The 568,391-nt window shown below is 42.4% G+C and overlaps 4 protein-coding genes across 7 annotated transcripts; 2 read left to right on the top strand and 2 right to left on the bottom strand.

The window, feature by feature from the left end:
* Positions 1-9,441: 9,441 nt before the first annotated feature.
* Positions 9,442-11,167, bottom strand: APOBEC4 (apolipoprotein B mRNA editing enzyme catalytic polypeptide like 4). Its single transcript, XM_045982968.1, has one exon. It carries the CDS (start codon positions 11,147-11,149, stop codon positions 10,049-10,051), a length of 1,101 nt encoding a protein of 366 aa, XP_045838924.1. The 5' UTR covers positions 11,150-11,167; the 3' UTR covers positions 9,442-10,048.
* Positions 11,168-91,067: 79,900 nt separating this feature from the next.
* RGL1 (ral guanine nucleotide dissociation stimulator like 1) lies at positions 91,068-252,685 on the top strand. Of its 4 annotated transcripts, none has more exons than XM_045982964.1 (18): positions 91,068-91,231; positions 130,388-130,498; positions 167,103-167,311; positions 192,317-192,394; positions 208,461-208,645; positions 212,045-212,169; positions 213,555-213,770; positions 217,529-217,632; positions 220,723-220,807; positions 225,624-225,713; positions 228,261-228,347; positions 229,666-229,698; positions 231,439-231,560; positions 234,251-234,340; positions 238,766-238,952; positions 243,161-243,415; positions 247,417-247,531; positions 250,279-252,685. In XM_045982964.1, the coding sequence occupies exons 1-18, from the start codon at positions 91,100-91,102 to the stop codon at positions 250,464-250,466; spliced, it is 2,412 nt and encodes an 803-aa protein (XP_045838920.1). In that variant the 5' UTR covers positions 91,068-91,099; the 3' UTR covers positions 250,467-252,685. The 4 variants fall into 4 exon arrangements, with proteins under 4 accessions (XP_045838920.1, XP_045838922.1, XP_045838923.1 ...); XM_045982965.1 differs by lacking the exon at positions 91,068-91,231 and adding an exon at positions 129,086-129,325; XM_045982966.1 differs by lacking the exon at positions 130,388-130,498.
* A 5,481-nt stretch (positions 252,686-258,166) lies between these two features.
* Positions 258,167-363,590, bottom strand: COLGALT2 (collagen beta(1-O)galactosyltransferase 2). The gene is made up of 12 exons (XM_045983513.1): positions 363,021-363,590; positions 301,811-301,921; positions 299,212-299,329; positions 296,366-296,500; positions 292,219-292,423; positions 286,605-286,724; positions 275,892-275,968; positions 271,934-272,040; positions 268,185-268,317; positions 266,783-266,910; positions 262,532-262,738; positions 258,167-260,965 (listed from the first exon to the last, which is right to left on the bottom strand). Exons 1-12 carry the CDS (start codon positions 363,281-363,283, stop codon positions 260,689-260,691), a joined length of 1,881 nt encoding a protein of 626 aa, XP_045839469.1. The 5' UTR covers positions 363,284-363,590; the 3' UTR covers positions 258,167-260,688.
* Positions 363,591-372,226: 8,636 nt separating this feature from the next.
* TSEN15 (tRNA splicing endonuclease subunit 15) lies at positions 372,227-406,995 on the top strand. Its single transcript, XM_045982927.1, has 5 exons — positions 372,227-372,402; positions 374,603-374,684; positions 374,958-375,093; positions 405,653-405,794; positions 406,294-406,995. The coding sequence occupies exons 1-5, from the start codon at positions 372,268-372,270 to the stop codon at positions 406,312-406,314; spliced, it is 516 nt and encodes a 171-aa protein (XP_045838883.1). The 5' UTR covers positions 372,227-372,267; the 3' UTR covers positions 406,315-406,995.
* Positions 406,996-568,391: the final 161,396 nt, after the last annotated feature.

Raw genomic sequence — 568,391 nt, 5'->3', positions numbered from 1 at the left:
TAGGAAATGTCTCTGTTCTCTTATTTTAGAACTGGGAAAGAATTCTGGGGTAGAAATCAACTTAAGGGAATAGTGAGAGTCGAGTTACTCAAGGGTATAATTGATTTGATTACTCAGAATTTTGCTCTATATGTTGAATGTGTTAAATATAACTAATTCTCAGTTGCATAATGCATAATACATTTGAGATGTAATAATGTCAAAAGGTCCTTTTCTAATGTGGTATTTTTTATTGTCTCGCAATGATAAGTACCTCTTATATAGTAGGTATGAAACGTATTTGTATCCAATGAATAATCTAACAATTTTGCAATCATATTTAGAGAGTGAGTATTTCTTAATGGATACATTAATTTCCTCCCTACCCTAATCAGCTAACAGTCAAATCTATAAAGCTTTAGGGAAATGTGTGTGTGTGTGTGTGTGTGTGTGTGTAGAAACCTGTTCTTAATTATGATTTAATTAGATAATACACATTATTCACTTTCTTGCACATTATGACTTTTTATGTTAACCATAGTACTTAATTCATTTTAGGTAATATTATTCCCCCATTTTAATTTTCCAAATGAATGTGTATCCCTGAAATAACAGATCCATAAGGTTTTAAGACATTTTATTTACTGTGCAAATAACCTGGTTTAGTTGAATACTAAAGTACTCAGACTAGATCTGAATTTTCTCAAGGTTAATGCTGCGTGATAGTATGTAGCTCCTTTTTATTATCTGTGATAATGCAAAGAGTGAAGAATCTTTTTAATTAGGAAGGATTTTGATAAAGCTATTTTATAATAGGTCTTTCTTTTCAGATATTTTAAACTGAGTGCTCTACGTACCATGTGCTTGTTTTCCCCAGCCTTGACACTAAATACTTAACAAACGAAGACATTGACTCCCACAGCAATGAAATGGAAGGGAGGCCAGTGTTAATCAAATACATCAAATATGGGTTATAAATATAAAATAAATAAGTAGAGTTCAGTTCTGGTAATGGTGATGTGATACCACTGTTCTCTAGCAACGTAATTAGTACAATATAGAAAATGTTTTTAAAAAAGATTTTATTTATTTGTTTGACAGAGAGAGAGGCCCAAGTAGGCAGAGAGGCAGGCAGAGAGAGAGGGGGAAGCAGGCTCCCCACTGAGCAGAGAGCCCAATGTGGGGCTCAATCCCAGGACCCTGAGACCATGACCCGAGCCAAAGGCAGAGGCTTAACCCACTGAGCCACCCAGGCGCCCCTATAAAAAGATTTTTTAGCATGTTACCTAGACTATAGTGTGGTCTAATTCTTGTACATAATGTCCAAATGAACTAGTTCTGTGTTGAACCACTAGCCTTCCAAATTTTCAAGTGATTTATTTTAGCTTTATATAACTTTATGATTACACACTAAGATAGGATAGATTGGGTGAACTATTTTACAATGGGACGTTTCTTTATTTATATGTTAGTACTTATAAGATGAAAAATTTTTAATCTGTACTCTTGTTTCAGGAAATACGTTTAGTGCTAAATGGAACAAAAATAAATCTTGTTTGTTAAACATTGTTTTGAATTGGACTCTCTGTTTAATTTTTTTACCTGCTTATAATAATATTAAGAGAAGCTATGGATTTAAAAATTTATTTATTCTGTATTCTTTCCCATTGCTGGGATCTCTTATTAATACTTACAGTTGTTTTAGGATTGCGTTTCTTGTCATACTATATAATCATAATATTTGATATAAGGATAACTTACATTTTCTTTTCTAATATTTATATCATTTTCATTTATTTTTTTAAAATCTTATTGCATTAGTCATACTTGCAAAAGCAGTGGTGAAAAACTGAGTGATACTAGGGATCTCTTCTTTGATTCTATTTTAATGGAAATGATGTTGGTATTTTGCCAGTTTATATTTCCTTTTGTTTTACGGCATTTAGGAATGACTGCTGAAATTATCAAATGCTTTTTTGAGGGACCTAGTAACAAAAACAGTATTGCTTTTTATCTTTTATTTTTATTTTTAAGATTTTTTTTTTTTTTAATTTATTTGACAGAGAGAGATCACAAGTAGATAGAGAGGCAGGCAGAGAAAGAGAGAGAGGGAAGCAGGCTCCCTGCTGAGCAGAGAGCCCGATGCCGGACTCGATCCCAGGACCCTGGGATCATGACCTGAGCCGAAGCCAGAGGCTTAACCCACTGAGCCACCCAGGCGCCCCGCTTTTTATCTTTTAATTAAACGTAATGAATATATGCATATATTCATATATGTATACATATATATATATTTTTTAAAAGACTTTATTTGAGAGAGAGCAAGCATGGGGGGAGTTGGGGAGGGGCAGAGGGAGAGGGAGAAGTAGACTCCCTGCAAGGAGCCTAACGCGGGAGCTCCATACAGGCTTGATCCCAGGACCCTGAGATCATGACCTGAGCAGAAGGCAGACGCTTAACTGACTGATCACCCAGGTGCCCCTATCTGTATATATTTTTTGCAGTGAACCATTCCCACATTTCTAGAATAGATTGTGGTTACTATTTTAATTACTTGATATTTTCGATTAGTTTATATTTTGTTTACGTGATTTCAAAATCAATACATGTAAGTGAGATTGCCCCATAGTATTCTTTGCCATCTCTATTCAATTTTGATATTAGAATTAGTATACCTTTGTAAGATGAGTTGAGAAAATTTCTGCCTTCTTTTCTATGCTCTGGAAAAATATGATTAGAAAATTACTGTGCTCTTTTTTCTTTGAGAGTTATAAAATATGCTTGCAAAATTATCTGGACTTGCTCATATTTTTAGGGTTAGATCTTTGATCATCTCCCTCTTCTGTGATTATTGACTTGTTTGGTTTTCCTCTCTTTTTGAGCCAATTTTAGAATTTATATTTTCATAATAAATCATGCATTCTATCTAGGTTGCCAGTTTTTTGCAAAAAGTTGCACAAAATATTTTCTTACAATTATTTTAATATCTTGCATGACCATGGACTTAATTGCTTCTCTTGTTGCTTTAAGCAAAATATTAAAATCAAACTTTTTTCCTTCCCCTAACATGATTGTTACAAATCCTAGTAATATATCGTTACTTCTTATAGAAAATAAAATTCATGGTTTTGATAGAATTTGAAAGATCCTGCAATTCCTACTTTTTCTACTATCCTTATTCTATTAATATTTTATTAATAATAGTGACTGCTTGATGTTTGTTTTGTGTTAGACGTGGTAAACAATCTCTTTATTTACTTTATTTAATCATCAGAGTAGCTCTAGGGCTTAGAAGTTAGCGTGTCCAGGGGCGCCTGGGTGGCTCAGTGGGTTAAAGCCTCTGTCTTTGGCTCAGGTCATGATCTCAGGGTCCTGGGATTGAGCCCCACATGGGGCTCTCTGCTCAGCAGGGAGCCTGCTTCCCTCTCTCTCTCTCTGCCTGCCTCTCTCCTTACTTGTGATCTCTGTCTGTCAAATAAATAAATTAAAAAAAAAAAAAGAAGTTAGTGTGTCCATTTTATGGGTCAAGAAACCAAGACTGAGAGAGGTTATGTAACTCAGCCACTGATGCTCAGTTAGCAAGTAGCAGACTGGTATGGTAATTAGGTATGTTAGATTCCAAATCTTGTGCTTTTAATCACCACTCTCTGCTTTCAGTAAGTCTCACTATTCCCAACTGTGCTGCTTACCTTTGTGCTAAAAATAAGGATATAACTAGGTATCAAGGTCCCAATAAATCTACACCAAGGTTTTCAATAGCTTGAAATGAACTCTAAACTGTGAACTTAAAAAATCTTAAAAAATCTTATTATTGTAATGATTTTTTTAAAAGACATTTTGCTTTTCAGTCTTGTCCCACCTTATCTCAATATTTTGAGACTAGACATAGAGCCGGTTACCTAATATTTAGCCTGTCACAAAAGATGTCACCTTTTTTTGGTATATGAAGAGATCAGTAGGTGTTGATGAATAATTCCACTTAATTTTTTTAAAGTTGCAGCAAAATACACATAACAATTTACTGTCTTACCATTTTTAAGTGTACCTCTAAGTAATATTAATTACATTCACGTTATTGTACAACCGTTACTACTATCCATATCCAGGCCTTTTTTATCTTACAGATCTGGACCCCGTACCCATTAAACAATAATTCCCCATTCCCCACTCCTCTCCCCAGCTCTGAACGATAGCCATCTGACTGTCTCTATAAATTTGATGGCTCTAGGGACCACATATTAGTGGTTTTGTGCAGTACTTTGTTCGTTTTTGTGGCTGGCTTATTTCTTACTTAATTTGATTTCCTCAAGATTCATTCACAACTGTAGCATGTGTCAGGACAGCGTTCCTTTTCAAGGCTGAGTAGTATTCCATTGTATGTATATTCGACATTCTCTCTGTCCATTCATCTATTGACGGACACTTGGATCACCTATGGCTGTTATGAATAATGCTGCTATGAATATGCGTATACAAATACCTGAGACCCCATTTTTAATTCTTTTGGTTATATACTCAGAAGCAGAATTGCTGGATCACATAATTCTCTTTTTAATTTTTTGAGGCACCGATTCTATTTAATTAACTAAATAGAGTAATAAAGCAATGTTCCATTGCCTTAGGTCTTTGATTTGCTACACCCCTGAGAGTCAGAGACATCAAGTCAAGGTAATCTTAGGATGTATATTTGGTATGAGGCTCCAGCTAAAACAAGAGTTGGGGTTGGGGAGGGTGGCCAAATTCTGGGATCTAGAGCTCCTTATGTTCTCCAGGTCAGCCCACCCAGCCTCCCTAGCTCCCATAGTCTATAGGATGCCTATTGATACAATAGTCTGAGCAGAACTACAGAAAGGCCTCAGTGTGGGTAAAAATGGATTGATCCCAGGCTTTGTACTGAGTCCATATTGTTGCTATTTTGAGAGCCATTAAAGCATAGTGATTAAGAACAGGGATTCTGGAGCTAGAGCTCCTGGGTTTGCCCTTAGCTTAGCCTTTACTACATGAGCTTTCTGTGGTGCAATTTCCTTATTTGAAAGTAGATATTTTAGGGACACCTGGGTGGCTCAGTGGGTTAAAGCCTCTGTCTTCGGCTCAGGTCATGATCCTGGGGTCCTGGGATTGAGCCCCACGTTGGGCTCTCTGCTCGGCGGGGAGCCTGCTTCCCACCCCCCCCTGCCTTCCTCTCTGCCTACTTGTGATCTTTGTCTATCAAATAAATAAATACAATCTAAAAAGAAAAAAAAATCTTTAAAAAAAGAAAATAGATATTTTTAGTAATACCTACCTCATGGGATTATTGGGAGTGTTAAATGAATTAATACATGTAACTGTTTAGAAAAGCACCTGACACACAGTTCTCACTAAATGTTAGGCAGTAGTAGTAGTATTCTTAATTAGTGTAAGTTACCATGCAGCTTTCCTTAAAACCTTTGGAAATAAGATGCATAACATGATATTGTTTGAGCTAAACTTTTTGGATTTCATGTGCTTTGAATCAAAAAACTACTGTTACTATAAAACAGTAGTTTAAAGAGATAGGATTTGCTCCCAAGCCAACAGGATTAGATGGTAGCTTGATAAAACATTAGCATCTATAGAGAATCTGTACGAGTCATGATAGGAGTTGGTTCTAAAGGTTTCTGTGGTCTCTTACAGTCTCGGCCCCCTTAAACACTGTCTGGGAGTTGCGGTCCTTGGGCAGAGCCCACCATTTCAGGCACAGTGTCCCTGGTAAGCAGCTGGTAAGCAGTGATGGCACTAAACATTTGGTTCAAATAATGAACTCCCCTAATCCACAAAGCAACCTTAAAAAAACAAAAAAAACCTTGGCTTCTCAGGTAGCGTCTCTGCACGGAAAGGCTGTATAGTCGAGACCGCTTGAATTATCTGGTTGCATATCCCGTTGTAAGTCTCACTAGAAATCAGTACGTTAGCCTTCTGTTTTTACCTGTCTATCTTGGGAGCTTAACTAATCCAGGTCTGCCCTGATTCATTACAGATAGATACAGATAGATAGATTCACTTTCTGTACTGACTAAGCAGGCAGCTGAGCCTACGGACTGAGAGCCAAACCTGCAGCATGGTAGATCCATTAAGGTAACGTTCCCCTTTCTCATCAGTTTCTTGGGATATAGCCCCCTTCCTCCTTTAAATCACCCACCACTAGCTGCTTAATTTATTGGCTTGTGTTTTCTTTCCTGGAATTTCCCTAAGTGTGGGAGCAGTGATAATTCTTCACTATCAGTAACGCCAGTGTGCTGAAGAGAGTTGGAACATTCCAACTTTGACGCTTCCCAAGTCCCCGGGCCAGCCCGCCATGACCAGGAATCCCTTGTGTGGTGATTAAGAAGTGTAACCACTGCACTGTAAACACTTGCCCTTGGATCTCTTCTTCTGATCCAAGCCATCTTAGTATGGATAGAGCTGAAAGGACTTTATGTATGAGCTCGTCCATATCTCTTGTTTTACTAAAGGGGAAAGAGAGACTACATGCTTAGGGCCCTATATCTTTGTGCTCTCTTAACAGTCTCTTGAAGGCTTGCCTATACTGGCCAGGACTCATGACCTGTCAGTGACATTCTTCCTAGTACCAGACATGTCAAACTAGTACAAAAATTTAACTGCCAAAAAATACTTTCTTGTCCTATAGTTCAGGCAACATTTCTCCCTTTGTTATATACTATTGAAATACAAATTCATCTTAGATTTCAAACTATTTTTTTTTTTTAAATGTTTCTTCTAAAGATTTATTTATGTTTTTAGAGAGAGCGGGAAAGTGTGTGAGTGGGAGGAAGGCCAGAGGGGGAGAGAGAGAGAGAATCCCAAGCAGACTCTGTGCTGAGTATGGAGCCCAACTTGGGGCTCAGTCTCAGAACCCTGAAATCATGGCCTGAGCTGAGATCACAAGTTGGATCTTAGTTGACTGAGCCACCCAGGCTCCCCTTCAGACTTTGGTTTTTTTTTTTAAGATTTTTATTATTTATTTGACAGAGAGAGATCACAAGTAGGCAGAGAGGCAGGCAGAGAGAGAGAGAGAGAGAGGAGGAAGCAGGCTCCCTGCCGAGCAGAGAGCCCGATGTGGGACTCGATCCCAGGACCCTGAGATCATGACCTGAGCCGAAGCCAGAGGCTTAACCCACTGAGCCACCCAGGCACCCCAGACTTTGTTTTTAACTGAATTCTTTGTAGCCCAGTTGCTATGTCTTCTGACTGCTTTGTAGATAGAGTTCATGGCAACTATTTGAATCTGCTTGTCCCCTTTTTTCTGAGAGGCCTGTAAGGTGGGTAGGTCCTTCCCAACTGCTGCAGGACATCACCAGCCAGCCTGGCAAGAGGCTTCAGAGCTGGTTCCCCAAACCCTTCAGATTTGCCAATGCTCTTAGCTCAGTCGCCCACCTGGATAGAGATGCTGAATTTGTCACATTGGGTCTTTTTTTTTTTTTTTTGACTCTACATCCCAAATTATAGACAGATGATTTCATACTCTTATAATAAACTTCAGTACTTTATAAAATAATAATTACTATATACTACAACATAATTATATTCCAATAATTCTATAAAAATTTTCACATTAGCAATAGAATATCCTTTAAAAAATTTTAATGATGTTTATTTTAATCACAATAGAAATTTCTATTCTAAACATTTTTATTTTCTTTTCCTTCTCCTCCTCCTCTTTCTCCTTTGACATGGAGTACTATGTGCTTTAAGCTTTTATTTTTATTTTTTTAAAAGATTTTATTTATTTATTTGACAGAGAGAGAGATCACAAGTAGGCAGAGAGGCAGGCAGAGAGAGAGGGGAAGCAGGCTCCCTGCCAAGCAGAGAGCCCAATGTGGGGCTCAATCCCAAGACCCTGAGATCATGATCCGAGCTGAAGGCACAGGCTTAACCCACCCAGACGCCCCTATTTTTATTTTTAAAAATTAAAAAAAATAAAAATAAAGCTTTTCCTTTTTAAAATTTAAATTCAATTAATTAACATACAATGTATTATTGGCTTCAGGGGTACAGGTCTGTGATTCATCAGTCTTATACAATGCCCAGTTCTCTTTATAACATATCGCCTCCCCAATGCCCATCACCCAGTTACCCCATCTGCTTTAAGCTTTTTTTAATGGCAAAACTATCTTATTAGCTTAGCATTACTTTTACATACTTAAGAAAAAATTTGGAGTGCCTGGGTGGCTCTGTCGGTTGAGTGTCTGACTCTTGATTTTAGCTCAGGTCATGATCTCCGGGTCGAGAGGTGGAGCACATTGGGTGGGGGGCGAGGGGGGGGGGTCCATGCTCAGTGGGGAGTCTGTTTGAGATTCTCTCTCCCTCTGACCCTCCCCACCACGCATGCTCTCTCTCTCTAAAAATAAGCAAATATTTTTTTTTAAAGATTTATTTACTTATTTATTTGACAGAGAGAGAGAGATCACAAGTAGGCAGAGAGGAAGACAGAGACAGAGGGGGAAGCAGGCTCCCTGCTGAGCAGAGAGCCCGATGTAGGGCTCGACCCCAGGACCCTCAGATCACAACCTGAGCTGAAGGCAGAGGCCTAATCCACTGAGCCACCCAGGTGCCCCAGCAAATCTTTTTTTTTTTTTTTTTTTTTAATTTTATTTATTTGACAAAGAGAAATCACAACTAGGTCAGAGAGGCAGGCAGAGAGAGAGGAGGAAGCAGGCTCCCCGTGAAGCAGAGAGCCCGATGTGGGGCTAGATCCCAGGACCCTGAGATCATGACCTGAGCCGAAGGCAGAGGCTTTAACCCACTGAGCCACCCAGGCGCCCCGCAAATCTTTTTTTTAAAAAAAGAAAAAATGTGGTAGCCAGTTACAAATGGATATACATTTTTCTCGTAATATGTTTTTACATACTTCTAAGAGGAAAGTGAGGCCACATTAATGAATGAATTGAACAGAAAGTGTTTTAATGTACATGCTCAGATGGTTATTCAAGGAGCACTTCCTAGAAGTGTGTTTCGAGCAAGATTTTAAGAGACAGTATAGATATACACTGCTGAAAAGAGAAGAGGTTAGAGAAAAGGGAAGTAAAACAATTATGCATTGTGGCGCTCTATCAGAAGAAGGGGGAATGGATGCTAACACAAAAATGATGTCCATTGCAGGATGGTTAAGCGAGCTCTTTGTTGGAATGAGTATGGAGTGCTGGAAAGCAGTGATTGGTAACGTTATTGAGATGTAGATTCACAACCTTGCAACCTGCATTTTGCCTGGATACTTGGCTAAATTCTAAGGGAAAACCATAGAGGGAGAGGGACGGTGTCTGACCAGTAAGAACTTACAATCTTGCGATGAGATTGGGCAGCTGGAAGGTAGAGAAGGAGCCTTCACAGCCAGTAAGAGCAGCTTGGATTTTACATGGTGTGTGATGGAAGGAGCCTTTGCAGGGTCTCATGTATCATTTTGCCTCTGTTGTCTGATCAGGAGGGAGAGAGCTGAGCTGGGAAAAATCAACATTGAGCAGGTGACTAGGTTTCAAAAATCAATTTTTGCAGCTATATATGATCAATTAGCAAAAGAGTTGGTTTTTTTTTTTCCATACCAAACTATTTTGAACCCCTTTAAGAAAAAAATGGGCTACCTAAAGTCTTCTGTTCATGATTAACAATTAATGGAAAATCACTGGTTTGCTTTTGCAGACAGCACTTAATGTCAGTAACTTCAGGCTGTTTTCCAATCTTACAGTAAATTTTTATACTAAAATAAATTTAGGAAGCTGTTTAGTCCATGGCCTTTTTCGGTGGAAAGATGGTGTGGGTAGACGTTTTCTTTTCCACACCAAAGAATTAATAAGGTACTAATGGCTCCATTTGAGACTGTTGCTTTCAAAATAAAGGAGAGAGGTCAAGTTGCTTATGAAAACATTTTGGATTATGGTAAAAGTTGGGTAGCTTTATAGCTGTCGAGATAGCAGATATTTCAGGTCTTGCTTTTAGTATATCAGTTCATCTCCCATCTTGGATCAGACCAAAGAGAGAAAGTCTCTAGATTTTTGTTTGCTATTGAATTTGTCCTCTCGTAGTTGTTTGGTCTTACGTTGTAGAAATATAGATTTTATTTTTTCCCTTTCTTCTTCTTTTCATCTGCTTCTTTGGTACTTGCAACCTGCTCCGTGATTTCCATTCTCCCCACTGGCATTCCCATGGGAGGCCTTCTGAGGCCCTTGGTGTCCGGGAATGACATTTGAGGCATATTTAAGTGCCTCACAATAATCCTGGGTTTGTGTGTGTTTTGACGCACATGGATTGGTGGTAGGTCTCTGAAAGGCACCAACACAAAAATGACGGGAACTCTGAGGTCTGGGGTCAGATTGGCTTGCGGTTGTCCACGTGTCACTTGAAAATACTGTCCAGGAAAGACCTTATTGAAGGGATTGCTCTCTAAAGCCGCCTGAGCTTTTATGTTCTGATTCTCTTTTGTCTGGGGAAGAACATCAGTGAAATAAGGTTTCACTCCCGTTATCCTGTTGATTTCATATGCATTGTGCCTATCAGCCAGTGCTCTCCCGGTTAAAATAGGCTGGAAAACAGTGGGTCCTGAGACACCGCTCACAAAGCTGTTGAGGAGAGAATGCCAAATTCCACCACTTATTGGGCTCAAGGTGACCTGTGGCCATAAACTGGCCAAGCTCCGGAGAGCTTCCCGGTTCCACGCCGAGGCAGGAAATTCGGCCTCAGTATGATAGAGCTGGGAAAAGTAAATGCTGAGAGTAACGTCTGGATACATTATTAAGAAATTGTACATTTTGCTGATGCAGCAGTGGTTGGCTTCATTACAAGGAGAGTTGTTGGAATACAGAATGATATGCCTGATAGCATTGTTTTTGTGTCGGGCTGCATCAAAATAACCATTCATCTCGAATAACATCGATTCTGGATGGATATTGTTCTCAGTGCAACTGCTAGCGTGGCCCTTTTGCACCAGGCTTCCAGAAGAAGTTTTTAGCTCATAAAACGTGAGGTGCTTTGTTTGAGCATACACTGGCCCATAAGGGAATCCAAAAATCTGATGAAATTCTGTGTAGGGAACTCTTGCTTCTTCACCTGTCCGAATATGGTAAGGACAGTTCGAACAATCTAGAGAGAAGCTTAGCCAGTAATAAGGTTTTACTATTGTTCCACGATTTGCTAGGTATTCTTCATATAAGGGTTCCATTGCTAGATTTATGGTCTTCTAGCTGCAACCCTAAACAAGGAAAAGAAATTATACGTAAAACCAGTGCAGGAAAAACTAAAGAAAATGCATTGATTTATTGAGCCATACTTTTCTTAAAGAAGGTAGCACAATAGCTGTAGCATCTTTGATTTTTTTAAAAAGATTTTATTTATTTATTTGACAGAGATCACACGTAGGCAGAGGCAGGCAGAGAGAGAGAGAGAGAGAGAGAGAGAGAGAGAGAGAGAGAGAGAGGCAGGCTCCCTGCTGAGCAGAGAGCCGGATGCGGGACTCCATCCCAGGACCCTGGGATCACAACCCAAGCCAAAGGCAGAGGCTTCAACCCACTGAGCCACCCAGGCGCCCCAGCATCTTTGATTTTAAAAGATAGTTATATATAGCCATAGATGAGGAAGCTCAGGACATCATTGTTCATTGAGATTCTTGGGGTGTGGGGGGAGATGAAAAAGAAAGGCATAACGCAGCTTTACCTGTTTCACAGATTGTGAGACAACACAGCAAATGGGTTAACAGTGCAAGTTCTGAAAACAGACTGCCTTGTTTCAAATCTGGGCTCTGCCCCTTACCAGCTCAGTGACTTTCTGCAAGTTGTTTAAAGTCTGGGAGTCACAGCTTCGTTGTCTGTAAAGTGAGGATAAGAATAGTACCTACCTCTCAGTAAAAGGTTATCTCGAGGGGTGAATAGTGGAATACATATAAAATGCTTTATTATGTGCCTGATTCATGTTAAGGATTCAATAAAGATTAGCTCTTAGTAGTGATAGTACAAATCCCAGGATTATCTAAACGATTCTTGTTTTTGAAAGCCTAAACAAACAAGCGGGGGTTTCGCAATTTTGTTGGTATATTCTTCCTTTGTCCCTTTCTTGAATGATATTATCTAATTATCTGCATAGGTTTTGAATATGCTTGCATTTAAAATCAGCTGTTTCTTCAGATCAGTGGCAATAGATTGAAGCTAATTATCCTTTTGGGGAAAGGATCATGGTTACTGGTGGAGACTTCTCGTGGGAATGCCATTTGAGTATTCTTTGGGTAGTGAACACTTTGCTATTTGAGTGTTTTATTTCCAGTGGGTGGGTCTTGTTAGAACATTTTGGAAACTTTACCATTCTGGAAAGCACATATGGTTCTTTAGGATATTTCAAGTGAATAGCTTCTGGGATGTTAAACCACAGAAGTTGAGGTCTGTAAGTAATGATTTTTTTCCTTTAAACAAAAATTACTCAGTTATCGTTGTTCCCACGCAGCAACCTAGGGCATTCTAATACAGTTTCAAGAACATTTTTAAATAACTTTGTATTATTCAAGTATTATGTATTTCTTGTAGGATATTTTTAAAAATGCTAATTCGTAAAGGGAAAAATAAAAACTCATACTGATTTATCTCAGTTTATGTTCCCTAACTGTTAACATGTCTCTTCCCTCCAGTCTTTTTGCTACGTGTTTGTTATGCACAACAGAAATAAAATCATGTTTTATACTTCGCTTAGGTCATGAGTACTTTCCCATGTTATTAAAAATTTTTCAAAAAGCAATATTCATGGCTAATTAGTATTTTATTATGCAACAAATATGTAATCAAATATTCAGGTTCTTGCCTCTTTTTATGATTATAAATAATACTTCGATGAGCATTTCTGGAAATAAAGTTGTGTTTCTTTTCTTTTAATGTAGATTACTAAAAGTTGGATTATTAGCCCAGACTTCGTCAGATTGCTTCTTAGGATGGTGTCCCAGTTCTATTTCACCCTCCTTTGCCCATTTGAGAAGTGAGCATCCATATCCCTTTTTGGCTATAATTTGGACCTTTTTAGTTCCTCGTGAGGTTGAACACATTTTCACATGCTTATTGGTCTGTAGTATTTATTCTTCTGTGAAATATATCTGATCCCTTCTCCCCCTACCCCCTCAACGCTTTGTCAAGGTTTTCCTTACTGATTTGCAAGAACTCTCTTTGGTTTGTTTTTGTTTTTTAAAGCTTTTATTTATTTATTTGACAGAGAGAGAGAGAGATCACAAGTAAGCAGAGAGGCAGGCAGAGAGAGAGGGAGAAGCAGGCTTCCCACTGAGCAGAGAGCCCAGTGGGGCTCGATCCCAGGACCCTGAGATCATGACCGGAGCTGAAGGCAGAGGCTTTAACCCACTGAGCCACCCAAGCGCCCCGCAAGAACTCTTTTTGTATTAAGAATATTAGCTGTCATAATTTTTGCAATTATTTTACCTGGTTTATGGAGCCATTTGATTATGCTGATGGAATTTTTAATTATACCAATTTTTACATTTTTCTATGGTCTTATCTTCGCCCTTAAGATTTTTTATTGTTGGGGCGCCTGGGTGGCTCAGTGGGTTAGGCCTCTGCCTTCGGCTCAGGTCATGATCGCAGGGTCCTGGGATGGAGCCCTGCATGGGGCTCTCTGCTCAGCAGGGAGCCTACTTCCTCCTGTCTCTCTACCTGCTTCTCTGCCTACTTGTGATCTCTCTCTCTCTGTCAAATAAATAAATAAAATCTTTTAAAAAAAAAGATTTTTTATTGTTGTATTTGGAAAAGACTTCCCCATCAAAGAGGAGTTAAGTATTCCCCATATTTTTTTCTAGTATGTATGGTTTTATCATTTACATTTAACTCTGTCCAGGCAACAACACAGATAAAACAGAAAATTAAAGAGACATAAACTGACCATTACATACAAAACAAAAGAAAATATATTTCTCACTTTCCAAAATCGAATTTGTCATTTCAGGAGTATTTATTACAATTTTCTTTTCTTTCTTTTTTTTTTAATAAATTATTCTTTTTTTAAAAAATTTTATTTATTTGACAGACAGAGAGAGATCACAAGTAGGCAGAGAGGCAGGCGGGGCGGGGGGGGGGGGGGAGAAGCAGGCTTCCCACTGAGCAGAGAGCCCGACTTGGGACTCGATCCCAGGACCCTGAGATCATGACCTGAGCCAAAGGCAGAGGCTTAAGCCACTGAACCACCCAGGCACCCTATTTATTACAATTTTCTTATGGAAGCACTTGGATCAACTTCTTTCTTCCTCAACCCCAGTCAGCTCCGTCCCTGCTGTATATGGTACCACTGAAACCTGCAATGCTCCTTTGCCAACCTGTCCTGGGCAGAAAATACTTTAGGAGCCTCAGTCCTGCTGTAGAGGGAGTGTGATTTACTCATGCCACCATTTTCCTAATGGCTGATATCTCTGCAGTAATTCTGGATGCCACAAATCCATCAAATTCCAGGTTTCTCCTAATCTCTGTCATGTCAATTTAGTCCATAGGGTCAAGGATTTACCTCAGTGTCCTCCTTAGTTCTGCACTTTCCTGGTGTGACTGAATTCGTGCCCCGAGGCCTCCCAGCCTTTGCCTATCTTTTCCTCTGGGTCCTGGACTTTCTTTTCTTCTCCTTTTGGCAACGAATCCCTTACCTGGAGCCTCACACCTTCTCGGGTTGATCCTGGGCATTGTTTTCTCCCTGGATTTCCTCCTCTTTCAGCCTTACCCATCAGAGTAGCTAGATCTCTCTGAATATCAAAACTTGCTGAAACCAAGCCCAGAGTCCCACTTGCTTTTGAATCTGGGGCCTTGGATGTGGTCTGCTGTTGGGTGGCACAGCCTATATCCAAGGGACCACTCAGACTGCAGTTTCAAGTCCCCCATGATTCGACTGAAATGTTCCGGAAACCGTACCATGAGGCCTTTGTCTCCTGTTTTGGGGTGGATGGAATGGGTGGAGTTAACTACACTTATTCGTCCCACACTTACCCTTATGGGAAGCAGAAGTCTTTGTACCTTTCAAAATAAAGGCAGTCTGGGAAGTCCCGGCTGTTTTTCTAAGTACTCTTCTCTTTGTACTCTGTCTGCTGTTTTAGCTGGGAAGGATGCATCCTTCCTGTCTTTAAGGAGATCTTGAGGACTGGTGGCCTCCATAGGGCACGGGGTGGGGCGGGGGGAGCTCTGGAGGTTCATTCTTGCTACTGGCTTTTCAGTGTCAGTCAGCTGTGGTTCCCCATGGGTGAAGCCTCCGCTTTTTCAGAGGGTCTTTCGAAGACTTTTCTTTGATCACCTTCATCTGAGGGGGAAGCAGGAAAGACCTCCGTCAGCTTTGAATTCTTAGAGAATTGGTGATTTGTATCATCAGTTGGCCAATGATCACAGATTCTTTTGTATCATTCACTTCTGCTTATCTGCCCATTCACTCTGTCCCTACCCAGGCAGGGGCATACCCTGTTCAGCCCAGGACCTGACTCTTAGTTGGGTCACAGGCCAGGTTGGCTGAGACTTGTCTCCCCAGCATCCTGTGTCCCTACTACCTCGTCCTTTCCTCCCACCTTTGGACTCAATTAAGTCCAAAAGTGCGTGGGAAAGGTGTGATGCCTTCAGTAGAGCAGGTCTACTAGCAGTAAGAAGCAGAGATCTGTAGAACCCAGCGCCTTGCTTCTGGTTGTGAGTGGCCCCCGGACTGCGGCCTTGGGACGACAGCCTTCCTTCCTTTAACATAAATGAGGCATACATGAGGACAACCTGCTCTCTCTTCACCCCCAGCCAGGATTTAGTGAGTACTGGGAAAGCACAGTGTGCACTGGAGTGGGGGGAGAATGGAGTTTGCCCTTCCCAATCTGTGCGCAATCTGGTAGCAGCGAAAAACAAATGTTAGCAGTTATAATTACCATCATTTTGTCTCCAGGCTTGGATAACATTCCAGGTGTTCTAGAAGATGGTCCGTTCCCTTTTTTCCTCCTCTAAGTACCATGCCCTGTTTCGAGGGGCTCCCGAGGCCAGTCGTGCTGGCGAGCTTCACCTCCCGAATTGGTTCGGGACTCTTTCGCAGTTTGTGTCTGTTAGTTCCTTTGAACTTGGCTGTCCCAAGTTAGAAAAACCTTGCTGAGGTGTGGCTGCCTCTAAGAACAGTGTTGAATCGGTGCCATGGTAACGTTTGCAAAGTAGCTACTGCTAGGATCCGGCTCTGACACTTCTTTCTTTATTTGCATTTCAAACCACCTGTTCCGAAGATGAAAATATACATGAATGCATATCCCAGTCCGCATGAAAGCACACTAGCTGACGATTGCAGGGACATGTTGGGGTTTTTCTCCCTCTGGCTGTAAGAATCCAGCTCTGAGGTCCTGCTCCTCAGCGTCTTTGTCCTGATCTAGAACAGGTGCCAGGCCTGGTGTGTGGACACGATTCACTGGTTCTGTTGCTTGTGGAGACACCAGGGCCCTTTCGTAGGAAGTTTGCGCTTTGGTGAGAGGGAGCAGAGACTTAATCTCCCCAAAGGGAGGCACTTTCTGCTAATAGGTCCACAGCCCCTGAAGGGAGAGCTCTTCAGTGTGTCCAGATCTGGGCCAGCAGTCTCTCTCTTCTTACGGATTCCCTGGGAGACTCTTGCTGTTGGTATGTATCTGTTTCCCTCCAGTTTAAGGCAAACCCGCCCCCTGGATCGTGGTGGCCCCTTGTTCATAGCCAACGGAAGAGCCACTCGGCCTGCTGTGTTCTGTTCCCCTGCCCCGCTTCCACTCCACGTCTTCTCCTAGGACACTGGACGTGTCGATGGTCATGACTCACTGTTTGTGCTCACTCCCAATTATTCCCTCTTTCCTCTTCCTCAGGCCACTTGAAGGAGGAAGTGATGATCACGACTGTGTATTTCCATTAGTTACCACCTCAAAGTTCTTTTAAAAATTATTTTTGTTAACATATAATGTATTATTTGCCCCAGGGGTACAGGTCTGTGAATCATCAGGCTTACACACTTCACAGCGCTCGCCACAGCCCAGACCCTCCCCAATGTCACCCCAAAGTTCTTAAGCACATTTCCTATGCTGAAAACAGCCCAGCAGGGACAATGGAAGCACCTAGAAGGCTTCTGAAAGCAGCCTTACCACTCTTAGCTAGTTTCTCAGTCAAACTCCCAGTCTCCACGACGGCATCTGTCCTTTCTCTTTGAGGGGACTCCTTCTGGTTTAGATGTTTCATGTCGATCTTTGCCTTTTAAGGGTCTCGGTGTATTCACCAACTCCTCAGCTAATTATTTTTCGGTTACATAGTCTTTCATGCTTGCTTCTGGGACGGCTTGCTATTGGTCCCTTCCCCACCATTGGCCACTGAGCATGCCTGCGTTGTTCTCCCTTCCTGCCTCCGTCTTCCTAGCATCTCCTAACTCGATGAACTTGTAAATATAAGACCAAGATTCCATGTTTATTTAACATTAATAAATGATATCCCATTTAAAAATGTTCCCTGAAGGGGCGCCTGAGTGGCTCAGTTGGTTAAGCGTCCGACTCTGGACATACGTTCAGGTCGTGAACTCTGGGCTGAGCCTTGTGTCAGGCTCTGTGCTGAGTATGGGGTCTGCTCAAGATTCTCTCTCTCAAATAAATAAATAAATCTGAAAAAAAATTCCCTTAAAAATGAGTTTCTATCCACTGACATATTTACCAATTGGATTTTAGGGTAATTTCAGGTTTAGGCAATCCCGCGTAGCCACCAGTTTTAAAAACAGCTCTATTGAGATTTAATTGACAAATAAAAATTGTGTATATTTAAGGTGTACAGCTTGATCTTTTTTTTAAAAAGATTTTATTTATTTATTTGACAGAGAGATCACAAGTAGGCAGAGAGGCAGGCAGAGAGAGAGGAGGAAGCAGGCTCCCTGCTGAGCAGAGAGCCCGATGTGGGGCTATATCCCAGGAATCTGGAATCATGACCTGAGCGGAAGGCAGAGGCTTTAACCCACTGAGCCACCCAGGCGCCCCTAGCTTGATCTTCTGATATACTTATACATTGTGAAATGGTTACAGCAATCAAGATGATTAACATATCTATAACCACATAGAGTTATCTTTGTGGGGGGTTTGCGTGAGAACATGTAAGACCTGCCCTCTTAGCAAACTTCAAGTAAACAATATTGTATTGCTTACTGTAGTCGCCATGCTGTGCATTAGATCTCCAGAAGTTAGTCATCTTGCATAACTGAAACTTTGTACCTATTGACCAACATTACTCCAGTTCCCCCTTGCTCCAACCCCTGACAATCAACATTTTACTCTATGCTTCTAGGAGTGGAGTGTATTTTAGATTCCACATATAAAAATGACATTATGCAATATGTGTCTTTCTGTTTCTGGCTTATTTCACATAACATAATGTCCTTCAGGTTCATCCATGTTGTGGCAAGTGCTAGGATTTCTTTTTAAAGGCTGAATAATATATCATTTTATGTATGTACCACATCTTCTTTATTCATTCTTCTGTCTATGGACTTTTAGGTTGTTTCTGTACCTTGACTATGGTGACTATTACTGCAGTGAACATGGGAGTGCAGATATCATATCTTTGAGATACTGATTCCATTTCTTTTGCATACATACCCCGAAATGGGATTGCCAGATCTCATGGTAGTTTTATTTTTAATTTCTTGAGGAATTGCCATATTGTTTTCCATAATGGCGCTATCATTTTATATTCCGACTAACAGCTCCCTTTTCTGTGTCACAACCCTGTGTTCTTTTGTCTTTTTGATAATAGCCATCCAAACAGGTGTGAGGTGGTTTGGGTGTGAACCACCCAGGCTCCCTCCTTTGCCGTTTTAAAAATCAGATTGTTTGGGGCACCTGGGTGGCTCAGTTTGTTAAGCGACTGCCTTCAGCTCAGGTCATGATCCTGGAGTCCCGGGATCGAGTCCTGCATTGGGCTCCCAGCTCCACAGGGAGTCTGCTTCTCCCTCTGACCCCCTCTCATTCTCTCTCTCTCAAATAAATAAAGTCTTTTAAAAAGTCAAATTATTTGGTTTCTTTTTGCTATTACACACATTCCTTATATATTTTGGATATTAGCCCCTCATCGGGGTTAGCAAATGTTAGCAAATTTGTTAGCAAATGTCTCCCACCATCTGTAGGTTGCCTTTATACTTTGTTGATTAAGTTTCTTCAGATCTGCAGAAGCTTTTTAGCATCATGTAGTTCTACTTGTCTATTTTTGATTAAAAAAAAAGATTTTATTTATTTTTCTGAGAGAGAGAGAGAGAAATGAGCGCAAGTGAGGTGTGGGGAGGGGCAGAGGGAGTGGGAAGAAGCAGGCTCCCCATGGAGCAAGGAGCCCTCTGTGGGGCCTGATTCCAGGACCCTGGGATCATGACCTGAGCCGAAGGCAGATGCTTAACCAAGTGAGCCACAAGCACCCCTATTTTCGCTTTTTTCAAGAAAATGATTTGCTTATTTAGAGGGAGAAAGAGAGAGCGAGCAAGAGAGCAGGGAGAAGGGCTGATGGAGAGGGAGAGGCAGAGAATCTTGAGCAGACTGGTGCTGAGTGCAGAGCCCAACATGGGGCTCAGTCCCATGACAGATCAGGACCTGAGCCGAAAGCAAGTCAGATGCCTAACTGGCTGAGCCACCCAGGCACCCTTATTTTTGCTTTTGATGCCTGTACTTTTGATGTCATATTCAAAAATTCATCACCAAGACTGATGTCAAGAACGTTTTTCCTATGTTTCTTTTAGTAGTTTTATAGTTTCACCATTTACATTTAATTTTGTGTTGGTTTTTGTATATGGTGTGAGATAACGGTCCAATTTTATTGTTTTGCATGTGCCGCTGTTTTTTGCATCTCTAGGTGTAGGAAAATTCCAAAGGAAGATCGGCTTCACAAAGCTTCATTTAGGTTGCACAAATGATTTTTTTAAATTTTATTTATTTTATTTGTGTGTGGGGGTAGTGAACCCATGAGCAGGAGGGGTGGCAGAGGGAGAGAGAGAGCAGACTCCCCACTGAGCAGAGCAGGGCTCATCCCAGGACCCTTAGATCATGACCTGAGCCAAGGCAGATGCTCAACTGACTGAGCCACCCAGGTGCCCACACAAAAACGATTTTTAAAATTGAGTCTAGCCACAAGGAAATGAAGGACTTTGATCATGGGGGTTCCTGCTCACAATTCTAACTGCTAAATTGATATGTACAGGAAGGGAGAAGTTGAAGAAACATCTATTTCCCCAAACAGACTCATTTCTTCTGTCTTCCTTTGTTACCTTACCATCCTTCATCTTCAGTCAGATGAGTTACAGTGAATATTATCTCTATCACAGTAACATGACATTATAATGAAAAAGCTTTGCAAAGGCCAAACTCTCTCATACTGATATATGTATTTTTAAAAGACCTTTATTCAGCTTAACACTCTAAAAATTGTTTCTAATCTGTGTTCTGGCTTCCCAATAAGGGGTGGATCTAAGATGGCTTGTGTGTTGCTAGTTGCTACCTCTAAGGTGACTTGGATAACTTATATTTTATTGCCTTTTTTTTTTTTTACTTTTATTTGAAGGCACATGGCCAGTTAATTATATAATTCACTGCTTTCATAGTGGTTTGGTAGACACTGAATAATAATGCCCACATTTATGTAGCAGTAAGAAGCTACCTACACTGAAGAAAAGAAGGAGAGGAGAGAATTCAGTAGATTTCATGGGGGCTAACTGAGAATTCGGTAGGACAGATGGGACAAGGTAAGCATTAGGGTTGAGAGGAACAGAAGACCAAAAAAAAAAAAAAAAGCAAAGGGTGGATTTCCTCGCTTGGGGTCATAAATGGAAAGGCCACAGGGTGGCAGCACAGTCTTACCAGCAGGAAACTTCCCGTTGGCCCACAGTTCATTTGCTAAATCCATGGTTTCGCGGAATTCCTCCATGTCGGTTTCCTCCGATGTCCCAGGAGGTAACTCCTAAAATCTAGGAAACTTGAGATAACTCCTAAAACTGAAGCAAAGTGCGGGGTGAAGGCACCATCTTTACTCCCAGAATCTGTACAGATGCTCTAAAAAAGGTCTCAGATCGTCTGTGGGGAAGGACCAATTTCAGTTCACCAACCGTCATACACTGATCATTTTGTAAAATTCAATGAAAGTGATTTTATAGAAAAATGAACAAAAAAGACATAGACATCATAAGCTCATTTTACAAATAATTAAAAGACATAAACAGATCAAAAGATAGGAAAGTTTTAAATCACATTTCAATAAATGTAAATGGAACACCGTCTATTTTTGCTTTTTTGCTCATGCTTTTGATGTCAATATTCAAGAAAGCATTGATCAGACCAGTGTTACGAAGCTTTTCCCATGTTTTCTTCTAGGAGTTTTATGGTTTCAGGTCTTATGTTTAACTCTTTAATCCATTTTGGGTTTTTTTTTTGGTGTGTGCATGGTGTAAGGGTCCAATTTCATTTTTTTTTTAAAGATTTTATTTGTTTATTTGACAGAGAAATCACAAGTAGGCAGAGAGCAGGCAGAGAGAGAGGGGAAGCTGGCTCCCCGCTGAGCGGAGAGCCTGCTGTGGGGCTCTATCTTAGGACCCTGGGATCATGACCTGAGCTGAAGGCAAAGGCTTAACCCACTGAGCCACCCAGGTGCCCCCCAATTTCATTCTTTTGCATATGGATATCCAGTTTTCCTAACACCATTTGTTGAAGAGCTATCCTTTCCCCATTGCGTATTCTTGGCACCTTGGCACTTACCAAAGATCATTTGACCGTATGTGTGTGGGTTTGTGTTATTTTTGTCCCATTTGTCTATATGTCTGTCTTTATGTAAATATAAACAGAACAAACATAACACAGAAAAAAAGAATTACCAAAACCATACGTGTTGTTTATTGAAAGTGTTACGTATAGATGACTAGGATAGAGAGTCACTGTTGTTATTATTATATTCAGCAATTAGATTAAACAAAGAGCTTTTGAAGGATATAGCAATGCTCAATGTCCTAAATATGCAGTTTGTGAACATCAATATATTGACTTATAAAATTTTTATTGTGACCAACCAACTTGCTTCTTGCTTGTTACTCCATCGAATCTAGGTCCAACTGATGATAACACTATTTGCAGGATATAATCATATCTAGACTGATTCTGTATTTATTTTGGTAGCATTAGAATAGGGAAAGCCAGTTGTAAGAGGTATGCTAATAGGAATAGGAGAAGAGGTTTTAAAGCAATTTCACAAGCTCAAGGTATTCATTTTTAACAATTTTAAAAAATAAAGCAAGTGATACTGTATTTTCAAAATTCATCAGTAGCCCCTTCCAATATTTTATCCTGTAGTTGTATTAAAGTTATCTTTCAATGAGAGGACTAGTTTATGGTTCCATGAATTTCCTATGCATAGATTCTCTATCAAAATTATTATCTATGGCATTGATAATAGTTGTTAAAATTATGAAACATGACATAACCATCTCTGGAAACTCTGTTTTCCACACTTCTCATATTTATTTTGACTTTTCAGTCATCTGCTATTGAAAAACATGTTGAATTTCTTCCATGTTTGGAAATACTAAGGTTATTAACATAGCAAAGATTTCAGACAAATAGGCAAATCTGAATGTCTAATATACTTTTTCTTTAAAAACTTGGGCCCAAACTGGTTTCTTCTCCGGCAGTATTCTGAGCATTTATTCAGCAGTTCCAACATTCTCTACAGAACTTTTCCCCTAGGTAACCATCATAACCCAGTGTGTAAAGCTGTTGTTTATGATCAACTTCCATATTATCACATAAACAGAATAACTTCAAATGTAATGCGTTAGCCTTTATGTAATTCGTAGTTTTTTTAAAAATGATTCATTTCATCTTTTCATTTTTTTTTAAGATTTTATTTATTTATTTATTTGTCAGAGATAGCGAGCACAAGCAGGGGAGCAGCAGGCAAGAGGGGAAGGAGGAAGCAGGCTCTCCACTGAGCAGGGAGCCTGGTGCAGGGCTCGATCCCAGCACCCTGGAATCATGACCCGAGCTGTAGGCAGCCGCTCAACCGACTGAGCCACCCAGGCGCCCTGTGTAATTCGTAGTTTTTACTGTGTCACCAAGCACAGTGACTAGCTTGGCTGACTTTTTTCCCTAGTAAGGTTTTCTCGATGAAGGAAATAGTGTGTGGTTTTGCATTCTGGCTCGAGTTCCTTAATCTGAGCAATTATCCTAGAACTTTCTCCCATGCAAGATTTAAACTCGAAATCACTTTTCCTGATATAAATCATACAGGGTCATATCAAATTTCTATAAAAGTTTCTAAGTACTTACTTTCAGTTTCTGTACTTACCTTGTTGACATTGGTGAGAGTCTATGGATGGGCCCTGGTTCATAGGCAGCTTTGAGTGACATTGCTTTTGTGTACTTCTTCCATTTCACTTAAGTCACTATTAGGTGGTGATTCTGCTTAACTAAGTTCACTAAATTTTACTTAAGTTAATTCCTCTGGCTATCTTAGAATAAATGATAAAGAATTTAAATGAAAATACCATTTGTTGAACACAGAGGAACGCTTACTGAATGCCTCCTTTGTGCCAAAAAGTTTACATGCCTGACGTCCCTAAGAGGTGCGTATTATTACAATTTCCATTTTACAAATAACAAAACCAAGGTTCAAAGTGGCTAATGCTGAGATAAGATAGCTAGTAATGGTAGAGCTGGGATTTGAACACAGAGCCCTCTGAAACTCTTTTCTTGATGCCATTATCACTCCATCACATCCTACATTTTGAGCACAAGGAAAATAATTTCAAATTTATGACCTAGTCTTAAGATAAATGGGAAAAATTAAATTTCAAAAGTGAGAAAATGATGAAGTCAAGAAAGTCAAGCAGGCTAGGAAAAGGGTCATGGTGAGATGGTAATTGTGGGAAAACAGCTGAAAATGTTTCTGTCAGAGGAAAGAAAGTTTTAAAAATTTTTTATTTTTTTATATTTTTAGATCTTTATTTTAGAGAGAGAGCAAAAGCAGGGGGAGCAGCAGGCTGAGGGAGAGGCAAAGCAGGCCCGCACTGAGCAGAGAGCCCGACGTGGGGATCGATCCCGGGACCCCAGGACCACAACCCGAGCTGAACCAACTTCACTGAGGTATAATTTATATAATAAAATGTACCCATTGTGTGTTCAGTTATATGAGTTTTGACATAAGGATATACTCATGTTACCACCATCACAATAAAAATATAGAACATTCGCATCAAACCTAAATTTTCCCTGGGTGCCTTCCTTCCCCATCAGTCACCCTCCTTCATGGCTCCAGGGAAGTGTTATCTTTTTGCTGTTATTATAGATTGGATATTATTTTTCCCCAAGTTTCACATACATGGAATCATAAAGTATGAATTCTGACATCTTTCACTTGTTGCTCAGTGTAATGTTTTCCAGATTAATCCATGTGATTGTATATCAGTAGCTTGTTACTTTTTATTTTTATTTTTTTAAAGATTTTATTTATTCATTTGACAGAGCAAGATCACAAGTAGGCAGAGAGGCAGGCAGAGAGAGAGGAGGAAGCAGGCTCCATGCCAAGCAGAGAGCCCGATGTGGGACTCGATCCCAGGACCCTGAGATCGTGACCTGAGCCGAAGGCAGAGGCTTAACCCACTGAGCCACCCAGGCGCCCCTGCTTGCTACTTTTTAAATACTGAGTAATACTCTGTTGTATAGATACACTATAATTTTTCTATTTATCAATTCATCTGTTGTGGATATTTGTGTTATTTCTAGTTTGGCGCTCTTCTGAAAAAGGTACTCTCAACATTCCTGTCCAAGTCTTTGTGTGGATGTAGGTTTCTGTTCCTCTTGGACAAATACTTAAGAGTGAAATTGCTGGGTTGTAAATGTGTCTCAACTTTCTAAAAACTGTCTAACTTTTTTTACCAAAGTAGGTAATTATTTCATATTCCCACCGGCAACATACAAACATTTCAGTTACTCTACATCCTTGACAATGTTGGCTATTGTCAATGAAAACAAGTACCTGACATAGCAATTCAGAAAGACTAGTTTCTCTTAAGCTTGTCCTTTGACAGGATGGGAGTAAACAGTGGATGGGATTCTGTAGTTCTTCTGTTTCTTCATTTGCATAACCAACCCCCAATAATGATAATTAGCTTCTTAATTGCTTCCAACTCCTCTTATGCCAGTCTCTTCCAAACGAAATCACTGACAGTGCTGAGCTGAGCTCAGTCCAGTCTCATCCTTCAGTTAGGACAAGAGTATGTGGAAGCCGAGAGAAAATATTATGGCCAGGGACTCAGTACGGAGAGGCTGTGGTGAGCTCTGACAATCCTCTAAGTGCTCGCTGTCGAGAAGGCTGTTGTCAGTCTCTCGTTTCACTGTACGTATTACCTTTTCTTTTAACACAATTTCTTGCCTTTCATGTTTTATAGTTTTAACATGATATGTTTAGGTGTGGATTCAGTTTTCTTTATCCTGCCAGGAATCCAAATTTGGTGATTCTTATTTTTCATTAATTCCAGAAAATACTCAGAAGTATTTGAATACTTGAAATATTTGAAATATTTGTCTCCTCTGTTCTCTTTTCTCTTCTTCTGGAACATTGATTAGGTATACATTGGACCTTCTTACATGACTCTTAGTTTTCAGCTGTCATTCCTGCTGTTCATCTGTCACTGCAGCATTCCAGACGCTTCTTCCAAATCAGTCCTCTAGCTCTCCACTTTTCTCTACACGTCTGTCAATTTGCTGTTTAATCCACTTATTGAGTTGTTTTTTTAAGTCACTGAATATATATATTTAGTGTCTGTATTTTTCTCCATTTTCATATTTTTGATCTTTTTAATCTTTAATTATTTTAAATGTTCTTGCTATGTAGTCTGTAACAAGTAATTCTATTATCTAGTGTTCTTGGGAATTTAACTGTGCTTTTTGTTATTTCTGCCTACCCTTGCTTATGGTGAATTGTTCCGTTGGGTGTTGTAAACTTTGTTTTTTAAGTCATGCTTGGTGGGAGTCCTGTGTGGTCTGTACTAAAGATACGTGCCACAGCAGTGGTTCTCAATCTTTGCTGTATGCCTGTTAGAATCACCTGGTGAGCTTTTAAAAGTCAGAATGGCAGCTGGAACCCCAGACCAGGTAACTCAGATACTCTGAGTATGAGACTTACACATTAGTGTTTTTCAAGCTCCATGGTCATGGGAAAAAAAAAAAGAAACAAACAGACAAAAAAAACCTTCTCTCCAGATATGGTTGAGAACCAGTGCTCCAGAAGAATTTGCTTTTAATTTTTATAGGCATTAGAAATGCGTTTCCAGCACATTTCTAATATCAATTAGAATTTAATATCAATTTCTTATCTCTGGGCTTTAACATCAATATCAATTTCTCATCTCTGGGCTCCTGAACTATATAGGTAGTATAAAAATTTTCTAACGGTAGAAAAACATTTTATTTTTATTTATTTATTTATTTATTTTTTAAAAGGTTTTATTCATTCATTTGACAGAGATCACAAGTAGGCAGAGAGGCAGGCAGAGAGAGAGAGGAGGAAGCAGGCTCCCCACCGAGTGAAGAGTCCGATGCGGGGCTCCATCCCAGGACCCCGGGATCATGACCTGAGCCAAAGGCAGAGGCCTCAACCCACTGAGCCACCCAGGCGCCCCTAGAAAAACATTTTAAATACAGAGTATCAACAAAACCAATTTTATTATTTGTATTATTTGCTTATAGACTGTCCCTCCAACTTTTTAATTGACATATATGATTGTATATATATTTAAAGTATAAAATGTGATGATTTTATATACATATGCATTGTGGAATGATTAGCAAGATCAAGGTAATTAAGACATTCATCAGCTAACAGTTAATTCTGGGTTTTGTTTATTTGGATTTGTGGTGAGAATGCTTATGGCCTATCTTCAGCAACTTTCAAGAATGTAAGTATCCAAATAACATATAACAATACTACGTTATTAACTATAGTAACCGTGCCGTGCCCTACATTAGATCCTCAGAACTTACTCATCTTATAACTCAAAGTTTGTACCCTTTGACCTGCATCTTCCCGTTTACCCCTCCCCCCAATCCTTGGTAACCACCATTTCATTCTGTTTCTGTGAAATCAAGTTTTTCTTTCTTTTCTATTCTTTTTTAAAAAGATTCCACGTATATGTAATACCATACAGTGTTGGTCTTTGGCTTATTTTACTTAGCATGCCATCAGGGTTCATCCATATTGTTGCAGATGGCAGGATTTCCCTTTTTTTTTTTTCAAAGATTTTTATTTATTTATTTGACAGAAAGAGATCACAAGTAGGCAGAGAGGCAGGCAGAGAGTGAGAGAGAGAGAGAGAGAGAGAGAGGAGGAAGCAGGCTCCCTGCTCAGCAGAGAGCCCGATGTGGGACTCGATCCCAGGACCCTGAGATCATGATCTGCGCTGAAGGCAGAGGCTTAACCCACTGAACCACCCAGGCACCCAGGATTTCCTTTTTTTAATGACTGAATAATATACCATTGAATATACTCCATCTTTTTAAAAAAGATTGTATTTATTTATTTGACAGACAGACATCACAAGTAGGCAGGAGACAGGCAGAGAGAGAGAGACACGAGGAAGCAGGCTCCCTGCTGAGCAGAGAGCCGGCCAGGACCCTGAGATCATGACCTGAGCGGAAGGCAGAGGCTTTAACCCACTGAGCCAGCCAGGCACCCCTATACTCCATATTTTTAAAATCTGCTTATCTCTTGATGGACGTTAAGTTGTTTCCATATCTTGGCTATTGTAAATAATGCTGCAGTGAAGCTGGGAGTGCAGATATCTCTTCAAGATACTGAGTTCAGGATTTGTTTGTTTGTTTTGATATATACCCAGAAATGGGATTGTGGGATCATGTGGTGGTTCTGTTTTTAATTTCTTGAGGAACTACTGTTCTGTTTTCCATAAAGGCTGCACCAATTTGCATTCCTACCAATACATTCCCATCATACACACCAGTTAACATTTCCACCCACAGTGCTTAGGATTCCCTTTTCTCCACATCTTTATCAACATTTTTTGTCTTTTGTCTTATTGATAATAGCTATCTTGACAGGTATGAGGTCATATCTTATTGTGGTTTTGATTTGCATTTCCCTGATGATTAGTGATGTTGAACACCTTTTCATGTACTTATTAGTCATTTGCTTGTTTTTGGAAAAAATGTCTCTTCAGATTTTTTGTTCACTTTTTTTTTTAATATTTTATTTATTTGACAGAGAGAAATCACAACTAGGCAGAGAGGCAGGCAGAGAGAGAGGAGGAAGCAGGCTCCCTGCTGAGCAGAGAGCCCTATGTGGGGCTCGATCCCAGGACCCTGGGATCATGACCTGAGCTGAAGGCAGAGGCTTTAACCCACTGCCACCCAGGCGCCCCATACTATAGCTTTGTAATTTAGGTGAAAATCAAGAAGTGTGATGCTTCCAGCTTTAGTCTTCTTTCACAAGATTGCTTTGGTTATTCAGAGTCTTTGTGATTCCACGAATTTTAGGAATAGTTTTTTCTCCTTCTGTGAAAAATGCCATTGGAATTTTGATAGGGATTGCATTGAACTTGTAGATCACTTTGGGTAGTATGTACACTTTAACAATAGTAATTTTTCCAATGCAAGAACATGGAGGATCCATTTATTTGTGTTTTCTGCAATTCTTTAATCAATGTCTTGGGTTAACAGTGTATGCATCTTTTACTTTTTTGGTGAAATTTACTCCTAAGTAGGACCCCTTGGGTGGCTCACTTGGTTAAGCATCTGTGTACTGATTTCAGCTCAGGTCTTGCTCTCAGAGTTGTGAGTTCAAGCCCCACATTGGGCTCCATGCTGGGTATGGAGTCTACTTAAAAATAAATTAATAAATTTATTCCTGAGTATTGTATTGTTTTTGATGCTATTGTAAATGGGGTTGCTTTCCTAATTTTATTCAGGTAACTTATAGTTAGTGTTTAGAAATGCACGTGATTTTGTATCCGGCAACTTTACTGAATTCATTTATTCGTTTTAACAGTTTTTTTTTTCTTTTTTTTCTTTTGGTGGAGTCTTTAGGGTTTTTTACGTAAAACATGTCATCTGCGAACAGATAATTTTACCTCTTCATTTCTTTTTTTTTTTAAGAGTTTATTTGTTTATTTAATAGAGAGATACACAGCGAGAGAAGAAGCACAACCAGGGGGAGTGGGAGAGGGAGAAGCAGGCTTCCTGCCGAACAGGGAGCCCAAAGCGGGGCTCAACCCAAGGATCCTGGGATCATGATCTGAGCCAAAGGCAGAGGCTTAACAACTGAGCCATCCACGTGCCCCTTACCACTTCATTTCTAAACTGGATGCCTTTTATTTCTCTTTCTTGCTTAATTGTTGTGGCTAGGATTTGCAGAGCTCTGGTGGGGGGAAGTGGTAAGAGTGGACAAGCTTGTCTTCTTTCTGATCTTAGAGGAAAGGCTTTTACTTCACCACTGAGTATGATGTTAGCTGTGGATTTATCACATGTGGACTTTATTTTGTTGAGCTGTATTCCTTCTATACTAACCCTGAATCATGAAAGGATGCTGAATTTTCTCATATGCCTTTCTGCATCTGCTGAAATGATCATGTAATTTTTATTCTTTAAAAAAGATATTATTTATTTACTTGTCGGAGAGAGAGAGTGTGTACAAGAGTGGGAGTGGCAGGCAGAGGGAGAAACAGACTCCCCGCTGAGCAAGGAGCCAGAGGAGGGACTCAATCCCAGAATGCTGGGATCATGACCTGAGGGGAAGGCAGACGCTCAACCAACTGAGCCACCCAGACATCCCAATTTTTATTCTTTTTTTTAAAAAGATTTTGTTTGTTTGTATATTTATTTATTTATTTGATAGAGAGAGAGAGAAAGAAAGAGCACAAATAGGCAGAGTGGCAGGCTGAGGGAGAGGGGAAGCAGGTTCGCCACTGGGCAGAGAGTCTGATGCGGGGCTCAGTCAATCCTAGGACCTTGGGATCATGACCTGTGCTGAAGCAGACACTTAACCAACTGAGCCACCCAGGCGCCCCTAATTTTTATTCGTTCCTCTGTTAATGCGGTGTACCACATTGTTCTGTGAATGTAGAAGTATTTATGTTCCAGGGATACATTCCATTGATCATGGTGTATGACCCTTTTAATGTGCTCTTGAATTCAATTTGCTAGTATTTTGTTATGAATATTCACATCTGTGTTCATCAGGGATATTGGCCTGTAATTTTTTTGCAGTTTGCTTGTTTAGCTTTGGTATCAGGCCTCATAAAATGAGTTTGAAAGTGTTTCTTCCTGGATGCCTAGGTGGTTCATTCTGTTAAGTGTCTGCCTTGGACTCAGGTCATGATCCTGAGGTCCTGGGATTAAGCCCTGTTCCGGGCTCCCTGCTCCATGGGGAGCCTGCCTCAGTTAGGTAAATAAATTTGAACCTTGTGTTTGGGAATACTGGGGAGTCTATGCTGAGATGGACAGATTCCTTGTCATCTCTTTTTATTGAGAAAGTAGCCCTTTGAGGACTTATGGGGGGGGCAGGGAGGGACTCTGTCCCACTTCTCCACATTAAGCAAACCAAGGTTTTATCATCTATTTCTATACAACTATAAAGCCCCAAACTTCTTGCTTATCAGTATCAACAAATAGTCTTGGGACATTCAGTGTAATATATCTATATTGATGTACTTCTCTTGTTTGGTGCTATAATTTCCCTTACTTCCTTGAGACTTTAGACTTCCTTGTGCATTTAAAATCTTTGTTTTATTTTATCCAACAATTCCGGATTTTTCTGTGTACTTAGGCCACAATATTGCTAGAAATAGAAGTTTTGCTATGACTGTGAGTCTATACCTTCATGACCATGCCCTGTCCTTAAGTTCATTCTCCTGTTCATAGTGTCTGCCTGAATCAAGAGGGCATTTGCTGTGTCTTTGGACATGATATATTGCGCTTGCAAGTGTCCTCCTGGAGACAGACCTCTGGAGCTTGTATGTGTTTCCCTAGACTGTGCCTGGCCTGGTTTGGGCTTCGTTTTGCTCCAGCTGGCCTGTGTTGCCAGGGTCCCAGCATGATTTGAATTCAGCCTACCTGAATTATGTCAACCACTGTTCTTTTTCTTCTGTTTCCAAGTCTCTGTCTTCACTGACTTGCCAATCTGAAGTCTGGCTTCAGTTTATTTCCTGGACTTGTCTTTCTACAAAGGACTCTATTCCTGATCTGAGAGTTTGTAGCATAGTTTATAGCAATGTGGGAATGGGTCCAACTTAGGATTCAGATTTCTAAGATGTCCAGATGGTCTTAACAAAAACTAACTTTCCACTTCATTTTTAAAACACTTATTTTATTGAGTATATAAATCCCAAAGACTCTCTCTTACATGTTGATAATATATGTACCCATAGTATTAATTGAAGATAAATACTGAATTACTCATTTTGTCAGAAGGAGGAGTTTACAGTTGAGGTTACCCTTTGATTTAATTTTATTTGTTTAATTCACGAGGAGCCATCTCCGTGTATACCAAACACAGCCAGCTGCGGTTGAATTGTGGCTGTTCTAGACCATGTCCTCTTTTACTCTGAAACCTTTAAGGAAATTGAGTCTGGCAAAAAGCATCCAGAGAATTCCTGGCAGTATTGGATGGATCGCTTACCCCAGTTTGGGCTTTCTTATTTCTTTTAGGGAGCCCTGGCAAGTTCACTACCAAGACATCCGTCTTACTCTGAGAACCACCCTAGCTCTGTGCCAGTGGTGTTAGCATTTGATTATGGAAAATGGCTTTGAAGATGAAACAAGGGATCTGGTGGCAAGAGAGCACTCTGTGCTCATAACAAGTCCCAGGAATTATGAGTTGAATGGTTGGTCAGTAGTCTAGTAGAATTTTTAATCTTTATTAGTTGTATCCATTCGGCTTCATGTTGGTGTCCTTTCCATCATTTCATCCTTATTTAGATTTCTCTTCATACTTTGTCTCTTGCTTTTCTTGGCAGCGTCTTCAACAGGAGTTTGGAGGCTCTTCCAGAAGTTGCCTTTGAAGATTGTTGCAATGTGTATACTTGTCAAAAAGGATTGACCAAACCCCGTGGAAAGCTATTTCACACGTTAGGTCCTGAGCCAGTCTCACTCTTCTGTTCTGATCTGATCATCCAGAATGATCTAAAAGAAAACCATCAGAGCTAATTATAGAGCCTAGAGTGATTTTCAGATGCCTTTTTATTCCTTTTTCTGATGCAGGGGACTCAGGAATCTTGTACTCTGGATGAACCTAATTTACATTCGTGTTGGAATTGGGAAAGTAGGGGTTTAGAATTCATTTTGAAGGCAAACTTGAAATTTATGTAGTAACACTTAAATTCTATATGGGTTTCTTTGTTCCCTTTTTTCTTTTTTCTCAATCCTCCTTCCCTCCCCCCACCCCCCACCGCCACCTGCTTCTTTCCTTTTCTTCCCTCCCATCTTCCTTCTTTTGGTAGCTTGGATTTTGTTGAAGGGAAAATATTATTTTTATTACAAAAATGCGAATTAGAATAATGAGATCTTGGGTTTGGAAAGAAAACTTCATGTTCTTCTATTTCAGCCATTTAACTAATATTTGAATCCTTTCTATTCTATCCACAGTCTATGATGGGATAGATACTTTCATTACCTACAGTGAGAGGCAACTCCCTCTGTTCCAAAGTAGCCCATTGCAATTTTGAACAATGCCGACGGTTACTCAGCTGTTGTTTTGTTGACTTGAAATGTACTTTTCTGTACCATCTACCTACCACTTTTTAGTTTCTCTTCTTGGAAGCTTGTAAAGCAGTGTTTTTCAAATTTTAGGCTAAAATCCAGGGGTTGTGGAATAATTTTCGTTGGATATGACCAGCATTGAAAGAAGATAAGAAAAAGAAGACAAAGAAATAGAGTAGAATGGAAGTAGCGTAGAATAGAAAAGAAAATGTCAGAGTGTATTATAAGTAGTAGTAGGGTTTCCATGAAACCTTTGTCTTCATCGCATAATTAAGTTATTTAATCATATAATTAACTATGTAGGTAAACTGAATCTCAGGGATTAAGAAAAAGCTTGAAAGCTGCTGAATAGAGTCTGACTTTTCCTCCCCATGGCTATCCTCGTTTTTGAGCTGTTCTCATGCCACACCAAGTCTCTTCTTCTCTAAGCCGAACAGTTCCTTTTGCTCATCCAAGTACTGGTATTACGGTCTCATAGCTCCTTGCCTTTTTAAATACACCCTAGCCTACCTAGTTGGTATGAAAAATATGGACCTCAAATCAAAACCATGTTTCTGGCTGTACTCTGACTGAAACAGAGGCAAGCTGGACTATTCTTTGCCTGGTTAGCAGAATGCAATTCAGTGCATTTCATTGCAGCCCGTGGCTGTATGTTATAATGGTTAAATGCACAGACTCAGGCGACTAGTTTTGGAGTCTGTCCGTTCAGTTAGCGTAAGTCTTGGAGTATATGACTAGTAACTTTGGGCAAGTTACTTAAACTCTTCATGCCTCCGTTTTTTCACAGTATGTAGGATAACAATACTTCAGAATACTTTTGTGATTATCCAATGAGCTAATACATGAAAAGGATTTCGAACAGTGCCAGGCATATGGTAAGTGCTTAATGAATGAATGTATTTCTAAACCAGGTACAGCAAATTGTTGATCCACTTAACTTTTCATCAACTCAGATGTCTAGAGCTTTTGGTGTGTCCTATAAGTAGTGTGATCATGTGTCCCCGTTTGCCGAGGGGAACCCCGCTTTGCATCTGTTTTCCTCAGGTAATTTACAGTGTCTCCTTTTGCTCTCAAACGTGGCCCAGATAGAAACTCATGTTTGATTATTCTGAACTATATTTTTGTAGTAGGGATTTCTGCAGTTAAATGCCCCCCCACCCCCCAGCTAAAAACTGTATCTTCTCTAAGTACTTGATCAATTTTGGATTTACATGAAGGATCTACCTTTTTTTCCCCCTCTGGAAACTTCACCTCAATTCTCTGCCTACAAACTCTCTTTCCCTCCTTGACAAGTGGCAGAATCAAGATTGAAAACAGAGTCCAGCTGACTCTCAAGGCTAGGGTTTCCTCACTCTGGGAAATTACCTGGGTTTCATTTGACCCATTATTCTGTTCTGTGAGGAACTTTTGGATTCTGATTAAGTTATTCAGGGTAATTATTCATCCTCTCAACCTTATATTATTTACACATTTTTAATTCATTCAACAAGTATTTTATGAACTTCCATGGGATGCTGGGTCCTGTTCTAAGAGACGGGGATGGAGCGGGGGACCAGCCAAGTTCCTTCTGCTAGGGAACTGATGTTCTTTGAAGGTTGCTCTGGGTCTTAATCCAAGCAAATTGGGGTTGCCCAAATAAGATTTATATAAAGCCCAGGGACTGGTAACTTGATACTTCCTTCTGGATTAAAAATATGTATCCCTTAAAAGTAACATTTGGCAATCATTTAACATAATGAATCTGTTTATATTATCACTCAACCTGTATTTTTTCTTCTTGTCCAAAGGATAGTATAAACCTACGGCCAAAGGCCTTTTTCTTGCTATACCATATCTCTGATACTTTCTAGATTTATTAGTCTGCTGTGAGAGCAAGGAAATGGTTTAGACTAACTCATTCCTAGTGGCAGCCCCATAGTATTCTTTATTACTATTTCTTTAATACTTGCATTTTATTTTATTAAAAATTTTTTTTTATTAACATATAATGTATTATTAGCCCCAGGGGTACAGGTCTGTGAATCGCTAGGTTTACACTTCACAGCACTCACCATAGCACATACCTTCCCCCATAGCATTCTTTAAATGACCATGTACTTTAAATGTCTATTCTAGAGTGTTGTTGTGGTCAACAGTTCTGTAGTTTGCAGAACTTGCATTCTGTTATTTTGGAGGTTGGGACTTTCCTTCATTCGACCAGCTTCCTCTCAACTGCTCAGATTCCTTAAAGATGCCCCCTGTTGGCCCAGTGATCTCATTTGCTTAATTCTTTCCATATCCTACAATGTAGTTTGGTCAAGCCAGGAGATGAAAGCTTCTTCTTCTTCTTTTTTTTTTTTTTTAAATTTTTTATTTATTTCTTATTTTTTTTATAAACATATAATGTATTTTTATCCCCAGGGGTACAGGTCTGTGAATCGCCAGGTTTACACACTTCACAGCACTCACCATAGCACATACCCTCCCCAATGTCCATAACCGCACCCCCCTCTCCCAACCCCCCTCCCCCCAGCAACCCTCAGTTTGTTTTGTGAGATTAAGAGTCACTTATGGTTTGTCTCCCTTAAAGCTTCTTTAGAGAAGCTAGATTCTCTCTTATAATCTGAGTCATCTTTGGTTTCGGATCCTTCTAATGAATATATTAATGAAATTCTTCACTGAAATTTGGATGTTGTAACAGTGGCTATTTATCAAGTACTTAACTAGGCACAAAGCATAGTAAGCATTTTACAGGCATATCTCCCTTAGTCATGTAGTACCACCACCACGTAACTATCATCTCCATTTGAGAGATGAGGAAAGCAATTACACAGGTAGTGAGGTGTAAAGCAGGAACTTGAACCTGGTCTGCAATGTCAGGATAACTGGAGACTGGGGTACCTTCATGACTAAAATTTGGACAGAGGTTCTTGATCAAATAGCCTTCTACAATGGGAGACTTTCTTCTTCTTCTCCTCCTCCTCCTCCTCCTCCTCCTCCTCCTCCTTCTTCTTCCTTCTAAGAGAGGAAGAGAGAGGGGAAAGGGGCAGAAGGAGAGGGAGAGAGAGTCTTTAAGCAGACTCCTTGCTGAGTGTGGAGCCCAAGAGGGGGCTTGGTTTGAGAGAATCTCAGGCAGGCTCCATGCCCAGCACAAAGCCCAAAGCAGGTCTTGATCTGACCCTGAGATCATGATCTGAGCCAAAATCAAGAGTTGGACGCTCAACTGACTGAGCCACCCAGGAGCCCCTGGAAGACTTTCTTCTAATGTGATAAAGTTAAGTTTACATTTGTAAATTATAATTTTGTTGATGATTCATAGTTCTTGGCTAAGATACTTTACTTCCACAAAGATGAAGCTATTAAAGCAGATGTAGATGAGGTGGAACTTTGGGGGGTGGGGTGGGGAATAATCTAAGGAAAACTGTCCAAGCATCCACAATGTCTATTCATTTGCTTTTCTTCATAAAAATGAATAAAAATGAATATGCAGCTATGTGTGACCTCCTAGGCAGTGAAACTCAGTTTGCTTTCTGTGAAATAGACCGGGATGCCAAAGACCAAAATAAGTTCTTTTGAATTATTTTCTCACTCTCCATTGGTTCACAGTCTTCCCTTCCATGATACCATGATCAGTGAGTTTGATTTTCATTAGTTCATATCAGGCTTATTTTCTAAAAGACTTTGAGGTGATTGGCTTTTTAGTGACATTAAAATAATTATTTCTGTATTAATGACATCATCTCTGTTACTACTGAACAGGAGGCACTTAAGGACTGGGATCCAACTCTTTTCTGTTCACTGCCACACTATTTGCTCTGAGTTACCGTTCATGGCACATTGCCACATAAATTGAGTAAATGGATGAATTGGTGAGGGGCAGTCTCCAAATTAGCTCTAAAAAATTTTCTCTATCACTTGTATTTATTTGGTTAGTGGTAAGTTGAGAAGCTCCTTTGTATCTCTTCTTAAAAGAGCAACATTCTTTTAAAAAATGTCATGTTTGAAAGAACAAGATTACTTTTTAAGACTTTCCATTTTGGAGAACTTTAGTTAGCTTGGTGAATTTCAGTGGCGCTGGCTGTTTCTGTGACCCACAGGAGGAGTAGAGCAGAACATTTGCAAGGGTGAGGCCAGGGACCTCTCAGTGTTGCTGTCAGCCCCCCTTTATAATCCCAAATCGTCACAGAAACGGCTGGGGATGGGGCACTTGCCATATTGACACATCTGGTTTTTAGGTGGAATGACCGGGAGACTTCAGTCCCAAAGTGGACAGAAGAGCCTTTATTAGTGAGTACTAAGCACATCATAGAGGTGAAGTCCCAGACCCATAATTTGTTTGCTTCTTGGCCCCTCCTGCCCTTAGGATGTTAGTGGCAAGTTGCTTGAGCAAAGCTGAAGACGGTTTTTCCTTTGGAGACCCTTACTTCTTTCCACTTAAATTGTAATTATCATCTGAAAGTACCCAAAGTTTGACTTCAGTATTTTTGTATTTATATTTATAGGTAGTTATATATTTAAAAACCTCATGTAGAGAACTCAATTTAGAGTAATAGCAATTAAGGAAAGGTATAATAGCATCAAGAAGAGAACACCCTAAATTGGCTCAGAGGTCTCTTTTTTCATTTGAAATGTTTAAAATTTCTTCAGTTACTCAACAAGTTTAACTTTGTTAATAACGAAGATTTTCAAGTTCAGCCTCAAACCTGGAAAAGCAATCAGTTGCCTGGTTATGAATCAACAGTGCCATCTAGTGCTTGCTACCTTGAATTACAACTAGAAGCACTAGCAGGGGACGTGAGAAACTAACTTCTACTGTATGTTCAATGACTTACAGAGAGTTGTAAAACCTATTTCTCCCCAGGTTGAGATTTTAGCTTTACATAATCAGATGGGGTTTTCCATTTAGTTCAAACAAGGCAATGACCACAGTTTCCTCCAAGGTCTCCTTAATGTTAAATTTTTTTAAACATGCGTTAACATGTTTAAAACAGTAGTTATAATTTCGTAAAGACTATACGAAATCTTTTCTGTTGCAGTAACTCTTTAGGTATTCTAATAAAACCTTGGATAATAGGTTAAGTTGGCTAAATCGATAAGGTACAAGGGTAATTAGATAAAATAAGCAAAAAATGTGGCAAGAATATGATCAGATAATAATCTTGCTTCCTCTCTTCTTACTGTATGGCAGTAGTTTTGCGATCCTTAATTTGTCTGCTGCTCTTCAAAATTCTTTCCAGCAGTTCACCCATGTCGATGCGTTCAATCCAAGGAAGAGGTCTACCTTTTAAGTTTATGATAGGCTAGGTAAATGTATGGGATCTTTGAAATTTCTAGAATAATGACACTTTAAAACCTCACCAACTCTGTGACCTCACCACACACACTGCAGTTCAGCAGGAACATTATTGAGATCAGTCTATCAGTCATTTGTTGATTCCTAGTGCCACACTGGAGCTTCTAGAAAATAGTCCATGAGTTGCTTTTTTTTTCTCCCTCTCAGTTATATATGTCATGACAAATCAACATGCTTTTCAGAAATCATAATTCTTTATTATATCACCCTTTTGTGTGACTTTCTTTTTCTAATTATGAGAGTAATAATGATAAAATTCCAAGAATCATTCTTAGAGTAATAATGATAAAATTCTAAGAATTAATCAGCCCCTGGAAATAGTCACTATTAAATATTTACTATAAAAATACTCACAGCATACTATTTTCAGTTGCTACATTTGTTAATGAAAATCTTTTCTCTGTCCGGTGGGCCAGAGGTAGGGACACCTATATTTATTTTCCTCAGTGGCATTTTCCCTATCAGGGAATTTGCTGGCAATTTGTTTTGCTCCTCTGCTTATTACTTATTACTTATTACCATGGTCAGGAAATTTACATTTTCAATTCCTGGTTTTGCTGTTTCTGTCTTTCTATGCTGTTAATTTCTTGGGAGCTTGACGACAACATGTATTTGTGTAGTGGTATTGTGATTTCCTAGCATGTTCAGATACATATTTACCCTGCATAGAAAGGCTGTAGAAAGGTTAAAGACTTTGCCCAAGTTAGGTAACAATTTGAACCCCTTCTGATTACACATGTCCTAGATGAACTCATCTGGTCCCATGACTTTAAATACTATCTGAATTCTGTTGAATCTCAAATTTGTATTTCTTTTTTTTTTTTTAAGACTTTTTGTTTATTTATTTGATAGACAGAGATCACAAGCAGGCAGAGGCAAATGGGGTTGGGGGGGGGAGGTGGGGGGGGAGGTGGGCTCCCTGCTGAGCAGAGAGCCCGATGCGGGCTTGATCCCAGGACCCTGGGATAATGACCTGAGCCCAAGGCAGAGGCTTAACCCACTGAGCCACCCAGGTGCCCTCAAATTTGTATTTCTAACCCTGAGTTCTCCCCTGAGCTTTAGACTTGTATACTCAACCGTTTTTTTAAGACTTTATTTATTTATTTACTTATTTGAGAGAGAGAGAGAGAGAGAGAGAGAAAAGAGAGGAACAGAGGGAGGAGGGAGAGAGACAAGCAGAGTCCGTACTAAGCACAGAGCCTGATGCAAAGCTCAGTCTCACGTCACCAAGATCATGACCTGAACTGAAATCAGCAGACAGACACTTAACCCACTGAGCCACCCAGGCGCCTCTCAACTGTTTTTTTTTATTTTTTTAATAACATCTTCACTTTGATGGCATCTCAAACTTGACTTAGCAATAGAGAGGATCCTTGATGTTCCTACCCCTATCCTGTTTCTCTCAAGGTCTTTTCCATCTTAGCCAAGGTACCCCTGGTGAGCCACTCGTTTACTCAGGCAAAAGTCTTAGAATAATGCTCGATTTCTCTCTTCCTCAAGCTTGACATCAAATCTGTTGGCAAGTGTTAAACCGAACTATTTTTCATCAGCCTACTTTAGTCTGTTACCTGGGCTTCCGTTATCACTTCTCAGCTGCTTTCCTTGCTTCCGCTCTGTTCCCCATGATCTTGTTTTATTTTTTCATTGTACTTAACAATATATAATATTATTTGTTTATGGGTTTGTTGCCTTTTGTACTACCTCTAGAATGTAAGCTCTACAAGGGAGAAACTTGGCCGGTTCCCACCCTGGGACCTAGAGCACCCTGGCAATACAGAACTCCATGTTGAATGAATGCATGATTGACCCAACCGATGAATGAATGAATGAAATGAAGAATCTGCTCTTCTTTCAGTGGTTGTGGATTCAGAAAAAAATTACTCCCTGACTGGTTTTCTTAGGGTTCTTTTGTAAAGTGTTGAAAGAACTGAAAGACTTTTGCTTCATAATGTGTTTCTGAAGTTGATATTAGAGTCTTACACTCTTAAATATATGGTATCATTTGGGCCTTGTTGCTTGCATCCTGTGGTCCCTGCAATCTTTCTGAGAGGGCTTCTATGGAAACTAATTAATGGTGTTTTCTGGGAGAGAGGCCTGGCCCAATAAAGGAATGGGAAGAAATTTTACTGGTCGAGGGAAGCATTCATTATGCCCTCCAGCAGTGATATAAGAGGAAAAAGGAAGTGAATGCAGAATATCGTTACTTGCTTTGGACTGTTGATCATCCAGTAAGGTTAACTGTGAATAAAGAGGAATTGGATATTGGGCTGATTAATACATTTTACAAACTGGAAACTCAAGATGAAGGTCTCAGGATCCTGAAATACTATATTTAAAACCAATCAATGAGTCTGTTAAGAAATGCAAAACAAAATGAGTGAAAGATGGGGAAAAAGATTGATTGGTCATTCTGTATCTGGTGCGATGGAAAAGATTGTTTTGTATCAGCAAGATCTGGGCTTTGATTCCACTCTTGCCACTAGCCGGCGTTATGTCCTTGAGCACGACACTTCTGGAACCTAGGTTTGTTATCTCTGTTGGAGGCTTAGGATGATCACAGGAGGTGAATCTGGGGAAAGAATTCTAATAAGTACAAAGCGTGATACAAATATAATGTGTCGTCCCGATCGTCATGATGGGGGTAATCACCCTTCTCGTATGAGGTTCCAGGTCTTCATTCTCTTATGGTTTGCAGCTTTGGGGTCCTAGAGCTTTAATGGCAGTGGAGAGCCAATGAAGATCTGAACTCGGTTTTGTGAAACAACCCAAAATAATTTTAAGCGACTTTCTAGGAAATTTCTGCTCGCTTAGTTAGTTGATTGTTTATTGTGTATCTGACATTAGTAACAGCGATAAAGGCACCTTGAGTGTAACACCATCAGTGAGGCTTTGTGTCTTTATTATAAATGTGTGTGCATTCTTTAGGATCTCAGATACGAAGTCTGCTTTGGATATTTTGGGGGAGAGAGAATGAAGGCTCTCGTGTCTTTAAAAACAATTATAGGCTCAGGTCTCTGAAAAAGTAGTACGTGCCAGGAATGGCACCTCGGCAACCATTTCTTCTTGACTTTATTCTTTCCAGCTTTTTTTTTTTAAAGCCAGACTATTGATGCATTTTAATATCATTAGTATTTTTTAAATAAAATTAGTTTAGCAGTGTTACTAATCTTTCTTTTTAGAGTACAAGGCAGGAAAGTAAGCCCAAAGCAGTTTATTGCCTGTATTATTAAGTGAGTCCTATTTCCAGATATTGGAAGGCATGCTTTTAAGTGTTCTGGAGAAAAGTCTTTTTTTTTTTTTAAAGTTCGAGCAGATTGTTTTGTTTTAGAAATACTGAAGATGCAATATGTGAATCATATTTGGATTTTTAAAGCAGGATATTAAACTTCACAGTAAAAGTGATTCCATGGTTGTTAAAGCCCAAAGAGAGGTTTATAAAGCCAGCAGACAGAGAAGCTGAAACGTACTTGGAGAAGTAAATGATACAGGAATGGAAAAGTTGAATAAATACTTTAAAACCATTTTTTTCTTGATGTTATTTTATCCCTTCAAGGCAGACAGATCATTACAATGAAAACTGTATTAAAAATCCTCTCTGTATAAAAATATGTAACCTAATAAAATGAATGTTGAGTCAGTCACATGTGTGTCATTACAAATCCATAATTTGGACTTAGATTGGATTTCCGAATCCAAAATACTAAATTTACTTAGCATTGTGAAATTCAAATTTGCTAGGCAGTGCACCTTAGTCCATTTAAAAAAAACATAAATCCCTGTTCAGGCAAAGAATCCAGAAGGTGAGATGAGTCGGCCTTATTGAATTGTGGACTCATTCTGAAAGTGAGGAGGGGATTAAAGAGACAAATTATTTCCATACTTTGGGCCTTTGCATTTGCTGTTATGTCTGGTATGTCTTTCCCATCGTAGTTCATCTGGTAAATTCCTACTGATTCTTCCAACATCCATTTCGAGCATCCTGTTTTCAGTGAGAGCTTTACCAACCTCTCTGCACAGATGGTTGCCTGCTTCTCCTTCACTGGTGCCTTCTGCTCCCGTTCTTGCATATAGGACACCGTAGTTCATCTGCTTGCATTCTGTCACTCTGTACGTCCAGAACCTCGCTTAGTGACTGACCGATAGTGGGAACTTCATAAATGATTGCTAAGTGATGAACAAAATAGTGTAGTGTGATAGCCCCTGAGCTCTGCATAACCTAGATTTTCCTCAAAAAGATGTGGGTCTCGTGTACCTGGGTGGCTGAGTCAGTTAAGTGTCCGACTCTTGATTTCAGCTCCGGTCGTGATCTCGGCGTCGTGAGATCGAGCCCCACGGCAGGCTCCACTCAACAGAGAGTCTCACTGAGATTTCTCTCCTTCTCCCTCTTCCCGGGCCCCTCCCACCAATCTCTCTCTCTCTCATTCTGTCTCTCTTGCTAAAATAAGTAAAATAGGGGCGCCTGGGTGGCTCAGTGGGTTAAAGCCTCTGCCTTCGGCTCAGGTCATGATCCCAGGGTTCTGGGATCGAGCCCCACATTGGGCTCTCTGCTCAGCAGGAAGCCTGCTTCCTCCTCTCTCTCTCTGCCTGCCTCTCTGCCTACTTGTGATCTCTGTCTGGCAAATAAATAAATAATTAAAAAAAATAAGTAAAATAAATCTTGAAAGAAAAAGTGAGTCTTGGCCTCATCCTTCTCCTTGGGCAAAGTAGAGGTGATGGGACAGAACTACCTAGGGGTTAGGTTAGATGAGTGCATTGATCATTCAGTAAATATTCACTGGCACCGTGCCAAGGGCTGTAGGTGGAGTTGGAGAGATGTAAGATGTATCTGTTTTCAGGGATTTGCCAATTAGATTTTGAAGTATAACTTACCTGTATGAATTATTTAGAGGGGAAGTGAATGCTAAGTTTTAAGATTTGACTCTGTGGGTATCAGGAAGCCTAGAAAGGCAGAAAGTGGAATTGGACTGAAGGAATTGGGGAAGGCTTTGTAGGAGACACACAGGTTAATTTGGACTCAGCAGTACTGAGCCAAGGGAAAGGACTGAGGAGGTAGCAAGCCTTGAGCCAGGGCAGAGTTGAATGGCTGACTTGTGAGCATCAGCTTGGAGCAGGGTTTACTCTGACAGTTACAGATTCTCTGTGCACCCAAGGATAGGCTTCAGAGTGACTTTGAAACCCGGGATTATTTGCAAACTGTTTTTATATGTATATGGACAGTTTTCTATGGATAGGGCTCGGCTTTTAAAGAGGTAGATGTAGAATTTTGAAAGAATTCTAAATTTTATCATTTTAATAAAAAAATAGGTAGCATTTTAACCATTTGTCTTTTCAGGAGGCCTTAAAGAGAGAGCAAAAGGAAGAATTCACGGACTGGGAAGGGAAAGGAAAGAGAGGAAGGAGATTCAGGCTAATCCTTGAAAAGTCAAAATAACGGTATAGGTATCAACATTAATGATCTTCCCCTGAAAGTGTATCAATAACCATGAGGTATCTTTAATTTATTACCAAAAGAGATCATCTAAGCAATGAAGGCCAAAATTCTGGAGTCTATACCACTGATTTCAGAGAAAGGAAATGCAGTTGACCCTTGAACAGCATGGGTTTGATCTGCATAGGTCCATTTATATTGGGAATTTTTATCGTACAGTGCTGGAAATGTATTTTCTCTCCCTTGTGATTTTCCTTTTTCTATGATTTTTAAAATTTTGTTATGTTAGTCACCATACAGTACATCAGATCAGGAACATGCCAAGGATGCCCACTGTCACCACTATGGTTCAACATAGCACCGGAAGTCCTAGCCACAGCGATCAGACAGCAGAGAGAAATAAAAGGTATTCAAATTGGCAAAGAAGAAGTCAATCTCTCTTTGGAGATGACATGATACTTTATATGGAAACCCCCAAAGACTCCACCCCCAAATTACTAGAACTCATGCAGCAATTCAGTAATGTGGCCGGATACAAAATCAATGCACAGAAATCAGTTGCTTTTCTATACACTAACAATGTATCTGAAGAAAGAAATTAGGGAATTGATCCCATTTACAATAGCACCAAAAACCTTAAGATACCTTGGAATAAACCTAACCAAAAAGGTAAAGGATCTATACCCTAGAAACTATAGAACACTTATGAAGGAAATTGAAGAAGACACAAAAAGATGGAAAAACATCCCATGCACATGGATCAGAAGAATAGACATTGTTAAAATGTCTCCCTTGTGATTTTCTTAACAACGTATTCTTTTCTCTGCTTACTTTCATTAGGAATATAGTATATAACACATATCACCTACAAGACATGTGTGGACTATGTTATTGGTAAGGCTTCTGGTCAACAGTAGGCTAAGAGTGGTTAAGTCTGGGTGGAGTCAAAACTTATGCACAGATTTTGGACTAAGCAGGGGTTGGTACCCCAGTCGCCACATTGTCCAAGCTTCAGCTGCATTCACCTAGACATAAGTGAAAATTTGGGGGCACCTGGGTGGCTCAGTCGGTTAAGCGTCTGCCTTCAGCTCAGGTCATGATCCTGAAGTCCTGGGGTCGAGCCTTGCCTCAGGCTCTCTGTTCAGCGGAGAGTTTACTTCTCCCTCTTACCCTCCCCCCTCTTGTGCTCTCCATCTCTCATTCTCAAATAAATAAAATCTTTAAAAAAGAAAAGAAAAGAAAAGAAAATTTATCCCATTGGTATCCAAATGAAAAAATACTATATTGCAAGGCAGACAATTCTATAGGACTTGGGATTTATTTTCTTTTATTCATTAGTGTCTTTAATCAAATAAACTTGTTTTTTTTTTAAAGATTTTATTTATTTATTTGACAGACAGAGATCACAAGTAGGCAGAGAGGAAGGCAGGGGGGGGGGGAAGTAGGCTCCCCGCTGAGCAGAGAGACCGATGAGGGGCTCGATCCTAGGACCTGGGATCATGACCCGAGCCGAAGGCAGAGGCTTGACCCACTGAGCCACCCACATACCCCTAATTTAATAATTCTTAAAGAAGATATTAATGTTGAGAGAGGGTGTGGACATACAAACCTCAATTATACCAACATCAGTAAGCCATATTTTTTTTAAGATTTTTATTTATTTATTTATTTATTTGGCAGACAGAGATCACAAGTAGGCAGAGAGGCAAGCAGAGAGAGAGAGAGAGAGGAGGCAGCAGGCTTCCTGCTGAGCAGAGAGCCTGATGCGGGGCTCGATCCCAGGACCCTGGGATCACGACCCGAGCTGAAGGCAGAGGCTTTAACCCACTGAGCCACCCAGGCGCCCCAGTAAGCCATATTTTTATATAGAATTCAGTTTAATTGGAAGAGCTGAGCAATTTGATGATGCTGGAAACTTGTTGGTTTAGGTGTATAAACCTAAAAAATGCATAACCAATGTTAACTTAATAATGTTGGATTTTAATAGCTTTAAAGTCAAGTATTAAGAAAGATATTATGTAAATTCTCAGGTCATACAATTTTATAAGAGATAGAGTGTTCAGCCCATTAAGATTCAACATTAAGTGCCACTTTAGCAGATGTTCAAAATGTATTGTCATTCCTATGTGGTCTAATCTCGTTTTTTGAATCTGATAATTATATGTATATATAAGCATATGTACCTGTATATATACCCACATATGTATATACATATAAATATAATGTTATAGAATCATAATATATATTTAATATGGTGTTATATATTACAGTGTATAGTATATATTATAATATATATATACAATATTATGTAACATGTATTATATATTGTAATATATAATATACTATTTTTAGTTCTTAATATCTCGTACTTTTAAAAAAAGTCAGATCCATGGCACATTTGTATAAGCAAAATTTCAGATGACTGTACTACAAGCTGGAGACTGTAGTGTCTTCAGAACTTGCCCCTTGCTCATCGAGCAGGTTGGACGGAGAGAGTGTGTTGGCCTCGTGGGCTATTTGTGGGACTTGGCTGGAAGGTGGGAGGTCAGCCCAGGTGAAGTAATTAGAGAATCCAGAAGTGCACAGCGTGCGTGAGTCCAAGGGGGAGCAGTGGGTCAGAACCAGATCAACCAGACACACTGTTAGCTCTGAGTCGAGGCTGACTAAAGGGCAGTCGAGAGCAGTGTGAAGGAAGGTTCCCCCAGGAGCAAGAGAAGCTCCAGGCCTCTATGAACTCTGAACAGGGTAGGTTTTCTGGTTTTCTGGACTGTCTGTTCTCAGGTTGATGTTGACTAGAATTAAAGGTGTAGTTTCAGATGGTTCACCTTTTTTAGTTTCATGCTGATTAACATAAATTTATATATATATATATTTTTAAATATTTTATTTATTTATTTGTCAGAGAGAGAGAGAGAGAGCGCGCACAGGCAGACAGAGTGGCAGAGGGAGAAGCAGGCTCCCTGCGGAGCAAGGAGCCCGATGTGGGACTCAATCCCAGGACGCTGGGATCATGACCTGAGCCAAAGGCAGCCGCTCAACCAACTGAGCCACCCAGGCGTCCCAACATAAATTTATATTTTATCTTGAATACATTTTGATATGAGTTAAAATAACTGCCATATCAAAATACTTAACTTTCAAGCTTTAAATAATGGCATTTCCAGCTTGGGAATGTGGAACAAAGAAATTTTTTTTTTTTTTTTTTTTTTGAGAGAGATGGGGAGAGCATGTGTGTAAGTGGTGGGGAGCGAGGGCAGAGGGAGAGAGAGAATCTTAAGCAGGCTCCAGGTGCAGTGGGGATCCCCACAGAGCCCATCATGGGGCTCGATCTCACAACCCTGAGGTCAAGACCTGAGCTGAAATCAAGAGTCAGACTCCTAACTGACTGAGCCACCCAGGAACTGTGGAACAAAGTAACTATTAACGATCTATTTGTGAAGAACAGAGCAGTGGTTGCTGAGGTTAGGAGTGGGGAGATAGTCTTACTGCAAAGGGATAGGCCCAGGAAGTTTTGTGCGGTCATCATTCTGTTCCATATCCTGATGGTGGTGGTGTTTACACAAATCTGTATTTGTGTTAAAATTCATAGAACTGTATACCACAAAGAGTCCATTTTACTGCATGATAACTTGAAAAATACAAAATAGAGCACAAAATGCCTACAAGGAAATACAAAACTCTTTTCTTAAATAAGAGCCAAATGATGGAGAAAAGTACACTGAAATAGCCCCAGAAGGCCACAGGAAAGCAGGGGTCCTAAATGTGTAGGATTTGCATGTTTCTTAGCTCTTTAGATTGGAGAAGTGCACCCTTCAAATTGTTCTATGGAAGTTGAAGATTACTTGATTCACCAAGCTTTCTTTTATCTCTCTCTCTCTTTTTAAATAGATCATTCTCCTCTCTCCTTCCTTTCCTCCCTCCCTCCCTCACTTCTTTCTGGAGTTAAATTCTGACATGATGAAGTGGAATCCTAGATGACATGTATATGATGCGTGAAATGAAGGGGGATGAGAAGCTGGTCTGTCCAGTTCTGCTCCAGTCCTGAGCTGAGCCAAAACAAAACCAAAACTAGAACCATGCTGCTCTCCGGAACACACTTGTGATATCCGACCTAACCTGCAGGCCTCCCTAGTTCTGACAACATTAAGTGTTGTTCTGGAGCTGAGCCAGGCTCCAGAAGCTGGGCATAAGCCAGAAGTGAGCAGAGGGCCCTTGGAGTAGCCGTCAGGTGATCTTGACCTTTAGTGTTCTTTGGGCTGGACGTCCCGGGGTGATTCTTGTCCGAAGTTAGCTCTCTGTCCCTTTGAAAGAATAACTTTTTGTCTCGGGCCTGGCCCAACTTTGAAGCAGTCTTCTATGGATTTTGGAGTGCTGTGAAGGCAAGGCTTAGACCACGTGGCCTCATCCTTCAGTTCTGTCTCTTTAGCATCTCAATTCCTTGGCAACCTGATTTCTGGTTTTCTGAATGGGTGTTCCTCTGGCCATTTGCCCAGGAAACAGCCCTGGACAAGGGACCAAAGGAGAAAGTTTTGTATCCCTTGGGAAGGGGAAGGTTAATGTTTCTTTCCAAGAGCATGGGCTGCATGAATTCTTGGATGCAGGAGTTCCCAGGAGAGCGTGGTGTGTGCATTGCTCCATGCAGGCAGGAGGGGGCTGGGCGGTGCTGTGTAGGACAGCCTCCTCAGTCCGCTAATTCCAGACTGAGTGAATAAAAGATTAGTTTGAAGTTCTCGATTCATATTCTTTGCATGAACCTTTGGTGATCTCTTTTCCTTTCCATCTTTCCCTAAGTTGTTCCGGATTTTAAAATGCTGGCTGTGAGATAACGGCCACTGCGATTCTTAACATTTGCCAGCCCTGGCCATATGCCTTGCTTAAGATCATTTCGAAATAAAGCATTTGTCTTTTAGCTAGTCTGAAAATATATTGTTTGTGTTGCTGGCAGTAGATTTCTTGGAGTCGAATCTCTGGGTATAAGGTTTGCGATTTGCATTCACCATCTGATTTATACATCCCTGCTCCGGTAGTAACTCAGATTTGCAAATTGGGGTATCGCTAGGACTGTGGGGCTATTGTACCTGACTTAACTGCATATTTAAATGTAAGGCTAGAGCTAAAGTTAAAAAAGCAGATGGGCTTGGAAGAGGAGCTTGTCCTGTTTTGAGGTCATGTGGAAAGCCAAGAAATTGCTGGAGCAGTTTTGACAAGGATTTCAGGAAAATAGGCTGGTAATATATTTCCACTTCTCTCAGCTTGCAGTCTGAAATGCAGTAAGATCAGCCTCTTTCCCAAAGGTCTGGGTATTTCTGCAGCTGTTTTCAGAAAGCCTGGAAAACGAAAAGCGAAGTAGTCCACAGAATCTCAAGTCTTCATGCCCCCGTCAGCAAAGTTTTCGGAGGATCTAACTGGGAGAGAGTTGAAGCCACGTAAAGGAAGGTGTACGTGACATGGTTTTTGGGTAGAGCCTACCCTTTCAGATATGACGTCATGCCCACGGCACCCCCACATCCCCACCACAGGGAGCACTGGCTCAACAGCGAGCTCGCCAGAGAGGCCTTTATAGGAGCTCTGCGTGTTCAAGTTCTACTTTCTATTATTTTAGGTCCTTTTTATTCCATTCACTTGAGTCAGCTGAGGCATCTGTCTAGGTGAGTAAATGTCCCAAGCTTCTCAGTTGGTCGAGTTAGCTCAGCCTTAATGTGTCATGTACTCTCACTACTGAGAAACTGTGTTAAAGCCTTTCGAATGAACGCTTCCAGAATTATCATTCTGGGCCTCCGGGAAAAGAAACGGGGTTCAGAGGATTTATGTGACTTGTGCAAATCATAGAAACAGACCACTGGATCATGAGAACTGTAGGGTAGTAAATTTTACACTGTTAGCTGCCAGCTTTCGAGTGGTTGAAGCTCTCCATGTATGTGGTATGCTTTTAGGGAAGTTTAAAACAATAGGAATAATCGGGTTGCACTGGATTCTTAAATATTTTTGGCAAATGGAATTTATGTGAAAGCCCATTATGTTAAGCCATAGCTCCTATTTTTAGCATGAATTTATAAGTGCAGTTTTCTAATTACTACCCATTTTCTAGTTAACCAGTAACACCAACAGACTATTTATGATGAACACAAATCTTTGAGATTTGGATTTATATAGTCAGTTGGAGCCTCACTACCTGAATATATTTTTAAGTTTTGTTGATTGCCCAACATTGAAAAAAATTCCAAGAGATAAATTCTTGCCATTGGGTATGATTTTCTTAACAGTTAAGGTGACTCAGAATAATCTCCAATCCGATTGAGCCAGAAGTTTGAAAGATCATTGATAGGAAGTCTCTGGTCCAATTTTAGTCACCATATAACTCTAACCCAAGAAGGCTCACTTTTCCTGTTCTCTCTTAAACCCAGTACAATGCATTCTATTGAAATGGCACTTGTCAAGGTTCCTAGACCTCCATGTCTGTCCGAAAATTCTCAGAGCCCACCTCAGGGGAGCCATTGGCTGCATTCCATCCCCCTCTCCCTCACTTAGCTTCCAGGTCTCCCCTCCCTCCTGGCTTTCCTCCCAATTCACTGGCCACTTGCTCGTTTTCTTTCTGCTCCCTCCGCATTGCCCTGACTAGTTTGGAGCCCCCAGTCAGCCTTTCCCAACCATGGTTTCTCATCTGAATCACACAACGCACCTAACAGTTTGAAAGACTGTTTTCTCAATTTTCCCAAGATAAATAAGGAGCGCCCTTCTAGAAGCATAGGAAGGACGTTTATTTGTTATGTACAATGGGTGTCTTAAGGAGTGGCCTAAGGTTCTCACAGAATCTCGGTTGAGAACGGTTGCCAGTCTCAGTCCACAGATGTTAAGGATCAGATTGACTTTCATGGCTTTAAATTCCGTCTGTATGTGGACAACTCCCTGATATCTCCAGTCCAGAACTCTACTGGATAGAACACAAGGTAGACTCTATCCAACTTCTATTCAATGCCTTGTCTTAAATTTCTAACTGACATCCAGACTTAGCATGTTTAAATACAAAAGTCGATCCTTCTCCCCAGAGCTGGTCCACTCATAATTGTCATCTGCCAGGCTCTACATTTTAGAGTCATCTCTGATCTCTCTTTCTTTGACACCTTCCATCCAGTCTTCTGCAAATTTCATTGTATCTCCCTTCCCCATTCTGCTCTGCGTTGTTGGTTGGGGCCTCCTCCTTGGGCATCTTTCTGTCTGGGTTGGGTCAAGCGGAGTCACTTTTGGATGATGGAGGGAAGCGGGTGGGAGAAGCCAGCATCTTTCCTTCTCCCTCTCTGCTTCTGTGAGCTCTGGGGTCAGTGGTAGCTGAGTCCATTGCCATGGCGGCAGCTCCCAGCCGGTGAGTCCAGCATGGTGCTGTTCCTTTTTTCCCAACTTCATGTTTACTGATACCTTGTTGATGACTTAAGATAAGCCACAAAGGGGCTAATGGGCTTTCTGCCATTAGCCATTGTTAAACATTTCCCAGGGCACTCTGCTAGCCCAGCTGCTGGGTTCTAGTAAGCTCTATGTTCTCCTTTTCTCTCTCTAGTCTGGGAGTCGTAGAGGCTTCCAGCTGTTGCTTCTGGCTGGATTCTACTCCCGGTAAGGAACTGTGGAGGACTCAGTTCCTTGATCAAGTGTGTGAGGAATTCCCTGGGATAAATTGTTTCCTTTGCAGAAGGAAGAAATGATTTCTGCTTTCCTGGAAAGTGACTGATCCAGTCCACGTGCTAGGGCAGCAGTGCTCTATTTGAGTGGACTCAGGGACAATCCTTAGTAGCAACACACACACAAATTTGTCTTAGTACAACAGCTGAAATAGCTGTACTGTTGCCTTGCTTGAGAATGGGAAGAAATATAACATCCATATCCTTTTTTTGGTTGAATTGTACAGATTTTTTGTATGATTTTATTCATCATATACGTTGTGTGTCCATTTTCGGATTCTGTGAGCTGTGGTATCTGGCCAATGGTACCAATATTTCCAGGTGGCCAGGTCATCTAACACACTCACTGCAGGGTCAGTAGCCCAGAATTTAATAGGTTCACTCAGTGTGTTTCCCTCACATGCGTTGGTATGATTTCCCTCTAATGAAAATTCATTTTCACTATTGGAGTGCCATGGCTCCAGACTGATTAAGACCCTTGAAACTATATTGTACCCTCACCTAGGTACTGCGTCTAGGGTCTGTTTCAAAATGGTTCCAGGTCATGGCCTTGAACTACAGTTCCATGTTTTATCTAAATGCCCACCTTACAAAGTCTCTAAGGAGTATTCTAGAGAGCCCATCTTTCTCTGTTGATCAACATATTTTATTCTGAGTGGAGCAAGGAGGGGATATAACAAGAAAAGTTTACTGATTTTAATACTGTTCCATCCTCTTAGTATTCTCCTCCAGTCTGACTTAAATTGTGTGAGGCCCAACCTGGGTTTTCCTGTGCAGGGTTCCTCCTCTCCCCAGACAGGGCCGCTAGACTCCATGTGCAGACCTCACCTGGCTTCATGTCCCTCACTGCGGATGATCTGCCTCCGCCCTTTAGCTCTCGTCTGAACGTCTGAATGTTTGCTTCGTTCTCGCGTGGAATCTCTGTACTTTATTTTTTATAACTGGGCTTCTTCATTCCTCCATCTTGGTTCCGATTCCCTGCTTATTCATCTGTTCCCTCCTTGTTCTTAATTATCCGTTCCTCAGAGCCTAAAGATCTGTCCCAAATTCCCAGCTGAAGCCTGGGCTCTACCGTCTGTTGAGAGACTGACGTGAAGCCTATGGTCCGCATCCTGCGCTTTCTCTGGAGTGTCTGCCTCCGTCTCTCTGACGTTGTGTTGTGTTGTGCCCACCTGTTGAGGCAGTGCCACCTCGTGTTTGCCGTTGTCCCCGGCCATTTGGACCATTGTAGATTGACTGTGGTGCTTTGCCTGCCAGACTGAACCTCTGCTTATTCTCAGGATGATACCCATTCTCTTGGTGGCTGTGGCCAGGCTAATTCTGTGTTCTGCTCCCTCTCCTCACTCCCACCCCCAACCCGCTCAGACCTGGACAAAGGAATAGGATCTTATCCACCCAGTTAATAATTCCCATAATAACCAGACTCCACCACTTACCACTGGTCTTTTCAATCACGAGGAGCAGCCATATGGGAAGAAAGTCATTGCAAGCCTATGGTCGTGGTTTTGTCAAGTTAGTACCACTGGTCTGGTCCTCGATGGGAGGATTCTGTCCAGATTTCAGCTTTGTAGTACTAAATGGGGGGCATCCGTATAATACTATTAACACAGGTCTCATGTGAAGTCTTTCCATATCCCAGGAAAATGGACAGAAAGCAGGTTTCAAGGATCTTAGGCCACAGATGGGGAAATGGAGATTTGGATGAATCCCGTGTTGCCCCTGACTCACACAGGGATTTGTTGGACAGATTGCAGGATTTAGTTTTGGGGACGGCCAATCCACTAATCAAATCAGGGGTTCCCAACCTTTTGATGAAGAAAGGATGATTTTTAGTTCCCTGAAGCCTTGAAGTAATTTAATATAAGAGCTGGCCCAGAACCAAACTTGGAGGTCACCTGGTTATTCGTATAAACCCTCAATTTTGAGGGGCTGCTGACGTTCATGAGACAAAGGAAGGTGACCTCCATATCCCTGCCTTGCTCGCTCACCCAGGACCATGTGACCGGGAGCAATGGATGGGGCGTGGTCTATCAGGAGAGGCCTCAGGACCTGCCTTAACCTACTGTGCAGCCATGTTTATTAAATGGACATGATTCAATGGGAATTGAGGCAGGGCCAGTTTCCTGTCCCTCCCCGATGCCCGCTGCCTTCAATAACGGGCTCTTCCACTTCATTTTTCCACCTCCTGTTTTTCTGGGTCTTTTCTAGGATCAGTGGTGGAGGTGGACAACTAGAAGGAAAGGGACAAAATTATTATTGCGTATCTGGATGCCACTTACCCAGCTCTCTCTTGTTCCTTGCTGTTCTCTCTGTGTGGTGTGCTTACGTACATCATCTCTCTGTGGGCCACTCTCCTGGGTTCCTTGGAGGCCTTTCACTGGGGACGACTCTGCTTCATCGTTCTTTGACTCCCTCCTGTGCTCCTGCTCCTAGAGGTTTACCTCATACAGTCTATCACTGGGTCAGCCCTTTCAGAAGGAGGTCTGTTCCATATGTCTCAAGCCCGGGCATGCTTTGCAGTGTGCACTTGGATCCTAGGAAACCACCGTCTTCATGGTGAGAGCGTAGCCTGCCGCCCTCGCTCCGTACTCTTCTTTGGTAGTTTGGCTCCAGTCGACCTCTTCAGTGGGAAGCAGGCCCAGGCTTTCTGTCCACAGACACCCATATAACAGGGAGCAGCCATCAGTTTCTCCCCGGAACCATCCTTGGGTGGAGTTCAGTGAACATTGTCATCTGGGTAGGCGGTCACTCCCAGCCTCAGTGAGCAGTTTCTGGGAGCCCTCCAGCTGCCCTCATCCCCCACTGCCCTTAATGGGTGTATAGGGGAGGTGTGTAGGAATGACAGAGAAAAAACACAGAGAGGAGTGAAATGTTACAGACCCTTCTTGCTGGGTCTCTCCAACCGCCTCATAAGGTTACTAAGGCCTAATGGTGAAAGTCTAGGGGCTCCTTAGACTTCCCTTTGGCAAGCCTTGGAAGGGAATCCATTGCACGTTCTTTTACAATGACCTGGGGAATCCTGCTCTACATTCGGTTGAGCCTGTGATGCTCAGTGGATCCAACAACCATCTGGAGCTTTGCCCTGGGGAGCTCCGTATCGCTCCAGTATCCACGGTGTTCCAGAACTCTGAGAATGAGTGGAGATGGGGAGGGAGGGAGATGGGAGCAGAGGAGAAGCAGAACACTTTCACAGTTGACATCTCTGATAGCAAATAGCTAGTGTTACAGGCCACTTCATCCGCGAGCTAAATGCTTAGTCAGAGATGTGAAATGCTGCGTGGTCCTGTGTAAGTCTTTCGGTTTTCCCGTATCAGTTCGGATTGACTTGGCAGGGCTTTTCTGAACATTAAAGTCTCCTAAGTCATGTAATTAAAATGATCATGAAGCGTTTTTCCAAATATGAAGAGCTGTGGAAATGAGAACAAGTACTTCCCAGAGACCGAGCGCAGAGCTATGCTTGGGTTGTCAGCCTCTCCTTGGGCAGCAGTCATTTCCTGGCGGGAACCGACCCGGGAGGGGCTTTGCACAGAGCTAGTTGACGAAGGCCTGATTGACACATACTTATTATTTTATCTTCGTAAAGCTGCAGTGTGAGGCCTGAGACAGCGGGAGGAGGCCATGAGGTAGTCACTTGACAGCCTGCCATAGTTGATGCTAACGGGTGGGAGACGTCAGTGCCTAGAAGGACACCCTTGGGTTGTAAGTGGTTCTTTTTTTTTTTTTTTTTTTAGTTTAGCTGCAGCAACTCCCGCTGTTGATCTAATTCCGTGATTTTGGAACTCCCCGGGTATGTGTGAGTGGGTGTGTGTGTGTGTGTGTGTGCACGCGCATGCATTCGTGGGAACAATGCCTACTCACTCACTCTGGGATTGCCCGTGGGCCACATCTTCACTGGTTTCTGAGGCTTGGCATAAAACACATTTTATGAGGATGACCTGGTGTTTTGGACAAGGAGGCCAACACAAAAAGTCTTGTACTTGTTTAGTTTATGTCTTACTGTTGTGGGTGTTGGCTGGTGCAAGGCCAGTGTGGTCTGATGTGCACCTGAATCCTAGTTCCTAAGGCCGAATAATGTGTGGAAATCCAGTTTTCTGGTGCTATCACAAAGAAATGTCTTGTAGAATTCTTATAAAGGAATGTCTTGTAGAATTCTTATAAAAGGAACAGATTAGGAAATCCCTGTTGAACCTTGATTTTGTGACTGCAAATTATGATAGATCCCGGGTTCCAAGCATTAGAGAGATTTGTCCCTGCCAAGCAGACCAGTGAGGAGGAGGTCATTTTTATCAGTTGACATGAACAGTCGGCCGCACAGTGGTGACCTGCATGGCCTTCCTTGACCTTTGATGATTGGATGCCCGTGGGATGGATGGAGGTTTTTAAAAGACACCTTACTGCCTTTTTTTTTTTAATCCAGAAGCACAGTGCTCCATTTTTAAATGACCCTTTCGACTGAAGCATTATCTTACACATTCCAGAACCAGAGGTAAATTAGTCACTAGAATGTGATTTAAATGAATGTGGAGATTTTCTATATTTTATTCACCAGTGGATCCTCAGGTCCTGGACCTGAGCCTGGTATATAGAAGGTGCTCAATAAATGTTTGTTTAATGAATGAATCAATCAGAAAAGGGGTATGGCCCACCATTGGGAGTGACTTCTGGGTCGTGGTTAGTCCTTGCCCTCGGGGGTTCCCTGCGTGGGTGTCATAAGTGCAAACATCTTAGGCCAGAAGAGATAGGGCATTTGTTTCCACCGCAGTGATTTTCTGTGAAAACGCCACCCAAAGTTCCTCTCCCCCTTTCTGTAAATATTTCTTTAATGAATGCATATCGGGGTGGGGGATTTTTCCTCTTTTGGGGCAAACATTCATTTCTTTCCTTGCTTCATTTATTATTTCATACAGATGTCTGTGTGATGTTCAACTTAACCTAGCTACCAGGTTTTTCTTTTCTTTTCTTTCTTTCTTTTTCTTTTTTTTTCATGTCTGAGTCACATTCAATCCCGTGCCAGAGGATAATGCAGTTCAGCTCTCTGATGGCCACGTACCATATCTGAAAGGTGGCTTACCTTACTCTTTTTCAAGTTGAGGACCACGTTAGTGTAAAAGATGAAATAAACAACCCATTCTCCACCTCCTTCTGCTTTGCTGGCCTGCACGGAAAAAATGGTGCCAAGTCACAGGGCCAAGAACTACGCTCAGAGTTAAGGCAAGATGAAGTATTTGATTAGACATCAATGAACAAACAAAATTTTAGAATCAGTAATAATCTTAGCCTATTATATAATTTATCCCCCCCGCCCCGTCCCAGGTTTCCACCTGAGGAAGCCAAAGCACAGAGCAGGGACCTATAGGATCCGGGGTTGAGACAGAAGCCCTAATGGGTACGTTTATTCTGCGATACTGCTGCGGTGAGCCGCAGGGAGCCAATGTCTCTTACAGTTTTTAAATAATGTATGTATCAAATGATTGATTAAAGCCAGAAACAAGACTGCAGATGCTAACAGTTTTTATCTTTGTGCTACCCAGCCCTCTGGCCACCTGGAAGAGCCTCGTGGGCCTCAGTGAGTCTGGGAAAGCACCAGAAGCACCTCTGCTGAAAGGCTGGGGATTGGACGTTGGAGGCAGTCTGGTGGGGTTGGGTAGGGACCGAACTGGGGTGGCATGAGGAAGGTTGGGTTGGGACTCTGGTTTTGTTGTAGGAAAGAAACCAACATTTATGGGGTCACTGCTATGCTAAACACTTTTTATCTCGTTTGATCCTAATTACCGCCTTTGCTAGGGGGACGTGCTTATTCTTGTCTTAAGAAGGAGGAACCTGAGGCTTAGAAAGGTTAGGAAGCCCACCTAAACTGAAGTCATACTGCCAAAGATCGGCCGAGATTCATTTGAACCCTGATCTGCAGAGTACTACCCAAAAGTGACCACTCACTTTCTCCTCCCAGGTCTCACTGGGAAGGGGAAGTGTTTGGGTGACCTCTGAGAGTCCTCCTGGGTCCCGTTCTGGAAATTGATACCTGCTTTCCATCCCCTCTTGCCCCTGTCCTCCCTCAACTGTGAACTGATACAGAGATTTTTGCCAATGGGGCTCTCAAGAGAGGGTGGGCGGGGGGTGGGGGATCCACCGGAGACTGCAGAACTGGCCTTCCTTGAGTGGTAAGCCTTGTTTCTCAGGCTGCTCTGATATCACTAGAATCCTTGGTGATGAGGGGCCGAGTGCAATTAACACTTTCTTTGTACGTTTTACTGCCACGAAATTAAGAATTGCAACTATTTTACCAGTTCATGCAACTTTTAGCCCATGGACCAACTGTTACCTCCATATACTAGAACTTTTACATTCTTACATTTTAAGACAGGTTGAAATTACTCATCAGACCAAAGGAAAGGATGGGTGGAATGCTATATAAAACCTTGTGTAGGCTGCTATAACAAATGGATTCCAAAATGTATAATGGCACAAGCATAACAGAAGTTTATTTCTTGTTCCTAAGAAAGTACTGGGGAAATTAACGAGTCAGAAGGGACCCCAGTTCAAAGAGGCTCTTTCATCTGTAATATTCAGCTCTGAGGTCAACCTACGGGTTGTCTCCATTGCAGCCAATTGGAAGAGAAAAGAGCATGGGAAAGTGCCACATGGGAGGATTTTATGAGCCGGGCTAGGAAGGCACACAGCGTTTTCATTAACTTCCTTTGCCTGGGTCTCAGTCACATGGCGGCCCCTAACCGCTAGGGGTCTGGGAAATGTAGTCTCTGGCAAGAGACCCCACACAACAGACAGAGGGACATACAATTCCAGAAGATAGCTAGCCTTCTCTCACACCCTGTACCAAGATCAGAAGATCTGTTTTCTAGTACTGGCATTCCTGGTAACTGGCTGGTAATCTTTGCTTATCTGGCTGGTAATCTTTTTATCTGTCAACTGTTAAACAGTTGACATCCAAGGTTTTTGTTTTTTGTTTTTTGTTTTTTTTGTTTTGGCTAAGAAAAGCAGTCTTATTCCATGGGAAGTCTGCTAGTTCTTTGTCTGGATGCAGTGAAGGTCCTGGGCGGATGCACCAGAACTTCTGTCATGCTGAACTTCCATCTTGACCAACCTGACAGCCAAGTGGAGGGGCTCATTTGATCCCGTACTGGGATATTCTTCAGTTCTTCATGGAGCACAGTCAGCACTGATCTGTGGGAGCTGGTCCACATACCACCGGGATCTTCTGAGTGGGCTGTGTGTGCTCCCACCACGCATGAAGGTTTCCCAAGGGGTGAGGTCATACAGAGTTTTAAGGGAATCAGTTATCTATAACTTTTAATGTTCATATGTTTCTTAAAACTGATCAAAGAATATCTACGGTTAAGGCATCTTACCAGTTCTCCCTCTTTCCGCATACAAAGAAAGGTCTCCTGCTTCCTGGTGCTGACTCTTGCGTAACTCACTGTTTCAAGTGGAAAAACCTTGAGGGCACCAAAGTGGTTTTTTGAAATAATTGGCATTACTTATGGTCAGGATATTAAACATGCTTCCTCTATCTCATTAAGAGATACACCTCTAATAAAAATTTTACTTTATATGTTTATTAACGATGTGCATGAATTTATGTTGTTTTGATCAATAATTGTACTATTAATCATTGTAAAGACAACTAAGAATATGTTCTTTAACTTACAGCCTTATAGTCACAGAAATAAATTTTATATTTTATTTATATACAGAGTAATTTGAAATTTAAAACTATTTCACATGAAGATAAAACTCTACAGCAAAGGTGAAACAAGCACGATTTCAAGGAGATAAAGGAATGATTATGTGCTTGAGATGTAGTTACAATTGAGACAGACTCTGCTTTCATGGATGAATCTGCCCGTGGGGGAGACAGAATGTAAAGGAATACCTTGGCAGATGTGCAAAACGATTTTAGGTCATGGTAGGTACTATGAAGAAATAAACAGGGTGGCCCATCCAGGAAAGCTTCTCAGAGGAGGTGACATTTGGTACAGGTCCAGAAGATGTGGTCTCTGTGTTTGAGCAGATGTATCTTCCAGTTGCAGGGGAGGAGCGGCTGAGAAGGGGAGCATGGCTCCTTTCCATTAAAGAAGATCTCGTGCGCATGTATTTTAAATGGATGCTGCTAAGGATCACATTGCTGCGGTATTTACATTCCACTGGATACATTTGAAAGAGTGATCTCAGTTTTATTTTAAAATACTTCAAATATTTCTAAGCTTACCACGTACCAGATAGTTCATCATTTGAAACTATTTAAACTTACAATGAAATACTTTTTTTTTCTCAAAGATTTATTTATTTGACAGATAGAGATTACAAGTAGGCAGAGAGGCAGGCAGAGAGAGAGAGAGAGGAGGAAGCAGGCTCCCCGCTAAGCAGAGAGCCCAATGCGGGGCTCGATCCCAGGACCCTGGGATCATGACCTGAGCTGAAGGCAGAGGCTTTAACCCGCTGAGCCACCCAGGCGCCCCTAAACTTATAATGAAATACTTTTATATCCACTTAAAACATATAAGTGGTGGGGTGCTTGGGCGGCTCAGTTAAAGCCTCTGCCTTTGGCTCAGGTCATGATCCCAGGGTGCTGGGATCAAGCCCTGTGTCCTGGTCTCTGCTCAGTGGGGTGTCTGCTTCTCCCTCTGCTCCTGCTTGTGTGCTCTCTCTTTCTCTTGCTCACTCTCTCTCAAATAAATAAATAAATAAATAAGTAAAATGTTTTAAAAAGTAAAATGTATAATTGACAAAATTGTTGGTCAAGATTTTTTGAGGGATACCTGAGCAAAGAATTTTAAGACCTTTGAGTAGTGGCTTAGAATATGGGCTTTGAGTTTAGGCCACTGGGGTTGGAATTGTGGATCCACTGTTTTGGTTGTATAAACGAAAAGTCAGTTCTGTGAGCCATAGTGTCTGCATCTATAAAATAATACCTTCCTGGGGCACCTGGATGGGTCATTCGGTCAAGCGTCCAACTTTTTGGTTTTGGCTCTGGTCATGATCTCAGGGTTGGGGGATCAAGCCCCACTTCAGGCTCTGTGCTCAGCGTTGGAATCAGCTTGTCCCTCTCCCTCTGCTCCTCCTCCGTGTGCTCTCTCTCTCTCTCCCAAATAAATAACAAATAAATAAAATCTTTAAAACCAAAACCCAAAAACAAAACAGTACCTTTCTTGCATGGAGGAAAACTTAAAAGTTTAAGTGAATCATGCATGTAAAATGCTTAGCTCAGAACAAGAACTCAATATATATTATCTACATATTATCTACATGACCAATATTATAGCTTTACTATCAGCCATTAGGGCCAGTCCAACTCTGCTGTCTCATATGGCTGCAGAGCGAGCTGAAAGGCACATCATCACATCCAGTTCTTTGCTGAACCGGGGTAGCAGCTCCTGGAGGCAAACCCTACCATTCGTGTAGTTCTTTCCTAATTGCTTCATGCGTCACCATCCAGTGCAAATTCCTATTTTTCCTGTTTTACTGATAGTGGAGGCTGATGATCAAAGGGTTGAATAACGTATCGAAAGTCACTCAGCTGGAGAAGGTAGGGCTTGTAGGAGCTGTGATTATAACCAAGTCTCGATCCTTCTAAAACATATTCTTTTATGGGCATACTATACGGCCTCTGTGATGATGTGTGCTTCTCTGCTTTTCCCCGAGCTCTGAGCTCAAGGACCATGTTGTGTTCCAATTCTAAACGCTGGTGCTTCTGGCCCAGCATTCAGTATTTGTTGCTGGACGGTCCCAGCAGAACATATGTTGAGACACTTGCTGAGAAGCCTGCACGTCTGCTGGTTTTGCTCTGACTACCTGTGGTCTCTGTTCCTCATCAGTGAGGAGAGAAGTCCAAGGAAATCAGATTTCTGCTTCTCTCTTCTTCAGTGTCCATGTATCCCTCTCTAGGACAAAGTGAGATACAATCACCAAGAGAGTAGCCTCTCCCTGAGGAGAAGCTGATAGCTTTATCTCCTGCTGCCCTGGGGTGGCTTTATCTTTTGTTCTGTTTGTCTCTCTCTTTCTTTTTTAAGATTTTATTTATTTATTTGACATACAGAGATTGCCTGTGTGTGGCTCATAAAAAAATGCCCCAGAAAAACCAACTCCTTTACCTCTGACAGCCGCACAAACACGTGTGCCCTGAAATGAAACCTTTCATGCCACCCTAGTACCCCCCACTTCAAACACAAGCGTTGTCACCATTCTTCTATTTCATTCCCACTGGCCCCAAACCGTGCATGCGCCGTGAGAACTGACCCAGAGGTACTGCCGACACGCCTAGATTGCTTCCTGGGGTTGCCTCCTTCTGACAGAGCATCAGTTTGCTACAGCTGTCCATTTCCCCCATCATACTGCTGACTTGTCCGTATTACAAGTGTTTAATTGGCGATCTCCCTTCAGTCATTTGAAGGCGCTTCGAGTCAGGGACTGTGGCTGTTTCACTTATGTAATATTCCCAGGACCTAGTGTGTGGAGAATGGATTGGATAGGGAGGAAGGAGGAGTTTATGTTGCGATACTAAGGAAGAAGCAGTGTTGGTAAGAGTGAGAGGTGGCTTGCTTTGGGAGGAGGAAGCGCCAGCATAGGAGATTGTCTGTTGGAGACTTTCAAGAGATAGGTTGCAATCAGTGATTGATTGGATGCGGGTCCTCAGCAAGGCGGAGGTGTCAGAGATGATCTGGACAGAGCTCTGGATGGGTGTTGGTGTAATTGTCTGTAAGAGAGGACCCAAGAGGAGGAGAAAGCTTAGGAAGGAAATTTAAAAAGCTGAGATGGTTAAGTACAGAGACTGAGTTGGCCATCGAGTTGGACGTCAGATTGGTGCTCCCTTACCCCAGTTCTCTAGACCCGACTTCTTTCCTGATTCTGCATCGCTATTTCCAGCTGCTTCCTGAACATTTCCACGTGGAAAGAGCTACAGGCTGCTCACACTCAGCATGTCCGAATTCAGTTTATCATCTTCCTCTAAAGCCTGGGTCTTTTCCTATAATCCCAGTCATTCAGCAGGAATTACCTTTTCCTGCTTCCTCTGTCTCTTTCTGACTGGCAAATCCAAAACACCCATGCTGTGTCAATCTCTTTGATTTGTGTAGTTCTTGGTTTTCTTCTCTCATTTCCATTTCCACTGCGTTACAAATACCCATTTACCCCTGCCCATTTTAATAGCTTCAGATATGTCTCCCTGACACTAAATAAGCATAAATTTCAGACTCCGTCGTATGTCAGCAAATGTCCTTTCCCTTCCAGCCTCTGCCTTATCTGCATGTACCAATCTCATCTGCTTCCCTCTACCGCTCAGCAACCCAACCTTTGAGCAATATACCGTTATCCAAATGTGTGATACTCTCTAATTTGTGCTCCACTTTCCCAGCTTTCTCAGCTTGTCCCTCCCAGCCCACTTTTTGGTCAGTTTAATGTTACCTTTTCAAAGAAACCTCTGTTGTGCCTCTAGTTTAGCTCCTCTGTGGTTACTCTCAAAGAGCTGTTTTCTTTTTCTTCAAGGCACTTATCACTGTGGTGATGGTATTGCTTATGTGACCATTAATTTAGTGACTGTCTCTCTCACTACATCATAAACCCCTTAGAGGTAGGTCTGTGAACATCTTGTTTACCATTGTGTTCCAGCATCCATGCTAGCTGCTGAAGGAATGGCTTTAGATGGAATCTTTCAGAGAGAGAATTTAGAGTGAGAAAAGACAGCCAAGACACGAACACTGGGGAACACCAGTATTTAAGGGGCCAGACATGCAAGCAGATCGCATGAAGAAGTCTGAGAAAAAGCACCACAGAAGGTAAGAAACCAGGGCAGAATGGTGTGATGATGAAAATGTCATGGAGGCAATAATATAGGATAGGACAAAATGCTGCCGAAATCCACACATGTAGTACTCAAGGGTATTCATTAGATTTGTCATCTTTGTCACTGGAGATCAAAATGGTAGTAATTTTCATGGAGTGATGGGCCAGAAGTCAGATTTCTGGGAATTGAGTTCATGAGAGGTCATAAGTAGAGAAATGAACGCATGTTGTTGTTTATAAAAACTTATTTCTGAATTGAAGGAGAAAGATTCGCAGAGGTAGTTAGAAGAGCATATATATTTGAAAGTGGATTTTTTTTTTTAAAGAAAAATACATTTATAAATTGTAGGAAGGACTCTGTGAAGATGTTTGTGTTGAATATATAAGCAAGAGATAGGCTAATCGTCGGAAAGGGTCCCAGACATTATAGAGGACTTAGAGCAACATGTACAGAAATAAGCTTTGATTAAGAGGAGAAACATCTTTGCTTATGAGGGTGGGATATGCCATAAATAAATTAAAAAATTCAAACATAAGAATAGTGTGCATGTAGATGTATTTGTAGGTTAGGAAGCAGATCTGATCCAAGGGATTTTTTTTTTTTTTAAGATTTTGTTTATTTATTTGACAGACAGAGATCACAAGTAGGCAGAGAGAGAGGAAGGGAAGCAGGGTCCCTGCTGAGCAGAGATCCCGATGCGGGGCTCAATCCCAGGACCCTGGGATCATGACCTGAACTGAACGCAGAGGCTTTAACCTGCTGAACCACCCAGGGGCCCCTGATCCAAGGGAGTTCCTGCATTGTGATTCTTATAACTTCACGAAGGAAGGAATGCTCAACCATTCTTTTTATAGAAAGATGAGGGTATCGTGATTAAGTGAGACTATTCCAAGGAAGCAAGATGCTTCAACACCTACACACCAATCAAGATGATACATGACATTAAGGAAATTAGGGCTTAAAATCATACTATCATCTCAATAGACGCAGAAAAAGTGTTTGACAAAATTCAACATCCATTTATGATAAAAACTGCCAACAAAGTGAGTATAGAGGGAACATACCTTGACATAATAAAGGCAATATATGACAAACCCACAGCTAATATCATGCTCAATGATGAAAAGCTGAAAGCTTTTCCTCTAAAATCGGGAACAAGATAAAAATACCCAATCTTATAACTTTTACTTAACATAGTATAGGAAGTCCTAGTCAGAACAATTAGGCAAAAAGAAAGAAAAGACATTCAAATCATAAGGGAAGAAGTAGAATTGTCATTATTTGCATATGACCTAATATTATTCATAAAAATCCTGAAGACTTTACCAAAAAGACTGCGAGAACTAATAAACAAATTCAGTAAGGTCACAGATTCCAAAGTTGATATACAAAAATCTGTTATCTTTTTATACACTAATAACAAACTATTAGAGAAATTAAGAGAACAGGTCCATATATAGTTGTATTAACAGGAATAAAATAGGAGGTGAAAGACCTTTATACATCTATAAGATGTTATAGGTATCCGTAAGATATTAATGAAAGGACTCAAACAAGACACAAATAAATAGAAAGGTATTCTGCTCATGGATTCGAAGAATTAATATCCTTAAAATGTTCATACTATCTACCCAAAGCAATCTACAGATTCCCTGTAATCCCTATCAAAATTCCAGTGGCTTTTTTCATAGAAATAGAATAAACAATCCTAAATTTTATATGGAAACACAAAAAACCCCAAATAGGTAAAACGATCTTGAGAAAGAACAAAGTTGGAGGAGTCACACTCCCTGATTTCAAATCGTATTAACTATACTAATCCAAACAGTATCTTAATGGCATTAAAACAGACACAGATCAATGAAATAGAATAGAGAGCTCAGAAATAAACACACACACATATGGTCAATTAATTTGTGACAAAGGAGGGAAAGGATGGTCTCTTTAATAAATGGTGTTGAGAAAACTGAACAACCACATGCATAAGAGTGAAATGGGACCACTACCGTTACCATACACAAAAGTGAACTCAAATTAATTAAAGACTTGAGCGTAAGACCTGAAGCTGTGAAACTCCTAGAAGAAAACATAGGTGGTGAACTCCTTAACGCTGGTCCTGGTGATGACTTTTTGGATCTGAAGCCACAAGTGAAGGCAAGAAAAGCAAAAATAAGGAAATGGGATTACATCAAACTAAAAAACTTCTGCACAGCAAAGGAAACCATCAATGAAATGAAAAGATAACATACTGAACAGGAGACAGTATTTTCAAATCACATATCTGGTAAAAGATTAATATAAAATTTATAAAGAATTCATACAACTCAATAACAAAAAAAAAAATCTTATTTAATAATGGGCAGAGGATCTAAATAGACATTTTCCCAAAGAAGACATATAACACATGAAAGGATACTCAGCATCACTAATCATGAGGAAAATGCACATCAAAACCACAATGAGATAACACTTCATACCTGTTAGAATAGCTATTATCAAAAGGACAAGAAATAACAAGTGTTGGTGAGAATGCAGAGAAAGGGGAACCCTCTTATACTGTCGGTGGGAATGTAAATTGGCGCAGCCACTGTGGGAAACCATGTGGAGGTTCCTTAAACAAAAATAGAACCTCTGGGCATTTATCTGAAGAAAATGAAAACACTAACTTAAAAAAAAATATGTGCACCCCATGTTCTTTGTAGCATTATTTACAATAGTCAACATATGGGAACAACATCCATCATTGATAGGTGAATAGTGTTTATATGTGTGTGTGTGTGTGTGTGTGTGTGAGAGAGAGAGAGAGAGAGAGAGAGAATGGAATATTATTTCATCATAAAAAGAAGGAAATCTTGCCATTTGTCACAATAGACCTTGAGGACATTATACTTATAGGTGAAATAAGTCAAACAGAAAAACAAATACCATTTAATTCCACTTATATGTGGGATCTAAATACATCAATACAGATGACAGAATGGTGGTTGCGAGAAGCAGGGACCTGGGGTGGGTGAAATGGGTGAAGGAAGGCAAAAATTACAAAGGTCCAGTTATAAAATAAATAAGTCATGGGGTTGTAGTGCACAGCATGGTGACTATAGTTAATAATATTGTATTTTATATTTGAAAGTTGCTAAGAGAGTTGATCTTAAAAATTCACAGCACAAGGAAAACTGTGCATGGTGACGGATGTTAATTAGACTTATTTTGATGATCATTTTGAAATAGATACAAATATTGTACACCTGAAAATAGTATAATGTTATATGCCAATTATATCTCAACTAAATAAAAGAAGAAAGACGATGATACTATGAAGCCAGAATGAACTTCAAGTGGCAGGATTATTTTTATGCCTGGTTTACCCAGTCTTTCACCCATTCTTTTTTGAGGGTTTAAATTTAACTTGAAAGGATCGTGGATGTTGGAGAGTTCTGTGAAAAGCCCGATTTGGACTTAGCGAACTAACCCTGCGATTAAGAACATATGTCTGGCTGTTATATGAACCCAGGCTTGAATTTTGGCTCTGTCACTACAACCTGTTATGTGGCCTTGGGTACTGTAGTTAGTCTTTCTAAAGTTTACTTTCCATAATGAAAAGAGGGAGTACAAATACCCACTTTGCAGATTTGTGAAGATTATATAAGGCAACACATGTTCAATACTCAATAATGAGATTTTTGAATTAGAAACATGACAAGGGTTTCTTCCCCCTTATTATACCCAATTATTCTGGCAGGAGATTTCTTTTAGTTTCTGAGACAACAGTGCAATAAATAAGCTCTGCATCCTCAGGGCAATCAGATGCTCAGCACCAGTGAGCCTATAACACTGCATGAAGTTTGTTGAGTATGGTGGGGATGTTGAGTAGAATCAGTGGAAAATTTGGCTTGTGCTTTTGCGCTTCACTCAACTATGGAACAGTTGGCTAGCAATGTGCTGAGATGCCACTTTTAATCCAACCTTTAGTACCAAATCCAGGTCTACAGTGGTCTTTATGCTCATGATACAGCACCTCAATATTTGTGGCAAACAGAGGACAGGTGGTATGGAATCCACAGTCATTAAGTTGTGCTAAGAACATTCTTAACTATTTTCTCTTGGAAAAAGATTTCTCCCTGAGTTGGTGTGGATCCTGCACAGAATTTCTAACAAATAACAAAGCATATCAGAAAATCTCTAAAACATTGGAAAAATGCATTTCAAGTTCTAAGCAACCAGTGTTATAAAAAAGTTTGTATATTAACCTATGTGCAGGCTGGGATTAGCTGTATAGTAGAGGTAGTGATGGTCTTGTTGAAGGAGTGTAGGGCATCGCAGATTAAAAGAATCTCCATCTCCAATAAAAATAAAGACAATATAGAACATTTTTTCTTGATTATTATGAGCCTTGAAGGAAGACTCTGTTTTCTAGAAAGACATCTAGTGTCATAAGAGATCTTCTATTTAGTACCCTAGTATGAAAACCATCTCTACATTTCAGAAAAGTGGAAACAGCCAAAAAGAGAATAGACATGGTACAAGGAGAAAAGACCAGCAATGATGATGAAATATTAAGGAAATTGGGGCTGATGGTCAGAAAAATTTCCCAAGAGTGAAAAAACACTAGGTAGTTGAATAGTATCAGATGAAATGTTGACAAAAACTATCAAACAGAATTCTGCATTTTGCAGAATTGAGAAGACAGAGATTAGATTTCAGGTGGATTAAGACAGGCAGAATTTATGAGAGAATACTGGAGTGGGGGGAGCTATGCTAGGAAAGAGCACCAGAAATCTGCATATGGCTCCCCTTAAGTCTTTGACTAAATAGAAATCTGTACAAGTGGAGGGTGAACCTTTGGGCAAAGAAAAAAATTTGGTGTATGTAAGGTGAACAATTCTAAAGGCCAAAAAAGACCAAGAATAATTTGAGTTTTTACCAACGAGAGAGAGAGGGAAAGGGAGAGATCTCATTCCACATGTAGAACATTTAATAGAGATCTTGTAAGACTTGAATGTTAGTTGGGGGGCTAAAATAACCCTAGAGTAAAGAATAACCTAGACCCACACTAAAAATCTTAAAAATAAGCATGAGGATAATCAAACTAATCCAAAAGAGACTTAATTTCCTGTCAGAGCAATGTCCCAACATTTTTTAAAGGGATTAAACAAAAGCTAGCACTTAACGATGCAAGAGTTACAATGTTTAGCATCTAAGAAAAAATTATAAGGCATGCAAAAAAGCAGGAAAATGTGACCCAAAGCCAGGAGAAAAAATCAGTCAATATCAAAAAGCTGAAAGATGACAGAGATAATAAACCTAGCAGATAAAAACATGAAAACAGGTATTATAAATACACTCCATAGGACCAATTATTAAACTGAAAATATGGGTAGGATGAGGTGAGAAAAGGAAAACATACAAAGAAACTAAAGGGGAGTTTTTATCTAAAATGAAAATATTACTTGATAAAGAGATTAATAGTAGAACAGACATGACATTTAAAAAAAAAAAGATAATGGGGGCACCTGGGTGGCTCAGTGGATTAGGCCGCTGCCTTCAGCTCAGGTCATGGTCTCGGGGTCCTGGGATCGGGCCCCGCATCGGGCTCTCTGCTCTGCAGGGAGCCTGCTTCCTCCTCTCTCTCTGCCTGCTTCTCTGCCTACTTGTGATCTCTCTCTCTCTGTCAAATAAATAAAATCTTTAAAAAAAAATAGATAAAAAAAAAGATAATGAAAGTTGAAGAGAAAACGATAGAAGCTTTTGACAACATAGCAATAGAACCTATCCAAAATGAAGCTTACACAAAGAGACAAAAGAATTAAGAAAAATAGACCTTTGGGGAAATATCAAATTGACTAACATGTAAACTGGAATCTTTAGAATAGGAGAGAGAGAAAAAGAGAACAGAAATGATGTCTAAAGAAATAATGACCAAAGATTTTTCCAAATTTTGTGAAAAATATAAACTCACAGATTGAGGAAACTCAGCAGACATACATAAGCAAAATACATACTACAAAAACCACACACCAAGAACCTCATAATCAAGCCACAACAAGCTACTGTTTCTGAGAAAAATCTTAAAGGTAGATAGAGGGAAAAAAGGGTGGACATTATGTGCAGAGGAACAAAAGGTAAGAATTACATTAGACTTTTCTTTAGAAACCATGCAAGTCAGAAGATAGTAGTGTATTCTTAAAGTACTGGACAAAAGTTTGTCAATCTCGAATTCTAGACCCAGTGAAAATACCTTTATAACATGAAGATAAAATAAAACTTGTTTTCAGACAAAAAAAGCTATAGGGGTTTGTGACCAGTAGACCTGCACTACAAGAGCTATAGTTCTTTTTAAGATTATTTATTTATTTATTTGACAGACAGAGATCACAAGTAGGCAGAGAGGCAGGCAGAGAGACAGGAGGAAGCAGGCTGTCCGCAGAGCAGAGAGCCCCATGCGGGGCTCAATCCCAGGACCCTGAGATCATGACCTGAGCTGAAGTCAGAGGCTTTAACCCACTGAGCCACCCAGGCACCCCAAGATCTATAGTTCCTCAGGTAGAAAGAAAATGACATCTGCAGAAAATGTAGATCTACATAAAGGAATAAGGAGCTTTGAAAATACAGAGATAAATATTAAGAAGTTTTCTCATTATTTTAAAATTTCTTAAAAGATAATTGACTGCTTAAAGCAATAGTAATAATATATTGAGGGATTTATAACACATGAAAAAGCAAAATGTATGACAACAATATCATAAAGGGCAAGATAGGGAAATGAAGGTATATTATTCCAGTATTCTTACATTGTATGTGAGGCAGTATATAAAATAAAAATGCAAGATGTTATAAATCCTAGGTGAATCCTTAGAAAATAAAGAGATATAGTTAAACAAACCAATGATGGTGATAAAATGGAATTTAAAAATACTCAGTTAATCAAAAAGAAAGCAGGAAAATGTGGAGAAAAACAAAGAATAGATGAGATAAATAGTTAAACAATAGCAAGATGGTAAGTTTAAACACAGCCCTGTCAGTAATTTCATCAAATGTAAATGGTCTAAACTCTGCACCAAAAGCCAGAGATTGTTAGATTGGATTGTAAAAACCCCAATTTTATGTGATCTGTGAAAATTTCTGTCTATATATAAAGACACAAATTAAAATGGAAAGCTTGGGAAAAGATAGAGGTGTTTTAACTAAAATAACAGAAAAAAAACATACTTCAGAATAGGAATATTACCAGGAATAAACATGGATATTTCTCAGTGATAAAGGGGTCAAAAAATCAAGAAAGCACAACAGTTCTAAATATGTATGCACCTATTAAGTAACTTCAAAATGCTTGAAGCACTGACAGATTTGAAAAGAGAAAGAGAAATCTACAATTATAGTTGCAGTTTTCAACACTCTTTTCAATAATTGATAGAACAAGCAGACAGAAAATAAACAGGGATATGGAAGATTTAAGTGACATTTCAATCATGGACTAGTTGACATTTATAAATGGAATATTCCACACAACAAATGCAAAATACAGATGCTTTTCTAATACCTATAGGACATCTACCAAGATAGACCACATGATCAGACATTAAAAAGCCTCCAGGAATTTTAAATGTTTGAAATCATATGTAGTATATTGTCTGATCACAATAAATTAAATTAGAAATAAGTAATAGAAAGCCACCCAAATATCCAAAACATTTGGAAATAATGCAGCATAGTTCTAAATAATGCATAGTTCAAAGCAGAAATTACACAAAAATTGGAAATGTTTTGGTCTGAATGCAAAGAAAATTTGCATTATCAAAATTTGTGAGGTGCAACTTAAAGGGAAATGTGTAGGTTTAAATCTTATATTACAAAAGGATAAATCTCTACATGCATCAGTCTGAGCTTCAACCTTAATCTAGAAATATAGGAGAAAACTAAACCTCAAATCAGTAAGAAACAAATAATAAATCAATGAAATAGAAAACAGAAAAATAATAAAGAACATCAATGAAATTGAAAGCTGATTCTTTGAAAAGATCAGACTAATAAATAAACTTCTAATTGATTTGATCAAGAAACACTGTTGGTGGGAATGCAAGTTGGTGCAGCCACTTTGGAGAACAGTGTGGAGAGTCCTCAAGAAATTAAAAATAGAGCTTCCCTATGACCCTGCAATTGCACTACTGGGTATTTACACCAAAGATACAGATGGAGTGAAAAGAAGGGCCATCTGTACCCCAATGTTTATAACAGCAATGGCCACGGTCGCCAAACTGTGGAAAGAACCAAGATGCCCTTCAACGGACGAATGGATAAGGAAGATGTGGTCCGTATACATGATGGAGTATTATGCCTCCATCAGAAAGGATGAATACCCAACTTTTGTAGCAACCTGGACGGGACTGGAAGAGATTATGCTGAGTGAAATAAGTTAAGCAGAGAGAGTCACGTATCATATGGTTTCACTTATTTGTGGAGCATAACAAATAACATGGAGGACATGGGGAGATGGAGAGGAGAGGGAGTTGAGGGAAACTGGAAGGGGAGATGAACCATGAGAGACTATAGATTCTGAAAAACAACCTGAGGGTTTTGAAGGGGCGGGGGGTGGGAGGTTGGGGGAGCCAGGTGGTGGGTATTGTGGAGGGCATGTATTGCATGGAGCACTGTGTGTGGTGCAAAAACAAAGAATACTGTTACGCTGAAAAGAAATTTAAAAAAAAAAAGAAACAAAAAGGATACATATATTACTAATATCAGTAATGAAAAGGGGCTATCCCTAAGATTCTTCACACTTTGAAAGGGTAACCAATGGAATGTTATAAACAACTTGGTGCCAGTGAACTCCACAACCTGTGTAAAATGATTAAATTCCTTGAAAGAATTTCTATTCTATTTCAGAAATCAATAGGGAATCTAATATCAATTAAAATATTAATTCACAATTAGAAACCTTCCCACAAAGAAATTTGTGGGCCCAGATGCCTTAGCTGGTGAATTGCATCAAACACTCAAGGAAGACAGGAGCCTGGGTGGTACAGTCAGTTAAGCATCTGCCTCTTGGTTGCTCTCTCTCTCTCTCAAACAAATAAATATTTTAAAAGAACCACTCAAGGTAGAAAAACCACCAATCTTACATAAACTTGTTTTGAGAATATAGTAGAAGAAACACTTCTCATCTCATTTTATGAGGGCTACATTATCCTGATATCAATGCGAGACAAAAAAATTACAAGAAAACCACAGACCACCTTCCTCATGAGAATGAATCACAAGGGGCACCTGGGTGGTTCAGCCAGCTGAGCATCTGCATTGGCTCAGGTCATGACCCCAGGGTCCTGGGATCAAGCCCCACATCAGGCTCCCTGCTCAGTGGGGAGTCTGTTTCTCTCTTTCTCTCTGCCACTTTCTCTCTCAACTAAATAAATAAATAAAATCTTTTTTTAAAAAAGGAAAAGGAATAAATGAATCATAAATCTTTAGCAAAATATTAGCAAACCAAAAATGAAATATATAAAAAGCATAATACCTCATGGCCATTTTGATTGATGCAGGAAAAGCATTTAAAAAAATTAACATCCATAATAATAATCTCCCATTAAACCAGGAATAGAAGGGAACCTCCACAATCTGATAAAAGGCTGATGATTGCACACCTCTATGAATATACTAAAGCCACTGGATTGTGTACTTTAAGTGGTTGAATTTTTTGACATGTGAATTATATCTCAATAAAGCTGTTTTTAAAAAAAGTACAAATTATTACTAATGTATCACTCGTGGACCTGAATGATTTTGCCCTAAGCTCAAGAAGAAGACAAGGATGTTCATTCACTCTCTTCTCTTCTAGTCAACATTCTACTGGACATTCTTACCAGTGCAGTAAGACAAGGAAAAGAAATAAAGGGTATACAAATTAGAAAGCTACAAGTAAAACCATCTCTGTTTGCAGATGACATGATCAAACCTGCAGCAAATCCTCACTAATCTACAAAAAAACCTGCTAGAACTAATAATATTTTTAGCAAGATCTCAGGATACAAAATCAATATGCAAAAATCAGTTGCATTTCTGTATATTAGTGATAAACAAATAGAAATCTGAATAAAAAACAAGACAATATCATTTGCAGTAGCATCCCAAAACATGAAATACATGAAATCTTTACCCTGAGAGCTAGAGATATTTCCATGAGAAATGAGAAAACCTAAGTGAATCGATTTACTGTGTTTACATCTGGCAAGACTTAGTGTTGTTAGAATTTCAATTCTCTCCAAATTGATTTATAGATTCAATGAAATCCCAATAAAGTCAGTATTGCTATTGAGTCAGTATTATTAAAATGTCACTTCTCTCTGAGTTGAGTTATAGATTCAATGAAATCTCAATAAGAATTCTAGCAAGCTTTCTTGTAGAAATTTCCAGGCTGGTTCTATAACTTATATGAAAATTTAAATGCCTAGAATAACCAAAACAATTTTGCAAAAGAATAGAGTTAGAGGATTTACACTTACTGATTTTGACACTTACTACAAAGCTATAGTTAATCAAGATAGTGGGTTATTGGTGTAAGTTCAGGCACATAGATCAGTGAAACACAATAGAGAGTTTAAAAATAGACCCATGTGTGTATGGTCAACTGATTCTCAACAAAGATGCCAAGGTAATTCAATAGGGAAAGGATTACTTTTTCAACAAATGGTCTGTAACCAACTTATTATCTACATTAAAAAAAAAAAGAACCTCAACCCTTACTTTATCACACACAGAGATTAACTTGAACTGGATCATAATCCTAAGTGTAAATGCTAAAACTATAAAACTTCTAGAAGAAACTTTGTAACCTTCATGTAGGCAAAGATTTCTTAGGACACAAAAAGCTTAAACATAAAATGTTTGAATTGGGCGACATGAAAATTGAAAGCTTTTGCTGCTCGTAAGACAGGGTAAGAAAATGCAAAGGCAAACCTCAGACTGGGAGGAAATATTATCAGTACATATATCTGACAAGGACTGCTTTTCAGAATATATAAAGAACTCTTATAACTTGCTAATAGAATCAATAAAAAGTCTCTAAAAATGGACAAATTTGAACAAACTCTTTACCAAAGAAGATATACAGACAGCCAGTATGTGCATGAAAAGATGCTCAATATCATTTATCATTAGGGAAAGAAAATTGAAATCACAAATGTGGTGTTACTATACATCCACTAGAACATTAGAGTGGGATCACCTGGGTGGTGTAATTGGTTGAGTGTGTTGACTCTTGGTTTTGGCTCAGGTTGTGATCTCAGGGTTGTGGGATTGAGCCCCTTGTTAGGCTCTGCACTCAATGTGGAGTCTGCTTAAGACTCTCTCTCTGTCAAAAAAAAAAAAAAAAAAGAAAGAAGGAAAGAAAGAAAGAATATAAGAATATTAGAATGAATAAAATTAAAATGACAGTACCAATTGTTAGTGAGATTATGAGGTAACTAGAACTCCCATACACTGCTGATGGGAATATAAAATTTTATAACCTTTTTGGAAATGAGTTTTTTTTTAAAGATTTTATTTATTTATTTGACAGACAGAGATCACAAGTAGGCAGAGAGGTAGGCAGAGAGAGAGGAAGGGAAGCAGTCTCCCCACTAAGCAGAGAGCCCAATGTGGGACTCGATCCCAGGACCCTGGGATCATGACTGGAGCTGAAGGCAGGGGCTTTAACCCACTGAGCCACCCAGGTGCCCCTGGAAATGAGTTTTGACAGTTTCTCATAAAGTTAAACACATGCTTACCCCATGATCAAGCAACCCCACATTTAGGTATTTAAGAGACATGTAGGCATATGACCACATAATGATTATACACAAATGTTCCTTGACTTTTATCTAAAGTAACCCAAACTGGAAACAACACAAATGTCCACCGACAGGTAAATGTATAAATGAAATATTGAGCAATGGGATACTATTCAGCAGTGTAAGTGAAGGAACTACTTAGACTGCAACAACGTGGTTCACTCTCAGAATAGGTATGGTAAGGGACAGAAGTCAGATAAAAAGGTGTAGATATTATATAATATTCAATGACATGAAACTCCAAAGGAAAAATGTACCATGTATTTATAGAAAGCAGATCTATGATTGCCTGGGTACAGCGATGGGGTGAGATCAGCTTGGAAGAGACCTCAAGGAATGACATTTTGTGGTGAGGGAAATGTTCTATATTTTTTTTTCCCTTTTTATTAATTTTTTCAGCGTAACAGTATTCATTCTTTTTGCACAACATCCAGTGCTCCATGCAAAACGTGCCCTCCCCATCACCCACCACCTGTTCCCCCAACCTCCCACCCCTGACCCTTCAAAACCCTCAGGTTGTTTTTCAGAGTCCATAGTCTCTTATGGTTCGCCTCCCCTCCCCAATGTCCATAGCCCGCTCCCCCTCTCCCAATCCCACCTCCCTCCAGCAACCCCCAGTTTGTTTTGTGAGATTAAGAGTCATTTATGGTTTGTCTCCCTCCCAATCCCATCTTGTTTCATTTATTCTTCTCCTATCCCCCTACCCCCCCATGTTGCTTCTCCATGTCCTCATATCAGGGAGATCATATGATAGTTGTCTTTCTCCGATTGACTTATTTCACTAAGCATGATACGCTCTAGTTCCATCCACGTCGTCGCAAATGGCAAGATTTCATTTCTTTTGATGGCTGCATAGTATTCCATTGTGTATATATACCACATCTTCTTGATCCATTCATCTGTTGATGGACATCTAGGTTCTTTCCATAGTCTGGCTATTGTAGACATTGCTGCTATAAACATTCGGGTACACGTGCCCCTTCGGATCACTATGAATGTTCTATATTTTGATTTTAGTGTTGTTAACATGGGTATAAACATTTGTCAGAAGTCAGAGAATACATCTGTAACATGAGACATGTAAACTATACCTTATTAAAACTGTCCTTGTGTATAGTGGTCGCTCTGTTGTATTTTTTTTTAATTTTTTAATTTTTTTAATAAACATATAATGTATGATTGGCCCCAGGGGTACAGGTCTGTGAATTGCCAGGTTTACACACTTCACAGCACTCACCATAGCACATACCCTCCCCAATGTCCATAAAGCCACCACTCTCTCCCTGCCCTCCCCCCCACCCAGTCACCCTCAGTTTGTTTTGTGAGATTAAGAGTCTCTTATGGTTTGTCTCCCTCCTGAGCCCATCTTGTTTCATTTATTCTTTTCCTATCCCCCAACCCCCCCACGTTGCATCTCCACTTCCTCATATCAGGGAGATCATATGATAGTTGTCTTTCCCCGACTGACTTATTTCGCTAGCATAATACCCTCTAGTTACATCCACGTTGTCGCAAATGGCAAGATTTCATTTCTTTCGATGGCTGCATAGTATTCCATTGTATATATATACCACATCTTCTTTATCCATCCATCTGTTGATGAACATCTAGGTTCTTTCCGTAGTTTGGCTATTGTGGACATTGCTGCTATAAACATTCGGGTGCATGTGCCCCTTCGGATCACTACATTTGTATCTTTAGGGTAAATACCCAGTAGTGCAATTGCTGGGTCGTAGGGTAGCTCTATTTTCAACTTTTTGAGGAACCTCCATGCTGTTTCCAGAGTGGCTGCACCAGCTTGCATTCTCACCAACAGTGTAGGAGGGTCCCCCTTTCTCCACATCCTCTCCAACATCTGACGTTTCCTGACTTGTTAATTTTAGCCATTCTGACTGGTGTGAGGTGATATCTCATTGTGGTTTTGATTCGTATTTGCCTGATGCCAAGTGATGTGGAGCACTTTTTCATGTGTCTGTTGGCCATCTGGATGTCTTCTTTGTAGAAATGTCTATTCATGTCGTCTGCCCATTTCTTGATTGGATTATTTGTTCTTTGGGTGTTGAGTTTGCTAAGCTCTTTATAGATTTTGGATACTAGCCCTTTATCTGATATGTTGTTTGCAAATATCTTCTCCCATTCTGTCAGTTGTCTTTTGGTTTTGTTAACTGTTTCCTTTGCTGTGCAAAAGCTTTTGATCTTGATGAAATCCCAATAGTTCATTTTTGCCCTTGCTTCCCTTGTCTTTGGCGATGTTCCTAGGAAGAAGTTGCTGCAGCTGAGGTTGAAGAGGTTGCTGCCTCTGTTCTCCTCCAGGATTTTGGTGGATTCCTTTCTCACATTGAGGTCCTTCATCCATTTTGAGTCTATTTTCGTGTGTGGTGTAAGGAAATAGTCCAATTTCATTTTTCTGCATGTGGCTGTCCAATTTTTCCCAACACCATTTGTTGAAGAGGCTGTCTTTTTTCCATTGGACATTGTTTCCTGCTTTGTCGAAGATTAGTTGACCATAGAGTTGAGGGTCTATTTCTGGGCTCTCTATTCTATGTGTCTGTTTTTGTGCCAGTATCATACTGTCTTGATGATGACAGCTTTGTAATAGAGCTTGAAGTCTGGAATTGTGATGCCACCAACTTTGGCTTTCTTTTTCAATATTCCTTTGGCTATTTGAGGTTTTTTTCTTGTTCCATATAAATTTTAGGATTATTTGTTCCATTTCTTTGAAAAAAATGGATGGGATTTTGATAGAGATTGCATTAAACATGTAGATTGCTTTAGGTAGCATAGACATTTTCACAATATTTGTTCTTCCAATCCATGAGCATGGAACATTTTTCCATTTCTTTGTGTCTTCCTCAATTTCTTTCATAAGTACTTTATAGTTTTCTAAGTATAGATTCTTTACCTCTTTGGTTAGGTTTATTCCTAGGTATCTTATGGTTTTGGGTGCAATGATCGCTCTGTTTTTGAGGGCAAGTTCTTGTAGGGAAACTTTGTCATGGTGTTGACAGTTTCATCATTGTATAAAGCCTTTTTCTGTATTGAGTACTGTGCCAGACATTCCTGTGACTTTTGTGCTTATATTTAAGCTGTGATGGGACATAGTGGATTGAGGGGGAAAGGTAAGGATTGAGGAGGGATCAAAGATGTGTAAGTTGATTTATTCAACGAATATTTATTGAGCACCTTATACATGCCAGCATGCACTAGATACCCAACATATGCAGGGGAGTACAAATAGTCCTTGACCTCTAAGAGCTCGGTCTCCAAGGGTGCAAACTAAAGTACAGTGTTGTAAGTGCTGTGATAAAACTGTGAACGACTTACATAGGGGAAGTTGTTAACTCTCCCCAGTGGGTTTGGGACTGAGGGGGTGATATTTACATTTGCTTTAAATTTAATGCCCAGTGGTTAAAATCATATACCTTAGAACAAGAGAGATAGAGATTGGAATCATGGCTCTGCTACCTACTCTCTGTATCAAATGAGAATCAAAACAGGGTGCCACGAATAATGTATCACAGTATCAGGCATGTGTATGCCAAACAAGTAAAAGCATTGTATTAGGAGGATCTAGACTCAGCTGCTGTAACAAAGACAAAGAGAAGGGGATGGGGTAGGGGGGTACTATTCTGAGTTGAAGTAACCACATAACAAAGGTATGAAAGGGCCCTATTTGGAGAACAGTGAGTTCAGTGATGCGAGAGAGTAGGGAACTGGCTCGGGCCAAGGTGAATGTATGACTTGAAGGTCAGGATGAGGCCAGATCATGACAAACTGGAATAGGAGCCTTGAACTCTTTCCTATGGGTGCATTCCTATTGCAAGTTCCTAAGCAAGGCAATTTCCTAAAAAAAGATTTTTAGGAAAACTACTCTGGTGACAGTACGGAGAATGACCAGGAAGAGTCAAGTGCAGAGCGTCTAGTTACTTGGCTCTTGCATTGGCTCAACCCAGAGATAATGGACGTGTATGTCAGGGGCAGTGACTAGCACACAGAGGAGGCTCTAGCCTGAGATGTCTCAAAGAAGTTGTCCATAGAATTTGGGGACCCCTAGGAACTAGAGCATTTGAAGATGACTCTGGGATAGCTAGTTTGGGTTTTTGGGTAGATGGTACTGCCATCAGTAGAGACAGGAGCTTCACGAGGAAGAGAAAGTTTCTGTAGGGAGTTACGAGGCATGAAAGTGGATGCTTTATTTGTGGAAGGCAGAGATTTTGAAAGTGTCTTGGTGGGGTACTCTACTCAGTACAATATTTTTGAGTATCCTTCATTCGATACACAATTACTTATAAATTGCATACATGCACTATTACTCCAACATTTATATGTGTTATAAAACATATACAAAATGGGAAAAAAAGATGAGATGAGATAAACATATAAATCAAAGTTGTCATTTTGTTTCTGCACACCAGTGCATTGTCTTGGGTAGTAAGTGGGGTGTGTTCATTCTGCTTTGGACTCACTGGAGTATGACACCAATTGTTGGATCTGCCTATAGCATTGTGGAGTAGAGAAATGGTGTCTCTTTCTCCCCTTCGGGGACTCTCACTGACCCATCTTTTCTTCTTTCTTTCTGGATTTTTTTTTCTTTTCTTTTTTTTGGGGGGGGGCAGGTTTACAAGTTATTACCCTCTAGGAGCAACATGTGTGAAATTTCCTTAACATCTCTGGTGCATAGCCCTAGAAGGTCATTATAATTCAAGTGAAGCAAGATTTTAACTGTTTGACCTGTGATACAAAGTAACTTCCCCCTTACAAGCTGGCTAAGACCAAGAGACAGGGGCTCTGCACCAGAAGTCCCAAGCTGGACCCAGAGGAAAGTGTGCACGGTCAGGCCCAGCAGAGAGGATTGTGAGGAAGTTTATTTACTTCACTACCACTCCTCCCTAAGATCAAGGTGGAGAAAAGGAGAGTGTGTTAGATTGGCTCAGTGGCTCAGACTGAAGCATCGGGGACTCTTATATTTAAAATTGATGTCCCTGCGAATGTGCGGCTTGAGTGTATGCAAAGTCCTGCCTTTCTATTTCAATTTCCTTTTTGGTTACCTGAGACCAGCTATGACAACCCACTGTACGTGGAAGGCTAGCGCTGCCAGCTTTTAATTTGGAGAACACAGCACTTACTCTTGATGAATTGGTCCACTAGGACCTGGAGTAGAATCTGAAACAACTCTGGAGGTCTGTGGCAAGGAGACAGAAGGAGAGAGAGAGTTAATCAACCTTCACCCAGGCAGCCTGTTGACAGATTTCTAGGCTGACTTAATCAATGCACTTAGTTCTCAAGGAAGACCTGAAAATTATCTGGACTGATTTCACCATATTTCATCCTTCTCGTGATGTTATAGCTATAAAGTGACTAGCCTGGGATTCCTTTTTAGGGCACACAGAAGAAGAGAAGAAAACCCCATATTTTCTTGTGGTCCAGATTGAAGTGAAAAAAATGGAATGAGCATATAGAAGTTGAGCTTCTGAGCCAGCTTAAGCTTCACTAGCACGTAAATCATTTTTCAGTCTATAATAAAGTTAACAATTAAAATCTTTCTGGTATCCAGAATCAATGTCAACCGCAATCGAATTGGGGCAGTGAACCCAAGAACTGCATTCACTTCAGCTGTAAATCATAAACCCATCACCCTCCAGAGCAGAAGCAAAAGTGAAGAAGTCAGTGAGCACTGTAATAGGTTCCATATGTTGTTTTAAAGAGTCTTTGAGAAAAAAAAAAAAAAGGAAAGAAAACCCTTATTCTACAGATCAGCATACTTTTGTAGCAGAAATTTACATTTGTGAATGAGAAGTGAAAGAACTAACAATGTCAATTTTTTGCTTCTGTTTTCTGCCACTTTTTAAAAATAAGGAAATAATTGTTTAAGTCTGGAAGGGCAGGGCTGGGGAAGCATGATTGGAACCCAAGCAAGTAGAAGTGCACAGGGGACTTGAAAGGAGGGAGGAAGAAGCTGACTGTCAGCTTTGGTAGATAAGGAAGCATAGATTAGGAAACACAAATTCTAATAACGCTCTTGGCTTTTCCCCTGCGACATGAGTGTAAGGAACTGGTGTTTCTCTTTAAGCATTAAAGTTACAAAGCCAAAAATTAACATGGCCACATTTCTGTGCAATTTTGGAAACGCCACGACAGAATGGAAAGGGCAGCCATGTTCGGAGTCAGATCTGTTTTCAAATTTGCATTCTGCTGTGGGATCCTGGGCAATTCACTTACCTGCACTGGGCTTCGGTGTCATCTAATGGGGAATTAATACCTCACTCTCAGAGCTCTCACTGTAACGCTCTTGCTCGTATCCCACACTTACCGATCATTTTGAAATGTATCTGTGAAATGTATCCTATCCTTTTGAAGTCTTTCCTTTTCTCTTCCTGTGATTATGGACTTCGCAGTGATTAGATTCAGAAACCCCAGCATGTAAGTCAGTAAAAGGAGTACCTGTGTTTATTGATCTTTTGTGTCCCTGCCTCATACAAACCTGGCACAATGACGAGGCTGTAGCCAAATAGAATGTTAGGGACTTCCCTTCCCTCCTCCGCATGGCACAGTGCTGAGCGGGGCTGAAGCAACCTGTCCATCCCGTTCCCTGGAAGTCGCCGCTCGCTGTGCTAAGTCACATCTGCCCATCGACCCCTCAGCGAGGAAGTCAGGGATGCGGAGTAGTATATTTGCACAGTTGCTATGCTATGCTAAGAGGTCTGAGTCCAAGACACCATGTCATTCACTTTCTACTTTGGTTTATTAGAAATAGCAAGGTCAAACTGTGGTCATTGCAAACACTGGGGGAAGTGGAAATTCCTTTGAAAGTTTAAGAAGGGAAAAATAAAAGTAAGAGAAAAGAACCTACAGTCCGGTTGAAACAGAATGGTGACACAGAAGGAAATGACCCTATTTCTCCTCAGACAGATGCCTTGGTGGATTTCACAGCGGCTCTGAGACTAAAACCACACTGAACGGAGGTCTCAAGCCGCACATTCCATCCGCCCCTCACTGACTGCAATCAAAATGGAGCCATTTCACAAATGTGGTTCTCAAATAATGCGTGCATCCGTAAAACAGAAGATAAATTGGCCAATCAGACCACGACCACATCTGTCAAAGCTCTAACCCTTGGCCTTCATGAAAACGTAACCTAGGACCAAACGCAGAAACCCAGCAGAGGTACGCAAGGCATTTCATGCAGCCTTTGAAAAGTCGGTGATGGATGGCTGATGCTGTTCTGAAGGCCTGATGAGAAATCCAGGCTTGGCTGTGCTCGGAATGGTTGCAATTTTAAAGAAAAAGTGGGTTCAAAGTCAGTACCTATTTAATCTGTCCTGGCAAGGCCTTCCCCACCAGATGAATTGAAAACACTCCTGATTCTCGCTATGTAAAGCCATTTTCAAATATGTTTTGGAAGTTTGTTTAGGATTTGGGAATAGAATTTGGTTTTCAGTTGTCTCATTTAGGCTTCAGATCCTTTGGTTCATTCCAAAATAAAGTGAGGATTCTATCCTTAGTGACCATGGAGGGTAAGTTCAATAGCAGCTTCTCAGCCAATACACATCCCCACGAATGTGGGACCACTCGTCTATGGCACACAGCATGCAGAGCTTGACATGAGACAAAACAAACTCAGAAGAAACAGGAAGTTGAGCATCCTCACCGAGTTTGCTAAAAGACTGTTTGAAAACAGCCAAACATATTGAATAAAAATATTTGAAAATAATGATTGTGTCTTTTCCAATGTACATGAAACGTGACCAGCATCACTGCCTTTCCTGATAAAAATGTCATGATGCTGCCCCAGCCTCAAGCCGATGGGAGGTTTCTTAGAATTTCAGAGGATATGGCTTTGACTTTCGGTTGTGTTCGCTCAGGACACACAGATCACCAGGGGACAAGCTCGCTAGATCTATGCAAGAGTCAAGAGTCAAGAAGCAGCATCTCTAGTGGTTTTTCCTCTGTTTCATTGTCTCTTTAATGTATCTGTGTCCATCTGGGTCATCTTGAGTTTTTGATCCCATGTGGGTTAAGTTTACCATGTTACATCGTGGGCGCAGACCAAAAAGCTAAGAAAAGAGTAGCTAATGTGACCCAGTGGGAGAACTCTCCCTAACACAAGGCACAGAGATCCCTTCCTCTCCCATGCTGGATGAATATTGGACCCATTCCCTCGGCCTTGGCCTCACTTACAGGCATTTATGCCTATTTTAAAGGTCAAGATCAGGGAAGGCACAACATAGTTAGGTGAAAACACAGATGCCACCCTGATATGCCGCTTCCTGTACTTAGTTAGCCCAGCAAATTGGCATCTGATATTTAGCAGTACCATGGAGATTTAATCATTACTATGTGAAACTAATCAGAGTCGTCCATGTGGGGCAAGATGTTATCTGATCTAATGAAAGAAGAGTTTAATTAAGAATATATGGTGAGGGGCGCCTGGGTGGCTCAGTGGATTAAGCCACTGCCTTCGGCTCAGGTCATGATCTCAGGGTCCTGGGATCGAGCCCTGCATCGGGCTCTCTGCTCCGCAGGGAGCCTGCTTCCTCCTCTCTCTCTGCCTGCCTCTCTGCCTACTTGTAATCTCTCTCTGTCAAATGAATAAATAATATCTTAAAAAAAAAAAAAGAATATATGGTGAAAAAAGGAATATATGGTATATGGAAAAGCCATGGTGTCCTGACTGCTTGGAGACTGAGAAAGAATAAGAAGTGGCCAAGTGCCAGGTCACTGTCCCGGCTTCTCCCAGAAGTGTTTTCTTAAAAGAGATCTTCCCCCAAAGGGACCTGCTGTTATCCTATAGCCTAGTAAAGTGACTATAATTAAGTAGATTAGACTTCTGTTTTTAGTAAAAGATTGAGAACAGACTGCCCTTTAACCCGAGATGGGGAAAGGCCAGTCTACTTGGAAGTTAGTTAAAATGATCTTGTGCGTTAACTGATAACCTCGACAGACTTCCTTCCCTGAATATAATATTTTCAGCTTTTTGCATTGCTCTTATGAGAAGCCCATCTCCAGATCTTTCCAAGAGCTTAGATTCCTGCAAATTCAGATTTTCCACCATTGACGTGATGCTATTTTATAAGTGGAAGACAGGTGATTACGGTGTGGCAGCACGTTTCCCAGGAAGGTCGCAGCTCTGGGGTCCAGAGGGCTCGACAGAAACCCCAGGCTTGTTCCCTCATCTGTCTTGATCTGACCTTTTCCCAGGCTGCTGTGAGGGTGCACTGAGGCTCATGATGGGCAAGTCCAGTGCCTGGCACAGTGAACGCTACCTCACCACTGAATTCTATAGCCATTGTTGGTACCAAAAGAATGACTCCGACCTGAGTCAGCTTGACTTCCTTCAACTCGAAGATAAAGATTAGCCTGTGACCATTGAACTGTGTGATGCTCCCCTGATGGTTTTTTGCATTTTCCCCTCATTCAGCAAGTTAAAGCTGGAATCCACAGAATTGTGAAACATTTGAGCCTGGGATGGTCATGTGATTTACGGTTTCATCTCATTCTTTTCAAGGACCAGAATCGCTGAGCCTTTTATTGTAATAAAAATGCAGGCCATAAAAAATACAGTCCCTTAGAATTCTTTCTTTCTTACAACGCTGAGGGATTCTTCCTGATCTCGGGCTCTGTTCTGTTCAGGTATCCTCCTCTTCCTCCCCCACGTCTGCTTTTGCAGATCTGTTTCCAGACTGCCCGCACTGAACGGGGGACCAGGAAGGGAGCCCAGCTGTTTTCCTTGTGTTGGCTTTCTTTGCTGAGCAGGAATTGCTGAGCAAAGAGCAACATTTTCTCCAGGGAGGTTCACAAGGGTAGTACAAACTCAGTCTGGGTTTTTCTTTTTTGAAGTTATTATTAAAAACTTCTGCCAAGGACTATCAGTGTGTGTGGGGGGGTGCTGGTAGCACATAAAGTCTGAAGTGCACATGGACCAGCCTTAAAAAACTATCAACTTGAGCGAAGCAGGAATGTCTTGCACTTCTTCAGTGTTCTACGTTTAACAGGAGACAGTTGCTCTCAGAGAAAGTCCCTTATGATTCTGTAGGCTCTGTTGTGCAACCTTGCTCTGTGCTCAGTAAGACAGGACATAATTAAAATTCCTTTGAAAATGGTTTCCCAATGATTGACATTTGTTCCAAAATACATCATGATAGTAAATGTTTAAACTGTTATTCCAGTGAAGTATTTTTTTTTTAGTGGAAGGAAAATAAAATGATTTTTTATAAAAGGGTGATTAAGCTTTTTTTTTAAAAAAATGGAAGGAATAGGATACATTTAGGTTCAGTCTCTCAAAGAGCTGGCAGTCCAGCAGGGGAGTCTGGAGAAATCGAGAAGAGCAAAAGAAACCAATATGCAGAATATAAGTGAGTTGCCCTATAGAGACTAGAATGCTGTTGGGTTTCCAAGGAGGAGGGGATAATGATGATGTGTTTTGTTCCTAATACGTTGACATCGACTGTCACTTCAAACACACCCAACTTTTCAGTATTGCTCTGAAGCAGTCTGACCCCTGCTTTCCCAGGAAGAAAGCTGCTCAGTGCTAGAAATCTATGCCATAACTCCCTGTAGCTCTTCCTGTCTGGTGTCTGTCCGTGCCCCAGTCTCCATTTCTGCGTAGAAATTATAGATTCCAGACAGCCGCTTCTGTCTCTATTTTCAGAAGGAAGAGACCAGTATGATGCACCCCAGTACTGGGAAGGCTGTATCTTAAGACCTCCTTGGATGCCCCAGTTTATGAATACCACAGTAGCAATTATGATTAGAGATGTCTACCTGAACCAGGATTTGGATGCTAAGAATCATTGAGCTCACCCAAACACCAGCCTTACAAAGCCTGGGTAAATTTACAGTTGACCACGCATTAGAGAATTTTGAGTTGCTCCTGAAATCACAACTCAGGTGTTCAATCTGTGAATGCCACGGCGCTGTGATAATATTCTACTGTTTGATTTTTGAGTCGTGAATGCATGCATCCTGGGGGAATAAGTACAATATTGAGGGACCCATAAAAATCACAGCATTTCACCATTGTGTTTGGTAGTATAAATCCCTCCATTCTACTGGAAAAATACTTTAGTGCACAGTAGTTTTGCTTTCTACATTCGAGGGGATGAGGTGAGTACTTTATTTTATATCTGTAGGGGGTCTCAGCGGTGTTATGGTCTCTTTATTCCTGTTAAAGATGAGGAACCGGGGGCTGAGAACAGTGAAATGGTTTGCCCAAGCGTTACACAAAGAACTTACTGCAATCTTATGATTTTAGCCCAGGTCTTTTCCAGTGCTCTCTGTACTATGCCATTCTCAACCCTGTAAATAAATGCAAAGACCGTTCTCGACACATAGACGTTCAGATGAAAGAGTTGACGATAATCAGAGGTAAGGCCTTAAGTCTGTTTCATCTGCACAGAACCCGAGCTCTTTAGGAGGCAGAATGAGGATGAGAGAAGGTAGGAGGAAATAAATGGCAAAAACACTAGTAATCACGGGAACAGACTGAAACAGGGCAAATACCAGACATTTTCAAGATGAGGAGAAATCTGAGTTGAGGTAAAAAAAGATAAAGAGATTTGTTTTTGTTTTTGTTTTTTTTTTTTTTAGGCAGAAGCAAGAGAGCATGTGTGTAAGGGAATCAAGTGGAAATGCTGTATCATCAGTGCATAGGATGGAATCTGCAGGGGCAGGAGAGAAACATGGTTCTACTAGACAAAGAACTAGAAACACCAGACCATCCCAGTAAGGTTCTGAATATTAAATAGGTTCTGAATATTCCCTTCCGAAAAAATGGTAGGGGGAGCAGAAGGGGGAAAAAAGATAATGATTTAGAAGAATGTCTCATATATTATTTACTAAGATAGAAGGGAAAGTCAAATTCAAAAAAGTCAAGATTGATTTATCAAACCAAGTCCAACATAGGGATTAATAAAATAAATGCAGATTTTGATGAAATTGTGCCCTAGTGCTTACTTTTAAAGCCATGCTTCAAAAAGGTTGTATCCATGAGAATTATAGATAATTTTTACCAAATCACAAGAACTGTTACTAGTAATGGCAAATGTTTATGTTCTTAGATCATCACTTGATACTTAACTTTTTTTTAAGAGATTTTATTTATTTATTTGACAGACAGAGATCACAAGTAGGCAGAGAGGCAGGCAGAGAGAGAGGGGGAAGCAGGCTCCCCGCTGAGCAGAGAGCCCGATGTGGGGCTCGATCCAAGGACCCCGGGATCAGGACCTGAGCCGAAGGCAAAGGCTTTAAGCCACTGAGCCACCCAGGTGCCCCAATACTTAATGTTTTTAAGATTAGCCCCTAGGTTGCCTGGGAGGCTGAGTCAGTTAAGCCTCTGAGTCGATTTCGGCTCATGCTGTATCAGGCTGCATGCTGGGCGTGGAGCCTCCTTACATTTCTCTCCCTCCCTCTGCCCCTCTCCCACCATCCCACTCATGCACACGCTGTCTCTCTCTCTCCCTCTTCAAAAAGAAAAAAAAAAAATGATGGTCTTTGGATTTAATCAAATTGAAACAAAACACAGAACTTTAAGCTTTGGTGGGAATGTTAGGGCTCTAGGATTTGAAGCAAACTCATCTTAAAAACCCTTACATGGCTTTTGTCATCTGCAGGTTGTTCTCAGGGTCAAGTGGGGTAGGGAAAAGAAGCTGTATGTATAGAAAAGCAAATATCTGATCACAGATATCTGATACCTGATCACAGAGAACACAGAAGCAAAATTAAGCGTAAAGTTGTAAACAGAAAATTGCTGGAGAAATGCCTTTTCTTTTTTTTTAACTCTTTTTTTTTAAGATTTTATTTATTTATTTGACAGAGAGATAGAGATCACAAGCAGGCAGAGAAGCAGGTAGAGAGAGAGAGGGGAAGCAGGCTCCTTGCTAAGCAGAGAGCCTGATGCAGGGCTCGATCCTAAGACCCTGAGATCATGACCTGAGCCGAAGGCAGAGGCTTTAACCCACTGAGCCACCCAGGCGCCCCAAGAAATGCCTTTTCTAACTGTAAAAGGGTTATGACTGTACACTGTCTCTACTTCATGAAATGGAAATGAAAAGTAGGAACAGGGAAGATAAGTTTGGTGGAATGAAAGCATCTGTCTTCCCTGGTCAGAAGCTGAGATGGGGTGGGGTGCCTGGCTGGCTCAGTCGGTGGGGCATGGGACTTTTGATCTCAGGGTTGTGAAATCAAGCTCCACCTTGAGTGTAGAGATTACTTAAAAAAAAAAAAAAAGTTGAGACGAGGGTAAGAAGGAAAAGGAATGATCTAATTTTCTAGGATGTTTCTCTCTATCAATCCCACTCTTCCCTCATTTGCTCATTGGATGTACCACCTCTCAAGTGGGCACTTCTGGGCCAGTGAGCTAAGACAGTGATACTTGAACGCTAATCCATGGGGAAAGAGCAGGAGGGGGCGGTCTCATTCTGCCAGTGATGGGGCTGGGGGTGGGGGCTGAAGTTTTGCTGACCTGACCTAGGAGAGAAAGCACAAACCTGCGCCCTCTACAACTTTCTAGCAGTGTATTAAACTTACTTAGCTGCCTAGTGTAGAATTTGTCATAGCTATAAAATGGGGAAGTCTACCTTGCAGGGTTACTGTATGGCGTAGAGATAATGTGAAAAATCCCAACACGGGGGCTGGTATGCAATGGGAGCTCATTATAGGTTGCATATTTGGTCTTTTTTTTTTTTTTTTTTTTTTGAGTGAGGAGAGGTCCTGAGGATGGGTAAAAAGACCTCAAATTTCAGAAGGGGTGGAGGATCTTGAAGTGCTTGAAGGGTGTCCTAAGAGCTGGCTGCCTCTCTGCTTCCATGCCTAGTTCCCATGGACCTCGTAATGGTCCAAAACTCATTTAGTTGCATCTTCTCCCCAAACCGGGCAAGGAACGATCTGTGGGAAGCCAGGACACAGTAGAGTTCAGTCTCCAATACTGACAATTTGCCAACTCTCACCCACACGGCAGTGATGAGAAAGCAGCTGTGGGCAGCGGTGGAGTGGGGTCACCGTGGGGTCCCCTGGATACATTACACTTACAGATGTTCCATTGCTTGCCCTGAGATTTTGTAGTTCGTCTGTTTCGTCCGGTTAGGTTTCCATGATCAGCGGAGGATGGAGCCCAAACCATCTTATGTAGTTTTTCCACTTTGTTTTGATTTATTATTTGTTGTTTACAGTATTATCTCCAATAACAATGATGGAATTTCCTTCCCTACCAATCTGGCCTATTTCCCTTTGTGCCTGTTTATTTTAATTTCCTTTTTTTTGGACTGAAACCTCCACATGACTTTGCTTTGTTTATTTCCTTGCCTGCATGTGTCGGCATCATTTATTAGCATATCCTTTCCCATGAATTTGTTCATTAATTATGAAGGTTTTGTTTCCTGCTTCCTAGTAGGATCGTGTTCAGTGCTGCGTTGTGGAAGGGCTGCAGGGTGGTTTTGGTTAGCAGCTTCCTCATCATGCCTCTCTGCAAGCAGACCGTTTGCTCTCCACGGTTTCCAGATGGAGCGCGTGAGGCAGAGAAGGAAGTCAGCTGCCAGAGAAGCTTTTCTCAAATCCTCTGACCAACCATCCCTGCTCAGCTTATGAATGCTCATTGTTGTCTACTTTTATTTGGGCTGTAGGTTGTGTGAGAGTAAGACCTGCTTTTTTGCAGACAGGCTCCATTCCTTGAAGCCATTTCTATGAAAACTATCTGTTAACCAATGAGCAGTGAGCCGCTTGGGGATGCGTGATGAACGTTAGACTTGGCTCTTTCTCTTGAAGACCCTGCAGCCCACCAAAGAAATCAATCAAAAGGTGAAAGAGAAGACGTAATTTGACTTTTACACCTGTTATTTGAATGTATTGGCTCTGCTGCCCGATTTTCACCGGATTCTCCTGATGTACTGAATTAACTAATTCCTCAAACATTTGTTTAGTACTTCCTCTGTGTATGACACCATCCCTAGTGTCGAGATGCTTAAAAGACCAGAAGGTGGAAATAGAGCTGAAAGCAAATAAACGTAATAAAGTGTTAGAGGTGGCACAATAGACATCTTTCCAGAGTATGTAGAGGGAATAACAGAGAGGAGGGGGGCTTTATTCCCTTGGAGTGAGGGGTGGGAGGAGATGTCCCAAAGAAAGCCTAAAGCTACGGGATGTACTTGAGTTGCGTGTGTACCTTCAGAAGGCAGAAACGGTGGCCGAGCCGGCAGCCGGGTATGGTGGAGGAAGGGAAGGCCATGGTTGCCATTTTGAGGAGTTAGGATTTTATTCTCTAGGGAAAGTTTTAGGTAGGTGGGACGTCATTATCAGATTTACTTAAAAAAACAAAAGTTACCCTGAGAAGCATAGATTCAGGGGGACTTGAATGGAGGCGAGGAGATTCCTTAGGACCAGATGGCTCGGAGCAGGCACCATGCGATTCCAGACAAGCCAGTGACGGATGGAAAGATGTCAAGGAAGCAAACTTTGTAGAATTGGTATCAATTTTAAAGTATTGTCTTTACGGCAACTGCTGATGAAGCTAAGGCTCGGGAGAGGAATGCAGCCGATAAATATCAAAGGGAGTATTTCTCTGTGCTTCCATTGCAGTTTGAAAAAAAATGGTGATTGTGGCATTGAGCACACAGTGCCGTAATATACCATATTGTGATTACTTGTTTGTAACTCTTTCTGCCCTGAGACATTCCCCTTCTTAAGGTTAAGAGCCAAGCTACCAAACGATTTGTGTATGCCTAGCATGGAACCTCGTAGAAGCAAGTACCTGATAGATGTTTGAAGAGGAAGACGCCTCTTTCCAGTACTTTTTCCACGTGCAACACACAGCGTGGACATACAAAGGAACTCCTCTCGGGCTTCTCTTACATCCACCTGAGGGGGTCAGAGCAAAGAGGCAAATTGGCACAATAGGCAGATGATGCTTCTTCCTTTGCTCTAAAATTCCCATCACCTTATCGAATGCACCCCTGCCTCCAGAAGCCTGCATTAAAATAGCAATAATGAATATTTAAAATATAAAAAGGGGCCATGAGGGGCGCCTGGGTGGCTCAGTGGGTTAAGCCGCTGCCTTCGGCTCAGGTCATGATCTCAGGGTCCTGGGATCGAGGTCCGCATCGGGCTCTCTGCTCAGCAGGGAGCCTGCTTCCCTCTCTCTCTCTCTGCCTGCCTCTCTACCTATTTGTGATCTCTCTCTGTCAAATAAATAAATAAAATCTTAAAAAAAAAAGGGGGGGCCATGAAAGTTGATGTCTGTTGTGACACCATCCTCAGTGGTCTCATTATCCACAAATCAAGCACGAGAATTTGCTTTCATATCTTTTTTTAATGGTAATTAATGTTTTAACCTGGATCACACTTTATTCTTCCTCTCAGGTCCGTAATGCCTCCTGCCTGGCTCTTTCAAGATGGAGGATAAAGCTGTGGGAGAGCCTACTCAAGTGGCGTCTAAATTCAAACTTTCCAACAAGGTGGAGAGCACAGGACCCTGGCTGGTGGACGATCATGCTCGGATATGGGAAGTTTTAAAGACAGAGGAGGTAGGACAACTCTAAATCACTCAGTTCGTGCAATGATGGATTTTCTCTGACTTGAGACTCCCAGTTCTTAGTACAGTCAGCACCACAGACCAGCTCTGCAGATTTTTATTCAGAGGCCACCCGTGAATGGAGAACAGTAAGTTAGGAGTGTGTTTCTTGGGTATTCGTGACGCCACGGTGATTTAGCCCAAAGAGGTGGCACTGACAGGAAGTACTTGAAATATACAAGCAGACATTCTCCTTCTGAATCCTGCCAGTCCTAAGTGGGAAATCGAATCATGGTGAGAAAGTTAATTCCTAAGGATCGATCATAACAAGTGGAATTATATAGATTCGTTGTTCAACAGGATGAGGCTCAGTGTATCATTAGGGCTCTTCGGTTGCAAGCAACGGAAATGGATCCCGATGAATTTAAGCAAAATGGGAAATTATAGGAAGATATTGGGAGGCTCACAGAATGGAGGAGAAGCTTTGAAAACTAGGATTGGAAAGAAGACAAGAGCCAAGTCAATGAGACCTGTTCAGGGCACTACCCCTGGTATAAATTCCAATCTTTTCCCCATCCTCTCTTCATCCGCACATGTGTCTGCTCCAGATGCAAAGCCGGGGAAGAGCGGGGCTCACTGCCAAGCTCAGTCACGTGTCTTTTTTCTGGTTCTTCTGTAAAGAGAAGAAGAATCTTCCATGAGAGATCATTATAGCAACTCCTCACAGCACTTGTGTTTGGAGTCCAAGTGTCCCATATCCACATGTTGTGACAATAACAGTTCAAGAAAGTAACTTGACAAGTGCAGTCTTAAACATGTGAATACCGCCCAAGCGAAAATGTGAACCCTCTCTGTAGGGATCCTTGCCCGACAGATTTTTTTCTTTTTAAAGGAATAAATATCCACACAGAGCAGTTGCAGTCTCTACAAAACCCACCTAATAGGACCAAGACTCGGGTCAGATGAGTGAGGTGCCGAGGGCACAACATTTAAGGAAGCGCTCTCTTAGGTTTGTGTCCTGCACTTGCATGAACTTGAGAGTCAACACGTCTTTATATTTCGAAGTGCCTTGTTTGCCTCACCCTCATGCTGGCTCTGACACCTGATTTTATTCTTCTCCTGTTTCCCCTACGTAATCCTTTCCCCAGATTAGGCATTTGCCATTCTTATGCATGTTTCAGTATATATGGTACATACCTGTTATCCACATATCCAATATATAATATTGATTTACATCTTCTCAAGTTTGTGTAAGTTATATACTATATATCTACTTCTATAGCTTGCTTTTTTCTTTAACTTAACATTTGGTTTCCACTTTATCTGTTTTCTGTGCTTGAAACAAGTAGTTCTAGCTTACTCACATTTTACTTTTCTTTATCTTCTCTTGATGGAGTCACATTTGTTTATCTGTTCTCTTATTAACGCTGGTTTTTTTCAGTACAAGGTAGTGTAGTACATTTCTTTAGCATAGACACCTGTAGGTGGCCTGTTGGATTATAAAGTATGAAAACCTTCAGTTTTACTAGTTATTACCGGATTGATTTCCAAGATGAGGATATGAGTTTATATCCCCACTAGCAGCATATGAGAACTCCCCCTGCTCCATATCTTCACCAGTTGCTGATCTTATCAGACCTTTAAATACTGGCTGATCTGATTGTTTTGAAATGGGATCTTGTTGTTTTAACATGAATTTTCCCATATGATTAGTCAGTTATCCCAGCACCATTTTTGAATGTCCATAATTTCTTCTTAAGTTGGTGATGTTCTCATGTATCGTATTTCTTTACGTACACCCTCTGATAGTGTGATGCTTCCTCTACTGTTTTAGCTTTAAAGGAAACATGAATATCTAATTGGGTATGTCTCTCCACTGAAATATTGCTCTTCAAAATTGTTTTGGCTGTTTTTGGAACTTTTATATATATATATATATATATATATATATATATATATATATATATATTATTTATTTGACAGAGAGAAATCACAACTAGGCAGAGAGGCAGGCAGAGAGAGAGGAGGAAGCAGGCTCCCTGTGGAGCAGAGAGCCCGATGCGGGGCTCAATCCCAGGACCCTGGGATCATGACCTGAGCCGAAGGCAGAGGCTTTAACTCACTGAGCCACCCAGGCACCTGGGAACTTATATTTTTGATATGAATTTAGGATGAGCTTGTTAGGTTCTGTGAACATGAAGTAAAAGGAAAGTCTGCTGGAAATTTGACTAGGGTTGAAATAAGTTTGTTGATTAGTTTGGGGATTGTCAACATCTTTATGATATTCAGTGAATATCTTGTCTAATTATTGACCCTAATGGGCATGCTTCAGTAGTTCACCCTCACTATTTCACCAACATTTTATCCTATACCCCTTTGCTGTAAGATTTTCACTACTAAAATTAAGGGAGTTTTCTCTTCTCCTGTTCTTTTTTTGTTAAATGTTCATTTCTTTACACTGTAATATTTGATATCTACAAAATAATACACATCTAAGTTATAGAACATAATATTAAACAGACACTTGTGAGTTCATTATGAACTTAAGAACTACAACTTTACCAATTTGTTGACTACATATGTGGACTCTTCCACATCCTATTTCCTTGATTCCTTTCCCTGCAAAGTTAACCATTTTCTTGAAGGCTGTGTTTGATCATTCTTTATGTTTTTAAAAGATTTTTTCAATATATATGTATCCCCAAACAATATTGTTTCATTAAACAGACTAGCTATTTGGTCATATATATATGATATAGGTCTTATTTCTTTGGTGACTCACTTCTTTCACTGTTTCTAAGATATTTAGTAGTAATTCATTAATTTTTACTGTTGAATAACATGTCGTTATGTGGTTATGCCATGATTTGTTTATTAATATGTTCATGGACATCTTAATTATTTATTTTTTTGCCATTATGAACAATCTGCTAAGAATATCCTTATGCATGTCTGTGCCCTGTTGTAAGAGTGCTCCATGCATAAGAATCTTTCTAGGTTAATACCTATTGGGTGAATTTTTAGTTGGGTACATCCAAGTTACTTTTTGCAAGTTATTGCTATATTGCTTTCGAAAACAGTACCAATTTACACTCTCACTAGCAGTGCATAACATTTATCTTATTCTACATCCTTGCCAACTTTTGTAATTGTCAGATTTCTTAATTTTTTTGACCTCATTGTTATAAAATAGAATCTCATTCTTTACTCATCAATTCTTGATATATATCACTCCATCTTAGGTATGCTTTTCTTTCTCTCTCTCTCTTTTTTTTTTAGAATTTACTTTTCTGAGGGTCTAACTAGAGCAAGAATCTTTTTTTTTTCCTTTTTGTCTGAAGATGCCTTTATTTTGAGTCTGCTCTTAGAATGATAGTTTAGATGGGTATAGAATTCCAGGTTACTTTCTTTCAGTACATTAGAAACATCCCGTTGTCCTCTGCCTTCCATTGTTTCTGTTGTAAACTAGCTAAAAGACTAATTTTTTATTCCTTTGGATATAATGTCTTTTCTAACTCGCTAGATCTTCTCTACATTTTTGCTGTTTTGTAGTTTCATTCTTCTGTGTTGAGGTGTGGGTTTCTTTTTATTTAACTTCTTGGGTTAAATAAAACCCATAGGGCTTCCCAAATATATGAATGCTCTCTTCCATAAGTCTGGAAACATCTCTGTAATCTTCTTTTCAAATAATTGCTTTTGCTTCATTTTACTTCTGTTACTCCAATAAGATTTATGTTTGATTTTCACTCTTTGCATATGTCCCTTAACCTCTCTCTTGGAGTTGCTATCTTTTTTTCTTTCTGTCTTATATTCTGATTAGTTTTAGATCTATTTTACATTTCATTAATTCTTTCTTCAGTTCTATCTAATCTGCTTTTTAACCCAACCAATGAGTTTTAAGTTTCAGTTATTCTATTTTTTACTTCTAGAAGTTCTGCTTTGTTCTTTCTAAAATTTTCTAGTCATTTTTTAGTGTCTTGATTTGTATTCCTGTTTTTATTTTATTTTATTTTTTTTTTAAAGATATTATTTATTTATTTGACAGAGAGAAATCACAAGAGAGGCAGGCAGAGAGAGAGAGGAAGGGAAGCAGGCTCTCCGCTGAGCAGAGAGCCCAATGTGGGACTCGATCCCAGGACCCCGAGATCATGACCCGAGCCGAAGGCAGGGGCTTAACCCACTGAGCCACCCAGGCGCCCCCCTGTTTTTATTTTAGAAGGCTATTTGTCAAGAACTGTGAAGGTTATGAGATCTTACACTATTTGCAAGTTCGCTTGCCAAGGTAATAGATACTGAAAGAAGACATGAGACTCCTCTGTCTCAGAGACAGAAGAAACAGTAACTAGAGTGTCAGCATGTTTTTATTGGCTCCTTATGCTGCAGTTCTCCCAAGGCCTAGATACCTGCCTGCACAGGAAAGGATCACTGACTTTGGGAAACTTTCCTGTTTATAGTAGACATTAAGTAAGCCTGCACTTTCTCCTAGTAGGAGATGTTACCTTATCCTTTCAGGTTAACAATGGGCTGCAAACATAGGCCTGAAAAATGATCTGGGTAAGGATCAGCCAGGCCTTGATTATTTGACATAGAAATCAAGACATACAGAAACAAGAGAGACTTATGGAGGAGTGTTTCTCAACTATATTAAATATAATAGTCTTATATTCTGAGTTGGCAATTCTAATAGCTATGGATCTTATTTTTCTATCTGTTCTTTCTGTTGCCTTTTGCACATGATGTTTTGTTTCTTTGTGGTTTTATGATTTTTGACTGTGGGTTCATTTTTCTTGAAATAAAGGGAGCTTTCTCTGTTGAGAATTTGCATTTACTTTTGGGAGCACTACCAAGTGGAGGTCACTTTAAAGTAAATTCTTAGCTTGAAGTTTTCAGACTACTCAATGTGACTGTAGGCTAAAAGCCTGTGGGTGGGTGTATTTGTGATAATTAGTTCCAAGGGGAATTGACTACTCCCTTCCCAGCCCATCCCTGCTCATATTCAGTGCCATATTTTAAGATAAGCAACTTTCCTGGTATTGTTGTGGAGAGCATGTCATTCTTGGTTCATCTGAACACAGAGGGAATAACATTTTGGGGTCCTAGTTTTATACAGTGGGGATTCCCTATAGATTCTCTCTCTTGAGCCATTCCTGGGTTTTGTCTGTTAGTCTCAGTTTCTCAAATATTGTAAAAAATTTAAGTGGCTTAACACAATAAAAGTTGATGTCTTAGTCACGTGATAGTCTAATAGTTGGGTTCATTCTTAAAGGAAAAGCATACATGAGCCCAGCAAATGGGATTTCAGAAGAAGAATGAGAGAAAATATTCCTGGAAGAGTGAAAACTGTGTAAAGGGTAGTATTAGAGAGAATATCCTGCAGTTTGGAGCATTAGTAGCAGAAAAGGGATGGCAAGAGATGAAGCTGAGAGGAACCAAATAACGAAAAGTCTTATGTGCTCCACCCAGAATTTCAGAAATTATCCTGTGGGCTTTGGGGAGTCGATGAAGGGTGTTAGGTGGGGCTAGTGACATGGTTGGATTTGTTTTTTAGAAATGTTACTTTGTCAGACATGTGAAGGATAGTTTCGAGCACTTCAAAACCTCGCCCACTTAGGTCTCTTTGTTTTCCATCTACATTGTGCTAGTCAGTGCTCAATGGGGAATTATTTGGGATTGTTCTTTTTTCAGGTTGGGAATTCTCTCTCTTCAGCTAGATCCTCTGTCCTTGAGATCATGTTCCTTAGTTTTAATTCTATTACACTATAAACGCAAAGCATGAGATTACTGCTGGACACAGATTGAAATAAAAACCTGATGACTTGACAAAACATTTTCGTAGTCTTTATATAATCATATAATCATTATTTTACACTAATACATTGTTTCTCTAAATTGTTACATCCACCAAAATATTGCCAGCTGTGGGTACAAAGGCGATTCATTTGATTCATCATAAGATAGCACTTAGTGGTGGTGACATTTTGGTTTTTTGTTTGTTTTTTTGCTCATTGCTGATTGAATTTGCATTGAGTCATCTGCTGTGCCACTGGGCTTATCTGTGTTCAGTGTTTTACATTCGTGAGAAGGCTGCCAAGATAAGCAACATTGTCTTGTGGCTATGGAACAGAGATGTTCTCTGTGAGAAATTAAACTAGTGAATGCCTGTATGGAGACTGGACATATGACCTCTTCTCTATCCAGACCGGGGACTGGGGCCCCACGTTGTAACATCACATTCTTGGAGGAAGGAATAGTAATGTGGTCATCATGCATGCTTTGGAGATTAAATCACACTCATCATGGAATGAGTAAAGTAGATGTATCATCAGAAGTGAGAAATGGAATTTTATATATTCAATTGTGGCCTGTGAGCGAGGGAAAATAGCATTTATCAAACACCTTTTCTGGGTCAAGAACTCTATTTAGTTGGCGCTTTCCTATTCATCGGTATATCTGTCACAGCCAAAGATGATTTTTCATCAGGATTTTGAAGGTTGTAGGTTAAGGCACATACTCTAAGACACATAGCTGGTAAATGGCAGAGTAATTTTCAAACTCAGGTTTGTCTCTCTTCATTTTTCTTTCTTTTTTTTTTTAAGATTTTATTTATTTAACAGAGAGAGAGAGAGATCACAAGTAGGCAGAGAGGCAGGCAGAGGGGGGGAAGCAGGCTCCCTGCTGAACAGAGAGCCCGATGTGGGGCTCGATCCCAGGACCCTGAGATCATGACCTGAGCTGAAGGCAGAGGCTTTAACCCACTGAGCCACCCAGGTGCCCCCTCTTCATTTTTCTATGCTTATTTTCTCACAAAGTTGTCTACCAAAATTATTTAAGTCAATCTGATTCTACATTTGGTTTCCTTGCCCAGACTTTAACTAATCCTGGCCAGGGCAGGACCCTCAGCTCGGTAAATGGTACCAGTCTTGCTTTCAGAGGGCGTGGCTCTGCAGTGTCTGGTGTGGGTAAACACCAGTGTGCCCACTGAGTCCTGACTTTCTTCCACTCCTCAAAGTGCTGGCCCAGCGTGTGTGACTGGAATTCCATTTCTCTCTCTCATACAGTATGCCAGTATCTCATAGAGAATTGCACTCTGCCCTTAACACCATTCTATTTAAATGGATCCCTAAAACTCTGCTAAATTCTTGGTAGCTCTCTTTTCTGCACAGCCGAGCTCTAATTTACATCCCCCAAGCTGTTGATTGGGGTCCAGCTGTGAACAGTCTGATTGTTTGGAACTTGGATTTTTTTTGTTTAAGATTTTATTTATTTATTTGACAGAGAGATCACAAGTAGGCAGAGAGGCAGGCAGAGAGAGAGGAGGAGGCAGGCTCCCCGCTGAACAGAGAGCCCGATGCGGGGCTCGATCCCAGAACCCGGGAATCATGACCTGAGTCGAAGGCAGAGGCTTTTAACCCACTGAGCCACCCAGGCGCCCCTGTTTGGAACCTGGATATTTTTACCCATTTCCTGAACACTTGTCACTTCCTTGGACATTAAAACCTGCCAGAATCACATCAGTGTTTTCCTGTGCCCATGAAACACTGCTCACCAGGCTGCTGTTACCATGGGGCACACACTTGTCATCAGGAAGTCTCTCTAGCTCCAGTGTGCCAACTTTACATCTTCTTGTTTTTTTCCATTGACTCTTGTCACCAGAGTCCCAAGTTGCCCAGTATAAGACCATGTTATGGTAAGACCAAGGCATAACATTTTTAATAAGTTTCACAGTCTAAACCAAAAGGGGATCTTTTGCATATCAGATCTTTGTTCTGGTTACATTTCAGCGTTGGTGTGTAAAGGTGCCTGCGTACTACCTCTTCAAGGAAGACATCCTTGACTCCTCTGGTCCGGGTTAGTGACCGCACTGTGTGGTCTCATAATACGTCTGCTTATCAATCTTATAAGACCCATCACATGAGTGGGACTCGTATGTTTATGTATTGCTGTCTCCCAAACTAGAATGTAAGCTCCTCAAGGCCTCTGTCCTATTCATCTGTCCAATAATATTCGTGGTGTTTGGCACATGGTAAGTACTTGATAAATATTTACTGAATACAGAGAACATACAGAGTGACTAAGAGCATGGACTCTGGAACCAGACTTGCTGTGTGAATTTGTCAAATTTCTTAACCTCTCTGTACTTCTGTTTCCTCCTCTATAAAAATGATATACTTATAGGGTTGTTATGAGAATTTTTTTGAGTTATAATATGTAAAGTGCTCAGAACAGTGCCTGCTACATAATAAGCAATAGATGCAGACTTTTATTATTGTTGAACGAGTCTGTGATGGGGGAAGACTACAAAATGTTACACCATATTGGCCTCTCCGTTGTACAGCTGCTTTTAATCCCTGCCATCTGAATTCAGGATTTCCCCTACCATCTGGAGGGCCCCACACTCCAGGATCCTTTCTATGTTTTTAAATGACTGTAGAATTGGAACTGATGGACACAACTGCCTGACTCTAATGAGACTTCCCTCATTAAAAAAAAATATATTTCATTAATTTATTTGACGGAGAGAGAGATCACAAGCAGGCAGAGAGAGGGTAGGAAGCAGGCTCCCTGCTGAACAGAGAGCCCGATGCGGGGCTCTATCCCAGGACCCCGAGATCATGACCTGAGCCGAAGGCAGATGCTTAACCCACTGAACCACCCAGGTGCCCCCAAGACCCCCCTTATTAAAGTTCTACAGAGCGATCCCTGAGGCAGGGAGGCAGTCAAGGCCAACTAAACAGCACTGTGTTGAGGTACACAAATATCTGTGGTGTAGTGACCAGATAGGGGCTTTTCAGAACCACTCAACTCGACTGCCCCCTTACCGTGTGTGAGGTGGGGTGACAGGTTAGCAGCGTTGCGTACTCGCTCGTCAAGGGCCGTGTTCTGGGATCGGAGTGCACAGGCTGTGTTCTAACCCTTGTGTTATGCTGGCTGCGGATTCAGGTGGCTCAGGTGATGATTTGAGTGGGACGGCAAACCCTTCTAGAGGTTGAAATTAGACAGGATTGACAGGAAGAGAGCTTTCTCCTATAAAAAGCTCTTTTTTAGTAATTAATTTAGTAGTAATTGTGATCAAATTATCCTGCTCTGTTTGGTTCCTAGTTCTAGAATAAACCCTGCCTTTACCATACCAGACATGAACATTTCTTTATATTTTAATAGAGAGAGTAAAGGAGACTGCAGGTAAACTTGGGAAAAAAGGAAGGAAGGGATGGGGTGGGAAGAAAAGAAAAAGGAAAGAAAAGAAAAAGGAAAAGGAAGGAAGGAAGAAAAGAAAAGAAAGGAGGGAGGGAAAAGAAAGACAAGTTTCTTGAGGGCTTGGAAGTCATTCCTTCATGGGGCTTGCATTCATGGGGCTCTTAAGTCTCCAAAAAAAGTCTGCAAAGCAGTTCTGTTTCAGCCCATTGTTTTCCATACTGTGTTCACTGTAAACCTCAGGATCTTTTTGTTCCCTTGAAACCCCCATCATGTCAGGAAAAGCTTGGCATGAGGCAGTAAAGAGGCAGGGGATGGGGGAGAGGAGTTTACAAATGGAAATCTTTCCCATGAAAGGGAAAGGAAGTGTCTTCAGTCCTTTTTAAGCGTGTTTCCCCTTGAAGGGGGCACACATGAGGAAGAAATGACATTATTTACATTTGTTCTTGGGTTACAAATGCAGGGTATGTGGGAGAGTTTGCATGTCTTCCCACAGCAGTGAGTAGCTATTTTAAAAGCCCATCCTTTCTCAGGGGCCCAGGAGAGGAAATAGTTGAAAATCTTCACTACAAACTCTCTTCCTCTGTGACCTGGCATCTGAGCAATTCACCTGATCTACGTAATGGAAACCCTGATCTAGGATATCCCAGGAAACTTTATAGATGAAGAAAATTTCAGTGAGGTAAAGACTGGCGGAGGGGTGGGCTTTGCTGTTTGGAAAGGGTTAGCATTCTCTTTTCTCACCTCCTTTAAAAAGATTTATCCATCTACTTGAGAGAGAGAGAGAGAGAGCTTGAGTGCTTGAGTAGGGCAGGGGCAGAGGGAGAAAGTCCTAAGCAGACACCCCAATGAGCGCAGAGCCCTATGTGGGCTCAGTCTCATGAGTCATGAGACCATAACCTAAACTGAAACACTGAGTTGGAGGCTCAACCAACTGAGCCACCCAGGTGCCCCAAGGGTTAGCATTCTTTAAAAAAATGCATTGCAATGTCAGTAACCCCAGTGTCTTTGCATATCACACTGTTCTCTCTGTTTAGAAAGCCCTTCCTTCTCCTTCCTTAGCTAACATCTACTCATCGCTCAGACTCTGGGAATTTTCCTTGTTCTCCACACACTATGTTACGTGCCCTTGTCATTTTCCCCTCTTTTTTTTTGAAAAGCACTTTGTGCCTTTTTTATGTATATTTATCACATTATATGGTAAATGCTTATTTTATCATCTTTTCCAGTGTACTATGAGCTCCTAACAGGAGGAACTATGTTTTTTTTTTTTTTCAAAATGGAATATAAAACTATTTATTGACCACTGTTTACTAGTATTTACAATAAAGTAAACAATATACAGTTGGATAACAGTCTGACTACAAAGTTATTGTTTTTTCCTGGTTTCTGCTGAACTGGTAACTCAAATACTGAAAAGATTGAGCCTACATGTCAGGAATGGGTGAGGGTTAAGAATTTGGATTATAGAAGTCTGTCCACCCATTTATTCCAGCAGGTGCTATGTCTGTCTTATTCAAAGTTACATCACTACACTGTTGAGGTGTTTCTTGAATGAATGAATGAATGAATAAAGGAACAGACAGATAAACAACCATTTTCATATGTTGATACGAACACCTGAGAATACCCAAGTGACAGAATTGGCGGTGGCTTGTGTGTGGGGGGGGTGGGTTAGTGGTGTTTTCTCTGACATCGTAAAAGGGCAGACTCAAGATCCAGAACTGTATGTTTTATTCTGTGGCGTGTACTTGCCACTAAGAGGAACCATTACAATTTTATTGGAATTCTGAGAAATCAACACCATATGTGTATAGTAAACATACAGCAAACAATAAAAGCAAATTGCCTGATGAAAAGAGTCCTCAGTAAGCACATAACCTCTCCACCCACTCTTGTTTACCCTTATGGTCAAATCATGCTCGTAAACTAACTCATTGTTGCCTCAAAACTTTCATTTTAAGTAGGATGAACACAGGGCGAAAACAAATCTGAATTGTTTCAAAGTAAAAATGTTGGTCAAGGGAGCTAAAAATGGCAGAGACTTGAAACATTGTGTTGGAAGGATCCTGCCTATCCAGGTGGGAGGAGAAGTTATTATTTTTTTTTAATTTTTATTTATTTTTTTTTCAGTGTAACAGTAATTTTTGTTTTTGCACAACACCCAGTGCTCCATGCAATACGTGCCCTCCCTATTACCCACCACCTAGTTCCCCCAACCTCCCATCCCCCGCCCCTTCAAAACCCTCAGGTTCTTTTTCAGAGTCCATAGTCTCTCATGGTTCACCTCCCCTTTCAATTTCCCTCAACTCCCTTCTCCCCTCCATCTCCCCATGTCCTCCATGTTATTTGTTATGCTCCACAAATAAGTGAAACCATATGATACTTGGCTCTCTCTGCTTGACTTATTTCACTCAGCATAATCTCTTCCAGTCCCGTCCATGTTGCTACAAAAGTTGGGTATTCATCCTTTCTGATGGAGGCATAATACTCCATCGTGTATACGGACCACATCTTCCTTATCCATTCGTCCGTTGAAGGGCATCTTGGTTCTTTCCACAGTTTGGCGACCGTGGCCATTGCTGCTATAAACATTGGGGTACAGATGGCCCTTCTTTTCACTACATCTGTATCTTTGGGGTAAATACCCAGTAGTGCAATGGCAGGGTCATAGGGAAGCTCTATTTTTAATTTCTTCAGGAATCTCCACACTGTTCTCCAAAGTGGCTGCACCAACTTGCATTCCCAACAGTGTAAGAGGGTTCCCCTTTCTCCATATCCTCTCCAACACATGTTGTTTCCTGTTTTGCTAATTTTGGCCATTCTAACTGGTGTAAGGTGGTATCTCAATGTGGTTTTAATTTGAATCTCCCGGATGGCTAGTGATGATGAACATTTTTTCATGTGTCTGATAGTCATTTGTATGTCTTCATTGGAGAAGTGTCTGTTCTTCTGCCCATTTTTTGATATGATTATCTGTTTTGTGTGTGTTAAGTTTGAGGAGTTCTTTATAGATCCTGGATATCAACCTTTTGTCTGTACTGTCATTTGCAAATATCTTCTCCCATTCCGTTGGTTGCCTTTTTGTTTTGTTGAGTGTTTCCTTTGCTGTGCAGAAGCTTTTGATCTTGATGAAGTCCCAAAAGTTCATTTCTGCTTTTGTTTCCTTTGACTTTGGAGACATATCTTGAAAGAAGTTGCTGTGGCTGATATCGAAGAGGTTACTGCCTATGTTCTCCTCTAGGATTCTGATGGATTCCCATCTCACATTGAGGTCTTTTATCCATTTCGAGTTTATCTTTGTGTACGGTGTAAGAGAATGGTCGAGTTTCATTCTTCTACATATAGCTGTCCAGTTTTCCCAGCACCATTTATTGAAGAGACTGTCTTTTTTCCACTGTATATTTTTTCCTGTTTTGTCGAAGATTATTTGACCATAGAGTTGAGGGTCCATATCTGGGCTCTCTACTCTGTTCCACTGGTCTATGTGTCTGTTTTTATGCCAGTACCATAAACAGGAGAAGTTATTTTTAAAGAATAATTGAGAGTAGGGGATCTGTGAAAGCAACACAGAGCTGGATCTCAAATGGGAGTCCAGAAGTCCTATAATTTACTAAGTGAAATGCAGACTGCTGACAATAGCATCACAGAAAGTGAGTGATTCCCAAATGCGCAGGACTTCTTGTAAGAAATGTAGCAAGCTCCTCGATACAAAGTATACATATAAGGACACACCATCCCCTTAGGACAGCGATCAAGGTGTCACCCCTTTTCTGAAAGGAGGCAGGAACGACAAGGAAGAAGATGCAGAGGTTAACTAGATCAAACTTGGACTTGAGAGCCACACAGATGTGACCATTAAGCAACCATCAGATTTTGAACTGAGAGCTGAGATCTATGGAGAAAAGAACCAAATTATTCATCCCTCGGTTTCATTTCTTTTTAATTGTGAAAACAAAAACACAGGACACCGGAGAAATAATTGACAGCCCATTTTTCAGTATGACTCTTAAATATCTAGTCACCTTGTAAAAGCTTTTCATACACAATTGCAACATTGTAGTCATTGTAGGACCAGGAGAAACTTTCAGGGGGCGATCTCGTCAGAATGTAGCTTGTCCATTTGTCATCCCTAGCCAGCTTGGGGTCTCTGCAGTCTTTTGATGCTATTTTCTCATTGCTCCCATGGTTGCCTGTTTCTTGTGTGGTGGAGAAACATCCATGGCATTGGCCCACCACTTAATTCTTATTCTTTAGCTAAATTAACCAGAATGCTTATGAATGCAGTGCCCTGGTTAACTTAATTTTCTGCGCATTTGTGAGCTAGCAGACATGACTCATAGTAAGCCCTTAATTGATGTTTTTAAATGATTGAATACATAACATGTGTGAAAGTACATTTCTCTCTCAAAAAGTGCAAGTTCTGGGGCACCTGGGTGGCTCAGTCATTTAGCGGCTGCCTTTGGCTCGGGTCATGATCCCAGAGTCCTGGGATCGAGCCCTGCATGGGGCTCTCTGCTCAGTGGGAAGCCTGCTTCTCCCTTTCCCACTCCCTCTGCTTGTGTTCCCTTTCTCGCTGTGTCTCTGTCTGTCAAATAAACAAATAAAATCTTAAAAAAAAAAAAAGTGCAAGTTCCTTCCAGGCATGATAGGATTTGAGGTTGTAGGCCATAAAGGGGAAAGCCTCATGGAGTTTTGGATTCAGCTAGAATTTGGTTTGAGCATAGAGTGGTATTTATTGGGTGTATTATTCTGGGCAGTAGTTAATCCTCTTAGCTTCAGTTTCGTGGTCAGGAAAGTGTGGATGATAATATTCTTTTGGGGAAGGTTGAGTGTACAATGTATGTGAACCATCTAGGACAATGACTGGCCCATAGCAAGTGCTTGATAATATTATTTCCATTTTTCTGTCTCTAGTTAACTCAGGATTGATCACAAAACTGTTTGAGTTTGGGCCCTTTGAAAAGTCTTGAATAGAGTGAAAGTAACATACAAAACTATTAACATTTGTCAATTATAGAAAGTGGTAATAATGAACATGATTATATATGTTTGTGTTTCTCTGTATGTTTTACAATTCTAAAAATTAAACATGTCAGTGGGGTGCTTGGGTGGCTCAGTGGTTTAAAGCCTCTGCCTTCAGTTCAGGTCATGATCCCAGGGACCTGAGATCATGATCCCAGGGACCTGAGATCGAGCCCCGGCATTGAGCTCTCTACTCAGCAGGGAGCCTGCTTCCTCCTCTCTCTCTCTCTGCCTGCCTCTCTGCCTACTTGTGATCTCCGTCTGTCAAATAAGTAAATAAAAAATCTTAAAAAAAATTAAACATGGGGCGCCTGGATGGCTCAGTGGGTTAAAGCCTCTGCCTTCAGCTCAGGTCATGATCTCAGGGTTCTGGGATCAAGCCCTGCATCAGGCTCTCTGCTCAGGGAGCCTGCTTCCTCCTCTCTCTCTGCCTGCTTTTCTGTGATCTCTGTCTGTCAAATAAATAAACAAAATCTTTAAAAAAAATTAAACATGTCAAAAGTTAATAAAACTAAATCAAGTGGCAGATATCATTACATGAGCCATCTAAAATAAATCAATTTCTACTATAGTAAATATAGAATAGTGGAATTGAGTCATTTTGCAATCAGTATTTGTTGAGTAACTACTAGGAACAGGATTGATAAAACCCCTGCCTCATGGGGCTTACAGTCCAATGAGGAATACAGATTAAAACAAACAAACATAAAGCCATCACACATGGGATCAGGTCAGTTAAAGGAAATACAAAGGTTGTAAAGCAGCACAGAGGAGTCACATTTTACGTGATTTTGGGGAGGTGAGGAAAAGCTAAGGATGACTAGTGATATTTGGGGGCATGATGTATAAGACCTTTGTACATGTCGTTGGAGAATGAACAGGGTGAATGACATCAAGAGATGCAGGTGGGGAAGGAAGTCCTTGGCACACGCAGAGGGAAAAGCACGTGTCCAGGCGTAGTGCCTAGAAGGATGGGGAAGGAAGAGTATTCAATGGGGAGGAAGATAGGCTTCAAAGTGGAAGGTGTATGGGAAGATAAGTGTTGAAAAAGGCTCATCATGAAGGGCCAGAGAAGTTTCATGCTTCTTGGGGAGGGTTCGCCCACCAAAATATCAAGACCATTGTCTGCCCCTATTAGTGGGGTCTCCATTTTTGTACCAATACTGTCGGTGCTCAGGACCTGATAATTTCGTGCTTCAAGTCTGATGGAATGCTGTGTTTTCTGGGGAGCCTGAAATCATGTCGCTTGCTAATTTTAGTGGACAGAAACATACTCTAACTACTTCCGGGGAATAAAACGAGTATGGAAGTTCTGTTTCTTACGTATTTTCAATGTAAAAACTTTGACTGATGGACTGAGGCTGTCCTGGGCTGCAGTCCATTTCTGCCTGCCATCAACAGATTACTGGCAGTGGCTTGTTTAATGTCCTCTTGGACTTAACAGAAAAACAGACTTGAAGATAGCCTTTGGGAACCTAACTTGTAAGTAGATGAGCTTTGTAATAAAATGTTAGCTCTATCACATTTTTCATAGCCGGCTGGTATCCTCTCGAATCAAATGGATCAATGTTTGTGTCCCCGATCTTGAGTTAACTAGAGTTTTTGAAGTCAATACAAAATTTTACAACCTGCTAGATTTTTCTTTAACAAAAGCAAAAGCGTTTGTCCATTAGCCTATGGAGCTGGGACAAATAGCATTTGGTTTGAAGAATCTGAAACACAGTTGCACTGGGGAGAGCTGACGAAGGGTGATTACCTTCTAACGACAGTCATTCACAATATCTGATCATGTTCAGACACAGGACCATTACACATGGTTTCATAATGGAAAATAAACGGGCCAGATGATTCAGTATACACAAACCATCTGGTGACCTTGCTGGTGACTCCTCGGGGAGAGAGTTGATAGGAAAACTGATGATCTGATCTGAGATTGTGATTTGCCCAAAGTTAGAGAATAACATCAGTATCCTCTGATTCCCAATGGTTGCTCCCTGCACTTGGTTTTCTAGAATTGTATGAGTCTCAAACATCCTTCTTGCAAGCTCCAGTTACATGATAAATTTCCTGGCTACTCTATTTTAATTGGGAGTATACTTTTTATTGTCACTTGAATTCTTCATGATGACACTCTTCCTTTCCTTCACTCTCTGCTCTGACCTGCCTTTCCCCCTCATTAATATTGAGAGAATTAACATTAAATCTAGAACTGGGATGTTTGAAGGAGTAGATCATCTTTATAGTTGGTTCTATGTGTCCAAGAAAAAAGTCTTTAAGCTACAACACTGGGTAGCATTTTTCTTTCCTCCAGTTGTATTTTTTTTCCTTATTTAATGTGATCAGTAGTTCAAAGCAGAAACTATTCTTGGCTCAGTTTCCACCCACTAGTTATGACTTTTAGATGTATATGTGGAATCTTGTTCTCAGAGGAAGATCTAAGGAGACCCTGTTATAAGTATGGGGTTAGCCACCATAAGGCACAGCTGGTGCAAATCAGCATGATACAGCAATAGCTCAGGGTTATTGGCAGAGCCTGTGTTTAGGATTTAATAGTAAAGAAAAGGGGCTCTGTACTGTGGGACAGAGAAGAAGGGAAAAGCTAGGGAGGGAGGAGGGGAGGATATCAAAGATAAACAGGAGAGGGAAGACATTAAAAGAGTGGAGGAAGGGGAGGAACCATATAGTATATAAAGTTTACTAAATAAAATGATATTCATATATAATCCTTCCTGGTTTAGAGAGATTGGGGGGCACCTTATTTTATATACTATGTTCCAGTCCTTTAGGAGGGTAAATAGAGGAACTGTGGGATAACTGGATAGCCCATGAAGAACTGGGAGAGATTTTTTAAAGATTTATTTATTTATTTACTTACTTATTCTTTTGATAGGGAGAGAGAGAGGGCACACACACAAGCAGAGGGAACGGCAGGCAGAGGGAGAGGAAGAAGCAGGCTCCCCACCGAGCAGGGAGCCTGATGGGAGACTGGATCCCAGGACCCTGGGACCACGGCTCAAGCCAAAGGCAGACGCCTAACTGCCTGAACCACTCAGGAGCCCCGAACTGGAGAGATTCTTTTTTTCTTTTTCTTTTTAATATTTTATTTATTTATTTGAGAGAGAGAGATCACAAGTAGGCAGAAAGGCAGGCAGCGGGGTGGGGGGAGCAGGCTCCCCGCTGAGCAGAGAACCCGATGCGGGGCTCTATCCCAGGACCCTTAGATCATGACCTGAGCCGAAGGCAGAGGCTTAACCCACTGAGCCACCCAGGCGCCCCTGGAGAGATTCTTGAAAGAGATTGGAAAGAAAGAAATTCTAGAATGAGAAGAGAGTATGGATTCAACAGCCCAGATTCTCCATCCACAGTCTGATTTGATGTATGTCATCCATAGTTCAATCATGTCTCAGATTTTGAATAAAGACATACATGGTCAGCATAAATCTCTCTGAGTAGGGTGACATACTTTTTTACATCATTAAGAATAAACTCAGCCTCCAGAGAGTTAGCTGTATCCTTCCCCAAGGCCTGGCTTCAGCGCCTTTGAAGGCAAATGAGCAGTGATAGGAGGAGCAGTTTCTGGAACAGAAGGTCCTGTTCCAGCCCCCTGGCAGAATTACACACTTAGCCCTGTGGATCCGAGAGCCTCCTGTAGCCTCTTTTCTCGGTCTTTCAGGGGATACCTGTAGGTAGCTGAGAGGAACAGAGAAGGCAAGACTCCTCTAGCAGACAGACAGTAAGGGAGCAGCGTAGCTGCCCATTTTCTGGAATTAGGGATTCAAAGTGGAGATTCTTATTGGGGGTGTTGCAAACTTTAATTATCTTGAGATCAGAGAGCTTCCAGGTGCAGGTGTGGTCACATATCAAGGAATGTCAGATGGCCCCCAGGGCTAATTCCGGGTCTACACAAGTGTTCCAGATAGTCCCCAAGGCTAATTCTGGGTCTTCATGTGACTGTGGATTCCACTGGAAACTTCAAAAACAAGGAGATAGAGAGAGGTGTGAGGAAAGATCATTTGTAAGTTTGTTTCTTTTTATGAAATGCTGGAAAGGTATCACTGCTGGGTTCTGTGACCTAGCTGGAAAAAAAAAAAAAGAAGGTATTTTATGGTATTAGTATGTGGGTGAAAGAACGTATTTGTGAGGGGAGGATGGGTAATTTGAAGAACAATCAATTTATAGAAGAAAAGAATCAGTATCTAATTAGCATGAAAAATGCTCAGATCAAATAGTGACTAAAATGTTCATCCGGTTTAGTTTTTACTTCATGAGTTATAAAGGTATAGAATTGGGTTCTAATTTCCTGCCATTGGGAATCCCTGTAAACAAGTCGTGTATTCTTAACATGCTAAAAGAAATAATTTCCTTCCTTCCTTCCTTCCTTTCTCTCTCTCTCTTTCTTTCCTTCAAGATTTTATTTCTCTATTTGAGAGAGAAAGAGAAAGCATGTGCTTGGGGAATGGGAAGAGGGAGAGGGAGAAGCAGACTCTCCACTGAGTGGGGAACCCAACTGCGGGGCTCCATCCCAGTACCCTGAGATTATGATGTGAGCCGAAGTCAGACACTTAACCAGGTGAGCCACCCAGGTGTCCCAAGAAATACTTTTCTTTAAAGAATTATCTTAGTGGAAGATGAGTTCATAGTAGGGTAGCCTTCTTAAGAAGAAGTGGGATCTCTCTGAAGATGTAGCTCTTTTCTGTATAATGACTAGTCGAACAGTTTTGCGGATCATTGAAGTTGGCTTCATGTTATTAATCTTGATCTCTTTGGAACAAATACTAGGTGATGTCATTTTAATGTTTTTAATATGTTTTGTGTTTTTTTTTTTCCCAGAGCATGATAAATTTGAACTAACACATCTATTTTATTTTGGACGAGTACCCTTTGCTATCAAGGGCATCCATTTTTGAAGCAGCTGTTTGGGTTGAGGGATACAGAATGTGGCCATGAAACAGATCAAAGCTGATTGGCCCTCAGGGTAAATAAGCTCATGACCTTGGCCTCATTAGTCCTGTGCTGTAACTAGCTGAAGTAACCTGCCCTGAGGGAACGTTCACTTCCCCGAAGAAGCCCCAGCATTTGGAAATTATCCAAGAAGGCTTATAATGTTGTTGACCCACTCTTTTCTGCCCTAAGGATGAATGACCGGCTGGTTGAGGGGGAGATGGGAGAATTCTGTGCTTACCCTAGGACTGATGATCCTGGGATCAGCACCAGGTAGAAAATAATGCTAGAGTTGGGCTATTTTGCAGGATTTGTATATGGCCACTGCCGGTGGATATTCTACTCATGTTGATGAACTTGCTCCGGAGTGAAAGCCACGGAGGTGGGTTTTGACCAATAGAAAACCTTCATGTGTGTCACAAACATTGTGTGACAGGTGAGGCTTTCTGTGCAGGAGACTCTTTTGAGTGCCTGATCTCTTCACACCACTGGGATGAACAGTTGTGTGTACACCAGTGGGATGTGGAATGGACTGAGAAGTACAACCTCCAGACTGTATGCAGAAGCCAGAGGTTTTCCCAGGCCCAGCAATACAAAGGAGTCATGCTGTTCAGTAGCAACAGCAGCTCTTAAAGTTCTATGTCTGAGGCTGGTTTATATTCCTCCTCCTTTAAGGCCTGTTGCTAAGTAGCTTTGCCAATATTCCCTCCTAACACCTCCCTTCTAGCCTTCTGATTGGCCAGTGGGGTGGGGACGGGGGATAAGAGTGCTCCCTCTGACTTCTTTCTGGAGAGCTGGGACAACATTGTGGTCCCTCGTATTTGTGGTCTCAGGCAAGGTCTAGTTCCTCGTAACCGAAGTCCTTTTCTAAAGCACAATAAGAAAAAATGAAATTCAATTAAAAATCCAGATGAAGCAATGATTACTCTTCTTCTTTCCACTTCCCCTCCACTCTGACACCCAGCAAACACTTTCTGCAGGGGCCAGCTTCCTCCTTTGTGTGGGCTAGAGAGCTTCCTCTTCAGGTCAGCTGGCTGGGGTATTATCGATTGCTCTGTGGACAGTCTCTTTTTTCTGCCCTCATTGACCACACAACCAATTGCTGTTGAAGATGCCAATTTAGAAACCCTGTAAAATGATAATTGTTATATTTTTAATAGTGGGGGGTACAAATAAGAAACCCAGACTGGTCCCTGATCTCTCCCCTAAATGGTCCCCTATCCTGGGAAGCCATCTTTTCACCCCATCTCAAAGACTTTTCCTAAGTTAGCCACTGCTAACCATTTGAGAGTCTTTCACACACATTCCTGAATGTAACTATGTGCCCATCTCTGCATATGTGTGAGTATTTTAATACAGAAGAGCTCACACTATACACACTGTTCTATAGCTGCCTTTTTCTCCTTAATGATGTATCTTAGAAATCTTTCCATATTGGCACACAACGATCCATCCCAATTTTTTAACCAGTCCATCATAATACATTGTATGGATGTGCCTTTTTTTTTTTTTTTCTAAGCAGTCCTTGTACTGGTGGACATTTTGACGTATTTTTAAAACCATGAGAAATAACACTTGGGTGACCATCCTTGTACATATGTTTTGTTGAAATACTCCTTGAATATTCACAGATAAATTCCTAGCAGCAACATTCCTTGTTCAAAGGGAATGAATGTTCTTAATATTGACAAGTATTGCCAAATTGTGCTCTAAAAAGGTTATGCCTGCTCATACTCTTAAGATGACAAATATCTATTTTGGGTAGAAAGAAAAATCATGTTTTTTCAAACTTATGTAGCTGGTTTCTGTGTCTGTTCTTAAAGTGCCCCCTATGTTTTAGCATCTGGACATCTGCTACACAAAGCAGTGATGCCCATGTCATCTCCCTTCCCCACCACTCCCCTGGAGCATCCATCCAGCTCTGAAGCCATCAGTAGAGTAATTCTTGTCCTATATCTTAAGAATGTCCTGGGCCAGAAAAGGATGTGGATTCTAATTATCAGGACTGCCCATTGATGGTACTACATCTCCAAGTACCTGCCACAAGGACACCAGGGCTTCAATTCCAGCAAAGCGTCTGGAAGATAAGGCTTAGCCATGTCATGTCAACCCGGGCACACAGCATTTTGAGAGGTTATCACCAGCTCTGCTCCGCATCAAGTCTGTGAGGCAAGAGAGAATCTTCTTTGATGCTTCTAAAGGAAACTCAGTACCTATAGCTTCATCAGGGGAATGGAACTCATCACCCAGTTGGGGAAGCAGGGAGGAATGATTAAGCACTTGAAAGCACTTTGAAGAATGTTTAATCACAGTTAAATGCTTCTTCATAAAAGCTGATATTTTGATGTCTGGCTAGCATCGTGAGACTCCTGACCACGGCCTAGGATTTGACACTTTGCATTTTTACAGTGGAACAAGAAAATTAGACATGGAAGCCACTAAGATGTCTAATACTAGAGAATAATGCAGGTAGTACACACGTTGTGGTGGGTGGATTATAATTACGTTTTTTTGGTTAGTGATGTGTTCTCATTGCATATAGGGATTTGGCAAGGTTGTTGTCATATTTTCTAAAGCACCTGGAGCTCTGAGGAGGAAAACTGGAAAAAGAGTACAAATAATGACGCTCAATCCACTGAAGTCATCCCCATCACCCTGTGGCATAGATCTTGGCCAAATAAGGCAGTAGGATTTCCATGTCTAGATGTACTGCTATACAGGGAACCAGAGCCTGAGTTTTCTACAGGGTTCTAGAGACTGCTTTGCCCACCTTAATCAGAAACAGAAACACCCACTGGTCAGTCTGGTTTTCCTACCCATGCCTTCTCCACTACCATGGAATGTTTAAAAGACAGCCAGGGGAGGGTGCAGCTGTGTTCCCTGGGTCCTTGAGTTGCCTTGTGTCAGTAGGGAAACTGCTGTGCCTCCTTAATCACACCTGCGGACCAAGTTGGTGCCCAAAGGAAGGACTGAAGGGATCGGAACTGGTGATTGAATTTAATCAATCTGTTTTGGGAAGCCATGGAAACTTGGGGTGGGGGTGGGGGAGAGAGAGAGAAAGAAAGAGGGAAGGAGAGACAGAGGGGAGATGGAGAGTAATAAGTCCAAGAAGAGAGCTAAGGGACTCTCAGTGAATTTCCTTCAAGTCTGTAGGGACAGGGGTCCTTATCCCCTATGTTTTAGGAATGATTTCATCCAGCATGCTAAGCAGACACTTGAAAGTGTGAACTTGTTCAGCTTTGATCTTGGATGGACCATGACTCATTTTGCAAAATTAAGCCAAATCTCTCTTTCCCTGTTCCCCTCTCTCCTAACAGTTTTGCTTTGCTAAGTAATCAGACATGGATCCTATTCCCAAGACGTGTATATATAGCCTTAGAGAGAGAAGTCATTTAAAACAAGTAGGAATGCAATAAAATCCCTAATCGAAGTCCAGATACTGCGCCACGGGAGTTCAGAGGGGGAAGATGTAATTTCCAGTCAGGGTGGGCAGGAGATTATGATATTCATATTTTGGGGATTAATATTTATTAAGAATTCCTCAGTAAATGGGGATGTGATGGGAGAAGGCCCCCTCTAGGCTGAGTGGTTGGCAGGAATATATCAGGGAGGTCTTGTAAGCGGGAGGCATGAGTAACAAAGGACAATTAGATTGTTTTGACCGGAGGAAAGGGCACACAAGGGTAGTGAGAAGGAGGTTTCCATGGCAAGGCCTTGAATGTCAATTGTGACAGCTCACAACCGTGTCAGAAATAGCCTGGTTCGCTGCAAAAGATGGTGAACTGGCAGGGTCTGGATCTGCCCCCAGGGCTGGGGCAGGAGCGGAGAGGAAGTCTAGGTTGACAGGCACAACATTGGAAGGGATAGGCCTGGTGATATGGCGACAGATGATGCGCAGTCACCTAGGCAAGGAGAGCTGGTACGGCAAGGTAGGGGACAGGTCTCTAGGTCGGGAGGCGCTGGGACTGAGAAACGGAGGCACAGGGGGCACTGAGAAACGTAATCTGGAGTGAGGGAATAAGAAAGTGTGTCAGCAGTTAGAAGGCTCCAGCTGCCGCGCTCAGGTTTATGGGCGGACTTCCAAGCTCTGGAAGGAGGAAAGAGGGGAATGGAAAGCAAGAAGCAGGGCCCCCACCCTAGAGGGACCGGGCAGATTTCCAGGCCAGGAGTCAGACCTGGAACAGGGGGCCTGCCTAGCGGTAGGAGTGGCTCATCGCTCCATTCCAAAGCGCTGAGCAGAGGCCTTCTCATTCCTTCTGCATAAGGTTATGACTGCTCTGCGATGTGGGGTCTGCAGGTGGGTGCGAGGAGGCCCCGCTGTGGGGAGGGTCGGGTCCAGATGCTGGAGGAAAGACAGGGTCTGGTCCGCTGCTGGCTAAGGAGCTGGGGCTTTCCTGGTACGCAAAAGGGGAAGAACGGAAAAATGAAAACAAGTGGCTATCTTAAACAGAGCTGTATTTCAGGAAGATTCATTTGAGGCTAGTGCGTAAATGAATTTAATGAGTCCTTACCATCTCAAATTTCTTCTCCTCCCAAATACTTCTCCAGTGTGTTCACTTCTCTCCACACCTCTTTCTAATGCTGTAGGTTAAATAAACCATGGTGTTAAAATTAGCATAGTAAGTTAATTAATACTATATTCATTTCACTGGTTTTATTTTTACATTTTTTAATGTGGCTTCTAGAAAACTTGAAATTATGTAAGTGCCTGACATTATATTTCTTTTTTTTTAAAGATTTTATTTATTTATTTGACAGAGATGACAAGTAGGCAGAGAGGCAGGCAGAGAGAGAGAAGGAAGCAGGCTCCCTGCTGAGCAGAGAGCCCAGTGCGGGGCTCGATCCCAAGACCCTGAGATCATGACCCGAGCTGAAGGCAGAGGCTTAACCCTCTGAGCCACCCGGGTGCCCCTGACATTATATTTCTATGGGAGCAGTGTCCCTTGAATCCTCTCTCTGTATCACAGTCAGATCCTTTGAAAATACAAGTCTTCTCCTGTAACTGTGCTCTGTGGAGGCTTTCGATGGTCTCCACTGCCCCCAGGATTGAGTCCAGACTCTTCAACATGGCTTGCAAGCTCTCGTCATCTGATGCAGACCTCATCTCTCAACTACCCCTCCTCATTGCACTCATCCTTGGGGCAGATCAAACCATACAGAACTCTGTCTGTGAAATCACTCCATTCTCTTCAGCATTCATGCCAGTCGTCTTCCTGAACTGACCATTTCTCCCCCTTCTCATTGGCTACTTTTGCTTCCTTCCCATTAAAGCCCCCGACTCCTCGACTCTAGGGTACGTGCCTCTCCTTGATGCTAGGGGGGCCCCCGCCACGTGCCTGCTGCATTGTAGTCTTCTCACATTCTCAGTAAGGTCTTATTTACCTGCTTCTATCCTCCCTAGAATGTATCTTTGAAAGCAGGGACTCTCTGTTGATCCCCACCTCACGCCCAACACTTAGCACAGTACCTGAGTCACAGCGGCTACCTGCGTGACTGTATGAATGAAGAAATCGGGCCATGATGCCAGGCAGTGGGATCCTGAGCCAGATAGTGCTACTAGGAATGAAAAGGGTGAGATACTCGGGAAAGAGCCAGTAAGGACGTAATTCTTGAGTGCAGGCCACTATGTGATGCGCCTCTAATTCCTAATGTGTATGAACAACTGACGAACTTCATCAGGTGCCAGAAGGTCCTATATAATATAAGCAACAGCAAAGAGGCAAATGTTCTAAGAACAAGAGTGTATTCTTACTTTATTTTATTATTATTTCTTAAAATTTTAATTCCAGTGTCGTTAACAGACGGTATTATATTAGTTTCAGGAGTATAATACAGTGCTTCAGTAATTCTGTACATAACTTGGTGCTCATCATGGTAAGTGCAAAAGTGTATTCTTTTAAAAGTAGCCTGGTTTTTGGAGTCGAAAGACTTGGGATCAAGACCTGACTCTTGTATTTACATTATCTCTGTGGTCTTGACATTTCATTTTTTTAGGTTATAAAATGGAGCTCTGCTTTGGGGGTTGTGGTGAAGATTAAGGAGACTAACACATGGAAAATCACTTTGTCAACTGCAGTGACAGAAAGCGTTAGTGACAGAAGGCGTTTTCGCCTTCAAGTAGGTGATATTCATGTGATGGTGACTAAATTGTACATAATCTTGACCTACCCCAAGGCATGTAAACCTCAAGGAAAGCGCCCTGGTACAGAGGAACTGGGGTAGTCTGCAGCACGTGAAGTGCCCCGTTTCCATCAGTGTGACTCAGGGAGTGCTCTGGCGAGGGAGTGAGCAGGCGGTGCAGCGGGCGCATGCGCCTGGGTGGTGTGGCTGGGCCAGGCGGCCTCCTGCTCTCTGCCTGGTCTGTGACCACCTCCCGTTTGACCTCTGAGCCTGGGCTCATGCCTTTCCCTCTGCTTGGATTGCTCTCTTCTTCTCATGGGCCCACTTCCCGAAACCCCTTCCCCACCACCTGGAAATTCTATTCCTACTTCAAGTCTTCAGGAGGCTCACAGTGTTTAGTATCTAAAGTTGCCTTCCCCTCCTCCCCTCAAAAGAGAGCCCACTATCTGGTCTTCTCTCCCATTCCCTGGTTGGGTATAGCACTGGATATTCTCAAGAAGAACCTTCCATCCAGCCTGCATTCTTGCCCCCATACACATGTCCAACTCTTATGTGGGGGGTGCCGGGGTGGTTGTTCCAAGTGGGACAACCTGCAACACTAGCAGTCTGGGTGGTTCCATGTAAGGCCGTGGTCACACCCTTCCCTCCTGCCTGTTTTGTTCTTCTGCGTGTTGGCCTCCCTTACTTTGGATCCATGGCCAGTGTGTGTAATTCAGTGCTTTACACATAGTATATGCTCTGGTAAAGTCATTAAAATAGTTATTTATTTACCTGACCCTTCATAGAAGATTATTTGAGGGATTATGGGATTACATAAACTAAAACAAAAGCATGCCTTTTGTTTCCAGGGGACATACATTCAGTTGGTATAATATACTATTACGATGAATTAGTACTCACAAAGTGAAGATACAGAACTACTACTTTTTTAGGAAAAATGAGCAGCCTACCTGGCATGTTTTGTGAACTGAGGGCCATGCCTAGGATTCCGTTTGATCTGTAATTCTTCTTCTGGGGCCTTCCCTTACTCTGTTCCCTCTGCCTGGATGGCTCTCTCCTCCTCGCCCCACCCCTTTTTTCTACTACTTCTAAATCCATCTCGACTTTCAGGTCTTAACTTAGAGCCCATTTTCTCTAGGGATAATTCCCTCAATCTTATAGACACAGTCTGTACCACCCAATGGCAATCTCTCTGTTGGCATTTATCATACTGTAATGTATGTGCTTTGTCTATTTCTCCTTTCAATCCGTTAGCACCTCAAGGAGGGTACTGCAACTGTCTTGACGAAAGCTACTTCTGCAATGCCTACCTAGCACAGTACCTGATATATAGTAGGTGCTTTATAAATATCATTGCATGAATGAGTTAATAAATAGGTAAAGGAATCCCTTTTAGAGCCCAGAACAGTTTTTGAATCAGAGTATATCAAAGTAATCTTAGAATATTATATTTTAGCCTCTAGAGAAATGACTCTCTTACCTTTACGGATTTCTGTTCTGTTTCATGGGATATAGGTTGGGCTGCTAATAACAGAAAGCCAAATTTATAACACTTGAAACAAGAGGGAATTCTATTTCTCTCTTACAAAACAGTCCAGAGACAGGCAGTCCAGGACTGGTCTGGCCACTTTGTTCTATGAGATAACAGAGCCAGGCTTTTTCTATCTTGCTGCTCCCCGACCTAGGATGACAGCCTTGTCCACATGGTTCCCTGTCATGAGCGCATCCTGGGAGGTCCACTTTTGTCCTGGAATCCTCGGATTCTATACCCACAGTGAACTTAATCACTTTTCAGTACCTAGAACTGATTCTAGGGCCTTCTGCAGCCTACTGGGGCAGCTTGAGTCTGGTGTAGATTTATAGAACTAACCCAATTGAGGAATTTCTCACCACTTGCCCAGTCCCCACTTTCAGGTAGGAAAGACCGAGTTGGGCCAAGAATGCCAGCTGGTCTTCATGCTAAGGTCATGCAGCCTTCAACCAAGGGTGGTGTGGTTTCCTGTGGCACAGGGTGTGCTCATTTCAGAGGACGGCATCCTGGCAAGTTACAGGAGAGAAATTCCTTTGAATAATGTAAAATATATGACCTATTTGGCTATAAGAAAAAAGTATGTTACTTATTTAGTTATAAGGTTGCCACGTAACTTACAGTTGCTCTGTCATTTCCTTACAGTGGCTTTATATTATTTTGGAGCCATCATTATCTTATATGATTAGGGCTCAAGATAAAGGCTAGCCTATCGATTCTCCTTCTGCATGTGCACACATGTGCTCACGGGCGTGCACGCACACACACACACACCCTACCCAATGCTCCACCTCGCACTACGTCCAAGCCAAATTCCTCGCACAACACACACACACACACACACACACACAATCTTTGAAGGAAAAGGAGGGAAGGCAGTATGCAGCTTTCTAGAGCAGTAGCTATTTACCTGTCGAAAAGATCCTGGATAAACCCAGGTAATGACTCCACCCCGTCTCCTGCCCCAAATTAAACACATTTTCATCCTATAAACCTTATTTCATTCATGTCCTAGACACAAGAGGATCAGTATGGGTCAGGATGAGTTGATTCTGCCAGTGTAATAGGCAAATAATAAGAACCAAAGATCTGCTAAATTTGTTCCTGGCAAAGGCAATGTATGAGATATTTTCTGGTTTTTAAAAAGACATTAGATAATTGATATGCAACCCACAATCAGCTCTCCAAAGTGGTAAATTTCACTTTTCTTTGTGTTCTTGTGTGTTTCTGTGGGAGGAGTTTCCCTGTTTTGCAGCATACTGGTTAATTATTGTTAAAGTGATACTTCCATTATATATGTTTTTCTGTTCTTTCCACCTTCTCAAAAGTTCTCCTTTAAGGCAGAAACTTTCCATTCTTAATTTCATCCAAAAGACAAATATTTCTGGGAAAACACTGCATTTAAGCTATTCAGCAGTTCTAGTGTTACGTAACTGACCACACTAAGACTCTCAATTAACTTTGGTTACATTTTATTGAAGAGTGTCACAGAACAGAAGAGCCGGTGATAATTTTTAAAAAATTTATATGTTTTTAAACAGGAAAAGTCCTCTTAAAATATGCCTAGCGTCTTGTGATAAGGACAGGAGATAAATCGCTTGTCATTGCAAGTATTCTAAAGTCTACTGACTGTATTCCAAGACTGACTTGAGTGTATTGGAGAATTTTTAATCACAGTGAGCTTTCCTGCAGCATTAGTTTCCATAGCTCAAACTTTACTTCTCTTGCTCTCCTCTCTGGTTCTTTTGTTTGGTGTCCAGTTTTGGGTGCATCTGGAGACTTGTTTATATTCTGCTTCTCTTCCACTCAGGAGGAATCATGTGAATTCGTGGTTTCAAACAATTTCCTGTATACATAGTAACTTAGAACTACTTTATTCTAGTCTTTATCTTTCCTTCCTATCCCTCTTCAGTATCTTTTTCTTTCTCCCCAGAACTGAGCTGATAATGATATCTTTCCGAAAGCAGAAAGTCCTTCCCATTTTCTCTTTATTTCCATGTCCCCTCGACAATCCCAGCCTTAAAACCTTGCAGGTTTTTTCTTTCCCCTCTCATTTACTGGCAACATGCTGCCTATAATGAAGTTGCAACATTTACTTTTCCAAAATGTCACCCCGATTCCTTTCTTTAGTCCAAAACCCTGTCTCAGCCTAGGTGGTAATTGTTTGGCACGTTCTGTAGTGTTTCCTATCAGGTCACTCTATCTCCGTGCAGTCCCCCTCTGACTAACCTCTGGACTTATAATCGTTTTGTTCACCCTCTGTTTTATCATTTTGATCTCATCGTAAGAAAAATTCCGGAATCTCTGCCATCTGAACCTCATGTGCCTTGACTGAGCCTCTTCTCCAAAAATACCATCCTTTGACCTGCTGCCTCTCCTGCTGGAAGTCCATCTTTTCTTCCTCCTAGTCCATGTTTCTCTTTTTCCTCAAAGGTCGTGGTCGACACAATCTCCATAAAAACTCCAGTGATCTGCAAGTCCTTTAGAAATGTGTGCCTCCTGTTGGAGGTGGCCCTGTCCTCTCAGTGGCACATTGCTCAGTTGGCCCTGTTTGTCTTCATCTAGACTTGCTAATCTGTGGCTTGTTGAAGTCACTTTCCAGTTTCTCCCCTGATGTCCTTTCCTGGCTTCTAGAGTACAAACAACCTTAAGGTAGAGACAACATCTAAGCTTTATTTATATCACTCGACAGCAATTACAAAGCACTTACTGAGTGTACAGCATGGCTTTATCTGCGTTCCTGTACCTATCAATCGATCATACTTACTTACTGAGTATCTCCCAGAAATGCTAGAGAACCATGAAGAGAAAAAAAAAAAATTAAATTGCCTCTGCCCTCATAGAGTTTGGGGGAAACAGACATTTATCAAATAAGCATACAATGATGGGGTGCCTGGGTGGCTCAGTGGGTTAAAGGCTCTGCCTTCAGCTCAGGTCATGATCCCAGGGTCCTGGGATCGAGCCCCGCATCGGGCTCTCTGCTCAGCAGGGAGTCTGCCTCTCTGCCTACTTGTGATCTCTGTCTGTCAAATAAATAAATAAAATCTTTAAAAATATAAGCATACATTTACATTTCATTTACAATGAAATGTAAAATTATGGCTGTGGTAGAGTTACAAAGAGAAGGTCATGGTGCCAGGAGAGCACATAATAGGGGGATTTAACCCAACTGAGAGAGAAGAGGAGGGGATGTCCCAAGAAGGAGAATTTTAATGGACATGGGCCAGATGTAATGAAGACACTGAAAGCAGAGCGGGGTTTCTGGAGCCCAGAGGATGTATGTGGCATGGGGTAGAAGGAGGCTGGAGAGGTAGGCAGGGGCCAACCTGGGCAAGGCCCTGTGGGATATGAAAAGAATTTAGGTCTTTATCCTTAGCAATGGTGAGCCATTGGAGGGATTTAAGAATAGGAGGGGATACTGTGGTGATTTGAAAATATCACTCTGGTCACTGTATGGAGGTGGAATGAGGTGGGCACAGACCAGGCACCGCATCTTTCTGTGCTACGTAGCAACTCCGTGAATGTTGCTCATTGACTGAACAGTCTGTGGGGCTTACAGTTCTTTCTGGGTTCACTGTGTCATGAATTTTTGGCTTCAAGCTGCAAAATCTTGAGTTACTTGATATGGATGTCTGCGTTTTAATATAGGTGGTCTCCGTTAGCTTTTGCAAATTGTTGATCTGACCAAAAAACCTCAACAAACATCTACTGAGAATTGACCTTGGTGCTGGATGCTGTGCTCATGCCTTGATGTGTGTTATTTCATTTAATTCTCAGTGTGGGCCAGTGAGGAAGGAAGGTGTTGGTACTCCTATTTTGTGTGGATTTAGGGCTGTGAAAGTTCCTGGTTCAGAGAGGAGTGAGGGATCTGTGACTCCCATCTAGGTATTTGTGACAGCAGCCATCAGTCTTAGCCACGATGTTCTAACAGTTGTGGTTCATTCAAACTTTCAGTACAATTTCAGTACCATTATAATGGAAAAAGGATGTTCCTGGTGGGAGGTTGGGGGAACCAGGTGGTGGGTAATAGGGAGGGCACGAATTGCATGGAGCACTGGGTGTTGTGCAAAAACAATGAATACTGTTACGCTGAAAAAATAAATAAATAAAAATTAAAAAAAAAAAAGAAAAAGGATGTTCCTTTAGCCCTGAAACAAGATATGGTGTGACTAATTGCCCCGCAGCTCCTCCCAGAATCTTGGTCAAAGCCCTTCATGGCATCAGGTCACACATCCATCCCTTTGCAGAAGGTTTTATTATAAATCCCACATACCTGGCATCGTGTACGAGATGACTGTTGGATGTTTTGATCTTTTCAACTACCTGAATAAATCTCTGCCCTTTTTTCTTCTACAGAAATCTATAATTAAATGAGGTAATAATGCTCATTAGCCCAAGTTACAAATAGTATTCCAATAACCAACTGTTTCCTCAGGCAAGGATCATCCGCATCAATTAAGCGTCACTGCCAGCAATTGGTAAACTATTAGTTGAAAAATGTTTGCCGTCATGGCCAGAGGAGTGCTTCGTCTTTGGCCTGCCATCTGTCTGGCGCTTTTTGTTTACGTTTCTTCTGTCTTCATTTTCCATCCCCTGTGGCCGTCTCTTCTTTAGCTCTAATAGGTCTGTCTAAAATTGGCTTGTAAGTCGCTTGCCTAAATAGGAGAATCTCATAACAGAGCATTGGGAATTTTAAATTTATAGTATCCTATGATAATTAATAAAAGCACTGTGGGCCCTCGGAAAATGGAAGCAAGTCATCTTTGACCAAGCCTGACTGGTCTTTACCCTTTGCAAAGCCAGGTTGAGAGTCCAAGCAAAGAGGAGGTGAATGGGGCATTCCCGGTCAGCAGAGCTGGGAGCAACTGTAGTGGGATGCCCAGCGCTGATTGTGGGAGGCCGAATCTGGAAAGTTCATTGAGGAATCACCCAGCGTGCAAGACTGGAAAATAGGAAGACGTGTCTTGGAGAGGGACGTGGAAAGGATTCAGTCATTAGCAGTTTGACAGTACGTTGATATTGTTGGAGGAAAGGAGTCACGAATTAGCAGATTTATTTGCTTCTGCCCTTCACCAAAAAGCTGTAGGGAAGTACAAGTTGCTGAAGATATAGTTTATGAATAAAATATTGCAAAGGGCCATTGTTGATTTTAATCAAATTGGGAAAGATTTTCGAGCTCATCTGTTCAGGTAAGGGCTGTGGGCAAGGAGGGGCGGCATGTGTTCCACGCTGCTAATGTGTGGAAGGAGAATCCTGACCTCTGGCTTTTTAGTTTTTTTCACATATTTGTTGTTATTATTATTCTTACTGCTCTCTTAAGACGGTTTTCCTCTGAAGTTTTGACGGGGCCTGAGACATGATAGTCCAGCATTGAGTTTGAGGACAAAACCAAGGCCTTCCCATCATTTCACGCTGATGTTGCCCTTTTCCAGACAAGTCTGTAAGGACTTGTTTCCAAGCACAATGGCCCTTATACTGCACTGTCCTTATTTTCTGTCATGATTATCCAAGCAAACAGCCAAACATGCAAAGAACATGCTGGGAAAGAGTGTGGTGGGTAGGGAGGGAAGGAGATACATTTTTATTCAAGGCCTCTTATATTCTAAGAACTCAATTTGGTACTTTATATAATAGTTTATTTAACACTCCTGATAAGCTTGAAGGGGAGCAGATGAGGACACTCATCTGTGATGGTCAGCAGTGACAGTCAGACCCTTGGTTGGAAGGCTTCTAGAACTGAGATTCAAAGTCTGGCTCTCAGATGCCAGAGGTCCCCTCATTTACCCAGGCACATAAGCATTACTCCATGTCAAGCTGCCTAAAGTACTTTCTATCATAGTTTTTACATTTTTCACTTTCTCTTGCAGCCAGAGAGGTAGAATAAAATCTAGGAAGGTGTAGTGTTGGAGAAGTCAGTGACTAGATAGATGAATGAAGGGAATATATAAACTATGTATTTCCTCTTGTAGGTAGATTCTCTTAAAGAATCAGCTGCTTATGCCTTCTCTTAACCAGCTGTCTCTTTACTGGCTCTGGTGAAACTGTAAAGTAAGAAAGTTTTTCCCTCCAGTTTGGGGTTCTTCCATATATCTATCCTCTTTCCTTTGAAATCCTAGGATCCTTATTGCTACTGACTTATCAGTGACCACCAATTATGGCCATCTTGAATAACTGAAACTTTATACACATTGAACAGCAGCTCCCTGTTTCACCCTTCCCCCGGCCCCTGACAACCACCACTCTACCTCCTTTCTTTCTTTCTTTCTTTTTTTTTTAAAAGATTTTATTTATTTATTTGTCAGAATGAGAGAGAGAGCGCACAAGCACGGGGAGCTGGAGGCAGAGGCAGAGGGCGAAGCAGGCCTCCCACTGAGCAGGGAGCTGGATGTGGGACTGGATGCCAGGACCCTGTGATCGTGACCTGAGCCGAAGGCAGATGCTTAACTCACTGAGCCACCCAGGCGCCCCGTGTACCTTCTGCTTCTATAAGCTGGACTTCTGTAGATACCTCACCTAAGTGAAATCATGCAGCGTTTGTCCTTCTGTGACTGGCTTATTTCACTTAGCATTATGCGTTCGAGGTCCATCCGTATAGTACGCATATGACAGGGTTTCCTTCTTTTTTAAAGATGAATAATATTCCATTTTAGGTGTGTCCGTATCACATTTCCTTGATCCATTCGTCCGTTGACGGACAGTTAGGCGGCCTTCGCGTCTCAGCTGTTATGAACAGTACCGCAGTGATCATGGAAGTGCGGGGAGCTCGTCGCGATCCTTGTTTCAGTTGTTTTGGATGAACGCGCGGAGGTGGGATTGCTGGCTCATGAGGTTGTTCTATTTTTAGTTTATCAAGGAAACTTGGAACTCTTTTCTGCAATGACTCTGCCAGTTTATATTCCTACCACCAGTGTACAAGGTTTCCCTTCCCTCCACAGCCTAGCTAACATTTTTTTTCTTTGTTTGTTTGAATAATGGCCATCCTTACAGTTGTGACGTGGTATCTTATTGTGGTTTTGGTTTCCATCTCCCTGATGATCAGGCACAATAAGCATCTTTTCATGTACCTCTTGGCCATTTGTATCTCTTCTTTGCAGAAATGTTTATTCATTCTGTGCCCATTTTTAAATTGGGTTATTTCATTTGTTTGCTTGGTGTGTCCTTTCTTTTCTGTTGAGTTGTAGAAATTCCTTATATGTTATGGATATTAACTCCTATCTGATATGTTGTCTGCAGATATTTTCTCCCATTTGGTATGTTGCCTTTTAACTCTGTTGATTGTTTTCCATTGCTGTGTAGAAGCTTTTGAACTTGATCTAGTCTTGTCGGCTATTTGAGCGTTTGTTGCCTATGCTTGAGGTGTCATAGCCATGAACTCAATGCCATGACCAATGTCATGAAGCTTTCCCCCTATGTGTTCTTTTTTTTTTAAGATTTTATTTATTTATTTGACAGACAGAGGTCACAAGCAGGCAGAGAGAGAGGAGGAAGCAGGGTTCCCCCTGAGCAGAGAGCCCGATGCGGGGCTCCAACCCAGGACCCTGGGATCATGACCTGAGCCGAAGGCAGAGGCTTTAGCCCACTGAGCCATCCAGGCGCCCTCCCCCTATGTTTTCTGGGAATTTGGTGGATATCCAGTTTTCCCAGTACTATTTTTGAAGAGACCGTCCCTTCCCCCATTGTTTATTCTTGGCACCCTTGTCAAAGAGCAGTTGACTGTATAGTTTGGGTTTATTTCTGGGTGATTAGGTTCCATTATTTTATTTTTTAATCTGTCAGCATGCCAGTTCCATGCTGTTTTAATTACTATAGCCTAGTAATATATTTTGAAATCAGAAACTGGGACACTTCCAACTTTGTTCTTTTTCAAGATTGCTTTGGCTCTTCAGTATCCTTTGTGGTTCCATATGAATCTAGGATTATTTTTTTCTATTTCTGTAAAAAATGCTATTGTAGTTTTGTTAGGAATTGCATTGAATCTGTAGATTACTTGGGGGTAAGCATGGATATTTTAACAGTATTAAGCCTTCAAATTCATGAAAACAAGGTGTCTTTCCATTTATTTATGTCCACAAGTAAGTTGCTAGAACTAATAAGTGAATTTATTAAAGTTGCAGGATGCAAAACTCAATATAAAAAATGGATTGCATTTCTATACCCTAACAATGAACAATCCAAAAGTGAAATTAAGAAATCAATCCTATTTACAATAGCCTCAAAAAGAATAAAAACTTAGGAATAAACTAAACCAAAGAGATGAAAGACTTGTACACTGAAAATTACAAAACATTGCTGATCTCCTTTTAACAAAACTTGACCTGTCCTCTTAGGACCATGCTAGGTCATAGGCAAGGTAATCTGGTAAATAAATTCAAACTTAATTATAAACGGCTTACTGATTTATCCTTCCCACATATTGGCCAGGAGTATTTTAACCCAAAGGTATATGTAATAAGGTAATACTGTCTAAGCTGCCTACAGGTGAAATATTTTTAAATGAATATTTTAAAAATTGTAAAATATAACACTTGATTGCACTATCTTGTATAACTAGACCTGAGTGTGTGTGTATGTGTGGAGGGGTGTGTATGGCTCAGCATTGAGCAAAATCACATACACATTATCAAGTGTGAATACAAACAGTTATTCTTGGAAAACCTCTCTGAAATTATAATGTAATTTAGTAAGAAGACATGATTTCAGAGTTCCCCACATTGCATACGTACACAACTTTCCAGTGAGTCTGGGAAAATACAGTTTGGGAGGAGTGCAATGATACGGGAATGGAACTTTTTTGGATCACTTACCATGAGATAATTTGCATACATTTTTCATTTACTCTTTCTTCAAACTTATGAGATAGATGTTTGTCCCATTTTACAGATGAGGAAACTAAGGCCCAGGGAGGTAGCAGCCAAGTTCATTCTTTAAAAAAAAAAAAAAGATTTATTTATTTGAAGAGAGAGAGAGCGAGAGAGAGCGCAAGGGCTTGGGGAGAGGAGAGAGAGAATCCCAAGCAGACTCCAAGTTGAGCACAGAACCGGATGTGGGCTCGATCCCAAGACCTGAGACCACTGCCAGAGTGGAAACCAAGAGTTAGATGCCCAACCGACTGGGCCGGCCCAGGCGCCCCATGCCCAGGTTCAGTCTTAATGTAAGTGTGGATTTGAAGCTGGATCCACTTGCCTTGAAGCCCGTGTTTCCCCTTTATACACCAGGTGGCCAGCCAGGGAGCTGGTGGAGTAGAAGAGGGGGTGGTGAGATCTGAAACCTGAGCGAGGCCTGCTGAGCTGTGAGCTGCTCTGTCTGGGAAGGCCTCCTGTGAGGGGCGGGGCTGAGAAACTAACTACCTGATACCCCTGAGGTGAAAAATTTTCAGTAATCTCCAAATTTACAGCCCCAATTTGGGTTAGAGTAGTGGTGAAGTTAATCTTGAGGGTTGCTTTCCTCAGGTGCATCTTGTGGTCTTTGAGATCACTGATTAGGCAGGTCCTCTAGGGGTGGGCCAGGGGACTTGGGGGATGGCTTAAGGAGGGGGAGGGTAGGGCCCCCACGTGATCTTCCTCTAGGCACTGGGGACACTCTGTCCTGGTGATCACAGGAGGATCTAGTCTCTGTGCTTTTACTTTTTAAGTTATAGAAACAACCACTTTGGTTTTATAAAAAGAGTATGCACTCTCTCCACAATGACTGAGCAGGGTAGTTCTGGTTGTCTGAGGGAAAATTGGCCGAGTGACTTCAAAACGTTCTCAAGTGTCCAAAGTCCTTTTGCCTCTCCTCGATGTGCCCTCGATGTCATTCCTCGCTGCTCTTCTGGGAAGAGGAGTACACAGGATTCTCTAGCTTTTCAGCTCATGATCTATTTATCAAGAACCAAATCCTAGCCTTGGGGCGCCTGGGTGGCTCAATGGGTTAAAGCCTCTGCCTTCCGCTCAGGTCATGATCCCAGGATTCTGGGATCGAGCCCTGCATCGGGCTCTCTGCTCTGCGGACAGCCTGCTTCCTCCTCTCTCTCTCTGCCTGCCTCTCTGCCTACTTATGATCTCTCTCTCTGTCAAATAAATAAATAAAATCTTAAAAAAAAAAAAAAGAACCAAATCTTAGCCTTATGCCTTAGCATGGCAATTAGTGAGAGGTCTTTAAAAACAAATTTAAAGGTGATTGAGGCCAATTAGGGGGATAGTATTACAGACAAGAACTCTAAAGTTTCTTGTGACTGGTGTGGAATTCTGTCATGTGCCAAAGTGTAACTACGTTATCATCTGGTGCGGTGCTGTTGGTTTATTAAGATGGGATCTAGGAGATGTTATAATCTTTGATCCTGGTGGCAGATCGATCTATTACGACAAAACTCCCTCCAGCAATCTCCTCACGAAGGGCTCTTTCCTTGCTGGTGTTATCCCGCTGTGTCCCCTCAGTAGGAAAACTCAACCCATGGCTGTCTCGCGAAGATTCACAGAACCTCCGGGGCCAGTGATGGCCCACTTTCCAGGCTGTTAGTTCCAGCAAAACCCTTTCCTGCTTCGCCCCTTCCCACCCACCCACCCAGTGGCCGGTTACTATGGACGAGCTTTATCATAATGGGTGGTAGAAAAAAGTCCAGAGCAATTTCCTGTTGGCACCATGCTGATGCAGGAGCGAGGACGGCCGCTGGGCATGGGTTTTGGAATATCCTCCGACCACTTCTTTTTTGTCCTAATGAAAAACTTCCTGGCTTGGAGGACTGCTCTGATTTAATCTAAATTCAGGAGGCAACAAAAGTTTTCCCGACCCTCTCCTCCCAACCTTTTGGCACTGCCCCCTCCCCCTTTATCTCTTAGCAAAGGAAGAAGACACACACTTGGATCCTCCCCAACCCCATACCGCACCCGGTCCCTTTTCGGCACCTGGTGACCATCCAGGAAACCCGAGCACCTTGAAAGGGTTGCGTCCCGATCGCCTTCGGGGCTGGAGAAACTATTGCCCGCTCACTTGATGCACGGGATTTGAGCAAAGGAGAGTGTGCTCGGAGCACAAACAGGAAAGCCTGACATCACGGAGCGGCGGAGCGGCGCGGGGAGGAGTCTGCGGCGCCCTCGCTCTCCGCGCTCCCTTTGTGGCCCGAGTCGCGCGCACCGGCGGCGGCGGCGGGGGCAGCGCGCGGGTCTGTGCTCGCTCGGGGCGCGGCGGCTGTCTGGGCGGTGGGCTGGGGGCGCCGCGGGGCGCCGGCCGACACTGCGTGGGCACCGGGAGCAGGGCGCACCATGCCGCGGCCGCGGACCGGAGAGAAAACTGAGAATGAAATTGCTTTGGCAAGCTAAAATGGTAACGAGAGCTCTGCCTTCTCCCGAGGCTTCTCTGCTGGGGAATCTTCTCCCGCTTTCTCTGGGCGTGTTTGGACTCCCTCGGAGCGGACGGAGCCATCCGACCCCCTGCTCGGGAGCCGAGGCTTTCTCGCTCTGCTTTGTACGCCTTCCTCTCCGCTTGTCTCCTCCCTTTCATCCACACTGACTTTCTCGCCAGGAGCCTTTGGTGTGTCTGGGGCAGATGTTTGCGGGGAAAAGAAAACTTTTCAGGACAGGGAACTGTTAGGCGGGGTGGCCCCGGGAGCGCCTCTGCGTCCCAGCGGCTCTTTAACACGACTTCAGGTTTAGCTGCGGATGTGGAAATCCCGGCGGTCGCCGCACGCGTTTTACTTGCAGTTGCGTGATGCTGTGTTGCCTTTTTTTTAAAAATTTCACTTGCCAGATTATTTTACGGAAATAAACACTTTTTAAACCCCCGACCGCGCTAATAACTCTTTGGGTCCCAACGCAGCAAGAGGAGAAAAAGACACGGGAAGCATTTCACTTCCAAAGGAGAGAGGACTCTTGGCATTTTAAACACTTGTTTGTGCCTGAGTTTGAAATGTAGTATGCTCAAATAACTGAGCCATTATAAAAGTAGTACCAACTCTTTCTACCAACGAATGATTTTTCCTTCAACTTCTGTGGGGCTGGGGGAGGGGTGGGGAGAGTTAACCAGGAGAAAATCACAGTGTCTTAAGGAAGGGGGGAAAAAGACTTAAAAAAAAACAAACAAACCCCAAAGCCCCCCAAAACCCAAAAACCTAAACCCTAAGATACGTGAGTGAGTCTAGGAAAAAGAAGTACATGGAAAAGTCCGGGGATCCTGATACCACAGGAAAGGACTGGGAGCCAAGAACATTTCAGCATTCCCTCTATCGCAGTGTGTCTTGTGTTGCTCTGATTGTAATATTTATTTTGAACAGCCCATCTTGTGCCCTGAGTGCTGGTGTAAGCAGGAAAGCCGCTGGGGTAGATTGTGGTTAGCGGAGAGGAAAAAAAAAATACTCTTTTTCTTTCTCTTTATCCCATCCCCTGGCAGAGCTCGATTCAGGACTGGGGTGAAGAGGTAGAGGAAGGCGCTGTTTACCATGTCACCCTCAAAAGAGTCCAGATTCAACAGGCTGCCAATAAAGGAGCAAGATGGCTAGGGGTGAGTAAAGCCGGACAGACTGGGAACTTTGGAGTTGCAGTGTCTGTTGTTCTGTGAATATCATCATTATGTAGCAGAGGCAGGCTTTTCTTCTCCTTCTCCTTCTCCTTCTTCTCCTCTTTTGGCCTTAAAAAGGAAACTGCCAATGACCGAGTGTTTGCACTAGCTGGACAGGTCTGTTTTTGTACTTAATGTTTTCCAAAGCATCTTCCCTCGGTTTGTCAATAATTCAGAACCTCTTAGAAACATCTTGAGGTCTTTGGCAAACAGAGTAGGGGTGGCGTGGCAGAAAGTGACACGCAGTAACAGGACCAGAAAGCAGCACTCTCTCTGTTAGACAAGAACCGTAAGCACTTTGGCCCAGATGGCACCCTTTTCTCTCTCCGTCCTCCCCCTACTGATGCCGACAGCCCCTCTGCTGCTGTACCTTCACCAAGTACCCAGAACGCTCAGGGGACAGAGACAGACCATTCGGGATCTGCCTATCTTCTTTCGGGGGGTGAGGGGAAGTGGCAAATTCCCCATGTTTACGTCCTCTCTGCAGCCGGTGAGGAGACAAATGCATGTATCGTGCCCACGATTTCATATGCACAGAACGTTGGGCCTTTGGAGAAACACTGCTTCCATAAACAGGACTTTTTCCACCGAGGTTCTAAAATCTTGGTTGGGATCATGTGACTTATCTGTTATCACCTAGTGGCTCCTTCAACACATCCTGGGGAGAAGTGGAAAGCTTAGTAACAGGATCACTCCTTGGGCAGATACCAACATGTGGAAGAACGAAGGAATTCTCGATCTGGAGATAGAGGGAATCCTCAGCAGTGAGAGGTGACACGGAGAGCCTTGAGAAAGAGAATCGGGGTGGGCTGAAGAGAGGGGATGGAGTGTGGTTTCCCCTGGCCTTATTCGAGCCACACTCAGGCTTCACAGGGGATGGGCTGGAAGGCGGTGATGATCACGCACTTGTGTTCAGTCTTCACTGGCTTTGCCTCTCACAGAATTCAGTGCTTGAGCAGATTCAAAGGGAGGGTGTGAAGGCGGACAGGAAACAAAACTGCCCAAGGCCTCACATGGAGGCTAGAGGCAACATGTAACCTATGTGTCCCGAGTTTCGGGCAGGATGGCTTACAGTGGGGACCGCTGCTGGGTCCGATGTTCTGCTGAGACAGGCCTTCGCTGCTCTGGGCTTACCCAGCTGCCCCAACTCAGGCGTTTCCTTCTCTGTACTTTGGGCCCAGGTACCACCCACTAGGGCTGTCACCTGTTGGTGACATCTGCGGGTGTGGCCTGGAAAGGCAGGGATCTTTCTTTTGAAACCCGGAGCCCTTCACTTACCAACCAGGTCCCTTCCTCTGAGTAGGACTTTCAAGGGCATCATGTGCATCCCCAGCAGACCTGATAGGGAAGGAAGGCAGATCCAGAGTTCTGACGAGTCATCCCTTTGTTTTGGGCGGCTGTGTATATGCATTTTATTTGACGGTGGTGTTGATGTGGTTTGGCCTGTCTTGGTGTTTCACAATGATTCACAAGTTCTAAACCAGCTGCCTCGGAAAGGGTCATTACGTTCCCTGATGCTGAGTTGTTCCTCTCTTTCTAAGGACACTGATGTTGCTTGGGGGACAGTTTTAGTTTTTAGCCAACACAGCAGCCATGAATGGAGAAGTCATGGAGGGGTTAACTCTGTAGGCCCCGAAGCACAGAGTGTGGCTCTTTGAGATGTTCACAGTTATTTCGTGATTATCACTGACTGTTCTATTTGCTGGACTCGGCCTCTTTTCTCTCCCTGCTCTCGGTGTTTGCAGATTTATAGAGTTCAGAGTTGGTTCACCTGGACTTAGCAGGAGAGCTGAGATATTGAGAGGGAGGACAACATGTAAAGATTTCTCCTGGTTGGTGGAAGAATCTCTCTCTTCCTTTCTAGTGTCACAAAGTGTGATTTGTGGCCACCACCCCAGCCCTCAAGAGCATGTTCTTAGGAACTTTCCAACTCTAATCCTACTTGTTTTCTTGTCATAGGTGTCCTGTTGGGAAGCTCTGTTTTTTGTCCTTGGAAATTCCAGACTTAATTAAATGTGACTCAACTAATTGAGCCATAGTAATTACAAAACCCTTCTTTTTAGGACTGAGTGGCTTCTCCATATTTGTTTTCCTACATTCCAGTAGTCCTTTCAAAATTCTCCAAAGCAACTGGTTTTAGTGTGAATTAGAGATTGAGGGGAGGTGAGGGTATTATTGAAATACGTCAGTAATCCTATAAGGAAGGTGGTGTTGTGATTATCCTTTTTTCCCCCCCACATAAAGAAACTAATGCCTAGAGAGGTTAAACTGCTTGCCAGATTCACACAGCTAGGAGGTGGTGGAGGTTGGATTCAAACCCAGTTGGTTAGTTCCTTGCTGTCAGGAACTGCCTGGAACCTTCTGGCTGTTTCCATGAGAGTGGAAGAGAACATTGGCTCAGAAGACCAAGGATGCATGGGGCGTACTTTTTGCCTAGATGCAACACCTGCCACAGGACTTGAGTGGTGGGGCTTTCTCTTTTTGACGCCCCGAATGACAGTTTGACCCACAAATTGAGACATTTGTTGTGAAGATCTGTATCTTAGTTAGACACTCTCCATTTTGGGTGGGTCAGGTGTGGAGCCCCAAAGAAACGTATGAGGTTATGCAGCGCATGAGGGTGGGCATAGCTCTCGTTACAGGTCCGTAAGGCTTTTTCAAAACGCCTTAAAGCCTGAATACAAGTTTGGAATTTTCTGCTACTGAGATCTCAAAATGTAATGAAGATTCAATTTGGAAAGGATAGCAAAAATAATCACACATCCTTGGATGGGAAGTATCATACAATCCAAAACATTTAGAACATTCCTTTTTTTACTATTTGCTTGTTAAATTTTGCGTTTCATTGATCTTTTTTTTTTTTTTTTTAAAGATTTTATTTATTTATTTGACAGTGAGAGATCACAAGTAGACAGAGAGGCAGGCAGAGAGAGAGAGAGGGAAGCAGGCTCGCTGCCGAGCAGAGAGCCCGATGCGGGACTCGATCCCAGGACCCTGAGATCATGACCTGAGCCGAAGGCAGTGGCTTAACCCACTGAGCCACCCAGGCGCCCTTCATTGATCTTTTGAAGTAAAACCCTCTACCTTTGGTTGCAAAGTATACAACCGAGTATGGCCCAAGCTGCATTTCCTTCTCTGTGCGGCTGTGGCTTTGCCTGTTAACAGTGAGGTTATGTTGGGCAAACTTTGAAAAGCCAAATATTATTGGAATACTGACCCAATTCTCCCTTTACAATAACTTCTTAGACTGGGACAACTTTTCCTAGCGATAGCCCTCAAGGAGAAATGACTGCGGTTCTGTCGTAGGATCCTGACGTCCCCAGATTGGAAGGGACATTAACAAGTAATTCCATCCAACCATTCCGTCAGCTTGTAGAATGGCCAGTGATTTCTGGAAGGGCAAATGGTCAAAGCTTGTTATTTTTCTTTGGTCTCAGTGTTGTGGTTTTATATTGACAGTGATACATAGAGATGATTTAAGAAAACATCCATATTCTCTGGACTCATGAAATGTACCATTTTAGGAAGAATACTCAAATGGACAGAGGTTGAAGTTCCAACTGTTAGGGAAGGGGCTTTGGGGTCAGGAGCCGTCTTTGGACTATAACAGATGGCAGGGCACAGAAAAATGTGTCCAACCTAAGACAAATTCAAAGTGAGGACCTTGGTTTCACGAGGAGCATTGGTAAGCGCGAGTGCGACGCAGCAAGGTTTGTGGGGAGTGGTATGGTCCGTGGGTGGTCACGTGGCTTCTCTCAGTTTTATGCTTCTGTGGTTATGTGGTCCTTGAGGTGGGGCCCCTGTTCCTGCCTTCCCTGTGTCTTCTACCTATCACCCTATCTCCCATATAGTCTCTGGTTGGGTTGAGTTGAAATGCTTAATAGTTGGGAGGCTGGTAAAGATAGTGAACCAGAAAGGAGAAAGCAGAGTATATTTAGAAATAAAGAGAACTGGAATCCTGTTACAGAACCTAGTGTTTGGGATGAATTGTGGCCAGTCCGTGAGTTGTATGGGTACAGTGACAGCGTGACCACTTGTCACATCTGGATGGAGAAGTTGACTCTCACTGGATACACTACGTGTATTGACTCTATCTGGTGTTTTGGTGGCGTTGCTATCATATTACCTTCAAATAGTCTACGGTTCCTCAAGTTTTCAGCTAACTTCACTTATGGGAAGCTTCTCTGATCTCCCAAGACTGGAGGAGATGCCCCTCCTCCAGGTTCCACAAGCATTCCCTATTTTTCTGTCATACGTTCAGCTCACTCTGTTGTAATTATCTGCATATTTGCTTCTATCCCCCACTAGACTGCTAACTTGGTGAATGGTGGCCATCTAGTTGGCGGAAACTCAGTTTGTGTTGAATGAATGGATCCAGCTTCCTTCCTTTCTGGGACACTAATATTGTCTTGATACATATGAATGTGTGGTTGCTCCGCATTTAAAACACAATCAGCATGAAGATGTTAGCTTATAAAGAAGAAGAGGGGTGTGTGGGAGCGAGAAAAATCAATTAGGTGATGATTATAGCTATCTTGCATTCTTTCCGGAACAAAGCGGGGCACAAACAAAGGTAGTGATTATTCGTTTTAAAGAAAAAAATTCACAGCAGTGAATTAACAAGATACTTCCCCAGTACCTTTCAAAAGCAAGAGACCCTATTGTACTTGTCCACTGCTGAATGTTGAAGAAAGAAAGGCAATGCATGAGTTAAAACGTGTTGGCAGGCATTATAAATATGTGTGGTTGGAAAGCTCAGGAGTGGGATTTTAGAATGGTAAGGAACTAAGCCCTAGAGGAGCCCTTAGTTTACAGTTGGTCATCCTTGTTTTCATCTAGGAAAACAGGCCTTTGGGTTGCAGTATTCCTGTCTGTCAGAATGTTGAATTTAGGCTTTAGAAAGTCAATTTCAAAATGATCAGCCATCTGTAGCCAAATCAACTGATCTTTTTCTTTTTGACCTTGGGAACATGTTTCTGAAATAATCTGCTCATATGGTAGCTTGCACCAGTCGAGAAGCTGTTGTCAGTTTCAAGTGCCCAAGATATCCTTGCGGTGCTGGATCCTTTCATTTCTTGTAAAATCCGCTGGGATCTGAGTCAGGGATATTCGGTCTGTAATTAAGAATATGCAGTTCAGTTCAGCAATTCGGGGACTACTCAGCTGAATTCCAAATACGTGTCTACCCCGTCACACACGTGATAGTACAAGTGTAAGAGTGCGTTGACTCCGTATGCTTAAAGTATACATTCTGTTAAATCAGTCTTATAAACATACCTTATTCTTGTTTCTGTGAAATTATAAAGAGAAAGTTTAGTGACGTTTTCAATTTAGAGAGAAAAGGAGGACGATACGGTCCATACTGTGCTTTTCTCCTTGAGCGCCTTGCTGGAATGTGTCACTGCCCTATCCTACTTACATCAGTTTCCTTTGTCCATGGCATATGTTCCTTTTACACCTCCCCCTTCTGAGTAATTAAAATCTTAATCTTTAATTTTAATTAAATGTGTAATTTACATTTTACACATTTTAAGTTAAAACATACAATGATAAGCTGAATTGAGTAAGACATTCACATTTCTACCATGGTATACCATGATATATCTCATGATATGAAAAAAAAAAAAAGATTTCTGTAAACAGAGCAAGGAAAGTTCTGGTTAAGTGGGGGAAGATACCAAATGTGGCTTCACTCCACTGGCAAGGCTCAGCTAGCTCCTGTCTTTTGCTGATGGGTGTGGCTATCTCCAGAGTTGACTTGGAGTCTGGAGTTTTTGGCAGTTTCTGGGCCCTTTGCTAGTAAACACATCCAGTATGAACTTCCTCACGGCTGCTCCTTGTCTGTTTGTGGGATTCTGTCATCTGTGTTTGAGTCAGCTAACGTTGCCTTCGATAACATTCCTTTATTCATCCAAAACCGACATGATGCCAAGCATCGTGTTAAGTCTTGGGAATCCAAGGTAAAACGAAACACAAGTCGTTCTGAAGGAACCTACAGGGAGTAGGGGAGACAGAAATGTAAACTGATTATAGTATATTGAGGTAAGTATGAGCAGTGCCATGCAAGAAATCTGTGTGCTAGGGGAGCCCCAGAGGAGGGCATGTAAATTAGGTGGGAGGTGGGGAGTGGGTACTCCAGGAAGGCTGTCTGGAAGAGAGGGCTCTTTAGTGAAGAGTTGAGTTGACAGACGAGTAGGAGTTAAAAGGAGGTGTGGGCGCTGGAGGCAGGCTTTCCAGTCAGCACAGGGTGGGGGAAAGAATGGAGGCCGGAGGGGAGAGAACTGTGTCGGGCTCAGTGTGGGGAAGAGGGAAGGACGCCTGGTGGGAAGGTGACAGGAAATGAGGCTAGAGAAAAGGGTTCAGTCATGCCCCTGGGAGTCCAGAATGCTAAGCTATGGGTTTTGCTCCGTCCCGAATGCTGGGTAGTCACGGAAGGGCTTCGGGCAGAGTGGCATGGCCAGATCTGCATTTTAGCAAGATGACTGACCCCTGAGGGGTGGACGCGCTCCGAAGGACAGACTGGGACATGGGAGGGGGAGGAGGCTAACATGGAGGTGACGTGAGGAAAGGGACAAGGACCCGAATGGCAGCAGAACAGAGGGTGGGGTGAGGGGATGGCAGTCAAGGAAGGAGGAGGGTGGGAGTGGGGGATGGGAGGCCTGGCAGGCGAGGATCTTGGCACCCTGGCTTCAAAGAGCTTGTCAAAAACTGGGCCATCTGGGATCCGTGTCACCCTGTGCTCACTGGGTGAAATGTCCTGGGGACTTCCAGTCAGCCTTCCTCATGTATATGCTAGCAGATGCCTTCTTTCTTGTCAGAAGGCCCTGCAGAATAACCAGACCCTGGCGTGCCTGATAAGTCACTTCCAGAGACCCGACCTCAGGCTTACCATGAGGTGCACACCGCAAGCTGTGCGTGGTTCTCAGATTCCAGAGAACTTTGAAGAGCTGGTGGTTTCTTTCTCTCTCTCTCTCTCTTTCTTTCTAAGTCTTCTGTTTCCCTACAAACTAAACAAATTAAATCTGTAGGCCACAGAGAGAGAGAGTAAATATGGGACCCACAGGACTATGATTATAGAGCTGTATTTTAGACAACAGCAGTTAAACTTATAATTGTCATGTTAGAGACACAAGAAATTTTATGGTTGGGTGTCTTGGCCTTTTTCCTCTCCGCCTTCGCTGTCTTTAACCCCTCTCTGACACTGTTTGTCTTGGTTCCCTGCATTACTGGTCTTGGAGGCTCAGTCTGATTGCGAATTCCTCTCATGTAAAAGAAAAAAAATCTTTCTCTGTTACACACACACACACACACACACACACACACACATGGCCTGCGTTAAGATGTCTTTTCACATTTTATTTTTTAGGATTTCCCACATCTTTGGAATGTCACTCCGTGGCTTCTTCTATATAATTATTCAAAGCCTGACTTTGTCATAATGTGCTTGTTTTCCCTTCATTGTGTCATTTTTGTGATTAACTCGCACTGTCTAGGAACCGTCTTCAGTTTAAAAAGGAGTAAAAACAGAGAGAGGGAGGAAGGAATAAAGGTAGGGCAGGCTTCCAACATGAGGAGGAAGACTCCGCCTTGGAGGATCTCAGTCAGTCTTGCGAAGAGAGAGACTCGTGTCATTTACTGCTGATCCTTTTGCAGAAATACCCGTGCCTTTCCACGAGTGTGGCTGTGTATTGTGTTCTGAGGTTAGGGTTCCTGCCTAGCTTGCTCCCACCAGGCCATCTTCTCCTTCATGTCCTGTAGTATGGGACTTCTAAGGGTAATAACAGTGGCACCTGGGGGGTGGGATTGTGGGTTGTCGGTGATTCTGTATATTTTTCCCTCCTCACAGACTCATTACCCTACATTTTCCAGCATTTAATTGCTTGTGCCATCTGTAGGCCGTTCATTTGAATTCATTTCCACACGGTTAATCTTGTCCCGTGTAAACTTTCCCAGACGTTTTCTATTTGTTTGCTCCTTTCAGCAAAGAATCGAGCAATTCAACTTTTTCCTTTATTTCGTTTCCTGCTGATTTAAATATCCATTCTCCTCGCTTATAAAGGCAAAGCCAAGGCTGAGTCCTTCCAGTTTCATAATTCTAGAGAAAACGGGAAAACCAAAACCAAACCTTTTCTGCTAAAAGTAGAATGTCTTTGGTCAGAAGCATCAACTGAGGCCCTTCACGAGCCTCTTGCTAACACTTTCCCCTACTTATGTGCCCTTCTCGTGCCCATAGCTTCTGTCACTGCCGGTGATGAGGCTAGAATAATGGAGACAGTTGTTATCTAACGAAAACATTGAATGGAAATAAATAAAAAAAAACAAACTGGATTAGATATTGGCTTAAAATGCTCAATAGTCATGACTTTTCCAATTAACATTGCGACACTTGAAATTATTTGCTGAGATAACGGGCACTCCTAACGAGAAAACTGAGGAAATTGGAAGCATTGCGTTAGTGTGTGAAGCACACAGAAAACATTTGCTGTCTTCTGTCCCCACGTTGCCTCCTCCCAATGGCCCAACTCAATGAGCATATCTATTTTAAAAATGACTTCCCCAAGTATTGACAAGGCCCGGCGCCATCAGGGCTGGGCTGGGGAATTAGCACGTGGTTCTTTCTCCTCAGCTGGAGCCTTGGCAGGAGCTGACATCTTCTGGTTGCTCTTCCTTCTCACGAGCTTGAGTTGAGGGAGGTCCTGGGGCACTGGTGAAGAGGCCCTAGTCAGTCGTATTGTAAAAACTCTGTATGGGGACAGACGGTCACTACACTTCTTTGTGGTGAGCATTTTCGAAATGTACAGAATTGCCGAATCACGGTATTATTCACCTGAAGCTAATGCAATAATTGCATGTCAGCTATCCTTCAGTTGACGATAGAAAAAGAGAGAGCCCGGGTTCTGGAGTCAGGCAGACCTGAATTCGGAACCCGCCTCTGCCACGTGTGAGCTGTGTGGGCTTGAGCTGTGACGCTACAAAACTCGCACTCGTAGAGAGGATTCTAGTAGTCCCGTCTGATGGAAAGACTGTGGGGAGTGAATGAATTATGTATCTAAGGTGCTTGGCACGGTGCCTGGGATATGGGATGCCCTCTGAGTGTGGGGCTCTCCTCGGGACCATACTGTCCGGGCCCTCTCTTGAACCTGGCCGTGGAACCCTGTGGGAGTGTGGGTGCCTTTCTTACCTGAGTCCCCCAAGACTGGGGTAAACCGGATTGTGTGAGAAACAGCATTAGCAAGGCTTTAAGGCATGTTCCTGACATCACTTTCTCCTTTTGCACATCTGGGAGGAAGGACCATGGCAGTGTTTAGCAATCCTTGTTTATTAGAAGCAACATCTGTTGTGTTTTCTCCGTCTGGCTGCCTGTACAGTGAAGGGCATTATTGCTTGGGCTCCAACATTTCGCATTTTCAATTCCTCCAGTTTTCCTGTAGAGTTAATTCGTTGCTGTGCTCATTTTAATGCCTTAAAAATATTTTACTGCGTAAAAATCATGTTTGCTATTTCTAACTGAAAAGCAGGAGGGTAGGAAACCACGTCTCTTTGGCGGTAAGCATTATGCTAATCATTCTTTGTCGGGCGTAACTTAGGATGTCAGGCCGCTGTGCTTGCCCCGTAAATTTCACGTTCTGGATTAAACGTCATAAGTTCAGATGAAGATAAAAATTTCGCACTGTACCTCCCGTCGATTAGCTAATGTAGTACTTGAACCCCCAACCAGGAATGAGCTAACTTGCTCCTGAGGTGGTAACTTTCAGACTGTCTCACGACTTTGTAAATCTTCGCTTTCCTTACAGGTGATGTAGGGCAAATCCCTGCTTTTCCTTCAGCCTGTAGGTTTTGTGAGGATCACCTGAGTTAATGTACGAAAGTACTTTTTAACGTGTGAATTATTATACAAATACAAGGGTATTCTTCTTGTCATTTAACCCAATATCATTTCTTTTTTTCCTCTCTTTTTCCTCCCCACCTAAGTGCTTGAATGGGTGTATGGTCTGTTCATTGGTTCTCCCTTTCTTCTCTTATCCAAGAGAGAATCTTTTCTGGATTTTTTTTTCTCCCCACCTGCTGTTTACCTGATGAACCTTCATGTTCAGCAAGGAGTAATGTTTCCTCTGCCCCCACCACTGATATTCCTGATTTGTAGGTGCCTTGAAAATGCAGGCAGGGCTTCTCTTTATAGATTGGATGTGGGGAAAAAAATACCCCATATTCATAAGAGTCTAAAGACAAATGCAGTAAATATCTTACAGATGAGGGGCGCCTGGGTGGCTCAGTGGGTTAAAGCCTCTGCCTTCAGCTCGGGTCATGATCCCAGGGTCCTGGGATCGAGCCCCACGTCGGGCTCTCTGCTCAGCGAGGAGCCTGCTTCTCCCTGTCTCTCTGCCTGCCTCTCTGCCTACTTGTGATCTCTGTCAAATAAATAAATAAATATTAAAAAATATATATCTTACAGATGAAAACTTTCTCCTTTCTCTTTCTTTCCTTATTTTCTCCAGTATGATTTTTTTTTTTTTTTTTGAGATAATGGCTGTTGGTTTTCTTTGATTCACCCTTTCTTTCTGGTACTTTTAATTTGGTGCAGAGCAGGGTGGTAAAGTTCATGCACCAAGGAATGGAAAGTGCTTCCAGCCTTCCAGAGCTGTTGGAAAATCAAAGCTTGGTTTGGGGCCAAATCCTGATTTGGGACTTGAACTCATGACCTAATGCCAGAGGCAAGAATGTTACCAGCCGACCCATACTGACCCTCATAAGATGTAGGCATTTAAAATACTTCCTCTGAGTAGTCCTATTGTTACTTTCTGTTTTTTTCTCCTCTTTCAGCCTTTTCCTACAGCGTTCCTGGCTTCCCTGTTAGGAATACAATTTTAGTTTTCAGATCTTTTTTTCTCACTTCCTTTCCATTAGCTTGTTACTGTTACTTCCTTCTTGCTTTCCATTTCTCCCGGGTGAGTTCCTTTTTTGTTGTTGTTCCTGTTCCTTCCTGTCCTTCTTCTGAATTAAAAATAATCTTCAGGGTCTCTGGCTGCTTGCCCAGGAAGCTGACCTTCCTTCTATTCCTATAGGGTTCCCCCTGAGCCTCTGAAGATCCTTTCCTATTCTCTCAAGACACTCGCCTAGCACCTATTCTCAGCTGACTTATGGGCTAACTGACCCTTGTCCTCAGAGCTGTAAATGAAAATTAAATCTCTTGTACAAAGATGCAGGCGGGTGCTTTGCTCACGTTAAGTGTCACTGACGAACGCTGACTTCCGCCCGCACCTGCTGACTTTGTGTGTGGTGCTAAAGGAGGAAGGAACTCTTGGGCACTGACTTGGGCACCGACTTGAGGAGCACATTTCATGTTCATCTACGTGCAGAGCTGTGGCTCCATGGTCAGCCGAGGCCCAGGAAGCAGCTTTCCTCCAGCTCGCTGCTGTGGGCATCCCGGAGGGACCGGTGGGCCTTGTGCTCCCTCAGAAGTGTTTCTCAGGGACTTAAAAATTGATGCAGATGTTTCTTCATGAACATTCTTTGGTTAGAGTTGGAAGGTTATCATATTCTTTACAAAAAATGACTTTCTACCCAATGTTGACCTAGACTGTCCCCAAATGAGTGTCTGCTTGAGGGTTTATCCCGTGTGCAACCGCTGATGGCTGGGCCAACGAGTGCCTATGGGTACCGGCTCTGATTTCCGTCCCCAGGCCCAGCTGGAACTCCTGTTGCACTGAGAGTCGCAGCAACAGGCTTGATGAAGTGTGAAGAGCCTTCCTTCCATCTGTCCCCCCAGCTCCCTACGTGGTTATGTCTTCAAGAAGAGAACGAGCCATATCTTCCTGAAGAACGCAGGGTTGGCGGTTTCATCATCCCTAGTGATGTCCACGTCTCTGTGCAGCTGTGTCACTGCCTGAGCCACCGAATGGGCTTGTCGTGCTTTCCTCTTCCCTGATTGGCTGGTGAACTCCCACTTACCTTTCAAGTCCCAGCTCAGGTGGCATCTTACTCGTCTACCCTTCCTGATCCCTCTTCCGGAATAATTACCCTTTCATCTGGGTCTCCTTAGCACTTTACCGAAAGCTCGATTACAGCACTCATCACAACATCTCCTTTGATTTTTTATTTTCTTTCTCTTTGCCCTGTTCCTTTGTGTGCTCCGGGGGTGGGGGCCCCATTGAATCAATCTTTGTACTCCATGTCGAAGTCACACGTGGTACCCAGTAAGCACCTTATAAATGGTTTGGCCTTATCTCTATTATAAAACATGTATTTTTATGACTTTTTTTTTTGCCATTTGTTAATATTGTGAATCCCATTTTTGAAATAAAAAGGAAAATATTGAATAAGTAAGCTAGATTTAATTAATTATTTTTTAAAGATTTTATTTATTTGACAGGGAGAGAGACAGCAAGAGAGGGAACACGAGCAGGGGGAGGGGCAGCGGGAGAAGCAGGCCTCTCGCTGAGCCCAACACCAGGCTCGATCCTGGAACCACAGGACCATGACCTGAGATGAAGTCAGATGCCTAATGACCAAGCACCCAGGCGGCCCCTAGATTTAATTTCTGTTTTGTATGTCAGCAAATGACACAATGCAGAAGGGAGATGTTGCTGTTGCTGAATTTTTGTTATTATTTATTTGATCGACATATTTCACGATCTCAGAAAACTTAACTGTGATGGTGACCTCTATGGATGGAATGACGTGGTATTTAGAGTTCATCCCTAAGCTTTGTGGTGACACACAGGTTTGAGTCACGGGTCAAAGACTGACTTTTGGGAACCTAATTTCTGCTTCGAATTTTGAAGTTATTTTACTTAGGGTTTTCACGTATCTTATTATATCTTAATCTGATGGTTCCAATCTGCTTCAAGCTTGCATTGACCCAGTGTTGAGCCAATTTGGCTGTGCTCTGTGCAACACATTCTTGTAAAAGGATCTGACACCCCGTGCACATGACCACTTGGGTTATGCACATCCCAGTGAAGACCCTCAGAGACCTCCGTGGCAGGCTTGTGGTGTAGGGCCTCTCTTAGGGTGTGCTCTTCCTCACTAGGATTCATTGGCAAACAGGGAAAAATATGTAAATTATATGTTATTATATAAACATATTATTTGTATACATTTCAGTTTTTGCAAGTAAAACTCAACTCCCTTTGCTCTCTTACCCTCTCCAACGTCCCTCTTCTCTGTGGTCTTACATTCTTAACTCTTAAATTTCTACTTCAAGCGAAATGCAGAACCTGTGCCGGAAGTTTTCAGGATTCCAGCTGTTGTTAGGTGCTTTCACTCAGACTGTCCCGTTGTCCTTGGCACTGGCAAGAGCAGTTTTCTGACTGTGTCTGATCTTTCTTGCCTTTTTATGGAACGTGCTTTCTTCACCTTTTTTTTTTTTTTAAGATTTTATTTATTTATTTGACAGAGAGAAAAATCACAGATAGGCAGAGAGGCAGGCAGAGAGAGAGGAGGAAGCAGGCTCCCTGCAGAGCAGAGAGCCTGATGCGGGGCTTGATCCCAGGACCCCGAGATCATGATCTGAGCTGGAGGCAGAGGCTTAACCCACTGAGCCGCCCAGGTGCCCCTTTCTTCACTTTTTCCTGTGTATAGGGATTCGATGGCATCTGTATTTGCTTTGGATAGAAGGAAACACCTTTTTAAGCAGTTATTAGAGTTATTCCTCAAAAAGTGAAGCAACAACATTATCCATATATATTTTTTAAAGAATCACAATCCTGCCGCTGTAACACAGTTGTTTATACATTGGTTCTTTATCTTCTCGTCTTTGTCCACATAGTTGCTGTCCTGCTATTTGTTCAGTTTTATAATCAGCGAGATATATTTTTCAGAACAAATTCTCTAGAAGTTACTTTCTAGTTTGAATCTTTTGTGACATTTGTTGTATTTCTCATGTCGTAAAAGACTGCATTTGGACTTTGTGTTGGAGAAGTTTCAAGGTCATAGTGCCTGTTACTGGTTAATGAGCTTCATTTCTGTCCTTTTTCCTGTGAAATCTCCTATCCTTTATCAGGGCTGTGGAACTTTTATGGGGAGCCTGATAGTACAGTGAGATGAGGGCATGTGAGGAGTGGAACACACGCCTTTCTTCTGCTCTGGGGTGTGGGACCAGAACTCTCTAGGGCTGCGCTATTCAGTATGGTAGCTACTAGCCACATGTGCCCATTGAGCATTTGGATATATGACTAGTCCAAACTGACATGATATGCAAACCCATTGTGTGAAATAGCTCAGTGAGTTTCTGTGGTGAACACATGTTGAAATGGTAATATTCTGATATAATGCATTAAATAAAATATATTGTCAAAAATTCATTTCATCTGTTTCTTTTTACTTTTTTTTAAATGTGGCTATTAGCAAATTTGAAATTACATATTGTGACTGACATATTTCTATTGGGCAAAGACAGGGTGTAGTTTTTAGTGGGTTCTGAAATCAGTTCAGTGGGTCAAAATTGGTATTTTAAAATTGGAACAGAACGGGAATAGAAACTATCAGAATGGCATTATTGTGAAGCTTCTTGTTTTAAATACATGCATGTGTGTACTGAATCACTTGTAAAATACATCTTTTCTTTTTGCTATGAATGGTCATTGAAAAGATTGAAAATCACTGTTGTAGGTGTGGTCCAGCTTAATTTAAAGCATGACCAGGAGGCCTGGTCTGCTCTGTAAGAGGACAGGTTGGTGCTATGAATACCGTGTAGATTTCAGGTCTGGTTGGTGGAAGCTCTTCTAGAACTCTTCAGCTAAACCAGACCCTGCATCAAAGGAAAGGCCTGAGCACCAGGGCTCATCCTAAGAGCAGTAGCTACTCAGGACCAGCCGAGAAGGAAGGGTCAACTAAGGACGCTGCCTATCTGCCATCTGAGGTCAGGACCCGTGTTGTCCAGCACTAAACTGTCGCCGGAGCTGGGAGTGACTTTGTCTGATCAGTTTCTTCTAGAAACTTCCTCAAAATGGTCTCCTGGGTGGGTGGTGGTACTTTCTAAGAAGCAGGGTGGTTTCTTAATGATCTTGGAGTCAAGCTGGGTTGGACAAGTTTCCTTTGACCCTTAGGTCTTCTACCCACCATGTCCTTTTGAAATCAGAAGAGGCTGTCCTCTAATCTAGGACCACACCAGTTCTCTTCCTTTCTGAGAGAAAACATGTCCTTATGGTACACAAGTCCCTAGGGTGCTGCCTGTGACTAACTTCTAAATAAAGGGCCCCGAAAGTCACAGGGAGAGGAGCGGGGGAAAGGCTCCAAAAATGAAGTTTATGGGGTTGCATGGGCCTTGTATTTATTCTGAAAGTTGTAAAAATTCTTTGGGGCTGACCCATTTTTCCTTTCTTAATTAAAAAAAAATCTGGCAGGCAAGAAGAAGAAATGTAAGACACGTGACTAATGCTTCAGCGTTTTCTCCTGGAGCCATATTCTTTAAAATTATACCTTACCCATGCTTGGTGTTTTAAAAACAATTGCCCACAAAAGCCACCAAACATTTGTTTCTGAAACTTTTGTAGACTTAGATGGCATCACTTTCAGGAAAGAGTCCAAAAGCACAATATTTAGGAGTTACTGAACCGAAATCTTCTTTGGAGATTTTTGCCCTGGTGAATTAGATTACCGTAGGAACTGGCAAAAGGCCAGGCAGCCTTTTGCCTTTATTTTGCTTGAGTATTTCCAGTCCTGTTGCTAGTCACCCAGAAATTTTGAGAGAGTGAGACGAAATGACCTTCAAGATGGAAAGTACTGTGATTCCAACAATGGATTCAGTTGGCAGTAAGGAACTGTCTTTATGTCGACCTCCCGTTCTGTACTTTTCACAGTTCATTCATTCATTCATTCATTCATTCAGTTTTTCATTTAAATTTGAGCCCGTGCTAGGTGCCAAATATTTTCTCTTGGCCTTTGTGCCAAACTCACAGAATTTTAGAGCACTGGTCACCGTGGATTGGAGGGCCTTTAAGGTCCAGTTCCACGCCCCCAACGTTATTTCCTGAGTCCTACCTTTACATGCTCCCCATTTAACCTAACGAGGCTACGTCCCTTCCCTGGGGTCTTTTCTCCCCACTGCTGCCTCTGTCTGAAATGCCTTCTTTTCCCCAAATATTCCTGTGTTTGAATCCAAGCCATCACTCAGATTCCAGCTCACACTCCACTCCCCGCCCTGTGCACTGCTCCAGTCTCCCAAATGGTGGCAAATTATCGTTTTCTGAGCTCCAGCAAACTCTGTTCTTCTCTTGTGACATCACATGTCATATTGGATTAGGTCAAACCAGATGAGATTGCCGTATTTATAAGTTTAAAACGGTGGAATACTGACATCTTTCTGTGGTTCTTTTTAACCTTAGGGCTGTTCCTTTTCTAAGTCCCTCCAGTTAGATCTCTTTGCAGATGTATTATACTCATGACTTACATTCAGCTGAGTGCAGCCAAGATTGATTGATCTTTTTAGTTTTGTCATGTTAATTGCTGTTAAACTACGTCTCCTTTAACCTGTACTTGGAGAGTTGATTTAAGAAAATCTAAATGTTGGGCTGCTGGGTGGTTCAGTGGGTTAAGCCTCTGCCTTGGGCTCAGGTCATTGTCTCAGGGCCCTGGGATTGAGCAGGGCTTCTTGCTCAGCAGGGGGCCTGCTCCCCCCTCCCTTCTCTGCCTGCCTCTCTGCCTACTTGTGATCTCTCTCTCTGTGTCCAATAAATAAATAAATAAAATCTTTAATTTAAAAAATCTGAATTTAAAAAGTACTTATTTTTGTGAAACACAATTTTGTTAGTTGTAGCTGGTTTTTTTTTCTAGCTTTTTCAAAATCTTCTAAAATTCTGATTTGGTAAGTCAGTGTATCAGTTACCACTTTCAATTCATTTTAGTAAGGTTTTATATAATTATCTATGTCACTTGTTAACGTGATTCAGTCAACATGGCCAAAGACAAAACTGTGTTTTCTTTCTGGAAATAGTCTCCCTTCCCAGCAGTACTCCAGAGTTCACGTTGCTTCACCAGTTAGCATCCCATGACTGTCTGGTTTGGATACACTTCTAGCCAACTCTCCATCTGTTCAACTCACAGAGCGCCATCGTATCTATAAAGATCTAAGGGGAGAGTTGGTGGAATGGTGTTTTGAGTCTGTGAACACATCTGGACCATTCCATGGTACTTGCCTAGGATCCGAACAAGATGGGAAGTTAGTTTGATATGATTTTTTCCTCATGGTTCATGTTTGCTCCTAGCGATCATGGCTTGTAAACCATCTGGGATATTGGCAACAATGGTTGGCAGGCCAACCAGTCCATTGTTTGCAGTCTACCTTAACTCCTCTCTGAAAATTGGTGTGTTTTCTTATTGCCAGTCCTTAGACACTTCTATGAGTCTCTGCCTCTGCGAGTATTCCACTCATTAATATTATGGTGATACCTGCTGGTTCTTTGAGCACCCTTTCAAGATACTTACTGGCTCTGGAGACACAAAATTTCTTAAAGGGCTAACCAAGTGCTTTCTTAGTATCACCTTTTCTATCTTGGACTCTAGTTTCCTCTTTACTATGTAGATCCTACCCTTTCCAGTTTGAAGATTCTTTTCCTTGGTAGGGAACATAGAAGCATAAGAGGAGTGAAATAGTTCTCTTTTCTCTGTTATCAGTTAGCATTACCCGCCCTCCCCCCATCAGCAATGAGCCTCCTCCCTTCCTCATTCTTGCTCCCAATACAGCTGAAAAAAGCTCTTTTACTTGACCTTACCCTTTTCACGAGACTCAGCTTATTATGACTGTTATCTTTTCACGCGGCCATGCTTTTCGATCTGTGCTACACTAAGTAGATAGGGTTAAGCCAGATGCCTTCTTTCTACCTCCAATCACTTGGAAATCCTTGACCTATTTAGTTGCTTTCTTTCTTCTATTTCATATTTGGAATATTGTCCTACCTTTCTTGAATCCTCTTCCCTGGTAGAGAAGGTTTATGCTAGCTTTGAAAAAGCATTCTTTTCCTAACACCTGGCCAGCTGTCTGACATTTCTAGGAGAACAGGATCCCTTTCTCCCAAGGTTTCTGTGCATTCTGCGGCGATCACTTTTCATTAGCAATCATGATCATGTCCAGAGTAATAGGTGTTTTGCTTTCCTTTAGTAGAGCAGATACAAACCTTGAGGAAAGCATCACTAGCCGTGGTGCCTGCTCGTACAGCAAGAAGGGGAAGTCAAAGGTGGTTCTTGGAGAATAGTTGCATCATTAGCAGAAATAGGGATGCTCAGAAGAAGAACTTCTTTGGAGTGCTGGTGGGGCACGCTGATTCCAAGTTCATCATGGCATGCTGGGGCAGTTTTCTGATGAGAAGAGATTCGGGATCACAGGAATGTGTTTGGGTACCACTCACCTGTACGTGAGTGAAGCAGTAAGAAAGAAAATGGAAGGAGGCTGAGGGCCAAGCCTACCGTCACATTCAGGAGGCAAGAAGGTGGAGAGCAATTAGTCCAGGAGGCAGAGAGGTAAGGGGTCAAGCAGGCTGGTTGGTTATCCTAGGATACAGGGGAGGCCAACGTTTTCAGATGTTTAGAGGCCTGTGTACCCTAAGAAACAAGAGTAACACCTGCTCACTTTTGGTTATTTCAGCTTTCCAGAGCATATTTAAAAAACTGAAAGTTCATGAAAAATTTCTTTGAGTGACCCACATAGCGCACGCACTGTGGAGGGAAGGCCGTCATTCTTAATACATACCCGGTTAATTTCTTAGCAAAATTGACTATTTATGTATCGTCATAATGAAGGTTTTTGTTTACAGTTGGGTAGATGTGGCGCATTTGAAGAGAGGGAGGCAGGTGTGGTCATAAGATGAGAACTGACTATCCCAGTGGTAGGTTGTGTTCAAATGTCATCTCTCAGTGAGGCCTTCTCTAACTCCTCATTAAATCGCACCCCCTCGTCCTCCACTCCTGTCGTGGACCCCTTCTTGCCTCTTAACAACTGTCTGGTATACCCTTTTATTTATTGTTGATTGGTTGTCTCTCTCCTGCATTAGAACCACGCATAGGGTGTTGCTGCTTCCTCCCCCTGCTGCCTTCCCAGAGTCTAGAACAGCACCTTGCAGGTAGAAGAGCCAATACGTATTTGTTGAATAAATGAGTATAAGAAAGTAAAGATGATTATACATGCATGTGAACTAAGAAGGTGTAGGTATTTGGGATGATTTAGTTTGTAATTAGCCCTACTCTATAGGTCATTGTCTCCGGGGACAGATACTGTAGTCCCTTGCAACATTGGTGGCCTACTGAGCTACGAATGAAACGTTAAATGATGCTCAGGACATTCTACTTCTGAAGACGGAAAAATAACACATTTCAGAAACATTCCCAGCAAATAAATAAAGCTTTTAAAATACTAGTGTTTAAAAGGCTCCACATTGGGAAAACAGTTCCTTCTGTGTTGAACATTGCATTTCCCTGTGTAGGATTGCTATTATGTGATTTAAATGTTCAGCTGACCCTTGAACAGCACCAGGGTTTAGGGACGTTGACCACCCACAGAGTTGAAAATCTGTGTATAACTTGACTCTCCCAAAACTGAACTGCTTACAGCTTACCATTGACTGGAAGCCTTCCTGAAAACGTAAACAGTGGATAATGCATATTTTGTGTATCAGCTGTATTATATACCATATTCTTCTAATAAAGTAAGCTAAAGAAAAGAAAAACTTATGAAGAAAATCACTTACAGCGCTGTATTAGTCAAAGAAATCCACACGGCAGTGGACCACTGCAGCTCAGACCTGTGTCGTTCAAAGGCCTGCTGTAGGACGTCCTTAAAAATTGGATTTTTCCTTTTCCGCATTCACACCCTGAACAACTTCCTTCCCGCTCTGCTGGCCATGAACATGAAAGGTACGGCCTCCTTCCTTCCTAGTTGACAGAGGTGGGGAATTAGCGAGAGCCTCGGGGCTTCGGAGGAGTTTGTGGTGGCTGCGCTTACACATGACTGAACTGGAAAGTCTCTCCACTGGCTTTGCTTCCACACCAGCCGTGGCTGTTCTGAGACATCAGTGGCCTGTTTGTGCCTCTCATGCTTTCTTGTGGCAAAATGAATGAGTACAGACTTTTCACTCCCCGTCCGATCGCGTAAGTAGGTTTGAAAGATGCTCTCTCCTCTCCAGTTAAGACACAGCTACAAAGCGTAGCTCTTCAGTCCAGTCCTAGCCTGGCTGCCGGCTGCACAGTCCATACCCTCTTCCAAGTGGCCTTTGAGTCCTTGAAAAAGCATTTCTTTCTGATTCCCCTTGCTCATTATTTACTTGGGACACAATAACCATTTGCACGGTTTCCCGGGAATTCGTCTAACTTTACGTTTTTTAACCTTACAAGCTCCGGAAGCGAGCAAGGAGAGCTTTTCAAGGGGAAAGGGAAGTCCCCCGCCCCCACTTTAATTCGAGTGACACGGCAGCCTGGCAGCTTGGTGGGTATCCACGCAGCTCGGCACATTACATAATGGAGTGGTCACCCGCAGCCAGATCCTTAACCCATCCGCATTCAGGACCATTGTGTCCACTTGGGGAGACAGGACTTTCTTTGTGTGCATGAATAAGCAGCTAGTGATTATTAGCTTAGCTATGAAGTTAAATCACATTCCTGAAAAGGGAAATGTTGTAGCTTTTTTTTTTCCTAAATGGGAGAGGATAATGCATTTTGAAAATCCAAACAGACAGTTACCACTGACGACGTGAGCATTACACCTCTTTGACAAGAGAAGTTTACCTTTTGTTTGATTAAGACAGTTACACAGGATCTCCCGTGGTGACTGCTCTCCCTGTAAAATGAGGTCTAAATATTTGCCTTTAAGCCGCTCTACTGACATGGATCAGCCATGTCCTAAGTGGCCCACACTGGGGTCTTTTCCCTCCCAGTAACTCGCAGAGGGAATTTGGACTTGCTGTTGAGTGTAGGACCTGAGAGTGTGTGTTTCATTCACAGCACCCGACCTCGAGTAGGCTCTCTCCCTGTTTGCCGTAAGTGAGATGTGGGGTATGTGGGGGACGTTCAGGGAGCACTTGGAGGTCTTAGCTCTGGAGTCATCTGGCATTGCTCCTTTTGTGTGGCTTTGGAATGCAGGGGTCTGGGCTTGACTGTGGCCTCTGTCGCTTACAAGCAACATGACTGGGTAAATGACTTCGCCCTTTGAGCCTCAGTGCCCTCATCTTTAAATTGAGGTTGTGGTGGGGATCAAATGTGTGTGTCCAACAGAGGCTTGGTATTAGAAAAGGCCACACATCAGTCAGTTAAGTGTCTCACTCTTGATTTCAGCTCAGGTCATGATCTCAGGGTTGTGAGACTGAGCCCCGTGATGGGGTCTGCACTTAGCGTGGAGTCGGCTGGAGTTCCTCTCCTTCCTCTGCCCCTCCCCCCACTCATGCTTGTGCTCTCTCTCCTTCTCCCTCTCTCTCTCAAACAAATAAAATCTTTAAAAGAAAAAAAAAAACAGGTCACACAAACAAAGTTTAACAGTATTCACAATCTGAATTTTTCTAGTCAGCATTGAACTTGGATAGTAGCACTGATTAACTTATGTGTCCACTTGCTGTGATCTGCTTCAGTCAGAAACAGTTCAGAGTCACTATAGGTATGCTTCTACTCCGAATAAAGCTAATCTCAATCAATGACAGTGGAAAAAGAAGAAAGTTGGTCCCTTGCTAAGGTAAGGAAGAAAGGGAGTCGGAGAGGAGAGTGGTAATACCAACATTTTAGAAGAGGGAATTCTTGCCTAAGTAAAAGCAGATTATTTTACTCCAGTCATGGTTTATTTCATTTAATGATCTTTGGAATGCCTCTGGTGTTGTTACTGTGCTTTTTAATCATTAATGTTTCTTATGATAATCTGGGACTTACTGCAGATTCCCCAGTTACAAGGATTTGGATTTAGTTAGCTTGGAGGTTGGGCCCAAGAATCTGCTTTTAACAAGTTTCCCAGGTGATTCCGATGCTGGTGGAGGATGGTCCACATTTTGAGAACCTCGCCTTCTCTAGTGGTCTTCTAACGGAATCCATTCTTGCGTTCCTGCAGTTCGTTCTTTATGTAGACCCAGGTTACATCTGATCGTGGTGTACTTACTGCCTAAAACCTTTTAGTGGATTTCCACTGAGACTAGGTTAAGGATCAGAATTCTGGCCGAGTTTATTTCTTGCCACTGTGGCTCCCTCTCCTTTGAGCACATCGGCTTCTCTCTAGCCTTCTGGTACGCCTAGTTTCTTTCTGTTTCGTGTCATTTGCACCTGCAGTTCCCTCATCTGAAATGTTCTCTCTCTCCTTTACCTGATGAACAGCTGCTGATTATCCTGGCCTCTGTTTCCTCTGTGAAACTTTCCCCGATCACTGTGACAAAATCTGACCCCATTCTCTTATTGTTCTTATATGTTCTTTTAGCTCCTTTTTGGGGAAGCAATGATCTCTACTGTCATTAGATAGTGAACTATTGAATTATCTGCTTCGTATTTGTCTTCTCTGCCTGAATGGTGACTGGGTAGGCGAGGGACCATGTCTGTGTTCATTTCTGTATCTGCGCTGTCTTATAATGGGACCATGAACGTATGGCAAGCTCAAGTACTTTTGAATAAATGAATGAAAGTGGGATTTGTGGTAAAGAAGCTCTGTTCTAGACCTGCACTTAAGTTTAATGACTGGGGTTGCAAATGGACTTTGGTATAAGGTGGAAACCATCCTCACTTAGAATTCTAGAATGAGATGTTTTGAACACTGACTTGTTTCAGTAATAAAAATTATTATAAATGGAGGCCTCTGACAGTGGTCTTAGTGTTTGAGGCTTAGAACCTGGCATGGGAGAAAGGGGAAGTTAAAAGACTTCAAATGAAATCCCGACTTACTTTATAACATGTCTTTCATGCAGGAAGTATTAGAAGCTTCTTGGTTGTCTAACCCCCCCCCACCCCCCGCCATGTAAACTTTTCACAGTGTATTTACGCTTATGTCACAGAGCTGGTTGATTAGTTCGTGTATTCATTTTCTGATACTCCCACTTGGAGTTGTAAAAAATGAAAACAAATGCATATTCCCACTCTCTGTTTTCAAAGCGAGCAATTGGCTCAAAGACTTTTACATCCGATAGAACAATGAAAGCAATGTCAGTCTCAGAGAATGAGAGATCCTTGTTCCATGTGCTTGATTCGCATCTCAATCGTGATGGGAAAGAAATTCTGGAGAAAAAACCCCAAATCCATGATTTCAGTAATTTTGAAAATCATGATATTCAAGTATGGAACTGAGATTTCAAAAAAAAAAAAAAAAAGCTCAGAATAGTCATTTTGATAAATTCACTGAAGTTCTCACCTGCTGTGAATAGATCTTTGTTTACCTCAGATTTTTAGTTCAGAGGACAGAGTTTTGTATGCTTTAGTACATCTTTGGAGTTTACTAAGCCTTTAATTCAGATTTCTAAATCATTTGCAATTTACTTGCATTAATTCGTTTTTCACTCATTACTACAAACACGCAGTCATTGTTAGACATCATTCAGTACGCCAGCGACACGTGAGTGGACAAGGTAGATAAGGTCTTGGCTCTTGCGGGGTTGACAGAGAACAAACAAATAAATACGTCAGTGCTGTTAAGAAAGTAACCTAGATCACCTGATCTGGCCTGGCGGAGGAAGATGGGTCGAGTGAAGCCGAGGAGATACTCCAGGTCTAAAGAAGTAAATGAGAGGAAGGACCCATCATGAGAAAGTCAGGCAGAGTAGCATTTTAAGCAGAAGGAGAAAATGCAGAGTCGATTAAGTGAGAATGAGCTTGCTGTGTTTTGAGAACTGAAAGACATGTGTCTGGGGCTTAGGGAGGGAGATGGTTTTGGTGGTGAGGTCAAGGAGGTAGGCCGAGGGGCCTTGTGGGCCATGGTGGAAGTCTGCATGTTATTCCAAGTATTATGGGAAGCCAGTGAGAGGTTTTAAGCAGGGGAGTGACACGATCTGATTTGTGTTTTTAAGAGATCACTGTGGTGGGAGTCTGGCTGGCTCAGGTGGTAGAGCATACCACTCTTGATCTTGGGGTTGTGAGTCCCAGCCCCGCGTTGGGTGTAGAGATTACTTAAAAATAAAGTCCTTAAAAAAAAAGGTCACTGTGGGTGTCAAAAGAACAATTTTAAAAAGGCATTTGCTTTAGCAGTCCAGCTAAGAGGTCATGATCAAATATTACATATTTAAATTGTGTCTGTACACACTTTTTCTTACTTATATGTACAGACTTTTTTATTTGACAGAATTTAGGATAATTAAGTAAAGCTGGTTTAGGGAACATAATGCTAGATTTGTTAGATAAAAAACTCATTCCTATCTTAAAAACATTCATTTAGGGACGCCTGGGTGGCTCAGTGGATTAAGCCTCTGCCTTCAGCTCAGGTCATGATCCTCAGGGTCCTGGGGTGGAGTCCTGCATCCGACTCTCTACTTCCTCCTCTCCATCTCTCTGCCTACCTCTCTGCGTGATTCTGATCTCTGTCTGTCAAATAAATAAATAAAATCTTTAAAAAAATTCATTTAATACTCATGAAGTGCTTGTTGATGTGGTTATAGGCTTATTTCTGGAGATATAAATACAAATATGACCAGTCTTTACCTTTAAAGATTTCATGGTCTACTGGAGGATGCCTGGAAGTAACCAGATGCTGACAACATACTGTGGAAAATGTGTGACTACCACAGATGTTTCTGTCTGTCTCTTGGTAGACATGCACAGTCATCTCTTTTGGGAGGGCACATAGGAGTGGAATTGCTGAAGCATAGGATAGGCTTGTTTGGCTTGAGTGAATACTTGGACTTTATTCTAAAAGAATTTGTGCTTTAGAAAGAACATTCTGGCATGACTGGAAGCAAGCAAGCGTCATTAAGTGCTTGTTACACCTGCCCAATAAAGAAACGAGGTCTAAATTAAGGCAAGACCATGAGGAAGATGCATAGAATGGGGAACTGTTTAGGACAGGTTGGATTTTGGAGTTGAGGGGAAGATAAGGTGGAGACAAGGATGAATGGCAGGTTTATGACTTGCACCATTGACTAAGTCAGAGGCTAGAGAAGGGGTGACATTTTAGAGGAATGAAATGACTTTCTTTTTGCCTGTGTTGAATTAGAATTCCTTACGGAGTATCCAGAAGAAGGAAAGTTCGAAGGAAAGTAAGAACTCGAGATAAAGATCTGGAAGTTAATATGCTTGTGTTAGGCAGAACTGTGGGATATATGTATGAGGTGGCTAGAAAGAAGATGCAGACTAAGAGGAGGCTTGGATGTTAGAAATATTTCCATATTGATGGTTAAGTGAAGGATCAGGAACCAGTGAGGATCCTGTAGTATGGAAGGAGAGCCTTGAGGGCCATGAGCTGGAATTCCGGAAAAGTGTGACTCTGGGTCCAGACTTCTGGCTCTGGCCACTTTTTAGCTCTGTGCCCTGGGACAAGTCACTTAGCCTTTCTCGGCCTTTGTCTATAAAATATGTGTAAAATGCAGATAGTAAATGTGTCTGCTTTATAAGCTTGTTATGGGATACATAAAAAGTGCTTAGAATCATTAGTTGTTATTGAGAAAGAGATGTTCATAAACTAAAGGGGCAGAGAATTCCAGAAGGGAACCAGTGGTTGCCCGTTCTATCGGGATACCGCAGGAGGGAAGTGCAGGAGCATTTTCACCAGGTTGACAACCAGGGGGAATGGTACTGAGGGCAGAAGTAAAGTCTGTAGGCTAGTCTTAGTACCTTCCCTTCTTGTAGGAATGCCCAGTGAATTTCAGAGCATACACATGTCAGAAAGATCACATGATTTGCTTGAGAGCATCTCAGGTCATTGACATGAATGTTAATAGCTTGGTTTATTATAGAGCTCTTTTATCTCACACAGTTCAAAGTGCATCCTACATTTTTTTTTTTTTAATCATCCTCACAACATCAAGGTGAGTTAAGGAAGGTCAAGGTAACATTATTCCCAGTTGACATGAGGACCCTGAGACTAAGAGAAATCCCATGACTTTGTCTAAGCTTATATTAATCAGCTTCTCCTTTATCCTGTCAATGGAACGTACCCATCTCTCTTCTCGCATTGTCAGGCACAGGATTCCTCAGAGGGTAGTCCAGGAATCTTCTGCATTTAGCATCACATGGGATGCTGGCTACAATGCGGATCCCTTGGCTTTATTCTAAGTCGACTGATCAGAGTCTCTGCAAATATGGGTTCAGGAATCAGTAATTTTGCCAGCACTCCAAGTGATTCTTTTGAAACTGTTTAGGGTGTTCAAGGAAACAGAGAAATAAATCCCCGAGTGTACATTGTTCTTAGTGACATTATTCACACACACACAAAATCTTGAAGTATTTTATGTCCAGAAACTCAAACTACTGTAACTAAAACTTTAGAGCCGTTTCTGAACATTTGCCTGATTTATTATCTTTGTGAAATGGAGTAGTATCTTTGGGCTTGAAAGTAAAACTGATTTGACCTACACACAGGAGTAGGACAATTTATTGGTGTGTTACTATAGCACTGCTGGGCGTGTCACAGAGAAGCTATGGCCAAGAACTCTTTATATTTACTTCATTTTGGTTAATGGTTCCATCTGCAATTACTGTATATAGTAAACTTACATGTGTATAAGTTTATAAGTATATAAATATATTTATTAGTTACTATATTATACGTTATTATATATAGTATATATTAGCTACTATATATCAATATGTATGTTAGTTACTATATATAGTAAGCTCATATATACATACACATATACATGTACATATATATATAGAGAGAGAGTATTGATTAGAAAGAGTTGCTTTCTCTGTATTCAGAGCTTCTATTTTCATGTGATAATGAAATCAACCATATCTCTCTATGGTACTTCTAGTGGAACAGCATAAGACTCTTAGGGTCAGGTAACTTGAAGACTCTGACGCTAGGGGATGGACTCCATTAGACAAGCCTAGGTCCAGTCAGTGATGGCTCATAAATCACTTTCTTCTCCTTTAGTTGTAGGGGAGGTGGATTTTTCTGTGTAAGTTGGCGTCTTGTCTCTCTGGTTCTCTATTTTTACTTCTGGCTTCCATCAGCCACATAGAGGGACTCCACAAGTACATGTTGAATGAAGGAATCCACTCAAGTGTATTTAGGAACTACTAAACATAACCAAGTGAAAAAGAGTTATTCTAGCCCACCGCTGAGAGGAATAGAAGGCACTGACAAGTACTCGATGATTAATTGAACTGGAACTAGAAACAGACTTTAGTTCTGTGGGATTCCCCCCACCCCCCTGCTCTTCTTCCTTACCATTGATTGTCCTCCTGACCGTTGACTCAAGAGGTCTTTATCTGAAATTCTCACTGGAAGGTCCCTATTATTTACCTGGCATTATTTAACAAAAATACGCCCTAGTCTTAAGTTCTGTCCATCCCTTCCCTTCCATGCCATTAAGGGCAAAGATTCACATTCATATTAGATAATCTCCACCGTTAGGTTTTTAAAGAATACAGTCCTTAATTTCCTTACAGATTCCCTTAGCACCTCATTTGGGTTCTTTGCACAGTGAAAATTCTTTTAATACTGTTTTTACTGACTTGAGATCAAGAATGGGTCATGACCTGTGGGAATGATGAGCATATTATTAGGAAGATAAATATTTTCCTTACGACTGACATGCCTGTATTTTTATATATATTTTTGACACATTAAATCTATTGAACGGAACAGTTGCTTTTCCGTTTCTGTTCATTTGAGAAGTTGGATCTATGTTTTTGCCAGCTATCAGTCCTTTCTATACTCTATCTTCTCCTTCATTTTTGTTAAGTGTCAGCATTTACAAGCCTGCCACTTTGGCTGAATCCCACAGCCAATCACATTGTCATTCTTCTTTCATTTTCCTTTCTTTCTAAAGCTAGAAGGAAATGAGCTCTTGGCTAGAGAGATTTATAAACCTAGCAGGTAGGAAAATTAATTAATAATCTGGAAATTAGAGGAGAGCATGAGTATTCCCCATGGGTTCTTACGCTGTGTTATCCAGTAGCTTCTCATATGGTTTACTGACGTTTTTTCCCTGGTCTCTTTGGAGCCCTTGGGTGAAGTCATTTGTCTTTCTTAGTCTTAATTTACTCATTTAAGAAATTGTAATAATGAGGAGATTTTTGTTTTCCTCTGGAGAGGGTGTTGAGCACTAAAACAATATTTCGCCCTTAGCTGTTAGAGATCTCAGTCAGTGTCAGGAGGAAGGAGGCATACTACTACAAGGCATTTACTGCAATAAGACCCAGCTTTTGGTGAAAATAATTGCGGTAGGGGGAAAAAATTGGAAAGAGGACGTTAGTATAACATACAATATTTTCTTTTAACTATAGAATCCTGAGTAGTTCTTACAACTGTTCAACAGGCCTTCAGATCTGTTCTTTCATTTTATCTTTCTTAAAACAGTGGTATAAAGTATGGAAATTCTGGGCTATTGATGGTTCTGATCGCCCCGGGTGCCCAGATATGGAGATGAAATACCCGGTACTGTGTTGCTTTGTGTTTCAACGCAACACACTTATAGAAAGACAGGGCTGGTTTTAAATCCCGACTCTGTCCATTATGCTAATGGACTGGGTACCTTTGGGCCAGACCTCTCACCTCTGGAAACCTCAGGTTCCTTTATTCAATGAGAATAAATGAGAATAATTCTTATTCCGGAGGATTATTGTAAAGATTGAGTGTCTGACCCATGAGTGCCCAATAAATACCTAGAACCCTCTCTTCTCTTCCTTTTCATTTAGGGCATGAGGATGGTTTTCTTAGAATCTATTTATAGATTATGAGGAGGAAAATCTCCTGAGGAAAAAAGGCAGTTTATTTCAGAATATCTTTCGGAGAGATGTACTCAAGATAAACTAAAGTGTTCTTCCCACCTTGCCCTGGATTTGATCACCTGAGAGCATGTTGAAAGACACCTGCTTGCTCTGTACGTAGCCATGTCTACAAATCCCTGACCTAGGAATATTACCTTGTCAAATTCAGCTCTGAGGACTCTGTCCTAGAGCTTTGCCGGCACAGTAAAGTTAAACTGTACCTTTGAATTTGTAAGTCCGCATAGACTTTAACGACTTAGTTTTGGAGGGGAGAAGAAGCAAGTTAGACAGTCATTACTTGAATTCTGAAATCCAGGGGAATAATGATTTGCTGGCATTTTGATAATGGCGCTTTGATTTTTATGCTTTATCATTATAAGGGGATAATAATAGTGGGAAAGAAGTGTTTACTTTGCTTAAAACGGAACTAATCCCATAGGGGAGGAGAAGGGATTTTTTAGTGTGGTATGTAGAATAAGAATCAAACTAAGGACTATGTTTGGGAACATTAGGCAATTGCCTCCCCCTGCCACCCACCCCTTCCCCTCACGCCCCAAGGATGGGTGAAGGAGCCCTTTTAAGTCTGAGAAGGGGATAAAGCCCCATGGAACTGTCTGTGGGCTTTATGGGGGGCTGGGAAAGCCTCCGGGCTGTGGGGAAGCTTTTCCATTCATAGCAGGCTTCATTCACAGAAAATGTTAGGTCACAGGGAAGCTCACTATCCCCTGCTGACCTTTCCAGACAGAGGTTGGCTGGGCTGCCCCAAAACAGAATGAATTCCAGAAAGCCAGGACACCTGTTAACCTGTGACCTCAGGATATGATGACCTCTTGGGTATTTGAGGCTCTGAACGAGAGAGAAAGAATGGAGTCATACATTTTGCAAATTCATCCTGGATCCTAAACTGTCTGTGACGGTTTGTGCCATGATTTGGTAAATGCAACAGACTATTTCAGTTCAGACCTTCCTCCCCTCATGCAGCTCTAAATCCTTGAACTTCTCAAAGCAACACGTGATTTCTAAATTTTATAACACAGATGGGCGAGACATTGAGGCTTTAAGTTACTGTCCTAGGCTCTGTAGTAACTTGGCCTCGGAAATGGGGATGGAGCCCAGGTTAATTCAAAACATCTTTATATCATTAGCATTCTGAGTTTTAAGCACAAAAGTAGCATATGAAAGTGAAATTATCTTTTTGGGAAATGTGACCAATGTAGCAAACGCCCTGAAATCCATCTGATTTTTTAATCTGGCCCCTGTAAAGACTTTGGGGTCCTTCCGGGAGGACCGGAATGTCAGATGTGGGGATTTGCATCAGGGAGATGGAGTCTGTGACGGGCTAACATTGGACTGAGCAGCAGGAGGACTACCGTCTTCAGGCGATGGAAAACACAACTTCCTGTTTCCTCCAGGACAGTTCCTGGACTGAAGGGGGGATCTGCAGAGCCCAGCCGAGACAGGATGGTGGCAGGAGCTGGGGTTTCTGTGTGATAAAACAATGGCCTTTGTTGTCACAGCTCTCTTAGCATTTTCCCCCGAGGATGAAGGGTCCTCATCCTAGAAGCCCAACCACACTGTGACATGTGACTTCAAGTAAAGTCAAGTCTTGGGGACCCTGTCATTGTTTTGAGAGCACCTCCATGCTCCTCTTCTGCCTCCCTCACATACCTGCGTTTATTCTTAGCTCAGAGGCAGAATTTTTGCCTTCCCCGACGTCAGAGATCACAGTAACAACACAGGTGCCTTAACTGGAGTGGACACAGGTAGAGAAAAATGTTCAGCCTCCCCGTGTGAAGGTCCCCCCTGCATTTACCATGAGCATCATCTGGGAGGGGCTCCTGGGCAGTGGCAGGCTGGTAAATCAGCTCTCCAGAACAAACGCCCCGATTTGTGCCCAGTCTGCCAATTTCTGTGTGTAAATCTTTCCACGACGACCGAATTTACAATACCAGGGCGGTATCATTGAACAGAACTGAGAAAGGGTGTGCCCAGTTGGCTCTTGCAAGCAGGGCACGCCGGTTCCAGCACATCACTGGACCTTGTGTGTTTGCATAATTAGATGCAAGGTTAGGTTGGCGTGTGTCTAAATCTGGGAATGAAGACTTCTTCTGAGTTCTCTACCCAGAAATGCTACCGAGGATCAGGCGATGCGTACGTTTGCTGTGCGTGCAGGTGCTTCTTCTGGTGCTCACCATCTCTGCTCTTGGGACCTTCTGAATTTTGGTCTTCTTCCAGATGCCTTCCTCAGTCCTCTGTTCTTCCTGTTCGACACAGTCTGCCTGCGATGGGGAAGCCATTTTAATTGATGTAATGTCTACCTATTTCCATCTTAGACCCCTGTCCCCAGCTTTGAGATTCGAATTGCCTTTTGGACTGTCCTATTGGAAAATCCCCAAGATACTTTGAGTCCTGGGTCTCTAAGTTGGAATTCAGTACCTCTGCCCCACGAAAATCTGGCTTTACTTCCTCAGTTTTCGTTCATATGGGTGGCGCTGTTATCATCCCAGTCATCCACACTAGAAATCAGGGAAACGTTTCTGGTTCTTTCCCCTTAGCTTCATCCTCTGCATCCGACTCTTCAGCAAGTCTTGACAATTCCTGAGTAGCCCCTAAACATGCCCCCCCCCCACCGCTTTCTCTAGCTCTGTCTTCATTAACGCAAGTTAAGGCCCTTCCGGTTACGCACCCCGAGCATCAACCACTTTCTTACTGATTTTCTCAGCTTTGAAACTTCCCGTCAGATCTGTCCTCCACACTGTGATTTCTCTGACCACACTTAGAACTAGAGGAAATGATGCCTAAGCTTTTTAGGATTTGACCAGCGTCCTCCATGATCGGGTGGTTCCCTGCTGACTCTCTAGCCAAGCTGTCCCTTGCTTTGGTCTTATTGCTCCTGTAACCAATACGATGTCAACTTCCACCGCCTCCCACTCTCACATCTCTCTTCTCAATGCCTTTGTTTGTGCTGGTGTCTCTGCTACATCTTCCCCGACGTTGTTAACTCCTACTCATCACTTAAAACCCACTGCAAGCATCCACTATTTAGGATGTCTTTTCGGATGCCCTCTTTAGACTGGGTCCCTCCTGGCTCTTCCATTTTTCTATCTATCTCTGCTCCATTTTTTTTTTAAACTCACTTTGTGTCTGTTTCCTCCAACAGGCCCAGCAACCTGGGTGTCAGAACTGCAAGCTCTTTACCTTTATGTGTCTCCTACCTTGCACAGTGCTCCTGGCACGTAGTACTGTTAGTTCACTGGGGCTGAATGAGTAAAAGAGAGATCCATGCGGTACTCCTCGTGTGCACTTAGCCCAGCCTTCCCAAATCAAGATAAAGATACAGGATGCTAGGTTCAATTTGAAAATCACATACATGACAAATAACGTTTTAGTATGAGTCTGTCCTAACTACTACAGAGGACATACTTATGCCCCCAAAGTATGCTGTTATTCATTATTTATCTGAAATTAACATTTAACTGAGATTCCGGTAACCTTAATCTAGAGAAAAAATGAGCTCGCACCCAGAGTAGTTGACCCAGTGCAGAAGTTCAACTGAGCTTGACATCACTTGCCCTAGGGTTTTGTGCGGACTGTGCCTTGTGTCTCCGAGTGGCTTATGGGTGCATAGCTCATAATTCTCACGAGTGCTGGCTTTGCCGTAACACTGTGCTGGCCGCCATTACCTACATGCATGTTTTCCTTTGCATGGCAAGGACATTTAATCTATCCATACATACATACGTGCATACGTACACATGCAATCCAGACAGATGGTCAGAGTGTATTTGTGTAGCGTCTCATGACATTTCATGTGGCTGGATGGTGCGTTTCTCTCGAAAAGGAATATTACACACAGAGCTAGTGGTGTGTACCTTCTTAAAGTCTATAACACCCTGGATGTGGCTTTTAGGTTTTGTTAGAGAGTTATGACTGGACAGTGACTCGCTGTTGACATTCCTGCCGAGGCCAAGATGCCCCAGAACTGATGCCCTGAAGGTTGAGCGTGGCTTAGAGAAGGACTTCGTACTGTCTCTGGTTTAATGAGGTTGTTTACTTAGCATGTCCACTATTAAAGTGTCAGATGACTGAAGTGTTATTTTGATTGAAGGACTTTTTTTTTTTTTTTTCAAGTTAGAAACACCCAAGTTGTTAACAGTTTATGTTTTCAGAAAGTGAAAGAGTATCTTTCTCCATGACTGGAAACAGGATTGAAATATGGCACATTTCATCTCTCACGTTGTTTTTCTCCCGTCCTCCTTGTGCCAGAATGGATAATTATGGAAATTCCTCAGCTAGGACAGTCGAGCAGAGTTTTAGATATTTACCCCATAGGAGTCAGACATGTTCTCTCAGAAAGTAGATTCTAATGGCAGAGAGATTGCCGCCCTACCCCCACCCATAAAAAAAAAAAATCCTGAAACATTTTTGTGGCCTCGGTATCATGATCTTGTCAGTAAAACGATGGTCTCTGATTAAATCCAGATTGAGCTGTTTCCTGTTAGCGTGCTCACCCAGAGGGCAGGCTCAGCCCTCCATGTATTCCTCTCCGAGTCTGGGATATTAAACACTTGTCTGCCAAGGCTCTCCTCCTGCCTCCCCCACTTTCCTTTTAAACTAGAATTCGAAGGTATTGAGATACTACACACAAAAAAGATCCTAAAGTCTCTTAAAAGGTTTCTGTAGCTAGAGAATATTTTGCTGCAAAAATTAAACGAAAATTCTAGCTTCTTCAGCGTGAACCATATAGCAGATTTGTATTTTCTGTTTCACTTTTGTATAATTTTATTTCCATGTAATTCCAGGAATAGGTAGATAATTTCAAAATTTTTGTTTCACAAGAATGTACTACGTGAGGGTTGGTAAATTTGAACTCGTCTCCAAGAACCTTCCCCCCTGCTCTAGCAAGTTGATATTAGGATGCTTAGCAAATGGGCAGAACGTGACAGGAAGCGAGGGCTCTGATACCTTAACACACATCGTGAATTTTTGTGAGAATGATTGTAGGCACCAGAGCAGTTCCCGTACCTAGAGAATAATTTTTAACATCCAAATAGTCAAAGTATTTTATGAGCTGTTCTGTTAGCTCCAACATGGTTCTCCCTAATGCACAGATGTGAACACTGAGGAACAAACACCATCACCAGGAGGTATGGGGGGCAGGCACGCATATGGAGATTTTTTTCCCCCCAGAGGAAAAGGAGGACTAAAGGAAGCGACTGGGTTAATGAATAACAGGACTCCATTCCCAAGGGAGAGCCTTGGCTTCCTGCCAAATCTGCTTTCTGGCAGGAAAGGGGACCCCCTTCATCAGGTCCCTTGACAAGTATTTTTCTCAGTGTTTGAATTTTTGGCCACAACAGTGCTCAGGGAAAAATTAGTTCTTTTAAGTCGTTTTTACTTTCAAGAAGAACAGATTTAAAGCAGAATTTGCGTGGTGAGTAAAATAAGAACCCTCAAATTACAAGATTGTTTGGTAAGGAAACAGTGTCACAAGGTAAGGAAGCTTGATTTAGAATTAGAGCTTGAATATCCCTGGAGGATGAGAAGCCATTCTTCTCATGGTTGTTGTTAACATTTGACATAGAAGCACGTTTTTTAACTACTTTTTAATATCATCAGGCTGATCATTTTTCTGGAACCGGATTGTTTGAAGTGACAAAGTAAAACATAGAAAACGTCCGTGCATTTTGGTATTAAGGAAGAGGTCAAACGGATAGGGATATTGGAAGATCAAAATTGACCTTGTATTTTATCATGTCTTTTTTTTTTTGTAAGTGAAAAGTAGCAAAAGTGAAATATAGTTTAAATGCATCACAGTGATTTACTTAGCTAACGTTTTTCAAAGTAGGTTCATTCTGATGGTCTGCAAGATGCTAAGACGACACAGGGAAGTGCATTTGAAGGGATCACGTATCATATCCTTCTCTTAGAGTTTCATAACACATTAGCATGTTAAAGACCAATTCTGCAGTAAAGAAATGTGCTTGACTTTGTTTTACTCTGGAGTTCCCAAACTTGGCCACAGGACCTTTTGTTTTAGAACTTGTGTTTACAGCACCCATGTCGGGCAATACTGTACTAACCAGTAAAAAAAGTAATTATTAGACATTTGAAGCCATATACCCTTTCCACTTATTGTTTCTGCCTAAAGTGGACTGTCACTCCTGGGAGGACAGACGGATACTATTAGGCCCGTTTTGAAACTACATGTAGAGTGATAAAGGATCATTACTAGGCCATGATCTGAGTCAGCAGGCCAAAGAGGCTTATAGACATTTCGGTATTTTGCCTGACCAGATCCCGCTCCTTCGTAAAGTAAAAGTATCCTCCGAGAAGGAAATAAAGAAAATCATCCACCATGGAAGGTGGGTCTTACTGTTCATTCCCACTAGCATTTAGACATCATGACGTTGAGCTACCTTCCCTCTTTTCTGAGAGTAATAGCTACTGCTTTGGTCCTACTGGATGTAGTCTTGCCAGCTAATTTCCTTCAGTGGTTGAACATGGGACAGGCCAGGTGAAGAAAAAGAAAATGTGCAGCCTTGTGAGCGCAGGCTTATTATCATTTAGAGATCTGTTCTTTGCTTCTCTTCCTCGATGTTCACATGGCTGGCTATTTCAGTTTAGAAAAATCTAACATGCCACGATTTAAACTCACCATTGAGGAAAACGGCCTGGCGATTGTTTGCCGCATCGGCTCTCACTTATGATTTATTTTGGAAAAAGATCCTCTCGGTAGGTCATCTTCGTGCCCGTGAAGGACACGTTAAGCTGAAAATTGCATCTCTATAGAATTTGTGAGGCAGAGATTTATGGCAGGAGGTAATGCACATTCTTTATTGTTCTTTCGTTTAATTCTCTTCCCTCAGACTCCATTTTAAGCTTTGCATATCTTATCCATAATCACTTGTTATGTTTTATGTTTCCCAAGGGGCGGTCATACCTGCCAGTACTATCCGCAGCGTCATTCTTGTGTGATAGCTACTTCTCAGGAGCCCATGTCCTTTGTTGTTGGGCACAAATCTGCAGAAGGCAGGGGTCATACACCCACGCACCCGTTCCTCTACTCCCCAGAGATGAGCTCAGGGCTCCTTGGTCTAGCCACTTCCTGGTCAGTTCTGCTGACTGCTGATGACATTTCAATGTCATCATTCAGGAAGGCTGTTGTTCTTGTGGGCTGAAGAATATCAGACCATGATCAGATCTCCAGAGATTTCCATGGAGGACACACTCCGACCATGGCTGGTCTTTCAGCCCAGTAACACGATGTCCACTGGCTCACGCCAGTCCTGAAAATCTAACAGTCGCCTCTTCCAAAGCCAGTGTGCGTCATTCCCCGCACACCACTGTAGGAGCTGCCTGTAAGAACGAGCTTGACAACTCACCGTGGAACAATTCAAAGGAAATGATCGAAGAACTTCCGCTGAGCTTGATTCTGGGCTCACGGGAAACATCCTTGGCCAGTTTAGCCCAGCAGTCAGGTTCTTGATAGGGGATCGAGGAGAAGCAAGTGTAACCACCATGAAGTAAAGTAGCGCGCCCCCCCCCCGCCCCCAGCCCACCCCCCACCACCTCACTCTACCACACTCCCAGGTGGGAGAACTGCCTTCCATGGCTCGTCGGGAAATGACATAAGAGCAAGGAAAACGTGACAGGCTACGTTTCAGCAGTCTCCGCGTTTTGGGTTTTACTTTGGGGAGCTGTTTCGCCTGATCCTCATCATGAATTTATTGTACAGGTTGAAGGGGACCAGCTGCCTCCAGGACATACCGTCAGTCAGTATGAAACCTGTAAGATCAGGACCATCAAAGCTGGAACCTTGGAGAAGCTGGTGGAGAACCTGCTGACGGCTTTTGGGGACAATGACTTTACCTACATCAGCATCTTTCTGTCAACGTACAGAGGCTTTGCCTCCACTAAAGAGGTGCTCGAGCTGCTGCTGGACAGGTAAGACTCCAGCGGAGTTTGCGAGGGGAGAGAAACAGTGGGGGAGGGAGGGCGTGCGTTTCAGATTCCCGTACACTCAGAATGCGGAGTGGGATGCGTGAGGAAGGATTACCTGGAAGGAACAACTTCTGGAACAAGTGGCACGGAGGCTGTTGAGCCATTTTATGGTTTATTTCTGGTAAAAATACCTTATAAAAAATCTATAAAATATTTAGGAGTATATGCTATAAATCTAGGTTCGGTTGCCTATGGATTTCAGTTTCTATTTTCTCCATATGTTCATAATTTTGTATTATTCTAGTAAATGATCAGTCACCAGGAATCTTACTGGGTTGTTTGGAGAATTAAATATGCTAATATAGGGGTGCCCGGGTGGCTCAGTGGGTTGAAACCTCTGCCTTTGGCTCAGGTCATGATCCCAGGGTCCTGGGATTCAGCCCCGCATCGGGCTGTCTGCTCTGTGGGGAGCCTGCTTCCCTTCCTCTCTCTCTGCCTGCCTCTCTGCCTACTTGTCTGTCAAATAAATAAAATCTTTAAAAAAATGCTAATATATGTGAAGTGTGGAGTTCAGCATTAAGCCCGTAGGAAGAAGCTGATGGTGGCGATACTGTTAACAGTCACTGTGCATCGACTGCTCTGCGGACAGGCACAGAGATACTGTCCTCGGTTTATGTTGTCAAGTCCCATGATACATATGGCAGAGCAGGGTGTACTGTAATTCACACACTGATAATTCTATTTCCCCCCTCATTTTGGCTTTATTTATAATTAAGCTTGACCTTTTAATATATTATTGTTAAACTGACTTGATATTGGGAAGAAGAAAGCCATCTCTCAGACAATTGTTCTAGACACATGAGAGCTCTCATCTAAATCCTTACATTTTGGGGTTTCCTGCCTAAGAAAGAAAATGTGATAGGACGTTTTTGTTAAGAGTAGTTGAATGCTGACTTTTAGCTAGGTTTTTAAAACATTTTGGAAGTATTATACGCTCATGTGCTCATAGAAGGGTATAAAAAGGAAATATTCATGTTTTCTCATATTGCTACGTTGTCCCAAATATCTTTTATTAGAAAAAAATTGTAGAAGTAGAAAGAAAAAAATTAAATAGACCATAATCTAGTTAGGCAGATAACACGTATTAACATTTTAAGAACAGAGGTAATAGAGGCCCTTGGGTGACTCAGTCAGTAAGCGTCTGCCTTTGGCTCAGTCCTGGGATCAAGCCCCACATCAGGCTCCCTGCTCAGCGGGGAGCCTGCATCTCCCTCTTCCTCTGTGTCTCTCCCTCTGTTCATTCTCTCTCTTGCTATCTCTGTCACTCTCTCTCAAATAAATAAAATCTTTTAAAAAATAGAAGTATCAGGGCGCCTGGGTGGCTCAGTGGGTTAAGCCTCTGCCTTCAGTTCAGGTCGTGGTCCCAGGGTCCTGGGATCGAGCCCCACGTTGGGTTCTCTGCTCCACAGGGAGCCTGCTTCCTCCTCTCTCTCTCTGCCTGCCTCTCTGACTACTTGTGACCTCCATCTGTCAAATAAATAAATAAAATCTTTAAAAAAAAAATAGAAGTATCCCATATATAGTGAAAAGTTCAAACAATTCAGAAAATGATGAAAGTAAACATTTTCTTTTTTTTTTTTTATTTAAAGATTTTTATTTATTCATTTGACAGAGAGATCACAAGTAGGCAGAGAGGCAGGCAGAGAGAGAGGAAGGGAAGCAGGCTCCCTGCGGGGCAGAGAGCCCGATGCGGGGCTCGATCCCAGGACCCTGAGACCATGACCTGAGCTGAAGGCAGCGGCTTAATCCACTGAGCCACCCAGGCGCCCCGAAAGTAAACATTTTCTTTTCCCCCAAGTCCCATTCCTTCTAGGTAATCACTGTCTACCTTTCCTTTTGTATTCTTCCCCAATTTTTCTGGACATATATACATATATATACACATACACATACACGTATATAAATATATATATAATATTTGTTCATATTTGATATTTGTCAAAAATATATTTTCTATATGATACAGATAGAATCATAGTACACAGTCTGTTCTGCAACTTTCTTTTTTTTTTTTTTTTACTTATCTGTCTTGAAGATTTTTTTTTTTAAAGATTTACTTATTTTATTCAGGAGAGAGCACAAGTCAGGAGAGGGGCAGAGGAAGAGGGAGAGAGAATCTCAAAGAGACTCCCCCTCTGAGCCCAGAGACTAATGTAGGGCTCGATCTCATGACCCCGAGATCATGACCTGAGCCAAAACCTCGCGAGTCCGACACTCAAATCACTGAGCCACCCAGGTGGCTTAGAGATTTTTTGTTCATTAAGAGAATAAACATATGTGAGAAGCTTAGGATACTGGCTATTGAAAGCTCAAGAAATGTAAGATACCGTTATCTCAGAATCACATATAGATGGATTTACCTATTCTTTTTAGTGGCCGTATAGTATTTATGGAATAGATTATTCTGTGGGTGGGCAGTTAAGGTCTCTCTAGTTTTTTAGTTTGTTTTTAAATTCTTTGAACACTGCAAAGAGTGTTTTTGAATATATATCTTTGAGAATTCTGTAAGATAATTTCGTAGAAGAGTGATCAATGGGGCAAAATATATAAACATTTTGAAGTGTGAAAGGTATTGCAAAGTCCCCCTCCAGAAAGGTGTATCAACCACGCTTCTGTCACAGAGAATGAGAGTTGCCTGTTCCTTCGCTTTCCCCACACCCTTGTGAACTGTGGATGTTTTCACCGCTGTCATTGAAACCATCTCTGTCATGATCTGTCCATTGAAAAATAGCTCATTGCTTTTAACTTTATGTTTCTTACGTTTGTGACTGAGGTTTAGCATCTTTAAAACATTTACTGGGCATTTGTGTTTTCTGTTTATGTCTGTTCATATCCTTTTCTTATTTTTGTTTTGAACTATTGTCATCTAATTATTGATCATCTAAGTGTAATTCTTTAATATTATGAAATTAGGTTTTTGCCTATCGTGTGTTAGACATATTTTTCCTAATTTGTCCCTTGGTTTTATTTATTTATTCATTTATTTATTTAAGAGAGAGAGAGAGGGCACGAGTGGAGGGAGTGGGGAGCAGGGAGGTGAGGAGAGGGAGAAGCAAGCGGGTTCCCTGCTGAGTAGGGAGCTAAATGCGTAGCTAGATCCCAGGATCCCAGGATCAATACCTGAGCCGAAGGCAGGTGCTTAACTGACTGAGCTACCCAGGCACCCCTGTCCCTGGTTTTAAAAGTTCTTTATTATAAAATATTTGTAAATGGAGTCAGGCAATAAAACTTATAAATAAACTTAACACATTTATTTATCAAAGGGAAAAAAAAAAGTTCTTTCTTAATGGGTCACCTGGGTGGCTCAGTTGGTTGGGTGTCAGACTCTTGGTTCTCAGAGTCTGCTTAAGTTTCTCTCTCCATTGCCCCTCCATCTCACACTCACTCACATGCGCTCTCTCTCTCTCAACTAAATAAATATTAAAAAAATAAAAGTTGTTTATTAATATTTTTCATGGAGACATTTAAAGCAATTTTTTGGGCGGTCATATCTATCAGTCTTAAGTAAGGCCTGTGATATTAAAGTTCTATTCCAGTGTGATTAAAGTTATTATAACTGAGTTTTTCTCAAGATATTTTCCTCATCGGTGCAAGGCAGAGTGACATCATTTGGATCGACAGTTATCATATGTTCATATTCAGGAACATTGACAAAATGTCTGTCTGTCCTTGTTATGTGTTGATCTGGATATGATAACTCAGGACTTCAGCAGAGATAGAAAGTTCTGTAGTTTTTTACATGGCAGCACTTACAATGTTAAGCCTGGTGTATGAATCTGTGGGATTAGTGAGTCATATCTTTCATGGTTTGTTTGCTTGGGTAGTATCTCACACCTATAAATAGAACTTGGAGAATTATGTGAATTTTCTCCTGGTTATTTCATGTGTATATAAAGAATGCAGTATATGGAGTATACAGTTGGCCAGCAGTGTGGGGAAATAGGTCAGCACTTCAAAAACTCCTACAAAGTTTCCTTTGGAATAGGCAACCTCTTCTACTTACGGGGTAGCTGCACTGATAATAGGCCACAGATGTCTGCAGTCCGTAAAGGAACGCACATGAATTCCAGCTGTTCATCATGAATAGTGGACGTAGACACAGGAACTAGCGTGTTTAGTCTGTGACTCACATATATCCAGCTTTTATTTGATGATTTTTGAAATCTTCTCTTTGTTCTATTATAGGAGATACCCAATTTTGGATTTTTAAAAGATTAACCGGATAACAGTTACTAAGTAACACAAGCAGCATGAATTCAGATTTATAATTTGAATTCAGAATTCAAATTCAGTTTACTTCAAATTATCATTTAAGGTGTAACTGAACAAAAGAGTTAAGATTTATCTTGACCTGCGTGGCTAGGCCATGGGTTGGCCTTAAATTTCATCTCATAGTCCTATCCTTTGCTTGCTTCTGAAATGAGTGGAATCAGCAAGCGCTCAATACCTCGAAAATACCCAGTACTCTGCAAAACAGCATTTGTATGAAACAGAAATATAAGACTTGGTTGGTTCTCACCCTTGTGAATTTACTGTGAAGCCATTGGTACTTAACCTCCAGGGTCACTCACTCACTTGCAATACTTTCTTACATAATTTGTATTCACAATTTCATATTCTTTTTTTTTAGAGAGGACCCTTCAAATTCCATATGCTCTGTAAAAACCTGGATCTACCCCCGAGAACTTAATATTTTACTGCAAAAGATAAGGCTTATCCTCATAAAACAAGTAGGCAACCACTTAAGATGGTGTAAAAATCAAACTCCAACATGTTCTGTAGAAGTTTGGAGAAGTAAATCTCATTCATTTTACTGCTTCTGTGAAAATCTGATTTGTCCATGTGTATACAAACTTCGACGTGAATATTTCTTTCTCCCCATTTCCTGCTCACTTAGATCGTGTGACCAGATGTTAATCTTTGTTTAATTTTAACCAAAATGCAGATACTGTGGAAGACGGGGTCCTTAAATTGGTTGCTGGGAGTTTTAATGTCTGTAATTGGGAGGTAAGCAATTAAATTGCACAAACTTACCTTCTCTGAAGATAAATTTGACACACTCTTTTCTTGTTAGTAAATCGTGGTCGGGTTGTTTGTGAGTCTCTGATGTAACCTTTTTATGATTTCTCTTGGTTTCTTAATAGTAGATTGCTTATCTTTTGTGAAATCAGCACTGAGAAGTTATTATAGGATGTGCTAATCCTAACCAGTCAAGAATGGATGGAAGGCAGATGCCACAGTCTTTATTTATCCCGAGGGGAAAGCTTATTTTTTTTTTTTTTTTTGTTTTTTGTTGTTGGGGAAAGCTTATTTGAAGTCAAGCTTTGATTTTCCTTAAGATTTCCAATCCTGTGGCTTTTCTCGTATGTAACTTTAGGTGGTTAAAAAAAATCTTTTTTATAGGTTTTTTTTCATTCTGCTAATATGAGTCTTTGTGATTGACCAATAGAGAGTGGTTTGAATTCATATATAGTAAATCCATGTGTTTGCTTTTTCTCTTGCTTGGGCTTATCAGCAGTTTGCCAGGAATCCTGTTTTCTGTGCTTGTCACCATGGCTCAGTTAATTCTAGGGCTCATTGGCTTCCTTTTAACCTAAGAGAAAGTTTCGAATTGTGGCTCAGCTATTTGTGTTAATGTTTTGAGATTTTATTTTCTCTAACTCCAAACATACATGCCACTTAAACATACATTCTTCCCACCATACCGTTAAAAAAAAGGTAAGGGAGTTAGGTCCCACGGAAAATACCCAATCTCAAATGTAGGGAGAAAGCTACCTCAACTGGTGATCCTCACGGAAGACCATGAAATGTTTATACCCATACCTAGACTTTTCTTTAGACACCTGTCCTGTTAGCTACTTTGGGGCCACTTCCTGAGCAATCTCTGATCTGTATCTCTCATATCAGAAGTAATCAGAATGCCAGGGACAAGCAGAATAGGGGTGAATGTGTCTCCAGAAACTTCTGCTTAGCCACTGTTGGCACCCAATTCACAGTTTGGAAAGGACTGAGCACATGTGAACTACCCCTTGATTTCCAGTGAACTCTCCCAGTGGAGGCCTTTTGGAGTGGATAAAGGTTAAAGGCATCCATAAACATTATACTTCAAGATCAGTCTGATTTGAATTTGCTTGCTTAGGTCACAGAGACGACACTACTTCTGAGGGTCTTTCAACTTATCTCTTCTTTTCATGTTTCCTTGCCATGCATTTACACAGCCTTCATCTCAGTTTATCTGTCATTGCATTACCTCCATGTTTATGGATAAGAAAACTGAGACTCAAAGACATTGAATCAGTAACTAGCAGAGCTGGAATTAAAACCTACCTCTTTCTGAGTTGGAATCTTTTCCCAAGCATACCGTATTACTTCCCATGATCTGTTAATGCCATTTTAAAAAGAAAGGATGATTTGGGGATTCCCCCTCGGCTCTACTCAGTTGACTTTCCCTGGAAGCTACATTACTCCCTTCACATGGTTGTGAGCAGTTCACTTGGACATCAATATTCCCGTGTGTTCGTCTTTTCAAATAGTTACGAGATGTTTAATATGTACTGTAGAAAGTGCCTTGTATATAATGGTGGACAAACTGGTCATGACTCCTGTGCTCTTCATATTTAATGGCTAGTGGGGGGAAAGTAACATTAAATTCCTATACAAATAAATGCATATAATCAGACTTTGTACAATCCTTGGGGTATAAGAGCTAGATATTTGGGGACTGGGTATTACCCAAAAAAACTGGATATTGGCCAGAGATGTAGGGGATTGAATAGGCCATGGACCATCGAGGTCACTCTTGGGTCTGTGTGTCTAGAGTGTTTCTGTTTATTTGATGTGCTCAGGTCAGATCCACTGACCTGACTCTACTGCTTCCCAATGAGGACCCTTCTTGAAGGACAGGGGTATAGTAAATGAGAAAACTTGGGAGGATTTATGCAAATATATTATCACTATGGAGATAGTAATCTTCTGACACCTGGAGTAGTAACAGCTGGAGTAGTAACGATGTAAAAGATGCTGTTCCAATAACCAGCAAGAATGGAGCTGACCTTGCTGAGTGCAGAGAAGAGTCGATCAAATGTAAAGCTTGCAAAATAAGTCAGAGAAAGACAAATACCATTCGATTTCACTCATGTGCGAAATTTAAGAAACAAACAGGGAGAAAGTGAGAGAGACAAATCAAAATACAGGCTTAATTGGAGAGAAAAACTGATAGTCACCAGAGGGTAGGGGGTGGGGGGACGGGTGAACTAGGTGGTGGGGGTTAAGGGTTGCACTTGTGATGAGCACTGGCTGTTGTAGGGAAGTGTTGAATCACTATATTGTACGTCCGAGACTGACACAACATTGTGTGTTAACTACCTGGCATTAAAAACTTAATATAAAGCTTGAAAACATTTCATTAATTCCATAGATTTTGTCATAAGTACAAATATGCTTTTGTTTCCTTTCAGAGTTTTAGGATATTTAATGGGAAAAGCAGTTTTTTTGGTCTCTCTTTTCGTCAGGGAATTCATGTAATGCATAGAGTGTAATGGTTCAGAGCATGAACTCAGAAGTAAGAAAATGAATTTGATTCCAGTTTTGCACTTCTTACTTGCTGTGCAACATTGGGCAAGTTACTTTATCTTAGTAGCTTCAGTTTCTGTGCCTATAACATTAGAGTGAAAAATAACCCTAATACTTACAGAGTTATTATGAGGTTTAAGCTGGATGGTACAAAGTTCTTAGTATAGTGGTTGGAGTGTTTAAGAAATTGCCGTCAGGGGGCACCTGGGTGGCTCAGTGGGTTAAAGCCTCTGCCTTCAGCTTTGGTCATGATCCCAGGGTCCTGGGATCGAGCCCCGAATTGGTCTCTCTGCTCAGCAGGAAGCCTGCTTTCCGCCCCCTCTCTGCCTGCCTCTCTGTCTACCTCTCTGTCTACTTGTGATCTCTGTCTGTCAAATAAATAAATAAAATCTTAAAAAAAAAATAAAGAAATTGCCATCAGTTTTTCTTTCTTCATGGAACTTTCTACTATTGGAAATTCCCTTTTTTATTTATCTTGCTTATTTCTTGACTGTCTCCATGCCTCTCCTGTTCACAGCTGTGTCCTTAGGAATGGTATCAGCCGTTGGTTCTTAGGAACTATCTGTGCAATGGCTAAATAATGGTTTATGTATTATTCATGCCTATTATGAGCACTCGCATTGAAAGGTACAACCATGAACATTACCGAGCGTCTGCCTCCATTTGGTGGGACAGACAAGTAAATCTAAAGACTTGTACCATTACTGTCAAGGCAGTGAGGGTTCAATATGTACTTTAAAAAGAGAGACTTTTTTAAAAATAGAATTTAAGGTTCGTAGCAGAATTGTGGAAAGTACCGAGAGTTCCCACATACCTCCTGCTCACTATCAACATCCCACATAGAGTGGTACATTTGTTACAGTTATAATGACAGACATGTCATTATCACCCCAAAGTCCATAGTTAAATTGGGGCTCACACTTGGTGGTATACATTCTATGTGTTTGGACAAATGTATAATGACGTGCATCCATTATTATAGCATTATACAGAACAGTTCCACTGCCCTAAAAATCCTCTGTGCTCTGTCTATTCATCCTTCCCTCTTCCCACCCCAACCCCTGGAAATCACTGATTTTTTTTTACTGCACCCATAGTTTTGCCTTTTCCAGAATGTCACATCGTTGGGATCGTGCAATATGTAACCTTTCCAGATTAGGTTCTTTCACTTAGTAACATGCAATTAAGGCTCCCCTGTGTCTTTTCATGACTTAGTAGCTCTTTTCTTTTTAGTGCCAAATAATATTCCATTGTCTGAATATGTCACAGTTTACTTATTCATCCACTAAAGGGCATCTTTGTTGTTTTTACGTTTTGGCAATTAAATAATAAAATAAAATGAAAGTGCTGTAAATATCCATCTGTACGTTTTTGTGTGGACCTAAGTTTTCAACTTCTTTGGGTGAATTTATCAGGGAGCAAAAATGCTGGATCATGGGGGAAGAGTATATTTAGATTTGTAAGAGACTACTGAACTGTCTTTTAGAGACAGAAAGATGCATTCCCACTAGCATTCAACAAGAGTTCCTGTTGCTCCACATCGTTGTCAGCATTTGGTATTGTCAATGTTTTGGATTTAGGCCATTCTGATAGGTGTGTAATGGTATCTCACTGTATTTTAGATTTGCAGTTCCATAATGACATATGATGCTAAAAATCTTCTCATGTGCTTATTTCTCACCTGTCTATCTTCTTTGCCAATATATCTATTTAGGTCTTCTGCCCATTTTAAAAAATTGTGTTGTTTTCATATTGTTGAGTTTTAAGAGTTCTTCGTATATTTTGGATAACAGTCCTTTATCAGATCTGAGTTTTGCAAATGTTTTCTCCAAGTCTTTGGCTTGTCTTCTCATTTCTTAACATTATCTTTTGCAGTGCAGTACTTTTTAAAATTTTAATGAGGTCCAGCTTATCATTATTTTCTTTCATGATTTGTGCCTTTGCTGTTGTATTTGAAAGGACATTGTTGAGGCACCTGGCTGCCTCAGTCAGTGGAGCATGCAACTCTTGATTAGGGATTGTGGGTTTGAGCCCCACATTGGGTACAGAGATTACTTACAAATAAATATGGAGGACATTAAGAGAAGGAAAGGATAAGTGAATTGAGGGAAATCGGAGGGGGAGATGAACCATAAGAGACCGGACTCTGAGAAACAAACTGAGGGTTTTGGAAGGGAGAGAGGTGGGGGGTTGGGTGAGCCTGGTGGTGGGTACTAAGGAGGGCACGTATTGCATGGAGCACTGGGTGTGGTGCATAAACAATGAATCTTGGAACACTGAAAAAATAAAATAAAATAAAACAAATAAAATCTTTAAAAAAAAAGAAATAAAAGGACATTGTTATACCCAAGATTATCTAAGTTTTCTACTATGTTATTGTCTAGAAGTTTTATAGTGTCATGTTTTACATTTAGGTCTGTGACCCATTTTGAGTTGATTGTTGTGAAAGGTGTAAGGTCGTGTCTAGATTCATTTTTTTTGCATGTGAATATGCAGTTGTTCTATCACTCATCATTTGTTGAAGAGACTATCTTTGCTCCATTGTATTGCTTTTGCTCCTTTGTTGAAGATCAGTTAACTGTATTCATGTGAATCTGTTTTTGGTAGATAGATCTGCTCTATTGGATTTATTCCAAGTATACAAAACTGGTTCAACATTTGAAAATCAGTTCATATAATCTGCTCTATTGATCTCTTTGTCTGTTTTTACCAATACCATATAGTTTTGATTATTATAGCTTTATACAGTAAGTCTTGAAGTCAGGTAGCATCAATCTTATGACTTTGTTCTCTTTCAAAATTGAGTTGGTTATTCTGGGTCTTTTGCCTCTCCAAATAAACTTTAAAATCCATTTGTCAATATCCACAGAATAACTTGCTAGGATTTTGGTTGAGAGTGCATTGAATTTATAGATCAAGTTGGGAAGAACTGACATTTTGACAGTGTTGAGTCTTCCTATCCGTGAACATGGAACATTTCTCTTTTAGTTCTTCTTTGATATATTTTATAAGGGTTTTGTAGTTTAGCTCATATAAATCTTTTACATTTTTTTTAGATTTATACATAATATTTTATTTTGGGGAAGGTGCTAATGTGAAGGGTTTATGTGTTTTTAATTTCAAATTCCACTTGTTCATTGCTAGTATATATGAAAGCAATTAACTTTTGTATGTTAACCTTGTATTCTGTAATCTTACTATAATCACTTATTAGTTCCCAGAGATTTTGGTTGATTTTTTTTTTCAGATTTTCCATAGATAATTATGTTATCTGCAAAGATAGTTTTATTTCCTTCTTCCCAATCTGTGTACCTTTTATTTCCTTTTCTTGTTTTTTATTTTTGCTTTTTGTATTAGCTAGGATTTCCAGAACAACGTTTAAATGCAGTGGTGAGAGGGGACATCTTGCCTTGTTCCTGATGTGAGTGGGAAAGCTTTGAGTTTCTCATTGTTAAGTATGATGTTACCTGTAGATTTTTTGTAGATATTATTTATCAAGTTGAGGAAATTTTTTCCTTATTCCTGGTCTGTTGAGAGTTTTATCATGAATGAGTGATTTTTTTGTCATCTACTTTTTCTGTATCTATTGATTTGATCATGTGATTTTTCTTCATTAACTCTTGATGTTATAGGTTACATGAACTGATTTTCAAATGTTGAACCACGTTTGTATACTTAGAATAAATCTAATTTGGTTATGGTATTAATTCTTTTTTATTTTTTACATTGTTGGATTTGTTTTTTTCTTTTGAGATTTTTTGCATCTATATTCATGAGAGATGTTGGTCTGTAGTTTTCTTCTAATGTCTTTGTCTGATTTTGGTATTAGGTTATTACTTGCCTTATAGAATGAATTAGGAAGTAGTCCCTTTGATCCTATCTTCTGAAAGACATTGTAGAGAATCAGTATAATTTCTTCCTTAAATGTTTGGTATAACTTACCAAGGAACCCATCTGGACCTGGTATTTCTGTTTCAGAAGGTTATTGATTATTGATTCAATTTCTTTAACAAATACAGGTTTATTCAAGTTCTCTATTTATTCTTGTGTGAGTTTCATGTAGATATGAATTTTTGACCTATATCATATTCCTTCTCTCTAAGGAACTTTTTTTTTTAAATTTCTTTATTTATTTGACAGAGAGAGAGAGATCACAAGTAGGCAGAGACAGGCAGAGAGAGAGGAGGAAGCAGGCTCCCCGTGGAGCAGAGAGCCCGATGCGGGGCTCAATCCCAGGACCCTGAGATCATGACCCGAGCCGAAGGCAGCGGCTTAATCCACTGAGCCACCCAGGCGCCCCATAAACCTACCGTGTTTTGATTGGAAACGGAAAACAACGGATGGAGGAGACCCATAGGTGGTCATGCTATGTGGCACTTGGATTTGTTTTCAGCCAAGGGGGAGATTTGGAGCCTCTGGTCTTTCATGACCTCTCCACAAAGAAGACTGACACAAAGGCTACGAGTTGTTTGCATCTTGTTTGTATCCATGTGTCCCTATGCATTTCCCATCTGAGATGTTTTCTCTCCCTCTGGACGCTCTTGCTAACATCCATTTGTAAAGGAACTCCTTGCTTCATAACTGAGTTGAAAGGAGGCACCTGAACTGATGCCCAACCCACTGACTTCCAGCGGCTGAAAAGCAACTACAGACAAAGCCTATTTTGCAGAATGAGATGAAGGCGGAGGCAGGCAGAGGCCAAACGGGAAAAGAAAAGAACGGAAAAGCTCTAAGGAACTTTTTAAAACCTTTCTTGCAAGGCAGGTCTACTGACTAAAAATTCCCTTGATTTTTGTTTTTGCTCATTTGAGAAAATCTTTATTTCTCCTTCGCTTTTGAAGGATAGTTTCAAAGAGTACAGAATTTCAGGTTGGTAGGTTTTTCTCTCAACATTTTAGGTATTTTACTTCACTCTCTTCATGTTTGCATAGCTTCTGAGAAGAACTTGGATATAATTCTGATTTTTGCTCCGTTACAGGAGCAAGAACAAGGTGTTTTTATTTTGTTTTGTTTGCTGTGATTTTTCCAAGATTTTTTCTCTGTTTTGATTTTCTGAAGTTTGAACATGTGCCTAGGTATAGTCTTTTGGGCATTTACCTCTCTTGATGTTCTCTGAGCTTCTTGAATTTGTGGTTTTGTCTCTGACATTAATTTGGGGAAATTATCATTCATTTCTTCTTCATTAGTCCTTTAGATATTGTTTCTGTTTCCTTTCTTCTGATACTCCCATTACACATATGTTATACCTTTTATAATGGTCCCATAATGCTTGATATTCTATTCTTTTGGAGGAGGATTTTTTAAAATTTGTTTTTGTGTTTTGTATTTGTTTATTTGCTTCTCAGTTTTGGAAGTATCTATTTTCATATTCTCAAATGTAGAGATTCTTTCTCTACAGAATCTACTAATGGGTCCCTAAAAGGCATTCTTCATTTCTGTTACAATGTTTTTGATTTCTAGCATTCCTTTCTTTTTCTTTATTTCCATTTCTCTGCTTACATTATCTATCCTTGTATGTTGTCTACTTTTTCCCTTCAGTTCCCTAAGAAGCTAATCATAGTTTTAAAATATCCCTAATCTGATATTTCTGCTCTGATTCTGGTTCTGATGCTTGTTCAGTCTCTTCACAGTGTGTTTAGTTTTTTTTGTTTTGCTTTCTTTCTTGCCTTTTAATATGCATTGTAATATTTTCATGAAAGGTGGATATGGTGTACCCAGTAAAAGGAAATTGGTCTTTCATAGGGTACTTGAAATGTAGGGGAAGGGAAGCTTTCTGTAACCCTATGATTAGGTTTCACCCTAATGGTGAACATCTGCCCCTGGACTGAGCTTCACCAGTTCTTAGTTGTTTTTTTTCTCCCCTCCCTCTCTTAGTGAAAGGATAGCAAGGGGGGCTTCAAGATGGGTATTTCCCTTCCCCCACGTGGAAGGCTAGAAAGCGTAGAGCAGACATTTTCCTTTCCCTGGGTAGATTAGGGTCTGGTAAAATAGTTTGTCTTGAGAACAGGTGTTCTTAAGAAGAACAGAATACTTGGTGTATTTCAAGATGGTTCCTTTTCACCTTCCCTTGCTAGAAGTACCAAGAGACTTTATTTTTAAAGATTTTATTAATTTATTTATGTAAGACGTTTTAAAGAAAGATTTTATTTATTTATTTGAGAGATAGTGTGAGCATGAGAGAGGGGGCAAATGGGGAGAGAGAGGCAGACTCCCCACTGAGCAGGGATCCTAACATGGGGCTTGATCCCAAGATCCCAAGATCATCACCTGAACTGAAGCCGGACACCTAACTGACTGAGCCACCCAGGTGCCCCTGTACCCGGAGATTTTTCTCTGATACTTACTGTGGGAACCTGGTCAGTCTCCTGGAGGTAAAACTCAAAAAAGTGTGGCAGTACATCTGCGACTGGGTCCCCCTATAGTGTATCTTTCTTAGTTGTGTCCACACGGAACCACCAGCTATTCAGTAATTACATTTCAGGTTTTCCTACTCTGGCACTGGTCCATGGAATGTCTGCTCTGATAAGTTGTGATTCTTTTTATCTGCCTGTCTGTCTCTTCAGTTATGAAGAACAGTGGTTTGCCCATGACCTCACTTTTCTAATGGATCTAAGAATAGTTGTTCATTTTTCAGTTTAGTCAGCTTTTCACTTGTTGTTCGGATGGAGTGGCTACTTGTAAGCTCCTTACGTGCTGGACTGGAGACTGGAAGTTCTTTTCTGCCCATTCTTTATTCATGTTGTTCAGTTTCTTACTATTGAATTTTGGGAGTTTTTGTATATTTTGGATAATAAATCTTTATCATATATGTCTTTGAACAATATTTTTTCTACCTCTCTATGGCTTTCTTCTTATTTTCTTGAGCAAATGTACACTTCGAAGAAAAATCTTTTTGGCCCCTGGGAACTGTGAGGTGGTCAAAGTAAAACACCTTTCAAAAGCTCGTAACACAAATACATTCAGCTCTCCAGTCCCTTCTTAGCATGAGGAGCTAGGTAAGCATTTTGAGATTTTTTTGAGATGTTAAACCTCATTTTAAAATAATTTTTTCACTTAGTTCTGGAACAGAACTATGCACTTGCCCAGTAGTCCTAAATTTGTGCTTCCATGCAGTGCTCACGAGTTTCCATTACTTCCTTCTCTCTCTCTTTTTTTTTTTTTTTAAGATTTTATTTATTTATTTGACAGAGAGAGATCACAAGTAGGCAGAGAGGCAGGCAGAGAGAGAGGAGGAAGCAGGCTCCCCACGGAGCAGAGAGCCCGATGTGGGGCTCGATCCCAGGACCCTGAGATCATGACCTGAGCCGAAGGCAGCGGCTTAATCCACTGAGCCACCCAGGCGCCCCTCTCTCTCTTTTTTTTAAGATTTTATTTATTTATTTGACAGACAGAGATCCTAAGTAGGCAGAGAGGCAGGCAGAGAGAGAGGGGAAACAGACTCGCGCTGAGCAGAGGGCCTGACGCGGGGCTCGATCCCAGGACCTGGCATCATGACCTGAGATGAAGGCAGAGGGTTTAACCCACTGAGCCACCCAGGCACCCCACTTCCTTCTCTTTTAGTGGGAGGCAGAGTCTCTAATATCTTCTTTCTGCTCTTTCAGATGTGAGGTCAGAGAGTTATGAACAGAGAGCTCTTGGGAGCAGATACTGGAATCCAACTTCCTTAGACTAGGGCTCCACAGCATCTTACAGCAGTAATCCTAAGTCAACTCCACTTGCTGGTCTCTTACGGCAGTAACACGGGTATTAAATGTTACTATTGAACTCATAATGTGATTTTTCCTATACTTTGGCTTCTTCTGAAAGTTTTTGTATCTAACTTCCATCACTTACATAGGAAAGTTTGTCAAAATAGTGCCGTACCATTCTCTTCATTTATTTTAGTAACTCCCCTCTCCAGCTCACCATAAAATCAAGAGGAAACAAACAGAATGGTTCACTTATTGAGGCTTTTGTTCTAGAATCCATGAGAAAGTTGAAATTTATTGGTCAGTTGGCTCCAGGATGCTCATCCCGTTCATATAGTGGGAAAGCTTTCAGGAAATCCCAACATTTCTTTGTTTCCTTTTCTAGCTTAAAATACAGACATACTGGATATCCCCCTACGGTGAGAATTTCTTAGAAATGAAAGCCATTTCTAAGATTTGTATTAAATCAGATGAGTTTAAATAGATTTTCTCTAGTATTGAGTGTTGATGACCCCATAGGCAAGAAAACCCTTGGATGGTATAGGTGTTATGGGTTTAGGAAAAAAAAAAAAAAGGCAATTTGTTGAAAGACACCTTGGACTCATATCTGATTTACTGTGACTATTTGGAAGATAAAAATATTTGCTGATAGAAGAGAGGATTATGACAAGGGCCATGAGAATCTTTTGGTTTCAGTGCTTCTGACATTGAAAAGAGCACAAAATTTTTATAAGGCATGTCCTTCACGAAAGGTCCCATGCTCTTGCTGGTTCACGCTTTATCAGGTGGAAGAAAACAGTTTAGCTCATAAAATGATAAAAGATACAACATTTACAATAACTTACATAACTATCCATGGCAGACAGTATAATGCCCCCTGGAATATGAATAATCGGGTTCCAGGCAGAGCAGAATTAAGGTTGCTGATTAGCTGACCTTAAACTAAGGAGATTATCTTGGATTATCTGAGTAGATTCAGTGGAATCACAAGGGTCCTTAAAAGTGAAAGGTGGAGGGGCACCTGCATGGCCCAGTGGGTTAAGCGTCTGCCTTCAGCTAAGCTCAGGTCATGATCCCAGGGTCCTGGGATCGAGCCCCTCCTCGGGCTCCTTGCTCAGCGGGGAGACCTGCTTCTTCAACTCTTTCTCTGCCTGCTGCCTTTCCCCTGCAAGTGCACTCTCTCTCTCTCACTGTCTCTCTGTCTAATAAATAAATAAAATCTTTAATTAAAAAAAGTGAATGGTGGAGACAAAAAAAATCAGAAAAAAGAGGTGAGGACGGAAACAGAATCAGAGAGATGACGTGCGGCTGGCTTTGAAGCTGGAAGAAGGGGACAATAGGCCAAGTATGGGCAGCCTCTAGAAGCTAGAAAAGGCAATTAAATGGATTAACTGCTGGAGCCTCTAGAACGGAACACAGTCCTGCTCATACCATGTATTGGACTTCTGACTTACGCAACTATAAAATAATAAATTTGTGTTGTTTAAGCCACTGAGTCTGTGGTCATTTGTTATGGCAGCAATAGAAAACGGATACAACATCGGTAAAATTTTAGGCTGCTCCAGGAAGCTGAAGGTCAGGTGTTCATTCACCTTCACCTTTGTTCTGGACAGAACATCATGCCCTGAGGAGCCATGGCTCACAGGCAGAAGCAGACTCCCAGGAAACAAAGGGCTTAGCCTCAACAAGACAAACACTGTCCCTCTTTTCTCTCTGTGTCTACACCAGTGCTTGAGGTTAACCAGAACAATTTCATTTGGTACTGTTTTAGAATTACACCCAGCCATAATCACTTGAGGGAAAATGAAAATAAGTTCTCTTCCATGCTGGGTTGGCAGTCTTTGTAAATCCTTTTTTTTTGCCAAATGGACCCAACTTCTGTGGGAATTCTCTGTGGGAACATGTGGTGACTGTAGGACCCTAGCTTTCTGGGGCTCTTGGTGATGGTGCTGTTAAGTGAAGGGATGCTGTTGAAGACTTCACCTCTAGTCATAACCAGGCTAGCTCTCTTTTCTTGACATGAGATAAAAGTGTTTCTGTGAAGTAGCTTTCCTCTCCTTCCTTTCTTCCTTTTCCTTCCTTCCTCCCTCCCTCCCCTCCTCCTCTCTCTCTCATTTTTTTTTAAAGATTTTATTTATTTATTTGAGAGAGAGAGAGAGCATGAGAAGGGGGAGGGTTAGAGGGAGAAGCAGACTCCCTGCTGAGCAGGGAGCCGGATATGGGACTCAATTCTGGGACTCCAGGATCATGACCTGAGCCGAAGGCAGTTGCGTAACCAACTGAACCACCCAGGTGCCCACTCTCTCTCTCTTTCTCTCTCCTTCCTTCCTTCTTCCCATTTGACAAAGGGAGAGAGGACGTGCAGTTATCCTTCTTTTGTAGAAAAGAATACCAAATTGCTCAGCAGGGTTTTTTGTTTCATTTTGTTTTAATGTGCATTTGTTTGGAAACCACTAAACAAAACTAACAAAAACTGAAAGGCAAGGTACATATATCCTGAACAGTAACTGGAATGTGTTCCAGTGTTCATTTCAGCCTTGATACTCTAAAGAAGTTCTTTTTTTTTTATGTTGTGTTAGTCACCATGCAGTATGTCATTAGTTTTTGATGTAGTGTTCCATGATTCATTGTTTGTGTGTAACACCCAGTGCTCCATGCAATATGGGCTCTCCTTAATACCCATCACCAGGCTCACCCATCCCCCACCCCCTCCCTTCCAAAACACTCAGTTTGTTTCTTGGGGTCCATAGTCTGTCATGGTTTATCTCCCCTTCCAAGTCCCCTCCCTTCATTTTTCTCTTCCTTCTCCTAATGTCCTCCATGTTATTCCATATGTTCCACAAATAAGTGAAACCGTATGATAACTTTCTCTGCTTGTCTTATTTCACTCAGCATAATCTCCTCCAGCCCCTAAAGAAGTGGTCTTGACTGTTTTCCAGCAGGTGGAGGGAGGGATTGATCACAAGCCTCTTTAGGAGTTTGCTAGAAACTATGGATCAGCCATACAGAAAAAAAGCACATCATCAAATTTTTCATACTGGTTAGGGATTCCCAGCCTTCTGTAGGTTCATCCAAGGACCCTCCAGGGACAGGCTTTCTAGCATGGACGATGGGACATGACATATAGGTGGACGTTATGAGTTAGAGGAGGGGACTCCTCCTACCTTGTATCATGATGAAGCAGGTAAGTATGGTTCTTTGAAGTTAAATTCATTAAAGTAAATTAAATGGTCTTAAAAAGGCATGTCTAAATCTTTCGAAGTAAAAAGGACTGTTTTTGAGATAGTTTTAGTTGATCTTTCCACTTTCCTATCTTACTACTTTTCTTACCTATCTTACCACTTTTCTCTCACTTGACATTTGCCTTTTTTTACACACACACGCGTTTTTTACACAGGTGCGTATCTGTGTGCAGGAGAGAATTTAGCCCTTGAGGACAACATGTAAATTGATGCTATACTGAGCTTTTGTAAGCATAGGGGAGAAAAGTAATCCTGAAAATTTTTAGTCCTATGCTCATAGGTATGAGGTTCCATGTAGCCTATTTCAAAAGGTCCTTGGTGAGCTCTGCAGTAACACCTTTTTGTGGTTGGGGAAGACTGAGCTTCAGGCTTGCACTGATTTGTTAATAAAGTATTAATTCATTTTAAGCCCAAGACAAATCTTGACCCACTAACAGACTCTGTGGTTGTCAGCGCATTGCCTGCTCACCACCCCAGACGTATCCCCGTTTCTTCTGTTGCCCTTCATGTGACCGCAGCGCCTGGAACATACTAGCAAGATGTATGTGCAGTTGACTGGAAGGAAGAGGTACTGATGAGCCACCAAGCTGTGGTGGTGGAAAACGGGCCAAAGAAGAGAAATGGATGACAAGGACTTGGAGTGGGAAATAGAAGAAATCCTACAGCAAGGGTGTAAAATCCATCACACTTAAGGAATAATCTTAAATTTGGATGCAAGCAAGTTACAGTGTGAGGGACCTTTTGGTTTTCTTGTTCTGGAAGAGCAGGGATTATAAAACCTTTGTCCTTTGTCCTTTGGTCTCTTCTTCTGACTGTTGTGGGTTGGGGCTAGGCGTGAAGATATTCTTCTCAAGGAAAATTTTATAACTGGGAAGGATTTTGTAACTGTGAAGTACCACAGGAAGACTAGGCACGCTTGCCTGTTAATGTTGCCTTACCTGTCAGGGACTACCATGATGGTCACGTGGAGAATGGAAGGGCATCAAAGATGGAAGGCCCTTCACAGCAAAGGCCTAGAGTGGAGGATGGCAGCTCTTTCCGGATCTTCTAGCTTTTTCTAATCGTGGTAAAAGTGCCTGGAGATCCAGATCTTATGAGTGGAAAGCACATTCTGTGCTCAGCATCACTGGCCCCTTGCAAGAGAACAAAGAGTCTTTGACCTTTGTCTTCTCCTTGAATAACAAGCTCCATGGAGGTAACAAGACCTTTCCAAGGTAGGCTTGGCGGCAGCGACCCAGTTCTGAGGTCAGACTTGGGTGGAGAGTGCCTGCCGTGAAGGATATTATTTAGAGTGATTAAAAACATCCCTCTTACTGATCTGTGGGATACAGTCCATAGTCGTAATCAAAGCTTCCTTGGTGTTCCAGACATCTGCTGGCTCTTTCACCCGTATCATTCTCCTGAGTCAAGGTCAGCTTCTGAACATTTTCCTCATACCTGACCTGTGTTCCCATGGCTCAGTTAAAGAAAACCGCCTTGAATGTTCATGGGCTGGGGTTTATTAGAGGAGCGGAGCCTCCCAGAGGTCTAGGAGTCAGCAGCTTCATGTGAGGTCTCGCTTCTCTTTCCTTCTTCCTCTCTGTTCTTTTATCCATCCCCAGTAAATGGCTTCCTCCCTTCTCCTCTTTACCCGGCCTTTCCTTTCTTTCCCCGGGAGATGGTATTAATTCATTCATTTAGCAAGTGTTTATTGAGTGTCCACTAAGGGCAGGCTCCATTGCTGCCTCAGGGGATGGGGCAGTGAGCAACGTAAGAGAATGAAACCCAAATCCTCGCCATGGCCTGTCAAGCCTCATGATCAGTCCCTGTCACCTCCGTGCCTCATCTCCTTCTCTCCCTTTACTTACTCACTGGTGTTCTTGATGCTTCTCAAGCACATCATTCTGCCACTGTGCTACGGCCTCTGCCACGGCTCCCCGCTCTGCGTGGAAGATGCTTTAGAGATCTGTAGAGCCCACTCCCCCACCTTCTGGAGGATGTTACCTCATCGTCAAGTTCACATCGGGCCTTGTCTGAATACCTCGTGTGTGGGAGCCACTTCAGACCCCCCATATCATGTCTGATCACCCCACCTGTTTTATTTTTCGCCATTGCATTTTCCACTCTCTGACTTGGTATATGTTAATTGATTATTATTTTCTTGTCTACCTCCCCCTACTACAGTGTCCACTTCCTGAAAACAGGGCCTTTGGTTTGTTCACAGCTGTGTGCCCAATGCGGGGAATAGTACCTGAACATAGGCCTTAACACGTATTCCTTGAATGGGGACTGAATGAGTAAAAGGATGAAAGATTGGTAAATAAATGCAAAGAATAAAGTTTCTGACCTCAAAGAAGTTATAATCTAGTGCATTGGAGCACATAAAATGAAGATAACTCGAGCTCATGTGATCTGGTAGTGACTCAGAGGGAGACTGGGCTGTAGAGTCTGACTGTCGCGGTTCAAATCTCTGCTCCATGTATTAGCTGAGTCTTTGAGGGCAAATTACCTCAGTTTCCTGGGCCTCACTTTCTCCTTTGTGAAATTTGAATAATAATTTCACATAGGACTCTTGTGAGAATTAAATGAATTCTTATAAAGTGCTTAGTGTAGTACCTGGCACTTGGTCTGCACTCAGTAATTATTATCTGCTGTTGTTACTGGATTCAAGCGGAGCCAGAGAAGTTCCTCAGGATTCCCGCCATCTTGGTCTGGTGTTACTGAGCCTTTTCTGTCAGGGAGCAAAAGTTCAAATGTCTCCCCCAACCAGAGAGACTGTCCCTGAGGACAACTTTATCTTAGGATTTCTTTGAACCGCAAATACCCCTGTCCTCCCTTCAAACACATATTAAACATTTCATTTGCTCAGATAGATTCCAAACAATAATATCTGTCCCCTCTGGAAATAACTGTTTCCTGTTTAAATATCAGCAACCAGTTAAACGTTATGGTTTTGTTTTTCTTTTTCCAGCAATTTTTAGGCCGCAGTAAATAATTGCTGAAAGACTGTACTTGAAGAGGCATCTGTAAATCTTTCTTTTGCCTCGTGATCCAGGGGAAACCATGTCAAAAGTCATTCTGACAATCTGTATTTTAATTTAAGTTTTATGAGTTACCATTTAAAGAAGGCCAGTTGCTTGTTGGCAAGCCTTTTTCAGAGATTGATGCTTTGATCTTAAATCCTGGGAAGACTTCGCAGAAATTGGAGGTGACGTTGTTGACAGGTTCCTCTGTGGCTGTTCTACTGCCATTAATTAAACACGCACACACGCCCCTTTTATTTACTGCCCTGGAATAAATGAATTGAACTTGACTATGGTTTTTGGTGGGAAGCTATGAGAGGGTGCAGGAAACATCAAAGAAATGCTCTTAATCTAGTAAAACTAACTCTCAAATGACCTAGCTTGAACATTAAAGAGTTCTTGATTCCATCGCTGGTCTAGTTTCTTTTCTGTAAGGCATTAATTCTCTCTAATGATTAGAAAAGCACAGGGGCAAATAATCATCCCTTCCCATGAAATTCCAGAGGGTTACAGGCTCTTTAATTTTATCTTGCTTCTGAAGGTCTCCTTTGTAAAACCATATATACATTTTTTTTTTTTGCCTTTCCATACTGCTTATATTTTCAAGATCTCAGCTTTCAGATCTTAAAACTTTATTTCGTTTGCATTTCAGTTTTATATTTTTGGATAACAGCTATCCTAAAGCTTTTTTTATGATCCCAGAGTTGAGGAATGAAGACACGGACAGGTTAAGACACTGGTATAAGCAAAAAGCTCTTGCAACAACAGTTGAGAAGTCTGTTTTCGTATCTGCTTAGGGAACCCACCAGACCATTCATTTGCCCCTAAACAAGTAGCCATCAGTGTGCCTCCTGGGTGCCCAGCATCATTCGAAGCACTAAAGAGGAGGAACAAAAGGGACAGGGATCCTGTTCTCATGGGGTTTATGTTCCAGCGCACAGTAAACACAGTAACTTAATTATACCGTATATGAGAATGTGCAGTGCAGGAAAATAAAGCAGCGCTTTGAGTTTTGGTCTTACGTAGGGTGGCCCGGGAGACCTCACCAAGAAAGTGACATTTGAGCAGAGCCCCGCAGGAGCTGCAGGAGGGGAGGGAGGTGGTGTTGACGCCCGGGGGGGGGGGGGGGGGCCCAGGAAGAGGAGCACGGAGATTCTGAGCCAGGAGGATGCCCGGGTGTGGTGAAGCCGCAGGGGGGCGGGTGAGGCTCAGGGAGGGTGAGCAGGTGCGGGAGACTCGGTCAGAGGTATCAGAGCAAGTCCTTTAGGGCCCTGTGAAGCAGGTGTGACTTTGGCCTTTCTTTGGAGTGAAATGGGAGCCCCGGGAGGGTTCTGAGCTGAGCGGTGACGTGATGGGATGCACATCGCATAGGATCGCGCTGAAGTGAAGCCGGGAGACTGATGACGTTCCTGTTTCACTGATCTAGACTAAAGGTGGTGGTGGTTTGAGCCAGGGTGGAAGTGATGAGAAGAAGTGTTTGGATTCAGGGTATGTTATAAAGACAGAGCCGACAGGATTTTTTGGTGGATTGGGTATTGGGATTGGGTGCATGCGGCTGCACATGCCTTGCCTTCTTCTTGATGGTCCTCACTGTCTCCAGAGCATCATCATCCAGTCATTCTGGTCCTGATTAGGAATCTGTGGACCACTCTGGCGGCTGAGAGAAACATCCCTGGGGTCTTCCGAGCACATGCTCTGAGCAGATGGTGCCGGATTAATTAATGAGAGTGAACATCGCTCACCCGTATAAGTGGCTTGGTCCGTCTCGACAGCATCTGACGTCCCATTCTTGGACGCGACCTGGGATAGGTGCTCCTGTCACCCCAACCAGCAGCTCAGCTCCAGAGTCTGAAAAATGCAGAGCAAGAGCAGCCATCCCATCGTCGGATGGGCGGAAGGTGCAGCGGCTCCCCCAAGGCCCCACTCTTCACTGCGCCTGCCCTAATCTTCCCTCCTCACAGAAACCACAGATGCTGTTGTGAGAGGAGATGGAAACTGGTTCCCTATGATGGTGGCCAAGGAGAGAGCCAGAAAATCTGTTCGTTTAGGAGAAATCTCATTTCCCATCCCTGCCTTGCTCACATGGGGCTGAATAAATCTTAATCTGACTAAGTTCTTATCTCAGAAAAAGCAAAGGGTGGCCCTGGAAGCCCTCTGAGTAACAGGTGCAGGCAGAATAAGAGGAATGGGGAGGGTGGAGGCCAGTGGAAAAAAGGTTTGAGAGGCCAAGAAGTCCATAAGGCTGATGAGCTCAAGAGAGGAGCAGGTGGATGGGGAGGGGGCTAATGCCTCGGGGTGCGGACTGGAACCTACTGGGATAGGGCAATAGGGAGACCAGATGGGCTGGCACTCAGTCAAACCAGATGGTGGGCTTTTATTTCTAAAAGGATTTGTAAATCCTAGGAACACGGAACATAAGGGTACTGGGGCCTTTAATCCCATTAGTAGAAGACAAAAGTGTTCTCTTTAAAAAATGTAAACCCACCAATTACAGAATTTCTATGATCAAAACTTAGGGACAGAGTACCAGCCTGCGAAACGCCAAGGCATCTCTGGATTCTTCACGGAGGGGAAGGGAAACTGCAGAAATCGTCAGGGCATTCATTATAAGTTAATAAAAAGACACCCCTTCGAGCAGTTCAAGTGTATGCTTGGAACCAAACAAAATGTGATACATTTGTATGCAGTAGGCTTGCTTACATGTGGAGCTGAAAGAACCGCTAACTGCAGTTGGGAACTGACGAATTATTCAGTAAACTTTGAGAAGGAGACAAATTTAAAAATTGAAGCACCTACTGCTTTCTTAAAAGTCATCCCCCTCTGTCCCCTTTCCCAGGTGCTGGCCTCCACGTCCCCACGGCTGCTCTCCTTTTTGCAGACAAATCCTGTTCTTCAGTCCTTGTCTCAGCCTTTGCTCGAGGGTCCAGAATTACTCCCATAACCCTTCTCCTGCTGGACTCATCCCCAAGGAGACCAGTCTCGTCACACGGCACGGAGTCGGCCGTGTGTGCTTATGTTGGTGCAAGTTGAAATGTACACACGCACAGCCGTGCTTCCTGCAGGAGACAGAGCGGAGGGGCAGGGTGTAGGGTTGGGGGCTCAGGACCATGAGGGATCTGCCGCTTTGCGTCACGTAATAGCCAATCCTGGTAAGAGGAGAAGCCTGATTTCATCTAAAGGATTTCAAAGAAATGTTAACTATTAGGATAAAGTTTTAAGTAGAGTGATTCATTAGGAAATCCCCTTTCTGGTTCGGCTCTCCATATACCCATTAAGTTAATATCCCACCATATCACTTTTTGATACTATTTCATAAATATTTCTTTCCTTAATTACTCCTGGAAAGTGGAAACTGTTATCTCATGTTTGAAATGGAATTGAGTTGCTTTCCCACACCACTGACTGGGGGTTTGTTTGTTTGTTTGTTTGTTTTTATCTGTAAAGGTATGGAAACCTGACAAGTCCAAACTGTGAAGAAGATGGAAGCCCAAGTTCATCCGAGTCTAAGACGGTGATCCGGAAGTAAGTATGCTTTTTCTGTGTATTACAAGCTCTCAGTCCAGACTTATTACCCTAAAAGAATGTAATTTAGTAGAGCTTCTCTTTTTTAGCATTCCTTTTTATGTTGTCATTTTCCCCCATAATGCGTAAAACCATAGAATTATTTTTTGACCATCCAATGATAGTCATTTATTCATCCGGTAAAAATGTTCCGGGCACCTGCCATGTGCCAGGCCCTGTGCTAAGGGAAACCGCTACCAGCAAAATAGATCTCAGCTTTCATGAAGTTTGGATTTTAGCCGAGAGACAAAGAATCCACACAAAAAAAGCAATGAAGTAGGGCAAAGGGACTAGATCCTGACGGAGCGGTTGATTCACGCAGGGTGCCAGGAATGGGCTCTCTGATCTGGTGATACTGGAGAGAGTCGTGAATGGGGTACAGGCTGGTGACTATCTGAGCAGGGAACATGTGGACAAAGCTGTGAGGCAGGAACCGGAGGCACATGGATGAGTGAGGCTGGAGCCGAGCGCATGAAGGGACCAGTGCTAGGGAATGAGATCCGGAAGGTGGTGGGGGTTCCAGATCACATGCGGACTTGAAGGCCTTGGGCAGGATGTTAGATTTTATCCTAAGGAAGATAAGAAGCATTTAGAAGGGTTTCGAGGAGAGCAGTGCTGTGGCCTGATTAATATTTCAGAAGGCTTTCTCTGGCTCTACGTGGAAAACAGACTCTGGCAGCGGGATGGGGGGCACGAGTGGCAGCAAGGAGCCTGGTTAGGACCCTTGCAAGGATCTGGGCAAGAGACACTGGTAGCGTGGGCTGGAGGAGGAGGTGATGGTAGTGGTGGCGGCAGTGGCGTCCACCACAGTGATAGTACTTACAGTACTAACAGTAGCAATAGTACTAACAGTAGTAACAGTACTAACAGTAGCAATAGTACTAACAGTAGTAACAGTACTAACAGTAGCAATAGTACTAACAGTAGTAACAGTACTAACAGTAGCAATAGTACTAACAGTAGAAATAGTACTAACAGTACTAATAGTAGTAATAGTGGGAAAAGTAGGAGTCACTTCTTGTAAGAAGAGCTTGTGCGGAGATCTTGAAGGTATTGCCGGCAGGTTGTACTGATGAAGTGGATGGGGCATATGAGAGAAAAAGAGGAGGCATGGACACCTCCAGGGGTTGTGGTGTGAGTCACTGATAGAGCAGAGCTTCGGTTTTATGAGATAAGAAAGGCTGGGGAGGGGGCGCCTGGGTGGTTCAGTGGGTTAAAGCCTCTGCCTTCAGCTCAAGTCACCATCCCAGGGCCCTGGGATCAAGCCCCGCATCAGGGTCTCTGCTCAGCAGGGAGCCTGCTTCCTTCTCTCTCTCTCTCTCTCTCTGCCTGCCTCCCTGCCTACTTGTGATCTCTGTCTGTCAAATAAATTTAAAAAAATCTTTAAAAAAAAAAGACTGGGGAGGAGGAGCAGGTGTGGTGGGCAGCACGTGTCAATAATTTCATCGTAGACATACTCACTTTGAGACGATTGGCTAAATCTAGAGTTCAGGGAGAAGTCTGAGTGGGAGGCATAATCTGGGCATCCTTAATTTAGACATGGTATTTAAAGCTATGGGGCTGGGCGTGCCCCCCCCCCCCGCCATGGGAACGAAGGCTCTAGAGAAGAGGAAGATGCAAAGACTGAGCCTTGGTTCCTTCCAGTGTTCAAATTCAGGAGATAAAGGGTCCAGCAAGAGGAGGCTGGGACAGAGAAGCTAGCGGGGGATGAGAAGAAAGAAGTTGTGTCCAGAAGACAAGTGAAGAAGTTTTGAGGGGGTGTGACCAACCGTGTCTAACAGTGCTCAGACATCAAGTGAGAGGAGCCTGGGGAAAGACTCCTGCCTTTGTAACACACTGGTCCTTGGCCCGCTTGACAAGTGCAGTTTTGGTGGATGGAGGTCTGGCTCAAGAGAAGACAGAAGTTTGGAAGAGAAATGGGGTGGACGATGATCTGGGGCAAAGGAGGGTTTTTTCATCGTGTATATGTTTGTTAACCCTGGGCGATGGTTTAATCTGGTGAGAATAATCTAGAAGACACTGACGAAAAATCCATGGTGCGGGGGTGCAGGCCGCTCTAGGAGTGATGTTCTTGAGTCGATGGGATATATGCCAGGGTGCTTGAAAGGACTCTTACTAAGTATTCATCTTGAGGTCAGAAGTCCAGGTGGTTAATCCTGTGAAATATTTTAACTTCTCTGAGGACTGACTGATGAAATCCTTTCTTCAGAAGCCAGGGATGGGAAGGTAAGAAAATTGAGTACTTTTTAAAGCCTTGAGTGAGGCAGTTTTATTATTTTATTGGATGGACCATAACCTTCTAGAAAACCAGACACACCAGTGTCGATATTTGAATGTCAAATGCAAGGTGTGTGGTGAGTGGAACTAATAACTTTTATTCTTAGAGGACTTGGGGAGGCTTCTTGGAGGAGTTGACATTTCAGGTAGACCCTGAAGGAGGGTGATGGTTTTGGTGGTAGAGCCATCCAAGCAGAGGGAACAGTGGGACCAAGTCAGGGAGATGCATTTTGGGAACAAGACAGAACGCTATGGCCACTTCCTGACGGCGTGTGTACCAGGTTGAGGGGAGTTGTAGAGCGGAAGCTATTGTGAAGGAGGGTTCATTGTCCCAGGAGAGTAAGGACCCTCCGTGGTAAGCAGGAGACAGTCAGCCCTGAATAGTTTCTGCAGGAAGGAAACAGTATCATCAAATAGGTGATGTGCGGGTGGGGGATGGACTCGATTAACAAACTTCTCACCTAGAGTGTGGCACATGGACCAGGAGCATCGACACCACCTGGGAGCGTGTTAGAAATGCAGACTCTCAGGCCTCACCACAGACCTAGGTTAGAATCTGCATTTCAGTAAGATCCTATGAGTGGTTCCTATGCACTTTAAGGGTTTGAGGATCATAGGATTAGAGAGGTTTTGTTGTTAATTGTGTTTATCCCCGAAAACTTACTGAAAGAATAATTTTTTGAAAAGAACCTTTTTATAATGAGTCTTTTTAAGCATATACAAAAGGAGACTTGAGTCGCTATAGCTTGTCACATGTAGCCTCCCTCTGTGACCAGATTCAGAAATAAGTGTGTTGTTCTCCACAAATTTTGGAATTGAGTCAAATCTGGAGCTACCATTTAACCAGGCACCTGAACACTCCATGGAGGGTAACGGTCTGAAAAATACCCAGAGCTTTTCTGTTTCCTGGGGGTGTTTTGAGATTAAGTAGGTTTCTGGGAAGTCGCACGTTAAAGAAAATTGGTTTGTACCTTAGATGTGAAGAATCATGCTCATTATTTGAAAGTTCTATTATAAAACTTGATTCAACTTCATTGTACACCAGGAACAGTGTGATGTGGGTGAAACTCCAGGATAAGCTGTTGTAAAGGGCTTTCCAGTTTTAAGCATATGAGTCCTTAACAAAGAGCTTCACATAGAACTCCCCGGAGGGGGTCCATCATCTGGGGACAATGGTCCTTTCCTAAAGCCTCACAATGAATTGGTAGAAAGTGCTTGACCCTTTTCCTCAGACTGACTTGCTTTTTAAAAAAATTATGCCTGCTGAAAATACGCCACTTTATCTTATAATGGGCTACTCTGTCCTACAAATACTGGAATGCTGAAATCCCTTCTCTCAGCTGACCTCTTTCTTCCTTGTGTTTTCCTTCTTTCGTATTGCTTCCTCCCCATCCTCCCCCCATTTCTCCTTTTATTATTTTTCATCTCATTTCACCATCATCTTTTTGCCCTTTTAGAGGTTCCCCTTCTCCTGATCATTTCTGTGGCTGGCTAGGGTCACTGCTCTGTCTTTCTGAGAGGAAATCAGGGTAGCACCTTCTTCATTCTGTATGTAACGTGTGGAAAATTCCTCCACCATCCCAGAGCTCTGGCATCTGACATGGAGCCATGACCAAAGGCCTCCTGATGGCTGAAGCATGTGTAGGAGATATGGTTCTATGGCCGTTCTCAGTGGGCTTGTTTTGTCCCCAGAAGATATTTGGCAATGTCTGTAGAAATCTTTGTTGTCTTAACTTGGTGGGGGGATGCTATTGGCTTCTGGTAGGTAGAGGCCAGGACTGTTGCCAGACAGTCTACAAGCACAAAATATGGTCCTCCCACAGAGAATGATCTGCCTCAAAATATCCGTGGTGTGCAGGTAAGCTACATGGTGAAGACTACAACTCTCAAGTGAAAGCCATCTTTACTTAGGTATACCAGATGTACATAAAAATAGGACCCTGCTTATTTGTGGGGGTGGGGGGGGCGTCCAGTGAGGAGGTGGCCTGGGAGCCAGCCTCAGAGAAGGTGAAGGGCGTTCGGTAAGGAGGCTGGAGAACTCAGATTCGAGTCCCTCATCAGTCACTGTTACTTTCCAGCCACATGACCTAGTCACTTCACCTCTCCCTCACTTTCAGTTTCTTGACCTGAAAAACGAGTGCTTGGAATATAGGATCTCTGGTGGTCTTTCAAGTTTAATGGCCTCCGGGATAAAACTTGTTTAAGTTTCCTCTTTTCCAAAGTGAAAGTGAATATCAGAAGCAGGGATATTGGGGCACCTGGGTGGCTCAGTCAGTTAAGCATCTGCCTTCAGCTCAGGTCATGACACCAGGGTCCTGGGATCCAGCCTTGCATGGGCTCCCTGCTCAGCAAGGAGTCTGCTTCTCCCTCTGCCCCTCCCCCAGCTCATGCTCTCTCATTCTCTCTCTGGAATAAATAAGTAAAATCTTAAAAGAAAGAAAAAAAAAAAGGAATCAGAGATATGGCCCAAATAGTATCCTGAATTTTTGAGAAGTCTCCTTGACTGCTTTTTTCAGTTGGGGGAGAGGAGGCTGTGCTACTAGTTTTGATAAAACTAGAAAACCAAAACAGCTTCTTTGGCCTGCTCGTTATTAATCGCGACATCATGGCGGCTCACTGCGCTTCTCAGTCCAGCGATGAGCTAAAGCATTGGATTGCGGGGTCAGGTGACGGGGGCAAAATCCTGTTGTTTTCCTTTTCCGTGAGTCTGTCTTCTTGTGATTTCAGGTGGGAAGCAGACGGCAGGAATTCAGTAACTTTCTAAGAAGTAAACATCCTGTTTTAGGGCAAATGCCTGCAGTTTTGCAGATGGGGTGAGGTGTGGGTGGGGAATCACTGGGAGGCTTAAGCCTGAGCAGAAAAATCCTCAACTCCTGTTTGGTTTTTCAGTTTTTAATGTAAAGCATAGAACAAGGCTTACATTTCATACAGGGTCCCAAATCCCAAGATGACAGTCTTCCTTGTATTTCTAAATATGGATCTAATCAACCTTTCAGAGGATAAAAGAACTTAGCAGAAAGAGAGTGGGGAAGTACAGATGGAACCGTCCAGATGAAAGATTGGCTTCTGGTGTCTTGAACCACAGCTGACGAGTGTTCTTCATGAATTTCAAAAAGTGTCAGATTGTGCTGTGACTCCCAGTTGTAATTCCAGGCCCAAGTGTGCCTGGTTCAGGCTTTGTGCACTATCAGGGACCTTTGAAGTCATCTAGCCAAAATAAGAATTCCTTCAGTTGCGAGGAATGCAACTTCCAAGGCCTCTAGATGTTGGAATCTGCCACACAGTGATCTCTGATGTTGGCGCGAGACTGTTGTATATAATAAGGCATCCCATGTTTATTTCTACAATCCCTAAACTTGCCACTATTTGGAAATCAGGAAACTCACTTCCTGTGACAGGAGAAAACATCTCTGCCCACATCCATTCTACCTGTGCCCCTTTCCTCTTTCCTGCTGACACTTTTACATGATAAAATGCTGTCTATTTAGAATAACAAAATTAGAACCAGATGGAAAAGGACACTTTCCTTCCTGCAGATTTATTACAATCACTGAATTCCGAAGTGAAGAGAATGTAATCCATCTCTGGGATGGATCTGAAATTAGAATATCTGTCCGTCTGTCTGTCTATCTTAGATACTTTAAAGTGGTTTAGGAGGTTTAAGACTCATCAGGAAATGACACTTTTTTCTTTCCTTTAATATATTATTATAACGTTGAAAGAGTCCTGTTTCCTTTTCTTTTATGAACTGTCTTCACTTCCCTTCTGGAGCACTGTGTTTTGTTTTCTGAAACTCTTTACCACCGCAGTGCTTTAAACTGTTGAAATCATTCTGCTTTCATCTCTGTACGTTCGGACGATATGAATGCCATTCTCGTAATCTTTTCCCAGAAGTTGTAAATAGTGACACCACATTTTAGTCTGGTAAAGAATCATACAAATAGTGGTAATCCAAGACATTGGAACCGCTTTAAAGGAAAGGGAGGTGAGTTAAAGAAGCCTGGTTGTGATTCCTTAATGCCCGAGAAACTTGACAGTGGAAAGTACTTAAAAAATCTTCCCAGAGAGTTTGCAGTCAGTATTCATTCCAGCAAACTCAAATACCCTAAGAAGGCAGTGGGAGGAAATTAATCTGGCTATTTTAACAAAAATGGGGCAAAGAAAAGGGTAAAGAACAGAGCGAAAGTAAGATCTAAAACTTGAAATTTATTTATTTTTAAAGATTTTATTTATTTATTTGACACAGAGAGAGAGATCACAAGTAGGCAGAGCAACAGGCAGAGGTGGGGGCTAGGGGGATGCAGGCTCCCCGCTGAGCAGAGAGCCTGATGCGGGGCTCAATCCCAGGACCCTGAGATCATGACCTGAGCTGAAGGCAGACACTTAACCGACTGAGCCACCCAGGCACCCCTAAAACTCGAAATTTAAAAGAATGAAAGGCTATAAGGTGAAAGGAGCATTTCTAAATAGTTAAAGTAGGATGGAGGAAGAATTGGAGAAATTATACACAATGTACAAGAGCCTGGCATTGTCTTTAAAACTCCCATACTGGACGAGGAAAGTAGAAATTATCATCCTAAAAGTCATTGAAATCTTGACTCAGAACTGCGTGTTTAAGGGAAGAAAGTAGGTTCCCAAAGCAGAAATTCGTTTTCTAAAAATTCCAGAGAAGTGAAATGTCGATGGTTAGTGGTTCAGAAGGAAGAAAAATCAGTGACCTACAAATCTCTTGGGGTTCTCGAAATGTCAGAGAAAGGCAAACAGGCAACCCGACCAGACCCTGTCATCGATTGACCCTGCAACCTGGCAGGGGATGACAGGGTGATATCACTGTCACCGGCCCGGCCCATGCCTTTGGCTGCAGCGTATGGTGCGCTTACTAGCGTGAGGCCTTCTGCTGGGGGCCTTGTCTCTTCCTTTACCATCACAGACTTGCTGTGAGATGTTGGCCTCATTTTATCGGTGTGTAAATGGAAGCTCCAGAAAAGTTACATACATACTTTGACTAAGGTCAACCTGCTGGTTAAGCGAACCCTGGTTATACCAGGTTTCAAATACCAGCGAACTCTGGTATTTGAACTCGGGTCCAAGATGTGGGCTTCTCACCATTTTGTTCTTGGACGTCCCATTTCACAAGAGCATTGGGATCTCAGGTGCCTTTCCAGGCCACATCTGTCTAGATCACAGTTACCAGTTGCAACCAGAAGTCCACGAAGAGCTAAGACATATTATCACCATTTGACGGGTGTTGTAGCATGTTAGCCTCCTGACATCTCATAATTTGGGATCTTTTACCTTACCTTGTGTTGTTTTGTCTGGCTTTATTACTGAATGAACACCCTGAGCTACGTCCCTAGACAGCGGTTAGAAATGGGGAAGTTAGGCTTGTTTCCTGGGGAAGGAGATGGGTTGTAGGATATGAGGAAAGGAGGAAGACCGGATGGGTCAGGCCCATGGATCCGAGTGCCTGCTTCCTGTTCTTGGGGCTTGGTCACGTCTTTCCTTCCCAGCTTCCCAACTTCCTCCATTCTAATGGTGCAAAATGGAGAAGCCCTCAGCAGTTTTTTCATTAGAGGCCCATTTATAACATAAAAACGCCTGCCTCAGATGGTGAGGAATTGGAGAATACAGAGCTACAGAGGTCCTCGAGAAGTTGTTTGGGTTGGGTGGCAGTGCCCTTTGTAATAGCAATAGCTAGAATTCGCTGATGCTTAGTAGGGATAGTCCCCGGATATCCTTTCATTATTCCCATAATAACCCGATGCATTCTTACTCCTCTCTTACACAGGAGGGGTCTGAGACAGAGAGAGGTTAAGGAGCATGTCCAAGGTCACACAGGGAATAAGGGAAAAACTGGGATTTCAACCCAGGCCTTGCCCTCTCCACTCTGTGGTCTCTGCTTCTTTTCCCTGTGATAAAAATGAGATATTTTCTCTTAAGAACTTAGGTCAGACTCTCCTGTTCATGCTTTTTTCTTAAAATTAAGATGTTTGTCTTGTCTTTTCCTTTTTTAAAAAAAGATTTTATGTATTTATTTGAAAGAGCGAGAGAGAGAGTATGAGCAGGGAGAGAGGTAGAGGGAAGGGAGAAGCGGGCTCCCCATTGAGCAGAGAGCCCGATGCAGGGCTCCATCCCAGGACCCCGAGATCATGACTTGAACTGAAAGCAGATGCTTAACCGAGCGAGCCACCCAGGCGTCTGTTTAAGATGTTTTCCACAACAGTTTTAGATTTCTGTAAGGAATGAACAGTTAGTACAGCAGAGTGCCCGTATGCCCCCCTCACAGATTCCCCTGCGGTTCTTATGTGACTATAGCGCGTTTGTCACAATTAACAAACCAGGATGGCGCGTCATTAACTGACGTCCGGAGTTGACTCACATTTCCTTGCTTCTACCTTGTGCCTTTTTTCTGTTCCAGATGCCACCCAGGATTCCATATTACATTTAGTTGTCATATCCACCTACATTCCTCTTGGCTGTGACAGTTTCTCAGACTTTTCTGGGTTTCAATGACCTTTACGGTTTTGAGATCGGGTATAGTATGGGATACCCCTTAATTGGAATTTTTCTCATAACTACACTGATATTTTTCTCATAATTAGATGGAACTTACGAGTTTTTGAGAGGACTATTACAGAAGTAAAATGCCATCTCATCCCATGATATCAAGGGTTCCTACTGTCAGTATGATTTATGACCGTCGTTGGCCTTGATTGCCTCCCTGGGGTAGTAGTTTTGAGATTTCTGCATGGAAGACATCTTCCTAAACAACTGTGTTGGAAGGAAGTCACAGTGCACAGCCCCCGGTTAAGAGTGGGGATTATGCTCCCCCTCTGGGAGGGTAAGCTATCTAATCAATGTATTGGGGAGACTTCTGCATGGGAGATTTGTTTCCCTCATCTATTAATTTATTTAAAGATTTTTGTCAGTTTAGACTCAGTGAGTAAATTTTTTTATGCTTTGGATCATAATCCGATGCCAGTTTGTTGCTCAGATTGTTCCCGTTTAGGCCCTTGGGAGTTCTTTTGATTGACTCATATATCACTTTGATAGGCGTCTCTGTCATTCGGTTGTTCAAGCTCTTCTGACCTTCCGGCACGACAAGGTGCTCTGGGCTCATCTTGTATGTTTCTGGCCCCAGGCCCAGAATCAGCCATTTCTTCAAAAAACCTGGTTCTTTTCATTGCAGAACGGTACCGGCAACCAGGATCCGGGTGCTGGGTGCACTCAGTGCTGCTGAGCTGTTATTTCTTCTTAGCCCTCTCCGCCGATAGGACTAGGAGATTTATGTTTACGTGAATTACGAAATCCACATCTCTAGGAGTATTTATGTATAACCGTCTGTATCTATATTATTGTTAAACACGAGTTCTTGCTGATGTCTCCAGCTCTAATCCATGACTGCATAGGTGGTTCTAGCAGGCTCCCCTTGCTTATTTGGAAGTTCCCTCTGTGACAGTGAGAACAGTGGCGGCCACCGTCTGCCATGCATTTGCTTAGTTGTTCAGCTCCAGGAGACTTGGCGGGCACGTCGGGATTGTCGGCTCATAACCTGTGGGAAACAACTCTATCAAGTAGAGTGCGATGCTTTTGTGCAGTTCCGTTTGCCTCTAGTCCTTCGTCTGATAGACTGCTCGTCTTAACAAAAAGTAGCTAATATTGTTTGAGCACTCATTATGTCCTAAGAACTCTTCTAAATGTTTTGTAGTATTAGCTCTTGGCCTCCCAATCCTATGAGGAGGCATCGATTATTGTGCCCATTTTCCAGGTGAGGAAGCTGAGGCATACAGAGGCTAGCTCGCGGCTAGTGAGCCACAGAACCAGGGGCCCCAGCTGGGCACTCCAGAGACCGTTCAGCCACATTGGCTGAGCTGCTCATGAAAAAGCAGGCATTTCAGAGCTCTCTTAGTTTCTTTTCCTTTCTAATGGAGCGCAGACACTGGCACACCAAGTAAGGTTGGTGATACGGGGTTAGGTCTGTGCACGATGAATTCTCTTCAGTTTCTGTAAATTTGCCTCCAGATGCCAGGGCCTGCACATCTAGTTTGGGAATAAAGGACAGATGTGTAAACGCTGCTGATGTTGGGTGATTGGTTTCGGGCTCATCTCCTCCTCCTCTGGGCACTTCCCGACCCATATGTACTCGGTGTGTCTGTGTGTCCTCGCTATCATGGTCTTCCTCCTCCTCCTCTCCCCACCTTGGAGCTTTTTCTCTTTCACTCCCTCCTGGCCCGTCGCTGGCTTCCACGCCCTGATCTTGCTGCTGCTTTGCTCTGATTCTGGTCCTCTTCGCACTGGTTTCCCTGAGCCTCTCAGCATTCCTCTTTCACTTCTCCTCCCCGCCTTCTAATCCCTGCTCAGCCTCTGCACCAAAAATGCACCATGGAAAATGTAAAAGAAAGCACTGCAAGATGACCTTGACAAGTGCAGATAGTCGTGTTTGCATCTTCTCCAGACTTTTTCAGAAAAAAAGAGAAACTGATTCTCTCTGCCTTCCTTTGTTCTTTCTTGTCAGGAAAACCATCTTTCCAAGGGTCTCCGAGGCAGCCTCTCTCTGGCAGCCTTCTCTGAAAAGAAAAACCTCCGTGACTAGGAGAACAAGGTGGAGGGGTCTAGCTCAGAGTCAGTGCCAAGGTCACTCTGCTTCCTTCCCCTGAAGAGCAAGGTGCATTGGCTCCCGCCCCTCCCGGCTTGGCAGCGTCACCCGCCACATTGATTCAAAGGCCCACCCTCCACAAAGATTTTCTTATCATCTATCTATAGTAGGAAAAGATCCAGTTTTTGGAGACTATCTTAACATAGAATAAAACATTTTGCTGCCTTTGAAAAAAAAATGATCTCAGATCGATTTCTGGGGAGAGAAAAGAGCTCTAAATGGACAAGTTTACTCATTTTGTCCTAACAGTCCTTTTTCTTGGCTTGGAGGTTACCCATCGTGGGAGAGATGACTTCCTATTTTGAAAATTTCTAATTAAACCTTTTACCAGTTGTAGAATATTTTACAATGGGATTTTCATGTGATTTAGTACCTGCGCGTTCAGATCCTTGTATGTATTTAAAAATCTGTGGTTCGAGCATCCTGGCAGCCTAGACTCACCTCGGGCAGCCCAGTTACTTTGCCCTCAAGGCCCCCATGGCAGCTCGCAGTTCTGTACTGGTTCCTTGTCCCTCTCAGCGAAGGCATCTGTCTCGTATTTTCCAACCAGGTATTATTAAGTGTGATTTCTGTTTGACTAAGAACTCAAATGAGTATAGCAAATGAGTATAGTTTTTTTATAGAAAAAAAAAAAAAAACTGTGCTGCGTTCCTCCCCTCTCTTCCTGTTCTTTAAACAGGGCTTCTGTGTGTCCCTTGAAACTGTTTTGCCCTCTCTCACCTCAGGATTTTTGCTCACGCTGTTGCCACTGAGTCTTCACCCCTGTAACTCTTTTATACCTAAGATCTCACTGAACATTGTTTCCCAAATCCTTCTGTGGGATCCCTGTTGTGACGCCTATCATGTACATGGTTTTTGTGAATATGGAAACAAAGGGCACTCGAATACTGTTAGTGTATTTAGTGAATTAATTCTCCCCATGGGTCTGTTTTCTTAGAAGTAGAAGCCTTAGACACTGTATCTGTCAGTTCCACGCATGGATGTCTGAGCATGTCCTCCTGTCCCTTAGAGACCGTTGTGGTAGGTTGGAGAGTGTGGCCAGGATGGCCTGGGGTAGAAAAAGCAATCCTGATTGTCCCGTCGGCTGTCATTTTGGGATCCTGCCCTGGCCACCCACCCAGCATGCTTCCTTGGGACCGAGGGTGTGTGGCTCTGTAATGCATTAAAGACGACTTCGGAAAAGGAGGTCACGTACCGCCTTTCCTCCTGAGTTAAGATTATGGCACAGTCACGATCTTTCCGCTTGGTCTCCGAAAGCACTTCTTCAGTCTTCACAGGTCATTCAAGAAGCACGTCTTGCAGTTTGTATTAGAGTTTGGGGTCCCTGAGTTGATCTGTCCCAAGGAGGATGCCTTAGGTGGGGTGTGTGTTTGTGGGTGTGGGTGTGCACGTGTGTGCGCTCAAGTGCAGGCTCTGTTCCCAGTGACTGTCTTCTTGCAGCAGGCCTGGGCCCACATGTGTCGTACCACCGTGTGGATTCCGTGTCTTCTTTCTGTTATAGGCAGAAGATTCTTTGAATGATGTCCGCGAGTGCTGACTGATTTTCACTGAGCCCTTTTACCTTTTCTCCCTTCCTTTTGTGATTATGGCAAGTAGTTTTAAGACTGCCACAGTCACGTTTCTCCATATTGCCCTGCTGTCAGGTGAATGCACTGAACGGTGTCAGGGAGCTGCAGGCAGGTCTTACTGCATCTGTCCTCCAGGTAGGAGTCAGTGGAGCTGAGGGACCTGGCCAACTCCCTTTGTTCACAGGCGGCACAGCTGGGACCCATCCCAACTGGTTTTTCTCCTTCAACCTCCTTCCTTGTTCTGGTGCAGAGCCAAGTAACTTCTCTAGCTTACCAGTCACACCTTTTCTGTAAATTTATGATTTTAAACCAGAGTTCCCTTCCCTTCCCAAACAATCAGTTCTGGTTGGGACCTAAGTTCAGTCTTAGGGGTGGAGCCATGAGGGGTGAGATGGAAAGGCGTTGGCCAGCAGTCCCATTGGCTGCCATGATTTTGTGATGTTGCTTTCCTTTTTGAAATCTTAAATGTTTCACATTTTATCTGCTTCATAGTCTCTCAAGAACGGGAAGTTTCTTCCCAGGACTGGTAAACATAAAGCTACTGTGAGCTTTGGGCATGTGTCCAGACCTTTCCAGAAAACCTCCCTTCCTGGCATGCTGATAACCACCCTGCTGATAGGAGGGCAGGGGTCTGCCTCCTGTTGTATTGTGCTGTTTGTGAGTTTCTTTCTTTTCTTCTCTTCCTTATTCCTCCCCTCTCCCCTCCCCTTCATTCCTTCTTTTCTGTGAAAATGCTTTTTCAAGTCAAGTCGGTGTCTGGGTCTATAATGAGCTCCCAAAGTCCTCTTAGGGTAAGCTGTGGGCACTGTCACAAAGGGTAGAATGAATAGATTACCAGAACTATGAAAAACATCGGACTGAGGAGGACGGAATGTGCACCTAAAGGCAGGTCCGATCTGGACTCAAGTTCCTCTTCAGAACTCCCCTTCCAGGCTGCAACTTTCCATGAGGCCAAGCTCTAACTACTGTGTCCCATAGAAATAATGGAAGTGTTCAGAGATGTAAACAAGGATACACATTTTGTAATCGTTTGTGATCGTGAGAACATGAAAATGACTTGAATATGTGCACGCTGGTAGGAGAATGCGAACATTAATGATGGTGTGTCCACGCAGTGGAATAACACATGTAACTCTGGGAAGCAGGTAGATCTCGAGGCGGTGAATGGCGAGGTGTTTCATACTGTTTCATCCTATTCAGTGGGGAAAAGGAAATCCGTGTTGACTTATAAATACATAGTATATTTATTCAAGTATGTATGCATATCCATCGAAAAGTCTAGAAGGATAAAGTCCAAACTGTTAATAGGTAGTCCTGGAAATGGAATTAGAATGAAGAGGATGTAGGTATTTTGCTGTTTTAGTTTATATATATTTATAATATTTACTTTTTTTGCAATAAAGAATCAGTCACTAGGGTCGTCGCATCGCTGGTCTTGTCAGGTGGAGGCTCTTTTTTACTTTTATTGATTGATGGGAATTATCTTCCCTCCACGACTGTTTTTGCATCAGTATCATTGGAAGAGTATCTTCTCCCTGAAGTACTAAATATTAAATGAGTAGTTCTACTCATGAAATCAATTCACCCTTCTTCTGAGAAGGACAGAAATGTCTGTGAGAATCAATGTGATGAAGACAGAGATCAGGTTTTCCTGCCTTCCAGGCTGTGCGCACCTGCGTGCCTAGCCCGGTTCAGGAAGAGAAAGAATTCATAGAAAAAAGTCTCCTTCCTTATAAAAATGATCAGAATGCCACTTCGTTGTCGTCTTTAATTCATGATACTTAATGCTTTGTGAAGAGAAATAATGAACGCTTTGTGTGGGCTCTCAGAAAGTAGAAGTCCATCCATTTTTGGGGGGAGGGTGGTGAGGGTTTCACTGGGTGAATGGCGAGGGGACCCAAGCATGGATACGTAACAGATGAAGCAACAGGTGAACCAGGGATCACAGGTCCACTGACTAGAAGTGGTTTTCATTTACTTGGGTTTTCCTTTAATCCCAGAGCCCATATTAATTTCTTCAAACTTTTTGGAAGGGAGGGAAACTTTTGTTTGGCTTCTTATTTAATTTGGACTGAAGATTAAGAGCATATTTTAATCATTTCTGTGGCTTTAAATTCCAGCATTTATTTGATGACTTTATGTCCCCTGCTTCCAACGTACACATGTGACTGTTACGCTTCCAGACACCTTCATGTCCTCGTTAGTAAAGCAACACTATCCATAGCAGTGAAGACAGTTAGTAAATTTATTTTTCTTCTGTTGGCACTTGACTTCCAGAAGTCGAGCGTTGAATTGGCTTTAGCTGTACATATGCCTGGATGGTCGTGGAGTTCCATGGAAGGAAATTGGGACGTGTGGAATTTAGACATGCCCGCAAAAGCCCGACCTGCAGGCACACATGCTTGGATAATATCACCTCCTGGTCTCTTTACAGTTTGTTAACTAAGTAAACCGTTTGTTTGAGGTATACTTAAGTGATCATTTAGAAAGGTGCCAGCATAGGGTCTTCAGCTAAAAGGAGGTGTCCCGTCACTGTTAGTAACACCTGGATTAATTTCTAGCCCCTGTCACCTGCATCCATCGTCAGTGCGTTCACTGTAGCGGTGGGGGCGGCTGGTCAGCACAGAAGCAAAGTACTGTGTTTGCAGCAGACACAGCCCAGCACGTCCTCTTTGAAGATGAAGCGTAGAGTCACAGCACTCCAGACTTTTATCCTTTTTGCCAGTCAGCTGTTTGTCTGTTCCCCTGGATGAGGGGCTGCCCGTCACCTAAAGACAGCACACCCATGTTGTTGGTAGCACGGTGGGGTGGGAGTGGGGATGGCCCTGACTCGTGGTGTCCCGGCCCTTGTCTCACCCGACACAACCCCGATGAGCCATCAGAGGGAATCACCTTCATGGGTTCTGTGCATCTCCACATTTTCTCCCTTACCTTTCAGAGACCCCCCTCTCTAACAGGGACTGTTTCTCCCATAGAGTCTCCTCTTGTAATTCAAGAAGCAAAAGGATAATTTGAGGAGGATGTGTTTTTGGCACTTAGGTGACTGAAATCCTGGGAATCTTTGTAAAATTAAATAAGTTGCTTTTATCTTTTCCCAACGTAGGCACTTCCCGTCAGTAGACAGATTTCAGGCCCATTGTCCCTCAGTGATTTCCTAAAATGTTAGTCCGGTTGATTTTGTGGTCACTGACTTGAGTGAATCCAGAATTGGAAACACATAATCTCACTCTCACAGATTGCTTTGAAGTCCCTTCAGGACTCACTAAACCTTCTTCCACATGTCCCCCACCCCTGCCCAGTGCGAGGTTTTCCAAAGTTGATAATTGGATGGTCCTTTGTCTTTTTGGAACTTACCAGGCCACTTAAAACAATAAAAATGGAACCGGCTTGTTTTTCAGTGCTTTAACTTCGTTGACATTGCCAGTGAATTCTCTGTTGACCCCAAGTCCCATGGGGTGTTTCTGGGTGAGGCCACAGTATCCAGGCCCAAAGGTGGGTGAAGTGACTGTCCCTTTCTCTTTCTCAGTGCCATCGCCTCCATCCTGAGGGCCTGGCTTGACCAGTGCGCAGAGGACTTCCGGGAGCCCCCTCACTTCCCTTGCTTACAGAAACTGCTGGATTATCTCAAACGGATGATGCCCGGCTCTGATCCAGAGAGAAGAGCACAAAATCTTCTTGAACAGTTTCAGAAGCAAGAAGTGGAAACTGACAGTGAGTACTTGCTTGGTTCCAGAGAACAAGCTAGATTCTGATTCTGCAGCCTCCATGTTGAAGATAGGTTCTCTCTATCCTTTTTTTTTTTTTTTTTTTTTTTAAGATTTGTTTAGTTGTTTGAGAGAAAAAGAGAGGGAGAGAGAATGCAGGAGGAAAGGGGAGAGGGAGAGAGACTCTCAAGCAGACTCCTCACTGGGCGCACAGCCCGATGTGGGGCTCGATTTCATGACCCTGAGATCACGACCTGAGCCAAAACCAAGGGTCGGAGGTTTAAGCGAACTGAGCCACCCAGGCGCCCCACGCTGTTTTCCCTGTACTTGATGAATGACTTCAGTCTGTCTCAGAGAGACGAGTTGCTGGGGAATTGGCGGTGGGTAAAAATTCTAAAGTTTACCGAAGTGCTAATTACAGAGCCTCAGACTTTTAGGGCCGACACGATTTTCAAGACCACCTAGTCTGGTGCTCTGATTTTATAGAAGAGGAAACTGACTCTAGAGAAGCAAAATGATTACCTTGGGTTTCTCCTAATACCATAAAGAGGATCTTTTACCTTCTCTTGTCAACATGTCCCACGCTGAACTTGATTTTGCTTTTTATTCTCTGCCTCCTGGCTCCCCGGCTAATTAATGGAAACCCCTCACAGCCCCCCCCGTTCAGCAGGCAAAGAATGAAATCCGGTTGTGCTCCTGCCCTCAGAAGAGCTCAAAAGGGCCCGAAAAGGTGTTTCTCTGTCAAGCTGGAAGACATCACCGTCACTGAGCATCGCTGATGGCCTCCTCAGAGGAAGTTTCTGTAGCTGTTTTTTCCTATTGGAGGAACTGACTGCCTGTTTTCAAGGACAAAGGAAGGGCCACCACTGCGGGTCGTGGGCCGCTTGACATTATCTTTGAAGAAAGTCAGAGCGAGGTTAGGACAGGCTTTCAGCCTGACGATTTATTCCCCTCGCTGGCCCTGCTGGGTGATGGTTGCCATGGCGGCTGACCCACTTGGAGCTTTTGACAGGCATTTCCCTGAAGTGACGCCCGATTTCCTCGGTGAGGGAAAGGAAGCGGTTCCTCACGACCGATAAGGGAAGCTGCATCAGTGCCAAAGAAAATAACCTTCCATTCCCAGCAGTACCTGTGGAATTGTTTCACGTTTGGGGGACCCGAGCAGGGGGGAAACGCAATCACATCATGAGAAGCCGACTGCCAAGTACTCTGTATCTCAGATGACTTCATCTGCCGGGAATGTTGGAATACCAGGGGCACTCCTCCAGCTGCCGGACCTCCACTCCCTTCAGGGCCTCCCTGCCTGTCTTTGAGCCGGAGTGGAAAATGCTGAGAGAGCCCAGCTCTCCCCACTGGGGCTGCCCCTGGCTCCGGGCCTAATTGGGGAACCGGTGGGACCAGTCGTTCATTGTTTCCGACCCAGCGACTGGAAGGCAGAGCTCATTTGGCAGGCTGAGGCAGGGGAGAGGGAGAGTGCCTGACTTTGGAAAGGCTTTCAGGCAATGCTCACCAATGAATTTTTCCTGAGTTTGGAAAATTTTAATCAAGAAAGCTCTAAACTTTCTGTTTATTAAGTCCAGTGGTCGTTCGTGAAAAGGCGTTTCAGGAGCTTGGTTCTTTGGGGCATATTTTGCCCAATTTCATGCTGGTGAAAGCAAAAGTTCGCCTACCTTGTTTTCTAATAGTAAAATTGTGCTCCGAGTTTTTACTTTCTTACCTCTGGAAGAGAGCCAAAGGCAGAAACAGTGAAGGCGTGGCCTCAGCCCCAGAGAGAAAGGACAACATAATCTTCACCCACAGCCACATCCCGGACACATACGGGTCACTGGGAGCGTTCGTTGGGTGGATGAGAGGATCTGACCTTACCACACATCCTCTTTGGCTGAAGTGGGTCAGCCTCTGCATTCCAGAGCCACTGGGATAGATGCAGACAGCAGCTAGCAAGAGGGATGGGCGGCCCATTGTGAACCTTTGTTTGGGATTTCAAATTTCTTCCTCCTCCGCTGAATCGGAGAGGACCCCCAGAGCTGTGTGGAGGCAGAGTGGTGAAGTCATAGGGTTTTAGCTCTCTTTAGCTTGTGCCTGTTTGTGCTTCAGACTCCAGAGGCGGGCAGCGACTCCCTCCTACTTTCTCCAGTCATAACCCAAGCCCATCGGCATCAATACCTTTAGTTCACCCATGGTGGGGAGGGGACTGTGGGGGGAGGGATCCTTAAATCCCATGCCTGACGCTGGAATTGGCAAGCATCCCTGTGGTGTTCTGATAGAGGGATGATGTACAGTCACTGCCAGCATCCCTTTCCCCCTGGAAAACCAAGAAGAAAAGGCCACCCCAGCTTGACCCAAGATATGTCAAAGTCTTAATTCTACAAAGAAAAAGAGAAAAAGCTTAAAATGTAAACATCCTGGGGGAGTAGTAACACACTGATTTACATTTCTGCCAAGATATAACTGAACGCGGCTAGGTTTTTTGCTTTTGTTTTTGGTTTTTTTTCTTTTCTTTTTTTTGAGTACAGATTTGACAGGAGAACAAGGAGTGTGAAGGGAAGAGGATGAGGTAGGGGATGAGGTTGGAAAACAACCCAGGAATTGGGAAAGGTTCCAAGGAAGGGAAGCTGGGGTTCAGGTTCAACTTCATCCATTTCCAGTCTTTCAGAATGGAGCCTGGAGTTCCTAGTCTGTGGGTTAAGTCCTTCAGCTTTTGGTTTGGAATCCAAGTAGTTATTATAGTGATTTTTTTCCTCAGTTCTTCAGTCTATGTCCTGTGTAATTGGCTAATTGTGGATCTTATCGGTCATAGGGCTCAGGTGAATTTAGTTTCAGGCTATTCTGCTTCACACATACTTTAGGTGGGAAAGTGAAAGCTACTCCAAACATCTTGAGAATTCTAACAACTTTCTTAGAATTCTGGGGGCTTCATCAGCATTTCTGACATTAGCATGGTCAGTTCTACTCCCCAAAGCCTGGCCTGCTTTCATGCCCCGTCCTTCCAGGCTTCTGGTTATAAATGGCCAGTAATTACGAATGGCTCAGTTGGGACTTAGGAAGTAGCGTGATGGGTCCTTCAGCTGAGCGGAGGTATGAGGGAGCCCAAGATGAGAGAAACCCCCAGAATGTAGCCCAACTTTGTTTCTCTAGTCTTTGCCTAATCTGGCTATGTCCCGGGCCTAAGAATCTGGTTTATCAAAGGCATAACATGAGGCCTCTGAACTTAATAAAGAATCTACAAACAGAGATTAAGCAGACCTCCGTTTCACTCAGATTCACTGCGCTTAACAGCTCTCCCTGTGGGTTTTCTGAAGGATTAGCTTTCTTCTTTCTAAATGAAGGAAGTGCAGTTTGTACTAACAAGGTCATAAACAGTGGCACCAAAATACTAATTTTTTTTCTTCCCATCTGTGAACAGATGGATTTCCCAGCACCATCTTCTTCAGCTTGGAAGAGGAAGAGGAACTGGAAGTTGGAGGGCCTGCAGAATTCACGAGCTTCCCAGAAGATCTCGTGGCAGAGCAGCTGACCTATATGGACGCAGTATGTGTTCTCTTGGTGCCCCAGATGGGCTTCTACTTAAAATGTGGGGACTGACAGTACTGGGGGCCTGGGGAAGCCAGTGGGGTAATGTGATTTAAGTCTTTTGTCATCCTTGAGAGAGGCCATGCCTGTAAATGCAGAGTGAAGATGTGACTTGAATCGATCATCTGAATAATTCAGGCCCGAGCTCTGCTTGCAATTCTGGGTGAAGGTGCTTTCTCCTTGGTACTCGATACACAGAGGGAAATAAGAATTCTAATTCTCGTGAAACAAAATCCACCCTGTTCCATGGGTATTTCTGTCCCTCCAGTCTCATAAATATTTCAAGATCTGAACTGTTTATTTGAAGGATTGTAAAGCAGCCTAAGTATAAATTAGGAGAAAAAAAATAAGTTTGCTGAGTCCACATGTGACTCTGTCTGGCAGTTCATGTCTGTGTGTGGTTCCTGTACTTTTGAAGTTTGAATATGTTTGTTAGACGTTCATAGTTGATGACATCGATCACATGTCTTAATGCAATGTTAGCTGGTAAGTATCAGTTAAAGAAAAGAGGGCTGTTACAAATTATCATGATGGTTTTAGCTCTTTGGCACTTACCACTTTGAAGAAAGCAGTGTAGAACGTGATGGAGTTTCCATGTAGGGAGCATGCAACTAAACTGTCAGAAGCAAATCAGAGAGTCTATGTAAAGTAAATCCTGGTGTTCTCTCTTTCATACAAACCCTTGTGTCTAATTGTCATACAGATGAGAATCCGATTTGGCCAGCGAATTTGCTTTGATTTTGTTCCACAGTTGACAACATCAGAGACAGGAAACCTCATTGGTGATGACTTTTAGGCAAAGACCTGGAAACCAGTTCCTTTCTTCCTTTTACTCTGTGACGTTGAATGGTATTTCCTTTCACGTGTACATTCTTCATTTTAGAAATCCTGTAGAACGCATTGATGATAATGCCACATGCACTGTGCTTCTTTGGCTCACTTGTCACGTGGTCACTGGGCATCCATATGCATTGTGCCCAATTCACGATCGTGAGTGCCCAGAACATACCCTTGATATGATTTTGAGGTCAAAACCCTCTCCACCGCTAGTATAGATTAGTACCTGTCTTTTGAAATAGAGAAGTCAAAATGTGGTCCGTCATTTAATACTCTCTTTTGGTCATCGTGTTCTGTGTGTGCAGTCGAGCAGATTTAGAAGGAACATGTGGGCTTTTCTGACCAGTTAACATATTAATTATTTACTTTTGTCCATTGAAGTAGACACAACGAGGCAAGTCAAGTGGGAAAAGGTGGTTTGTCCAATTCACTGATGACCCAGATGACATGCTTTGCCAAATGAAATGTCTGTGTGGTCCTTAAAGTCAGTTTCTCTTTTGTTCTAGCAACTGTTCAAGAAAGTAGTGCCTCACCACTGCCTGGGCTGCATTTGGTCTCGACGGGATAAGAAGGAAAACAAACATTTGGCTCCGACGATCCGTGCTACCATCTCTCAGTTTAACACACTCACCAAATGCGTTGTCAGCACCATCCTGGGGGGCAAAGAACTCAAAACTCAGCAGCGAGCCAAAGTCATCGAGAAGTGGATTAACATTGCTCACGTAATTGTCTTTTTCAAAATATTCTTTGTATTTAGTAGGTGTTGGAGACTACGCCATCTCTGTGTTGAAAGGGGTCTATACGTTTGATTGCCAGGCAGTCAAATGACCATTTGTGAGGGACTGTTGGGTTTTTGTTGCTGTTACTGTCCCTCCAAAGTAAAGAGAAAAATTGCCTTTCTTAACTTAGGAGCTTATTTTTCCTCTTTAAAGAAAATTGGTCCCTTGCACACTTCCTTCTTCTCAGGGGACTGCTCATTGCTGTTTCTCCAGGGTAAGACTACCATCTGCTTTCTCCTTATTTTCACCAACTGAATCAGTTCTGCCCATGTTCAGCAACTAGAACTTGAGAGTCTAAGCTTCAGGCAGACTGCTCTTCAATGCAGAATGATTACCTACCTAGGCATCCTTCCAGCACCCCGAAGAATGACGTCTTCTACCGATAGAAAGAGCTGGTGTGTTCTCAGAATCCTGAATCTCTTTTCCAAAGGACTGAGATGTACAGATTTCACATTAATCTGGGGCTTTTCAGGAGGGTGTTCTGTCTGAAGTTGGACGGACAGAGTTTATTTAAGCCTGAGTTACATTCTGCTGAGTGTCAGTCTGGTCTCCTGGGCCAGATGCTTGCATGCTGTATGACCTTCACTTATCAGCACCTTCGTGATCCGGAAGAGGTGAACGGTATTCCCTTGGTCACCAGGTATTTCATGAGCTCTTAAATGCACGTGAGCTGCAGTTTTATGTACTTTGGGGACATCATTAGGATAAGCACAATTAATGTGGTCTTACAGGAGCCTGTAGTCAAACAAAGAAGCTAAGATAGCCTGGATCTCAGCCGAGGCAGAAGAGGAATGGGGCCCTACGAGATAAGCTGTGGTTGTGGAGGAGGTACTCACTTCTGGCTGGGGGGATCAAGGAAGGCTTCACAGATAGGATGACATTTGGATTTAGCTTTGAATACTAGATAGAATTTTTGGTATTTGAAGATTGGACAAGGTTTTTTTTTTTTTTTTTTTTTTTTTTGGTAGGCAGAAGTTACATCAGCAAGAGCTATGTAATTAACAATGACTTTGAAACATAAGTATTCTGTAAATATCTTATTAATCAGTGTTCTGGGTTATATGGGTCAGCCCTCCACCAAAACCCATTTTGCTTTCTATGTTAATATGTATTTCTTTCATTAATCCCTCATGTTTGGGGCATAATGCTTAAATTTTCACACACACACGCTCTCTCTTCTCTGTCTCTCTCTCTCCCCTTCTCTTTAACATTCTCTTTTGTTATCTTGGATGAAAGAGCAGGGCCGTGATTGTGCTATGGAATTTGCCTCATTTTGAATTTTTAGGTGGTCTGTTACCACAGATGTTTTTGTATATGAAAAAGGAAGGAAAATAGTATCTTAAACTTAGGTTTCTCCTATTCTTTTTTTTAAAAAAGATTTTATTTATTTATTTGGCAGACAGAGTTCACAAGTAGGCAGGGGTGGGGGGGAGCAGGCTCCCTGCGAGCAGAGAGCCCAATGTGGGGCTCGATCCCAGGACCCTGAGATCATGACCTGAGCTGAAGGCAGAGGCTTAACCCACTGAGCCACCCAGGTGCCCCTAAGTTTCTCCTATTCTGAATTGAGCTATTTCTCAAGAGCTACAGAAGAAGTTCTGATGGAGCAGAACAGAGCATGGAATTTCTGTCTTCTTAAGATGATAAGAAAATATATATTTTTTGCCATAAATGCTATGTCCTTTAATCCATTCAACTGCTTAGAAAATCTATAGTGAGAATACAGCATCTGTGGATTTGACAGTGTGGCTCAAACAATGACTTTTGGTCCAAATTAAATATAAATTGTGCATTTATGTGATAATAAGAAATACAAACTGAACAATTTGAGGTCTCTTCCAAATCCCATAGCATATGCTTAAAAGTCAGGGGTCCTTGCTCTTGGCGATGTAGTTTCCTAATACGGAGCATGTTGTGTCCCTTGAAATTGTGTGGGGTAATTTAATAAAATAGTGAAACTCTTAGGTGGTTTCCTGCCAAGATTTATTTTACTTTTCTTGCATTAATCACAGTTAATTTCTATCGAGAGGATATTGGAAAAACGATAATAATTTTATACAGAAAGTATTTGTGACCTAATGTGATCATATTTTCTTGGACTGGCTTGGCTGCTGTATTTGTGTTTTACTTTTGCACAAATACAGCAGCCAAGCCAGTCCAAGAAAATATGATCACATTAGGTCACATCACATCACAAAGGGAGATACCTCCCTTTCTAGAAATGGGGCCAAATGTCTCTTGTACTTCTCTAAACCCATAACTGAAGCCTCTTTCTGGATAATGTGTTCCATATGTCTGTTACAATTTGCATGAAGTATCTGTGCCCGAGTTCCTTTATTTATTGCAAGTTTCTTGACTTTTGGAACATGACTTTTGGATTCTGAACCTTTGTTGAACCGTGCTCTTGTAGGCTTGGGTTTCCAGACTGACCGTATTTCAGAGTGCTCTCTCTCCCTCTCGCTCGCTCGCTCACACTTTCTTTTCACATAAGGGGAGGGCATTGAGACATTTAAAAAGAGTGGGCATGACTTTTGTAAAATACTTTGGCACTGACTCTAAGAAAAAAAAATGTTTGGAGGTTGGTTTGTTTGTTTGGCATAGTTTTAAGTAGCCAGATTTTGGCAAGCTAAGTTGGAGAAGGCTGTTTTCCCTTCTTATTCAGGATTAGCATGACTTCATGAAATGACCTTCGAAGCAACGTGCCTTTATGTCCAACCACCCTGGGGTCTTTTGCTTCCGACGTTCTGCACAGAGCCAAACCCGGGCTCGCACAGGGTGCTCCGTGGATAGATGACACTCCCCAGTGCCTGTACATGGAAACATCTCCCTAGACGTAGCGCATAGCCCACTCTCCCCGTGTTGCCAAGACTGGGACTCTCTCCCTTACTGTTCTGTGGTCCCTGCCGGTCACCCGCTGCTGAGGCCACAGATGCAGACTCTGTGCGGTAGCTTGTGTTTCAGGATCACAGAGCCTCTCTCCCTACCCAGAAAATGCCATCCAGAATATTTCCTGTTCTCTTTCTATTTTGTTTTCAAATGCTGCCAAGGCGAATTTCATTTTGAAAGCCCAAGTTATTTTGGAAACACTGAAGGAACCAAGGTGTTTCTGAATGTTTATGATCGCGGCCCAAGCCAATTTGAAACCAAATGAATGTGTATAAAAATATTCCCTCCTGGCAAAGAGCATAAAAGCCAAAGTTCAACTGGTGGTGAATTTTTATTGCCAAGTTGTATACACTTCTCTGGGCAAGGGTTGGCCGTGAGATGTTCGATACCATCTGAGCTCATGGAGGCTGCTGCCCGGCTCCCTTTGGTGTGTCTGAAGGAGATCGTGATCTTTCACGTGTGTTTTTAGGGCATCTGTGTGCTTCCCGCAGAAGCAAGCTTGCGTTTCCGAGCACAGCCCTACCGCCTCCCCTCCATTCGTTGTTTTTACTGGGAAAGCTGGAAACCATAAAACTGTAACAACAACGCGAAAAATATATGAAAGGGAGAAAAACAAGCACATGCTGCCAAAACCTATAAAGTGTTTCGGTGACTGGGGTGGGAGTAAGGAGCCACTTTTTGATGTTCAGTATTTATACAGCTGCCTATTTAGTGGTAAGAATTCATAGCAGCTGTGATACCTCTAAAACAGGAAACCACCAACTCACTGTATTAGTGATAGTTAAATGCCTTTTATGTTCTAATCACTCTCCGCACAGGAATGTAGGATCCTGAAGAATTTTTCCTCCTTGAGGGCCATCATTTCTGCACTGCAGTCCAATTCCATCTATAGATTAAAAAAGACCTGGGCCGCCGTCCCCAAGTAAGTTCCCAAGTGTCCTGCTCTGCTTTCTTTGGCTGGGGTGACTGGTCGCTGTATCAAGGGTACGGGCCCTTGCCTTCAAAGCTCATATTATATAACTAGAGAAACATATTTGAAAGCCTCTGTGTGTCCCAGGCAGGGCACGTGTTACACGGAATCATTAATGAGTTTTGAGGCGCGGCCACCGCAGGCGTCAAGGCGCATCGGGCAAAGTGTGCCCGAGCGGAGGTTATTGGCTTCGGGGAGGATTTTAAGGATGTGCTTATGGTCCAGATTCCGAGGGGTAAGTCTGTGGAATGATGAAGTTGTAGCAGTTTGCTGTTACTTCTGGTTATTTCTCGGCCCCATTCCAAAGCCCTGAGCTGTGTCAGATCGTGTGTGTAGATGGGACATTAGTTCTTGCTGTTTGGCAAGAATCGATTCTGTTCCCTTCTGTCTCAGCGTGCTAGAAGCTACCTGAGTGATATTAAAAACCCGCAAGTGTTCCTTCCTAGGCACCTGACTAAAGTTACCAACTGGGCACATTTTATATTGGTTTTCATTTTGTATTGTTTCTTTTTTATATTGTTTTCATTTTATGGTGTTTTTCCTATTTCTTGGTGGAAACTTTGGAACAATTAACAACTTATTGTCCTTATTATTTTACTCTCTTCCTTCCCCTATTTCCAGAGCTTCCCTTGTAGACCGGAGAGCTTTTTGCAGAGGAGGGAAGGGTGAATGAGGAGGCAGCTCTGGTTTCCTTTCAGTACAGATTTAGAACCTGGGGAAAGTGTAAGGGCTACTAACTAGGCCACTTACATTCAGCAGGTCTGCTGGGGCTGAGCTAATCAAGAAGTCAGGCTGTATCAGGGAAGAATGTGTAAACTGTTTACAGTCTATACGTGTGCGGTATAGTCTGTTTCAGCCAGGAGGGGAGCCAGCTGGCCCCCCAGGCGGGCCTGCCCTTGTGGGATTGGTGGCTTTGGTCCTTAGGAGTGGAAGGTCGAGGCGTTCGGTTTCATCGGTTCACTCAGAGCTGATTAAGCCCTAAGGGACCAACACTATCCAAACTTACAAGAGACTCAGATTGGTACAGCAGAATTTCCTCAATTCATGCTGAAAAATGAGTGCGAGAGTACTCAACGCAGACCAGCGGATTCCTATTCTCAATCAGAAGAAAGGCGACTCGGGGGAAATCATTTATTACATTAGGCTTTGATGAGTCAGTAGACAAAAACTGAAGTGGCTGTAATGCCTGGTGTTACAGAGCCATAGAAGCTACAACCACTTGGAGACTCCAGAGCTCTCGCTCTGTCGACAACACTGTTATCTACCGGGAGAAAACCTGGCAGAGAGGCTTCCCACAGTCTGATGCAAGTTTTTTGATCACCACGGGTTCTTCCTCCTCTTCATCAGCTTGAGTAATCCAGCTGACCTTGTATGTGAAGGAGAGATTAGTTGATTGGTTTTCCTTTGCGTATAAATCTGATGAAAGAGCGGGGGCATATAAAATCACGAGATGATTGGTAACATACCAGGGGATGATCAGATGCACACAGAGTCCTCATCCTCAGTAGTGCAGACCTTCTCCCTCCCCTCCTCGGTGCTCCCTGGTCATGGGATCAAAAACAAAAAGCAGGGGTTGCTCAGGGGCTCAAACTGCTGTGCTTGATGCGGCCTTCTCTGATGGCAGCGTAAGGTGATCCTCTCTTTCTCTGGTGGGTGATAAGTAGCACACTGTGGAAAGCCACTTAGCCAGCCAAAGATTTCTTCCACGGCTCGTTTGAGGTTAGAACACAGGTGAAAAAAAAAAAATTAATGGAGTTGTGTCCTAATCTCTTGGTCGCCCTATGAGTCCCATTCTTCCAGCTGGCTTTTTAAACAATTCCACCTCAAAACAAACCTCAGCATCTCATTTTGTACCATGTGGGTGTCCTGTTCTTTTCTTAGCTGGTCGGTTCATGACCAGCTAAGAAATGGGGCCATGAGAAGGGATGCTGCACAGGGGTCATGAGAAGACGCTTTCATACCAGCTTTCCATAGTTTTCACTGCTAAATTCAGGGACAGGTTAGGATGCCTTATTTGGCGATCACTTTCCCTAATGCTAATCACTTTCAGTGCACAGAGAAGACGTCTGTTTATTTTTCTTTATTTAGGCCCACATGTAATTAAGTTCTAAATTATTTTTCCCAAAACGCAAATAGCTTTACTGGTTTTCTTTATTACAATAATATTACCCTTGTGGTAAAACAAGTTAATAATGGCTTTCCCGTGATCATGACGTGCTGCCTATGGAATGATATGGCTCCATTAATTCTCTGCCTCCAGAGTCCGCCACTCAGTAACCCTGGGAGGCTGGAGAGAAAAGCCTGAGGCCGGTGGAGAGGGACAGGAGCCCCAGAAGGGAAAGTGCAGAGTAGGCGCTTTAGGTAGATGATCCTGCTGACCTTCACGGGGGTCCCTCAAGGGGACTCTTAGTATGTTCCTTGTGTGGGTTAGAAAAATGGAAGCTCAGGATGGTTAAGCAGTGGGCCCAAGAGCCCCGGTGTTTGGGATTTGAACACGGGATTTGAACCCCGTCCCCTGACCAGAGCTCGTTCTGCTTCCATCTACTCAGACTACTCTCCAATTTGAGAGCACTGGCCTGTGACTCAGGAAGTTTAGCTTCTACACCTGCCGTGCTCAGCACTTAGCGATGGAAACGTCAGCAAATCCCTGACCCTGGCATCTTCATCCCTAAACGAGGGGGCTGGCCAGCAGGATTTCTCAGAACCCACGGGGCTCTGTGGGTATTGCTAAGACAGATTTTTTTTTTTTTTTTAAAGAACATATCCCAGTTGAACAACTTGATGCCCCAATTTAACTCTCTTTATTTATGATTATAACATCTGTGGTTAGGAACACCCCCCACCCTTCACATAGGTGACCATGTGTACCTTAAAAAAAAAAACAAAAAAAAAAAACCCAGCCAACATGAAAAGTCATTGGCTTCCTCCCTGCTCCTGAGATGAGTCCGGTCCCTCTGTAGCCACAGGTAACGAAGGCAGTGTGGCCAAAGGTGTGGGCCTTTCACTGACTCCTTGTGAATATTTTCTTCATCTCTCTCCCAGGGACCGGATGCTGATGTTTGAAGAACTTTCAGATATCTTCTCAGACCATAATAACCATTTGACCAGCCGGGAACTTCTGATGAAGGTGAGCTCTTGGTGGGGGTGCCAGGCCCCGTCGCTGGTAGTCTACAGCGACGAGAAGGCAGCATTTTTGTTCTCGAAGGCAAACTGAAGAAGCTCCGGGCTGAGAAAACCGAATGTCCAGCTCTGTAGCTTCACGGTAGCTTCATTCCACAACCAGATTGTGGAACTTGTGCTCATGAATGTATCCCTTTAACAAGCCACTCTGCGGACGCCAAGTGCAGGCAACGAGGTTGGTGGGAGGCCCTGGAATATTCCTTCTCAGCAAAATGTCTTCTAGGGTGACAGAGGCCAAGCCTGCAATTCCACGTCCCGTATGTAGACCAAGTTGCATGGAGCCATCAGCAATATTTATTGAACGCCAAGTGAGTGCTGACTTCCGAACCATAGGAAGGGAGAAGTGTAGCTTGCTTGATTTTATTTCTCCAGACGTTTGTTGAATGTCCAATATTCGTGAAGCATTGGAGTGGCCTCTGGGAGTATGAAGGCGACTAACCCACAACCTGTTCTCAGGAATTCCCCCTGTGGCTGGTGGTTGGAGGCACTAAATGAGAATAAGTAGTCAAATAAAGGTACAAATAGCGGGTTGTGAATGGTCATCAGAGGGGCACATAGGCCAGATATTATCTTCACAGTCTTTCTATAAAGTAGATTTTTATCATCCTTATTTTGCAGATAGCCAAGACTCAGAGAGGTAAGCGGCATGTCATAGGCATGTCGTAAGACCTACCACAGCGGGTAGGTCGTGGAGCTTGAATGTGAACCCTACCCATGAGACTCTAAAACCTGTCCCTTCATCACACAGGCATAAAACTGTTTTTTCTGGCCACTTGAGGGTAAGGGGCAGGGTCGATCAGAGAAAACTTCTCAGAGAAGGTAAATCCGTAATTGAGCAGTCATCGATTGAGCGTTCACGATGTGCCACTAAGTGGCCAAGGTGCAGCCACACCAAGGGCAGTCTCCGATCCGAAAGAGGTTGCGTCTCACTGGGGAGGCAGGGAAGTAGACAATTACAAAATCGTAGGGTTTGCGCTACCATAGCCCTGAGATGGGCAATTAGAGGATAAGATCCTTGTCTGTAGTCTCTTTTTCTGTAAATTGGGGGAAATAGTATTTGGTCCACTGACCTCAGAGAATTATTTCGTAGCTTGACTAGGATAAAATATCTGAAAGCACCATGCAGATGTGATTTTAGAATTTGGCATGCTGTGTGCACGCACAGCCAAAGGATGCCTCACAAGTGAACGCGAGTGAAGGACGGGATACGTACACCAGCTCAGAGCACACTTGGAGTAGGGACGAAAGTCCAGTGGAGGTGGGGGCCCTGGGCAAAGGCATCTACCTGACGCCTGTCAGTCATTCCTGTAAGGGTATCTGTTCCGGTCTTCCTGACGGTTGCTCTCCTGATTCCTACTCTTCCTGCCTGCCTGTCTCATCGTGGGCTCTGCCAGGTACGCAACCCGTCTCTCTGCTGGCCTGCAAGCCTTTTGCTGGCAGGAACTGGGTCCGTTTTGTCACTGTTCTAACCCTAATGCCTGACACGGTGCCTGGGATGCACAGAGTGTTCAGAAACTGTTCGACTGTATGAATTGGTGGGCCTTCAGAGTCACGGGCTTTGAGAACCAGCCCCTTCTTAGCCCTTCTCGGAGCAAGGCAGTTTGTGCTAATGTCTAGCCCCGCATCTGGCCTACCTCGTTAACTGCACACTAACCAGTGCTCGCTGAGATCGTGTTGCTCCCCTCACGTCCCCCTGGATTGCCCGACTTTAAATGGAAACTCCTCTGGCTGGGAGGAGACGGCTTGGTGGTCTCCCTGTCCGGAGCACAAAGCTAGACTAACCGGAGCCAAATATTCAGATCCCGATAGCTCTGAGTCATCCTTCCAACGCAGATAAAGTCAGTGCCCTGCAGCCCATTGCCTGGTGGCGGTGTTCTGGCCAAAACCTTAGAAGCAAAGCCATATCTAGACAGTAAAGGTCCCGTAAACCTTTCTTAAATGTGGAAGTTGGCCCTTGTGCTCTAAGTTAAATTTCTACTGCATGGCTCCCATCCCGAAGAAATGAAAAACTTGGTTATGAATCCCTATGGTCTGTGCGTTATCAGTATGAGGCTGTAATATTTTGGGCGGGCTGTGTGTACGTGTAGGTCCCTTTCCAGTCACGTTTGTTGATCATTCTTCATATGGAGTCTGGAATTCTGAGTGTTAATTCTCAGCACGTTGTAAAAAAAAAAAAAAAAAAAGAAGAAGAAATCAAGGTAGTTAGGGTCTCAAAAGAACCACTGAGAAAAACTGCTGGTCTCTGTTTTTAATATGCCATTCCTGGACTCACACTGATTTACAGTTGGATAATCTTAGTCTTAAAGACTGTTCTTCTCCTCTATTTCCGGGTAGATGTAATGTTCTGCCTCTGTGATATGCTAGCTGAGGCAACAGAATAACTAGCAAAAATCTAAAACAAAAGAAAAAAAACCAAAAAACAAAAAACCAAGGTTTTCATTTTAATTGTTGGGAAAAATATTTTTTTTTAATTATTTTTTGTTTTTGTTTTTATTTTTATCACTGGTTACCTTAAACCTGTGATAGTGAACGTAGGTAACTCGGGTGAACGAAAGCAGAATGCCACCGACTTGTTCTGGTCCTTGGGACTCTTGGATGAGTACTCTCCTTGGTGGAATTGATATAAACAACTGTGAGAAAGGCCCAGGAATTTGGCTCTGGTGGAAACGTATGTGTAGTAAAGCCCTAAAACACAGTCAAGTTGCTTTTGGAGCAGAAGCTTGTTAGGGCTCTAAAGGCCCATTCAGCTCATTACCATGAACTTCTGGCCAGTAAAGTACCCAACACTGAGAAGAATCCGGTGCCTGTGTCCATCTGAGACCCGGGAACAGGGTGGGTGAGGGCACCCGAACTCACAGAGCTAGAGAAGAGATGGGACTCAGGTAAGAAATTTGCACGAGAGAGAGAAAGGAGGAGGACAGAGAGGGAAAGATACAGGCGCGGAGCAGGAGGTTGATCGAAGGAGAGGGAACAATTTGGAATTCATCCAGACGTAGGCAATCATTAAGGATGACCGTTTCCAAAGACCCAAGTATCACAAAAAACAAGAAGGTGACTTTGGCAGAAGGAAGAGACCCTAGGAGCATGAGTGGGCCAGGAAAGGAGTCAGAAGGAAGGAACAGGGTGATGCTGTCAGAAAATTTCCAAGGGGTTTCAAGGGATTGGTGGTCTGAGAGCTGCAGAGCAAAAGCTTTAGGGCCAAGGAAGGAGAAAACGGACACTGTTGGATATGAGGAATCATAGGTTTTGGGTTGCCACCTCATCTGGAAGCACTGCCGCTGGGCCATGTCTCCACGACCCAGCCAGGAATGGAGTCTCACTCTCTTGAAATCATGAAGTCATGGAATCTGCAAGCCTGCGAGGCCTCACCTCAGGTCTTCGCCCCCCTCCCAGCAAGGAGGCTGTCCCGAGTGCTCTTCCTTTCCTTTTCTGCTATTCCTTGGTTCTCGGGAGCCTTTGAACTTGTCAGAAATCCTTCTTACATTCGAATTTGACATCTGTCTTCTGTGACTTCCACACGTGGTGCCTCTGCCAGTGACCGAGAAGCTGGAAGGGAACCAGAGGGACCCACACAGGAAAGGGATGGACACTTGCCTTTAAGTCAGAAGTGATTTCTCCCTCCAGGCAAATTCTCAAGAACTGGGGAGGACTCGCCATCCCCTTGCTTGGGAAATGGCACGTTTTAGGTGGCTTTCATTCATGCCCAGGGAAAAGCTATACGCAGGAGGTCGCACCACAGTACTGCTCCTTATCATCATTTGTGACAGGGAGACTTAAAGTAGCTTGTGAGTCAGGTGGGTTCTGGGTGCAGGTGAGGGCTGGTGAACGATAGGAAGTCTTGGGGCCTCGCTGAGTGGGGAAGGCCAAGTCTGCAGAAGACGCTCCTGCGCCGTGTGGTCGGGGAAGGTCACAGGTTCTGGTAACATCACGGACTCCGGGAAGACTGACTGAGGAAAAGCTACTAGAGCGCTTGTCCCTAACCGAGTTGTGAAACATGTCTCCCATCCAGTTCCTGGAAAATGAGAACTTGAAAGACCCTGAAACCACAAAACCCCAAAGCACCGTGTTCAGTCAGCAGACTGGAGTTTAGTCACCATCGTGGAAGAGTTTGTTGTGACAACAGACAGGAGCAGACGAAGGGGAGCCATCCGTCCCCAGGCCCCATGAGGAAGGATTGACTCGTAAGAGTCCCGGCTCTGAGAAAAGTAACTCGGGAGGATGGGTTAGGGGAGGAAAGTAGGGGAGAAAAAATAGGCAAAGGTCTGGCCTTCATAGATTCGTGTTGTTCCACGATACAGGACTTCCTCAGAAAACTTCCGCAGAAGTTTCATTTAGCTAAGAAATAACCACAGAAAGAATCCCTTTTCCTTCACAGAGTGCTGGCACATGTATTTCAGGCCAAGAGCAAGAAATCACAACATGTCCTGAGGAAGAACTCTTCATTTCCGGGGCATGTGATTAGTCCCGGAGAAATGTGGGGTGTGCAGAAGTGGCCTCTGGTTCTCAGAACTGTGGGCCTGGTATTGACCATTGATTTTATCACCAAAGCAGGTGCGGCTCTAACAAAGCAGGGGGAAAACGGGACCCCTGAGGCCACCAGATCTTACTGCACACTGACTGTCCGCAACAAGCCCACCAGACATGGACATAATTCATCCCGAGCCCGCTGGAGCCCTCTTGGTTCTGCCCGGCAGGCCGGCCCCTTCTCTTCCTTCTGCTGCCACTCACCATCGCTCTCCTCTGTGTGCGCTTCTGTTTCTTAGGAAGGAACCTCAAAGTTTGCAAACCTGGACAGCAGTGTGAAAGAAAACCAGAAGCGGACCCAGAGGAGACTTCAGCTCCAGAAGGATATGGTACGTACGGTCCTCGGTCTTCCCTGAGGACCCGTCAGAAAGCGGCCCCGTGTGGGTGGCGGGGCTCCTGCATGGCCCCAGCACCCTCAATCTGCAAGGCACCGCTGCTTTCGAGAAAGTTCTCCATCCTTTATTTATTCTCCACAGCGCTGGGAGGTCTGTAGGAGACATCTTGTCACTCCCATTTGACCCAGTGGGAAGTAAACACTTAGAGTCACAAAGGATAGTGTTCTCTGGAACATTTTTTTCTTCTAGAGGTGAGGGGCGAAGTCTGCGGGAGGTAGACTCCCTTCCCTCTTGCTGTCTTCCTCCATCCACTCCTGTATTGAAGCTGCTGCTCCCTTGGCCTTGAGACCTCCTGGGCTTCAGTTCCCCATCAGGGATGCCTCCTGTAGTCGACTTTGGACACACGGTGGCCTAGGACATGGGTGCCGAGGGAAGAGCGTCTGTCTGCTCCCAGGAGGACTTGGTCTGTGTGCTGACAGACCTTGTCAGTTGTTCCAAACCCGCTCTCCATTTCCCAGCTTTCCACACTAATCCCAAGGACTAGCCAACCTTTTTCTAGTTTTTCAGTACTCGAAGGAATACTGTACTTCCTTCCTTAAGACTGAAAGATAGTTACTATCTTTAGCTTTATCTTAAAGCTTTATTTTAAAAACTCTCCTTTTAGTATGGGAGGGGGAAAACCAAAGAGAGAGGAAATTAGAGACTGACAACCTCTAGATCTTCTCATCCCTGCTTGGGGAGGATTTTCTCCTCCTTTGGAAGGCTGGACATAAATCAGAAATGTTGTGTTTGAATGATAGGACTCTTCTGTACCAGAAAGCCTATGAAACGTTTCACAGCATTTCAGACTTTTTTTTGGTTGTTCAAAGATAAGTTAAAAATAGCTGCTAAAAGAAAAGATTATTTTAGTTCAGGATGAGACCTTGTGCACATAACAGGGAAGGACAAACTGCGCCTGAGCGCGAGTCCTCGGGGTGAACGTCTCCGGTCAGTTCTGGCCAGCGAGACAGCTGGCCTCCCATGGAGCAACCTGGTCCTGCCCTGGCTGGGGCTGTGTTTTCTTCCAGAATGTCCTAAGTGCCTGAAGGGAAGTGAGGAGAAGGTATCCATGGAAGCTGCTTTTTCTTTTCTCTTTAGAATGGTTAGTGCCTCAGTGGCCTTATAGAGAATTGAGAGGATCTCAAAGGAAATTTTGTGAGATTAATACTACATATATATGCAATTAAAGTGATTCTACCTTCATTTCCAAGGGACAGTTTAAAAAAAAAATGAACTTTTTACTATGAAGTTTACAGGTAAGTTCCAGATAGTACATGGAGTTTCTATGATGCCCTCAGCCGATGTCCCCCATTGTCAACACCCCCTCTGGCCATGGCTCCTCTGTCAAGCCTGAGGCACCCACACCAGCCTGCTATTGTGAACTGAAATTCACACTTGATTGGGATTTCACCACTTCTGCAAGAGAACCCTCTTTCTGCTCCAGGAGCCAGGCCAGGAGACCACGCAATAGCGCGCTATCCTGTCTCCCCAGGCCCCTCTGCTCTGTGAGAGTTTCTCAGTCCTCCTTGTTTCTCCTTACCTTGACGGTCTTCTGGACCATCCTGGTATCTTTAGAATATCCTGCAGTCAGAGTGCATCTGTTGTTTTCTGGTGCAGAGGCCGAGGTTATGGATTTGGGGGGAAGCATGTCACAGAAGTGGAAGTGCCATTCTCGTCACATCCTGTCAAAGATGGTGATGTTGACCTTCATCACTTAAAGTATTTTGCCTGATTTTCTACTTCAGAATTACCATTTTTCCCTTTCCTGTTTCTCTCCTTTGGAAGCCTAGCCCAAGAGGCCATTTTTCAGAAAGATTTTATTTATTTGGGAGAGAGAGAGACAGTGAGAGAGAGAATAAGCAGGAGTGAGAGAGAAGCAGGCTCCCCACTGAGCAGGGAGCCGGATGTGAGCTTCAGTCCCAGGACCCCGGGATCATGACCTGAGCCAAAGGCAGAGGCTTTAACCGACTGTGCTACCCTAGGCGCCCCCCCAAGAGGCCATTTTGATAGTGACACCCTATGCTTTTGTGGTATACACTCTTCCCCAGTGTACAGTTACCCACCCTCACCAATGGTGAGGCCAATCCAAACCCCAGGAGTACCCACACACTCTGAAAGAGAAAAGCCGACCCTTGAAACTGCCTAAGCAAAATACGAATCCTCCGTGAACACTCTTAGACATACTTGTATGATCTCCTGGCTTTGGGGCCTGTTCTCATAACTTTGAAACTTAGAGATTAGGTGATAGAATTCCCATCCTTTTTAAAAAATCTTAAAAATTTCATTCATGGAGGTTAACACTAACGGTCTTCAGCAGTCCTTCATTTTCTCCGAATGCTGTCAAGGCTTACCTGGCCATTCAAAGATGGCTGCCTTCATCTATGAACAGGCACCTCGCAAATCTAGCCAGCAGTATGTGCGTTCGCTCTGGCATGGAGGCTCCTGAAACCCTTCCACTTTTTAGTCGTGACAAAGGCCATTTGGTTGTGCTTTGCTCCTCAGGGTGTGATGCAGGGAACCGTGCCCTACCTGGGCACCTTCCTGACTGACCTCACCATGCTCGACACTGCTCTTCAGGACTATATCGAGGTGAGTTGTTTGCATGTGGTGACTTGGATACCCAAGAGAGAAATTTGCTTTATTAGGGTCTGTTGAGCACCCAATATGTACGCGGCATTTGTTAGATGCTGTGAGGATTGCAAATCAGAGTAACACCTCAAGTGACTCACAAGCCAGCGGAAGCTACGTATCAAGGCCAGCAGTGACTATGGAAGTACTCGGAATTCAGACAGAAAGGCAGTGAGAGATGAGGGAGGTCACAGTCCGTTCCAGGTGCGGGGATGGGGAGGCTGGTGATGGAGGGCCTTGTAGACGAAGTTGATTCCAGAAAGTCCTTGATGTTGAGTAGCACTTGGGCAGGTAGGGCTTGAGGGGGTGATGTGCCCTAAAATTCTACTTGTTGGGATAGGGAGGTGGCCAGATTTGTGGATTTTTAATTATTCTTTTCTTTTTTTCATATAATTACCTGCCCTGAAGCACTTTTGTGCTTTCTCTCGTGTGCACGCTCTTTCTCTCTCAGAGGGAAGAGAAGTGAAAGTTAAGCTACCTGTCAGTAGCTGTAATAAAATATTAACTGGAAGAAATTTGACAATTGAAGTGAGATTTAAGGATTGCTTGTAGATCTAAGTTTCCGTCTCCTCCCTGGTTCTCACATGTGATGAGTGTGTTTCTACTCGGTCCGAGTTAGAAGGCCTGGTGGTGGTTCTGGCCGCCTCCCTCCAAGCTTGTCATAATGTTGTGGGCATTCATTTTGCATTTCCCAAGCTTCGTGTCCTCTGCCTCAGCTTATCTCAGGAAACACTCATTAGCACTGGGGAATTTTTGGTGAGTGCCCAAGGATTTAGAAGTTATATTCAGCCTACTGAGAACAGGAGATAGGGGATGAAGAATTGAAACTTAACTTTTCACAACCCTATGTAGAAGCAACTTCCCTTTTGATAAACCATTGACAATTTGGTTTCCAGTATGAGTCAATGGCCATCTGTTTTTGTTGCTCTGGATCAAGAAGTAAAGTGTAAATGGAACATTCACTCAAGCTTTTACCCTTATTGGCTCTACAAATGTATTTGGATTCTGAATTGTAACTTCGTTATCGTTACTATTTTAGTTGGTTTTGGACATCTTATGGGAAGGCTGTCTGCCGATCCTGTCCTATTAGAATTCAAAGAATGTTTTTCTTGAAGCAAACGGTGCTTCTCTTCCCCCATAGTAGCCAGAACTGTTGTGTCATTGATCATTGTGACTTTAGCATCCCTGTGATCTATTATAATGATTCATAGAACAACGTAGGGCTGTATTTCAAAGTGCCTTGGTTTGTCACTATTTTTTTTTATTTAATTTCTTTCAGGGCGGGCTGATAAACTTTGAGAAAAGGAGAAGGGTAAGTAAAGGTCTTGGCTGCAGTGTTCCATTTTACTTCATCGGAGCATGAAAAAAGACAAACAGGGACTTAAGGCTTTCTTTGTAGAAGCAAAAAAAAAAAAAAAAAAATTTGCGTTTATCAAGCACTTATATATGATTATGCCTTGTGTGAACCTGTGTATTAGTGCCCCAGAGTGCTGTGCAGTAGGTTTTATCTTCCTCAGTTCCCAGATGTGGAAACCTGGCCCCAGGGACGAGGGTCACCTGGTAGTGCAGCCGGGCTGCAAACCCAGGGCTGCTCCTGCAAAACTCATGTTTCTTTTAATGTACAGATGGTGTGTTTAGATAGATACTTGAATGACACAAAGGAAAATGAGTGAACCAAGGAATGACTGAGGAAGCTTACTCCTTCCTTCGTTCTTTGATTCTTTCATCTCCCAAATACTGGTGGTTTACCTCACATGGGCCAAACACTCTGATAGGTTTGGGGGTTGCTGCAGAGAAAACCCAGTGCTCCCCACCCTCATAAACTTCACAGACCAGGAGGAAGATAGACAAGTCGGCAGTGATAGTACAACTGATAAGGGCTTGTGAGCGGAAGTCGTGGGTATCCTAGGAAGATGGAGGAAGGGCATCTATCCCCAGCTTGTGGGGTCAGAGAAACTTCCAGGAGGAAGTGACAATGGGTTAAAACCAAGCCTTCGGGAGCCCACTAGGCTGAGCTTATTACTAACGAGATATGCTAAGATAGACAAATGGAAGTCTTCTGTCCCTGGTAGCGTATACTTCCTTCTTTAGCATGATCATAAATATTCCTTGAGGATATCGAGACCAAGTCACTGAATGGAAAGCTGATACCCACAGAACCCGGCTGTTGTTGAGTTTCCTCTGTCGTGTCCTATAAAAATAAAACAAGGTCAATCACTGGCCTCCAGAGTTACCCATCTTTGTCCTTTAACTTCAGAATCAGAGAGTACTAAATGGTACTCTCTTCCCTTTTAAGACTAGCATGTTAAACTTCTGGAAAATTTCAGCTTCAAACCTAAAGCTAAGGCTTATACCCTTTGCTGACTTAAAAAAAAAATATCTTTACTGAAGCATCTAAAGATGAATAAATAATTTTGGACATGATTATATACTTGCTTCTCTTGTGAGCTTTAAAAGATTTCGTTAAAGGATTTACAGGAGTAGTAAAAACCCAAGGATTCGGGAAATCCAAACATTCAAGTTTATGAGGCCCCTGACTGTTTAGATATCCAGCCCTACCAAAACTTCTTTACTGAGGGGTAAGGCTTGAAAAAGATGGCGATGGGCAATGTAGGGGCCTCCTGACTTAAAGTAACTTTTTTCTCTCTCTCTTAGGACATAGAAATGGAAACTTAAAATACACTTTAAAAGTACACAACTTTATAAACTTAGTTTTCTGTCCCTAGAATGAAAACATAAAAGAGAAAAAGGGAGCCACTGTGGCCTTGGGTAATAACTAGTTCGGGTTGCTCTGCTAGCCTGTTTCTGTTGCATCAGTTTGCTTTTTCAAGGAGAACGGGAGGATTGACAAGCCTACAAAGCCTGCAGGGATTTGGAGTTAGAATGTTTAAGAGTTACTCAGTTCTCTTATTTGTAAGAAAGGCAGGACTTCAGAGTCATCCTAGATGGTTTTCTCCATTGTGTATCGTAATGTGGTGTGTCTTCATGTTGAAAAGTGGGATATTGGGTCGGCCTTACTATTTACTTTCTGTTGGTGTTCTGTCTGCTGTAGGAATTTGAAGTGATTGCCCAAATCAAGCTCTTGCAATCTGCCTGCAACAGCTATTGTATGACACCAGACCCAAAGTTCATCCAGTGGTTCCAGAGGCAGCAGCTCCTAACCGAGGAGGAGAGGTAGGCACACGTGTTGTCCGTCAGGGTGGAGCTGCAGTGTCGGCGAGAGGAACGCTACCGCCATTTCCTCATTGGGCCATTTTTTTTCAGCAACTATTTAGTGAGCAGCTCGTAGATTCTAGAACCTCAGTTTTTGAAGGAGTTTTTGAAGGCTGGCCGGATGGCATTAGAAGGTGTGCTTTCAGATTCTTGCTCTACCATCTGTCTTTGTGACCTTGTACAAGTCACTGATTGTGCCTGGTCTTCAGAATGCTCATCCACGGTGTGTGTTTGTAAGGATTAAATGAGGTCGTATTTGGAAAAGCGTTGTTCAAGTGCTGATCATCAACGTCCTCATCATCGCCACCAGGGCCGTCCCCTTCGGCTCCATGTCTGTCGTTTTTGTTCATTGGTACCAGCTTGCCAGGGAGCTTTCAGTTGGGAAGGAGAGACAGATTCACGAAGAACTGAAATCTAGCGGGTTAACAGAAGAGCCGTGGGCAGGAACAGTTTGGCCAAGGATGGGGGAGGTAGGGGTGATCATCAGAAAGGTGTGGGCGTTTGAACTAGGCTGTGAAGAGAGAGATTTCACCAGGAGAACTGGAGAAGAACATTCTAGACGGAGGGAAGAACATGAGCAAAGGCTTCGTGGCCTGACGTGGTTGGCATTTGGAAGAACGGTGAGAACTCTGTTGTGGCTGGGACACAAGGCACAGGTTTCAAAATCCTGGTTGACAAGCACGGAAAAGTACATTAACTCCAGTGCCTTGAATGTCCACCCAGCAGGGCGGTAGTCTTTCCCTGTGGTCTAGCAGGTTAGACTCTGCAGGCCTTATCCGGCCCACCGCATGTTTTTATATTTTTAAATGGTTGGAAGAAAAAAAAAAAAAGAGGGAAAGAAAGATTATAACATGGAACAGATATTTGCGATTCAAGCTTTAGTATCCATAAATAAAGTTTTATTGGAATACAGCCCATTCATTTACATCTTATTTATGGTTGCTTTCATGCTTTAAAGGCAGTTAAGTAGTTGGAAGTGAGACCATATAGCCTGCAAAGCCTAAAATATTTGCCATCTGGTGCTTTACAGAAAATATTTGCTAACCCCTGCCATAAGACCAGGGGATTTCCTTGAAAGTTTTTCATTGGGGAGAGCAAAATCGACAGCAAAATAAGTATTTTGCCAATGAGGAAATTGAGATTCAGAGAATAACGGAGCTAGCCAGCGATAGAGCTTGGATTTCAATTTTGGTCTTCTTGACTCTACAACCTCAGCCCTCAATGTGGTTCATATAACCTCTACACACCTCGGTTCCCTCATTGGAAGAGAGATGATTTCTGAGGTCCTTTTTTTTTTCTTTTTTTAAAATCCCAGAGTAGATTGGTTCTTTTACATTAAAACAAAACCTGCGATTCAGTAGTCATTGCTTGATGAAGACTCTTTCTTTGCCATGTAGAAAATAAGGCAGCTACTGCCTCTCCTTACATTCCTGATCTGATGGTCGGTGTGTATGAGTGAACTTCCTCTCTATGTGTCCATCCTTCTCACATATGGAGCAGATATCCCATGACTGGGGATCTGGATCAGAAAGTTGAGGCTCACAATATTATCAGCTGTAATAATTAACTTTTTGTCAGTTGTTTTAATTGACTTTTTTAAAAAAATATTTTATTTATTTGCTTGAAAGAGAGAGATCACAAGTAGGCAGAGACACAGGCAGAGAGAGAGGAAGGGGAAGCAGGCTCCCCGCTGAGCAGAGAGCCTGATGCAGGGCTCAATCCCAGGACCCTAGGATCATGACCTGAGCTGAAGGCAGAGGCTTAACCCACTGAGCCACCCAGGCCCCCCTGTTTTAATTGACTTTTTAATGATTAGAGGAATCTTGCTAAATATATCCCATTTTTTTCTTCCTCTTTATAACCACGCCTAGAGCTCGTTAATATTTGAAAAATTCGTTTATCAGTGAATGCCCACACGTGAGCATGATACACATGATACATGATGAGGTTTCCACATAATTCACAGTTTACCAAGCTACCGTTGACCACACTCACCCCCACACCACCCCAAAGCCAGATACAGCCACTAGTCAGAGCTATGAGCTTTCATAAAAGACATTTCAAGTCCCATATAACTCCTTCTTGTGGTTAGGGAAGTTCTGTCTGCCTGGCATTTAGATGTCTGAATTTGGAGCCTTTTAAATTTAGGGTATTTTAGCAAATAAAAATCATATTCAAATATCTTTACCAATAATATAACTGACTATGTCTCTTCACTAAAGGTTAGATAGTTTGCAAAAGTCTCGTCTTCCATTTCTCTTGGATAAAAAGTTGAGCACATGTACACACATACACAGAGTAACGGGAGTTCTCCCCTTGGCTTAGTAGTGGGATGAGAATGATCAAGAAACAGAGTGGAGTTGGTCTTTGGTGTTGCCAAAATGCACAAGTCCCTCTTTGAGGCATGCAGCACTAATAGGGCTCAGTCCGTAGACCAGGACGGGGATTAGGGCAGGAGGTGCCCAGGTAAATTTGTAACATCTGGTCATGAAGTCCATCCCCTCTGACATTGGTGTGGGAACAACATGGTATATACATCTTTACTTTGAGCCATCAGAGACTTCCTCTAAAACAGAATCAGCAAGTTATGTGAATTTCAACCTGTTCTTCTGTTCTCAAGCTCTGACCTCATCCCCCCTCCTGTTCCCCAGCTACGCCCTGTCCTGTGAGATAGAAGCAGCTGCTGACGCCAGCGCCACGTCGCCCAAGCCTCGGAAGAGTATGGTGAAGAGGCTCAGCCTGTGAGTGTCGCCCGGGGGTCCTGGGGCCCCCAGAGGGTCTTGTTAGAGTCGGGGGAGAGGAAGAATATTCAGTACTGCAGCCCTGAGCCAGGCCAGAAGTGAAACTCATTCACTCCCTGGACTTTGTGTTGTGAACTTACTAAATCTTTTCCTTCTTCTCCACTGTTCTTTCTGGTATGAACCACTGTCATCTGCTGGCCTGGACCACTCTTGCAACACTCTTAACAGGCTTCTGGCCCCGGCCTTGCTCAGTGATCCATTCTCCCCCGTATAGCCTGATAGTCTCTTAAAACATACACCAGATTATATTTCCTTTCTTAAAAACTTCCTGATGGTTTATTTGAATATAGCACCCAAACTCCTTATCCTAGCTTAGGAGGGCTTTCATGATCTTCCCCCAACCTTCTTGACTACCTTCCTCCCATCCAGCCTTGCCCCTTGTTCTCTAGGATCCAGCCATGCCCATCCATCAACCATACCAGGCTCGTTCCTGCCTCAGGGCCTTTGCACCGGACATTTCTTTGGTCTGACATGCTTTCTCTGTGGCTGGCTCCTTCAGATGTGGGCAAGTGTCTCCTCCTGAGAGAGCCCCCCTCTCTGACAATGCTGGCTGCCCCTGTCCCTCTCAGTCACACTGGTTCTTTCCCGTGGTGGAGCATTTGCCACCGGAGAGCGGGAGCCTTGCCCATGACACTCATGGCTCTATGCCCCACTAGGTACTAGGCATGCAAGAGACACTCCATGGCTAACTTCATAATACCTTCTTCCCTTTGAGTAAAATCAGGAATCCTTACCGTGGTCCTCAGGACTCTTCAGAAACTGCAGTGTCATCCCAGGCCTGTCTGTCCGTCCCATACCTGTCTGTCCTTATCTTTCCCGGCTCGCTCTAGTCTGCATTCCAGCCGCGTAGACCTTGCTGAACATGCTCAGCATGCCATTTCTTCTGCTGAGAACACTGGTCCCCCGATGGCTAGGGGACTCACTTCTCACTCCCTTCAGACCTTTGTTGAAATGTCACCTTTTCAGTGAGCCTTCCCCCAGCCACTGTATTTGATACTCTAAGGTATCTGCCCCAGCCCATGGCACCCTCTCTCACCTGCACCTGCTTTGAATTTCTCCATTGCCTTTACCTGCACATGACATGTACACTAGATTTATGAGCTCGTAGATTGACCTCGATAGAATTTTCCATAGTATCTTGCTATCTTTTCATCACTGCAATTATGGTGAAGAACTCTCTTTTGAGATAACCCAAGGTCCTGACCAAGCCTTGTCAGCTGGTAAGATCAACACCTACACAGGGAATCGGGCTCCCTGCTAGGTGACTCAGGGAATATCAGGCATCTCGATGGTCATCTGCATCAGAAATAATTGGAAATTTCTGGACCTGCTATGGCAGTCAGCACAGGTGGATCCAATCCTAAGTGCTACCACTTTGGCCCTCTTGCTTTTCCTTCCATGTCCTTACGCAGTAACTACTGCAAACACAGTTTTATTTGACTGCTTCCCACTACCCCTCTCCACCCCAGCCATCCCTCTGTATTGTGCTGGCCACTCTAGCACCCCTGGGTCCTCTCTCTGTACCAACTCTGGCTCATGTACAAACTGCAGGGACAGTCCCATGAAATCCAGGAGGAAGCAGGGTCATCAGGGCGTAGTGCACTGCATAAAGTGTGGTTGACATTGAGTACGTGTCTCTCCTTGGTGAAATCTTGCTGAGATTCTTGGATTTAATGTTTGGTATCTGCAGTTGAGTTGGAACATTTATCATAAATAAAACAGGCCACCATGTCACCCACCATATTTCTTATACATATAAGGGTATTTGTATACCTGTCGATTTCCAAAATATTTTATTATCTTAGCATTTTTAAAAAATATGGTAAATGTACTTTTTGCTCTCCCCACATTTAATGACCCATTTTCCAAAGAGTTGGAAAGAATTTGGGGGCCTTTGGGGAAGGCATGTTTGGTCTGAGGGTCAGAGATGCCTAGTATTGAGTTAGAATTAACCTTTACAAAGCAGAACTGATCTCATAGAGTTGTATAAATGGAAGAACGTTCTGTAGTCTTTGAGCAGATTCATTCTAAGCTAGACCCTCAGATGACGGGCTGAGGACCACACATCCACAGCCTTCAGAGGTCTACTCAGAATTCATGGAGGAGTACAACAGCAGCATTATTTTTTCTCCTATGAATTGTGATCAGAGTTTAGCTCTTTCTCCTCTAGCCCCAGTAGTGCTTGGAGGTCCCAGAAAGAAGACAACATGGAAAATGGGACAAGAGGTGGGGGGGTGCAGCTGGAGATGAGGCAGAATACAGATATGCTTCAGGTCTTGGAACTTGAGCAGGTAATGCCTGAAATAATGAAAAATCAAGCTCATCATTTCTATTATTTTATACAGTCAGTGCATGTTTGGGGTTGGCTGCATTTGCTAGTTTCTTTACACGTGTTGCTCCTTACATTTTACCCTTCCCTCCTTTTGCTCCTGTCCCTGTCATCTGTTCATGTAAACCCTCTTCATCTCTGTCTGAGAATGTCTTTGTTTTGCACTCACTCTCGGAGTTCTTTTAGCTGGGTATAGAATTCAAGGAGGCCCGTTCTTTTCACTCAGCACTTTGAAGACATTATTCCATGTCTTCTGACTTCATTTGTTGGTTCTGAGATGTCTGGTATCTGTTTACTTCCTGTTCCTTTGTATCGTGTCCCCTACCCTGTTGCTTTTAAGAACTACTTTTGTCTTTGATATCCCCTTCGATAGATGAAATGAGGATTGGGTCTCATTTATCCTATTCAAGTTCCTCGGTCTTGAGGATTCTTGCTGTTCATTAGGTCTGGAATCTTCTCAGCCACCATCTCCTCAGATAAGGTCACTGTCCCACTCTCTCAATTGTCTTCTCTTGGAACTCTCCTTACACACATGTCTGCATTTCTTATTCCAATCTCCACGTCTTTTAACCTTTCTTATTTCCATGTCTGTATATATTGATGCTGATTTCTGAAGATTTTCTTCACATCTGCCATCTTGTTCACAGTTTTTCTTTCCAGTGGTTATTTAATCCTTCCACTGAGTTTTTCCCTTAAGTCACTACATTTTCACTCTAGCAGTGAAATTTTTTCAAATTGTCTTCCTATTCTTTTGTCGAGTTATCTTGTTCTTAACTCCTGTTTTCAATTTCTTTTCTTACGTCTTTAATATCTTAAACATATTTATTTTATAGCCTGGCCCATTGTAGACACACAAATATTTGTCAAATTAATGACTAAATTATTAGTTTCTTTCTGAAAATTCTTGTAGGTCAGAAGTTCTGAAATTCTCGGGAGTCTAAATCTGCTGTTTGTTGTGCTTATTTGACTCCCTTTGCTATTTCCTTGTGTATATTTTGTAATTTTGTATTATGAGCCCATCTTTATCAGAAAATCCTCCAAATCCTGGTTTGAATGTGGATTCCTCCAGAAAGATATTTTTTTTTTTTAAATTCCAGTTTGCATGAGATTATTACTGGCCTGAGAGTTCCTAGTTCCTACTCACATAGGTAGGAAGTCTGAGTGAGGTGCTGGTCAGGATCACAGGTGATTTCAGGGGAGACATTTTCCTTTCACCCAAGCTCAGGCCAAGACAGATAAGCTTCGTTGTTGTCTCCCTGTGCCAGTAGGAAGATATTTTTCTAGACCACTTTTTTACATCTTTCTACCCTTTGAGGGTCTTGGCTCTATACGAGGGGTTTCAGCTTCAGGCCCCACCAGATACAGAAGGCCTCATCTTCCGGCCTGTGTCTGTGTTAAAACCCTTGTCCCTCGTTTACCAAGATGGGTACTTCCCGCTCCGCACCCAGAGCAGCTGCAGAATTAGCTCTTGTTGCTTCCAGTTTTCAGTTCCCTGTTTATTTGTGGCCTATAGGGATTTTCCTTCCTGTCTTGCAAGCTCAACTTTAAAACGAGTTTTTAATGTTTCTCTTCCAGTTCTATAGTGAAGTGGTTTAGCTTCCTGTAGTTCACCAGATGTTTGGAAACAGAACTTGTCCTCTTTGGTTCCTTGACCAGAGCAGTGCCAGCCTCCTTCCCTAACCTCGTTCGTAGTTCATTTTATGGTGGGAAGTGATGGGGGATGTGGCGATGGTATTTTGACCCAGCCAGAGTGGTCTATAGCATGTTAAAAAATAAAGAACCGTTGACCTAGAGGGTCTTCAGATTACGGCGGCCCCTCTTCCAGCTAAGCAATCTGTGCGTTCTTTGAGCTTGGAAATTACCTGTTCCGATAAGATGTTTACTATGATCTGTGAGACATTTTACAGGAAACATTGTCCAATAATGCCAGCGCATGCACGATTGACCAAACAGGGGTTCATGAACACAAAACACTTGCTGAATCGTGGATTCCAGATATGTAAGAGCCCAAACGCCTGGTGTCATGTTTCTTGCAGACTCTTCCTGGGATCGGACTTCATTACCAGTAGCACTCCCACCAAAGAGCAGCCCAAGTCCACTGCCAGTGGGAGCTCTGGCGAAAGCATGGACTCTGTCAGCGTGTCATCCTGCGAGTCTAACCACTCAGAGGCGGAGGAGGGCTCTATCACTCCCATGGACACCCCTGATGAGCCTCAAAAAAAGGTATACGCGTATTCTCTTTGCATGACTCCTAATGGAGACACCTGACATAGTGTAGTGTTTGCCGCATGGGAATCTCTGTTTTCAGGTTTATCACTCTTCAGTGTTTTGAAAGTCATGTTTATAAGAGCTGTTAAAGCGAGTTCAGTCTGGGGACCCTTTCCTTATAGAAACAGGTCTAAATACAATGAGCGTGCTGGTTTATTCATCTGGCCTTGGAAATACTGTTCTGGACCCATATCCCATGGTGGCTGAAGGACTGTGGCCTGTACATGAGTTATACTTTATTGAGGAGGTGTAGGATTTTCTTAGAGGGAGTGAAAGGTCAAGAAGCAGAGATGTGTCAACCTCTTGGTGTCATACCTTGTCTTAGCCATGTTTTTACCACAATCATCTTACACAGCAAACCACTCCTAAAGTCAGTGACTTAAAACAACCACCACTTACTCACTCTCATGCATCTGCAGGTTGGTTGACATGGGTTGGGCTTGGCCCTGGGCCATGGATTTGGTCCAGGTCTGCTCTCCCTGCCCTCTCATTCTTCTTGGAGTAATGGGGCTCTCCAGGCCTTGCCGTTAGTATGCTAAGACAAATGAGCTGGAGAGCAAGCCCAGCTCCACGAGTATGTTTCAAGACTCTACTTCAGTCATACCGACCACCATTTCATTGCCCGAAGCAAATCATGTAGCCAGATCTCACCTAAATAAATGAGGCAGGGACTCCTTCTAATGGGAGGAACTGTGGGGTCATAGGGCAAAGGGCATGGATGCTGAGGAGAATAAAGAATTGGTAGCATGGGCACTTGGGTGGCTCAGTTGGTTAAGCATCTGCCTTCAGCTCAGGTCATGATCCTGGAGCCCTGGGATCGAGTCCCGTATCGTGTTCCCTGCTCAGCATGGAGTCTGCTCCCCCCTTTAACCCTCAACCCCACCTCATGTTCTCTCTCTTGCTCAAATAAATAAAATCTTAAAAAAAAAAAAAAGAATTGGTAGCAATTATATAATCTGCCATGTCCCAAAAAAGAGAAAATGATGAGAGGTGATAAAGAATTCCCATTCTCATAGAGAGGTTCCATTTACCATGGCTTCATAGAGAAATACAAAGGAAACAAGATTTGTCCTTATCTTCTGTATATATTCTGCTGCTTCAATCTGTTGGTCAGGAAGCTTGGGTCAGAGATGTCAACTGTGACACGACTAGAATTTGTGCCATTTGGGGGCGATTTTTGGTCAGCCAGATTTGCTGTGTGAGTGACTATTGGCCCCTTAGCTTATACGTAGGCCGGTGATGTGGAGCGTTGGGAAGAATGCCCCCATTTTGTTTGTGTCTGCCATTCCACAAGGGGTTGGTGCCCGGTTTCACATTGTGTTATGAACAGCAGCAGTATGGGAACCCTCAAGTGACCTTGTCGCAGATAGCTGACCTCAGACGGACTTCACACTCAGGGGTCATCAGGCTGCGATGTCTCAGGGGTTGCCCCTGCAGGATTTCTTACCTTCCTACTTGGAAATCCAGAGACACATCCTCCAAACATGAAGGAAAAGCTGTGCAGACGCCTATGAGTCTGTTCTCTGTTTTCTCGGGCATATATCCTAAACCAGTGATGTAATCATTTCCCATGACTTAGTATGTAGCATTGGATTTGTTAAAATCTGGAGTGAAGCCTCATTATTCACCTGTTGACAGGTTCTTATGCTTCATAGCCCCCTTTTCTGATGGCAGACATTGGACAAAAGTGACAAGAGAGGTATCGCACACATCTTTGTGGGATTCCTCCCGTCCCAGCTGTCAGTACACTGGACGTGTGCATAGGTCCCGACCACGCCTTTGAAAACTACCCAGGAGCCCACTGTGTGTCATCTGCACACCCCTTGCTATGTCCTTTTTGTCTTTTCCCTTATCATACTGGTGTTTCAGTTTCTTATACAAGTCACGAATTTTTTAGTCTTCCGACGAACCTTTCTTAGAGTCAGGAATTTCTCTAGGTTTAAAACTGAATCGTTGACTTGGGTACAGGTAGTTGTTGGGCTATAGCCTCCTTGAATGTCAGCTGGAGAGGCCCTGGTTCCCCTTGCTCACTGCCTGGTGGGACCTGGGTGACCTCCCTCGTCTCTCCCTACCCTGGATCCCGCAGCCGTCAGGATGTCCACTGTGCTTTCCCAGGGGTTCTCCAGGAGGTGGCTCTTTGCAGTGAAGTATACTTTGCATTCCTTTGTCTTGATCCCCCTGCTCATGATTTCTAAACATTTATTTTCTCTCTTTTTTTAAAAGATTTTACTGATTTATTAGGGAAAACAAGTGGTAGGGGCAAGGGGCAGAGAGAAAGGGAGAAGCAGACTCCCCACCAAGCAAGGAGCCTGATGTGGGACTCGATACCCGGACTCTGGGATCATGACCTGAGCCAAAGGCAGATGCTTAATGGGACTAAACGACCCAGGCGCCCTCTACATATTTATTTTCACACTTGCTCCTCATAGTAAATTCTCAGTAAGACTGGATTTCATCAGGTGGTCCATTTAAAGCTGCTGTAACCCAGGCATCTTCAAGGCTTTATCCTACTCGTAAGTGATTAACAGAGGAAAATCTAATAGAGGAAAGGGATTTATATAGAAGAAAAGGGAGGTGAAAGAATTGAACCAATAATTGGAAAATGGACCCTCTTGGCTGCTGTGTGGTGCACCTTCAAGCAAAGTGGTGCTGTTAAAATGATGAACTGTTGGCCCCCAGATTGAGCCACAAAGTTGATACACTTGCAAAAATAGACCAAAAAATGTTACTAAACCATATTGTGATAGAGCCGCAGGTAGAGTGGTCAAATCAGCTTGCTGGTTCTAATTAAACTAACCCTACAGTGGAATTTCCTATACAGTTATGCCACAGGACGAAGTCCATAGGAAATAAAATAGAGTAAACTCCATTTTACTTGGAAGCTCGAAGATCAGAATGCTGAATTTCTGTACTCTGTTTCCATGGAAAGGCAGACAGGCATGAAAGAAATTTATAAGGTATTTATTTTTTAAAAGACTTACAAGATATTCGATAGGATTAATATGGTATAACTTAGCTTCACACACTGAGAAATTATTTATAATTTTCTACAGCAAGAATGGATATTTAAAATGATTCAATTTAGTGACTTTTTTTTTTTTTAACACAACCTTTGGAGTTTTGGGCCATTTCCTTGGTAATTTTACATTGTTCATGGTAACTATGGAGTTAATTGGAAAACACATTAACAATAACACCTCATTTCTTAATTGTCCTTGATATAGGATGTGAAAATGTATACAGTTGGTTCTAGAAGCAAATGTAGAAGGTAATGGAACCTGCTCCTAGGATGTATTCCACTTGGGCAAGTCACTCTATTTCTCCGAGTCTTTTTTTCCCTTTATAATGCTCTGCATTTTGTTCACAAGACAGTTGTGAAAGCACCGTGAGATGAGATCTGTGAAAGCTCATCACAAACATCAGTGTTAACCGCCACCCAGGTAGTGGTGTACTATGTTCATTTACCACTTCTCGTCAACTTTAGACTGAGCTGTGACTCGGTGCTCACTGTGTGAACCTGGCCATGAGAGTCCGGGGTTTTGGGAGCCTGTCGTGGTGCTGCCAACAATTTTCTCTCTGGCCTTGGGGTCCTCAGCAATAGAGAGTGACTGGGGCCAGGTGATCCCCAGGGGCCTTTCCAGGACTAATATTCCATGCAGAGCTGTATAATCTATGGTCCTTATCATAGAAACTTCTAAAGCACAGACATTTCTCTCCTGCTACAAAATTTGATCGTGAAGTGGAGCCAGGATAGGAGCGATCTTGGCTGGGCTCATTAAGCAGCATTCCCACTCAAGGCAGTGGGACCGGATAAAAGGTTGGTGAGGCTCTCCCCAGCCCTGAAGCTTCTTCCCGGAGGCCATATTGCCTCCAGTTTCTGGTGTTTGCTGCCATCTGCTGGCCACTTCCTTAAAACCAGCTAAAAAACGGGAATTGCGAGACCTGGATGCAGAGGGACCAGGGCAAGTAGGGAATCGCTGATAGGCATCTGCCAAAAGCGTGCTTGCATCGCGGACAGCATCCGCGTGTGCTGTGGGCTGTTACAGAGGAAGTAATGGACGTTTATTCATCTCAGCATCTACCTCTGCTTTGACAGTTGTGAGGTATGACCTTGGTCAAGGTTCCAACACTGATGTTCTCCTGCGGTGTGTTCACTTTTTCAGCTCTCTGAGTCTTCCTCCTCATGTTCCTCTATCCATTCCATGGACACAACTTCCTCAGGGATGTCGTCCTTAATGAACCCCCTCTCCTCCCCTCCGTCCTGCAACAACAACCCTAAAATTCACAAGCGCTCAGTCTCCGTGACGTCCATTACCTCGACAGTGTTGCCTCCCGTTTACAACCAACAGAATGAAGACACCTGCATAATCCGCATCAGCGTCGAGGACAACAATGGGAACATGTACAAGAGCATCATGGTAAGGCACCCAGACCCGCACCCTAATGCTTCTGCGTTCGCCCAAAGTGAATACGCACCCAGATCTCCCTGGCTAGACACCAGTAATGGATTTATATACATAAAAAGATCTTTGTACCAGCAGTGCCCAGAAGCTATAGTTTCCACATGTTAAAATTTGCTAGAACTTACTCAGTCTGGTCAGTGTCACTTTTCTCAGAACAATCCATTTGGATAAGTGTAGAAATGTATTCTAGGAATGATGCCGCCTCCGCAGGCCTCCTCGGAAGTCTTCCTGGGGAGTCCCTTGCCTGCCTCTATCATGAATTCCCATGCATCCTCAGCAGTCAGCTGCGTGCTGGCCCATTTTTCTCCTTTTGTCCTTTGGAATCAAACTCAGTAAGGTGAATGATCAAGCTGGAGTGCAGTTTGAGTCCACGAGGAACAATGTTTACAAACGAAATGAGACTGACTTTTTGTGCTTCTTCATAAAACTGTGATTCTGACACAATCCCCAAAATGTTTGGAATTAATGGCAGGATTTTTGGAGTGCACACAGGGCCTCTCCTAATAACCTTGGGCTTGTTGTTACAGGAAGAGACTTCTTCGTTTGTAAGACATGTAGGGCCTGTATCCAAGAGCGGGGTCTCACTGGCAGTGAATCCCACGGCTAATTCTCTGTCTTCCCTCCTCTTTATCACTCGCCTTCTTGGGGGCGGGGGTCACTGAGGGCTTACAAGTTAAGCTCTGAACATGGCATAAGTAATATGGAGGTACTCACTGTCTTCTCACATTCCAGAGGAAAGCTTTCCTGTGTCATTCATCAAAACAACAAAATATTTCTTGAACCTTGGTTGTGTGCTAGTCACTGGGCCAGGCTCTGTGGATGGGGAGACGAGTGGGGCATCTCTGTCTTTGAGAAACTTACAGTCCTAAGGGAGATCATAAAGCATTACTGAAGATGTACCCAATTCTCTAGTAGAGGTCAGACCAGATTGTAAAGGGCCTGCAGCCTTCCTGAAGGAGTTTATGTCCTATAGGCAATTAGCGTCTCATTGAAGGCTTTTAAGTAGTGATCAGATTAGCTCACGGGGGTCAAGTAATTGACATTGTAGAGGTGGTCCTAGGGTGTGGGGGTAGATTGGAGGTGAGGAAGCGAGATAAGAAGTAGCTGTCATAGTCCCCATGGGAGATGATGAGGACTTGAATGACGGTGGTATGGCTGGAGATGGATTTTTGAAAGATTTTTATGAGGTAGACTCGTAGAATCCATTAGTTTAGTCATCAACTTCAGGTTACTGTGGTGGGTGATGAGGAAGAGGGAAGACTGAAGGCTGTCCAGGCAGCTTGGTGGTGGTTGGTCCTATCAAGTGAGGTATGAACTATTGGAGAAGGAGGGTTTGAGGGCGCTGAAATTGGAGGGACCGGTGGGACATCCAGCTGGCTCAGAAACCCTGTTGGTGTCAGGCTGGTTCTGGGGTCAAATCTTGGGAGGTAGTCATCCGGACCACTGGGTGGACAGGGTCCCACAAAGAGTGAGAGAAGAGAGATGGGAGAACCACCGGGAAGCCGTGTCATCAGTGTTATTATTGTGCTCTCTGTGGGGCTTCCTCACGCGGGTTCTCTTACACACGCTGACCAGAGAAGCAGCTCCTACCTCGTAACTCTAAGGTGTCTGACGTGAGAGCGGTGAGCTGACATGTGCAATTCGGGGGACGGGTCTCTAAAACACCACGTTGAGCTAAAGAAACCAGACAGAGAATTACATGCCGCAGGAGTCTGCCCTTTCAAAAACAGGCCAAACTCACCCGTGGTATTAGAAGTGAAGCTCGGGGAAGAGGACAGGGAGTTCCTTGCGTTCTGTATTTACGGAACATGAAGGTGACCCTCCAGCGTCACTCCATACTGCGCCATCCGTACACTAGCCGCCAGCCACGAGCGGCAGCCGAGCACTGAAAATGGGAGGAGTCCAAATTGAGATGCGCGGTGAGTGTAAAATACACACGTGTTGAAGACTTAGTACAAAAGAAAGAAAGAATTTCTCACTGGCAATTTTTGTATGGATTACATGCCGAAATAATAGTTTGGATGTATTGGGTTAAAGAAGATGTACTAAAATTAATTTCCCTTCCAAAAAGCTTTTTTAATATGGTTACTAGACCCTTAAAAGTAGTAATGAGGGGCTGGTTCCGCCTGTCAGCCAAAGGCGGCGCTGTTGAGCTGTTGAGACTGTGATCCTCCCCTGCTCTCAGTACCTTTGATGGGACCGAGTAATGAATACCCAAGGAAGGCCCTTGGCCATGTCCCACCTCAATTGGACACACCTGGGGAAGCGTAAGGTCAAGAAAATAAGGGTAGCCTGGCTTTCTCCTTAGGTAGGTTTAAAGTTGACAACTCAGCCCAACATTAAACAACTTAACCATTAACATTAACTTAGCATTAATTAACATTAACTTAACATTAACATCCCTGGAGTGGGGGCCTTTCTCTTTAGCTTTATGCTTCCCGTCCCGTTTGATCCAGCTGTGGGAGTATTTTCTGTAGACTATCAAAACACAGATTTCCTCTTCTAGAATTTTGTGTGCATCTATTTCTCCCTTGGAAATGAATACGCCGGATGCTTAGGTAATAGACAAATGAAAAGGTCTTTGTTGCTTACAAGGACCCCATTGTAGTGCATGTTGTTTATTGAGTCACGATAAACAGCTGCTGCTCCAGGCCAGAGGGAGACATCTAGGCCCTGTCATCTGCAGGCTCTCGATGACAGTTTCTTGGAGGACATTCTTCCTCTCCTCCTCCTTTTCCTCCTTTTTCTATCTTTCCTCTTACCTCCTGATGAGAACAGCTTTTATTTGTAAGTAACAGTGATCCATGTTTTCTTATGCATTCTTTCTAATGTAAGGAAATCACTCAAAGGATGGTATAAATTTTTCCCCTTGCCCTGAGCGCCCTCCCAATAGTTGGCTGATGTGCAGAGATCCAGGGGATAAAGTCAGAATCGGGGTTGAGGAGAACCTTTACTTGCACTTACAAGATGTTAGATTTATTATTTTTAAACCTTTAGAAGCTGATTTTTTTATTGAAGCCTAATTCACATACACTATATACACAGATCTTAAACATTTACTTCTATTGTATCTGTAACTCCCACCCCAAATCTAAATAAAGAACACTTTTCATCCCCCCTCAAAATTCCCTGTGTCCCTTCCAGTCAGTTCCCCCCTTAGCCGTAATGAAGGTTAAGGTTTGTCGTTGTTAGTTTTCTAACCCCACAGATGAGTTTGGCCCGTTTTTCCAAGAATAGACTCCAGCAGCATGAAATCCTTTGTTTTTTGTTTTTGTTTTTGTTTTTTCTCAATCTGATGCTTTTGGGTCCACCCACATGGTCGTGTGTCAGTTCTTAGTTTACAGCGGCTGAGCTGTGTCTACCAGGAATGCAGTACGGGCTTTTTGTCCATTTCCCTGTTCTCCCCTCTTGAGGGAGATTTGGGCAGATTCCACTTTGGGGCTACTATGAATGAATCTGCCATGAGCATTTCTGTAGGAGAAGTCCTTTTGTGGACACAGGTTTTCATTTCTCTTGCTAAATACCTAGGAGCGCCAGGGCTGGCTCACGCAGGAGTCCCTTGTGCTTTTTGAAATGGTCAGCGTGCGGAACTGGGACCATTTCTAACCCACAGCTTGTAACTGGTGCCGAATAGGTCAGGCTAATTTCAGCCCAGGACCAAAACCCTGTGCATTTTTCACTGTACCCTCCTATTTTCCCCCACACTGGAACCTCCACTGCTGTGGTGGAGATAGACAAGGAGATGGGCACACGTTCTGTTTTACTAAGAGAAGACGCTTCATCACTTGGCTCCGAAGGGCAGAGCCAGGACTAGAACCCGGGAGTCCTGGCTCCTGCTCCTGTCTCATTCTGCTGGGCCTTCAGGAGACACACAGCAGCAAGAGTAGGAGGGTCGAGAACACTCTCCCAGGAGGCATGAAGCGAAATACCTAGAGACCCTTCTGTTGTCTTTCCAGCTGACGAGCCAGGACAAAACCCCCGCGGTGATCCAGAGGGCGATGCTGAAGCACAATCTGGACTCAGACCCGGCGGAGGAGTACGAGCTGGTGCAGGTCATCTCGGAGGACAAAGGTGGGCACGCGCTGCTTCTCGTGGCAGGTGACCCCAGTTTTAGGAGTCAGAAAAATGAAGGCGATGTTTTTGTGCTTTTGTTTTGTTTTAAGATTTTATTTGAGAGAGAGAGAGCACGAGCAGGGGGAGAGGGAGAAACAGGCTCCCCGCTGAGCAGGGAGCCTGATGTGGGGCTCGATCCCAGGACCTTGGGATCATGATCTGAGCGGAAGGCAGCGGCTTAACCCACTGAACCACCCAGGCATCCCTTTTTGTGGTTTTTTTTTTAATGGAACTAAGGAGGGGTTTTTAATTGTGCAAGAGTGGTATTGTGTGGGGGACCCGCGCCATGACCTCCCTCCTAGAGAAGCATCTCAAGCTACCCTCGCCACAACCCTGTTTTTCCTACAGTTTTGCTGATCACCCTCCTGCCCATTCTCTGTAAACTGTGTATCAAGCCTTCTTCTAGAAAGAGGTCTCTCCCTGTGTCCAGAGGCGGGGGGAGAGGTGGGGCCTGTTGGGTCTTTGCAGACGGTCGCACACCTCCTCTACCCAAAAATGTAGGTCTAAGTTGTATGTGCATCTGAAATGTAGTGGTCCTTGTAATAATTTCTCATGTTTTCAATGACTCATGTGTGAGAGGCTTCTAGGTTTCTTTTCCAGTTTATCTTTATTCATGATTGACCTTCAAGTAGCCAAAGCTTCTAACTCCAGAATCTGAAGATTTGTTTTTTTCAAAGATTTTATTCACTTACTTGAGGGAAAGAGAGAAAGGCAGAGGGAGAGCTGACTCCCTGTTGAGCAGGGAGCCCCACATGGGGATCGACCCCAGGACCTGAGATCATGACCTGAGCGGAAGGCAGACGCTTCCCCAACTGAGCCACTCAGGTGCTCCTAGAATCTGAAGACTCTTTACCTCACAATTCCTGAGGCAAAGAACTGGTCATCGTACTTCAGGATGCCTAGGAACCCACTGTTCGCAGAAATTCCTTTCATGAAAATGCTGGGAAAATACCCAAAAATGTATCTACTTTTTGCTGCTTTGAATTGGAATTGTATTTGTTGGGAGGAGGAGACAGGCTGGTAGGTGACTCCCCTGGACCCTGTCACCTCATAGAAACTCAGTCACACTAAGTCTCTTTCCAAGTGCAGCTGTTCACGAGGCCAACCCCATCTGCTGGCAGACCCAACGCTAACCGATTCAAGCATCTGAACGTAGGGCTGTTCACCGACAAGAAGCGCCCCCGTCATGAAAAGAAGAATTACGCAAGTTGGGGATATGAGAGGGGAGCAGCTCTTCACACTCCATTTTGCCGACGGATCACCCCGGGCTGTGTCTAGGGCCCAGAGAACAGTGGCTGTACCTTTTCCTAGAGATGAAAAGCTCTAGCCTCTGAGGAAATTATTTTTCAGTTACCTCTTAGGGGTTTTCTCATTTGTTCAGCGGAGCCCTCGGTTGAGGGGCAAACACTTGTCAGTTATATCTTTTATTGTCATTACATGTAAAATTCGAAGCCTACAAGGTAGTCTCTTGAGTTTGACCGTGTTGCCCACAAAACAACGCTTAGGTGAGGCCGATGAGTCTGAAGAGCCAGGAGCCCTGAGGTGAAGTCTGGGCCCAGGTTTCTTCACTACTTGGGTGGGCTTAGGTGGGCTGCCTGACCTCCTCAGGCTGTGGCCCTTAGTGAAAAGGAGGCAGTACCCTCCTAGTTCTTCGTACATCACAGAGTGGCTGTGAGGATAACAAGAAATAAGGCGCCCACAAGTATTTGGAGGTGTGCTAAGTGACATACAGCTGTGAGGTGAATTGTTACTGACCCAGGAATATGTAGGCAGGAGATTGGGGACACGTTAAGGGAGTTATTCTTTATGGAACATTTGTGAAAATGTACCAGAGTCACTTGGAACCTGATGGCATCCATCCTGCTATAGAAGTTCCGTGTTTGAAGTTGACATCAGCCTCACTGAATCTGCAAGTAGAAGCCCACGTACTGACGGCCTCCCTGACTCCGTTGGCACCAGCAGATTCGCCCATCTTACCTCTTCGATTCCCTGTTTGGTTTTCTTAGATACCCATTACCCCTGAGTGCTGAATAGTATACGCCTTCTTTTAAAATGAAAAATGAATTAAAATAACTTTGCTTGACGATTTTGTCTTGCACTTGGCCTTGGCCTTGTTCAGAAATTGCAGCTGCCTGGTTGGGAATCACTGGGGTAGATAGAGTTTAAATGTTAACACACACACGGTCTGATTTGGATGCTATATATTAAACTGGTTTGATCTGGGACGACTTCAAAAAATATTTCAACATTCCAAGTATCGAGAGTTCTGGAAAAACCTGTAGATTTTTCTTTTCTCCCCCATGTCATTGGATTCTCTCAGTGTCCGAGAAAGGCTGCCTGCTAGAGTAGGAAATGGACCGTGGGAGGAAGGACGCCCGGGTTGGCATCCCGGGTCTGCCATTGACTGGCTGCAGTCATGGGAGTGTCATTCCACATCACTTGGCCTTTGTTTTCTACTGTACATTCTTCTAGCTAAAATAGTCTGCAGTTGATCATCTAGTTCATGGACTAGATTTCTAAGATCATATTTGTACTTCATTTTTTAAAAAAGTGGGATTGAGGAGTCAAGCAAGCCAATTTTGGGAATCGTAGCCATTGCCTGGTTCCATCCACAGCCCAGGGACACAGGGCCATAGTCCCTGCCTGTGGCAGTGCTGGGCTGACCTACACCAGCTGACTGTCTTCTCTCTCCTGATCTCTTTCAGAACTCGTGATCCCGGACTCAGCCAACGTCTTCTATGCCATGAACAGCCAAGTGAACTTTGACTTCATTTTACGCAAAAAGAACTCCATGGAAGAACAAGTGAAATTGCGTAGCCGGACCAGCTTGACGTTGCCCAGGACAGCTAAACGGGGCTGCTGGAGCAACAGGCACAGCAAAATCACCCTCTGAAGTGGGGGGCCGGGGCCCCCTTGCCGGCCAAAGGCAGAGTGGGGCTGAGACCAGGCCGTGGTGATGGCCACGGCCATTCAGTGTTAGAGCATCGTGGTGAAGTCAGCAGATATTTATTGAGCACCTCTGGTGTGCAAGGCACGAGGATAGGCATTGTGGGGAAATTGGAGATGAGTTTGACAATGAAATGGATGAATGTTTCACTGATTCTCTTTGACCTATTTGAGACTGAAATGCAAAATTACCCACTTTTATAAATATATATATGTACACATATTAGGGATGTATGTGTATACATATATAAATATATGAGGGACTTATGGGATATTCTGGACTATGGAAAAACGAATTTGCACAATGGCCTGGGATGTTGAGGTCACTTTTTACAGGGAAATAGAAAGAACTGAAAACTGAGTCTCATACCTTCCAACTAAATAGAATCAATCCTAGGAATACAGAGTGTCCTTTGTGCCAGTATTATAAGAAGTCCAAACCGTTTTTATTAAGGGAGAAAAAGTCCCTTTTCCAACAAGTGCCACCAGAACATCTGAGCTGCAGAGGCCGGGACGGCCACGGCTGAATGAAAGGCCACTTCGGAAAGGGTTTGGATAAGCCAGTGGCTTTCGACCTCTGCCCGCATCTGCCGCCTTCTACAACCCCAGGGGGCAGAGGGCGACAAGGAGCTTCGGAGGCCCGTCTGACCCACCAGTCCTGCCATCATGACGCCCCTGGAGTCAACACAAGCCTGTTTTGATTCCTGGCAGTGTGTTCTGCCCCCTCCCCGACCCCGACAAACAGATCGCAGTCCTGACCACACAAATAGCCATGCTCTTGGGTACCGTCTCAGCCAGAAGAGAAAGCACAAAAGAACGGTGACTCGTTTGGACTCTTACCCATCTCGGAATGCCACTACTTCGTTGCCAATTCTGATCGCCGCCTTCTGCATGTAGAACTGTACGTCTGGAGTGTCTCGCCATCTGGATCGTCGTACCTCGCTGTTAACTTACAATGTGTTCCTCAGGTGTGGAAATTCCTACTGCGATGGACTGTGTCGGATCGTTTTGAGCCTGTGAAGCTTTCTGAACAGCGAGTGCTCTGTCAGTCGCGCCTCAGAAGACGTTCCCCGCTCATAGCAGCGTCCTGTCTTACCTACTAACCTTTATAGCATTACTGTGCCCAGTCCCGGGGAAAGAAACGGGGCTACATGTATCATCGAGATCATTTCTAATGAGGTACATTTCTTCCAGGTGGAATCAATAACATTTTTTTTTCAGGTCCCCACACTTGCCATCACAGTGTTACTGTTAAATGACATTTTTGTCTCTAGGAACACCATCACCTTCTCCCTTCCCAATTTGAGCTGTGCTGGGGTTTGACCTAAAAAGCCATAATGTGGGATATCGACATGTGTAAGAAGCACTTTCAGAATGTCCTTTTTAAGAAAAAAAAACTCAAAATACCCGTTTTTATTCCAAAAATAAAGAGAACCAACCCAGATAAGAAGTATAGATTGTAACATGAAGCTTTTTTTTTTTTTTTCTTTTTCCTGATCCCGTTAAGACAGCTCCCAAAGGTTATGTGAGATTTCTGTCATGTAAATAGCCATATGAAATCTGCAAGAAACACCAGGGACGTTTAGAGACGTGTGGCGGTGGACCAAAGAATGAGCCAGGAAGGCCTCACATTTCCTTTAGGTCGTTCTAGCAGCTTAGACCATGCATTGGAAGACCGACTGGGTTTCAACTGGTCGAAAAGCACTTTCTTCGGTTTGCAAGGCTCGTCCGATTTGTGCTTCTGTGCTTGGAGGAGAGATCACCAGGGTGCTAGACATCATGGAGATTGAAGTAAACGTAGCCTCAGCCTGAATTTCTTGGTTTGCAGGTTGCAAAATATTAGGACCGTTGGCCTGGTTTAGGGTGTGGTTGCAAAGACCTACGTGTTGCGCCCGTGTGCTCGCCCTCTGTATTGTACTGTATATGTAGAGTCTAGATTTATATACTGCAATGTAAAAATATATATATATATATTTTCCTTTTTTAAAGACAATGGAAATTCCAAGTAGATAAAACATAGCCTCATTTATTTAATGCCACTTTCAATGTGTTAAATTTGTTTCCTGGTGGACAGCCGGGTAATGCTTTTAGCTGCTGGCATGCTTTGTCTTTCTGCATCTCCGTCGTCTGTTTACCTTTTGGTTAAACTAATAAACTGGTTTGGGACTTGGTTGGCATGTGCTGCCGGACCCCAAGGGATCGTATCTGGAGTATTCATCAGGTGGTTCTGGGATCCAGGTGTGTCCGTAAGCTTGCTGGAAGCCCACTCGGGCTCAGCTGGAGGGAGCAGAGGGGAAGCCAGTGGCAGAGTTAGGACGGGATCCTATCCTGTCCACTGCTGATATCACGAGCATTCGAGGGAGAGAGGGACATCCTTAGGAAACCGCAGTCTGCTATGCTGCTTGCCAGATTGCTGTTCTTAGGAGTCATGTGGTAGGGGACACTTGAAGAAAAACCTGAACTTAGGATCCAAGGTAGTCCTTTGCCTCCTTTCCAACAGCCTTTTCCCTGGTCTGCAGTTGCTACCATCTGTGTAATTCCTGAAACCAGCCATGGTGCTGTAGAAGCCGGGAGCGCCTCTATGAGAAGGAGAAGGAAGGCTTTCCCAAAAGACCATCAGAATCAGGCCAGCTTCCCTCAAGAGAAGAACATTATTGTCATTTCATCATATTTCCAAAAACTTTGCAAAATTATTTCCCTCTGGATTCTTATATGGAGCCAAATCATCAAATTTTCTGGACCCTTGTAGGATTCTGGAGAGAGCCAACTGGGTGTTTTAATCACTGATAATGTGGGGTGGGACAGGGAAAAGAAAAGGGATTTCTATCTCTGGCACTAGGTGACTGTCTTTTCAAGATCATTCTAGAAAACTGGTCCCCTTGTTTTGCCTCTTTCTAGAAACTAGGGTTGGTTACTTTCTGCCCAAAGAAATAGTGTCTTAAAACTTCCTTCTTCAGAGCCTTTTCAAATCCCTCATGCAGTACAAGACCATGAGGAGGCAGACGGTACTGCTCCATCCCTGATAATTGTGGTATCAAGAAGGTTCCCTGGTGCCCATCGTCTTGTTCTACAGGTGCTGCTGTGGTGGCCCTGGTTACAGCAGGTACCCCCAGTTCCACGATGAGAAGGTATTTCCGTCGTGTTTTGCATTCCTGTTTCCTCTAAAATCCCACTGAGAACAAAAGACTTCTGGAAGGGAGGATGGGTTAGGCTAGGTTTGGTTGAGCTGAGGTAACAAACCATGAAACCTCAGTAACTTAAGACAGTTTTGTGTTTCATCACATCGTGGTATAATGCAAATCGGGCAGCTCTCCTTAGGGTCTCTGCCGTCACTGGGGCTCCAGGACCCAGGCAGCGTCCATCTTCCCACCATTCCATCTCGGGCTTTCCTTCAAGTGCCAGTGATGGTGGTGGGGGGAACTCCCACCGTTCCTAACTGCCCCAGACCAAGGTCACGGTGCCACTTCTATGCACAATCCGCTGGCCAGTCTGTGGCCCTGATCTAAGTGCAGGGGCGTGGGGGAGATGTGGGAGAACGTCTGGAGTAGTGGGGGGCGTTAACCATCTCTGCCACAGAGCATTAGTAGGGTGCACAGATCTGTCCTCCTTTTCCATTTGTGTTTGGAACACGGCAGTGAGGACTTGAGGTGGGACTGAATAGAGCAAAGGAAGGGTTCACAAAAGAGAGGCGCTCAAGGGAGAAAGTTCCAGAAAGAGTCATTTAATTTTGTCCAGAAGTGGACTTAAAATTTGTTCAGCTTTTTCGCTGCAGCGACCACCAGTTTACACGCTTCTAATTGTGCTCCCTACTTTGCCTAAACTAGGAGCCACTTTATGGATGTGGTTGTATGTCAAGTTACAAGAAAAAATCTAGAAAACTGAAAGTGTTTACACATAAACCATGAGATAGACAGATTTAATTCTTACAGGCTCAGATTTTGAAATCTAGGATTTTGGTGTGGTCTCTCAGGACCCCTACCCAGAAAACTGGGGAAGGAATTCACTTATTTAACAGTTTGAGGAACACGGTGAATTTAACATTTCCTTAAGAGTTGAAAGCCAGGGGCACCTGGGTGGCTCAGTGGGTTAAAGCCTCTGCCTTTGGCTCAGGTCATGATCCCAGGGTCCTGGGATTGAGCCCCACATTGGGCTCTCTGCTCAGCAAGGAGCCTGCTTCCTCCTCTCTCTCTCTCTGCCTACTTGTGATCTCTGTCTGTCAAATAAATAAGTATTTAATTAAAAAAAAAAAAGCTGAAAGCCATATTCCAAATACAGTCAGTCCCCTCAGATTACAGATAACAGGGGTCAAGTCCCAGAGCTGTCCAGTAAGTGGCCCAAGGTGAGGGGCAGTGCTCTAAATTATCAGAACCCCACTGTGTGCTTGCCACACTGGGCACCGAATCCAGAAGGCTCTCCTGACAGATATTCCTCCACGGCCTCTTGGACTGGAAGAGAATGCCTGGAGTCCGTTGGCTCTATCCCCAGCCTTCCGGTGATGGGAATTCACACGAACGGTCTTGGATCGATGGACATCTAGTTGTTTCTTTAAAGACCCCAAGGAACGTCCTCCCGCTGCTCAGAGCACGGCTACCTATTTTCGTGAGCCTTATCCCGCCTCGCAGATGAAGAAGCAAAGCCATAAGGGTTAGGATTACACTGAGTTAGATCCAGCTACGGCTGGAATCTATTTCCGATCCATGAACTTGCGCCCCCTGCCCCCCCCAAAGCAGGGGTATGGAGCCTCCTGCAAAAAGCACCAAATGGATGAGGAGCTCAATGGGAAGTGGGCGTGACCGGGGCTTGGCTGCCATCCAGGAGCTCGGGGTGGCTCCGCCTCTCGGTAACCCAGTTACCAGCCCCCAAGTACTTCATCGCCGGCTTCTCAGAAGCAATCGTTTTTATTCCCACCATTGTTTAAGCCCAAAGCATCAGTCTGTGGTATAGTTCCAATTTCTTACACAAAGGGCACCAATAAATAAAATGTTTTTAGAAAGTGAATAAGCTTTTTGGCTTGCGCAGCCATTAAAAAAGAGAAAATCAAGACACCATGTTCAGAATGGGAAAAGCATTCCAAGTGAGACCGTTCGCTCGCCCCAGACATGCATCTGCGATCCTGGTTTATACGACATCTGACACCCGCGCGTCCAGGAAAGTGTCCTCAAGGAGCCAGGTTTGGTCCGCCGATGATCGGTGAACGAGACGTCACAGGTCTCGCACTGGTGCTGCCGGCTCCATTGTGTCCGGGACGCGGTGTGAGAGAGAAAACCGGACGGAAACGTGGATGTTAGTGAGAAAAGGACCGGGACAGACTGCACTGCTGGCTTTGCACGGAGCTGGAGACGGTGGGTCCCAGGCCACTCACTGCCTTAACGTATGTCGCTTAATTTAGCTATTGTCTCCTCTGAAGAGTAGGGATTGGTAATAAAGGCTTGAGGTTCACATGGCGTTAAATTGTGCCGCCAGGTCGAGAAAGCACTTTTCACTTCGTCACATACTCCGAGAATTGGCTGCTGCTATTCCCAGGAAGCTTCTGGCCTAAGGTCTTCCCTTCCCTTCAACCTCCCACCCCAGGGGTGAGCTGCCCCACAGGGCAGACCCGCACAGCCCCAGAGGTGGGATGTGGGGAGTGTGAAGGCGCCCTAGAAAGCCTCACCCATGGCCCCTCTGGGGAGAAGGCCTCCAGGACCCCCGAGGCCTGTCCGCAGCCAAGGCCTGGGAGCTCACAGAGGCGGGTGGACCCGGCCGCCAAGATGGTGGCCTCTTGGCGGCTGCGCGCTGCCGTGGGAACGACCGGCTGGCGAGAAGCCGCCTTGTCTGAGCCTCCTTGTCCCTCTCGGGAAAGCTCAGCCACCACACAGAGTGGGTGGGGCTCCCGTGAGGGCCTCCACTGGATTCCTTCTGCAGTTGGGGGACAGTTTTCTTACAGGAAGACCCCATACCCTGCTCCTACGTCCTCCTTCGTCTGTGCTCACATGGGCCCTATGCTCTCCCGGGGAAGGGGTTCTCTGTGCCCATGGGCCTGGGTAGGGACGATTTCGATGCACAAGGAGGCGCTGCTTTTCCACAGGCATGGGGTGGCGGGGGGCGGGGTGGGAATCCGTCGCAGGGAGGACAGGCATCTGGCCCCTTCCTCTGTTTCCCCTACAAGCCCTTCAGCGCAGCAACACCTGGACTGCTGTGAGCACCCTGCGCTGCCCCGTCCACTCAACCTCCCCTGTACGCTTTTTCCCTCTGGGTCCCTCCTTCCTTCTCCTGGCAGGCGCACCAGCCTCACTTTCTCTGCTGCGGGGCCTGAACTTGTCTCTTGCTCCCCTGTCCTTGCCCTTCTCTCCTGGGCTGAGTGTGCCATGGCCTGGAAGCCAGCACTGCCCTCTTCAACCTTGTCTCACTGCCTGGGTCAACTCGAGGCCGCCATCAGCCTGTCCACAGACAGACCCCTCACATGCCAGTGCCCTCTCCTGGCCCTCCCTCCTCTGTCACGTTTAATCAGACCGTCCTGGGAGGGAAGGTTCTCTCTGAAAAAACCTCACCCCAAAACATAAAACATGGGCATAACGATAATCTCCTGGGCAGCTTGTTGTTTCCTGTCACCCATGACATGCCATTTTTTTTAATGAAATCAGCCTCGTTTTGACTTCCCCTTGCTGATTAGTTAACTCCTCAGTGAACTGATTTCTTGTCAATCATGGATATCATTTTTTTTTTTTTTTTAAGTAGGCTCCATGCTCAGCACAGAGGCCAACCTGGGGCTCGAACTCACAACCCTGAGATCAAACACCTGAGCTGAGACCAAGAGTTGGATGCTCAACGGACTGAGCCACCCAGGCACTCCATCCATGGATATCACTTCTGGATCTTTTCTCTACCACTTTGTTTACGTGGGGAGAATGTCTCACACTGTAGGAGTCTCTTGGGAAGACTCACCTTTACTTTACACTTTATTTCACCGTAAGGGAAAAGACCCAAGTTTGTAGCTGAATGGGAACGTCTCTTGTTTTGGCACCAACATTTTCCTGGAAATGTCTGCATTATCTTCAGGAAAGAAACCAAACCTAGAATTCCCCCAGAAACAACGGCCTCTGTACCCATGACAGATAACCCAGGGAGGGCGGGTAAGGGACTTACCTTGCTATCATGATCAGGTCTCCATCTTGCTTCCTGTCACCTGCTGCAACACATCCCTGATTCCTCAGAACCTCCAATCCCCCATCACTCCCCAGCAGGCCCCTTCCCAACCCCACACCTTTGCAGTGCCTAGAACACATCTGAAAAATTTTTTTTGCCCCAGGATCAAGTTCTTTGGCCTTGGACAAGCTGGTATCTTTTGACGAATGGTTAGACTGACTTACAGCATGAAACTATAAGACAGGCCCTCCCGTCCCACCTTCCCACTGGGGACTCCTATCTTTCAGTAGCCTAGAATATTTTTCTGCTTACCCACCTCTACCCAGCAGCCTAAAACAATTCCCATGGACAGGAAGGTCAGTGACCACCTTTTCTTGTCTGCCATGGGGGTGAGCAGTCCTGCTGGTCATCTCTGGCCTCCGACATCCTTGGTCCAGAGCACACTGGAAAGGTCCAGCAGCGATGGCCATCGGCCGGTGTCGGCAGAACCAGTGAACAATCACAGTGATGAGCTATTTTTTTTTTACTTTTTCACCAAGATCTCTAGAAGGCAAGTAGTTTATCATTTCCCCTCCCTGCAATGACACAGCGTGACAGACAGTGTAGGATGCTGGGATGCCTGCAGGAGGCCCCAGGAAACCCAAAAGCAGGACCCGCACAGTGTGTCCTCTGCAGATCGTAGATGCTCAGTCCACGCTCAGTAGCACCAGCACCGCTGAAGTCCTCATTGTCCAGAAGATTCCACCTCGGATCCCTAGATCCAGAGAGGGGTCCAGATCGGGATTTCAGACTGGGGTTAACTTCCAGAGGCAAAGAGCAGGTGCCATGGCCGAGGCAAAGGCTTCTGACGCTGCCAAAGTCAAATGACTGAAGACTAGAGGGGAGGCAGGAAGAATAGCGAGGTCAAGGAACCCCGGGATTGTTGAAGAGACGACTCTTTAAAAACAAATGTGGTGTGCGGAGCACAGTGTTCACAACAAAAGAGCACTGCTTGGGATCCCAGACCCGAGCAGGTGGAAGCAAAGGCTGGGCTAACAAAGCCAGAACTTGATTCACAGTAGAACAGTCCTAATCTAAAATTCTAGTATTTAAGACCAATATCATTTAAGAACGAGAATTCATAAACCCATCAGACCAGCTGACAGCAAAAGGAAAAAAAAAAAGTTCTCCATTAAACGAAACCACACAAAAGTCAACGCAATCTTTCTCCACTCCCAATCTCCCGACCACCTCCCACCCTCTTAAAAAAATATATCGTGAAAGTCAGGCACACTGGCATGCACTCATATGCAAACAAAATACAAAATACCCCAGGAAACCTTAGAGATCACCGAAGTGTTCTTCACTAGCTCCCCAGATGTTCTTTCTGTTTTTCTAGGGAAAAAAAAAGTGTCAGGCTCTGACAGGTATGTCTAAGCGTAAAGACTGAGGCTGACTCAGCCTCCTTGCTTACTAGTCAATGTGGACTAGTATCGACAATAAGTCAAGAAGGAAGGCCAAGGCTGGTGTTCCGTGGAAGGCGAGCTGCCTTGTCGTCCCCCAGCCCGGGGGCCCTCACCGGGGAGCGCTAAGCCGGATTCACGCGGCAACCCTGCCCCTGGGCTCTGCTCCAAAGCGTGAAGCTCAGGAGGAGTGTGTGGGGAAGCTATTTCTGGAAGCAAAGTTTTACTGCTTGCAGGAGGGCAAACACAAACCTGAGGCAAACCATCGTGAGATATCTGAGAAACACAGATTGCGGAACTGGCAAAGAACATGTAGCCCAAGGCTGCACTTTCCAGAAAATCACTCTATGAGGAAAGCGGGGAGGCCATCTATCTGCCCAGGAGGCCGATTCTGAGAGTTTCCCTGGTCGTTGGCCTAAATCAGTGGAGCAGTCCACTGTTTCTGACCAAGGTTTGTCACCTGAAATGCAAAAGCATTTGTTTCCAGATGGTGAGACTCTCCCACTCTACAGGCCTCCCTGAAAAGCCAGGCTGGGAAATGCGGGAGAAGCAGTTCGCATACTCGTGGCTCCCCGGGGTGCAATGAAAGCTTGAAAAATCTGTTTCTCTGCCTTATCTTACAGGCCTCTCCCCCACGTTTTATAGAATAAATAATTCAAAATAGAATGAAAAACTCAGGCAAGGACAGTTGCTGGCCTAAAAATGTGCCCTGCCTCTTAACAGTGACTCATAAAAGTCACACTCACAATCCGTTCCCAGGCTCGGGCGTGGAGAGCAGAGCGTGACGTGCCGCGGCAGCACAGGTGCCCTGGGCAGAAGACACCAGCGAGACCCCAGTCCGAACCCTTATATATTAAATTTATCTTCATAAATAGAGCATCCTAACTCAAGTGAAACAATAGAAGGCCAAAGTCTGAGTTCTGGTTTTCCTCAGAGATCTACACAAACCTTCAAATGTCTACTAAACTCTACCCACATGGCAGACTTGAGGCCTCTCTAGGAGAGCTTCAGCCGCCATGATAGTCAAAGGCCAAGTCTCAGACAGACCGAAATACCCATCCCTATTGGATAACGAGGACTGAGATGAACAGCTCACGTTGGCTCATGAGAGAATTCCTTTAAACCCACGCCCAATTAATTTGCTTTTAAACGATTTGATCCCCCTCCCTGGCAAACATGTTACATACACAAGGTTTCAAGGTCACACCTATGAAATGGGCCCATGAGACCAATGGATGTGGTCTAGTTGGCTCAGCTGCCTTGCCTGCCCATTTGTTGACTTGATTACCTTTCTCAGGGATGCGTCTCTGGGCCATACTGTTCATCCTTAATGTAGGAAGCAGTATCATACTGATAAAGAGCAAAGGGCTAGGTATCTGAGTTGAGGTTTATCTCGATGGTTGCCTTAAAGCCTATCTTCTAGCCATCTTGGGAAATTTGGGTTAAGTTTCCCTCTTATCGTCCCCTGTCAAGAATATATTCATTTTGCTCAATCACAGTAGACCACTTTGGTTAGAGGACTGTGACCACTAAAACACACTGGCGCAAACAGATGAACAGCCCATTGGAAAAATCGAGGGTGGTGAATCCCCCATGGGTACTTCATAGCTCATCCCTCGAAGGCACAGTGTCCAGGGAGGTTGGCGATGGCAGGGCCTCTGTGTTCTTGGCGTTGCGGTGGATATGACCTTGCTTCCGGGACTTCCAGGAATGGGTCCTGTCCCAGTCGGTGGCCACTGTCTCATTGTCCCAGATGGTCGAGGTCTCTGTGTCACTCAGATACCCCGGCTGGCCCGTGTAGTGCGTGGGGTAGATGAGCAAGGGTTCCGCGGAGAAGGCCTTCAGGTCCCTGGATTCGAAATACTCCTTGTACTCAGCTCTGCAAACAAGAGGAGTATGCGTGCGTGAGTGAGGGGCTATGACATTTAGCAAATGGTGCGGGGGCAGGAAGAGCACAGAGGCCGTGCTGGTCATCTCTTACATTGTCATGGACATCTCTGATGATTGTTAAAGTTGTGCCCCTTGGGGAAACGTTTAGTCTACAAACACAACAGAAGTTTCTTTAAAAGTTTTCAAATGATCTAAACAAACACGCAAAAAGAAAGGTTATTTCTGTTGTATTTGGTTGGATTCCTCTAAAAGATGAATTTCAGGTCTCACTCTAAAAGCTAAGAATTAAGCTCTGTCGGACCATCCTGAGAGAGAAAGGTGATCACTTTGCGGAAGATGCCCTATTCTTGGATTAACAAATTAGTTGAGATCTGAACAGCAGTGGTGGGATAAGTCACACAGTTAGGCTTGGAGGCATGCCAACTTGGCTTTGCATCCAGCATCCTGTGGGTGTGAAGGGGAGGATGACTCACTCCCTCCTCTCCCATGCGGATTATGCAAGGTGACACCTGCTTGGCTCCTAGCTCAGTTAGTACACCGTAGGTGTTCGCTTCCTGTCTGTCACAGGGATGATGGGTGACCTCCATGCTCCTGCTAGGACATGGATATAAAGTCAGCAGTATCAAAGCGGGTGAGGACATCCATTTTTACCGAGGACAGGGACAAAATAAGCCAGATGCAGGACACGAATTCTTAACCACTAAAACGAAACCCAGTTAGTAAGGAGATCACCCGGCAACCGGGAGAAGGAGCCAAGGTTAGAACCTGGTCTCCTGCTCCATTAATGAATTTAGGACTCATTGATTGAGAAGCTATTATGGGTAAAGTTGGGACTAGGTTTTCAGGACACGGGAATGTGAGACTGTTCCTGCCTCAGTGTGCTCACAGGTTAGTGGGGAGACTGATAGGTAAACCACACATCTCCATTTCCTTCAAACAATGCTAGGTCTGAATAAGCTCCTGTGTTAGGGCAACGTTGAGCACCACCCTGACCACCTTCTTCCATGGACACCCTGCTCAGGGGCCACCTGCCCCCTCCCCGAGGCTCAGACACACCGCTGTGATTGCAGGTCTCACCGTACATCACGAGGACTGCTCAGGAGTCTCAATTCCCAGCCAGACTGTGAGCTCTGCAGGGAGTGGGACCCCTGTGTGGCCAACAAGTACACACAATGGACTGAAAAATGGAACTGAGCGCTTGAAGGTGCTCAGGAAGATCACCTTCACCTTCACCTTCACCCTCGTGTGTATGAGTTTATGGAAATGAGAAGATCAAAAACAAGGGGAGGACTGAGCAAAATATGTCCAGGTAAACTACACACTGGGTTTATTCCAGAGGACCGCCCCCCCCCCCAACCCTGCCGCCAAGCCTCGGCTTCCCCATCTGTACAAGGGGACAGTCACTCCGGTCAGCCTCTCTGAGTCATGATTAGGGGAAGATCATTTAGGAAGGCAGCGCAGCTTTAGAAAACACCGTGCACTACTGAGAACCCGGGGAACACGACATATGAGCGGGGTGCTCCCCGCGACGGACAGGCGGTGCGGGGAGACTCACACAGGATGCTTGTTGTACATGACTGGCAGGAACTCGTCCACTGGCAGCATCTTCCCGAAGGGATCAGCTCCAACTAGCTTCTGTGCTCCTTCCAGAGAGATGACGTAGCCCAGCGTCCAGTAGGAGTAGTCGGCTTCGACCAGATTCCCCACGTTGGGCACCGCTTTCTCCGGCTCCTTCACCTGCATCCTCTTCCTGCCGATGTAACTAGAAGAGAGCGGATGGAGGAGCAAAATCCCAATCTGAATATCAGACCTCTGGAGGAACAGAGCACAGGTTTTGCAGATACTTTTGAAAGCTGGGACCAGTTGCGTCTTACATCAAAAGTACCACCACAACCTGCATCCAATCACCAATGATGACTGGCACCTTCCGTGAAGGGGGCCATTTTCCTGGCCCCGTTTGCCAACATCCCAACTGCTCCTGCTCCGCGCTGTGCTCCAGCCTGGAAGTTCAACTCTAGAGAGACTAAAAGATCCCCCTGATCATTTCCCAAAGACGGTATGGGACGTCCAGCTGTGTTTACAGATGTAAACAGTGTTTACAGAAGTAAACAAAAAAGGGGCAGAGGTGAGATCCTGAGTTTTCAAGTCCCCAGAGTTTCAGCCGTTGATGGCCTCCAGAAAGCTCTCCAGATGCTGGCGGTAAACACAGGACAGAAAAGGCTGTGGGGAAGACGTAGTCTACAGTCTACGGTCAAAGACCTTGCAACTTAAGTGGCTCCAAGGGAGTCCTTCCTGGGGAGAATGAGTGACTAAGCCTGCCTGGCTTTCTCTTCCTCACGCACATCTAGCTCTGGCCTCACTTTGCTCTGAAAAAAGCACCCAGGCAGGGCCGGTCCTTCTCCAACAGCTTCTGCAACAGAAGATGAACACTCTGCTCGGCCAGTCCAGCTTCCCCACAGTCTACTCACGGACCTGTGATCTGTCACCTTTCTCTGGAACCTGCTTGTTTTCCACCTGCCTGGAGCAAGCTGAGGAGGGGAGGGCTTCCTGCCCGGGGGTAAAGTTGCTTTCCTCTATTTTGCCTTAAGACACTCTCTTTCAGCATTCAATGGATTGCTCTTGTCAAGACTTCTCGGGATTCGTAGCATGAGTCGTTGTTCACCCTCTCAGGACACCAAACACAGATCCTCTCAGTCACTGTCCCTTCAAACCAAACCATTCGAATTTCTGTCACGGACCATCAGGGGGAAGAGAAACTCCCACTGAGGGGGTAGAGGGCCAGGGCCGGAGTTTGTACTCAATGGGTTCGTTGGACATAGTTTAAGTTGAAATTTTAAAATAAAACTGAAGAAGTGTAAAATATTTTTCCATGACACAAAACTGTTTTGGTAGGACTGCAGTTTATTGCAGCAGCTGAAAACTTAGCATCTAGGCTGAGATGTGTCGTGAGCATAAAATACACACTGGATGTTAAAGATGGTGGGAAAGGGTGCCTGGGCGGCGCAGCCAGTTAAGCATCTGACTCTTGGTTTTGGCTCAGGTCATGATCTCAGGGTCCTGAGATCAAGCCCCACGTTGGGCTCCATGTGGGGTGTGGAGCCTACTTGAGATTCTCTCTTGCCCTCTCTCTACCTCTCTCTCTCTCTCCCTCTCATTCCCTCTAAACAAACAAAAAATGAAAAAGCTTTAAAACAGATACAAAAACAAAAAGCAATGTGGACTATCTCATTAATAGTTTTAAAATATCGATTACATGTTAAAGTAATAATAGTTAGCAATGTTGGGGTACATAAAATGTATTATTAAATTCGCCTAATGTATTTTGTACCATTTGAATGGGATCACTAGAAATTTTCACATGATGTATGTGGCTCCTGTCATGTTACTGTTGGGCAGCACTGCCCTAGATGATTCCAATGGTTTGTTTGACTCTTCCCATTTCTTATTTCCTTTTTGGGGAGAAACATAACATAGCAGCCATGGACAGCTTATCAGCTTTCATGTTTTGAGCTTCAGGAACATATTTGTTGTTGTTCATTTTAGAACAGGATAGGTGAGGGGTGCCTGGGTGGCTTAGGCAGTTAGGTGTCTGATCTTGATGTCAGCTCAGATCATGAGCTCAGCATTGTGAGATCAAGTGTTGGGCTTTGTGCTCAGTGCCCAAGATCCTTTCTTTTCCTCTTGCTTTACCCCCCACCCCCTGCAATGGCTTGCATCCTCTCTCTGTATCTCTCTTGGAAGGAAGGAAGAGGGGGAAGGAGAAAGGGAGGAAGAAAGGAAGGAAGGAAGGAAGGAAGAAAGAAAGAAGAAAAATTTGAAACCACCGTCATTCTTTAATAGCATATAATCAATATTAATGGCATATTTTGACTTGATCAGTCTGTGAAATTTAGAAAAGATTTTTGTTTTGTGTCCCTATCATTCCCTGTACCCATGTCCTTAGCCAATCATTCTGCTTTCTTGGATCTGTTGTTTGTTTGGTTTTGAGAATATTTATTTATTTATTTGTCAGAGAGAGAGAGAGCACAAGCAGGGGAGAAACAGGCAGGAGAAGCAGGCTTCCCGCTGAGCAGAGAGCCCAATGTGGGACTCGATCCCAGGACCCTGAGATCATGACCTGAGCTGAAGGCAGATGCTTACTTGACTGAGCCATCCAAGTGTGCCAAATTTGTTGGTTCTTTGTCCCAAGAAATGTACCAGCTAAACCACAGGTGGACAAGGACATGTGTCAGTCATAGGGCTTAGGCTCCCCAAGTCAAATCCTCTGATTCCAAGTCTGACGTAAAAGTTGCCTTTTCAGGTCCTGTGAGCCTAAAATGGCTTCCGGGCTCCATGCCCGTGAGGCGCAGCTGCAGGCGGCTGAACTGGAGACTCAGACTGGGGTGCGGGGCCTTCTGGAGGATTACAGGAACATACAAGGATCCCAAGGGACAGCACAGAATCTAATCACACGGCTGACATCGGAGACGGAGCCAGTGTCTTGATATTACACAGCACTGATTTCTGGGTCTATTCCCCATGGGTTAGTTGAGTCACTACTAGGTTTCTTTTGGGCTCAGAATGGTATGTTTTCTGAGAGAACAAGTATTTCACTTGGGCCCATAGCTCAGTTTCCCTCCGAGGACGGGAGGGGTAAGGACAGCTTGCCTGCTGCAGCCACTCCAAAGCAACAGGCTCTGATTTGATGAAATTGACTTTGACACACAGCTGGGAAGCGTACATAATGCTTGGGAACTTTCTGCCTCACTGGAGAGAAGTACAAAGTGTCATTTGGTTTAAAAAGAAAGAGAGAGAGAGGGAGGGAGAGACAGAGAGAGGAGAGGAAGAGAGAGAGAGACAGGGAGATGGAGAGAGAGAGAAAGAGGGGGCAGGAGGGAGAGAAGGAGAGGGAGAGAGGGAGGGTGAGGGAAAGAGAGAGAGACTTACGTCCCAGAGACTGCTATCAGAACATCAATAAATGTCAATTCAGAACCAGCATCACCTTGGTAAGCCTGATTTTCCTATGATGAGCCCTGACCCTCCACCGAACCCAGCTCAGTGTTCTTACTGGGTGCACACTTCCCTTCCCAAGAGAGGCACTCTCGTGCTGACCTTCAGCTCCATACTGTCAGAGGCTACAGAGGAAACCTGCTCTGTAGGTTTCCTGACCCACGAGAATCCAGGCCCTGATGCTTTCTACATTTACTGCCATGGGGGTGGTCAGGATAACAGTAAATGGTCCCTTCCAGCGAGGCTCCAAGTTTCCCCCTTGATAGCGACATACCCAAACCAAGTCCCCAGGTTGGTAAGGATGTGTTTTGATATTACACAGCACTGATAGGACAGGACAGTTCATGTCCTGGCTTTGCCACTTCTTACATAGACAAGATATTTAATTATTTTCTCTTGGATAAAATAGGCCCATGTCTCCTGACTGACTTCATAAGAGAGACCTGTGACACAGGACTCTTGCCCTTGAACCAATGCCTCCGCCTCTCTCTTCCCACCTCTCCAGGCACCGGCTGCCTCACTGGGGGGCGGGGGGGGGGGGTTTCCTGCTGCGCTTGCACACGAGCGCTCAATCTGAAGACCCATAACCAGCAGGCAGGCTCCCGGTCTCCCAAAGAATCTCCACAGTTTCTTTCTCAGCCCACAGAGTGCACGAAACCGGGGGCTCCCGTCCACTTGTGGGAGTATCTGTGGAGAGAAAGTCAGGAAATGGAAGCGGGAGCTGTGTCTCCTATCAGCTGGGGAGGCAGGGCTTGCTGCCCCGTGATCAGGACCGAATCCTCTCAGTGCTCTGGGATAAGCCTGTCCTGTCACTCACATCAGTTCCCAATCCAGCTGAGCCCGGTCAATGTCATCCATCAGCTTCATCAGCTTCTTCTTGAACTGATGCTCGAAGCGCACGTCATCTTCAATAACCAGGGTCTTCTCCAGCTCTCGGTCGATCACCTGTAGAGGTCACCAGTGGGAAGAGACCTCATGAGAAGTCCAGTGCCTATTTTTATCAAGGTCAGTATATATTAAAATGTCGAGAGACAGAAGCAAAATAGGAATAGCTCATTACTGGAGTCTAAGCAAATGCCATCAGGGGTAGATTGGGTAAATAAACGGGTTTGCTTTCCCCAGTGAGGATGTACGATCTATAATCAAATGCAACGTTATAAGATGAACCTCCCAACTGTGGTCCTGGGAGGATATACCTCAACACCCTGCGGTTCCATTCATATAAACGGAAGTAGGAAAGCAGACAAAACTATTTTGGGCTGTTAGAAGTCAAGACGGTGATTACCCTTGGGGACTGTTTCCCTAGAAGGAAATATGGAAGATGTGCTTCTGGGGTGCTGGGAACCTGTTTCTTGATCAGGGTGCTGGTTGACATGGCTGTATCCTTATCCCATTTGTGAAATTTTATTGGCCTATATTTTACGATCTATTTAATTTTGTATTTATCTATAACATTTCACTTAAAGTTTAAAGAAAAAAAAAGATTGGCATAGACTGGGTCATTCAAAGCGGGAAGGCATTCAAGGGGCCTTTCTTTAGGGACTTTCTCTTTTCTTGTGGGAACTGACCCTTAATCAGGAGCTCCCTCCAAGCCATGAGTTCATGTCCTGGCTTTGCCACTTCTTACATAGACAAGATATTTAATTATTTTCTCTTGGATAAGAGTCTCCTGACTGACTTCATATGATTTCTGTGTGCCTTCTTGTACGAAGTCATTTAATAAATGATGACATGCTAGGGGCACCTGGGTGGCTCAGTGAGTTAAAGCCTCTGCCTTCAGCTCAGGTCATGATCCCAGGATCCTGGGATCGAGTCCCGCATCGGGCTCTCTGCTCGGCAGGGAGCCTGCTTGTGATCTTTGTCTGTCAAATAAATAAATAAAATCTTAAAAAAAATTAAAAAAATAAAAAAAATAAATGATGACATGCTAGATACACACAACACAAGGCATTCCTACTACGGACAAGGACACAACAAAAGGAGTGTGGCCTCCTGAACATGGGTGTCTTCCCCTGTCATCATCTCAAGTGGCAATGAGGCCCCTTCTCCTTGTTTGTCCCTGGCCTTGTGTCAGAGGGAGACGTGAGGCAACAGAAACTTCCACGCGTACTTCCAGAACAGAATGGGTCCACTTTATATCTGGCCCTAATTCACCTACAATGTCCCACTTTCCTTCTTCCTCATTACAAAACTGCCTATTTAAATCAAGCACTATTTACCTCTTTCCAGACAGAGTAGTGGCTGAGAAAGCAGCCGATTTCACCCCTGGTGAGAGGCCTAGAGGAGTAGGGATCTCGATATCCGGGCAGCATTTCAATATTCAGGGCCTTCAGCTGGCTTGTGTTGAGTGCTCTGCACGACAGAGAACACGTCTGAAAATTAACAGTTGAGATGTCCCCACTACAGAAGCCAGAAAGAGAGAGTTCTGGATGTTCCTCAGAGCCCTTCTGCACATTGAGGAAGACTTCTCAGTTTTCCCATCATTCCTTAGGGAAGGATACAATGACGTCTTATACTGGGTATATCCCTCACGATTGCCAACATAGCTCTAAGTATCACCAGTTTTTTGACAGTTTGAAAAGGTATTTTCCTAAGGAAGGGTAAGTGGCTAATAGCATTAAATACTGGAGGGAATGAGGACAGGAAGAACTGTGAACATGTGGGTGTCCTTTCTTTGGACCTAATTTTTTTTTTTTTTAACTTAAGAACAAAAATGGAAGAGACAATCTTGTGAGCAGAAAGAGAGAAATGACTCACTACATATAAAGTATTCTCAACAAGATTAATAGCTGATTCTCAGAAACCATGGAGGCCAGAAGGCAGTAAGCCAACATATTCAAAATGCTACCTGAAAAAGACTGTCAACCAAAAATTCTATATCTAGTCAGACTATCCTTCAAAAATAAAGGAGAAATTAAATTATTTCCACATAAACAAAAGCTGAGGGTTTGTCACTGGCAGATCTCCTCTACAAGAAATACCAAAGGGAGTTCTAAGGCCGATATGAAAGGAAATTAGAGAGCGACCTAAATCCATATTAAGAAATAAAGAGCATGGGGACATGTAACCACATAGGTAAATATAAATGACAGTTTAATGTTTTTCACTGATAACTCTTTTTTTCTCTTTAAATTTTCTGATTTAAATTATAGCTGCATAAAGCAAAATTGGTAAGGCTTTAATATAGAAAGAAGTCATTTGTTTGACAACAATAGAACAAAGGATGGTGAAAAGAATGAAGCAGTATGGAAGCTAAGCTTCTGTAGACCACTGATATTCAGTTGTTGTTTTTTTTAATCAAGATATAATTGACTTATAACATTATATTGCTGTCAGGTATACACCATAATGACTTGATATTTGTGCATATTATGAATTGATCACCACGCTAAGTCTAGTTAATGTCCATCCCCTCACCTAGTTAACAAAACTTTTCTTATGATGACAATTTGAAAGATCTACTTTCTTAGCAACATTCATATATATGCAATGCATATTGTTATCTATGGTCACCATGTGGTACATGACAGCCCCAAGATTTATCTATTTCACAACTGGAAGTTTACATGTTTTCACCCCCTTTCACCCATGTTACCCACCTTCCAACCCTGCCCCTTGTAATCAACCTCTGTCCTCTGTATCTGTGGATATGGGGCTTTTTTCTCTTTAGATTCCACATATAAATGAGACCATATGGTATCTATCTTTTTCTGTCTGATTTATTTCACTTAGCATAATGTCCTCAAAAGCCATCTATGTTCTTACAAATGGCAGGACTTCCTTTGTTAATCGACAAATAATATTTCCTTGTATATATTTACATACACCACACCTTTTTTATCCATTCATGCACCGATAGGACTCTTCGGTTCCTTTTGTAAATAATGTTGCAATGAACATGGGGATACATATATGGGCTTTTTTTTTTTTTGAGGTTGATTTTTTCATTTTCTTTGTATAAATACCCAAAAGTGGAGCTGCTGGTTCATATGGTATTTCTATTTTTAATTTTTTGAGGAACCTCCATACTGTTTCCCATAGTGGCTGCACCAGTTTGCATTCCTACCAACAATACATTAGTGTCCCTTCTCCTTACATCTTTGTCAACACTTGCTATTTCTTATCTTTTTGATAATGCCATTCTAGTAAGTATGAGGTGATATCTCATTGTGGTTTTGATTTGCATTCCCCTGATAATTAGTGATGTTGAGTATCTTTTAATGTACCTGTTGACCACCAGCATGTCTTCTTTAGAAAAATGTCACTTAGATCTTTTGTCTGTTTTTTACTTGGGTTATTTGGGTTTTGTTGTTTATGCTTTTGAGTTATATGAGTCTTTATATACTGTGGCACTTAACCCCTTATCAGGTATATGATTTGCAAATATTTTCTCTCATTAGGTAGGTTACCTTTTCATTTTGTAGATAATTATTATATTTACTATATACTATATAGTAATTACTAATTTACTATATATTCCACTTGTTCATTTTTGCTTTTAGGGTCAAATAAAAAAAAATTGGCACAACTAATGTTGAGGACCTTACCCCCTATGTTTTCTTCTAGGAAGTTTGTGTCAATTTAAACTCGATTGCTATACATTGAAATGTTAATTGTAATCTCCATGGCAGTCACTGAGAAAATAACTAAAAAATATATAGTAAAAGAAACAAGAGAATTAAAATGGTAGAGTAGAAGGTATCTTTTTAACACAAGAAGGCAATAACGAGGAACAGAATGTCAAAAATTTCATAGTATTATATCTCCGACAAGAGACTTGTTTGAGGAACAAATAAAGAACTCTCACAATTCAACTAGTTTCCCCTGGTCCATGTGGTCTATAAATAAAATTTGGGCTCTTAAGTATTTGAAGAAGTGGTTCCCCAACTCCAGTGCACCAAAGAACAGGGCTGCCAGATTTAGCAAGTAAAACACGGAACATCCAGTCAAATTTAAATTCCACATAAACAATGAGTAATTTCTTAGTGTAAGTGAGCCCATGCAATGTTTGGGACAAATTTAACTGAGTGTCCTATATTCTATATTTTAACTGAGTGGCAACCGTAACTAAGAATCAACCTTACCTAAGAATTTGAGGCTTCTTAAATGCAGATTCCCAGCCCTAGCCCTAGCGATCAGGATTCAGCAGCCCTGGGCTGGGACTCAGGAATCTGCTTTCTTAACCCTGGAGACTCTGACATGGGTGTCCAGGCCACATTTTGAGAAACTGATTAAATTCTCCAAAAGTCATAAGACGCTTCACAATAGCTTCTAGCCATACTCCTTAGAGCCATTCATATTCCAAACTTACATAAAACATGGAACTGCAGGTTTTGCAAAAATCAATGCCTTGAAATAAAGTGTCAAACAAAAGGGCAAAGAAAGTGAGATAATAAACAACAGCTATAGCAAAACTCCTGAAGGAATTCAACCAAGTTCCCTTTGTGAATTTCCTGCCATATTCTTGGAAAATGTGATCAGCCCAGGCAGGCTATGGCAAGATCTCACGCAACAGGATATACAGATCATTGTGCATGTTCCCCCATTTATTCTCCTCCCCATTTACTCTCCTCAGGTGGCCCAGGTTTGGCGACTTTGGTCTAAATCAGGCTCTGAACGCAACTCTAAATGCATTCCTTCCAATATATTATAGGAAGCTGGAAACCACCACAACCATTGCGAAAACCCCCAGAGAAAGGGGGAAATCACTTCCACGGCAAGCCTGCAGCATAATGAAGACCAGAGTTCGCTGGGTGGTGACTGGATTGCAGGCCTACTCTACCTGGTGAAATTAATTTAAATGCTGCTCTCATTCATAAAGCTTTTCCCAAAGTAGGCTGCGTGTGGTGGTTAGAACAGTATGTCTTCTCATGACTCTAGATTCCTCCCGCCGAGCACTAACCCTCTGTCAGAGAGGGCACCTTCCCACTCCAACCACATCTGCAATTCAAGAAGAAACCCAACCCACTTTCCATCCACAGCCTCGACAATCTTGACCTCAATCTCTTGCTCGTACAGGGTGCGTAACATCCGGTCCCGCCTGTCCTTTCTGCGCTTGAGGTTGATCATGAAAATCTAACACAGGGAGGAAAAAGGAAAAGAAACACAGATTATTCAAGTCTTCCTTTAGGCTGTTTGAAAAGCTAAGTAAATGTAAGGACCAAAGTTCTAGTTAGAAGAAGGAGTGGAAAAAAAATAAAAGGAAAACCATGGTGAAGATTTGTTTATATTTCATATCAAGTCAAATGATATTAATCCAAAGAGAATGACTTTCAAAATTGAACCATCTGCAGTGACTTCACCTTCTCTTTGTTTCTCTGATGCTTGTTGGTGGACAGGTTGGCCCTGTTCTTGAGATAGGAAAGTTCGCAAAGCTATTCTTAAGGAGGTCAAGCGTGATTTAAACCCCAAACAGAAGACTCAGAGGTAGGAGGCAGTCAGGCACGTGGTTAGACTTATTAGCAGACCCAAGTCTACGTCCTGACTGTTACTTACTAAGTATTTGCCTTGGCCCAGTTCCCATGCCTCAGTTTCCTCATCTGTGAAACTGGGATGATCCTGGTCCTATCTCATGGGTTCTCAATATTAGCTCTTCTTAGATCTCATATCCATTGTAATAAATTTCAATCATTTGAAGAATGAGAAAAATTTAGTCTTAACGCATTCCTTGCATTTCCAAAGGTTTCAAACAGAATTATCAAGGTCTCAATGTGAAGAGATTCTTTGCCAAGATTCTTCAACTCCCCCAGAGACAAGGGGATTTTTTGGAAAGAAGTAAAGAGAAGGGGCTCTACCCTTAGAGGCAGCCCTTTGAGGGAATGGAGAAATGGAAAGGCATCATCTCCACATCATACTCATCCATGAAGTCCCCAAAAATATGCATCCAGATTCCTTTCCCATGAGGGCTGGGTTCATCTGTAGCCCCTCATCTTAGCCCCTATGTTCCTGGTGGCTGCCTGAAATACATACATATCATAAAGCCACACCAGGGAGTTATGGGTAGTGAGATGGTCCTGACTCTTCTCAGATTTAAGGAGCCATGGAAATACCTCAAGACTCATGAATGCTATTATAGGTAAATATGTGTATTTCCAAGATCCTTTTGCCACAAACAATGACAAACTCACTCTGAACATTAAACTAGGCCTCTAAGAGTAGGAGATTTCAGCTGCCAGCAAGAAATACTGATGACATGTAGTCTGTAGCATAGAAAAGGAGACCCTACAGGAATAAGTAGGATAGGATGGCATTGGCTTCATCCTGACTTAACTACCCAGAACAGTTTGAGGAAGACATTGAATGCTTCACGGTCCAGTTCCCTTGTTTGTAAAAGGGAGAGTTGAACAACCTCACCTCACAAGAACAATGCAGATTAAAATGCCTATGCTATGTGGTTTAGACAAAGCTTGCTTTATGTCAAGCCCAGAATAAAGAAGAAACTAGGTCTTGTAATCAGCCTGGGTACTGGGGATGAAGCTTTGGTTCACTTATTCTGAGTGTAACCGTCAATATGTTCTATGTTTTACTGGATCAAAAGCTACACTAAAATTTCAACCCATCCTTCCAAAATATTCTCACTTCCATCCATTTATATAGCTCTGGGCAAAGAAACTGATGGGAGAACAAGATGTCCTCGTTAAAGAAATTATCCTCTGATTTAGGGCAAAGTGAGTTCGAGGCATCATGATTTCATTACTTCTCTGATTACCTAACTGAGTTGACTTCATTACTTCTCTTGATTACTTAACTGAGTATTTATTTTTAACATAATTTCTGTGGTGACTCTACTTGCCTTGTAACTTGGGACTTCATAACTTAATGGTTGTGTTCTTTTACATTTCATGTTCTTCCTGTTTAGGATCACAGTGTGATGGGCCATGTTTCATCCCACAATTTTAAAAGATATGGAAAGGAGGGGGCATTTCCTCCTGTGTGTGTGCATGGAGCTGCCCGAGGTCACTCCAGGAGAACAAAAACAAATCCGAACAAAAAAAAATGAACAGAAATACAACAAAAAGTCCCCTCAAACCAGAGCCCTCTAGTCTGGGAAGACTTTAGTAAATAATAATTCAGTCTCAGCTTTTGCCAGGACAAGCGCAGTAAAAACTGTAGCCATGAAGGAAAAACCCAGACGCTTGCTCATACTTAGTGGATAGCAAACAGAGAAAGAACCACAAAGCCAGATGCAGCCCTGACACCACCCACAAGGTCATGGAGTACGCGGAGAATGAAAAAAGCCCATGAAAATCCCCTTCCCACCATCTTATCTCTGTTCCTACACCCGCAGCACCTCCTAGAGTTGGCATTTTCCAAAAGACTTCCAGCGGGCACCCTGTCCTTACAGCCCCATCCAAATGGAAGACCAGAGCTAGAAGATCCTGGTTTTGTCCCATTTGATTTCCCTTGGCTTGTTCCTCTGAGGAATGTGTTTATTGAATTAATTTATTTATTTTTAGAGGAATGGGTCTAAACAGAAAAATGAATCTATGTAAAGACACTTGGGTCCTTTCACCTGGAGAACAGAGGGCTGACGAGGGTTGCAGGGAAGGACAGCTCTAGTGAGACGTGGAAGCTGGTCCAGTGCGTGATGGGGACCAAACCTCTCTGCAGCCCCGATTGTTTTAAAAAATTATTTGCACTTTATTCTAATTCCTCTCTCCCACATTAAAATCACCTCTTCTCATTCTACTCTCTGTGGAAACAGCATCATAGCTGCTAACTCTTTCCATTTAATATTTAGGAAATATTCTTTCCCATTCCTGAAGCCCAGATTCACATCAATTTTATACAAGAATTACCAGTGTCCATCCCAGCAGCTTTTAGATGGCCGAACCTGGGGACATGTGTGATCCAGCAAAGAATGATAAACAAGGCTTTTTCTTTGCCTGGAGCGATGGTGGGAGTACACAGCCCAAAGCCTGGCCTATACCATACCCAGAATCCATGGAAAAATTCTATCTCAGTTTGTGGATTCCTGAGGCACTGTCCTACCCTCTAGATCCCCAAAGTCTTGAATACTGACCTGCAGCTACAAGACCAAAGGGACCCACAAAAGATTCAGTGACTTGGGAGTCACACTTCGGGCACTCCTAAGTAGCTGTAGTGTGTATTACCAAGAGAGGTATCTCGTTATACTCTTGCTTCCTTCTTCATGCAGTCAAAAGTGTACAATAAATATGGCCCTTGGAGTGTTATGAAGTTCTTGCCCACTGAAAGGCGGAATTTCACAACAAATTTCGTTTTTTCTCTTTTTCTTTTCCCTCTCAATCCTGCCTTCAACCTTTTTCCATGGAAGAACAGCACAGAGAAAATAAAACACAGGCTGTGCCAGAATGATTTCTATGCACTCAGAATAAAGTTAAGGTCCTCTAATACTTAAAACATTATCCTCTTTACCCTTGAATCTTGATAGAAAGGTTCACAAAATATAGTGGTATCTGCTCCTAGAAAATATAAAATTTGCTCTTGATTAAATAGTAACTTCTTTCCAACCCAATGATTAATTCATTTTCACCATACTTCTTTTTAAATTTTTTTTTTGTTTGAGTATCACTGACACACAATATTACATTAGTTTCAGGTGCATGTGATTCTCTTTGATCATCTTTTATCTTTATTTATTTATTTATTTATTTTAAGTAGGCTCTGCACCCAGCGTGAGGCTTGATCTCATGACTCTGAGTCCAAGAGTTGCATACTACACTAACTGACCTGGCCAGGCACCCCAAATGCTCCTTTTTTAAGGTGAGCAAGGTGAGACCCGTCACAAATTGAGAAGTTTTCCCAAGACCTTGGTGCCTTTTCAGCCGCCAAGCCAGTTTTGCTGGCTCTCAGATGTAGGATCTGGCTTGCCCTCCAATATGAACATGTAAGCATACCACAGACATGCACATACGTGCACATGCAAACACAGATCCCTTTCCTACCTCATCGAATCCCATCTTGTCTGGATATTTAGGGACAACTGAAACAAACTGGGAGGGTTCCATTGGAGGACCGTCAACTGGAAGACACAAGAAACACACAGAGCGCTTTGTTAGTGAAAGGCTCAGGGAAGAGGATTCCATCCACACACCTGGTGTCTAGGAACACAGTCTGGATGTCCGGGCTGGGGATAACTGCCTGGCAGTTCTCCAGGACTGAGTGGCTACACAAGAACCCTGATGGCCAGGGTTTCCAGAATATGCAGACTGCAATATTCACTCCATTTCCCTTAAGACTTATTTTCAGAGGAGATGAGAGTCAGTCTAGCGTAATGGTTAAGAGTGAAGCCTCTGGGGTCAGATGATCTGGGTCCAAACTTTGCTCTGTGAAGATCTGGAAGAGTTAAGTGACCTCTCCAAGCTTGTCTTCTCATGTGTAAAATCAGGATAATAAAAGTATATCTCTTGTATGGGCTATGGTAAGCGCTGTGAAGTGTGCAAACCTGGTGATGTACAGATCTGTACCCCTGGGGCTAATAATATCTTATATTTTAATACAAAACTTTTTTTAAAAAGTATATCTCTTAGGGTGTTGTGAAATTTAAATGAGACCGGCACGCAAAGCACTCACCACAGTAGATGGACACAGGAAAAACTCAGTAACTTTTCAGCGGTTACTTACTGTGGCTCATAATGAAAGACCTCAAAAGTAGGCCAGACATCTTCTAAATAAGGCTTTCTCTGTATATTTTAAAGGGGACTATTTTTACCCCATTCAGACAGGTTTAGCTACAGGTATGCAAAAGGCCCTTTATTTTAACAGGAACTAGCCTTTGAGGGCCAGCCCACATCCCAAAACTTCGTACAGGGCTAACAGGTAAATTTCCAGGTAGGGGGACACTGCCTCTTAAGTAATACAAGATTGACTTATTTCATACTCCAAAAAAAGTTTTCTTTACAAACTGTACATTTGAAAGTTCACAGGCAATGTTGAGTGGGGAGTCTGGAAAGGTCTTGAGGATTTTTGGAATTGCAAATCCAAAGTACTCCTTTGGTTTTCCTTAAAGGGGTAATACCAAGAAAACACAGTGAGAGCTGGTCGCTTGGGTGGCTTGAGGAACTGCTGGTGGTGGCCATCACTACTGTTCAGCAGAAGCCATCTCCTCCACTCCAGGCAGATGAGAAGAATCACTTCCTCACACTTGAAGTTGGTCATGGGCTCAGGAATCTCTACTTCTCACCTCTCCAAGCCCTCCTTCCAACCTGCCCCAGCCCACCACAATGGTCACAGTAGTAGATGTTGATAAAGGAGAAGCCACACACATTTGAAGCAGCCTAGAATCATGTGCCAGCATCTGGAGGACAGGTGCCCAGAAGGACTCAAGGACCACTGTGGACTTCACGTTGCAAGAAATAGGCCATTGCTGTAGGAAGCCAATGAGATTTTTGTTACTATTTGATATCCCAGTGTAACCTCTTCATTCTTCTGACTGAGATACTGTCCAAAGAGTATTATTTGTTTAATGTATCCTTCCCTGGGATATTAAAGAGAAACCATGACATCCAGTTTCACTTATGATCAGATGATGTGAAGTTCTAGAAGGTAGTGAGATGGGTTTCCTAAGTCCAACACAAGAACTGGTCTTATTCCTTCAAGCTTGACCCCTATGGTCACATTTTTGTGAATACACAGTGCCTGTGTTTCTGTTTCCATTAGAAGCTCAGAATATTTTGTTCCTTTCTGCTCCACCCCACTCCTCATTAATTTTTTTAAATCAACAAATATTGTTGGAGAAGCCACCATGTACAGAGTTAGGCTTTTGAGAGAAAGGAACTTAGCATACAAACTCTTTCTTGTTCATAATGTTGTTGGAGGAGCTGCCTGGCTCTCCCTCCTTGAGTCTTGGAGTTAGGAGGGGGTTACATTTTGAGTTCCCCTTTGCACACTGTTGGTCTCTGTTTGGCACTCACATGGCCTGCGTGGCTTTAACACTTCAGCCAAAGAGACTGCTTTTAGCCACTTTGCTTCCATCAAACATGGGCAGTCATTGCAATCACAGGACAAGTGTCCCGCACAAGCCACAAGTGGTTGGCTTCTGAAAGCCACCATTGAGCAAAAATATGAGAAATATTGTCCCCAAAGACTGAGCAAAGCCATGGGGAAAGACAGGAAACGATAAAGTTAGAACTAAGAAATTAACTGTGCAAGGAGAAGGGATGTGTCTTTGCCTCGTCAGAGTTGAAGGTTAGGTATATCCCAGCTTTGGTTTGGGGTCATTTCTGACTCCATAATTCATAATTTGAATCCCTCTCTAGACATAGCCCCTCATTGTGCCACACCAACTGAGACAATATGCTTCATTGGCTCCTGGATAGTTTCAAGACCTAGGAATAATAATCACAGCCACTATGATAGAGATCTTATTATCCACTGAACTCTGGGCTACACTCTTGACATATATAGTCACAATTACTTAATTTTCACATGTCCCTATTTTTACAGATAAGGAAATAAAGGCCTCAACAACTTGTCCAAGGTTCACAAAGCTGATAGAGCTGGTATTTGAACTTAAGTCTGCCTCCTAAACCCTTTACCCCCACTCGGTCTGACCCCAAAGCTGGTCCTTGGTAGTCACTGGCATCAAGCTGGCTTGGCAGGTGGGCTGAATTCACAGCTCAGTTAGCCAAGTCTTTCTCCTGGGTGACAATTTTTTCTGTAGTCTACACTGGACACACACCATCCAGCAGCATACAATGCACCAGCCCGGTCATGCTCCCCCATCAAAATATTTGAGAGATCATGTTGGTACCAAATCCTAACTAAATCATAATCATTTAATCATAAACCTAAAGTTGTCCTGAACTTCTTTGATTGCTGTAGTCACCACCCTAGCTCAGATCCTCACTCACCATGACTGGGCTATTTTTTTAAATTTAATTAATTAATTTACTTCTTTTAGAGAGGGAGAGAGAGAGCATGAGCTGCTGGGGATGGACAGAGGGAGAGAGAATCTTAAGCAGGCTCTGCATTCAGCATGGAGCCCAATGCCAGGCTGGATCTTACGACCTTGAGATCATGACCTGAGCCAAAATCAAGAGTCAGACACTTAACCGACTGAGCCACCCAAGCGTCCCCATGCTTGGGCTGTTTTAATATTTTAAAACTCTCATGCACTTAGTCTTGCCTTATTCTAACTCATTCTGCACACTATTGTCAAAATAGTCTTCTTCAAGCACAATGCTGTTCTCAACAACAACAGTCACACTCAACATTTTGCAATTTGTTAAGTGCTTTCATATTCATGACATCATTTATCCTCGTTTATCTTTTGGTTGTTTTTATAGATGAAGAATTTGAGACCCATCCAGATGAGGACTTGCCCAAGGTCAAATAAGGAGTAACTGGTGCCAAGGTCCAATAGTGAGTAATTGGTGAGATCACTGGACCGTCCGACTTCATGTCCAATCATCTTAATAATCTTTACAGGACATTCTGTGGCTTCAGAATGTTGTTATTGAGAAGGGGCACCTGAGCTCTCCCATCAGCTCACGCTCTGACTTGCAAGATCAATCCCCACATGCCTCATATAACACTTTGACTTCTTTCACCTTTATAAGAGGTAGCCTCCAATTTTCTGTGCAGGAAGCACATTCCCAAATTTTCTGGATGGCTCCTAACATACTAAGTGAGTGAGTATGGGTAGAGTGATGGGCAGAGAGCTTCCTGTAAGGCTTAGCGGGTGCTACACCCCATCTCCCACCCCACTCCAGCTCCTCACTCTGCTCTCTGAAACTCCAGTCTGTAGTTCATCAACTCATTGACATTTCAGTCCCTTACTTTCTCTGAATGTCTCTTCACCTTTTTATTTTAACTAAAACTTGGCTTCCTTTGGAGGACACTGCTTCCCTTTCACCCATCAGAGTAGAAGCTGATTTTTCTTATCTCCTCCAATTCCCCTCCCAAACTGTTTCCCTTTCATCCCTCAAATCTCCCAGTTTCTTGAAGTGTGTATTAGCCCCCTCTGCCCCCTGGTCGTGCCTCCTCAGCCACTGATGATGACAGCCTTGGGCTCACAGTCTTGCTGTCCCTACCATCATTCTTTTTTTTTTTTTTTTAAGATTTTATTCATTTATTTGACAGACAGAGATCACAAGTAGGCAGAGAGGCAGGCACAGAGAGAGGAGGAAGCAGGCTCTCCGCGGAGCGGAGAGCCCGGTGCGGGGCTCGATCCCAGGACTCTGGGATCATGACCTGAGCCACTCAGGCGCCCCCTGTCCCTACCCTCATTCTTAGAACTTCAGCATCCCTGTGGTGATCCACCGGATGACCGGGATACTAGTTCCTGCACCAACAATCATTCTTTCAGTGACCCACTACCATGTCCCCAACACCTCTTCATGTCCTCAGGTCCATCGGTACCCAACCTAGATTTCTTAAGCTGGAACTCTAACCCCCAACTCCCTTAGAAAGACTCTTGATTTGCTTCCATGGATCTTGCATGGTAAAATCCCAAGCCTGCTTGAACTTGATTATCCACTTACTCAATCCCAAGAACACTGCAAGAAAAATTCACACAGTTGTGTTGACTGAATCACTTTAAAATTACAACCACAGATGTCACACTGGCACTCGACGCTGCCAAATGATGCAACTATGCTTCCATAGTAAATTTACTTTCCCACTCTCCGAGCGATCTGTTTTATGCCTTGTCCTCTCTCCCGACACCTCCAGCATCTCTCTCGAGCTGATGAACTATGTACCACATAAAGAAAATACTCAAAGTAGACCTACATTTCCTTCCACCTCAAGCCCACAAACCCAGCCGCATCTGTACCTACATGTCTGCCTTCCCATCTGCTAGCGTGCAAGAAGCATCTCTGTTCCCACCTTGGACAACTTCTCCAATTCCGTCCTGGATTACAACGCCTCTTGTTTTCTCAAGGACTTCAGCCTTACAACGTCCTTCTTCTCGTCTACATCACCCAGTGTTCCTTATATATTGGATCCTTCTTGTTCATATATGAATATGCTAAAAATCTATCTTAAAAAGAACACAACACAAAACAACCTTGCCTTTAATCTCCCATTCCCTTTCAGCCACCATCCTGTATCTCTGTCCCCATCTCAACAAGATTCCACTTTCTCATCTCCCCATTGTCCTCCCTTTGACCTACTCCAGTGGGCTCGTGTCCCCATCATTGCACTATAGTGGCTTTTATCAAGGTCATCACAGATCTTTATCGCGACAGAACCAATGTTAAATTCCCTATCCTCACTTTATTGGCCTTCTCGGCTGCATTTGGCTTCTTCCTGAGACATTTCTCAATTTTTCCTTCCAGCTTTTTGGCTGTTTGTCTCCCCCAGGGATCTGTCCTATTCCCTCCCCTCTTCCCTTTCTGTGATCTTTTACTAAACAAGTTCGCACTGTTCCATGACTTCAAATGTCCTTTTAATGCTGATGACTTTCAAATGTCTGTCTTGAGCTGGAGTATCTTCCCTGAACTCCACAATCATATCCAAGTATCTCCTAACTTTTTCACTGAGATGTTTTAAAAATATCATAAGTTTACGTGACCAAAAGTTCCCTCCCCAAGTCTTTTCCCATTTCACTAAAGGGTATGCCAGGACAAAATCCTGGTGTCATCTGGATTCCTTCCTTTCCTTTGTTGTCTACATCCAGATCTCTGTAAGTCCTGTCGGCTCCACAACAAAACATATCCTAACTCCACCTGCTTCTCATCAGCTCCCTGCCACAGCTTGCTCCCCAACCATCATTTTCTCTCACCAAGAGAGAGGTATAGCTCCTTCTATACTTAAATGTCCACACCACCAACTGAGTGATCTTTCTATATGCATACATCACATTATGCCACTCTCTCTGTCCCATCCCAACGCATTATCCCATTACTTTTAAAATAAAAGCTGAATTCCTAGCTGTGGTTACAAGGCTCTCTTTGATCCAGACACTTCTTCCTTCATGACCTCATCTCCTTCTACTCAACTCCTCTGTACTCTGACCACACTGGCCTGTTGTTCTTGGAGCATCACAAGCTCTCCTAATAGCCTTTATAGTGTTTTGGAGCTTTTTGTTGTTTAGTTTTGTTTTGTTTTAAGTAGGCTCCATGACCAGTGTCAAGCCCAATGCAGGGCTTGAATCATGACCCTGATATCAAGATCTGAGCTGAGATCAAGAGTCAGATGCTTAACTGACTGAGCCACCCACGTACCCCTGTAGTTCTTTCTGCTTGGAACACTCCTCCCCCAAATATTCATGTGGCTGCTCCCCTGATAGATTGTCTATATGTGTTGTGATATAAATTCAATGATGGTGAAGTTTCTGCTGATTTTGCCAACTGCTATATCTCCAGCATCTTGAACAATGCATGGAATATAGTTAAGTGTTTAATCAGTGCTTACAGCCCACTCTCTCTTCTAAAATATTCCCTGTCTCCTACTGCTTTCAGGATGAACATTCTGCCTTAGGTGGGTAATTCAAGGGCCATAAGAGTTAAGTCACCCCAACCCTCAAATTTTATTTACTTCTACTGCTCAAAGCCAGCCCTCTTCGAGGGTGTAAATGCTTTTTGGATGATATCTTTGCTCAGTCTGTTTCCTCTGCCTATAATGCCCTCACTGTACTACTTCTTCTGTTTAAACTTCCAGCAAAGCCCAGTCTGAGAAACACCAGGGCTTAGTGGACTCTTTTAGAACACACCTGCCCACAGCAATTTCTCCCTATTCCAAATCCCAACTGCTCTTATATGTGCTTACAAAGCACTATACTGTACTATTGGGATCTTTTGATGGTCGTCCTATATCTCCAGTTAAATATCTACACCCAAAACAGAGAATGATTGTAAAATGTTTTGAATCCCCAGTACCTTCATAGAGTGACTCATAGATTGTAGGAAGGCATTCAATGTTTGTACATAATTTTAAATTCTTGTTCTAATGTTGCAATTGGTATAGTCTATTAGCAGCCATTTCTTTAATGCCCATTGGATTCCAGATGCTGTGCAAAATGCTTTTAACATCGGGATCATCTTTCCTGAGGACACTCGACAGATACGATTTCATCATTAATCTTTTTCTTAATCCTACAGTGCCCTCTAGTCTATATTTCTGCATTATTACCCTCAAAGGTTTGTTTTTCTGATCATTTTTCTTACTCCAGTTATGTTCTACTTTTTAAAATTCAGAATCTGAGAGGCACCTGGGTGGCTCAGTGGGTTAAAGCCTCTGCCTTCAGCTCAGGTCATGATCCCAGGGTCCTGTGATCCAGCCCCGCATCAGGCTTTCTGCTCAACAGAGAGCCTGCTTCAGAAAGCCTGCTTCCTCCTCTCTCTCTGCCTGCCTCTCTGCCTACTTGTGATCTCTGACTGTTAAATAAATAAATAAATAAAATCTTTAAAAAAAATAAAATTCAGAATCTGAAATGTTAACAAAATTCTAACTGAAGAAGGTGAATATAAGAATTAAATAAAATGACATATATAAAGAGCCTGGTCCTAGAGTTGGTATGCTTTGGGAGGTCAATAATGAGAGGTCAAGAAATTATAGATTCTTCTCAGATGAATTCTACTTACATAGCATGGTGTTGTGCAATTAAAAACTTTATTGACAACGTGTGTGCTTCTATGTACAGGGAAGCTTCTGTGCTCTCAGTTCTATGGGGAAAAACAAGAGAAGGTGAGGATCTCCCTGGCCCTCTCTGAGCTGACATCTACTTGGAGTCAAGTCAGATGGCCATGAAACAGGGGAGGTAAGGGGCCGTCCATAACCAAAGGTCAAACTGAGCCCTAAAACCACGTTTCAATGTTTTATGGAGTTGATGTCCATTATTTTATTTGCCTCTCCCAACCCTGCAAAGTAAGTGCTATTATCTTCACTCTACGGATAAAAGAACCGAAGCTCCGGGAGGTGAATTCTCCCTTCCTAAGGGACAGAGCTTGGTTTGAAATTCATTATTTTGGAATCGGGTTCAGAGCTCTTTGCAATACAGTTTTCATGCATTTCCTGTTCGTTCTTTCAGTGGTTTGGTCATCCATTCAGCAACAAGTTGTTTGATACCAACCATATACTAAGCACTGGGCTAGGTGAGTGGGATAAAAGGCAGTAAGATACTGCCCTTGTCTAGAACACAGACAACAGGCAGAAACAGTATATATTCAAGAAATTCACAAAAAAAAAAATTCCCAAGGGCTGGTTCAAGAAATACTGTTACAATGAAGCAGCTCCCTATTCAATTCTCATTCCCCCCATGAAGGCTGGATTTTTTTGTTGTTGTTCATTATCTCTATTATTCTCTCTATATTTGAGAGTAGTAGTGTTTCTTGTTGCTTTTTTCAAACCCAGGGACACTGAGATGAGGAGAGACTGATGGCTTGCTTACAAGCTACCGTGCACACCAGCATGCAAAGGCTGTGATGGCAGGAGCGCTGCCCTCCTCATTCCGAGTGAGTCTGTGGACGCACTTCGCTCAGCATCACTGATGTGCTCCAGGTACGCTGAGCTGACCGATGTTTTGCAAACAGAAGCTTATGTAAATACAGTAAAAGAGCCTGTTATTTAAAGGACTCTTATGAATCTTTTTTTTAAAAGATTTTATTTATTTATTTGACAGACAGAGATCACAAGTAGGCAGAGAGGCAGGCAGAGAGAGAGAGGGGAAGCAGGCTCCCCGCTTAGCAGAGAGCCCGATGTGGGGCTCGATCCCAGGACCCTGAGACCATGACCTGAGCCGAAGGCAGAGGCTTAACCCACTGAGCCACCCAGGCGCCCCTCTTATGAATCTTTTAAAATATTATTGTCTTTATTACCTTCAGGTCCCAACCATGTTTCTTTAAAAAAAAAAAAAATCGGTGTTTCTTCTCTATTTTCTTGCTTCTTAGTTACTTCTCAAACACTCTGAATTCTTATTCAGCCTTTTCAAAATCATCCTCATTATGGGCATTAGCTGGGAAAAAATCCACTGGACTTCTCAGTATTTCTCTTATTTGAACTTCCTTCCACATCTCACACTCCTATTTCACTGAAATTCTGGGATGTCACATAATCTTGTGGATGAATCTCAACTCAAGGTCTTTAGGCTTGATAGATTCCTTTCTCCATCTCCTCACTGGACATTTCAACCTAAACTCATTCATTCATTTACTCATTTAATTATTCAACAAATATTTATTGGGTGCCTACTAGGCAAAGGACTATACCTTGAGACAGATATGATAAACAAGGCATTTACTGTCTGAAGGTGGGAAGCAGGAAATAGATATTCACAAGCAACTCAATGAGTCTAAAAATGAACTCATGGTTTTTCTCCTTTATTCTATAAGCTCTATACCATTTAAAACTCCTACAATGATCCCAAAGCATTCAAGTCAGAACTTAGAAATTTTTCTCTGCTCCCCTTTTGCTCAGCCATAGACTGTGGCTGAGTCCCTTCAAGCCTATATCTCAAGGTTCCCTTAATCTCTTCCTTCCTCTCCATTCCCCCTGGTCCTACCCTAGCTTGGATCCTCACCATCTATCGTCTACTTTACCACGCAATGTCCAAAATGATCTCTTCACCCCTGGCCTGAGACCAGCCATCCCTGTCCCACCCTACTCCAGTCATACTTCTCTTACCATGAGAGAGACCTTTTTCTAAATTCAGATTTCAACCAGACATTCTCTGCTAAAAAAATGTCTTTAAGAGTTCCCCTCCTTTCAGGAAAAGTCCAAACACCTTCTTATACATTAGAGGTCCTTCTGGCTGGGTTCCTGACCACTTTCCAGCCTCACTTCCTGCTGTGCCTTCCCAACCATCCCCACTGCCCCTCCCCACCACATCCTACACGCACGAAGAATAATGGAATTTCTCAGATGTTATGTGAAAAAGAAATGAAATATTCCATCCTCTGGGAATCCATTTCCAACATCCTTCCCTAGGCAGAGTTTATCCAAAACCTTCTGCTTTAGCCACACTGCACATTCCACATCCTAATCAGTACAGCAACCGATAATTGAGCATTTACCGATTCTGACATCATGCTAGACCCAGAGGCGATAATGATGCAGCGTTAAAGGACATGAGCTTTGCAGGTAGCAAGATTGGTTCAAGTCCCAATTCATTGTTTGCTTAGCAAAGTGATCTAGGGCAAGTTGCTGACACCCCCCTGCCTCCATTTTTTCATCTGTGAAATGGGGATAATAAAAACCTTTTCATTGAGTGTTGTAAGGATTAATGAGACTATGGACAAAAAATGCTTGCCTTGTATCTGTTACATGATAAGCTATTATTTAGTTGAAGTCATAATTATTGTTATTGGACTTTTTATATATGTCATGGAGAATTTGTCCCCAAGCCCTAAGGCTTTATCTTCATTTCACAACTAAGGAGATTAGATTGCTTTTCCAAAGCCATATAATTAGAAAGCAGTAAAAGTTTAGGGTTCAAATCCACATGACAAAACACCATTCTAGCTCTTATGACCTTGTGTGAGATATATTTCCTGTGTGCCCAGCTTCGCCACCTGGATCGGAAGCTCGCCAAGGGCAGACCTTGTCCTTTTCGTATGTCACATAGGAGAAGTTTAAGAATGAATGAACAAGTGAATGTTTCAGCCAAGGCGGACTGATGGCTGTGAGATCTCAGTCCTGGGGGAGGGGAAGAAGGTCTGGTATGGTCACAGTGGCAAGGGAACAAGAGGCATCCCCTGGGCTCTGGGGTCACTCACTCATCGCCTCTATCTGCACGTGGATGAGGTTCTCGATCTCCTCCTGCAAGGTCTGATGGGGCTTCAGGGGGATGGGCAGGTAGCCGTAGTGCTCTCGGTTGCAGATGTACATCTGGATGCCTGAGGACCCAAGACAGCAAAAAAGCAACCAATCAGAAAACACAGTTCTTAGTTCTCTAGAGACAACTAAGGGGACACACACACACACACACACAGGGACTCCAAAATCCTTAGACTGTGGCTGAAGCTGAGTTTGGCACTGAAACTGAACAGTAGTTGTTTCAGACACTGTCTGTAGACCTCAAAAATGCTCTTTATTAAGAAAATTTAACGCAGCATTGGGGGCTAATAAAAACCGTGGGCCATTCTTCAGCTCAGAGGAAATTGATTTTTTTCTCTCTGAAGAAAAAGCATACCCGTGGTCTGAAAATGAACACGAAAGGCATGAAGGGATCAAAGGAGGCAAGGAATTCCCATTCCAGAGAACAGAATGGAACACTGTAATCCACCTACAGGAAATAACAAGAAAATGAGGAATAAAACCCACATTTGATATGAAAGCCAACAGGAAGATCCTGTGAGGCTGACAGATTATTAAAGCTAAATCTAGGCATATGGAGAACAAAAAAAAAACAAAGGAAATTTAGAATTCTCCATGGCTTCTCCATGGTTTTATTTCCTCTTAGCAGGCATGGATTGGGAGTCAACCAAGAGACGTGAAACTTGTACAACAGATTCATAAAGGGGCAAAAGTCTGCATTTCAAGTCCTGGAAAGGATCTGCAGAGTAGCAATACCAGAAATAGGCGCCCGCCCTCTTGTATTCAACGTTGGGTCTCCAGGCCCCACATGGTTAACTCCAAGAGCTGCCGGCACCTCTGTTTAACCAGACAGCTGGGAATAGAGGAATCAAGATGGTCTCATAGAGATCCAACGATTGACAGTCCTGCCTAATGAAAAGATTGCTTAATTCAAAGGATGAGTCTGCCAGGCTCTGGTCCATGGGTCCAGGCTTCTGACTGGTTAATTGCTGTAATCATCTATGCTTTCCAGACACAGAACTACCTGCATAGTGACTTCTCTATGTTGTGCGGATGAAATTTCCTCCAGTCAGTTCTATCACCTGCCAAATCAGGTGAAGCTGTCTCCTGGCATTAACAGAGAAGAACGGGGGAAAGAAAAGGGCCTTTATCCTCCTCTTTACTGAATCTGGCTCAAATCAGGGCTGGTCCAAGATGCACGGTTGCTTCTCTTGCTTCTCCAAGTGAACTCACTAACTCTGCTGTTTGCCCACGCAAACGCTTCTGAGGAGCTTCAAAACCCAATGTAGCCTCTTGCAAAGTTATGATGAGATCCGGAAATGGAAGGAAAGTGATTTCATGTTTCGGTTGCCTCTCGATCCTAATTAGGTGAATCATTTTACCATTCACCTTTCCAAAGCTTCAGTGAAAAGGGAAAGGAGACCTAGCGAAGCTGTCCATCAAATGTGGAGGGACAAGAAAGGTATTTTCACACAGGCAAGGTTATACGTATTTATTTACTATCGCACTTTCTCAAAAAGCAACTGGATGATGCGGGAGAAAGAGAAGGGGGGAGGAGTAAAGGGAGGGAGAAGAGGAGGGGTGGATCACAGAAAACAAGGGAGATCTGAGACGTAACTGACAGGAGCATCCATGTGGGAGGGAGGGGGAGGGTGTCTGGGGTTGGGGTCAGTAGGTGCGGTGCCACTCAGATGCGAGCACATCGGAAGGCTCCAGGAGAGACATCTTCACAAACATGCAAAAGAACATCTGAAAAATCAGACCATTCTAAGAGAGGTTTTAGACAATTAGAGCTTAGTTTTAGATTGTATAAGGAATAATAAAACTAAGCAAAAACCAAAAAGGCTATTTTTAATTTAAAGATGGAAGGAAAATTAACATAGTCTATAAGTGGCTCAGCTTGGAATTAGATATGCATCACTCTATTATTTTCTTTTTTAATTAAAAACATTTTAAAATTTAAATTCAATTAGCCAACATATAGTACATCATTAGTTTTTGATGTAGAGTTCAATGATTCATTAGTTGCTTATGACGCCCAGTGCTGACTACATAACTCTAACAACAAACACTGGCCGTGATCTATCTTAAATCACCATGTAATTCTATCAAGAGGGCAGGGGAGAATGTGTTTGCAGTGAGGGGGCCCGGCCCAGGGAGGACAGAGAGCTAACTCCTCACCTTCCATAGTGGGCAGTCAATCGATAATGCCTCAAGCAAAATCAGAGAATCGAGAAGTAGCAACATGAGCACATTATTTAGAAACACGGGTATAATACCACACATCTACCGTCATCTATTAGAGTTAGGTGTCTGTCTTCTAGAAGAAGGAAATGTTGGTATGGGGGGTAATGTGTAGGGGACTTCTAATTTTATAAATAAATCTTGGAACGCTCTTTGAACTCTTTTAATTACATACATAGGTAACTTGATAAAACCATGAACATTTTAAAAGGAGATGCGTTGATCATTAGTTAAAGTCTATGAGGAATTTGATACTCTCTGTGAAAGCTATTACTGGAGAAAACAATTTTCTGTCCCTTCAGAAAAGAACGGTAAACGAAATTATACCTCAAAGCTCTGTACTTATCTTGTGAAAATACCAGACATTTTCTTGTGCTCACATAGTGCCTTAACACAGCAAATTGATATACTTATTTTTATCCTTGGTGATGACAAATCAGATTCAGAAGGGCTATGACTTGTCCAAGGTCACACAGTAAGTCATTGGCATGAATCCTTGGTCCCTAAAGAGCCAAAGCCAAGTAAGGGGACCTTATCTGCCCAGGGTTCTGAAGCCAAGTCTCAGAACCAGAACTAACTCTGAGTTGCCTTTCTCGCACATGGGAGGCACTTTGATTACTACCAGTGCTATGTAGGAGGCAAATCTGCCTGACCATCACCCACATCTCTTGCTTTTTTTGACTCAACAGCAGACATTCAGAAGATGACTGACTGGCTGGCGCCAGAGATGGCTCCTGTGGCCACGGTACAAAGCCCACATCCTTGGCCACAATGGGAAGTGAACTCCTGACTTTGGCTTCCTTATAGCCACAGAGACTTGTCTATGACCCCTGTGCTCCCCTCTGGGGCTAGATCAGCCGCCACTCCCCAGCGCACCAGCACACTTGGATTGCCCCTCCCACTCATCCATCGCCTGGGGCAATGACTGGAGTTAGAGGTGAAAGGTTAAAGATCAAGGTCTGTGGTTAGACAGTCCTGCTGGGTACCTGCAGGCTCTTGATTGCTTTTCAACCATTTAACAAATGAAGCCTTAATGGGTGAAACACAGCTAGGAAGCTTCACAGAGTGAGAATAAGAGAATGGATATCATCTTTCATCAGGGGAGAGGGGGAGTGCTTTGCTTTGGATCTCCAAAGCTCCCATGGGCCATATAGGGCTCCCGGGCTCATTCTTGTCTCTCCTGGAAATACTTCTAGAGAAGTTCAAGTGCCACCTTGGAGCCACAGGACTGTCAGGAAAGCTCTTTCATTTCCCCCAAATGACAGCAATTCTTTCCTGCTTGACCCCTGATGCATTCACGGTTTATGCCACTGGTGTGACCCTCAGCTTGTCCTGCCTCACAACTACTACCAATGTTTCCACATGTGAAGACCTTATCTCTCCCAGTAACACAGAGCCTAACACGATGCCAGGCATGAAGGCAAGGCCTAGGGTATTGATTCCCTCTCCTTTCTCTTCTACCTCTTCTCTCCCCTGTTGAATCACCAGATAGCTTTGGGCCTCTCCACCTGTTTCCAATGTCCTGGGAAGGCCCATGGGAGTCTGACTCACAAAAAAAAGGAAGTTTGAGTGAATAGGCCAATCATAGGACAGAGCTGAAAAATTCCTACTGAGCCCATGTCATTCTTTAGTCTCAAATCCAGTTCTTGATTAAAAAAAAATCCTAATAATTGAGTGCTTGGGTCACAATAATACCTTATGCACTATCAAAGAGGGCTCTGTTAGGCAAAGGTCATTACTGTAATTGTGAACAGTTCACTTTCTTGGAACATCCTTACTGCAGGCTTGGAAGCAAAGGGACTGGCACAACCCAAGGGAATGAGACGGTCCCAAGTCTGCTTCCCATCCTGGAGAAGTCAGAGCAAATCACCGACAGAGTTTTAAAAAGGCAGTTTCCATTAACTTTGACCCAAGAACCTTCATAAAAACTCCCAACCCAGATGAGGATAAGAACCCTGCTTTGGCCTTGACCCAGGGTTCAAGAATGCCTACACCCGGCCCAAGCGTCTAAATGGCTGTAGCAGCCAAGAGAAAATAATCAGCCTTCCCCATTTCCACCAAATATTCGCATTCCTACCAAGTCTACAACTGATGAGTGGGATAGCGATGGCTTTAAAGATGGCCTGATGCGTGAGCTATAGCTTGAGTTTGTATCAACATTCTTACCTGCCAGCAACCTGCCTCGGTTTCCTGGGGTCCTGATCCCATCGCCCCCGACGTACATGGCCACATGAGTTTCTGCACCACCTGTCTGGTTTCTGAGCTCACTTGTGTTGGTGGTGAAGTGGCACTTTTCTGGCTCATGGATAGTGGGACCTGACTTCTCTCAGGAACGTCTCAGTGATCTTGAGAATACAGCTTTGCTTGAGGAATGTCGCGTGTCTTCCTGCTGAGGTGCCATAGTGAATGAAAGCCTCCCTGATGGCATGTGCAGGGTGACCCAAGAGAAATGATTTACCCTCCTACTGACTTGTCCTCCTCAAAAAGTCTTATCGACCCCACTGGAAACGTTTCCCAGTGGTTCGGGAAAGACTCTGGCTCTGCTTTTCCTTCCATGGGGACTGTGGCAGAGACTGCTGGTCACCTCCACTGATCTGTCCCCTGGTCCTTTAGAGTAAAAGAACTGGGGCTCTAGACTGCGTAGAATCAAAAGCACATTCTGAGCCCTGCTTCCAGCTATGTGTTGACCTGTGACTAAGTTCTGGCTCGGGGGACATGCATGGAAGTGACACGTTCAAGTCCTTAAATGAGAGTGCCCTTCCCTCTCCAACTTATACTCACTAGCTAGAACGCATCGATAGAGATAAGCTGTCTTGGGTCATCCAGTTAGGGGCGATACTCATGGAGGATGGAGAAGCAACAGAGAAGGAGCCAGGGGCTCTGAAAACTTTGGGGAACAGAGCCACTCTGCCAGTTCAGACTTTTTAAAGAAGAGATGAACTTCTCTTTTTAAAGTCTGGGGTCTTTGTCAGTGTTGTTTTGGGCTTCTGCCACAGTTTCCTAACTAATTAAAAATTCCTGTGGGGAACAAAATGACATAGCAGCACCACAGAGAAGAAATCACCTGCTCGTGGTGGCCACCACCAGCGCTGTCTCCCCAGCACTCAAAAAAAGAGAGAGTGGATTTCTGAGGAGGGGCCAGCCCTGGCTCTTGGTCATCGGTGCTCGCAGGGACAGCAACAGATGGTCCTGAGTTGCAAATAAGTGTCCCTAATACTACCTGAAAGGAAAGGTTTATATAGGCCTGTTTTATACAAAGATGCACAAAACAAAGGAGCTGGGTATTCGCAGTGTTTCCATGGTGACAGGACAACTGAACACAATCAGTACCTGCTTGCCGGCTGGAGAAGGCAAAGACAATGATGTCATCAAAGGTCCAGGTATAGTCCTGGTGCGGGGGATAGAACACCAGCTTGTCAGAGGCTTCCTTCCTGAGGTCAATCAGGAAGGTGGAGTGAACCATGGGGACGGGAAAGCAGCCCATCCTCTTCCATTCTCTGATCTGAAGGTAGTCTGGGGTGCGTTTATAGAAACCCTGGAAAAGAGAAATAAGTGGACTTTGTTCTCGGATCTGAGACCTTCATCTTTCCCAGTCTTCCGCTAGGCTCCTTCCTTCCAGGCTGCCACCAGAGTTAAGGAAAAATCCCGAAGCAGAGTCATTTCCCTCTTCTTACCTGGGCCTAAGAATTTCCAAAAGAGCTCAAGCAATGCTATTTGCAAAGAAAATAACACTTCAAGGTTCTTGTTATCAGAAATAATTTTGGTTTCAGCCTACCTCTGGATTTAATGATCTCATAAAAGTGTATTTTATGTGCATGTATGATTGAATGTGAAGGGTAGGTATTAAGAGGTGGTGGGCAGAGCAGTTAAAAGCACAGGTTCTGGTGTTTGGCTGCCCAAGTTCAAATTCTATCTCAGCAGCTTATTGTCTGGAGGTACCGGTCAGGTGACTCAACTTTGCTGTGCCTATTCCCTCATCTGTAAACCAGGAACGATGGCACGGTCTACTCCATGGGCTTGCCTGTAAAAATTCGGTAAGATAAAATCTGAAAATCGCTTAGAATAGTGCCTAGCACCAAGAAAGCATCAAAAAAATTGGCTAATACTAAAATTACTACAGTATGTGGCTAATAATTTTTTTTTGTGGCTAATATTTTTAATGAAATATGCAGTTCTTAAACTACAAGCAGGGTCCTTCCATGCAGTTACTTACTCAATATCCTGGTGAAGCCGCCCCTGCTCCACACTCTTTTTGGGGATTCGCCTTTAGAAAGTTCTTTCTGGATGAGCACACGGGACAACCAACCTCCTCACTCTGTGGTTTTGAACACACTGGCTTGGAAAAATCCAGCTTGGTTTTCCCCCCAAACTTAACTGCTTATTCAAGAAATATCTACTGGGAGCTTACTGGATCCCAGGCACTGTGTTTAGATGCTGGAGACTTAGCAGTGAACAGGGATCCCCGGTCTCAACCCTCATGAAATATGGCGTCCACGGGAGCTTCCACTCCAGTGGCACCAATTATATCTTGACTGTTGCCAAAGCTCAACTCTGTTCCAGAAAAGGTGATGATTTATGATGTATGTGAGAAGTTGTTAAATGGATGTGGAAGCTTTGAAAGACATTTCCAAAAATGTTCGAGGTTCATGGAATGAGTGTGAGCCAGTACCCTGAAGGGTGTCACAATACTCCACCGACAGAGAACTTCTCCCATGTTCATTGACCTTATTTTATGGTCACGTTTTCTGTTGAGATGTCAGCACCCACACGTTAGGCATGACAGCCTCTTCTATCTCTGCAACATTTCCTTCAAGGCCTAAGCAGGTGTTCTGGCTGAACTCACCCTAACACTGACCATGTGATGATGTAGAAGGATCACAAATTAAGAACTTGAAAGATGTGAGCATTAGAATCATCTTAACCTTCCTTTAGCTGTTTGATCTCAGTCCCTGTTTAACCATTTGAACTGACTTTTGTCTCCTGAAAAATGGGAATAACAGCCAAATGGTCTGTCCCATGGGATTACCCAATGGACCACACGTGATAAGGTCTGTGAAGATCCTTTGATAACTGTAATTCATTACGTGAAGTAGTATTATGGCTACAATATTTTATTAGCCTTCAACTTAAGGATTGCTTAACATCCTTCAGTTCATGAGCATTCTTCCAAGGGATAAAAGCCACACTGGTTCTTTGAAGGACTGCCTAAGAATACATGTCAAATACAAAGTTCTAGACTACTTAGAAACAATGTTCTCAGAATGAGAAGTTTGGAAAATTCATGACGATGAATCAGTGAATATCCTGAGTGGGAACAGAAGGAAGCAGAGAAAATGAGAGCAAGAAAGAAGGAGAGAATGAATATGCCTTCTGCAGACAGCAGAGGTTGACAGATGTGTCTTTTCTTGACAAAAAAGGAATGTTGTTGGTAATAAATAATTCCTGTTCTTGGCCAGACAACACCAGGGTCATTTTGTTTTGGCTGTGTTTAAGGTCTCTGGAAACCAGGGCTTGCCTTTAGCTTATGAAGTCATTGGCTGCTTCTGTTCCTACCCTAGCAGAAGTCTGACTAAGGATGGTAGGAAGCCAAAAAAAAGATAGAACAAATTAGAATTGCCCCTAAGTTGCTCTCTATTTTACTGTGCAAAATAAGTGAGCACATTTCTCCTGTTTGCTTTTAATGATTAAAGCAAATAAGGAGATAATAAAAACCTAGAGGCTGTAGTTACGAGGGTAATCCACCCGTTTTCCTGGTGTCAACGCGTAACTCATAAAAACAGCCCTCGGGTGAGTCTACTATGTGAAACACTGCAGATTATTAACCGAGAGGGTATGAATTTAAATGAACTTAATAAAACGTCCTCTCCCTAAGGAAGTGAATGTCTTTTATAAATATGAACTCAACGTCTCCTTAAAAGAGATGTGGAGAGCCTGCATTCACGATCTCTCAGAACTGCAGGAAATAACTGGTCCCACAGTGGGCTAGAGCTATTGTTTGCCAGAAATTTCAGAACTTTTGCAAGCCAGTTGACATTTTGGTAGCTTAAAATCTGTTAAAAAAAATCATGTTAATTCCCACCATTCTAAAATACCACAGATGGTAGCTTTGCATATTTTTTTGTCATTCTATCACCAAGTGGCTACACTGCAATTATTTAACTTTCCCTCACTTCGACAACATTTAAGTTGTTTCACTTGGTGGGAGTAAAAAACCGGCAAATGTGACCAATCAGGGTTTTTCCCCAACAGAGAGTCAGTTATCAAACACTTAGCATACCTCTGAACTCCTTCTGCATCCAAGACCAAACCAAATATAAAAGAGGGACTCAAAATTTAACCCTTTGAGCATGAGAACACAGTTAACATGCATTTTTTTCCCTTAGCACAGCTTTATTCCATATTGATATATACCACATTGATCAGCTTATCTCTTTAGTTTACCTGACTTATTAACTAGAGAATTAAAAATACAATCACCCCAAAGCATTCACTGTAATAGAGTTCTAGACTTTGAAGATTTTACAACGGAAAAGAGAGATGATGGAAATGTAAAAAAATGTTGTTTTTCGGGGCGCCTGGGTGGCTCAGTGGTTTGGGCCGCTGCCTTCGGCTCAGGTCATGATCTCAGGGTCCTGAGATCGAGTCCCGCATCGGGCTCTCTGCTCGGCAGGGAGCCTGCTTCCCTCTCACTCTCTCTGCTTGCCTCTCTGCCTACTTGTGATCTCTCTCTGTCAAATAAATAAATAAAATCTTTAAAAAAAAATGTTGTTTTTCACTTGAATTTTGTAAAAACCAGCTACCATAGCAGCTCTGATTCTTAGACATCTTTGGGGATAAATTTGGCGACATATATCAAAGGTCATCAAAATATGTATACTCTTCAACTCAGTAATTCTGAGAAGCTATCCTAAGGACATAATATTAAATACAGAAAAATGTACATTAATCATCATGGTCATTATAATAGTTAAACAACTTGACTAATTTCAAACTCAGAGAAAGGTTAAGTAATTTGCATTACAGCCACTTAATGATATAGTTATTAACAACATGCTGTTACCCAAGATGTTAGAGTGGTGGTGGTGGCGGGGGTCACATAAATTTTTTTTTTACTTTTTTCCATTTCCAACTTTTTCTATAGTGTGTGTTTTAATACCAAGAAGTCCTATTTAAAAAAAAAAATCTCAGAATCGGAGAGGAAAAAGTACAAGTATCATTAAGCTTTATTGGTTAAATTAAAGCTTCTAAGGGTAAGCTCATTAGAATATTTTCTTCAAAATTCATTAATACAAAAGAGCTCACTGGATTATGCATTAGATATGGATTTCCCTCTTTTCCTGAACATGCTTACTCCTGTAACACCACGACACGCAAGTTTCAAGGGAGGAAGTGAGCAAAAAGGCCAATGGGGCCATGGTTGACATAATGGCTTCCTTGTTAAAACCCATAGCCTTAATCCATCAGCCAGAAGACTTGCCTGAGGTGTGATTCCGCACCAGAAGTTAGAGTACAGGCCCCGAGACTCCAGCATGGGCGCCACAATGGTTCTGTTTTCTGCAATCATCAGACTGAGGGTCTGTGCATTAGTCAGGAAGTTGTCCACATCTATGAACTAGGAAGGGAAAGGATAATGTCAGGTGAAAAAGTACTTTTCAGGATTGGGTTTAAGACTAACCCAGCACTTCTGAAGGATCACAGAAACTTGCCCATGAGACATGGAACCAGTTATTTATGTTCTCCTTATTGAAACTTGTTGAAACCAGATGGCGTTCATTCGGGCAAAACGTATCTTTAGACTCACTTCCACATGTCTAACTCTGCATAAGGCACCAAGCAATAACTCGATGTTACCATACCAGGTTCACACTCAACCAGCACTCGACCCACACCTTGGTTGTGGTTAATAACCACTGATAGCTCCCAAGAGCTCTTAAAGGGTCATCCAAAAACACTCATTGAGTGCCCAACCTAGGTACAAATGAACAGATTTATTTAGGTTGTCCATAAGAACGCCAAGATGGCCCAAAACAGATCCATCAATGTCATTTTAAGGTTACAAGTATAATTCTTATTGAATGTACATAATACCAACCCATGAAACTTTTTGCTCTCTTAGCAGAAGCTCTGTTAGCAGAAACTTTTTGCTCTCTTAGCAGAAATCAGTGTTAACACTGATTCATATATAGGGATAGTTTAACAATAGATTCTACTATATAAAATAAATAATCTTGCTGAACTGTACACTTAAGAAATTAAAATGATAGGTTTTGTGTTATGTATATTTTACCACACACACACACACAAATAATAAATTCTTATGATAGTCAATCTATTTACCCAAAAACTTGGGACTCAGCATATGTAAGCTTTAATGACAATTAAACAGCTTTATAATGTTAAATGTCATTTAAAAAAAGATTTTATTTATATTTTGACACAGAAAGAGAAAGCAAGAGACAGAACACAGGCAGGGGGAGTGGAAGAGGGAGTCGCAGGCTTCCCGCTGATCAGGGAGCCTGATGCGGGGCTCGATCCTAGGACCCTGGGAACATGACCTGAGCCAAAGGCAGATGCTTAATGACTGAGCCACCCAGGCGCCCCTAATGTTAAATATCATTAACTTGAAAACGTATATGAAATTATTTATATTGAACAGATGCATGTGATAAATTATTGGGCTGATTTTTATTGTGATTATGGGCTGGGATGGACATAGGTCTAAAGTATTCCTTTTAGGAATCAGAGTTTAGTGATGGAGAACAGATATTGACAAGTCTAATAAAACCAAGTTGTGTTTGCTTTGATATTATTTGTAATATTGTACTAGAAAATGCTCACCAAAAGAATTAAATGGATTTGGGGGCTACAGATGAAGAACTTGATTCCCAGAAGCTTGTGGGAAAAAAAGCCCCTGTCAAAAAGGGAAATGGGGACTGTAGCAACTTGCTGCCTAGGAAGATGTCCTCCTTTCCAAGTAAGTTATGTTCCTAGAGGACAAGGACAGAAGATAACACTGATTTTTATCATTAAGTCCAGCATTTTTCTGGATTGCTCCCAAAGTTCTAAGAAAAGTGATGGAACCTCTCCACAGAGAGAAACTCTCCATGAGAACCCAACATAATTAGGAGCAACCAAGAAGCCAAGCAAGAGATGCCATTCCCCTTCCAGGGCTTCAGAGCCCTGACTCCTCCTTTAACTCCTTTAACTGGGCCATTTCTCAGGATTGTTTGTGAAGCTGGTAACTTTGAAAAGCAAAGTAACATATTTTTCCCAGAGAACAAACATGTTTGCTTACTGCTTGCTATAAATGCAGTGGTTGCCCTGAGCTCTGGGTTCCTCAGCTGTGCTACAGAACCACTGGATGCAGAGCACCCATCTCAGCCCATGACATCACTTGTGTGAGAAGTGTGGGTCAGGGCATGGCCACAAGCATGCTGATGGACGTGCTTTTTACTGTAAGCAACAACCCATTGTCTCTTAAAAATAGAGGGATGACATCCCCCAAATCACTGAGGAATAAAAGGGAATGGAGTTTGGGAGCTGTAAATTTGAATCTTTTTTTATAGAATTAGTTTCTTATAACTGAAAAAAAATTCTGAAGAGTTATTAAGTATCTTCCCTAATAAATCTTTTAAAAGGTGGGGAGGGGTGTGCATGGGTGGCTCAGTCAGGTAACCTTTGACTCCTAGTTTTGGCTCAGGTCATAATTTCATGGGTCTGGAGATTGGACTCCAGGTTGGGTTCCATGCTCAGTGGGGAGTCTGCTTGAAGATTCTCTCCCTTTGCCCCCTCACTTGCTCTCTCTCTCTCTCTTTCTCTAAAATAAATGAATAAATCTTTAAAAAACAAAAAAGAATTTTCCCGAGCATTCCCTATGAACTGAAAGGATTTAGAGTCTCTTATCCCTATTACATGAAAGAGATCAAATAATCCAGGAGTTTTTTTGCTTTCTCACGAAAATGCATGTCAAGAGAGTTTTGAGATGAAATCCAGGTAACCCAATATTGAGTTTCCAAGTTTTCCCCTGTGTCTTTATTAAAAAGTGGAGGAGGGGCTCCTGGGTGGTTCAGTCAATTAAGCCTCCAACTCTAGATCTCAGCTCAAGTCTTGACAGGTCTTGATCTCGGGGTCATGAGTTCAAGCCCTGTGTTGGGCTCCACACCGGGCATGGAGCCTACTTAAAAAAAAAAAAAAAAAAAAGTGGGGGAGTTGGTTCTTAAACAAAAGGTTGTTTGAATGGCTTCCATAGTCTCAAGTTTTGGACAATTGATTTAGACATATTCTAGATAAGAGTTGTCAAGAAATCAAACATCGTTTTTTTACCAGAATGTAGTCTGACCATTTTTCCCTCGCAGTTCGAAGGGCCGCCTGCCGTAGTTTCATCACATGGGCAAATCGGGAGCCTGGCCAATGCTTTGGTCCAATTTCATCAGGGTAAGACCTAAAATAATAATAATAATCATAGTAATAATAACAATCATAGCTTATAATTATTGAGCGCCTATATATTCCAGGCTCTGTTCTAAATGTTAATATGCACTCATTTCAGCTTCCATCAACCCTAGCAGGTAGGTAGTATTATTGTTATCATCTTCAACATATTAAAGATAAGGAAACAGAGATTAAGTAACCTGTGGCTTACTGTACACAAGAATCCTTATATGAAATATTTCAGTGGCTTCTAAGAAGAACCTACAGAGTCCTTACAAGATTAGTACCTTGTACATTTCACAGACGAGGAAATTGGCTCTGAGTGGTCAAGTCATTTGCCTAATGCTGCACAGTTAATAAGGGGCACCGCCAGAATTTAAATCCAGGCATAACCCCAAAGCTCATGTTCCTAAGCACTTTTTAAAATATTCTGCCATCAAATAAATTTAAAGATTTTGCCGCATAAAACGATGAGTTTCCCAGAAAAAAACAAAGTTAAAATTACTTGATCAAGTATCAGTGAAGGACTCCACAGAGCTGAACACACTGACTTATCCCAGGAGAGTGAGACCATGGAGCAGATGCATAATATCATTGGAATCTCTATCAACACCTACAAAACAGCCAGGGCAGAACTCTCACACGGCCACGTTAGCAAGTGGGTTTGGCATACCCTCAAGAACCCTTTGGAAAGCTCCCAACTGGTGTGGGTGTTGATACTGACACAGTAGCCATCGTTTCAAGTTCTAGGTGCTCCAGCTGTACCTATGTGTACCTATACACACCTATGTAATCACGAAACATAATTACATCAATCATAGTAACATAATGATGTCCTGTACAGGGCCCAAGATGTCTTTCCAATTATTGCTTCATTGAAAATCGGTCGAGTCCTGTTTTTCTCAATATATTGCCCCCAAAATGCCTTCACTAATATTTTTCACACTGACCTTGACATTCAATATATTTAGTCAGGATCTGGGAAGAGAGAAAATTACCGGGGTGCCAGGTAGTTACATAGTCTTTTTGGCTGTTCTGGTTAGGCCAAATTCCATTATAAGAAACTCCAAAAAAGCATTCAAAATATTTTATAGTGTTCAAAATTGGTAAATTTTGTTTGACCTATGGACCATATGCTGAGATTTGAAAAATATGGGTCTACATATATAATAAAACTATTACATAAAAAGACTAAAAAAATCTGTTCTGGAATGGCATTTTTAATTTATTATTTATTTATTTTTAAATAAATTTATTATTTATTATTATTATTATGCAAATTTGGCTTTCAGCAAATGATTTATCCTGGGCAAAAATTCAAGGAACTCAATTTATTCTACTTCTACAATTTCTTAAGCTAGAATTGCAGTAGCCTTGGGAATATTTACAATAGTTGGTTTTAAATACACTTATTCATGTTGTCATTTGCTCATTTGCTTATCCAACAAGTATTAATTTAGTGCCTGCCAAGAACATAGCACTGGGGAAAAATACGAAGTATTTATATACTGTAACCTCTGCCAAAGAACCCAAAAATCACTTCGAAGAAATACATAAATTACACAGTTAATTAACAAAGTTAGTTGCATGTATTGCTGTGTCAAAAAGATGATGTAGGAAATAAACAACACAAGTATTGAGAGAAAGGTAGATCTTTGTAGCTGGAATGATTAGGAAGAGTTTTCGGTAGTAGGTGCTGTTTGGCCTAAGGCTTTCCTGGAGAACAAACTTGCATGGGTAACAGCTTGGGGTTGAAAATAAAAGGAACATTCTAGACATTCTAGACAGAGCAGTTTTCTTTTGGGAAGAAGCAAGAGATATGGGTGCACCGTTGCTGGTGTTAAGTTCATGGAATCTTTAAAAAGTGTTAAGTCCGAAGAATTTGAACTCTGTTCTGTGGGTACTGGAGAGCCATGGAGTCCTTTTAACAGAGAAATTAAATCATGTCATTAGTATTGTAGGCAAGTTGATTTGACAGTATGATATGTAGGAGGATCTTGACTATGGAAACAACCAAGAAATTGCTATGGTTAAAGGAAGAAGTGACCTAAATGCCTATTAGTAGGGGACTGACTACTCATTATCATTATGGTTCATCCATATAATGGATACTATGCAGTCATAAAAATAATGAAGATGATAAAAATATGATAAGTAAAATAACACGGTATATATAAAAATATGCTAACTTTTCACTATGATCCAGCAAATATAAAGACATACACAAAATATGAGCAAATAATATCAATATTTTAAGATATATCTTGTGGCAATTTATTTGTGAACTAAGGAGTACCCAAACTTGGCTGGTGGCTGCGGGAGTAATATGAAGATCTGTCAAAGGGAGAAATGGCAGGCCCTTGTAACTTACTAGATACAGACATAACCAAGAAGTCATAAGGGCCTCGAAGATTCGACACTTGAATGACTGGAAAACTGGTTAAGGGAAGTGGGGTAAATGAAGTTCCCAAAAAGTGGTCTTGCTACTCACTCTGGTTCATCCATAGGCCTCCACTCCACATAGTGATAGAATCTCTGTACATTTTTCAGCCACTCCCTGAGTATTTCTGTTGTATTATCCACATTGTGGTCTGTGGCTGCCCTGCATGAGAGAAAGTACAATATAGCTCAGTTGCCATCCAAAGAAAAAAGGGAGAAATCCCAAAGATCCCAGACTGATTGAAAGGAAAATGGCCAGTTCTAAGGGGAAAAAATGTATATATGAAAATGACATTCCTCATGAGTCCAAATTAGACAACAGATTCCTGAAGTGAGAGATATTGCTTAGAATCATTTTTGTGTCATTAGGTCCTTAAAACAGGGCTCAGCAAATAGCAGAATCAATAAGTGTTTGTACTAAAAGCGTATAAGCAGAAAATAAATTAAGAGCAAGTTAACAAATCTTTTTTGGAAATTTTCCTAGTTGGCTTAATTTTTAGTTATCCAAGATGTAAACTCTATCTTTTAACTTCTGTGACAAGTACCATCAATTTACACAATAATTCAGTTGCATTTTCTTTTCAAGTTTGTTTGCAGATCACCATACAACTGCTAATCAGTACGGTAATCTGCTAATTACAGTTAATCTGAGGTACTGCTAATCACACACACTCCAGGGAAAGCAACAGTTTCCAATATAAAACACAAAAATCTAAGTTATCATTATCTATTTTGGATTGTTACCATTACTTATACAAACTAGAGTACCTGCAAAAGTCTTCAAATAATGTATACAAAACTTGTTCGTACCTTAGATGTTTAACAAATTGGTCCATGTATAAGAGCTTAACTCACTTATAAGAACAAAAATACTTTCAAGTTTTATTGCAAAACAAACCCATGCTGTATATAAAATATACGACTAAAAGTTATTCAGAATATCTAAAAAGGGGGGCACCTGGGTGGTTCAGTGGGTTAAAGCCTCTGCTTTCCGCTCAGGTCATGATCCCAGAGTCCTGGGATGGAGCCCCACATCTGGCTCTCTGCTCCGCAGGGAGCCTGCTTCCTCCCCTCTCTCTGCCTGCTTCTCTGCCTAGTTGTGATTTCTCTGTCGAATAAATAAAATTAAAAAAAAAAAAAAAGAATATCTAAAAAGGAAGCTATATAAGTCAACTGGAAAGGAGAAAGAAAGCAAGAATTATAATCCTGACATCAAATAAGGTGGAATTCTGGTCATGACAAAGAAAGCTATTTTACAACGCTAAAGGATACAATTGACATCAAAGATACAATAAATATGAACACCCATGTAACTTCACTGAGTACAGGGGTTGACAAATTTTCTTTAAGAGCAAGACAGTAAATATTTCAAGCTCACAGGCCATACACTCTCTGTTACAACTGCTTCAAATCTGCCTTTGCAGCAGGAAAGCAGCCACAAACAATATGTAAAAAAATACGCATTGCCGTAGGCCAATAAAGCTTCATTTACAGGAATAAGCAATGGATCTACAGGCTGTAGTTTGTCCATGCTTGATATAATGGAAAGGATGGAAATTGCAAGGAGAAACAGAAACACCAATAACAAGAGATGCTAGCATATGACCTTTTTTTTAGGATATTATTTTTTTAAGTAATCTCTACCACCCTGCATGGGGCTCGAACTTATAACCCCAAGATAAGGGCTGCAGACCATACGACTTTCAGGGAGGATGGTGCAAACGGGAGGAAGTAAATATACGGAGGATCTATAGAACACAACGAGAGAGAATATGCTCTCCTCTCCTGTGCCTGTGGAACGTTCTCAACAAGCGACCAACAATTATACTACATGGAAAGCCTCCACAAAATTGAAAGAACACAAACGACATTCTGAGATAATAAAGCCATAAAACCAGAAATTGGTAATAAAATAAAAAACCAAAAAATTCCACTAAGAATTCTCTATTAAACAACTATCGAGTGAAAGAAGAAGTACAAATCAATTTCAGAAATTCTAAAAATGAACCGTGAAAACACTACATGTCAGGATTTTTAGACACAGTTCAAGCGATGTTCACAGAAAAATTCAGTTTTACATCCATCAGTTCATACAAGTAAATGGGTTGACTTCCTGCAAGGAAGCTAGAAAAAAAGCAACAAAACAAACAAGCATAAAGAAATAAATAATAAAGGAAGACAGTCCAGAAGCATAAAACAGAAAAAGGATAGAACTAATAAATTAAAATTTTGCTTTTTTTTTTAAAAGATTTTATTTATTTGTTTGTGTGGCAGAGAGATCACAAGTAGGCAGAGAGGCAGGCAGAGAGAGAGGAAGGGAAGCAGGCTCTCCGCGGAGCAGAGAGCCGGATATGGGGCTCGATCCCAGGACCCTGGGATCATGACCTGAGCTGAAGGCAAAGGCTTTAACCCACTGAGCCACCCAGGTGCCCCAAAATTTTGCTTTTTTAAAAAAAACTTTTATTTTTGTAAACTCCAGTTTAATTAACATACAATGTTGTATTAGTTTCAGGTATGTAATATTGTGTTTCAACAATACTTTGCTCGGTGCTCACCGTGATATGTGTACTTTTAATCTCCTTCACCTATTTCACCTACCTTCCCACCAAAATCTCTAAAATTTTGCTTTTTTTTGAGGAAAATCAACAAAACAACCCTTTATTCATCTATCAAGACAACACGATATATAAAATAAGAATTGCCAAGGATGAAGGGAATATGATTGACGTGGAAGAAATTATTTAATTACTTTGCACAACTCAATGAAAAATAGATTTGAAAACTGGATATAATGGAGGATTTCCTAGGAAGATGCTTGTTAGCAAAACTGACTTCAGGAGAGATATAAAACTTGAACAGAACAATTACCAAGGAAGAAATGAAGAAAGAGAAAAAAGAAAATAGGCCCAGATGGTTTCACAGGGGAATTCTAACAGCTTTCTTAATAGACTAGATAATTCCAATGCTATGTAGCTTGTTCTCCAGAGTGTAGGAGAAACAAATGAAAATTCCAAGTTCTTTTAATAATGCAAGAACAATATTAATATCTAAACCTGATGAAGACACACACACACGACTACAGACCAATATCTTTTAATGAATATGCTGCAAAAATCCTAAATAGAATATTAGCAAACAGAATCTAACATCCTGATTAAGAAAATATTACACAGCATAGGCTAGGATTGTTCATTATAAAAGGAAATCCATTAATATAATTCACTATATTAACAGACCCGAAGAAAAAGCATATAATTACTTCTGTAAATGCTAAAAAGGTCTTTAATAAAATTCAACATCTATTCCTGATTTTTAAAAACCACATTGAATAAAATTAAAACAGGAAGGAAGAAAGGAAGGGAAGAAGGAAAGAAAGCAGGGAGAGTGAACAGAAGAGTCATGGAATGAGAGTCTTAAAAGGGAATAAAAATGCTTAGAATTTATGAGCAATTTAGCAGTCCCTCCTGGAAGGAAAAGCTAGGGCCATTCTCAGCTGTAGTGGTTCCCTGGGAACTTGGCCTTGATAAGAGCAAATGAAGAAGTACAAACAGTGTTCTCTTCTTCCATATACAGGCAATTTCAGTAAATAGGATTTTGTTAAATCCAATCTGTGATGGCTTTTGTTCTTTCTATTTGAGCTTTTGGAAGTCACTGTTCTGCCAAAAGTAACAAAATCTTTAAGGGAGAGAATATTCAGAAATGTTCAAGAGAAAAAAATAAATTGTTAATAAGGAAAGCAGAGTGGAGCCCCATGTTACACGGGGGGTAAATTTCTGTAAAACACCAAGTAACTCGAGCCTACGTAATTGAAATCATAGGGTATAGAAAAAAGGGGGATAGAAGTATAGGACTAATTGAAAATTGCACTTTATAAAATGGATATTTGAACTAAAACTAGCCTTACTGAAAATATTATTCCAAAAAATAGAAGACTAGGAGCTGATACCAATTGCCAATTTAATCTACCTTCTTTTTTTTTAATATATAAGATTTATTTATTTATCTTAGAAAGAGAGAGAGAGAGCATGAGTAAGAGGGATGGAGGGAGCGGGAATCTCAAGCAGGCTCCACGCTGAGCACAGAGCCCACTGTGGGGCTCGACACCGACCCAAGATCATGATCTGAGCTGAAACCAAGAGCTGGAGGCTTAACCGACTGAGCCACCCAGGCACCCCTCGATCTACTTTCAAGTCTCTTCTGGAAATCAGATTAGAATCAGCCCCTCCCTTCAGAACAAGGTCTAGGACGGAAGAGATCCATGGGCCCACCCGGAAATTCTACTACCTGGAGAGAGAAAGCAGTACTGTGTGTGGCTGGTGTTGAGGGACAGCAGGTGAGCACTTAGGGACAAAAATGGGGTAACATAAGGAGGCAGGAAAGTGGGCCAGAAAGCAGTGTGGGAAAGGGCCACGGGCTCCATCTAGCTTGTGATTCTACTGAGAATTGAAGAATGTCAGTGGCAATCGCATCCATGGTGACACATGGCCCCCAGCCACCCATGCCCAGCGAAGCAGCCATGGAGGGCACTTGGGGAGTCAAATCACTCATCTCACTGTAGGAAGCACATAGAGAGCAGTTCCTGAAACTGAGAATCAGCCCAGGAGTCACTGCTCAACATATTATGAGCAAGACTAAATTAAAACAAAACAAAAAAATATCTTGACTGCAGTATTAGCTAAAAATTATGGGAAATCTGCATGGTTCCTAAACTGTTATAAAGAGTGTAGGAGAATTCCTACAGGATCCACTTCTTTCCTGGGTGTCTGGTTGTTCATTACGCAGGACTTACACGATGAGGAAAGGCACCACTGCGTCGATGCCCTTTCTCGTCATTGTAACAAAGTCAGTCTCACTGTATGAAATTTATTTTCCTGCTGTCCAGACTAAACAACGCCAAAGTCTGCCTAAGGATCCACTGTTCACAAACATCCTTAGACCTGAGCTGCTTGGGTGTATGCAAAGACAGAGATGTCTCATTAAAAAGAGAAGCACAGGGGCGCCTGGGTGGCTCAGTGGATTAAGCTGCTGCCTTCGGCTCAGGTCATGATCTCAGGGTCCTGGGATCGAGCCCCGCATCGGGCTCTCTGCTCTGCAGGGAGACTGCTTCCTCCTCTCTCTCTGCCTGCCTCTCTGCCTACTTGTGATCTCTCTCTCTCTGTCAAATAAATAAATAAAATCTTTAAAAAAAAAAAAAAAAAAGAGAAGCACAGTTTTAAAATCCTCTCTTTCTGGAGTGAAAACAGGTTCCTATTCAGTTACTTCCCCAAATTGTTAAGATGTTCTTTGTTCTCAGGCTTCCTGGGAAATGCACAAATCCTCAGGCTGTGGTCGGAAGTCCAGGGACACCGGGGTTTGATGTGTGGGGCTGATCTCCTGCACTGCCCCACGGGGAGAACCTCGCTGACCCTACCGGCCCACTGAGGAAGACTTGCCTTCCCGCCTCCAGACCAACTGCCCTGCCCCTCCAAACCCCCAGCCCAGGCAAATCAACAGAAATCCAGGCAGACTCTTCTAACTACTGTTTTTTTCATCCCTCTGACCAAAAAAAAAAAAACTAAAAAAAGAAGTGTTTCTCTTTGAATACATAATCACAAAAGCAGGCAGGCACTGGTCTACTTGGCGAGAGAGATAGCAAAGGCCCAGATGTGAGGTCCTGGGAGGAGACAGGAGGCTTCGTGAACAACTCTATTTTCAGAGCCCTGGAGCATAACACCAAACAGGGTGGTGCTGTCCTTCTGGGAGTTTCCAGAAGTTTCCACTTCTGTGGGAGTTTCCACAAGGAGCTAGACGCAGACAACAGTGCAGCCGAGAAGGATTTTTCCATCAAGCTGAAAGGCTGAGGAGACAGAATGTGACCCCCTTCTGGGGAAGTCGAGGCATCTCTCCCAACTGAGAGCTCCTTCCAGTCCCACAGATTAAGAGCCTCGGGTCAGCTAGTGTCCCCCATCAGACCGGAAAGGACACCCTGCAAGGTACCAGACATCACTCGGGAAGTCCTTGAAGAAACCCAGTGATGTGAAGAGACTTCCAGAGAGGCGACGTGCACGTGACCGACAGTCGTTCGTCAAACTAGAAAACCAGGGCTTGTGGGAAGCACAAGCAGACCCTGGCGGGAAGAAGACGCTCCCTGGAAGCGAAGCCTTTGGATTTTGCCACGGTGCTCCCCCCTGAGGGGAGGCACACTTAAATCAGCAGCCCCCTCTCTCTCGTCCCTGGGGCTCTCTGGCTCGGGGTAAGACAACGAGGTACGCTCAGCTCTTGAGCCCGGCCAGTCCTCACATGATGGAAACTTCTCTGCGGGCCATGATGCGACAGTGGCTTCCTTTTACCTCTAAAAAGCACCAGGCCACTAAGTGGTCTCCCTCCAGCTTTGGCAGAGCTGTGGCCCCATATGCCCGCCGTGCTCATGGTCAGTCCTCTCTCTGTGCATTCGTCCTTGCTGGCTGTCTTTGGAGCGAGTGTTTGCAATGGAAAAGCTGGTAGACACAAATGGAACATCCACTCGGCCTCAGAGGGAAGTCTGGGCCATTACTCACCATGACGCTGGCCTGCCCATCCATTTCCTCTCGTTTTCTGCTTCTAGTTCCCGTCTCTTCTTCTCTAGCTGTGCCCATCAGCCAAGGCCTGTGAGTCTCAGGTTCAAAACCAAATTAGGACTAAGGTAAACCCAGACTGCAAGTGCAATCAACAGCAGGCACAGGGTATCTCCTTGGTGAAGGAAGCTCCCCGGGGCCAGCAAGGGCATATTGTCACTGTCACAGGGAAAAGTGAGAGCTCATGGAGCAGACCAGTAAATAAACACGTCTGCGGGATGATACAATTTTACTACTTGGTGGTGCCAGAAAAACAACACTGCGATTTCTCTGGCAATGTCTGCACACGTTGACATTTCTCCTTGTTCCAGAAGGTCAGTTTTCATTCCTCAGTCTTGGCTCTTACGCTAACAGCCAACTTGAAATAATTAGAACGGACTCATTTATTTTCACCATGAGTCCTTCTGAGCTTGTGAGGGCCAAGTGCCGCATTGGTGAGCGTAGGGGCCCTGGATCCATGCGAAAGATGCGGGCGGGCTCCCTCAGCAAGGGAAACCTAGATAATGAGGGCACATGCTCCTGATTACGTCCCTCTGCGCTGACCCTCCGGGATTGTTCTCAGGTCCCCGGCCACCCCAGAAAGCCTAGACTTTTGAGGAGACAGAACAAGAGGGCACTCAGTGGGCCAGAATGAAGGCAACGCTGAGCAGTGTCTGCTCTTTGCTGCCCCAGAACCTAAAATACAAACCCCAGAGGCTCACGGGAAGGGTGATGGAATGAATAACAAGATTAGTCATCACCTTAACGATTCACACCATGACTAGTAAGCTGGCAAAAGTGAATTTTCCAGTGTGGGACTTCAAAGCCCAAACTACCCTCTTAGCTGCCTCTTGTGTTCATCCGGCAAAGAGAGACTCATCGGGATAGAACATAAAGAGCTCCCCCCTAAAAATAAGGTTTCCCTTTTCAAAGCAATGAGTGAAATTTATTTTCTAGAAAGCTCATGTCATCAAGTCCTACCACTTTGGTCTCTGCTCTCAGGCAAAACCTCACCAGCAACTGTTCTGCCAAGAGAAAGAGCTAGGCTTGGCCACTTGGCAAAATATGCCAATGGATTCTTGCTTCTTGGTTACTGTGCAGAGTTGTTTAAAGATCTAGAATCACCCACTGGGTGAAAACTAGATCTGGGTACAGTTTAGGATATGGATATGGACTGGGGAGCTGGGGATTTCTCCCAGCAAAAGCCTTTTCCTAGGACTCACCAAGTGTATCAGCGGCGATTCTTCCTAATGAGCTAAGAAATCAGGAAAGTTCACTTCTCACGAAACCCTTCTGACCAACAAAATAAATGTTTCTACTCCCTCAACATCCCTCCTCGATACATCCCATTTTAATCCCAGAAACAATCATAGGCCTTACACGTCTGAAGACTGGCTAGGAGTGATGTTAAAAAAAAAAAAAAAAATCTGTTTCTGGAAATGCAATCAAGCAATGAATCAATTTCATTCCTAATGGATAGGAAAGAGAAATGGTAAAAATTGCCAACAGACCAGTTAAAAGTTAATTCAAGGCTCGATACATAGTATTAAATTGAAGAAGAGCTTAATTAAACATGACAAATGAGCCATTCCTCGACAATTTGATTCTGAGGTACAATTTGCCTCTCTCAATGTCAAGAACCCCTCACCCGTGTTCATGCACTCTCCCATGTTCAGCTCTATAATTAGCTCAGGTAGCATTAGTTTTCTCTCTCCATCATATAGAAGAGAAAGCTGAAGATGGAAGGCAATGACTTGTTCAAGTCATGCAAATGGTGGATCTTAGAGCCTGGACTTTTCCTCTCGGGGCTCGGATGCCCCGCCCAACCCTAATGCAAACTCCCCTACCACACTCCCCCACAGAGATTGGAAGTGCACCTGGAGGACTGGAAGGAATTCTCTGTCTTGTCAAGGACATTAATCAACAGGACCAGAGCGATCATCGCAGAATGAAAGGAGGGACTGGTCCCAGCAGGAAACAAAGCAAGAAAATGGGAAGATCCATTAGTTCCCTCTGAGCTTTCTTCTTAATCGAAGTAGAGTTGGCGCACAATGTTACCTTGGTTTCGGGGGTACGACAGAGTGATTCAACAACTACATGTGACGCTGTGCTCGCCACAGCACAGCTACCATCTGTCACCAAGCTTTGTTGAGGTTTGCTACAGCACCATTTTCCTTGGAGTCAAAACTCTTGGAATTCTATGCAAATATCAGCGACAGTGTCTGAGACAAGACAAATATGCTTCTCATCTGTGTAAATACTCTTTTTCCCGTGTTTCTCCCCCTTTGCCCTTTGTCTATTCTTCTCCCTGCTCTTTTTCACCCACCCCTCGTTTCCTTTTTTCTCTTCCTTGCTGGATTCTCCAGATCTGTTGAGTTTCTCCTTATATGGGTGTGTCCTAAAGAAATGGGATTAGGGTACCTGGGTGGCTCAGTGGATTAAAGCCTCTGCCTTCTGGCTTAGGTCATGATCCCAGGGTCCTGGGATAGAGCCCCGCATCGGGCTCTCTGCTCAGTGGGGAGCCTGCTTCCTCCTCTCTCTCTGCCTGCCTCTCTGCCTACTTGTGATCTCTCTCTGTCAAATAAATAAATAAAATCTTAAAAACAAAAGAAAAGAAAAAAGAAATGGAATTATCGTGGAATATATTCCTGCCTTGTCAACAACTAGAGTCCTGATACTAAAGAGAAGACACATGGGCCCTAGGGACACACTCTCCAGGAGCCCTAAAGCTCTCCGCCACCCAAACACCTCAGGTTGGAGGCGATGCCTGAAACCTGTAATTACACATTGATTCTCTACCCATCCTCTCAGCATTGTAATTACCTCGTCCTCTGTCTCTCTCCATTGACCAGAGTCTCTTTCGCGAGGAGAGGAGCATCCCAGCACCTAAGAGGGTTGACTGTGTAAAACAGGCACTAATCTGGGCCTGGTGAGTATATGAATGAATGAAGAATTCAAGAAAACTGGGACGCCTGGGTGGCTCAGTGGGTTAAGCCGCTGCCTTTGGCTCAGGTCATGATCTCGGGGTCCTGGGATCGAGTCCCGCATCGGGCTCTCTGCTCAGCAGGGAGCCTGCTTCCACCTCTCTCTCTCTGCCTGCCTCTTTATCTACTTGTGATCTCTCTCTGCCAAGTAAAAAAAAAAAAAAATTCAAGAAAACTTTCTCCAATCCAACCCAAATGCCCACGAAGGCCGAGCACAGATAACGTCAAGGAGTGAAAGGAACCGTGTAGTATGAGCTAACAGTGTGAGAGAAGGGACACCTGCAGGCTCTAACATTGTTGCCATGTTAGAATGTGTGTCCAGAAAGGCTAGATTTTCTATTGTGTCAAGAGAAGCTAGATATCGAGGTTTTAGAGATAAAGGTCTGCTAACATCCTGTAAGAACTCTCAGGCTGCAATGCCATGAACACTTTCCACCATGACAAGGGACCTCTGGAGGCCAAGGACTTGGCACAAAGGCCACATTAGGTCGGCTCTTAACCGCCACAGTCCATCCACCTGTGCACATTCAGGACACATAGCTCCGTAATTAAATATTTCAGATGTGGCTGGGAGGATAACAATGCCACTCCCCTGCTTTCACAAACACTGAAAGCATTTTCAATGAAAAAGGAAAGACAAACATGCACGGGTTGGGCAAGGTCTAAATAATTCTCACAGTCAAATGGTAATAGAATCAGAAAAAGAAGGCTACAGCCACCACGGAGTGAGCATAAGTGTGCACGTCTCACAAACACCACACAGAACCTCTGTCTGCATTGCACCAGAGGCACACTTTCTGCCCACTTTTAAACACAATAGCTTTTCTGAGATAGAATTCGCATGTCTGACATTCACCCAGGTAAAGCATACAAACCAGTGGTTTTTAGTATATTCATCGAGTTGCACAACCATGGCCATGATCTAATTTCAGAACACTTTCATCACCCCCCAAAAGAAATCTGTACCCACTAGAAATCACTTCACCTTCTCCGGCCCCTGGTAACCACAGGTCTATTTCATGTCTCTATGGATTTGCCTTTTTTGAACATTGCCTATAAATGAAATCATACCATTGTGGCCTTTGGTGTCTGACCATTTTCACTCAGCATGTTTTTAGGGTTCACGTACAGCACATATCAGTAATTCCTTTATCGTTATGTCCAAGTAATACTCCGTGGTATGGATACGCCACAGTGTGTTTATCCATCCATTATTTAATGGACATTTGGGTTGTTTTTCTTTTTATTATAATTATTGCTGTCATGAACATTCATAGATGAGTTTTTGTGTGAACCCATATTTTCATTTCCCATGGGATTGCTGCCTCCACTTAAAATATTATGGAAAATGAAAATGTCTTTTATTTTCTTCTCTGCCATTTGTGGACTGCCCTATATCCCAGGGACTAAGCTGGGCGTTTTACATATACGACTCTAATCCTTCCGTTAATTCTCAAAGAAGGGATTATTATCCTTATTTTACAGAGGCAGAATCTGAGGCCTAGAGGCTCTCTCCCAAAGCTTATTCTCTGTCCACTTATACTCCGTCTCGGATAGGTATTTTTCTCCACTTCTGAAAGTCTCAGCTTTTGTTCCAAGGCAGCCAAGAACGACCCTTTACTTTTCCATATCCGTATACTGATTTCAGGTGACAGGAGCAGATGCGACGCAAGAGTGTGGGGGCAGGGGCGAGTACACAAGAAGGGGCGGGTCTCGGCAGAGGCGCTGAGCCGGGCAGATGCCACCAGTGTAAACAGTCAGGCCTCGGGCCTGGCAGGGCGATGTCCTGGCAAAACACCGAGCCCATGAACCATGAGGTCATGATGAACGGAGGCCAGTGTGACCACAGAGAGAGTCACAGCCCGAGGACTGGGCTTGCTAAATGAAGCACTATGGAGGACCTCGCCCTTGGAGCCACTCTGAGTGTGGAAAGGAAAGCTGGCTGGACTGGGCTCGAAATGCAAAGGCAAAGTGGTGGTTGGAGTGGAGAACCAGGAGAAAGCTGAGAGAAGTGTCCATGTTCTACACAGAAAGGTTTAGTGTGTTCGTTTGTTTCTGTACTTAAAAACGACAGGAAATACTTGCGTCACCGTTGATTCTGAGTTACTTGACACTATTATTTGATGAACCACATTCTTTTTTTTTCCCAGTTTTTAAAATATATAGCTTTTATTTAAATTCAATTAATTAACGTACAACGTATTATTAGTTTCAGAGGCGGAGATCAGTGATTCATTAGTTGCATATAATACCCAGTGCTCATTACATCAGGTGCACCTTAATGCCCATCGCCCACTTACCCCGTCCTCTCCCCCACCTCCCCTCCAGCAACCCTCAATTTGTTTCCTATGATTAAGAGTCTCTTATGGTTTTTTTCCCTCTCTGCTTCCATCTTCTTTTATTTTTTTCCTCTCTTCCCCTATGATCCTCTGTTTTGTTTCTTAAATTCCATTTATCAGTGAGAGCATATGATGGTTGTCTTTCTCTGATTGACTTATTTCGCTTAGTATAATACCCTCTAGTTCCATCCATGTCATCACAAATGGCAAGAGTTCATTTCTTTTGACGGCTGAGTAATATTCCATTGTGTACATATACATCTTCGTTATCCATTCATCTGTTGGTGGACATTTGGACCCTTTCCATAGTTTGGCTATTGTAGACATTGTTGCTTTAAACATTGGGGTGCAAGTGCTCCTTTGGGTCAGTACATTTGTATTTTTGGGGTAAATACCCAGTAGTGCCATTGCTCTGTTTCCAACCTTTTGAGAGGCTCCATACCGTTTTCCAGAGTCACTGCACCAGCTTGCATTCCCACCAACAGTGTAAGAGGGTTCCTCTTTCTTTGCATCCTCACCAACGCGTGTCATTTCCTGAGTGACTAACCACATTCTTAATCAAGTAAAAAAGTATGAAGTCAGGAGACATGGCTCTTCTGCCAACGAGCTCTATAATCTGAATGAATTGACTCGAGCTCTCTGTACCTTGCTTTTCCATCTGTAAAATGCAATCATGACACCGGTTGCACATACCTAGCTCAGTGACTTATTGTGCAGCCAGAGGCATGTGAAGGAGCTTTCAAGAACACTTTCTTTCAAGGCTGGCCTTTGCCCCACTGACCCCAACACCCACATGCATGCACACATGCACGCCCGCACCCTCAAATAAATCAGACAGCCTGTTGAATAGGCTCCTAAGATGCATCTAACAAAGTTCAACACATGCATGTAAGGCGAACAAAGCAGAACTATCGCAATCCACCATTTTTTTCTTTAAGAATAAAAATACACCCGCCCATTTAAATACAGAGAACATGAAAGAATAATGTGGCAATGACTGCTAATTGTCTCAGTATCTGCCTTCCTCCTCTTCCCTAGGAACATGTTTAGCTGAGCCCGTGACCATCCAACTTAAGGAGCACACTGCAAGCTCCACGACGGCCGGGATGTTTGTTCTGTTCACTGCTCTACCCCTAGTACTTAAAAGACTGACTCAGACATAGTATGTGCTCAACAATTATCTATGGAATGGTTGCTTTCTTAGCAAACTTCTAACCTAAGAAGAACTGTGAAAACCCTTGCATGCCTCTCTCATTTTGATAGACACCTGTGTATCTCCTATGCATCTCGTCTGCGCCAGGCGTCATGGCACCTTCTGGAAAACAACACTTTGTCACTGATGTTAAGATGCTCTTAGTTCCTCACAGTTTAAAAGAAAATACAGATATATAAATAATTGTAATTTGGTATAATGTTCCCAACAACGGCGACACAGCAAGGTGGCCAAGTGCCAGAGAGGAGGGAGTGGTTGACAAGATGGGGAAGGTCAAAGAAGGAGAAGCTTGAATGGAAATTTGAAGAATGAGCAGTTATTTATAGAGATATGGAAGGTAGACTGAACATTCCAGAAGAAGGAATAATATGTGTGGAGGCAGAGAAGCATGCGAACACAGCATGACGTGTTGGCACAGCCACGTGTAATTTTGTTGGTCTACACCTTACAGATCAAAGGGGTTATGTGGCTGCAAAAGGTTAGAGATGACCGTTTTGTCATGGGAATGGGAGGAACAGTGAAGACGTTTGTCCCACTTTTCTGGGTCCCCAGCTTCTGGGCCCACTTGAAAAAAATAAAATGGGTGAACAATTCTCTGCATAATATATTTTGCCACATTGTGACATGTAATACCTTTAACATCTACAGAAGGGTGCTGTAGAATCTACTGGAATTCCTCAAAGAGCGTGTTCCAATTACATACGAAGTGCTGGTCCACTTCATTCCATTTATGGGCACGGGTTCTGCTGCCATATATGGTGGATTTTCTGGGAAACGTGTCATTTCTAACATTCTGACTCATTTTCTTCAAAACTTCCTTTATACTTCTCAGTCCATGTGTCCAAATTTCCCACTCCAAAGCAGTGCCCAGTACATAGTAAGCGTTTAGCCTGCGCTTGTCGAATGACATGGGAAAATAAATGCTTGTGGAAATGGATGACAAAATAAAAACACGGTGTCCATACTTATTAAGAGTCTACCCCTTAAGCAAAACAAGCAGCAAACATACCAGCATAACCCTAAACCCGTATAAAGCACTTTGATTTTCTCCCCCAAAGTCATCAAACTTCTTCCGGCTATCATCCTTGTTTCCCCATTGAAAACACCGGACCAGGAACATGAACAAAGTCAGAAAGTGTCCAGCTTGCAAACCGAATTCAAGGCTGTTTTCCCACAGAGTCACCTAGAATGAGAACTTGGCTCTAGCTGACAAAAAATCTCTGTCCGGTCCATCCCAGTTACCCGATACCTGCCTTGGGTCCAGGAATAACACTCCAGTCCGCTCAGGGCTGGGAGAGGAAATGTTTGCCTTGAATTTACCTGCTTTGAATAGTGTTAAGTCTGGCCTCCCCACATCACTTCGTTTGCGGTTTCTTTTAGGGGGCGTGGGGTCAGGGACCACTGTTTAGCAGGTGTAAGATCCAGGCTCGTATTTTATACTCACACCCATGCAAGTCAAGAGTTCTCAGAAATATTTTGTAGGAGTTTTTAGTTCTTTGACTCTTATTCATGCTGTCAGAGGGAAACAGGAGGCTAAGCAGGAGGATGTATTTTTTCCCCCCATCTTTATTATGGAAAACTGCTGTTGAAGGGAAGGAACGCTCTGTGCTCCTAACATTTCCAGGGTCTGTGCGGCTTTGTAACAAGCTCCTGATGAAGCAAACCTGCACAAGCATGAGCGCACAGTGCACGGACGTTTCCCTACGGCCTTCATGTCCCGCCACAGCTCCGCAGAGAGGGACAGCAAGAGCAAACCGCCGAGCCCTGAGCGGGGACGCTTGCGTTGTAACATCTTACTGAATCCTCACCACAACCCAATGATGTGGTGGTCTGCTTAGCCCCGCTATAAAGATGAGAACGCTGAGGCCCATGAAGGGGACACATTAGGTCCCAGGTCTCAGAGGGCGGGAAGAGTCAGAGCCAAGTCTGAAGGCTGATGGGCCTCGGAAACTTGTGAAGCCCTACTCTAAGAGTCTGGTTTTAAAATCGTATTTCTGGAGTGAAGTTGAAGACAGAAGGAAATATCTTTTTTTTTTTTTTTTTAAAGATTTTTATTTATTTATTTGACAGACAGAGATCACAAGTAGGCAGAGAGTCAGACAGAGAGAGAGGGGGAAGCAGGCTCCTCGCTGAGCAGAGAGCCCGATGTGGGGCTCCATCCCAGGACCCTGAGATCATAACCTGAGCCAAAGGCAGAGGAGAGGCTTAAACCACTGAGCCACCCAGGTGCCCTGACAGAAGGAAATATCTTAAAGAAGGTGAGGAGTAGGGCACCTGGGTGGCTCAGTCATTAAGCGTCTGCCTCCAGCTCAGGTGATGATCTCCGGGTCCTGGGATCAAGCCCCGCATTGGGCTCCCTGCTCAGCAGGGAGCCTGCTTCTCTCTCTCCCACGCCCCCTGATCGTGATCACTCTCTCTCTCACTATGTCTCTCTCTCAAACAAATAAAATCTCTTTTTAAAAAAAGATTTTATTTGACAGACAGAGATCACAAGTAGGCAGAGAGGCAGGCAAAGAGACAGAGAAGGGAAGCAGGCTCCCCGCTAAATAGAGAACCCGATGCTGGGCTCGATCCCAGGACCCTGAGATCATGACCTGACCTACCAAAGGCAGAGGCTTTAACCCACTGAGCCACCCAGGCACCCCTCAAACAAATAAAATCTTAAAAAAAAAAAAAAAAAGAAGGTGAGGAGTACATTGTAATCTTGTCTTCAAAGCGCTAGCTATATCGACGAGCTTTACACCATTACTGAGATTGCTGCAGCCACAGGACACTTAACATTATTTTAGAGCCCCCGTGGGTCACAGGCCCCCTTGTCTTCGTGCCTTGGTAATGAACATACCTAACTCAGCTCATAATTTGGAATAATGTCTCGAAGAGCAAAGGGCACTTAACAATAACTGATTGATTTCTCTAATGTTTCCCAAAACTTTGTGTTCCCTTGGTTATCTCTGCTCTCACAGGTCACCCTAAGGATCTTTTTTGCTCTTTCTATGAATGGAGACGTGGGGTTGAGGGAAAGGATGACTGAGACACTAGCTTTTTAAAAAGTTACCCCAAATTTCACCTGGTGAATCTGGAAGCTAGGGCAGGGACCCTGGATCTTTGACTTGCAAGATGCTACAACCTCCCTGATCTCCCTACATGGGTCCAATCCCCTGAGTCTAAGTTCTTTTCATACACATGTACCTCTTATTCTGAGTACTTATCGGAGTTGCAATTCTGTATTTGTTTCTACGGTGCTGAGTAATGGGTTTCTCCCTTTCTGGTCTCTAAGCTGTACAGGGCAAGAATATGTGTGTTTGTCTTTGCTCATCATTGTAACCGGGAGCCCAGGACAACACCTGGCATCAGCACCGAGTCACGTGTTCCTACATGAATAACTGAGCGCAAGACCGCTGTCCCCACCCTACTTTTTAATTACTACCTATTTAAAACGTGGATAATTTACTTGTAAAATTGAAATGCACAATCAGGCAGTATTGGGAAATGTCTTTGGGGGCACTTCCTGTTTTATAATCCAGAACGTTTGACTTTCAAGTGGGCCCCAGAAACAGGCAGGAGTCAGACGCTGTTTGGTACTGAGCTCTTGTGAGGATCTGGGCGAGCCCAATAACCCATCTGGTAGGAAGTGGGGAATGTGAACAGCTGCTCTGAAGGCAGAACCCAGGAGACATTTGGCGAGGGCAGAGTTCAGGCAGATGAAACTGTGGTCGATGGTGAATATGGCAACAGGTGAGTCATTCTTCCCGGCATCCATTAGGGTGTATCCTTTGAGCCACATTAGAAATGCAGCAAAAGGACTTGGTACTCAACCTTATAGAGTCTAGTTCCAGCTGATGCAGGGAGAAGACTGTAACCTCCCTTTCAGACCTAAAAAGGGTGCAGTGGCTTCCCCAGGGCCAAGCTGCCCTTCCTTCTCCAGCCTCGGATCAGACCATGTCTCAGGCATGCTTTGGGTTTTAGTTACCGCCATGTTCTTCTGGAGGCACCACGGGAAGGAAGTCAATGATAACCAAAGTTCAAAGCTCATTTTTCCAAAGCCTCTTGGCAAATTTTTCAGTTGCCTCTGTAAATTATCTCATAACACGTCACTGGTGAAATTCTCATTTTCATTCCCACGCAGGAGACTTTTATAGAGGGAATCAGGCATTACCAGAATGAGATTCAAACTCACTGTCCCAAGTTCCTTTGGTAGAGGATTAGAGCAGAGTCTGAAAGGAACCAAAATTTTCGCCAGGACTACTGTCTATATGAAGACCTAACAGAAGACTTAAAGCACTCAAGATTTGTTAAAATGAATCACTTATATATTTTCTCATTTAATCCTCATGATACCTTAGAAAGTAGGTATTCTTTCCATCTTATGGATGAGAAATCAGTCACAGAGTTAGCAAGTGATGGACCCAGGATTCTGGCCCAAGAACCTGCAAATTAAAGGTACGTTTTCAAAAGCAATGGGTGCAGAGATCTCCTTGTGATAAGGTCTAAAGGACAGGAGTAATAAGATACCTAGCATAAAATCAAGAATTTGATATGAGGTCAGACTTTTAAAATATAGAAAATAAAGTCAAGTATGTCTACACTTTGTGCAGAAGGATTCCCTTGTGTCAAGTAGCCTTTGTCACTAAGGTATGTTCTGGACTCCTGCAGCTAAGTTACCTGACATGTCTAAGCCTTCACTTCCTCATCTGCTTTGTTGTAAAGACTAAGAAATGACAAAGGAAAGAATGAGCTTAATAAAAAGAAAATGGAGAGAAATAATAACACTAATGTATAACATCAATGGTCACTTTTTTGGAACACATAAAATTTCCAAAGCTTAGGTCACAAGAAACTGACTAGAAGCAGCTGGCCAATAAAAGAAATAGATATCATAATCCAATAAAAGACATTTGGCCCTGATTCAGTGTAAAAACTTTCAAATAAAAATAAAACCTTTAAAAATCTGATATATTTGCAAAAATGATTTTAAAACCTCTTATCTATAATGAACAATTCTAAGTATATGTAATCATGACTGAACACAGATGAAATATATCTTAAATAAAACCTTAGCAGAACAGAATACAACTATGTTAATTTCCCCAGGTGTCCTGTTCAGGCCATAAACTTATAAGTGAAGACCCCCAGCCTTGCGGAGCCAGAGCCACATCAAAGTCTTCTTGTATTATCGCTTTGTACTTTGCTTCCAATTGGTACTTTTTAAAAATTTTTTCTTTTTCTTTTTTGATTGACTAATTGCTTTTCTAAGGAAATCTTTTGGTTTTGCTTCCAATTTTTTTCATTTATTGTTCCAATTTACCTTTAAAAATCCCAATTACATTAGTACATTTAAGTGTGCTGTCTTCATTTATATTCTCGTCATTGTACATTTATGGGGTATTCCAATTGATCATCTTCTCCTAATTTCTTTGATTCTTACATTTTTCTTTGAAAAGAATAGCCCTGTTTATTTTTTCTTTACTCCTAAGTTCTTAGTCCTTTTTCCTCGTCCTTAATCTCCAATCTCAACTCTGATAGATATGTTTTTAGTATTTCAAACATACTGATTTAAAAAAAACCCGATTTATCTCTCAGTTATCTTGTTAAGCAAATCTGTTCTTTTATTTTGAATGTTTTAGTGCTATTTTTCAGCTTTATCCTAACTGGGACACTCCAAGGCCTAATACCGTGCCAGGCCCATGAGAGACTTCTGTGATCCCTCTGGGATAACAAAAGAAAACCTATATGAGGAAGAGAATGTGGAAAGTTCAAGTTGATAATGTTTAGAAGCTACTAGAAGCTGAAAAAGTTCATCTAATAAGGTGATTCTAAATATAGTGATTGGGTTTCCATGTTCAATAAAGAGACCCAAAAATCAGGACCAATGAGACAAGTGAAGAGAAAGGTCTATGAGGATGTAATACAAAGACCTAGCACGGGATCCTGAAGTCCCATAAGGGGCCGATATTTCTGCCAAGTTATCTTTCTGGAGACAAAAATAAACGTGATGACATTCCTGCAGGCTCAGTGAATTCTCCACCTTGTGAACAAAGGCTTGCCTGCCTGGAGGTGAGGACCTGCGAGCTGACATGCTGTTTATCTGCCTTTGAACCTCAGCGCACTGGTTTTCTTTAAACTTGGGCAAGGGTGTTGAGTGGAAGAGACTGCAGTTCTTTTTCAAGTGGGAAATACCTGCTATGACAAAGTGAAGGTTGGGGTTGGACACACAGCAGGTGTCTGAGATACTGAAGAAAGAAAATATGGAGTGGGCTGAAAGAGAGAACTATTAGAAATAGGGTGAATATGTAGCCGGAAGACAGTGCCTCTCAAATAATCAAAATATTAATTATTTAAGCTTTTTACATTCTTGAGCTTTATCCCCTTGATAAGTAGTACAGTGAATTTGAATAGTACAGTGCCTGAGTCAAGAAGGGGGGGCTATACATATTAAGTGAGTGAATGAATAGAAGAGCAAATCAATGAACAAATGCATTCATGGCATGGGACCATGGCAAGTCACAGAAATATCTCCATAGAACAAGAGGCTTGACATCTGTCCCCAGCCAACTTATTAGTTTCAAGCAAATAAACTTAAAACCCAAATTTATTTTTTGTACAATATAACTGCCTTTTCTTAATAGAGGTACTATGAAGATAAATGTAAGATAAAAATGTTTATTGGACAGCATTATATAAAAGTAAAAAATTATAAATTATATATTTTTTTGCTGTAAGTGATATCACACAAGAGTGAATACAACATATGTTTCAAAGAATAGAAAATGTACCCATGTACACCACACCTGTGAAAGAGGTAAATCATTATCAAAATCTTGAAATCCTTGATGTTCCTTCCCTAGTTATTCCTCTATCTCTACTTTGAATTTTTCGTTCTTAATTATTTTACTTTTCATTATAGCTTCACTACAGATGGATGTAATACTAAACAAAGAATAATTTGGACTGTTTTTGAACTTTATATAGACTCATGCAATATATGTTTTCTGTGGTCTTCACATTGACTTTAAAACTCAGACATGTTGATGTTTATATCTGTAGTTAATTCATTATCAATGCTGTAATTTAGTGATCTATTTGAACGTCAATGAACATTTAGGGTGTTTCCAGGTTTTTGACATTAGAACAATGTTGCTATGACCTTGGTTGTATGTATCCTCTGATGGACAGAAACAATAGTGTAGTCGGGAGTGGAATTCCTGGGCCAGAGATCTGAGAATGGTCAACTTCAACAGGGAACGTCAAGTTGTCTTCAAAGTAGTTGCACTGATCATCAGCAGGACATGTGAGTTCTTGTCATACATTCTCAGCAATACTTGATATTGTCAGGCCTTAAAATTTTGGCATCTTGGGGGCGCCTGGGTGGCTCAGTGGGTTAAAGCCTCTGCCTTCGGCTCAGGTCGTGATCCCAGGGTCCTGGGATTGAGTCCCGCATCGGGCTCTCTGCTCACCAGGGAGCTTGCTTCCACCTCTCTCTCTGCCTGCCTCTCTGCCTACTGGTGATCTCTGTCTATCAAATAAAAAAATAAAATCTTAAAAAAAATTTTTTTTTGGCCAATTTGACTGGCAAGAAATGATATTTTACTGTGTCATTTAACTGCATTTCCTTTATTATGGATCAGGTAGTATGATGTTTCATATATTTGTGGTCATTTATGCTTTCTTTTTTGTGGGTATTTGTTCATGTTTTTTGTTCATTTTTCTATTGGGTTCTTTGATTTTTCTTATTAACTAATAGGTATTCTTTATTTATTCTCAATAGTATTCCTCTTCCAGTTGTAAAATATTTTCCCACTATTTTTATGGGGTCTTTTGATTAAAATTCCTACCTCTACCATTTATCTTTTGCTTTAGGAATGACTTAGATATTCTTAGTTTTTTGCTCTTTCAAATAAATCTTATACTCAGCTTGTTAAGGTTCATGAAAAATCCTCTTAGGACTTTGATTAGAATTGGATTAAATCTATAGATAGGTTTGAAGAGAAGTAATATCTTTATCGAGTTCTCTTTCTTCATGAGTCATACTATTTTTTTCCCAAGAAATTTTAATATCTTACCTAATTCCTCAGATTTATTAGTACAAAGTTGCTTTTAGTTCTTAATACTTTTTAATATTCCTAATATTAGTTGTATCACTATTTTTCTATTCTTTTTTTCATTTCTTATACTTTTTGTATGATCAGTCTTACCAGGTTTTGTTGATTCTATTAATATCTTTGGAAAATCATACATTGGATTTGTTTATCCTTTTTAATTGTATCTTCAGTTTCAATTTGATTAATTTCTGTCTTTACATGTATTACTTTCTTCCTTCATCTCTCATTGGCTTTATTCTGATTTATTTTGTTTTTCTCTATTATCTTAAATTCACTAATTAGCTTATTTGGTAGTGTTCAACACTCAGTGTCTTCTAAATTCCATTATTCTTTCTTCCTTGAGCCCATGAGTTATCTATAAATTTAATTTTTATTTTCCAAAATATATGGCAAGTTTTGAGTTATCTTTTTGTTGTTGATATCTGTCTAGTTGTGCTATAATCTGAGAATGTGGTTTGTATGATACCAATTGTTTTAAATTTTTTGAAACTTTCTTTTCAGCATAAACACATTTAATCTTTATCAATATTCCATTTGTGTCTGAGAAAGAATATGTGTTCTGTAGCTAGCTATGGTAGCTTTTGTTTTGTTTTGTTATTATTTCTAATTTTTCTCCCCTGACTTACTTTAGATTTAGCTATTTTCCACTCATTTCATTATTTTCCCTTCTAATAGTTAGTGGTTATGTAGTTAGAAATTAGAACATAGGTATCTGACTTATCAAACTTTAATGTAATAAACATTTTTACTCTCTGCAAACCAATATTTGGACCTTGGAATGATTTAACATCAGTCATTCCACATCCCAAACTAAATGTAATTGTTACATCATATTTTAGGTCTAGCTTGATTTTTAATCCTCTAAGTTAGGCATTATTGTTACCACTTTATAAAATTAATAATTTGTTAAAATTCATCTGCATGTTTAACATTATCCTTGCTCATCAATGCTTTCTGTGTCTATCTGTATCTGGTATTACTTTCTTTCTTCTTTAATTACATTCATTTAGATGCTTCTTTAGCATCTAAATGATGCGAATTTACTGTTGACAGTAAATTCTCTTAATTTTTATTTGTCTGAAAATGTTTCCATTGATGTTTCTTGTTGAAAGGAAGCTTTGATAGGTAAAGAAATCCAGGATGGCAGTTTTATTTTAGCACCTTAAAGATGTTATTCTGGCTTTGATTTTTCGCTCTTGAAAAGTCAGCTGTAGTGTGCTGTTCTTTTTTTAGTATTCTATCTTTTCTCTCTGCTGTTTTTAAGGTCTCATCTTTTTTTAAAAAAAAATGCACTTGACAGCTTAACTATGAGATATCAATTTGTGCATTTCTTTTTATTTATTTTGGTTGGGATTCACTGGAATCTGAATATGAAGATTGATGTCTTTTACAGATTCTGGAAAATTCTTAACCATTCTCTCTCTAAATCTTGCCTCTTCCCTATTCTTTAAAAAATCTACTTCTGGAATTCTGACAAGCGTATATTAAATCTTCTCATCCATTCCTGCTTATGTCTAAGCCTTTCTTTCATATTTTCCATCTCTCTAACTTTCTATACTGATTCGGGATAATTCTTCAACTCTATTTTCTGGGTTATTAACTCACTCTTACACTGTACTTACTCTTCTAACCTAAAGCATTATTTTATTTCTAGAAAGGACTAATACATCCTTATATTACATTTTTATAGATTCAGAGAATTCCACTTTTCCAAAACACTTCCATTACAGGCCAATTCAATTCATGTATTTTTAAAATTATTATTGAACTTGGTATATGAGTCTCTTTGTTAATGGGAGAGTCAACTAGAATCACATAGAAATATTCTGTCTCATCTATAAAATCCCATGAAACGCCCTGCTCCAGAGCCTTCTTCCCCCTGAATCTCAAAGTCATTACAGTCTTCTTAGGTCAAGTCAGAAGTCCCAACCCTTAGTTATAGTCAAGAATATCCCACAGGTGTGTAGGTTTGGGCTTTATGCTTCTCTGGCACCAAACCTCATTTCTTTATAAGTTTCTTCCAATTAGAGATTTGGAATGACAAAGTTGAAATCCTCTAACTGTACTACCCATGCCCCTTTTTTCTCTCCTCCACACTCTATTTTGAAGACTATGATTTTCCCATTTCCCTGCTACAGAAAGCAAACACTGGTCCACCAGGAGTCTGGGATGGAAGCCCAGTGCTCACTGCACGTCCGTCCTGGGCTCCCACAGGTGGCGCTCCTACTACCGACCGTGTTTGTCAGTCTGAGCCCAGGAGCAAGCCGGGTCCACTTGGACTGTCGTGGACGGCTGTCAGGTGAGTGCCAGTGCAGACTGCTAGGAGAAACCCGGCTCGGACTCCAGACCTGTAAATAAACTTGTGGCCATCGGCATTCCCTTTCGTGACTCAGCTGTTCTTTATGAAAGGATTCACTGTGTGAGGAGGAGCAGGCTGGGAGATCCGAAAGAAGCAACAGCAGAAGAAAGCTGTGCAGATTATGAAGTCACTGAAACCAAGGTGCAAAAGCTGCTGTTCTAGGCTGTTGCTACTTTGTAGCAGCGGGAAGAGAATTTTCCAGTTAAATAATAATCATTGTGAGAAAGTTCATCTTTGCATAAAATGCAAACACCACACAAAACCAAATCACCTTATTGGGATCTCAGAGAAGAGCAGTAATATTTTATTTCATTTTTAAAAATTTTATTTAATTTTTTTTGAGAGAGAGAGAGTGCACACATGTGGGAGGGGTGGTAAGGGAGGGAGAGAGAGAGACTCCCAAGCAGATTCCCCACTGAGTGTGGAGTCCAATGCAGGGTTCGATCTCATGATCCTGAGATCAGGACCTGATCCAAAATCAAGAGTTGGACCTTTAACTGACTGGCCCATGCAGTGGTGCCCCAAAGAGCAAAATTTTAGAGCAAGCTGAGGAAATGCTGAGTTTGTAACCTGAAGTCCTATCCCAGTTTGGTGTAGTAGAAAAAAGACTTCAAGTCTGAATTCTTGTTCCTATCTTTCAGACCCTGTGAAAGTTTCTTGCCATTTCTGAGCTCCAGCTCCCCGCAATGGAAAAGTGGCATAATAATAACTATGCCTTTGTGAGAATCGAAGATGACACATATAAAGAAATGATATAGATTGCTAGGCCCCCGTTCTCCACTCTCCATTCTCCCATTCTTTCCTAGTTATAGGGACTGGGATTGTATCTGGGCACGTCACCATTCAGATAAAAGGAGACACTCCCCCAAATCATGCACCTGTGTATATATAAGTTTGGGTGAATGATATATAAGAAATGTTGCACATGATTTCCAGGAAGTGATCTTAAAAGAAGGGAAGTGGGTCACCTTTCTTCCTTCAGTAGTCCATTTTGCTGCCTAGAACTTGGACGAGATGGAGAGCAGACATTTAGAATTAGGAAGACAAGAGACATATTTATCTTTGATTCAAATCAAAGTGGGTATTCAGAGAGGAGAGTTGGAAGAAGACTGGGTTCCTAAGGATACCACAGAAGCACCATATTGGCCTTGGGCTCTTTATCTCCAAATTCCTTTATGGAGGAATAAGAATTTTCTTGTGTGTTTATTTTGAGGATTTTTTTTTTAAATCACGCTCAACCAAGCTTAATCCCAAAGCAAAAAACTAAGCTTCATATCTACCAAAATTAAAATTTCACATTCTCTGATCCAGCAATGCCACTTCTAAAAATATACCCCCAAAATGTTCTGGGATATGTGCATAAAAGACACAATCAAAAATATCTATTGCATCACTTTTTGTGATATCGAAAAACTGGAAAGACGCTAAAAGTTCAACAGCAGGTGACTGGATAAGTAAATGATTTCTACTCAAACATTATATTCCTTTGCAGCTGTTAGCCTGAGAGATCTATAAGGAATAATCTATAATGAATAATCCTAAATGAATTTCCATTTGGAGGGAGAAAGATAATATACTTAATATACTGTGTTTCCCAAAGGCAGCTACAACATTGTTTCCCATTTCCTGATGTGACATTCCACCCATCAAGAGATAGAGGCTGGTTTCCTCCTCTTGAATCTGGATGGCAAAATGACACTATGTGACTCCCAAGGCTAAGTAGGAAAGGTGAGGCAGCTTTTTCCTTGTTGACCAAAAGACTCAAGCCCAGAGCCCCGTGTTGCCATGTAAAGTCTGCCATGCTGTGAGGAAGTCAGGCCACACAGAGAGGCCATGGGTAGGTGCTCTGCTTAGCAGTCCTTCTTCAAGTCTGCCCTGCCCAGAGACCAGACATGGGAGTAAACGAGCCTTCAGATGATTCCAGGTCCCTAGCAGTCAGGATCCAGATATTTGAGCTAAGGACCCAGATATCTTAGAGCAGAGGAGTCATCCCTGCTGTGCCCTTTATGAATATCTGAATTGTGCAATTGGTGAGCCCAGTGAAATGGCTTTCTTTTCATGTCACGAAGTTTGGGGTGGTTTACTGCACAGTAATAGCAAGGTTTTATGTGTGTAAAAAATTTCAGGAAGGCCATACAATAAAGCCATTAGCCTCAGTTGTTCCTGGAGATAGACAGGTGATCTAGTGTGGGGTAAAACTTGGTTTTCACTGTATGCGTTTTCATACCATTACAATTTTTCTTTCATGTGAACATGTATTATTGAATTTTTCAAGTATCTATGAAAAAAAGGACATTTGTTAGGAAGATATATGAGACAAAAATAAGCAAGACTGCCAGCTCCAACTAGCAACATGATTCTAAAAGCCTAAATTCCATTGAGCACATGTGCTAAAAAGTCCAAAGAAGATGAAGATAATATTCACCCATCAAAAAAAAAAAAAAAAAAAGGAAATCTTGCCATCTGCAATGACATGGATGGAACTAGAGGGTATTATGCTAAGCGAAATTAAGTTAATCAGAGAAAGACAATTATATGATCTCACTCAAAGTGGAAATTAAGAAAACAGAGGATCATAGGGGAAGAGAGGAAAAAATGAAACAAGACAAAATTGGAGAGGGATACAAACCATAAGAGACTCTTTGTTATATGAAACAAATTGAGGGCTGCTGGAGGGGAGGGAGTAGAGGGATGGGGTAACTGGTTGATGGACATTAAAGAGGGCACGTGATATAATGAGCACTGGGTATTATACAAGAGTGATGAATCACTGAACTCTACCTCAGAAACTAATAATACATTATATGTTAATTGAATTTTTAAAAAAGGAAGATCAAGATAATAATCTAAGCTTTTAAAATCAGATAACATGTTACCAACTTTAGCAACTATAGTATTTCAACATAACACATTCATCAGTGTTTTCCATAATAAATTATTAACTTAAAAAATTACCATCATCTAACCCAGTGCCCAGGATTTAAAATGACATTATTTTAATATAGATTAAGGTGCATGTTGGATACAACTTTCACTTTACATCTTCAAAACAGCAAGCCAGCCAGAGTCTTAAACCCCTGTCCAGTCGTGCCAAGGCAGGCATTGGCATTCAGAAGAAAATATCATCTCCGGGGAAGGCTGTCAGTCACTCTCCCTGACTTATTACAGGAAAGCATGCATCTTGGAAATCATACAAGTGTCCTGAAATCTGGTAATGACAGAAAAAGAAACCTCTTACCTATCCACTTTACCAAACTGTAAAGTTAAATGGAGAAAGTGGGATGTAACTAGCAACTCAGAATTTATTCCAAACAGTACTAGGAAATATGAGTAGAAGTCATAAAGGAGAGCAATTGAAGTTCTTGACTGTTGGAATGTTGGAGCAAAGTTGCAGCAAAAATGCTCAGCAGGTGCCCGTTTGCCCTGGGCTAACTGTAACCAGGGCAGACCAATAACACAGTGTCAAGTAGCACAGAGCAGGGGCCCCAGAAACATTTGCTGATGAATGAATGCATGAATGAATGAACGAATAGCAAGGAGTCCCCAAACTTCTCCAGGCTCCCCCAGCCTGTGGACATATACCCATCAATAAGTGTCAGGTGTCCAAATTACCTACTCTATCCTTCACCTTCTCACACACGACCTCCAGTTCCTGCTGAGGTCCCCTGGACCCCATCACCTCACGTGAGCTAGTTGTCTTAATCTCTCCTAGGTGCTTCATCACTCCCCTGCCATTCGCTCCTCCGCTGGTGGTGGGATGATTAGGAGTGGGGATACCCCGCTGAGTGGGCTCCGGAGTGGTACTGCTTCTGCTCCAGTGGCTTATGGAATGTGGTCTCGGAGGCCAAGACAGGTCTCTGGGATCTCGGCTGAATACAGATTTGAAAAAGAGCCCCCAAGTTATACTCAGGATTTCCACCCAGGTGCCCCTCCTGCCTGGAACAGGTTTGATATAATTTTCTTCTGGAAGCTTTCTTAGCATCCTGCACATCCCACCACCCAGGTGCCTCTCCATCTCCACCCCACCCAGCCCCCGCCTGCCGTGCAGATCTGGTCCCTGGGGGCTGGTATAACTTGACTTACTTCCCAGGAGACTCCTCAGCCCTGGTGCAAAATCAGGAGACTTCTCCTCCGTCAGGCCTGTCATCATGGACTGAATGTTTGTGTCCCCTCCATCCCCAAATTCATATGTTGACGTTCTAACTCCCAACGTGATTGTACTAGGAGCTGGGGTCCCCAGAAGGTAATCATGTCAGGAGGCTGGAGCCTTCTTTTTCTCTTATAAGAAAAGACTAAGAGCTTATTCCTGCTCTCTGCTCTCTGCCATCTGGAGATAACAACGAGAAGATGACCATCTACAAGCCAGGAAGCAAGTCCTCACTGGACCCAGAATCTCCTGGAGCCTTGTTCTTGGACTTCACCGACTCCAGAACTGTGAGGAATAAATGTTTGTTGCTGAAGCCACCCAGTCTGTGGTAATTTGTTATGGTAACCCAAGTGGACTAAGACACTTCTCTCACAAGTAAACAACATGTTTGAGGAAGAAACCACAAGTTATGGATAGATAAGAAAGTCACTGCGTAAGAGAAAGTCAAAGGGTCCAGTGGTGACGGTAGGTAACCTATTGCTGCCATCAGAGAAACTTGGGAATTGTTTGGGACCCATAGAGGGGAATGGCCTTCCCATGCTGTGAGGAGAGTTACTGAAAAGAAGTCATGTTGCCACCAGTTTCTTTCCCTATCCTGCTATCTTTCTCTACCCTTCTAACATAGTTAAACAAAATCGGGAACATACTATATGTACAGTTCTGTATCCTTTAGGGACACTTGCTCTTTTTGTTAAATATTCTCTAAAAACATTGCTTTGTTCCATTCCCATATGTTGAACATTGGTTTGCAATTTTACATTTTTTAAAAATAATGATGGGATGAATATCAGGTTCATAACTCTAACTACATCTCCTGTTATTTTCTTAGCATAGAGCTCAAAAAATAAGATTATGAGGGCAAAGGACACCAACACAATTAAGGCTATTTATGCACATCATTAAACTATCCTCCAGAGGGGAGGAATTTACACTACTGAGAAAAAAGCATAAGAGAGCCTATGCCTGATTTCACACCTGCATGCTTTGCATAATTATTATTGTTTTAATTCTGCAAATTATTTTTAAACTCATGATACCCAAGTTGCACGCCATTGATTGGAAAACTCTTTCCCTCACCGGCATTTTTTTAAAGATTTTATTTATTTATTTGACAGGCAGAGATCACAAGTAGGCAGAGAGGCAGAAGGGGGAGGGGTGGGGAGCAGGCTCCCCACTGAGCAGAGAGCTCAATGCAGGGCTCGATCCCAGGACCCCAAGATCATGACCTGAGCTGAAGGCAGAGGCTTTAACCCACTGAGCCACCCAGGCGCCCCTCTCCCCCGCATTTTAACATCCTGAAATCAACTGGCATCTTACAAGAGCTGGAATCCACCAGCTAGCCCATCTGTACCAAACAGCAGTCACAACTTCGTACCCACCCATGATGAGTGAACTTGGCTGTTTGTTCTGACTTTGGGATTGGCTGACTACTATTCCTTAAAGCATTCAGGGACCACTTGGGGCAGAAATGTGAGTCCTGGATGTTAACATATTCTGGTAACATTGACAGAGGCAGCATTAACATGAGCAGGACAGGTGTATGTGGCTTGGAAGAAAACCCGGGAACCAAAAGCAGAGCACATTTTCGGCAAAGTTGAAGCTCCAAGCTCCTGATGGCACGGAGAATAAAAGCACGCGCGAACACACAGACCGTCATAACTCCGGGACGAAAGTGATTCTCTCATATTTGTATTTGTTTCTTTTATCTTTTTCGTCTTAGATTTTTCTTTTTATGTGTTCACAAGAGGCAAACGTTTATGTAGAAAGTAACTCGAAAAGAGCTCTTTGAGTAAGTCTAACATAAAATTTCAGGTGATAAGAAAAATTAGGTGATAGTTTGGCTTGCAGCTTTTTCTTTCTCTGTAATACATGAAGTGATGGCATGTCTTAGATTTGACGAAACACTGTGTTTTAAAATTATCAGCATACTCAGCAATAAATTTTTTTTAAAGATTTTATTTATTTGACAGAGATCACAAGTAGGCAGAGAGGCAGGCAGAGAGAGAGAGAGGAAGGGAAACAGGCTCCCTGCTGAGCAGAGAGCCCGATGTGGGGCTTGATCCCAGGACCCTGAGACCATGACCTGAGCCAAAGGCAGAGGCTTTAACCCACTGAGCTACCCAGGCGCCCCTCAGCAATAAATTTTTAATGCTATTTTATACTTGCAAGGAATCACGTCTTTTCTTACTAACACATTGTCGTTCCTTCCTTATATATTGTCCCTCCTTGAAGAGGAGCTAGAACAAGGGGCACATTTCCTGGGGACTGTGGATTCTCTGAGACTTAAGACCACAGCTCCGTTTGGTGTGGAGTTCTGTGAAACTGGTTTACAGTGCCCATAGACCCCTGGGTCCTTAGGCAAAACCTAGGGCCTTCCAACAACTATTTTGAAAAGAGCCCTACCCTCATATTCTTCTTTAATCTTTCCTTTACCAAAAGTTAACCCCTCTGTCTTAAAAACAAAACAAAACACAACTCTCAGAATGACTAAAGTAGAAATACATGCTCGTATCCACTTTAGCCAACAAATATTCAGGACTCACTATCACCAGGTCTCATGCTCAGCGCTGGAGGCACACTGGGGAACACAGAACACTTAATGCTGACGAGGGACTTAAAATCTAACAAGACAAATTACTTATTAATTTCAAAAGGAAAATGCTACTATAAATGAAGACATCAGAAACCTGTTAGCCAAATGATTAAAAGTAACATCACCAGAAAGGAGCAGACACCAGCCTCCAGACAGATAGTGAAGACACATGACTTACGGTGTACTGCAAACCAAAATGCATGGCCAGAAGAAGCTAATCATGAGGAAACATCAGAGAAGCTAAATGGGGAGACATTTTGTAAACCACTGGCCTATATATATATATATGTGTGTATATATATATATATATTTAATGTGAATGATATGAAAGAAAAAGAAAAAGTTGAAATTAAGTATTTATTCAGATTAAAGAGGGCTAAGAGAATGGCTTAAGGCAATAAACGATCATGTTCTAGAATTTTTTTAAAAGACAGAAAATTCTATGAAGACACAAGCAGACCAATTCATGAAATTAAAATGTAGATCGCAGATTAAAGGATTGTATGATGTTAAATTTCCTGAATTTGATAACTAAACTGCAGATATATAAGAAAATACTCTTGTTCCTAGGAAAAACACACAAGGATTCTGAAGCAAAGTAGGTTTGCAATCTCAGATGGTTTAAAAAATTAAAATATGCATACACACACAGAGAGAAAGCAGATATAACAAAAGGTTCCTGTGTGAGATTTCTTTGTATTTTTCTTATAACTTTCCTGTAATGTTTCAAATTCTTTCAAAATAGAAAGTGAAAAATAGATAATTCACATGAAATTTTGTGTCTATGCTATAGTACAACTAAAGAGAACTCTATTCTTAAGCTGAGAGAAAAAAAATCTAATGAGAACTATGGGCAAGTAAAGTTGCAAATCCTGCTGTTAGGAGTTCCAACCCATTAATTTCCAGATCTTGAGAAATGAACCTTAATGAAGAAGTCAAGATCAGAGAGGAATTTGTCAGCATTAAACATGATTCATTAAATGAGAATTAAGATTAACAAAATTTCCCTCTGTTACAGCATTTTTCAAAATGCATTTTATCAAGAGATTGACATTTTCCCCAATTAATGTAATTCTTTACAAATCCTTTTTGGAAATAGGTGAGGTATCAGTAAATTAACTGATGTCCGATTCTTGTTCTGATCTTTCTCAGACATAGGCATTACATTTGGCCAATTATTCCAGAAGTTTCATAATGCTGGGTTGTAAATGGCAACACCTCAGATATACTTTTATATACTTTTATACTCTGCCCTTCATATAAATCGCTATTCCTTCTTCTAGACATAAATCTTTGGGTTTCTTTTGGATTTTACTTGATTTTATTTTTTAAAGATTTATTCATTCATTTGAGAGAGAGAAAGCGGTGTGGGGTGGGGTGGGTGTGCGGTGGGATGAAGGCAGAGGGAGAGAGAGAGAAAGAGAGAGAATCTCAGCCATATTCCTTGCTAATCACAATGCCTGATGCAGGGGTCAATCTCACAACCCATGAGATCATGACCTGAGCCAAAATCAAGAGCTGGACGCTTAACCTACTGAGCCGCCCAGGTGCCCCTGTGCTTCTTTTGGATTTTAAAAGGAGAGTTATGAGTAGATCATCTTGGGAATATTATTCATATTCATATAGTTGACTGGAGATGACACGACTTTTTTCAAATCACGGAACTCCCAGAACACTGATAATGATAATCCAAAAAGTCAACAGAGAGAGAGAGAGAGAGTTAAAAACAAAAAAGATTTTGGCTTACACTTAAAATTTGTGATTACTATGGTATTTATTTATTTATCTATTTATTATCATTATTATTTTTAGAGATGGAGCAGAGAGGGGTGGGGGAGAGAGAGAATCTGAAAACAGGCTCAATGACCACTGCAGAGTCCAACTTAGGGCTCGATCTCACAACTTTGAAATCACGATGTGAACCGAAATCAAGCGTTAGACGCTTAAACGACTACGCCACCCAGGCACCTCATACCATGGTATTTTAAAATATGATTCCTCTCTTTGGACGTCATTTATATTCACTCCATCTTACACATGTTCCGTAGTCCATCAGAACAGTGGTTACTGTAAGGACAGGAAGGAAATTGCAGGCAACTAAAAACCTGAGCCTAAAGTAGTCAAGCACCTGGTTCTTGACAAAGTCATGGAGGTTCCTCTTGACTTGCCCCAGCTTTTGCTCCAAAAGTGCTGGCCACCTATCACAGTGGCACCAACAGAACTCCCGGCCAGATTTTGGGCAACGAAGCAAATGATCATCAGCTCCCGGGAGAGGGATCACAGCCACTGAGGAGGGAGCCGATGGTGCCCTACAGCCAGCATAAGCAAATACAACAGGCTGCTGGGAAGTAAGCCCTGCTCCCACACAGCAGCTCAGCAGAGGGCCGTGAGTTGGGAGAAAGCCGTCACTTGACATACAATTACCCATGGCAGCAACCAATTGCGGAAGCTACTGAAGATCCAAGGCTTGTTGAGCCTTTTCAAGAAACAATTCAAAACCTTGCCAAGATAACATTCATATTCCATCGCCCTCTTTAGTGCACGTCCTGACCTCGACCAGACGGTGTGAACATTTCTAAGTGAATGTTCGCGATGCAAGTGCCGTCCACATGGTTTGTTCTGGGAGCTGATTTATGAAAGCAGGAATCTGGACCAGTCAAGCTTGCATTTCTGTATCCCTTCTCCAACCTAGCTCTCTGGAGGATTTAACCAGGAAAGAGAAATCATCCAGAAAGAGATAGCGGACTGACAATCATTTTGCTATTCACAGTCTCTTGTTTCTTTCCAGCTCATTCTAAAGTCACGCCAACCTCCAGCTGAAGACCTTTCTCCTCTTTGTCTGCAACTATCTGCTACCCAGAAACCCAAGCAGCCTCCATCTCTACTACTAACTCTTATTGAAGGGGCCAGGCGATGTGTGCAAAACCAGTTTGCTCCAATCAGCTGTCAGGCTATCTGACATATGGTCAGGAGCCAAGGTGTCACAATCTTCAGTGTAATTATGTAGTCACAAGCATTATGCGGTTTCCTCCACCGTCTGTCTTGTCTCACTTTCCGAGTGTGTCAACCCTATATGTAAACTCTCTCTGTGAGGCACAAGTGGGCCGAAGTCTGGTTTATTGGTTAATATGTTCCCAAGCTCTTATATAAACCATAATAAATGTGACCAGTATGGTTTGGCAGGAACTACAAATCATACAAATTCTCTGTGTTTACACTGGTTTTTGTTATAAAATATTTTATTGTAATTCAGAATACTGTTCTCTCTGAGAAGTACATAAGGAAAAAGACAGAAAACAACAGTGTTTCTTTGTCTTCCTCATGCCCGCTAAGCATGCATTTCTCAGACCTTCCTACCTCCAAAAGAAGAAGTAAAAATAGAACAGCGAAGTGAAGAAAGAGAGTTGAGATTCCCCAAGATCTCTGCTTTGGCCAGCCCACCAGGTGTCCCCAGCCCTACAGCATTTCTGCTTTCTTTAGGATGGTGAGTACAAACGATTTTTTAAATTCAATATCCTTACCAAGCATCGTTATGCAAATGTCTTCATAAATGTTTAAAAACACTGTAAAATGTTATCTGCAAATACAAACATATTACAGAAACTACAAACATATTACAGAAACTTCTAATCAGAAAAAAAAGCACTCCTTAATCAGAGATTTTGGCAGTCACTAAATATGAATCAAACTGTGTGTGTGGTATCCCGCAGCATCTAGGATTATTAGAGGAGAAAACAGTTTTCCACTAAAACCAAATGAAAACACAACAATGGGTCACATTTCAAAATCCTTTTCCTTATAAGAGGGAGGAAAAAAAAGATTGAATTTAATTTTCATAGTGAATGTGGCTCATGCTTTGAAACAATGAACAGTTTGTGTTTATTGAACTTAGTATCGTGATAAAGAAATTGTAGGTATTCAGTGTGGATGTGGGATTCTAATAAATGTGGAATGTATCCTCAAAGTACTCCTCAAAATGCATCTATTCCCATTTTCAAATAAACAAAATAAGAAGAAGGATCTCACAGAAGAGGATTCCAATTCCCCTGCCTCTGGGGAAAAAAAAAAAAAAAGTATTAAGTTCTCAGTTTGGGTCCTAACTTTGTAACCAGATATGCCCTTGAGAAACTGGCAGGAACTATTAGTTGTCTTTAGGGATCTTTGTTTTATCAGTAAACATAAATGAAGTAGGTTTTGATGTAAGAATCTATTTAAATAACTTCTTTACCCTTTCTCAAATATTAATTAAGCCCCTTCCTACTAGGTACCTCACTGCCAGAATCCAGGGATACAGTAACAAGTGTCAGGACAAGCCCTGTTCTCAAGATGCTGAATCTGGGGGGCAGATACAAAAAGCATACAGGTAATCAAAAACTGTTACAAGAATGCTCTGGGAGATGCATGAGACCACACCAATGAGGTTGCTCCCAGATTTCAGTCCCTAGGAGGACCTGTTAGAATAAGGTCTGTTACAACCATTGACAAGTAAGCAAGAAAGAGTGGAGAGGGGCAGACTGGATCTAGCAAAGTGCATTTACAAGGGCCCAGAGGCCAGGAAGAGTTGTGGTCTCCTGGAAGGTCACCCACGTGATTACAGTCTGGGGCGTTAGGGAGGAGCGGGGAAGAATGGGGCTGGAGAAGCAATCAGAATCCCCTATCCGAAGGGACCTTGCACGCCATTTCAAGATACACAGATTTTACCCTCCAAAAGCCACTGAAAGTTTGAGAGTGGCATGGTCAGATTTTATCTAAAGAAAGATCGTGTCACTTTCAGTTGGGTAATGGATGTTTAGGAGGTGGAAAGTGAGGTCAAAGCAATCCATTAGGAGATGGGAGATGATGGTACTTGAACTAAGGAAGTGACAGGACAGAGAAAAGCAAAAAAAACAAAACAAAAACAAAAACCCCCACAAACTAGAGGATTAGGAAGAAAGATTGACAGAATATAAGTAATAACTTTATGCAAATGGTGATGAGAGATCTATGTTTTCGTTTTGGGCAAATGGGTGCATGGTGATGGAAACATGGGATCTAGAGCTGATTGAAGAAAGAGATAAGAAGGCAGTGAGTTCAGCACAAGACTTACAAACTAGAGGAATCTATGGACCGTCCACATGAAGATGTTAAGGAGGGCACTAGGTCTAGAGTTCAGGAGAAACGATCAGGGATATCAGAAATCATGGGCACATACATGGTAACCGAAGCTACAGGAATGGACAAGACCAGTGGGTTGTTCATTGAAAATGTCGCATCTAGATCCCTGGGAAATACCACTTTTTAAGAAACACGCAATGAGAAAGAAGTAAGTCAAAAAGGAGGCAACAAGAAGAAAATTAAGAGAGGGGGAATTATGGATCTGACTAAAGACACTGTTGGAGAAAAGTAAAGTGTGGTCCACATGATTAAATGCAGCAAAAGATAGCTGTAGCTAGGTTGTCAGAGTGCCACCAGATTGAATGACTGGGATTGCTGGTGATCTTGGCAAGGTAACTTTCCAGGGAGTGCTGACTGTGGAAACCAGAAGAGGAATGACTGTCAAGAGAGAATGAAAAAGTGGCCAATGTAGACCATGCTCTCAGAAAGCTTAACTCTAAGTCCTTGAGGGCCGATACTCTAGTACCCTCAGGTCTAACACATGACAGGTGATAGACATCTGTGGAACTGATACTAAGTTAAAGGGAAGAAGATGAGGCAAATCTACTGGGAGGAGAGACTCAAGGAAGAGGATGGGATCCATGGTAGAAATTGAGACGTTGCCTTTAGACACGACGGGCTCTCTTTCCATCAAAACAGGATTATGCTATGTGAAATAAGTCAAGCAGAGAAAGACAATCATCATATGGTTTCACTCATATGTGGAACATAAGGAATAAGGCAGAGGATACAGTGGAGGGGGTGGGGGGAACCGAATGGGAAGAAATTAGGGAGGGACACAAACCATGAGAGACTCTGGACTCCGGGAAACAAACTGAGGGTTACGGGGGGGGGGGGGGAGAACAGGGTAACCAGGTGATGGGTATTAAGGAGGGCACTGGGTGTTATATGCAACTAATGAATCACTGAACACTACATCAGAAACTAATGATGTACTCTATGTTGGCTAACTGAACATAATAAAAAAAAATAGGATTAGAGAAGGCAAGGAATTTGAAATAATTGTCATCAAGCAGCTTCCCTCTTCTGGGTGAATTCAGAAGTAAGGTGACCTGCTGAGAATGGCAATGGAGATGATGATGTAAGTAGCCTTAGGAAAGTGGAGAAGACAGCTAGAACTAACTGGGGAACCAGAGAATCCCCGGGCAGCTGAGGGGCTACCTGAAGGCCGAGAGCTCAACCTGCGTGGCCGAGCAGGTGTGTGTCAAAGAATGGGGGTGCACAGTGCTCCAACGCAGAGACCGCAGGAGGGCTGACCTGGGACTGGGCATTTTCTGAATGGGTGGGGAAAAAAGAAGGGCATCCAGGGTATATCTGAGATTGGTCCACGTTACAAGGAACTGACGACCGAAGGGACTTTGGTAGTAAGTAGAATGATCAGTGACATGTCAGAGGGTACAGCAGAGTGAGAACCGAAGACTCATCATGAAGGAGAAATACAACATAGATGCAGGGTAAAAACACATGTGATCCGGTTACCTTTCTGTATGGGTCGTAACGGCGGAGCCACAGCCAACCCCACCAACCCTGTCTCAATGCCCCGCCAAGCTCTCAGAACTGTGCCTTGTTCCTGAACCCACTATGCTTTTTCGTGATGCTGGGCTGCCAGAGGAGAGACAGGCAGTGTTTTCTCACTTCCTAAGAGCTTAGTGCCTGCCATTGGAAAGATTCTTGATATCTTTGGTGAATGAATAAAAAAAAAATACCTCCATGCGTCTGCATGACTTCTAACTTGGCAAAATGCAGACTATTTGCTCATTTTCCCTGCAGAGGTCCGTACAGAACATTCTTGCTCCGGCCCTGGGTCGTGAAGTCATCATACAGCAGTTTAGGAAAGAAGCTGCAGAAGGAACCACGTGGCTGATCAGAAGAAGGGATGCTTCTGCAGCAGGTGACAAGCCAGAGTTCATGGGGCACCTCCTGAGGGGCGTAGAGGATTTGGTAAATTAAATAAAAGGCCACATGCGTGAAACTAGGAAGAGCTCCTAAAGTCCCAGCTGTGGGCATTACAGAGGCATGTGAAATTCAGGCATGTTATATTATATTATATTTATATAGGCATCTATACAGGCATCTAACCTGTTATAATTTCTTGACAGTCTCTAGGGAAGATGCTGAAAAACGTAAAATGTCAAAGGTGATGTTATGAGAATGAATTTTTATTCCAAGCCTCAAACTGTCATGGGAGCATTATTTATAGGTACACGGTGGCTTCTGAGACCATACAAAGTGAATAAATTATGACAAAATAGGCGTTTTTTATGGACTAAGTGACCCCTGATTATTAAATTTATCTCCGAGTCAAAGTGATTTAAAAATTTCCACTGTGGTTATAAATTATCAGTCACTAAAATGTAAATCATTCACTGAATTAAACCCAAGATCCAGGAAGGAATTATACAGCCAGCCTGGAGCAGGCATGTTGGGCTAAGAACCGCCCTTCAGTGTGGCAAAGCCACTGAAACAGAATGTTTTCAAAGCATTTTATTGTGGGAAATGAGTCCGGGTGTTCAAATGCTATTTATAACTACAAATTCGGGGATGCTATTTTTTTAAATGTTAAATAAGGATAAACTTCATTAATTGAGAGAGTGCTCACATGAAACTTTAATTGAAAGAACAGCTGGTTTGTGAGACAATCAAAAGTAAAAACAAGGTTTTAAAGGGACTATGTACCAGGCACCTGGGTGACTCAGTCAGTTAAGCATCTCCCTTCAGTTCAGGTTATGATCCCAGGGTCCTGGGATCGAGTCCTGCATCAGGCTCCCTGTTCAGTGAGAAATCTGCTTCTCCCTCTACCTTTTCCCCTTGCTTGTGATCTCTCTCTCATGCTTTCGCTTTCTCAAATAGATAAATAAAATCTTAAAAATAAAAATAAAGGGACTATGGTGTTACACCCCAGTGGCAGGGAGCTGAAGGAGGGCAGGAGTTGGGTTTGAAATCTAAGGATGTAGACAGGACCAAATCAAAGCTTTGTTCGGCCTGAAACCTACATAACTTGGGGCAACTCATTTTAAGAAAAAGAATATAAGGGTGGGTGCTTTCCTGACTAAGTACAGCATGCAACTCTTGATCTCAGGGTTGTGAATTTGAACCCCACGTTGGGGATAGAGATTACTTAAAAAAAAAAGCAATATAAAGTTCCAAATGTAAAATTAAGTATTAAAGCCAATATGTATTTATAATGAAAAAATAATAATCCAAATAATTATAACAAAATAATAAATTGTTTTGTAACTAATAATTATCAAAATATAATTAAATACAAATTATTATATAAATATAACTAGTAATTAAGATAAAGTTATAATTATTCATAAAAATATTTCAAGAATTAAGAAATGCCACGAGCATCCAAAATTCAGGAAAATATTTTATTAATTAATTACCTGACATACTTCTATAAATATACCTTCTTGGGTTTTTTTTTTAAAAGATTTTATTTATTTATTTGAGAGAGAGAGAGAGAGATAGCACAAGCAGGTGGGGCAGCGGGCAGAGGGAGAGAGAGAAGGGAGGTGGACACAGGACTCGATACCAGGACCCTGAGCCTCGGGCAGACACTTCACCGACTGAGCCACCCAGGTACCCCACCTTCTTCGATTTTCGTTCACACACTCTTTATATATAAATCATACCTCTTCATAGGACAATAATCTTACCACATCTCTTTGTATAGAGATTACAAATATAATTCGGTCTCTCTCAACCAAAATTGATTGAAATTTGCTTTTTATTAAGAGTTTATTAAACTCGCGAGCCCTTTCACTGCATGTGTGACATTTTTGTGTGCCATTTCCACTGGAATGGCCAGACTTTGTCCGCTCAAGGTGCGTTAGGGGTGCTAGAACACAGAAGGGGCTTGCTGCCCCGCCGAAGCCACTTGTGTCCTCAGACCCACTGCCAAAGGTCTGTGCTCGTCAGACACAGCGATTCTGATATATTTTATTTCATGTGAAAAAGGAAAAAAGGAGTGTCCCATGAGTTTCCAATTATATTCAATTCTATTCACTGCATTATCACATATGTTTCTGATAGAAGAGAAGTCTAGTTTTGCCCAGAAGCTAATGAGAACTAAATCATTCTTTAAAAAATGTTCACGGCTGATGATGGGAAGTAGTTTTCAGAGACAAGTTTCAATCATTGTCTCTCCACCAAACCTCTCTTCCTTCACACACCTCCAACACAGCCTTTGGTTCTTTACCTGTGTGTCCAGTAGACTATAAGGGCAAGAAAATACATCCATGGAAGTGACTCCAAACCATATTATTCCCCTAACTCCAAATTAAATGCATCCCCAAGTCAGCTTCCCCTTAACCAGATCCCAGGAGCACCCACTGCCCCTCCAATACCACTTACTATAAGGGCAAGTGTGTTGGAGGGGAAACTGGCTGAGTGGTCTTAGCCAATTGCTGATAAACTATTTTCCTTTTGCACATTTTACCAAAACAGATGTTGGATACATGGCAATGGGCCCCGTAGCAGGGAGACTGGAGCTCAAAGTTCATTAGCTCCACAGTCAACCCACATCTGCGCCTGGCTCAGGTCTCTGCTCTGCCACTGATCAGATGAAAAATCCTAATTTGTCTGGACTTCATTTTCCCTTTGTCAGACGAGGCTACTAATAACAAGAGGTGTCTAATGCAGTTGCTAGGATCTCTACATGAATTCATTCATGAGAAGTGCCGTGGTAATACCTGGTACACAGTAGCTATCCAGTAAATATCAGCTCTCATTATTAAGTGAAGGGTATTGGACTGCAGAGTACCATATAATATAATTAACTCTTTAGAAAAATCATTCATATACCAACAATAAAGACATTAAGCAGACACAACTGTCATATATTAATTAAAAATGATTTTCCAAGGACAGCAAGAGAATTACCCTAAATTACCAAGTGTATTTGGAAACAATGAAACTACTTGTAAAATTTATATGTTGAGGGGCGGCTGGCTGGTTCAGCTGGTGGAGCGTGTGACTCTTGATCTCAGGCCTGTGAGTTCGAGCCCCACACTGGGTGTTGAGATTACTTAAAAATAAATTTTAAAAAACCATACTTTGAGGGGCGCCTGGGTGGCTCAGTGGGTTAAAGCCTCTGCCTTCGGCTCAGGTCCTGGTCTCAGGGTCCTGGGATGGAGCCCCATATCGGGCTCTCTGCTCAGCAGGGAGCCTGCTCCCCACCCCCCCCCGCCTCTCTGCCAACTTGTGATTTCTGTCTGTAAATAAATAAATAAAATCTTTAAAAAAAAAACACCATACTTTGAGATATTTAACTCATATAAACTGAACACCCCTTCTTCCCATCTCACTATTTCTGAACTAGGGGACGGGTGATTTATTCCACTATTGAATTATAGGGGGAAGAAGGATATATCTTTTCAAGTATTAATTATTCTAAATGATCTGTTACATTGCCTTCCCTAAGAAGCATATAAAGTTTCCGTTCCCAGAAATCAAGGTTTCAAAATATCTTCCGAAGCAAAGCAAACAAAATGGAAAACAAATCTTAACAATGATTTCATTCATGGGACTCTTTTTATTGCTAATAAAATCAAGGAATAGTACAAACCTTTTCAGACTACACACACCCTTTGTTGTACCTTAAAAATGTAGATATTTGCTAAAATACACACAGAATTATAGCACACAAAAATATTTAAGTGAGAAAACCTAAGAGATTTTAGAGCCAAACTTGACACAGAGGCCCTTACAAAAATAAATATGTGATCTTTCAAAGTCATAAATTCATATTCTGGAAGATGTTCCTGACAGGAAGGATCAGAATAAATTGAGAAGGTAGAAATATTTTCTGTCAGTAGCAAGCCGTAAAAATGCCAAAAGCAGGGCGGGGGGAAGCTTTTAAAAATAAACAGAGATCATTGTGGAATCACACATCTGCTTAAAGCAAACCAGATTACCATCATTATTTTATTAGAGATTAGTTTTTGAAACATCTTGAATGTGAACCCTTGCACTGGAACGACTAGGATCCTTTCTTAGAGTCCCTGTGAATATGCCCCTCCCTTTGAAAACAAACGAGTCATTGCTCTCCGTTCTGATTCGTGGCTTCTCAGTATCAACTCCTCGGTTGCACCCTATGAAGGCAGAGAAAATGTCATTGACCTAAAGAATCTAAATCACAAGGGGTGAAAAGCAGCATTTGTGAGGGCTCAGGTATGAGACAGAAAAATCCTGGCAGTTATCTTATTTTTCATGAAGAAACCAGAGCTGAGTTTTGCCAAGCAGACAGCTATGAGCTCACTGGTCTGAAATAATTACTCATTGAGACTTTTCCCCAGGACGGAAGTAATGGGTTTCTGCAGCAAGCATCGCTTGAATATTGGTTTATGGGGTTTTTCTTTTTTAAATCAGTTATCAGTACCCTTTGTACTTGGGCCTCACAAAGTTTTCAGTTACATTAATGGACAAAGTAGGAGATTAAAAAAAAATAAATATTCAACCAAAGCAGATTGTTTTTAATTCACTTTCTTTATGTCTGGTGATCTCATTCCTGACTTGGGAGATAAAGAAGTCAAAGCCCCCAACAACTGGAACTGACAGAAGAGTTGTTAGGGTTTAACATCCCACAGTTGATGCTCGGAAATTAAGTGGGTATTGAAGCAAACCCAAAACAAATTGCTCTGTTTAGCCCAGAGCCGATCTGAGAAATGTTTTGTTTTTTTTTTTTTTACCTTTTTTTAAATTAATTAATTAATTATTTTTTTTTTCAGCATAACAGTATTCATTGTTTTTGCACAACACCCAGTGCTCCATGCAATACGTGCCCTCCCTATTACTCACCACCTGGTTCCCCCAACCTCCCACCCCTGCCCCTTCAAAACCCTCAGGTTGTTTTTCAGAGTCCATAGTCTCTTATGGTTCGCCTCCCCTTCCAATTTCCCTCAACTTCCTTCTCCTCTCCATCTCCCAATGTCCTCCATGTCATTTGTGATGCTCCACAAATAAGTGAAACCATATGATACTTGAATCTCTCTGCTTGACTTATTTCACTCAGCATAATCACTTCTAGTCCCGTCCATGTTGCTACAAAAGTTGGGTATTCATCCTTTCTTTCTTTCTTCTTTTTTTTTTTATAAACATATAATGTATTTTTATCCCCAGGGGTACAGGTCTGTGAATCACCAGGTTTACACACTTCACAGCACTCACGATAGCACATACCCTCCCCAATGTCCCTAACCCCCTCCCCCTCTCCCAACCCCACCTCCCCCCAGCAACCCCCAGTTTGTTTTGTGAGATTAAGAGTCCTTTATGGTTTGTCAAGAAATGTTCTTTTTAATCAAGATGAGATGTACTATGATGTCAACTGAGGGACCAGGGATAGCAAAAGTGGACTGTGTTCAAGTGATTTCTGTGGAAAGGCACAGAGCAAGAATTAGAACACTGATCTATATTTTTTGCAAATTTCTGCTTCATGTCTAAAGAAAACAAATTGAAATACAGCAAATAATTCACCTAAAACTCAGGGATGTAACGTTAGCCGGTCCTTTCAACACCCATTATCTATGTTGTAAGAGACGAACGCAGATCTGATGATGTCTAGCACTTACTTGCTTTCTAGAATCTTTGGATGGCTGTGTAGAATGTGCTCGTTTCTTGTTAGAATTGCATGTTTTGTTTAGTCTTATTTTGTTATTTTCAAGTAAAGCACTTCAATTTTGGCCCTCTGAGTCCTGTTAGTGGATGGCATTTCCACTGATGACAATAGAGGGGAGAGAAAGTCTTTGAGAACATTCCACGGTGAAATCAGGATGCAGGGGAGGCTGAAGTAAGGAATTTGCTGACATTTTAATTTACTGACCTTTCACAACACTCAGAGGCTAGTAGTACAAATAATTCTTATTTCCACTAACTAGTGGCACTTCAACTGTGTAGTTAAACTGATCAATAAGAATTAAAATAAAAGCATATTGCGCTTTTGTTGATGATATTGAAAACTGACCCTATTTCCCCCAAGAAGCAGCTCAAAGAAGAACGGAGCACCATTCAGAAAGCAAACGGACATCTGTCCAAAGTAGACTAGCTATACCAGCCTTGTTTGCTCTCTTCCAACAAGTGAAATCTTTTTTTAAAAACCTGACTGGTTACCTTTTTCTCCTCTTTCCTCCCCTCTCTACCGTCTTGACAAGGTAGGTCCCCAGCATTCAGACCTCAGCTCAAATATCACCTTCCCACTAATCCCTTCTCCCCATCTCCTGTACTTGTCTATCATCACTGTCCCTCAGTACAACACGAGCTCCATGGGAGCAGGGTGTCTATCCACAGCACCTTCGAGAATGTTGTTCATTGTGTTCTTAGACTGTAAGGGTCAGGAGTTTATGACATTCTTACCTGGAGTCTCTCAAGAGCTCCTACTGAGATGTCATGTGACGCCAGACTGGGCTAGAAGATACGCTTCCTACATAGATCACTCTCATGGCAGCAAGGTGGTGCTGGCTGTTGGTTATAGGTCAGAGTTCCTCCTGCCATGAGAAGCCCATGGGCTTCTCTTCAGGCCTCTTTCAGTGCCCTCAAGGCATGGAGCAAGCAATCCATGAGACTATGACAGAAATTGCAACGTCTTTTATGACTGGTCTTTGAAAGGCGCACTCACTGCCAACTGTACTTTTGATCACCTGATTCAGCATGGGGAAAAATCCCAAAGGGTTGACTACCCAGAGGCAAAGATCATTTGGGGCCATCATGGAGCTTGGTTACCATTCTCCCGGTTACAGTTTACTACTGAAAAAGCAGGAATTTAGGAGTGCCTGGGTGGCTCAGTCGGTTAAGCACTTACTTTCAGCTCAGGTCATGATCCCAGGGCCGCTCCTGTCTGCTCGTGCTCATTCTCTCCCTCTCTCACTCTCTTTCTCTCTCTCTCTCTCAAATAAATAAAATCTTAAAAAGAAAAAAAAAAGCAGGCCTTTAAGGTAAGACAAGAAAATATCCATGGACCTCGTATTTTTACAGAAGACTTCAATTCCGAAAATGTTTTTAAAGACATAATCACGGTTTTCTACTTTTCTATGGAGCCTGAAGAAAGTACGTATTTCTTCTCAGTGACAGGATTAAATGAAAAGAATCATAAAATATCAACTGCTGTCCCTCTCACTTTTCATTTCATAACAGGTTACTGGGTTTTGTTTTACTGTCTACTTGGTTGTGGATAGGCAGCTCTTTGAAGAGCTCAAGCTCTTTGAAATGTAAAAGCAAGAGGAAGGCCAAGTTCAAATTAAGTTGGGAAGAGTTCAAACAAGTCTTTGGAAGCAGGTCCCCAGACAGGATCTGCAGGCCACGTCTCTTCTGAGACAATGACACATGTGATTCTTCTACCAAAAATGAGCTCACTTGTTAACGGTTGATTGTTCAGGGGTCTGGAAACCACAGCCTATTATTCTACTACTGTAAAACTGCAGACCGTAGCCATGCGTAACCTTCGTCTTTTCAGATCAAAGGCCAAGGAAGGGAAACACTTTTTTTTTAAAGTTCCTCAAAACAAGACTTAACCTGTCTGGATTCTGTCAAGTCCTCATCATTTTTTAAAGGGTAAATGAAGAATAGCTTCTCTTAATTCTTTCAGATAAGACACCTGAATTTCTAGCACTGCCAACCCTATCCATAAGTAAACAAGAGCAATCGGTCAATAAATTAACAAAAACTTGCCGAGAAAAATGCCTCTTTGAAAAAATAAAAAGGAGACACTTGGAAAGAATTGGAAAAGTCACAATGGAATGAAATCCACAATGAGTTAGAGTAAGAGCAAAAGAAGTGAGGCTTAATTAGAACAAGAATTCCAAAAATCTGCTACAGAGAAATGGTTTCGGAAGGTGAAACGCAGACTATGGTTTATTTATCTTCTGCTCCTTTGACATCCAAAAGATTAAGTGTTCCCTTTAGGGAAACTATTTGCTTTCTAGGTCAAAGCTACAGAATGTCAATGCAATTTCTTTTCTTTTCTTTCTTTCTTTTTTTTAACATTTTATTTATTTATTTGACAGAAAGAGAACAAGTAGGCAGAGAGGCAGGCAGAGAGAGGGGGAAGCAGGCTCCCTGCTGAGCAGAGAGCCCAATGTGGGGCTCGATCCCAGGACCCTGAAATCATGACCGGAGCTGAAGGCAGAGGCTTTAACCCACTGAGCCACCCAGGCGCCCCACTGCAATTTATTTTCCAAAACTTGACAGCTGATATACAGATTAGGAGAAGCAACACCAAATCTTGGATACATTATTACACAGATGAGCAGAAAAGCTTCAAAATCCACTTGACTTCAAGGTAGAAATTGTTTGACCCTCTGTCCCTTAAAATCACATTTACTGATATATAAGAAGAAACGTTCCTTAGGGCATTATATGCTACCAGGCCGAGTCCCGGTGTTACTGAAGTATCCTAGGAGAGACAGAGACTCCAAACAGCAGGCACTAGACTGTGGGCAATGAAGGCAGCCAGACGAGTAGCTAGAATCAGAGAGACCTGAGAAAGGCCGCCAAAAAGCCATGCTTTTTTTTTTTTTAAGATTTTATTTATTTATTTGACAGAGAGAAATCACAGGAGAGGCAGGGAGAGAGAGAGGAAGGGAAGCAGGCTCTCCGCTGAGCAGAGAGCCCAATGTGGGACTCGATCCCAGGACCCTGAGATCATGACCTGAGCTGAAGGCAGCGGCTTAACCCACTGAGCCACCCAGGCGCCCTCTTAAGATAATTCTGATACAGTGGAAGGTGTTGCTTTTTTATTTGCTGGTTACAGCTCAGAAAAGAGCTGGATTTTAGAGACTGAACCCCAAGAATATCAAATCAAAGAATCACCACCAGGAATGCTTGTTGGGGGAAAAAAAAGAATTTTTGCTTTATTTTATCTTTCTGTAGTATATAATTTCAAAATCAGGAGACAAGGGATTCGGCCTCTCCCATGTCTACTCCCCTCACTTATTCTGGGGCCCCTAAACTCTATCAGTAGTAGCAGGGAAGGACAAAGCCCGACCCGGCTTCATGTTACAGGCGGCTTTCAGGGGCACTCATGTTCCTGATCTCGGAAGGCATCAATGCAGACCAGTCTTCAGCATCTCTACCATATAATGAATGACACCACTGTGCAGTAAAGCCTCTCCCTGGGGAAGGGCTAACACTTCCGTGCAATAATCCAGTAGTCTGGTGAAACTTGGCCTTCAACCGGCAGGTTCTCCCAACGTCCAAGTTATGCACACAAGCACTTTCCTCACATGATAGAACAAAACACACAGGCTCATAGCCTGGCCAGAAGCTTCTGCAAGAATAAATGCATATTGTTTCCCATCATGACGGAAAATCTTAAACTCCCATTTTCACCTTTTCCAAAACCAGGGCAACTTCCAGGGCAAACTTACATTTACTTCTTTTTGCAGGCATGAGAAAAGGCAAATTTAATGAAACATTTGCAGTGTGGGTGCTCGTGCTGCAAACACTTCACCCCAAGCACTGATTTTCTCCGTGTTCAGGTTAGGAACGATCTCTTCTGACGGTAATTTTCTGGGTTCCTTTCCTTCTTATCACACTCCTTATTTTGGCTGTTGTTGTTCATAATTAGATGATATTTTTTTTTGGATTAGAGGTTATATTAGAGGTTATATTAGTCAAAGTTCTCATATACATATGAGAGAGAGATTTTTAAGGAATTGGCTCACAGTTCCTGGCAATGGTGGAGATTGGCAAGTTCAAAGTCCGTGTGGTGGGCCAGCAGGTTGGGGATCCAGGGAGGAGCCGATGTTGCAGTTCAAGTCCAGACTCAGTTTAATAGCAAGCACAATTTCTTCTTGGTCGAAGTGGTCAGTCTTTTGGTCTCTCCGTACCTTCAACTGATCGTGCGAGGCCCACCCACATTATGGAAGGCAACTTTTACTCAAAGTTCACTGATTTAAACGTAAATCTCATCTAAAAACAGCCTCTTGGAAACATCCAGAATAATGTTTGACCACCTGTCTGGGCACCATGGCCCGGCCAAGTTGATATATAAAATTAGCCATCGCGAAGCGCAAACATTTTTTTTTTAACTTTATAATTTCATGTAGCAACAAACCATTAGTCTGTGCACCAAGGATATGAGACATGGATAAGCCAAAACTACTGAATAAGGAAAATATAAGTACAAATAAAGAAATGAAGGCCCAAATGGCATCCCCAAAAATAATTCATCAACAGAGGAACTTACTTCTTTTTACGTGGTGTCAGTAGTGTTGGTCAAACACCTAGCACGCTGTGGTTAGAAAAGCTTTTCAAGATCAGCCCATCCAGAGCTTATTGTATAGATGAAGAGACCAAGGCAAGGCAAAGAATTCGAGAAAAATCTGAAAATATGGTGGAGCATGGCACAGACAGCGCAAGAAAGCAAACAGCTAAGAGGCCAGATACCACTGCTGTTGGAACACCCTGTGTGGAATGTACCAGAATACCTTCCAACTCATTTTCTGAGCCGAGATACAAATTACTCTCTGTTGTCTGAACAACAAGGGTGTGCTGGTGGATTGTACCAAACAGACCTGGTTATCAAAAACCGGCCTTGGTATATCCAAAATACAGATAATCCCATCACGGATAACTGAGAGTCCAACTACTGCCTTTATTTTGATAAGATGCTCGGGAAAAGGAGGGTTTGGCCTTTCCCATGTCACCATCAGCAAAGACTGGCCAGTGTGCCTGGGGTTCCATGCTTCCCAGAAGGACCCTTCATAATCTGCCTTTAGAGGGGACGGGGCGTCCAGTCAATCTTGGTGAGTTACTGTCCTTTCCTCTTCAGACAAACGCCGGCACTTCTTCATTTCACCAGGATTGGCACAGGCCTTAGGAAAAGCTATTAAGATTCAGCACCATTATCAAAGGGGACTTGGCGGAATCTAATCTTCTTGGGAGACAGAAGGCTGGCCCCGAAGTGGGGTTGTAACCTTCAGACACCTGCTAGTGCTGCTGCCATCTGATGCCTAAGAAATGAGGATCCACTATGTCTGATGCCCAGACGAGGCTTTGAAGCTGAGTCAAGACCACAGGACAAAGGCGGCACTGTTTATGCAAATCGAGAAACGAAAGAAGCAAAAATCCAAAGCCATTGAAAGTAACATCAGAAATTCAATACCCAGAGATGATTAGAAGCCCTGCACCAGCATGAAACAGAGCGCCTAAAAGCAAGGCTGGGCAACACACCAAAACACATACTGCGGGAAGGAATTCTGAGCGGCCGGAGTTTGGCAAGATGTGCTTAGAAGCCTTGATATACGCGCTCCCTTATCCAAGGGGCAGCATCCGTGCACCATGGGCAGGAAGCCCTGGGCTGCGGCTGTCTCTGCACCTGGTGCACGCAGTCCCTTCGTGAGAAGCTCCAGTTCGTGCCCCCGCAAAGCCGGACCTCTTGTTGCCATCCCTTGGCAGTTCGGTCACCCCGTAGCACCTGTCTTCTGCAGGAGACCACACTCTCAGTGAACACCATTGTGCACACCATACAACAGCCCGAAATACAATGAGCTTCTGAGAAGACTTCGAGTCTTGCTTTTTAGGCCACTCCAAAAAGATCTGAGTCTAGGCAGAGGGTCCAGGAAACGCCAATCATGCAGAGTTACTGTTCACAAAAGTTCTCCGGATATGGTCACTCCCATGAAGGGCACACTACTGTCAGATCGGGAAGACACTCCAGAGAACATCTCATCCAAAGGTTCTCAAGCCTGGCAGCACAGTGCCACCCCCCTGAAAAGCTTTTAAAATATGTCACTTGCCCTGATCCTACCCTAGATGTTCAGACTTGAAAGGTTTGGGGGTGGGGCCGGGGCATCAGTGTCTTTTCAGCCTTCATCAGATGATTCCAATAAGCAGCCACAGCTGAGAAACGCAACTGTAGCACGCTCCTCTTTTGTTCCAGGAGAGGAAACGGAGGCCCAGAGAGAACAAAGGGCTGGTACAAAATGACACAGCGTAAGGAATGCCTCCAGCCCTTTCATGAGACAACACAAAAAACGAAACGGTGATATTTGCACACTGCGGGGAAAATGAATGAGCTGCTCTGAGCTAGGGGCAACTGTCCTGGAGACACCCAGGTACGCCTGACCACACCTTCCTCCCCAGATGGCTGTTATTTCTCGGTGGGAGGCACTAAATGACGGAACACAGCTCACATCCCTAAGAAAAAGTGCTGAAAAAATAAAGTGGATGCATAATTTGAGAAATTTTACTATGGAATTTTTCACAGACCTGTCACCAAAAGAACACGGTAAAGCTAGGATCTGGAACAGTAGATTTAGCAACTGAGCTGTGATCTATCCCAGAGAAGGCTGCCCTTGGGTGCACTTGGAATAACACAACTATACCAAGTTATACCAAGTTAGTAACTTTGGATGGCAGCAACCGACTCAGCACAATCCTTTGTACGGCAGACTGGAAGAGCGTGAATTCCCAAAAAGCTAAATTTTGATTCCATAAGTAATGAAGGAACTTCATTCCGTAAGGAATGAAGGCTAAGGAACTTTATAATATCATATAATTAAGGCCAATCTGCCAACTATTAGCCCGCGCTAATTTAGTAGACTATATTTTTCACAAGTGAGGGAAGGAGGTTTTCACCACGTGCCAAAGAGAAAATCAAAGGTAAGAAAATTCACTACAAGCAACAAAGGAACCAAGCCTTGGGAATATGAGGACTAAAAGGTTCGAGGGACACTTTTTATTTAAAAGAAAACGCATTGATTTGATTTCCCTCCACTCTCTTAAGAGACGTTCATCCCTAGATGTCTTTTCTTCTATGAAACTAAATGCTTGATGAACTCAAGATGGGAGATACAATGAACAAAGAGAAGGGTTTGAAGGAGGGTCACTTTATACTGAGTCCCAGTGCAAGGCACTCCACAGAGAGGGCAGGTTGGGGCACCGCCTTTAAAACACAAAACAAAACATAACTTGTTTAAAAACAGCCACGGTTGGAAGGAGGGAGAACACGTGCACTTCACTCAATAAAAAACACAAAGGACGCATACTTGGCAGAGCCGCCCCGTACCTGACTACCTCTCTTATTAAGAAAACCCTTTGGCCTTCTTGATTGCTTAAGCAACTGGATCCCGAGTTTCGAAGATCCCACAGACGCCAACTTCCCAAGTTCTGAAAATCCCATGGCCTATACCTTAAATGGATACACAGCTTTCAGCCCTTTCATGAGCCCCCCATTCCTCCCACAGCCCTTGTAATGTCGAAACCCACAGGTGCATCCAAATCATTCATATACATGTTTAAGATACAGATCCCAGGCCTTTCCCACAGACCAAATGATTGAATGTGGTTGAAGAGGGGCCCAGGAATCCATGTAACTAACAAAAGTTGTACGTGTTTTGGCCTCTAAGCCAGTATTTAGGAACCACTAGTTGAAGCCCAGCAGCCTTCAACCAAAAGGTCTGCAAAACAGTGATGAGGGCCATGTCCACTCATGGTCAATGAACTTGACTGATGGGGTGAGCCACTTTTACGCCACCTCAACTACTAATTTCAACATGATCACCTGGACTTACCCACATAGAGAATCTGTGGTGGCCAAATACATAAAAGGAGGTATATAATATTTTTTAGTCCGTGGCTTTATGAATTCATAGTTTATCTCAATAAAGAAAAATTTCTAGGATGGAAATCAATGTGCCCAATTCATCTTGAAGTCTAGCAAGACTGAGAAAAGGCAGAGAGATTTTTAAGTTTCTACAATATTTTAGTATGCTGGCTGTTTCAAGTCTTCCGTGCCAGCTCCACAGAATCCATCTGAAACCCCAGACACGGTCTGACGGTCTAAATGGTCTCCCACCCCCTCACTCCCACCCCGTACTTCCAGCAGAGGGAATGCAGTCATGTGGGGGCTGCATTAAGCTTACTGTTCAACGGTGTAGTGATGACATGAAATATCCTGATTCCACTTGGCAGTAACTTTCCCCTATCTTGGCAGAGCTCAGCTGTAATCACTGTGGTGTGTGGAGCTTGAACAGATTATGGGACTGGCTGGAAACCAAGAAACTGAAAAGCAGTTCAGTGGTCCAGCAAGGGACTCCGTGTTAGGAACGCCGCAGCTGCAAAAGTCCACAACCACATTTCTCACACGTATCCCAGGAATTTAAGTTCCAGTCTTAGTCCCCAGGAAATGCTGCCTTTCCCAAGACCCCAAAAAGCTGCAATTTCTCACCTAAAATGACTTCTTAGGGAAAAAATGCCAAATGATGTACACTCATTATAACCCCTTTCTCAGAATCCTCTCTAGCCCTACGAGAATAGGAAGCTTGCAATAGCCCACTCCCCTCCCCTCACCTCCAAAATATAAACAATCCCTTTTCAAAAGAATGGGGAATGGAAAGAGAGAGTCTTACTTCCCTGTTGTCTACAATGTAGGCACTTTTAGCTACCTTCATGGTTTTCTTGGACTTGCCCACTGTTGTCGTCTGTAAAGACTTAGGCTGCCGTAAGAACATACCACAAACTGGGTGGCTTATGAACAGTGGGTTTTTCAAAGCTCTGGGAGTTTCAAGTCCAAGATCAGGGTACCAGCATGGCTAGTCTCCTGGTGAACTAGGTTCTCTGGGTCCTCACATGGTAGAAGAGGTAAAGAACCTGTCTGGAGCCTCTTGTCCCAAGGGCACTAATCCCATTCATGAGAGCTCTACCCATAAGACTTATGCAGCTCCCAAAGGCCCCACTTCCTAATACCATCATCTTTGGGGGTCAGGATTTCAACACATGAATTTTGAGGCAGGAAGCGGGGATTGGGGCAGAAACAGTGAGACCACGGCAACAGCCAAAGTGGCGGAAGTTGCCACTGACAAGCCTGACAAGTCCTTCGACAGACATTTAAGTAATTCAACCTGGAGGGTAAAGAATGCTTCCCATGCGGCCAGTGTGTCATCATTTCACCCAGGTCCTCATGAGAATGCTTTAACCCCAGACCCCACCCCACACTCAGTCCCCCTCCCCCGCCATATTCTTAGGGCCTATGCAGCCCAGGATCATTACTTATATTATTATTTATATTTCCAAAATGTACATCTTCTCAGGGGTCTTGAGTCATTAATCAGAAATGCGGGGCGGGGGGGGGGTGGTGGATGGTGGTGGAAGGGGTTATTTTTTGTTATGTTTGCAGAGGAAGAAATCCCATCGCCTAAACCAACAAGTCAGGGACAGCCCTCAGCTTGATGAATTTGACAAACAACAAAAATATAATAGCATTTGTTGTCTCGGTTAAATGAGATGTGTTGCGAAGTCATAAGTTCAGCCCTGGCAGGATGTCATGAAGTTATTATTGGAAGTCTAAGTCTGAAAAGATTACTGTATGTGCTCCTAGAGAGGAAAAGAAATGCCCTCCAGACAGAGCTAAGGTTTAATTCATGCAAGAGGCTTGGCTAATGCCACCAACCACAAACGCTGCATTTTCATGGATCTGAAAGGCAGCATGTTCCAGAGAATTAATTACAGGCACTCTATTTATATTCTGCATGGCTTTTCAATTATTACCTATAATGGGATTCTTTTTTTTCCTTTTATGAACACTAAACACACAGCTTTTCTACCAGAGGAATGGAGAGCTGAGGGAAAAGTAACATGATCTTTTACTACTAGGTCATTCGCTGGCAGCTTGCCAAGCCTGCTCATTCTAGGAGGGTTGAGTCTTAGAGCTCCTGAGCATCTGAGCAAGGATTACTACCCAAATTTCTACAAAGGGCCAGGCAAGCCACGTCAAAGAGCCAGACAGTAGTGGGTAATATTACTGCACAGAGGATGGGCCTGATGGGGATGTGACTGCCTGCGCAAAGTCAGGGGACAGTGGCGACTCAGTGTTGTGTGCAAATGCTCGCCTGGCGAGGCAGGGGCTGGTTCCACAGGCTTGTTCAGTTTGTGCAAAGTTATCCAGCTAGACATTTAGGATATAAGCACTTTGGGGATGTCTATTATACTTCATTAAAAAAAAAAGTTTGTTTTGTTTTTAAATGGCTTAGGACCAGATTTTCTAGGGCCCAGAGACACAAGGACAAGAGAACAGGATGAGTGTAACGTAGGAAGTGTTCAGAGTAAGTACCTGGAACGGGTGTTGTGTTAAACTGGCTTTTACTGAGCCACCCAAGGCATGGGTAGAGGTGGGCTGGCAGAGTTTTAAAAAGCTGGGATTAGAGACAGAGATTTTAAATCGTCACACTTAGGCAGAACGGGATATATAAAACACTCATTTGGGTTGACATTAAATGTACATGCACAGAAACTTTCCAGGAGAATGTACAAGGAGCTGTTAACGTTGGCTGTCTCCGGCAGGTGGCATAGAGTAGAAGGGAGATTGACTTTTTATCATGTTTCTATTCATCCTGTTTGCATCTTTATTATGGGAGGATATTACTATTTCAGTTGAAAAGAGAAAAAAATCAGGAAAGTTCTTGTAACTAAATTACTATTAAATAAATCTATGAAATCCCTAAGGGATTTCAGAATTTTTAAAATCAGCAATTTTTGATGTGTCCACAGTGTAAGTGCAGTTAAATGAACAACTTACTCCTTTGAGAATAAAGATGTCAAGACATATACAACAGACATATTTCATAATTCCTGATGAATAATAGCTATGATTTAAACACATACAGTGAACTGTCTTCAGAATATGGTAACTGTGGAATAGGACAAACAACCATATTACAGGCTAATCAATTTCTTTAAATATTATTTATTTGAGAGAGAGGGAGTGAGAGAGTTGGGGGAGAGGGGCAGAAGGAGAGGGAAAGAGAGAGTCTTAAGCAGACTCCACAGTGATCACAGAGCCCCACTCAGGGCTCGACCCCATAACCCTGAGATCATGACCTAAGCCCAAACCAAGCATCATACACTTAACTGAATGCACTACATAGGTGCCCCTAATTAATGTTTTTCAGGAAGACAGTGCCACACACTGATACAACCCATGTGTACATTTAAGTGTTGGAAAAAGGGCCGGGGCACAGCTAGCAGCCTCCCTGGTTACAAAGCTTCCATCGCTCATTCCTCTGACCACGAGAGACAGTCAAGGGAGAAGCCTGTTTGTGCACCTGGAGCCACAAAGAAGCTCAGTGGTACAATCACCTAGAAAAAGTCGCTGAAGGCAGATCTGTAAAAGCCAAACCCTGCTTGAATAACTGGCATAGGCCTTTAAACCATGAGTTGTATTTGTTATAAAGTAACCCAGGGGTGCCTACATGCCTCAGTTGGTTAAGCACTGACTCTTGATTTCAGCTCAGGTCACAATCTCAGGGTCATGAGATCAAGCCCTGCATCAGACTCCATGCTCAGAATCGAGTCTCCTTGAAATTCTTTCCTCTCCCTCTGCTACTCTCCAGACTCGAAATAAATAAGTAAATAGAATCAATCTTTTAAAAAATCAACATTAAAACATCCACACTGGGTTTAAATTCTAGAAATCTGTTATCTCATCCCAAGACTTATTCACTGTATAATATACTAGGGGAAAATCTTTCAATTGTCCTATGTTTTGGGTTCCCCATCCATGGACATCAATTAATAAAATAGAACCGGGGAATATGGGCATCCTTTTATCAGTCATTTCAATTTTTATTCAAAGGAAATACACAATTCTGAAGCTCAGTCATGTTTTGAAATTGAAGGGTGGGGAGATGATTGATAGTTTTTTCCAGCCATTTGGAAGAAGGTTAAGTTTAAAGGTCAACTAAGTCTAAGGCCACTAATTAAAAAGGCTGAAAAACTAAAACTGTTTTACCACTATGCACCCAAGATGCCGTAGCCACCAGGCCTATGAATAGTGCTGCCTTATTCATTTGCCACTAACAACACTTGACAAATTTCTTTCTTTTGCTATTAGCTGTGATCATAGCAAGTGATCTGCATAATAATTATGTATGATACATATATTTAGTCTGACTCTGTACCTATGAAATCCACCAATATAAAGCCGAGTTTGGTAACTAGGAAGTGGCTAAGCTAAGTGACGAAATTATCAAGACAGTGGAAGGGAACCACTGAGTCCATTGTGTCATTCAAGCAGAAGGGGCCATTCTTGTTTGGAAGAAACACTGGCACTCTTATCTTCCTAAGTTGGGTCAACTGACAGAAGCAAAAACTAGCACTAATTGGTCCTTTCTTGATCTTAAACAGACCATCTGTACTTAGTCTGGGACATGAGCTGCTTGGGTCACGTCCTTGCTCTACAATGCACTAGCCTGTGACCTCACGCAAGTTATTTAAATTCCCTGTGCCTCAGTTGTCTTCTGAGTAAAGTGAGAAGAGTCATACCACCTCTCGCCCAGAGGTGTTGTCAGGTTTAAATTAGTTCTTTTTTTTTATAATTTTTAAAATTTTTTTATAAACATATAATGTATTATTAGCCCCAGGGGACAGGTCTGTGAATTGCCAGGTTTACACACTTCATAGCACTCACCATAGCACATACTAAATTAGTTATCTTATCGGAGTGTTTAGATTTCCTTAGTAAGTGAATGCTGGTTTTCATTCTGCTAATACTTTGTTTTGTTGGAAAGAATATATAGTCACAAGGTGAGACTGTCTTGTGAATATATATTGTTTTGAAAATCTTCATTTGGAAAGAGAAAGGAGATGGAACCAAAAGGAAAAGAGGGATAGGAAATAGCAACTCTTGTGTATCCAGTAGCATTTACATGAAAGACATAGTCCATGCATTATTTCATTTGTCTAAAAACTTGTTAAAAAAAATTCTTGGAGTAGGTGTTATTATTGGTCATTTCCAGATGAAGAAGCTAGGGTTGGTTAGAAGTTTGCCAATGTGCCCGCAATCACACGGGAGATTCAAACCCTAGCATAAATGACTGTAAACTTGGATACTCCCTCCTTGATACTACTAAACCACCAGGCTGGGGGGAAAAATAAGAAGAAGAAGAAAAAGAAGGTGGAAAAGTGAGGAAAACAGACTAACAGAGAGAAGGGGACCAAAGTTTCATCTAATTTTTCACTCAGGAGCTGAAACGTCTATTCGTAGGCATAACGTAAGCATTGAATGCCAAGACTGTAATGGTAAAATGTAACATTGTTCTTGCTGGCGCTGGAAACTATCACTAGTAGTAGTCTGAAACATTTTCTAAACACACCTTCTTTAGTGTGTCTCATTCAACAGTCCCCAAAATGCTACTGGTTGAGCACCAAGAAGTGAAGAATAATCCAAGGTAATCTCCCAAACACTACAGCAACGAAGTCGTGTGCAAAATGTGGGGCTCGGCACCCCAGAACAAGCAGAAGCCCACCAATGTTTATGTTGACGTCAGCAGAAAACCGTCTCTTGATTTAGAAAGCCATACAATGGTTCCCGATGTAGTATGCTGCTGTTCAAACCTCTACCAAATGAAATGCTCAGAGGGTTCTATAATTACATGGCAGTTCCTGCCTTATGATGGCACAGACTGAGTCCCCATGTCTTCCCACAGGCAACCATAGGCTCCAAGAGACAAACTGAATGTGTCTTTTGGGTCAAATGTTTTTCCTCATGCCCTGCTCCATTGTTCATTATCATGGCAACTTGGCACTCCTCGCCTTAATCACAGGTTTGGGAAGGGGGATGAGGTCGGCCTTCCCTCTGTTGCTAAGGCCACCGTTCATGGCTCCACTGAAGTAAAGCGCACCCACCGCAGTGCATGCGCCACAGGACAAACAGGTCCCTCTCGGCACAGTTGTGATTCCCATCAACTCGGTGCAGGTTTTAATTAGAACACAAGGAACATCTTAGTTCCTTATCACCATTATGATATTTGAAGGAGAACTCTTCACTCGATGGGGGTTTTGAGATCAGAGTGGTAAATGTGACAGGTTTTTCCCTTTGCCTGGTACAAAGTGTCTCTAAAACACAAACTTTCCTTAATTCAATCTAATCCAAATAAACTTAGTGTTAACTGAGATAACTGTACTCAGGAAAAATTTTCAGGGCAATTTATTGATACTGATGACAAATATGTTCCAGAGCTTTCAGTGGGAAAAAAAAATACAGCAATGGGAAGTCTGAATGTGCTCAATGAACCATACCTCTGACTCCTACAGGAAAGAAGTCTTACCAGATGTTCCTTTAGCCAGTGTCAGAGGTAAGCAGATGAACGAGAAGGATGAGTGTGCACAGAGCTTTGGAGATAAGAGTAAATGGAAGTTGGCAGCCCAGGCTCTATAGGCCACCTGGTTCTGTTGTGTAAAGTTCTGGGGAGCTAATGCCATTTTTGACATTGACCATCTTTGACATTAGTGTATGCTTGCTTTGCAGAGTGGATACTCAGTCTGGCATCTCAGAATATTGAGTAGAACTTGAGACCAAGAGACTAAAAGGAAGTAACTTGCAGAAGCTCCTCAAAGCTATAGCATCCTAAATGGAGTTACCGCTTCCTCCTGGAGGGTGATATCCCATAACCTTCACAGCCAAATACTCGCATAATGCCAGTCTAGAGTTAGCAGCTACAGTAGTACAATGCAGTGAATTGGAGATCTGCACTCAGGAAACCTGCCTCCTGCTTTACTGTTCCTGCAGGAAACTCTAGTTAAATGTCCCAGTGTCTTTTTATTTTCCCCTCACTGTTCTGTCTTTCTAGAACCCTCCTTACTTTCCAGATTTTAGTGAATTCCTATTTGTCTTGCAAAATTGGCTTCTAACTCAGGGTCAGCTCTCCTCAAGAAGGCTGTTATGACCACATAACTGCTCTAATCTGATCTAGAAGTCCTTTGTCACTCCCTTAAACCCTATAAATGCCATTCAGATCACTTTACACTACCCAGTAAAAAGAGCCATATTTGTCTGTGAGAAGCCACACCTTACTCAACTTTTTTTCAGCTGGAACCTGGCATAGTGCCCTGATCTCACAAAAGGTGGTCATTAGGAGTATGTGTGCTTGCATAACCTCTCTGTGCCTCAGTTTTCTCATCTGTAAAAGGGTATAATCACAGTACATACCTAAGAGCGAATGTATATGCTCAGAATAAATGCTTAGAATAAATGTGAGCTCTTCTAGGGGCGCCTGGATGGCTCAGTGGGTTAAAGCTTCTGCCTTCGACTCAGGTCATAGTCTCAGGGTCCTGGGATCGAGCCCTGCATTGGGCTCTCTGCTTAGTGGGGAGCCTGCTTCACCGCCCCCCCCCCCCCCCCCGCCTGCCTCTCTGCCTACTTGTGATCTCTCTCTGTCAAATAAGTAAATAAAGTCTTAAAAAAAAAAGAATAAATGTGAGTTCTTCTTATTAAGTATTTGTGAAATTAGTAAATAAGTATAATCTTAAGTCAGTTACTTCAGGTACAGTGTCTTCTTCTATAACATGCAGATGTTTATTTCTTTACAGAGTGGTAGTAAGGATCAAATGAGATAACACAGTTAATGAAAGTACTTTGAGAGCTATAGAGGACTACGTTTAAATGGCCCTTTTGGTTATTATTACCTAATAAATGATATAAGGTTTCTAAACCAGAACTCAAGGAAGAGTCTTTAGTGACTAATGCAATGGTGGCTCAAGGCCTGTTCAAACTTCGGTTTTTTCCTTAACTTTGCCGCTCTGGCCATAAGCGACAAGGCACAATTACATGGACTATGAACAAGGTTAAGGGAAAATAGATCCCAAAAGTCAACGGAGAACTGGAATACTTACCATCTGAAAAGAATGTCAACATCCACAAAATATTGAACATCCAGAGAGCTTAAGATACAGAATCATTACTAGTTGATTCTGATCATATCACAAAATCCATGGAATTCAAGAGCTGGGGGGAATTTTGCTAATCATTTCTTCCAATTCCTTCATTCTACTGATGAGGAAACTGATGTCTATGGGCTGCAAACAACTGACCCAAAGCCACCTATCAAGTGAGTGACTAAAAGCTTGCCTCCTAATTTGTAGCCTCTAGGTTTAAATAAATTTTGTTTGTATCATGTTGCCACCACTATATTTGTAGGGCAGACATCAGAGACAAACTTCGGTTCCAGTTCCAGTTTTACCATTTATTAATTCCGTGACTTTAAGGGAGTTCTTGAACTGATGGAAGTCACAGTTGTTTCATTTGTAAAATAGGGATCCCAGTGTCTCTTTTAAAACTTCACCCTATGGGGGCGCCTGGGTGGCTCAGTGGGTTAAAGCCTTTGCCTTCAGCTCGGGTCATGATCCCAGGGTCTTGGGATCGAGCCCCACGTCGGGCTCCATGGTCGGCGGGGAGCCTGCTTCCCCCTCTCTCTCTCTGCCTACTCGTCATCTCTGTCTGTCAAATAAATAAATTAAAAAACAAACAAACAAAAAACTTCACCCTATGATAGAAGAGAGGAATGTCTGTACATCAGGTAGCAAAACCTGTGCCTCGTACCTGCCGCAGCCTTCACGAACTTCCTAGAATAACTTAAAACGGAACAATGTTCTTTAAAACCAAACAATGCAGAAAGACCAAGACCATATTGTAAAACATCTCTCCTGAAGAGAGCATCTAAGAACTGACATTTGTGAAATTTTCTTTGGTATTGAAGTGGTTAAAAAAAAAATCCTTCTTCCTTCTAGTTTAAAACCTGGCTGCACCCCCGTTCTCCCTTTCCACATGCCGTGCCCTTCTCCGTGGCAGCAGGCACGTATAACAGGGTCAGAGTAGAGCAGTGTATAGCACAGAGCGGCTCTCTATCTCGTGTTTGCGCTCTCACCTCCGCACCTCTCCCACCAGGTACGGTCGGGCTGCCAATTCTGGCTACTGCTCTACCCTCGTCCCTTCTCTTTCTGCTCAACCGCAGCTCTAAGGATGTGTCTTGTGTGAGGACGGCTGCCTTTATCAACGCAACACAAACTGCTCCGGAGCGAGCTGGCCTCTGTCTTCCTCGGAGGACCAGAGCTCTCTTGTCCGCGTTCCCGGCTGCCTATCCCTGCGGCCAGCGTCCACCTCCTCCAACACAGGCCTTTCGGCGGGGCCCCCCTGACTACCCACGTCTCGCCCTCTGATACCCGCCTTTCTAAAGGTGCGAGACCAGACGGAGTTCTAGAAGCCGGTGCGGGCAGCCACTCGCACTGACGCCCCAGCCCTCCCTGCAACAAACACAGTACCGGGCGCCGGGCTCTATCCCCGGGCGACAAAACTTGGCTGTCTGCCTTCTCGAAGGCGGCTCCGTCCTCCCAGGGCACCCCGCGTGCTTTGCATCTGCGGCGAGGAATGAGCCCCAGGAGGGTGCCCAGGGCGCGCGCAGCCTGAAGCACGCGGTGGCGACAGGGCCCGCCGTGGTGGCGCGGTTCAGAAGACATCGTGAGTCCCGCCTAACCTCAGACTCTGAGTCCACACCTCCTCTCCACCCCCGACCGCCGCCCCCCTCCAGGGGAGAACCAGGAGCCACTCTTCTGGCCTCTGAGCTGGGAGAGCAGGAGCCGGACCCCCGGGAAGCCAGGGCGGCTCACACTGGTCGCCACCCAGCCGCTCCGGAGCCCCCCTGCCAGCCACAGTGAGGCTTCCCGCCGCGTCCGGACGGCCAGGCGGCGGTGGGCACCCCTATTCCCTCACTCCAGGGCTAGGGGTATGAGGCGGGAAGAAGGAAACCTCGCGAGTTGGAAGGCGGCGCCGCTAGCCCTCTTGCGGGGTCCCACAGGCAGTTGTCGGGGAAAGGGACGAGGCCACCCCGACCCACAACACCGCCCCCCGCCCGCCCAGGAGCACGGGCCGGGCGGGCCATCCCCACCGGCACCCCAGGCGCACGCAGCTCCGCGCGTCCTTCCCCAACGCGACCTCCGCTCGCACCCGCCGGGGAGCGGCGCGGGGCGTCCGCGGGTGTGCGCCCCGCGCTCCCCGCGTGCCCCACGGTCCCGGGCCGGGCCGGCGCGCTCACCAGATGGCCATCCTGCTCTTGGGGTAGTCCAGCCGCTCCAGGCAGCCTAGGAAGTGAGGCAGCGCGTGCGCAGCGTTGCGGGCGAGGATGGCCACTAGTACCGTGGGTCTCTGCACCGGCGACTCGGGGAAAACCTCCGGCTCCTCTTCGTCGTGCTCCGAGTCGGGCTCCGCGGCGAAGCGCGCCCGGCAGCCGCGGCGGAGCAGAGCGGCGGACAGGAGCAGCAGCGAGCAGGCGAGGGTGGCGGCGCGGCGCGCAGCCATGTTCGCGGCCGCGGCGGGCGGCGGTAGACTGGCGGCCCGAGGGCGCGGAGGCCGGCTGCGGGGGCTGGACGGGGGACGCGGCTGCCGGGTCGGCTGGCGCGCACACGCTGGCACCGGGCCCTGCAGCCCGGGAGCCTCCAGCCGCCGCCGCACCCGCCAGGCCCTGAAGCGGGGGCGCACCGAGGACCTGGGGCCGCCGCGCACGCCTGGGGCTCCGGCTAGCCGACAGCCGCGTGTGGGGGCCTGTCCGTCCCGAGTCCCGCGGAAAGTTCCTCTAGTCCAGGCTCAGCTCGTACAGCTGAGGTCTGTGGCTTCCCCCGGGGCCGCGAGGTGTGGCCGTCTCTGCCAATGGGCGTGTGCGTGTGTGTGTATGTGTGTACATAACGGTGGAACTCCGAGAAAATTTATTCTGCTTTTGCAAACCGCAGTCTAAAGTCCTTCACAGTGATGCAATGTATCCAGTTTTGCATAATGCACCTATTGACTAGACGGGGTAGAGTTCTAAAATGGAAAGTCACCCAGGTATCCATTACTATAGTAAACTTTTTTTTTTTTTAACTTTCACAAAGGCAGAGTGTTTGCATTTCCCAATACACTCACTCAATTCCTCTTGAAGTTCATCCTTGACTGAGCAGAACCCCATTACACCAAGCTTGCAGACTTGGAGAATTTGAGAGTCAGACTGAATCCTTTGCAATTAAAAGGAAGTCCCTGAAGGCGCCTTAAGAACCCCCATCTCTCTCCCTTCACCCCCTATGGTCCTGCGCTTCCTCACAGGACGGCATAAAAGCCAAGTTTCACCTAGATGATTTTCTTTTTCCTTAGTGACCCAAAGAGTAACAAAGAGTAACAAATGCAGGGAAAATTCATACCTGTTGGAGTAGGAGAGAGAGAGAAATACGAAAAGAGAAAAGGGGTGAAGTAAGAACACAATTAGCACATAAAATGTCATTACCAGGGTAGACTGCCACGGGATATCTGCTCTTTGAACATAACATAGGAAAGCGAGGAATGAAATCTGGAGCTCCTTCTTTGTGGAATTGTGTAGCTTTTGATCTATCTATGTGCAGGATGGGTTGGTACCACTGCGCATCCATGACCTCCAACCCCAATTCACCCTCAGCCCTGTCCCACAGATTTTTACTTCTTTTGTGTCCCTCCTTTGCAACTATTAGAAGTCTTCATCGCTCTCCTCTCACCCCCTCAGCTCCTCAGAAGACTATCACCTCCTTTGCTGAACTCCCTCAATGGCCTGTCACTAATATCCCTCCTTGCAGGCTCCTATTCCTAACAGAGCTGTTGACCCCATCCTCTCCGTTCTCATCCATGACTTGGCTTTGCTCCATCATTTATCTTTACTCTCTACCCAATCTGCAAGTGGTCCCTCTCTACCAGCTCTTCCCCCTCAAGATAAAAACTTAGTCCTCTCCTATCCGTGGGGGGTGTTCTTTTAATTCTGTGTCTCCTAGCAATCCCCTCAGTCTTAGCCAAGCTTCCTTCCTGCTTTATCCACTTCTTCATCTCCCACCTCTCCTGCTTCTTTACAGAGGCTGTTCCGGCAAAGCCACAGATGACCTCAGCATTTTGGAAGATTCAGTGATCTCTTTTCAGTTCTCACCTTCCTGGACCTGTTCCTACCTGTGCTTGCACCTTGTCACCAGGTGCCCCTTCACAATGCGCTGCTCTTCTGGCACCGTATGGTCTCCCAGCATAACTGCGTCCTGCAAATCTACGTCTCCTGCTCTAACCTCTTCTCTGACTTTTAAACTTTGATATAGAGTGGCCTACGCACATTTCCTTCTCCTCCATCCTCCTTTGGAAACTGCCATTGCTATCCTGCACACAGGCCACAGGGACTGTTAGGCAACGTGCCCTTTCCCTGGGATGAGATGGGATTGATGGACACTTGCTGGCGTTCCTAGAGCCTAGTCTTGCAGGGTGTATCCAGTTTTCTGAATATTCTCCTTGCTGATTACAAAAAGAAACTGTGAATCATTTATGGCCTGGCAAAGAAAATGAGATTTTCCCTGATTGTGGAGATTTTTAAAATACACATTTCACATTCTGTGAATGTGTATTTTATTAATAATAAGAACGGGCATATAATATGGAAACAGTAGTTTATATGTGTGAAATGTAGTATAGATTTAATTAATCTGCAGACAAAGCTTGGTGCAGAAGCAGATTCCAGCAGAATATATAAACTTTGCAAAATTCTATTACCCATTGGGCTAACTAATGAATTCAGTAAAATTACAAGATACAAAATCAATATGGAAAAATAAGTTGGATATATACACTAACAACAAACTACCTGAAAAAGATCCAATTTTCAGTGGCATCAAAAACAATAAAATATTTAGGAATAAATTTAATGAAGGAAGTGAAAGACCTGTACATTGAAAACTATTGATGAAAGAAATTGAAGATGACAAAAATAAGTGGAAGTATATTCTCTGTTTATGGATTAGAAGACTTTACTAGTGTTAAAATGTCCATACTAATCAAAGCCATCTATAGATTCCATGCTATTCCTTTCAAGATTCCAGTGGCAATTTTAAAGAAAAGAAATCCTAAAATTCACATGGAACAAAAGACCCTGAAGAACCAAAATAATCTTGAGAAAGAACAAAGAAGGAGGCATCACACTTCCTAATTTCAAACTATCTCACAAAGCTATAGTAGTTAAAACAGTAAGATACTGGCATAAAAGGGACACATAGACAAATAGAACAGAATGAGAGCCCAGAAATAAACCCATGTATATACGCTCAACTAGTGTTTGACAAAGGAGCCAGGAATGCACAATGGAAAAAGATCATCTCTTCAGTAAATGGTATTGGGAAAACTAGATATTTGTACACAAAAGAATGAAACTGGAGCTTTACGCCACTTGAAAAATTAACTTGAAACAGGTTAAAGACCTAAACATTGAGAACTGGAACTGTGTAATTCCTACAAGAAAATACAGGTGAAAGCTCCTTAACGTTGGTCTTGGTAATGATTTTTTTTTTCCAAAATGATACCAAAGGCACAATCAACAAAAGGAAAAATAAACAAGCAGGACTACCTTAAACTAGAATGCCTCTGTCAACAAGACGAAAAGACAAGCTATGGAATGGAGAAAATGTTTCCAAGCCATGTATCTGATAAGGGGGTTAATATCCAAAATATACAAGGAACTCGTGCAACTTAATAGCAAGCCGATAATCCTATTTTCAAATGGGCAAAGACCTGAATAGATATTTTCCCAAAGAAGATATACAAATGGCTGACAGATGCATGAAAAGGTGCTCAGCATCATCAAGGAAATCATTAGGGAAATGCAAATCAAAACCACAACGACGTATCACCTCACACCTATTAGAAGGACTATGATTGAAAAGACGATAGGTAACAAATGCTGTCATGGATGTGGAGAAAAGGAAGCAATCTGTACACTGTTGGTGGGAATGCAAATGGAGGTAACCATTATGGAAAACAGTATGGAGTTTTCTCAGAACATTAAAAATAGATCATATGATCCAGTGATTCCACTTCTGCTTTTAGATGTGAAGGAAATGAAACGATAGTCTGAAAAACATACCTGCACCCACATGTTCATTACAGCATTATCTATAGTAGCCATGACATGAAAAAATAAGTGTCTGCTGGTGGGTGAATGGATAAAGAAAATGTGGCCTCTGTCTGTGTGTGTGTGTATACATGAAATATACATTTATAAAAAGAAGGAAATCCCTTCATTTGTGACAACATGTGAACTTTGTGAACTTTGAGGCTATTATGCTAAGGGAAATAAATCAGAGAACTCTGTTATATGATTACATATGGAATCTAAAAAAGCCAAACTCACGGAGACAGAGAGTAGAATGGTGGTTGCCAGGATTGGGGGATGGGGGAATGGGTGAAGGTGGTCAAAGGATACAACCATCTGTTTATAAAAGGAATCAGTTCTGGGGATGTAACGTACAACACGATGTCTACAGTTAAGAACACCATATCATACACTTGAAAGTTGCCAGTAGAATAGATCTTAACACAAAGTTCATTTGACATTTTAAAAATCACTCAAAAGAATTTTACAAAATCCAATGTGCAGTCTCACATTGAGCTCACTCAACCTGATAAAGGCCATACACAAAACCCTACACCTAACAATATATTTTTTTTAAGATTTTTTATTTATTTGACAGACAGAGATCACAAGTAGGCAGAGAGGCAGGCAGAGAGAGGAGGAAGCAGGCCCCCTCCAAGCAGAAAGCCCGATGCGGGGCTCGATCCCAGGACCCTGGGATCATGACCTGAGCCAAAGGCAGAGGCTTTAACCCAGTGAGCCACCCAGGCACCCCCTAACAATATATTTAATGGTGAAAGAATGAAACTTTTCCTGCTAAGATCAAGAGACAATAATGTCCTAACTCAGCACTTCCATTCAATATTGCAGTGGATGTTTTAGATAGGGCAATAAAGAAGGAAGGGAAGGAGGGAAAGAAGGAAGGAGAAGTGAAGGGAGAGAGAGGTGGCAGGAATAGAGTTAGGGATGGAAGGAAATACGAAGGGACATTTAAAACAAGCTAAGTATGTCAGCAGATATATTTTAACATGAATGTGTAGGGTAGATTTAGTCCTTCTATGCCAGTGGTTCCAAATTCAATGATTTACTGAAATCTATTTCACTAATGAGATAAAAAATGTGTTGAAGGTAGAAAAAGAAAAAAAAAAAACTATCACAAATCCACTACCCCACCTCAACCACTGTTGAATGTTTTGGGATAATTTTAATATGGCATTTTAATTTGGGTATTTTAATTATATGTTTGTTCTCATCCCTGCTAGTGAAATTCAACACTCATGTTGACAGCAAATGTGAATACATATCTAGAGACAGAGATGTGATGTTTTTTCGACTGGGAATTGCTTTTGGTACCTTTTCACATTTACAAAGCCAAGTATTATTTAAGACTGCATGTCTGCAGCTGTTTAAGTATTTTATATACAGAAATGACCAATTTATTATCACTTTTAATCTAATTCTTAGACAAAGCCTAAAATAAAATATTTAATAAACATGGAATACACACATTATCTATTTAACATATTATATATTTAAATACTACCAATAAAATCAAAGTCCACACACCCAGCACCCATCCCGAGAAACAGAACATGAACCATCAACTTTGACACCCTCTGGGTATCCCTTCCTGTCACAAAATTCTGCTCTACTCCCCAGAGACAAGCACTAAAGATTGTCACAAAATTCTGCTCTACTCCCCAGAGACAAGCACTAGCCTGAATTTTGTATTAATCAGTTTCTTAATTTTATTTAGAACTTTACCTCCAGTGATGGTAAATTTTATGGGTCAGTTTGGCTAGGCTAAGGTACCCAGTAGTAGGTGAAACAAATCTAGATGTGTCTGTGAGGTGTTTTCTTGATGCAACTAATAATTAAATCAGTAAACTTTGAGTAAAACAGATTACCTTTCATAGTGCGTGGACCTCATTCAATCCGTTGAAGGCCTTACGAGAAAAGAATGAGGTCCTCTAAGAAGGAAAGAACTCAGCCTAAAGGCTGCCTTTGAGCTCAAGACTGGAGCATCAACTATTTCCTGGGTATCAAGCCTGCCAGTCTGCCCTACGAATTTTGCATTTGCCAGCCCCCCACAACTGCATAAGCAAGCTCCTTAATAGAAGCTCTCTCTCTCTGAGTCTACTGATTCTGTTCCTCCAGATAACCCCTGCTAATACACCTCCAAAATATGTAGTACTGTTGTCTACTTTTGAATTTTTTTTTCCAATTGCTATACAATTTGCCTACTGAAAGTATGCAATCCAATGGCTTTTGGTGTATTTACAGAGTTATGCAACATCACCATAATCAATTTTAGAACATTTTCATCACCCCAAAAAGAAATCTCATATTTGTTAGCAGTCAATCCCCATTTCCTAGCCCTAGGAACAGCTAATCCTAACCGTCAGGAACAGCTAATCTACTCTGTCCCTATAGATTTGTATATTCTAGACATTTCATATAAATGGGATTATACAACACACAGCCCTTTGTGACTGTCTCCTATCCCTTAGCATGATGTTTTCAAGGCCCATCCATGTTGTAACAAGCATATCAGTACTTCACTCCTTGAAGTTGCTGAGTGATATTCCATTGTATGGACAAACATCGTATACATTCATCAAATAATGGTCCTTTGGGTTATTTCTACTTTTGGGCTGTCATGAATGATATTGCTGTGAACATCCATGTACAAGTTGTATTTGAATTTTATATAAATCAAACCATATTTTATATATTATTCTGTGACCAATATTTTTGACAGTACATTAGGGTTTTTGAGATTCATGCAAGTTGTTGACAGAAGCTAGGGTTCATTATTTTCACATAGTAGTATGTTATATGATTATACAATAATAAATGTATCTATTCTGTTGATAGATATTTGGGTTGTCCTAGTTGTTTCTATTGCAGCCAATACTTCTGTAAATATTCTTGTACATGTCTCCTGGTCCACAAAAGATTTTTTTTTTACCATAACCTTCAGGGAGAAATCCACCTGATATCATGGTATAGTACAAATATATAACGGAGACGAAGTGCTCCTAAAGCAATACTTACTAACTTATTCTAATTGCATGCTATGCATACTGATACTTTCTCTTCTATTTTAAATAATTCATTTTAAAAAACTGGGTCCAAGTCACTTATTTTATTTCGCAACCTCTAAGGATCCTAGCCCTCCATTTGAAAAATACTACTCTAGGCTATGTACGAGGGCACAGGATCAAGAAATCATAGGATTTGTGCGTCTTTCCTTTGCTCTACTTTTCGGCCTACTCGGCTTTTGTTACCAATTTTATGGTATCCTCTTGACTCAATTTACATTTTCTCCTTCTACCAATGTGGTTGAGGACCAATTCATGTTTGCTAACCTCTGTTTTTCAGCTCGAGATCATGGTCTTATATGATGCTTTGTAAAACATTCTTTTTTTTAAAAACACTAAAAATTCAAAAAAAAAACCCACTAAAAATTCACATCACAATTCAAAGTTCATTTTTTCCCTTGAGATTCTAGTTGAATTAAAATGTCTCTGCCTAGACATTACAGGTTTTTTTAAATAGGAATAAAATGGTCTGGCTCAGATATCAAAATGGGAAATCAGTAGAGCCAGTGACAGATTACACTGAATTTGATTACATCCAGTATACTCAAGGAGAATTTTATTCGTTGTTACTTACCTAGCTTTTCCCCCAACCACTTTATTTCTCTAAAATAGTGAACTATTGAAGTATTTATAAAAGGAGAAATTCTTCAGTCCCTGAGAAGCTGAAGTTGTTAATTCTTCCGTAAATTCCATCACTGGAACTGGCTGGGATCTTTAGGAGTCAGAAAGATTTACCTAGTTCTAATAATTTGAATTAGTGTCGCTGTTCAGTGCTTCAAGGAGCCTACGAATTTCAGTGTCATTTGCTTCTTTGGGGGTTTAGCTGCTGCTTTGTGGAAATACAGTTTAATGGCTTCATTTAAATGAAATACATTCTGGGGCAATTTATGATTCTTCATGTGTGGTTTTTCCCTCACATCAGGAATAGATGAACTTCTTTTCCCTGTATGGAAGGCACTGCTTTCTTCTTTCTTTCTCCTTCCCTCCATGCTTCCTCCCCCTCCCTTCCTTCCTCTCTCTCTCTGATGCATTCAAACTTTTCACGTGGCTTTTAACAAGTTGACCTCAGTGTGGACTTCACCATGTCTCTTTTGCTTGTTATTCATGTAGCATTTTGTACCGCAAATTTCTTTTTCATCAGATTTGGTGCAATTTTTTATTTTTTTCAATTTTTTTTCCCTGCCCCATTGTCTTTCTTTTCCCCTTCTGGTATCTGATTTACATGTATGTTGAATTGTTTGATGTCATGCAGCAGGTCTCTGAGGTTCTGTCCATTTTATAAAATGATTTTTCTGTTTGTTGTTTATCTTGGATGATGACTCTACCTTCAAGTACACTTAATTTTTCCTCCGTAATTTCCATTAGGCTATTAAATCCACCCAGTGAAGTTTGTTTTTTTTTTAATTTCTGAAACTTTAATTTTTCAGAATTTCCACTTGCTCTTTTTTCTTTTTCTCTTATGAGACTTTTTATTTGTCTCCTGAGGTTTTCATTTACTGAAAACATGCTTTGTTTTACTTTATTGAGGAGAGCTGTAATAATTTAAAATCCTTACCTGTCAGTTTCAATCTCAGGGTCAAAGTAAAAAAAAAAAAAAAGGTCTCCTCTTCTTGACATTTCGAATCCTATCTTGGATCTTATGAGTAAGCTGTAGAGGTTCTGGATTCTACTGTCAATGCTTCAGATGTCCTCCCCCGCCTCTCTGAAACTCCTCATCCTTGGTTTCCAGGTCACCTGCTCAGGACGGTTTGCACCTCACTCTCCTGACCGCTCATTCAACAAGTGTTTACTCCTGCTCCTCTGCTCCTGGAACCCGGGTCCCGCCGGAAAACATGGTTCTTGGCAGTCCGGTTTTTCTTCTTTCCACTTTCTTCTACAGAGATCTCCTCGACGTCCACACTTTAAAACTCACCTGGCAGGGAAAGGAGCGAGGCTCTTCCTGCTCCCAGGAATCGGAGACCTGCGGCCAAGGCCGAAGGCCCAGAGGCGTTCAGTATACCCCACTTTCTCAACGGGGCTGCAGACAGCGCCGACGGAAGGAGCATTCGGGGCTTGATGTACTCTGGAACTTTCTTGCCCCTGCCGTCTGCTCAGGTGTGAATATTCGCCGAGCCGAACCCGAGGCGCGGTGCACAGGTTCCAGCGACGTCGGCCAGCGGGCGGGGCTCATCTCACTTCCCTCCCGGGGTGTGCGGCCCTCGGTCCGCAGCCGTCGCGCGCCGGGTAAGCGGAACCCGGACGCGCGCGCCCCTGCTTCTGGCCGGGCGCGCGGCGCGGTGCACCACCGGCCCGCCCCCCTGCCCGGCATGGCGGAGCGCGACGAGTCCGAGCCCACCCCGGGCTGCAGCGGTGTGGGCGCGGGCGGCGTTGGCGGAGTGGGCGGCGGCGGCGGCGCCCACCCATGGGCTCCGGAGGACGCCTGGATGGGCACCCACCCAAAGGTCAGAAGGCGCGAGAGAAGCCGGGCGCCGATCCTGGCCCCTTCCCTAGAGGGACCCTCGGCCCTCGCCTCCTTGTGGGGCCGGGTCGCCGAGTTTGCGCGCGAACCTCCGAGAAGGGGACCCGCGTGCACAGTGCCCGTGGCGGGCAGACTTCGTTTTGTTTGCTTAACTGAGTCGAACTATTGTTCTGACACCCCCCAACCCCCGGCCCCAGGACACACACCCACCCAAGCCTTTCCAGAGCTAGACGGTAACCCCAGCGCCTCTCCAGGCAGAACCCAGTGAGAACCATTCCACCAGTTTCCGAGTTCTGCTGTGTAGGGCCCCTTCTGGGGATGGCCTCATTTAATCCTCGCAGTAACCAAGTAGCCGCAGGACCCACAGCAAAACAAACAACAACAAAAACAGCTTGCAGGCCTTGGTTAGCTTAAAAACATCAAGGTGTAGGCACCGCCGTGTTTGCACTTGGCCCTGAGTCCAGAGTGTGCACTGTGGTTTCGCTAAGGGCGATTTCCTGATTGTTCTAATTTCTTGTCAAGTTTGAATAGATTCTTCCCCAAAACAGAACTCCTCGATATTTGGGTGTTTTGTTTGTTTTTGTTTTTGGTAAAGCACCAAGGAATATGTACTTGTTGCTTGCTTCTGCTCGGCAAACTGCTGCCTTGGACCAGTCATGTCCCAAGCAATGAATGGGCAATGAATGGAAATGCGGGTTTTGTCGGAATCTCAGAGACTGGCCTAGTTATTTCAGTACAATTGCAATCTTCTGCTGGGAAGCAGTATTTTATAGACCATTGTCTAAAAACAGCCCAGAAAAGAAAAATTTCGACGATGTACGTCTGAAGAGTTAATCCCTTTTCATGTTCTCTTTCTTGATTTTATTCTCCTTCCCTATCCCCTCACTCCCTGTCAAGGTGAGAAAAACAAGCATGAACATGTTATTCGGTGCCATAAAAAGAAGAACCATAACACCGTTTACTAGCATGAACCGGAGAGTTCTGCCTGAGACTTTGAGTAGACTGCTTGAGTTTGGAGACCCTGTTAGGTCACCAGCTTTGTGGTTTTTTTTGGTGGGGGGGTTTGGTTTTTTCTTTTGGAAGTTTTAAAATCTCATTGTTCCTCAGTTTCCTCATTTGTAAAATAGAGAAGAATTTACCTTAGAGGTTTGTTACAGGATTAAATCAGTTACTATTTGTAAAGCACCTGGCATATAGTAAGCACTATATAACATATGTAAAATATATAGTATGCAACATTAATTTCATATTATTCTCATGGTTAGAAGTCCTCAGTGTTTCTTTATGAATAAAATTCAAACTTTTAGCTTGGCTGTCAAGACCTTGTAACCTGTTTTCCAATTACCAATTTCAGTGTCATTTTCAAACACATTTGAGGTGTGAGGAGGACAGCCAATAATACCACTGTTCTCCTGCCCCTGCCCAGACTTATGATGAAGCTCATGGGAGAGATTTGTACCCATGCCAGTCTGCCAGTGCCTCACCTCTGCATTAGGCCTGCTTACCCACTGAGTCATTGGGTAGCTGGAAGACCTCAGGCTTCCCTTACAGGGGTAGTCACTGAAGAATGTTCTCCAGTGCTGACCAGCAAGTCTGAAAGAAGACAGGACTAGTATTTTAGTGGATTTTCTTCATAGGCAAACAGACCGTGGAAATAGTGGCTCTCACTAACGTGCTACAGCAAAAATCCTATTAAAAGATGTCTGTACTCCTGGCAGATAGATTTCTTTATAGACCTTTGAATGTGTGTGGCTTCTTCCCACTTATGTGTGATTACTCACACTGTTACCCTGCCTTCACTATTTACTCAAATCATATCTGCCTTTCAGGGCCCAATCTGTATCCCACTCTGCCATGAAACATCCACCAACCAAGCCATCTGAATAAAGCTCCTCTGACATGTTGTCTCTTGTTTTTGATTTCACATGCTGGTTTTTAATCCCTGTCATGGGTTGTTATTTGCCTAATAATTTCAAGTGTTCGTGTGTTTACCTTAACAATTGCAAGTTTTTTAGAGATGGGCATCAGGTATTAATTGCTTTCTAACTCCCACTGTACCTAGAAGAGGTGAATATAAATATATATTTTATATATATGTATATATTTAATGAATAGTTGTTGATTGGGTGAATGAAAATATTAAGAGATTCTTCCTTCTCTGACAATTACATTTTGATTTCCAGTATTTAGAAATGATGGAATTAGATATAGGAGATGCCAGCCAAGTTTATATAGCATTCTTGGTTTACCTGGACCTCATGGAGAGTAAGTTATTTGTTTTATTGTTTTGTTGTTGGGGCTATGGTCGGGGGATGAGGAGTTGCGTTGGGATATGGCATTTAAGCATTTTCTGTTAATTTTGTCAGTTTTGTAATTTCTTCATTTACATTGGGAATTACTGGGTAACAGAAAATACTAGAAAAGTAAAGAGAAGATAACATTATGGGTGATGTCTGCTCAGTGGAGTATTAGGTAGAAATTTAGAATTTTATCTTTTATTTTTGATAAATTATTGTCCATTCAATGATGCACTTTCAGGTAAAAGTTGGCATGAAGTAAATTGTGTTGGATTACCAGATCTCCAGCTCATCTGCCTCGTTGGTACTGAGATAGAAGGAGAAGGATTACAGACTGTGGTGCCTACACCCATCAGTGCTTCCCTCAGCCATAACAGGTGGGCAGGTGATTTTGGTCTTTAACAGGTTAGTTTCTTTCCACTAGGAATCATTAAATTCAAGGTAATAATACATTTTTAAAGGATGAAGCTCATGGGAGAGATCTGTACCCATGGTTTTATTCTCCTTCCCTATCCCTCACTCCCTATTAAAGGAAAATAGGTTACTGGGATCATAGCTTTACTCTTGGTTATTGGAGGAATGTTAAATATGAACATTTAACAAGTATTTAACACTTACTGTATTGTCAGTACTTTTTCAGAGAAGGAATATATAAGATAGAAATACTATCCTAACTGTCAGAAAATGTTTTCATTCTTACAAGGAGGCAAGACCATTGTACTTGAAACACGGGTATTTTAAGAGGTACTGTAATAATTGATACAAATTACATTTGCTATAGATGTTGGTGAAGAGTGTGCTTAACATGCAAGTTGGAATGAAAGGAAGTGTCATACAGTTCATAGGATCTTTTAAAAAAAATCTTAGCTACACCGAATTGGATTAAACATATCTTTATTTCATGACATGTTCTCCAAATCAACCTCATAAAACAAAACTAGATTCTTGACAGTTATATCTAACTGTATGGGTCTCCTCCTTCTTTACTTCCACTGTCCTGAGGTAACTCATCCTGATCCCAGATCCATTGGGAATTTTTAAATTTTAGATCTTTTTTACTTTATAAAGAGCATATAATCTTTTGACACTGACTTCATATACTCAATATTATATCGCTGAGATTTATCCATTGTTGCATGTTTGGTTTTTGCTGCCATATCACATTCCATCGTGTGATTGTACCCTAGTTTTCACATCTACTTGCCTGTTGATGGAGAGTTGCTAATGTTTGACTTTAGGGGATAATTTGAAATTATTTTCCAAAGTGGTTGCTTCACTTTACTTTCCACCTGCAGTGTAAGCAAGATCTCTTGGAGTTATATTGTGTCTGACATTTAGTATTGTCAGAATTTAAAGTTTTTGTCTTTTGAATGGGTTATCTCATGGTGGTCTTAATTTGTATTTTTTCTGATCTCTGATATATTGAACATTTCTTTATATATTTATAATTTCCTTTCTTGAGAAATTCCTGTTCATATCCTTTGCCAATTGGATTGTTTGCAGTTTTCTCACTGACTCATAGGAGTTCTTTATATATTCTTGACAATAGTCCTTTTGGTTGTGTTTCCCAGTTCTTAAATCTGTTTTCAGGTATTTTTTGATGAATAACAGTTCGACTGTAATTTGATGAATTACAGTTTGACTGTAAACATATTCATATATTTTTGTATAATCAATGTCTTTGTGTCTAGGTTAAGAAATATTTCCTATCTAAAGGTCTAAGAAAAAAATCACCCAAATTTTCACTAAGAGTTTTAAAGTTTTTTTTTTTAACGGTGTGAGAGGAAGGTTAGGGACCTTGTTTTCATGTGGATAACCATTTTTTTTTACTTAGGTTTGCTGAATAGTCTCCCCTTTCCGCATCATCTGACATATCACCTCTGTCATTTTCCAAAGCTCCATCTATGCATTGACTTGTTTCTGGGCTCTCTTCATATTCCATTAGTCAGTGTATCTATCCTTGTGCCACTAGCACATTTTCTTAATTCCTGCTTCAGAAGAAGTCCTGATACTCCTGGTGTCTAGCTTTCAAGTCTCCCTTTCTGCTTTTCTTCTTTAGCATCTGTAGCAGGCAGCCTCTAAGATGACTTCTTGGGCTCTGGCCTCCTGGTAGTCCCACCCTTGTGTAACTCCCCTTCCTTGAGTGTGGTCTGTACTCACTGACTTGCTTTTAACAAATAAAAGTAGGCAAAAATGATGGGATGTTCCTTCTAAGACTGTACAAAAGACTGTGGCTTCCGTCTTAGACAGTCTCTCTTACTTTCTTGTTCTGAGGGAAGCCAGCTGCCCTATGAACTGTCATTTAGAAAGGCGGGAAACAGAGGAATAAAAGTAACTATTGATGGAGAGAGGGGGAGGGCTGGCTTCCAGAAAATAGTTGAAAAGATTAATATTGAGCTAAAGGAAGAGGATCTCAACTTCAGAGATTGTGAGGCAGGAAAAAAGGATAGGTGAAAACATGGCTATGTTTGGGTGGGTATATCATTTAGAAGAGGGCAGAGTACCTTAAATTCTGACATAAAGAACTTTGATGAATACCTTTGTTCTTCTTGTTCACTGTGATTGACGTAAAAGAGCCCTGGACTGAGCCTTAACACCTGGGTTCTGGCCTTGGCACTGACACTTCACATTTTGTTTGATCATTGGTGCCACACCTGATTTCTCTGGGCTTCGGTTTCCTTGTCCTTCCATGAGGGATTTAGATTGTCAGTGGATAATATGTAAGATCCTTTCCAAAGCAAAGCTACCATAATTGGCTGTTTTCATTAGTGCATTCTAAAAAACTATATTAAACTAATTTTTAGATTTCTAGTAATATTTTGGCACAATTTTGTATAATTCATTATAAGAATTTTTTTTTCAATATATCAGGCTATTCATACTCTTCTCTGAGAAGGCATTACTGTGAGAGTTTTCTCTGTTTCGGAATCACAAATAGGTGATGGAGTCGACGTCAGATGTGATCACTGGTATTTTCCGTTTCCGCGAGCATGATTCCAGCCTCTGTGTCTGAAAAACTTGATCATTCATTCATTAAAACTCCCCTCTATGTCTTTTAGTTACTGCAACGAATATCCTAGTAGTTTACTGTTACTGTTACACTATTTGGACAAGGAACTACCATTGGGAATTAACCTGAATCTAACCTAAAAATTAAAATCCATAGTCTATTTGAATCAAAATGATTTTTATAAGTCTAGAGGTACAATCTGAGTCCTGTTACTTTCTAGTTTTTTCCAACTAGTGATTATTGATTTTCCAGCTTTATTACATAAAGCTTGTTTTCCTCTTTAAATAGAATTAGTTGGGAGGATAATTTATTTTTTTTTTTTTTTATTTTTTTTTTTAAATATTTTATTTATTTGACAGAGAGAAGTCACAACTAGGCAGAGAGGCAGGCAGAGAGAGAGGAGGAAGCAGGCTCCCTGTGGAGCAGAGAGCCCGATGCGGGGCTCGATCCCAGGACCCTGGGATCATGACCTGAGCTGAAGGCAGAGGCTTTAACCCACTGAGCCACCCAGGCGCCCCGGGAGGATAATTTAATAGGCCATTTTTACCATCTTGGATTTAATAACTCAGATGGCTTAAGCCTTTGTATTTTGGTTTTTATATAAATATTCATAATTACGTTATGCAGTAGAATAGTAATATAGAAAATAGCACAGGGGCGCCTGGGTGGCTCAGTGGGTTAAAGCCTTTGCCTTCGGCTCAGGTCATGGTCTCAGGGTTCTGGGGTCAAGCCCCGTATTGGGCTCTTTGCTCAGCAGGGAGCCTGCTTCCTCCTCTCTCTCTGCCTGCTTGTGATCTCTGTCTGTCAGATTAATAAATAAAATATTTAAAAAAAAAAAGAAAAGAAAATAGCACAAATGAGGCCCAATACCCACTAGATTTATTATTCCTCTTGTGGCATAAAATTTTCTCAATTCAAAGTATGCAAATAACTTTTTAACAAATAAAGAGTTTGTGTGTGTGTGAATGAGAAAGTGTGTGTTTGATTTCATTCCTCAGTCTTTAACAGGAGTGATATTTTTAGGTAGTAGGCATACTTTTACCTATTTTTACCTCCATGTATATTTTGTATATAAAGTGTATATCTAACAGTAATGCTGTGATTTCAGACATTTGTTGTTAATATAGGAATTTTCCTTCATTAGTAACTCAAAGAAAATGGTTAACTTTGAATATTTGGTAACTTTGCATAGGGAAGAAATTCATGTCCTAAAATTCATGTCCTAAAAGTATTTGGGTAGGAACTTGAGAGGGTAGCTCACTACAAATATATATATATATATATATATATATATATATATATATATACATGAGAGAGAGAGAGAGAGAGGCTCATATAAAAATAAAATGTTGATATAAGAAAGCTAACTGCTTACTTTATTCAATAATAAATCATCTATAAAAATAAACCAGTGTTCACTTTTAAACAGCATTTTTGTCAGGTAATATTGTTGAGGCTTTTTAGTTTTTACTTACCAAATATTTGCTGAGTGACTATTACGTGTCAGGCAGTGATCTAAGTGCTGGGGATACCACGTTGATCAAGACAGTTCCCTTTTTGGTATAAACGACATATGACATTATATTAGGTTTCAGGTGTACAATATGATGATTTGGTATTTGTATATATTGTGAAGTGATCATCACAAGAAGCCTAGTTAAGATCTGCCACCATACATAGTTACAGAATTTGTTTTACTGTGATAACATTTAAGATCTACTTTCTTAGTCACTTTCAAATATGCAGTACGGTGTTATTAACTGTACATTATATTGCCGTAATTTACTTATACTATAACTGGAAGTTTCTGCCTTTTAACTCCTTTAATCCATTTTACCCACTCCCTGCCCCCTGCCTCTGACAATCACTGATCTGTTCTCTGTATCTATGAAATTTTTTTTAAGATTCCGGATATAAATGGGATCATATAGTATTTTAGACAGCCTCTTGAAAATAGTGTTCTAGCACTAAATGTTGATTTGGAAAATAAGTTTTGTTTCATTTTTTGGTAATTGTTGGATGGGATCTAATAAAAACAGAATTTTTCTTTGTTCTGAGACTTAATTAACTGTAATTTGGGACTGCCTCCACTTATTTTATTGTTGGGTAATTGAATAACAGGGATAATGGAGTACTGGTAAGTACTTTATAGAAGGTTGTAGCAGGACTCAGAGGAAGGATGGGAAAAACCTCCTTTAGGTGGTAAGAGACCATGTTTTAGCAGGACAACTGCAGGGAGTTGAGCATGATCGCCTGCTTATAAGCATGGTGCCTAGTTCAGAGCTGGTGCTCTATGATGTTGGGTAAGGCAGCTAACGAATAAATGAGAAAATAGGGAAGGACGGGAAATGAGGTGGGAAAGTTTACCTAGATCATGAAGGCCATCACTGTTTTCAATGCTTTGCTATTAAAAATACTATAATGAGTAGCCTTGTAAGTAGATCTTTGTTCTCATGCATGACAGTTTCTCTAAGGTGGAAATCTTGAGGTGAAATGGCTGAGACTTCAAGCATTTCCACTTTCCTCTATACTGGTTATTACTGAATTGCTCTCCCAAAGGTTGTCAGTTTATAGTCTCATAATATGTAAGTTTTCATAGAGTAGAGGAAGAGATTTACTGACATACACCTGACAAAGACTAGTTGATAGTACATAAATAACTTCTGTGACTCAAGGAAAAACAACCCAACAAAAAACATGCATAGAAACAGGCAGTTCTTAGAAAAGGAACTCAAATGGCTCAAATCCGTTTATAATCAGGGCAATAGAAATATAAAATGTGCTCATTCGTGGTTTGTCTTAACTATGCAGAAGATTTTCAGACAGGTTAACATTGTTATTGTGTGAGAAAAAGAAGGTATTAGCTTATGGGGAAATCTTTGAATAGGACTACAACTAGCTCAGAGAGTACCTTTGAGTGAATTAGAAGGAGACATACAAAAAAAGTCTCTTCCCCAGAGTTGAGGGCGTGGTAAACAGCATAAGCCGGATTTCAGACCCACTTGTAACAGGCCATCTTGTGCAAGGCACAACTGTGCAGTATACACAATTCCCTGCCCTTGAAGCATGTCTGTTGAGTCCTGGCTTTCCACAAAGAACACTAAAAATGGCTGCTGCATGGATGGTGTCACTGAAAGGCTTTAGGCAGGGGAGTGATACTGTAGATGATTCCATGTGGTTATAAGAGTATTTTGCCTTTGTAGACAGTGTTACAGTATTTCAAAGTACATCCCCAAGTGTACTGTCATTTCATCAGCACTAAAATTCTGAATGGTTTATAGGGTACTTCTCTTATCTACTTTCACATTCGATAAAAGAGCTGCGGTTAAAAATTTATCCTTATTTGGGAGGGAGACAAACCATAAATGACTCTTAATCTCACAAAACAAACTGGGGGTTGCTGGGGGGAGGTGGGATTGGGAGAGGGGGAGCGGGCTATGGACATTGGGGACGGGAGGCGAACCATAAGAGACTATGGACTCTGAAAAACAACCTGAGGGTTTTGAAGGGTCAGGGGTGGGAGGTTGGGGCAACCTGAGGGTTTTGAAGGGTCAGGGGTGGGAGGTTGGGGGAACAGGTGGTGGGTAATGGGGAGGGCACGTTTTGCATGGAGCACTGGGTGTTGTGCAAAAAGAATGAATACTGTTACGCTGAAAAAATAAATAAAATGGAAAAAAATTTATCCTTACTTATACTCTACTGTTTCCAAAAGATTATGCAGGATTAAGTGAGTTATATCAAAGTCTCATAGTAGATAACAAAGTCTCATAGCTATTAGAGTTCTGTTTCTTTCTATTTCTATGGTGTTTTTAAAATCTTTTTTTATTGAACTATAGTTAACATACAGTATTATTTAAGTTTCAGGGGTACAACATAGTGATTCAAGAGTTGTATACATTATAAAATGTTCAGAATAAGTGTAGTTACCATGTGTCACTGTACAAAGTAATTATAATTAACTATAATCTCTATGTTGTACTTTTCATCCCCCATGATTTATTTATTTAATTAGTGGAAGTTTGTACCTCTTAATCCCCTTCACCTATTTCGCCCATCTCCCCACCCCCCCCTCCCTGGAACCACCAGTTTGATCTCTATTTGTCAGTCTATTTCTGGGTTTATGTTTGTTTGTTGTTTTGTTTTTTAGATTCCACATTTAAGTGAAATCATGGTATTTATCTTTTTCTGGCTTATTTCACTTACCTTAATATCTTCTAGGTTCACGCATATCATGAATACCAAGATTTTATTCTTTTTTATGGCTGAATAATGTTCCATCATATATATATATGTATTATATATGCACACACACACACACACTCCCCACATCAGTATCCATTTATCTATTGGTGGACACTTGGGTTGCCTCCATATCTTGGGTGTTATAAATAATGCTGTATTAAACATAGGGGATGCATATATCTTTTCAAATTAGTATTTCATTTTCTTTGGGTAAATACCCAGTAGTGGAATTATTGAATCATATGGTATTTCTATTTTTAGTTTTTTGAGGAACCTCTGTACAGTCTTCCATACCAGCTGCTCCAATTTACATTCCTACGGGCAGTGCACAAGGATTCTCTTTGCCCCACATCCTTGCCAACATGTTGTTTCTTGTCTTAAATATATATTTTTTTAAGATTTTACTTATTTACTTGACAGACAGAGATCACAAGTAGGCAGAGAGGCAGGCAGAGAGAGAGGGAGGAGGAAGCAGGCTCCCCGCTAAGCAGAGAGCCCGATGCGGGGCTCGATCCCAGGACCCTGGGATCATGATCTGAGCCAAAGGCAGAGGCTTTAACCCACTGAGCCGCCCAGGTGCCCCTTGTCTTAAATCTTTTATTATAATATAAAAACAGATACAGAAAACCACGCAATAAAAAGGTATAGATTGAGTTATATGGTAAACATCTTGAAGCCTAGTAACCACCGTCAAGTCAAGAAATAGAACTTTTCCGGTCATCCCCAAACCCCTTCCATGTGCTTTGTTCCAAGCATAAGCCTCTGTTTCCCTTAAAGTAGCTTTCTTTTCCTTAAAGTAGCTGTTAGTTATACTTTTATAGTAAACATTTCCATGTGTTTATTTGTAATTTAGTTGTGTCTTTTTTAAAAAGATTTTATTTATTTGAGGGGTGCCTGGGTGATTCAGTTGGTTAAGTGTCTGCCTTCCGCTCAGGTCAGTCCTGGGGTTGAGTCCTGCATTGGGCTCCTTGCTTGGCGTGGCAGGGAGCCTGCTTCTCCCTCTACCCTCTACCTCTCCCCCCTGCTCATGTAGTCTGTCTCTCTCTCAAATAAATAAATAAAATCTTAAAAAAGATTTTATTTATTTGAGAGAGAGAAAGAGAGAGCACAAGCAGGGGGTAGGGGGGGAGAGAGAGAGAGAAGCAGACTCCCTGCTGAGCAAGGAACTTGACATTGGGCTCAACCCCAGGACCCTGGGATCATGATCTGAGCCAAAGGCAGACACTTAACTGACTAAGCCACCCACGTGCCCGGGTGTGCCTTTTTTTGTTAAGTCAGGCTTATTGAGGTGAAAGTTATATAGTAAAAATCACTTATTTTAGGGATATAGACAGGTGAGTTTTTAATGACTCTATATAGTCATGTAACCAATACACAGTTCCCCCGAAACCTCACTCGTGCTCCTCTGTCATCAATTCCTATAGTTTTGTCTTTTCCAGAGCGTCATAGCAATAGAATCATGGCCTTCGCGTCATGCTTCTACCCCTTACCATGATGCTTCGGAGAGTTTTCCGCATTGTTGCATGGATCGTGCCCTTTATTGCTGACTAGTAGTCCATCGTGTGCATTTGCCACAGTTTGTTTAACCAGTCACCACTGGTTGGACGTTTGGATTGTTTCTGGTTTTTGGCTTTTATGGATGGAAGCTACAAACATTCATTTTAGGTTTTTGTGTACACAAGTGCCTTCAGTTCTCCTGAGTGAATATTTAGACACTGAATAGCTAACTAGTTCATATGATAATTGTATTTTGAACTTTATAAGAAACTGCCTCACTGTTTTCCAAAGCTGCTTTGCTATTTTCTGTACCCACCAGCAAAGTATAGAAGTTCTAATTGCTGCACAACTCAGCAACATTTTAAATGGTCAATTTATTTAATTTCAGTCATTCAGTTAAATATGTAGGGATATCTTATTGTGACTTTAAATTTGTATTTCCCTAATGACTAATGATGTTGAACAACTTTTCATGTATCTATTTGCCACCTGTACCTCTTCTTCGGTCAAGTATCAGTTCAAATCTATTACTTACATTTTAAAGATTATGTTGTGTTCTTAATGAATTGTTAAGAGTTCTTTATGTGTTCTAGGTACAATTCCTTTATCAAATATTGTTTTTAAAATATTTTCTTCCAGTCTGTGACTTGTCTTAATTTCTTTGGAAGAACAGGTTTTAATTTTGGTTGATTTTCAATTTATCATTTTTTTCTTTTACAGTTTGTAGTTTTTGTGTTCTGTGTAAGAAATGAGTGCTTAACCCATAGTCATAAAATTTGCTCCTACATTTGCTTTTCAGAGTTTTGCAGTTCTAGTTTTTTCCTTTAGGTCTGTGATTAATTTGAGTTGAATTTTGTATATGGCGTAAGCCAAGAAGGTCAAGGTTCTTTTTTTCTTTTTGCAAATGCATGTCCAGTTGTTCCAGCATAATTTAATTGCTGCAGCACCTCTGCTGAAAATCATGACCATTTGTGTACATCTATTTCTGGACTCTCTAGTCTATATTCTTGATCTGTGTGTCTGTCCTTTTTTCTGTGTCATACTGTCTTGATTACTATAACTTTGTAGGAAGACTTGAAATTGGGTAGTGTAAGTCCTCCAACTTTGTTCTTTTTCAAAGTTTTCTTTTGGGGGGGGAGGCTATACTAGGTCCTTTTATTTTCCATATAAAATTTAAAATAAGCTTTATCTCTGCAAATAATTTTTAGAGTTATTTGTGTCTCAAGAATTTTGCCCATTAAAAATTTTTAAACAAACTGAGGGTTGCTGGGGGGAGGGGGCGTTGGGAGAGGGGGAGGAGGCTTATGGACATTGGGGGGGGTATATGCTATGGAGAGTGCTGTGAAGTGTGTAAACCTGGCGATTCACAAAAATACATATGTTTATTAAAAAATAAGAAATAAATTAAAAATTTAAAAAAAATTTTTTGTTGTATCTTATAAATCTCCATTAATCTGTACTAGAGACTGGCAAACCTTTTCTGTAAAGCTCTGGATAGCTAAGATTTTTGGTGTTGCAGGCTATTTTGTCTCTGTCATAACTCAGCTCGGCCGTGTTAGTGTGAAAGCAGCCATAGATAGTATAGAAACACATGGGTGTGGCTGTGTTCTTATAACTTTATTTATAAAAAATAGAGGGCAATTCAGATTTGACTCACAGACCAGTAGTCTCTAACCCCTGATGTATGGCTTCTGCCTCTATCCCTTTGTTTTCCTTACAATTTTCCTGTTAAAGAACCTGGGCCATGTGACCTGCATAGTCTCCCTTACTCTGGGTCTGCCAACCGCTCATTCATGGTGCATTGCAACATGTTTCTCTGTCCTCTGCCTTTTCTGCAAATTGGCAGCTGAAACCAGTGGGTTGGTAGATTTAATTTGATCACAGTAGTAAGACCATCATATAGCTCGTTGTCTGTTCTTTATCAGTAGGCATATAATGTCTCTGTGAATCTTGATACTTAATGCCTAGCATTTCCTGGTGATTTTAACCTTTGTTACCACTATTATTCTGCCTCATGATTCCAGTTCACCTCCCTTGGACTGCAGCATAGATGCGTAGTATTAGTATTAGGGCTTTGGTCATATATTATTCCCGGGACCTCTTGGTGCCGACTTCCCCCTTTGACTCTCACTCAGGAAAGCATGGTGGAATGTGAGTGGATGAGAATGATAATATATTATGGGGAATATTAATTTTATATTAAAACATAACCTGCCAACTTTGGTACTTCATTGTTGGAAAGAAATTACTTGTCACACAGGGCACAATCTACCTGAACATACCAGTAGTAAATCTGTTCTGTGCTGCTTAATATATGGGGTGTGTGTGTGTTTTAATGCTCTGTATCCTTCAAAAACATTAAATAACATTTTTATTATTAGGGAATCAGGGTAATATACAAACATCAGAGCCAGAGAAATTCGCAATTTGCTGGGGGTGAAAGCTCATGTTATTTACAAAAGACATACAGCATGTAAAGTGTAATAGCTGTCTCCTTTATTCAAGTCCTGACTTTTGGAGTCTGTTGTTTATAAAACCGGACTAAAGTCTATCCTTTGCGTAGGTAACTACCACTTAGCTATAAAATACTGCCCCAGTGATGACAATAAATAATCTCCTCATGTCTCTCAAAGTCACTTCAGTAGCTATCTTGCTGTTTGCTGACTGGCGGAGTGGCATATATATTCACATGGCTTATTTTTTCCATTATTTATTTTATGGTGTATATATATTTGCTGACTCCTTCTAGTCAGCATGTAATGATTTATCTGTGTAAATTTCTAAGAATGCCTAAACAGTTTTTGTATCCATTTCCTATGTGTTTTTCCAGGCGTTGGACTTGATTTAATTTACATAGTTTCTGGCAAAAGTGCAGGATGATGAATGTGTATTTGAATGGAAGTGAGTGAATGCATTACTTTGAACAAAAGGATGCTTTGTGACTGGTGATATCTGTAAAGCAGTTATACATAATATGTTCATAGTTAAAACACTTTGACATATATTTCAAATCTCAGAAGATCTTGTGTACAATAGTCCATTGTGAAAATACTGGTTTAATGCTAATTGCTGATCTCCAGTGGGAGAATAGAATTGGTAACGAGCCCATATATGACTATCTAGTAGGAAAGTTATGCTGATGGAGTAGGAGGTTGTTTGTGTTTCTTGAAGGGAAGGACACATCTCCTTTTTCTTTCATCTAAAAATACTTCTGAAAGCTAATGTAAAATGATTTTCAGCTTACATTTTAAAATACTGTATTAAGTTATATATTTGGATGGTATATGCATATGGAAAGTACTGTAGATTATTTCTTACTAAACTGAATCTAGGAATCCATGTAGCAAGTTTGGTAAATGACTGTAAATGTTATGAGTACAGTTTCCCCAGACACAGCAATGGTATAAAATCATATTAATAAATTCATTGAGGTCAAAGAGATCTGATGAATTTAAAGATGAGACAACCAGAGGAATCCTAATGAAAGCCAGAGGACTTTTTCAGTGCTAGGGTAGCAAATGAAGTCAAATTTATGTTCAGATAGTTTAATTAGCTTCTTTTTGGTCATTGATATTTGTTGAATGTCCCTAAATGGTGAAGTGTATTATAACAAAATTAGGATAGGTTCTGTAGTAGTAGTATAGGTAGTTGTCAATAGGAAAATATCTTAAGTAACGCACACAAGAAGAAATAGCAAATTATGAGGAAAAAATTTTTTTCTGTGTGTGTTTTTTTTTTAAGTAACCTCTGTGTCCAGTATGGGGCTTGAACTCACAACCCTGACATCAAGAGTCACATGCTCTACTTCCTGAGCCAGCCAGGCACCTCGGTTTTTCTGTTTTTTTTAACTATGAGGTTTTTTTTCTCCCAATAGAACCCATGTCATCTTTCAATTTCATTGTCAATTTAGTTTCTTCAGTAATACATGAAAGATGTGCTGAAAACTAAAACCACAGTTGCTATATTTTAAGTTTATCTGTGTTTATAGATGTTATAAGTTTTCAAAAAAAGTGAGTGAAGTGTTTTGTGCAATTATGAAATCCATGCACAGTTAAGATACTGTTTTTTTGAAATGATCTATAAATCTCCTGTGTTACAAAGGATCATAATCTCTTGCTTAGTAATAGGAATAAATCTTTCATTCTTTTGAGACCTGACTAAATTATAAACAGTCCTCTCTTCTTGGTGCCAAAGGATAGTGGCTAGCTTGTGTGAGGATGGAACCTCTCCAGTGGCTGTTTTATCCCACCACTCCTACAAATTAGTAGCATTTATTTTGATTTATGGTGATTGATAACCTCTCTAAAATGCGTACCCTCAGCCTTTTTATCTGAGAGAACATTTTTCTGAATGTTCTCTTTCTTAGCATCTTTCAATCTGAATATTACTCTAGAAACTTAGAAAAAGCCTTCAGTATTCTGTATGCCAGGTCGGGCACCTGCTAGTTTGGCAGCCATAAGGCCAACAGTCTAAGAACTTCAGTCATTTGGTTTCATGATTCTACAGTTAAGGCTAATTTATGTGGTAAGAGAAGTAAAAACAGTTCATTACACATAGAAATGAGTGTCAGAGCCAAAGTTAGGATTCCTAGTCTGTGATTTTTTTTTTTTTAACTTAAATTTTTTAGTGAATATACCGTATAATACTGGTTTCAGGAGTAGAATTCAGTGATTCGTCACTTACATGCAACACTCAGTGCTCATCACAAGTGCCCTCCTTAGTGCCCATCACCCATCTAGCCCATCCACCAGCCACCTCCCTCCAGCAACCCTGTTTGTTTTCTGTCATTAAGAGTCACTTATGGCAAAAAATAAAAAAAAAACTAAAAAAAAAAAAAAAAAGGGCGCTTGGGTGGCTCAGTGGGTTAAGCCGCTGCCTTCGGCTCAGGTCATGATCTCAGGGTCCTGGGATCGAGTCCCGCATCGGGCTCTCTGCTCAGCAGGGAGCCTGCTTCCCTCTCTCTCTCTCTGCCTGCCTCTCTGTCTGCTTGTGGTCTCTCTCTGTCAAATAAATAAATAAAATCTTTAAAAAAAAAAAAATCACTTATGGCAGGTTGCCTGGGTGGCTCAGTTGGTCATGATCCCAGGGTCCTGGGATCAAGTCCCACATGGGGCTCCTTGCTCAGTGGGGAGCCTGCTTTTCCTTCTGCCTGCTGCTCCCCCTGCTTGTGCTCTCACTCTCTTTCTCTAACAAATAAAATCTTAAAAAAAAAAAAAAAAGAGTCACTTATGGCTCTTCTCTCCTTTTTTCTTTCCCCCCTTCCCATATGTTCCTCTGTTTTCTTTCTTAAATTCCACATATGAGTCTAATTTTTAAAATCTGATGCCCAGATTATTAAGCCATATTAACCTGTCTCCCACACTATTGTTTTCAAAAGAATATGCTTTCCCTTCTTCCTACATCGAATCAGAAACCCTGCAGTTCTTTTTTCTTTGTCAGAATTAATGTAGCTTTTAGATATTCTGTTTAAAAACTATTAATAGTAATTTTCCCATTTTAAAGAACATGATTACTTTAAAAATAATTAGCTGTTCATGTGTTATCACAGCAGTAAGCCAGATAATAAAAATGGACTAATTGTTTATCTTTAAATGTTATATCACTGTTCTTATAGGGAAAAGAAAAAGACCCCATATTTTAAAACACTGAGGTATATAGGGAAAATTAAAATTTTATTTATTGTTCTTACACCAAAATAATATGCCTTTCAGGAAAAATGTTAAAAATGTATATAATTATACTTTTTATTTAAGCTTTAAATATAATGAATATAAATATAATTATAGACTATCTAGAGGCAAAGTAGAAGCATGTTTTAGTTTTAGAGGTAGATAAAAAGGCAAATTGCAGATTACTCCAGTATTTTCAAGGTTTCCTGTTCATTTATTGGTGGCTGTTGTGTACTGGACTTAAGGGACTGGACTTACTAAGCATCACAGTTCTTGCCCCCATGATGCTCACAGTCTAGAGCTGAGACAGGCATTTATGTCCAGTGTGGTAAATGGAGCGAGAGGTAGGTATAGGGCACTGAGGAAGACTGCCGAGGGGGAAGATCCGACCTTGGCTGGCAGCCTGGGAGGTAGAGAAGACTGAAAAAGCTTCCTGCAGGACAAGTTGCTTGAAATATCTGTAGGCGTTCCATAGGGAATGGGGATGGGAATGGATGTCCCTGAAAGAAGTAATATCAAGAGCAAGGTATTGAGGACTGAGAGAGCCTGAAAACTGCAAATTTGTTCATTATGTCTGGGTATTAGTAATGGCAAGGGGAGTACCTGTGTGCAACTGGTAAGAAAGCCCTAGAATAGGGTGTGTGTGTGCACTGCATGCATGCGTGCATGAGAAAGAGAGAGAGATGGGAACAGGAGAAGGAGGAAGAAGAGAGGGAAGGAGAGACAGACATAGAATATGAGGCAAGTAACTACTCTCTCCATAGGCAGTAGCAAATGAGGAGAAGCAGAATGGATTAAGGAATTAAAAGATAAGAGAAAGAGGAAAAGTTTTGCTCTTTGGATGTCTTTGAGGGACACAGGCATCCTGAAACAAAGGTGGGGAAATTATGTGAATGAGAAGAGTAGGAATCATAATGTTTGTGTCTATTTTCTCTAGACTCCGATTAAAACACACACATCTGAGAATCTAGGGAATGATGAGCTCTTAGTGCAAAAGCACAACTTAGGGATTTGAGGGGGTTAAGCCACTCTCCAGCACTTGCCATTTATTTGTCTGCTTCCTTTGCAGAACATGTTCAGGTTTCTAGCTTCTAAATGTTAAAAGTTCGCTAGGGCACAGATCTGTGAGCTTTCTTCTGTTCTTCATACTCCCTAGACAGCCTCATCTGGTTTCACGGTCATCGATATATTGAGGATCCCCCCAAATTTTTTTCTCTACCTCAGCCTCTCCTTGAACCTAAGACTCCTATTTGACTGGCTATTTGACCTCTCCATTGGAATCTAAAAGGTATCTCTAACATGTCCAAAAAGAACTCTCAGTTTGCACCCTAACCTGGTCTTTCTGCAGTTTCCCCCGTGTCCATCAGTGGCAACTCTATTCATTCTGAAACTCAGGCCAAACCCCAGAGTCATTTTCTGTATAGAAAGACTATTTTTGAGAATAATTTTGCATTTACAGAACAATTGAGCAGATGGTACAAAGATTTCCCAGACAAGCCCCAGCCCAATGCTGTTTTTAGTGTTGAGTAGTGTTATTATTAACATCTTGAATTAGTGTAGTACATTTGTTATAATTAATGAACCAATATTGATACATTATTTTAACTAAAGCCTGTAGTTTACATTAAGGTTCATTTTTTATGGTACAATTCTATTGATTTTGACAGGTTCATAATGTCATGTATCCACCGTGACATGCAGAATAGTTTCACTACCCTAAAAAGCCCTTATGCCCCATGTATTCATCCCTTTGCCCCTATCCTGAACCCCCAGCAGCCCCTAACTTCTAACTTTCTATATGGTTTTGCCATTTCCAGAATGTTGTATAGTTGACATCGTGCAATATGTAGCCTTGGCTTCTTCCACTTAAGCAATGTGTATCCTCATCACCGTGCATTGTTAGTTTTCTGAGTTTTAGCTATGCTAATAGGTACATAAGCAGTATCTCATTTTTTAAATTTGCTGTTTCCTAATGACATAGGATGTTGAGCATCTTTTCATATGTTTATGTGCCATCTGTATATCTTCTTCAGTGAGGTGACTGTTCAGACCTTTTGCCCATTTTTTTATTTGTGCTGGTTTTTTCTTTTTTCTTTTTGTTGTGTTTTAAGGGTTTATATATTTTGGATACAAGTCCTTTTATCAAATATGTGTTTTGCAAATATTTTCTCCCTCACTGTAGGTTGTCTTTTTATTCTCTTATTACTATCTTCTGCAGAACAGAAGTTTTTAATTTTAATGGACTCCAACTAAATTTTTTCTTTTGTGGATCACACTTTTGGTGTTATATCTAAAAACTCCAGAGTGGGGGGTGCCTGGGTGGCTCATTTGTTAAGTGACTGCCTTATGCCCAGGTCATGGTCCCAGAGTCCTGGATCAAGCCCTGCATCGGGCTCCCTGATCTACAGGAAGTCTGCTTCTCCCTCTACAGCTTCCCCTGCTTGTGTTCCCTCTCTCTCTGTGTCTGTCTCTGTCAAATAAATAAATAAAATCTCTAACAAAATAATAATAAAAATAAAAAATAAAAACTCATCACCAAATCCAAGGTCACTTAGATTCTTTCCTGTGTTATCTTCTATAATTTTTATGGTTTAGTATTTTACATTTAGATCTATGATCATCTTTGAGTTAATTTTGGTGAAAAGTGTAAGGAGTATGTCTAGATTCATTTTTTTTTATGTTTATATTTGGTTGTTCCAGCACCATTTGTTGAAAAGACTATTCTCTCTCTGTTGACCCACTTTTGCTCCTTTGTCAAAGATCAGTTGACTCTTTTTGTGTGGGTCAGTTTGGGACTCTCTGTTCTGGTCCATTAACCTATTTGCCTATTCCTTCACCAGTACCACATGGTCTTAATTACTATAGCTTTGTGAGTCTGGAAGTCAGGTATAGTCAGTCCTCTTACTTTGTTCTTCTCCCCTATTGTGTTATTCTGGGTCTTTTGCCTTTCCATATAAACTTTACTATCAGTCGGTCCATATCCACAAAATAACTTGTTAGAGCTTTGTTTAGGATTGTGTTTAATCTGTAGATCTTATTGGGAGGAATTGGCCTCATAACAATATTGAGCCTTCCTATCCAGGATCATGGACTGTCTTTCTATTTATTGAGATTTTCTTTGATTTTTTTCATCAGAGTTTTTCAGTTTTCCTTTTACAGATCCTGTGTGTATTTTTGTTAGGTTTATGCCTAAGTATTTCTTTTTTTTATGTAAATGTAAATGGTGTTGTCTTTTTTATTTCAAATTACAATTGTTCATTGCTGGTATATAAGAAAGCACTTGACTTTTGTATATTAAGTTTATATCCTGTAACCTGGCTATATAATCTCTTACTAGTTTTTAGTCCACCCAGTTCTCATACCCCAAATTAATACATCAACATATTCTGCCCATTTCTAAAAGTATATCCAAAATCTGTCATTTCTCACCACTTCTACTATACTGTCTTTACTCTTTACTCTGGTATAAACTATTATCATCTCACTCCCTGTAAAATTGCAGCCTATGAAGTAGTCCTCCTTTATAGTACTGACCACATTTATTGCTATTCAATATATTACATATTTGGTTGTTCTCTGATTGTTTCCTATCTTCCTTCCTCCACTAGAAAATAACCTCTGTGAAAGCAGGAACTTTGCTCTTTTCATTGCTATTGTCCCAGAGTCTAGCTTGGTACCTAGCACTTGGTATTAAATAAGTATTTGTTGAATGAATGAATGAATGAATGAATGCGTGAACTCTCTTAGATTACTCAGTTCCTACAGCAGAAACTTGCTTAATAACATTTTAAAGAACATAAGGGTATGCTACAAGCAACCTCCCAAGAGTTTCAAAAGAAAATTAGGATGTCTGCAGAATCCATCCACTTATAAGTTTTATCACTGCTTTCCACACTTTACACTGTAACTGTGTCTGCATCTGCAGATCGAGAACACTCACCGGTCTGAGGAGGCAACTGCCAAGGCTCCAAATAGCCTCCTTACCTTTTAGTTAAATTCTTTTTCATCTCTATCCTCCCCACCTTTCCCTCCAACCACCTTTCAGCCCTCATTTTCCTTAGTGTCTTGGGGAAAGGACTTATATTTATGGAGGAGTAAGGATTACCAGAACTAATTGAGTTACCTCTTGAGGACATTTATTTTTTTATTGTTTTTTTTTTTAAGATTTTATTTATTTATTTGACAGACAGAGATCACAAGTAGGCAGAGAGGCAGGCAGAGAGAGGGAGGAGGAAGCAGGCTCTCCGCCGAGCAGAGAGCCCAATGCGGGGCTCGATCCCAGGACCCTGAGATCATGACCTGAGCCGAAGGCAGAGGCTTAACCCACTGAGCCACCCAGGTGCCCCTTGAGGACATTTTTAAAAATGTTCTTAGTTATAAGATTTAATCCTGAAGTGCTGCATATTTTTTTGAAGGATACTCCATTACTTCCCTGTAATCAAGATATTTCTTCTCTCCAAAGGTATATTCTTTATTACAAATGCATTTAATGACCATTATTTTACTGGAGGCCTGAAGTCTAATAACTGGTAAAATAATTTCTATCATTTGGTCTCCCCGTGTTTCAAAATTTCTGTTGGAAATCTGTTGCTGGTGAAACCCCCAGTTCTAGCAGTGTCTTGGCAACTGACGCAGCATTTTTTCTCTTAGCCTCAAAAAAAAGGCTTGCAGTTTATTTTAGCAGAATGACTTCCCACTGGGGTGAATGGCCACACAGGCACTTAATTATTCACTAATCCAACCCTGGAACTTTAGCTTTCAAGGATAATAGACCACTTCCTTGAGAATCATGCCAGTGCCCTTTTTTAACTAGGAGGGCACTGGCATGATTCTCAAGGAAGTGGTCTATTATCCTTGAAACTTTTCTTTAGCATTGCGCCTGTGGCTGAATAAGGCTTCTTTGGTACCTTGGGCACCAATTTCATTTTGCGTCATGTTCAGAGTTGCATTGCATTTTGTTGTGCTATTCCAGTATCTCATAATGAGGCAGGGCAAGAAGTGTTTCATTGCTGAGTCTACAGTATGTACCAGTTTGGTCACCCTGAAGAGGACAGAAGGAGATAACTGCTTTCTGTGGGTTGAAATTAATGATAATTTTAACCCATGATACATTTTATTTTAGCAACATTTAAGTTTAAAATAATGTTTTCAACTTGCTTGTCCTCTGTGCAAATCTTCAGAGATTATTTAGTCTCTGTTACAGGATCGTCACAAAAAAATGAAGGCTAAGATTTATGGAAGGTATTTATATAGCTTGGAGGGAGGGCAGTAGCCAGATAATGTTACCTATGTGTTTGCTTTGGGCTTCTTTTCTTTTCTTTCCTTTTCTTTTCTTCTGTAAGATTTTATTTGTTTATTTGAGAGAGAGTGAGTGAGAGAGCGAGCGCAAGCTGGGTGTGGGAAGGGGTTGGAGAGGGAGAAGCAGGGCTCCCCGACAAGCAAGGAGCCCGATGTGGGACTCGATCCCAGGACCCTAGGGTCATGACCCAAGCCAAAGGTGGACACTTCATGATTGAGCCTCCCAGGCGCCCCTGCCTCAGGCTTTTTCAATGAGTTTTATTAAACTTAGGAATTACTCTGTGTTCAGTATGTTGAGCTCCTCTCTGAACAGTTATGAACCTGTTTTAAACATTAACTTCTGTTACTGCTGACCAATGACTGATTATTACTGATTTCTTTCTTTAGGTTTTTCCTTTGAAATAATAAACTTGAGAACCTGAACTTCTTATTATGAATACATAGGTTATGTTTTTCATGTATGGATTTCTATCAGTTATGAACTATCAATAGTTTTTTATTATCTAAGTTATTTTAGATTTGTGTAATGAAGCATCTCTACACAATATTTCCAAAGAACTGAACTTTGAAAAATTTTACATGAGGTTTCTGAATTAAGACTTCCAGCTTTAAGCTTATTAGAAGTTAAGTGAGATTATAGTATTTTAGTGGTGCTTCATTGTTCTCGCCATCTTTAGAATTGTGTGTGATTTTTTAAAAGGTAGAATTTTGGAACCTTTTTTTGTGTTCTTTCTGTTAGATTGAGAAAGCACAATCTGTTGACTTAAAGGCAAAGTAAATATTTTAAGGAGTTTATCAGTGTCCCATAAAGGAAACAAACAAGAAAGTCTTGAATAGGGAAAGATGATGGCATTGCTTTAAACATATGTTAAAAATAGACCAGAAGAGGTCCTGAACAAGAATCTTTGTAAGCCTTCCTTAGTGTGCTTTCAGTAACAGAAGCAGATAAACTATTTTATTCTGTAATTACTGAGAAAATTCACTGGTAGTTTTCCCCACACGCAACCAAATAGCATAAACAGAGCTCTGAGATGGGAACTTCCATTTCATTTTTGACAGTGATTTCCCTCAACTCTGAAGACAAAACCCCTTTTACAACTCTGAGCTAGTTTTCAAACATTAGTTTCCCACATGGGTGTTTTAAGTAAATTTGAAAATGTTTTGCTGTTTATATTAAAGAACTCTGGAAACAAATATGAATGAGATGGAAATTTCTATCCTAAAGTTTAGTATATGGACTAGAATTCCCAGTTTATCTTAGGAAAAAACCCACATGCAAACACACATGTATGTTACTGATTTAAACAATATCAGATCTTAAAAAAATGGAAACTATGTAAAAGTTGCTTTAATAGGTTTTTTTTCCTTCCGTCTGTGTCCTACCCTTGTCATACTCTGCCAGTTAGGGCTATTTAAAGAAAAAAATTTTTTTAAATGTTTTTACTTTAATTTCAGTTAGTTAACATAGTGCTAAATGAGTTTCAGGTGTGCAATATACTGATTCAACACTTCCATACAGCACCCAGTGCTCATCACAGCAAGTGCACGCCTTAATCCCCATCACCTGTTTAGCCCACCCTGCAACCCCTCCCCTCTGGTAACCATAGTTTTTTATAATCTGTTTCTTGGTTTGTCGCTCTCTCTTTTTTTTCTCCTTTGCTTGTTTTGTTTCTTAAATTCCACATATGAGTGAAATCATATGGTATTTATCTTTCTCTGATTTTTTTTAAAATAAAGATTTTTTTCATTTGAGAGAGAGAGAAACAGAGAGAGCATAAGCAGGGGGAGTGGCAGAGGGAGAAGCAGACTCCCTGCTCAGTTGGGAGCCCAATGTGGGGCTCTATCCCAGGACTTGGAGATCATGACCTGAACCTAAGGCAGACGCTTAACCATCTGAACCACCCAAGCACCCTTTCTGACTAACTTATTTCACTTAGCATTATATGCTCTAGCTCCATTCATGTTGTTGCAGATAGCCAGATTTCATTCTTTTTTATGGGTGAATATTATTCCATCGCACACACACTCATCTTTATCTATTCATCAGTCAGTGGATGCGTCTACTGCTTCCATATCTTGGCTCTTGTAATAATGTTGTGATAAACGTAGTGGTGCATATATCTTTTTGAGTTAGTGTCTTTGTATTCTTTGAGTAAATGACCATGCTGGATCATAAGGTAGTTCTATTTTTAACTTTTTGAGGAACCTCCACACTGTGTGTTTTCCACAGTGGCTGCACCACTTTGCATTCCTAACAACGCTGCATGAATGTTCCTTTTTCTCCACATCCTTGCCAACACCTGTTGTTTCTTGTTAACCATTGTGACGGGTGTGATGTGATATCTCATTATAATTTTGGTTTATATTTCCTTGATGGTAAATGATAATGACCATCTTTTCATGTGTCTGCTGGCCATCTGTATGTCATCTTTGAAGAAATGTCTGGTCATGTTTTCTGCTCATTTTTTAATTGGATTATTTGTTTCTTGGCTGTTGAGCTGTATAAGTTCTTTATATATTTTAGATGCTAACCCTCTATCAGATATGTCATTGTGAATGTCTTCTCCCATTCTTTAGGTTGTCTTTTAGTTTTATTGGTTGTTTCCTTCACTGGGCAGAAGCTTTTTATTTTGATATAGTCCCAATATTTTATTTTTGCTTTTGTTTCTCTTGCCTCAGGAGACATATCTAGAAAGAAGTTGCTATAGCCAATGTCAAAGAAGTTACTACCTGTTCTCTTCCAGGATTTTATGGTTTTAGGTCTCACATTTAGGTCTTTAATCCATTTCAAATTTATTTTTGTGTGTGATATATGAAAGTGGTCCAGTTTCATTCAGAAGAATGTTGCTCTGCTGTTTTCCCAACATCATTTGTTGAAGAGACCATCTATTTTCCATTGGATATTCCTTCCTGATTTGTTGAATATTAATTACCATATAATTGTGGGTTTATTTCTGGACTTTCTGTACTCTTCTGTTGAACTCTGTGTCTGTATTTTTTCTAGTACCATACTGCTTTGATTACTATAGCTTTAATATAACTTGAAGTCAGGAATGATGATGCCTCCAGCTTTTCTTTTCTTTTTCAAGATTGCATGGGCTGCTTTTGTGCTGCCATACAAATTTTAGGATTATTTGTTTTAGTTCTGTGAAAAATGCTATTGATATTTTGATAGGGATTGCATTAAATATGTAGATTGCTTTGGGTATTATAGACATTTTAACAATATTTGTTCTCCCAGTCCATAAGCATGGAATATCTTTCCATTTCTTTGTGTCATCTTCAATTTCTTTCATCAGTGTTTTATAGTTTTCAGAGTACAGGTCTTTCATCTCTTTGGTTAGGTTTATTCCTAGGTATCTTATTTTTGGTATAATTATAAATGGGATTGTTTTCTTAATTTCTCTTTCTGCTGCTTCGTTATTGGTGTATAGAAATGTAACAGATTTCTGTACATTGATTTTGTATCCTGTGACTTTACTGAACTTATTTATCAGTTCTCGCAGCTTTTTGGTCTCTTGGGTTTTCTATGTATAGTATCATGTCATCTGTAAGTAGTGAAAGTTTTATTACTTCTTTACCCATTTAGATGCCTTTTATTTCTTTTTCTTATCTGATTGCTGTGGCTAGGACTTCCAGTACTATGTTGAATAAAAGTGGTGAGAGTGGACATCCTTGTCTTCTTCCTGACTTTAGGGGAAAAGGTCTCAGTTTTTCCTCATTAAGGATGATGTTAGCTGTGGATATTTCATACATGGTCTTTATTATGTTGAGGTATGTTCCCTCTAAACCTACTTTGTGAGAGTTTTTGTCATGAATTGATGTTGAACTTTGTCAGATGCTTTTTCTGTGTCTGTTGAAATAACCATATGGTTCTTATCCTTTCTCTTATTGATGTCATGTATCACACTGATTGATTTGCAAATATCGAACCACCCTTGCAACCCAGGAATAAATCCCACTTGATCGTGGTGAATGATTTGTTTAATGTATTGTTGAATTCGGTTTGCTAGTGTTTTATCGAGAATTTTTGCATCTATAATCATCCGGGATATTAGCCCATAGTCCTCTCTTTTTTTAAATTTCTTTTTATTATGTTCAGTTAGCCACCGTATAGTACATAATTAGTTTTTGATATAGTGTTCGGTGATTCATTAGTTGCATATAACACCCAGTGCTCATCACAACATATGCCCTCCTCAATACTCCCACCTTCCCCCTCCTCCCCTCTGAAACCTTCAGATTGTTTCTCGAGGTCCATAGTCTGTCATGGTTCATCTCCCTCTCTGATTTCTCCCACTTTGGATTTTCCTCCCTTCCCCCATGAACTTCCTTCCAAGGCGGAGCAGCAAGATGGCAGAGGAGTGGGGGACTCCATTTCAACCGGGCCCCTGAATTTAGCTGGATATCCACCAAGCCATTCTGAACATCCACAAAATCAGCCTGAGATGTAGGATCATATTTCTGCCCTCTACGGCGGCAGAAGATCATCAGCTGGGAGGTACAAAGGACAGAGTTGTGATTGTGTGGACAGATATAGTTCTCTTTTTTAGTGGTGTCTTTATCCAGTTTTGGTATCAGGATAATGCTGACCTCAGAATGAATTTGGAAATTTTCCTTCCTTTTCTGTTTTTTTGGGAACAGTTTGAGAAGAATAGGTATTAACTCTTCTTGAAATGTTTGGTGGAATTCACCTGTAAAGCCATCTGGTCCTGGACTTTTGTTTGTTGGGAGTTGTTTGGTTATTTACTCAATTTCTTTGCTGGTTATCAATCTGTTCAAGTTTTCTATTCCTATTTCAGTTTGGTAGTTCATATGTTTCTAAGAGTTTATCCATTTCTTCTAGGTTTCCAACTTGTTGGCGTATAGTTTTTCATAATATTCTCTTTTGCTTATTTGTATTTCTGTGGTGCTGGTTATTATTTCTTCTTTTTCATTTGTGGTTTTATTTGAGTCCTTTCTCTTTTTTTGTTAATAAGTCCGACTAGAGGTTTATTAGATTTACTGATTTATTTCAAAGAACCAGCTTCTGTTTTCATTGATCTGTCCTATTGCTTTTTTTTTCCAGTTTCTATATCATTTACTTCTGCTCTATCTTTATTATTCCCTTCCCTCTGCTAGCTTTGTTTTGTTGTTCTTTTTCTAGGACCTTTGGGTGCAAGGTTAGGTTGTTTGATATTTCTCTCGCTTCTTGAGGTAGGCTGTATTGCTATAACCTTCCCTCCTTAGAAAAATTTTTGCTGCATCCCAGAGGTTTTGTACTGTTGTGTTTTCGTTTTCATTTTCATGTACTTTTTTATTTCTTCCTTTATTTCCTGGTGGACCATTCATTGCTTAGTAGTATGTTATTTGACCTCCATGTATTTGTGGTCTTTCCAGATTACTTTAAAGAAACTTTTTTTAAAGTTATGTGTACTACAATGGCTTTAGAGTGTCAGTTCCCATCAGTGCTGTGCAGTGAGGTTCTGATCAATATCTATGGTTGCTCCATCTAAATATCTCTTTCTAAAGTAAATCTCTCATATGAACAGGAATCTAGTTATTTGTCATATGATTCAACACATGTGGAAATTATTTTTTAAGGGGAGGGCAGTACATACAGACATGTCCCAATTTGCAAGGTGGCAAAGCTGGTATAAGTACTACATAACAATATTTGTATCCTGTGGCTACTTAACAGTTTTCAAAGACTTTTCATGTATGCCACCCCCATTGATGCTTACAATAATCCTATTTGTAATTATAGCACCATTTGTTGTAAAGACTTTCTCCTTTGAATTGCCCATGTACCTCTGTTTAAAATCACCTGATCAGGCTTATAGCATAATGAGAAATATGTATGTGATAATATTAACAAAGGATGGAGGAGGAAATGGAGCTATATAGAAACAAAGTCAATTATGATACGGTTTCGCTCATATGTGGAATATAAGGAATAATGCAGAGAACCATAGGGGAAGGGAAGGAAACATGCATGGGAAGAAATCAGAGAGGGAGACAAGCCATTGGAGACTCTGGACTCTGGGAAATAAATTGAGGGTTGTAGAAGGGAGGGCCATGGGGGAATGGGGTAACTGGGTAATGGGCATTAAGGAGGACATGATCCCATGAGCACTGGGTATTATACATAACTAATGAATTATCAAACACAGCATCAAAAACTAAGGATGTACTGTATGTTGGCTAATTTAACTTAAAAAAATTTTTTTAAATAAAAAAAGAAAGGAAATGATATTAGAGAGTAACTTGAAGAAATGAAGAGTACCAGAAATATTAAATATGTAAGTTAATATGGTTTTTTATTCTTTTTCCTCTTAACTTTTTTAAAAGATGTAAGATTATAAAAGCAATAATTATAACCCTGTGTCATTGAGTTTATAATATATAGGCATGATATATAGGACAATAGTAGCACAAAGGAGGGAGATAGGAATGAAACTATTGGAGTCATTTCTATAGTTTGTTAGAATTAAGTATTAATCTGAGATTGATTATGATAAATTAAGATGCATATAATGATCTCTGGAACTACTACTTAGAAACTCAAAAAAAGTATGGTTAAAGAAAACATAAGGAAATTAAAATGCACTAGAAAATGTCTACTTAATAAAAATGAAAGTGGTAAAGGATGAACCAAGAAACAAGAAAGACATGTTATTTAGAGAGAACAAATAGCAAACTAGCAGATATAAATCAACAATATCAATATTTATTTTATTTTATTTTTTAAGATTTTATTTATTTATTTGACAGAGATCACAAGCAGGCAGAGCAGCATGCAGGGATAGAGGAGGAAGCAGGCTCCCCACTGAGCAGAGAGCCTGATGGAGGGCTCAATCCCAGGACCCTGAGATCACGACCTGAGCTGAAGGCAGAGGCTTAACCTACTGAGCCACCCAGGAACCCCTCAATATTAATTTTAAATATGAATGATCAAGTACAAGGGCAGAAGTTGTAAGATTAGATATGAAAACAAGATCCAACTATATGCCCTCTGTAAGAGTCACTTTACATTCAGAAACGCCAATTTTGGAAAAGTTTTAGTGATTACTTCTACATTACGAGAGTCTGAATGTGTCCTCCAAATTTCATACGTTGAAATCCTAACCGCCAAAGATGATGATATTAAGAGGTGGGATCTTTGAGAGGTCAAGTCATGAGGGTAGAGCCCTCATGAATGGAATTAGTGCCTTATAAAGGAACCCATGAAGATCCCTTCCCCCTTTTACCATGTGAGGACACAGTGAGAAGATGCTGGCTTTGAAACAGGAAGAGGACATCCACCAGAACAAGAACAAGGTCGGGGTACCTTGATCTTGGGCTTTCCAGCCTTCAGAATTGTGAGAAATAAATTTTTGTTGTTTATAAGTTACTTAGTATGTGATATTTTGTTATAGTATCCTGCATGGATTAAGACCTGTACCATTTTCTTTCCTTTCTTTCTGTAATTCCACTTACATGTATGTTAAACTGATATTGTACAAAAGGCCTCTGATGTTTTCTTTTAGATTCTTGTTTCTCTTTTTTCTTCAGTTAAGTTTCTTGTGACCAGTTTTCAAGCCTACTAAATCCTTTCTTTGGTTTATATCCAGTCTATCATTAAGCTTAGTCAATACTTTGAGGATATATATACTTTTAAATTTTAGAATGTCAGTTTTCTATAGAATTTTCATTTTTCTACTTAAATTTTTTATCTTGTTACTCATTTTGTTTTTTCCTCAATACCCTAATATATTTATAATGCTTATTTTAAGTGTCTTTAGCTATTAATTCCAACCAATATCTGAGTTTTTCAACAACCTTAGTTTTTCTGAAGGTCTTATAGTGACTTTTTTGCTCTTGATTATTAGATACCTTTTCTTGCTTCTTCACATAGCTTTGAATTGTTCACTGTATCCAGATACCATATATAAATAAAAGACTGATGTTGATGTCCATGCTCCCATGGAGCTCATCCTTTCCTCTCTGGCAAGTAGGGTCATGGCCTGATTTAGTCAATCTAACCAGAAGTCAAAACGAGTCATGGCTGAGTTGCAACTTTAGTTATCCCAGTTTTCTTCTGGTTTCAGATGTCTTAAGAATGGGATCAGAATGCTCTCTTCATCAGGGCTTTGTGATTAGAGCTTGCTTGCTATTTTCCAATTCCTTCCCCAGCTTCTCATGCTGTCTTGTCACTTACATGCAGTTTAAGTCCCATAAGGGAGAATTGGTGAACTGGAGGGACTGGTGTCTCTCTGGATTTCAGTCCACCATGCTAGTTCATGTGTAGCTATTACCAGTATTGATGGTTTCCTTTTGTCACAGGGAAGTTGCTTGTCCATGACTGGCTCATTCTTCTAGCTACTGGGCCTACACTCAACAGTTGCCCTTAGAGATAGAAGTGGCTTATCTCTTGGTCTCTACTTACCTGGAAAGCTCATTTCTCATTAGAATTTATTTCCTTTACCCTTGTTTGTGTTTACATTTCTTTTATGTCTTTAAAGAAAAATGTCATTTTTAAGCAAATCGGGGTTTTTTTTTTGTCTTTGTTGTGGTAGGAATAGTGGTCTTTGATTTCTTCTACATTCTAATTAGAAGTAGAACCTCCTTCTCTGAATTTTGAATAAATAATACTGAGGAAAAAAAAAAGTACACTGCCCTTATGAGCATTTCTTACAATTCTTACTTTGAACCTTTTTTACGGTATGAAATGGGGGTCAGCAAACCTTTTATGAAAGGGCCAAGTAGGAAATATTTAGGCTTTGTGGACAAAATGGCAAAATCAAAGCTATTATGTAGGTACTTATACGACCACTTCAGATGTACCATTTACAGATCTAGAGACCATTCTTAGCTCAAGGGCCACGAAAAAACCAATGACTATGGTATACCAAGTTCTGTTATGGAGACAAGCGATAAAATAATTAAAATGTTTTGATGAACAAAAAGCAAGCAAATTTCAGGTACTTTTAAGAAATTGAATTCTAGGGGGCGCCTGGGTGGCTCAGTGGGTTAAGCCGCTGCCTTCGGCTCAGGTCATGATCTCAGGATCTCAGGGTCCTGGGATTGAGCCCCGCATCGGGCTCTCTGCTCAGCAGGAAGCCTGCTTCCTCCTCTCTCTCTCTGCCTGCCTCTCTGCCTACTTGTGATCTCTCTCTGTGTGTCAAATAAATAAATAAAATCTTAAAAAAAAAAAAGAAAGAAATTGAATTCTAGGGAGTTCTTTGTTATACCATCTACCGTGGTATCTACAGTAGTAAGTACCAAAAATGATAATCCTGATCTGTCAAGATAGAGCCTTTATTTGGTGTAATAGAATTACATAATAAACTTTAGAAAAGTATTTGTCAGAAATATATTTAGCCATATGAAATCTTCATTCAGAAAGCCTCACTCATTCACTCTGCCCAAGTATTCTACTACAATATTGGGCATACTGGGCAATTTTTTTTTTTTAGCTTTGATACTCAAAATGGGTATAATGCAGTGGAAAACAGACACTTAGAAGTATGAATGCAAGGTAGTGTATACCATCATGGAGGTTCACACAAGCTTCCTCCATAGGGTAAGATATATAACTTGGCCTAGAGTTAGGGGTAAGGTGACCTGGAAGAATTAGGAGAGATGCTGATTCTTTTTTAACTCTTGAAAGGGAATTAAGATTTTGCCAGGTGGAGAGATTTTATACATTCAGTAAATGTTGCCTGACAGTTATGCTTAACAACTCAAGTATTACCGTATCGTTGACTTGACTCACTCAAGGTCATTTTAGAAATGCTTTGACTATGAGGAAAAAAACTTAGAAATGCAGTCTCTCCTTAAATCATTACATGTCTATGTAAACTTAAATGAGTAGTAAGTAAGCAGCCTTTTATAACTGTTTTAACAAACTAGTTATCACTGATGACATCTTATAAAGTGATTAAGTGATAATTTAGCAAGAATAATTTAATTTCAGCTTATCCAGAAGTTTATTGGTGCTTTTAAATCACTGAACTCTCCAGTCTCTGCTACAGATTTTTTTTTAAAAAGCATTGTAATTATTGTAGTAAGAATACTTCAAAGCAGAGATTTTTCTTTTTAGATTCTTTATAAATTCAATAGCTAGTAGGATGGGTGAAGAGTGACCATAGAATTTTTACTAAGTGATGGGAAATAGAACTTAAGGGGATAAATTACACATTTGCTAAAGAAAAGAAGAGAGTATTGAGTTGTTTATGTATTCAGTTATAGCATGTTAATATGCCAGTAAATCTTTTTCCAATTTCTGGAGAATTGGTTAGTTTAATGGAAAAAAACAACAACAACAAACCAACTGATCATTTTTTATTTGTCTTTTTAAGAAAGCTCCTCTGGAGGTTACACTTTACTGAATTATTGAATACAAGCTTTGTAGAATAGGTAATAAGGATTTTTAGTTTGTGGTAAACAAAAGCTAATAGCACTTGGAAGTATATAGGAGATACTAGATTATTTTCCATAGCAAGCAAACTGAAAGCCTTTATAACATTGATGCTCGATAGACAACTTTACAAGAAAAAAAGTTTTCTCTCTACATTTTTCTCTTAGCTTTTATTAAGTATCAGATACATACTGAGAACCATAAAAATGTCTATATTCATGTCTAATAAGTCTGACCTTCGAAAGACCGAACAACTACCTACAGAAAGATCATCATCACATCTTTATTAGTACCTTCTCCCCACAAGAGGCCTGAAAGAACTCTATAAGGATCGGGGAACGATTGGGTAAATTTTGAGTCAATAGATAACGTATAGCCATTTAAAGGTGGTAGTGATGGACACCCTATGGAAACATGGAAATGTTTATTATCTATTTTCTTTAAAAGCAAACCCCAATATCATGTTGTTCCACAATATGCTACCAAGTTGGAAAATAAATGCTCAGTATCTATGGGCCATAGGGGCACTGAATATTGTTCGTGCCCCATTTTGTAGGTTCCTGAATACAGTCTGCTTCTTTCATGTGTGATGCTCAGGAGAGATGGGTAAATCCAAAAGAGGACTGAAAGTCAGTAAATGGCTCTTATTTGCAGGATTTTCTACACGAGACAACAACTTTAGAGGTTTATATTTGAGCCTTCAGACATTTCCTTAGTATTATGGATATAATGTTATTGTCTACCTCTTCCCCAAGATTTTACAGTGTTTGATCTTATTATTGATTGAGTGACTATGAATCCTAAATATACTGTGTTTTGTTTGTTTGTTTGTTTTCCAGGATAAGGGAGATCTTAAAGGCATCTCGAAAATTGCAAGGTGATCCAGATTTGCCAATGTCTTTTACTTTGGCCATAGTGGAGTCCGATTCCACAATAGTCTATTATAAACTTACTGATGGATTTATGCTGCCAGACCCTCAGGTCAGTTTTAAGCAACTGTCAGTAAACAGTGGGAAAAAAAAGAGGAAAATAATGACATGATTTTAAGTGTGAATCAAGCCATTCAGCTTCCTTTGCAATATGAAAATTCAAGAAAATAATGACCTGATTTTCACACCTCAGAAATCTGGCTGTTTTGTTTAAAGTAATATGTTCCTAGTTTCCACAAAAATAATTAGACTGTTAGTCTCCCAGAGTACTTCATAAAGTCATGATATTATTTGATAATTAACTGAGGTGGAATGTAAAGGCTTATAATAGCTTTAGCCAAAAGAGCACTTCTTTGGAAAATGTTAAATTGGTTGATGTTTTGACAAGAACCTTTTAATGAAACAAATGTGTTATGTATGATTTCCTTATATACTTTGTTGGTGTATTTGGGATAATTACATTAAATATCTTTCTGATTTTGCTTTTTAAAATACCTTATATATTGGGGGAAAAGTCCATCCTGATCTTTTTTTTTTTTTCTATGTTGCAGAATATTTCCCTTAGAAGATGACACCTGTACTCCCTGATGCTCACTGTGGGATTGGATTTGAGATCCATCAGCCTGGTTCATCTTTTATCTCAGAGATAGTTAGGGTTGACTTAGCTGGTCCTATTCCCTAAGTTTGTCTTTTTGAAGAATAAAACTTTCCCAGATAGAAGAATTTCTTTTGTTCATAACTATAGGGTAGTTGCTCTAGAACTTTTTTACCTGGACACAGTTTAATTACAGTTATATACAAGTTGGTGCTTAAGATGTGTTCAGAAGGGTGGAACACATGTGTTTCTTCTCTCATCCCCCACTCATAGCTGCCTCATTGTTCCTTGCTGTCTCTGCTAACACATTGTTGAGACTGTCACCTTTCTCTAATTCAACCCTCTCAGTGCCTTTTGGCCACTACAGGTAGCCTACGATGGCATTTCATGGACACATGGACACCTGGAGAGTTTGCTCAGTCTGCTTTTAAATCCCCAATAGAAAGTAACAGTTTTCTTTCCATTGGTTTTTATGTGGCATTTACTGTTGACTTTAAATCAGAAGCAAAGATATGCTTATCCAGAGTATAAAGTTACATGCATGCTAGATTAGTAGGGACCAGAGACGTGCTACTGATTAATTACTTCCTACCTAAGTAAAGGAAGTACTAGGCCTTGCTTTCCATTCTTATTACCACCCCTCTTATTATATTGTAGTTAGAATATTATGAGAAAGATAATAAGGGACGGTGTCAGACTTAAAGACATCTTTATTAAATATAAATAGACTCAGTTACTCCACTTTTGTGGAGTTACTCCCAATACCTCCCAATTATGTTGCCTAAAAAATTATACACACAGAGATATTCCAAGTGGCATTAATTATAATGGCCAAAATAATAGATCCCTTAAAAGTTTTAGGAAGGGGTCAGCAAACTTTTTCTGCAAAGGGCAGAAAAGAGATTTAGTCTTCGCAAACCATATAGTCTCTCTTAAAACTTCTCCAATGTGTGTTTATAGAACAAAATAACCATAGACAATATGTAAATAAATAGGCATGGCTGTGTTCTAGTAAAACTTCAGTTACAAATGCATGGCCATAATGTGCCAACCCCTGGTAAAGGAAATGGTTAATAAATAGATAGATAGCCAATGAATGGTATATTATATATATATTATTAAAAATTAATAATAAATGAAAAACACGAGAAAACATTTAATTAAAAAAGCAAGCTATGAACGGCATATGAATGGGTAGGGTCATGGCTGTCAGTCACACACCAAGCATATGATAAATGGGTGACAAAGTAAATTACGTTCCTATAATAGAGTGGCAGAGCAATAAATGGGTGACTTTGTTTTTCTTTAGTATTTTAATTTTTTCTCTATTTGTATTACTTTTTAAATAATGTTTTAAAATAAAAAAAATCTTGAGATCTGTATTCGTTATCTGTCATTGCATAATATTACCACAAACTTAGTAACTTACAACACCCATTTAATATCTCAAAGTTGGGTCCTTTGTAAGGCTGCAGTCAAGTCAATCTCCTCTGAGGCTTGTCTGGGCAAGGGTCAGCTTCCTCCCTCGTGGTTCGCAGCTTTCTGTTCCCTATGGGCTGTTGGACTGATGGTCTGTTTCTAGGGGGCCGTTGGTAAGAGGCTACCCTCAACTCTTTGCCATATGGGCCTTGCCAGCACATCTGTTTGCTTCCTCAAAGCCAGCAAGGGAGACAGTTTCAGCAAGATGGATCTCGTAATCATACTATGTAGTCACGTACATCCTGTTCTCTTGGTTAGAAGCAAGTCATGGCTACCTACTCTAGAAGACAACAGGAACAAGAATGGAAAAATGGCAAAAAGTAGAAACATTATAAAATGGTGTAAAGCATCATTCTTGGTCTGTAGTAGTTCCTGACTGCTTTCCTTTGATGATATTTGAATTTCACATTTATTCTTGATGGAATATCTTGGCAATTCCTTCGGACTCCCTCTGCTTTCCCAGAAGGTCTGAAGATGTACCCATTCAGAACGATGTATATTTCTGTGACTCTGCTTGGCACTTGGCAGACCTAAGGATCTTAAAATGGCTTATGATCAATTCTTGGGGTCTCTGCCATTTGATTCCTTTTGAGGCTTTTCATCACAGTGTGAGAAAAACAGGATTCTCAGAAAGAAATGTAAAGCTTAATGAACATTAGATTTGTATATCCGGTCTGATGACCAGTGAGCCCCTAGGCAACTACAAGACCTGAAGTATCTTCTGGAGTTGACTCAAAAAGAGGGTTCCCACAGAAATGCTTAAAATTAGGCCTCAGTCTCATTTTATGTCCTGGGATGTCTTCTCTGTTTCAGAATATTCCCTGTGTACCTCACCAAAGCTGTTCGGCCCAAAGCCAGCCAGATACCTGCTAATATGAATAATGGTCTGCAACAGTTTGGAAATGGAGACAACCCAGCTGTTGACTGTCTCATTTCACTAGGTAAAGTGATTTGTCTTGTGTGATCAAGTCACTGTGTAATTGCAGTTAATTTTGTCTGTTAGGCTCTGGGCTGCTTAAAAACACATCAAGGAACCAAGTCCTTTTTTTTTTTTTTTTTTACATCTGTGTATCCCACCACATACCACAAACCCACACACACTAGGCTCTCAGTAAATGTTTAGTGAATGAATGAATGCAGATTGAAGACTTGTTAATTACACAGTAGCTTTTACTCTTAGCCTCAGGGCAAACGAAAGTGATCCATTTGGACACCAGAGGGCAGTGCTAAATAAGCACCGAATTTTCAGACTCTAGGAGTGGATTAGCTTGAGAAGCAGTGCTCTTGAACATTTATCTTCAATCTGTGGGAAATAGGCTTAAATAAAAATATAAATAAGTTTTATGTGCTTACAACCCCCTCTTTTCCTTTCTGGCATGCCTCTAAAATTATACTCTACTGACATTATGCGGCTTGATTCATGCTCTGTTCAAAATGTAGATCTCTATTTAAACAAAAACTTGTTTGGGGCAAAGGTTGGTGGGATGCGTGTTTTTTTCTAAACTGCGGTTTTGTTCATAACCGTATAAAATGATGCATTCCATTTTTTTTTCCTTGCAAAAGCCTAACTTATTAAATAAACTTCAGAATTCCTGTGCCACAGCAAGAGACCCCAGCTCTGAAACACTGAACTGGCTACATACTGGTGGTGAAAGTCATAGATTGCTGCCATCATAAACACAGACTTTTCCCATAAGAGGGGCCCTCTCTGGGTGGGAGCAGGAGGAGGGGAAGGACGTTGTTGACTTCTCTCTAGTGTGATCTTTGCCTTTGCTTTTTGGAGTTCTAGTCAGTGCCCCTCTGTGCTGGGAGGCCTCAGTGGAACACTGAATGACCTAGGTCTGAGGAATCCAGACTAACCTATTTTGCTTCCCAGGCCTCCAGGCCTTTCTAGATGAATGTGTCCCTAAAAGGTATTGATCTCTTGTGAAGAACATGAGGGCAGAGGCACTTCGGCATTCTAAGCTCTACTGAGAATAGCAGTCTCTGACAAAGTTCATGTAATCTGCATTATTTTTTAACTGAAACTTTTATATGCCTGAAACCAGATGACTTAACCAAAACTTCATGGCGTGTCATCTTTTTCTGAGCCTTTCTGTTCTGAATTCCTCTCTGAGGTCACATTTTCCACCGCAGCCCTAGCAGGAGGCCTTTTACTGGTGCAGCCCAGTGTTCCTGCCAGAGCCTAGAGTTCTCTGTAGAAGCTCTTTCTTCAGCCACTGTATTTATGTTTAATGTGCAGGATGGCGCTGTATCTGAACAATTAGTACCATTTTTCTTTCTTTCAGACCAATAGCTGTTCTGGTCCTTACCACTCTCACTCCTGCAGTCTAATCCTTTTAATGCTCTTTGAATAAGAACTGCTTGTGCTCCTGAAGGAAAGAGAAGAGAAAAATCATGTGACTTCCTGGGGAGGTGTACTCATAAAATGCTTAGATAATTCTGCAAAATTAAAAACCAACTTAACCAAAATCAAACAAAGATTGGCTTTTTGGGTTTCAGGGAGACTGAATGGAGGTAATATGAGGAAGTATTTAAGTAAAGTTCGCTTCATGCCTTTATTGATTATCTGCAGACGTTGCTGGGCTCCTCCTCTGTGCTTGCATGACTAAGGTAAATGTGGCATACGAAGGTTAATGAGATATGACGTGTGCCCTCAAGGAACTCAGATAAGCAATTACAACACTCCTTAACCAGAACTCTAAAAGGATGTCAGGATGACAGGTGAGTGAGGAGCACCTGTCATGCAGTGTATGTTTATGAAAGTTCATACATTTTACTTAGTGGTGAAGGGGTTCAACAACTTTTGGTAAATTGAACTGTTTTCAGACAGTCATGGTATGTATATTATTTGTCCTAAGGGACTGAAGATTGGATGCCATACAAAAAGATAGTGCACAACGCAACTCTTGGGACTTACTATCTGGCTAGAGAGGAGAAAATCCATGTGTACGAGATAATTTGAGAGCATTTCAAGGTAGTGTTACATATGAATGCTGAGCTACCATTGTGTAGCCCTCTATTTATGACCAAGTGCTTCAGTACTCTTTATTTTGATTCATAGAGCTGATATCATGGACTTGTTATTATTAACTTACTATTCTCATTTAATAGATGGAGAGATTAGTGCACCAAGTTGTTAAGCAATGGCTTTGTATGGTAGCAGGTGAGTGGGTAATGAGGGCTAGACCCAGCTCTCCCAACACCTAGCTCACTGTCATTTTCAGGATACCATACCACATATGGTGCAGAGAAATATATTAACGTCAAAGAGCCTTCGGGAAGAGAAAAATAGCTCCAGTTAGTCCTAGAGGGAGTTGGGAAGTGATTTAGGGATCAGTTAGATTAACTTCTTGTTCTCTTGAACAAATGTGTCAAAATGTCAAGCTGTCTGTGGATAATTTGGAAAACCACATACATCGTCAATATATTTACAAAGTTTTATTCCAAAGACCAAATACTTTCATGTCCATGCTTTTATATCAGCAAACTTAAAATTAGATTTAGTGTTAAGTAAGAAAGAGAAAGAGCTCAGGAAAGTTCTCTGCTTGTTGGAGCTAAGTGTGCTCACACAAAGAGTAGACTCTAGGAAATTTTATTTCTTTTAATTTATTATTTTTTTAAGATTTCATTTATTTATTTGGCAGAGAGAGATACAGCGAGAGAAGGAACACCAGTTGGGGGAGTGGGAGAGGGAGAAGCACACTTCCCACTGAGCAGGGAGCCTGACGTGGGTCTCTGTCCCAGGTCCTTAGGATGACAACCTGAGCCGAAGGCAGACACTTAATGACTGAGCCACCCAGGTGCCCCTCCAGGAATTTTGAATGATGGCTTCACACTCAACGAGAAAGGGTCTTACACCCTGAATATGCCCTAGTTCTGCTTTCTGTTGCTTGAACTCCTACCATAATTCTTTCTTAATCATGAAGGTTTGGTCCAATTTAGTTTGATGGACAGTTTGATAGTATACCTTTGGGTAAGGCACCATACTAAGATTTGAAGAGACTATAAGCGCAAATATTTTATTATTAGACTCAGTAGATAAAATTAATCTGATAAATTATTATAAGATTTCTAAATGTTTATTCTCAATTTCTGTACTTACCTCATTGCAGAGCAGCAGTATTTTGTGGATTGATACCCTGTACAGACCACCCTTTGAGTAGCGCATGTTAGAGCTCAGGTAAGAGAAATAACCAGAGCCTGGACCCCACCAGTAGCCCAGGTGTATTAGTCAGGATGCGCTGGGTTATGCTGCTGTTGGTTCACAACCCAAGACTTTCCCTGGATGAAATCTGAAACTGGCCCCATACACAGAGGACAGGGAGAAAACAAAAGAGGCAGACCACTCCAGACTGGCAGTTTTAGTAAGCAAGGAAACTTATATACAATGTTTATCTTGGGTGGCCACAAGATAAGTAGGTCTCCCCATCCACCTTGCCAAAAACTTAGAAGTTTATACAGAGGCCTTAACTAGATTCGGTCACATCTGCCATTCAGATGGTTTCAACAACACGTTGCTCTCTCAAGGTTGCATCCTTGAGATGGCTCCCACTGTGGGAATGGTGGGCAGAGTGTATGTGCCAAGGATAGGGGAGAAGGTGAGGAGCCTCTGATTACCTGGTCCAGCTCTTGGGTCAACCTGTGGTCATGTCCTCTTGATGACATGCAGTAATAACCAGTGAATTAGTTTAATAAATGTTTATTTCTTCCTCACATTACAAATCCATCGTACATAGACTTGGAGTCCTTACTCTGGGAATCAAGTCAGCAGAGCCTCTGTCATCTGGAGTGTGGTCAGGTCCAATGGCAGAAAGAAAAAAGTGTGGTGGTGTCACAACTAAATACTTCCTCCAAAAGCAACATATGTCAGCCCTGCCCACCTTCTATTGGCCAAAACAAGCCATATGGATAGCCCCGATCAACTTCAAGGAGAGTAGGTGCAATTCCGCCATGTTCCTGGACCAAGGAGAAGAAATAGAGAAAAGCATTTTCAGATAACAGGAAGGAGAGGAGAAATAGCAAGGAGGTAGGTTTAACAGCTGATTAGCTGTGAAAACTGAGGGGGGCAGGGGGAAGGAAACGTTGAACCTCAAGCTGTTCTGAGTCCTTTGACTTTAATGTGAATGAGTGTCAGGTTACACTGGGAAGATGGAGGACATTGCAAGAAGGCTAGGGCGCTAGGTACAACCCAAGTGGGAAAAGGGCCAACTTAGGAGGCTGGTGAGGAGAGGAAAGCTTGGAAGACAAGCTTTTCCCCACTTTTCTGCTCAGATTCTGGATTTAGTATCTGACCTAAGAAGAGAGATACTGTAGGTATCAGGAGCCTAGGATCACTGTAAACCTACTCTTCTTTTCTGACGCCTTGTGGGTTGTTACACAGAATATGTTGCCTGGTCTTTTCTTTACTTCCTAAGAATGAAAAAAAAAAGCATTTGTGCCTACAGTGTAGGGGGTGTAGTTGAACCCTGTGAGACTATTTCTGAAGGAGGCTAGTTAAACATGGACACATGGATGGGGTTGGGTTTGTGAGAAAGATCCTGGGGGCTGCTTTTCTGGGATGGAGAATTACCTAGTGGGATCATGAAGTATTTGTATAGATCTAGGGGGCTAGATCTATGCATGAGCATGGGATGGGGAGAGAGAGTTGGGGGGTAGGTACCAGTCCTCAGGGTTCTCATCAATCTTCACTGGCGTCTGCTGAACAGAGCGTCATGCCTCAGTGACCGTGCTCTGCGAGAATCAACAATGTGCCCTCCCAGTCCCCGGCCACAAGATCTTCGGGCTCTGTTTCTCTTAGATATTCCTCTCAGGCACTTGGGAAATACTTGGTTCTGTCCCTGAACTCCATAGGCATGTGGGGTAATTTTCAGGCTTTCTTGGGTCCTCTTCACCTAGACACGCCTTCTCAGCCAGGCTTTCTTCTCTCCTGTCTTCCCCAAATGCAGGGTAAGTGACCCTAAGGGCCTGGGGCCTTTGAGGCTTTACCTGAGCCTGGAGGCAGCAGGCAGAGGTGAGAGGCTGCCAGCAGGCCGCAGATTCCCCTCACGTGGATGAGGTGATCGGTGCAATATCCTGGAGTATCTCTTGTGTCCCTCTGCCCCCCAGGAACTCAGCCCGACGGGACAGGGCGCAGGGAACAGAACACAGGTCTCTGCTTAGTTATCCATTCAGTCGTCTAGCTCTTCTGCTTTTGTTCACCCCTCTTCCCGCAATTTCCCCCTCGTTTTACCTTACCTTACGGTTAGAAGAACTATAACCATTTCCAGATCTATTTTTCTTCCAAACATACTGTTTTTGCCAAGATCTCGGGTTTTGAAATTCAAAAGACAAGAATTTGCCTCTCTTGTTCTGTAGTATAATCCCATCCCTGAGGCAGCGGGCCAAGAAATCCTGTATGGGAAACAGTTCACAGGTAACAAGAATTACCGAGAAGGGAAAACATATCATTTAATATATCAAAATATTATCCTGCAACATTCACAAACAGAAGGTGTTAATTATCATTAACATGCATAGTTATACTCACAAGAACTATTTAATTTTCTGAGTGTACATCTTATGTTACCTATCAAACTACATCCGACCTATCAGTTCTACAGTACTGGACACAGAGTAGAAGTTCAAGAAATGTTTTATTTGCTAGCATTCAAATGTTCAGAGACAAACTCCTTCTCACCCCATCCTATTCCTGCCATTTGCAGGACAAGACACAGATTGGCTGCCTCTCTGCCCTGTCAACCCCATATGGAAAGAGGAGCCCTAAGTTCCTCGGGCTACCAGAGAGATCTCATCCCATGCTGTGTGCTCTTGTAAACATACTTATGCTATGAGATCTGTTATATTTTGATCCTTTGTCTTAGTAATTTTTAGAAATCAAGACAGGGATTTCTAAATGAAAGTATATCTGCCCAAAAAGCTTACTTAATATTTTATTACACATTCTGTTCTATGCTAAAGCTGTTCATTTTTATTTATCTAACAATTTTGGAAGGGAACGAAGACGTGAACACTGGTAAATTTAGAAATTCGTCTTAGAAATGGTAATTTCCTACTCAACCATAAAATTATGGTGATTATACCTCTGTTGATGACTACAGATGAGGCTACTGTGATTTTATAAATGGGCGAAAATTGGTCACCTCTTCTCTTATCCCTTACTAGAAAATGTGGTTCCTATACATATAATCATGTAGGTGTGCTTCTCCTGGACTGTAATTCTCATCTTAATTCTTTAGGTTTAAATGCATATAATTCACCCACATGGGGCCTTGCCATTCCACTTCTGCAAAATGAAGGAGTCGGTGCAGGCACTCCCTGAGATAGTCTGTCTCTGCATTTCGGTGGGCCTCCCTTTTCATGAACCCCTTCATCACTCTCTTACACCTCCACCTGGTTTTGAAAAAACTCCTTCCCTCCTGGGTGTGGATAATCTATCAGAAACATGCTCCTTTGAATTTTTTTTCAGTATTTAAATTTATTTATTTTTTCAGCGTAACAGTATTCATTGTTTTTGCACAACACCCAGTGCTCCATGCAATACGTGCCCTCCCTATTACCCACTACCTGTTCCCCCAACATTCCACCCCTGACCCTTCAAAACCCTCAGGTTGTTTTTCAGAGTCCATAGTCTCTTATGGTTCGCCTCCCCTTCCAATTTTTTTTTTTTATAAACATATAATGTATTTTTATCCCCAGGGATACAGGTCTGTGAATCGCCAGGTTTACACACTTCACAGCACTCATGATAGCACATACCCTCCCCAATGTCCATAACCCCCTCCCCCTCTCCCAACCCCACCTCCCCCCAGCAACCCCCAGTTTGTTTTGTGAGATTAAGAGTCATTTATGGTTTGTCTCCCTCCCAATCCCATCTTGTTTCATTTATTCTTCTCCTATCCCCCTAACCCCCCATGTTGCATCTCCATGTTCTCATATCAGGGAGATCATATGATAGTTGTCTTTCTCTGATTGACTTATTTCACTAAGTATGATACCCTCTAGTTCCATCCACGTCATCACAAATGGCAAGATTTCATTTCTTTTGATGGCTGCATAGTATTCCATTGTGTATATATACCACCTCTTCTTTATCCATTCATCTGTTGATGGACATCTAGGTTCTTTCCATAGTTTGGCTATTGTAGACATTGCTGCTATAAACATTCGGGTACACGTGCCCCTTCGGATCACTGCGTCTGTATCTTTAGGGTAAATACCCAGTAGTGCAATTGCTGGGTCATAGGGTAGTTCTATTTTCAACATTTTGAGGAACCTCCATGCTGTTTTCCAGAGTGGTTGCACCAGCTTGCATTCCCACCAACAGTGTAGGAGGGTTCCCCTTTCTCCACATCCTCGCCAGCATCTGTCATTTCCTGACTTGTTAATTTTAGCCATTCTGACTGGTGTGAAGTGATATCTCATTGTGGTTTTGATTTATATTTTCCTGATGCCGAGTGACGTGGAGCACTTTTTCATGTGTCTGTTGGCCATCTGGATGTCTTCTTTGCAGAAATGTCTGTTCATGTCCTCTTCCCATTTCTTGATTGGATTGTTTGTTTTTTGGGTGTTGAGTTTGCTAAGTTCCTTATAGATTTTGGACACTAGCCCTTTATCTGATATGTCGTTTGCAAATATCTTCTCCCATTCTGTCAGTTGTCTTTTGGTTTTGTTAACTGTTTCCTTTGCTAGGCAAAAGCTTTTGATCTTGATGAAATATTCCAATAGTTCATTTTTGCCCTTGCTTCCCTTGCCTTTGCTGATGTTCCTAGGAAGATGTTGCTGCGGCTGAGGTAGAAGAGGTTGCTGCCTGCGTTCTCCTCAAGGATTTTGATGGATTCCTTTCTCACATTGAGGTCCTTCATCCATTTTGAGTCTATTTTCGTGTGTGGTGTAAGGAAGTGGTCCAATTTCATTTTTCTGCATGTGGCTATCCAATTTTCCCAGCACCATTTATTGAAGAGGCTGTCTTTTTTCCATTGGACATTCTTTCTTGCTTTGTCGAAGATTAGTTGACCATAGAGTTGAGGGTCGATTTCTGGGCTCTCTATTCTGTTCAATTGATCTATGTGTCTGTTTTTGTGCCAGTACCATGCTGTCTTGATGATGACAGCTTTGTAATAGAGCTTGAAGTCCGGAATTGTGATGCCACCAACTTTGGCTTTCTTTTTCAATATTCCTTTGTCTATTCGAGGTCTTTTCTGGTTCCATATAAATTTTAGGATTCTTTGTTCCATTTCTTTGAAAAAAATGGATGGTATTTTGATAGGGATTGAATTAAATGTGTAGATTGCTTTAGGTAGCATAGACATTTTCACAATATTTATTCTTCCAATCCAGGAGCATGGAACATTTTTCCATTTCTTTGTGTCTTCCTCCATTTCTTTCATGAGTACTTTATAGTTTTCTGCGTATAGATTCTTAGCCTCTTTGGTTAGGTTTATTCCTAGGTATCTTATAGTTTTGGGTGCAATTGTAAATGGGATTGACTCCTTAATTTCTCTTTCTTCAGTCTTGTTGTTGGTGTACAGAAATCCAACTGATTTCTGTGCATTGATTTTATATCCTGACACTTTACTGAATTCCTGGACAAGTTCTAGCAGTTTTGGAGTGGAGTCTTTTGGGTTTTCCACATATAGTATCATATCATCTGCGAAGAGTGATAGTTTGACTTCTTCTTTGCCAATTTGGATGCCTTTAATTTCTTTTTGTTGTCTGATTGCTGAGGCTAGGACTTCTAGTACTATGTTGAATAGCAGTGGTGATAATGGACATCCCTGCCGTGTTCCTGACCTTAGCGGAAAAGCTTTCAGTTTTTCTCCATTGAGAATGATATTTGCGGTGGGTTTTTCATAGATGGCTTTGATGATATTGAGGTATGTGCCCTCTATCCCTACACTTTGAAGAGTTTTGATCAGGAAGGGATGCTGTACTTTGTCAAATGCTTTTTCAGCATCTATTGAGAGTATCATATGGTTCTTGTTCTTTCTTTTATTAATGTGTTCTATCACATTGATTGATTTGCGGATGTTGAACCAACCCTGCAGCCCTGGAATAAATCCCATTTGATCGTGGTGAATAATCCTTTTAATGTACTGTTGAATCCTATTGGCTAATATTTTGGCGAGAATTTTTTGCATTTGTGTTCATCAAGGATATTGGTCTGTAGTTCTCTTTTTTGGTGGGATCCTTGTCTGGTTGGGGATCAAGGTGATGCTGGCCTCATAAAATGAGTTTGGAAGTTTTCCTTCTGTTTCTATTTTTTGGAACAGTTTCAGGAGAATAGGAATGAGTTCTTCTTTAAATGTTTGGTGGAATTCCCCTGGGAAGCCGTCTGGCCCTGGGCTTTTGTTTGTTTGGAGATTTTTGATGGCTGTTTCAATCTCCTTACTGGTTATGGGCCTGTTCAGGTTTTCTGTTTCTTCCTGGTTCAGTTGTGGTAGTTTATATGTCTCTAGGAATGCATACATTTCTCCCAGATTGTCAAATTTGTTGGCGTAGAGTTGCTCATAGTATATTCTTATAATTGTCTGTATTTCTTTGATGTTAGTTGTGATCTCTCCTCTTTCATTCATGATTTTATTTATTTGGGTCCTTTCTCTTTTCTTTTTGATGAGTTTGGCCAGGGGTTTATCAATCTTATTGATTCTTTCAAAGAACCAGCTCCTAGTTTCATTGATTTTTTTCTATTGTTTTTTTTTGGTTTCTATTTCATTGATTTCTGCTCTGATCTTTATGATTTCTCTTCTCCTGCTGGGTTTAGGGTTTCTTTCTTGTTCTTTCTCTAGCTCCTTTACGTGTAGGGTTAGGTTGTGTACTTGAGACGTTTCTTGTTTCTTTTTTTTCTTTTTTTTTTTTTTAAGATTTTATTTATTTATTTGACAGAGAGAGATACAAGTAGGCAGAGAGGCAGGCAGAGAGAGTGAGAGGGAAGCAGGCTCCCTGCTGAGCAGAGAGCCTGATGCGGGACTCGATCCCAGGACCCTGAGATCATGACCTGAGCCGAAGGCAGCGGCCTAAACCACTGAGCCACCCAGGTGCCCCCTTTCTTGTTTCTTGAGAAAGGCTTGTACCGCTATATATTTTCCTCTCGTCTGCCTTTGCTATGTCCCACAGATTTTGAACCGTTGTGTTTTCATTATCATTTGTTTCCATGAATTTTTTCAATTCTTCTTTAATTTCCTGGTTGACCCATTCATTCTTTAGAAGGATGCTGTTTAGTCTCCATGTATTTGGGTTCTTTCCAGCTTTCCTCTTGTGATTGAGTTCTAGCTTCAGAGCGTTGTGGTCTGAAAATATGCAGGGAATGATCCTAATCTTTTGATACTGGTTGAGACCTGATTTGTGACCCAGGATGTGATCTATTCTGGAGAAGGTTCCATGTGCACTAGAGAAGAATGTGTATTCTGTTGCTTTGGGATGAAATGTTCTGAATATATCTGTGATGTCCATCTGGTCCAGTGTGTCATTTAAGGCCTTTATTTCCTTGTTGATCTTTTGCTTGGATGATCTGTCCATTTCAGTGAGGGGAGTGTTAAAGTCCCCTACTATTATTGTATTATTATTGATGTGTTTCTTTGATTTTGTTATTAATTGGTTGATATAGTTGGCTGCTCCCACGTTAGGGGCATAGATATTTAAAATTGTTAGATCTTCTTGTTGGACAGACCCTTTGAGTAGGATATAGTGTCCTTCCTCATCTCTTATTATAGTCTTTGGCTTGAAATCTAATTGATCTGATATAAGGATTGCCACCCCAGCTTTCTTCTGATGCCCATTAGCATGGTAAATGGTTTTCCACCCCCTCACTTTAGATCTGGAGGTGTCTTCGCATCTAAAATGAGTTTCTTGTAGGCAACATACTGATGGGTTTTGTTTTTTTATCCATTCTGATATCCTGTGTCTTTTTATTGGGGCATTTAGCCCATTAACATTCAGGGTAACTATTGAGAGATATGAATTTAGTGCCATTATTAGCCTGTAAGGTGACTGTTCCTGTATATTGTCTCTGTACCTTTCTGATCTACTACTTTTAGGCTCTCTCTTTGCTTAGAGGACCCCTTTCAATATTTCCTGTAGAGCTGGTTTGGTGTTTGCAAATTCTTTCAGTTTTTGTTTGTCCTGGAAGCTTTTGATCTCTCCTTCTATTTTCAATGATAGCCTAGCTGGATAGAGTATTCTTGGCTGCATGTTTTTCTCGTTTAGTGCTCTGAATATATCATGCCAGCTCTTTCTGGCCTGCCAGGTCTCTGTAGATAAGTCTGCTGCCAATCTAATATTTTTACCATTGTATGTTACAGACTTCTTTTCCCGGGCTGCTTTCAGGATTTTCTCTTTGTCACTAAGACTTGTAAATTTTACTATTAGGTGACGGGGTGTGGACCTATTCTTGTTGACTTTGAGGGGGGTTCTCTGCATCTCCTGGATTTTGATGCTTGTTCCCTTTGCCATATTAGGGCAATTCTCTCCAATAATTCTCTCCAATAGACCTTCTGCTCCCCTCTCTCTTTCTTCTTCTTCTGGAATCCCAATTATTCTAATGTTGTTTCGTCTTATGGTGTCACTTATCTCTCGAATTCTCCCCTCGTGGTCCAGTAGCTGTTTGTCCCTCTTTTGCTCGGCTTCTTTATTCTCTGTCATTTGGTCTTCTATATCACTAATTCTTTCTTCTGCCTCATTTATCCTAGCAGTGAGAGCCTCCAGTTTTTATTGCACCTCATTAATAGCTTTTTTGATTTCTACTTGGTTAGATTTTAGTTCTTTAATTTCTCCAGAAAGGGCTTTTATATCTCCAGAGAGGGTTTCTCTAAAATCTTCCATGCCTTTTTCGAGCCCGGCTAGAACGTTCAGAATCGTCATTCTGAACTCTTGATCTGACATATTACCAATGTCTGTGTTGATTAGGTCCCTAGCCTTCAGTACTGCCTCTTGTTCTTTTGTTTGTGGTGATTTTTTCCGCCTTGTCATTTTGTCCAGATAAGAGGATATGAAGGATTAAATAAAATACTAAAAGGGTGGCAGAGACCCCAGAAAAATGCGCTGTAACCAAATCAGAAGAGACCCCAAATTGTGGGGGGGAGAAAGGGGATAAAAAGAGGTTCAGAAAAAAAAAATTTTTTTAATAAAACAAATAAAGAAAAAATATAAAAAAGAAAGAAAAAATATATATATTTAGATAAACTAGTCAAAAAACGTTAAAAGGGTAAAAGTTTTAAAAAAATTTAGCAGAAGAAGAAAAAAGAAAGAAAAAAATTTGGAAAAAGAAAAAATTAAATTAACCGCAAGACTAAAGAATCATGGTGAGAAAGCCATGAGTTCCATGCTTTGCTTTCTCCTCCTCTGGAATTGCGCTACTGTCTTAGGAATTGAACCTGCTTTCCTTGATAGATGAACTTTGTCCTGGCTAGATATTTTGTTGATCTTCTGGGGGAGGGGCCTGTTGTAGTGACTCTCAAGTGTCTTTGCCCGAGGCGGGATTGCACCGCCCTTACCGGAGGCTGGACTAAGTAATCAGCTCGGGTTCGCTTTTGAGAGCTTCTGTTCCCTGAACACTTTCCGTAGAGTTCCGGAGGACGGGAATGAAAACGGCGGCCTCCTAGTCTCCGGCCCGGAGGAGCCGAGAGCCCGGGGCCCCACTCCTCAGTGCGCCCCCAGAGGACAGCACCCAATCACTCCCGTATCCCCAGCCTCCAGCCGCTCCGAGCTCACCCAGCCTGCAGCCGGTTCAAGGTAACCCCGAGCTGAGAGCTCAGTCCTCGGCTCTGTCTCTGTAGCCGGCTTCTCTGTTCTAATACCTGCGAGCTCTGTGACACTCCGACACCCCCGATCCTTCTGTGACCCTGCGAGACCTGGGGCCATGCTGACTCTGCGTGGGCTTCACCCCGGTTTAGCCTCTGGAGCAATGTCCCTCAGTGGAACAGACTTTTAAAAGTCCTGATTTTGTGCTCTGTTGCTCTCCCGCTTGCCAGGAGCCGGCCCCTCCCCCCTGCGGTCTATCTTCCCGTCATTTTAGATTCACTTCTCTGCCAGTCCTACCTTTCAGAAAGTGGTTGATTTTCTGTATCTAGAATTGCTGTTCTTCTTCTCTTCGATCTCCCGTTGGATTTGTAGGTGTTTGCAATGTTTAGATAAGCTATCGAGCTGATCTCCTGCTACCTGATGTAGTCTCAGCCTGCTACTTCTCCGCCATCTTGACTCCGCTCCTTTGAATTTTTGATGTTCAGGAGCATTGGAAGGCAGAGCTTTGACTTTAGGCCATCCAGGGCGATGAAGAAGAGTTATGTAATGTCCTTGAGCCTCAATTTCTTCCCTGGAAAATGATGGACAGAATATGTCCTTCTAGGTTGTGTTTTCCTTGCACACTGAAATGCTTGTGAGGGATAAGTGGAGCCTGGTGCATGAGAAGCTACCCAGGTTCCCTTCCATTTGCAGTCTCCAAGCCCTTCCTATGAGGGGCACACTACCACCTTGGGAGGAAATGCATGATGACCAGCTGAGAGCCAGGCCTCTGAGAAATGGAACCTACATGTGCAAGAGGGCAGGAGGAAGGTGCCAGATGAAGTGAGAGCTCACCAAAGGTTAACTCTGCCCTTAGAAAATGTTGTCAGGCCTAACCCTGCTGCTGCTGCTGTAGCTGCTGGTGGTGGTGATGATGGTGGTGACGACGATAAGATTTTTTGGTCCCATTTTGGGAAACCCTTTGAATTCAGATAAATTGCACAAGAATAAGATCAGCTATGTAGTTGGAGGCTCACATTAAGCAGGGGAAATTTCCACTGCAGGAAGCTGTATTGGGACAATTCATGGGGAGTAAAAACAACCAAGTTAAACTTAGCTCAACAGAGCACAAAAGCACATTGAAAAATTCCCTCTAAATAGAAGCTGACTGTTCAGGGTGGGTTTAAGTCATGGGAGCTGGCATGGAGCCTTCCGTTGATGGTGAGGATTGGGCCTCTTCTTGAAGGAATGAATAAGTAAAGAAACACGAAATAGTAAGTAACAACTTTTATCTGTATAGCATGCTTCCATTAGAGTGGAGGATGTATGGGGCTTTATTTTGTTCTCTTATGTATTCCCAGAGCTTAGAATATGGCCTAACACATAGTGGGGTTCCAAAATTATTTGTGGAAGGAAATTAAATAAAATGAATACATATAAAATAATGTCAAATAATGATAATACTTGAAGAAAATAAAGCAGGGTAAGGGAACTGGGTGCATCAAAAATGCAACTCCAAGTAGGCTGGTCAGGAATGGTTTTTTTCTGCAGACAACATTGGAGCAGAGACCAGAATTCAGTGAAGGAGTGAGACATGCAAATAACTGGAGGGTTAGCCTTATAGGCAAAGTCCTGAAGTGAAAGCATGATGAGTGGCATCTTAGATTCTGCATTTCTTCTTTTATTTTTTTTTTTAAGACTTTACTTATTTTTGAGAAGGAGAGAAAGAACATAAGCAGGGGAGTGGCTGGCAGAGGGAGAAGTAGGCCCCCCTGGCCTGGGGGGGCCTTCCCTGGAGAAGCAGTGACCCTGATGTGGGGCTCAATCCCAGGACCCTGAGATCATGACCTGAGCTGAAGGCAGACGGTTAACTAACTGAGCCATTCAGGCCCCCTAGATTCTGCATTTCTAATAAGCTCTCAGGTGTTGCCGGTGTGGCTGGTTCCATAAACCATGCTTTCAGTAGTAAGGATTCAAACTAGAGCTTAATCATGGAATCAGTAGCTAAAGTGAGGAGGTCATAGGACTAAGAGATGAGGTCACTGCATGAGAAGAAGAGGATAAAAAACTACATATGCAAAATAACATTTCAATATAAAATATGTATGCAAAGATGGATATTAATATTAATAGTGTCTTTCTCAGTGAGGTCACATTTTAGCTATTTCAAATTCTCTTTAGAATATTGCAAAAATTGTTTTTAAAAAGTTAATTTACAAACTAACATATATCTTTATTTAAGACCCTGAGTTCAAAATATACACAAAATTTCCAACATTAAAAAAATAAGTATAGGGTGTCTGGGTGGCTCAGTGGGTTAAGCCTCTGCCTTCAGCTCAGGACATGATCTCAGGGTCCTGGGATGGAGCCCCGTGTTGGGCTCTCTTCTCTCTGGGAGGAGCCTGCTTTCTCCCTCTCTCTCTCCCCCTGCCTCTCTGCCTACTTGCCATCTCCCTCTGTCAAATAAATAAATAAAATCTTAAAAAAAAAAAAAAAGTATAGACATACAAGAATTGTCCAGGGTTTTCTTAGGAAAGGCTTCATAGAGGGGATGATTTTAAACCAAATCTTGATATTTAAGTAGGTGAAACATAAATTTGGGCTTTTAACAACTTTTCTCTTATTTTCCTATTCTAATGTGGGAATGGGGAGGGGAAGTGGGGCACGAGTAATATACTAGTTATTTATTGCTGTGTAACAAATTATTCCACAACTCATCTACTTAAAACATATAACATTTATTATCTTACAGTTTCTGTGATTTAGAAATTTGGAACCTGCTTAGCTGGGTGGCTCTGGCTCAGGGTTTCTCATGAAGTTATCTTGAAGATATTGGCTGGAACTGTAGTCTTCTGAAGGCTTGACTGGGGCTGGCTGGGGCAACCAAGATAGTTGGCAGGAGGCCTCTGTACCCTGTTGTGTAGAGCTCTCCATATGCCTATTTGATTTTCTCTATGATGTGGCAGCTGGCTTCACTGAGTGGGTGATAATGAGAGAGACAGAGAGAGAGAAGGAAGGCAAGGGAGAGAGAAAATGGAGGAGAGAGAGAGCCTTTTATGACATATATGACACTTCAGCTTTCTATTCATTCTTAGACACGGGTCACTAAGTACAGTCCATAATGCAGGGGAGGAGATTTAGAGTCTACCTTCTGAAAGGAGACGGTGGATATATATTTTTTTTTAATTTTTATTTATTTATTTTTTAAGCAGGGCTAAAATCATGCTTTATTCCTCTCAGCTAAGGAACTTGGGCAACTTCATTTATTTATTTATATATTTGCCATACAACTTATTATTTGCTTCAGGCCTACAGGTCTGTGAATCATCAGGCTTACACATTTCACAGCACTCACCACAGCACATACCCTCCCCAATGTCCATAACCCAGCCACCCTGTCCCTATCCCCTTACGCGCCCGCAGCAGCCATCAGTTTGTTTCTTGAGGTTAAGAGTCTCTTATGGTTTGTCTTCCTCCTGATCCCACCTTGTTTCATTTTTCCCCCTACCCTCCACGACCCCCACCCTACCTCTCAAATTCCTCATATCAGAGAGATCATATGATAATTGTCTTTCTCTGATTGACTTATTTGGCTCAGCATAATACCCTCTAGTTCCATCCATGGTGTTGCAAATGGCAAGATTTCATTTCTCTTGATGGCTGCATAGTATTCCATTATATATATATATACACACCACATCTTCTTTATGTGGATATATTTTTAAACCACCACAGGTAGAATGGGGTGTGATAGTTCAAGGACATTCTAATTTTCATAGGAACTGAACTGTTTAAGATTATAGACTACTGTGGCCTGCTTTGTTAGTCATCTGGCATGCCTGATGTTTAGCAGGGTACAGGGTGGAAAAGATGAAGCATAGCGGGATGTGGTGAGCAAAGTATCTAGAACATAATGTAAGCCGCAATGTAATCTTAAGTTTTCTAGTAACCACACTGAAGGATGTAAAATAAACAGGTATAATTAATTTTAATAATATCTCATTAGTCCAATATGTGCAAAATATTCTCATTTCACATATACTCAATGTGAAAGTTATTAATGAGATATTTTATATTCTTTTTTCTCTATACTAACCCTCTGGAATCTGATGTGCATTTTAAACTTATAACACTTTAAACTTATAGCACCTTGGATTAGCACTGTTCCAACTGGTCAGTAGCAACATGTGGCTAGTGGTCACCATATCAGGCCACTGAGAAAGAACCTTGGACACAACCCAATATGCAAATAGTGGGCCCAATAAAAGGGCTTAAGTTGAACAGTGATATGATCAGACTTCCATCTATTTCAGAAATCACTCTGACTGCCTGTGTTTAGGACCTGGAGGAATGAGCAGGGAAGACTGGCCTAAGAGACGATTGGAATATTCTTTAAAAAAAATTTTTTTTTTTATTAACATATAATGTATTATTGGCCCCAGGGGGTACGGGTCTGTGAATCACCAGGCTTACACATTTCACAGCACTCACCATAGCACATACCTTCCCCAATGTCCATAACCCAACCACCCTCTCCCTTCCCCCTCCCCCCAGCAACCCAGATTAAGAGTCTCTTATGGTTTGTCTCCCTCCCGATCCCATCTTGTTTCATTTATTCCTTTCCTACCCCCCAAGCTCCCCACATTGCCTCTCAACTTCCTCATATCAGGGAGATCATATGATAATTGTCTTTCTCTGATTGACTTATTTTGCTAAGCATAGTGCCTTCTAGTTTCATGAGACTACTAGAACATTCTGTGTGAGAGTTTGAACAAAGCTGGTTACAATGACGTTGGAAAAGAGAAGATGTAAATAAGACAGATAGCAAGGAGGTGGTTTGTACTTGGTTCACTGATCGCTTGATGTGGGGAAGTAGGTGGTCAGAAGAGAGAGAAGCTTAGAGTGCTTCTAAGGTTTGGGTGATTGACAGGATATAAAAAGGAAATACAGACACAACATATTTTGCCCTGGGAAGATGGCAGGAGAAGATTACACATGCAGATTTGGAGAAGTTTTGATTGAGGTGATTGTGCAGGAGAGAGATAGAGATGCCTCACAGTCAACTGGCTGGGTAACTATGGAGCTTAGCAGAAAAAAACCCGTCTTCAAGTAGAATCATTCCTGAGCTTCCTCCTTCTATGTAACATCACTGTGAAACTGCAGAGCACTGTGAAGAGTTCCAGTCTCTCAGCCTCTCATTGTGGAGACAGAATTAGCTGAGGAGCAAGGAGCAGAACCACGTCGGGTATAGTCGTCTGAGCAGTGGGCACCCGTCTGGGAGGCCTGCTTTCCTAGCCCCATGACCTAGTTTCTTGGGAGCTGCAGAGACGCTATGGGAGCCACACGGAGTGGTCATCTTAGAGGAAAGCAGGAGCCCCTCTGCCTGAACACTGTGTTGTGTCCTGAGGAGGAACAGAGGAACAGAGTGTCTGGAAGTTAAGAATTCCTGTCCTGGAATGTGGTTGTCTCCACCTCTGACTGATAGAACCTATCCTGTGAGGGAAGCGTGTCCAACCACTTTCTCTTCGTTACTAGAAATGATGCCTTAGTGCAGGGGTTGCAGACTGAAAGGCCTGCAGGGGCCAAACAACAGGTTCTCTAGGGGAGCGAAGTAAATGCAGAGAGTGCACGACGGGCTCAGCCAAAGGGACCAGCTGCCACTCAGCTCCAAGAGATTTTTGTGAAGGGGCAACAAGAGTCTAATTGCCGGGTATTCTGATCTTTGTGTGCATGTGAATTTTTTTGTGATGTTTTCTGACTTTTAAATATTGGATAAATTTTATTTAAACACTGCAAACCAAACAAAATATGTCTGTGGACTCCCAGCCCACAGGCCACCAGTTTTTGACATCGGTCTAAATGCTTTATTTATATCATAATATAGCATGCTTTCTTGTATTTTTCTACTTATGTTTCCTACTGCAACCACCATTTTTTGTATGGATTGTTTCTGTTTGTTTGCTTCTTTGTTTCCATTACCTTTTTAACAATGGGCCAGACCCTATTTGTTGATTAATTTCACATTTGGAAGGTGGACAGAACTACAGAGGCATTGAGACCCTTCATTCTTCTGGGACCTAAAATGGCAGACCATATGGAAAATGACATATTCCCATGGCAGATTCAGGCCTCAAAACTGGGATGAGACAGGGGTAGTTAAAAATGCAATTGGCCGTATTTTGTTGATGACTCTTCTAATAAACTGGAAGATAATTTAAAGCAGATCTGTATTTAATAATAAAATGAAACATCAGAGTCATTCGTGAGAGTATTAGATCTCATGATGAAAAAAAAAGTTACTTTTTCCAGTGCTCAAAACTAAACATTTCTTTTTAAAAATTGAAGAAGGATATAATAATGTGCTAAAAAAAAATTGAAGAAGGAAGTAAAATAGAAAATATAAGAGGGGCACCTGGGTGGCTCAGTGGGTTGGCATCTGCCTTCGGCTCAGGTCATGGTCTCAGGGTCCTGGGATTGAGCCCTGCATTGGGCTCTTTGCTCAGCGGGGAGCCTGCTTCCCCCTCTCTTTCTGCCTGCCTCTCTGCCTACTTGTGATCTCTCTCTCTATCAAATAAATAAGATCTTTTAAAAAAAAGAAAGAAAATGTAAGAAGAAAACTAGTGAGGGAAAATGGGAGACAAATACATGGGATAAATGGATTTATCATGCATTACCCATTGATATTATGGTGCTATGTGCCTTAAGTTTGTAGAAGAGAAGTGATGCTCTCTCAACACGCTCCCTTACTCCTCCTCCCTCTTTCCTGCCTATGGACAGAGTTGCTGTAGATTGGTGAGATTCTAGGACACTGGACCTTGTTTGCCTGTAGGCCCATTAAAAGATCATGGACTGTTCCTTGAAAGATTGTGCACATTGTGAACACAAAGACTTATAACAAGTATTCATAGCAGCTTTGTTCTTAATAACCAAAACCTGGAAAGAGCTTGAATGTTCATCAGTAGTTGAATAGATAAATGAACAGGAGTGTATCCATACAAAGGAATAGTACTCAGCGTTAAGAAGGAACAAAAATTATGATATACACATGAAGAACATGAATGACACACAAAACATTCTATGTTTTGTGTCAGAGCCCAAAGAATTCATACTATATGATTCAATTTATATGAAACCCTACAGGAGGCAAATCTAATCTATGGAGACAGAAAATATAGCCATGATCGATTAGAGCTTGGGGTGGTAGATGTGGAATACAAAAAATGCTGAAGGAATTTGGGGGGAACGGTGGGTGACAGAGGTGACTTCTATGTTGATTGTGGTGGAGGTTACATGTGCAGTTATAGTTTCAAAGTTCACCAAACTTACACTTAAAACAAGTACATATTATTTTATGTAAATTATACCTTAATACAGTTGATTTAAACAAAAGGGTTATGTACAAAGGGTATCTATCGTTCTCTCTGCTGCTTTCCTGTACCTTTTTCACCTATGCGGCGGAAACAGTTACTAGACCTAGTTCTCCTTTCTACTTCCATGTGGTATAACTGGGGAGAAAGGCAGGGCCTTCCTGCTTGGGACATGGCCAGCCAACTTTTGGGTCCCACCTTGAATCATGAAGCATTTCTATCCCCATTTATGGCAGATGAGGTGTGCTGAAATCTTGAAGTTGGGTTTGGGCTTATGGGGAGGAAAAGTGTTCCTGCTCTGAGCTCTCAGCCTTGTGCAAGCACTCTAGTCCAGCTTACAAGTGGTCTGCATCAATAGGTGGATGGATAAATGGTGTAGGAGCCCAACTTCGACTGAGAATAGGACACTTACTTTCCTTGCCTTTACCATTGTTCTGTAGGTGGATAGCCCCCTCAGTGGCATTTGGGAGAGGGGTAACTAAGGTTTAGAATGCAACATGATTTGGGTATTTCTAGGACCTTTGGGTAAATGCCATCTAAACATCATAATTATTTCTAAGATAAGTCTTCCATAGATATACCATTTTCATTCAGACTCCAGGACCTTTGCACATGTTATTCCTTCAACCCAGAATGCCATTCTCCAGTCTTAATTCCTGTCTGGCTGGCCAAATGCTTACTTTTCAAAGTCCAGGTTGAGTCATTGACCCTAATCCTTTCTACTGATCAGTCTCAAAGCAGATCTGTGTATATCTTGTTACCTGATGCAAAAGAAGGGAAAAGGGCTTGCAAGTCATACAAGACTGTGTTCCCATTTCACCTGCCATTCACTATGTGACTTTGAGCAAGCTATTTATCCTCTCTGAGCCCCTGTATATATAAATATATATATTTAATCAATGAGGTCAATATATATAACTACGTGTGTGTGTGTGTGTGTGTGTGTGTGTAGTCAGTGAGGCTTAAGTGATTGATATTTATATTTATGTACTTTTTAAATTTATGTTAATTCCTACTTTTTTGGGTTGTTGAGTATATTATATGAGATAATTAAAATATATCATTTACAAAATGAAGATGCAGAATATATTCTAGCTATGATGGTTATTAGACTCTGGTGGCAATAACAGCTACCAGCCTGTTCTTGCATCTAAGTGTGGACTTGTAACATGGAAACCATGGAACGTGACTGCAGTGTGTCACTCCTGGGGTAAGAGTTTTAGAAGAAGGAGTGCCTTCTCCACCATCTCTGACACCAGAAACACCTGCATTGGAAGAAACAAGCTTATTTTGTATTAGGTCCCTGATCCCAGGGTTTATTTATTATATCAACTCATGTTAATTACTCCAGTGAATTTAGAAATTGGCACTTTGAGGTGAGGGGTTAATGCAAGAGAAAGCTAAAATATTTTGCATTACCTGCAGTTGGGTGGTGGGTGGCTCAGACACTGATTTGGAAGGCTGGGAAGGTAAAGACCCATGGAAGTGATGGCAAAGCATTTGGTGAATCTGTTGCTGGTGATAATTTAAAAGTAGGCCAAGTGCCGGAGAAGCTTTTTGTCCCCAGAGGCTGGTTGTTGCTTATTCTGTTCAGCAAAGTATAACAAGACAGAGATATGCTCAGGCAAGATTTGGTTTGTTTGAAAATAGAAATGAAGGAGACTAGATCAGAGTCCAGAAATGTGATTCTTCATGGGACCAGAAAAGAAAACTTATTGACCCCCACTAGTAGAAGATAAGCCTGAAAAAGGCTTTGAGCAACAGAGGTCCACTTAAAAAATCTGTCTAGTAAATGCCATGTTAGTTTCCCTAGAGATTATAAAATAACTCGGGATTGTTCTCTACCCTCAGAGTTTGTAATTTACTAAAAGAAGTAGTAGTAGTAGTAGTAGAAGATGATGATGATGATGATGATATGCACAAATAACTGTGGTGAAGACAGTTAATGATTGAAACATATTCCTTTAATTGATGGAAGAATTGCAACCTTCTAGGAGTAGCCCAGGGTAGGATTCTTAAGGGGAAGGGGGAGCATGGACCTTGGTTATCCATCAAGCCCTCTGACCCATGAATGAATGAATCTCAGTTATCTTTCAAGCTCATTTTCATCTTTTTGAAATTTGAGGGTTCATATTTGGTCTGTGGGATAATAGCATAGAGGGGGTCCCTTCAGCCAGCCCATGACTTCTCTACCAACTTTCTTCCCTAACTTTACAAGTAGTCTGGACTGAGACTTGAATAGATTCCCTTCTTAGAGCCTCATTTTTGTAAAGGCATAAGAGGACCTTGCTGTCCTCCTCCTTCTTCAATTGCCCCCAGAGTACGAGATGCCCTAGACCTTAAAGCACAGTGTTTGCAGAGATTGCTTGTTTTTATTGTCTCTTGTTTTTTCAAAAATAGTCATTCTCTGGGCAAAGAATGAGAACTTTCAGCTTCTTATTGTTTCCCGGCATGAGTCTAGTAACTTTTCAGCTTGTGTTTATCGTCTCTTTGGTGGTGCAGAGCATTTATCTAAATATAGAATGGTACAACACTGTGGACAGGACTGGAATGAGATAAAATTTTCTTTCCTATCAATTCCCTTGCATCTTATAGTGAACACTCAGTACTGTTCTTTTTTCAGAGTGGTGAGAGTGGGCAGCAGAAAGAAATATTGAACTGTGGCACTTTCCAAAGCAGAAGTCAATCACTGAAAGACCTTCCAAGGTAGCAAGTCCAAGGTAGTCGATGCTTGGGACGCTGGCTCTCCTCTGACCCTGGGCAGGCCACACAGTGATTGTCAGCAGCATATACCTGCCCACTGGAGGCAGGGTGATGTCCTGGAAGGGACCCAGGCATCAGCAGACCTAGATTGGGTCTCCTGCCCCCCACTTATTTTAGGGTGACTTTGGGTAAGCTACTCAACCTCATCTGGAAAATGGATTATACTAATAAAACCTGTCTCTATGGTTCTTATGAGGGTTAAAGGAAATGAATATATGTAAATTATTCAGTACATTTTCAAGAAATGGTAGCCATTATTTTTTGTAGGCTGATATTTTATAGTATTAATGTTTTAAATATGATCACATCTTTAATTTTGTTTCTGGGAGAAATAATCTATATAAGTTTATTTATTCTATTTTTTAAAAAATATTTTATTTATTTACTTATTTGACAGAGAGCGATCACAAGTAGGCAGAGAGGCAGGCAGAGAGAGAGAGGAGGAAGCAGGCTCCCCGCTGAGCAGAGAGCCCAATGTAGGGCTCGATCCCAGGACCCTGAGATCATGACCTGAGCTGAAGGCAAAGGCTTTAACCCACTGAGCCACCCAGGTGCCCCTATGCTATTAATGAAAAGCAGATCTCACCTTTCTTGTGAATCAGATACAAGTCCCTTACTAACTTCATTCATTCTGGTGGAGGGTTTCATTACCAGAGGCCGTGCTGTGTAGCAGTTAGAGCAGGGACTCTGGCACTGGTCCTTGGAGTTTGAATCCTAGTGTGTGATCTTGAGCAAGTTGCTTAACTTCTCTGGGACATAACCTTCATCTGTAATTGTGTTATCACACAATATCAATCTTTATATTTTTGGTGCAGAAATATCAAGTCTAGGGAACTCCTTCAGCCCCTGATGGGGGTTCGGCCGTATATGTTACATGTACCCTGTTATTTTTATTAAATCTGAATTCTGAATTCCAAAACTCATCAGGCTCCAAGGGTTTTGGATAAGGGATCTTAGGAGGGATATACCCTCCTAAGTTTATTTTGAGTTACCTTAACTTCATGTAATCCTCTTGGAACCTTTTTAGCTATGACTGTCATCCTTAGAACAGCCCTTTGAGAGAGTAATTATTATCCCATTTTATGGATGAAGATACTAAGGTGCAGAGAAGTTTAGCCACATAGCTCATATGTGGTAGAGCTGGAATCCAATCAAGGCATTTCTGACTACAAATCTCATGCATTCTGTTGAAACAGATTAATTCTCAGGGCCCTGTACATGCCCCAGCAAAACCAACCCTAGAGTTAAGATTCTACTGAGAGAATTGGGTCCAAGGTTAAGGAAACACTGTAATCTGGGACTGCCCTCTCCCAACATCTCCACAGGCAGACTAGCTCTGTGGGCTTTTCACCCTCTTTCTATAGCCATGCAGAGGGGGGAAGAGTGAAGGGCAGCCAACCACATGGCGTGACGAGAGCCAGTCCTGCACACTGTCCAGCTGCACTCCAGCTGTCTGTTCGGGTGTCTCCAAAAGCCGACCATAGCAAAAGGATTTAGTGCAAGTAGCGATCTGTGAAACACAGGAAACGCCATCTGCCATTTGGTAGTGGAGAAGTAAACCAGAGAAGGGAAGACAGCCAGTAATAGGTATGTGAGTATGCAATTTCCCACAGTGAGTGACTGAGACTCCGCAGGGAAATGTGAGGTCACAGTGTAAGACACATGCCTCAGAATGATCCCACCCCAGGGAAGAGGGAGCTGAGGTATTTATACTCCATCTCTGGAGAATCATTGATTGAGGGTTACTCCCAGGGATATCCTTGGCTGGCAACCAGAAGCAGCATGGCCTTCCTCATTCTGAAATGTGAGGTCTAAAGCATATGAGTGAGCACCGACAGGGTCTGTGACACGCCCTTTAGGACAGTTCCGTGCAGTAGCAGGAACAGCCTCATTTGTGAGAAGCCCAAGATGGATGGATGGTGTCCCACTCACTGCGTTTGATATCTACAGACAGACCTGCATGCCCTCAAAAAGTCCCCGCTGTGCTTCCTGCCATGGTGCCTGAGATGTGAGCTGTAAGCCCCCAGTTCCCCAGAGGCCATCAGTAAAATGTCAGTACACTACCCGGGGGAATTAACAAATGAGCTATGACGTTCCTTTCCTCTCCTAGCTGAGAGACTTACCTCTAGGGAATGGGACTCAGAACAAAGATGTTTTAATGGAAGGGAAAAAAAAGTTCTGGATAAGGGTGAAAGGAAAGGACGAACCATGAGAAATGAGCCACCACCAGTGAAGAGCCTAGGTAATCTGTGGTGCCAGCCACCGTGTGGCAGATGGACACAAAGGGGAGTGACACCAAGGGGGACCCAGAAGGCTCTCTTGGAGAGGGAAGGAGTCCAAAGGGACATTTTCTTGTTTCCTAGTTTTATGCAGATCAGGGCCTGCGAAGGAAGACTCCCTTCACTGCTGCTGAGACTGTGAGCTCCGGGAAGACCGTGCCCACGTCTCCTTGTCTGTGTCCTCAGAACTCAGCACAGGACCCGACTGAGTAGAACCGCCATGAGTCCAGTCCTCTGCTCTCTTTTTTTGCCTGCTGCTTCTTTTCTCACTTTTTTATTAGCGACCCTGCATTCATATCAATGAACTTTCTGTATCACCACTTCTCCTTCTATAAGAATAGAAATACCACCAGCACCAACATACTTATTGGCAGTGAGGCTTTGGACAAATTGCTCAACTCTCAGTTTACTCAGCAATAAAGGTAGAGAATGCCCCCTGACTTCCTGAGCTTGGAGTAAAGACTCAGTGAGGTGGTTATGAACCGAGTTGTGCACCCCCACTCCATCCAAAATTCATATGCTGAAGATCTAACCCCCAACATGACTGTATTCAAAGTCAGGGCCTAGAAGGAGATAATCAAGTTAAAACGAGGTTGTATGGTGAGGTCTTAACCCACTAGGACTGGTGTCTTTACAAAAAGAGAAAGAGACAACAGAGGTCTCTTTCTCTTTCTGTGCACAGAGGAAAAGCCTTGTGAGGACACAGCAAGCCAGGAAGAGAAGCCTCACAGGAAACCAGATTTTCTGGCATCTTAGTCTTAGACTTCTGGCTGCCAAAACTGTCAGAAAATTGGTTTCTATTGCTTAAGCCACCCAGGCTGTGGCTTTTGTTATGGAAACCGTAGCAGACTAATACAGAAGCAACTCAGAGGAAGGGCTTTCCTGCAGAACCCGACACAAGGGCCAGAGTCATTCAGTGCAGCTCTTGGCATTATTGTCGCCTCGAGTAAGAATACCTGCCTTCCTAGAAGAGAAAGAGAATCTGGAAATCCTGCAACCAAACCGTCTGAAAATCCACTTGAAGCTTCTGAGGAGAAATCGAGGACGTCAGAAAGAAGGCACTGAAATTTTCCAATCCTTTCTGTGTGGAAGGCATAATAACTTGTGTCAAATAATATGACTGCATCTTTCCTCGGAGGAGCTTAATGTGCTTATGGCAACTACTTATCCACCAGGCGCATATCCGCCTCCTGAGGATGAGCTAAGGGAATGTCTGGGATGGCCTGGTGCCGGAGGCCCGGGACCCAGCACCGAGGGGCGCTAATAAAATAAGGTAATTGCGTCTGCTCCGCCCTCTCTGTAGTTTAGGCTGGGCCGTCTGGAAGCAGACCAGGCTGGTCGGTGTTAAGAATTGCAGAGTTAAGTTTACAATCCAAGACAGATTTTCCTTCAAGTCGGTCTTAACTAATAATGGCCTTTTCAAAATACAGCTGACTGACTCATGGGCACATCAGGGAGGGAGACCTCCCCAAAGACCTCCATTCTTTCACTGAAACTCTGATTCTGTCTTCTGAATGTTGTTTGCATTCCTTGGGGATACCCCGGTCAGCCCCCTCCAGGCGGGCTCCTGGGCCTCAGACCTCCTAGGAGCAGATGGGGGAGGGGGAGGAGGAGACCTCACAAGCAATCGCAGTTCTTTTTGTTTTCCTTTTCAATCCCCATTAATGTGTTGGAGATGGTACTGAAATCTGCTGGGGAAAGCAGAACCATCGGGGATCACTGGTCAGAGCTCTAAATGGTGTAGGAAGCGGGGGAAAATGTGACTTCTGATAAATGGGAAGAGGGTAATATTGGCTTAATTGAAAGCAGTTGAAATGATTCTTTTGTCTGTTTTTCCCCCTCAAGTTTCTCTTCAAATCAGTGTTGTCCAACTGTCCTCAGAGACTACATAAGGCACGACTGAAACTTCTGTTGTCCTTTACTGGTACTGCCTCTCTGTCAACCCTGGCTTCACAGGGAATGATGTTGTTGCCTAGATGATTTCTTGCCGTTTATTCCTCCATCACAGATGAATGAAGTGCTAAAATGTGGATCATTAAACTCACCGCCTTTTGTATCTCCCAGACACTAAGTATTTGTTCTTTGATTCAGTGTTGATTCAATGTCTTCATCAAGTCCAAACATTTACTCAACACGCTCCAGGTTCCAGACCCTTTTAAAGGCAGTGGCTATGCTAAGGCAAATGAGACACAGATCCTGCCTTCAAAGATCTCCCACTTAGTAGGAGAGCAGAGAATTCATTCCTAACACATGACCACAGAGGAGGACAGAACACAGAGCAAGTCTTTGAAGAGAATACCAAAGGATATGGAGTGACCTTCCAGGAGGGAAGAAAAAGAGAGGAGCATTAGTGGGAGGGAAGATGTAATGATGAAAAAGAAGTCGACAAGTTGTTTTTGAGAGAATCAATCTTTGTGAAGGCAGCTGGTGATGTTGGTGTAGATTGCAGGCAAGTTTAGTTTGGGCACTAGGAAGGTAGCCTCCGTAGGTGAAAACCTGAATGGAAGAATCTTTCTCATCTTGAACAGTACTACACAATCATTTAGCTAAGAAAGGGAAAATGGAAGAAAGGAAAGGAAGGGAGGGAGAATAGAGAGAAGGGAAGGAAGGAAGAAAGGAAAGGAAGGAAGGGAGAAAGGGAGGATAGAGAGAAGGAAGGAAGGAAGTGAGGAAGGAAGGAAGTGAGCGTGGGAAGAGGGGAGGAGGGAAGAAAGAAAATCACCAGCTTGAGAAAATATACCATATGAATGGCTGCCTCCATTCCGTAAGTCCAACCCCTCTTACCAGAAGGAGTTCAGAGATTGGTGTACCAGAGTTTCTTTTTAATATTTGTAAGATACAACTAATCAACACCAAATTCATTGTTTCCCTTGTTTTTCAGAAGATTGAGGAATGGATTGACCTTGCCTTAAACCCATGAGAAATGCACTGACTTAAGAAAAGCAATGACAATATGATGTCTTATTATATAGGGTGATATTAAGATGGATAAAATTAAATACATACTATAATATGGTTCGAACATTATAGTGAGTTAGCATGCAGCTTTGAATTTGTTATGCTGATGGCCGAAATCTGTTATGGACACGCTGGAATGCTGTTCAGTGTGTCATTCTAAAAATAAGTTTCCAGAAAGGTGTCCTAGCCTATGCCTCACAAATGTACTGCTCACAAGGAACAGGGAGCTGAAGGGCAGGAGAGAGATCTACTAGCTCCTAGTCAAAGCCCAGTTTAAGGATTGCTATAAGATTTTAGTATGAACTGGGGTCAGTAGTAGATCTTATATAAAGGCCATTTGGGGAGGAAGGGCCAGCAGGAGCAGGAAGTCTTCCGGAAACAACTCATACCCCTTCAGAAATACATGCCTTTGGTTTTCTTCTTTCATCCCATTAACTCACTGGGCTTCACTGATGGGATCTGGCTTTATTATATTGCGTGGCTATTTTGTACATATCTGGGCACCTCAGGTAATGGTAGTAAAGATGTTCACTCAGACTTGCTCCGTCCAGAGATCAGGTGACTGAAATCTTGTTTGTACATCCCGAGTACCCGGAGTAGATGCCCAGTATGTTCAGTGTCTAAATCAACAGGCTTCCTTGTTCCACCAATTATACTGGTGGGAATTATATAGTGGAAAACCTACTTCTTCAAAAAATATTTATGAATTATCTACTCCTTGGCAGGTTTTGTATCTAGGGATACAATACTAGGAATATAAGAGTGAGCAAGAGAAAAAAAAAAGAGGGAACAAGAGAGGCATGGCCCTGTCTTCCTGGAGCTTGTTGGCTCATAAAAAGAGGCAACAATGAAATCAGAAATTATAAGAAATCACGAGAACATCATAATATGGTAAGTGGGGTGCTTTTGAGGTCAGTACCGGGGAGACCATGTCTGCTGGGGAGGTTGATCAAGGATGCTTCCTGGTATAAGTGACTCAGATGAAGTTAGTCAGAGTTCTCAGCTCTAATGGGATTTATAATCTCTTTGGAGAAAGAACACTGTCACACATTCACCAGTAAGAAAGAGTATGATATAAGACGCTCCAGGTTCAGTGTTAGAACATGGATTAGACATGGTAGAGAGGGCAAAGTCAGAGAGCAGAAATGAACATGGAGGTTTTTCAGGAGGGAGGGGCACATAACTGTCCTTGAGAGATGGGTAGAACAGTGGAATAGAAGAAGAGGAGAAAAGGCAGGGGTGCCTGGGTGGCTCAGTTGGTTAAGCATCTGCCTTCAGCTCAGGACATGATCCCAGGGTCCTGGGATCCAGCCCCATATCAAGCTCCCTGCTCAGTGAAGAGTCTGCTTCTCCCTCTCCCTCTGCCCTTCCTCCTGCTTATGCTCTCTTGCCGTCAAATACATGGGTTAAATCTTTAAGAAAGAGAGAGAGGGGCCCCTGGGTGGCTCAGTGAGTTAAGCCTTTGCCCTTGCCTCAGGTCATGATCTCCGCCCCGCATCGGGCTCTCTGCTCAGCAGGGAGCCTGCTTCCCCCTCTCTCTCTGCCTGCCTCTCTGCCTACTTGTGATCTCTCTCTCTGTCAGATAAATAAATAAAATATTTAAAAGAGAGAGAGAGAGAGAAGAAAAGACAGAGATGGGAATTGTACCAGTTGGGGAAAGAAGGTCTAGATGAGTAGTGGCAGAAAATAGAGAGGCTGATTTATGCAAGACCTGGAAAGTCAGGCAGAAATGAAAGAACAGGCATAGTCATGGTATAGTTATTATTTTAAACAATGTGATAAAAGCTACTACCTGTCACATCCCCGTTCTGGGTTAGATGCTGAGCAGAGAATGTTTAGTAATAAAGGCTGCAATCCATCTCTCTCTTTACCAGGGGGAAGCCTATGGGAAAGAAAGAAGGAAGGTAACAATCAAACTTCATGTAAACACGCTAATGATATTTGCTAGTGTAGGGTTCTTATCTGAGAAATGCTTGTGGAAGGAGGTACCTGGCCTGCCTGGGTTGCTCATTTGCAGCAAACTTGGAATCCGTGAATGTACTGGGCATGGGTCCTGGGAAAGGTGAAGTGAATTATGTAATGACCTGAATATAACGTGAAGAGACTTTGTGTGTAGGTGCTGTGGCCACCTATGTGGCTCAGAGTTTTTCTGTGAATCTGGGCAAGAGAATGTCTTGCTGTGGCGTGAAAGGCCTGGGGAACTGCATTAGTCCCGGACCACTGGCTGCTTTACCTGAGCTTTGTGATCACTTCCTTCCCCGAGGTTCTTAGCAGAGCTTGATACTGGGTTAGATCCCTATTTCTATGAGTCTGCTTTAACATGAGGACCCTTTGTGTTTTCTTAGGTACATGACTTGTATTGTCTCACATCAACCCCCTATGGTAGACACTCAGAAAAATTAGTTAATTGGTCCAAAATCCTACACTGAGGAAGCAGCAGACTCCAAATTTCAACCCAGATCTGACTCCACAGCCCATACTTCCCACTGTTCTGCATTGTTCCCCTTTTTAAACTTGAACAGAACAGAACTGGTCATGGAGCCCCAGGAAGGCCCAAGGGGACCAGTAGGAAGCCCATAAGCCCTTTGAAAGCCACTTCCCCAAAGTACAGTTTTAATGGGAAAAGTCTTTCTGGTATAAAACCTGATTCATTTGAGATCTAAAAGGTAGTGTTTGTGTCACATTTTCCATGGAAAATCCCATTTTCACCAGAGGCAAACACTTACATCCCCACTGGGACCCTGTGATTCATGGAGGGTTTGTGTGCTATCGAGGGAATCAGAGTCTTTGAATGCTGCGAGAATGGCCAAAAGATTCTACCCTTGATCAGAATCAGATGATATGAATCAGAGTTTCTAGTTCCATCTTTAGCTCTAAAGCAAGCTGGAACCTTGTGGGAAGACTCACTATTCCCTGATGGGTTGGATCAGCCACATTTCACATGGGCTTCAGTGTATGAGGACTTTCGTACGCATTCATTCATAGCTCTGAGGGTTATTTGTTTGTTTGTGTTTCACATGATCTTTTACAAAGCATTAGGGTCAGTTTCCTGTTAGGAACTTAAGGTTCTCTTTTTAAAGAAACCAGCATGTGAATGTGAGGAAGGGTGAAGGCCATATCAAGGAATGCATGTTTTCTTTTCTGGAGAAGTGGTTTAATTCTAGTTGCCTCAGGTCAAGCAGTCCCATTCTCAGGGGCCAGCTGACCAGTGTAGCACCTTGGTTCCTGTTAAAAGTGCCATAGGACATCCATAGCTGGGATGTGATGGATTGCCCCAGGCCTGGACCTCTGTCTCAGGGCTCCCAGAATTGTTAGTGGACAGATAGGACCATCTTCCTTTCTTTGACTGCGTAGATTTTGCCATCTATGGCGGTGGCTATCATACCACCGGCTGACACAAGTGCTTGATAAATATCTGAATTACAATACCACCAGAAATATGTTCACCTTGATAGAAAAATCTAATCAGAGTACCAGAATCTTTATTTCAACAGTCACAGCAGACCCACACATACCTGGTATCTATCTATAGCAGTATGTTGAGGGGCACTTTACTTTGGGTCTTTACAAGAAAAGCAAAAACTTAGTTGAGAATTACTGAAATCCACAGAGCTTAGTTGAAAGAAGGCAGTATTCTGACGTGAATTTTAAGTTTTCCTTTTTCTGGATTTCATTGATCCTCTTCTTAGCTTACACTGTTAGTGTCCTACTATGTCTCCCCTGAGTTATTGCCTTCTTGCTTCTGGACCCTTCCATCTCCAGAGTCTTCAGTCTTTGCTTATTCTCTTATCTAATCTTCCCTTTATATACAACCTCTCTCTACAAAGGAGAACTTGATTCTTTCTAATGCATGGCATCTGGCTATTTGCTTTGTTGATTTGGCGGCATAGTTGCTGCTGCTCCTGTGTTTTTCCAAATCCAGCACGAGTCGTTCTTTATGTCTTGGCGCCCTGCTCCTCATATTCTTTCTTTGGCCTTCTGTGTAATGAGGAAAAGAATAATAAACACCTTTTTGCTGGTGAAGGGAAGAGTAAACTGCAGCTAAATATGGACTCGCTGCCATGTGCGGTAGAGCAGTCCTTGTAACACCCTAGTCTGTTGGAGTCATCAGATTCGGTAAACAGAGTATCTAACTAACTACTGGCTTAAACAAGGAGGTATCTACATTTTGAGCATAATGAATTTATTAACAAGGTTATCAGGATTCCAGATTGACTTATCTGTTATTTTTTGTCTTCACACTACAGCATCCAAAGGAAGACAATGAGAAAGCTCATTCCCTTAGAGTTCACTCCTTTTTCTTGAATAAGGAGGAAAACTTCTCCCAAAAAATACCCCCTAGTAAATTTCCCCTTAGTATCATGGGTCAGGATAGGGTCCCATGCCTCTGTGGCCAGTAATCTGAGAGGGTTACTGGCTTCTATCCTGGAAGTGGACTTTGTATGCACGGACGGAGGGAAAAGGCTATTGAGTAGCTGACTACTGTTACAGATTGAATATTGTGTCCTTCCCCCCACCACCAAAATTCCTGTGTTGAAACCCTGTCCTTCCATGTCATGGTGTTAGGAGACGAGGTCTTTGGGAGGTCATTGGAATGAGATGGGATCATGAGCATGGAACAGTTGAGAGTCAGCTTGCTTCCTCTCTCTCTTTTTTCCACTATGTGAGGAGAAGTCTGCAACTCAGAAGAGGACCCGACCTCGCTGGTACCCCAGGCTCGGGCTCCCAGCCTCCAGAACTATGAAAAATACATTTCTATGGTTTATAAGCCAACCAGTCTATGGTGTGCTATTATAGCAATTCCAACAGACGAAGATGACCACCACCACCTAATATTCGTCTGAAGTGCCACAGCCCAGGGTTGTTTATTAAATCATTTCACACTTGCTGTCACATGAGCCACACATAAGTTAACATGGAGTCATAAAGGAAGAGACCTCAAAAGCTGGGAAGTCCTGAGCTTTTGGCAAGGCTTTATTTTTTAACAAAAACTCCCTCACCTGGTTGTGGGTTAATATCTGCTGAAGCCCTGAAGCTATCACACACACACACACACACACACACACACACACACTCTTAACACTTTTTATATAAACTTGGTCACAGCTATGCACAGTATTGAGTCATTTCTAAAATCAGAACAGGAGCTTACCAGAAAATAATCTAAAAAGTCCGGGGATTGTAACAAAATCTTGGATGTAGCAAGGGTTGGATGTGGTTTAGTGTCTGAGCCTTGCTGATTAAGTTACTAAAAAGATTTCAGCAACTAGAATTTTCCAGTGATGAAAAATTGTTCTTATGTGATTGACACTAGCAAATTTAACAGAAGTAATTGTAAGGAATGGGGATTATAGATGTATCCCAACCTAGCTTTTCTTCCTTAGCCTGTAATAAAAGGCATGGAGCTCCAACCACTGGGGAAAGCAAGAAGCTGGGGCCGTATACTTTAGGTAAGGACAGTCGGGTTCCGTCTCAGGATGATGTGTCTGCAGAGTCATTTGGAGAAGCAGATGTGAGGGAGATAATCTTCTTACTTAAAAATATCCTGACATTGAAAGAAAATCAGATTTGAATCTCAGAAAGTTTATGAGGTGGTTAAATGGGTTAATCAGTATTCCATGTGTCCAACTGGCTTGTTGAGGGATTTCGGGGGACACCTTTCCTCTACTCTGAAGGACAATGGAAATTACAAACTGGTTGGGTGAATCAAGGGTCATACCCAGGACACCCAGAAGGGAACCTCTGTGGAGACAGTTCATGAATTTTCTCTTCGATCTGATTGTGTTTTTAAAGATTTGGGGAAAATCCAAAAATGTTAGGCCTGCTTCCTATTAGTTTATGAAACACCTAGTGGTGTAATAATGTTTACTGAAGAAGTTGTGTGTTTTGCATACGGCAGTTTCGACACAGCAAGTAAGGAGGAGCCAGTACATAGCACTGCACCATCTCCAATCAGAAGAAAGAGCACGCGGGACACTTAGCATTTAGAGAGGATGCGTTTGATCCTTGAGCTTTGGTTAGCCACAAAGGGAAGCTTGTGGGGACAGAAAAGAAAAAATAATCTACCCTATGGAAAAAAAGGGCAAAGGGGACATTTAGAGTAGGTTAAAAAATAAGAATATTAAGAAAGATAACATTTTCTCTTTGATCAGAGTAAGTAGACTGTTACAGTCTTTTTATTTAGACCACAGAAGTTCTAGAAGTCCTGTAACCAGCACAGTCTCACTGGAGAACCCAGACCGGGACTTTCATGATGTGCATCCATTTATGCGCTCATTTATGCGTTCATTGCTCATCTGTCCCAAATCATTGATTAGGGCCCTCTTATATTTCAGGCCCTGGAGCTGTAATGATGAGTAAGAAGTCCTTCATCTGGAGGAATTCTGGTTGGCCGGAGGGAGGTGTGTGCAAATAGCTGGTCAGGGTAAACACAGGTGCTGTACGAGATTGAGCAACAGATAGCTGTGGGCACGCAGGAACCAGAACCCCTGACTCTTCTCGGGTTGTTGGGGAAGAGTTCACAGAGAAGGACATTAGACGTGGGCTTTGAAGGATAAATGAGAATTCAGCAGGTGAAAGGAACGAGAAAGGAAACCCACTGAGGAAAAGACAGTGCAAGAGCACTGAGGCATGACGGCATGCAGAGGACAGGGAGCGGGATGAAGTGATGGGACACGGCACTGGCTCCAGAAGGTGCAGGAGAGGTGGGGAGGAAGAAACCGCAGTGCCCGAGGAGGCCCTCTGTAGGGGCCTAGTTGGCCAGAGGGAGCCATTTTGCTGCGGGCTTGAGTTGACCCTGCCCCTTCTGGAGGAACTTGCTTGCAGGCCCCGGATATAGGGGTGGGCCAGGCCGGATGGAGACATCCAATCAGTGGGGCGCGCATATATTTACTGTGGTGAATTGGAATTCAATTGGCCACCCGTATTGCTGACTCAGCGTGACTGTGCAGTTTTCTCTGTTTGTTGCAGTCTCATTGGCCACCTGTGTGTGGGCCGGGCTCAACCACCTCTATAAAGGTTAGTCTGTGAGGTAGGGGGAGTAGTAGTGTAGGAGTGATAGCGTTGGCTTCGGAGGGAGCGTTGGAGCTTCGGGATCGTTGGAGCTTTGGCATCCTTGGGAGCGGCATCGTGGGCAGCGTTGGGAGCAGCAGCATCGGCTGGTTGGGATCGTCAGGAGCAGTGTCATAGGGGAAGCGTAGTTGTCGGCAGTGGCCTCGCCAGCCCGGGAGTGGACTCGCCAGTCGGGGAGTGGCCTTGCTGGGGTGCAGCGCCGCCGGGAGCATCATCATCGGGTAGGGGGAATCATCGGGTAAGGGAAGTAGTCGGGGTCGGTGTCCTGGTCATCATCGCCTCTTTGTAAGAGAAGGCCTCCACTGGTTGGTTTGATTTTCGATGCTTGACACGAAATAAAGCTTTGCTTGACTTTCGCTTTGTGTTGGTCTCATTCCTTTGATCACGGACCCTAACACCTCCACCCTCCAGTGTGCCTCTGAGGCCCGCCTCAGGGGCCAGAAGTTACAAGTGCACCTCACAGGATCCAGGCCCTCCTGCCACACACACACAGGAGCTGTTGTTTCACTTAGCCCCCTCCTGAGAGCAGAGGTGACTCTCTCTGTGGAACCCTCCAGAGCCCGGCACTCGAGGAACACTATAAGGTGCTTTGGTCAAGACGACGCAACAATGGTTTTCAAGCATGGGACTGACACGCGGTGTCTAGGCTGGACGTCACTGAGTCAGGACTAGGTCTGAGTTGTGTGCTGCTCAGTCTCCTGGGAGACTTCACAAGAAGGTCTTCCCTAAATATCAGCAGCATGAATCAGCGACCTCCGTGAGTAAGCAGAGTGGAGAAGGGACTAGCGAGGGAGGAGACTACTGTCCGCCCAACTGAGAGGCTGAGACCTGTGAGTCTAAGTGAAGGACCACAGAGGAGTTAGAGGGGAAGGGCCAGGATTTAGACCAGCACCATCCAACAGAACCCTGTGTGGTGATGGAAGTGTTCTGTGTGACTAGTTCCTTACACTAGCCACTAGCCACATGTGGCCTTGAGGACTTGAAATGTGGTTAGTGAGACTAAGGAACTCAACTTTTAATTTTAATTAATTTAAATTTAAATAGTCATGTGTGAACAGCCACATTGCAGAGCACGGAACTAGAGTTTTCTGTGGCAGAATCAAAAGAATTTTTAACACATTGGATAAATCACTAAGTCAACCAACAAAGGTTTATTGATTATTTTCTGGGTTCTAGAAGAGAAAAATGAGGGCCAATTTGTGGTGACTGTATACCACGCTAAGGTGTTTAGAATTTGTAATGAACCGTGGAGGAGGGTGGACAGGCTATTTTAGCATGATTGGTCAGGGAAAAACTCTCTGAGTGACAGGTTGAGTTGAATGATGAGAAAATTTTGTGGATTAAGAAAAAGAAAAACCCCAAACAAGAACTAGCACCATTGCTGATAAAGGAAAGCAATAAAATTCAGCATAAAACAACACTCGGAGCAAGAAGGGACCTGCATCATCTCTAAGTCTATCTCACTCTTTCTTTCTCTAGGAAGGCAACCAAAGGCCAGAGAGGTGAAGTGACTTACCCAAGGCCACACAGCTACTCAATAACACGGCTGAGAACAGACTCAATCCTGACTTCCTGCTCCACTCCCTACTGGGTTAAGTCTATTTTAGCATCTCGAATCTCATTTTCCTAACTGGTAAAAAGAGTTATTGTGAGAAATGAAAAATGTAACAGAAACAAAGTATTAAAAATGGTAGCGATTTTCATTATAGGATTTGTTTCAATCTTACAGGGTCCCCTCAAGTAATTTTGTTATTAATAACAACCATGTCATTCTTTTAGTAATACAAAAGCATAATGCAAAAAAAAAAAAGTAATTTGATAATACGAAAAACATTAAGAGAAGTAATGAGGAGTCAACTCCTAGTTCGTTTTAGTTGTTTTTTGGGGTGACTCTCAGCCTTGATCGTGTGCAGTCAACATCAGGTCCCACTTGCCGTTTGCCTAGAGGCAGCTGCAGGAATTACAAAATTCTGGAAGTATGGCCTTCTCTGTAAGGGAAGAAACCACCAGCCTGAACATGGCTGACCTCACAACCCCACCTTGTTAAGTGGCGGCAAGCATCACCATGTTCAGATACTTCTGAAGAGACAAAAATGAGGCCTTGACTTTCCCAGCAGACACAGCTGTCATCGAACTCTTCATGGAAAGCTGCTGTAGATGGGCTGAAGACGTGAGGGCTCTAACAGGATGTGCAAGTGGAAATGATGACAAGTGTGCACTGGAAGCATATGGCAGGAGGAAGGATTATCTGTCTCAGCATTAGACCTTCGTTTGCCTACTTGTCTTCTTGTTTCTTCCTCCCTATCCCATCACGTCTCTGCCCTTTGAGCTTATGTTTTTGGACATACTCAGACAGGACAAACAAAATGATAAATAGGGTCATGTCTTTGCCAGAGTGACAGTCCGTGCTGACATGTACATGTTGACTCTCTCTGATTTCCTCAGGCAATTTGACTTTTCTGACTGCACCCTTGATGTTCCACCCAGGAACGTTCAAGCCAGGCCCATTCTCTATCCATGCTCTTGTGTTGCAGCTGAGTTTAGCGACTATGGAGCCAACTGAGCAATGATCATTAATCTTGACCACCCGAGGAACAAGGACAGTGAGACCCTGAACAACTGGAGGTCACGTGTGATCCAGTGAGCTGACAGCCGCGTCTGAGGCTCACTGTCCACTGGCTCGCCACTCTAGTCCCACCTGGATGGGGCCAGGACCCTCTCCCCAGACTGAAGCACGATCACTTCCTCATTCCTGAGCAGCAAAGACCTATCAAGATGGTGCCTCTGCACCTGCCAGCCCTCCAGTGCTCCCAGTGTGCCTTATAGAGGACACTGTGATGTACTTGGAGCCACAGAGGCAGAGGGTGCAAATCCTTGGCCCGAATCTAGCAGGTCTGGATTCTAGACCTCTCTCTACCTCTTAGTTTGGTTTGTGAATCTGGAATAATGTCTACCTCATAGGGCTCTAGTATCAAAAAATGTATTAGTGCATGAGAAAATGCTTTGAAAAATAGAAAATACTACTCAAGTGAGAGCAAAGTATTATTCAGTAGTCTACACCACATGGTTATTTTTGTGGAAAAAATAACAACTAATGAATATTACATTATATTCACATCATTTCATTCATTCACCTGTTCATCCAACCTATTCATTCATTCAGCCAAGTTTTATGAGACAAGCAATCCAGGCCAGGCGCTGTGTTGTGCTAGACAGGTAAGCCATTTTGAACAGCTCAGATATTATTCCTCATGGAGATGACAGTCTATTGGGGGCGGGGGGGACACTGTAAACCAATAATCATGCAAATGCATTTATAATTACAAGGTGTACTTGGTGCTGTGAAGAAGAAGGGCATACAGCCATGAGTGAGGATAATAGCAGAGGTACATAAATGTGAGACTTGGTTGAGTTGACTGACTTGGGACAAGGACCTTCATGGCAGCAGGAAGACCATAGGGGAGACCCTTGAGAATTGAACGCACTTAGCAAACTCAAAGACCAAGAGGCCAGGGTGGCTGGAACACAGGAAAGAAGGATCACGTTGCCAAATTCGGGCAGGCAGAACGGGAGTCCCAGATGCCTCCTAGGATTCTCTTATGAGAAAGCTGGAAAGTTTGAACCTAGTGGAGGAAGTACAGAGCAGTTAACAAGACTGCGAGAAGGAACTTACTAGAAAAATGCAGTCATAGACTTGTGCAATTCATTTAAGTTGAGATGGGATAAACTCATAAAAATTCTAATCTCTAGGGTTGTAAGGTTTTTTTACGGCCATGGTCAGCCTTAAATGCAGTCCTATAAATTAACTTTGACATTGTTAGTTGTGACTTTCCACTTTGGACCATTCTATATAAACATTTCTGTGTTTGTAGTCCATAAACTTGTTATGTTTAATAGCTGTATGCTGTCCCATCATGGTTTCCATCAGGATATTTCTGGCCCTTCTGCACACTGGTGTGGTTTTGTAGTTTTTTGTTTTTTGTTTTTTTTTTCCTTAAAAATAGTGCTGCTGGGAATCTTTTTGTTTTCTTTTGAGTTATTTTCTTGGGTTTCATTCCCCTCATGGATCGCTTCTCTGCATGTCAGATGGCCGCTCTGATGCTCCCAGTCTTCTGTTGTCTCATGCTTTCATTTGCGTGGATGTGAGCAAATTCCCCTGGTTCCACCCGCTTCAGGGAGTTGCAGGGAAGGGGCAGGGACAGGCGGGAAGAAGGCCATCCTCATTAGAAGTAGAGAGAATACAGGCTGCTGCCTTAGTATGCTTCTTCCTCTCTGGTGGGGCCTGTTTCAGGGGTTCTGCACTCAGAACCTCTGTGGCCCTTAACCTGAAGGGGCTCATCCACCTCTGCCACTTTGCAGTCCCCCCGCAGGGCCAGTGACCTTCCTGAGGGTGCGTATGTGGGACGGAAAAGTGTAAGGTGTGGCCATATGGAATCGTCGTTAGCGGGAAGTGGTTGTGAGAAAAGGCATAAAACCTCTCTGACTGTAATTAACTCACAGTGATATTTCTATCATCCAAGGCAAATGGTTCCCTGAGTGGCAATCTTTAACTTATTTCTTTATTTAATACTTCATCCCATGTTTCGAGATGTTGTTCAGAAATTGGTCAGGGACCAACTCACCAAAATCAAGCAGACATCAGGGAAACAAATGTCTTTTTCTTGCCTGATCATAGCTGACCTGCGATTTGATCCACAGGTGTCTCTTAAGCATTTACTTTTTTTTTTTTTTTTTTAAGATTTATTTATTTGACAGATAGAGATTACAAGTAGGCAGAGAGGCAGGCAGAGAGAGAGAGGAGGAAGCAGGCTCTGCGCTAAGCAGAGAGCCCGATGCGGGGCTCGATCCCAGGACCCTGGGATCATGACCTGAGCTGAAGGCACAGGCTTTAACCCGCTGAGCCACCCAGGCGCCCCTTAAGCATTTACTTTTAACATTGGTCAGAAAGGTAATGGAACAAAACTGAGTAGCTGAACTCATTGGATTTGAGATAAAAGTAAGTCCAGTTCTCTGGGGGAAAAAAAATTCTATTCCGGGAGTCAAACATAATATCATATAATGATAAGTCAGTCTAAAGTTTTTGAAAACTGGAGAATAAATCCCAAAAGTTTTCTCTATTTATCAGGGAAAGAAAGAAAGAAAGAAGACAAAGAAAGAAAAGAAAGAAAGAAGGCATATAATAACCATTTGTCTTCTTACTCAAAAAGGGTATGTAGGAGAGAAGACAAAATTATCGCCATTTTGATCAGAACCACCATCACGGATTGTCAGGGATATCTACAGTTTTAATAAAACATAAAACATATGGCATGAAACAACTATGGAGTGTTCACTGTGTGCCAAGCACAGTGCTTCACATTCTACCCTCGTCTCATCCCCACAAAGTAGATTTTCTCAAGGTCACACAGCTAGTGAGTGATGGACTCTGGATTCGAAGTGTGATCCCAGAGCAGTTCTCTTTACCTCCTCTCTACCCTGGAGCGACAACGGCTTGAAGCAGTGTGGGTTAGCAGGACAAACCTACGCCAGGGCACAGAGCATGGAGATCACCTGTCCTGTTAGCCTCCAGTCTGTTAGGTGAGTTTAGGTAAATCACACAAACTCCTTACTTGCTGTGAAGCGGAAAGGACTCCTCTTTTTTTTTCTAATTCCCATCGTTAAGGACATGCTAGGTAATGGCTATGAAAGTTCTTTGATAACCAACCATAAAATCCTGTAGAAACAGAAGGACTTGTTATTTTGTATTATGATCGCTATGATGATGTCGCAAGATCCTCATATTTAAAATATGAGGCACGCGATAGCTGCCGTGGGGTCAGGTTGCTTAGCGAGGTCAATTTTGAATATCACATCCAGTCCGCTGGTGTTTCAGTATTAATCATCTCATACAGGGACATGCCAAGGAATCAGAGAATAGAGAGACGGGAGGCAGCCGGAGTCATGTATGTTGTGCATATGCCTTGATTGATGTGGTGACAGATGTGTTCAAAGCATCAGCAGGATCCCTAAACAGACCTCCTTCGAGGAAAGCTGATGGTCGTGGGACGCTCCCTCCAGCGGCTGCAGGGAATTGATCGTAACAGATCATGAGGTAGATTTCTCGAAGAAGACTGAGGGGTAGAGCAGGAATCAGGTATTGTTCAGAGCGACCTCGTTGACCTTCTCCTAACCCATGCTCCCCCATGCCTGAGGAAACCAGCACATCTCAGGTCTTGGGTTTTCTAGGTGCTGAAAAATACATTCCATAGCTGGTCCAGGCAGCAGGACATGGAGGCCAAGGCCGAAATTTCATCCATATTTCCTGAAAACCCAGCAGACTAGTGGGTCTCAAACTCCAGGGAGACTAAAATCGCTTAGAAAATTTGTTCAAAGGCAGATTTCTAGGCTCCATTCCTGGAAATCACTATTTCTTTGGTCTTGGGTGGTGCCCAGGACTCTGCATTTAAATAAACACTTAAATGACTTTGATGCAGATATGTGCAATTTCTATATTTCGGGGGGAAATACAGTAGTAGAGAAGAGAGCTACTGTGATGAAAATTAAAAAGCTAACGTGCATGGGGCACCTGGGTGGGTCAGTTGGTTGAGCCACTCTTGATTTAGGCTCAGGTCATGATCTCAGGGTCATGGGATCGAGTCCCGAGTCAAGCTCCATGCTGAGCATCCATGCTGATTAAGATTCTCTCTCTCTCCCTCTCCTTCTGCCCTTCCCCCCTGCTTAAGCACGCAGGTGCTTTCTCTGAAATAAATAAATAAGATCTTAAAAAAAAAAAATTTAATGACCACTTACTTTGAATGGGGTAGTCTCCTATGCGTAAATTATCATAAGACGTAAAGTGTTGTATATAAAGTAACTCATTGAACCCTTACCATAGTCCCAGGAGATACACAATATTTCCTCCACTTTACCAATAGGGTAACAGAGGCACAGATTGCGTAAGAAGACCTGTGATATCATATCCTGGTTTCATGGTAAAATGTAAAAATATTAATATCTCCAAAGAACTTTGCAGGAAAGGGACAGATTGCTCAAATCCCACCCAGAGGGAGAACCATTACTCCTACCGCTTGATTCTAACATTAAAAATTCATGCCAGCCTGGTAACTTAGGGTAGGAAGGGAGCTTGGGGGAAAGTGCTTGGCCTGGAGTCTGTTTCACACCGTGCAAACACTGAGACCGGGGACCATGAAACCCCATTAGTCCAGCTTTGTTCATAAGGCCCAGCCTCTAATGAAGAAGTTGCCCTTCTCCCAACCAACTTTTTCTTTGGCAGGTACTATTAAAATGCTGCAGGCCTCATACTTGCCTAACAGGTTTATAGAAATAGGAGTTTTTAAGCCTCTACTCATTAAAAATATAATGCTAACCATCTATGGTCAGTTAGCTCATTTAATTAGAGTTGATTTAGAATAAGGGTGAACTCACTGAATTTACTCTCCATTATAATAGAATTCATTAGAATCTCTTTCATTTCCTTGGCTAAGAAGAACAAAGAGGCAGGAGACTTAGGGGACCCTCTTAACTGGGCCTAGTGACTCAGACAAATCAGCCAGCCCAAAGGGGGGGCCATATTTGAATGGTTGGTTAGAAACACTCTTTTCTGATTTCATTGTTATACTATGATTTTAATAACACTGAAGTTGGCTGAAGATTGTTTAAAAATGTGAAGCCCCAGAGTTCCTGACCTACATTTCTGTCTGACTGCAAAGTTCCATTTGATTGTTCTGCCAACATCCCATCCCCAAAATGTGTCCCAAAGCAAACCCATCATGTTCCCCACCAAGTCTGTCTTCTCTGGATCACAGTTTTTGTTCACCACCCCACCATTTGGCCGGTCTAGAACCACAGCCATCTTTGAATGTACCCTCCTTAGTCCGCTGTGAGAGAAGGTCACAAGTTCTCCCAGCTCTGCTTTTATTCTTCCAATACGACCGTCGCTATCAGTACCACAGTTCAGATCCCTTTCCATGTCATGGTGTCTGGACCACATTCTGGAACTTCCTGACTAACGTCTCCTTCCTTTGCTCATTCTGTGGCTTTTTCTTACAGTGGCTCTGGCAGATTGGAACCATACTGTTCTTTAGCTCAGAATCTTTCGTGATTTTTATTGTCTATTAAAATGTTCTGCACTCGATTTCAGTGTGTGTGTGTGTGTGTGTGTGTGTGTGTGTGTGTGTGTGTAGGGTGCGGGAGAGTTCTCTGACACCAACTGGGTACCCTACAGTTCAGCTCATTTCTGACACTGTCTACCCAGAGACAGCATCAGACTCCACCATTTGAGGATTCAGTCCCTCACGACTGCTTTCTACTACAGATGCCAACTCCAAGTCCAGATTGTCACCTATACTTCTGACAGACTGGCTATAAATAAGAGGTTCCCATGACTTCCAACTTGGGTTTGATTAGTTTGCAAGAACATCTCACAGAACTCAGGAAACCAGTTTACCCGCTAGATCGCCAGTTTATTACTAAGGCATTAAAGGATACCAGTCGACAGCCAGATGAAGAGATACAAAGTACAAGTTCCTGAACAACAGAACCTCAGTCCCACTGGAATTTGGGGCCAGACGTTGGTACTTGGAAGTGTTCTGGTTCATCAACCTGTAGGTTCTCCGAACCCCGTCCCTTCAGTTTTGTGTGGGGACTTGATTACATAGTCGTGACTAATGAAATCATTGGCTATTGGCAATTGAACTCAATTTCTGGCCCCTCTCCCCTCCCTGGAGGAGGTTGGGATGGGACTGAAAGTTCCAACCTTCTAATCTTGTGGTTGGTTCCTCTGGCTACCCAGCCCTATCCTTTGGAAATGCAGAGTTTTCTAATAGTTACCTCATTAACATAATAAAAATACCTTTATCATGTTCATCACCTAGGATCTACCAAGGGTTTTAGGAGTCTTATGTCTAAAACGAGGAGGAAGTCCAAATATATATTTCCTCTTATAAAGTACAGTATCACACCTACTAAATAAAGTTCAAATGTATAAAATTTGAAGCCAGATGTACAGGACCTCCCACAATCTTATTCCATATTGTTTGTCTAGCCTTGCTACCTAATAATCCTTTAAAAATGCTCTGTTATTCACAGGGTTGACTTATCCATTGAGCACAGGAGGCGCAATGCCTAGGGCCCACAATGCTTTTCAGGGTCCATAAAATATTTTCATTTCTTTCAAATCAGAACAACAAAAAACTATTTTCCAGCTTGGATTGTATTCATATTTATGCCAACACAGTTATAAGACATAATTTGAAATATATTCTGTGGAGAAAGGAGCCAAAAAGCAAATTATCTAGGGGGCATGAAAATCGTAATGCAGGGACACCTGGGTGGCTCAGTCGGTAAGCATCTGCCTTCGGCTCAGGTCAGGATCCCAGGGTCCCAGGTCTGAGCCCTGCTCAGGCTCCCTGCTTGGGAAGCCTGCTTCTCCCTCTGCTTGAGTTCTCTCTCTCTCTCTGACAAATAAATAAATAAAAATCTTTTAAAGAAGAAAAAAGAAAGTCCTAATGCAGCCCTGGCTTTTCAATCATACAACCAATGAAAATAAAGCTCCTACTATTTTCCAGGCACCACCAAGCAAACAGATATGGCCTCTGTCATCAGAGACTTTAGATGTGGGCCCCTGGGTGGCTTAGTTGGTTAAGCGTCTGCATTCAGCTAAGGTCATGATCCCAGGGTCGTGGAACTGTGTCCCACATCTGGCTCCCTGCTCAGTGGAGAGTCTACTTTTCCCTCTCCCTCTGCCCCTCAACTCTCTCTCTCTCTCAAATAAATAAAATAAATAAAATTTCTTTTTTAAAGAAGAAACTCTAGATGCTCCTTTTAGAGACAGGCAAGTAAATGTATCAACATAATGACGACAAACGATGATACATGTTATGACTTAAAAGAAGGGACACTGAGAGAGAGAGAGAACATTGACAGGAAGGAGCCCCGTTGCGGATGAGGTGGTCAGAGAAGGTCCCTTTTGAGGAGGTGATGTAGAACCTGAGAGTTGAAGGATGACAAGGAGTTAGTCCTACAGAGAGAAGAGGGAAGAACATTCCGGCAGAATCTCTGGGTGAGATGTGGGAATCTGTGTTGCTGCTGTTTTCTGGGTACTTCAAATGAAGGAGCTTCTGATCTTGATGCTGTTCTGTCCTTCGCAAATGACAAGACGAGTACAACTTAGGAATGGGTTGGATGTCCTTTATTTAAGGGGAAAGTCCATGGATCGGGTCAGTGCAGGGCCTCACCAGCACTGCAACACTTCCCAAGGGGTTTTGGGCAAGACCAGGTGCTACAGAACATCAGAAGAGGCAACTCAGGGACAGGGCACGATTGGCCAGGAGGTTGGGGAGTCTCTGATAAGGCCACCAGGTCTTCTTTTCTAGAGTAAGGTGAGCTAGCTAACACTGAGTCGGAGGATAGTGATTGGTGTACATTAGGTTTCCTTGACTGGTGTTTCCCATAAGTGCAGGCTGACTTGGGTTTAGATTGGTGATGTGGGCAGGGCCACTGGTGTGGCCTCCCTTTTGTGAGTGCCCATATACAAATTCACTTGATCATCCTCAAAAACAATTTAAGCCTTCCTGCTTCCATGGTTTTGTTCATACTCCTCCCTCTTCTTAAAATTCCTTCTCCTTTGCCTTCTGTTCTCTGTTTTTCTTTTTTTAAAGATTTTATTTATTTATTTATTAGAGAGAGCGTGCACACACAAGCAGGGGGAGCAGCAGACAGAGGCAGAGGGAGAAACAAACTCCTCACTGAGCAGGGAGCCCGATGCGGAACTCAATTCCAGGACCCTGGAACCATGACCTGAGCCGAAGGCAGATGTTTAACCGACTGAGCCGCCAAGTCACCCCCCTTTCTCTGTCTTTCAAAGTCTTATTCAACCTGTAAGTCCCAGTTCAAATGCCATGACTAAGCCACTGTCTCCATGAGACTTCCTCTCAGTAGTCCAGCTGCAACGATCTTGTTGTGCTCTCTGGAAGCCCAGACTCACTCAGGTGCATATCTTCAGTCGCCTGTTTCTTTCATCTCCCTCTCATGTCCCCTGCCTGCCACGAAATTCCTTGAAGGTAAAGAGTTTTCTATCTTAGCATTTTTGAAGTACCTCCATGGTGAGCTTCACAAATTAGTTAGTAACTTTTCTGGCTACGTGGAAAATGAATGACTGAGTCCCAGGCAGAGCGTCTCAGCATTGCATTCTCACGACCTTTCCTTTATTTCCTTCTGCAGACCAGGACAGCTCTGACTGTAAGGAGACCTTGCATATTTAATGCGAGGCAGAGAGAGGAGGAGGAATGATGAATGAGCTCAGGAAGATGGGTGGCTTCTGCAGTGACACTAATAAATGGAATGTAGAATCCAGCTCCAACATTTGGGACTGGAAACTAGCTACAAACAAGCAAGCAGAAACATGCACATGGTGGTGGGGGGAGAGGGCAGCATATGCAATAAATGCAGAGATAAGAAGCTACATGCTGCTGATGGGACCGAAATACGGTTTGGAGGGTTTTACGTTAGGGTTGTTCTATTTTTCTTTTTCTTGCCTTAAAAAAAAAATATTAATGGGAAACCAGTCTCTGAAGTATTTTACACAGTCTGGGAGTCTGTGGGTAAGACAAAGAGCTTGACATTGTAGGTGGTCCCCCAGCAGACCTCGGATCTACAGCAAGGCTGGTACCCAGTGAGCTGTCAGGCTGGGTGCAGCTGTAAACAGCACATCTACGGGAGTGGAGTCTGGTGGGGCAAGGCAGTGCCCCATTCTCCCGCTAAAACGTGCGTTTAAACATATAGTTGTCATGCTTTGGGTTGCTGGATTCTTAAAAGACGGCAGGTGAGAGACACTTCATTCTTTCAGTCAGAAATGCAAAAGAACAGAGCACAATTCTAAAGAGAAAGAAAGGAAAAAAGAAAGGAAGAAAGAAAGAAAGGGAAAGAAAGAGCCATCAGCGTAGCAGGACTTGAGGAAATGGTGTGACTCCCAGGAGGCGTTCTTGACCAACTTGTTTCAAGACTGAACTTTCACAAGATGTTCAGATGGGATGAAAATATGGTCTGGTCTCCAAGACTTACTGAAACACAGAGTCACTTATTGAAACACACTGTCATGAGACGTGGTGAGGTGTTGCAGATGGGGCAGGTACGGGGGTGTGAGCGAGCAGATCTCCCTGGGTGTAGAAAGCCATTCGAGTCAAAGGGCCTCTAGGGTGACACTGTCAGTGTCTTGAGCGCTCCTGCTTTCCATCCCCTGCTTGTCAGCTGCTCATTCCTGCAACAGGTATTTATTGATAGTCCCTGAATGACAGGTACTACCGCAGACTCTGGGTAAACAGCTGTGAATAAACAGGGCAAATGGGGAGCCTGGGTGGCTCAGTGGGTTAAGCCTCTGCCTTGGCTTGGGTCATGGTCTCAGGGTCCTGGGATCGAGCCCCACATCGGGCTCTCTGCTCAGCGGGGAGTCTGCTTCCCCTCTCTCTCTGCCTGCCTCTCTGCCTACTTGTGATCTCTCTCTCTCTGTGTCAAATAAATAAATAAAATCTTTAAAAAAATAAATGAATAAACAGGGCAAAAATTTCTGCCCTCATGGAACTTGCATTCTAAAGGGTTAAGAATGTATTCTTATATTCTAAAGATTCTAAAGACAATCTCTAAATGATTATCAACTAAAGATAGACAACTAAAAAGATAAGAAAAATGCCTTGTATGTCAGATGGTGGTAAATAGTATGGAGAAAACAAAGCAGGGAAGGGAGACTGGAGGAGTTATAGGGATTCAATTTTAAATGGGGTCAGCAGAGAAGTTCACACTGAAATGGTGGTTTTTGAGTCAAATCCTGAAGAAAGTGAGATAGTTTAACACAATGGATATTGGGGGGGGCGGGGAGAATATTCCAAGGAGGGGAAATAGCCAGTGCAGATGCCCTGAGGCAGGGCGTGTCTGGTGGGTTAAGGTTACCTACCAAGAAGAAGGACTTGGCTGGAGCAGAGAGAAAGGGAGAGTATCAAGGGATGAGGTGAGAGATCATGGGGGGCAAATCATGTAAGGCCCCAAGGACTTGGAGGCCTACATGAAGACTTTGGCTGTGAGTGAGATGCCCTTGGTCCCACTGAATTACCTTGTAATAGAAGCAATGTATATTTCCTCACTTCCCTTTTCAGAGGACTCTGGAGTCCTCCTCCTGCAAACGTGGTTTCAACATCCTCCAATCAGAGCCATCTTCTGGACTTTAGTCAAGAGACTAATATTATAGTCCAAGGAGAACTTACTGCATTTTGAGTGCTAGCTTACTCACTTTCAAGCCTGAGGACCCCAGTGATAGATCTGGGAGCCTTCATGCCAAGGGTCTTCATGGCATATGAATGCAAATTTTCTTATATTTTCTCAGAATTTCCTAAGAAACAGAGATCTGCAGTAACGTCCATGGTGGGCAAAACAAAGCACAGTTATTGTTTTTATCAATATGTTGATCTATTGCTGTTTTTGCACATACAGAGATGATCATGTGGGGTTTTTCCTTTATTTGGTTAATGTGGCACATTACATTAATTGATTTTTTAAAAATATTTTATTTATTTATTTATTTGATAAAGACACAGTGTCAGAGGGAACACAGAGGGAGAGGGAGAGGGAGAAGCAGGCTTCCCACGGAGCAGGGACCCTGATGCGGGAATCAATCCCAGGACCCTGGGATCATGACCTGAGCCAAAGGCAGATGCTTAACGAATGAGCCACCCAGATACCCCATTAATTGATTTTTGAATGCTAAGCCAATCTTATATAAATTCTACTTGGTGATGGCTTATAATTCTTCTTATATGTTCCTGGACTCACTTTGTTAAAATTCTAAGGATTTTTGTATCTATTTTCATGAAATATTCTGATCTGTATGTTTCTTTGCTTGAAATATCTTTGCCTGACTTTTATATCAGAGTAAACCAGGCTCATAGTATGCATTTGGAAGTGTTTCCTTATCCTCTGTTTTCAGTACTTGTAAATTATTAGAATTATTTCTTTTTAAAAATATTTTGTAGAATTTACCAATGAATCCATTTGGACCTGACTCTGTCATTGTAGGAAGATTTAAAAAAATTTTTTCATTTAAATTCAATTTAGTTTACATATACTGTATTTTGGGTTTCAAGGGTAGAATTTAGTGACTCATCAGTTGCATATAACATCCAGTGCTCATTACATCACACGCCTCCTCCTTAATGTCCATCACCCAGTTACACCATCCCCTCACCCTCTTCCCCTCCAACAACCCTCAGTTTGTTTCCTACAGTTAAGAGTCTCTTATGGTTTGTCTCCCTCTCTGTTTTCCTCTTATTTTATTTTCCTTCCCTTCCCCTATGTTCATCTGTTTTGTTTCTTAAATTCCACATATGAGTGAAATCATATGGTATTTGTCTTTCTCTGACTGACTTAATTCGCTTAGCATAATACACTCTAATTCCATCCATGTCATTGCAAATGGCAATGACATTCTTTTTGGTGGCTGAGTAATATTCCATTATATATCTATATCTATACATATAGATATGTATCTATATGTATATATCTATATGTGTCGATGTTTATGTGGGAAGGTTTTAAATTACTAATTCAATTTTTTACTTAATATTCTATTCAGATTTTCTATTCCTTATTGAGTTAATTTAGGTAAATTGTCTCTTTCTAGAAATTTGTCCATTTCACATAAGTTGTCTGATTTGATACAAAGTAGTTTATAACAGTCATTTATAATCCCTTAGTTTTTTTTGTAGGGATGGTGGTAAATTTTTTTCCTCTGTATTTTTGATTTTTATAATTTCTGTCCTCTTCCTATTGCTTGGTCAGTCTAGCTAAAGATTTATCAATTTTGATGATCTTTTCAAAGAACCAATTTTTCTCTATTATTTTTCTGTTTTCTACTTCATTGTTTTCTAAATATTTGGATTTAGTTAATTCCTCTCTTTCTAGTTTCTTATGGTGGATGTTTAAGTAATTGGTTCAAGATCTTTATTGTTATAATATAGGCATTTACAGCTATGTATTTCCCTCAAATCACTGCATTAGCTATATCCCATACATTTTATTTTTATATGTTGACTTTTCATTTTCATTCAGCTTAAAATATTTTTAGAATTTCCTTCTGGTGTTTTGTTTGACAAATGAATTACTAAAAAGAGTTTTCTTTAATTTCCAAGTATTTGCTAACTACCCCCCCCCCAATTTCCTTCTGTTGTTGATCTCTAATTTAATTGCATTGTAATTAGAGAACACATTTTGTATGATTTCAAACCTTTTTAATTTATTGAAACTTTTAAACTAAAATGCAGTCTTATATATAATCCATTCTGGAGAATGTTCCATGTGTGTTTGAGAAGAATGTTCTGCTGGTCATTGGGTGGAATGTTTTATAAATAACAGCAAGGTCAAGTGTTATTTAAATTTTCTATGTGCTTGCTGATTTTCTGTCTAATTGTTCTATCAGTTATTGATAGTGGAGTATTAAAATCTCCAACTGTCATTTTTTAATACCATCATCTCTTGCTTAGGTTATTGTAATAACTTAGCACTCCCTGTCCACCTTCCCTGTTTAATCTTTCTGCATAGGACTTAATCATCATCTGACCTAGGATATATTTTACTTACATGCTAGAATATATAGGTCCCATAATAGCAGGGATCTTTGTCATTTTTCATCACTGCTATGCTTCTGGCACATTTTAAAGTGCCTAACACATATTATTTGGATGAATAAAGAGGTTACAAAATGAATGGCACCCCCTATTCTCTTGGGCAAGTGCAAACTCATCCTCACCCTCTGGAGGAGATCTGAAATGGGTCGATCGACACCAATGGGAATACTGAGATAGATTTAAGGCAAAGTGTGGGAGATATAAGGGGTACTTATGCTTTTGGCCACAAGTGGAAACTCTCCCTCTCCCCATATGCTTTTCCTTTGGATTTATTCCTCCTCAAATTTTCTAGTCATAAAATTTAGTAGGCCCTCGAGAACCAGGACTACATGTAGGTCTTGAGGAAATAGGCCACTGTGCGTGATTTCTACCCAAGTTATGTGGCTTCCTTCTCCAGGCTAAGGAATCCCACTGACATCAAGTGACCCTGTGTAACTCAACCTTGTATAGCTCATTGGGGTTAATTCCCAAGTGCAGAGGGAAGGCGGGGCTAAAACTTCAGAGTAACAAACAGAATGGTTTTCTTCTACACATAAGTTTCCTTTCTGAACCTGAGAGGGGGGTGTCTGGTCCAAGAGAGGGTGTTCAGCATCCCAGCCAAATATCATTCCATCTTAGCATGACTGACACTCTCTCCTGAGACACACACCTGAGGTAATTTGAACTTTTATGTTTACCCTACTTTGAGGGCTATATTATACAACAACATCAGAAAAACAAACAAACAAACAACCCAGTGTTTAATATTTCTTGAGTGCTTGGCATATGATATGTTTTCTATGTATCTGGCATATCAGATACTTTATATGTCTGTATACTTAATCAGTGCAAAATAAAAGATTGACTAATATTTGTTTTCTTTTACTCATTCAAGTTAGGCCTAAGTTTCATAGACTGTTCTTATAAGGTCTGTATAACCACCTGGAGCTCAGAGGAGAGGTCTGGGCTGGAAATACCAGTTTGGGCACCATGTATAAATACGTGATAATTAAAGCCGTAGGAATAGATAATATGCCCTTGCGAATGGGTGGAGGAGAGCGCCTGGATGAAAATTTTGAGGAATTTGACTCTTAATGGCTGAATAGAGGATGAGGAGTCTGAAGAGAAAGAGGAGCGTCCGGAGAGGCAGGAGGAGAAGTGGGAGGATAGTATATACAGGAAAGTACTTGTCAACTTTCTGAAAACTTACCATTCTCACGACACACCTGGCTTTGGGGGAGTCTAACTCTCAGTAAAGTATCTGTCATTTCATTGTAAATTCTCATTAAGTGAATGACCTTGAAATTGTTCTTGACACTAGGTAAATAGTTCAGCCAGAGGTATCTAGACCACTGGAAAGATGAAGACTTTGTGTTATTAACATGCTGTGTTTTCATCAAAATTACTTTACTCCAATTCTTGTGTCCCCCTTTAAGTGTGGCATACCCTTTCCCGATGGCCCGGTACCCATCTACGACTTTGGCATTCTAGTAGTAATCTGAATACTCAATATCAGTGAAACATGAGCAACAAGGATTGTACAAATAAACTTGAATTATTAGTGCAGCGTTCCCAGGAATCCAAATATTTCTTACCTTTGTGTTTAATGTTTGTGGCAGTAAATTCGCAATGAATTTTTATTTTATTGCTTTAGACTCAGGAACAAATTTTTTTGTAAGAGTACTATTTTATTTGGTTCACCTACTTACTCCTCCATCCACTAAGTATATATCTGGCGCCTACTATATGCGGGATGCTGGGAGAGTTAGACACACCAGGCTGGTTCTCCAACTTCGGTGTGCATCAGAACCAGCTGGCGAACTTGTTAAAAATATGTGTGCCCCACAGCTGCCTTCAGCTCAGGTCATGATCCCAGTGTCCTGGGATCGAGTCCCACATTGGGCTCCTTGCTCAGCGGGGAGCCTGCTTCTCTCTCTGCCTCTGTCTGCCTGTGCTCTCTCTCTCTCTCTCTGACAAATAAATAAATAAAATCTAAAAAAAAAAAAAAAATGTGTGCCCCAGTCTAGCCCCTAGCCCCTCATATTCTGCAAGTCCAGGGTAGTTTCCAGGAGCTTCCACAAGCTCTCTGTGTGACTATGAAGCACAACAAAGTTTTAGAGCTATTGGTCTATGTAAAAAAAATCGGTGAGAAATTTAAATGTAATAGACTATAAGAGGCGTCGAATAGAAGTATGCAGGAGGTAGAGTGTCTATTAAATTTTATTATATTCATATCTTACTATAGCAGTAGACTGTACATTCAACAGTATTATTGCAATTTTCAACCATAATGGAATTTTGTGTTAGGGCTTTAAAGCTTTAGAAGTATGATTTAGTTTCATTAATATTGGAGAAATTTTTGGTGTCTTGGTAAATGATCATAAAGCTTAGAGAATGATCTAAACATACAAATGTCATGATATTTGTGCATATAACTTACTTTAGCAGGAATGAGGAAAGCATCTGGCAGTTCCTACTTAAACCCTGGGGAGCCTGTTATATGGTCATTATGGGGCTGGGCCTCTCGTAAATGAAAGTGTTCTTTCCTTTTCTTGTTTTCCTTTGTCTACTAGGCTCATTGGCATCCTGTTGATAGGACAGGTTCAAACAGCACTACAGGAATATTCACAGCAGTTTCTACAAACCCCAGCAATGACTCCATGTGCAAAACTCTTACATTGAAGGAAACAAGCTTTCTTTTAAAGAATAGTCAGTGTTTTCTTCTTTAAAGAAAGTACTCATTCACCATGCCACTCACAAGGACACTTAGACTGTGAGAGACAGATCAACTCTGCTTTTATTGTAGGGAACCCGGAACGTTCTTTGATTGCAAGACTTAGTAGGGGCGCCTGAATAGCTCAGTTAAGCATCAGACTCTTGGTTTCAGGTTAGGTCCTAATCTCAGAGTCCTGACATCGAGCTCCATGTCAGGCTCCGTGCTCAGTGCTGACTCTACCGGAGAGCCTCTCTCTCCTTTCCCCTGTGCCCCCTTCCCCTGCTCTCTCTCTCTCTCGTATATGCACCCTCTCTCTGAAATAAATACATAAACCTTAAAAAAAAAAAGGAGTTACTGGAAGAGATATAGATTAGAAGCAACTATTTAACAAACCTCATAAAATAAAATTAATTTAAAAGACAAAAACAGTGAAAATAGCACAAAGAATGAGAAAAAAAAGTTCTATAATTTCTTCAAAAGGTTGCTTCAAAAAGGTCTCCTGGTCTCTTGACTTAGTTTCAAGGAGTGTGACTGCAGGGCTCACCGATCACCAGCATTCCTGATCTTCCTCTCTTCCGTGGGCACGGAGATGGGCTGCACTTCCCCGCATCTTTTGCAGGCTATATGGTCACGTAACTACGTTCTAGCCAAGAGATGATGCCTTAGACACCTCTTCTAGGCTTGACCCATGAAAACATCCCACCATGGTTCTCCAAGCAGCTTCTCTGTTAGCTGCATAATGACACCCAGGCAAGCTTGAAAACCACAGTTGAAAATTAAAGAGCCCCTGTTAGCCTGGGTTCGTAAGTAACTGTATGGAGCAAGGAAATCCCAACCTTACTCTTCCCCATTTCAATGCCAATGGGCTTTGTATGAGAGAGAAGTAAGCGTCCACTCTTCTAGGCCTCTGAATGCTGGGCCTCTTCTGCAACTGTGCTCAGCCTACTTTAACTGATACTGGGCGTAAGGATATAGGTAAGTCTGTGCCATGAGAACATGCACTGGCCTATTATTTCTGGATCCAGAGCCCTGAATGTAGTTCCATAATTCTCTCGCAGAGGTGGTTTTTCCCACAATGCCCCACTGAGGAAACCCACTAGAAAAGAATCCTCTGGCTCCAGGGCATAGTACTTCGGCTGTCAGGAATAATGCAGTCCTGCAAGGACAATTCAAAAGCCAACATTTCTCTTGGCCTGTGGAACATGGTCCTAGCAGAACACAGAGGAAAAAATACCAAGAAATTCTAACTCCAGAATTTGGAGCAAACAAAATTAGATAGAAGGAAACCAGGGGCACAGCCACAGCGGAGCCCAGCGTGTAGCAGAGACAGAAGGAGAGCGCAGGACCGTCTTCTATGCCCCTTACTTTCACCTGCCACAGGCTGGCCTGTGCTGTCATCACAATCAAAGAGAGAAATCCTCCTGGTTCTTAAATGTTTGACTGTGTGTATAGCAAATTTCACAATGTTCAAATTCCTAGTCCTTATCAGTTATGAAGAGAGAGGTTTGTCTTCCTCTTTAAGATGATGACGGAGCCTTTTCTAAATATCTCCTCTCTCCCATGGAAGGCAGCTTCTCACACACCAACACCTTACCCACGGAGTGATCACTTTCCACTGGGTAGCTATTTATAGTAATGCCCATCCTAAATATAAACTCAGTGGATATAGAAACTATTTAAGAATTTGCAACCTGACTTTATTTTTAATTTTGCTGTTGTTCTTATCCAAAATATTCCTCTGTTAAAAAGAGACAGTAGGCCAAAAATGAAGTCACTTATGCTAAGCCCCACATCACCAAACCCAGAATTACTACTTAACTTAATTAGCCTCTCCCAGAATGGAATCTTAAACCAATCAATCTGTAATTACCCAGTCAGCATCAGCACTAGTGGGCTAATCTGCCTGATAGTTCCCTGCCATCCCCTAAAGAAAGTTGACCTTAAAATAAATTTTTTGAGGGGGTGCCTGGGTGGCTCAGTTGGTTAAGTGGCTGCCTTCGGGTCAGATCATGATCTCAGGATCCTGGGATAGAGCCCCACATCGGGCTCCCTGCTTGGTGGGGAGCCTGCTTCTTCCTCTCCCTCTGACCTTCTCCCAAGCTCGCTCTCTCTCTCTCTCAAATAAATAAATAAAATCTTTTAAAAAAAAAGAAACTTAAAAAATATTTAAAAAAATTTTTTAAAGATTTTATTCATCCATTGGACAGAGATCACAAGCAGGCAGAGAGGCAGGCAGGGAGAGAGGGATGCAGGCTCCCCGCTGAGCAGAGAACCCAATGTGGGGCTCGATCCCAGGACCCTGAGATCATGACCTGAGCCGAAGGCAGAGGCCTAACCCACTGAGCCACCCAGGCGCCCCAAATATATTTTTTTAATTGGGTGAAATGGTAACCAAGTTGCAGATGATACTTCCAATTATTATTTTGGAACATTTGGCCATTGACAATTTCGAAAAACTTAAGGAGGTGCCCTGGTGGAGCACTGGTTCTTAATCATTCCCCTTAAGAAGTTGTTTTGACGGGGTGCCTGGGTGGCTCAGTGGGTTAAAGCCTCTGCCTTTCGCTCAGGTCATGATCCCAGAGTCCTGGGATCAAGCCCCGCATCGGGCTCTCTGCTTGGCAGGGAGCCTGCTTCCTCCTCTCTCTCTCTGCCTGCCTCTCTCCCTACTTGTGATCTCTATCTGTCAAATAAATAAATAAAATCTTTAAAAAAAAAAAAAGTTAAAAAAAAAAAAGAAGCTGTTTTGACGATATACATTAACTTTTGCAACAGAAGGGAACAAGAGAAAAAAGGTGAACTGACCACAGCCAATTCGCTTTATGGTAGTCTAACTAGTCCTGCTCCCTTCTGCCTGTAAGTGCCTTTCATTTTGTACAGCTCCTTGGAAATCCTTCCTATCTGCTAGATGGGATGCTGCCTAATTCATGAATCATTGAGTAAAGCCAGTAAGATCTTTAAAATGTACTCAGTTGAGTTTTGTTTCTTAACACCTCCAAACCTTAAAACTCTTCAGCCATTTTCGGTACCTTTCTCTGCCTCTTATTCCATTAAATAAAATAGCTCCCATCCACACAACAGTGACTCTGTACCAGGCTTTGTGCATGGCCTTTACGTACATTAGGATATTTAATCTTCACATGAGATAGTATTATCATCCCATTCTGCAGAATAACAACAACAACAACAACAGCAACAAACACTGAGGCATCAGAAGGTTAAGTAACTTGGCCAAGCTCATGTAGCTAGTAAGGAGCAAAACTCAGGTTCGAGCCTGAGCACTCTGAACCCCCAAACCCCTGCTCTTAACCATTGCATTATACTGCTTCTACTTTCATTCAGCAAATTTTTGCTCATGAAAGATACCTCTTAGAGGAGCAGTTGATCCCTCAGAAGATCTAACAAAGAAATTCCAGTTCATCAGACCATTATCTTCATCCCTTTCTTCATCCTAGCACTTGTGGCATGTGGCAACCTCTTGTCATGGGGCTGGTGTTCGTTCTCAGAGCTACCTCCCTTCTCTGCATCTTCACAGCTCCCTGGCATGGTGAGATCCTGGAGCTGTTGCCACAGTCTTCCGGAAAAGAGAAACTTCTTGGCTCCAGCACGTTCTTAACGCTCGGGGGAAGAGCTGTGGGGCCGATCTATCACTGTGTCTATATTTAGCCCCATCTGCCAGGAATATTTCAAGCGGCCTATTTTAGTACAAGCCGTTTTGTGCAAATGCCACTGTTCCACCACTAGTTCGTGGGAAACCAAGGGCATGAAGTGGATTTTCTGGTGTTTATGTTAAGCGTTGTGAGTTGGCCCTTCAGCCAACCTTCGTGTGAGATAGGGGAGAGGCTGGAGGCGGTGTTTTCCCAGGGTGTTGGTCCCAGGGGCCCACACATTTTAGTGGCTCAAGAGTCATCCAAGAGTGGCAACTGTAGAGGGAGTAGTGGAAGTCGTGGCAGGGGGGAAAAGACTATAAAAGACCCAAGATTCTTCCTTAGCAACCCTGAGGCAATGTGATGGCCTCGCCCATTTCTGAGCTCCCTACTCCGGCTCTGTAAATTCTTGCATAGACCCTTCCAGCCTTAACCAACCCCCCATATAGCCTTGTAGATTCATGTCAGTGAGCGACAAGGGCTCCTGTTCACTGAGGGCTTCCCTTGAGCCAGTTTTCAGCTGGCTTAGACATTCAGCATTTGTTTCGTCCATATGATATCCCTATGAGGGCAGTTCTAGTCCTAGTCCCTTCACAGCTAAGGAAACTGAGGCTTAGACAGGCTGAGGGACTTGTAGAGTCAGATTTAGGTCCACTGAAAGCCAGACCTCAGGATCTTAGCCATTGTTATCATGCTGACCCATTCTATGTGCCCTTCCCAGCCCGTCCTCCTGTTTTCTTTGCCCAGCTATAGATGTTGGAGATTTTTGCATCTATTTCCATCTCTATTTTCCTTCCAGACTCAATTCTTAACTGCATTTGAGCAGTTCTGACCACAAGTTTGTTACTCACTCCACTGTGACAAAATACCCACCCCCAGATTGAGTCCAGCAACAGCCCAGTGAGGTAATGGGGCTCTGGGACCTGCCCTTGCCCTTGAGTAAATACTGGCTGGCAGAAGCAGTTGAGCAGCCTCAGGAGAGGTTGCCCCAGCTGCAGAGGTCTCCTACTCCAGGTGACTGGAGATGTACAGATGTACAGAACTGGCTTTCATCCGGCTGCTGGGGAAAGAACGGCCACCAGGGACTGGCATCGGGCTGGGACTGAGAAGACAGACATCGGGATGAAGTTCATTAATCCGGCTGTCTTGGGTAAATTATTAATCTTCAGAGTGGCTAAATCTAAGTGAATTCTGAATTGTGATAATAGGAAAATCTTGAGATACAGATATATCTACCTTTTTCTAAGCACAATTCCTGAAGATAAGTATGTTTCACTAAATCACCCTGGCATGAAGGTTGGAAGAAAGTGGCTACACTCCTAGCCTTGGAAGTCACATGGTGTCCCATTATAGTACCATAATAGTAACAGACCAGCCTGGATTCAAGTGGAGAGAACATGGATACACTTCTCAAAGAAGAAGTATCAACATCAATTTTTAAGAGGGACGTGTGAAATGGGATACACATTATGGTGACTACCTTTGAAATTTTTTTTTTTTAGATTTTATTTATTTATTTGACAGAGAGAGAGACCACAAGTAGGCAGAGGCAGGCGGGGGGGGGGGGGGGAGAGGAAGCAGTCTCCCCGCTGAGCAGAGAGCCTGATGCGGGGCTCGATCCCAGGACCCCGAGATCACGACCTGAGCCGAAGGCACAGGCTTAACCCACTGAGCCACCCAGGTGCCCCTGAAATATACAATCTTTCATACCAACTGCATTGGACTAGGGGGAGAACTTGGGTTTGGAAGAAATTGGGGAAGTTGGGGTAGCTAGTATTTGAGTGCTGGAGGTTAGCACAGCAGTGGAGAACCACGACTCCAAGAAATTCTTTCATACAGTCAACCAATGTTGAACCTTCCTAAGTACTCACCATGAGCCAGAAACTGGGGATAAACAGTGAATAAGACAAGGTCCTGGCCTTCATGTAGGTTATGGTCTGGTAGAGAGACAATGAGCAGCTACTAAAATAAATACAGAAATGCCATTAGGAACTATAAAGTTAGAAAGGACACTGACAATATTGGGGAGTGTCTATTTTAGATAAATTGCTTAGGGAAGACCTCTTTGAGGTGGGAACATTTGAGCAGAGCCTGAATGCACGGAGGGAGCAAAGCATGCAAACATCTGGAGGAAGGACATTCCAGACTGAGGGAAGAGCAGGTATAAAGTCCCTGCTGAGGGATAAGCTTGGTGTATTCAAACGGGAAGCCCAGGGTGTAGAGACTGAGAGACTGAGAGTGTAGAGACTGAGTTGGAGAAGGGTAGGAAGTTCTGTATGAGAAGTTGCTAGAGGTTGTGCTTAATTTGAGGCCAAATCCATTTCAAAACCTTGTTTTTGTTGGTATTTGTTTTCCTAAGTGTTAGGCTGGAAGGACAAATTTTCATTAGAAAGTGTCCACCACTAATACAGGCTTCCTTTTTTCTAAATGTAAATGACCATGTTTCCACTGGGGGCAGAGCTGACTGAATACAAATTTCAGGAAAATAGTCCCTGACATGAATGTAGAAGCATCTGGCCACCCTCAGGGTACCTTCCCACCACTTATAGCAGCCAATCTGGTCTTTGTCAGGGCATCTTTCTTTTCAGAGAGTAACTATGACAACAGAACGTGGTGCTGTGGGTCTGTAGCAGCCCTCTATTTGCACACAACATGGGTTGTGCTAGCGGAACACAGAATCATGAATCAGGATAGCATCAGCCTCTCCCTTTGTAGGGAACAAGTAATCTGCGATTTGATCCAATTAATGTTTTGTTGTTGGTTCTGTTTTTACTAAGACTCTCATAACAAGATGAGTAAGCTGTTCTATAATCTATAGCACCGTTTCCCAAATTAATTTGATCAAGGCCTCTGTATTAGTTCTCTATTGTTGCTGTAACAAATTTTTGCAAACTTAACAACTTAAACAACACAAAGGTATTATTATACAGTCTGTAGATTAGAAGTTTGGTGTGGTTCTCACCAGGATAAGATCAAGTTGTCGACATGGCCGTGTTCCCTTCTCTGGGTTCAATGAGAGGATCTATCTACTTTCTTAGTCATTCCAGTTCTTGGTAGAATTGAGTTCCTTGTGGTTACAGGAATGAGATTTCCATTTCCTTGATGGCTGAGGGCCATTCCCAGCTTCTGTGATCTGCCTAAATTCCTTGGCTCCTGGGGTCTTCCTTTATCTTCAGTGTCTGCAGTGATGGGTCAAATCCCTCTCAAACTTTGAATCTCTCCTTCTTCTTCTGTCTCATCTCTCTTGGACCACAGCCAAAGAAGTTGTTCAACATAAGGATTCATATATTAGATTGGGCCCACTTGGATAATCAGTGATAATCTCCCCAGGTCAAAATCTGTACTCTTAGTCACATCTGCAAAGTTTCACTTGCCCTGTAAGGCAACACAGTCATGAGTTCCAGGAATTAGGGTGTGGGCATCCTTAGGAGAGACAGTATTCTGCCTACCAGAATCTTCATTCCTTAACCTCCATTAACGTGGATCTTAATGGACTACAGTTTGGGAAGCACTGCACTGCTCAAAGGTATCAAAAGGACCGACTTATAGGTAGGAAAGACAAGAATTTTTTAGGGACAGTGACAATAGCCAAGGCCCTGGGTGAGTAGGAGACCAGGTGCAGGTTCAATTCCTCCATATGGTTGAGGTGCAGAGGAGTAAGGTTACAATGATGGGTTTTACCTTCTCACCGAGCTAGAGTATGAATCAGGTAGATTTTTGGATTGGCTCCATCTGTCAAGAACTTTTGCCTCTTAGTGTCTGAAGGGAGAGGAAGGGACAGTTACTGTTGCAGGTACTTTTCCGAATCACATCCTATAATGGTCATGCTAACTTGTGAAGGTGAACCATGCATTTGGACCTGTGTGTGTGTGTGTGTGTGTGTGTGTGTGTGTGTGTGATGGATTCATTTAGTGTCCCACTCAGGTCCCTCTTGCCGGACTGGTGCATCCATCCTATAGCAGCAGTGTGCTAACAGCTCATAGGATCCTTTTCTCTAGAAATTACCCTTAGAGTTGATGGGAGATGCCTCAGCTGTGAGGTCATGCTTCCACAACATACAGACACACACACACACACACACACATACGCACACACCCATTCCCAACCCACAGAAGTCTGGCCCTCATGCCTCATGGTGGGACCATTTCTGTGATACAACTTATGGCCCAGAGTCTGCTGTGGATCAAGTCTGGCTTTTTCTGAGTCCATAGCCTTGCTCCATCCCTCCCTTCACTTTTCTGCTTCCCTTCTTTAGTGCCAAGTTTTTCCTGAATAAACCAATAAATCACACATCCCCAGAACTTTGCCTCGGACTCTGCTTCCAAAGAATTCAACCTAAGTTGTGATAAAACTGATGTGTATATCACGACCTATGAAATGGAGGCCACTGCAGTGGCCCCGCCCACATCATAAAGCTGAACCTAAGTCAGCCTGCAGTTCCCGGAAGCGCTTGTCAAGGAAACTTAACAAACACCAAGCACAATCCTCCAACTCAATTTCAGTTGACCTTACCCTAGAAAATAAGACCTAGGGACGTCTGGGTGGCTCAGTCAGTTAGGCATCGACCTTTGGCTCAGGTCAGGATCCCAGAGTTCTGGGATCAAGTCCCACATTGGGCTCCCTGCTCAGTGAGAAGCCTGCTTCTCCCTCTGCCCGCTGCTCCCCCTGCTTGTGTGTGCGCTCTCTCTCTTTCTGACACATAAATAAATAAAATCTTTAAACAAAGAAGAAAAAAGAAAGGAAGGAAGGAAGAAAAGGAGACCTGCTTGCCTCATCAGGAAACCTGGCTCCCTAGGCAACCATGCTGTGTTGCACCCTGCCTCTACTGATGCTCCCGGACACTCGCTCTCGCCCGAAATCCCTTGGGAAGACTGATCCACTGCGGTGAGGCACTGCACTCTCCCAGTCCATGGCTCCCTACTAACAGAGTTCTGGCTTTATTCAGGTTTCTGGGCTAGAATCGACAACGCCGAGAAAATAGCTGGAGAAAATGACACGTCGGGTCCGCGCCCCTTCCAGGTGTGTGGCTGAACAAATCAGAGAAAGCTTGATGGTTTCCTGGGGGCAAAAAGTTGAGGTGGGAGTTCCATGCAGGATTCTAAAGACCTCGTCTGTGGCAAAGGGTGCAAAGTTGAGAATAAAGTTGAAGGACAATGGTCCATGCCGGTGCCGGTTCCTTGGGGGCAAGGACTGAGCCCATCATGCTCGCACTTATCCCTGTGCTAGGGCAAGAGCTGACACGGGCAGATCGGCTACTCGTTGAATAAGTAAGTGAATCAAGTTGAGAGAAGCAATAGGAGGTGAGGTCTCTGTGAGCCAGGAGGTTAAGCAGGAGAAAGTTGGGAAAAGAGAATCTGCTCTCAGTAACACATGCTCCTTTGAATCCTTCTGAATTCCTCTGTGATCACGCTTCCTGGAACCTGCTTGTAGATTCCAGGAATCTGTGGCCACAAGCCCTCACCTGGAAAAGTGGCATTTCCGGTCAGCCCTTCCCCCTACCCAGGCTGGAGTTCCAGCAGCCTGCTCTTGTACCTGGGCCATGCCCTGCCTTGAGATCTAGCGGACCTCTTGCTTAGGCTTAAGTGATTTTTTTTTAAATGTGTTATTTAAACTTGTACAATAAAACACAAAGTATTAATCCCTTTTACTTTAATGCTTAATAAGCACTAAAACAAATTTCCGATTCAAAAAACCAGTACAATTTGCCAAACCAGTAAAATTAAAAGTAATAACAGGAGTGAAATGTGACATGAGATTGTTTTGCTAAAACCCAATCTCTCTTTATCACACGATGTGGTACTGACTATCCAAGTCCAGGCTCTTTCCAAATCAGCCTATCGACGTTAGCACTGACCAGGTGTGGACAACCTCTCATGCTCAGCTTTCCTCAATTCAAACCGCACCCTGCTGCTTTCTTTTAGCTCTCGGCAGATATGAATGCATTTATACATTAAGTCTACCTCTATTCTTTCCTCATTAGGGGAAAATAAATAAAGCAACTTTACTTAGCATTAATGTGATCACAAACACAAATGTAGCTGAAATCACACAGTGATTGGATTTGACATTCTGATAACTTAAAGTACATAAACTTGTAAAAATATATATGTATCATGTATACATATGTATGCATATATCCATATGAGATCATCACCAACACTTAATTTTAAAATAAAAAATTAAAACACGCTCTTAGAAAATGTGTGAATCCTTGAGGAAACACGGCTTCAGGCACAGCTGGATCTGGAATCCCACCTCTGTGTATATATACAGCTTCGTTTCTCCCTCTGCATTTTCTCATACCCAGAAAGAAATCAAACTATCTTTACCTCCTCCCACTTGCATATCTAACCATAAGACTTATTTATTCATTTTTTTCTAGAACAGTCAGTCACCAACATCTATTGAACATCTATCATAACTGCGTCTCGACTTCTTAAGAACTCTGTAGATAATATTATTATTATTGTGATTCCATTTTTAAGATGAGAAATCTGGAGCTCAGTGAGCTTAGTTTAAGAAACTTGATTAAGGGTTACCCGGGTGCCTCAGTCGGTTAAGTGTCTACCTTCCACTAGGGTCATGATCCCAGGGTCCTGGCAACGAGCCCCACATCAGGCTCCCCGATCAACGGGGCATCTGCTTCTCCCTCTCCCTCAGTGCCTTCGCCCCCACCACCATGTCGTGCTCTCCTCTCTCTCTCAAATAAATAAATAAATTCTTCAAAAAAGAAAAAAAAAAGGAAACTTGCCTGAAATACAATTACTTATATCGGAAGCAGGGCTTTGATTCAGTGTTGTCTGACCTCAGACCCCACATTCCTATCCCTCACAGTAACCCCAGAGTATAGAAAAGTGCCTCACACATAACAGGTACTCAACAAATATGTTTGGAATGAATATAAGAACAGTGACCTGTTTGCATAGTGCCAATCTGCCTCTACTCATAGCCTGTAGGAGTTTGTCTTCCCTGTTGACCCTATATATTATTCCCCTATAGGCAGCAAGGCCCTTTAGAGTGGAAGCTAGGGGTCCTTACCTTCGACCCCCACCCCCATCATGCCTGGCATAGGGTAGATGCCCAAATAGGTATTCATCTGAATTGTTTTGAACTCTTAGGTAGTCATGGCCCAGCCTGGGACCTTTCTCCAAGGAGTATGTAGAGTTAGAAAAAGAGACTTTGAGGAAGAGAGTGTTTCTGACCACACGTGTCACTGGCTAGCCTTGGGAAGGGAAGGGGAGGCCTTGGCAACCTGCTTCTGAGGCTGGACTCCAAGCCCCAGCTACCTAATGTAGGTAAAAGCTTGTGATTCAGAAAGTAGCAAAATCATGGAGCAGCACGCCAAGTTCAGAATCATTGAAGCAAGCGGTGTAAATGATGAGATTTCAAAGACAGAGACCTTTTTAGAAAAAAGCCCGGGTATGCAGAAGTGACGGCACCAAAAGCTGGGTTTGGGTGGAAATGCTAAGTCCTCCCCCATTCCCGAGTAGGAGGGCCTTGGTGGGTGGCTTTTAAATGCCCTTTTAAGTCCTGAAAAGAGCTGCCTGCTGGATCAGCAGAGGCTGGAAGTTCCTTGTGATAGTTTGTAACATAATTGAGGTTCGCACATTCTCTCTGTGCGGGCGGCCTCTCGGGTCAGATAGCTAGAATGCGCCAGGGGTGCTCTGCAGTTCCGGTTGGGTTCCCATTTTCCCCCTTTACTGCCCCTCATTGAACAGGATACTTTGTTTCCTCCCAGACTTTGCCGCTTCCTCTCTGCCCTTGCTGGTTGGAGGTGGGCGCTCCGCAGCTAGCTGTGTTCTCTCCCCACCCACTTGCCTGAGAGAAGGAGCGCTTCCCAAGGAGCCCTTCCCAAGGAGCCCCCAGATGTCGGCTACATTGCAAGGTGTTTTCAGGGACTGGCACCTTCCTAAGTTGAGACATCGTCTTCCATGCATTTTGGAGGTGGGGTGGAAGGAGGACAGGAGCTGATATTTTTGCATGTCCCGGCCATGCCAGATACTGGACTAGGTGCCCAGGGGAATGACTGGAGCTCTCACAGTCCCTGGTGGGCTCAGTACTGCCCTGGCTTCGCTAATGAGAGACCCCAGGTTTGCCTGAGACACAGACACACCTAGGACAGAGAAGAGCAAGGGCTCACTCAAGTCAAGGTCCCTGGTCCCAGTACCCAGAGGGACATCGGCTTCTTTGCCCACACCCCTACCCAGCAGAAGGGAACTTGTTCCCCCTCCTCCCCTCCCCACCCACTCCTGATTCATGAAGAAACTAACACATCCATGATATGTAGAGTTTCCTCATCTCTGCTCAGATCGGCTTCACAAAACACAGTGTGCGTTCACGCCAGATTCTCCAGGACACTGCCAATTTCGTACAGTGCTTTAATTTGTAATAAATCCATTTTGTTACATTTATGATCAGTCTGATTGCATTTCATACCATGGGAAGGCATTCCAAGTACAAAAATTCAGAAAGCAATTTTCTTGAATGCCATGCCCTGATTTTTTTTTTTTTTTTTTTTTTTAATCAGAAAATGCTTTTCTCAGTGAGGCACACACCAAGGCTGTAAAGTGATGGTCCTGGTTCATCTATCGGCATTTTTCTTAGGGAGGCGGTTCTCTGTTCCAGGTCCTGGAAATGCTGTTGCGCGCCCCGCATTGCAATGTGGTCCCTGGATACCCTAGCCCAGTCCCTTCTCCAAACAGATCCTGAACCATGCAGTCTCAACCTCCCCTCCCACATGGAGAGTCAACCTGGCAGCGGATGAACAGCTGTTCTGCCCCGAGACTCCCTTCTCCAGCCCCCACTCCAGGGGCCTGTTGGGCAAAACCCTGAGTGGACGGTGAGGCTCTTTGCTTTGTCTTGGTGCCAGAAAGAAAGTCCCGCCCCTCCCAGGTGTCCCCCACTCTTCCTCCCTGGGATGACTCTCCCCCCCTCCCTCTGGACGGGGCTATACCTGTGTTGCTTCTCCCCCCACCCCCCAACCCCCCAGCTGGAGCTCACTCTTTCCAGACCATTGAGTCATTTCCTCTTAGGGACTTTCTCATTAAAACCTTCCTGTTTGCTTTTGCTCTGGAGCTCCACTCTGAGTTGCTGTTTCCTTCCCCGTCCCCACGGAGCCGTAATTAATGGCCCCACACCTTTCAGCTGGCCCTCCCTTTGCAGTTTTCCTTCCCATTCTCCACTCTTGGCTGGAATCTCTCCGCTTGGTACACATTTGTGCAAGCCCCAGAGCTCCTGAAGCTGTGAGGGAAATGGGGTTGCTGCTGTTGTCCTGCAAAGTTTTGCCTGAAGGATAAATTGGAAAGACGAGTGTCTACAAACGGGCACCAGGGAGAAACCCTCTGACCAACAGCTTGTCCCAGATCTATCTGACACAGCGAGCAGAGCGGTGGGGAAGAATAACATCTGATTAACACACTCCGAGCTGCTCGACCCTGAGCAGCTGTCAGATGCCCCGGAAGACGGCTGTGGTCTCTGCGAAGCCCCAGTTTGGCGTGTTGCATGCACATCTGAGACCCGCTGACCCGGGGACAGTTTGCTCTTGCGGTCAGCGGCCCCAGGGCGGGACTGGGTGGGGCAGAAGGGGACAGCAGACACTGGGGTTTTCTGATCTAGTGATGGGGCAGTGGGGAGAGGGTACTGAGGAGGAGGGGAAAGGATCAGACTGAATAGTGCACCTTTGTTCTTCCTTCAGCCTTGCTTGTTGCAGGGAGGCCGTTGTCTGATGGAGGCACATAACGGTGGTATAGTTCTTGTCGCAGGTGCAGCCCCAGAATATTCTAGCCCCTTCTCCAAACAGAGTCTGGGTCAAGTGAAATGTCATGGGCTGTACGGAGAACAGTGCCCTTTTGACCCTGTGGGTATTTGATGAATGTTCACTGAAGCTAGTCAAACTGTCAGAAAGTATACGTGACAGAGGGGATGGACGGTAGACTCGTCTATGGACCCCAAATCGCACAGTCTGTTCACTACATCACACCAGCTGTCGTTAAGGAAAAGCCCTTGGGAGATTTTCCCAGGGTGACGGGGCTTCGGCCGCCCCTCGAATCCCATCTTGTTGGCAGCCTCCTGCCCCAATAACGCGTGAGGCCCACATGCTTTAGTGCCTGGTAATGGGGCTTTGCAGAACTCCAAAGCGAGCACGCCGGCCCTTGGAAAATCTGCTTTCCAAGTACATTTGTAACTGCTAATCATCGCCAGTTTGGTGGCGTGAACAGAAGCTGAGAGTTGCCTGGTTTGGGCCCTGGCTCCTGAATGTTCGCTCCGATATTGAGGAAGCCTGCCTCAGTCCCACACAGGCTCAGGCCTCCACTGCAGACCACTCGGCCCCCTTCTCTGTCACCAGGGCATCCCGTGCCGTGAATGATCCTTCCTTCTCCTCTTGGGTTTTCGATCTCTTCATTTCCACAGGCCTCCAACTCTTCCCTCTGCCTACTTCAGAGAGCCTTCCCTGGGCATCCTCTGGGGGTGCCTCCCTCGCTAGATAGAGGAGTTGGGGACCGGGGAGGGTTCCTTTACCTGGAGCACACCTGAGGGGCAACTCTCCCCCACCCACCAGCCTGTGCATGCAAAGATGGGCCCTGCTGTTTACCTCTGGTCACTGTCTGGTGTCTCTCCCCGCATCACAAACTCCTTACGAGAACCTTCTCTTGTTCCTTATTTCTCCACAGGCTACTGGCTTCAGTGGCCTCTCCTTCTCCTGCTTGCGCATCCTTGGCCTCTGATACACCTGATTACCCACTACTTCTGGAAACACTCTGCGTCCCTGGCCTTCCTGCTGCTTCTGTTCCCAGGGCTCCCCTCAGTCTCCGAGCAGCTCTACTTCCCCAGTCTTCTCTCTGAAATCTCGACGTTTCTGAAATGCTGTGTTCTAAGTCCTCTTAGTCTTCATAACCCCTTCCCTGGAGACAAGATGGCGGGGAAGTAGGAGGAGGCGGCGTTTCAACCTGTCCCCTAAAGTGAGCTGATTACCTACCAAAGAACTCCGACCACCCAGGAAATCAGCCCGAGATCAGAATCATACACGTCTGGATCTCTACGGGGCCAGAAGACCCCAGTGGGCAGGTAAAGTGGAGTGGGAACATCGGACTGATATCGGAATATAACCCCTTCCCTGGGCAATCTCAATGACTCCCTTGTCTTAGGCTAAAACTTATATACTGATGACTTTCTTTCCCTCTTATTAAATTAAAAATCTCTTATAATTACAAAACATCACAGGGGCAGGTAAACCAATATAAGAAAATAAAAATACTTTTTCCATCAACTAGAGATTACCAGTGTGAATCTTATTGTATACCCTTCCAGTATTTTTATGTATTTTTACTTCTTTTCCCAAATGAGAAAAATACATTTTTTTTTAAGCTGTGACAAACTGTTTTGTAACTGCTTTCTTTTTTAGGTTAATAATCTGAAACTTTCTATGTTGATACATCTTAGCTAATACCTGGTCCACATTTGATTACCCAATTCATCCCCCCAATGTCCTTTCTAGATGGTTTGTCCAATTAGGGACTACTTCAGGCAGAATTTGTATCATTATCATTGCATGGGTGTTTCTTAAGCTCTTTTGCCAAGCATAGACTTGATATGCTTGTTTAATGGATTTGGGCAATTATCTATAAAATATCCCAACTCCTGGATTTGGCTAGTTGCTTTTCTGTGGTATTATTTAGCTTGTTTCTTTAGCCCACTTATTATACACTGGAAGTAAAACACAACGGCATAAGGACTTCAGGTTAAGCCTGGTCGGCTAGCTTGTATCACAGGAGATGGGAACTTCACACTGCATTTTGTCATAACGTATGTACGTTCTGATTGACCTCCCATGAAGGAATCCTAGCACTGACCACTGAAAGCAAATGGCAGTCTTATCCTTCCCTCGGAGCATTAAGCCTTCATCCTGGTGGCTAGGAAGTAATCAGCATGGTGTTATCTTGGCGATAATATACCAGTGTCCAGTGTCCTGATCACCATACGCCTAAAGCCCTTACCTCCAGTTTATACCCGAGTCAGTAACTCCATCAAGAGTTTAAAGTCATTATCAGTTAGGGTTCTTCGTAAGAGATGGATGACCCATTTTAATTAATTAAAGGTTAATTAAGAACATTTTTATGAAGGACCCATTTCCTGAGGTGTGGGCAGGACTATCAGTGTTTGCAGCCATAAAGCAGTGATAGTCATTATTCTATTGCTTATGGAGAACCAGGTTCAATGAGGTCAAGTGGATAAGAATGGGTTCTGGGGTCAGAAAGACCAGAGTTCAAAACGTAGGTGCCGCTTCTTACAGACTGTGTGAAATTGGACAAAGTCTGCTGGCCTCTGAGCATCAGTTTCTTTGCGTATAAAACAAGGGAAGTCGTAGAACTTAACTCATAGGTTATATTAAAGATTAAATGCTGCGAAGCACTTTGCACAGTGGATACTCAGTTGTGTTTCGTTATTGCGATCAGCTGTCCTCGCTGCCGGAAGTAGGCAGGATTCCCCAGTACGACACCCCGCATGATCCCCTTGAGTGCAGTGGGACCTCTGAATATGATGAGGTATAACCCCACGACTATGTCATGTCGTATGGCAGAAGGGAGCTCATCACGATGGACCCGACCCGGTCAAAAGCAGAGACTTTTCTCTGCTGGTCACAGGGAAAAAGTCAGAAAAGGGCGTCCCAGCTGGCTTTGGAAAATATCAACATCCATGTTGTGAATGGCCTGTGGGGACCCCGTGGCAAGGAAAGCCAGTGGCCTCTGAAAGCTGAGCATGATTCCCAGCTGATGACTAGGAAGAAAATAAAGAACTCATGCCTGTAGCCACAAGGAATGGAATTCTGCCAACGATCTGGATGAACTGAGATGAGGAGCTCAAGTCTCAGGTGATACCTGCAGCCCGACCCCCCACCCCTGCAGCATTGTGAGACCCAGAGGGTCCATGGGGGGTCTTCTCAGACTCCTGACCCATGAAACTATAAGATAATGAACTCATGTTGCTTCAGTCTGCTCAGTTTGTGGCAATTCGTTCAGAGGAGGAGAAGACCAAAATCCTAGCTGGAGTTGATCGTCACTGCTTCTGCCATTCCTGCCATGCTCTTACTGTTGCGAACGGCTGTCCTATAAAGCAGTCCTGGACTGCAGAAATCATGACAATGCAAGAATGACAAGAGGTGCCATTCTTCAACACAAATCCCATAGAATGTGATTATTCTCCCCAGATTCTACTGCTAATGGACTGGTGGTGGTCATGGACAGGAGTGGTTTATAGATGTTTGTGGATTTAGAAAGGAATAAAAATATCACTGGGGCTGAGGTTTTCCTGGAAGACTCAACTCATTATGCAAAAGATCTTTTCTTCATGGGTTTCCTGTTTGACATGACAAGTCTCTCGACTACAAAGGGCTTATCTGGATCTGAGGCCAAACTTAGCCAAATGACCGGGTGAATAGTTTAGGTCCTCACTGAGTTTACAGTATGTTGGGAAAAGCAAATATTAAACAAGTTACAAAAACTTATCACCAGCAACTGTATTGTGTGCCTTGAAGAAAAAGCACTGAATTACGAAGGTTTTCCTGAGGAAATGATCCTTGAGATGAGATCAGATGGATGAAGAGGGATTGACTAGGCCAAAGGATGATGTTGAGCATTCCCAGGGAGCCAGCACAGCTATGGAAAGGTCCTGAGGCAGGAAGGATCATGGCAATATTAAGAAACCTTGGGGCTGGTAAGCTAGGGAGGAGATGAGAAGAACATGTGTGAGCTGACACGGAAAGGTAGGGACAAGCTAGATCTTGCAGGTCCTGTTTGGTGATGCTAAGGATTTCAGTCTCAATCAGATTTTTCCCTTTAAAAAGACCACCCTCGTGGAACAGAATAGAGAGCCCAGAAATCGACCCTCAACTCTATGGTCAACTAATCTTTGACAAAGCAGGAAAGAATGTCCAATGGAAAAAAGACAGCCTCTTCAATAAATGGTGCTGGGAAAATTGGACAGCCACATGCAGAAAAATGAAATTGGACCACTTCCTTACACCACACACTAAAAGGACTCCAAATGGATGAAGGACCTCAATGTGAGAAAGGAATCCATCAAAATCCTTGAGGAGAACGCAGGCAGCAACCTCTTCTACCTCAGCCGCAGCAACATCTTCCTAGGAACAACGGCAAAGGCAAGGGAAGCAAGGGCAAAAATGAACTATTGGGATTTCATCAAGATCAAAAGCTTTTGCACAGCAAAGGAAACAGTTAACAAAACCAAAAGACAACTGACAGAATGGGAGAAGATATTTGCAAACGACACATCAGATAAAGGGCTAGTATCCAAAATCTATAAGGAACTTAGCAAACTCAACACCCAAAGAACAAACAATCCAATCAAGAAATGGGCAGAGGACATGAACAGATATTTCTGCAAAGAAGACATCCAGATGGCCAACAGACACATGAAAAAGTGCTCCACGTCACTCGGCATCAGGGAAATACAAATCAAAACCACAATGAGATATCACGTCACACCAGTCAGAATGGCTAAAATTAACAAGTCAGGAAATGACAGATGCTGGCGAGGATGCGGAGAAAGGGGAACCCTCCTACACTGTTGGTGGGAATGCAAGCTGGTGCAACCACTCTGGGAAACAGCATAGAGGTTCCTCAAAATGTTGAAAATAGAACTACCCTATGACCCAGCAATTGCACTACTGGGTATTTACCCTAAAGATACAAACATAGTGATCCGAAGGGGCACGTGTACCCGAATGTTTATAGCAGCAATGTCTACAATAGCCAAACTATGGAAAGAACCTAGATGTCCATCAACAGATGAATGGATAAAGAAGAGGTGGTATATATACACAATGGAATACTATGCAGCCATCAAAAGAAATGAAATCTTGCCATTTGCGACGACGTGGATGGAACTAGAGGGTATCATACTTAGTGAAATAAGTCAATCGGAGAAAGACAACTATCATATGATCTCCCTGATATAGGACATGAAGAAGCAACATGGGGGGTTAGGGGGATAGGAGAAGAAGAAATGAAACAAGATGGGATTGGGAGGGAGACAAACCATAAATGACTCTTAATCTCACAAAACAAACTGGGGGTTGCTGGGGGGAGGTGGGGTTGGGAGAGGGGGAGGGGGTTATGGACATTGGGGAGGGTATGTGTTATCGTGAGTGCTGTGAAGTGTGTAAACCTGGTGATTCACAGACCTGTACCCCTGGGGATAAAAATACATTATATGTTTATAAAAAAAAAAATTGGAAGGGGAGGCGAACCATAAGAGACTATGGACTCTGAAAAACAACCTGAGGGTTTTGAAGGGTCAGGGGTGGGAGGTTGGGGGAACAGGTGGTGGGTAATAGGGAGGTCACGTTTTGCATGGAGCACTGGGTGTTGTGCAAAAACAATGAATACTGTTACGCTGAAAAAATAAATAAATTAAAAAAAAAAAAAGACCACCCTCCCTGGCTGTGATGGATTGTATGGAGCAGGGACAAATGCACAAAAACTAGTCAGGAAACAACTGCCGCAATCCAGAGAGAAGTTCAGGATGGCCATGACTAGGGTCATGGTGGTGGAGAAGAGAAATCAGGTAAAACAAATCCAATTCAGGGATTTTTTTACTTTTGCCAGTTTCTAAAAATTAAAACATTTTCTGATCACCTCTACCACTCCAGGGAGAATTCACATTCATTCATTCGCTTATTTGAAAAATATGTGTATTGTTTTATTTCTATGGGCCAGGCACTATTCTAGGCCTGGGAATACAGTCGCAAATACAAACAGGCCAAGATCCCTGCTTCCAAGGAGCTTGTGATGCAGCTAGACAATAAGCAAGAAAAATAAGGAATATGTAAAATATATTGTGTAACAAGTGCTAAGGAGGCAGTTCGAGTTGAAAAGGAAGAATAGGATGTGTTAGAAGAAGAATGCATTGTGTATGTTCAGACAAGGTCTCACTAAGTAGGCGCCACTCAAGAAAAGTTCTGAAGGAGTTTCAGGATCAAGGCATATGGCTCTTGGGAGTGAGATAGGGTCAGGGGAGAGGAATTTAGGCAGAAGGAACAGCAAGTACAAAGCCTCTAAGGTACGAATGTGACTGGTGTTTTCCAGAGAGCTATTATGGCTGGAGAAGAATGGGTAAGGGGAATGTATCCATCATCTATCCTACAAGAATGGTAAGTAACAGGCAACCTCAGTGGTACATAATAACATTTAGTTTTACTCATGAGTCTAAAGATCATCCGGGTGGTTCTGTTGAGACGAGTTGAGCTTGTTAGGGCTCACTCATGCCTATGCAGTCAGTTGCAAGTCAGCACAATTTTGCTGACTTTGCCTGGGCTCTCTCACATGTCTCCAACTTGGATAAGACTACTGGGTTGACTCAGCTCTGTTCCCCATGCCTCCATGCCTCACATCCTCCAGTTGGATGGTGTTTGTTCTCATGTCATAGCAGGAGTATTGAGGGAGGATGGAGAAGAGAGAAAGGAAAAGGAGAAAGAAAGAAGAGAGGAAAGAAAGAAAGAGGAGAAGGGAAGGGGAGTGAGAGAGAGGAAATGGGAAGGAGGGAGAGTACACACAAGACCTCTTAAGGTCTGGCTTTAGAACTGAAATAATGGCACATTTTATTGACCAAAGTAATTCATGAGATCAGCTGATTTTCCAGGGATGGAGGACAATCTCTACTTCTTTATGCGGAGACCCTCGAAGTCACACTGCAAAAGCTGTGACTCTAGTGAAGGGAGGAGAATTAGGACCAGTTTTTGTCATGAGTCTACCACATTGAGCTAATGGGAGATACAGTCAGAGAGGCAATGGGAATGTAGATGGTGTAGGGCTTTGCAGGCCAGTGTAAGTCCTTTGGCTTTTACTGAGATGAAAAGCCATTGGAGGAGAAGAGTAACACCTCCTAAATTCTTTTTTAGTGGAATCACTCTGGCCATCAGGTTAAGAATAGACCAAGTTGGGAAGCAGACAGTGAGGAGACCATGGCCGTCAGCCAGGCAAGAAACAGTGGTAAGCATGGCCTGGCAAATAGTAATAGTAGTGCTGAGAAGTAGTCGGATAATGGGCATATTCTGAAGGTGGAATGACCAGGATTTTATTTACAGTGCTAATGTGGGATATTAGAGTAAAAAGACGAGAAATGATTGACTCCAGAGCTCTGGCCAGAGTAACTAGGAAAACTATGTTGCAATGTACTCATATGATTAAGGCTCTGGGAAGAGGAGGTTTCCTAGAAAATATTCTTGGTAAATCCCTGACTGCCTGCAGGTTTTTCTTTTTCAGTATCTTCAGATGCAGTGAATTCAGTCAGAATAGTCAAGAACTCTCCCGCAGCCCTTTCTACCGTCTTAGACTTGGATTCTCACAGATTCGGAGCTATATCCACCGGGAACATATGATACAGCCTGATCAACCGTTTCCAACCCGCATCCCTGCCCTTCACTGCGGCGTCTTTTCTGATTGGTTGTAATACCCATCCTTGTGTCTCAAACCATTCTGATTGGTTGGAACCAAACTTAATTATCTTTCTCGGTGGCAAAGCCAAGACAAACACAGTCTGAGTGGAAGTGCCCCACTTCTGAAAAGGCGGCCTGTGTCTTATCCAACTGTGTACTTCTAGATGAGAGAGGGTGGACAGATCCACTTAGATTCACTCCTTTCGTAGCAAAAGCATCATAAGTTGCACACTCTGCCGAGGGACGATTATGACTTTTTTTCTGTGAAGAAAGGCACTTTGAAAGATAAAAATGATTCTTTGTGATTAGCATCACTTACGAATTAGTATAATTCACCAAACACTGTGCAGACTTCTTTTATTAAAAAATAAACTTACTGGATAGTTAAGGGAAAAGTAACCATTGGAAGGGAGAACATTTGTATTCTTTTTTTTCTCCCTAAATTCCCATCTTGGCTCATGAAGGAGGGAAATAACACTAACATTTTGGTAGTTTCTTCATATGAGGAGAAATAAAAAGGAGGAAGCTTTTACCTCTCTCCCCCTTCCCAAGGCTGGAACTGCAACCACTGGATGGCAGGGAGATTTGCCCAGACCAGAGCTGGTCTGCAATCCGCGGGCAATCAGGAAGCAGTTCTCCGGGGTACAGGTGGAACATAGAGAAACTGTAGCCAGTGGTCAGGCACTTGGCATGCAGAGAGAATATGGTGCGGCTGTAGACAGGAGGCCTGGAATACATGGTGTCCATGTTAAGACCACAAAAAGGTGATCACTGGCCAGGTTGAGTCAGTCAAGTCACCAAGGGACCGTGAGTTCTGGGCCTGCGGCTGGGTCAGAGTCCCACCAGCTGACAGTGTGACTGTCAGAACGGGCAGGAGGTCCCTTCCTCCTGCATTATCCCTCTAGTACCCTCTACTGAGAAAGCGTAACAGGCGCTCTTTGTGGAGGAGAAGTGCTTGAAGGAATCCCATCGCTATTGCAGACCCTGTATTGGCTCTGAGACAGTAAACTGCTGGTGCAGCTTTCAGGAGCACCCTGGTAAGAATGATTAGTTCCCAGAACATTCGGAGAAAGAACATAGAAGAGTATGTACGAAAGACTGGGTGTACGGGGGAAATGGAGAAGTATTGTTTAATGGGTACAGAGTTTCGGTTTGGGACAATGACAAAGTTTTGGAGATGGATGGCGGTGATGATTGTACAACAATACACCAATGTAATGTACTTAATGCCACTGAATTGTACATTCAGAAAGAATTACAGTGGGGGTGCCTGGGTGGCTCGGGTAGTTGAGTGTCCAACTCTTCGTTTTGGCTCTGCTTGTAATCTCAGAATTAGGAGATCGAGCCCTGTGTTGGGCTTCACTCTGAGTTTGGAGCCTGCTTGGGATTCTCTCTCTTCCTTGCCCTCTGCCCCTCCCCCACTCCGATGGGCGTGCAAGCATGCACTCTCCCTAAAAAAAGAAAAAAAGATTATAACGGTAATTTCTACATTATACGTATAATACCACAATACATAAAAGGTTAATTCATGGTCCCTATATTCATCTCTCACCTCTGCTCCTGTCTGTGCCTTGACTTTTTCTTCCTTTCTCTGTTTCTCAAATACCCACTAGAAAACACGGCCACCCATGGCTCCTGACCTTAAGCAACTCTCTTTTTCTCAAAAAACCCACCCCATTGAGTCTGGCTCTCACAACTCCCTCTTTCAAATTCTTATAGAAATTCTGCAGTTGCTTTGGTCTAGGGCTCACCTTGACCATTGGACCAATTGTATTGTTGTACAATCACCTGATATGGACCAGTTTTCAGAACTGTTTGTGTGTGGCTTTAGGAATAGGATGGAAGAGGGAGAGGAAACCGCACTGACAAAACAAGAGGAATCTACTATAATCATTTGATGGCTCCCCTCCTCTCCCTTTCAGTGTTTTAACTAAATAGGGAATCCAGCAAATAAATAAATACCTATTTTAAAATTCACATTAAGAGTGAAATCAGTAAGTAAAATGATCCAGATCAAATATTTTCCCTCCTTTCCACCTGTGCCAGTAGGCTGAATTAATAACAGAAGCATATGGCATAATAATCGCAATTAGTCACCAAGCTAATTAGCCACATATAGTTTCCTAAGGAGCCACAAAATGGCAGAAATTTTTATATATACAGTGAGATTTAAAAATTAATCGTGGTTGTTACAGTGATGGTTATTTTTTTATCTTTGCAGGCACAACTTCTTGAAATGATAGATATTCCCACCAGGTGCTGCAGAGAAGCAATGGCCTTTTTCTTGACAGGCAATGTGCGTTTTGGCACCAGAAAATCAGATGGAAAAATACAGGCATTTTCCAAGCCCTAAACACAGAGGATGCCATCTATTAGCTTGGATTTTTTCCTTAACTATCCTCATACTAATATGTGGTGGTTTTTCCAAGAAGAGATCAATCCAAATCTATCTTTGTCCTCAGAATCCGGGAAGCCTGGGTTTTATCACTGGCTGGTCACAGATGCACTGAAAATGGGTAAGTCACTTCCATCCTTGTCTGGATGCCTCCATCTGGTAAATGTAGAGTCTGACACTCACCATCAGATAATGTTTGCAAAATGTTTGATGGTCCTTGCTGGCAGACAGTATGTAATTGCAAACAGTTGGATCATTTTTTTCTGTCCTAAAAATTCTTCTCTTTTCTAGAAACTATTTTTAAATGAAAAATATCACTTTTAAAATGTGGGCACATGGCAATAAAAATTCAGTTGGTACTAGAGAGTAATTTTTTTTTTAAAGTAAAGGTCTTTTTCAGTGGCATTCCCCAGAAATTACAGCTTAAAAGTTTTCTATTTTTAATCCTTCTGAAGCAAACCTGCACGACAATAACTTATTATCCCTTTATTTTTGATGTATCAACTTCGAATTATAGCTGATGAGCCCCCTTATGAAAGATGGGGATCTTGGCTCATTTACGCTTTCCTTCAACAATCACTGCCAGATATATTTCATTTTTTATTATTCCTTTAGATATGTCCAATATATTCAACCCTCCATTTCTCGATCCATCCATTTTAGGCAGGATCTCGTGACTTCCCTCTAAGATAACGAGAGATTTAATAGTCGTCCCTTGCCCTGATCCTCTCATAGTCATCCCCAGGGTCACAGCTTCAGTTCATCATAGAGTTCATTTACATTGTCAAAATTCATAGAATTTATTCTTTCTGATTAAATTAATTTTTCTGTGTTTTGGCTGTTTGTTAAGTCTAAAAATAGCCAGAATTTATAAGAATTTAATTAAATGGGTATTATTAATTATACAGTTTTATTCTATTCAAATTAAGAAAAAACTATGTTTATTAATTGCATATGCTGTACCAGCACTGTGTTAAGTGCTATGGAATATATCAATGAACAGAACAGAGAAAAAAAAAATCTCTGTCTTCACAGAGCTTGCATTTTAATGTGTGTGTGGACTCAGAGTGAAAGTGATGAAGCTATTTCATTTAACCTGTGCTGATAGAAAAAGAAATGCACATAGAGGAGGAAGAGGAAGCAGGGCACTGATTTTTTTTTAATTTTTTAAAAATTTATTTATTTGACAGACAGAGATCACAAGTAGGCAGAGAGGCAGGCAGAGAGAGAGAGGAGTAAGCAGGCTCCCCGCCGAGCAGAGAGCCTGATGCAGGGCTCCATCCCGTGTTATTATCATATGGCTTCATCTTTTCCCTAAAATAATAATCTGGACTCTGCAGAACTTTAAAGATTTATTTCTTCTTGAAGCTTTTCTTCCCTGGGCCTCCTCATTTGCTAACCGAACTTGGGTTGCTAACTTTTGAATCCTACTTTTCAAAATCATTTTTCTGGGGGGCTTTGTTTTTTAGTTTTTATTGCATGAATTTTTGTGGGGGTGTTTTGTTTGTTTGTTTGTTTTCCTTCCCATTTTTGCCTTGTATTAAGCTGGACTTGGTCCATTGCTATTTGAATTTCTTTACCTTGATGGGATAAATTCTCAAAGCATTATTCAAGAAGCATCATATATTCAGAGAAGAACTTTATTTTTACCGTCTTACTCTCCCATTTCATTGGTGGGTTTTGGTGGGTATAGAATTATTTGTTTAAAATCAGTTTCTGTCCGAACTCTGAAGGTGTTTCTCGCTTAACCCAATGTAAGAGTTTGATGCCAGCAAGTCCGCCTTGTCCTGCTCACTCATCACCACATAGTCGTGAAGTATTTTTATCTTTAGCCTTGGCGTGGTATCTTTCACAAAGATATATTTAAGTGTGAACATTTTTTATATTAATTGTGCTGGGTACCTTATACTCACCTCCATTCGTAAGATTCTTATTTGTCTCCAGCTATGGAAAAATTTCCTCCATTTTTTTTTGACACATTCTTGACCTTTTAAAAACCATACTGAGTAGATTCATGCTCTTTTTATTACTGCTCCATATTTTTTCATTCTACTCATAATTCACTTCTCTGCTTTTTTGCTCTATGTTCTGGGATACTTATTTAACCAGATGGATTCACTGGTGAATTCTACCAAACATTTAAGGAAGAAGTTATACCAATTTTCTACAATCTCTTTCAGAGAACAGAAGCAGAGGGAATACGTCCTACCTCATTCTATTAGGCCAGTGTAATGCTAATTCCAAAAGCAAAGCCATTACAAGAAAAGAAAACTACAGTATTTCTCATGAACATAGACAGAAAAATCCTCAACAAAATATTAGAGAATTCAACAATGTACAAAAAAACAAATTATATACCATGAACAAGTAGGATTTATCCCAAGTATGTAAGGCTGGTTCACCATATAAAAATGAATTACTGTAATCCATCATATCAAGAGGCTAAAGAAGGAAAACCACATGATCATATCAATAGATGCAGAAAAAGCATTTGACAAAATCCAGTACCCACTTGTGATAAAAATCTTCAGGGAAACTAGAAATAGAAGGGAATTTCCTCAACTTGATAAAGAATATCTACAAAAAGGAAGTTCCCTCTCACTACTGCTTTTAAAGCATTGTACTGGAATTCCTAATTCATCTAATAAGACAAGAAAAAGAAATAAACAGTATATAAATTGGGAAGAAAGAAATAAAACTGTCTTTGTCTGCAGATGACATGATTATCTATGTAGAAAATCAGAAAGACTCAATAAGAAAAAAGCTAGAACTAATAAGTGCTTATAGCAAGGCTTTATGATACAAAGGTAATATTAAAAAGTCAATCACTTTTCTATATTCCAGAAATTATAAGTGGAATTTGAATATAAAAACAATACCATTTTTATTAGTACTTCCAAAAATGAATACTTAGGTATAAATCTAACAAAAGCTGGACGAGATCTTTATAAAGAAAACTACAGGGGTGCCTGGGTGGCTCAGTGGGTTAAGGCCTCTGCTTTCAGCTCAGGTCATGATCCCAGGGTCCTGGGATTGAGCCCCGCATCGGACTCTCTGCTCAGCAGGTAGCCTGCTTCCACCTCTTTCTCTCTCTGCCTGCCTCTCTGCCTACTTGTGATCTCTGCCTGTCAAATAAATAAATAAAATCTTTAAAAAAAAAAGGAAACTACAAAACTGATGAATGAAATCAAAGAACTAAATAAATTAATTTAGTTTTTAAACTTAACAAATGCAGAAATATCCACTCTTCTCAAGATGTCAGTTCTTCCCAACTTGATGTATACATTCAATACAATTGAAATCAAAATCCCAGCAAGTTATCTTGTGGATATGAATAAACTTGTTCTAAAATTTATATAGAGAGGGGTGCCTGCGTGGCTCAGTCAGTTAAGTGGCTTCCTTGGGCTCAGGTCATGATCTCAGGGTCCTGGGCTTGAGCCCCACATTGGACTCCCCACTCAGCGGCAAGTCTGTTTCTCCCTCTCCCTCTGTGATCTCTCTTGCTTTCTCTCTTTCAAATAAATAAATAAAATCTTTTTAAAAATAAAATAAAATTTATAGAGAGAGGTTGAAAAAAAATTCAGAATAGCTAACACGATGTTGAAGGAAAAGAAGAAAGAGGACTGACACTATCCAACTTCATTATTTACTATGAAGCTAGAACAGTCAAGGCAATGCGGTATTGGTGAAAGAAAAGACAAATACATCAATGCAACAGAATAGAGAGCCCATAAATATACCCAAATAGGTACAGTTAACTCATCTTTGGCAAAGGAGTTAAAGCAACGTAGGAAAAGACTATCTTTTCAACAAATGGTGCTGGACCAATTGGATACCCACAGAACAAACAAATGAATCTAGACACAGACCTTACACTCTTCACAAAAATTGACTCAGAATAAACCAGAGACCTAAATGTAAAACACAAAACTAAACAACTAGAATGTAACAGGAGAAAACCTATATCATTTTGGGTATGGCAAGGACTTTCTAGATACAACACCAGAGGCATGATCTATGAAACAAATAATTGATAAGCTGGACTTCATTAAAATTAAACACTTGTCCTCTGTGAAAGACAATGTCATGGAAATGAGAAGATAAGCCATAGCCTGGGAGAAAATATTTGCAAAGAAATGTCTGGTAAAGGACTGTCATCTGAAACATGCAAGGAGCTCTTTAAACTCAACAGTGAGAGAACTAACAACCAGATTGAAAAACGGCCAAGGACTTAACAGACACCTCACGAAAGATGATCTACAGCTAGCAAAGATGTACATGAAAAGATGCTCCACTTCATATATTATTAAGGAAATGAAAATCAAAGCAACAATGAGATACCACTGCATAGCTATTAAAATGGCCCAAATCCAGAACACTGACAACACCAAATGTGGGTGTGGACATAGAGCAACAGAAATTCTCCTTCCCAGCTGTGAGTGCAAAATCGCACACTCACTGTGGAAGACAGTTTGACAGTCTCTTGCAACACTGAACACACTCTTACCATATGATCCAGTAATCATGCTTCTTGGTATTTACCCAAAGGAGTTAAAAATTTATGTCCACAGACGTTTATAGCATCTTTATTCATCATTGCCAAAACTTAGAAGCAACAAAGATGTTCTTCAGTAGATGAATGGGTAAATAAACTGTGGCACATCTAGACAACAGATATTACTCAGTGCTGAAAGGAAACAACCCATCCAGCCATGAAAAGACATGAAGGAAGCAAATGATATTACTGAGTGAGAGAAGTCAATCTGAAAAGGCTGTATACTGTATGGCAACTATATGACATTCTGAAAAAGGTAACATTATGGAGACAGTGAATAGATCAGTGGTTGCCAGGGGTGGGGGAGGGGGGAGGAAGGGAAGGATGAGTAGGTGGGGCAGTGAAAATACTCCGTATGATACTATTAGGATGGATGTAGGTCGTTACACATTTGTCCAAACCCAGAGAATGTATAACATTGACGGTGACTCCTAATGTTAAACTATGGACTTGGGTTGGTGATGCTGTGTCAGTGTAGGTTTATCAGTTGTAACAAATGTACCTGTCTGGTGGGGGGATATTGATAGTGGGGGGGGGGGGCTTTTATTTGTAGGGGCTTGGAACATATAGGAACTCTCTGTATTCTCCTTTTAGTCTTTCTTGGAACCTAAAACTGCTGGTAAAAAAAAAAAAATTGTCTTTATTTAAAAATTGTGCTAATTAAAAGAAACCAGCTACAAAAGACCAATGTTTTATGATTCCATTTATATGAAATGTTCAGAATAAGCAAATCCGCAGACAGAAAGTAGGTTAGTGGTTGCTGAGGGCTGGCAGAATAGTAGGTTAGGGGTGTCGGATAAAAGGTACACAGTCTCTATTCGGTGATGAAAATACTGTAAAATTGATTGTGGTGATGTTTGCACAACTCTTAAATATACTAAACCCCACTTACTTGTAGTCTTAAGTAAGATGGAGTCAGAAGGCAGTAATGAACAGAGTTTAAGAACATACATAGACTTTGGAATTGGGCTGACCTGAGTACAAATCCTGACTTTACTTCTTACTAGTTGTGTGACTCCTCACATAGTTCTCTCTGAACTTCCATTTCCACATCTAGGAAATACAAATAAAGATAACACACACACACACACACACACACACACACACACACACACACACACACACAGAGTCCTCAAAGAGTCTGGACAGTATCCTGAGGAACCAGGACATTGGAAGCCAAATGTTCCTGCTCCGGTCCCTGCTCTGCAGCAGCACTCACCTCCCTAACTCTGTGCCTTGGCAAACGGCAGCTTCCTGTTGCTATCCTTGCCTCGGGGAGGGAAAGCAGATCAAATTCAGTGAGAAATCAACTAAACCTTCTCTTGGTCCTTTCTTTTGCTGTGAGTTTTATCAATACCAGTCCCTCATCCATAAAGATCCTTCCTCAAATTTGAAAAATGGAGAGGGGAGGAAAGACAGCAAGAAATTAACTTTGAAAATTTCTCACCATCATGATGTTATACCAAGGGTCCCAGGTGTACTGTAGACAAGGTTGGACATTTATCAAGTACAAACTCCAAGCTAGGATGAATTACTTCATTGGATGTAGAAACTACAAGCAGTACTTAGATGCTAGCTGATTTTGGCACAGACCAAGTGGATTAATCATTATGGTGTAATAGAAAGTCCAGATGAAACAAAGTCAGCCCAGCAATTTTAGCTGGAGAGGGCAGTGTAAACACTTCAAAAACAACCAGGCAAAAAAATATAAACTGTGGAGAGCAGCCATTTCCAAAGTCACAGCAAATGCAGGAACCAGTTTTCTAAGAGGATGTTTTATCTCAAGCCAAGTGGACCTAAGATTAAAATCCTAACATTAAAGCCTGTTGTATCTACAAATCCATAGTTAACAATAAGGAACCACTCAACCAAGGGAAAAGTATCCCAACTTCTTCTTCTTTTTTTTTTTTTTAACTTACTTCACTGTGGTCTATAATTGACCCTCACTGAGAAGACAACAAGGAAGCCATGACTAATATTTGGGCAGGAAGCAAATCTGCCCCATGTGGCAGTACACAGTTAGAACTAGCCATCAGGGGTGGTTAGTTCTAAGCAAGATGATAATGATGACATAGAGTCATGAAATTTCCAAGCTAAAGGGAAAACAAGAATATTAAACATGATGATGATGATGATGATATAATGATTATGGTAAACATTTATTAAGAACTTATTATGTCTAGGAAGTATTTTAATAATTCATATGCTCCAACTCAGTGATTCCCAAGCATAACTCTATAAGTAGGTACAATGAATATTCCCATTATTCAGAAGATAAATCTGAGGATAGAGACCAACTCTCTCACTGGGCACTTCTCAGTATTGAGGTCAAGGGAGGTGAGGGAACTTGCATATAGTTATTAAATTTCCTTCATAATTCCTTATCTTCTTCCTCTTCACTCCATTTCAAGTGCCCAATTCTCTCTCTTTCTCTTTAATAAAGAAACCCATTTTCACGAAAATATTCTGTATTAGCTGTTTACCCCTTAATTGTCAAGACCATAGTCATCCGAATAATACTGATGTCAAATCCAGTGTTTGGGTCTCCATCTTCCTCTTGTTTGTCCCATCAGCAGCATTTGACATAAGTGATCTCTCTCTCCCTTCCTTCTTGGAAATCTTTTCTTCCTTTGGTTTCTGGTGTACTATTCGCTCTTGAATTTCATTCTACCTCAGTGATTGTTACTTTACTGTCTCTTTTATTGGTTCCTTCCCTTTTTGCTAACTCTCAGCCCTGGATTTGGTTGTTGGACCTCTTCTCTTCCATAACTACACTCATTCCCTTGGTAATTCATTTGAGCTGCATGACTTTAAATATGATGACTGAATTTATATACTCAGTCAGGAATTTGTTCCATAAGCACAGACATGTATATTCAGTTACCTACTTGACATTTGCACTTGGATATCAAGTTTTCAGACACACATAACTAAAGGCGTGATTTCTCCTATCAAACCTCTCTTCCCCACATCCATAAATGGCAACTCCACCCTTCCAGTTTCTTAAGTCAAGAATCTTGAAATCATCCTTGATTCTTCTCTTTATCCCATATTCATTTGAACAAATTCTGGGACTTTACTATCAACTACATCTACAATTCCATGCCTTCTTACCATCTCCACAATTATTGCACTGATCTGGTCCAAGACTACCATCTTGCCTGGATTGTTATAATGGTATCCTAATTGCTCTGGTTTTCCAACCCTGCTCCACTGCAACAGCTAGAGGGATTTTTAAAAAAATAATAAGTAAAATTCTCCAGTGGCTTCATATGTCACTCAGAGCCATGATCAAATTCCTCCACTGATACATAAGCTGTACGTGCTTTCCAAGTGTTTTAAGCTCACCCAGATATCTCACTGACCTCTCTCTCCTATAACTTCTCTTAGGCCAATTGCTTTTGGTCTCTTTGCTGTTTTTGAATTGAGTCATATCCCGACCTCAGGATCTTTGCATATGCTATCTCTCAGTCTGGAACACTCTTCCCCAGATAAGTGCATGACTGGCATCCACTCTTACTTTACTTAATTTTTGCTATGCTCAAAATTCACCTTATTAGAGAAACCACCTACTATAAATAACAACACAGCATTTCTATATTCCTGATACCCTAGATCTTGATTTATTTTCAGCCCCAGTGATTATAACTTGATTATTATATTTACCAATTTGTTGTTAGTCTCTCCCAATTAATTATGAGCTACATGAAGTCAGGGATTTTGGTTATTTTTTTCACTATAATATCCCCAGCATCTCAAACAATGCTTGAAATTATTGAATGAGTGAATGAAATGAAATCAGACTGTTACCTATTGCAGGCCTACTAGTAATTAAGACTTATTTCTCATTGGAAAAATAAAGGCATCTCTCCTACCAAAAAACTTCAGGACTTAGATATGGTGAAGGTGAATGTATCCATGAAATTATTCTCCCTGGGGTCCGTGATTCTACCTTCATATGGATTTATCCCAATACTATTTCTTGAAAAATTCATCTAAAAATTAAAATTAATGATAAAAGGATGACTATATTGTTTCAGTTTGGACAGGATTCTTTCAGATATTAAAATAAATTGATCATAATGGCCATTGGCTTGACTAGTCTTGGTGCCAACTCTATGCCAAAGGAAGTCTTCGCCCCCACCCCCTTCACATCCCTTGGAGCAAAACATTAAGAACTGAGAGAACAATGGCCACAATTCTTTTCTGGGAACAGACTTAAGGGCTATATCCCTTCCTTTAAAAAGCACACCACATATACCCACTACTAATATAAATACAATAGCCATGAGTCTGACTGCCATGGAGACCCAGCTGCATCACAAAGCTTATGCCAGATGAACGAAGGTTAAAGGAAGGAATCTGCTGAAGAGGTCAAAAGTTTGGTTTGCTTACAGGCTATTTTTTTTAACCTTTGGCCATTCAGCAATTCTTAGCTGATTTGTCTCTCTCTTTACCTGACAGTCTGGTTCGCGGTCAAAGCGTCCATCAGTGACTTCTATTACCCTTCTACGTTTTTGCTGTTTAATGTGGTTGTGCTTGATTAGGATAAACAGAAAAGGATATTTGAATGAGTTTCCTGTTTCCAAGGAAAGGGGGAGCCCTGATGATGCCCCACCCATATCCCCTTCATCCACCCTGAACGTCAAGTACTGGTGGTTCCCACACACTTTCGGTAGGTTCCAGTAGCTCAGCCTGAGAACATTGTCTACCTTTAGGACTAAGCTTGACTATGTCCTCTGATGCCATCAGCACTGGAGCAGGCCAACAATGCTGGGAGCCAGTGCCCCAGGAGCTGTCCTCAACCAATGAGGAATGGAAGTCGATAAATAAAGAATTTAAGTTTTTGTTCCCTTACAGGGACAGTTCTCAGGCGTGTTCCATCCCTTTTCTTATAATGTCCCCAGAAGTATTAAGCCGCAGCCACCTACAATTCATTAACTTGGAATGTATTGGCTTTATCCCTTTTATGTTGTTTTCCTATTCCCACATTGTTCTTCCCAGAATCACTTCCCAAATAAATGACTTGTTCTGAAATTTCTTTTCTCAGATTCCAATTTGGGGGAATCCAAACAAATTGGGGCATATTTTGCTATCTGAAGTGGCCCGGGTCTGCATTTGCTCTTAAGGAGAGCAAGCATTTGGAGCTACAGAATTTCTGAACTAGCTGCTGCTGCTGCCACCTAAAAATTGTCACTGAGCTACATGAGGTGATAGGGCAAAGCTGAGACTGGAAATGTATCTTATCACTTGGATAGTAATAAAATTACTTGTCAGTTAGTAAATACCAAAGAAATAATACTTCATTTCTTCACTTATGTTATTGACTTAAGGACACATAAATTATCAATATGAATAACATAGTCATGCATGTTATCATTTGAGTGATAATCAGATCCATTGTTTATTATAGGGTACTTTTAAGAAATAATGATCATTTATTAATTTAATTTATTGAATTTTATTAACATATTCAGGAATGAGGATGCTTTGGGGGAAATAAAACCCCTTCGAAATCTGTATAAAGATTCCTTCAAATCGTTGACAAGTACTGGGCTACACATGCACAGACTGAAATTACACATTGTTCAAAGAATGCTGAGGAGTTGTCAGCTTCTGTAGAGATGAAGGTTTTCAAACTTGATTATCCATGGTGGAGAATTGTTGGAGATGACTTGGGACATTCATTAGTGAGTCTTGAGAGGTCGTACCTTAGATGTAGGACTAAATTATTCCTGAAGTGAAAACTATTTTAGCAGTAATTAGAAAAGCTTAAAAACAGTCCTCAGGAAGATTATTTTGATTTAAGAGTGACATAAGCGTCTATGAATACAAAACCCATCCCTCTTTAAAAGAACACAATAAAACCCAGACACTCAGCAATGCATGATCTACAATGTCCAGAGCCAATAAGTTTTCCTTTACTAGATATAATAAGAACAAGGCAAATGCTATCTCTAACCAGGAGAGAAAAAATAATAATAGAAATAATAATAGTAATAATAATAATAATAATAGAAACAGATTCAGAAATTACAGAAATGCTGGAAGTAACGGATTATTAATTAACAGTTATTAATATAATGTTCAAGTATATGAAGAATGACATGAACATGTGAGAAGAGAGAAGATATAAAAAAGAATAAATTAGAATGAACTTCAGGAATGGAAAAACCAATATTGGAAATGAAAAAAGCCATTGCATAGGATTATCAATAAATTTCACTTTGCAGAAGAAAAAACTAATGACTTTGAAGATACAGCAATATAATCTATCCAAAATGAAGTAGAGAGAAAAATAACTTAAAAAAATGAACAAAAAGCTCAGGGACCTGTGAGTCAGTATCAAGAATTCCAAGTACATGTAATAGGAATCACAGAAGAAGGAGAGAAAGGTAGGGAAAGCAAATATATTGGAAAAATCAATGGCAGAAACATCTCCAAATTTGATCCAAGAAGATTTCCACAAATCCAAGAAGTTCAAAGGACCTCACACAAGATAACACACCCACATACAGAGTGACATAAGATGCATCACAAAGTGCTGGAAACCAGTGATAAAGAAAAATATTTTAGCAGCTGTCAAAGAGAAAAGATAGTCTACATAGAGAAACAAAGCTAAGAATTATTAATATCTGTGGTTACAAACTAGGTAAACCACAAGACAATGAATTGGCATCTTTAAAAATACTAAAAGGGGAAAAATAAAATCTGTATGTAACTAAAATACCTTTCAAAATGTGGTCATTTTTTTTTAGACAAAAGCTATGGCACTTCATCATCAAGAGAACTACATTATAAAAAACTTAGTAAAAGGGGTGCTTGGGTGGCTCAGTAGGTTGGGCATCTAACTCTTGATTTTGACTGGGGTCATGATCTCAGGGTCATGAGATCAAGCCCTGTATTGGGCTCCAGGATCAGTTGGAAGCTGTTTGATATTATTATCTCTCTCATTCTCCCTCTGTCCTTCCCTGGCTCATGCTCACTCTCTCTCTGAAAGAAATGAATAAATAAAATTTAAAAAAAAAAAGGAAAGTTAGAAAAAAAGTTGCTCTAACAGGAGATAATCATACAAGATGGAAATGTGAATTTAAAAGAATTCTTTAAAGGAATTAAGAAAATCAGTAATAATAATTATGTAGATAAATATAAAAGATTATTTTCTTATTTTTAAATTTATTTAAAATATTAACTTGTTACACTATAATAATAATAATGTGTTTTGTGCTTTATAACAGATGTAGAAATAAAACAAATGACAATAAGGGCATAACAGAAAGGAGGAGGAAAGTAGAAACATAATGTAAGGGTCTTATATGTCAATTAATATAATATTATTTGAAAGCAGTTTTGATAAATTAAATTTGTATGCCATAAACCCTAGGGCAACCAATTTTTCTTTTATGTATAGGTAATAAGATAGTAAATAAATAAAAACAAATTTGATAGGCTAAAATTGATATAGAGATAAAAGTCAATTGTAAAATATAATTAATTAAACCAAAAAAGGCAGAGAGAAGATAGATAGATAGCAGATAAAAAGAGTAGAAAAAAAGTAGCAAATATATAGGTTTAAACCCAAATATATTGAAAATTGCATTAAATGTAAATTGTCTAGCTATTCCAATTAAAAGAGAAATTCTCAGATTGAATAAAAATATAAGATCCAGTCATACACTATCTATAAGAAACCCATGTTACATTAGGCACACAGATACATTAAAGGAAAATGATGGAAGATTTGACACAAGTGACAAAAGGAAAAATAGATCAATTGGACATCATCAAGATTAAATCTTTTTGATTCAAAGGACACCATCAAAAATATGAAAAGACAATCCAAACTTTGGGATAAATACTTGTAAATTGTGTATCTTTTCTAATGTTCCTGGGACATTTAGGCTATATAAACTATTACAACTCAATAATAGAAAGACAACCCATTTTTAAAGTGGGAAGGGATCTGAATAGACATTTCTCCAAAGAAGTTATATAAATGGCCAATAAGTGCATGAAAAGATGATCAACATCATTAGCCATCATAGAACTGCATATCAAAACCACTGTGAGGTATTACTTCACACCCATTAGTATGGCAAGAAAAAAAAAGATAATAAAAAGAAGACAATAAAAAGAATATGGAGAAATTAGAACCCTTACACACTGCTGGTGGAAATGTAAAGCAGTGCAGCCACTTTGGGAAACAGTATGGCAATTCCTCAAAATTAAAATTATTGTGTGACTCAACAACTCTACTTCCAGGTATATATATATATATCCAAGAAAAATGAAAACATATCCACACAAAAACTTGTACATAAATATTCATAACATTATTCACTGTAACCAAAATAACTCAAAAGCCATCAAAAAATGAATGGATAAATAAAATGTGGTAAATCCATATAGTAGAGTATTATTTAATGATTAAGAGGAACAAAATACTGATACAATCTACAACATGAATGAACCTTGATAATATAAGGCAGACACAAAAGGCTACATATTGTATTATTCTATTTCTATGAAATGTTCAGAACAGGAAAATCTACAGAGACAGAAAGTAGATTAGTGGTTGCCAAGTGCTGGATAAAAAGGGAAAATGGGAGTGACTGCTAAAGGATATATGGTTTCTTTTTAAGGTGGTGAAAATGTTCTAAAATCAGTTGTGGTGATGGTTACACATCTATGAATATGCTAAAAACTATTGAATTGTACATTTTAAAATGAGTTAATTGTATGATATATGAATTATATCTCAATAAAATTGTTATAAAAATAGTAAAATGATGGGAAAAAGTTATGCCATGCAAAAACTAATAACACAAAGCTGAAGTAGACTTTGGAACAAAAATATTACCAGGGATAAAGGGGAACTATTTTATGATAACAGAGTTAATTTACCATACAGATATAACAGTCCTAATGTATTTGCACCCAAAAATAGAGCTCCAAATACATAAAGCAAAAGTTGACCAAACTAAAAGTGAAATAGCAAAATTCACAAGTATGGTTGGAGATTTCAATTTTTTCTCTCAGTAATTAACACAGCAAGTGAATAAAAAATCAAGTCTTGAGCAACTTTGTCAACCAAATTGGCCTAATCAACATTTATAGGATACTCCACCCAATAACAGAATACACATTCTTTTCTACTGTTCCTTGGACATTCACTAAAATTAGAGCTATTTTCTGGGGCATAAAGTAAATCTCAATAAATTAAAAAAAGAGAAATAAAAAAATGTTCTCTGTCTATAATGGGAATTAAATAAAAAATCATAAAAAGAGTATCTGGATATTTGGAAATTAAATAAGCATTTATAAATAACCCATGGATCAGAGAAGAAATCACAGGAGAATTCAGAAAATACATTGAACTGAATAATAATGAAAATGCAACATGTCAAAAGTTGGGGGACACAGCTAAGATACTTAGTTGTTGAATATGCAAAGCACTCTTAAAGGGAAATTCATAGCTTTAAAAGCTTATATATAAAAAGAGGAAAGGACTAAAATCAATTATTTAAGCTTCCAAGTAAAAATCTAGAAGTATATATCAAAATAATGTTATAAAACATACCTAAAAATTAGGGAAAAAATCAATGGGATCAAAAGCAGTTTCTTTAGTCAATAAAAGCAATAAACCTCTAAACTGAATTATTAAGATAAAAAAAAAGAAATCACAAATTACTAACATCAGTAACAGGAGGAGGCTTCACTACATATCCTTCAGATACTAAAAGGATAACAAGAAAAAACTTATTAGAAGAAAATACAGGCAACCATCTTCATAGGTTTCAGATAGTCAAAGATTTCTTTGTTAAAAAAAAAAAAAGCATAAACCCTAAATGAAAAAAGTGATCAATTGGATTTTTATCAAAATAAAGAACTTCTCTTTCTAAGACACCTTCAAGAAAATAAAAAGACAAGCCACAGACAGGGAGAAAATATTTACAATACGTTTATCTGACATAGACTTATATCCAGAATATGCAAAGAACTTTCCAGAATATACAAAAAACTCTCTCAAATCAATCAGTACCCACACACAATTGAAGAATGCTCAATAAGCACATGAAAAAAAAATGCTTAAGAAATAGGGAAATTACAATTAAAACCACAATTTTATACCTCTACAAACACATAAAATGACCCCAAATACTAACAAATATTGGTGCAAATGTGGAGCAACTGTAATTCTAATATATTGCTGGTGAGAAAGTAAAGTCATACAACCACTTTGGAAAACAGTTTGGCAGTTTCTTATAAAGTTCAATATACATTCACCATACATACAAACCAGCAATTCTAGAGATTTCCCTAAGAGAAATGAAAATATACTCCACGACATACACAACTATATAAAATGTACACAGGTTTTCTTGGCAACTGTATTCATATAGCCAAAACTCAGAAACAACCCAAAATGTCCATCAACAAGTGAATGGATAAACAAATTGTGATATATTTATACAATGGGCTATTCAGTAATGAACAAAAATGAACTTTTGATATACAGCAGCATAGATGAATCTCAGGAACATTGTTCTGAAGGAAAGATGCAAAACACAAAAATATACATATGATTCCCTCTTAAAACTTGATATGTGTTTGAGTGCCTTTTAATCTACAGTTTACTCCTCCTCCATCCTTCTCTTGAAGAAAGTAGGCCATTGAATGGCAGTTTCCTACAGTGGATTTTGCTGATCCTACTCACAGTCCAATTCAACATGACCCATATATTTGTTGCAAATTAGAAGCTAGATCCAGGGGCTTGGTCAGACTCAGATTTGATGTCTTTGGAATCAAAGGATGACATGTTTTTTCATCAATAGACACATAATGTCTAGTTATTGTTCTTTTACAATGTTAGCAAAATGATAATGTTCTAATTTTATCATTTTACTGGCTAGTATAATTTTATAAAGAGAAGCTTCAGCTGCTTATTTCCAAGTTGATGACTTGGCCTAGCATAACCGACTCCATTTTGGGTTTGTGGTTTTCTGTTTTAACACAACCAAACCTAAAGAAATCCCATAGTTAAGGTTCCATGTTCCATATTCCAAGCACTCACTGAAATATTACTGCACACATATTAAATACACAACCATAAATGAGATTCAACAAAAACAGCAAGTCACAGAATCAGACCTGCAAAACTGATGATATCACAATTATCAGATACCAAATACATAATAATAAATAAATATGTATAAATTAACATATATAAAGAAATAGAATTTTAGAAACATTCTGGGAAGAATCTACAGAGATGAAAATTATAGTAACAAAGTAATATCTGGATGAATTGATTTAACATTATGTTAAACACAGTTAAAGAAACAATTAGTGATTTGGAAGGTAAAACTGAAGAAGTTACACAAAAGGTGGGACAGAGAAAATGCAAAAGGAAATAAGAAAAAGGATTAAGAAACATAGAAGGAAGAGTTAGCAGGCCTAACTCTGAGCTCTAAGAAGAAATAATATTGGGGAATACACAACATTAAAAGACTCAATGACTGAGTATTTTCCAGGAGAGATTAAGAACCCAAACCTCAAACCAAGAAGTTCCCCAAAGTGCCAAATACCATAAGTAAAAAGAAATACACCCAAGTGACAAATTCAAAACAATGAAACACAGAGAAGGTAAAAGAAACAGCCAAATAGGAAAGGAAAAAAAAAAAAAAGAGGAATGACTGATAGCTGACTTCTCAGAAACAACAGTGGAACCCAAAAGAATTGAAAATAGATTTTCAAAGTACTGTCAGAATATAACTTTCAACCTAGAATTCTATACAGTTAATCCTCAGACAACATGGGTTTGAACTGATCGTGTCCATTTACATACAGATTTTTTTACAGTACAATAATGTAAATGTATTTTCTCTTCTTTATAGTTTTAATAACATTTTCTTCTCTCTGGCTTTCTTTATTGTAAGAATACAGTGTATAATACATAGAACCTACAGAATATGTGTTAATCAACTGTTTGTGTTTTTGGTAAGGCTTCTAGTCAACAGTAGGCTATTTAGTAGTTAGGCCTGGGGGGAGTCAAAAGTTATACCCAAATTTTCAACTGTCAGCACCCCTAACTTCTGTGTTTTTCAAGGGTCAACTGTATTTAGTGATAAAACCTTTCAAAAATAAAGGCAAAATAAAAACATATTCAGACACAAGCCCAAAAAGGTATACTATCAAAAGAAACTTCCCGTGAAGGTATATTGTGTCAGAAGGAAGATCTGTGATACATGAAAATGGAAAGCATAAATATTGACCGTGTGCAACGGCAAAATTGGTGCTAATGTGTGAGGCTACATATCAAGAGAGAATAACACATAGCTTAAGGAGGGTAATGATTGGCTTGAAACATTCTGATTCTTACATGGTTCCAAAGAAGGGTAAAACTAGTAATATTAAACTCTGTTAATTATGCATGTTAAAATTTCTAGGCTAATCATTAAAGGAATAGAGATAACTGTAAAAGTTAGCATTTATCATTTTAATTGTTACTATTATAATTATAACTATTATGTTCCAAGGATCTTATGGAAAGAAAGAGAGGGAGAAAGAGAAAAGGAAAGGATTCTATAATCCATTTTTTAAAAGATTTTATTTATTCACTTGACAGACAGAGATCACAAGTAGGCAGAGAGGCAGGCAGAGAGAGGGGGGAAGCAGGCTCCCCACTGAGCAGAGAGCCCGATGCTGGGTTCAATCCCAGGACCCTGGGATCATGACCTGAGCCGAAGGCAGAGACTTTAACCCTCTGAGCCACCCAGGCGCCCCCAATTGTTTTTCTTAATCAAAATAGATTTCCTGCTTGATTTCTCTAGTTTTTTTTCTCAGATAATTGGTATTATAAATCCCCAGATGGAGACTGTAGAGAGTCTGCAGACTTTCCCTTTTTTATTTGACAGCAGAACCTTTAGCTCATTGAATATTTATTAATATCTTGAGAGACTTGCAGGCTAGAGAACACCTTCCAAGTTGAAGCTGAATCTCCTAGCATTTGATTTGCCTGTTGGAGGGATCAATAGAACCACATGGGTGTGAAGATTATGATCTTCAATCATAATTGATAAGAGGTCAATCTTAGCAAGACCTCAGGTCTGGGAAAGTAAGACATTAAGGGAGAGTTGAAAATACTATTGTCCAATGACACCAGGAAGGATGGGACATAGGGCAAGTTATTAAATGGAAAGAAAAAACTTAAAGCACTACCTAGAAAATGGGTTGGAAATCTTCTGCTCCAAGGCTGTTGGAACACCTGGGAACACTGCCAAGCAATTCTGGGGAAGAGACTTGGCACTGATTGTGGCCTTGTGTTCTCTACGAAAGAAAAAAGATGATTTTTATAAGTCATAATATGCTACCTAGAAGCCAAATTGCCAGTTAAAATTCTATTTGCAAGCAGGTGTAAGGTTTCAATATAGCTTTCACCTAACATCATAGAATACTGCCTCTTTGTAATCAAATATGAGGCCAACGATCTTGGCAGTTCCATTTTTGATGTTTCAAACGTTCAGAGAAATGGCAGGTTAGGAATGTCTGTAATTATAATGGAGTCTTCTGTATCTGTGCTAAATGCAGCTGTTTGGTTGCGACAGTGCAGAGGAAATAAATTACCATGTATAGAAAGGCATTTTTGCTCTTATCAACCCAATTAATGATTTCCTCTAGAAGTTAACATTTTAAATGTATCCAGAGATACATTTACATACAGAGAAAGGTGACAGGTATTTGTTGGCTAGCTTTTAAAATTCTATGCTATTTCGTATCTTTTTAAAAAATCTGTAATACTTTAATTGCAATTGATGTAATATAATCCCGTTGATGTTTTAGGTAACTGTGTATACACCAGGCTTGTCTTCTCTCAAGACTGAAAGAAATCTGGAGGCGTTAATCCTCACATCCCTCGTGGTGGAAGACAGAAGAAGCAAGACAGATCTGAGCTGGCCTGGAAGGAAGAGATGCCTTTTGCCCTATTCTCGGCTACTGGAATGCCCTCCACACTCCTTTCTCTTGCTCTCCAAATCCTAGTAAGTTCAGGGCCTGCCCGGGCCAGTGAAGCCTCCCTCCATATCTCTGGCCCATCTTACTCTTTTTTTCTTTTTCTGAAGGAAAAGCCAGTATCTTGAATTCTCTCCAAGGTAGCACTCAAATTCTACTGCTGTCTGGTCTCCTAATTATTATAGGATCTTCTCTAAACAAAGACATTCTTGCCGGCACACCCAGTTCTTGTATTTCTGATTCTTGATCAATTCAGTGCCAGGTTTACAGTTGGTGGCCCATAAATACTCGTTAATAAAGTGACTAATGAAAGAGCCAGAGAGGTCCACGACTTAGGAAACAATTACTCAGGCTGATGCCTGATGGCAGGGAGGTTTGGGCTTATCTGTGGTTTAGGGATGACTTGTATGTTATCATTCTCCTCATCTATTGTCAGTTTAAGGAAACCCGCTGCTCCAGGGAGCACTGCCTTGTTTCTCATCTGTGCTTCTGATCGGATTGGACCAAAGCACGAAGGAGCTTTCCCAGGGATCCACAGTCCTCTCGAAGGGGAGGACTTGCCCTGCTCCCTGAGGCGGGGGGGGGGGGGGAGACAGGGCAGGAAGAGCGTCTGAAGACACGCCTACTTTTCAGTTCGCCTTTGTCCTTCAACCACCAGACCTAGCTGCCTTGTTTGTTCTTCCAACCCTGACAGCCCCCTTCTACGTTTCTATCCACGTTTCTATCCTAAAGGACTGCTTCCAAGCCAAGGATTTCGAAACGTGCCTTTAGCCCTTGTAAGCTCCTCCCCGAAGGCTTTGCAAAGTGAGGCGTGTTGATTGTAGGTATTTGCTCTCAACACACAGAGTTTGCAGAGAATTAGAGGTCAGCTGCTGCTGCTTCTCGTCGTGGCTCCCCTAGGCCTTGTGCAACTATTGCAAAGCCCGCGTGCTACTGGGCGGAGCAGGGGGAACATGGCCCCGAACCCTGTGGCTTTGGGGGAGCCACCCGAGGAAGGACCCAAACAGGCTCTGGGAATACAATGCGTTCCTTGAAGGCGGAGAGCCCACCGGCCCCAGCAGCTGTCGGATTTATTCCAGAGCTAGTGTTTCCGCGGGAATGGCAAATTATTTCTTCTCAGCTCCTTAGCTGGCTTCCTTTTACGTAATTTCCGCGTCTTAAAATTATTTGCCCTTTGGGGGAGCTCTAGGGCCCTCCTAGACCATACAGGTGTGCAGACCGTACAGGTGTGTACTTTAAACAAAACACCACTTATTAAAATCTGAGCTTACAAAATTGACAAATTACGAGGATGGCTTTTTTTTTTTTTTTTTAAACCACAAAGGGATTTTGTGATCAAATTCAAGGTCTCTTTTATGTATGTAACATCACATTATGGATTTCTTTGTCTTGACTTCAGAAGTAATACATGTTCCCAGCCACGGTACATCATGGCAATTGAAACCATGTTCTTTGACTTAAACAAGACCTAGATTTGAAACCAGGCTCTGCAGCTTACTTGCTATGCATTTGAATAAGTTTCTTACCCTTTCAAAAATACAAACTAAAATTGTTGGAGGTATTAAATGAGATAGCGTAGCTCAAGCACCTAGCACACAGGAAGGGCTCACTGTGTGAGTCTTATTACAGTATTTGTAAAGGTTGGTTTACCCACCTCTGATTTAAATACGGCTTTTTTGTATCTTGTTTAAGTGTGATATCTACCTTTAATGCTGTGCCTTAAAGTGACCATTCTGCCCACTCGCTGTCCTGCCCAGAGGTTTTGGTTCTAGGGCTCTGGGATCCTCCCAAGGACTAAAGTCCTTGCATCACAGGATGGGGTGGGAATGGACTGCTTCCCGATCATACTGGCCGTAGGCTGAGAGTCCGTAACTGGATGGGGTTTCTCTCTAAAACAGTGCTTCTCAAAGTGTAGCCAAGGAACCCCTTTATCAGAATCACTTAGGAGTGTTTATTAAGTTACAGAGGCCTAGAGTCCCCCCAGAGCTTTCGAAGCAGACTCTTTTGATGAGGGGGAGGAGACGGGGGGGGCAGATTCTGGGGTAAGACTCTGCATTGTAATAAGCACCCAGTTACTCTGATGCTAACTAAATAAAATTCTGGACCTGCTCCAGGGAAATCCTCAAGTTTACCCGATTATGGAATGGCCTGGGGATGCTTAACGATAACAGAGTTCCTGGGCCCACAATTTCCAGGGAGGAGCCTGGGGATGTGCATTTTTAGTATGCATGCCCAGGTGACTGCGAAGGTCTGGCAAATATAGGAAATGCTATTCTAGAAAGACTGCCCAGTGGCGGTTTGGTGGTAGTGGTGATAGTGGTTAGGGAGGGGATGAGGATTGAATGACCCAGAGAGTGACTTGGGTCAAGAGTTGAGTCCCCACTGTCGGGGCTCATCTTTGCTTTATAACGTCTCCCTCAGGGTGTGAGAGTCTGCGTCCAACCTGTCCAGCCGTGTTTGAGGAAGCAAAGCACAGTCAGTCTGGGGAGATGAATCCACGCCTCTGCGACCAGATTCTTTCTCTTGGGACCTCTTCTGCCTTCTTCAGGAGCTTGCAACAGCAGTCCAGTGAGGACAAGCTGTCTGGCTTTCTGCACAAGTCTTAATCTGTGGTGAGTACAGTAACCTCGTATTTTATTGACAGATACAGCTACCAGGTGAAAAAACCTACTCGTTAACAAAGATGTTTTCTTGGGATACCCATCCCTTCTCCATGGTGCTCTCCTTACTCCCAGCAAAGCTGAACAATCTTCTCTTAGTCTGCTGTCTACTCAGGGATGGGAAGGCAGCCTATAATCAGAGCAGAGTGCTTTCTCTTTCTTCAACTGATGGTCACATGGCATCTGTTCTGTAATTCTGCCCCCCAATTACTTTGTACCTGGGTCTACCACCTCATGAAAATATTGCTTTTCCCTTTCCCTCTTGGAAGTATTACCCCAGCGGGTACTAGAACTTTGCAGTGAGGAAAACTCTGATACCAACAAGAGTTCTTCATCTATCTTTTTGTTTGACATTCCAGCCAGCAAACATTTACCAATAGAGTCTTGATCTTAGTGAGATATTGTGGTTGGTTCAATCAAAGGTAAGTAAGATAAAGTCTCAAGCCAGAAAGAAATTTGAATGAGGAGAGCAGTGACATTCCAGGGGATGACGTATCCAAGGGTTAGCCATGATATGAAAATATAAGAGTCAGGATATTAAGAAGAGAAATAACATGGGAATTTTTTAGTTGTGATATCTGTGTGTATCTTTATCTTTACAGAAAAGGAAAATATTATCAGGAAAAAGCATTGATAATATGCATTGTATTAAGCTCTCTGTTGTCAACGAATCTAAAACAATTCAGTCATTCGCAACCATTGGGTTCTTTAGACAAATAACAGTGTCCGCCCATGACTGAAGGTAGAAGAAGGGTCTAGGTCTTGTTCCCAACAAATTTGCTACCAAGTGGTACGTTACAAGGAAAGCAAACCTCAGGCTAAATCCTACAAAACAAACCTGAACATTTACAGCACAGAAACACAAAGAGTCACGCAATATGCTCTTATTGGCTCCCTCCCTTTGTCCCTGTGCCGGTTCCCTTTCATGACGATTTCACTCATGGCAGATGCAGCGGTGTTCTTTAGGGAGGATCAGCTAGCCGTCCAGGCAGAATCAGACAGTAAATCCTTGGTTAGAGATGGGACACAGGACCAAATGGGACTTCTAGGCTGGGGCATCCTACTGGAGATACTGGGCTGCAGAGCGACACAGGTTCATGCCCAGGTGGGGGTGAACCTCACTAGTCAGTTTACATACACTGAACGCTCTTCACATTGCCCTTGAAAAATTACTTCTAACTCACTTATGCTAATGAGTAACCCCTCGACTACAATGGAGATAGAGATAGTTGAAGTTCTCATAGTATTCTGGACTGTGATCTCCTGAGTGGGCTTTTTAAAATAGTAACTTAGCATCCCTGGGCAGTTTATCCCCGATTAGGAATTTTAGTCAGGTACCCCTAGCATATAGATTAACACCAACATGCACACTTACATAACTTATATCACAATACATACACCGAAGTATTTCAGGGAAAATCAGACTACGTAAGAAGTGAACAATAAAACAAATCTTCAGTTCAGCTGTCATAATAATGTCAACAAGAGGATTAAGTGGGGATTAAATGCACATTACACATGGAAAAATAATTAGAAAAAAAGAGCTAATTAATAATTAATTTGAACAAACATAACAGATGAAGGAACAGATAATATACCATTTGTTCGACATTCAACTCCAGTTCTGTTAAAGAATATCACATCGGGCCAAGGGATACGACTCTGCCTCCTTCTGTCCACATCCTCATCCTTCACCATCCAGGGGTGCTCATTCACTCATTTTTTCCACTTGACTGAGATTTACTGAGTCTCTACTCTCTGCCCAGACTGAGGTTACAAAGATGGATGTAAATGGTCCGTGTCCTCAGTGAGTCCCCAGATGAATGGAGAGCTGCCATTTATTTATTTATTTATTTATTTAAAGATTTTATTTATTTACGTGTCAGAGAGAGAAAGAGAGGAAGCACACAAGCAAGGGGAGCAGTAGGCAGAGGGAGAAGCAGTCTCCCTGCTGAGTAAGGAGCCCAATACAGGACTCGATCTCAGGACCCTGGGTGCTATCATGACCTGAGCTGAAGGCAAACGCTTAACTGACGGAGCCACCCAGGCGTTCCGAGAGCTGCCTTTTATTTATTTTTTTTTAAAGATTTTATTTATTTATTTGACAGACAAAGATCACAAGTAGGCAGAGAGACAGGCAGAGAGAGAGGAGGAAGAAGCAGGCTCCCCGACAAGCAGAGAGCCCGATGCGGGGCTCGATCCCAGGACCCTGAGATCATGACCTGAGCCGAAGGCAGAGGCTTTAACCCACTGAGCCACCCAGGTGCCCCGAGAGCTGCCTTTTAAATAGGGGCCACAGGTGGTAGTCCCCGGCCATAAATTTAGGATAGCAAAAATTGTCAGCTTTTCCCCTATAATCACATTTAATTTCTATCTTGGTCCCTACTGTGTTTGTAGTGAGAAGTTTACTCTTGGTCAATGCACAGTCATAGACAATTCAGGTTTTCCCTCTTGCCCTCTCCCTGGGGCTGCATTTAGACCCCACTAGTTCTACAACACCAGTGGGAAGAGCATCACTGTCTAGCACGTGGCGTCAGCTGTGGTGTGTGGACTCCTGTCTGATTTCCACTTCTCATTCCCAATGAGAGGCCCCTTCACCAACCCACTCCCAGCTCCTCCGGTTCCCTTTTTGGGTATAAGAAGTGAAACTGTCCAGGCTCTCCTACCCTCCTGGGCCACCTCTCCTGTAGCCTATCTTTGTGCACCGTAGCCCACCCTCACGCGTCCTCAGAGTCCCTCACCAGTGGTTTACTGTCCCTTGGTCCTGGTCCATAGGCTCTTCCAAATTCGTTGTTCAGGGGAAGAATTTTTGTGCTGTAAAACATTGAAGACCGAGGCCTTTGATCCTTAAAAATATCCTCCTTTAAGCCGTGAACTGCCAACGTGGGTCTATTTCGGGAAACTCAAAAAGCTGTATTAACTCATTTCCTGCTCTTTGAATTTTTTATTGAACAGTCGAACTCTAGAGGTTAGTGAGTATAGCATGCCCCTTTGCTGCAAATGGGGAAAAAAGAGGAGAATATGCGGGAAAGAAGTATAGGTTTTCCTAAATGCTTTCCCTCCATGTGGGTAATCCCGGTGGAGTGTGTGAAGGGCTCTGATAGAGGGGACATGAGAGGGGCACTTAAAGCTGACTGGGAGGTTCAGGGAAGACTTTCTGGAGGAAGAAGTTAGCTGAGTGGCTAGGGGAGTGCAGGGAGCAGAGAAGGTAGAATGATAAAAGGCCATAAGCATGAGAGAGAGCATGTCCTATTTGGGAGTCTGCAATTTAGTGTGACTGAAGTATAATTTATGGTGGGATGGAAACTTGGCAAAATATGAGCTGAAACTGGCAAACAGTTCAGATCATGAAATATACCATCTTAGATGCAATGGGAAGCCACAAAGAGAGTGACTTTATCAAATCCACACTGCAGAGAGGTCAATCTGCCATTGGTGAGAATTCACTAAAAAGCAGTGTACCGCAGGGAAGCCAATGAAAACGAACTTTCAGGAACCAGGCAACAGCTTAGGAGGCTCTGATCGCACATAAAAGCAAGTGGAGGTGAAAAGGAAGGGAGACATTGGAGACATACTTGGAAGTAGAATAAATAGATTTAGTAATGGAGGGAATGATTCCCATATTTTTAGTGGGTGGTGGTGTCAGTCTCCAAAACACAGAATGTAAGGGGAAGAACTCATTGGGGAGGATAAAGGAAAAATAATGTCTGAACAATATCTAAACAGCTGCCCAGCAGGGTTGCCACAAAGGCAAACAATCTGAGCTGGAGATGGGAGTGGAATTCAGTTCCCTAAAGACGGTGGGTGAAGTCTAGGGAGTGACTTCAAATCCTAGAAAGAGAACATACAAGGGATACTGAGAAGAGGACTCTTTCCAGATGCTTAAAGATGGCCAACACTCAAGAGTCCGTTCCTCTTCTGCCTTCTCTTCTGTTTCCAAGCTGATTTGCACCAGAAAGGGGATTCTCCTGTTTCGGGATTTAAATGCCAATGGCAGAGTTTACAATTGGTGGAAGTTCTGATTTTTGAGAACAGCATCTTCAACAGTTGTTTCCAACACTTTCAAGATCTGGTTGGAATATGGTTTTTTTCTTACTTGAAACTATTGCCAGGCGCCTGGGTGACTCAGTCAGTTAAGTATCTGCCTTTGGCTCAGGTCATGATCCTGGAGTCCTGGGATTGAGCCCTGCCTGCGGGGGGGGGGGGGGTCGGGGAGGGGGGCGCACGGGAATCCCTGCTTAGCTGGGAATCTGCTTCTCTTGCTCTGCCCACCCCCTGCGCTTGAGCTCTCTCTCTCTCTCTCTCTCAAGTAAATAAATAAATAAATAAAATCTTAAAAAATAAAAAAACTAAAAAACCCAAAACCTATTGTCAATGAATTGATAGGCAGCAGCCTGCTGATAATGGGCATTTGGTAGCTCCTACTCTGGTCTGTCCTGTGGTGAGGCGAGGAGCAGGAATGTTTTCATGGTTCCCAAACTGAAAGGAGAAAAAGATACATAAGTTTTGTGCTGCTAAAAAGAACTCCATTTCTTCTCAGAAGTCTTACTTTCACACCTTCTCCAGTACATGATGAAGTGCCTTCTGGTCTGTAACACAGCATTTCTTAATGTTTTCATATCACAAAACACCAACTGATAATATTTTTATGCATAGAATTATAAAGTGTTTCTTTAAAAACTCTTTATTCTGTTAGGGTAACAACAGAAACTCCGAAGTAATATATGGTAAAAAAAAATTTTTTTTAATTTTTTTAAAAAGTAATTTGATCTTGAAAGGTAAGGAAATAAAATCCCTTCACTCTTTTTCACTTTCATGATAAAATAATTATTAATCATAAGATTTGAAAGTATCTTCCCATTTACTCCCACCACATCTGCAGGTGATCTGTGGAACACCAGTGTTCCATGGCACACAGTCTGAGAAACCCTGTTGTGGTGATTTGATTATGATGGTCCACAGTTCTATGCTCATGATGCAGGGCTTCATCATCTTTAAATCTGAAAGGCAATTTATAGGAAAGAAAAGGGATGGTCCCAGGAAGCTGGTTAATTCTGTCCTTCAGTCTCTACAGTCCTTGTCCTTAGTGCCCTTGGAGACAGCAGGGCTCTGGAAGGCCATGGAAAGACCCTACAAAGACCCGCGGGGTAGGAAGCGGTACCAGGTGATGCTGTGGAAGCAGCTGCAGCAATGAAGGTGTAGGCGCCATCATCAGACAGGCCTCCCAGAGGGCAGAGCGGCCAAGCCTGTGATTGCAACCAGCCTAGTTAGCAAGAGGCCCCGCATCCCAGGAGGGGTGGAAAGGGCTGGTGAGGTGTCCTGGCCTTCTCATCTCCCGCTGTGCTCTCGCCAGCAGCAGCTGCATTTCAGGACTGTGTCATCCTCTTCCTCTCCGGGAATCCTGTGAGTGTGGGTAATATATTGTTAAGGAGTATTTAAAAAAAAAAAACCCGAATATAAAATGAAGACCTGTCAAATATTGTGCTTAATTTAATAAGTGAGGGAACCAAGAAGACATTCCCGCTACTTTAAAGAACTCCAAGCACCACATAGAAACGGGGGGAACCTCCGAAATGGATTTACTAAGAGAAGCAAGATGTGCCCACCCACAGGGCAATAATCAATTTATTTGCATTTCTATAGATAAGAATCATTTGCATTATTATCCGGTCTCACAACGCACAGGGTTGCAGAATAGCTCAAAGAAGATGAAAGATGGAGATTATCCATACGGGTGAGCTGCTTACTTTCTAGTTCACAGTAAATTCAATGTAAATTTTAGCTATGATGTATTGTTACAATAATAGCATATCTGGAAACAGTCAGGCTAGGGTTTGAAGCTCATCTCAGTCACTCACTAATTGGGTGACCTTGGGCAAGGAAATTTATCTTTCTCAGCCCAGTTTTCCTACCGGTGTGCCATTATTTGGGGACTAATGAGAAGTAACTAGAATAATGTTTGTAAAATACTCTATGTAAGGTTTAGCACAAAGCAAACATTTGATAGCGGTGGTATTATTTTTCTTATTAAAACTGGCAATTTTAATAATGCTGAAACTTCTCTTTATGTGACCAGCTGTTGCTTTTTCATTACTAGTGTACTCAGCTAAAATTAACTTTTGGTTATGAAGTTTTAAGTCATCAATAGATAAACAAATGGACCTCAAAGATTGAGTCTGGCCAAATGGCACTGTTTCCAAAGCTAATTACTGAGTAGGTCTGTGTTTTGGCTTTCTTGTCTTTTTAAAAAGTTAGGCATAGCAGCAGCATACAGTGGGTTTTTATCTTAATAGATTGGAAATAAATGGTAAAACATATAAAACAAAAAGTTAGGCATAAGTACCCCTCGTCTCTAGACACAGAAGGCAGGTTGTCAATGCTCCCTCCGCACAAAGCACACAGCACACACGCTTGTATCAGTAATTATTTATGAAACAATCACTCAACATCGTGACTCATTAACTCTTACTTCAAGAAACCCATTGTTTCAGAAAATCAGAAAACTGACAGGAAACTTCAGGACTACCCATTCATCCGTGCCTTTATTTTAGAGACAGGAACCTATCCTTCGGAGATACTTAGTATATAGTCCAATGTCACACAGGTAGCAGAGGTGGGACCAGAAGCCAAATCTCTGGACTCCTAAGTTATTTTTCTCTGAATTTCCCTACATCATATCCATCGAGTTGGCTAAAAATGCAATAGCTGGCCATCCTCTCTGTATATCGAATTGAGAAATCAAGGCCCATAGAAATGACGCACAAGCTTCCCCACAGCGCTGAGGACAGACTGGACAATGCCAGAGAAGAGAGTTCTGCTTGACTAGAGCTAAGCAACCACTGTCCAGGGTGGAACGAGCGACGCGCTGGTCTGGAGCACCTCATGATTTATTACCTGCCACTGGTGCCCATGAAATATGCATCCGCTCTTTCCCACAGTTGCTGTGCTGCCGCATCAATAAACCGGTGCTCCCCCATCTGTCTACGTGTGCAGCTTGCAGAAGAAAAGAAGGGGCATCTTCTCACGTCTGGCCCGGAGGCGGAACTTCTAGGTTTCTTGTCTTCTTCCCGAAGGGCAAGTCTTCGTGGGCTCACAACGGGGAAGAAGCCCTGACGCCTTTGTAAGGGGAAGCTGCTGATGGGCCTGCTGGTTGTAATGCTCCCAGTTTCAGGCTGAGCTGAGTTTTCCCTGCCAGTAAGAAGGCCAGGCCCAGGGAGCCAACACTTGCTTGTCATGGATGCTTGCTGGAAGCGGATTCCTGTTGGGTATGAAGCAAGAACCTGGGTTGCTCCACATGGCCTCTCCTTCTCATCCGGAGTAGAAAGAGTAAAACTTTGGCACTGCTTCCCTACTCTTGAGCCTTCTCCATTGATTTTTTTTTTTTCCCCCTGCATCCCTCTTTGCTGGAACCATCTTCTCTTCTTACTGTGTGTATTTGCCATAAGAGTTTGTATCTACGATTTTGCGTTCTCCTTCCATCAATAATCGTTTGCAGATCTCTAGCTCCAGTCCCGGGTGCTCTCTTCAGTTTCAGATCTATACGTCCAACTACACCATCTTTCTCTACCAGGATAGTCTACTGCCCCTCCAACTCCATAGGTCCCAGCCTGCACCTATTATTCCCCTCCAATGCCCACTCTCCCTCCTCTACTCACCAAACCTGCTCTACCTGGACTGGATCCAGTCCCAAGATGACTCACAACCTGGCTGGCAAGATGATGCTGGTTGTCAGTAGGTTGCTTACCCAGGGCATTTGATCAGAGAGTCTCAGTTCCTCTCCATTTGGGACTCCTTTGGGTTCCTCACAGTGCACTGCAGTGGCTAGGCTCTAACAGTGTTCCAAGAGACAGGAAGGGGAATATGTAGGTCTCTTTGGGCCTGAAAACTGGCACAGCCTTACCTCTGTTGGTCAAGCAGTCACAGAGCCCACCCACATTCAAGTGGAACCCTGCCTCTATGGAGAGTGCCAAAGTATGTAGGGCTATCTTTGATTTGCCATACTCTGTGTCCAATCAAACTCTTGCCAACCTGTCTCTGCTTCCTAGTCTTTCACACGCTGTCCCTTTGGTCTTGAGTGGCTTTCTCACCTTGGTCTCTTACCTGCTCTTTCTTCAAGATGCTGCTTGAGAGTTATCTTCCCCAAGTCTTTCTTAACCCTACGCCCTCCAGTGTGTAAAAGAACACCCTACATTACCATTTATTATTTTGTGTCTTTCCCGCAAGACTGCGTACACTATGAAGGCAGGAACTGTCTTCTTCTTATTTGCATCCCCAGAACCAAGCATGGAGTTGGGCAGAGGAAAGGATCTCAGCAAACATCCGCGGAGTGGGTAAATGTTTCCTCACTGTAACCTCTCAGTGGTGCTGCAAGGTGGCGAAAGTTGAGTGTTATTCCTATTTTACTGCCCCAACTTCCTTATCTTAGATAATAAGAAATAAACAAACAAGTATGGCAAAGAGTCACGACATTACCCAAGGTCTGGCTTGTAGCCAGGAAGATGATTCAGTTGAGTCAACAGAAGTTCAATTTCCCAAAGTAAGTCTGAAGCATAGATCGAGGGACAAGGTTGGAAAGGCCAAGAAAAAGCCCCACCATGAATGGAGATAGTTGTTCAGCAGAAGATGAAGTTACCCATTCTATTCTGTGTTCACTGGGGGAATGCAAATGACCTTCCGTCTACTCTCGGGAAACTAAAAGTAGCGAAAGAGATGGAAGATAGTCTGGAAGAATCTGTTAGTAAAGAGAATGGGCACAGTGCAGGGCTATGTGCAAATAGGAAAGATGGATCTAATGTAGATGCTCAAAATGACAGTGGGGGCGTGAGAGTTTGCCAAGAATTCTCAAGTGACTCTTCAGAGTGGAGAGAGACAGCTATTATCAGAAAGACCGTGCCTAGAGGCCCAAGTGTTAGGGTCAATTGGATAATTCATTGGAGGTAAAACCTCAGCAAAGATAAAATATCCCTTAAGGACATCTGACTTTCTGTGCTCCGATTTCATGCTTAACCTGTCCCTTCTGTTCATTAATTTGGCTTCTTAACATGTTTTTTTTTATTAGAAAAATATTCTCTTGATATAGGTATGGGTATTCCAGTCACTAGAAAGAAGACTTCTTCCTTGTAAATTCATTGGTATTGCAGCTTTTAAGCCAACTTCTTTTTAATTTCATTAGTTGGGAAGAATTCTCCTATATCGAGTTGAATGGATTTTTTTGAGTTTGATGCCTTTGTTTTTTTAAATCCTACAAATAAGTCATATATACTTTCTCATTGTAAGAGATTGAAATAGTTGAAATAAGTATACACAAAAGCCCCTTTCGCCACCAGGCCCCTATCCAACTCCCAGTCCCAGAGATAATCATTGTTATAAGTCCAATATACAGCTTTCAGTGTTTTTCTATGCACTTAGATAGAGAGATATTTGCATTTATGTATTTATAAGTGTCCTTTTCAATTTTTATACAAATAAGATCATACTAAACATTTCCCTTTTTTAAAAAAGATTTTATTTATTTATTTGACACACAGAGAGAGATCACAAGTAGGCAGAGAGACTGACAGAGAGAGAGGGGAAAGCAGGCTCCCGGATGAACAGAAAGCCCAATACAGGGCTCGATCCCAGGACCCTGAGACCATGACCTGAGCCAAAGGCAGAGGCTTAATCCACTGAGCCACCCAGGTGCCCCTAAACATTTCCCTTTTTCATGGAACTCTTTCCCATGAAAATCCTTCTACATGGATGCACAAAGCTCTGCCTTCTTATTCCTTATGGCCACATGTTTTTTTGGGTTTTTTTTTTTATAGGATGTATTAGTCAGAATTCTCCAGAGTAACAGACCCAGTAAGGTATACATATTAGAGACCAGGTTGGGGAGGGGAGAGGTTTACTATAAAGAAGTAGTTCACATGATAATGAAGGCTGGGAAGTCCCTAGATCCTCAGGATGAGTTAGCAAGCGGGAGACCCAGGAGAGCCAGTGGATGTCCAGGCTGAAGGTCTGTAGGCTCAAGCCCCAAGAAGATCTGATGTTTCAGTGTGAATCCAGGGACAGGGAAAACCCTAAGTCCTAGTTAGAAGGCCATTGGGCAAGAGTTCTCTTTTACTGTGGGGAAGGTAGCCTTTTTGTTCTATTCAGGCCTTCAAGTGATTGGTTGAGGGCCACCCACCTTAGGGAGGATAACCTGCTTCCCTCAGTGTATCAATTAAAATGTTCATGGGGGGCGCCTGGGTGGCTCAGTGGGTTAAAGCCTCTGCCTTGGGCTCAGGTCATGATCTCAGGGTCCTGGGATCGAGCCCTGCATCGGGTTCTCTGCTCAGTGGGGAGCCTGCTTCCCTTCCTCTCTCTCTCTGCCTGCCTCTCTGCCTACTTGTGATCTCTGTCAAATAAATAAAATCTTTAAGTGTCTCTTGCAGATACACTTAAAATACTGTTTGACCAAATATCTGGGTAACCATGGCCCACTCAAGTTAACACATGAAATTAACCATCACATGGGATTATGTAATTATTCTACTTTTGATGGATAGTTAGGTTTTCCCCCCTTTTTTTAACCATTAAAAATACTGCTTCAATATAAATTTTTTGATCATACATTTTTAGACACATTTTTGTGTATTTCTGTAGGGTATATTCCTAAAAGAGGAATTTCTTGGAGTGGTAGGTAGAATAATGCCCTCTCCACCCCCGACCCCCCGCCAAAATGTCTAATCTCCCAATCCCTGGGGTTTGTGAATATGTTAGGTTGCAGGGCAAAGGGAAACTAACCTTGCAGATGGAATTAAGATTCTTTTTTTTAATTAATTAATTTGTTTGAGAGAGAGAGTGCAAGGGGAACGGAGCAGAGGGAGAGAGAGAATGATCAGGCAGACTCCCTGCTGAGCATGGAGCCCAAGGAAGCACTCCATTTCAGGACCCTGAGATCATGACCTCAGCCAAAACCAAGAGTGGGCTGCTTAACTGAGTGAGCCAGCCAGGTGCCCCAGATGGAATTAAGATTCTTAATCAGAAGTGGGCCTACTATAATCCCAAGTGTCCTTAAAAGTAGAAGGTATCAAAAAAACCAGAGAAATCTCGGTGTGAGAAGGACTATGCCCAAATTCATGGCTTTGAAGATGAGAAAGAGGTCCACAAGCCAAGGAATGTGGGTGTTCTCTAGAACCTGGAAAGAACAAGAATAAAACAGATTAGCCTCCCCCCCCCCCCCCCACCAAGACTCCAGAAAGGAGTGTAATCTTGCTAATACCTGGATTTTAGGTCAGTGAGACTCATTTCGTTCTTCTGAACTACAGAACTGAAAGGTAATAAATTTATGTTGTTTTAAGTAACTGAATTGGTAATAATTTAAAATGCAAGCCACAGGATACAATCATACTGGGTCCTAGGAAATGTGTATTTAAGTTTTGATGGATGGGACACCTGGGTGGTTCAGTTGGTTAAGCATCTGACTTCACCTCAGGTCATGATCTCAGGGTCCTGGGATAGAGCCCCACTTTGGGCTCCCTGCTCAGCAGGGAGTCTGCCTGTATCTCCCCCTCTGCCCCTGGTGCCCTCTCTTTCTCAAAAAAATAAAATCTTTTAAAACATAAAAATAAATAAATTTTGATGGATAATGAAAATGGCATCAACCAAAAAAAGACTAAATAAATTTTAGGAAAGTGTTTTGATTTACAATTCTATCATTAGTATAAGAGAAAGCCCATTTCCTAATACCATCTCCATCACTGGATTTCATCAATCTTTTTCACTTTTAATAATTTAGTTGGGTGAAAATTTATTATTGTTTGTTGTTGAGCTTGAGGACCTTTTTACACACTTTCTTCCTTATTTACAAATAGAATATTTATCTGTCCTTATTTCTATACAAGGTTGATGATATTCTTTCTTATTGACTTATAAGTGCTTTTTAGATATTGTGGCTCTTAGTCCTTTGCCTTTCATATATGTTGCAAATATTTTCGCCCAATCCTTCACAACTATGTTAACTCCAATTATGGTATCTTCTTTCATATAGACAAAAAATTCCTTCATGACTATGGATTTTATGTCTTATTTAAGAAGAAAAGATTAATCTCTTAACTGGGAAAACTACAGATGCCTGTCTGACTCAAGTGATAAAATAGCTTGAGTGACCCTGAGTAAGCCCAACACTCCACTGAGAATTAATTTTCTTATTATAGTAATGCTTTTACATCCAAAAGTTATTTACTGGGAACCATCTTTTTTCTTTTTAAAGATTTTATTCATTTATTTGACAAAGAGAGACATGGCAAGAGAGGGAACACAAGTGGGGAAGCAGAAAAAAAAGAAGCAGGCTTCCCACAGAGCAGGGAACCTGATGCAGGGCTTAATCCCAGGACTCTGGGATCAGTACCTGAGCCGAAGGCAGACACTTAATGACTGAGCCACCCAGGAGCCCCGACTGGGAACCATCTTATGCCATGCACAGATGCTGGAGAGACATAAGCAAATACAGCACTCAAGGAATCTATAGTCTAAATGGAGACATGGACAAGAAGACAGCCATAACAACAACAAGAAAGCATCATAAGCTGTGATAAAATTTGTGCAGAATCCCACAGGAATCTGTGGGAGGAGCCCCATACCCAGACCAGGAGGATTCACTGGGCTTGTCCAGGGGTGGTAGGAGAACAGGAAGAGCACACTGGACAGACAGAACAGCAGGTACAGAGGGGTGGGGATGAGAGCAGGGACTGCAAACAAGTCACAAAATGGGAGTGAGGATGAGTGAGTCTGGAGGTCGGCAGGGACTGTTGCAACCCATATTATTCAGCTTAGTCTTTTTCCTGAAATAACTAGGAAGGCTTTGAAGTTTGAAACAGGTGGGTGAGGTATGGACTACCCTTAGTAGAGACCATGTGGGCTGCTCTGTGGAGAAGGGGATACAAGGGAGCATGATCAGAGGCAGGGAGGCCGGTGAGGAAGAAGGCTGTTATACTAACTTAGCAAGGATGGCAAGAGAGACGATAAACTAGCGGCAGGGGAATGGACACACTGGACGGACGGAGAAATCCACTTGTATCTGTCATATGTCAAAGGCAATATGTAGTGTTTTTCCAAGTAGAAGTTCCTTGTAAACTAAAAAATTCAGCTTAATCGTGGAATCGTAGGCAGTGTGACAGCCAGTAGAGATCTTTCTAGATACAGAAGACTTTCCAGGGAGAAGGAGAAGTCATCATATTTAAAGTATAAAAATCATGCTTATTTTGTCCTTCCTGTTTTGATCTTCTTTCTATGACTGTGAATGTATAACCCCAGGACCAGCTCTTCCTACCAGCCCCTTCTTATTTGTGTTCCTTATCTTCCCATGTATGTGTTCAGAAACAAGGGGGCTCATTGTCCATCTTTCCTGATATTTCTGACTGCCAACCCCTGGCCTGCTACTGGCTGCCATTCACCTCACTGCCATTCACTTCCCAGAAATGCTGGAGTAGGGGGTAGGATTCTGCTTCCTTGACCAACAGACCAGTGAAGGTGTGAGCGGAGGAGAAGAAAAGTCTCTGATACTTTTCTTTTCTTTTTTTATTAACATACACTGTATTATTAGCCCTAGGGATACAGGTCTGTGAATCACCAGGTTTACACACTTCACAGCACTCACCACAGCACATACCCTCCCCAATGTCCATGACCCCACCACCCTCTCCCTACCCCCTCGCCCCAGCAACCCTCAGTTTGTTTTGTGAGATTAAGTGTCTCTTATGGTTTGTCTCCCTCTTGATCCCATCTTGTTTCATTTATTCCTTTCCTACCCCCAAACCTCCCACATTGCCTCTCAATTTCCTCATATCAGGGAGATCATATGATAATTGTCTTTCTCCGATTGACTTATTTCGCTCAGCATGATACCCTCTAGTTCCATCCACGTCGTCACAAATGGCAAGGTTTCATTTCTTTTGATGGCTGCATAGTATTCCATTTGTATATTTGTACCACATCTTCTTTCTAGTACTTTTCCATCCCTTCATTCTACAAGACACCACTTCACCGAGTGATACAGGGACCTCACACTTTACTGAAGCATTAAATTAGCAAAACGGAATCGTAAGGTAGAAGGGCAAATCATTAAAACTATTGACTAACATCTCTGCCTTGCTCCAAAGAACAAATGCTTCCCTGTGCTCCGCTCTCATCCCCAGCTCTGCTTCTGTTTCTTGTTCTTTAGCGAGTGACCAAACCACAATGAGGGAGAGGACATGCCCTTTGCCAAGAGCAAAGCTTTCCTGATTACAGTATTTTTCTCTCAGCTCTCTCTTTGACTCAGAAATGGAAAAAAATATTGAACAGCCTTTCCCAGACCCACTGCTGGCTAATAGCTTCAATTGCTAATGTTTTATGAAACCTATCCCAGCCAATGTGGTTCATTAAGCAGAACCCACTGGTTAACATTTGCCCCCTTTCCTGCTCTCTCCTCATCATTGGTCTTGTCCTGCCATATGAAGAGGCTTTATCGGATCCAAAGCTTCATCTGCCCAGCAACAGTGATAAGAAATGACATTGCTAAATGCACTTTGGGACTGACGTTTGGTGGGTCTTCCAGAGAAAGCTGAGTTTATGGACACTATGAGTTTGATTATCACCCACTTTTCTAGAACAAAAGCCCGAGGCAGTCCCTGCTACCATTTGATTGGCATTAATTTTATCTATTTCTACTCCTTGTGATCAAAAAGAGAAAACGATAGCGAAATAAGTGAATCGGAGAAAGACAACTATCATATGATCTCCCTGATATGAGGAAGTGGAGATGCAACGTGAGGGGTTTAGGGGGTAGGAAAAGAATAAGTGAAACAAGATGGGATCAGGAGGGAGACAAACCATAAGAGACTCTTAATCTCACAAAACAAACTGAGGGTTGCTGGGGGGAGGTGGGGTTGGGAGAGGGGGTGGGGTCATGGACATTGGGGAGGGTATGCACTATAGTGAGTGCTGTGAAGTGTGTAAACCTGGTGATTCACAGACCTGTACCCCTGGGGCTAATAATACATTATATATTTATTAAAAAATTTTTAAAAATTAAAAAGAAAAAAAAAAGAAGCTGATTCATTGGTGCTTTGGCATAGAGATGCCCATCTCATCCATGGGACATCAGGACTTAAATGACAACACAGGGAGGCTAAGGAAGGAGACAACTGGAATCCAGAAAGTTGTAGTGATAATCATAATAAATTTACATGTGGTGTCTTATGTTATCATTATCCTTAAATGAGACAGGTATTTTTTATCCTTCTTTTAAAGATGAAAAAACTGAAACTCAAAGGCTTTAGAAATTTGCCCACAAAAGTCATACATATTGGTAGGAAGTGGCATATGGATATTTGTGATCCTGGGCCTAAATGTTCCAACATCTTAGGCTTGGTCCTATTATGTCCCTCTGCCCTGCCCTGGGGGCTCTCATCTAGGAAAGTCAGTGACCAGGTCCAGGTGAGTTTTGAGTTTGAAGGAGAGAAATGAGATCTGGCCAAGGGGAAGGAGAGACTTTCATTTTGGGGCTGAGGGGTAGGGATCTACCAAGTCCTGGGCACGTACTGCATGGGATTGGGCAGTAGCATGAGCACCACAGATCCTACCAAACGGGCTGGTTTAGTCACCCTTGTCCTCAGGCGATTATTGTGTTTAAGCTGCCATCGGTTTAGCATTAAGGACTGCTAGCCTCAGGGTCCGCACATGGTCACAGCCTCCAGTAGAGTGGTCTCCAGTCCCATTAGGGATAGAGGAAAGATAGGACTGGGATAGGACTGGGATGCTGGAAACCTGACCCTTTCTCTTAGAGCTTGAAAGGGTGGCCAGCGCCACAAGCAGGAGCATCAGCTGGGCGCCATGGGGCTATTTGCAGCTTGACAGCCTCTGCTGAATTATTGATGCCCCTCACTACCTCGGGACCTCCCCCTTGTTAACAAATCGCACTCAGTATTAAAATTTAAAGAGGCAAACGAGTGCAATCTCTCGCCCTATTATTCCCCTCTTCTTTTGCCATCTGAGCTCTAATTTTTTAAGTCAATCAGCCTGAAAGGGGTCTCTGGGGAGATGGCACAGCTCAGAGAGCCAAGCCCAGGACAGGAAAACCGAAGGCCATGAGTAAGACCATGACCCGAGTCCTGAGTCCGTTGATGGAGTCTGAATGAATCTGGGCCCGGTGCGCACTGACTCTCTCTGAGTCACCAAAACACGTAAGAAAAAAGTCTGTTCGCCTCCTTACTGGGACAGCAGTGCCTCTGCCCAGCTGGCCACATCCCCCAAAACTTCCCTAAAACAGAGTATGAATACTTTGAAGTTGTGGTTCGAATTTGGATTTGGATATTTCGTTTGGCCTACAGAGTCGTGTTGTGTTTTTTTTTTTAAATGAAAATAATCGCCCCCAAAATTTTTCAATAGGAGGTTTTATATAAACAACAGATTTGTCTGACTTTTCTTGAAAATCAGAAAACTCGGGCTTTCATTTGCACATTGTACCACCTACTGGGCCTGCCAGGGTCCGCTCTTCTCAATGAGGTAAGGCCTTTTCGCCACAGTTTCTACCATGTCCCATGAGTGGTTGAATCTGTGACGTCTGGACCTGAGAAAGATGGCAAACAAGTGTTTCTGTGTGCCCACTCACATCTGCTTGTAGGACTGCTGGGGTGCTGTAATGGATCTGATCAGTGATGAAAGACTGCATTGACGTTTGTAGTTATTCACCTTCCCTTCCCTAGAAGAGGATTAGACATCTCGGAACCATTGCCATGTGACTATGTGCAGATGATTGAAACAGATGCTTTAAGAGGCATTGTGGGTTATCACCGGTTGTCTGGCTCTTTCCCTCTGCCATGGGAATAACGTAGCCCGTGATCCTTCAGCCTAGATCCCAGTAGAAGGACACGTGGTGCAGATCAGCACTGACTTACAGGTTTTTGCTGAGCCAGGCATTGGAACAAATAGCAGCCAACTCCCAACCTTCAGTAACACGAGTAAGCCAGTTCTAAGCAACTGAGAACTGGGGAATTATTTGTCACTGTAGTAGAACTGCCTGATACAGCAAGACCAGGCTTGCTAGAAAAAGAGTACTGTGATGAAAAAGCAGTATTTTCTTGTTTTCTAAAGAACAGAAAAATGATGGCCTTAAAGAATTCTGAAACACTCATTTTAATTGTCTTTAATTTTTAAAAATAACTTCAGAGGATGTTGGAAATATAATGGCAGTGCCTTCAGAAGAACTGGGTTGAGTTCCCATATGCCCATTTATCTTTTTATTTTTTTTCTAAAGGCTTTATTTATTTATTTGACAGACAGAGATCACAAGTAGGCAGAGAGGCAGGCAGAGAGAAGGGGGGCAAGCAGGCTCCCTGCTGAGCAGAGAGCCCAATGCGGGGCTCAATCCCAGGTCCTGGGGTCATGACTTGAGCCGAAGGCAGAGGCTTTAACCCACTGAGCCACCCCGGCGCCCCCTGTGTGCACATTTAATGAATCGTTTTCCTTTTATTAGAAAATTATCTTTTTAAAAACTATATGTATTGAAGTTGTATTTTCAGTTAATTTCACTTTGTAATAGTAAAGAGGACATTGCAAAATACTTGTTATATAAAGGGTGTCTATCATCTGAAAGAGTCTTACCCACTGCTTTATTGTGAGGATTAAATGATCTGAGCTCTTTGCAAATGCTTCGTCAGTACTACATGTTTTTAACGTCAGTACTACGCGAGTACTAATGCTTTTTTTTACTAGGGTTATAGTGATGTGATGACATTTTCTCGTTTTCTCCTGCATTAGAAGGAGATCAGGCATTACTACCCCCATTCGAGAGATGTGCAGACTGAGTCAGTAGGCAGGGACTTGCCAGCTAGTTAAGGAGAGAACTGAGGGAGAGTCAGTTTATCATCTAGTCTGGACCACAAGCAATCTGTGTGTTGCCTTATACAATAAGGGGCCAACCAGGGACTTTTGAATAATTTTGTTCATACACAAATTTCTAGTCTAATGGTGTCAGTTTTAATGAGATCTGGCCTGTGCTGATTTCTTAGTAGTAGCCAAAACCCAATTATCTACTACCATATATATCTACCTTCTGCCTCCTTTGGCCCACGGCATTGCTTCTAATTTACATTTTCAGTTTATAATGTCAACATTCGCCAACCCGTTTCAATCCTTGATTAACCTGGTCATTCTCTGAACCATCTGGTGGTGGGCATGGTAGTTATTCTTACTTAAGAATTTGTACACGTACCATATGAGCTTGAAATATCCATGGCACGCAAAGTTAAATTCCAAGAGTTATAATTTGAACAGTTTGGTATCATTCAGAAATTTTGGACTGTGTTTTCTGTTATGACTGTAAGTCATCCCTTTGGACATGAATGGCATTTTTACCTATCTGGAGGGCATCTCTATGTTATGTCCCATGGGTGACCAGAAAACTGAAGGACAGGGACTGAAACCAAGCTCCTGGCGCTTGCTGGCCCATCGTCCTTTCAGGAGATGCTGGTTTGGGGCAGAAGATGGATCCTTGGTTGGATTTCCTCCACTGCCAAGATCCTGTGGGTCTCCTGGGGCACATGACTCCCAGAATCCTCAAGGATTTGGGCATGGCATGTCGGTTGCTCAGGACTGGAGGGCAGGCAGGCCATGGGGCATGGTTCTTCCTTTGGAACGACTGTACATTTGGGATGAGAATTTAACCTCTTATGTTCCTCAGTGACTTCTAACTGCTTCACAGAAAGTGGGTTTATGATGTGGCCCCATTAGGTTAAAGATATCTTTTTCATTGACTTAAAATGTGTTTTTTTCAAGAGGAGGGTGTACTGGCAGATCAGCAATGAGCAGGTGATGGAGAAGTTTCCCAGGCTCCAGGAGAGTTCAGAAGGGCTATTTGCAGGGTGGAAGCAGTAAGGCCAGAAGTTATCCTGGTCTGAAGAGGAATCTTCACCTGGAGACATCAAATTCTTAGGGTAGCCCCTTCCTGACCCAGCCACGGTCTTGCCTTGCATTTTTTAACGACCTCCTTAAAGTTAACATGTCTTAAAGCCCCAAGAACTTAGGTAAATTTTTCTCAGGATCAGGCGTGAGGACAAGGGTCCCCTCAAAGCACCACATTCAGTATGCTGGTCCCCTACCAAACAAGTATCTGACTCCCGACTTCTCTCCCTGTTCAGTGACATGGCCCATTTCCTACCCACAGAGAACAGAAGTGCCCCCATTGGACAGATTCCTGCCCACGAAACCTCCACTTGGCATTTACAGTCACCTTTTCCCAGAAAGCATTGGCACAAACCAGAACCGTGTGCCCTGACGCCCCCTCAGCACATAGCCGGCATGTGGTACCTTCCTCACTCCCAACCCCACATGAAGTAAACAATTCACCATTCCTAATATTTCACAGACACTCTGGAGTGTGTAGCGTGATTTGACACAACTGGCCACACTTCTCTACCTCAGCCACTTTTGAGGCAGGATTGATTACCGCCATCTTAGGTGTGAGAAAACCAAGGCTCCCACCGGTTTCCATGCTTGACGAGGCCACACTGCCAGGAACTCACAGAGCCAGCAGAGTCAGACCTTTCACTCTGAGTCCCATCTTCTCCTTCAGAGGTCAGCCTCCTGGGCCTGTGAAGGGCAGGCTTCCCCCTATGCCTATGAAAATTCCTTCTGTTTGCCCCCAATTCCCATGTCCCTCCTCTTCAGTTGGTTGCCACAGTAACCCTTCCACCTCAGTTTAGCTTCAGACCTACTCGGAATCCTCCTACCACAGCTGTATTCTCCCTTCACCCTGGACTCTCACATACTATATTTTTCTAAACATCTGTTTCTTTTACAGTCTTGTCTGATGAATGGCTTTCTCTCTTCCCCAAGCCCTCAACAAAGACCGTACACCGTCTGACTTCTCTTCCCTGAGATTTTTCAATGACTCTGTATTACCTTCCTGATAAACTCATAATCTAACCCAGCGTACAAGCCATTTCTCCTAACCTGTTTCTATTCTTACCCTCTTCCTTGTGAATCCTGTATTCTAGTCATCTTTCTTTGACTGGTGTCCCTTACTGTCAACTGTCAACTCTGAATCCTTCCTCTTAGGGCCTCAAGGTCCTCACTCCTACAGGGTGCTGTCCCTGACTTCACTCCCCTCTTCAGGCCCAGGGCACTTGGTTTCTGTCACTTGTAAGAGAGCACAGTCGAGGGTGTCTGGTTACTTTTTTCCATGTGTGTGCGCGCATGTGTGATCTCCACTTCCAGTGAGGAAAGTCCTTGAGGGAAGGGATCCCATCTAGTACATTATCATTTCTTGCTTTGCAACGCCCCTTGCACACTGCTAACACTGAATAATTCCTGGCTCAGTAACTGAGTAAACCACTATTCACGACCTTGGCTCAGGCTGTTGCTTCACTGGCAACCTGTCATGTGGCCACAGCTCCTGTGTGAGGAGCTCAGAGAACACCAGCCTGATGCCTACTGCCCCCAGGAGGCCTCCCCATTTGCCTCCTGGGGTATAGTATTGGGGTATAGAGTACATGGGCCTAAGAGGGTCTCAGTTGCTCACAGATTATCTGGAAGAGCAAGGTGCACATGAGAATGGTTTGGAACTTTCTCTGATTCCCTGAGATCTGAGGTACTCAGGTAGTAATGTAAATAATGGCTATTATTATGGTGGCTAAGACTATACATATTATGACCAGAGATAAAGTCGGAAGTTAAAGCTAAAACTGAAGAAAAGAAAACCTTCTTTTCGTCCCCCTCCCTTTTTAATCTCCTCTTGCTAGAAGTTAAGTGCCGAAGGAAGCACATTGCTTGGAGAAGAAATGCAGAGAGGCTGAGAATAAGGCACAGGTGCACGAGCATGCACAATAATTACCTCATTAATATCCAAAAACTCATTCCAGAGGGCTGGGCTGAGCCAGGCTCCTTCGAGGAGCCTCTGGCCAGTGTTCTAAGTCCTTTGAGGTGTGGGACTGGCTTGCAGTCTTTCTCCAGTCCCTGCAGCTGTGGGAGAGGAGCTGCGACCACTGGAGAGCCCCAGCGTCCCACCTCCGGCCCTCGCCTTCCTCTAATCGCTGAAGGTGCTGACTTTGTAGTACCTGACAGCAGCCTGCATGCCTGCTGCCCCACGCCAGGGCCGGCGGTGCTGTCATCCCACCGTAGCGATGAAGGACTGACCCGTGGACCGATGACGTGACTTGCCCGAACTTGCCTGCAGTAGACGATAGTGAAAGAAACCACGGCAGGAGATCAAGCTCGCAGGCATAGAAACTGTCCTTGGACCAACCCAGAGTACACTTGGTTGATTCTGTGATTCTTTCATTGCCCTTCTCACTTCCAGCCTTCAAAATGTTAGGTGTCCCCCATGTCCCTAGCACAGCAAGAGCCCACGGATCAGCTTATGCTCTTTCTTTCAGACTACACTGATTTCCTTACCGCCCATGGGCCTCCTCAGAAAGGAACAGAGATGTCCAGGCTGTCTGGACTGACTTGCTGGAACCACTGAGCTTGTGGTGGCCAAGTCAAGTTTCTACGAGAAGCTGCTGATGAGAAGTCTGTCCTCCAGCCGGCAGTCTGGGCTCATGAGTATCTCTTTCTGGCATATTTTTCTCCTTGACTTGCCTCATAGTGCCTAATCGATGCTGTCTTATTTAATGACTTCTCGTGTAATCTGTTCCTATGGACTTACCCTCACTCTCGCCATCATTTACTGCCTCCTTCATGCACTTCCTTAAAAATGTGCGTGTTCTGTCATTTGGCAAGCACTGTCATAGGTGGGAGAGATCTCTGTCCTGTCGGTCTCCGCTCCCACCTCGCTACTCGTTTTTCAGAATGAAATGAAATTGACCCTAAGCATCCCAGAAACCACGGGCTGAGGGAGCCATTTCATCTTTGGAGTTGACTTCCACTTGCTCAGTGCCACGGCCCACTGAGGGCCCAAGAGCGTGCAGTGGGGACGAGGATTTCACTGTAGCCTCTTGCCGGCGCATCCCAGGTGTCTGGCCTGGAAGACACTGTTCTGGTCCAGAACAGAAGGTTGGAGTGGAAAGGGTTTCCCTTTGTAAGTTGCATTTTTTTTTTTTAAGATTTTATTTATTTATTTGACAGACAGAGATCATAAGTAGGAGAGAGGCAGGTAGAGAGAGAGGAAGGGAAGCAGGTTCCCCGCAAAGTAGAGAGCCCGATGCGGGGCTCGATCCCAGGACCCTGGGATCATGACCTGAGCCGAAGGCAGAGGCTTAACCCTCTGAGCCACCCAGGCGCCCCTGTAAGTTGCATTCTGTAATGGGCATCACATAGGATATCAGACAAATTGCGTACCTGGTCTTTGCTTTAGTTTCTTCTTTGGTAAAGTAAAGAGGATATTGATTTTAATTTGGTTGCTTTGTCAGTAAGTACAAAATATTTTTTAACCATTTGAATGTCCAGGTAAGGCCTGGGATATGATCAGAACGAGTTTAAGCATGTGTGTTCTGGCTACGCCTCCTAATAACCCAGGGACCTCGACCAAATTACCTAATACCATCAAACCCGAGTCCTTTCAACTAGAACAAGGAAGTGATAATTAGTACCTACCTCAGTTGTGTGAGGTTTAAATGAGTCAATGTATACAGAGCACGTAGAGTTATGTCTGGCATTTCTTTATTGCTTAGTCTTATAGAGCAATCCGAGCGAAAATAAGCTAATTTAGGTGAATAGAGTTATGGGTCTAGTCTATTCATTGCCTGATGGCATTTGACAGGCTGATCTTAAAATTTTTATGGACGAACACAGGACAAAGGATCAAGTGAGGTAGTTTCGGGGAAAAAAAAAGAAAGAGACTTGCCTTGCCAAATATCAAGACCTCTTATAGTGCTACAGCAATGAAGAGAGATGGTACTGGTGTAGGAACAGGAAAATAGACCAACAGGCTGGGGAGCAACAAGGAACGCATCCTGTGCTTTGAAAATATGATATGACAAAGCAGAAAAAGGATGACAAAACAGAAGAAGGATGGACAAAGGTTATACATACAGAGAAGGATAAAAACACATCACACAAAAAAATCAATTCTAAGTACATTAAAATCACTACACGAAAGCAAAAATGGGGGTGCCTGGGTGGCTGGGTCGGTTAAATGTCCGACTCTCGATTTCCACTCAGGTCGTGATCTCAGATTGAGATCACGTTGGCTCTGCCCCGGGCATGGAATCTGCTTAAGATTCTCTCTCTCCCTCTGCCCCTACCCCTCCCTATTCCCTCCACCAAACCCACCACCCTCTCTCTCTCAAAAAAAAAAAAAAAAAAGAAGAAGAAGAAGAAGAAGAAAAAATGTAATAACTTTATAAGGAAATATAGGAAAGCATCTCTGGCTTAAGGGCTAAGGAATAGTTCTTTCGACAATGTATGAAAAGAAAAACCATAAGGGAAATAGTGACAAATGGGATTACACTAACATTAAATTTTAAACTTACTTTTAAAGACTGTCTCCACAAGCAAAGATTAAGAGAGAGACTAGGAGAGAATATTGGGATCCGGTCATTCATAAAGGCCTAATATTCAGAATTTAAAAACCACTACAACTCAGTAAGGAAGAAAAAAATAGAAAACAGGCAAAACATAAAACTATCATCATTAATTACCAATAAATACATAAAAAGATGCTCAAGGTCCCCAGTAACTAATAAACTACAAATTAAAACAACCAAGAGATACGATTACTTGTGTAAACCTGGCGATTCACAGACCTGTACCCCTGGGGATAAAAATACGTTATATGTTTATAAAAAAATAAAAAAATAACTAAAAAATTTAAAAAAAGAGAGATACTATTACTCATTCATCATATTGACCAAAACTTTAAATCCGATCATAATAAATAATCAAGGATAACAGATAGATGAAAATTCTCCCATATTACTTTGTACTTAGGTATAACCCATTTGAGTCCTTCTAGACATATAATCTAGTGAAACTCCGTCACATCTGCATGGGGGATTTATAGAGGAATGTTGGTTGCAACACTATTAGTCCTGGGGGGAAAAGGGAAAACTAACTAAATGATCATCAAGAATGGATAAGTAAGGGGCGCCTAGGTGGCTCAGCGGGTTAAAGCCTCTGCCTTCAGCTCAGGTCATGATCCCAGGGCTGTGGGATCGAGCCCCGCATCGGGCTCTCTGCTTAGCTGGGAGCCTGCTTCCTCCTCTCTCTCTCTCGCTGCCTGCCTCTCTGCCTACTTGTAATCTCTATCTGTCAAATAAATAAATCTTAAAAAAAAATTATAAAAAAAAGAATGGATAAGTAAGTTGTGGTATAGTCATATGATGGAATATAATACAGAAATTTCAATGAATGGACTAGAATTACATGTATTAACATGGAGAAATCCCCCAAACATAACGTTCAATGACAAAAAGCAAATGACAGAAGAATAGGGACAGTACGATGCCATTTATAAACAGCTTAAATGCGTGTGAAACAGTGCTGCTTGTTATTTATAGCCTGCCACCCAAGTCCACGTGAAGAGTAGCATAAAACATGAATGAGACCGATACCCATCAAATTTCGGATGACGGCTGCCTATAGGCTGGCTTAGTGGAGAGGGACACAGGAGACCTCAGTTATGGTTGTAATATTTTATTATTTTAAAAAATCTAAAGTAAATAGGTCAAAGTGTTGAGATTTGATAAAGTTAGATGATGGGCACGCAAGTGTTCATTATGTTATTTTTCTCTCACTTTGTGTATCTTGGTAGGATTCTGTAGTCCATTTAAAATCTTTAAAAAATTTTTTTTTAATTTTTTTAAACATTTTATTTTTTTAACATTAAAAAATTCTTTTGAACATTTTATTAATTTATTTATTTGAGAAAAAGAACAGAGAGAGCAAGTGAGAGCACAGGAGCCGGGGGAGGAAGAAGCAGACTCCCCAGGGAGCAGGAAACCCAATGTGGGGCTGGATCCCAGGACAGGGGGGGTCTGACCTGAGCCGAAGGCAGATGCCTAACCAACTGAGCCACCCAGGCACCTGTAAATTGGCTTTTGCTTCCGAAGCACAGGGAGATGAGGAATAACTGTTTGCCATTCAGGTGCTAATATATGACCTGCCACCTCCTTCCAACAGCCCAGGACAACAATCCCCAGCACTTGCCACAATGCCTGGCTCCAGGAGGACACGCAGTCAATGAAGATGGGAAATGTGAATAGATAACGGGGTCTGTCCTTAGAAAAAGAGTCCTGGTCACAAGTTCACTCTGCCTTTCCTGCCATTAAATCACACAAGGAGAGTCATTTTCCTCCCATCACACTCAGCCTGAGTTGCCAGCTAGTATAATAATTCGGAGGGATTACTTTAGGGTAATCACCACTTGCAAATCAGTCCTGACCATGCTCTGAATTCATTAGTGTTTCTCCAGCATGGTGCGGGACTCGGAAGAACGATCCTCTCTCAGATTAGGGCATTGCTGTCTTTCTCATATCACTGCAATAATAATAATCATAACCAAAGACAAACCCAAGGAAGTAAAATCACCAGGGAGGCCTTTCTTTTTAATTAAGGGGTTCTAATGAGTCACGGTCCTACCATCCAGGTGACTCGATTCTCCTTTATAAATAAAGCGTTGTGAGTGTAGGGGTGTTTCCTCTTGTATCCCTGCTGCTTTTCCTTTCTCACTCCTGGTGCTGTGGCTTCCCTCTGTACATGCATATCAACACGCGTGAAATACAGACACAAAGATTTATACCTCTATATTCACCTAGCCAGCTCACAGTTCTAAGATTCTCTGGGTGTCATCCAAGCAAATGTAATATGGTAGCTTAATTGGTTGGTAATGGTGCTAATAAAGGTAGAGTCTTCAGTTCCAGCCCCCAAAAGCCAGAATGATCTTTGTTCAGTAATATGCAGAGGGCATCTCAAATCTTGGCACATGTATCCTCATTTACATATGGCGGTTTGGACAAGTCAGGGTGGCGAGAATCTTGTCCAACGCACCACTACTATTAGAACTAAAGAGTACCGTCACCTTGGTGAGTGTGTGGATTCCTTTTATGAGGAAAGGAGAGTAGCTGACGTGGTTAAAAAGGGTTAGTAATGTCCCAGCTCACCTATACATGTGAAACTGAGAAAGTGGTCTGGACCAAGATTCCCATCTTAATCGCTGAAGAGTAGAAAATAGATTTGGTCATTCTGACTGTTGTTTTTGTGATTTTTTTCTGATTCTGAGTGTATAATGAGAAAACAAATGTGACAAACTCAAGCAAGGAGAAATTTGGGCTGAATCTCTGGGGAGAAAAATTCATGGCCAAATCCATTAGACTGTGTAATAGTTTCCCAAGGGGAATGACATAAACCTCATAGTTTTGCAGTCATTTAAATTTAGACCAAACCATGCATTTCCAAGCAGACCCCAGGGAACAATCCTGCATTGAGGAGGGAATAGGGAAGGTGATGGGCCAGATGACCTAATAGTTCTTTTTCAACTTAATTTCTAGGACTGTGGGATCCTAATTAAAATGAACTATATTGCCTATTATGAACCCATTCCATTAATATTCTGTAAGGTCTCCAGGCAAGCCAGGGGGGTTTCAGCTTTTACTTATTTCTGCAGAGCTAAAGTCTATGAGCCACCTTAACCATGCTGCTATGCCCATGCAACTTCTTCACCAATAATGTTTGACTTAAAGTCTTTAAAAGAAGTTAGAGCACATATTGTGAACTAACAGTTTATTTTTTTTTAAGATTTATTCATTTATTTGAGAGAGAGAGCTCATGCATATGCATGCAGGCAATGGGAGGGGTAGAGGGAGAGAACCTTTCAAGCAGACTCCCAGCCGAGCACAGAACCTGACCTGGGGCTTGATCCCACAAGCCATGAGATCATGACCTTGACATGAGCCGAAACCAAGAGTCAGGTGCTTAACCAACAGAGCCACCCTGGCAACCCTAAATTAACATTATATTCAAAGAAATCCAATGGAATGAGGATTGTTATGACATGTGTCATAACAATAAATATCCTTTTGGCTCATAACCCCACAGTGAGCAGGCTCTGTGATGGGAACAATCACCACCATGCAACATCTAGGATGAAAATCTGCTTTCTCACATCCAGCCCTGACTTTTCCTTTCAGCTTCCACTGATGTTTGAAAAGAAATGATGATTACTGGAGAAATCATAGCATTTCTCTTCAGAGATTCGGCCATCATGAACTTTGCAGGTCTCCGTTGACATGAGCCTCTTTTCCCGACTTTCTTCCAGAAATGGACTCCAGTGGGGAAGCTCAGACAAAGCCAGTGGGAGGCTGGCCAAGGCTGAACTGAGCACACCAACCAAGGGGCAGAGAGCCCTTTGGTCCCAAAGTGACAACAGTGGGACAAGTGGAAGAGGTTGGTGGCTCAGTTGCCCCATGTGTTATTCTAGGTGAGTACCCCTGGTAGATAAAAAGAAAGACTGGTGACATCTAGCTGGTGAGCTCTTTCTTCAGTCTTCCTTGAGGATCGGCAAAAGGTTCTTGCTGGGCTATGGAACTCTACCAACAGAAAGTAGACACTGGTGTGCAGAGTTATCAAGCTCTACCTATTTTAAATTTAAAGCTGGATTCTAATTAGCTTGCAGGAAGTTCCTACGGAAATAGAAGATAAGACTTTTCAATAGGACAGGAGGAAGGTAGACAGAAGGACTGGAAAATCCCTATTCCTTCAAGAGTCACTTGGTATCACCTCCCTATGACATTGTCCCTTACTCCCTTGGGCAGATCCCAGGAACTCTCACTTCCATTATAATATCTGTAGTAGGTAGCTGATGATGTACATATCCATATCCTACAGACAGGAGAGACCCAGGCATTTTGTCTATTCCCCCCAGAATATAGCTCAGGTCCTGACATAGAAGACTTAATAATTAATAAAACCATGTTTGGTTATTGTAGCGATATCTTAGAACCTTGGGGTTTTTTTTTTTTTTTTATCTGTAAAGCAGCATAGTAATATTACCTCAAACAGCCGTTCTTAAGAGAAATACCAGAATAAATAAAGTCCTTAGGACAGTGCCCAGCACTTAAATAAAATACAGTTCCTCCTACTTTTTTGGTATGAGAAGGCTTTTATTTCCAGTTCTAATAAAAATCAGGCCAAAGTGTTTTTTTAAAACAACAAATCATGTTGTCATTTAATTACACTTCAAGAATAGGTCAGTGTTGGGGCATCTGGGTGGCTCAGTGGGTTAAGCCTCTGCCTTCGGCTCAGGTCATGGTCCCAGGGTCCTGGGATCAAGCCCCACATCGGGCTCTCTGCTCAGCGGGAAGCCTGCTTCCTCCTCTCTCTCTCTCTGCCTGCCTCTCCAACTACTTGAGATCTCTGTCTGTCAAATAAATAAAATTTTTAAAAAATTAAAAAAAAAAAAGAATAGGTCAGTGTTTTGTACCCTATCAGCCCCATAGAGGCTAGACTAGCTCCAACCCAAATTCTTGGCCATTCAACCTTCTCATCACCCACTTGGCTAGATGTACCCTATGAATAAGGGAGATTTTCTGAGATGTTCACACTTGATTCTATCTCAGACCTCCATGAAATACACTTGGAGAATGAGTAACTCAGTGATGACAATGAAGACTGGAAGGTGGCCCTGGTATTTGGTTGATCATCAGAATTTCACCTTTGTTGTCCCAGAATACCTGCAGGCCTTTCCTGAAAACTCCCCTAGAGGTATTCTCCCTCTTCTTTCTTGCTTTATTTCTACAGAGCCAAAAGCATCTGCAGGGTGACTTGTAAAGAAGGTTCCAACCCAAGCCGGGATTCCACTTCCCACCAGCTCAGAATTCACCTCTTCTAGATGTACTCGCATCACCGCACAGCCTGCAGAGACATCCTCTCTCTTGTCCTCTGATGGCTGCACCAGGCACTGGACCTATAAGAAGCAAAGAAGGCCAATATGGGGGGGACGTAAGCACCACCAGCACCCAGTTGCCGCCTGAGGCATTTGCTCCACTGTGAGCTCAGTACCCGGCAATGCACTGGGCTCTCCCAGCCCAAGCGCCACGCCCTCCCCCGGGGCCGATCAGCCCTGGCTTTCCGGTGGCTCTAGATCTCATCTCTCAACCATGTGAAATCTGTGTTGTTATCCTGTAGTCCATGAACAACTGCTTTCTCCATTTCTGGCTTATAATTTCAGGTGAACTCCTGGCTTCTGATCCTGAATTCTCATCTATAGAACTGCCTCCTTGGAGGGCAGAGTCTCTTCCTCCTCCTCCTCCTCCTCCTCCTGTTCTGTGGCCCTGGCTGTCCCCACTGGCCATCCATGGGTCCCCCTTGTCATGCATAGCATGCACCAGGATCTGTTCCTTTGCTCTTTCCTGATCCTCATGTTTTCTCTTCCTTCTTTTTAAAACAGTTGGGTGGAGAGTCTCAGGGTTTTACAAGCAACCCTGAGACACCCCACATCTCCTTGCTCCCAATGACGGGCTCATGGCTCTGCTGTGACTCCTCTCTCACAGCATCTAGCACCAGTCAGGCACTGGGGGAAGCTGATCTTTGGCGTCTGAAATGGTGATGGAGCTCTATGCGGGGTTTGTAAGCTGGAGGGCTTTATGTCAGAGCAGGCTGTCTCAAACTCAGCACGGGTGACATTTCTGGCCAGGTCCTCCCTTGTGGTGTGGCTCTCTCTTGGGCATTGCAGGATGCTTAGCAGCTGCCCTGGCCTCCAGGCTTCAGATGCCAGCAGCACCTCCCCCAAGTTGATTGTCCTCCCAGACACCCAAAAATATCTTCTTCAGGCACTGCCAAATGTCCCCCGCAGGGCAAAATCCTCCCTGCCGAGAACCGCCCCATGAGGTGTTGGGGTAGACAGACTTCTAAATGCTAGAAGTTGCTGGTCTGCTCTCTGGGGCCACGCAGGGCTTTGAAGACACCCTAGTTTATTTCAGAGATGGGTGCTCAGGTGCTGAATACGCGGGAGGGGGGTGAGGCGCCTCACAAACAGCCTCTCTCATGAAGACTTCTGCTGAGCTCTCCTGTTTGCTGCTGGCTCAATTCTGTCGGGCCTGAGTCCTAAGTTCTGAGCCTTTCTGAGCCCCTTTTCTCAGTCATGTCTCTCCACTTGCTCCCCTCTTTCACCTTTCCCCCTCGGTGCTCTGGGCATCCAGGGCCGCCAACCTAATTCCCTTCTGTATCCACTTCTGCATCACTTTCTTCCTTCCATTGCTTTGAGAAGTCTCTGGTCTGAAGGCATCTCTCCCCGTTTTGACATCACCGCAGGTTTATACTCACAAGCTTATTTCATGATAGTCATTGGTTGTAATCAGTTCTCTTTCCCTTAGGTCCCGGGAGAGAGACAAGTTAACCACATGGAGCTGCCTGGTGATGTTTGGCGGGGAGTCATTCCTCCCACTGCATCTGGATGCCTGCGGTCCATCTCCCGCCACACACTGGACTTAGCCTCTCCGCAGCACCTGCCACCCCACGGTGAGAACGCCGATCTCCGATCTCCGTCAGTCCTCCTGACGGGACCATAAGCTTCTTGCATTCAGGGATGGTGTTTCTCTCTTCCTTAACAGCTCCGGGGCTCAGGAAAGGTGCTCACAGTGCATGGGACATGCTCGATGAAAGATTACTGGGTGCATAAGTAATTTCAGCCTTGGAAAAAGTTCTTTAATTTAAATTCAGCAGCAGGTTTTCTTGAGCTTTGAAAGAAAGAAAGAAAGAAAAAGAAAGAAAGAAAGAAACTAGGGACAAAAGGCTTTGAACTTCTTGCCTATGTTTCTCTTCTCAAGAAATGTATATTGTCAAAACTTGCATTCGACTTCTGGGGTTTACCAGAATCTTGGACTGGGAAGCTCCTGGTGTGTTAATGATCCACTGTGTTCCACGGTGGGATGCCTGCAGCCCAACCCCCACACCCTGGTTGGTGTTCCAGGGCTGATGCCGCAGACAGACATACCCTGACACGGAGACACCTTTTTCCCTGGTCGTAACTAACAAGATATTGATGGCGTCCCCTTATCTAAATCCAAATAAAGCAGGATGGGCTCAGAGGATAAAGTGTAAATACCAGTGTCTTTGTGTGACAGTTCCCTAGTATTATCGGGGAACCAGCCCAGCCTTATGGAAGTCACTCAGAAGAATCAGATGGTCTTTTCCTTCTGAGGGCAGGTTTGCAAAACCCTCGCCGTCATCATTAATATTGACTGATGCGAATCACCATTTGTTTTGTTAACTCTTGCCCAGAACTGTTCGCAAACTTCAGGCCTGCCGTTGCCCAATTAGGGAAGCAGAGGCTTGGAAGGCTTTGGTAACTGGCGTAAGGCCACAGCTCAAACTGGGTGTGGGACTGACACCAGGAGGCCCGGATCTTTACTATTCAGTTCCCCTGCTGAGAAGGGCGGCTGTTCCAGGTCGGCTGGGGCAGGGTGGGGGAGGGGAGGAGGGGTGAGGGAGGGGGGGGTGGGGGCGTGGAGCGGCCTCACCTTTGTTCGACCGACCGTCCCACAAAGTGAGCCACCTGGTCTCTCTCCCAGACACGTGGCAAGAAGCAAGCTTTTGAAGAGGGAGCCAGCTCCCTTTCCTGACACATGTCACATTTCGCAGGGAAGGGAGAGACCCACTGCTGCCTGGATTGTCCACTGGGGCATGTCACCGTCTAGATGGCATATGAACGACAAAAAGCTCCCTTGTCATCTGCCTTTCACTCGACGGAGAGGCAGCCCCGAAAGTGTGAGACGCCGCATCCCATATTAATGAGGGCGAGCATATGTAGCATTTGGAAGCCAGGGGCTGCGTGTGGCTGTGGCAGGCGCACGGAGGGCGTGAAGACAGTAGCTCAAAGGAGGATGGGGCAAGGTTGAGAGGTGGGTTCTAGGCCCAGAGGCTGAAACGGAATCCGTAAGATCCTCTCGCCTGCCTCCATCCAGCTCTCCCAGACCCCCCTCCTTGCCCTGTTCCTTGGGGCCGCCCCGTGCAGTTTCCTGGACCGGAGCTCCCCTGTTCCATAGCACCTGAGACTGGGGGGACGACGAGGCACCCACCACCCAGTGAGCAAAGCTGTACGCGCAGGGCAGCGGGGGGTCAGCAGTCTGCAAACCAGAAAACATGCGGCATCTTCTGGTACATCCGTTTTCCGCCTCCCACACACGTCCTGTGCCCGTGGGCAGCTCCACTTCCGGAGAGTCCACTTTCCGTGGATCTGCCCTGCTGTGTCCCGGACACCGCTCCTGAACAAAGGCTCTCTTTCGCCTCCCACCCTCTTGCTCAAGATCCTTGGCCCGGATCCCACCCCTTCACATCTTGAAGTCAAGGAGAATGAGTCCTTTTACTTCCTCGGGCCATTGTCTGGGTGCTGGTGACAGCTCTTGGCATCTCCCCGTCACCGGCAGCCAGTGCCCGGTGACACACAGGATACTTTCTCTGGTCAGCTTCGAAGGTGGCCGAGTTGTTCTCTCCCCCTGGTAACAGCGTTTGGTCTGCCCAAGCCAAAGCCGGTACAAGATTTACATAACAGTTCGAGGCTACGGAGGATCTGTCACAGGGCGGTGTGTGATCAATGGCCAAAGAAATGACACAGGCAGCCTCGTGGCTGCGGGAGTAGAGCCTCCCCGGGTCCTTTCTGGAAGGAAGCGGGACATGCATTGTAAACACGCATAAATGAACACGTTGGCTGAGAAGAAAGAGATCGGAGTCGACAGAGGAAATGAAGTAATGTGCCTGTGAATGGCCCGTGACCAGCTGGGCCATCCAGGAAATGCTGGGCCATAAAAAGATATTAACGGTCTCAATAAGTCAAAAACCAGTGGGCCATTGATCATTTCATATGGTTCAACTTAAATGTCATGGTGTTTGGTAAACATCCTTATACTCGCCTGAAAAGTCAACGTGGCACTTTCTGGGAATTAGAAGCTAAATCTGGGGCACGGTTTTTATCTCTTGCTTGGTTATTGGCACTGAACTCTCACACGTACTCGTGGCATCCTCTCTGTATGCCTTACATACCACATGAACTGTCTCGTTTCAAACTTATTAAACCTGTGAATTAGGTAGTTTTTATTCTTTTTTTTTTAAAGATTTTATTTATTTATTTGACAGACAGAGATCACAAGTAGGCAGAGAGGCAGGCAGAGAGAGAGGGGGAAGCAGGCTCCCTGCGGAGCAGAGAGCCCGATGCGGGGCTCGATCCCAGGACCCTGGGATCATGACCTGAGCCGAAGGCAGAAGCTTTAACCCACTGACCCACCCAGACACTCCGGTCATTTTTATTCTTCTTTCATGCAGGAAACCGAGGTTTGAGAAGGGTGAATAACTCGCCCAAAGGTACAATCGATGAATGGTGGAGCAGAGATGGGACCAGGCTTCATCTGCTTCCAGAATCCCCGTCTGGAACACATCGTGCTTCACAAGTTTACATGATGCTTGCGTGTCCCTCCAAGCCCAGCTGCCCAGGCAGCTTTCCTTTTTATAGTGGATGTTTAAGAAACACTTATTAAATCAAACTAAACACTCAGGTTCAAAAGTTCAGTCACTGTTCTTCCTCCAAAACACAGGGTTCCCACCCGTGTACACTCCACGCATCCCGTTCCCCGCCCTGCCCTCACTCCGCTCCTGGGTCCTCATTTGCTCCTCCAGCACACGAATGTTCAGTGAGTACGTACTGTGTGAAAGCTACGCTCCTGGGTTTGCTTTCCCATGTCCTTAATTTCCTCAGTTAAAGAATTATGAGACACACTCCTATATGTCCATCGGCCCCCACTGTGCACCAGCTCCTATATTCCAAAGTCACGGAGACCGGTGAGTCATCTCTCCTGCTTTCCATGAACGCAGAGAGCGGCAGAGGAAATAAACCCTAAGCCTTAGCCAGTCCCTGTCCAACAGTGTGGACTAGAGCAAAATAACCAAAGAATCCACTGGGTACACAAGGTAGGATCCATGGAGCAGTGATTAACTCAAGGGTGTCAAGGGGCCTTCCCGGGACATGGTGCTAGGCGGGTGGGACATACCCAGTACATTTTAATAAACAGAATAACATTAACTAAACCTACTTGTGGAGAGGGATGTGACGTGGAAGGTGGCTGGAGCGTTTATTTGCCTCAATGGACTGTTCCCTGCTGAGCAGCGGAGAGTCCCCAAGAAGGTGAAATGGAAGAGCCCGGGATCAGATTTGCCAGATGTGTGGCTGGCGCCGGTGACATAGAAGAAAAGGGAGAAGGAGATAAATGTGCTGGGTGGGAACATTCCTTGCCAGTCCAGAGCGAGGGACAAGACGGGGGAGCAGGGCAGGGATGCAGCGAGGGGCAGAGCTACACGCCGGGCAGGGGACTGAGCATGAGAAGTTTCTTCTGGATTCAGCATCCCGGCCTGCTGTGCCTGGTTTTCTTCCGGACTCCGCTGGCTTCTTTTTGATGCATGTACCTACATTTTTATCCTCCTTTTGAAATTTGAAGTGCTTTCCAATAGGAGAGATATATATAATCAATGTATTACAATAAAGACAGATTGCATCCATATCAGACGGCATGTATCATACATATCAAATCTATTATTTGTTATGTTAAGCTTAAGAAATATACATGGTACATATTTATTATTATTATATTAAAGATAATGAATATAATGTCTGTATCAGAGAGAGGTATTAAACCGGTGGCCTAAGCTATTCTCACTACTCCTTCTGAGCATTACGGTAGGTCCTCAGCTTCCAAGCAGCAAAGCAAAAGAGTTCCAGAGCCCTCATTGCTGTTTGAGAGAGACGTCTTCCCTGGCACGAAATTCGGAGAGGAATTTCTCAAACTGGAGTTATTCGAGGAGCTAACATCAGCACCACCGGCATGTTTCCCTCAGGGCCGTCCTCTGAGAGCTCCTGTCTGCCAGTCCCCTCTGGAACCGCAGCCTTACTGGAGAGCGAAAGGAGATCCGAGCTCTGGTTCTCCAGGTCTGCTTGCTGTTTAGGTTCATGTCCTCAAGCCCTGTCAGGAACGCATAAGCCCATGAAGTGTCGTCCTGTGTTTGCTGGAAAACTGGTACTGAAGACACGGCCCACGGTTCGTGCAACAGGGCCTGGGGCCCCCCTCTCGGCGGGACGCTGGTTTGGGCAAAGATCATGGAGCAGGGAACCAAACAGATCACGTTCGGACTCCATGGAGACCATTTTTTGGTGGGAGGACAGACAACACATGAACACGTTTATGACGCTAGACAGTGAGAGGTACTGGAAGGAGACAGAGCTGGGGAAAGACAGCGAGTATTGGTTTAAGGAAGGTTTGCTCAGGAACCTGCCTCTCACTGTGGGATCTGACTACACCGCCTTCTCCTTAGCAATGGAACACAGAATAAGCATTACAGAACTAAATACTTTGCATCACGTTGACCACTGAGGATGGTAGGAAAATGTTCTGCTACTATTTGAGGCGAGGCTTTTGCCAAATTGTTCATAACAAAAATAACAGTTCATACCAGCCAGGTCATTTCAATAAGTACAATCTAATCTGAGCTTATGCGACTACATCCAAGTTCTTTCTGAATTCCCTTCCAGGGGGTCAGAATAGCACCGTTTATGTAGCATTTATATGGACCACGCCTGCAACGTGTATTAGCTCATTGAACGAGAGTCCCGGTAAACATGAAATGAAACAGCCAGAGACCAGATGGTTAGGAAGCTGGGCTTTAGAGCCAGACTGGTCCCCAAGAAATTCCTAGCTGGATGATGTTAGACAAGCTATTCAACCTGTCTGAGATTGGTCTTCTTGTCTATAAAATGGGGGTAATAATAGTAAATACCTCATGGGGCTGTTGTAAGGATTAAATTAGTTAATATTTGTATGACAGAACATATCTGGCATAAAACAATGAATAGGTGATTATTATTATTATTACTGTTATTATTATTCCAATATTTATTGGAATTATTATAATTATAATGTAGTATAATATATTAATATTTATTGGAATTATTATCCCAATATTGGGGCTCCAAGAGCTTAAATAACTTACCCCCAAGCTCAAACAGGTGGCAGATTCAGAATGTATATCTAGTTTTTTCTGACTCCAAGCTCATGTTCTTCTGGCTATGACCTCCTCTGTCACTATTAATAGAAATTAAAATAAATTTTCCTAGAAGAGACCCAGATCCAAATAACAATATTAAAGCGGTCAGGAGCACTCACGAGAAACCGGGATCGTACATTATACTGGTGAAAGAGGAGTCAACAGTCTTTATCAACGGCTATTGTGCCCAAGCTCTTGGAATCGATAAAAAGCGGTAACTGAATGCAAATGGATGTTCCCTTTGCCTGGTTATTCGCTTCATTCCTTCATGTGTTTGTCTATATAACATTTACTGAGCATTTGGAGATTCCCAGAAACAGATAAAATAATCCTGTTCTCAGGCTGGAGACGAAAGGGCAGAACACATACACAAATGACAAACCGGTAGACAATTTGTTCAGATGCTCAAGATGATAGGTTCAGTCATCACGGGGCTGCAGTGAGAAGAAAGAGCATCGTGGTTGGTCCAGGGTGGGACTTGTCACAAAGAGTTTGGTCTAGGCCCTGCGAGAAGTGACCAACGTGAATTAGCCCGGTGTTCTCTGGAACAGAGATGTCAAGTTTAAGACCTAGAGATTAAAGGTATACTGAATAAAGCTCCCTGCACAAACATTACTAATTCATTGCAGTTTTTCAAGGTAAACTTTTTTTTAAGATTTTATTTATTTAAGTGATCGCTACCTCCAACGTGGGGCTCGAACTCCTGACTCCCAGATCAGGAGTCGCATGTTCTACAGTCTGAGCCAGCCAAGCACCCCTAGAGGTAAACTTTTTGTGATGGCTCCATGTTTTATAAAATATTTTTTACTCCATTGGTATTGTAATTGTAATGGGAAGAAATCTGAATTAGACACCTTCCCGCTAAAGGAGTTCTTCGGTTCAGTAACCATTTTTCAGTCACGGTGCAGTAAAAATGGAAACCACACAGTAAACGTAATATAAGGAATTGCTAACCAGAGATAGCTGTTAACTAGATCATTAAAAGTAAAAACGAGAACTCTACAGGACCATGGAGGAGGCAACGGCAGGAAGCCGCTCCCACCTCCAGGCCTGGGAGAACAGGGAAACAAATTGGAATTTTTCAAACTTGGAGGCTTGGAGAAGGATTCCCTGGGTACTGGGACCTGGACCTCCAAGAAGGGGGTGCTGACTCAAGCTGGTGTCCGTTTAAAGGACTCAGCAAGGTTGGTTCTAAAAGGGACAGAGAAATTGCAAATGGGATTCAGCTGCTACTTCAGGAAGGCAAGGAAGTGTTATTGCTGGAGTGCTGCTCACAAGAACAGGAAGCAGACAAGAGGCCAAAAAGTGGCAGACAGGAAGGAGCAAGTCCCTTCTTCCTCCTCCAGTCTTGCAACTTCTTTCTAGTGCTCTCTGTGGAAGAGCCTAATATGGAACCAATTGGCAGTACAAATATGAATACAATACAATGATAAATATGGATCATCGTCCCTCATCTTCAGCCTAAAAGGACAGACAGACATGGAAACCAGAAAGCACAATCAGTATAAGCTATACCAGGCGACTGTGTAGGCTTGAGGGGAGCATGGTTTAGAAATGATTCTTCTTAATGGAATAAACAGGAAAGACTTCCTAGATCATTCTTTAGCTGAGCCTTCAAAGACGGGCTTTGTTGGGGTGTCTGGTTGGCTCGATTAAGTGGCTGACTCTTGGGTTTGGCTCAGATCATGATCTCAGGGCCTGGGATCAACCAGCCCCTCACTGGGCTCTGCACTCATCAGGGAGTGTCCTTGTGGATTCTCTCTCTCCCTAGGCCTCTGCTCCTCCCCCTACTCATGCTTTCTGTCTCTCTCATTCTGTCTTTCAAATAAATAAAATCTTTTTTAAAAGATATAAATAAAATCTTCTTAAAAATCTTTTTAAAAAATATTTTATTTATTTATTTATTTGAGAGAGAGGGAGAAAGAGCAAGAGTGGAGTGTGGGACAGAGGGAGAGGGAGAGGACTCTCGTTGAGCAGGGAGCCCTACGCAGGCTTGATCCCAGGACCCTGGGATCATGACTAGAGCTGAAAGCAGACACTTAGCCGACCGAGCCACCCAGGCACCCCCAATCAATAAATCTGAAAGAAAAAGTTGACTTCGTTGACCAGGTAGACATGGTCACTGAAAGGAATATTCCACACAAGAACAGACTGGACAAAGGAATGGGATACAATCAGAAATCATAAAGACAATTCAGCCTGGCTGGACTGGGAGGTAAGAAATGGGAGGTAAGATAAGAGATAAAGCTCATGAAGTAAGCAGGGGTCAGATCATGAAGACTTTTCTATACCAGTGGAATTATTTGAACCATGTCTTAGAAGTAGTGAAAGATTTAACCTATGGGAGTACCATTAACAGAATCGTACTTTTGAGTGAAAACTCCTGATCTGTTATGGAAAATGGGTTCTAGAAGAGCAAAGGAGGCCAGTCAGGAGACTGTTGTACTATTCCAGTTGTACATGGTGAGAACCTGATTAATAGCGGTAATGGGAGTAGGGTGGAGGACACAGACAAGAGAAATGCTAAGTGAGTGAAAATGAAAGAAGAGGGAATTGCCGTGAGGAAGAAACATGGGAATCTGTGTTATTGGCTTAGGGCACTGGGTAGATGGCGGTATCATTCTCCAGGGTGGGAGGTTAGGGGAGGTTGCTATGGTTAAGGGAAGAAATTAAAGGGATAATATCATGACATAAGCTTTGTACACATGGCTTGAATATTTCAAGTGATGAGAGTATTATTATTTAAAAGAGTTGAACATTTCTTTAATAGGACTCTACAGTCCAGATGACATCAACTACTGCCTTCCTAAAGAGGTATTGCTCACTAAGAAGATGGAAATCATTCACTGATTCCAGGAAAGATCTCTGAGATCTTCCATACTTACAGGAGATGTACTCATCATTTTCCATATTAAAATTTTTTCCATTCTGTCCCCATGATGATGTTCAGGTCTGTGTTGGCAATATGACAGATGACCACAAAGACTGACCTGGGAATGGATTTGTCCTGGTGCTTATTAACTAATTCCTTCATGTCATTTATGACTGGAACACATGTCCAGAAAATTTTTTTATAGTATTTGACTTTGTGCCTGAAGTGAATTCGAGTCTCAGATGATGATGTACCAGATATTATTCAATTCCTGGGAAGAATTGCTCTTGCCTTTTAGTCGGTTACCATCATGACTACGATTAGAGTCAACATTTTTCCTTTTTTTCATAATGTCTGCATTGGTATAGCAAATATATGCATAGAAATACCTCAAGTCAGCACTACAAGAGAATTATTCCCTTTATGGAACTCTTAGGAGGCCTCTCTGGCACTTGGTCTTTCTTCTTTTCATTCATTCAAATCATCTTCCTTTAAACATGGCGTTATTGCTTGAAAGGGAGGGATGAGGGAATGCAAGGGGTCCGCAGATGTCCCCATCTATACAGGAGGCCATCTCATCTGTCTTTCCCCTCTACCTTTCTGACTTCCCATCACACACATTCTCACCCACTCAACCACTCAGAATTACTCTCTCCACAAAGCCCAGCTCAAAACCACTTTTTCTCCCAAACCACCCAAGCCTACAGCCATCCTCTGAGCTCCCACAACATCAAGACTGTAACTCCTTTAGCCCTGATGTGTCAATATTGGACATACTATAGCAACTTTCTATGTACATAATCTGTCTTCCTAAGAGTATCAATCTTTCTAGAGTACAAATCTCAGGAGGGCAGAGACTCTCTTATTGACCTCGTTATGTACTTTATGCATACATCGCTTCAATGATGGCGTCAGCCTCTCCGTGCTTCCAGGCTCAGCTCTAGAAGACACCAAGCGTTTACTTGGTAGCTAGTCTCTGTCCTTTGCTATTAGCCCCCATGCCCCTTGTAGCTCTTAGGTACTCTTGCCTCAGTACTCAGCTTGAGTAAAATGCTTTCTCTCTTTAATCACTCTGCTCATCTTATTGATTCCTCCCCATCGGTGAGCCTCTCTTTTTAATCTCCATCATATTTATTAACTCTGTCTCCCAGCAATATAACAACACACACATCTCAAGGCTACACACAGCCTTGATAAATGGGATACACGGCTCCTCTCAGAAGGAAACCAGCTGCCATAAAAGTTAATGTGTTTAGTTCATAACGAAAAAATCTTCCCCCACACCAAAGTAGGTTGGAAACTGGTGTATTTACTTCACGACCTTGTTTATTAGCCAGAATGATGCCCTGTTTGATCTGGGAAATTTGTTTAGGGTCATTAAGAAAGGACTCCGGAGTGTCACTTGCTGACGAACGCTAGCCTTGCCCACAAATCTCGGAAATAAAGACTAGAGAAAATTCCATTTTTACTTCCTCTAGGGTGAAATTTCTTCTCTCCACCCAGTTAGTATCTAAATACTTCTCAGGTAGTTTGCATTTGCAAATGTTCCGAGCAACCAGGCGAGATTTTATTAGTTGATCATCCCTGCTTTGGAGAAGGGGGTACAGTCACCAATGACAGAGAGAGACTTTTTGGGGATACCTTGGTTCCTCAGAAAAGTCACCGTCAGAACTGAACTCCCATACTCCACTAATGAATATTAATTTCCTTTTTAGGTAGTTCCCTCTGCCTGAAAAATTAGAAGAGAAGTATACTATCTTACTGATCTTATAAATTCCTGGCCAGCAAGAATAGAAAGAATTTGAAAGAGAAGCTTAGAAATGTGAGAAAACCTGTTTGCTGACCACTGTTACTACCTCCTCAGGTGCTTTCTCTCTGTCACAGAGGCTGAATGGGAAAAATATATCCTATATAATTTTTCACTTTAATTCCTCCTTCCCTTCACATGGCCACAACCCTCCCACCCTCTGCCCAACATCATCTTGCTACCACAAACATGATATCTTACCTTCACTTTCAACCTCGGTTTTTAGCAGCAATTTAAATGTTGGGTGAAATGAGCTTTTTGCCCTCCACTTATATTTTAACTGAACATTGTTTATGTGCTAAAGGATGTGTTAGGAGATTATTTTCCAGGGAGGGTGTAAAATTTGCACTATTACTCTTTTGATTCCTTCTGGGCTAGTGTTGGTTGTAGCAATTCAATGATGAGGCTGAATTTATGAAATCCTGGGATTGTTTGAATTTCAGAGGAGGTTGATTCAGTGGCTCAATCTTGTCCTCGATGACCTGATTTTTCTGCCTTCCATGGGTAACCATCATCATAGGGCTGTCTTCCCTCATGGTGTCATCATGGCTGCAGCAGTCCCAAGCTTTAAGTCCACACAACATACCAGCCAGGAGAGAATACTTTTCTTTCCACCGTTGTGATGAAGACTACATGGCCATGTGTGAGCCGATGGGAGTCAGACTGACAGGCTCTGCTGACTGACTTAAACATGTAGAAATTCACCCCTGGGACTCTGGGTTGGGTCAGCTTCTCCAGAGGTATTTTACCTGCCCGTCGTACTCATTTCTTTTTTAGTATATCCTATCACCCCAGGCCAGGCCTTGTCAGGTCATGCCTGGTTACTTCAGAATTCCTCAGCTAAACTCAGAGATGTCTCTTCTCTAGTCACTCTATACTCACTCATTTATGTGTTGCTTGCTTGTCTCTCCTACGTCACCCTCTTTGTATCTTTATTTCCTCTTCTTTGACATGTCCTGAGATTCTGTTTATGGGCTAATGGTTTTTTGCAGTACAGTTGAGACCTTCTCTCCCTTTCTGGCAGGATTATTCCTCCATCTTCTTTATTCCTAACAAGTTTTCCCAGCTGCCTGCTAATTCCACCTTAGAACTCCCCAAACACCCTCTTCCACCTCTGCTCACGCATCAGCCGGAACACAGACGAATGGAACCGAGAGTAGATTTCCATATTTTAGACTGAAATGTGAACTGACTTGTGTTTCCATTTCAAAAATGGTTATGTTATGGGTTTTTTCCACTTTATTACCTTTGCACCGAAAATTTGACCAGCCCTGGCTCAACATCTCCTTTCAATAAGTAAGCGGTTCAACAAGAATCCAGATGTTGGAATTTTGAATTCAAGAGCTTGAATGAAAACCACAATCTCACAGTGAAATCTAGTCAATAAGGATAGAATGCGGGTGTGTGTGTGTGTGTGGCTCAGTTGGTTAAGCAACTGCCTTCAGCTCAGATCATGATCCCAAGGTCCTGGGATGGGGCCCAGGGTCTCACTGGGCTCCTGGCTCAGCAGGGAGTCTGCTTGTTTCTCTCCCTCTGCCCCTATCCCCACCTGTGTACTCTCGTTCTCGCTCTCTCAAATAAATAAATATAATCTCTAAAAAAAAAAAAAAGAAGGAGAAAGAAAGAAAAGAATGGAATGCAATGTAGGGTGTGTAAATTATCTTGGTATTTCAATAGCCCTCAGGAGTTGGGAAGTTTATCTGATGCTCAAGATTGGAAGTATCCCTCTGTCCCTCTTAGGGTCTTTCATTCCTCTAGGATTTGATGACCAGATATGAGAATCTCTGTGGTTAATTCTGAAACAGATTTCAGACATTTTGCAAAACCTGTTATTACTATTATCTAGGAAATGCTCCATCCACATACTCTTCTGGTTTTGGCTCACTTCAGGCAGTGAATTCTTCCTAAGAACTCTTCCCCAGTCATTTCAAAAGCAGTTCTCTGAAAAATCTATTTTAAAGACATAGTTAGAAATGATAGAAGTCAAGGAACCTGTCAAAAAGAACAGATGGTTACATTCTGTGAGAAACAAATGCTTTAAAAACCTCTCCTATTCAAAGCATTAAAACCAAGAGAAACTGGCCCAACCCCTAGTTGTTGCTGAGACCTCTGTCAGCTGGTTCTTTGCTAATGTTGATAGAAAAGATTTTGGCTCATTGTAAAAAATCTTTGTTAATCCATTAAGATGCACTGCTGTCGAATAGGGGTTTCAATGGATGCATGCGCGGACAGACAGTTGGACAGATATGCATTAAAGCACATAACTAAAATACCAATGATAGAATCTAGGTGGCATGTTTATGGGAGTTCACTGTCCGTTTCTTTCATTTTTCGTATATGTTTGAAATTCTTCAAAATGTAACATTGGAGGAAAAAAACCAGTATGTTCAACAATGAGCTGAATCAGATTAACAAGTTAGTACACGGACAGACCGTTGGAAGATGCCCATAAACAATGGGGAGAAATCTGCATAAACTTAGGCATTACAGGGTAATGTTGGCAGTCACTGGGCAGAATAGGAGGGGAGTTAATTCCGGCAGTTCCCGTGAGAGACCATCAAGACAGCCAGTGGAGGGTAAATTATATTCAATATCATTCCTTTCAATACTATTAAATGCCCCCTCTTCTGAATGCTTTGGTGGGAGGGAAGAGAAAGCTGTGACTCCCCTGTGAAGTTCTTTGCCTAAGTTATCTCCTTTCCTTTTTGTAGCATCATAAAACCATGTTTCTTAGTGTTCATTTCCCTTTTGTGTTCACAGCATCCCTCACCCCATTTTCGCAGGTGTGACGACATATCCCTACTGAGTTACAGGTGTGGAGAGCAGCACGAGCAAGGCCAGATCAGCACCCTCTTCAGGGAATTTGAGTCTTGAGCAGTCAGCCATGGAGAGAAAATGGTTGGAACTGAAAACATGGAAGCCTTCAAGAATGCATTCATTAATCATTACTACTTTTAGAACTCTCTAGAATCCTGTCATTTGGATTGGCTAATGTTGTTTCTGTTGCTTGCAAACAAAGAACTCTAACTAGCAGAAGCAATGTAGTTCCTTCCCATTTTGGAAATAAGGAAACCTGAGCTCAGTAGAGGGATTGAGTGTTTTTGGCTCAGGTCACCATTTGATACTTGTCACCAAGTCTATCTGATTCCAAAACCTGCCTCTTGTACTAATTCTACCATGCTCTCTCAAATGCAGCAGACCAGATTCCAATCTCATCTGGCCAGGTAAGTTTGGGCAAGGTGTGTACCAATTTCTAAATGTCAATTTCCTGCTCTCTAAAACAGAATAACAATAGTCACGTATACCACAGAGTTGCGGTAAGGATAAAATAAGCTAATTCCTATGAGTTGTTCGGGCACAGTGGCGGAGACATAATAAATGCTCCAATGATGATGGTATCAGTGAGGTTTCCAGCAAGAAGAAAGGAGGTATTTGAGAAGAATGATGAAGGAACTGTTTAGAAAAGTAAGGGGGGACACAGTAAGGGGGAAAAAAAGGTAAGGGGACACAGTCCTCTGTAGCGCTACAAGGAGGGATCCAGGAGAGGAAATACCCTGTCCTTTCCCTCCAAGCTCACCTCCTAATCTCCAGACAGTGCCTTGAGTTGGCCAAACCTAGCCAGAAGCCAGAGGACAAGGAAGCCTGGTGGATGCCATCCACAGAGGTCAGTTTCTCAGGACACAAGGAAGGGTGGAGAAAACTGGAGACACACTTTGATCCTGAGATACATTTTACCTCAGCATCCTTTTATCTGGGTAAAAAAACACAAATAACAAAAAACAAAAACCCACAAATTTGTGGGGTGTCCCAGGGAGCTCAGTCAGTTAAGCATCTGACTCTTGATTTCAGCTCAGGTCATGATCCCGGGGTCCTGGGATGAAGCCCTCTGTCAGGCTCTGCACTCAGCAGGGAGTTTCTTCTCTGTCTCTCTTTTTCCCTCTGCCTCTTTCCCTGTGCTCTCTCTCCCTCTCTCATAAAATGAAAAAATGAATCTTAAAAAAAGTTGTGTCTTCAATACAGAGGACTCACAGCTACCATTCATCATACATGGTATGAATTCAAACTCCTACCTGAACCTAAGATGTTAGCCACGACCCGTGCCTGTTATATAAGGTTGCAGAGAAATAAAGTAGAAGGAAAGTAACTAACATAAAACTTAGTTGCACAGTCCTGTTTCTGTGGCTAACCTTGAGGACTAAGTTGAGAAGCATAGCTTCTTTCATCTACCACTTCTCAACCAATCAGGGTGCTTATATGCAAGAAAGTTTTAAGACAATTCGGGGTTCAAAGTTCCTAGTCTCCTCGGCGTCTACCCAAATGCTCCCATCCTATGTCTCAAGGTCCCCTTCCTTCCTCTGCTCCTTAATAAATCAGACACTGACGAAACAACTGTCAGACTCTAAATCGATCCTTACTTATAACAAACATGTACTAAAGAGGGTTTTTAAAGCTGCCAGAGAAGTTTTCTAGTTTTCTACTTGTGCTCTGACTAGATCTTCAAATCGGCACTTTTTTCTGAAAACATTATTTAGGACTGACAGAAAATGACACCTCACGCCACTGTCTTGAAAATTTCCACTGTTGTGGTAGCACTTAAGGACCATAGCTAACTGACCATAGCACGTAGGGACCCTCCACCAACACTGCATCCCAATCTCTGTTACTAGTAATAATTTGAATAACATACAATGGATTGTACATTTCCATTTTCCTACACCAGGAAAGTTCTATGTTCTCATCACAGATGTTAGCAATCTGTATCAGTTTCCAGTTGGTACCATAACAAATTACCATGAGCTTACCAACAACTTAAAACAATACATATTTATTATCTTACAACTCTGTAGGTCAAAAATCACACAGGTCTCAGGCAGCTGGGTGGCTCAGTCAGTTAGACATCTGCCTTTGGCTCAGGACATGATCCTAGGGTCCTGGGATAGAGTCCTGCATGGCCTCTCTGCTCAATGGGGAGTCTGCTTCTCCCTCTACCCTTTCCCCCTGCTCATGATCTCTTTCTCTCTCACTCTCTTTCTCTCAAATAAATAAATAAAATAAAATTTTTTTTAAAAAAATCACACAGTTCTCACTGAGCTAAAATCAAGGTATCAACAGGGCTGTATTCTTACTGAAGACTCTAGGGGAGGATCTGTTTCCTTGACTTTTCCATTTCTAGCGGCTGCCTTCATTTCATGGCCATGACCTCCTTCCGTGTTCAAAGTCAGAAATGGCTGGTCGGTCTTTCTTACATTACACCACTCTGACTCTCGTTCTTTTGCCTTTCTCGTCCACTGTAAGGACCTTGTGATTACATTGGGTCCACCTGAATAATCCAGGATCATCTTCCTCTCTTGAGGTCAGCTGAATAGCAACCTCAATTATATCTGCAAACTTAATTCCCTTTTACCACATAATATATTCATGGATCCCAGGGATTAAGATGTGGACATTTTGGGGTGGACATTATTCTGTCTACCACACAATATAATCCCAATATACAATTTTGGAGATCTATCTCTTCAGGCCATTCATAGAGGGCTTACTGCCTCAGTCTGGGTCCTGCCAGAAAACACATGGTACATTCAAAAGGTATGATGGGAAAACATTTAATGAAGAAGCAATTTACAAAGATGTGGGCAGGGTTAAAGGAAACCAGCAAAGGATAATAAAGCATCCTAAAGACAATAATAGAAAGGAGCAAGGATTAGAAGAAGCAGTTACCAGAACCAGGTGAGGGCCATGGCCTTAAGTAGAGAAACACAGCCAGTGCCAAATGATGGCCCAGGAGGGAAGGGGCAGGAGATTAAATACCCTAACGTCTCCTTCCACTCTTCAATCTCCTCCCAGCGCTGCCCATTGGTTAAGCCTGCCTAGTCTAGATGGCAAGGGAGTGGGTTGATGTGGACAAAAAAAAATAAATAAATCAGCATCTCAGGACACAAGGCAGATGGAGAAATGTACGTAACTGGTCTGCAGGGGCAGACTATACCCACATGTTGTTAAGTTAAATAATTCTTACTGCAAGAGAAATGGAGCCTACTACCCAGCAGGGCATGTGTATTCTCGAATAGCCAGTTTGGCCCAAATTAATCTACAGGTGGAATTTATGGGGACATATTTTGGAGCTGCAAGGCCTAAAGGAAGTCCTACTTATGAAATTGCACTATAGAACGGGTGCATCTACAACTAATAAAAATCAAGAGGTACCATATAGACACAGAAATATGTGGACCAGGGAGGATATCATTTTGTCACAGCAATGATAGCCCTGATGCAAAGGGTTTAGCCATAAAGGAATCATAACTTTCCTATCATGTCACCAGGACTTTATGAATAAACAGTGGTGGTCAGCATCACATCCTGAACAAAATGTTAGTCTGGCAGTGTATTTGGGTTCTGTATCGCTTTTCATCTTGCTAGTGGTTAACCAGACACATCACGCCATTTTTCCAATAACTACAACACAGATATAGGTCCAAAAAGGAGGGAGAGCACATGTGTGGGTCGGTCCCTCACATGCCACATGCATGAAAAAATTACCAACCAACCAGACAAAACCACCAACTTGGCTAAATACTGGCTCTGGGAAAAGAGCTTTCTGCACAGTGGAGAAATTTCTAGTGAGAGAGAGAGAAACACACAGTTGTAGAGGAAAGAGCATTTTAGCAAATGGGAAAGTCTTCCAAGGAAAACTCAATGCAGAAAAAATTCTTTTTCCTTCCTCAGAACACAGAAGTCAATAAATCCTTACCTCTGAAGTGTCTGGAAGGAAGGACCCCACAGAGAGCAGTTGCTCTCTTTTTCAAAGTGAAGTTGGGGAAGAACTTCCCTTCCAAGGCTCTGCACTGCATTTGTCTGCAGAATAATTCCACTGGCAAGAAATAGTGAAGGCATTTGTAGACACACAGTGACTGAAATCTGGATAATTGAGGTCAAGGTAAACTTTCCCACTTGATTTTTTTTTTTCCAAAAAGGTTAAGAACAATACATGCTCATTATTCTGAAACATTTAAGCAGTAAGGAATACTAGAAAGTTAAAAGCAAAAGTTTTCCTCTTCTCTCTCTCTCTATCATTCTTTTCCTCCGTCTCTTCCTTCCTTCTCCTCCTCTTCTCTTCCTCCTTCTCTCCCTTTCTATCTCCACTATCTTTATATATCAAGGAGGGCTTGAGAACCAGGAATAGAAAAGCGGGCAAACACCTAAGAGTTTCCAGACAGCTCTGAGCACCACCAAGTTCATGCGGCAGAAATGCCCCGGGAAGCTGATGCTGCTGGTCGGTTCCACGCCTGGATAGCTGTTGCAAATACACTTGAAAGAGCCATCACTGGATACTTAACAACTCTGCTCACATTTTCTACTCCTCTACTGTTGCACAAATGGTTCCTATTCTCTTTGCATCTTTACATCCCAACCTTCATATCTGAAGTCTTGGGTAGAAGAGTTGGATTGATGAGACTCAGTCTGACCAGCTGAATCAAAGCTTCCAGAGGGTAAGGAGAGAGAATGTTTGGTTACTGGGGTGGGTGACAGGATGCTGCCACCTATTAAGGGTCAAACAACAATCTCAAATAGAGATCTCAAATTGGAAGAGGGTTTGGACACTGAGCAATCCAAGACAAACAAATGCTTATTATACAGGCTCTGTCCTTTGGGTGGAAAAGTTGTCTGTCAAGAGATCCAGGTCAAAGCTTTCCAGATAGCAACCCCAACAGAAAGAGAACATTTCTCTAACAATATGCATGTGTTAAGCTCAGGAAATATTTTGACACTGTTTAGGTTCTCATCCCTGCACCAATCACTGAGGTCACTAGCATGGAGGATTTTGATTGGCTCAGCCTGGACAAACAGTCCCACATTTGTGACGGGGATTGGTAAGGCAGGCACCATAATTGAAAACCATTCACAACCCATGAAGTGGAGAAAGGATGCTTGTTTCAAGAAAGGGCCACAGAAGGGAACTTGGGTGGCTCAGTCGTTGAGTGTCTGCTTTCCGCTTGGTAATGCAAGTCCTTTGTTGGGCTCCCTGATGAACGGGGAGCCTGCTACTTCCTCTCCCACTCCCCCTGCTTGTGTTCCCTCTCTTGTTATGTCTCTCTCTGTCAAATGAATAAATAAAAATTAAAAAAAAAAGAAAGGTACACAGATATGACAGAAACATAATGCATACTTTAAGAGGCCTCATGATTCTCTGGTCCATAATTTGACTCTCGTTTCTTTTTTTTTTTTTTTTAATTCAGTTATTATACCTTCCTTTTTTGTTCTCCTGAATACCAACATAAAACCTCAGAAGCTCTTCTTAATGATCTCAGATTTCATTAGGTAGCTCTTTCAAATTACAGATAAGATTTGAATCTTGATAGAACAACTAGTATGGCATTAGCCCTCCTTCCATAAACAACTATAAAACTGTACAAAATGCAAAAGGCAACTGTTTTCAAGCATTGGGCAATAGACAGCACAAGTCTGTGATCCTTGAGACCAAGAAAATTCACAAAGTCATCCTAACAGTTGTCATCTCTCTGTGTCTGGGGACAACTTCAGAGTTTGAAGTTGTTGAACTGGTTAGGACTTTTAGAATAAAAATAGAAACAAACAAACAACAACAACAACCAAAACAACCAGGCTGCTAGGTAAGGAGAAGTTGCACAGAAATGAGACTCAAAGTCTGGGTGAGGGTTCTTCATGAGACCTTGGCTAAGGACTGAGCTGTGCATGTTCTGGGTAAGAGCATGCTAGGTTTACCAGAGAGTGGCTATTGTGAAAGTGGTAGAAAAGATGTTAGAGACGAAGCTGGGAAATACTAGTGTGTCAGCCTAGCCAGAGAGTAGAGACCTCACTGATACTCCAGGTACCCAGCTAAGACATGGGAAAAACCATGCTTTAGGAGTAAGGACTGTGATATAGCAAAGCCTCCAATAGACCCACCCTAACAAAACCTAAAAACAAGACTTAAGATCTATAGAGCCATCAGAGTTTGGATGTTGACTGTACCCAGATTATGGAGTCTTGGGAAAAAACAGCCCTTTCCACATATCTGCCATAGCAAAGCATAAAACAAGTCCACATAGATTCAAGGTGGTCAGTTAACAATTAAATTGCCTCCTGGAACAAAAATCATGACCATGACGGTGGCTGACAGCTGTAAGCATTTGTCAGAACTCATCATGTTGATACTTAAAATGTGTACATCTTATTGTGTGCAAATTATTTCTAAGTAAAGTTGACTTACAAAACTAGAGGTAATACTTAGTCAAGATAACGCTTCAGACATCCTAATTTATTTTCTGTCCTGTTTTCATGCCTTTCACTTTATATTTTTATTCATAGAAATCCTACCTGCAAAAGAAGAAACCGGACCACAAATGAAATATTTAGACACACAAATGACATGTTATTTGCCTTTCCCCCCTTATTTAATAGCAGACCTCAGTCTAATGAGGTCAAGTTCACTTACACAAAATACATCCAACTATACGTCTTCTCCTGTCATTCAGTATTTAATCTCTTAATAGGATGGCAGTGTTTCTGCATCTACTCATTGGATATATTGCTGTTACTATACGTTAAAATGCAGATTATATAAAATTCCACTTTTTAAATATTCATACATTATCAATGAATATGAAACTGCTGTAAAATCAACATGTTGTGTTTGTAATTTGCCTTTTTGTTTCCTGTTGAATTATTTAAAAAATTAAAACTCCAATATTTTGGAAGTGACGCAAAATTTCGGCTTATGTTTTAGAAGTGTTCTGAGAATTATATCCAATACAGACAGATTTTTAGGTAATTCATATGGGAGTAAAATGCTTTAAATCACTTAACAGATATGATGGTTTGCAATTAGTCCTTCCCTTCCAAAGAAACTCCTTAGCTGTAGATGAAGGCAGACTCTGGCTGAGCTTTTATGATATAAAATTAATGATTAGCAAAACGCTAGAAAAAGGCAGAGGGAAGATAGTCTGAGAGCACAAAACAATGGTAGTGGGCCCTTCGGGTGGCTCAGTAGGTTAAGCATCTGCCTTCAGCCCCAGTCGTGATCCCCCTGTTCTAGGATGGAGTCTGGCATCAGGTTCCCTTCTCAGCAGAGAATCTGCTTCCCCCTCTGCCCTCCCCCCCCCCACTTGGGCATTCTCTCTCTCTCTCAAAAATAAATAAATAAAATCTTTTTTAAAAAAGTGCTTTCAAGCTCAACAGCTTAAATGTAAAACAAACAAACAAAGAAACAAAAACCACAATGGTAGCAAGCAAGCCTGTGAAGTTATTTTGGTCAGTTAAAAAAAACTTTTTAGGGGCGCCTGGGTGGCTCAGTGGATTAAGCCGCTGCCTTCGGCTCAGGTCATGATCTCAGGGTCCTGGGATCCAGCCCTGCATCGGGCTCTCTGCTCGGCAGGGAGCCTGCTTCCTCCCCCCCCTCTCTCTCTCTCTGCCTACTTGTGATCTCTCTCTCTGTCAAATAAATAAATAACATCTTTAAAAAAAAAAAACTTTTTAAAGGATGAGCCTATAGGAATGAAACAAGATGATATAAACAGAGAAGAATAGTTTATTTGATGAAGTATCTCTGAGGTAAAGAGCTTTTATATTTAATAAATACAGAGCAGGAGAATGAAGATAAACTTCAACCATAAGCTTACAGTAGACCGGATGTTCTTTTTCAGTAGAGAATCTGAAATCTGCGCACAGACTTTAATTCCGGATTTCATTGCTTAATACCTATTTGATTCCCTGAAGTCTCAGTCTCGCATTTGAAAAACAGCCCTAATAATGGTTCTTGCCTTCTAAGGTTATTTTGAAAATTAAGTGAGATAATACATGCAAATTGCCTCCCATGGTACACAGCACAGACACATCCCTCAACAGCAGACCGAAAGAAAACGGCTAATATCCTTCTCACAGATGAAATCTTGGTGGAGGATGTGGCAAAGGAGTTTCCTTCTGGCTCCTACAAAGGTGTAAAAGTCAAGCTATATGGAAAGGATGCCTGTCATTGTGCCAGTCATGCTTCAAGCGACCCCATTGCCCAAGAGGGAAGCTCATACTCTAGATTTTCTGGGATCCAGCCATTTTATGCTGTGGAAGGAAGTTAGAAGCAAGATGACCTTCTTCTGAATGACAGAGAAGCTGTTTCTATGTGCCATGATGATGATGTTAGCAATGACAGCCATTTCCCTAACCAAGTTGACTACTGACCCAAAAATGAGATTAAAAACTATCCTTTTTTTTCCCTGAGCCCTGAAAAGCCTGAAAAGAGGACTAAATAAGAAACAGCCTTGGGACTTGGATGACGTCCAGGTCAGCGAGTACAGAATACTCTTCTAATTGTTTGGTCACTTACAGATTTAATGCTCACAATATGCCAATGTCGGCACATTTTTATTTAGGACATGAAATAATAATTTAATTATGACAGGCAGTTCAAAATGGTGACTACTATATTTTTGTCTCCTTAAGAAGTATGCCCATTTTCTTATCCATTCTGGAACATGGCGGGTGGGGGGGGTGCGGCGGAGCAGGGGGCAGAGGGACAGAGCAAGGGAAGGAGGAGTGTGCAGCCGGGGAGGAAGTGAGCGCATGAGTTACATAATGTTCTGCCCCACTGAAGAGACAGAGAACCTAAAGGGTCTGACATCTCCATGATATAATATATTTCTATGGCAACCACTATTGCCTTAAGCATTCCAAGATTTCAGGGTTTCTTTTGTTTTTAATTTTAGTTTTTCTCAACATGATTGTATGTAGTAAAAACCAAATAATAAAGAATTCACAAGACTTGATATTTGCCCAGCTACCTCTTGATATATTTTCATCTCTTTTGCTTCTGTATTTAATACTTTAGCTAGTTATTCCCACAAGTGTAGTTATATCATTATAACTCCATATTCTTTTTTTTAAAGATTCTATTTATGTATTTGGGAGAGCAAGTATGAGAGAGCATGAGAGGGGAGAAGGTCAGAGGGAGAAGCAGACTCCCTGCGGATCTGGGAGCCCGATGCGAGACTCGATCCCAGGACTCTGGGATCATGACCTGAGCCGAAAACAGCCACTTAACCAACTGAGTGACCCAGGAGTCCCTATAACTCTACATTCTTATTATCATTTACAATCATGATCAATTAACACATAGAAATGAAAATTCACCCATATTAACCTCTTCTTTCCCATCTTCTTTCCAATATTTCGTATTCATCTCATTTTTAGTTGTTCCATTAGATACTTTTGTAACATGAAATAATATGATTACATCATTTGTTTCCACTGATTTTCTTTTCTTTTTTTTTTTTAAGAAACATATTTCTGGGGCGCCTGGGTGGCTCAGTGGTTTAGGCCGCTGCCTTCGGCTCAGGTCATGATCTCAGGGTCCTGGGATCGAGTCCCACATTGGGCTCTCTGCTCGGCAGGGAGCCTGCTTCCCTCTCACTCTCTCTGCCTGCCTCTCTGCCTACTTGTGATCTCTCTCTGTCCGGTGAATAAATAAAATCTTTAAAAAAAAAAAAAGAAACATATTTCTTTTTTAATTTTTTTATATTTTATTCATTTATTTGACAGAGAGAAAGAGATCACAAGTAGGCAGAGAGGCAGGCAGAGAGAGAGGAAGAAACAGGCTCCCCACTGAGCAGAGAGCCCGATGCGGGGCTCGATCCCAGGACCCTGAGATCATGACCTGAGCCGAAGGCAGAGGCTTAATCCACTGAGCCACTCAGGCGCCCCTGTTTCCGCTGATTTTCTACTGTGTCATTCCAATTTGGAAAAGAGCCTTGTCCTTCCTCTGCGTGGGTCCCCCACCCCGCTTCCCCCCCTCAACTCTTTATTATTTTACATTATCAAATGCTCATTAGTAATCACATTTTGTCCTGAAACATCACCAATATTCCTGCTTTGTTTACGGATTGACTCTGAAATTTTAAAACGAAGAAATAATGTTTACATTCGTCTAGCAATGTAAATATTGTCGACTGCTTGGCAAACTTGTCTATGAGAATGACTTTTCATTTTCTTTGGGTTTTATAGTGCCGGGGCGGCGGGAACGATTTTAAAGAGGCTCTTCCTAGCGTCAAAGCAAATAGATTTCCCTTTTCCACTATGTCCTTTGCTTAAACACAGTTTGGATTGCCTTTTACTGAGCCACACTTTTCTTATCGTCTTTGTTTTTCTCAGTCTTTTTTGCCCTCTTTCATTGTAATAAAACGCTGGCATTTCAGCCTTTTATTAATATTCTCAATTACTGCCATTTTTAATCACTTTCTTTCTTCCATTGAGATTTCCCCTCCGGGTCCCAGCCGGCCTCTCTCTCCAGTTGGGACTGAGGTTCTAAATCTGCTCAAATGTGACCCTGAAAATTCCCCTCATCCTTCGACTTGGTTGGATCGACTGGTTTTGAATCCTATGTCTTCCATTTCCCCTTTCTGGAGTACGTCCTCCAGGAACAAAGACAAATTGTTGGCAAGTTCCATTTTCTGAACGCTCTTGTACTGAAATCTTCTCTCACTATTTATTGGCCCAAATATGGGGGTGAGGGTAATTGTCTTTAACATCTTCCACGCACTGCATGTTCTGTGTTCTAGCATTCAGCCCTACTCCCTACAAGTGTGATGACAGTCTGCTTTCCATCCCCTTGCATGTGAACCGTTGTATCTCTCTGAAAGCGTTGGGGGGATGGTCTCTTTTCAGTGTCGGTGATTTTATGAGGATGCATCCAGGCTTCGTCCTGCTGAGGACTCTACCTCGTTTTCAGTTCTAGGAATATGGAATATCATTTCCTTTCTCACCTCTCCTCCCTTTTTCTGAAGCTGTTATTAATGAAACAATAGCTGTCCTGGATTACTATTCGAAGCTCTTGTTTTCAAATTTTATGTATTTTGTATTTTCTATCTCTTGGGCCTAGTCTACCTTTTGAGAGATTTTCTCAGCTTGAACTTTTAGTCCTTCATTGAATGTCTACTTTCAGTCATCACTCAATGTCTGAGAGCTCTTTCTTCTCTGATTGTTCCATTCTGTAGACCTCGGGGAGGGCAGCTATGGGGGTGGACCTCTCCCATCTACCTCAGGGCAGAACCTACTAGAAGCTGTATTGACTGAAAGCCTCATGTGCCGTAGCCTTGGAAGCCACCACCGCACCCGCCCGGAGCCTTCCCCCGCTGGAAGCTTCCACGCAGTGACTGACCAGGGTGGGCCCCCAAGAGCCCGGTCAATTCTGTCAGCTGGAAATAACCCAGCGTCTGGCTGAGACTTTCTCTGGCTACCCTGTCATCTGAAGCTCTTCCTCTCTCCTTTCAAAGCTGTTAGACCTGCACCACAGACTAAAAGCTTCCCCTAATCCTGTTCCCTCTCCCCTTTATCCTTCATCGGCGTGAATCCCCAGTACATCTCTTATACTTGCTACTTTATCCTGACTTTTGCTTCCCAGAGGACTAAAACCGACAAGAGCCTCCTATCCTTCTTAACGAATATACTATCTTCTCACACCTTTCTTAACGTATTGTGCTTATTCTCGTAGCACCCGATGCATCTAACGGAATGCATTTTGCCTAAGATCGTGACCCAGTGGGCTCCAGCCACATTGCAGTAAACTGAAATTAATTAGAAAGAAAGATGCCATCAACACACAGTAAGGAAGGACGCTAGGTGTAACGCGCCACCCCAGTTTCAGAGGAGGCAAAATTTTTAATAATTCCAAGAGTTGAAATCAAATAGCAATAGGATATGAAAGTCTGAGCCTGTTCCATTTGCAACTACATAAAAAATTTCAGACTTTGTGGCACAATATGCTGCCACGTCATTCAAAGAGTCAGCGGCAAGGCTCGTGCGGGACCTTGTAGTTCTAGTCATCCTCCTACTGGCCCAGGCCCATCTTGCCGCTGGACTTTTGCATGTCTTCTCTTCAGTGCCTCATAATACCAACAGTGAGAACAGCTGCTGATTATTGTATGCTAACTATATGCCAGGTAGGCTGGTAAACACTTTCTATCCATTGTTTTACTGAGTCCATGCAAACAATCCAGTGTGGCGTGGGTTTTTTTTTTTTTTTTAAGATTTTAATTTATTGATGTGGGTGTGTGAGAGAGAGTGTGCTTGAAAGAGCACAAGTGGGGGGGGGGGGTTGGTGGTGGGTGAGGGGAGGGGCCGAGGGAGAGGGAGAAGCAGACTCTCCCTCTGAGCAAGGAGCCCAACATGAGATCCATCCCAGAACCCCAGGATCGTGGGGCTCATGATCTGAGTGCAAGCAGAGTATGTTAACCGACCGAGCCACCCAGGCGTCCCCCAAGCATTCCAGTTTTACAAATGGAAACACTAAATCTCCAAAAGGCTATGGAAGTGGCCCATGTTCCCAGGGTAGGAGGAGATGAACGTCCGCCCGCCCCCCAATCTGTGCTCCCTGTCACACCCCAACACTGCCTCTGCCTGCTCCTAACACAGACAGGACCCTCCATAGCTTAAGCTACGGATACAAATAGGTAATAAAAACCTCACTGCCTGTCACGTAATGTGTATTCTATAGACTTGTGATGGGGAACGTATGTGCAGAGCTGAGGAAATCTCGTGCATTTTGAGATGATCTTCTTGGGAAGAAGCACCCGGTCAACATCGAACCTTGTTTCATTTGAAGTTCCCTGACCCTCTGGAGCTCTAATAAGAAGTACTCTAATAACTACTCTAGTAAGAAGTACCCTTTTAATCCTTGAAATACAGATGCTGATTAGGAGACAGAAAAGAGCAAGTTTTTTTATTCTCCCTCTTCTGCGGTTCAGGGCCTCTGTGGGAGGAGAGGTAATGTGCATGCTTGCTCTCTCACAGAAACCATCTCTTTATTTAGCTGAGCTTCTCCTCAGGCCCCTGGAGAGGTAAACTGAATCATTAACCTCTTTTGGCGGAGCTCGTGAGTCATTTTTTGTTATGTGAAAGAAAAAGTGTTTTAAAAAAGAAAATGCCATTGGTCCAGAATCAGAATAAGTAACTTCACACAGAAATAGGCAGAGAGGAGATCTGGCAGCATCATTTGTGGTCTTTCCCCCCAATATTCAGAAACTTGAACTTTGGCAACAACAAATGCCATCCCTTTTGTTCTTGGAATTCCTTTGTGCTTTGCACAGAGCTCAGCACGGATTGCTGGTCATAATAGTTACAACTTTGCCTTTGGCTGTTTGCGAGAAGGTCTGAATTTGCCCAAGAATTGAATATGTGACTCCTCTTTCTCTCCTGGAAGGAGTATAGTTGCGTGGAAATTCATTTGTTTTCCCTCCTAAACTCTCTGTCACTAATCCATACGGTCATACCACGCGTTTTCTCTCCCCTCAACTCATTCCTTTGGAAGTTATCCGAGATTCACGATCATAATCCCAGAATATAAAGTGGCGATCCCAATCTTTAGACCCGAGCTATGACATGGACAAGGGACCGGTATGCAAGAGACATTTAGAAGCTAAGACTGGCTGGTGCCCAGGCACTTTTTCCATGGAAGAACAATCTGAAGGTGTATGGAAAGCCTACAGGCCGACGTTCTCGACTCCGGTTGCTAATGCTTCGCTTGTCTGTTCGAAAGTGTCGTGTCTCCCGATTCAAAACCAACTGAGGTGTTTGCTTTTTCTCAAACCTGACTCAGTGCAAGCAAGACTTTAAAAATTTAAAACTTTTTTTTTGAAAGATAGATTGATCTGAAGGACAAGAAGACAGTTGCCTAGGGATCTGATGTTCATTCATTCTACAAATATTTATCCATCACTTACTCATTTAAACCCCTGGGCTGGATGCCAGGGAAATGGTGGAAGAAAACAGACATCATTAATAAGGTCACTGCCATCATGGAACAATGGCAAACAGATCATCATATAAATACATATGAATTAAGGTTATTGTAGGTCGTACATCTTGGGAGCTATGAGAATGAGCAAGAGAGGAAAGCGTTATCACTTAGGGGAGCCAGGGAGATCTTCTCTGAGAAGAGAAACTGCTCTTCAAAATAAAGTCTATTTTTAAAAAAGCAAAACAAAAACAAACAAAATAAAGAATATATTTGTATCTGGTTTTATTTAGGTAAAAAAACACTTGAAGGCACTCCAAAACCTGATGAAAGTGCTTACCGATGAGAGTGGGGCATAGGACAGATGGGAACAGAGGTGGGAGTGAAATCTTTTATTACATATTTTTTACCTTTTCTGATTTATGAAATATGTTTATCCTAAAATTAAATTTTTGGATGTGGATACACCAGGGTCAACCTAGTTCTCACTCCTGACGTCACCATTTGTTGACTGGGCAGTGTTATAACATTTCCTAAACTCTGCCCCTGCTTCTTCACGTGCACAATGACATTAGTACTAGTTCCTACCCAGAATTTAGACGAATAATTTCATTTTCAGAATTAAATGAAATAATTACATGTAAAGCCGTTAAATCAGTGCTCCCCGCATAGGAAGTAAATCATGGCGATAATCAGTATGTTGCTGCTGTCTAGAAATATGCCACTTTTCAAATGGTAGGTGTGACTTTCTCTGGTGATTGGAATTTCTGGCAGAATTGTGGACGATTTGTGTTTTCTTCGTTTTGCCTAAAATATCTTCCAAATTTTCTATAAAGATCATGCCAGGGCGCCAGGGTGGCTCAGTGGGTTAAGCCACTGCCTTCGGCTCAGGTCATGATCTCGGGGTCCTGGGATCGAGTCCCGCATCGGGCTCTCTGCTCAGCAGGGAGCCTGCTTCCTCCTCTCTCTCTGCCTGCCTCTCTGCCTACTTGTGATCTCTCTCTGTCAAATGAATAAATAAAATCTTTAAAAAAAAAAAAAAAAGATCATGCCAATGTGATGAGAAATCAGTAAGGGTTTTTTATGGTGGCAAGAACACTTGAGATTTCCCCTCTTAACAAATCTTTTTTTTTTTTTTAAGATTTTATTTATTTGACAGACGGAGATCACAAGTAGGCAGAGAGGCAGGCAGAGAGAGAGGAAGGGAAGCAGGCTCAATCTCAGGACCGTGGGATCATGACCTGAGCCGAAGGCAGAGGCTTTAACCCACTGAGCCACCCAGGTGCCCCTTAACAAATCTTTAAGGGTACAACACAGTGTTGTTAACTAGAGACATTGTGTTGTACAACACATCCCTTAATTATCTTGCATAGCGAAAACTTTCTATGCATTGAGCAGCACAATGAAAGAATTGGCATCTGGGTATGATTTCCAACCAAAGAAGCAGAGAATTTCTAAAAGAGTTGTTTGATTTTCTAATATGACATGATAAACATGGCTTCTTGTAAAACATTTTACAGAAAAACAGAATCACACCGCAAGGGGCTGATGGTAAAGATAACCCCATCAACAAGGGCAGCAACAGGGGCTGGGGCACACACACCCATGCAGCTTAGACTCCCGGAAAGCCTGCCAGGGCCGTGCAGCCCACCCCTGGGTCTCCCCAAGGAAATTTTTTTATCTAAGAAACTTTTGGAGTATCGTGACATCACGCAGGATCTTCATCTATTGGATAAAGCTTCCATGTTACTTTTGAGTTTTCCCCAAGTGAACTCTTGATTCTGCCCCATTTCCATCCTGCCACCTTTGGCCGTGATCTTCCCAAGGCTACCCTGCCAACCATCGGAGGGGCAGTGCCTTGACATGGAAACAGGATGGCCCGTGGACACCTGGTCTATACTGGCTAGAACTCCCCGTTCTGCAGTTCAGTCAACTGTGCGGCACTAGGAAATCCACGTACCTTCCTCATCTGTGACTCGGACATAAAATACCTACTCACAGGTTGCCTTCAGGCAGAGAACCCACCCGAGAAGCGCAGCTCATTGCGGTTGCTCAATGACATTATCTTCTCACGTGTAAATGTGCAGCCATACTGAGCCCCGGATCATGGCCCTGGCTGACAATGACGGCCACCTGCCCCTTCGTGGAGGAGCTCCAGAAGGCTGGCCGCTGGCTTTACTGAGAGCCCTGCTGGAAGGCAGAGGACGGAAGGCTGGGGAGTCCCAGCCCCGCGCGGAGACCCCACCTTGGCTGTTTCCATCAGTAGCTTCACCCCAGGGATTAGAGAAATATTTTGTGTTCCCAGAACCTTGCTCTGGGCACCATCCCAAGAGAGCTCGGGCTTTAGAATGCTCTGTCCTCAGCAGTCTGGTTCGACTTTAAGAAGCAAGAGAAACTGCAGCCGACAGGAGCCTTCCTCGGAGGATCTCTGGAGAGGCAATAACGAGATCACACTCACGACCGTCGGGAAGCCCTGACTACGCGTCCTTTCGCCTTTCTCTTGCTGGGGCCGAAATCCTCCAGTTCCCGGAGCCAGCTCCACAGCCATTTACTCCCTGCTCCACGCCTGGTCACAGCGGCTTAACATCCCTCCCATGACCCCTTGACATGCGACCATGGTGACAGGCATCAGCTCCTAAATGTCAGAGATGGCTGGTCCTCGAAGAGTCAGCCACTGACTCAGGGGGCTTGTGGACGAAGCAGAATCCAAAGTTGTCAGCGGACCCCACGAGCCCCACACAGGGAATGCTCTTGGGTTCTCTGGAGATAGGCACAGGAAAGCAAGGTTGTGGCACCCAGGGGTGGGGGCGGAGGCCTGCAGGGGGGCCTTCCTGGGGCATGCATGCTTTCTGGAAACATCCACAGACCATCCCCATAAGCCGCAGCTTTGAGCCTGGACTGGGGAGGAGGGGGAAAATGGGAGAGACCAGTGAGCAGGTACAAGACAATGGGATACATGCAGGGACCGAAAATCATGTACAAAATGCTCCAGGAAAAAAACAAACAAGCAAACAAACAAAACGCTCCGGGAGCACAGTGGAGGGGGCATATAGTTCTGTGTATAGGAACATAGGTTCTGGGATCTAGAAAGCAAACAGACCCCCCAATTATTTAAAAATTGCTGAGTTGTAAACTCCTGCAAGGGCAAGGCTTAAGCTCCTTCGGTTTGCTCTGTATCCAAGCATGTGTATACTGAATACAGGGGAACTGCTATAATAATGAGGAAAGACGCAGGGCCTGGGTGGCGGAGCTGGTCGAGTGTCTGACTCCATTTTTGCTCAGGTCCTGATCTGAGGGTCGTGAGACTGAGCCCTGCCTCTCATGTTCTCTCTCAAATAAATAAGTAAATCAAAAAGAAGGAAGGAAGGAAGGAAAGAAAGAAGGGAGGGAGGAAGGATGGGAGGCAAGGAGAGAAGGAAAGAGGGAGGGAGAGGGAAGAGGGGAGGGGGAGGGCTGAGGGAGGAAGGAAGAGAAGGAAAGAGGCATTTGCTACAGCTGTGGGCAGGGAAGGGTACAAGGTTGCCCTAAGCGTGGATTAACTGGCTCAGTGCTGAGGAGATAAAGTCATCTCACTGCTTTCCAGAATAATTTTCATCCATCTCCATGCGATTCAAGCTTAATCAAACTCTGGGCTTCAATCTGTCCAGAAAGTTGGAGTTTGGCAGCCTACCCTCCTTTCCAGAAGCATCAAGGAGGCTGGTAGTCTCAGAAAGGTGCTTTGTGCTTCCAGAAAGAAAGCTGTTTTGAACATCTGAGGTCTTATCCTTTCCACAATGTGACTCAATAAGGGCATCGTTACACCTGGGGCGGAAAACCAGACCCGAGACGCACGAGGGGAGACTGTGTTCAAGCACGTCAGAAATAGACCAGAGGGTCATTATCAGGAATAGCCGCTGGAGCAGGCCAGGTACTGGAACACATGCCTTGAATGTGGGAACACCGGAGCAATCTTCTCTTTATACTCAGATGA

Source organism: Meles meles, chromosome 17 (genome assembly GCF_922984935.1).
Source record: "Meles meles chromosome 17, mMelMel3.1 paternal haplotype, whole genome shotgun sequence".
NCBI lineage: Eukaryota > Metazoa > Chordata > Mammalia > Carnivora > Mustelidae > Meles > Meles meles.
Note: the sequence above shows the minus strand (reverse complement) of the source record. Positions and strands in the feature narration are given on the sequence as shown.

Excerpts from the sequence above, each read along its gene's own strand:
- APOBEC4 (XM_045982968.1), bottom strand. The coding sequence starts at position 11,149 with ATGGAACCCTTATATGAAGAATACCTAGCAAATCGTGGAACAATAGTA.
- RGL1 (XM_045982964.1), top strand. The coding sequence starts at position 91,100 with ATGGAGGATAAAGCTGTGGGAGAGCCTACTCAAGTGGCGTCTAAATTC. Across the intron at positions 130,499-167,102 it reads AAGGAGCAAGATGGCTAGGG|GTTGAAGGGGACCAGCTGCC; the intron begins GTGAGTAAAGCC and ends TTTATTGTACAG. Across the intron at positions 192,395-208,460 it reads TCTAAGACGGTGATCCGGAA|TGCCATCGCCTCCATCCTGA; the intron begins GTAAGTATGCTT and ends TCTCTTTCTCAG.
- COLGALT2 (XM_045983513.1), bottom strand. The coding sequence starts at position 363,283 with ATGGCTGCGCGCCGCGCCGCCACCCTCGCCTGCTCGCTGCTGCTCCTG. Across the intron at positions 286,725-292,218 it reads CTTCTCCAGCCGGCAAGCAG|GCATCCAGATGTACATCTGC; the intron begins GTACTGATTGTG and ends TTGGGTCCTCAG. Across the intron at positions 262,739-266,782 it reads CAGCTGGATTGGGAACTGAT|TTACATCGGCAGGAAGAGGA; the intron begins GTGAGTGACAGG and ends GCTCTCTTCTAG.
- TSEN15 (XM_045982927.1), top strand. The coding sequence starts at position 372,268 with ATGGCGGAGCGCGACGAGTCCGAGCCCACCCCGGGCTGCAGCGGTGTG. Across the intron at positions 372,403-374,602 it reads GGATGGGCACCCACCCAAAG|TATTTAGAAATGATGGAATT; the intron begins GTCAGAAGGCGC and ends TTTGATTTCCAG. Across the intron at positions 375,094-405,652 it reads GCTTCCCTCAGCCATAACAG|GATAAGGGAGATCTTAAAGG; the intron begins GTGGGCAGGTGA and ends TTTGTTTTCCAG.